General features: G+C 33.8%; 6 protein-coding genes and 1 non-coding gene across 10 annotated transcripts; 5 read left to right on the top strand and 2 right to left on the bottom strand.

The window, feature by feature from the left end:
• Positions 1-3,906: 3,906 nt before the first annotated feature.
• On the bottom strand, positions 3,907-14,992 carry LOC145679135 (uncharacterized). Its single transcript, XM_081749728.1, has 3 exons — positions 14,590-14,992; positions 8,077-8,381; positions 3,907-4,028 (listed from the first exon to the last, which is right to left on the bottom strand). The coding sequence occupies exons 1-2, from the start codon at positions 14,990-14,992 to the stop codon at positions 8,116-8,118; spliced, it is 669 nt and encodes a 222-aa protein (XP_081605854.1). The 3' UTR covers positions 3,907-4,028; positions 8,077-8,115.
• Positions 14,993-24,575: 9,583 nt separating this feature from the next.
• Positions 24,576-124,251, top strand: LOC145674697 (uncharacterized). 2 transcript variants are annotated; one of them, XM_081744946.1, is made up of 11 exons: positions 24,576-24,632; positions 73,623-73,732; positions 75,111-75,143; positions 80,058-80,225; positions 98,180-98,277; positions 99,566-99,858; positions 105,822-105,992; positions 107,445-111,966; positions 116,257-116,357; positions 120,059-120,674; positions 123,845-124,251. In XM_081744946.1, the coding sequence occupies exons 2-11, from the start codon at positions 73,713-73,715 to the stop codon at positions 124,000-124,002; spliced, it is 6,180 nt and encodes a 2,059-aa protein (XP_081601072.1). In that variant the 5' UTR covers positions 24,576-24,632; positions 73,623-73,712; the 3' UTR covers positions 124,003-124,251. The 2 variants fall into 2 exon arrangements, with proteins under 2 accessions (XP_081601072.1, XP_081601070.1); XM_081744944.1 differs by lacking the exon at positions 24,576-24,632 and adding an exon at positions 38,009-38,265.
• TRNAK-CUU (transfer RNA lysine (anticodon CUU)) lies at positions 37,258-37,330 on the top strand. The gene has a single exon. It is a non-coding gene; the product is annotated as a tRNA-Lys (tRNA).
• An 11,117-nt stretch (positions 124,252-135,368) lies between the features above and the next one.
• LOC145674693 (rho-associated protein kinase 2-like) lies at positions 135,369-147,487 on the top strand. The gene is made up of 4 exons (XM_081744930.1): positions 135,369-135,426; positions 144,100-144,271; positions 144,706-144,904; positions 146,539-147,487. The coding sequence occupies exons 1-4, from the start codon at positions 135,379-135,381 to the stop codon at positions 146,633-146,635; spliced, it is 516 nt and encodes a 171-aa protein (XP_081601056.1). The 5' UTR covers positions 135,369-135,378; the 3' UTR covers positions 146,636-147,487.
• Positions 147,488-149,661: 2,174 nt separating this feature from the next.
• On the bottom strand, positions 149,662-198,123 carry LOC145674685 (rho-associated protein kinase 1-like). Its single transcript, XM_081744918.1, has 17 exons — positions 197,926-198,123; positions 194,291-194,475; positions 190,812-191,030; positions 189,315-189,485; positions 186,018-186,267; positions 182,286-182,446; positions 180,836-181,064; positions 178,225-178,376; positions 176,638-176,892; positions 172,654-172,902; positions 166,679-166,778; positions 160,782-161,017; positions 156,843-157,125; positions 156,231-156,390; positions 152,780-152,858; positions 151,926-152,112; positions 149,662-150,109 (listed from the first exon to the last, which is right to left on the bottom strand). The coding sequence occupies exons 2-17, from the start codon at positions 194,363-194,365 to the stop codon at positions 149,889-149,891; spliced, it is 3,027 nt and encodes a 1,008-aa protein (XP_081601044.1). The 5' UTR covers positions 194,366-194,475; positions 197,926-198,123; the 3' UTR covers positions 149,662-149,888.
• A 56,544-nt stretch (positions 198,124-254,667) lies between these two features.
• kkv (hyaluronan synthase-like protein kkv) lies at positions 254,668-454,223 on the top strand. 2 transcript variants are annotated; one of them, XM_081744907.1, is made up of 23 exons: positions 254,668-255,008; positions 383,413-383,538; positions 407,927-408,171; positions 409,948-410,241; positions 411,718-411,924; positions 414,526-414,725; positions 417,591-417,738; positions 419,696-419,898; positions 420,715-420,903; positions 421,610-421,877; positions 423,379-423,641; positions 424,204-424,414; positions 426,322-426,522; positions 427,486-427,712; positions 429,756-429,923; positions 432,129-432,434; positions 435,064-435,311; positions 436,875-437,020; positions 438,507-438,667; positions 443,113-443,289; positions 447,752-447,919; positions 449,227-449,473; positions 452,183-454,223. In XM_081744907.1, the coding sequence occupies exons 2-23, from the start codon at positions 383,444-383,446 to the stop codon at positions 452,551-452,553; spliced, it is 4,743 nt and encodes a 1,580-aa protein (XP_081601033.1). In that variant the 5' UTR covers positions 254,668-255,008; positions 383,413-383,443; the 3' UTR covers positions 452,554-454,223. The 2 variants fall into 2 exon arrangements, with proteins under 2 accessions (XP_081601033.1, XP_081601026.1); XM_081744900.1 differs by lacking the exon at positions 443,113-443,289 and adding an exon at positions 442,834-443,010 and having other exon boundaries at positions 254,669-255,008.
• Positions 454,224-471,824: 17,601 nt separating this feature from the next.
• On the top strand, positions 471,825-573,615 carry LOC145674656 (chitin synthase chs-2-like). Of its 2 annotated transcripts, XM_081744882.1 has the most exons (23): positions 471,825-471,944; positions 476,817-476,932; positions 493,222-493,448; positions 493,985-494,284; positions 501,050-501,256; positions 501,672-501,871; positions 503,515-503,662; positions 507,200-507,402; positions 508,492-508,680; positions 515,369-515,636; positions 519,524-519,780; positions 521,181-521,391; positions 527,846-528,046; positions 529,870-530,096; positions 535,076-535,243; positions 544,424-544,732; positions 553,542-553,780; positions 558,618-558,742; positions 560,486-560,649; positions 563,617-563,793; positions 567,837-568,004; positions 569,142-569,388; positions 571,469-573,615. In XM_081744882.1, exons 2-23 carry the CDS (start codon positions 476,850-476,852, stop codon positions 571,888-571,890), a joined length of 4,740 nt encoding a protein of 1,579 aa, XP_081601008.1. In that variant the 5' UTR covers positions 471,825-471,944; positions 476,817-476,849; the 3' UTR covers positions 571,891-573,615. The 2 variants fall into 2 exon arrangements, with proteins under 2 accessions (XP_081601008.1, XP_081601015.1); XM_081744889.1 differs by lacking the exon at positions 471,825-471,944 and having other exon boundaries at positions 476,508-476,932.
• Positions 573,616-574,771: the final 1,156 nt, after the last annotated feature.

Below are 574,771 nucleotides of genomic sequence, written 5' to 3'. Positions count from 1 at the left end.
TGGATAAGGTACACACTAGTTCCTAAGTGAAGTCTTAACCTGACTACTGTAGGTCCCATAGTTTTGGAGCTATGGGCCTTTAAAGTTCATTTTTTCATGTTTTCGGCAGCCTTTAACTCCGAAAGGAAGCATTTGTGCACTCAAGTTGGTCTATACTTTTTGTCTTATCTTGGTGTTAGGAATCACCTTCCAAACGTTGTCGGTGTTGTTTTGAAACACCCTGTATATAGACCTAAGCGCTTTAAAAATCAATCCGCATTGTAGTATGTTACACAAATTCAAAAGCTATAGAAATGTAATGCAAACGAAAACGTCGGGTAGCAAAATTCTATGGATGTATGATCATAATTTATTACACAAGTAAGCTACTTTTTGCGACAGAAAAAGTAGTGTATCATAATATTTTCTTTATGACAGAATGATCATCTTTCGATCTCACACATAGTTACAGCTCATACTCGTATCCCTTGAACAAAAACCCGACGTTTCCCTTAAGATGTTTCATATCCTCAATAAAACAAACAAATTCAATGAGGACACCATATTACTAGAGATATACCGTAAATCAGACGACAAAGAGACTATATACATTTCGACGTTTCATACCATCTGGAAATAAAGCGTCTCATTTGCTTTCGACATACAAGACCCCCGATTTACATTTGAGAAATTAGATCATTAGAAAAAGAAAGCTTATAATTTAAGGAAAATTATAGGTGTTTCAAGAGAGTTAATCATGACAATTTATGTTTTAACTTTAGTGACACATTATTATGTATCAAATCATCAATTGAATGTGCATTATAATCGAGAAAAGTAAATTAAGTCATGTGTTTCGAGACTTTTCTATAAGGTATATAATATTTGATAAATAAAGATAGCTCTTTTCCGTTTTCATAAAGCCTGGAAATGAAGATCTTTTTCTTTTTTAGGTGAACAGTAGAAGATTTCAACCTAATGATACATTTTATGAGAGCTTTGTATTGTTGATATGCCTTATAGGGATGGAGATAGAGCTTAAATATTATAATACTAGTTGAAATACCCATTCTTCCCATGGGTCAGATAATGTAACTATGTAAACAAACTGAACAACGAAAGAAAAAAATATCAGTCATTTTCTATTACTTTTACATATCCCGGTAAACGTCAACTGAGACCCCTCGGTTCGATTTTTAAAAAAAAAAGTCTCTGGCCCCCAGCCAATGGGAGCTATATTTGGAAGTCAATGCCTGTGGAAGTATCACCATTCATCTCAGCGACCGCGAAAACTATGGATTTGACACTAATGTCGGTTATTTTGGATTATTTTTATATGTCTCGGTAACCTACCCCCTTCCCCAGTGATCCCCGGCCCCCAGCAGAATGGAGTGAATTTGGAAGCTAATGCGATCGGAGTTCCACCATTAATCTCAGCGACCGCGAAAACTATGAATTCGACACTAAATCGGTCATTTTCTACTACTTTTACATGTCACCGTAAACGATCCCTCTGAGACTCCCTGGTTCGAGTTTTTTTTTTTTAATCGCTTCGTCTTGGTCTGAGGCCTGGACCAAGGTAGCCCTGACCAAAATTTGGTAATTCTCCGTCAACTCGTTTGGTTCCCAGGCCTCACACAGGGAGACAGACAGATAGACAAACACACAAACAAACACTTAATTTTTTTGTATTAAATTTAGTACCATAAAGACACATACTTTACTCCTTTTTATATATTGAAATGAATTGTTGGTAGAAATCAGGAGAAAGTTCCTGAATATCGATTGTCTGGTGGTTCTAATGACCACATGAATCAAATCAAATTTATTTATTTTAGCAAAACAATGTTTCCTTATAACTCGTAATTCATAAATTTTAAACAATTCACAGCACACTACAATTTATACAGTAAATCATGAGAAACTATAGTTTTAGAGTAATATTTTTTACAGTTAAAACAGGAAATTCATATTTCCATCCATAGACATACTGATTTGGATTTTTGGTTTACTACCATATTTAGATATAGTGAGTGACTTAGAACAATTATTTCAGTAAGTACAAGTAAATTATGTGCTTACATATAATTTCCCGAATTCCATATTATTTTTCGTGTTGAACATAACTTCAGAAACCAGGTTCCCAACTTCAAAAACCCATTTTCAGCACGTTCCCCACAGATTAAAATTGTTATGATTCAATCATTTGTTGCATGTGGTTCGATTCACGTAGTTTCAAATATCTAGGATCAATATTACCAGAGGAAAATCATATTCACGGAGAAATTAAATGTCGACTAAAAGCAGGGACTTCGTGTTACTATTCGGTTCAAAATCTCTTGTCGTCGCGAATTCTGTCGAGGAATTTGAAGCTTAAAATATACAAAACGATAATCATGCCTGTTGTTTTGTATGGCTGCGAAACATGGCTACATACTCTGAGGGAAGAACATAGACTGAAAGTATTTGAGAACAAGATCCTGAGACGAATATTCGGATCCAAGAGGAACGGGAATGGGGATTGGCAGAAACTTCATAACGAGGAACTACATAATTTATATAGTTTACCCAACATTGTTAGGGTCGTCAAGTCTAGGAAGCTTAGGTGGGCGGGTCATGTAGCTAGAATGGAAGAAAGTAGAAACGCTTTCAAAGTCTTGACTGGAAGACCAATCGGAAAACGACCATTAGGAAGACCTAGGCGCAGATGGGAGAACAATATTAAGATGGATCTCGCAGAAATTGGAATACAAAGTAGAAACTGGATGCAGTTAGCTGAAGACAGAAGTCAGTGGAGAGCTTTTGTGAACACGGCATTGAACCTCCGGGTTCCATAGGCCATAGAGTTAGTTAGTTAGTTAGTTGGTTCGATTCCCGGTAGGGGAGCATAAGAAAATAATAATTTCACAATAATTGACTTTCATTAATCATACATCTCGTTTAGCCTGAAGGCTATAAACGTGGGACGTTAAACTAAAATACTTCGTTTAATTTTTACGTATTCTTACCAAATATAATTAAATACTGTAATAATTCATTAATTTATTAAAATTAATTAAAGATTGTAGTAAGCATTCAAGTGTAAAGCATTATTTCCGATTTTGGTAAACTTGAACCATACTCAAAAGAAGATGGAAAGTAACAAATAAACTAGTAATAAATAAATAAATAAATGCAAATAAGATAAAATTGAAGAAAATAAATATAAAATCACAAGGATCATTTTAAAATGTTTTGTCACATTCCGAATATTTAATTAAAAACAGAATTCTGCACGATTGTTTCCTTTTTTTTTTTTTTTTTTTTGCGTCTACGTCGGCAAAATATGAGTTTATTGTTCAACAAAAATAGAAAGTTCTAATTTCTGGAAAATATTTCCCCACTATTTTCTTTGCATTTCGGAAATCGACGTTATCAAGTATATATCATAGAATCTAGCTTTGTTACTCTTAGAGAATATTTTCTCTTAGAAATCTTCTGAATATGATATTTAAACTGGAAATACAAATCCTTGAACAAAATAATGTTTCTTTTAATAATAACTGTGTAACAGTTTCAGCAACCACCTGAACATATTGGCTTGATATGACAGTGTCTGATGAAGCCAATATGTTCAGTTAGTTGGTGAAACTGTTACAAGTTATTATTATTATTATTATTATTATTATTATTATTATTATTATTAAACGTTGTTCTCTTCCGTGATTGGTATTTCTAACTTAAGTTATTTAGGATAGCAAAGCTAGTATGAATCAGCTAGTTATTGAATATGAAGTTTATTGAAAATGATAAGAGAAACGTTTCTTCGAAAGTCCAGTCGATAGTCCAAATCCAATAAGTCGATCCAAACATGGATGTTGTCTTACCATATGATTGTTATACTAGAACAATTAATTGTTTGTACAACGAAATGAGAAGAATGATTATTATATATAGAAAACTTTATTATTAAATATTAAACTTTGAACAATACATAAATAATGTAACAATAATTTACTGAATATTTATCATAGAAAGACCTCCTTGAGTAAGTTGGATGACGGTTCAATCTGTAATAAAAAAAAATAGTTATTAGAAGGTTATTATCAAGATACTTAAAAGATAATATAATTCTTTCTGTGGCTAAAAATATATCCTTTCCTGTTCATTTTCGACTCTCTTAAAAACTGCTACATACGACTAAACAGTAAACTTTTATTCATTATAACTAGATACAACTTTTGTTAATCCTCAATTGCCACTATTAATAATAATAATAATAATAATAATAATAATAATAATAATAATAATAATAATAATAATAATAATAATAATTCTAACATGATTGGCAGCTCTCTTTCCGTAACTGAGAAGCTTTCATACAATCAACTCAGTATGATAATAAATTTTTGAATACTTCGAAAAAAAAATATTAAATGATTGCAATCCTACTATTAATTATATACATATTCCATGTTAATATTAAACTTTACAAAATGTCTACAAATCAAAATATTGTTTTTTTAATTCTTATCAGATAAAATTAAATCCAGAAGAGATTTTGCGAGATGGTATTAAGGGAATAGCTTATCTGGATTAGTAGATTAATTTGCTGTCTAGTTGAAGTTGGTCTAGAAGTTGAAACAGAAAATATATTGGGACACTGTGATCGGAATAAAGACGAGAACACACATACACTGAAACAACACATCTGAAATTACAATGGTGGTGATTAGAGAGGTTGCACCGAGAACTCATGTTCCCTTCAACATTTTCATTCCACCAGTTTCTTCCTCATCATTCACTTTTGTTAATGATACGTCTTAACTTAAACTAACATTTTTTTTCACTTCATTTGCTTAAAATGAATTGTAATATGTGAACGAGCAGTGGATAAACTTAATGTGTGTGGATTTTCTTGGGGTTCATCCGTTTCCTCTCACTTTCCTCTAGTGTTGCCGAGAAAATGGAAAGTTTCTAATTTCACCTCGAAAACAAGAAGATCAGAATTACATTTTCAAATTCGAGACGAAGCAAGAAATATAGTAATTCTAGTGTCCAGAAATGAGACGAAACCAGAGATTTGTTGAGTCTCATGTGCAATACTAGTTCAATCAAGACTTAGATCTTAAACAATATTCTTGTTACACGGGTCACAGTTTAAGAATTGTAAGTTGACAAAATGATGGTAAGCGCATAAGGAAGAGCATTTATCAATGTTTAAAAATGCACAAGTCAATACACAATATATTAAAATAGTAAATATGGAGTTGAGTTGATTTTGAGTTTAACGTCATTTTCAGCAGCAAGGCTATATGAGACGGGATCTACTGATTAAGGTGGAATCCGAACCACCTGAGCTCCCACCGGGAATCGAATCCGGATCTCCCACGCCAAAAGCGCGTACGCTAACCGCTTAGCCACGAAGAAGCTCAGTAAATATGGATTCAATGTTGTTATATGAAAACACTTTATGGAACCTCACGTCAATAGAAAGGATTCTGATTACTTCTTCATGAAATTAAGAAAAAATGTCCAAGGTTATAAATTTCGTACATAAGTTTAGAAATTGAGATGAAACGAGAAAAAGTTTTCTTAGAATCAAGATGAGATTAGAAATAAATCTTCGTGAATTGAGACGAACCGAGAAAACATTATTTCTCGTCTCGTGAGCAACACTTTTTCCGTCACTTCTTTGTTATCATAGTTTCCTTTACTGTCAGTGCGTAATGATGGGACTTTAAACTAAACAAAAAAGAGAAAGAGAAGGAAAGAAAATTAAGGATTAGGATTTTACATTTCTGGGCTTTCAGCATCTAATGTCATTTAGCCCGTCACGGTTTTTGTGGGATAACGTCTCTCAGCGAGTACACTATCCAGGGAAAGGAAAGGGAGAAAGGTTTGGGGAAAGAAGGAAGCAGCCTGGGACCTTTAAGTTTCCTCATTCACCTATTTGCCTGGTGTGAATGAGGAAAACCTCATTCAGGGTAGCTGGCCTGAAAAAGCGTGTTACACGTTTTCGACCAAGTGACCCCACCGGGAATCGAACCCGGGACCGCTCGCATCGAAGGCAAGAGCATTAGCAACTACGCTACGCGGGGCCACGGGAAGAAAATTAAATAGCTCAACCATGAAGCAGAAGAATCTAAAATATTGAAAATCACGTCGTTCGCCAGAAATATTACATCTCAACTTTATAAAACTTTCTTTATAAATTTATTTAGGGGTAGCTCTAAGGTTTTACATATAGCCTTTAATAAACATAGCTTAATTTAACATCTCAAATAAGACTTCTTATTTTTGAGTTCAGTGAAAGTTGTAGTTTAGAAGTAATTTCATGGCCCAATACGTTAATTAGTTAATCACATTAAAGCGGTAATTTAGAAGTATAAACAAAGTAATAATATTCACTTAAAGTCACAGGGCGTGAAGTAATAATCAGGTATTATTCAAATGAAACTGTTGTAAAGAAGTTTCCTACCTATTAATAACTCTCTATTTTTTGCATTAAAGACAATTCTCTTAAAAACATACTTTCAGTTAATAAAGCAATGAAAGTCCTCTGAAACAAATAATTTTCTTCAATACAATAAAGTGTACCGGCTGGTGTCATATTAAATACGAATTAAGAATGATTTGGATATATTTTTTAAAAGATTCAGATTTGTAAGTGCATACTAAGGTATGGTACGGTTTAAGTTGTGTTTCTTACAGTACAGCAAAAACTTTTGTGTTGAGTTAGTTTTCAACTCGAGAGCAAATATTTCCATGAAACTTTTCACATATTCTATTCTATTAGTGTTAAGTATATTCAGTAAAAGCTCTTGAGGGAAGTCCCATCGGTAAAAAACTAAAAAGAAGAAGAGGAAGAAAATTCGCTAGAAACTAAGGAAATAAAACTTTATAGGGCCTACAGATTCAGAAAGCTGATACAAGAATTACTACATTAGGTATTAGTACAAGCTTTCTTTTCGTAGCTTCTAACGATAACATTTATTTCTTTTTGTGACTTTTTTTTCAAGACCTTCACTGAATATATTATTTCTGATTACACAAACCCTTTATACAGGTAGATCAAAAGATCCAATATATTTCAATCAAAAATTTTCTTGTACGCCTTATATCTGGAGAACTACATACAGTGTAGCCAAATTTAAACTGTCACTTAACTCAGTATGATGTGCTTATTTCGTAGAAGGTACGAAAACTCGATTTAGGGGCAGCTCAAAAATTACTGAAGCAATGAACTTACATCCATTAAAATTATTATATTAACAGTTCTTCCTTGTAATACAAAAATTCCTTTTGACAAACATAGGAAATGGAATTATGAAATGTAATATCAATCAATATTGTTGCATGTCTGTCATTACAAAGTACAGCTTCATTCATTTCCTCACTCTCCGTCATGCTTCTATAAAATAGAATTCTAGCTGTGTTGTAGTGGTGGTACGGTAATTCAGTAATAGAGTTCTAATCTCTAGTGTGAGGGGTTCCTGATTCGATCCCAGGCCATGTGCGTTCATAGGTTTCTCGGTTATTCTGCCCCATTCTCATCCTGCTGATTCTTTCATAATAATTCATTCTCATTTTCATTAATTATCCGTCTTCTTTAGTCTAGAAAAGTATACCCATGGGACTAAATTAAAGATTTTTATTAGATTATTAGTTGCGTTGCTGCTACTTTATTCATATTAAGTAATTTCGAAATAGAAATAGAGAAATAGAAGGAAATATTTTGGTTTTCACTACAGTTTTTTTAGAAGTTCAGTGAATAGCAAAGATAATAAAGAACATGGAAAATTTAATCACTGAACCAGATAGCATGCACAAAATGAACTAATAACTTACTTCAGCCCTTCTTCCTATCCAGAACAGAAATATAGGAGAACGTTTTATAGCGTCATTCGCGCTTCTTTCATTATGTTAACAAAATAATAATTTTCATTTAAGAGCATTTTGTGAATATTAAAATATAGCGCAGAATTCTTGTTTATTATCATTGAGTTATTTACCAAAAGAAAGAAAAAGAAGAAAATAAGGGAAACTCGGAGAGTTTTTTTAAAGACTAAAACATGCAATTAAAATAATTAGATAATGTTAATTCTTTATACTTACATAGTTCTCGCATTCAGTTTCCGTTTATCAAATCATCTTTCAGTGTTGGGATATTGAGTTGTAGACTACATCATCTCCCAAACTTCTTCCAGCATATTCGTACGCGTAGGACACTTGAGGATGTTGATTCTGACTAAATATCCTTGAAAGGATTGAAACAGCTCCTAAAACGAGAGCGATTTTTCCTACCAACACAGATTTGAAGGCGAGAAACTTAACTGCCATCAGGCCCAGGGTGATCAGGGTGCTGTAAATTCCTCCAAACAACATGATAGACGATCCCAACTTCTTCTTTTCCTTGTTACCTGTAACATTAAACAGAATTGATACAATCTTATCAATTTAAATTTCATTTTATAATTATACATCATATCACAAAATTATATGCATAATATACCATGATTTTTAAACTCTTGTTGGTAGCCATATCCACAAAGAAATCAAAAGTCAAATGAAAACAGAGAAATAGTTATTATTCAGTCCAAACTCTTTTGTCTTCGTGAGTTATGTCAAAGAACTTGAAGAATAAAATATATAAAACGATGATTGCGAAACATAATCGATTACTTTGACAGAAAGAACGCAGACTGAAAATATTTGAAAATAAAATCCTGAGACAAATATTTGAATTCAAGTGGAACGAGAATGGAGAATGGTCATAACGAAGAACTGCATAATTTATACAATTTATCTAACACTGTCAAGTTCACTAAGTCTAAGAGACTCAAGTGGACAGGTCATGTAACGAGAATGGAAAGAAGTAGAAAGGCTTTCAAAATGTTAACTGCAAACTAAAATGGAAAACTACCATTAGGAATATCTAGGAACGGATGTAAGAAAAATATCAAGATGGATCTAGCAGAAATTGTACTACAACATAGAAATTGGGTCCAATTGCCTAAGGGCAGAAGTCAGTGGAGAGCTTTTGTGAATTCGACATCGAACCGCCGTGTTCCTCAGGACATAGAGTTAATTAGTAGCATATGGTATATAAGGTTAATTGAAATGTAATGATGCTAGATAGTATGGCACACAACATTCGACGTAGACCAAGAAAAGAGGAGAACAATTATAACTTGTTTCTTCCATTTCTTCTTACATCAGTGTATAGCTCTGGATTAGTAAAAAGAAAAATGGTACGAAATCTGTCATTTTAAAAAGTACTGGTTTAAAAATTAAAGGAATACCGTTTTCCCACTTCGAGCATTTGGCACATTAATGTTGTAAAAATCAGAGATGTGCATCTTCACTCATCTTGCCCTCGTAAAGACCACTCTCACCCTCACTCACCGCCATTTCGGTAGAAGGTGAGGGCGAGAGCGAGTGAGCGTGACTGTGAAGCAGTTAGTAATTGAGGGTGAGTGTATCAATAATATTTGAGTGAGAGAGCACGTGAATGAGCAGTAAAATCGACAGCTTAAAACATGTGATACACCTACGTCACAGATTTTCTCGTGGCGAGTGGGCAGTAAATCCGTTGAAATATTAAATTCGATTTTTTTTTCACGATCACCATATTTCCTTCTCTTCTTCGTCACTCGAAAGTATATACATAAAAAAAAAGGAAAGACATTTAACTAGGGCTGAAGCAGAAATCAGTAAAATCAAATTCAGTTCATTTCAAAGAACTTGTGTTCCCTAAAAAATAAAGATGAGTAGGTTCTCACTGTTCATGTTTCAAGATGATCTGGTACAGATAAAAAAAAAATTGTTTTTCTTTTTTGTGACAATCAAAGACCAGTTCTCTAGAGAGGGTTTCACCCTCTATCAGGAGTGAGGTTTTAGGACATTTTCGATTTAGATATAGTTGGATTCAGTGGAAAGGGGAGTTTCAGCTTTTAATTTTTTCCCCTTGAGCTTGATTGTTCTGATATTAAGATGTGTATATACATCTGAAATTATGTGAACCTGGGGCTTTGAACCCTTTTCTTGACGAATTTCTACGTACGCCACTGGTTGAACCTAGAAACAATATCTAGGCAGAAGCCTACAGTTTTCTCTAACGTAAGAATTGATAATTCATCATTTCCACTTGCAAGTCTGTTATTAGAACTCATAGTTTACAGAATATGTACTGTACTGTATACCGGTATAGGTTTCATGTTTGAGTATTAGTGTCGCCATCTATTATCATTGACTACAAAAGTAGAATTCTATCGGAGCTGCTTCCTAATTAAATTACCACAACATAGCTAGCGTCAACGCCATCTGTATTGATAAGCCATTTACTTCATATAATTAATTCTATTACTCTCTTCATTAATTTCTTTTGAACTTCATTCTACACACATGATTTTCTTTACTGCGTATTCAACAACTGATATGTACGTACATCATTAGTTTTGAAGATACGCATTTTAAAAAATGTCACTCAGAACATTTTTATATCCTTCTGCTTCATAAAAATTACTTTTTTCTTTTGAACATTTTATTTTCATTGTTCCTTCTTAATATTCAGTTTTCTTCATATTCTCTCGAACCCAGAGAGGAAAGTACTGGTCAGATTATCTATGCCGCGTATTAGTTTAAAGCCCCCATTACCTATTAATGTACAGAAATGGGCTTGCGAGAAACAGTACACAGACTTGCGGAACCACCTACCCCCTCGAAGTTAGTTAACGTTCTTTATCAACACTGAGTCTTGTTATTTTCATTCATATACATAAAGTCTACTAAATGAAGATTCTTAAGCATAATATGCACCGTTTGTCATTACAGTGTTGTCTCTAGAATCCAAACCTCTCCCCCCAGAGCTTGAACAATTTGGAATTAGAGCAGTTCAAACTTCACTCCTAACAAACTTTGGGTTAAAGGATTCTTGATTCGATCCTAGCTCTCACCAAGAGAGCTTTGTGGTGAACACCCACCATACATGTGGGCTTCATCGGTATTCCCCCGTTTACTCCTACTTCCCATATTTCATCATTTAACCCCGTCATCACTGTCTCCATTAGCCTCGATGATGGTAGAGCATCTACCTCTGATATGTGGGGTTCCTGGTTCGATCTCATGCCAATTAAGTTTGTGGTGGACAACATCGTTTCTGTGGGTTTTCTCGGGGTACTCCCATTTCCTCCTACATTTTCATTCCGCCATTTTCCCATTATCATTCACTTTCCTTAATCATCGTCTCCCTTAGCTTAAAGAGTATCGTGAGACGTTCAAGATTCCATTTCCTTAGCCTCGAAGCATAATCATGGGCCATTAAACTTTAAAAAAAAAAAATGTATACATTTTCAACGACGCTACAACTCTACTCATTAATAATATATTATCATTATTATTATCAGTGCTTTGTGTTTTCATTAACAATACTAAAATTATGATGGAGCAACATACTTAAAATCGTGGCTGCGGTGGATGAAGGGATGACAAATTATACTATTGCACTGGGCGGTGAATTCCCTAGCGCTGGCTTGAGTTTAACTAAAATATTTTCCAAATATAATACATATATTAGTCGATTTTAAGTCGAACAAAATAACATGCTTGAAGGTGGATTCTCTTGAGTGGTTTTATAGAAAATCGAAAAGGAAACAGACTTCTGTGGCTCTAGAGAGTACGTTGCCAATAATTGACAGCTGGAAGAAACTGTTTCATTATAACTTTGGAGGTATTTAACAGTACGGAATACACAATGCTCAATTGAATATATACGAGTACTTGCATCCACAAACTTAACAAAATACTTTCTTAAGTGAATTCTTCAGTAAGATAATCAACTAAGATAACACATTGACATACATTACTTATAGAGATAAACGTCTGACTATTGTAAGTAGGTATGTTCATGCATAGTTAAATAAAAGTTTAACAAGTATTTTGCATTACAAGTTAGATAATTTTATCTTCTGCAAGGGGAACTGATAAGTTTCTAGTGTAACAGTGAAAGAATGATTTGTATTAGTATAGCAATGGAAATGTATATTAGTAAAAAATTATTTATTCTTATTTATTTAGTATATACTAACAGTGTGTCCGCGGGTAGGAACTAAGAGAGTTCAACTCCACTAAGGCAGCTAAAGAAACATAAATTAAAAAAAATAGTTTGGGATACAAATTATTACAACAATAATAGTAATAAAGTACTTTTGGGATGAAAATCAAGGTATTAAAACCCGCAAAATATTTATCTTGTGTGTTTATAATTTCTTATACTTTTACCATACGTTTAAAAGATACAAGCTAAATTATTTCGTTTATAAAAAGTTAACATAGCAGTGGTGGCCCCGCTATGTATAGCAGTAGTCGCTAACACTCTCGCCTGTGGTGCCAGTGGTCCCTGGTTCGACTCCTGGTGTAACAGCTTATTCAGGCCAGCATCCTGAGTGAGGTTTTTCCTTGGTTTTCCTCATTTACATCAGACAAAAGCCGGGATGGTACCTAAGATAATGGTCCGAGGCCACTTTCTCATTCCTTTCTTCCGCTCCAATTCCCTAGGTGGGCAGTATGATCTCCGAGGGACGTCATCCCTCATATATATGAGGGACTAACAGGTCATAAATACCAAAAGCCCAGAAATCTAATTCGTAATCCCTAAACATGGCACTGGGCTACTCTAATTCCTAATGGTAAACAGTTACGCTAAAACATATTTCTATCTGCATTTCCTGCCTGCCTGACTCCAATAGATATCGCTAGCGTGCATGTAAATTGCTGATTTAAAACTTTTGTGACGACGTAATTGCAACTTAAAACTGCATTGTTCCAATTCAACTGTTTCAAACTAGAGGGTCCAACTAACCATATTTAGATTTGAGCATTAGTATTTGTGTAAACGCGTTTTTAGATTGGTAAACTAAAAAAGAGCCATAAAGCTCTTATTTAAGAACGATTTAAAAGGCTCGAGCACAAAAAGTAGTAACTTTAAATGTTGATGTATGACACTGTCTAAAAATCTCTAATGTATATTCTAAGTACTTCTCCCCAAAAAACCTTATGCGTGCAGGTGCACTTATGAGTGTATATGTTTATGTGCATTTTTCTCAAGCTACCCATGGGACGTACAGTGCTTTACTAAAATGTTATGCTCTCATATGTTGGAACTCAATTCGTGTTGAGGATCGATTTTGATTTTGATTTCATAAAATCATTATATTTTGCTATAGACTTAATAGTAAGTAACTAAATCCGAAGATTCATCACCACATAAAGTAAAACCTTTCATCCTATTCTTATGCCAGACAAGTCTAGGGTGGATCATTATTGTCAACCTCCTGATACTAATATTCATCAGTATGTTATCATCCCGCCTTCCTAAAAGTCTCTTTTCCACGAATTTCAGAACGAAAACACTGTGCATCTCATTTTCTCCATTAAAATGACGTGTCCCATATCAATTCTTGATCTTGTTATTCGTATTGTATCTGCTATTATTGTGAACTTGTGTGAACTCCATTTTACGTGTTCATGGATATACGTATTTTATGATCATTTTCTTCCCCTCACACTTTTTTTTCTTTCCTCGAAAACAACCTACAACCCTCTGTGTGAATCAACGACTAACTTTTGCAACCGAACAATTCAACAAGGTAATATTAAGCATCTATAGATTTCCATTTTTTATTCCTTCTACAATATGATATGATAGTAGTGGAGACAAATATTTTACTCTTTAACCATTCGTTTCCCGCGCATTTCCTTCCCACGCATCATATTTATTTCCTTCCTTACCTCGCACTTATTTGTCAACTATTATTATAAGTTTTTTTTCATTATTATTATTATTAGCACTGACTACAAGAAACGTTCCTTGTATTACAATCAATGACATGCTATGGCCTGCTAGTATATTTCGTGACATCCGGTCAGCACATCGGAACATATGGCCAACATTTCTGGGTTTCTAGCCAGAGATTCGTTACTGTTTTAATTTAAACAACTCTCCAGTGACTTTATGGCGTTGGGTCAACACCAAAAAGTATGTTCCCTGTTAGGGATTGAGCTCGGGATCACGTGCACCGAAGTCAATCCAATACTTGCTAATCATTCTGTTACAAGGCCACTTTGTACCACATCTCAGTTGTATCCAACTAAGAGCTCTGAGAGCGAACCAACACGTAGAGACTGAAGACTAAAGCAGTGCCCAGGCAGATACCCAAATCAACAAATTCCTCATTGCATCTCTAATTAAGCCTTTCTAGCAGCAGTGCCATTTTAGTTTTTACAGGGGGGACGAAGACTTTCAACCGATATAAGTAGTGTCATATTTTTATTATTATATAAGTATACTGTTGATTAAAATTTATTATATCTGTCTCAAACTCAGGAGGAGCAATTGCCAATAACTGACGCTTTAAATGACGTACTGCTTTCTATTGATTGCGACGTACAAACACTAATGGAGTGCTATGTCCCTTCCTTACTCGTGAGTTTGTGTCTGTAATGTCAAAAACTTACTCTATGATAGAAGAACCTACAGTTCGCGAGACTTGAATTAAATTTTATATATATGAAGTGAGCAAAAACAAAAGTGAAAATAATTTTAGTTGTTTCCAATTGTGTACTACTTACGACCAGTAGCGTCGTCCTCTGTTTCGACTGACATATGTACGATTTCGTTGTCCTTTTGGCTCCTGGATACTACAAAATTGCCTCCAGGAAACACGTTGACTTTCAAAGATAATCCTTTACGAACCAGCGTAGGAAAGACTTTGAACAACAGAGAGCTCCAGCTATGGTCCGCAAGGCTTCTTTCTGCGTCTGTATTGTCCCCAGAATATTCCAACTTTACGCCGTCCGCCAAGTCCAAAGACTTTGTCTTGATCAAATGATCTACATCGGCAAACGCACTTTCTTTCATGCAACTGAAATCAGCTTCTTGCAAACAGCTTTGCAGTTGCGATGTTACGTGGGCAGCACAGACGAAGACTACACCACTAAATAATACTGAGAACAGATTTAACTTTGAAAGCATTTTGTCTGTTTTCTGTTTGATCTTCTGTCACTGAAGAAGTTGACAATGATGTTTACACACCTTAAGAAATGTGCTTTTATACTAAAGTGAAATTTTTGTTTTTGTTTTGATTTCAACAATAAAAGTCTTAATATATTTGTTGCTTATCAAAAATATGAGCAATAACATTTAAGTAATGTACACAACAGCTGCTGAAAATCTTTTGTCACAGAATCGTGATGTTGAGTTTCACTTTGAAAATTACATTCAATAAATGTTTTATGTGTTCTCATATGTTTCTTGATAATAAAATTATCTTCATAAGGGCACATAAAAGACTCACACTAGTTTCTAATTCTCTGTGGAGGAGAGGGATGCTTGAAAAACACAAAATGTAAAAGTATACATTTGCTATCGTATACTTTATTAGAGAATTAGAGAGATATCTGAATTAAAAGGTAGTGGACAACGGTGAAATAAGTCAGAAATAATGGCATCTGGAATAGACTTGACAACTGTCTGATATCTTACCGGACAATTCGGTTTTTGACCTTGTCCGGTATTAGATACGACCTCAAAACCGGATGTTAAATGTCCGGTATTTTTTTCCTTTTACTAGCTCTATTCTCTGTTCCATCCAGATTATTTTGGAGTGACGAAAGGAATCGTTTGTCGATGAACATGGTTAAAACAGAGCTTATAATTCGTTTTGATATTGACCTGTCGTGCACGGAATTTGCTGAAGACTTGAAGGCAGGAAAATTTACTGAACTTATCAAAACTGCTAAGAATTAGTTCAAGAACTGCATTTTCAAGAACGCAGCTAGCACTGTTTCATCTTCAGATACACCTTCCAATTAAATAATGCATTCAGATCCAGTAAAAGTATGTGTCATAATGCCTACATGGCATTATGAGACATTACCAGCCCCAGCGAAGTTAGTAAGATTTATTTTCCAAGTATATTTTGTGGGTGCCATAATTATATTACTAACTATATTTGCTTTTCTGTTTTAAATAACTACGATGTATTATTGATGGTAGACTACAAAAGTTACATCTGCCGACTCAACCAAAATTTGGAATAAGTAAGATTAATAAATGCTTCAAAAGTAACCAAAGTTATTTAAATTCGAACTTCGAATCGCTAAGTTTTATGTGAAGTAACCACTTTTCGGGTTGTTCACATTTTTCACGAGCGATAATGTCACAATCTTAAGAGTATAAGTAGTCCGGTATTTCCATTTCCAAAAGTGGGCAAACCTAGCCTGGGAGCCAATGCGCTGACCACGCTATATCTAGTTGAACTGCACTGTGGTCTGTGCAGCCAGAAAATTCAGTTTTTAGTTCGTATATATTGTAGATTTGTCAGAGTTTACAGAGGGAAAAAAAATGAAGATCAGGGAGAAAAAAGGATACATATTCAGAATTAACGTATAACAAACATATATAGTTTCACATAGTATCGTAATGTAGAATAATTTCAATTGCAAGCTGGGACAGTTTCATTAAAATAATTGCATTGCGTTACATTAAGACAAGAGAGAATAGACAAACTCATTACATGCCCTTGTTGTTCTAAAGGAAGAATGATGGGGCATAACAATACAGGGTGTCCGGAATGGATCTGACGGTTTTTAAAAGTGTATAGCTTTAATATGGTGAGAGATACAGAAGGAAAAAAAAAAAACATGCATTTTAAAGGAGGACTCAAAAAGTTTATTTGGTCTTACAAGTTATTCTAACTCAATGTAACTCCACATGAGCTCCATTTGTAACTCTTACAATATCTAGCGTGAACTCAATCTCTCTCTCTCCACGTATTCTGTAACATCTGAGGTGTTACTGAAGCAATCGCATTCCTAATACGGTTCATCAGTTCATCAAGGTTACGCACCTTTTCACTAGAATACACAAGGTCTTTCACATACCCCCACAGGAAGAAGTCCAGGGGTAACATCAGGAGAGCGTGTAGGCCACCTAATTGGCCCATCACGGCCAGGAAATTCTGTATCAAGGTACTCCTTCACTTGTAGGCTCCAATGTGGCGGGGCACCATCCAATTGGATATATAAGGGTCACTACGAAAGTTTTGAGATGTGAAATAACTTACATATTTAAAATCAATTTAACACTTACATTTTCTCAAAGTAATCACCATTACACTGTACACACTTTTGCATCCTCGAAAACCACTTTTGGAAGCAGTGTTGCCAGTCTTTTTCTTCAAGTGTTGAAAGTTCATTCTCGTAAGCCACTACAGCTTCTTCAGGGCTGCAAAATCTCTTCCCACGCATACGATCTTTGATCCTGGGGAACAGAAAAAAATCACACGAGTCCAGGTCAGGGCTATACGGCGGATGAGTCATAAGTTTGACCTCCGTAGATTCTAAAAATTGAATTGTGATGTTGGCCGTGTGTACGGACGCGTTGTCATGATGAAGCAGGATCCCACGGAATCCAGTTCTTGGACGCCATTCCCGAAGCTTCTGGAACACTTTTGTTAGGCAAACAGTGGTGTACCACTGAGCAGTAACAGTCCTTTGTTCTTCAAGTGGAACAGTTGCAACATGGCCAGATTTGGAGAAGAAAGTTGCGACCATCTTCTTCCCCACACTTCGCGGTCGCTTCACTTTCGTGGGTAGATTTTCGTCTGGAAAGATCCAAACTGTAGACTGGCGTTTATTTTCAGGGTCAAATTGACAGATAAAAGTCTCATCATCAGTAACAATGTCAGAGATGCGTCGAGAATTGCCTCCATCAAATCTTGCAAGCATTTCTTCACACCATTCCACACGCATGCGCTTCTGCTGTTCAGTCAAAGTGTGAAGCACCCAACGAGATGAAACCTTCCCGAGCCGAAGATGATCATGAAGAATTTTTGTTACTGCTGGCGATCCAGTGTTTACTGTAGATTCAATGCCCTTGAAAGTTGTTCGAGAATTTTCTCGAATCATTTGTTCCACAGCGGCAATGTTTTCATCTGACAGCTGTTGCCGGACGACCAGCTCTCACTTCATCTTTAAGCGATGTCCAGCCTCTTCTGAATTCACCCAACCACCGGAAAATTTTAGCACGGGAAGGAGAAAGGTCCCCAAATGCCCCCTGCAAATGGTCAAGGCTTTGTGTCTCGTTCAAACCACTTTTGAAATCGTAAAGGATCATTGCCCGAAAATGTTCCCTTTCGAGCTCCATTCTAGACAGCCAAATACTGCTTACATCAACAAACAAGTGAAGGCGATACGGCCACGCCGATAAGCGAGGCGAGTTGAAACTTGCTTCGCTTCTTCGCTCTGGATACCACTACCGACCGCAATTGTTGGAATTTAAATACTGTGCTACAACAATGCGTATCTCAAAACTTTCGTAGTGACCCTCGTATCACTTGAGGTTGCAAATGTTGTAACTGGGGAACAGCAAAGTGTTGAAACATGTCTAATTTTGTAAGAACACATTTCCTGTTATGGTTTGCTTTGTGAAAAAGAGGGGGCCTATAACTGCATTATGTGTTAAAGCACATTAAACATTCAATTTGGGACTGTCTCTAGAATGTTCTATGTACGCAAACGGATTCTCAGATCCCCATATCCTAACATTGTGTCTGTTAACACAGCCAGACAAGTGAAAAGTTGTCTCATCAGAGAAAACAACTTTCAATAGGAAATTATGGCCATAATCAATCCTGTGTAGAATTTCAGTAGCAAATGCTGCTCTCTGTGGCTTATCGTTGGGCTTAATTTCTTGCAACAATTGCACCTTATATGCGTGCTAACGTAATCGTTTGTGTACCATCGTGCACTGTTGACTTTGGAATTGCCAATCACCTGCTAGCTACGTGAATTAACTTCCTCGGGCTACATGAGAAACACTCTCTTATTGCTTCCACATTTTCTTCTGACACACGCGATTTACCACCGCTGTATTGTTTCCATGGGCGGCGATTACGGGGGGCAAAAGGGGCAGTTGTCCCTCACCACTTTTTTGAAGTAACAAATTAGTGTATAAAATTTCATTTGGAAATGTAAAGTTTTTCTATTTATCACTGGTTCATAGAAAAAATGGTGCCATATAATATTTGCTGTTGCGTGAGTACGTATTGGTTGTCTTTCCGTGGAGTTACTAAAGCTACAGGAAACTAACTGAGAGAACATTTTAAAAAATGTCTTTCACAAGTAATTCTTTAATTGCACAAAAATTGACAGTTACTAAAATAAATCTTCCTCTTTCTATAAATGTAACGAAGAAAATTGTGTCGCTTTTTGTGGACGTCTGTGTTCAATTGGTCCTTATACCGTGAGTTGAATGCGAATGGAGATAAGGCGAAGGTCAGTTGCTGGTGTGGGTATATCCAACATATTACCTGCTTGTGGCAGTTCAGTTACATCATGAACTTGCGTAAGGACAGAGTGAACATGGGACCTCCACAGAGCGTCATAAGGGCGTGTATGCTGTACGAGTTCAGAAGGGTCAAACGCCGTTGCAGTGAGGCGGAAGATATGCCAGGCCTTTGATGAGGGTGTCGTGAGTCCTCGTGACTACGCGGACAGTGCAGCGGTGATTTAACAAGTTTCAGGATGGTGACGAAACACTTGAAGACGCACCACGTGCCGGAATACCAACACATGGACAAAATGAAGATCTTCAGGTAGCAATTGAGACGAACAGTGGCCAGACATGTGATGAACTGAGACTACAATTCAGTGTGAGTGGAGAAACCGTTCGGTAGCTCCTCCATCAACTTACGGAGCACTACAAAATGGGTCGATGGGTCCCATATGATTTGACTCCGGGCCAGAAGGCAACGCGAGCAGACACCTGTGTTATTCGCTGTCTCGTCTGAGGAAGGGGCAATTTCTGGACAGAGTGTTGACATGTGATGAGAAGTGGGTCCTGTACGAAGCTCCGCTGTGCCGTCATCATTGGTTAGCATCGAATGAGCCGGTTCCAAAACAGCCGAAATCAGCACAGTACCTGAAGAAGGTCCAACTGTGTTTTTTGTGGACTGCTCGCGGCATCGTGCATCGGGAATTGCTATCAGCTGGTCAGAGCATCAATGCAAGTGTGTACTGTCAGCAGTTGAGCCGTGTTCAAGAAAAGGTCAAAACTCTTGAGCCAGCACTTCCGAATCGCAAAGTTGTCTTGTTACAGGACAATGCCAAGCCCCGGATGAGCCGGGACACTATTCTACACCTTGGATGGGAATCACTATTGCTTCCACCATGCTCTCCGAACATTGCACCGTCCGATTATCAACTGTTTCATTCCTTGGACAATCACCTTAGAGGACGCCAGTTCAAATCCCTAGTAGAGATCCAAAATGCACTTGATACCTTCTTCGCTTCACGGCCCACCAAATTTTACCGTGATGGAATCCATGGCCTTCCAGAAAGTTTGGCAGAATGTCGTCGATGCTGATGGGGACTATTTTTAATCTTCCAAGTACGTCTTAGGTGACATATCGTTGTTCGAAGGCGGTGGGTGAAAAAGTGACAGAACTTTCTTGGTTACTTTTACAATATTAATGAATATTCATTAAAAAGAGAGTAATAAGAAACTACTTCTTCTTTTCCATTGTATTGCATTGTAATATACGAGTGAAATGGTGTGTTTAGTCGTGTACGAGTGTATATACAATTAAATTTAGCGAATTCAACATAATTCTAGGTTTTAGGATTATTTTGCAAAACTGGAGTGTGGAGTGAGTCTAAGTATTGTGTTTTGAAGTGTTCCAAGAAAGTAAAAACCACCTAATGGCAACGAGCATGTTGCCGGAAGCTGCAAAAGCAAGTATTTCTTTAAATGTCGTAGCATATGCTTGTATTTATTGTCTTATATTTTCTAAGAGAAATAATATACATTTAATAGCATGTGTAGGATTAAAAATTAAGTTGTTCATCAATCCCCAGTTTCAATATAACTTCTATAACACAAACCTCATTATTCATTGCTACGCAGAGAAAACTCCGTTCTCCGGATAGCGGTATATTGTACAAATATACGGTATCCTTTTGCTTACTATAGAAATCAGTACGGAGCATACGTTATCCGTATGCTACATAGGCATTGATCTTAAATGTTACATCAGCCGTTGCAGGATGTCTGACAGCTAACAGTTTTCTGTATATCACATGCATATACTTATGTTACCTTCGTCAGCTATATGTTATATACATTCATTTGGTATGTGAGATCCTGACATCCTATATTGTTTCATACGGAAAATATGTATAGATGGAAAACTTAAACGGAAAGTATTATATAAAACATGCGTTTTCAGCTATACGTCTGCTGTACGTTGAGTCCAAAAACTACAGGAATTACGCATGTAACCTATCTTTTTAAGTACGCCACCTACATTTTTTTCTCAGTGTATAATTAATATTATTCTTTCTATTTATTTGTTTTTTAAATAAATTTGTTATTAAGTAGTCTGATTACACAGTTTTCTCAGACAGATTTTTAAGATGTTAATGTGCAATGAATCAAATCTCTTCTTATACCTTATTTGTTTAAGAGGACAAAAGGCTAGTACATCTACATCTAATACAAAGGGCTGGAGCTTACTTCCGTTGTTCTTGTCAATTTACTTAATAAAATATGAAGTACGATACGGTATTTTAACCGAAAAATATAGTATCCTATTAGTTATACAATATTTCGTCAAAGTGTTTGAAACAACCAGGATATACAAATATTCAGATCATGTCTTGCCCCCTACTTTCAACGTCCAATCGCCGTCATGGTTGTTTCACTACACTCCCCATTGATAAAAATTGATCCTTCCACGCCTGGAAACTGTTGCGTAATGGAGGATCCTTGTGGTAAACACATCGAAAGTTTCCTTGAACTTCAACAACACTTTTTGTCTCTGCAAACCACCACACGCATAGCGCCTTTTCGACTGCAGACACCATTTCTGTTTATCGGCGATACTAGCGTCGTCACCGGTAGTTGTTCAAGTATGAAAATTAGCTGAACAAAACTTCTTGAATTTTCCTTCAATATGAATGTTTTTTTTTTTCCTTCTGTATCTCTGAGCATTTTAAAACTATACACTTTTAAAAACCGTCAGTCCCATTCCGGACACCCTGTACAGTATTATTCTTTCATTTCTGAACTATTTTGGAAAAAAATGGGGATGGGACTGATAAGCACTTTGTTACAAAGAAACAATGTCACTAACTTTTGCACTATAGTATACAGTCAATACACTCGTGTATTGGCATATATATGCTTAATGTCGACAAAGAGCTTCCTTGTGACAATATCGTGATCTTTTTTTTTTTTTTTTTTTTTAGTTTGTACGTCAAGGCTAAGGGTGATGATGAGAGATGAAGATGAGATGGATGATAATAATACAATGAAGGAGGTGGGAGAAAACACGAGAATCCAAGAAATCCCACGCACTCTGTGTTTGCCATCCTCAAAGTTCACTTGACGCAGGCTGGGATCGAACCAGGGATCCCATACACAACTGGTAAATCACTAAGCCACCCCGTGGTTCCGCCGACCCGGGTTCGATTGCTTATGTTAGTTCATGTGGCTCGAATTACACGCTAAAGAGTACTCCATTCGTCGTATAGTATCGGTGATGAGAGGGACCTTAAACTCAAAAGCAACTAACTGGTCGATCTCGACACTTGAATATTCCGTATAAATGAAATTTCAAGGCTATGCGCGTTCATATTATATATATCAGGACTATGTACAGAATAATAAATTAATAAAACTTAATTTCGAAATGTTAACTATTAAGTTTAGCCAGCCCTTTAAGTTAAAAAAGGCCGGTATTGGTTCCCAAATAGATATCTCTTTCTTAGTGAATACTTCATACGAAATAATTATTTTTTAAATTATACTTTTTTTTAGGACATTCGAATAGGATTTGTCTAGTCTCGTTTCGTTAGGATTAGGATTAGGAATTAGATTTCTGGACTTTCGGTATGTATGGTCATGTTAGCCCGTCACGTATGAGGGAAGACGTCCCTCGGCGATCACACTATCCGAGGAAAGGGAAGGAAGAGAGGATTGGGGAAGGAAGGAAACAGCCTGGGACATGTATGTTAGGTATCATACCAACATTTGCTTGGTGTAAATGAGGAAACCCTCACTCAGATGGCTGACCTGAAAGCGTTCTAACACTTTTTCGACCGATAGTCTCGTTTCGTATTCCACTAAGTGCGTCTTGATTCCAATATCGTCTTGTTTTGGAGATGAGATGAGACGAGACTTAATTCATAATATCTCGTCTTGTGCGGATCCCTTTATTTTATTGATTTTTCTCCAAATTTATTTAAATGTCCCTTACTTTGGAATGTAAGTAATGTAAAATTTACATGTATTGCAAATTCATTTTGAAATGCAAAGGATATTTCATTAGACTTGAAAGAAAAATCAGTAAAATCACATAACTGAAATTCCAGATCAATTCGAAGAAAACTGGAAAATAATTCCCCATATAAATCAGTGGTCAAAAAAGAAAAGATGGCTCGAGTATTCGACAGTGTTAAGAATTATGTACAGAAAGCCGTATTATGAGCAAAATTGTACGAGGGTAAGTTAAAAATTATCAGCAAGTTTGATATAACTCTTCTTACATTGTTTATACTGACCTTTGTAATCGTTTATTTTATTGTTATGCTGGTGGGGTCATGCTATGAAAGTTTGATCCTAACTCCTACATTTGTCTTCCTTTTGTTGCAATAGATCATGACCAATAGAAGTTGCAATAGAAGTTTGCACCAAAGAGGAACAACGAACAGTATATCAAAAACCATTACTAATTTCCAGACGATGTGCTACTTCATCAATAGTCACTCGTCTAACAGAACCATACAACGTGCATGCTCAAAGTTGTCTTCATTTGTGGCCCTAGATGATCGTCCGCTCCTTCCTCGTGCGTAACACTTGTGCCAATTTTCCAATTCATTCGTAGGCACTCCGTTGCAGCAAGACACTGTTCCTGTATTGTGCCGAGAGTCTTTAATGGATTGTCACCCCCTGATACGCCTTTCGACCACAAAAACCGGATCACTGCTCGTTGTTCCTCTTTGGTGCAAACTTGTAATGGAGCGGTCATGATCTATTGTAACAAAAGGGAGACAAATGTAGGAGTTAGTTTCAAACTTTCATAGTATCACCACACCAGCATAACAATAAAATAAACGAGGACAGAGATCAGTATGAAACAATGTAAGAAGTGTTGTGTAAAAATTGCGAATAGTTTTTGACTTACCCTCGCACATTTAAACAAAATTTCGTAGAGTACTTGCTAAACATTAATAAGTTGAGGACAAACCTCAGGTGATATTAAACATATTGATAATCTTACATTCTAGTTATAGCCACATAGTGTTTGGTAACATCTGTGCTACTATTTAGTCGCTGCACTTGAATGAACTTGAAACAAGCTATTTGATTTAATGTGGTAGCGTGATATCATAATTTTTTAAATACCTCTATTTGTCATTGATAGTACTTTTTTTTTCTTCTAATGATAAGATAAACCTCAGACTGACAGACTCCATCAGATTGACATTGGCTAATCTTTGCACAGGTGATTTATTGTAAAAACATATAGAATTATTTCTTATTGCAACATGAAAGAGTGAAAGTTTTTCAATATGGAGCGCTGAAAGTGAAGATACAAGTGTTTTCATAGGTACGTTCATTATTTTCTTTAAATTTCACGATAGAAAAGATTTTGTTCTTCTTAACGTTTAATGGAATCATTTTACATGAAATGGTTGAAAAGCTCTTATATGAGAAAACTGTCTATCATATACCTTTAAATAAAGGAAATCTGTAAATAGAAAAGATGACACAGAATTAAACAATGTTACATACAATCCATAAGATGAAAGCTTCAATGTAACATGGAAACAGGATGAATTTTAAGGAACAGACAGTTTGGTTCTTGCCTGAGAAAGAAAAAAGTTTAAAGTTGTTAGTGTTGGATTTTTATAACATTTTACGTCACAGGCAAACACCTTTAAATGTAAAATAGAATACATTATGGACATAATTATATATTTGCTTCCTATAACAGCTCTACATAATTTCTTCAAGAGTTATAGTTTTATTTTGTGGGAATAATAGATTACTACATGGCCGTCCCTGAGGGGGGGGGGCGACTAGAACAGAAGATGATTGTAGATCCTAACTCAGAGGCGGGTGTAGAAGATAAAAACTGGGAGGCCAACCACAAGCCAGACTATGTTAGACATAAGTTTACTATAAATTTTCAAAAATATACAAATAATAGCTTCAATTATTTTTGTCACTTAAAAAACTGGAGTGACCTAGATCCCCGGCCCCTGGGTAGATCTGCCTGTGCCCTAACTAAATTTAAGGTGGATTTCATTGAAGCGTCCGTCGTGTTCTTTGCTTGCGATGTGGCTGAATAGCCAACTGAGAAAGTTGTTTAAGTACGGATCTATGTGTAACACAACTTATTATTGGCAACGCATACAAATCGCAAGCAACGAACACAAGGAACGCTTGCATGAAAATCTGCCCTTACATCAAAATCTTGAGGTAAATGGGGAGCTACTTTAGGTAGTTGGATTGGGTTTCTACCTTCACCAGTACAATCTATCATAATATATTCTTCTTTCACTGTAGATCACTAGTTACAAATTTAACAGTCTATATGTACTATGATCATTAAGGATCTTCGTCTCGATGTGGGAATTATACAATTAATACTATCCATTTATTTTATATTTCCCTACCTTCATTGATTTTCTTCCAACATACTTTCTACCACGTCACCCAAAGCACAATTTCTTATCTAACAAATGACCTATCATCTTTTTCATTTTTTCACGCCCATTTATTCCTAATGCACTTTATTGGCTTATCATTCCAATCAACTAAGTTTTTCAATTATCCTCGTTATACAACTTGGAGAACTCAAGCTCAGTATATTTTGTCATTTTTAAGTAAGGTTCACGTTTCTACTGCATACAATGCAATGCTCAGCATTTAACTTCTCGTAACTTTATTAAGTGATCCAAATAGTGTGATTCTCATCATTATCATCTTAAAAATATTTCACCATTTCGCACCTTGCTTTCTATTTATAGTTTACATTTCATATCTTCGTTAATACGAGTAATACCAACTACACAAGTACATAAAACTAGCCACCTATTCTACTTTCTTTGCTCACATGAGCGACTTCTATACAATTTTCACAGTCTCAATAATCTTAGGTACCATAGCTTTATTTTTTTCCATGCTTGTTTCAATCTCAAATTACATATTTTTATAGCTTTGTCTTCTTTAACATCTTGTTAACTTTCAATTAAGATCCCGCAACGGGAGTCTTATCATCTGAAAAACAAATATATTAACCTGTTAACAGAGAGTATTGTGTTAGTTGGAAAGTTCTAGCACACCGGCCACTGAAAACGATAAATATTTAAGTGAAAGTTGAAAAAAAATGATAAATAAAAAAGTTTATAACTATTAGCTTCAGCTAAAAAAAAAAAAGTTATGGTTGATTTGATTAGCCTCAACTTTTAGATCATTGTTGTGTTTCCCCTTGCGTTTTCTCTTGGGCAACGATGTCGATCATATCATCATAATCTATGTTTCTCAAACTATCACGGTCAACATCGAAGAGAGAAAAGTCCCATAAACGCTTCGGAGATTGAGCAAACGAAGATGTCTTGATTCACCGTAATGACGAAAATGAATGCTGCGCTGAACTGTAAACATTTTATGTAAAAGCCATACGCAAATGCATAATAAACCTCTGAGATTTCTAGAACTGTCATATTTGATTGTCATCTGTCTTCTTCGAGGAAAAAAGTATTTGCTGCATAGTATAGAAACAGTTAACATTACCCATGTTTCCGAATACATAAGTTCTGTTGATAGTTAAAGATAATAAATACGGATCACCGTAATAAACTTTCTCCCTCACACTTACATGACCATATTTAACACATTATAGAATATCGCGCTTTTAATATCAATGTTTGCCCCCTACCTTCTGTAATTTCCAGAACTTCACTATGGGAAAACCTGGTGGGAGAAAATTTGTAGCCCCAGGCCATATCCCATTCGTGTATCCCAGGCCATATCCCTTGCTCCTACTTGCTAAATTAAATTATATGTCATGCTGCAATTATTATGGAAATCTTTATTAACGAGATATGAATAAAATTATAGCAGGTGTTTTCCAGGAAACTTTGTGTATGTTGAATCCACCCCAAGAGCCAACTACCCCTTGAAAATTTTTTCATGAGAACATGCCATTATTAATGTCATATTATATGGTTGATAAATATTTATTTCTGAAATATGAACAAAATCAACAGAGCAGTTTTAGGGAAAACCGAAACAAGTCAACTCTAAGAGTAGCCTATCTGCTGTGGATCTTTTCATGTAAAATAACTTATGCCATATTGCAGGATTTCTAACAAAACATTTCTTTGTAATAATAATAATAATAATAATAATAATAATAATAATAATAATAATAATAATAATAATAATAATAATAATAATTTGTTTGTGTTGTTTTCGAGGAAAATCACCCGAATCTGCAAGAAAACAACCTTTTTCAGTACTAATGAATTATTATATGGATGTTAATGAAACGTTTATTTATATAACTTAATATCGCTTTTTTTTAAAAAAAAAAAAAAAGCCCCTGGGTCGTTTTCTTTTAAAAAATCGACAGAAATGAACACTTCCTCAAGAGTAAACTACACTGTTAAAAATACTTTCTTAAATCTGTAAACCCGAGTAACTGTTTCTTATCTGTACACCGAGAATATCTTTTCTCAGAAACAAGAATTTTAAACTCTCATTAACGAGAAATGAAGAAAAGTAGGTGAAGTTGTATAAAGCGGAACGAGAAAATATACTGTTACTTTTCTGATCATTTCTAAGAAAATATCGTCTCGGTGCACAGATAAGAAACGGTTTCTCAAATTTAAGAAATTATTTTTAACAGTGTATGTTTCATGCATGATTATTCATATTCCACTGAAGGGTGAAAATCAAAAACGATTTTGTTCATACTGTATTTCATAAATCAGTATCCCTTTAAAAAAAACTCATTTCACTAGGACAAATTTAGAAAGGGTAGTTTACTTTTTGGTGAGTTCCTTTCAGACAGTTTTCTCGAAAACTACCGTACTTAAAATTTAACAAATAAATGTTTCATTAATAATAATCTGACAATGTGATATAACTCGTTTGTCCTGAAAAAAAAAAAAAAAAAAATCAGAATGAGTAGTTTAGTCTTGGGGTGAGATTTTTTTCGGGCTAGTTTCTTTTTCTAAAGTAACTCGGACAATTTTGCACATATTTCATAAGTACATACTTAATTATTAACATTACAGTATTATGGCATATGTCATTTCCCCTGGAAAGATAAACAAGGAGTAATTTATTCTCGAGGGTGATTTAATTAGAAGATCTTAAACTGTTCAGGTGATTTCGTTCATTTCAGTAACAACCCTACAGTATAGTAAGTCATTTCTCATGGAAAACGTCTCGGGGGTAAGTTTTACTTGAAATTATCCGAAAACGCCTATTATTGTATAATCTTGTTCATATTTTATAAATAAGTGCTTCAGTAATAACTGCAGCGTGACTTGATTTAATTAAAGAAGTAGGAGCGTGAAAGTTTAGTCCGATGGTCCGTACCATATGCTGTTTTTTACGTCCCTGTGCAATACCAGGGTCATGAAGAACTGGGCTTCTGAACTCTTGTGGATTCCGAATCACGACAGGGATTTGAACCCGATGCTGTTGGCGGCTGAACAAACCGCAGAAGAGCGCAGTCTTTGAGTTTAACGTCCCACGATTATGCTCTTTCGGCAAAGGGAGACGATGATTAAAGCAAGCAAATGATGATGAAAGAATTGGTGGAATGAGAAAATGGGCGAAAACGGGAGTACCCCGAGAAAATCCATGATGATGAAAATCCATGTTGTTCGCCACAATCCATGTTGTTTACTTGGACGGGGATCGAACCAGGGACCCCACGCACCAGAGGTAAGTGCTCTACCACTGAGCCACCGTGCCCCTCTAGAACAGTAGTCAATAATATATAAAATTATATATGAGTCATTTCTATATAGTTATTTTATTATATAGAAACAATATTCTCTCATGAAACAAATTTACAGCACGAATTGTCATATGGATGGGTACGGCAGCCTATAAAAAGTTTCGTTTTAACTCAACACTTTCTACTCTTTTTATTCAATTAAACAAATCGTTGTACTTACTTTCTTCTTTTCCTAGTCAATTAACATTTTTCATTCACTTTCTATTCTTCTTATTTAATTAAAATGTCAACAATTTCTACTCTTTTTATTCTTTAAAAAAAGTGTCATTTACTTTCTATTCTTATTTCATTAAAAATTAATTAACTTTCTAATCTTCTTATACGATTAACATATACGATCATTCTTATACGATTTCATTTCACTCGGCATTAAAAATTTCATTTTACTCTTTCTCTTCGGTATATAAGTTCCATGAAACCCGTAGATCCGTCGAAATTTCGAATTATTATTTTTTTTAATTTTTTTAATTTTTTTTACGATCACCATACTTTTTTTCTCCTGTCATCGAAAGAAAATTATATATATTTTTTTAATGATGAAGCCTAAAGGATTTTAAAGTACAAGCATATTTATCTATTTGTTTTATTAGACTTATTCCAATCTATGCTATGTATAAGTATCGGAAGTCTCATAGAACGGCTAAATCTGTCTATTGACAGGTATCAGAGCAAAAACGGCAGTGGTGTATTTAGGATCTTGTTTGGGGGGCTTGAGAACCAGTAAGAAGCATTTGTGTTGTACGTATAACACGAAAAAATAATAATGAAACTATTTCGGGGGGCTTGAGCTCGATACCCCCCTAAATACGCCACTGAAAAACGGTAAGAGATATACCGAGAAGCGGTTGTAGAAATCGATTCGGTGTCACAAGAATAGGTTCAAAACTTTTCTTAAACTCTTATTCAAACCGGAAGTGGTAGAAATCAACCATTTCCATTTTTAAAAGTTAATCTCGCAAAATGTAATAGATAGCGGAGAAGATGTTTTCTCCAAGAATACAATAATTAAGCTTCAGGGTTGCACCCTGCCCCCCACAAGTTACGGCCCTGTTAATCAAACAAGTAAACAAGGGCCAAATAAGTAAGTATGACAAAATGTTCCATGTGTCAAAGAAAGAGAATGCCATTGTGTGTAGTTGTACAATTCGCGGCAAAAAACCTGCAACATGAAGATGTAAGTTTATTGTGAAACTACGCCTAACAGCACAAGGAATGAACATAACGTCTAAGTGGAACGAATCAGGCCAGGATAAACCTCGGCCTCCTCCCGTGCACACTTATTTTGGAGCAAAAGACTTCGTCATTTCACAATGAACTTATATGCTCATGTTGCAGGTTTTTTGCCGCGGATTGTACAACAAAATGGGTAACTCTGCCGTTTCTGAGACCTCCAATACTGGACGTAATAGATACTGAAGACCCGGATGTGTGCCCGATGTGACGCAAAAAGTGCGTTCTTTAGTGCTACTTCAGAACCTATCGTCTCAAAGAACTATATAGCAAGGGCAGTACAACGTTCAGTCGCGAGCGTATTGGAATAAAATCGCATCTTTTTATAAAATCCATGACACTGTACAAATATTTGCTGGAGTGATATTTCAGATTAAAATTTTCTTGAAAACGCCAAGACAAGGACTAAATATCAAGGAAAATGATCAGAGTCTTGAAGGCAACTGGAAGAGGAAACAAACAAAGATATAGAAAGCGATTAAATGAAGATCAATTGGAAAAGTGGTCACTCAGCCACTAGTAACGAATCTTGTCATGTGGAAATACACGATACCAACGATGTGCAAGGTGACCAGAATTCTTACTTGCGAAAACGGGACGCATACGAATCGGCTACAGGGGGGGGGGGGTAATCTGACTTCCAGATTGCATTTTGGGACTCAGCAGTGTTCTCAATTTACAAAATACACAAGAAAGAGTGATAACACACCGTTTTTAACTTTACGTGTAGGCTACCACACAACAAATAATGGTTCCCGATTGCAAGTTTTACCCAACAATTCTTTTAACTAGTTGAACACTCAGAATTCTCACTCAATTCCCACTTGAACCACGAACACTCAATTCAGACTTCAATATTCAGAAGTTCTAGACACGTCTGAACCTTGGCAACGAGTGTCGGTACGGAAGAGAGTAGAATTTCCATTGATGATTTATATTTTGAATAATAATTACGGGACACCTAGGTCATTTTTAGTTAAAAACGGGACATTTAGGCGTCCCGTTCAAGAATCAGAAAAAACGGGACAACGGTTGGAAAAAAGGGACTGTTTCGGCTAAAACGGGACGTCTGGTCACCTTGACGATGTGGGAGTAGGAGGTGACAGTTATTTTCAGTGCAGAATACATTGCATACTTGGAAATGAAAATAAGAAGAAAAAGAAGCAGAAGAATATACATTCATTGTCTCATCTTCATGAAAAGAATCTTATCCAATCACATACTTCTCAACGTGACACTGGTAACTTCTCAGCAGATATGCATCTAATTGTTCAACGGGTTCATATTTATTGGTAATTTTTTAATACGAGAAAGAAACGGAAAAACACTAACTTAGCCGTGGAATTAAAAAAAATATATATACTACAAAGTCAATAATCACGAAAGAAAAAAATGGGGTCTATCAGACCCCACAAGAGTGTAACTTTTTTCACCAGAGTAGTTAAGGGTTAATGTCAAAGTAAGTTATTATGAAAGAATTAGGGAAACGAAAATTTAAGAAGAAAAACGACAACTAAGAGAAAACCAATAAATGATATTATCCCCACGAGATCACATAACCTAGATTGAAAACGGAATCCCTTACACCAGAAGTGAGCGCTCTACCACTGAACCATCCCAACTGTACTTTATAATTTTTGTAACTTTGTGTAACTTTACTATGTTCTATGTCAACATAATTTCATATATAGGAGCCTATGTCAACATAACTTCACCATAGGTCAATTTTGACTTCAAAATTTGCCTACATTTTGTTTTGGGAATCCACATGAAAGTTCAATTGCTACGGATTATTAGGCTAATCTTGAATAGGCGAAACTTGATATAACCGCATTGGGCTATCGATAGCCACACACATTAGACGGTCTTCGGAAAGTTTATCAAAAGAAATGGATGAAACTTGATGTATGCAGTTACCCTAAGTGGAAACTGAGCTCCAGGGCTATACCTAACAGACAAGGCTTGCTCGTCGAGCAAAACCGCGGGTGGCGTCACTTCAATATTTCTTACGCTGGTAAAGGTGTTAAATTCGTTATCAAAAACGTCAAACGCTCATCTGTAATTCCGGGGTATTTTGTCTCATATGCAGGTTGCTGTGATCCATTTTTCTGTTTATGCTATGACCTAGGGGCAATTGATATCAAATAATTTCTTATCAAGGGCACAATCATCATTCTGATAAGTCCGTGTAAACGCATTGATAGATACATAGGGTCTTACTAGTATTTTAAAATGTTCAAAACACAGATGATGTTGAATAGAATATTACAGTGAAGTCTCGTTAATTCGAACTTGGATAATTCGAAATATTGGTTAATTCGAACAGAAGTCCATTCCCCTTGAAAACTGTATTGAAAACAATAATAAAAAATCGTGGATAAATCGAACTTTTGACCTATGTTTTGGATAATTCGAAGTAAATACAGTTGAAAATGTTTAATGTTGGACAGATGTAAACAGAGAAATACAGTTTTAACGTGTTTTCAGTTATCCAGATTCAGCCATAGGGAAGAGTAATACAAAAGATAAATAGAAAATCGATGTAATGATAAAGATGAAGGTGAGTTGGGAAAGAAGTAAAGATAGAAAACGTGTGCCAATCTCATCTTGTTTCAGAATTGGTTGAAAATTTAAGATGAATTATTGATAAAGTCAACCAAATGTTATTAATATCGTATTCCACGCAATATATGAAATTCAGGATTTATTGACCGTACAAAAACAATCAAATTTAAGCAAATGAAGTTTACGACTTCTTAAAAGTGAGAACAGCATATTCAAATTGTTACTGGTGTTTAATTGTTTGGGCTGTACAGTGTTGCCACAGTCCTATCTCTGGAGTGGGCTGAAAAATAGTACCAAATTGGAATAAAAAGGGCTGAATTCATTATTTTATACCAGTGTAATACATGGCTCTATAACACGAAACTAAAAGAGGTGAAGTTCTAGAACACTTCCACCCTCCTATTCCAAGAGTGCAAACCAAGAAAGTACTCTTTTTAAAAACATCCAAATAGGAGTAACCCGAACAACCGTGGAAGTAGATGAAACTTTTATTGCACGTAGGAAGTTTAACAGAGGACGCAAATTAAAAGGGAAAGCAGTTATCATTTTCGGTATGTATTGTAAGGAAATCAAACGCGCCTTTATTTCAAAGTGACCAATAAACCAAAAAAAGTATTATGGCCATATACACTGAGAAAAATCCATTCTCCGGACAGCGTTATATTGTACAAATATACGGAATCCTCTTGCTTACTACATAAATCAGTATGGAGCATACGTTATCCATATGTTACATACGCATTACCCTTAGATGTTACATCATACCGTTGCAGGATGCCTGACATCTAACAATTTTCCGTATATCACATGCATATACTTATGTTACATTCCTCAGCTATATGTTATATACGACCACCTGTATTTGAGATCCTTACCTAGTGATGGGCAGTGGGAATATTCCCGGTGGGAAGGAAAATAAAAAATGGAAATATTCCCGAGTTTTTTCCCTGGCATAAAATTCCCGGGAAGGAATTTATTTCCATATCTTTATTTTATCTTCCAAATTATAAGAACCGTATGACTAATTACTTTTATTTTTATTTATTATGATTTACTTATAGGATTTAAATAATTTGGAGGTTAAAAAAAACAAAATTTGTTGACTATAATTTATATAACTAATCATATGATTTATTAGTTTCATTTCCATTTGCACTAAAAAGTAGCAAAGCACTAATTTACAAATGATAAAAAGGAAACAGTTTGTAAAGTAATGTAGAAATTATGTAGAAATAGAGATGAAGTACTATTAATATACCCCGACGCACCGTTAGTAATCGACGTCGGTCTGTCTCCTGTCTCTGACTCGGATTTCTAAAGAGGTACTCGGACTTCTCTTACATGTCAACTAACGCATGAAATTTCGAGAAATAGGTAGGAAGAAAGGTCGTGTGTGTGGCAATGTTACGTGCTAAATTATAAAGATAAAACAGTATCTTGAAAATTATGTGAACATAAATGCGTATGCACAAAAGTTGATAAATTGGTGAGACATGTATCTTCTGGCAGTTACCCAATCTAATTTGCTTATAACATTTAAAAATTAAATATATTTATAATATCAGTAGTAGAGACAAGTTTAGAAAATCCAATTACTTAAAAATTTAAACTGTTTAGCGGTAAAAAATATGTGGACTTATTATTTTTTCAACATATTTACTTTCATAGAAAATATGCATTGTAAGTAAATATACATTTATGTGTATTCTCTAATTATAATAAAATATTAATAAAGTAACATAGTATCGTTCAGAGTATACATTTTAAAGAATTCTCTGGAGACAATTGTAATAATATATTGTGATAAAAAGAACGAATTAAACTTTGAAATCATAATATAGTAATAGAATGCAATTTTCTTTGTGATTGTTCATAAATTCCCGGAAAAATTCCCATTTTGGAAATCTTCCCAGGGAATATTCCCAAAAAATATCTTCCCGGTAATTTATCCATCACTATCCTGACCGCCTATATTATTTCATATGGAAAGTACGTATAGATGGAACCATGGGCGGCGATTAGGGGGGCAAAGGGGGCAGTTGCCCCCCCCCCACTTTTTTGAAATGACCCATTAATGTATATAGTTTCATTTGGAAATATTAAGATTTTATATGTATTAATGGTTCATAGAAAACAATTGTGCCATAAAATGTTTGCCGTCTCGTGAGTACGTATTGGTTGTCTTCCGGTTCAGTTAAGAAAGCTACAGGAATTGCGTTTTAATTACCACGAAAAATGGCCCAAAAATTAACCTATTGGAGCGCCATAATTCGAGTGTATTTTTATTTTTCTTACAAGGGCTCAATATGTTAGTCAACCGTTTTGGTACAAATTGAGATAACATTTCGTACAAAAAGAAGTCCTTCACAACTTGTGAATCACAAGTTATTCTTTAATTGCACAAAAATCGAAAGTTCCTAAAATGTCTTTTCATCTTTCTAATACTAAGGAATATTTGGATTTGATTTGATTTTTTTTTTTTTTTGAGTTTAACATCCCGTTCAGCAGTGAGGCTATCTGAGACGAAGACCTAATGATTAACGTGGAATACGAACCACATAAGGTCCCGCCAGGAATCGAACCCGGGTTTCCCACGTCAAAGGCAATGTTTGCAGTGTAATATACGAGTTTAGGGGTGTACATATACAATTTTGTATATACGATTAAATTTAGTGAATTCAACATAATTCTATGTTTTAGGATTATTTTGTATAACTGGAGTGATTCTAAGTATTGTTGAGTTTTGATGTACGTATTCCAAGAAAGCGAAAATTGTACAGGCAATAAACATGCTTCGGGAAGCTGCAAAAGTACTTCTTTAAATGTCGCAGCATATGCTTGTAGTATTTACTATCTTTCTAAGAGTAATAACATACATTTAATAGCATGTGTGGAATTAAAAATATAAGTTGTTCAAGCCTCATTTTTCATTACTATTCGATTAATATTATATTTTCTGTTTATTTGTTTTGCAAATTTGTTATTAAATAGGCCCCTAATCTGATCACACAATTTTCCAGACAGTTCTTGAGCAAGGAATCAAATCTCTTCTTACACCTTCGTTGTTTAAGAGTAAAAAGACTAGTATCTACTTGCGTTGCTCTTGCCAATTTACTTTTAAAAAATATGAAACACGTTATACGGTATTTTAACTGGAAAAGAGAGTATCCTAATAGTTATACAACCTTTCGTCAAACAAAATGTTAGAAGAAACCAGGAAAACTAACATTGATATACAAATATTGAGATCATGTCTTGCCCCCCCACTTTTAACGTCCAACCGCCGCCACTGGATGGAACACTTATACGGAAAGTATTATAAAACATACGTTTTCAGTTACACGTCTGCTGTACGTTAACTCCAAAAACTACAGGAAGCTTTTTAAGTACGCCACCTACAATTTTTTCTCAGTGTATGAAAAAATATAAAACTAGAAACAAATCAATCATCGAGTTTGTGTGTAAATAGTACGTTATAATAAAATATTAAAATATAAATTATTGCTCCTTATTCTTGCTCATTTCACGACCGAAGGAGAATAACAGAATGTAAGAAGAATATAAGGTAAGTAAACTGACATTTGAAAAAAAAATGTAAAACCGGTCCAGGTACGACGGATGGGAATTCAAGCTGGTTACCCACCGTCACTAATATGTGTCAGCGGTCCGTCGTACAGGGTCCTAGAACCTTCTCTGAAAGACATCAAAAGAAAGAGAAGTAGGGAAAGTCTTACTGACACTTTTGAAAATGTGACAAGTATTTGTTAAATGGTGTTGAATTGGGTAGAATAGTATCAACTTTTCCACAAAATGGGCTGAAAATGCCAGCGTGGTACCAACGGGCCGATGAATGACAAAAAGGGCTGAATTTGGTACAATTGTACCAAGTGTGGCAACAGTGGGGCTGTACAATGTGTGCTGTAGTGTTGTACGTAAATATATTTTCCATTGTACACGTAGTTTGAATTATGTGGTGTCAATGTCCTTTGTTAGTTTGCGGTATTCGATCACGCAAATAATAAGCTGCTTTAAAGGTAAAGTCTACACCATATGAATATGTTTTTGATGCACAGTACTTTGGTTTCTTTGTTGTTATATATGTGAAAATGAATGTTGTTGGATAATTCGAATTTCGGATAATTCGAAGGTTTTACGTGTCCCCTTGGACTTCAAATTAAAAAGAGTCCACTGTATTAATTTTTAAGAAATGTTATTTATTTATTTTCATCATTCTACCTTACATAGCCTAAGCCTAGTAGTTACACTGAGAGCATAAATGGGATAAATGAATAAAAATGCAACGCACTTTTAGGCCCTATATAGGCTAGACCAAATTCGATCTTTCTTGGTGAATATGAGTATACATGAAATGTGCTTTTTTGTCATTTTCAGGAGAGCCCGGCTAGCTCAGTCGGTAGAGCATGAAACTCTTAATCTCAGGGTCGTGGGTTCGAGCCCCACGTTGGGCGTACAAACTTTTTTTTTTTTTTTTGCTGAGTTAGCATAACTTGATTTTGTATCCATGATTAATTAACGCTGCACATACTTGATTGGAACATTTTGTAGTTTAAAAAAAAATACTAACGAAGTACCAACAGTCGCTTTCTTCCAGAAAATATCAAATGCACTACACATCATATGCTCAAAATGCATATTCGAGACATGGGCTTCACGCAAGCCCGGAACTCAGACCCGTAGCCAGCCCAAAAATGTAGGGGTCGGTATAAGTTAATGGGGCCTGATCCAACCATATTATAATTCATTTGCAAGCCTACCGTGAAAAGTATAGAGGGGCAGTAAAAATTTAGCGGGGGGCGTTCCCCGTGCCCCCATGGATACAGGTCTACCGGAACTCAACAAAGAAGAAAATCATGTTCCCTTCATGTTCAAGTTAGTTTCGTTTCGGAATTTGTATGAATTTGAACTGACTTAACTGTCTATGGCTTTATTGTGAAATCAATTTACATTAGTTAACGATATACACTTATGTTTTAGAATTTCAAAGAGTTTATTTTTTGAACCAAATTGGTGACTTTTGCTTTATTCCTTCATCAAAAGATTATCTTTTTCTTTTTTGACTTAGAAATATTAATCTGTGCTCCTATAATACGATTTTCTTTTTTTCGGCATTTCATAAAAATCTTTGTTGCGTCTTGTATTTCAAATCGTTGTTAAGTCCATCTAGTATTATTTTATGTATTTTATTCTACATGAAAACAACGATGACAAATTGCAGTGCTTGAATATCGCTATTTAATATTTAAAATACTAGTTTATGCTTAATTTGATTATAAAGAAGCTTCTATATTTTCGTAATTATCTAAGAATATCAAATATTCTGCAACTGTACTTAGTGAATGTTCTGGAGAAACCTGAGAATATTTGTTTGATCTGAAACACTTAGGTAAGCAAAATTGGGTGAAAATATTTTATTTGTTGTATTCTTATAAAAATAATAAATTAAAATCTTTATATATCAGTAAGATTATTGTTTTGAAAAAAGATTATTTTCTTCTGACAATGCTTATGTTATAGTAAAAAATGGGGTTAACTGATGTATCGCCGGATCAATTTTAGGAAATTTATCTGGTGAATTGGAGAATTTATTGACAATGTTTAGCAGAAGGGGTCCAGATATTTTTTTCTAAAAACTTATAATTTTGGTAGTTGCTGTTCACATTAGGTTAGTTTAGGTTAGTTCAGGACGTTAGTTTAGGTTAGATTTGGTTAGGTTAGGTTAGGTTTAAGTACTTGCATCTTCCATTTCTCCCGTGTATATTGTATTTTTTACGTGCTTCTGGACCCCGTCTGCTAAACATTTACCAAATTTATTTTGGTTTGTGAGGAAAGTGAGTGAAAGTCAGATGAGGGGAATAGTTGAAGTTAAGAAAGTGGTGGTTTTTGGTTCTTGATGTTCTACGCAGCACAAGTATGGGGAGGCGAAAGGGACTATTTGGCGGAGAGGTACATGGTTATGATTTAATGGTGGGAAAGGCAGTGTGGAAATGGCGAGTATATGTCAAGGTTGTGACATATTTGTTTGAGTTTTATCGAATTATATAAGAATAACGAGCGTCAATTGAAATTGCATGAAAGACACAGTCTACTGAACAGTTAAACAGTTAGTCGTAACCAGTGTTCGAAATGGGAAAAAATCAGAGGCGGCATGTTTTATTATCTATCTAAATGTTGCCTAACTATCTAAATGTTGAAATACAGTGAGGGTATGTTGCCTAAAAGAATGCATTTCTATTTACATAATGACTGAAAACCATTTGAGAGGTTCTCTGTAGTAACGGGTGGGGGGATATGGATAGTGATCCCCCGCCAACAACTTTCTGAAAATATATAGAATTATCCTCTTATGTTGTATTTTAGAGAATTATGCACGAAAATGCTGAAAATCCGAATGAGGATATTAACAAATTCCTGAGGAAAAACTCTCGGTCCTCCCACTCGACTGTAAGGTACTGCAAACCCCCGGAAGGTCCACCCCACAGCAGACAACATCTACATCCGCCCATGCTCAAAATATGGCTTATATGCATTGACAGTTGTGTTGATTATATAAAAAAACAGGTGCAACCATAACAACGATACCATCAAAAAATTGTTATGGAACAGTTTTAAAATGCTGCTTGAGTGAAGTGATGCGCAAGTACCTAATAAGTTTCTTTTCTGATTATGAATTTGTGGCAGATTAAATGAAAATGTATTATTCAATGAAAATGTATTATTTACTATTGGTTTTACTCTCCCTACTACCAGATGAAAATGCTAAAATCTCCCTTGAAGTATTAAAATACTTGACGAGTAACCAGCTGACTGAAAATTTCCCTAATGTATCAATGGTTCATTCCCGTTCTGCCTAAAGGCCATCTAGCACTTTGTAGAAAATATCTTCAATGATCTTTAGACAGAACGGGAATTCCCGTTCTGCTAATCTTTGGAGACAGGGAATTTTATGCAGGGAGGGATTTTTAAAGGGAAATGCAGCACGAAAATGCTTAACTTCTAGCGTGTTTTTATGCAGATCGGAACTCATGTACGAGTGGCTGTAATAACGAAGGCGCGGAAAAATCCAAGGAAAATTCTGATGGTACGAATAAAATACAAGGAATCATATCAGTATATATTGGATGTACAGTCCGCAGAAAAAAAAACCTGCAACATGAGCAGGTAAGTTTATTGTGAAACGACGAAGTCTTTTGCTCCAAAATGAGTGTGCAGGGGAGGAGCCGAGGTTTCTCCTGGCGTGATTCGTGCCACTTAGACGTTATCCTGATTCCCTGGGCTGTTAGGCGTATAGATTCACAATAAACTTAACATGCTCATGTTGCAAGTCTTTTGCCGCGGACTGTACCAGTGCACACCTTATATGATTATATTTTCCTTCAATTGTCATATATTCTAAAATATTACCTGTAATTTTTCAATTTACTGAAATGACTTTTTTAAAACACTGAAAAAACCCATAAAAATGTAAAAATATTATAGTGAAAGGGCAGATTGGCTTTTATTACTTTCACACACACACACCCATATGAAAAGTTCTGGGTACTCCTATTTACTATATATTTAATATATTTTAAATACATTTAGCATATTACTGTAAGATTATTCATTTTAATTAGGAAAAGTAACTGTGATGTTACTTGATTTTTTTTTAGATAATCCTTATGAGGTAGCATATTGCAATATTTTATTTTGAGTGTTCTTTAAATATTTATTTATTTTAATTGTGAAATAGTGATCAAGATTTTTTAAACCAAAGATCAAAATGTGAAATATATACTTACTGTACCAATCTTATATGTTTTATTACGTTTCCAGTATTTAAAAAAAATCAATAAAGTGAAAAATTACAGATAACGTTTTAGATACATGACAGTTGAAGAAAAAATAATAATCCTTTTATTAGACTGCGCCTATGATTCTGTACCTTGAATTTTGTTCGTTTTGTCAGAATTTTTTGGGGGTTTTGTCCTCTCGAATTTTGTCCTGCGTTTGTAATAATCTGTTTAGTAATTCTAACAGATTCTATAAGAAGAATAACTGTACAGATTCTATAAGAAGAATAACTGTATCTTCAAGTTTCGTATAAATTTAGATATTATTCTACTTTTTCTTCTCGAAAAAAATGACTAGGATACAGCTCTGTTATTATCAGTGTTATTCACATCTACTTTAGTAAAGATGAACGTATTTTTTTTTTAATACCTGCAGGGAAATAGAAAATTGACTCAGTTAAAAATAAACCGTTTAACTTTGTAATTGAAACGAACACAAAGCAAACTTACTTCGATCTAATATCAAGTCATTTCAGAACAAAAATTCATTCGGATTTCCAGTAATTTATTTCCACCATGCTAAGGTTCGTAATATTTAAAAGGTACTACAGTTTACATCCTCAAGATAAGTTTGGTCGTATATTAAGCAAACAATGCAAGAGGACGCATAAGGCGGCCCTTAAGAAAGGGTCTTAGTCTTCTACATTACAACTCATTTTTCGGCGTCACCTTATCAGTTGATTTGTCTTCTGTAAATAGCAACAATAAAAAATTTCAATATCACATATTGAAATACTTGTATTTTTTGTAGAGTTTTAATCAAATCAAAAGGTCAGATAATTAGGGAGGGAAAGAGCCTTATAAGATTTTGTTTCGGTTTGGTACTTTTGGAGATAGAAGGCTAGAATTACGTGTAATAGACTTGGTGGCTTACGTAGATGCGGTTGCATCCTGTTTACATTTAGAACAGTGACGATGAGATCTTGTTTTAAATTGTATTGGCTATATTGACGATATGTGGTATTTAGTATTGCTAGTATTTACATTGACAATATAAGTATATATGATATATTGCATGTAATATAGAATCATATACAGAATACAAATGATCTGATCAGATGATGCCAAAAAAGAAGTTGTGATATACAAGAAAAGGATCTTTTCTAGGAGGGAGGTCGCCTTATGCATCCTCTTGCACTTAGTCCAGTCCCTGTCCATAAGACCCGTAGGAATTTTGAGGTGGACTAAGTTTCTCTTCAGATCCAAGTAAGACACGTCTCAGTGATGGAAAAAATCTTGGGTGATCATCTGGCAACCCGGGCATAAGTTGGCAAATTGGAAATTCAATATGGCGGCCATGCGAAAATACCATATTTACCTAAAACACGAATATCTCATCATTAAATGAAGCTAGAAACTTCATTCTTGTACCGAATTCAAGATAACGAACACTGTAATTAAGAAACATTCGTAACGTCGAAACACAGTGCCGCCATTTTTAAATATGGCGGCAGGTTTTTCGAAATGTCGATATTTTTCGTACACTATTATCATTTATTCGAAGATAACTACGAAACTATAAGAGATACCATAAACATACCTGAAATAAACGGGATAAAGCATAATGAGAGCTTTACAACGATACCAATATCTTTTCTCTATCTTTAAATTTGACGGAGTTATTGAAATTTTAGTAGCTCAAGGTGTTTGGCTTCAGATTAAGTTAAGAAAGGTTAAGCGCTAAAGCAAAACTATCCATGATTTTTTTGCACAAGTTTTAATGCTGATAAATTACTGTAAGATCTTACAGTGAGATTTCTAGGTAAAAGTGCAAATGGTTAATAATAATAATAATAATAATAATAATAATAATAATAATAATAATAAATCGTGGTTTCTAAAATAATAAATCAACAATTTCAGTAGAAAAAAGCAATATAATTAAAAGTGATATAAAGTTAGTACACTAATACAAATAATAATAAAAGCACCATATTTATAATATAACAAAGCTTTATGAAATTACTTGGTTTTGGTTTTCTTACAATCCTGTGATGAAATATTTTGATCGGTCTTGTTGAGGGCAACTAATTAAATGTTATTAATAAGTTCGTTGCATATTTTGTCTACATGGATTGAGTTACAGTTCGTAACGTTACCGATTATTACAAGTCATTTTGCACTTACAGAAGGTCGTACAACTAACAATTTTTTAAGGCATTTGCATCGTCTTGTAGAACAGCTCTTGCAAGTACATGTTCGAATAACATCTTCTGGTAGCTCATTAATGCTAGTATTCGGTGTGAGCGATGAATCATCTGCATTGTATGTCCATCCAAAATCCGTTGGATCTAATGGTTCTTCTGCTGTAGAATACGAATATACCATGTAAAAGGATCTTTTCAGGTGACCCCGTAATGACGAACTGGTGCAAGGTAATTCCTGTAAGCTATGAAGACTACTTTGATTCATAATTTTAAATCGGAGAGTGTCAAATGTCTTAGATCTTGAGCCTGATTTTACAACCCTGACCAAATATTCTTCAGCAAGTTCCAAGCACTCAGCACTTGGAGGAAGACTTCGTCCAAATTTGCACAAATACTTTTCCGGTTCTGCCTTAAGAGCGGATATTTTGTTACCTATCTTACTGGTAACATCAGACCCTGTAAGAAAATGTGCTGCAAGAAGGTCATCTGTTGCTGCACCTATTTCGTTGACAAGTGTGTGAGTTGGTATAATATTGGATCTTGATTTTCGCATCCATAATTCTGAAAGTCCATTTTCATGAAGGATCTTGTAAAAATGAATCAGTAAAACAAACACTTCTGTGTCATTTGAGAGCACTACAACGCGTTGCATCCCATGCTTAACCGCATGGAAAACGTGAGGGATAATGCGTATGTCAGCCTCCTCAACAGCTACTTTGAGAGTTCCTGATATTTCCGTGAATCTCTTATCTTTGATTGATACAGCTGGAGTAGGACCACCGTCAAGCAAGACGCCACTAAAAATAGTTTCCCAATCTCGATTTATTGTAACTGTCTTCAAAAATTCAGCCAGAGCAGCCTGAATCAAAACTTTGTTCTCAGATGATGCCCAAAATCTGTCCATCTGTACAGGAAGTGTTGTGGTAGTGCTTATTGATGCCAATGGTAGTGGCTGTACAGATCATCTTCTTTCCCTCTCAGCACTTTTGATTGATGTTGGAAGATAGCTATCAAACACATAGTCGACACGGCTGAATTTGCAGGCATTATTTACAATGGTGTCAAGTGATGTGAACAAGTCTTTAAATGTGACATTTCCTTTAACTTTCAGTCTTCGAAACTGGTTCATTACATCAACTACAACACAGGTTTCGAGAGGATCATTTTTCTGGAAATTTATGGCCGTGGTATCTAATCTTTTTATCAAAATATTCATAAGCTGAGACTTTGAGGGTTTCGTAGTGGCGCCGTGCTCATCTAGTAAGGGTGAAGGTGAAATATCATAACTAAGAATTTCTGCCATCGACAATCCTCTCTCCTTGGCAATTTCTACTTTTCTTTGAACCAGTAATTGATCCTTAATAACGCTTCTCACAGTTTTCTTTTTCATCTGCATGCTAGGTTGTGTTATACTTCGAAATGTGGGAAGATTTTGTCTGTGAATGGGTGCCATCAGTGATTTCGAGCGAGATATAAATCTTTCCTGTCGGAATGTGGCAAAAGCTTCTTCGGCAGTCATCAAAAATTGTAAAAGTTTCTTAGCACTCGATTCCGGGACACACTCATTGGTTAGAAGGTTGTGAAGCTTCACTGCGCTATTCACAATATATGGATTTTTTCTGCTCTCAATGTACTGGAACATGTTTTGGATGCTTTCTTCCATTTTATTTCTGAGCCTTCCCGTTAATTCATGATGCATTTTTAACTCATAATCACACGGTATAACATTAAGAATAGACTGAAATGTTTTTCGTATGAGCAGTACTTCATGGTAAGCAAGCTCCCATTCTGCAATATATTCCTTCCTTTTTGTTTGGCCAATAATCCCTCCAGCTGATTTTTGAGAACGATTTATTGTCCGTTCGAGAGCCATGTCAATACCCACAGCGTTAAATTTTCCACTTGTCCTTCGTACAACAAAATGTCCTTGTTTGAACTTGTTATATATTTCAGGATGGCGTGTTTCAAGATTCAGCATTTGCTCAAAGAATAGTGAACTCCATCTCAAATAGTTTATTCTGTCAAATACCTGAAAAACTGGAAGGATATCTTTTAGTGTTTGAAGATAGAGACTCCAATTACCTTCTCTGTCAGCTCTTATGAGGTTCTTTAAAAGACTTATTAGATGTAAGAACCCCCCAAGGAATTGACACTGCTCAGACATCCTCATCTGCTCTTCAGTGAAAACATTTAAGGCTTCCAAAACCTCCTGTGATGCTGCAATCAGCTCTTTAAACTTTGCTTGCGCATCTTCTGTTGTTGAGGGATTCATAGCAGTAAGAACTTCTGCAACTCTTGTAGATAACTGATAATCATCGTCAGAAGTATGCAAAAATGCTTTCCACTTTAATCTCTCCACAACTTCTACTAACATTAACATTCCTTTGAGTGACCTTACATAATTACTCCCTTGAAGGACACTTTCAGCAACTTTAACATCAAACACGTGATTTTCGATGAGAACATTTTCTAATCCACTCCCATTTATGTACTTACCAATACAAGAAAGTAAAATTTTGGTCATATGGAAAGATCCCAAGAGCAGCACTAGGTTTGGAAATTCATTTGAAACTAACTGAATTTCTGCTGCAATATGAAAAACGCCTTCATCACATGAAATTGACAGAGCTGGTTGATCGAGAACTGAAAGCAAGCTTTGAAAGTTTTTCATACATGAATATACAGTATCATAAGATGTTACTGGATAAGGCAAAATAGGGAGAAAACCAACTTATTGTAGTGGAACATCAGCTTCTGAAAAAACAGCACGAATTCCAGACCATGTCAATGTTTTTTTGATTGTCAATCCTCCAACAGCTTGCAACATACTTATCACTACCTCTTCTTTCTTGATCTCATCACACGGCAAAGTGTAAGCATCTTCAATGATTTTAAGATCCTGTGGAATGTTCAGCGGTGTTGATGGTTTCTGGTAATCTCTAATTTGTTGACATGGTAAAAGGACACCAGTTCGTTTCCTGAGTTTGTTAAGAGCTACTTCAGATAGTGGTGGCTTACTAGGATTTACACTTAGAGTTTTCTGGAATAATACCATAACAGTACCATGCGTACCCTGTAGACCGGAAAGGCTTGCCTCTTCGTGGTCAAAGTTATCCATAGCACCTACAGTGAAGTTACTACTGACAAAATGACTTGGAAGTGCAAGGTTCTGTGAGCATGCCATCATAGTGTATTGTGCAAGATTATGACGAGATTCCATAACTTCATTATAGCTGACTGATAACCCAGCTTTATTGAATAATGTTATCAGCTGTTTGCTCTTACATTTTTCATGAATTGAATGGCCAGTCATTAAATGCAAAAGGGTTTTCCTTTTTCCCTTATGAACATTATAAAACATTATCTGGAAAAGGACTTTAACTCGATTTGTTATAGGAGTTTCTCTCTTCTTCGTCTGAGCTCATAAATGTTTGACTGTTATCATTGATGTGAGAAAACAGCGTCAATTTATCCACGTTGAATACATGAGAGAAAAAATCAATTAGCGGTTGGGGAATAGGTGTTGTCTTCCATGATTTTTCTAGTTGATTCGCATCTGCAAATTCATTGTCTAGTTTGAAGTCTGTTTCCAGAAATGATTTTCTAATTAGCTTTCCAGCCTCTCCGACAGAAGAAACAGAACGTAGTTTCACTATTTCACTCACTCACTATTTCATCAACAGTGAGGTTTGATGAATAAACAAGTTGGGACTGGTTTCTTTGTAGTGGTTGGCAAAATTGAATAGTATCACCAAATATATTTTTCATGTATAGTTTGACCTCTTTGTTAGTAATTAAATTCTCTCCAGCCTGCTTGTTGACATAATCACGAATCTCAGAAAGGGTTAGGCCATAGCCATTATTTTGGAATGTTCTGAAAAAGTAGTCGACTATCCTCCATTAATTGACTTTTTGTTTTTTTGGGTTGATTCTCTTTTTGTTGACTTTGCTTTTTATATTTTTGAAGGTACGCTTCCAAACAAAGTTTGTGGTAGTATAAATCTGCTCCAAATACAGCGGATTGATCTTCAAGATCACAAGTTCTTGTGTACACGTCATCTTGGAAGTACAAAGCTGCTGCAAGGAATAATTTAGCACGATTCGTTTCACTTATTCGATATTTTTCTTTGATATTATTGCGTTTCAAATTTCCACAAATAATACATGGAAGACTGGCAGAATCCACCTTAGGAGATGGAGGGTTACAAGACAGTACGTCCCCTCTTAATTTTTTATATCTTGATGTTGACGAATCTTCCATGACGTCTTCCTTTGGTTCTACTTGCAGATTGGCTTCGTTCTCTCGCTTCTTCTTCAGCAAACGATTTTTATGAGTATAGTTTTTGTAACACTCATTTGAATAATGATATTTGAACTCAAAATCTCGTCCAAGGACACAGATTCGCTGGAAGGTCTCATCTTGCCATATTTCAGCTGCATCCAAGACTTTTTGTCTTCCTTCTATTGTAGTTGTGGTTTTCTCTTTATTCTTATGCTTTCGGCATATGATGCATTTGGAACCATCCACTTCTGTTCGGCTTCCGCTTCCACGGCCTAATTGTAGGCCAACAGGATGTTCATCATCATTCATTTCAATAAATGGGTCAGCTGAGTACTGAAAAAAAAAGAAACAAAATGTCAATGCTTACATTTAACGTGTAGGTGGGTTAAACACTTGAACATTACACCAAAATCACGCGTTTAAAAATTACTTTGGTAGGTGAAAATTCAAGGAATATTTTAATTAAGATGCGGATTTAATTACAATAATGTCCCGTATTGAATAGTGATAAAATTATTAAAGAAATTCCTTAGTTAGTAATATAAACCAAGATTTTGAAATACTGCTTGTTGCAAACATTGAGACAAAGGCTTTGGAGTAAGAACAACAAAAAACGTCCATGTAATCAAAACGAAACTTGATTACTTTCATTTGAAAAACTTATTTCTTTTACAACACGCAGAAAATATATCAAAAAAACCATTCAACTGACTTAAATAAACTACCTGTTCCACTCGAAATTTATAGATTTAAAGTATTTACCCACTATTTACACACATTTAGCAGATAAACACTATTTACACTATCATCCTCGTGTAAACATTACTCACAAATATTTGCAACCCTCAGGACAAAATGTTACTAACTTTTACACAGCATCATTTTGTGAGAGTTCGTAATATTACCCCCCCCCCCACACACACACACAGATTTGAAACCACAGGAGGGTTGAAATGGATTTTTCCCCCACTTGAGGTCACGAAAAAGTGAAATTTACTTAAATTCCCTTTATTTCCATTTGAAAAGTAACTTTTCCCCCTCATTTCTCCGCACATTTCGCACCCTGCACGCACATACACACAAACACACACACCTCCTTAAAATGTTATATACTAACGTAAACCCCATTAATTACTACCAAACCAGTGTTACTTCCAACGAAACCATAAATTTTAAAAGGGCGTGTCAAAAAATAACGAAGAATGTTCTTACCTTTTTGAGTTGATGTGAGGTGATTTTAGTTTAGCATCCTTTTTCAGCAGCGAGGCTATATGAGACGTGGACCTACTGATTAACGTGGAATCCAAAACACATGAGCTATCGCCGGGAATCGAACCCGGATCTCCCACGCCAAAGGCGCGTACGCTAACGCTTAACCACGAGAGAGCTCTCTTACATTTTTGAATCTGAACTACAAAAATGGTGTCCCGCAATGTATATGGATTTTACAGTAGATCTTAGTCGTACCTTTCTGGCACAGTCTACATAAAAATAAGGCGATGCCTATTTTTAATTATTACTTTGGATGAAAATCATGAGGAGATTGGCTTCACCTTACTAAATTTAATCTGAAGCCAAACACCTTGAGCTACTAAAATTTCAATATCTCCGTCAAATTTAAAGATAGAGAAAAGATATTGGTATCGTTGTAAAGCCCTCATTATGCTCTATCCCGTTTATTTCAGGTATGTTTATGGTATCTCTTATAGTTCCGTAGTTATCTTCGAATAAATGATAATAGTGTACGAAAAAGATCGAAATTTCGAAAAACCTGCCGCCATATTTAAAAATGGCGGCACTATGTTTCGACGTTACGAATGTTTCTTGATTACAGTGTTCATTATCTTGAATTCGGTACAAGAATGAAGTTTCTAGCTTCATTTAATGATGAGATATTCGTGTTTTAGGTAAATATGGTATTTTCGCATGGCCGCCATATTGAATTTCCAATTTGTCAACTTATGCCCGGGTTGCCAGACGATCACCCAAGATTTTTCCATCACTGAGACGTGTCTTACTTGGATCTGAAGAGAAACTTAGTCCACCTCAAAATTCCTAAGGGTCTTATGGACAGGGTCTGTATTAACTGTTTCTTTAGTATATGGCCAAACATGTCTTGATGATGTGAACTGTGGCACCTTTCAAGTACTGCAAGCCTTAGCATGCTGGAGAAAAGCCTTAGCATGCTGGAAACCCGAATAAAATTTTGTGAAATGTTGTTTTATGTTCGTTTCGGTTACAGTGTCAAATGGCTTTCTTGTAACTGAGTCAACCAATTTTTCATTCCCCGGCAGATAATTAAAAAAAAATCACATTCATCTTTATTAAAGTAGATGTAAATACCTGCTAATAACAGAACTGTATCCTAGTTACTCTTCCGAGAAGAATATGTAGAATAACATCTAAAATTTATGATGAAACTTGAAATAGTTATTCTTCTTACAATCTGTTAGAATTACTAAAGAAAAATTCTCTAGAAAAAATCTCTTCCTGCACAGAATTTTCCATCTCGAAAGATTAGGCAGAATGGAAATTAGGCAGGACGGGAATTCTCGTTCTGCCTAAAGATAATATCATTGAAAATATTTTCTACAAAGTGCTGAAGAGCCTTTAGGCAGAAGGGGAAGACACCGTATCAATTGCACTCAGAATTGCCCTCACTCTTCCTGTCAGCGTGGCTTTAGGCAAAAGGAGCTCCTCAAAATTAAAATTAATTAAAAATTATTTGAAGTCTACCATGTGCCAAGAGCGCCTAGTGCGACTCGCCATGATGTCGCTTGAGTTCGATGTTCTTCAAGACATTGGCATAGATTTCATTGTCAGGGATTTTGCAGACAAAAAAGCTTCAAAAGTTGAAGGTTATATTGTAATTGTTGTGAGATGCTGAAAACAAATGTATTTAAAATTGTTTGTTTAAAATTGTTTATTTTTAAGTACTCTATATCTATATCATGTGTTTGAGCATTAATTTTTCTTTTGAAAAATGTGTTTAAAATATTAAAATCACTGTAATAAAATGTCAATATAGGCTACGACTATGGGGCGCGCAAAAAAGTCACTTTGCCCGGGTCGCCCCTGCACATGTTACCCACCCCGGCCGCCATCTTGGATTCAACTTTCGGTTTTCAAATGGGAATATGTGCATGTGATATTGAAAATTCATTGGTGTAGTGAATTTTACCGTAGGTTGTATCGCTTGCAAGGTATTGCATGTTAAATGTCAGGTACTTCACAAATACTGAACCAAATAGAAAGTTGTACAGAGCCCTATGTGTATGTGTAATATTTTACGTGATTTATCGTTGACGAAATATTCTGAAATATTCTCTGAGCGTACATACATATAGACACATAGACGTCAATACGGAAATGGTACGAATTCACCCAAATCTGGTCGTATCTGAATTTACATTAGACGTTTTGACCGTAATACAATACTTCCTTCTTATAGTATAACATGGAAATAATAACAATCACTAAAAGAAATGTAATAACATTATGACACCAATGTTGTAAAGAGGTTTTTTATATGCCTACAGTATATTTCCAGTTAGAAATTGTTTTGGTTTGTGAACATCAAAAACGTAAACATTACTGATATTACTCTGTAGTGTCTATTCGCGAAGTGCCCGGAGGAATTTAATATGCAATACGTTCCAAACGGTACAAGCTACGGTGAAATTCACTACACCAGTGAATGTTCGAAAAAATTGTACATGAATTTGATGTATCGCTTACACCATTCCCATTTGGAAACCGAAAGTTAAATCCAATATGGCGGATTCAACATAGCAGCCGGAAGGGTAACGTGTGTCGGAGAAGCAGTACTTGATCCAATTTGGTTTGCATATGCCCACATTCATGTCTAGTTACATCTAAAGAAACTAAAAGCAATTTTGTGTCCGAGCGTTATAATGGTGTATGATTGAATTTCGGATACATGAAGGCCCATAAATATGAGGGCGGTTGAAAAATTATTGTCTCTGACCTATAAGGAGTATTATTTTTCCAAAAAGTCTCCTTTCATAGTAACGCACTTCTTCCACCTATTTTGTAAAGCCACTATGCCAGCTTCAAAGAAAGTCTCTGGCTGAGCCTTGAGCCATTCCTCCACAGCTTCAATAACAGCTGCATTTAAGTGAAACTTCTTCCCTTTGAGGTGCTCCTTCAGCTCTGGGAACAAATGAAAGTCACTAGGGGCGAGGTCGGGTGAGTAGAGAGGATGTTCCAACACATCAAAACCAGCAGCATGAATGGCTTTTGTGGGCCGGAGCAGTATCTTGGTGGAACAGCACTGTTCGCTGCAACATCCCGCGCCATTTCTCCTTGATTGCTTCACGTAACTTAGGGATTAGGGCTCCATAATAGGCCCCCGTGATAGTGTGTCCAACCTCCAGGTAGTCAATAAGGAGCACACCCTTCGCATCCCAAAAAATTGCGGCCATAACCTTGCGTGCTGATGCTTGCACCTTGAACTTGCGTGGGGGAGGCGAACTGCTGTGCCGCCACTCCATGCTCTGTCGTTTGGACTCAGGATCATAGTTGTTGAACCACGTCTCATCCACTGTCACAAATCTATCATAGAACTGTTTCAGGTCTGCCCCCATAATCTCCAAACCAGTCCTTGAAGATCGAACTCTGTCTTTCTGATTTTCAAGAGATAACATTTTGGGTACCCATCGCGCTGACACCTTTCTGAATCTCAAGTGTTGATGCACAATGGTTTCTACTGAGCCTACAGAGATGTGGAAACTGTTGCACCGTGATTCGTCTGTCTGCTATAATTGTATCATGCACAGCATCAATGTTTTCAGGGGTGCATGCTGTTGTTGAAGGACCAGCACCAGGTGCCTATTGACAGCTTTCCCTGCCACAGCGAAAGTCACGGCACCAGTTCTTTACCACCTGGTAGGAAGGAGAGCCATCACCCAACACACTGATCATGTCCTCATTAATATCATTTGGGCTTAACCCCTTTTTCTGGAGGTACTTGATGACAGCTCGTTGTTCGGTTTTCTCCATTATTCAAGCTAGGTGCCACCTCTTACACCTGAAACGACAAAAAAGAATATTAATATAGCAGCTATGGTTCTGAAATTTAGCATATAGGCATCTAAGACATTAGGCTACAATATCTCCCATCAGCCATCCCACCTCAAGTATTTTAAATATGCCGGGGACAATAATTATTGAACCTCCCTCGTATGCAAATTGCCGGAATGGGTCGCTAATTAATACATTGGGTCGCGGAGTACTTTGCATTTGAATCAATTTTACACGAATCCCGAGGGGACACTTCACGAATGTACCTTGTTAGAACATGTATTAGACTAAGGGGGGAAAAGTCGCCTTAAAACGCCTTAAAAAAGGGAAACCTTTAAAGCAATTTTCGTAGTGAAAACATACATTCATAATTTCTGCTGAGAATTTTATGATTACCTCATGAACAGATAAAAGAAAGGAAAACGGAAAGAAAGGAACTCTTACAGCAAATTCATTCTTCTGTGAAATAAATGTAAATTGTATGGTAAATTAAATACATTTGATTTTTCATTTATTATATATATAGCATGTACTTACATTAAATTCGCAATGCAGTAAGTGATAAATACTGTACTTAATTCATTTACATGTTACAGTAATTCATTTCAAATATTCCTAGAAGTTATATATGAGCTCGTATTTTCAAAGTTACAAGTGTAACCTATTACTATACTAATGCTTAGGAAATATAACAAAATTTAAAATTGAAATCTGACACATCATACATGGTGTCCCGGTTTTTCAATTTGAGAATCTGGTAAGGCTGGCGTAAAACCTCAGACCACTCGACTACACCACAACGGCAATACCACTGAGCTACTGCAACCATCCCTCTTCTTAATTTGAGTTTACTACAACACTCTGTATCGTTCTCTCTTAAAATGCAAGTCCGATATTAGTGGTTAATAAAACTAAAACAATTATGTCTAGTGCTTTGCACCTACATTCAGCATGTATTAGTTCCTTGTTGTTTATAAATTCTACTTTCATTACATCCTTTAATACAGTAAAACCTGTCTTTAGCGGCAGTCTCGGATTGGGGGTATCGCATAGGGCCTCCGCAGGAGCGTCACTTGGAGGGCCACATCTTCCCTTCCTATGTAGCAGGTGGGAGCATCACAAAGTATATTATGTTTCACCTTCTTAATTTGATGCGATGGAGGAGTGTTTTTTCTTCATAAAGCTGTCAGTTTCATTTACGCGTAGTAATGAGGCCCCAGGATAGAAACCTGTTCTGTTTCATTATGGTGTTGTAATAACTTGTCAAACGACTAACAGAGGGCCCCAGCAGGACTTTATAAAAGTCAGTCTCATTTCAGCATTCATGGGGCCCCAATACACATTTAGACAATATAATGCTAGGACACCATTCTTCATATTGTTGAAATATTTTCTCACTTGGCCACAAAGAAAAGGCTCCAAACAAGACTTTATAATACTCTTAGTTTCATTCCAATAATGGGATCCCAAGACTACATTCAATGCTAGTGGCCTCCAAACTCTGGGAATGGAGCAAACTACAACGAATAACTATGCTCCAACACAATAGACATATTTTATCTTACTTTCCATGTTATTCAATATTCATTATTTATTTAGAGAGGGCCCCAGCAAGAATCCCTGACCTCCTGCTGTGGCCAGTCGGATCCTGTTTAGCTAAATCGAACGGGAGTCACAAAAATTTCCGTTTGAGTTAGGTTTCCAGTTAACGAAAGTAGACCTATGCAAAATAAAAGTACAGACATGTAATGGACATACTGAGATAAAATAATATGCCGTGTGAACCATAGTCAATTTATAGTATTTATTTCTACTACGCATTAATACACGCAAAACTTACAATGAACAGAAAAATATTAACTTAATCATTCAAATAGTCAAGGAGGGTTTACTATACACTTTGCTGCTTTTTTGCTGAACTTTCCACAGAGACTTTAGCCTGAGAAATCACACTTAGCATATCAGTGCAATTTCGAAGTAAGGACAATGTTGCAGTTCCTTTAAACTTTTGACAGAATCTTGATAAATCTTTAGCCTACACTCTTCTTCCAACTCAATGCCATATTTCTGTTCTTCCTCCACCTCCTTTTCTCCTTTCAGACTTTCCATACAATTCTCACATAAAACATGTATATCCGTCGTATTTGCTTTGGTTTGCACATCACTGTCTGTTTTGCTAAAAACATATATCTAACCTCACATAGGATGTCTAAAATCTTTCTAAATTCTGCACTCCGAAACTTAAAATTTTCCGTTAAGAGACTTATTTTCATTTCCATTGTTCACATAATACAGTTTCCGTTTATTGAAGGTAATTTAACACAATTTTCGCCTAAAAATTCATGAGGCCGTGAAAAATTTCCGTTTGACACAAGTTTCCGTTTAATAAAGCGTGCGTTGAAAACCGCTTTTACTGTATTACTATTTAAAGGAAAAGAAAAAAGTTAGAATTATGATTTCTTTTAAATATTCTGTTATAGTGACAAGCAAGATCCAAATAAGCAGAAGATATATTCATTACAGAATTTTCGTTTATTTCGCTGCATTATGAAATCCACACCAGGTCTGTGACACGTCAACCTCTTCCTTGTTTCACCTAGCAGAAACATAGCGTTTTCCCGACAACGTGAAGCGATTTTAATGCTTGAAATGCTGCGATGTGGAGTCGAACAGGAAACTATTACACTATTTTCACTATTTTACTGCAAACAGAAAGTGGAAAAATAAGTACAATCTCATTCCAAACATTGACCACCCATCTCTCTTTAAGACACTATGTTTTTGGTAACTTGTATATAGGAAATTCAAATATTTCACCTTTAAGTCAAGATCTCATTTGGCTTACGAAAATCAATGTTTCTCTGATTTAATTCCATATACAGGTTATATTGCAGTTGTTTTCAAAGAAAGGTGGGTGCCCAAGTTTTTTTTTTTTTTTTTTTTTTTTCGAACAAGACTGAAGAATGGCCGGTTACAAGGGAGAATATTCGGAGGTAATCTATCTTTCGAGATCTACGTGGATATAGCTTTTCGCGGTTGAATTGTTACGGGATGCAAAGAGGAAGCACAAGTAACAAAGGAAGTTCGTGCGGTTTTCGTCACTCATAAACACGGTCCCACAAAAGTCTTAAACACCCATTTTATTCTTCGAAATAATCACTATTGGCTTCAATGACATGTTCCCAACGAGACGCAAGCTTATAAATGTCTTTTTTGATTTAAAAAAAAAAATCTTTCTGGAGTCAAAAAATTGTGATAAGCCTTTGTGACATCGTCGCGTTTTCGGTTATCCATGTTTAAAAACAGGTAATAGTCCGATGGGAAATAGACCCTCCACCTCCTTTTCTCCTCATGTCCGGGAAATAGGGGGATGAAGCAAAACTTGCCAGACCAGTGTTTTGATCACATCTTTGGTCGCTTTTGCCGTATGAGGTTTGGCAAGATCGTGGAAGAGGAGAACTTCTCTTCTGTTGACCAGTGCTGGCCAACTAAAACTCTTTACAATTGTAACGAATAGACCTTGGCTGTTAAGATTTTTCTGCCTTCTAGATATTCATAGTGGACTATGTCAGCACTGATCCGCCGAAAACACAGCATAACCTTCTTTTGGTCCCTCTTCCGGTTATCATACATGATCCATTTTTCGTCACATGTCAGGATTTGATCCTGGAACAAGGCTTTATTATGGCGCGACAGCAACAACAAGCAGATGTTCAACCGTTGGAGCTTGCTTCCCTCAGACAAAACATGAAAAACTCACTTGTTAGCTTCCATGTCATCCCAATGTTATGCAGATGTGATAGAATGGTTTCATCAGATACTCCAAACCTGTGTGCAAACTCCTTGTAGGTTTAATGAAGATTCTGTTTGATTTCCTCTTCCAGCTGGATTTTGTCGAGGGTGGATGGACGACCATCATGATCAACACCACTTTTGAGCGGTCCGTTCACTCACTGGCGTCTCTCAAAACGCGGAGCATATTCTTCTACGGCATGTGCAGCTTTGTTTCCTAATATGTACTCGTAATTGCGCTACCTGCACAACCGGTAGCGAAACGTGCGATGAACTGAACAACTCTATTGAATAAGGTTTGAAAGAAATGTAAACATATGACGTTATTAGAATCAATTTGACCACACTAACGTGACAAAAGTAACTGTTCTCAAAAAACATACGAACTTTCTTGGTTACCTTATAATAAGGAAGGTGTAGCTCATATAGTACTAAAAGGAGGAAGGAAAACTATGAGGAGGAAGTTTAGTTGAGGTATAACCAAAGGCAAAGACAACTTATACGAGCAATTGCCATTTAAGACAACTCGCTGGATCTCAAAAATAATCTGTAAAAGAAACAACGACTCAAGCATCAAATGGGGATAGACTCTACCACCATGCTGTTGCATGGACGATATGCCAGACGAGGTTGAAAACTTTTAGTCGTCAAGCTCGGGCAACAACCTTCCACATGGGTAATGTGTAGATAAGGAAGAGGTCGAAATCGTAGATTCATCGTAGGTAGACAACCTGACAGGTGGAAATGATCATTTAGCTGTTGGAAAATCGTAAGATGTGACGTGAAAGGAAAAGAGAAGGGCAAGGCTATTCGAGGCTCAAGCTTTGTCCTGCATTGGTCTTCTGCTGAGCTGATTTTCAGAAAGCTAAGGTGACGTAAAAGAAGAAACAAAGTTACAAGCTTGGAGAGGAAACGATTTGGTCAACGAGCATTCGTGGCTGCTAACCATGCTTTTATTTCCCTTAGTGATTTGTTAATTTTGTTGCAAAAGTATGATTCAATTTAATTGATATTTCCTGATGTAAACAATTTAGTCGTGGCGTACACACTGGAGGAATAATGGCCTCTGTGAAGGCAACATACCTGCAGGGGGCGAATGACCATAGGTTTCCAACAGTTGGGGCCTTTTAATAGACACCGCGGCAGACAGACCCCATTCTCCTGAGGAACAATCCATCTTGTTTCTCAACAGTATGTTAATTTCTTTGCGAATGGTGGATAAAATTGCGGATAATCGTGAAAAGACGAGACTTTTATTACCATTCTTCTAATCAGAATTAATTATTGATGGTGTGCAATAATTTGGAGCAAATAAGCGCCAGAACAAAATTGTGCTTTTCCGAATGTTCTTTTCTTTACTCCCAAAATCCTATTATATATATGAAGTGACAATATGATTTTATGTCAATTTGTTTGTGGTGGCTTATTCTTGTTACTAAAAAAACGTTTTATCTCCATTTTGCGTTCTAAACAGACACGCTCATGTCTAATAAGTAATAAGATTAGAGATGTTTTAAAAGATTATTTACCCTGAAATTCATTGGCAGATTCAGTATTATTAACTTGACAATTTTCTTGTCAGAAATCTGCTTTTGAGGTGACCTTAAGTAAGTACATAATGTTTTCAATTAATTTCGTAATTTGTTTCTGCATGAGTTTTATTCCATTTTATCTTACATAATTGGGTTACAATAAGAACAGTCGTATTTAAAGTTTAGCGTAGGAGGTGTTATGTTAGAAACTATTTTTTTGAAATCATTATTGTATTTGTTATCTCATTGCCTGCAGATGGTGTGCATAGAGATGGTGTGGATGCGGATACGATATTTAGATCGGCATAGACCTCTATCTATCTCCTTCCGATTGGGATCTCCCGAAGGAAGTTTTTTTGTTTTTTAACAAAGCAAATTATTAGATGAGGGATAAACATGTGTCTGTGTTTGCCTATAGGTGGGTTCTAGTCCACACACCCAATTGTGGCTAGTGGTACTACTAAGCAAGTAGAACATGGGTGGGGTGACCAGTTCTTTCCCATATAGTTCAAAAGTGCCTATGGCTAGGGCACCCAGACCTCCTGGTTTAGCCAGATCAGTTCTGGATTGGCATCATTTGTCTCCCCAAAAATTTTCAAAACTCCAAATATTCCTAGTTCTCTTCAAAACAAGTTACTTGATATTTTAAAAACTGCGTATTTATTTATATCGATACTCAGCTAACAGGAATATTTTACTTCCGGTCATTTACGAAGCGTTTTTTTTTTTTTTTTTAAAGATAATTATAGTTTGGAAATTCGGTCGCTGTAACGTTGAGGTTGGCATCCCGTGCATGTGCGCTGTGTACCCTACATCTGTTGGCAAGCCATAGTCGCCAGTACAGAAACATTCGACTGTGTTTACGTTTGTTAGTAGTTAAAATGTCTCCGCCGATTGAGAATCCCCCCGACTGTGAAATACGCTCTTTGATTCGTTTTCTTAGTGCTAAAGACGCGAAAGCGGCTGAAGTTCATCGCCAGATTAGTGAAGTATATGGAAAGAAATATTATGAACGATAGAATGATATGGAAATGGTTTGAGCCTTTAAAGACAGCCGCACGAATGCTTATACGAGGAACCTTCTGCTATCACTGAAGATTTGGTGCAGAAAGTTGACAAAAACGAGAAAGAGCAAATGCTTTATGATTTCGTCGTTATCTGATAAATGACTACCACATATTCCTGCATTTGAAGAAGCAACTGGGTGGTCAGCGCCACGACGACGATTATGAGGTCAAAAGGGCCGTGTTGAATTGGTTGTAAAATAACGCGGCAGACTTCTATCAGGATGGTACTCAAAACTTTGTACGATACTGTAAATGCCGTAATATTGGTGGAAATTATATAGAAAAGTAGAGGCCCCCGTATACCCAGCCGAGTCAGCACAATTTTTTGTGATGTCATAGGTCAAAGGTCAATGACCTTAGCCCAGGGTCAATGACCTAGGAGTAGCTACGACCACACCCTCTAGATTTCGGCAGGGGTACCTTGGCCCACCCCCTAAATTTTAGTAAGGGTACCTAGGACCACCCTCTTAAATTTTAGAAATTGCCAAATCTAAAATTTGGTATGGTAGACCAGGACCAGGGTATGTACCTCTATCAGTATTGGGGTCCATCTCGTTCCCTTTTATGGCTAAAAAATAGCCAAAAATTCAAATTTCGGAGGTTTTTGACCTAATTTATCTCCTTTCATGAGGTGTTATTACCTTATATAGTTAATGGACATGTACAGAGGTCTATTCCCTTTCATAAGACATTGATATATTAATGCACCCCTTTAAAATTTTGGGAGGGGTACCTTGGCTCACCCCATCAATTTTAGAAATTGTCCAATAAAAGCATTTGGTATCAGTACAGGACCTCAATATGTACCACTATAAACTTTAATGGTCCACCTCGTTCCCTTTCATGGGTAAAAATTACCAAAAAATCAAATTTTGGAGGTTATTGACCCTCTTTGATGAGGTTTTATTACCTTATATTTTGGATATTGCCCTACTTAAACATTTAATATAGTACTATAGGACCCTAATATGTATCACCATAAATTTCAGTGGTTCACTTCGTTTCCTTTCATGGGTAACAAATTGTCAAAAGTCAAATTTCGGAGGTTATTGACCCATTTTATTTCTTTTGGATGAGGTCTTATTACCTTATGTGATTATGTGGGCATGTACAGGACTCTATTTTATTTCTTAAGATATAGGTACATCGATGCTTCCATCTTAAAATTTTGGTAGAAGTACATTGGCCCACCCTTAAATTTTGGAAATTGTTCAATTTAAAACTTTGATATAATAATATAGGACACTAATATGTATAGCTAGTTATAAACTTCGGTGATCCATCTTTTTCCCTTTTTACGATTAAAAAAATTGATAAAAATTAGTACGAACATGTGTTCGGTTATTGACCCAATTTATTCCATTTGATAGTCTTATTAGCTTATATGATTATATGAAAGTGTACAGGGGTCTATTTTCTTTCTTAATATATAGGTACATTGAAAATTTAGGAGGGGTACATTGACTCACCCCTTAAAATTTGGAAATTGCCCAATTTGGTATACTAGTATAGGGCCCTAATAAATACCATTATAAATCTCGTTCCCTTTTATGGGTAAAAAATGTCAAAAATGTAAATTTCGGAAGTGATTGGCCCCTATGATAAAGATGGATGTGTACAGGGGTCATTTCCTTTTGATGTTTCCTTTATAAATTTTGTTAGGGTACGTAGGACCATTTCTTTAATTTGGGAAATACCAAATAAAATTCGGTAAACGTTCTCTAGGACCCATTGTAAATTTCGGTGTCCCTCTTAAGGCCGAATATTTAAATTTCGAAGGTTAATGACCTATTTTATCTTCTTGGATATGGCTTTATTATTGAATGAGTACAGGATTTATTACTTTTTTCATAACACATAGGTATATTTGTGCATCAATCCTAAATTCTGGGAGGGGTACATCTCTTATTGTTATATGTTCACGTGGTCAGTTATTGACCTATGATGTGATTATGGGAGTCCATGACTTTGGTACATTCATACGATCCTATTAAACTTTCGGGAGGAGGTAGTGTACAGCGATCCATTTTCTTTTCAAAATTTGTTGTGGTACTTCTTAAGTTTGGGTACACACTTCTAGACAACAGTTGGTTCTGCTAAGGTAAACAATTGACGGAGATTATTGACCTCATTGAGAGCTAACTACAGCATATAATGATATGGTTAATTCTAAGACTTAGGTATATCAAGAGAGGTACGTAGGACCATTCTTATAAATTTGGGAGTTGTGATAAACAGAATTTTAGTATGAGGCTCGAAGTTTGAACGTTCAATAATCGATCGATATGAAACAATACTTTGAATATTAGTCACAACTCACAGTCTGAGATTATTGGTGATGGTTGATTTTACCTTGAGCTTTCAGAAATCTTATGGTTAACCTTATTGAATCTTATGACTCATAGATGAAAGGCAATACATGCTACAACACTTTGAAATTTAATCACAAGGTGACGTAATTTGATTGGTTAATCACTAGCAAAGTTATTGTAGATGCAATTTGATTGGCTGATCACTATCTTTCGTGCAATCTGATTGGCTGATGTTTTTCAAATCTTTGCTGCATTCAGTTTTAAGTTTTGTTTAACATTTTTCATTACTGTTTAAAAGTCTTAGTTCGAACACTTTCGTTCAACATTTTGCACTCACTAATAAATATGATCAAAACCATTTATTTGTTAATCGAATAGTTAAAACCAGATAAAATTTGATAGTTAACCGTAAAAGGTGAAATTATTTTAGTTGAAAATTTTGGTTTGAACAATTTTTTCGTTTCAAAATTTTGTTTGAAAAATTTTTTGTAAATTTTTTTTCAAAATGTTTTTCGTTTCAAAATTTTTGTATTTTTTTTCAAAATTTTTGTTTGAAAAATTTTTCGTTTCAATTTTTTGAATTTTTTGTAATTGTTTTCAAAATATTTGTTCGAAAATTTTTTCAAATTTTTTGATATTTTTTCAAAATTTTTGTTTGAAATTTTTTTTCAAAATTTTGTTCGAAATTTTTTTCAAATTTTCGTAGTTTTTTTGAATTTTTTTCCAAAATTTTGTTTGAAAATTTCTTGTTTAAAACTTTTAGCTTATTTTGTTTAAAATTTTTGTTTGAAAATTTTTTCGTTTCAAAATTTTTAAATTTTTTTTTGGAACTTTTGTTTGAAATTTTTGTTTGGAAAATTTTGGTTTAAATTTTTTTGTTTGTGCATTCACGGAACAGTTTAGAGCAAAAACATCTGGCAACACTGTTTATCATGTTGCAATAATACACGTCAAAACATGAGGTTGTACTGGAAATGAAAAACACAAATCAGTGAAATTGATCATTTTATTACACAGCACTGGTTAATCACATACATCCATACCAGATAAAAGATCTGGATATTGTCGATACAATGTATTTTGAACTTCTTGCATTAGTTTGTCTTTAGCGTATAATTTTATTTCCAATGAAGTCTTCTAAGGTCTATTGCAATATCGATTGGTGGAAACTCAATGTCCATTTGATCACAAATACACTGTTTATCAATACAGGTATGCACCCACGAACGATGTTGACAACCATCACAACATCTAGATACATGTTGTAGAATATGCATAACATTTTTTTAAAATAGTACTTTTTCAGGAATATACTTATTTTGTTGCATACTTCCACTGAATGTTTTACACACTGGAATAAATTGATGAATTTGTTCCATTCCGTTTGCGTTAGATACACCATGTTGCGGGTTTCATGCAATGTACTCTTTTTACGTAACAGCACCATCTTCTCGAGGACTGTACGTAGTACCACTTCATGATTTGAGCCTAATGATTTGACTCTGGTCACATTTAGCTCATCATGAAAATAATCATTCATTTGGTCGATACGTGTACATAATATTTTCCATTCTTCATAGGTCAGTTGTACACCAAATTGTTCTGCTTTGCCCAATCGAATAACAGGTTCAAATCTTGTAGCACTGATACCAATCATCACATGTTTTATTTAAATATATTTATTGGATAATAGCTTGCGAAGAGAATTTCTTTATCGTTAGAAGTACACATCTTTCCTCCTGAAACGCACTTGCTCGAATGATTTAAAGGGTTATAGCTTACACGCTGCAACGGAATTTGCTGACGTTTGCATTGATGATTTCATAAGCTATTGCTGACGTCATTAGAAAGTAATGTGCTGACGTTTGAATTTATGATTTTATCACAATTGCTGACAAAACCAAATTCACAGATGATGTTGTGTACTAAATTCAAATTGATTACTCCGTCCAACGAGTCTTTCATAGCATAAAGATACACATCCAGTGTTTAAGAAACGTAAAAGAACGTAAAGAAACGTGTTTTGATGCTTCCATGAGTAAATATCTTGCTGGTAAAATAATATAATCATTATTTTCAAGCTTCACTACGATTCCTAATCCAAACTTTGTAGGAATCATTTGGCTAGCTAAGATTCTATAAAGTAGATTGTGTTGCAAATCGGTAATCTTGGTAAATGATTTTATCACATCACGTAAGTTTAGAAACTAAAGACAAGTAGCCATGATGACGTTATGAATGCTATCCCGAATGATGATGCAAAACTGATGACGTTGCATCACAAAGTTCTGACGTGTACTATTACATCATGATAAACAGTGTTGCCAGATGTTTTTGTTCTAGACAGTTCCAGTTCTTTACTAATGAGTGCACAAACAAAAAATTTCAAATCAAAGCTTTCCAAACAAAAATTTCAAACAAAAGTTCCAAAATAATATCAAACTAAAAATTTTGAAACGAAAAAATTTTCAAAAAAATTTAAAAGAAAAGATTTCAAACAAAATATATAAACTAAAAGTTTCTAAGAAAAAACCTCAAAAAATTTTGAAACGAAAAAAGTTTCAAACAAAAGTTTTGAAAAAATACAAAAATTTTTTAAAAATTTTTAAACAAAATTTTTTAAAAAAAATTACAAATTTTGCAAAAAATTACAAAAAAAAAATTCAAAATTTTTCGAACAAAAAGTTTTCAAATCTTGGTAAATGATTGAAAAAATTGTTCAAACCAAAAGTTTCAACTAAAATAATGTCACGTTTCACGGTTAACCGTCAAATTTATTTTAGCTACGTGTTATGAAAAGAGTAATAAATCCTGTACTCATTCAATAATAAAGCCATATCCAAGAAGATAAATTAGGTCATTAACCTTCGAAATTTAAATATTCGGCCTTAAGAGGGACACCGAAATTTACAATGGGTCCTAGAGAACGTTTACCGAATTTTATTTGGTATTTCCCAAATTAAAGAAATGGTCCTATGTACCCCAACAAAATTTATAAAGGAAACATCAAAAGGAAATGACCCCTGTACACATCCATCTTTATCATAGGGGCCAATCACTTCCGAAATTTACATTTTTGACATTTTTTTACCCATAAAAGGGAACGAGATTTATAATGGTATTTATTAGGGCCCTATACTAGTATACCAAATTGGGCAATTTCCAAATTTTAAGGGGTGAGTCAATGTACCCCTTCTAAATTTTCAATGTACCTATATATTAAGAAAGAAAATAGACCCCTGTACACTTTCATATAATCATATAAGGTAATAAGACTTTATCAAATGGAATAAATTGGGTCAATAACCGAACACATGTTCGTACTAATTTTTATCATTTTTTTAACCGTGAAAAGGAAAAAAGATGGATCACCGAAGTTTATAACTAGCTATACATATTAGAGTCCTATATTATTATATCAAAGTTTTAAATTGAACAATTTCCAAAATTTAAGCGTGGGCAAATGTACTTCTACCAAAATTTTAAGATGGAAGCATCGATGTACCTATATCTTAAGAAATAGAATAGACCCCTGTACATCCCACATAATCACATAAGGTAATAAGACCTCATCCAAAAGGAATAAAATGGGTCAATAACCTCCGAAATTTGACTTTTGACAATTTGTTACCCATGAAAGGAAACGAAATGAACCACCCAAATTTATGGTGATACATATTAGGGTCCTATAGTACTATATTAAATGTTTAAATTGGGGAATATCCAAAATATAAGGTAATAAAACCTCATCAAAGGGCATAAATTGGGCAAAAACCAAACAGGTGGTACCAGGTATTGCTTACGTTTATATTTTGGCAATTTTTTACCTCTAAAAGGAAAAGAGGTGAACCACCCAAATTTATAGTGATATATATTAGGGTCCTATGCTATTATACCAAATCTTTAAATTGGGCAATTCCCAAAATTGAAGGGGTGGGCCAAGGTACCCCTCCCAAAATTTTAAAGGAGTGCATTAATATATCAATGTCTTATGAAAGGGAATAGACCTCTGTACATGTCCATTAACTATATAAGGTAATAACACCTCATGAAAGGGGATAAATTAGGTCAAAAACCTCCGAAATTTGAATTTTTGGCTATTTTTTAGCCATAAAAGGGAACGAGATGGACCCCAATACTGATAGAGGTACATACCCTGGTCCTGGTCTACCATACCAAATTTTAGATTTGGCAATTTCTAAAATTTAAGAGGGTGGTCCTAGGTACCCTTACTAAAATTTAGGGGGTGGGCCAAGGTACCCCTGCCAAAATCTAGAGGGTGTGGTCGTAGCTACTCCTAGGTCATTGACCCTGGGCTAAGGTCATTGACCTTTGACCTATGACGTCACAAAAAATTTTGCTGATTTGGCCGGATATACGGGGTCCTCTACTACTAAAGTAGATTAAGCTACAGGCTTTCATGTAATAATAAAATTGTTACGCAAAGTATACTTTTCTTAATTTGAAAACGGTGCTTACTTCAAAGACACACTTCATACTTTTAGTGAGTTTTGGCCTTTATGTAATTACTTCTGATATATTAGCAAAAATCAAGTATGACTATGACTATGACTGTACGTAAATTTTCATAGGAAGTTCTGATTTTTGTTTTATTAGGGTTCCTAAATATCAAATGTGAATTGTTATTCATTTCGGAACATATTATACTTCTTTGTTGATTTATGTACATTATTTTTGTTCATCAATATGAATTGTTATTGATTTCGGAATATATTATATTTCTTTGTTGATTTACAACCATTCTTGTTCATCAAAATGAAATGTTATTCACTTCAAAACATATTATACTTCTTTGTTGATTTGCAACTATTCTTGTTCATCAAGTACTACATATTAACCACTGTCGTGAAAGCTCTCTGGGCCTAAGTCGCTTCAACGCCATCTGTTAGCGACCGCCTAAACTATGTCCAACCTAGCGGCGAACAACATAAAATGCCCCCATATCTAACCCACTGGCGCACAACTATGCCTTCTTCACTGCCTGACTTTCAATGCTGATTCTGCTTCTTCCTAGTTATAAACCCGAATCATCAGTGCAGTGTTTCTGATGTTGCACGGAGTTGAGGAGTTAGAGGATAGGAAGGCGTTACTATCGGTTTCTATTGCAGCAGTGCCATACGACTTGCAGCTCTAGTTCGTAGCTTTTTCAATTCAGGCTATTATCATAAAAACTTCTGTTGTTGTATCTCATAAAGCAGTGTTGCCAGGTTTTCAATGTTATGTTTAATCATTATCATAACACAATTACTAGTGAAATTGCCATTTAGGAATTAGCTATAAATGCAGTCCTAGGCATTTTGTATTTTGTCAATCATAATAATAAACTCTTTATCATGGATTCCCTTAAAGATAAATCTTGTAGAATTATCTCTTTCAGATAACGTATTTTGTTCAACACCCTTTAATCTTGCTTAATGGGTTATATATGTGTCAGTAGTGGAATCATTTTATGTGAGTGAAAGACAGGTGTGTATAATTTACTTTCATAAACACACATTAAACGTGTATTTGGTGTAGCCCACTTGTATTTAAACAACAAATAAATGTCAACATACTACAGAAATTCTCAGTCCACGAGTAGCAACCTACTAGTGAGTTTTTAAAGAATTTTTGTGAGTCACGAAATTCTTACATCAGGCTAAAATTCTGATACTTATAGCTTAACTTTTGTGTAGACGTATTCTCTCTCTCTCTCTCTCTCTCTCTCTCTCTCTCATATACAAAAGTTAAGCTATGTAGTGTCCAAGGAAATCCACCAAGTACGATCTCCCCGAACTTCGTAGTTTTTAAAAAATAACATCCTTATACTTGTCTTATGCAGCACGAACACTCACGGGGATTAGACAGTCCTGATAAAGTCAATCTTTTGGGTTTGGACCCTCCGTATAAAACTTTCTGGGTGCCCGCCTGATAAGGGATGAATATTTTGAAATTCCAGATGAAGCATTACGTAGCTTATGTCATTGGATGAAATAAGATGTTCTTGAATTCAAGTATAAAAAGAATTACGGAGACAAGCTTGATAAGTTGACTACATAGAGTACAATTTTCCCAGCTTTATATATTTGTATCTAAAGAAACATAGTAATTTTTGTTTCTACTTCTGAATCCTTTTGACCATCCTATTGACAAAACAACGTATTTAAACGTTACAGTCTTTGGTGCATACTGGTTTTCTTTACACCACACACCTCTAGTGTGAGGGACTCGTGATTCGATCCCAGGACATTGAGTTAGCGATGGACAACATCATATAGGTTTTCTCGAGGTTCTCTAGTTTCTTCTCTCATTCACATTCTACCAGTTTGTAATGATCATTAATTTTTATTTAGTTTAAATGGCGTAGTTGGGACGGTAAGTTATAAATTCCATTTTTTTTCTGCCCCTCAATAACATTCTTAGTTCTTTATGCTCCTCTGTGATCGAATTTAAATTTCTTGAAGATGATTTTAAAAAAAAAGTGTTTTGACATCCTATCTTCTCAAACCTGCAAATAAAAGAAAGCTCAGAGACACTTCGTATGAAATAGAACCATAAAGTGCAGAACTTTTGCATGATACTTATCAGGACATACAAAATGTATATTTTATGGCCAAAGCAACGTGTCAGAGTGGAAGTATCCGAAATCCTCCATTAATTTTGCAACAACTCAATATATGGAGATGTCCTATTAACTATGAAGTTCCTCAAAAAATCGTATTCTTGAAAGCCTCAAGTAAAATAATCAGTATATTTTGTGCTCCAGGAATCATGTTAGTTTTAGTGACGTATCGCCACTTCCGAAAAGCAAGATAATGACAATACCAAAAGTAATAAGTGCTACGAAATGCGAGAACCACAAAACGATAAAGTTGCTTATGCTTGCTTCAAAATCTGGACAAAAATACTCTATAGAAGACTGAAATCCAAGATAGAAGTACTAGCAGATGATCAGTTTGGTTCCAGAAAGAAAACTGGAATGGATAAGCAGGAAGCAATACTAACATGAACAGAATTCATAGAAGAAAGAATTCTAGTGGGAAAAGCACTCTAGGATTTGTGGACTTGGATAAAGCATTTGCTAATGTAAAATTGAACAAAATATTCATGATTCTGAAGGAATCAGGAATAAACTATAAGAAGCGAAGAATAATAGAACTTCACAAAGAACAGAAGGTAACGATTGAGGTAGAAGGAGAGGGAGAAGAGGCAACAGTTCAGAAAGTGATCAGCCAAAAGATACTTATTGCCGTCAGTTTTTTTAATCTCTTCATTGAAGAAGCAATAAAAGAAATCAAGAACTCTCACAACCTAGGAAGAACTGTTCATAAACAGAAAACATAGAAGCTTAAAATTGCTGATGATATCCTAAATATGACAGACGTGAAAACAAATTAGAGTCAATTCTAAACGGAATGCGACTAAACCTTAGCAACAAATTCAACATGAAGATTAAGAAGAGCAAAACAGAAGTTATGAGGTGCGCTAGAAAACAAGCAACAAGAAAAATGAAGATCAAAAATAAGAGATCGCCTGGTGGTAGAGGTGCAGGAATTATGTTACTTAGGGAGTAAAATGAGAGCGATAATAGACACAAACAAGATATAAAATAAACAATAGCTTAGGCGAAGAAGAAAAACAGAAACATCAACATAGAACTGAAGAAAAGGCAGATGAAAGCTTATGTATGGAATATGGCATTGTATTAATGTGAGGCTTGGACACTAGGAGAAGAGGAAAATGGTGAATGAAAACCTTCGAAAGTTGTGCTATAGAATCATATCCAGGTGGGTGCCTATAGTCTCAAAAGAAAGGATACTGAAAATGGTAGAAGAAATATTTCGGAAAGAATAGATAGAGTGATTGTACATATTATGAGACATGAAAAAATCATGCTATTAGCTATAGAGAGAATTCCAGAAAGATAAAATACTTAAAGTAAGGCCGCGATTAATATATAGGCCTATGGATCAAATAATGCAAAACATAAGGAAGGAAAGTACTTAGAAATGAAAAGTCTGGTTCAGGATAAGGGAGAGTGGAAAGCTGTCAAACCAATCGAAAGATTGCTGACCTCAGAAGACGTATGTTCTATAGGCTCATAACAATATAGTATATGGTAAAAAGAAAAACAATATATATGGTAAGAAGAAAAACTTACATATATTATCATCTCTAGACAATAGAATATTAATTCTAATATCACCTCAGTGTCTATCTGAAATTTCTTTGTGTATTTTTATGTGATGTACGTACATAGGTGTTTATTTTTTCAATGGTATTCATTATAGACTTTGGTGATAAGACAGCTGGCGGGCACATGGATAAAGTATTTTATGCTTAAATTGAACAAACGAAACAATTGAATGGGAACAATAATAATAATTACAACTAACCTGAATAATGTTCCTTTTCTCGTGCATTTCTAAGACAGTATTCCTAGTACTTTCCACAAGTCGAAGCGAAAGCTTAAGACTATCCTCTACGCTGATCTTCGCATAGTTTTTGTTGTAACAACAATGAAGTAAAAATATATACAAATTTCTCAGTATATATTAAAATTGTTAGTGGACTAATCCTAAGTCAGACATTATTATGTATCTTTTTAGTATCCAGTCCTGTAATATTCTGCCTTCTGTCTTCTAACACTATGTAAGTTTAAACCATTGTATATACAATGTTGCCATATTAAACACTGTTGCCAATTAATGTACAAATTCAATCGTCAATATGTAATCTCTGTATGTCCTAAAGAATATACAAGGTGTGACCAAAAAGTACGGTGTATGTAGTTGCACAGTGCTAACTATCGATGTTATATGCATTTCAAGTAGTAAGCTCTTTAGTCTAAACCTTTGGTAAAGCCAATGTGAATTTGAACGAGTTGTAACATGTTAGTTGGTTTCCAGAGACAAAAGGGTGAGGATGTGTTAAAAGTGTTTGTCGCGCGCCAACATTAACTTTTGTTCTAAGCTGCAAAAAAGTGTTTAAGAAGTTCACGAAATGTCAAAATCAGTATATGACGATGAAATGGTGGCATTGCAGACTATTTACAAGTGGTATGACCGATTCAAAAGTGTCTAGAAGTCGGTTGAAAACGAGCAACGATTAAGACGTCCCTCGACGTCAAAAACAGATGAAAACGTACAAAAAGTGGCACAAATGATTTGTTCAAACAGACGAATGACTATTCGAGAGCTTTTCGAAGAACAAAACATCTCATATGGATCCGTAACAAAAGCAATTTGCCCGCTGATTAAATTTACAAATGGCTACCTTCTTCACCACGAAAACGTGCCGCGCCACACCTTGCCTTTGAACCGCGATTTTTTGGCCCAAAAAATATTCTTGTCCGTCCACATTCGCTGTGCTCTCCAGATATAGAACCATGCGACTTCTGGCTCTTCCCAAAACTTAAAAGCGTGCTTAAAGGAAAATGTTTTGACTACATTTCTGATATTGAGAGGGCCACGACAGAGCAGCTAAACGCCCTTCCGAAAGAAGCTACCAGAAACGCTTCTAGTTATGGATTCAACGTTGGGATAAGTGCGTTGCTAGTCAAGGACAATACTTTGAAGGAGATTAAATCAAATTCCATGTGAACTTATTACTTTGTTTCTAATAAAATTATTTACCGTATTTTTGATCACACCTCGTATAATAAAGTGTTAACAGTCTTAATTTTTGTTTTTATTAATGTAATTTTCAATCATCGTATCCCAGTCCTTCTCAAGGTTCCTTCTTTCGGTATTCAATAGTGGGTGTTTTGTCCTAATATAATAAGCTGCAGATACGTTCTTTTCAATGTTTGTAGTAATCCAATGTATCTATAATACTTTTACCTTTATCTTTTGTACTAGAATTTTTTGTAGTTTGGAGATGTTTTGATAAGCCTGAACCAGCTTTCTTATTCTCGCACGACTCTCTAATGCGTTCCTTTAATTTAGTCCCTATATTTCTTTCTCTCATTCCAATATAGCAAGTGTTACAAGAGCGAAAAGCCTGATATATGCCACTTGGGCTGTATTTGTCCACGAAACAATTTTTATAATGACTTAAAATTCCTTCCAAGTTTCTGGGAGGCTCAAAACTAACTTTAAGATTGCATATTTAAATTGTACAACTTGTTTACAACTGGAATGAGACCTACAAGGGGCATCTTGTTTACGATTTTTTTTTCAGACCTATTTTCCCACGTATTGCAAATATAATGGGCTTTTTGTTTCCAAGTATCCATCATAAGGGACCTTATGCATTAATAGCCCCTAGATTTAATATTCTATTTAGTTCTTCATCCAAATCTTTTTTAAGTGATACCAAACTGAAAACCCTAATAAAGGTGTTTATCCACATGTTGTCTTTGATTTGCCAAGTGCGTTCTGAAGTTATTTTAACCAATATATTACTTGTTAAAGGTTTCCTGTATACAGTCAGTACAAGAGGTAGAAGTATTAAATCGGGCAGCTACTACATTGAAAGTAACGTATTTTAAGCTTATTGTATTAGAGAAAAAATATGAACACTGAAAAAGAGAACCTCAGAAGAACTGAGATACAACGATTACAAATTACATTAATAAAAACAAAAATTATGACTGTAAATACTTAATTACAGTATATATTCTTTAGAAAATACAGAGATTGAGGATTGGATTTGTACATTAATTGGCTACAATGTTTGATATGAAAATATTGTACATACAAGGTTTAAAATATACATAGTGTTGGAAGACATATGCAACAGAGGAGATTACAGGACTAGATACTTAAAATAATATAGAATAAGGTTTGACTTAGGTTTAGTGCACTAACAATTTTAATATATTGAGAAATTTGTAAATATTATTACTCCACTGTTGTTAGAACAAAAACTATGTGAAGACCAGCATAGAGAATAGTCCTAAGCATTAGCCTCGACGAAGAGTACTCTTGGGAGTACTGGAAATATTGGCTAGAAGTTCATCATAAAGGAACATTATTCAGTTTAGTTGTACCAGTAATTATTATTATTTGTTCCATGCGCTCAATAACCAATTATGAGTGGAAACAGTTCAGGTTTAGAAGGGGAATCAGCGTAAGATGTCATTCAATTCAATTCAATTTATATCATCATTATAATTATACATATTACACCAATTCAGGCGCACGAATAAGATCGTCCAATGAGATAAGGAGACAGATACATATGTAGCTGCAATATATACATACAGACATACACCTCGTATTTTAAGTATGCCAAATTAATTTAAAGATAGCATAAGTAATAAATAAAATTATAATATTGTCAGTAATACTCGTTACATATCTAGAAATCCATTACATATAAACATACTCGTTAAGTATCCAGAAATTCATTCACAGAATAAAAGCATTGTTCTAATAAGTAGTTTTTATTCAACTTGTTAAATGTCTGCATTTGTTATTTGAATGAATTAAGAGTTTCATTCAAATAACAAAGTTTGTTAAATATAAGTGAAAGTTTATCAAAAAGGAAAAGTAATGTATTTGGTATTTATTAATTTATAAAAGACTTTTAGCGATTGAGGTGCGACATCTTGATTAGAGCGCTAAAGAATGTTAGCTTTAAGTGGAAGGATGGCAGCTTATAAGAAAATTAAATAAAATAAAAAAAAAAAAAAAAAACATACGGCATATTTTTCTTAACTAACTTAAATAATTAACCTTTGTACCAATGTATTTATCTCAGCGATATGATATCGAAAGCCGCTCCTGTTCGTATCCTCAGTCGCTCAATGTACGAAGATCAAGGAAATCACAGAATTCACTTACTTATTGATCCATAACGAACAGTGTGTAAAACATAGACCATGATACCAAAAATAATTGGCTAACTGCAAACAATCCTAACTTATGTATCCTCCTCGCTGGTCCAGTGGCTAGCACGTGTGCCTTTGGTGCAAGTAATCCTCGGTGCGATTGCTGATGGGAAAGCGTTATCAATTAAAAGCATTATGGTAGTTCAGATTTCTCCTTAAACGGTAAATCTACGTCTCATATAGCCTCGGTGCTGAAAAGAGACACTAAACTTCAACAAACCTATTTCATTTGTAGCACAAAATCACAAGAAACTTACTAAAGTAACTGAAACCAGAGGGACATCAACTATCTACACCTCACTACACAGAATACATTAAGAATAAATAAATAAATTTCTTACATTCTTCTTATAAACTTCTTTGTAAGAATTTTGTTAGTGATAAAATTTAAAATTATAAGTAACAGACTATTGAGAAAAAATGCCCACCACATAATTTGATTGTTTATTTGTAAAGTTACTTAAAATTGTGTCCCAATCTTAATTTGAATTTCCTCTACTTGTATTCAGATCTAGATTACTTATTCTAACAAGAAACAATACAAAAGTCTTCCTTTCAATACGTAACGATGATCTATTCAAATATACATGCCGTATATATCTTTTCATAGAATTAATATGTTCTTTGATTTTTTTGAGGGGGGGGGGGTTGAATATTATTCTATTAGAATAAAAATCCTGATCTGAATTAAGACGGAGGAAATTCGAACAATGATAAATATCTTTATTAATAAGCAATAAAATTACATTACACCTATCTTCTGTACACCCTATGTATTCTACATGTTATAGGTCTCATAAATTTCACAATCTTAATATATATAAAAATATAATAATGAAAATTAAAACTTTTGATTGTTAGCAAATTTTAAAAAGAATGTTTCTTTTGTCTTTCTTTCAGAGTAGTAGCAGTTCTCAATTTAAAGTTTTCTCTTATTTGACTTTGATATTATTGCCGTGTGAAGTGGATCCCATAAAATTTAGGCGGCTCATGGAGCTTTACTCCGAAAGGTACGAATGATAAATAGTCTTTCTCTCTTTTTGTTTTTAAATCAGCTTTGCATAATTTGAATGTTAAATTTTCTTGGTTGTCTTTGCATTTCAAAAACATTTGGTAGATTATCATTCATTCCCCAATTTCCCTATTTGAAATATTTTGTTAGTTTCATCAGGAACTTGTTGCTGATTATGTTAGACACCTAACAAAAGTGGAATCACCTCAAACATGTCCTATTCCAATACATAGGACTGCCGTTCTCTGGGCAAGCAAAACGCTTCGAAAAAATGGAATAGAATATATACAATGAGAATAAATAATGGAAGACAAAAAGAATAAATAAACTTTATGAAGGAAGTAACAACACATGCTATGAAAATGAAATATAACAGGTAAATAATTTCAGTACGAAGTGTGAATAAGAAATAAAAATAAGGGTAGGATTGAAAAATAAAATATAGTTTGTAGCTCTTTCAGAAAAAAAAAAATTAAGGAGTAAGATTAATCAAATCTTTAGTATTAAGTGTAATATTGTACAGAATAGAAATACAGGTATAAACGTTATGAAAGAACGATGAAAAGAGGCTTCGAAACTTAGGGTTAGAGAAAATTGACATGAATTTGGTAGATGGAAGGTAAAAAAAAAAAAAAAAAAAAAAAAAAAAAAAAAAAAAAAAGCTGATAAAAGTACGGGAAATAAAACAATACTTTGATAATTCAACAAAAAATAAACTGTTTGTTTAGAAATGTATTTGCTAAGAAATTGTAATCCGAGAGAGAATAAAAGATATGGTAGAAGGAAAAGCAGGATTAGCATGAGATATCGACACACCTCAGATCATTATCGTTTGCAATTTCCATTACCGTATTTTTCACTCCAGCAGCTCAGAACAATTATTCATAAGTTGACTGTAGACTTTGTCAGTGGGCACTACTTTTGTCGAGATTTTCAGTACATAACAAAAAACATTTTCGCAGAGAGCAGTAAAAATTAAGAAGAAATGGAGCAACTTTGATCATCTAAATATATAAGAATTCGATTTCAAACATGTGTTAGGACTCAAGGAGGAAAGAGATATAAACTATGTAAATCCTGCTCTTAATATCATAGTTCTTGGCTCTAGTATTTACATTTATCAACCTTTCAAATTATACATTCCTATTTAACTTTCCAACGTATATACTCGGAATTTGGAGTTAACTTTGGTGGAATAATTATTTTAGTTCCAATCTCTGATCTTGTATTTATGTTGTTGGACAGAATATAAGATTATATCGTGTAAAGTAATTACTATATCTACAGTTTCTTAAGCAATCTCATAAGTAAATGTTCCTTTTTTATGTTGCCTTATGTTCTGTATTTTGTGAAGAATATTTTTCTTTCTTTTGCAGGACTTGCGTAAACAAGTCCGACCAAAATGGCAGGTTAGTATTATGTATGCATAATTCAATATTTCAAAAATTCAATACTAGTTAGCTTGAATAACTAAATAGTGTATCAGTCTGAATGTGCACGTGAGTATGTAAGGTGCATCATGTATTTTGTTGTCGATTGTATATTTTTGCTTAGTTTTGATGGGTGACTTATTTTTGTGAGAAATTTGAAATTCAGGATGTTGACTTTACCAGTTCATATCCATATACAGAGTGCAACAGAAGTTCTTTGCCATAGGCCAACTTTGTCATGTGTGCAAATACATATAAGCATGTGTAGACAGAACAGAATTGCTAGAAATGTTACGTTTTCTATCAAAACTGTTGGAATTTTTCAAATAGGATACGTTTTTAATCTAAATTGTTTGATTTTTTCAAATCGGACTATCAATTTTGCTCTACACTTTTACTCACACCAATTTTAATTAAAAAAGCAACGTTACCAGCCATAGTATTACAGTAGAAGCATTTTCACACAGTACTTGAACAAAAATCAAAAATTATGCTGTAGAGGAGAAACAAGAATACTGTAAATTTCGGTTCAAATCACTAGCATCGGGGAAATTCGTAACAAGTTGAAAGTTGGTTGTAAAAATCGTTTAAGATACGAAATATATAATGCAGTTAAAGTTCATCTGATACTGTTGCTTACAAAGTTTACTGGACGGAGTACACATGCTACTGAGAATAAATTACGTACCTCATGCATGCACAGTACATGCTTCTAGACGCAACGCTTTTGGGTACTACTGAAACAGGTGTTCAAATTGGTTTCCCTCCTGCTGCTGGCACACGTGGATACGGTGTTGTGCACTAATGTCGTCCACTACCACATATACGCCATAGTATTTCAGATGTTATTTCTCTACACACATGCTTGATATTCTACTTGAGGTGATCCACGGTTCTGGGCCTGGTTCGATAAACAGTTGATTTTAGATACCTCCACAAGTATGAGTGTCTTTAGCATGTAAAAATTGAGGGGATGACTAAGACAAAGAATGCTAGTAGACCCCAACTAAATTTACATCAAAAAGGTGAGGTAAATGGGAAGCTACTTGAGCTAGCGGAATCGGATTTCTACTTCTATTAGTAAAATTAATCATAATATATTCTTCTATCATTGGTAGGTCGCTTGCTACACACTATTTAGAAGTTTCTGTATACTTCAGAATCTTTTGTCTTGATTTTGAAATTATACCATTAATTTTATACATGTTTCTCTAGCATTTTTTTCTTTCATTTCATTCAGTGTACAACTCTTTCTTCAACAATGTTCTGACATCTCTTAATTATTTCACGTTATGTTATTTCACCCTATTATTCCTAATACCTTCACGGTGTTGGCGTCTCCACGCCTTCGTTGAAAGAAATGGAATGCGTCGAACTTGTCATCCCTGTCAATTCCCAAACTAGCTGACATACATGGGAGAAATACCTTAATAGCAACATCTTTGGTGCTTCGTTGAAATTAGTGAAGTAGCGAGCAGCAACACCTTTGGCATTGCTTTCGCCACGGCTTACTGTAAGTAAATATTAAAAGAAGTGAAATAAATAACGAATTCAATTCCTGGGGAACGCCGAGTGAAATAAATAATGAAGAGCACTGCCTTTGGCGTTTTCCTTTTGAAAACAGAAAAAGAGTGAAATAAATAACGAAGAACAGCGCCTTTGGCGTTGCCGTCCCCACATCTTCGTGTATATAAAGAAATGAGTGAAATAAATAACTAAGAGTAACGCCTTCGAGGTTTCCTCTGTCAATTCCCCAGGCAACTGTGAGTGAAATGAGTAACAAAGAGCAACGCCTTTGGCGTTTCCTCTTCAAACATATAGAAATGAATAAGGAAGAGAAACGCCTTTGACGTTGCCACTATGGAAATAAAGGAAGAGGTGAAATTGCCCCTGTCAAAAATGAAGAAATGAATAAAATAAATAAACATGAACAACGCCTTCGGTAATGCTCCGTACGTTTCCAGGCCACCTGACATGCCCCTTCTTGTCTAAACTTTGGCTTAAATGTCATGGGATGCGTCAGCAATCATCTCAGCGACACCGAAAATTATGGATTCAACAGTAATATCGACCATCGAAATAAAATACTTTTGCACTTGTTCACCTTCCAATCCTGCTAGGAATGTTAGGTGTATTTTATCACCACAGTATTTTCTTTTCAGATTGTAAGCTATACGTGTATCAAGTTTAGTTGAAATTGCTCGAGGTGTTCCAGAGTTATGCTGTAACGTACGCACATATGTATACATTTTATATAGGTAGAGTGGGAGACCCGGGTTCAGGGGCTCATGTGGTTCGGATTCCACTTTAAGCTGTAGGTCCGCGTCTCACATAGCCTCGCTCCTGAAAGGAACGGAAAACTTAAATCATATCAAATTTATATAGATAGATGCCTTCCTTAAAACAGAAACTTCCAACAACACTGGGACATGAGTCCGTTTATTTCTATTGAAAAGTTTATATACCAAGTTTGATATTCCTAACTTGACGGGCTGGTGAAATACTCAACTTTTCCGAATTAATCATGATTCCTCCCCATCCCCCTTAGAATGTATTTTAATCAATTTGATGCCATATGATCCTTTGAAGGGGAGGAGGGCTAAGTTTGATAATCGTGACGAATTTGGTTCAGTAGTTATTGCGTGATGCTACCAGACAGAAACTCACATTCGCTTTTATATAATAGGAAATTTCCATTTTTCCACTGTTGACACATGCCTTGATCTACTTTCAAAACCTTTCTATTGTTGGTTAACTTCTAGAATTACTTATAGCTTCTAGAGCTTATTACCCAAGGAATTTATGAGTATTTCATTGTTGTGACAAAATTGTATTATTCTTGAGCTTAGCTAATTCATCGACTTTGTGTCACGATCTGTCACTGTCTCAAATTTTCTACACCGGTATTTATTGATTTGGGAAACAACAAAAATGTTAAATACGGCTCTGTTTGTTATTCTTTGCAAAGTTGCATATGTGAGTAGGGTTTAAACACATAAATTTTACACTCTAAGATAAGAAACGACGTCAAAGAACTTATCAGAAACAGAGAAGTTGTTGGCAAGATGTGATAAAACGGACTCGTGATGTGAGATGAGAAAGACTGCTATATGGTAGTCAATTGCAACCAATACACTACATTATTTTTTATAGATTGTAGTGTATATTCATTTGTAGCATATTTCATGTTTAGTCCTTAGCAAAGCAAGAATTTAGAAGTCTTGCAGTCCTACAGTAAAATAGATAAATAAATAAAATTTATAAAAAATAATTAAAATAATTGTGAAAATGCCAGTTTACAATATTAGGGGATCACACGTTTGAACTTGATTAAAGAGGATACGAGTTCTTTTATCTACTCATTTGAAGTTCAGTCGGTATAATGTTTTCGCTTTAATACTACTAATAGATACACTAATTGTATTTACTTTTGGATTGCATATTAAGAGAAAATTATAATATAAATACAAGAAGCAGTTTGTCAATCCCTAACTAATCGTTATCGTTTACCATTCAAACATTATCTCCGACTATCAAATTAATGACATGTTTCATTAATTTACAATTTTACTAAAAATGACTACTTAGCTCACTAATACAAATTATTATAATAAACTGGTTTAAAGTAATATTATGAAAATTACAATTAATTCTTCAGACATAGTTAGAGACGTTTTTGTACCTCCGTGTGTTGAGGGTGGAAAGAGGAACACCAAAATTCAAGTTTATGAGGTCTCATACATGAGCGGGTGGAGAGAAAACTTGTTTTAATCTCCTACCATCTTATCTGGGCAGAATGATAGTATGTTAAAGGTACTACTTGTTAACTTTCTTGTTAATAGCTCGCCGTGTAAAAAAAAAAAAAAAAAAAAAAAAAAGTGAAAGTATCAGATATCTTTTAGGTATATTTTATCGGTAGGATAAAAGAAAATTTTTATTGGCAATAAATTCAGTGTTCGAATTACATTGAAACAATACAAAAAGAAAAAAATACGGTGGACATTTTGAGGATTAAGTAATGTTTTCTACAATATAAACCACGAAAATGCAGGAAGGCATATAAAGTAATTCCTGAGCCTATAGAGGCTGCAATCGTTTTCACTTAATTCCCCCTCATGGTTGGTATCACTGTTATTTGATCGCGTCATCAGTCTCTTCCCGTTGTTGTTAGGTCTTGAAGGACTTCCAATGTTGTCCATCGCTTCAGAGCAGTTAATGATGATGTGAGAGAGTGCTTTTATGGTGGATACTGGCTTAGAGGCTCCAGTCTATTTTTCCTTCCCCACCCGCCGCAAGGAATTAGAAAACAGAAGGTTTAGCCGGTCACGATTAGAGTGTAATTATGTTGTATGTAAGGCCAGCGTTTAAAGGATTTTTCTATGAGGCAGGCAAAGCTAGAAAGGCCCAAGCCAGACAAATGAACAGTGTCAAAAGAGGAATTTACGTTATCTTGTCAAATCTTTTATGGACATCAATCAGAGTTCCAAACCCCATACTAAAATAACTAATACAATTTCTTTGGTCATTCCACATTCGTATACAGGAATAAATGTTTATACTTATTTGTTTTATATATACACAAGGGTTATATATATTTTTCGTATTAATTGAGAAGGCACGTGACTTTGTGATTACATTATAGAGCCGCCTCTGACTGACTTGCACTTAGAATTAGTTCCTTTCCATTTTATTTGATACAGGTCTAATAATAAATATATAAGAAGTATAATTGACAAATTTCACTTCCGTATCACGTAGAATGGAAATCAATGAGTACGCATTTAAATGAACAGATATAAAGTATAGTCAATCGTATTTAATCAACAAATCTTATTTCTCACACTTTAAAATACCACATATGAGTTATATTTTGACTTAAATTTGTTCTTGCAGGCGGAGTGAAGAGAAAACTCGGTTCCATGGATCCAATGTGGAAATGAAGGCTGAAATCACGCTTCATAGTGCTGATTACTCAGTTCTGACAAGTGATAGCGAAAGCCGTTCACAGATATCTCAATTGAAGCATATGCTTATCAAGAAAGAAGCCGAATTAAAATCTATAAGTATTATTTTTAATTGTACTACCATGAGCAAAATAAATGACGCGTCTCTTTATTTTGAAGTTTTTTGAAAATATCTCCATTTTCTTTATATGTTCGAAATTTCGGAAGGTTTCCCCAGCAGGACAGGTTAATAACAAACCCGTTTTTAATATTTGTGTTAGATATTAGCTTAAAATAAAGAAATTAGAAGCAAAAAACATTAAATCGACAGAAATCTCGAGAATTACCAACTCTGCTAAAGTGGGAAATTTTCAAGAACGCGAGGGAATTCTGCAGTTCAACACGAAGCAGCGACATCTATGTCATTGAGAGAAGCGTGGATTAGATCTACAAACGAAAATTTTAACGAAATATTTCTAGTATGTCTTATTATATGCATTATCAGCAAACTCAAATATATGAATCTATGCTAAGTATTAACGTATAGATAGTACAAATAGTGGAAATTACCTATGGAAAAAGACGAATTGTTAGCCCAATCGTAATGAAAAATCGTCTTTACTGTAGAACAGGTTCAGCTTACGTAAGAGAGCAAATAGCTCAGTTAGATAAAGCAACGCGTTTGTATACCGAAGGTAGACGGTTCGAATCCCGTGGAAGTACTGTTGTCATTTTTATCACTAAGGTTATTTTATTTATTTTTTATTTGGGAAAGAATCAAATTGTAACATATGTGTAAAACTCATGACGATACCAAAAAAAAAAAAAAAAGAGAAAATATCGTCGCATTTGCATTAGTGTCTCTAATTTTTGTTTGCAAACAGATTCGTAATTATATCCCCTGTGCTCACTGATGCATAACGAATGTTTTCCAGTAAATGTTAATTCTAATTTGGAGAATTTTATAGTTTCACAAATGTTTCTCACTACATAGTCTTCTATCTACGTGTTTGGATATTTTGATAACAGATTTCCCTATTAAATGTTTAATTTTCTCTATAAATATTTGTCTTAAATTGAAATTGTTTTGAATTTACTACATAAGCAAAGTTGCCCGAAGGAGGGGAGCTCAAGTAATAGATACTCTACGTAAAAGCAACCTATTGTAGAATGATGATGCTTCTTACCTTCAGCACATAATCTTAACGTTAGAGAGTCAGAGAGAGAAAAATCCTGGTTTTTCCTCCTCTATGACCACCCATCTTAAACCTCTACATATCATTGTTCGTCTCACATAATTTCGGCTCTCCAAAGACATTCATATTTATTATTATTATTATTATTATTATTATTATTATTATTTAACACTCTTTATTCTACATGCCATCTCTTAATTTTTCGATACAGCCCCCTTAGTACTATGAAACTCTCTTCTTCAATAGTGAAATGGAAAAAGATCATATAATTGCCACTACTTTACAAGAATATAAACCAAAAACGTCAGTAGAAAGCACATTATAAAATTTACTTTTTGAGGCTCGTTTTGGTGCACCTCTTTCTCTGGCGCCCCGGGCAGTCGCCCGGCCCTTAGTCCGCCCTTGAAAGTACGGACGCATAACTAAGGACTGCGGAGGAGAGGTTAACCTTCATGTTATGCCACTGGTTTGACGTGTTTGAAATGTTCAGTAAGTGATCAGTTGGTGAAATAATTTCGACGGTTACTGATGTTTAAAGTTTAGCTAAGACAAAGCTACCTAATCAAATACATTTGATATCGCGATGTCACAATTTGATTTTTCCTCACATAAAAAGGATAAAAACAATAGTAATAAAAACCCTTACTCGTACTGGGCTCCTAACTAACTAACAACCTAATTCTTACAGACTAGTTGCTCTGACCAACTGAGTTTCGATTTCTTACGCGAAAGAAGTCTGTTATATTAAGAGGCATGCTTTTCATTATCAAAACTGTTCGAAGTAATACGAACATGGCTTAAGAACAGAGACGGAACTGAATTACCACTCGATTGACCTTGAGGGCAAATCACCAAAGCGTAGCTATAAACGTAAGTTCATCATGCATTTCTCTGGAGTTGTGTTCAGTATTCCTATCTGCCAGTCATGCTTGTTCGTAGGAGTAATATGTTACAAACCTAACCTTTCCATAGAGCACAATGACAGAGAATCAAAATTAATGAATTCTTGCCCTTGTGAACTTGGGATACCACCATGTGCAATAAAACTGTTGCGTCTTCTGAAGTGATATTTTATCGAAAATAACTCGTTTTCCTTTATATATCCGAAGTTTTTGAGGGTTTCAAAATGAGGAAACGTTACTGACAAACAAGGACGCATTTAGGGGTGGGTCCAGGTGGTCCGGACTCCCCTCTGAAATCCGAACTTCTCTGTAAATTTAGCCTAAATTTAAGGATTATCTTTTAAATTTTATTATAATTTATACTAATATTGAAGTCGGACTTCTCCCGAAATAAATTACTGCATACGTGCCTGCTGACAATTTTCAATATATTCCTTAAATAAGTAAAATAACTAAATTAGGAGCAAAAAGCTTCAACACGGGCTAACTTTTGTCCACTGCCAATATTGTTAGAAGGGATATTAATAGCAAAAACTGCTAGGCAATGCTGAACCTTGGAACTTCACTCCGAACAGCAAGCTTATTATTGAGAACCAGGGACGTAGCTAAGGGGGGGCCCGGGGGGGCACCGGCCTCCCCAAATCTTGGCTTGGCCCCCCAAATATTTATTTAAAATTATATGTTACAAATTGTTTTTATCCGACAATAAATGAAAAAAAATATCCATAGTAAACTGAAATTATTCATATTTCTAAGAATTTTTTAAAAATCCATTTATAGGTATTTTTTAAACATTAAAAGTGAACGGTAATAACTTTTACACCGTCACCTTCGTTAACATTGCGAGGTTCTTCCAGCCCTTTGAGTGATTACAGCCTTATAGTCGCCTTGAAGTACTAAGGCTAAAAAGCCATACGAATGCACTTTGTATAACCGACTAAGAAAAAAAAAATGAAAAGTTGATTCGACTCAAAGGCTAAGAGAATACTTCTCCCACATTGCTGGGTTTTGCAACATAGTATCTTATAGTATCTTTTAATTGTTTTACGAGAAAGTACTGAGTGTAGGTTTACTCTGGCGCTGGCAACTGTGGCTGAGCGGGAAAGAGCCTATTTTCTTACTGAACATGGAATCCACACTGTTAAGTTTGCTATGCATGTGTTCTTGAAATTAAGTTAAATATGGAAAGATTTATAAAATCTGGATATTTTATTTCACACGAAAAAAGTGATAAGCAATTGGTGAGTATCTTCAGTGAAACTGATAAGGTGCGTGTTGTTGCTTAGGAAAATATTCATTCGGACAGTGTTGATAAGGAAGGTGCTAGCATCTCACAGCAAAACATTCATGTGAATGACTGGTTTCAGAGGTCCAAAGAAACTGGAGATGTCCTGAATCTGCAAAACGATACATCTGGAAAAGAAATAAGAACCCGTCGAGAGTGCTTAAAGCATATAGAAAAAATAGTGGTGATTGTGATCCATTTGGGTCGATAGGGATTGGCTTTCCGAGGCAACGATGAAGATGACAGCAGTTTAAATAAAGGGAATTTCTTGCAAACATTTGAAAAAATGAAATCTTTGAGTTTTACGTTCCACGGTTATGCCGGTTAGGCTAAAGGAGACGGTGATGATGAGTAATGAATGAAATGGTGGAATGAAGAAAGTGGGAGGAAACGGGAGAACCCCGAGAAAACCCACGCACATGGTGTTTGTCCACCACAAAGTTCACTTGGCGGGGGCTTGCAAACATTTGAGTTGTTACGACGTTTGGATTCTTTTTTATAGAATTATACAGCGCCAGGGAATATCACTTATGTATCCCCAGAAATTCCAAATGAAGTTATCTTGTGCTGCGGTGAGGAAATCATCAACGTCATTGTAAGTGCCGCTAGAAAATTCAGCGTTATGGCTATGAAACGCGAGATGTTAATGTTTCTGAACAACTTAGTGTTTATGTGAGATATGTGAAAAATTCTAAACCGATAGAGCACTTTCTGAAATTTGTCAAACTTCGTGAGGTAAATGCTGAATACATATCGAAAACAATTATCGAAACTTTGGCTTCTGTACCGGTAGGTGTTAATAAGGACTCAAAATGCATTGGGCAAGCTTACGATGGGGCGAGCGTTATGAGAGGCCACATAGGTGGTGTGCAAAAGTAATTTCGAAAGTCTTATCCCCTCGCACTGAATATAAATTGCAATGCACATCAATTAAATTTATTGTAGAAGTGTGTTCGTTCGAACAAGTAAATACATTTTTTGATTTATTGCAGACTTTGCATAATTATTTCTACGTCGTAAAAGCTCATAGACGAATACAGCAGGCTCAGACAGTGTTAGGTTTGGAGCAGTCCAGTATATCTGATTTTAGACATTCGTTGCGCTTCACATGGTCATTCATTGAATGCTAAAAAAAAGAATGATGGAGCTATAATCTTTGCATTAGAGGGAAAGGATGCTAAGAAGACTACTGAAGCTGAGAGTATTGCGAACAAACTGAAATCATTTGCCACTGTTTCATGCTTGATTGTTTTTAGTAAGATCTTGGGAATTACTAGTGGCCTGAATAATTTTCTACAAGGACAAGATATTACCCTAGCAAACGCCGAGCTACTTATTTGTTCGGTTGTTGAAGCCATAAAAGAACTTAGAACAAAGGAACATTCATTGCGTCTCTACACTGAAGCATAGGAGTTTGTCAAACAAAATGGTATAGAAAGTTTTAATCAACCAAAGAGCAGAGAAAAGCGAAATGATAGTAGTATAAAAGATTTTCTGGTTCCGGGTAGTATTCCGAAGAAAAGAACACAGGTTTATACTGAAGCGAATTTTCGTACAGAACTCCTATATCCAGTGGTTGAAAACATTGCGAACGAGTTTGACAGACGATTCTGTAAGGAAAATATATCTGTAATTCGTGGCATTCAAGCGTGTCATCCTAAATCAAAACTGTTCTTGACGAAGGAGGCAACTGCTACGTCCGAAATAGATTTTCCTGAACATGAATTCATTGTTATAAAAAATTATGTAGAATCTCTTATGAAGGAGAAATAAATTACAAATATCTCGGATCTGTATGCTGCTCTGTCCAAGCCAATTTTCCCCACACTACGAATTTGGTGAAAATAGCCTTGACGCTACCTGTGTCATCAGCTTCTTGTGAGTGTTCTTTGAGCGTGCATAAAAGGTTCAAATCATATCTTAGTTGTAAGTCTGGTTAGGATAGAACATCAGCGTTAGTCGCACTTGAAATAGAACAATAGATAGCCTCTAAGCATGAAGAAGATAAAATTATTGATATATTCGCAAAGTCGTTGCATAGACGTCACAGTTTGTGTTCAGCAAGTAATTTGTAAATACAATGTGGCAAAACGTTCTCAGATGATGCAAGAACAGCATTAAAGAAAATAGTGTTGTAATATTAGGCCAATATTTTACCAATTATTATTTTATTATATATGTACTTCGCTGATTAGATTTTTTTTATGTTCACGGAAGTTCAAATAATTGTAGTAACCTCTTGGATTGATTTATGTTTGAGACGCACGGAAGACAACGATTTTGTAAACAATAAAATGTACTACACTGTAAACAATTACGGTCACATTTATTGACCGATTACCATCAATTCTGGCTGCCAACAGAGTACCCTAAAATTTACGGTAATAGTATTTAAGTTATGGTAATAGGGCATACATACGACCTTTTTGTGACCTAACTTATAACCATAAATTTTACGGTAATACTGTAAATTTTAGGGTAACCGGTAGGCAGCCAGAATTGTCGGTAATCGGTCAGTAAATGTGACCGTAATTGTTTACAGTATAATATATGAAGGAAGTCAGGATCTTTGAAAAGTAACAGTAAAATATACGTCTCGATAGCCTGTGTGTTCAGTTTAGGTAGCCTCATACAACTCATCGCATTTTTTGGGTAGTGAACGTCTGTTACTATATTATTTCTATTTTCTCAAGCTACAAAGTATAAAAAGGTACAAAGCAAAAAGGTATATATATAAATGTACCAAAAAGTATTTGTATGAAGTATTGCGTTTTATAATGTCCTTGCATAAGTAAACATTATAAATACATAATTTTTAAATTATTGTTTCATTATGGCATTTCGCAAGAGAGGTTCACATTTTTAACCTCCGAAAGAGTAGTTAAAGTTTAATTTAGGGCAATCTATTGGTGAGTATTCCAAACGATATTTTCCGCGAATTATCCTGAGTATATATATATATATATATATATATATATATATATATATATATATATATATATATATATGGGTTATTCCATTTGTAAATATGGCCCCCCCAAACTCAGAACTCTGGCTACGTCCCTGTTGAGAACTACATATGAAACATTTTATCAAAACTTATCTAGCTTTTACCTGGCATGAAATTATTATATACACCAAAATTCACTCTCCTAAAATGTGTATCTAAACATTGCTCTAGGTATCTACGAAGCAATGAAAATTATTTATCGAAATATGTGAGCAGGGAATTCTAACAGCCATCCATTTTATTTAAATCGTAGTAAACCCTGTAACCGGGCGTTAACGTGAAGACAAAGCTTGGTCCATTGGTAAAGTGTTGGAAGAATATAAACTCAATGTTCGTAGGTTCGAATCTATCCACTCACCATAACATTTTGTTCTTATGTGTAACGATGAAATAAGAAAGAAAAAATGTATAACCGTTAAGACAAAACTTCAACCAAGTCTGAAGAGAACAATACTAAAATAGTAATACAATGACGTCAACCAAAAATTATTTCATGTAGCGTTTGGACGAAATTACAGCTGTTAACAATTGCAGAAATAAAAACAGGCTGTAATGCAGTCTAGACTTCTGAATGCATTTACTTCCTGAAAACTTCCGTCTTGTCATTGGTATGCCGTTAATCATTGTAAAACCTTTCAATTGGAAGTGAAATGACACAAACTAAAACAGTTTTAAATCAATAAATGTCTATGCGTAAAAGTAGGTGTCTTTTATCTGTAGTTCTGAGTTCCTTTTACTTTGAAGTGACAAATGAGAGAAGAAAGTATGGTGTTCGAAAAAAAATCAAATTTGAGATTTCAACGAATTTACACGTATTATAGCCCCTAACACCGAAAAAGTTCTTTTTCGATACATGTCCATCAGTTCGTCCGTCCGTTCGCTACACTTTTCTGTGCACTCGCCTAGAAGCCATACCGTTCAACTTATCTGCACCAAATTTTAGTTTAAGATTTTCATAGTATTTCCTATAGTTTTTTTTTATTTCCCTCCTACTCCCAAAACAAGGGTAGTTTCCTGTACGATGAAAATAAAAAAAAGATATTTTCTCATAACTGGCTCTAACGATCTTGTTTTCTTTTTTTTTTTTATAAATCAATATTTAATTAGCAACCCTATTTTGTGGTATAAGGTATTTATCTGAGAAAAATCTACAAGGGGTAGTTTATACTAAGGGGGTGAGTTTTTTCTCAGTGATTTTCTCAAAATGGACTCAAATGTTTTCGTTCATATTTCATAAATAAAGATTTCATTAATAACTTATCAATATGGCATAACTCGTTTGTCCTAAAAAAAAATGTGAGGGGTAGTTTATTCTTGGTAGAGTGTTGTCTGGGCGATTTTCTCAAAAACGACTCAAAAAAGTTTATTCATATTTCAAAAATAAATATTTCGTTAATAACCGAACAATATGGCAAAACTCGTTTGTCCTGAAAAAATATGCGAGGGGTAGTTTACTCTTGTGGGTGTTTTTCCTCCACGGTTTTCTCAAAAATGAGTCAAGCAATTTTGTTCGTACTCAGAAATAAATATTTCATTAAAAACCTAGTAATATGGAATAACTCGCTTACCCTGAAAGAATCCTCAAGAGATAGTTTATTCGGGGAGTTATTTTTCCCTCACGATTTTCTAAAAAATTACTCGGACAATTTTATTGATAATTCATAAATAAGTATTTCATTAATAACCCTATATTTTAGTATAAGTCATTTCTATGAAAAACAATTACAACGGATAGTTTATTTTTGGGGTCAAGGTTTTTTCCCTGACAATTTTCTCGAACGACAGGCGATTTTGTTCAAATTTCGCAAATAAATATTTCATTAATAACCAAAAGTATATCTTAACTCATTGTTCGAAACAATTCACAAGAGGTAGGTTACTCCTGACGTGTTCTTTTTGAACGACTTTCCCAAAGTGACTCATTTGATTTTTTTCATATTTCATAAACAATGATTGCATTAATTGGTCTATTATATGTCTAATGAAAATGTGCTCAAAGTGTGAGCTAGTTTTGTAGTATGGATTTTCTTCAATCGAAGTTTTTTATTCGATAATCTGACATTCGATGTATTTGAATAATACGATAATTTTATTCGTATTATCCAAATACACACTTCAGTAACAACTGCGGCCTAACACAGTTAAGAAATTGAATTGAAAAAGTTTAGTGCGGTGGCCCTGTAATTGAATATTTTTTGAGAAACTCCCTAGCTTTTTGTGGTAAACTCAGGCTTTTCTTTTTCGAGCGACAAAAGAGAGAAGAAAATATAGTGATTGTGAAAATAATATCAAATTCAGATTTCAACGGATTTACATGTTTCATGGCGTCTACATACCGAAAATGTGACTTTTCAACACCCGTCCTTCCGGTTCGTCCGTTCGGCACACTTTTATATGCACTCGCCTAGAGGCCATACCGTTCAAATTATTTACAACAAATTTTAGTTTAAGATTTTCATAGTATTTCCTATAGTTTTTTTTTATTTCCCTCCTACTCCCAAAACAAGGGTAGTTTCCTGTACGATGAAAATAAAAAAAAAGATATTTTCTCATAACTGGCTCTAACGATCTTGTTTTCTTTTTTTTTTTTATATAAATCAATATTTAATTAGCAACCCTATTTTGTGGTATAAGGCATTTATCTGAGAAAAATCTACAAGGGGTAGTTTATACTAAGGGGGTGAGTTTTTTCTCAGTGATTTTCTCAAAATGGACTCAAATGTTTTCGTTCATATTTCATAAATAAAGATTTCATTAATAACTTATCAATATGGCATAACTCGTTTGTCCTAAAAAAAATGTGAGGGGTAGTTTATTCTTGGTAGAGTGTTGTCTGGGCGATTTTCTCAAAAACGACTCAAAAAAGTTTATTCATATTTCAAAAATAAATATTTCGTTAATAACCGAACAATATGGCAAAACTCGTTTGTCCTGAAAAAATATGCGAGGGGTAGTTTACTCTTGTGGGTGTTTTTCCTCCACGGTTTTCTCAAAAATGAGTCAAGCAATTTTGTTCGTACTCAGAAATAAATATTTCATTAAAAACCTAGTAATATGGAATAACTCGCTTACCCTGAAAGAATCCTCAAGAGATAGTTTATTCGGGGAGTTATTTTTCCCTCACGATTTTCTAAAAAATTACTCGGACAATTTTATTGATAATTCATAAATAAGTATTTCATTAATAACCCTATATTTTAGTATAAGTCATTTCTATGAAAAACAATTACAACGGATAGTTTATTTTTGGGGTCAAGGTTTTTTCCCCGACAATTTTCTCGAACGACAGGCGATTTTGTTCATATTTCGCAAATAAATATTTCATTAATAACCAAAAGTATATCTTAACTCATTGTTCGAAACAATTCACAAGAGGTAGGTTACTCCTGACGTGTTCTTTTTGAACGACTTTCCCAAAGTGACTCATTTGATTTTTTTCATATTTCATAAACAATGATTGCATTAATTGGTCTATTATATGTCTAATGAAAATGTGCTCAAAGTGTGAGCTAGTTTTGTAGTATGGATTTTCTTCAATCGAAGTTTTTTATTCGATAATCTGACATTCGATGTATTTGAATAATACGATAATTTTATTCGTATTATCCAAATACACACTTCAGTAACAACTGCGGCCTAACACAGTTAAGAAATTGAATTGAAAAAGTTTAGTGCGGTGGCCCTGTAATTGAATATTTTTTGAGAAACTCCCTAGCTTTTTGTGGTAAACTCAGGCTTTTCTTTTTCGAGCGACAAAAGAGAGAAGAAAATATAGTGATTGTGAAAATAATATCAAATTCAGATTTCAACGGATTTACATGTTTCATGGCGTCTACATACCGAAAATGTGACTTTTCAACACCCGTCCTTCCGGTTCGTCCGTTCGGCACACTTTTATATGCACTCGCCTAGAGGCCATACCGTTCAAATTATTTACAACAAATTTTAGTTTAAGATTTTCATAGTATTTCCTATAGTTTTTTTTTATTTCCCTCCTACTCCCAAAACAAGGGTAGTTTCCTGTACGATGAAAATAAAAAAAAGATATTTTCTCATAACTGGCTCTAACGATCTTGTTTTCTTTTTTTTTTATATAAATCAATATTTAATTAGCAACCCTATTTTGTGGTATAAGGCATTTATCTGAGAAAAATCTACAAGGGGTAGTTTATACTAAGGGGGTGAGTTTTTTCTCAGTGATTTTCTCAAAATGGACTCAAATGTTTTCGTTCATATTTCATAAATAAAGATTTCATTAATAACTTATCAATATGGCATAACTCGTTTGTCCTAAAAAAAAATGTGAGGGGTAGTTTATTCTTGGTAGAGTGTTGTCTGGGCGATTTTCTCAAAAACGACTCAAAAAAGTTTATTCATATTTCAAAAATAAATATTTCGTTAATAACCGAACAATATGGCAAAACTCGTTTGTCCTGAAAAAATATGCGAGGGGTAGTTTACTCTTGTGGGTGTTTTTCCTCCACGGTTTTCTCAAAAATGAGTCAAGCAATTTTGTTCGTACTCAGAAATAAATATTTCATTAAAAACCTAGTAATATGGAATAACTCGCTTACCCTGAAAGAATCCTCAAGAGATAGTTTATTCGGGGAGTTATTTTTCCCTCACGATTTTCTAAAAAATTACTCGGACAATTTTATTGATAATTCATAAATAAGTATTTCATTAATAACCCTATATTTTAGTATAAGTCATTTCTATGAAAAACAATTACAACGGATAGTTTATTTTTGGGGTCAAGGTTTTTTCCCTGACAATTTTCTCGAACGACAGGCGATTTTGTTCAAATTTCGCAAATAAATATTTCATTAATAACCAAAAGTATATCTTAACTCATTGTTCGAAACAATTCACAAGAGGTAGGTTACTCCTGACGTGTTCTTTTTGAACGACTTTCCCAAAGTGACTCATTTGATTTTTTTCATATTTCATAAACAATGATTGCATTAATTGGTCTATTATATGTCTAATGAAAATGTGCTCAAAGTGTGAGCTAGTTTTGTAGTATGGATTTTCTTCAATCGAAGTTTTTTATTCGATAATCTGACATTCGATGTATTTGAATAATACGATAATTTTATTCGTATTATCCAAATACACACTTCAGTAACAACTGCGGCCTAACACAGTTAAGAAATTGAATTGAAAAAGTTTAGTGCGGTGGCCCTGTAATTGAATATTTTTTGAGAAACTCCCTAGCTTTTTGTGGTAAACTCAGGCTTTTCTTTTTCGAGCGACAAAAGAGAGAAGAAAATATAGTGATTGTGAAAATAATATCAAATTCAGATTTCAACGGATTTACATGTTTCATGGCGTCTACATACCGAAAATGTGACTTTTCAACACCCGTCCTTCCGGTTCGTCCGTTCGGCACACTTTTATATGCACTCGCCTAGAGGCCATACCGTTCAACTTATCTACACCAAATTTTAAACTTAGGGTTTACTTAGTATTCTTACAGGAGCTTTTCCATTTTTTCCTACCACCTAAAATAAGTGTGGTTTACAAACAGCCGAAAATCGAAAAACGCTATTTTCTCAAAAATGGTTTTAACAATTTTGTTTATTTTTCATTAATCAATATTTAATTAACAACCCTATATTGCAGTATCAGATATTTCTCTTAGAAAAATTTACGCGGGGTAGTTTATTCTTGGAGGTGACTTTTTCTCGACGATTTTCTCAGAAAAGACCCTGGCGAATTTTGTACACACTTCATAAATAAATATTTGACCTTACAACATGGTATAAGTCAATTGACCTGAAAAATATATGAGTAGTAGTTTATTCTTGGACTTGAATTTATTCCCAGTGAGTTTCTCAAACACGACCAGTTGGCAACCCTGTATCTCGACAACGAAGCTAAATTCGAAAACTGCAAGAGGACCATTTGTCTCCTTTTGATGTCACGAATCACCTCCCGAAGTTTGTGGACATCTTTCAGGTTCACCCTTCTTTTCGAAAAGTTAACTATTAATTTTAGGCATTGTTTATCTTTTTTTAAATCACAAATGTCGTTATTAATTTTAAGGCAGAGAACTACTTCTGAGAGAATAGATCTTGAAAAATAATTTTAAAACTTAGACTTTTGTTTTCGAGACATTCCAGACAAGACGAGACATTTTACAAGCTATCTCGTGTCCAAAACATTTGCCTCGTATTATCTTGGATGTCACAAAGCGCGTCTTGTCTCTTTCTCGAGACATGTCTTATCTCGTGCGCATTCGTTAGCACTTGGGAAGGATTATCTTTCTACTCAAAGCATTGTTTTTATAATGGTTGCATATTTATGATAATTGCTGTCCACATAAATTACAGTCCTTTCAGTTGAATTAATTATTATTATTATTATTATTATTGAAATTGCAATATCTAGTTTAACGTTGGACGATTATGCACCTACGCTAAGGGAGAATGATGATGAATGAAATGGTGAAATGAAGAAAGTGGGAGGAAAATGGAAAATCTCAAGAAAACACATACCCATGCACACGATATTTGTCCACCTCAAATTTCACTTGGCACGAAGTGGAATCGAGCCACGGACCCCCTGCACCAAAGGTCCCTGCAATGCTTTATTATTATTATTATTATTATTATTATTATTATTATTATTATTATTATTATTAATAATAATAATAATAATAATAATAATAATAATAATAATTGAAACGAGCTTAACGAGTTTCAACCGTACGACTCAACCAACGTTTGGGTGCCTGTTCGTTCGTCTGCTCCTCTCACAAAAGACATTTCATTTTAATGAAACTAGTAAGTGCCTTCTTTTAGCTCTGCGAAGTAACTATTGCTTGGAATATGATTCTGCAAAATATAAGAGGTAAAATTAACCAAATGGTGCAAGTTTCCACTTATATATACAAAACAATTTTGCAATATCAACTACGTGAATCTTGTCCCATAAAGAAGCCGAAACCCCTACACCGAAGAGCCCTCCGAGATTTGATCATTGTCCACACGGACTGAAATTGTCATTTGAAGCCAAGACTTTAATATGAAGCCAATAATTTCTTTAAAATAGACGGAAAATTCGGAAGTTATAAGCATTTTCATATTTTTGCCGTTTCCCATAAGGGAGCCGTAGCCCCCTATACTGAAGACCCCCCCGGAGATTTGATCATTGTCCACTCGGACTGAATTTGTCATTTGGAACCAACACTTTAATACGAAGCAAAATATTTCTTTAAAATAGACGAAAAATTCGAAAGTTATAAACATGTTAATAATTTTGCCTTTTCTCATAAGGGGGCCGTATTAGCCTACACTGAAGAGCCCCACGAGATTTGATCATTGACCACTTGGACTGAAATTCTCATTTGAAACCAAAACTTTAATATGAAGCAAAAATTAAACTTTTACATCAATTTAAACTGACTGGGTTCCGGTTCCCCCCACTATTGTTTAGTTTAGTTAAGTGGTAATTTGTGACAGCGTCACATCATCAAAAGAATGTTTCACTTCCCCTCCCCTCCCCCAGGAGTTCGTGCTGGATCCACCACTGGAATCAATAGACACTCTTCCTATTCTTTTTGTCACCCTTGATTGTGTAGGGGCTCCCTCGTACAAATAAAGAAGCGGTAATATTACAATCAAGGGGCGCTATATATTAGGTATTTTTTTAGTTACCTACCCCTAACCGCACAGGGCCATCTTTCGTAGAATAAAAAATATTACGTAATATTCCAATCATGAAAGGGGAGAGGATGCTGTAAATATATTTCTTATTCATTTTGTCTGTCCTGCTTATCAAAAATTACTTTCTGTTGGAAGGCTACTGAAATGAGAGGGGAAAAATAAAAAGTCGTACCCCCTCCTACATGGTTGCTCAAATAAGTACTAAAGAAAGCATTTTAAACTAAGATATTTAAGATTTAAACTAGGAAACTAAGATATCCTACATTATGTAAGGATGGCATATTCAGGATGATGATGATGATGATGATTATTATTATTATTATTATTATTATTATTATTATTATTATTATTATTATTATTATTATTATTATTATTATTATTATTATTATTATTATTATTATTATTTGAATGTTTTTGGAGCACCGAAATTTTGTGAGACGAACAATGATATGTAGAGGTTTAAGATGGGTGATCATAGAGGAGGAAAGACCAGGATTTTTCTCTGTCTGACTCTCTAACGTAAAGATTATGTGCTGAAGGTAAGAAGCATCATCATTCTACAATAGGTTGCTTTTACGTAGAATATCAATTACTTGAGTTCTCCTGCTTCGGTCTACTTACCTTATGTAGTAAATTCAAAACAATTTCAATTCAATACAAATACTTGTAAAACTTTTCCGTAATTAAACATCTAGGGAAAATTAAACATTTAATAGGGAAATCTGTTATCAAAATATCCAAACACGTAGATAGAAGACTATCTAGTCAGAAATATTGTGAAACTTTATAAAATTCTCCAAATTAGAATTAACATTTACTGGGAAACATTCGTTATGCGGCAGCGAGCATATGGTGAGCAGTGAGCACAGGGGAAATAATTACGAAACTGTTTGCAAACAAAATAAGGGACGCTAATACAAGTGCGACAACAGCATTTTTTCTTTTTTTGGTATCGTCATGAGTTTTACACATACGTTACAATTTGATTCTTTCCCAAATAAAAAAATAAATAAAATAACCGTAGTGTAGTGATAAAAATGATAACGGCACTTCCACGGGATCGAACCCGCTACCTTCAGCATACAGACTCGTTGCTTTAACTAACTGAGCTATTTGTTTTTTTACGTGAACTGAGCCTGTTCCGGTAAAGACGATATTTCATTACGATCGTCCTACCAATTCGTCCTTTTCCATAGATAATTTCCACTATTTGCTCTATCTTTATGTTAATACTTAGCATATATTCATATATTTTGAGTTTGCAGATAATGCATATAATAAGACATACTAGAAATATTCGTTAAAAGTTTAGTTTGTAGATTTAATCCACATTTCTCTCAATGACATAGATGTCGCTGCTTCGTGTTGAAATGCAGAATTCCCTCGTGTTCTTGAAAATTTCCCACTTTAGCAGAGTTGGTAATTCTCGAGATTTCTGTCGATTTAATGTTTTTTGCTTCTAATTTCTTTATTTTAAGCTAATATCTAACACAAATATTAAAAACGGGTTTGTTATTAACCTGTCCTGCTGGGGAAACCTTCCGAAATTTCGAACATATAAAGAAAACGGAGATATTTTTAAAAAACTTCAAAATAAAGAGACGCGTCATTTATTTTGCTCATGGTAGTACAATATAGTATGAAAAGTACTATTTTATTTAATTATTTATTTGTTATACTAATTTATTGTTTTATTCTTCGTAAGCTTCTTATAATATGGTAAACTAGTTGACTAAATGTGACACATATTTGCTTAGTCAGAATACAGAAACACAACTTGCTCATGTGGCTTGGAAACTAGAAAATCATAGAAAAAATAGTGTGTTGTAAAAATACCGATCACGACTAGATTAATGTTTGCTACTACTTTTATTGCTGTTTATATTGCTCACTCTTTCACACATCTGGATAATAACGCAGAATGAAATGACTATTACGAAGCCAATGATTTTAATTTGGGTAGAGTGCAAACAATACCTATAATTTAATTCAGATCATTTAGAAAAGAAAAACAGCGAAGTACTCTGTTCTTCAAAATTACTAAATTACGTGAATCAGTAAACATATTTTCTGCAAGTAAATATCAGTAAACATATATCAAAGTGATATCAGTTAACATATATCATTAAATCTTCACAATTTATATTCATATTGTTGTTCACAGTGTAAACTAAAACGTGAGTATGAGTTATGAAGATTTAATATAAGAAAACTAACATATTCAAAGTTTTCCATTATTACCAGCTAACTGAGCGTGTGGAACACTTTGTGATAATTAGTAGTCTATATACTCTAATAATTTTCTTCCAATTGTGTTCCTTTCCTATATTTCAAGAGCTTCCCTCGGACACTTTTCGTCAGTCACAAGGCATAAGTTTCTTTTGTTTATGCAAGTACATTTTTCTATTTTTGTCTTTCAACAGAGTAAAATAATTAACAATAACTTTTACGATACTAGTTGTTGTTTGTCTACTAACGTACCCCAGTATACAAAAGTTGATGAGTTATGTACATTTAAAGTATATAAATTTAATGTTAGTGCACTAACTAATAACTAAAAACCTGTAAATTATTATTTTTTATGAGTCCTTTCCGGAAATCTTCTTAAACCAGAACTTCACCATATCTAATCACCCAATAACTATTTGAAATTCCGTGTGCATAGTGTAGTCAAATCGAATGCTACTTCCTAATTAAATGATCATATGTAAACCCTACTTTGTTATTCTGAAATTTTGTATATAACTAAAATTGTAATACAATAAAATTATTGCTAATCTTTATTTTTATTAATAAGATTAGAAATAATGATATCCTAGTCCTTATCAAGATTTTCCCCTTCCAGTACTAATCGACGGATTCCTTGTCCTAATGTAATATCGAAATGTAATGTACGCATTGCAATATACTTCTAATGACGAACGAAAGCATTCGTAGCATATTACATTAGGACAAGGAATCCGTAGAACAAGGACAAGGGTTATATATGGTCACACTTAATTAGGAAGCTACGTTCAATTTGACTACACTGTGCATACGGAATTTGAAACAGTTGTTGGGTTATTGGATATGGTGAAGTTCTGGTTTAAGAAAATTTCACGGAAAGGGTTCAATTTACAGATTTTTAGTTATTAGTTGGTACAGTAGCATCAAATTTATATATACTTTAAATGTGCATACCTCCCTAACACTTACATCTATTGGGATAAGTAAGAACTACTAGTATCATGAAACAATATATTACGTGTTAGTCATTATTTTATCACTGTTGAAAGATAGAAAGAAAAAATGGACTTACATAAAACAAAGAACTTACGCCTCGTGACTGACGAAAAGTGTCCGAGGAAAGCACTTGAAATATAGGAAAGAAATATTATTGGAGTAATATATTAATTATTATTTTTCATTAATTTATTGATTTATTATTTGAAGTTAACGTCCCTTCATAGTACCTAGGCTATGTGAGAGAAGACCTATTTCTCAAAATAGAATTCGAACCACTACTTGGGTTGTAATCGTGACCACAGATGATATGTATGTTATATATTTGGCCACAAAAGGAACTCTTCCCATTGAGAAATGCTTCATAAATGAATTCATCATTTTCCTTAACAACCATTTCCGAAGAAGAGAAGAGATAATTACCGAATATATAAACAACATACTCCAACAAGAAACGCAAGGACGACATTACTCAGTTAAGCAGTTGATAAAGTAAAATAAATATGTTCTTTCTGTATTAGCTTATGCTTTTTGTGAAACCCAAATGATGTAACTGGTTCAGAGATTAAAAATGTATGTTCTGTTAAAGAAGCGTGGAATTTCGAGTTAAAAGTTTTATCGCCGAGTTAAATCTGTAGTTAATTACTGTTCTCATAGTGTTCGAATTTCCATTACTAGTTTAAAAAATATTAAAATGTATGGAAGAACTTAACCGAATTGAATTTAAGGCAATATAAAATTTAATTTGCGCACAATTGAACTATTTTTAATTTCTATTTCAGTACATGAAAGAACGAGAGAAAGAGTGTAGGAATTCCCTCAATGCTCTCTTGAAAGAATATAAAAAACTTAAAAGAAGACTGAAAAGCTTTGAAAAGGGTGCTGGTGCGTATCGAAATTAGTTTTGTAATAGTTTCTTACAAGTATTACAGAAATTCTGTGTGGTATTATAAATAGTAATAAACGTTTATATTTTTTTCAAACGATGATACTTCTTGTTTATTGTATTTTTTCTCTCCACTCATTCTGATTCAATTCAGTATCTTATAAGGACTCCTTTGTGTGGCCTTGTCCAGAGCATGGATTATTGTTTCTGTTTGTGGAGCAACCGCTTATATCTTTGAGTTGCTAAATTTGTTGTAATTAATCTTTGCATACATATCTACTTTATAGCTTTACTTTGCGTATCAGTGGTAGCTTTAGCGGTAGGCCGAGTAGACAAGAGCCTATCCAAAAACTTTGAAAAATATGTAAACGCTAAAAGATACAATAAAGAGTAAATATATTTTCCACTGTTTATATTAATGGTAGATAATTATTTAACATATAGCATCAACCACTACTGTAAAAGTAATTTCCTACTGTCATTAATCAATCAAATGTGTATATGTATCCATAAGCGAGGGAGCGGGCCTACCCAAAATTAAAATCCTAAAGCCGCCCCTGTTGCGTATTAGTTAAAGTGTTGTCTGTTTTGATGTAAGGGCAATGGAATTAAAGTAATATTTAAGAAGGGGAAATGCAGAAGATCTCTCTTGGAGCAAACGGTATGAAAAAGAAAAAAAGCAATTAATAAAAGAAAAGAAAATTTCGAAATGCTTATTAGGGGAAACTTACAGGTTCATTTGACCTGTCATACATTCTAAGTTTAATAGAGAAAATTTATTATGAAATCTATAACATTATTGTTAATAAATAGAATTCGGCATTTGTTAGTTGTTAACTATCCCTTTGGATCTTGATACATGAAAAAAAAAAAGTTAAAACATGTTCTGTCATGTGATTTTATATATGTCACATGCTAAATTAGCATAGGTAACGAAAAAAGAGGGTTTACCATTTAACAATTGTAATAACAGTATTTATGCACCCAGTCAGATAGCCGAATGCAAAAGGATCTTCCATTGCAAATGTATTAAAAGTGAAAATCAGATCTCATAGACTACTAGTAAATTTGTTAACTACAATTGATTAATTTTAATTTGTCTCATGTCTTCGTGTAACTATTTTAGATAATATTCGTAAACGTTGGTCGGAGCCAAAATAGATAGAAAAGTATAGAGTTCAGTTTGCAGAAAAGTGCAGTACTAAGGTTATGTTTTTCTGTTCCAATATTCATAATTTTACTGAATTTCTTTAAAGCTCGCAAATTAATAACAATCTTCCATTTAAGGTGTAGGTGATGCAGACACAAATGATGATGAAATCGAGGAAATTCAACCGCCCCCAGCTCCAATCGTAAGACCAATATTTCGAAGAAAAGAACATCACGTTATTACTGAATCAGCGATATTGAGAAATGAAGAGAAAAGGGAATTTCAACATCTCAAAACCCTATCTGGAAAAATGGTGGCTGAGAAAATCAAGTTCTTTGATTCCAATGCAGTCAATAAACCCGCCAATGGATCATCGATCTCCGCTGTTGATGTACAGCAACAACGAGCTTTGCTCCATGAAACCAAAAAGGTGACGAAAGTAATTTCTAATTTATCAAGTTTTGCTTCTTTTTTGTTATTTTTTTGTTTTTGCTGAACCTATTACCTTAACCTGCCGACACGCCTTCTTCTTGCTTAGCGCTTCATTTGAAACAATATTCACATAATATAAAACAGGTTAAGGTAATAGGTTCAGCAAAAAAAACAAAACAAAAAAAAAAAAACGGAAAATTAAAAAATCGTTCTTTATTCACTAATACAAATCTGAATTGAACCTTAATACTGGCAATATTGATCGAACTTGGGTACCTACCTTTGATACTTACTTTGAATCTGGCTACAGTGACGCAACATAGACACCGCATTTTCTGAAATCAGTCATTCTGTTTTAACTCTGCTCTGCTCATCTCAGGATCCACTTTGTACGTTACTTTTATTTTAGTGGTATGTATTCCTTGTTTTACACCTTTTATCTCTTTTCCGTTTTAATCATTTTTACCTTGCCACTGAGGAAGGAACCAGGTGTGAGTTCCGAAACGTCAAAAATGTGTTTAGGCTTTCCAAGGGAGGATTCTTTGGTAAGTAACCAATTTTTTGTTAATTTGGAATATCCCCCCATGCGCCCATGTAATTATAATTGTTGGTTATACTTTAAATCAGTGTTCTCTTTCTTCCATAGTCATTAAATCGATTGTTAATAGCACTTCGTTTGGTTCTTTACTTTGATGGCCGACGCATGGTAATTAAAACTGTTTGCATTTAAATAATTAATATTTTTCTGACCAGAGTTTGCACCTTTTTTATTAAAAATAAATTATTTCGTAACAGTTTCCATAACGTAACGTTATCTTTCTCAGACTTTAATATGTATGTTCATATTAATGTAGATAATAGAGACATAATATTAAATTGTTGATATTCATTTTTGCTTATTATATAATTTTAAATTTATATTATGTAACAATACGACATTATTATAATTTACCGTTTCATTTTAAATTTTTTTATGTTGTAACTTAATATAAAGAAAACATAACAGATTTTTAATAAGAAACGTGTAACAGCAGTAATAGTAAAACTAACAGAATATCGACAAAACATTGACAAATTTCTCCATGTAATAACACAATGTAAGTAGTAGAACAAGATGTTTGACATTTTTTTCATTTCTTTTGTTTTCATTGTAAACTTAAAGCTTTTAGTGTCTTCTGGAATAATTTTTTTTCTTGCACAGAAACAAAGTATTTTATTACAAATTCGCATAACACAATATGAGTTCATAAACCGCCTACAAAAAGAAGATCTTTTCTAATTCTTTGCCGGTTATATAATATAAAAATTTTTAAAATGAAACGGTAAATTATAATAATATCATATTGTTATATAATATAAATTTAAAATTATATAATAAGCAACAATGGATATCAACAATTTAATATTATGATGTCTCGATTACCTACATTAATATGAACATACATATTAACGTCTGAGGAAGATAACGTTACGTTATGGAAACTGTTACGAAATAATTTATTTTTAATAAAGAAGTGCCTACTCTAGTCAGAAAAATATTAATTATTTAAATAACAATTCCAGAGTCAACATGGAGGATGTTACATGTTTGCATTTGTCTTTGTTGTGTGTGTGTATTAGTTTTATTTTACCATTAGCTATTTTTCTCGATCCTGAAAAGGGAAGAAATCCTTTATTTTTCTCGATCCTGAAAAGTCTTGTTAAATTCGTATTATTGAGAAATAAATCCTCAGTTACACCGTTGTTAAATTGTCAAACTATTTAAGTTTTAGAGAATAAGATATTAATAATATGTGTCACGGTCGAAGTGGTCAACACATAATTTAAAGAGCTGATCAATATACAGAGAAGCTGGAGTTCTATTGTGCATATACGGTATACGAAAATATTATTATTTATTTATTTATTTATTTTAAAAACTTTCACGCCACATAAACCAAAATCCTTCATGTGGTAAACACGTGACATTGCTACTTGTTCACATACATGCAACATGCACAAACTGCAAATACACAATTATATTGATCATTCGATCAAGTGGCAGCAGTATCTCGAGCGTTCACCAAATACAGAATATTAGATTTTTTTTTTTTTTTTTTTTTTGATTCAGTGGTTTCGGTTATTGGAAAGTGAGTTCATGTGATGTCAACCAGTGATGATAGCGCAGCGGAGTATCAAAAAATCCACTTCTTATAGCACGTCAATACTCTGTGCAAGAACAGATCATTTCCCTGATGACACAACAACGAAACAAACATTTCTGGTGTCACTTTCTGCTTCGCAGTCAGTCAAGGTGGATCCATCGTCTCACTGCATTCCGTTTCCACAAGTTGGTGAAAGTGTTGGCAAATGGTTTATGTACTTACTGCAATTGAATGCTTCTGTCAATGCCATATATGATGCCTTGAGTACTTGGTTTGTCATGAATGTTTGACATGTATGTACTGCGTCCTGAAGTACTTCATTACAGCACTTAAGTTTCTTAAACCTTTGTGCTGTCTGCTTATTTACCACATCTATACGGAATGCTTGGCGTACTTTCCCCTCATTTTATTGTCCTTTTTTCGAAGATTTACCTCATAAAGCACATAACCCCATATAATGAGATAGAGAAATTCACCAACACAGAATATTTCTTGGAGTTTCATTATTTCTTTTTATGAAGTAAATAAATTTTCACAGTATTCAGTTCACGGATAACTTGAATTAGAATTAAGTTTCTAATTATAGAGGAACTAGCAGAAGTACCCTGAAGGAATATTGTTTATGCACAATATTTGAAAATAAACAACTAAACAGAATAAATAACTAAGAATAATGCCTTTGACGTTGCCCCTATTAGAAAATAAGGAAACATGTAAAATAAATAACGACAACTAGTGCCTTCAGCGTTCAATTCTCAGGCCAGCTGACATGCATGGTCTTGACTAAACTTAGGCTTAAATGTTATTATGACTCTCACTAATCAGCTTAGCGACTCCGAAAACTATGGATTCCATACTAATCTCAGACATTTTGGACATTTTTATTTTTCACCCCTTCCGATACCCATGCCAATGGAAGCTCAATTTTCACTTACCCGGTGTTGAAAGTGGGGCTGTTCATTTTAGCTTCCAGCTCCCTCATGGCTAAGCAGTTATTATACGAGCTTTTGGCGAGAGAGACGGGTTCGATTCCCGATGGAATCTCATTTGGTGTAGGTCCCCATCTCATATAGTCTTACTGCTGAAAGGGACGATAAATTCAAATCAAATTGATTATTTCAGCTTCCCCAAAAACTATGGATTCGATACTAATATTGGTCGTTTTCGATTATCTTTACGCTAGCCCCTTCCCATTCACTCTTCTAAAAGTGTTTTACCCCCAAAATATTTTTATCGCATAATCAGTTTGTTCTTTGAATAATGAGTTTACATACCGAGCTTTATCTTCCTAACACATGGAATTCATGAGATACTCTATTTCTTTTTACTCCATTAAACCACCTCTTTCCCTTTGAAGCATCTCGTTGCCCGTAGGCTACGAAACCAAAAATTCTATATATATATACACTATGGTTTCTTTCAAACAGTGGTATCTTTGAAAAAGTTATTTTGAGGCATGCCAAGCCAACCGTGTGGATTTGTGTACCGAACAAACATTGATTGTTATAAGAGATATCTATAAGTAATTTGCAACACGCAAAACTTTATTCACTAAAATAAAAACAAAAGAACACAAGGTCTATTCTCGTCATTCCACAGAGAAACACATTGTTACTTGACAAATTTAACTATTTCTGATTCAGGCGACGAAGTGTTTCCGCACTACACTTTTGCATGAGTCCATTCTTTTTGTATATAACTTTAGTGATTTTCTTTTTTTCTTTTTTAATTTTATCCTCCACAGGGGGATGAAATTTTAGAAGTGCAAGGATCATTCCTTTGAAATTTGAAGTGAGTGAGGTTATTGTCTCGGTATCTCATTTTCTATTGACTATCAATACATGTTATATAGAAAATGGAAAACATGTTCTCTTATGAAATAGGCTTAGTGTCTTGTTGGAGTTGCTTTATAGTTTTCGTGGTAGGTGCACTCTAGCACGCAGCGGCGGCTGGTACTATATGTTGCATGGTTGTGCAACCGCATATTTTTTTTAATAGTAAAAATATTTTTAAGTATTAAAGTAGTGTATCAGTAAAAAATAAACCTTTGCTCTTGAGCGGAAAACAGTATTGATGCATTTCTGAAAAAAAAAAAAGTCAATTAAAAAACGGAAAGAAAGAGAGAGATTTACATTTCCAGTGGCAGCGAACGTTGCCACTGGAAGCAGTAACATTGATCATATAGCAGCGAGCTCCTATCTCTTAACATGGGGAAGTGGATTTATTCTTGCATCGCTCCTATCTTCCCGTATTGCTCTTTTGCGGTTGCACTTTCTTGCGCAACTGGTCAGCTTCTGTAATAGTTACGAATTCCTCCGCTTAGCAGCAATTGATAGGGTGAGGGAAATACAAAATGAAATGAAATCTTTGAGTTTTACGTCCCACGGTTATGCCGGTTAGGCTAAAGGAGACGGTGATGATGAATAATGAATGAATTGGTGGAATGAATAAAGTGGGAGGAAACGGGAGAACCCCGAGAAAACCCACGCACACGGTGTTTGTCCACCACAAAGTTCACTTGGCGGGGGCTGGGATCGAACCCGGGACCCCAAGCACCAGAGGTGAACGCTCTACCACTGAGCCACCGCGGCCCCTGAGGGAAATACAGACACTTGGAAGAAAGAAGTTATTCACAAAACATAAACTCGCAAAGAACAAATATAAGTCTGGTGGTAGCAGGGACGGATCCAGGCTGAAAGTTTGGGGGGCAGTCGTTCGAAGTCAATAGATTTTATTTAACATTTATGATACATTTATTTATGGTGAAAATTCTTGGGATAAGTTTTATTATTATTATTTTTTTAATCCTATTCTGGGGCGGGGTAGATCGAGTCTCGAAGAAGAAAATTTCTTACTATTGGTCTAATTCCTAGCTCTGTGTCTTTCGTACACATGATTCCGTGTTCGATTTCCGGCGGAGAGCATAAATTAATATTAAATCATTCTATTCCAATACTCATATGTCTCCTTTAGCCTAATTTGCTGGAATGTTATTTTTTTTCATTTTATAAGGAAAACATCTTAAATTTCATGCTTCTTTACAGACAAAAATACGTGGTTTCTGAAAATGGACTTTTTGTACCGTATATTTATACAAAGAAATGCTAACAAAATGCATATTGTCGGAGGAGAGAGGTGTTTCTGTACCCTAAAGAAAATAAAGCGGAAAATATTTGCGGTAGCGATGCTTTCTATTCAGAGAAACTTGGCGAGCAGCATTTCAGATTTCAATAAAGTCATAGACAAATTTGAAGCCCAAAAGATCGAAGAAAGACCTTCCATTTTAAAATAATGCATAGTTTATATAATTAAATAATTTTGTTTAACTGCGTGCATGCAATTTTCTTGCTTTTTTTTCTTCTTTTCGGATTAACGCCATCATTCATGGCATACAGCACATACTGGATAATCGATTTATCTCGAGTTCAATAACATGAGTGTAGAGGTTTTGTATATAAATAGTGTATAAACGTACATTAATAGTGGTTGTTTGAAAAAAGGAAATAGCTTATATATTAAATCAATATTAGAGAAATAATTTAATCAATAATATACAAATAGAGCTTAAAAGACTTTCCACTTCATATTTCCTGAATATTTTTTGGATAAGACTCAAGAATGCTGGGGGAGGACCCGGAGGAGAAAACTTGCGCGTACCAACATACATTTGATATTGCAACATTGCAACCGGTGCTTGTACAGACTACGAGCCGCTACTGCTAGCACGTATGTTAAACACGAAAGTTTCAATACTTAATATTTCACACTTCTAAATTTTCTTCTATATATAACTTTTTAAAATTTATCTTTTGTCTAGCCAGAGAAAATTGAAATGGCCAAACATGTCCGACTGGATGTAACAGAAACAAATTCGAAAGAGGATGTTGGTAAAGAGAATGAATTGCTGAAACAACGATTGAAGGCTGCTTTGGAAAAGGCCATGAATGCAGAAAAAGTTTTAGCAGATCACGAAGATATGTTGAGTAAGGTAAGTTCTACAAGATTGCTTAGTTTCCTCTAGATACGAAGCCTAAGTTGTCTATCAGTATATTTCAGTATAAGGAAAAACTACTGATTCTTTTTAAGCATTTTGCTTGGTTGCCATGAATTGCAACGTTACCCTAATATTGTCCAATATAATTAGGAATTTTTTATAAGGACTATTTAGAAGCAGTTTCGTTGAAATATCTTCCTAAAATCAAGAAACCACAAATGGAACAAACATTTGCGAAAATTGGGAAATAAAGCTTCTGCAGTACTCAATTTGACTGACTCTCTTGATGAAAATTACAACTGTCTAAACGATTGATCCGCAAATCACGTATAAAAATATTGTATGAAAGCAAGAATGCCGATTAAATGATCACTGAAATTATCATTTGTGAGTATAACACAATAGAAAGCGATATGTTTGTAAACAACAGGGTCAAATAAAAGGTTTAGACACACATAATTCTGTAAATCCTTCATCTTTTACTATCATTGTCACACTCATTATTATTCTCTAGAATTGAGTACTGCTTATAAGATCTAACCAGATTTTCCACAACATCTGTTTCTATTTGTTACTTATTGTTGAGAGTTTGTTACCCCATTGAGATTTTTATATCTTTTATTATAAATTCAAATTATTAGGCCACAAATATAGCTATTGTATCAGATTGCACGTACATATTAGCACCAGCACAGAATTTTCTTTTCATGTGTCTGAAAATCAAGGATGTACATAACTTAAGTTTCAAAACTATCGAATTCTTATAAAAATAAACAGATTTCATCTCGTGGAAATCATCATGTTTAACGATTTCCGAAAATGAAACGGAATCTTTCATTTTAACATCCCATGATTATGCCATGTAGACTGAAGGAGACAGTGATGACGTGAATGTAAAGATGGAATGATGAAAATAGGAGAAAACAGGTAAACTCCAAGAAAACCCACACACATGGTGTTTGTGCTCCACAAAGCTCATTTAGCACTTTAACGATATTAGTTGAAAATATTTGAATGTAATTTAACATGTATCTTGTTTATTATAGCTTTGGCAATATTCCATGGTTTTCATAAGACAAAACTGACCAAAGCTTCTTATATATATATGTATTAATAATGCTAGTGTAACAGTTCCCACAATGTAACGCAAGTGTTGCGCGTATTAATATATATTTGGTATTTTGCTAGTTTTGTTTTATTAATACTGTCATTTAATATCTTCAGCGAACCAAATTAAATCATAACGATAACGATGTAAAGATGTAGGAGATATTGTAGTAATAATAGCATTATACGCGAGTAATGCTATAATTTATATCATTGTGTACGATCAACTTATATGTACTTTTTATTGAATCCTCGTAATTACAAATATCTTATTATTCTTTAGTATTAAGGCATATCACAATCTTTACAGCTATTTACTTAATATATATTTCGTTTTAGGAAAAAGACAAAGCTACGCATCTTGCAGCGACGTGCAAAACATCTTTGAAACTTTTTCTCTGTCTTAAAGATATGTTATGTGAAAACAATGAAGGCAAACTCGATGTGAGTCAGTTGAAACCCGACATAGAGAAAGCTGTTAAAATGTTAATGGAAGCAGATAAGTTTGTGCCGGAAACACAACTGAAAGCAAGTACAGCTACGAAAAGTTGTGAATATCTCTTTATAAATCATAATAGACCATCAGATACACTTTCGTCACGAAGCAGCACGTTTAGCGATTTCTCTAAATTTTTACATCGGAAGGAGTTTGAATCACAGCCCAAGAATAGTAGTAATACAGGAAAGACGGATGAAAATATGTCATATCTACCTTGTAAACCAGCGTCCAGCAAGGATTCACTAATACAAGATCTTCAAAGAAGACTCAGTCAAGAATCAGGAATACAGAAGCCACAAAAGGATGATAATGTATCACATGATACAAATGGCTTCAAAATAAAAAATGAGCATGAATGTAACAGAGTGCAAGATCTCAACAAGAAGATTAACAGCAGGGATTCTGAGATTCAAATTCTTCAAAACGAAGTAGAGAAGTGTTACAAAGATAACAAGGAGATACGCACAAGAAACTGTGATTTAGAGGCAAATATTCAAAAGTTACACCACGAGATGAATACTCGAAATACAATATACTTAGAGCTGGATAGAGATCTAAAGAAAAAGACCAACGAAATTCAGCAACTGCAGATTGATATAGAGAATAAGGATACTGAGTTGCGGCAACTTCGTCAAGAATCAGTGGATAAAACCAAACAACTTACGGTTCTTCAAAGGGAGCTGAAAGACATAAAGAACCAGATAAAACATTCGGCACAAGAAACTCAAACTCAGGAAGAAGACAACCATGAAACACGTTTTCAGCTGTTCCAAATTGAAATACAATCCAAGGAGACAGAAATAAGAAAACTTCGACTCGAGATCGAGCAACTTAATTTAAAGTTACAAGAAGCACAAAAATCAATTGACAGCAAAGAATCTGAGATCAATGATCTGCAGTCACGGCTGAAAAATAATGCTATACGAACAGAAGAGCTTGAAAATAAAGCTATTTCACAAGACAATGAAATAATATGCTTGCAAGAAAATGTCAAGAAATTAATAGCTGAAGTTGCAAGTAAAAACGAAGAAATTACGAAGCTTCAGGAAAAGCTAAGGGCAGAAGAATTGCACCAATTAACATTAACAGTTCAAGTTAAAAATGCTGAGATAGACACTCTCCGAAATCTTTTAACGAAAAAAGAGAACGAGCTTGACAATATTGAATTGAAAATTAAAAGCGAAGAATCCGATACAGAAAGTCTTAAGAAAATAAGTAATAATCATGATGCGGAGCATAAAAAGAGCATGGAGAGTGATCTTTTATTCAAAAATAATTGTAAAATAGAACAGCTCAAACTATTAATTGAAAAAGAGAATGCGAATATTGATATACTCAAGAAAAATTTAAAAGAGAGAGAGAACCAAATTGAGAGACTTGAGGAAATTTACAATGCTCGATGTGTAGAAAAAGGACGTTTGCAAAATCAGATAGTTAGTGAAAAAGTTGAAGTTCTCCAGGGTGAATTGGAGTCCAGAATGTGTGACATCGAATTTTATTCAATGAATATTACAAAGAAGAACAAAGATATAGACTCACTAAAAAGTAAAATCGAGCGTTTAGATCACGACATAGAAAGTCTTTCCCAGGAAATAGAACAGAAAAGTAAAACCAGATCAGGTCTCAGTTCTGAGTTAGAGAACATTTCTAACAAACAATTAAAGAAACATTCGATCCCTTCCAACAGTTTTCCTGGAACGCCTTCAAGAACAAATGAAGTAACAGAATTGTCTACAGAAAATTTAAATTGTGCTGATGTAGAACAAATTAACACTGAAATAGAAAATAGGCGTTCTGAAATAGAACAGCTGGAAATAGAAATAAAAAGTAAACGATATGAGCTTCAGAATTTGCAAGTCGAAATGGAAACAAAAGATTCAGAAATTCAGTGGCTTCAAATGGAGAAAGATAGTAAACGTCAAGAAATAAGACATCTTCAAAGTTTCCTAGAGGATCAACTTGACTTGACTTCTCATGATTCAAGAAGCCCAGACGAAATAAACACAAGTGAAGACAATATTTTTTTATCTCCTGAAGAAAGTGCTAATACTGCAAATGAAATTTTAGACTTGGAGAGTACGATACAGAACAAAGAAGAACAAATCAAACAACTTTCTGAAGTTTTGGGCTGCAAAGAATATGAAATACAGAAGTTGAAAGTGGAAATATCTGAGAAACAAAAGAAGAAAGAAGAAATGGAAAGATCAGTCAATGAAATAGAAGCACAGAAACAGAATCTTCGTAACGAGATATCTAAACAACACTCTAAGATAAAAGAACTCCAAGCAATATCAGAAGAGAAACAGAAGGAACTAGAAAAACTGCAGCTACTACTTTACTTGAAGAATTCCGAAGTTCAAGAATTAGAAGTTAAAAACGATCAATCACGTACAGAATATGAAAGTCTGCAGTTAACGGCGGAATCGGAAGAATCTGAAGTTAAGAAATTAGAGACTCAACTGCAAGAAAAGAGTCGAGAAAGACTTAGATTGCAAGAAAATGTTAATTCAAAGATCTTGGAAGTAGTGGAACTAAAGAAGTTGGTTGAAAACACAAAACAAAGAACAGAAGAAATTCAACAAGGTTTAAAAGAAAGAACTGATCAAGTTGCTTCACTTCAAGTCGCTTTAGATAAGAAATATTTAGATATAAAAGAACAATTAGTTAATATTGAAGGCAAGCATGCCGAAGTTGAGAGATTAAAACATGAGATAGAGAGTCAGAATTTAATATGCGAGGAAATAAGTAAGGAAATTAGTAACAAAGATTCAGAAATGAAGGAATTACAGATCGAAGTTGAGACTAAATCTTCTCAGTTGCGCCTATTGGAAATTGAGGCAGAAAATAAGAACAAAATGTTCGACGAATTAACCGCTGATTTACTCCGTAAGGATAATGAAGTAGAACAACTCCAAATAGCAGTTGAAAATCAACATAATGAACAACAACGTCTGGGGGAGAAAATGTTAGACAGAAACAATGATATGAAAGAGCTACAAAAGGAAATCCAGAACAAGACATTAAAAATAAACCGATTGCAATCAGTAGTGGAAAATATAAATTTCGAGATTGAAGCGTTGCAAAAGAGAATCAGTAATAAAGTTTCTGAAATAGATACGTTGTTTGAAAATTGTAATAGAATGAAATCTCAGCTGCAAATATTGCAACCAGTGAAAGAGTTAAAAATGGCTAAAATATTAGAACTTCAGACAGCAATCAATAATGTAGATAAAAATGTGAAACGTTTACAAACAAGGCTAAATGAGGCACATATGAAAATACAAGAAATAGAGGACGAAATTGATATTCAAATGACAGAGACACAGAGACTAAAAAATGCATGGAATTCTGAAGAAGAGCTTCTAACAGAGACAACAGCTGAGATTAAAAGGCTTCAGAAAGATAGTGATATTTCTTCTTCTAATAAAGAAATTGAAAGCAACTTCGTAGAAACTGTTTTAATAAGCGATGATACACCTGCAACTAATGAGGAGTCTGAAATGCTAAAATCATCGAACAATGTTCCTACCGAAGGTATAGCTTATACTGAAAACGAAAGTGCAGAAAAAACTGCTGAGGATCATCAGTTATTAACATCAATGAATTCTAGGCCTGCCAATACTGTAAATTCTATTGAAGATAAAAATGCAACCAGTGTGTTGGAGAATAATGTTGTAAAATATGAAATGTTAAATATACACGATAATGATCACAAAGACGCTGAAAAACACGGTTCCGCTGTTCAAAATGAAACCAATTTTACTATTGACAATCAACATTGTGAAGAAGTCCATCAGCAAGTGGAAACTGATACAACCTGTCAATCCAATACCCAAAATGGCATCGTCTCCACTGATGATCGTATAAGAACAGACTCCAAAATGGAAAATTTTGATGAAAGTGAGAACAATTTGGAGGATGAAGCTGATAGAAAATCAAGTTCATTTTATGACTCAGAGGAACTGCAGAACTTACATGACAGCGAAAAGACAACAAAATCTGATTTAAGTGTTTCAAACGAAGACATGCAAACAAATGTGAATGTTTCATGCACACAAATAACTGACTCAATTATCAAGAATGAAGTTGAGAGCAAAACTAGTGTGTTTAATGATGTAGAGCGTTTAACAAGTGAATGTAGTAGTGAAAACAATTATTGTGAGGTGGAAGAGAGCGAGAGTTCGTTCATCGTAGAGAATGGTTTGCATGACGCTGCAATTGAAAGAAAAGATCTTGAACTGGTGAAGTCTTTATCAGTACACAGCAAAGAAAGCTTCTTGTCTCAGAGAATATCAGAGCGCAGTACTGAGAGCGAAGAATATTTTCAAGATTCGAAAGAAGAGCTTAATGGAACTCCCTGCGGTAAGTAGATTTTAAATATTATTATTATTAATATTATTGCAGTGAATAATAAATTAAAATTCATTTTCCTTTTCTTGCTCTATTTTAGCTCTATTTCATCTGTATCTTCTCATACCAGGAAAGTTCATGAACTTTCCTTATTTCCTAGCTGTATGTCTGTAGTTCTCTTAGTATTATTTCATTTGTGTATATTTGTAGTTTTCTTCCATTTTTACAAATTTTTGTTGTTTACTCTCTGCTTGATAAAAATACTGTATTCAAAAAACATATTGTAAAATAATCCAACGATGTCATATATATTAGGTTTATTAAGCATTCATTTGTAACAGCAATATATAGCAGACATATGGTCCCGAAGTCTCACCTAGAGACAATAGTACTCTTAAATATGTTTTAAAAATTATAAAGTAACATATGTTAAATTGCAGCTATTGGCCTAATTCCATTAACAAATATCCGTCAGAAAATCTTTACAAAAATTGTCTGATTGTGTCCCAGACTTTAGCGTTTGCGTTTGTTTCTGACTTGCGCCTCTATGTGTCTCATCATAGTATACTTCTGTTAGCTTTATACTTCTTGTCCAAGGATTGTGCAACAGTTACATTCAAAAGTAATGGAAATTATTCAGGGTCAATTTGAAAGTTAAATTTCATTTCTTGCTTACTCTAGAACCTTTATTTTAATTAGGAAACTTCTTAAATTTGGTTCTTTTCTCTTCGGATATTAGAATTAAATATTGCGTTGATTCTGCGCTGCATAATAGAGCCTGTGATAAGTAAATGTAATTGAAACCTGGGTTCGATTTCCGGTGGAATGTCATATGGCTCACTGTGGGTCTACGTATCATATAGTCTCGGCGCTGAAAGGGGCACTAAATGCTAATTAAAGCAACCAAACAAGTAGATGCAATTGGTAGCACGCTAGAGAAAATGGGATTGGAGGTACCCCAAAGACGTAACGCATCAATATTTCTCTGTCTAAGCTTATATGGATTTATTCAAAATGAACGCAAGATATTACACTCTAGAATTGTTTCTGTTTTTTTTTTTTTTTTTCTCTGCGCACTTACTTTGTGCTTTTCTTCTTCATTTCATTCTTCTTCAGAAGTGTATTTATTTATTTGTTTATTCGATGTGTATTTACATTATTTTCCTATTTAACTCAAGTGAATTCATCAAATTAAATAAAGTTCATAAATCATTTTAATTACCTTTTATTTTTTCAATAAATATTATTATTCACTAGATTATTTAAGAATACTAAATAGTTAAACTATGAAAAAACTATAAAATAGTTTATTTTTTAAGTGTCGGAACAGAAACATCATTTTCTAAAACTACAATATCATACTTAACATTGTATTAAAAGTTTTCAAAAAGTAGCTAAAGATGCGTAAGTAGTTTACAGCTTTAAGTAAAACATCTGTTTCGTCAGTCAAGTTGCGTGATACAGAGACGGCTCATGAGGTAAATCAAACCGAAAAAAATTAAAAGGTTTATCTCTTCAAACTAAAAGAAAGAGTTATCTAATTTTTTTTGTCGTACACAAGAATTAGTACATTATGTAAGTTTCTGTTTTGTTTTTTTTAATAAAACTTTAATTCTGGTTGCATGTCAAAGAAGAGCTTTAATCCACTTTTTTATTCTCCCTACTAACTGAATTATTTCCGTCTTCCATAATGTAATAGCCACGTTTCACATTTGTAATTTTAGTAATACGCTAGCAGAAGAAAGGTTAGAAAAAGGTTTAATGAATATAAAACCTGAAATTTGAATATTTTGGAAATTATTATTTTTTTTTCCTCTAGATGAGAAATTTTCCAAAACACTGCATTTCTAATTTAGAGTTTATATAACAAATTTCACATCTCCAACTTAAGCGAATTCTCATATCGAATAATCTCTGAATAAATAGTGGGAAATTTTTAATATTATAGGTAAAATTTTATTATCGACCTCCTTTCCTCTTTAGGAACTAAAATTTCAAAATCTCCGACTCACATGTTGAGTTATTTTAATGGAAAGTTATACGTCGAGTTCCATCTTCTGAATTTGAAAGATTTGTAAGACACTCTATTTTTTACCCTCCTCCTCCTCCAAAAACACACACACACACACACACAAAACTTTTACCTGCTTTCAGGATAAATACTTCTTTAATTTCTTGTTTTCTTGGAAAAAATTTGATTTTCTGTCCAAATTTCACATTTCTGCCTATAGTGATACAGCCTGAACGATGATGAGTGAGTCACTTCCTCTCTTTCATACAGGGTGTTTCAAAATGACACCGACAACGTTTGGGAGGTGAGTCCTGACACCAAGATAAGACAAAAAGTATAGACCAACCTGGGTGCATAAATGCGTCGTTTCGGAGTTATAGGCTGCCGAAAACATGAAAAAATGAACTTATAAAGTCCATGGCTCCCATACTATGAGATTTACTGTAGTTGAGTGAAGACTTCACTTAGGAACTAGTATGTATCCTATCCAAATATCCATGTTTCAGAATCCTAGGGTACTTCCGCAACAATTTTTATAGAGGTAGTTTGTGAGTACTTCAAATTATATATGCCCCTAGCCAAACTTCCTTTATAAAAATTGTTGCATGAGTACCGCAGGATTCTGAAACATGTATTTTTGGATAGCACATATATTAGTGCTTCAGTGAAGTCTTGACCCGACTACGGTAAGTCCCATAATATTGGAGCTTTGGACCTTTAAAGTTAATTTTTTCTTATTTTCGCTAGTCCATAACTTCGAAAGGAACCATTTGTGCATCCAGGTTGGTCTATACGTTTTGTCTTATCTTAGTGTCATGAATCACCTCCCAAACGTTGTCGGTGTTGTTTTAAAACATCCTGTGTATCTCTTGTCTTTGGATAATATTTAATTTCAACATAAATTAAAGTTTAAGAGAACATGATAATTTTGTTCTTTATCTCATTACTCATAGTTGAACGGCATTCACCAGGTTATGGCATATGCTGATGATGTAAATTTAATAGGGAATGATAGGAGAACAGTAGAAATAAATGCAGAGATCTTATTAAACGCTTGCAGGGACATGGGTTTAGAAGTAAATGCAGAGAAAACTAAATACATGGAAGTGCGTCGGGACCGTAATACGGCAAATTGTGGAGGCGTTAAAATATTAAATAATACTTTTGATAAAGTGGATACTTTCAAATATTTAGGATCAATATTAACAGACGAAAATCATATTCACGAAGAAATTAAATGTCGACTAAAAGCAGGGAATTCGTGTTACTATTCGGTTCAAAATCTCTTGTCGTCGCGAATTCTGTCGAGGAATTTGAAGCTTAAAATATATAAAACGATAATCATGCCTGTTGTTCTGTATGGTTGCGAAACATGGTCGCTTACTCTGAGGGAAGAACATAGAAAGTATTTGAGAACAGGATCCTGAGAAGAATATTCGGACTCAAGAGGAACGAGAATGGGGAATGGCGGAAGCTTCATAACGAGGAACTACATAGTTTATACGGTTTACCCAACATTGTTAGGGTCGTCAAGTCTAGGAGGCTTAGGGGGCAGGTCATGTAGCTAGAATGGAAGAAAGTAGAAACGCTTTCAAAGTCTTGACTGGTAGACCCATAGGAAAACGACCATTAGGAAGACCTAGGCGCAGATGGGAGGACAATATTAAGATGGATCTCGCAGAGATAGGAATACAAAGTAGAAACTGGATCCAATTAGCTAAGGATAGAAGTCAGTGGAGAGCTTTTGTGAACGCGGTACTGAACCTCCGGGTTCCATAGGCCATAGAGTTAGTTAGTTAGTTAGTTATCTCATTACTCATAGTACGTAGTGTTGTCTTGCTAACATCTTAATAAGATATTGATAAGGATATGCTTCAGTATCAGTTTCAACTTAATAGGTGGCCTAGTTCTCATATAGAATCAATTTAGGTTTACAAAAAAAAAAAAAAAAAAAAAAAAAAAAATCATTTTTCTCAATTTTTTTTTTTTTTAAAGAAAAACTATGCACAAGGTTTTCTATTGACATATATCACTTGGTTCAGGTCATTGGTATCTATAGAGTGGTATAAATCTCGGTTTTTCCGTTAAACGCTAATAATATTTACAGGATTTACCGTTTTTCTCTTTGAATCTGCCTATAGATACCAATTAAAGAGTCTGTACAGTACAAAATTGCGTGCTTTCTAAGTCATTGGCTGTTAATCTGAATGAAGTGTGCATTTCTCACCTATATGTAGGTAATATATTGCTTTCAGTTGTTTTGACTAGATTCATTCTTTCCTTTACTATAGAAACTGAAGAGGAGAACGCCATAGTGAGAGTTACAACTAAAGAGAGAACCTTCCATACGTCGATAAATACTGAAGACGATTCATCGGATCGTATTTTTAACGTAAGTTCTATGTATTCAGTGTACAATGATAGAAAAGCGCCAAGAAATAATTCTCTGTCTGTATTAAAGAGTACCCTATTTGAATGTTAATCTATAGAAAACGTTTTAATATCTTATAATAAAACATACAGAAAGAAAACCGAAACACGTTTTAATTACGTAATTCTTCGTAATGATATAAACACACACACACACAGAAAACCTCAACATTTAATGAGGATTTTCAACTTGCCGTCCAATGATTTTCAACTTGCTTGTCCACGATAGAAAAACAACATATTTTATTGCAGCAGGATTTATTATCTTATGGAATATTGGTGTTCTGCATCTATTGTGAGTAAAATAATAACATAAAACAATATAAAATCCATTCGTATTACTCATCCGTAACAATATGTGAAAAAAAATTAATTTTAAATATTAGTAAAATGTTTTGGCAAAAAACACAAAGTTTCAGTTACTTATAGAGCGTTGGGAATATTTATTTAAATCAACTACATTTGTCTTCATGTTCCTTTTCATAGTAACCAATTACTTTATAGTTTCTAAATATTTCGAAAGCAGCAAGGCTTTAATTGATCAACAATGCTGGCAATTTTCGTTAGCTTTTCGAAATATTTAGAAGCTATTAAGTATGTGGCTACTATTAAAACCTTGTTAATCTACGTGTACTTAACATGGCAGTCGTAGTAGAAAAAAAACCCAACACAACAATTATTATTCTCTTTCATTATTTCTATACTCCCTTGTATAGTATAACCACTTGTAATCGCTTATATACTGTTAATACAACTAAATCCTTGTGCAGTAACTCCTTCTTAATCATTTATACCATACAACCAATATCTTCCTCCTATCAATTACATAAAACATTTTAAAATATTTGCACAGACCGGTACAGTAAGATATCTGCTATTTTTTAAAAACACTTTCCGCACGCACTAGCCTGCCTTAACTCCAATAATTTCCCAGCAGCTACTACAAAAAACATGGATGTGAGCAAAGTGAATTTAAAGAAAGTTTGAAAGTAATAAATAGTATTCACTACATCCTTATTTGATAAGTCGCAACTGCGGATAGAAGTGCTTTTTTATGTATAATCATAACAGCAAATTTATTCTTTGAATTGGTAAAACTATTTAAAATTAATGTTGGTCATAATTTTATTTTCTAGTTAGATATTGTTTTAACTTATATTAATTTGGCTAAACAGTTATGGTGTAGTCATTTAGCGCAATATTTCGTCTTACTCGCTGAGACCTCCTCAGAAATGTTTCAGTGAGTAACTTAACGAGTAGAATGAAATACTCTACTAGAAAAATGCACTTCATAATATTTAGGAAGGAGATGTAAAACTGTTTTGAATGTTATACAGAGACAATATATCGTAAAACTCATAATTTGTAATTTGCAGAAATACAGAAAGAAAGCAAAAATAAACAAGAACAAGTAAAAAGGAAATATTCGGGGAAAATCGGGATTATTCCAAACTAATTGTCATTACATTTCATTGCTTAGAAAAGATTATTTTTCTTGCTTCATACAATCGTCCTTCAACATTATCCAGGAAACAGACATGCAGGCAAAGCAGAAAATATAAAAAATTAATGAAACTGCAAGCCTAAGGTAGAAACGCACCGAGAAGAGCTTTCCCATCGCTATGAAATCGATTTGTCATTATGCTGAGATATGGACGCTTCACCTCTTGAAGAACGTCATATGAAGTTACAAATAGGACTGACAACGTGTAACATTAAGCTTTTTGCCTCCAAAACCCATTACCGCAACAGCTCCGTGTTAGCGCTCATTCTGCTTGTTTTTGTATATCACCTAAAATGAGACTAAGATTCAGAAGAAGACATCTAACATGTAAAAGGACTAACTAGGACTATTTTAGATATCGTTGGTTCCTTCAAAATATTCAGAAGATGCCCTCGTGGCCTTCCAAAAAGAGGGAAGTTTCGCCAAAACACGTCGCCCTCGCAGAAGAGAAGAGAAGCTGCACTCGTTAGCCGACTACGATGCCGGAATCCCGGTCTCTCATTGGTCATCGCCCAGAACTGTTCTTCAATTAATTTCCATGCCCAATAAATTAGAGGTCTTTCCGTGCTACTTTGTGGACTAATCAAATGCCCGCCAAACAACTTCTTCCAATTGCGTTATTAGTGGAGTGTTTGTGTGTGTGTTTCTGCAAATTACTACAAACTGAAATGGGAAAACTTATATCCGTAAGTAGTAATCATTTATTGACACATCTGAGTCTATTGCAGTTTCTTTTACAAATGCCTACCAATTCTGCTCTCCCGCCTAAATGTTTGCTTTTAGGCTAAGTGTTGTCTTCAGTCCGACACTTATCAAAATTTTCCCAAATACTAAATTTCAAATTAGATTCATTTTAAAAACAAAGGTACTCGCATTGAGCCTCACACACTACCTTTGCTATTAATAGATTTTTCCTTTTACTTACATTTCCTGCACGAAATGTGTGTACCTTTTATTTACCTAAATAAGCTCCCTAATAGCATAAGTATGGAAATACGTTCTAGATTTGTAGGTACTGAAAGCTCATCTGGAAAAGAGTGTTTAGTGTATGTTGTGCCTCTGAGCCCAGGTAAGCTTCTAGCACAGGCGTACCACGATATTGTTTGTTGTGAGTAAAATGAACTAAATTCTGGCAAGCCTCTCTAGAATTGCTATGTTATTGTTATCAATAAAAAAATCTTATTTCAATATTGCATTTAATGTTATCGTTGTGTTACAGACAACTAAACTTGCTGACTTCCGAACTAAGCCGGATCAATTTTCTCAATTACATTTGGCATCTACAGGTACTTTTGTTGGAACACAAAGTTAAAAAAAAGGAACTATATATGTATTTAATTTCTTTAATTAAAAAGTCTTCTCAGTTTCCTTACCTCTGTAAAATTTGTCGGAAAAATTACCCATGAATGCCGAATGCAATCGACGAATTGATTTCGCTCTGCACGAAGCAGTGGTAATTGAAAATTATCATTTTCAAAATATGCGAAAGTTTTCCCATTATTATATTGTTCGCAAGTAGTAATTGTTGGGTAGAAAATATTAAAGTTGCATAGTTTATATTATGGAATAGGAAATGTTTAGTAAGTATGACTAGTAAATGTTTAGTAGTATGTTTAGTAAGTACTAACTATGCAAGATGATAAAATGTATTTTCTTTATAGAAGTGTTAGGTGCGTGGATATAATAAAAATCATGAAGTTAGACTAATTTAGTTTGCCCATACTTACACGGTGTATAAGAATTGGAAAGTACTCGATATCGTGTAGTATTAGCGATATCAAAGAACTCTTAAATGATAACAGAAAGTATTTTTAATGGTTGTAGTATTTATTCATATTGAGAAACGTTAGGCTTAATGACTATTGAAAGTGCTACTTCTCTGAGCAGAAGGATATGCTAAATATAAATCCAATATCGTATAATTTCCTCTTAACTTCATTGCAACATTTAGAAATAGCGTTCTGTAATATATAGGAACGGCGTTCAATCTAACCTACGTTTGCACAATAATGTTCGTCCTGTTAATCTTCATTAGTTATAGAAATGTAATATTTTAAAACATGTACATTTGATTCTTTTTAAAGTTTTCATCTAAAACCATTACAGTCTGAATAAAAGTGGAGCTCCATTAAAATTTTCTGTGTTTATTCTTTTTACAGGTTGAGCCTTCTCAACCTGAAAACCACATTCAAGTGTCTGAATCGGAAAACACTTCAATATTAGTAAGTAACAATATCAAGTCTTCTGAAGAAATTTTACTGAATCCACATCAAACTGACGAGGAGAAGACTGATTGTGATGTTTCGGAGAGAAAAGTTTCTGAGAAGAATGAAGTGCAACATGCTCCAAACAAAAATGTGCAATTCACAGAACTATCTTCTTTGGAAAACGATGGAAAGAGTTCATCAATTTCTCTAACCAAACAAGAGACAATAAGTAGTTTAGCAGATTACCCTACAAATGAAAGTTCAGAAACTTCTGGACAAGATACTGTTCCAAGTGAAGATTCGGAAAGAAGTGAAGATTCTCCACGATCGGAAGAAATGGAAGCTAGTGATTACATTCAAGATGAATTTGAACAAAATGTGTTGGATTTTCCAAGAGTTGAAACTTCGAAGACAGATCTTTGTACCCATCTGACAGAAGACGAGAAGAGTCAAATGAGTTCTCAAACAGCATTGGAAGATTCGAAAATGGGAGTCGATTCCGAGCCCACACAATCATCTCCTACAGATGACAAGCTCCTAGTTTGTGGCGATGATTGTAGTGATAAAGGTTAGCTTTTCTTTTATTTTATTGCAGGTAACTGTCAAATAGTAACTCTATTAAATTTTTGAGTCAACATAATATCTCCATATTTCTTACGTTGGAGACATGGCTTTCTTCTTTAGGAATAAATAGATTTAAAAATATTTTTTCAGGTTTAAATTAGGTTGTGAAGAAATTATCAATGGGAAATTTATAAATAAATACATCTACAAATATCTAATAAAGTTTCAGTAATTATGACCTACGTAGTATGCTCTCCAATTGCTAACAGGATGTTCAGTGTCTGAGTTTCAGATGAGAAACGTCCAACATTATCGAAAATAAAATGTTCAAAAGGATTAGATATCACTGATAAGTGATTGTCAAATCACATATACCTTAAAATGCGTACCATCTCGTATCCTCGCTCATTAAACATGTGACTGATGAAGAAAGTGAATAATTGTATATAACTCTCTTCTTTCTAGTTGCAATAGTAAAGATTTCGATAATGGGAACTAACCTTTATCTAATTTACCCATTTTGGAATTTAACTTTATTTTCTTCATTTTAATGAGAAAAAATCATCAACTTAGATGAAGCTCAGAGAAAAAAGGTGCAACTGAATCAAAGATCAAACCCTTGTTTCTGGCTTACCATGCTAATTTAAAACATTGAAAATCATCTCATTCTTACCATATAAAAGTCAATATTTCCAACTTGGTTACATATGTACTTGTACGCTAATTGCAGGTGCGCTATTTAATAGGATTCACTGTGCTTTTGGTATACTTCTTAAACATGTTGAAGTGACTGTGCAGTAATAAATTCTACGAACTATGTTGTCATACATGTTATATGTAATACATGATGTATGAATGATAAACGTACCATAAGAATAATATGGGTATTTAGGTCTTCGGGCTCTTTAGTTATTTATTTTTCCTCGGGTCTATCCAGTTCATTATTTACGTCAGTGCTTTACAATGATGCAAAATAGTGATAATATCATTTGTTTGTACTTCAGAACCCTGAAGATGGCCAATGTTCAATTACTTGTGTTTTAAGGGAATACTAAGATGATGTTTCATTTGTAACAGCAATACTAATTCGATCTCATTACTTCACGGTCAACAGATTCCACACGAATGTACATACGAAAGACCATAGGCGGGTAGCTATATATATATATTTAAAGAGAGAGAGAAAGTTTTAAAACTGTGGGGACAAACTTTGGGAGGTGAGTCAACAAGTGAAAACAAGACAAAAAGTCCCTGTCAACCTATTTCCGGCAATGAGTAGTTCAGAAGTTATAGGCTTCCAAAATCACGAGATAATGAACTTTCGAGATGAATATTACCAAAATATGTATCTATTATAGACTGGTAACCTGATATATCCAAAGATAAATATTTAAGAAGTGCAGGTGCCTATGATTTTCTGAGTGTGAAGAGAATTACTGATCACTAACAAACGATAATTCGATTGAGAGATATCGATGTCTCACATGATTGTCTCACTACTACTCATTGCCATACATGTGTTGATAGGTACTTCTTGTCTTGATTTCACTTCTTGAATCTCTTCCTGAGATTTGTTCATATAATTCTGAAACACCCAGTATATATACACAAAACTACCATATTCATATCATATTTTAGTGATTAAATGGAAAATATTCCTTAAAATATCTGTCAGCTTATATTCACAGATTAAAGATATGAATTTTAGATCAAGTCAAGTAAACTGAATGGAATTGGAACTGAAACTCACGAAACACGGAACGAAACACAATATTGGAAAACTACTTCCTTAAAAAAAATTAACTTTTTAATTCTTTGTTTATTAGAACAAATAAAATTAAATTAAATTTCTTGATAAGTGGATCGGATAAAGATGATACCCCAACATCAACAGCTTGCTTATCGCGATTTAAAAGTGAAGAGATTCGCATAGTATTCAATTTTCCTACACGCAACTATATACAGCTATATGAGTAAGGATATATGGTAAATTTGGTTTTGAACAGCTCTATGTTATTAACGATCATTATCCAATATATTCAATCCTTTTCAACCTTACTGTTTTTCTTTTCGTTCTTGACGCTAAAGGTTTCCTGGAGAAAATTTGGAACTTAACTTCAAATTGGAGTTCATGGAAAGCTTTATGGTATGAACAAAAGAAAAAAAAAGTATTTAAACGCTTGGAGAAGATATGAAAGAACGATTTGTTTACTCTTTTGTTTTTATTTTCATTTTATTGTCTCTTTCTCCAAGTTCAAAGTATCATTTTTACAGCAGGTTCGGAATACTCCTTTTTTTCTATCTCCTTGAACAAAAATTCAATTTCTACCTTTATGTTTCTGTGAACGTAAATTGAGGGATGTTACGATAGTTCGACTATTTTCTTGTGCGATTTCAACATTACTAATATTATTATTTTATTAAAATATGTATATCAATTTAACGTTAGTTACTTCCATTCTAATGGCAAGAAAAGAGTATTTGCAATGTAATTCTGGACATGGATTTCAGGAGAGAAACTTATTTTTGTGGTTGTTGTTCACTAGTTTATTTATGTATTTTGTGTGGGTGTGTGGAATGATAGTTTCATACTAGTACTGAGAAATTCTTCTTTGTTTTATTTACTGTTTAAACGCAGAGAGTGGATTCAAATTTTATATTATATGATATGATTTTTTAATCATTATTTTAGTCAGTGAACTTTCATGAAGTAAATTTTAGCATTTCGAAGCAGAACTGGCTTCCTTTCAAACTGGTTTGCCCACAGACTTGTTATCCTTGGCCTTCATTATGAATTCGTCAATATAGAATAAGAATTACATAAGAAACTTTTTGAGAGGAAACATTTAGTACTAGAATAAATAACGTCAAAATTTGAAACTTATATTTAATTTATTTAAAGCATATTTTTCGTTAACTTAAAGTAACTAACTGCTTAAATTAATCTACATTTAAGTATAGTTCATCCTTGAAAACACAAGTAATCCTTTAATAGATATCTAACTTTCTGACTTAAAAATTTTGTTGCGCAATTATTTGCATTAGTCAGGTAATTTATTGTACAATTTCGACCTTCGAAAACAATTGTATATAGTTTAGTTTAGTTACTTGAAATCACGGTAAGAGCTTAAGTGATTGAATAACAAAGTTAATTTGAATTTTTTTCTGATGTAGATAATGCACGTATTCAAGGTCCGTTAGCTGTGCCAAAGAGAGCAGGAAGAAAACGTCGACGAGGTCGCTGGCAAAAACAGTATGCAACAACTTCTGATAATGAGTTGATCTGTATGTCAGAAAATGGCAGATCAGGAGCACAAATAAATCTAAAGTAAGCTGGCATGCACTGTTAGTGAATTCAAATTATTGTGTGTTCAATCGTCTCTTTAATGTCTGTTTGTGTATATGTGTGTTTGTACAGTGATATTTGACATTAATGTTTCAAGTGGCTAGTGAAAATATATATTCAGTTATTTATAGATGAGTCAAACTCTTGAAGTTAAGAAATCGACCTACATATTTAGGATTCATTTGTGTGTTAAATTTTATTTAGATATGTATTTAAATGATAAAATAAAGATTAAAAAATATATGAGACTTTCAATTGGATCACATATTTTTGCAAAATTACAGGGTGTTATATGAGTAGAATCATTAATAAATGTGAGCATCATTAGTTGCGTTCAGCAAATGAGTACCGAAAGTATACCAAACACCACTCTTAAGTGTACACTTTCATTGATAAATATTAGTTATTGTCATTGTACCAATATTGTAAATAATAAGTAATCATTCTTTAAGTATTTGGAATTCGCATCATTTTTGCAAAGTACATAAGTAGTTCCGTGTGCTCCACTACACACCGAGAAAGCGTATTTAGTTTTCAACATGTCCTTTCAACAAACCATCCATCTAAAGCACCGTCACAATATCTTTTGTCCAGGAACTTAATTATTAGATTTCCAAACTACGTTACGCATAAATGGCGGAAGTCTTATACGTAGAACAGATTTTCCTGTCCGTCCGTCCATCTGTTGACAGGTATCAGAGCAAAAACGGTAAGATTTATCGAGATGCGGTTTTCTCCAATCTATCCAACGTCCCAAGAATAGACTCCGTCTCCTCCGTTAACTGTATTCAAACCGGAAATGGTTCAAATTAGTCATTTCCGGTTTCAATGTTTATTACCATAGAACGAAAATGGTAATAGATAACGAGAAGTGGTCTTTTGCAAGTGATTCTGAGTTTCAAGGTAATATCGTGACTATCTTCAACACTGTACCAAAACTGAAAGTGGTTCAAATTTAATATTACTTCAAAAGGGCAGAAATGGTAAGAGATATCGAGATATGGTTTTCTGCAATCGATTCATTGTCCTAAGATTAAGTTTTGTCTCTCTCAGCCCTTTATTCAAATCGAAAGTGGCTCAAATTAACGATTTTTGGTTTCAATATTTATCACCATAGAAGAAAATAGTATTAGATAGCGACAAACGATTTTCTGTATAGATTCATGGTTCAAAAACATATCATTACAACCTGCGAAAACTATCAAGACCAAAAGCGGTTTAAATTTATTACTACTTCCGGTTTCAATAGTGATTTTCATAGAGCAAAAACGGTAAGAGACATTGAGATCATTCTTTTGCAATTATTCAGCTTCTTAATAATATATTTTATCTTCCCCATTAACCCTCTATTCAAAACGGAAGTGATTCAAATAAACAATTTCCGATTTCAACATATATCACATAAAACAAAAATGGTAATATATATCGACAAATGGTTTTCTGTTATCAAATCAGGGTGTCAACAGAACATACCATTACAATCCGTAACACACTCTACCAAAACCGAAAGTGGTTGAAATATACTACTAGTACCAGTTGAAACACTGATTCCCGTAAAACAAAAACAGGAAGAGATAGAGATGCAGTGTTGGCAATTGATTCAGCTTCCCAAGAATAGGTTCTATCTCCTATCTTAAGCATCTATTGAGTCCGGAAGTGGTTAAAATTAACCATTTCCGGTTTCAATTTTTATCGTCATAGAACAAAAACAGTAAACCATAGCGAATAATGGCTTTTTGATATGGATTCAGCGTTCGAGGAACATGTTCTATTTTTTATCTTATTAATCTATTTCACCAGTAGTTATAGATATATTACTTCATGTTCGAGTATTTAATTCCCATAGTTTGGAAGTCTACAGTAGTTTGACACTGAAACGAATCTCACTTGTTTATATATGAGACTTCAACTTTCTATTTATAATACTACGAGAAAGAAAAGGGATCAGTACTATACCAAGGTAATAGAGTAAACAATTGTCACAATTCCTTTTCATATAGAATGGTTTACACATTTTTTATTTGTTGATATGAATGAGCAGTATCTAAAGTAAGTAAACATATTTTTTTCTATCCTATAATAATAACTGAGGTAATAGTGAAAATTGTATTAATATATGATCACTGTAAACATATCCCCATCACCTTATTTAAAGTTACATCACTTACGTCTATATATGTTCGAAGCACGTAGTAGAGTATATAGATATTTGGGAAATTTGGAAATATGTTTGTTTTTCAAATGGTAGGAATAGAGTAACTATGATCTATGTTAATGAGGCAATAATTAAGTAGCAGTAGTAGACATAGAAGAACAAGATCTCAAATTTGTTCTCTGAAAAACGAACACCACACGAGACATATAGTCAAGCTAGATGGGGCAACATGGGTTGTTTCTTTGAAATTTAAAAGTCTCTTATAATCACAGGGACAATATGATGTGTGAATCTAACATTAAATATGGGATCCGAATAATACCAACGGAAATTGAACTCGAACTTTCCGCTCAAAAGTCGAGAATACTAATCATTTATCCAAATAGGAGTTTTGAAAGGAGATGGATTTGATTTTTCAATCATTATTTTAATTATGATAAGACACCTTCATATTATGTGATTGTATTGACAAGTCAGATTGGGCACAAAAGTGTGAATGTTAACTTTATGTTCCTGTGTAATATTCTCGTTCCGTATACAAAAGGTTGCCCATCATAACAATAGTCGATTTCACTGGCCCTCCTAAGCGATATCGTAGCTTTTGTGTTCAGTTATATTGCTGGCTAGACTGGTATCTATACTTGATAACAGTATCAGTTGAGCACGATTCGTGGAACAGTGAAGGTGAAAGTGACAGCTTTCTAGGAGGGGTTCATTTGCTACCCATTATAGTGAAAAATACATTTAGCGTAAACTTTGCCTATATAAGGTGTGAAAAATTAATTACAAGGAAACTAAAAATATGAGTACAATTCTATCTAAAGATTGTGATAAGGAACATTTGTAATATAACCACATTTTGAGCAATAAACGATGAAATTGAACACATTACTAATTTAGGTCTTACTAATGATTACAATAGGCTTAATATGGAAGTGTGGCAGGAACAGATTTATAATGTTGTTAACCGTTTAAATAAGGCAAAATTTAAAGAAAACATGACAGCCAAGTGGACAAATCGGTTTCCTTCCCGTTATTTCCTAGCTTGAATTGAATTGAATTGAAATTGAATTGAAAAAGGCTTTATCCAAGCGGGCGAGGTTCAGCATATTGCTGCTCTACCACCTAACCCTTGTCAAGGAAGTACATTGTGTTATACAAAAACATACAATCAATTGAGTACAAAAGATACGGTTACATACAAGAAAAATACAGGTATACAGTAAGATGTTTAAAAAAAAAGAGAAAAGTGGTACTTTTAACAAAACACACACACACCCACAAGTACGACAAGTGAAGAAGAAAAATAAAGCATACAAATACAAACATGAAAACAAACACATACCAACCAATAACAGAGACAAAATAAGCTATGCTTGTGATTCACAATGCAGGGAGGAGGGTGATGAAATATTTTTATAATGCATGATTATTTAATAAAGAATATGTACAAAGTCAAGTCTGATTTCATTTACGTGGTTCAAGTGATAGAATACAAATCATGGGTACCTGAACTTAAATTTTGTTGGCTGAGTAAATAAATTTTTAACATTTTCTTGAAAGAATTAAACGTGTTAGCTTCTTTTACTACATTTGGTAGAGCATTCCAAGACCTTGGTGCTAATACTGAAAATGCCGCAGTGGTTTGCTTGAGTCTATGGTATGGAATATCAAACGTATTTCTTTTGCGTGTTAAGTGAGTGTGAATAGTTGACCTAGCAGTGAGTTTCTTGTATAAATACGCGGGACGTGTTGTTTTAAGAATTTTATAAATGAGAGAGCAATAATGCAAATGTCGTCTTCTGGACATTGTCAGCATGCTATTGCTGTTCAGAATAGGCAAAATATGATCAAATTTTCGTATGTTGTAACAGAAGCGGATGCATGAATTTTGTACCTTTTGGATCAGGATGGCATTGCTTTTTGTTAGAAGCGGGCCATACACAACATCACAATAATCAAACAAAGACAGTATCAGCGTTTGTGTCAGGAGTAGCTTGGTATCTTTGGACAGACAGTCTCGTATTTTGTACAAGTTTCTTAGTATTCCTAGAGCTTTTGAACACTGAGTAGAGACGTGATTATTCATAGAAAGTTTATCGTCAATTTGTACTCCAAGACTTTTAACACAAGGTGAATAGCTAATGTTTGAGTCCAGCTTGTCGTTTAGACCACGAAAAATAACAATAAAATGTAACTTAAAGTCAACTTAAAACTAACTAGGAATTTATAAAGATCTCTGAACTAATACAAATACTATTTTGTGAATAAGAACTCTTTAAGTGACATTTACTAAATTGCATGTTCCTACAAGATACTTATATTGGTTTAACAAAAAACGAATGTCAACACCAGATTGAAAGAGTACATAAGAGAAACTCGAGATGACAGGAAAGTTATTTCTGGGTTATTAAAAAAAATTACAAAATATTAAACATACTGTGCTAAATATCAAGTTTTACGGCATGCTACATCACTAACTGAAGGGAACCTTTTTGAGGCATATTTCATTAAGACCAAAAATTCAAAATTCAACACAGGAAAAGTTAATTTAAACAGAGAATGAGATAGCGTTATTACTAATTTTATAAACAAATAATTGATAGTTCATTCTCCGAAATTCCTTCTTATAACGAATTTTGTTCTAAAGTATGTAATAGGAGAAGATTACAAAATTAACAGTTTATACTATATTATGAATTTAATTCTTTGTTGCTCCAAATTTTCTTAATTTTTTTCTGGAAGTTTTGATTGTTTATGAAGAATTACAAAAATTACAAAATCACCAATACATATGAAAATACTGTTTGGAAACACTGAACTTCTCATGGTTCCCATAGTGCATGGGTTTGATGGATGTAGACCACTTTAAGAGGGGTTTCAAGTAGATATTTTTACTCATACACCTGCAAGATAAATGGTTAGTTTTCATTACTCTCATCCCGTACATAATGGTTAGATTTTCAAAGTACGATACTTCATAAAAGTAGGTTACTTCGTATAGAAATTAAAAAGTTTCTCTGATATTGAAGCTATAACCATCGGAAGATCTTACTGGAAAATATTAATTTATTCTCTATGGTCCTTGAAAATGGATACTAGCTAAATTATCCGAAATATCGGAAATTATTTCAGCTACTAGATATAAAAAATGTTAGTACAATTTTTAAATTTCAATCTTTATATTTGTTTTGACGTTACTATGCACTCATAAAGAACTCCATTAAAACCTATTTCATTGTCTTCATATGTAACGGCAAAATAAATAGCCATTTATAAAGGCAACAAGGAAGTTCTTTCGCTTTTTGTAGTCTGTGTTCAATTGGCCCTCACCCCTTGAGGTGAATGCGAATGAAGATAAGGCGAAGGTCAGTTGTTGGTGTGGATATATCCAAAATACTACCTGGTTGTGGCAGTTCAGTCACACCGTGAACTTACGTAAGGACAGAGTGAACATGGGACCTCCACAGAGCGTCATAAGGGCGTGTATGACTTTTAACTGCGGTCAAACGCTGCTGCAGCGGGACGGAAGATATGCCAGGCCTTTGGTGAGGATGTTGTGACTGCGCGGACAATGCAGCGATGGTTTAACAAGTTTAAGGACGGTGATGAAACACTCAAAGACACACCACGTGCCGGAAGACCAACACATGTACAAAATGAAGATCTTCAGGCAGCAATTGAGGCGAACAGTGGCCAGACATGTAAGGAACTGGGATGACAATTCATTGTAAGTGGAGAAACCATTCGGCAGCACCATCATCAACTTGGGAAGCACTGCAAGTTGGGTCGATGTATCCTATATGATTTTACTCCGGGCCAGAAGGCAACGCGAGTAGACACTTGTGTTTCTTTGCTGTCTTATCTGAGGAAGGAGCCATTTCTGGACATAGTGTTGACATGTGATGAGAAGTGAGTCCTGTACGAAGCTCCACGGTGCCGTCATCATTGGTTAGCATCCCATGAACCAGTTTCAAAACAGCCGAAACCAGCACTGCCAGCCGAAGGTCCTTCTGTGTGTTTGGTGGACTGCTCGCGGCATCGTGCATCGGGAGCTGCTACCAGTTGGTCAGAGCATCAATGTTAGTGTGTACTGTCAGCAGTTGAGCCGTGTTCAAGAAAAACTCAAAACTCTGGAGCCAGCACTTCTGAATCGCAAAGGGGTCCTCCTGTTACAGGACAACGCTAAGCACCACGTCGCTAGGATTACCCGGGACACCATTCTACACCTTGGATGGGAAAAACTATTGCATCCGCCATACTCCCCGGACATTGCACAGTCCAATTATCACCTATTCCATTCCTTGGGCAATTACCTTAGAGTACGTCAGTTTAAATTCCTAGTAGAGGTGCATTTTGCATTTTGCACTTGATACCTTCTTCGCTTCACGGCCCACCAAGTTCTACAGCGATGGAATCTATGGCCTTCCAGAGCCTTGCAGGAGGTCTTCGATGTTGATGGGGACTATTTTTGATATTCCAGGTACGTCTTATGTAATATCGATGTTCGAAGGTGATTGATGGAAAAGTGACAGAACTTTCTTGGTTACCTTTATACGATTAAAATTGTCAGAGAATTGATATGTTTAAACAGTGGCGTATTTAGGGGCTTCCGGGCTTAAGTCCCCCCCACCCGAAGTGTTATTTACTATATTAAAGTAAATGAAATATCTAGCAGAATTTTCACATTTGCAGGACTAAAGTTGGCAAAACCCCCTCCCCCAAAAATAAAATCGTAAATACGCCACTGTGTTTAAATCAATATCAATATCAAGTGTTTAAGTTAATATTAACAAAGAATATCTTTGTGAATTAAGAATTGGCATGTCTCAAACTCCTTAAACATTTCTGTGTTATCCTTAATTCGTGACAGTACATTATTTTATAAGTTAATAAATTACCAAATTCTGAATTTAATCTGAGTCTCAAATAAGATGTTCATATTAGCAAAATTTCTTAAAAGGGTACACTGTTTATGAAACAGTTATACAGTGTACGCATATTAATCACTTCCCAAATTAACCCAAATTAATTTGTTTACAGATATGTAATCTTATATATAAAAATAAATGTCTGTGTGTTTGTGGGTTTGTTTGGTATACAAATTCACACAATTTACTTAAATACTTCAAGGTAATTTTATCGAAGATACCATAGTTTAGAAGAGACCAAGACTATTTAGAATTTTTTGGCCCGAAGTAACTCAGAAAGTTTCGAAACCGAATAAAAATTAGCAAATGTTGGATAAGGGATCCTTGTGAATATCCAACAGAATTATTTTGTGATTTTGCACCCGGACGATTAGGATGACAATTAAAATGGAAGTTACACACCATGATAGTCATCTCCAAAGTTTCAACACTCTTACATAATAAAATATTATATTGACATATGTATACCCATTTGCAAGCTAATATTACTTCAATATTTCTAGTATTTTTATCAAATTCTTATCCTCAGAAACCGAAAGCAGCTTAAATTATCTTAGAAAATATGTTCTTTACATGCTAGATGTTTCAATACTATTGGAATTATGAAACTATATAAATTAATTGTATTAAGATGATGTTGCGTATTTTAAAACTCCCAATTATAATGCGGCCTTCACACTCTGTCGTCTCACAAAACACATCTATGCATATGTGTTAAGTGCACTTCACTAATTAATTATTATCTTGGAGTTTTTTGTGAAGTTCTTCGTAGTGTGATCCACTACAATCAACTCACACCTTAGAAATCCTTGATCAGTTCAATGTAGCCAAATTATGTACAAATTGAGGCGAAAAGGACAGACTTTTTTTTTAAATTAAAAATCATGAAATCGTTAATATTTTCCAAAACAAAGCTATTGGTAGATTCAAGTAGAATTGAAATAGCATTTTTCAAGTGTGCAAGTCAATATCTGGCATGTGGTATCCGTTATTTTTGATTCATTTCTGAAGACGATCTTCGAGGTTGGCACCCACTCTTTCCAACATAGCTCTGTCGATTTTGGCGATTTCCACTCGAATAGCTTTCTTCAGGTCTTTCAATGTAAGGAACCTATACTTCTATACACGTGCCTTGAGATAACCCTACAAGAAATAATCGCACTTGGACAGGTCAGAGGACCGAGGAGACCAATGAATGTTCTCAAATCTGGAAATAAGACGAGCAGAGAAGAAAGGACGAAGAACGGCTATTGATCCTCCAGCTGAGTGGGCTGTTGCTCCATCCTGCTGAAATCACACGCAGCGAATGGGAATACGTTTCCGCCATAATTCATGTAAGAAAAGTTGTTGATCATCTCAATATAACAATCCGAGTTCACGATAACAACATTTCCATTATCATCATCGAAAAGTAGAAATGATAATGGAAGAAAGTAAGGCAAAAGCAATCTTGCCTAAAGCACACACAATTGTCTCTTTAAGCTATGCAATGGTCTTTCCTGTAATTCTTTGGAATTTTCAAATTCCCAATAATGGCAGTTCTGTTGATTCAGAATGCTATTGAGATGAAAATTAACTTTATTACTCATGAACAAGTAAGTGTAAGTTCTCATTTTGCTCAAAAATTGCTTCCATCTAATGTGCGCAGTTCAGTCGCACTGCGTAATCCCCGGGCTTCAGTGTTACACAATTGCCAATTTGTATGGTTGGGAATACAAATCTAAATGCAAAATACGCATGACTAACCAAATGCTGAGGCCAAGTTTAGATGCATGCCACCTAGTGCATCGGATCGACGCGGAGTGCGCAGCAAGGTTTGCCTGACTCTTTCCATATTTCCATATTTTAGGAGATGCGTTCGTGAAGACTTTTTGTTTAGTGTATTTCGTGTAACACGTGCTTTTACCCAACGTAGGATAGCGTTACGAATGGAAACAGCTTGGTTACTGTGGATATTGAAATGGTGGCTAAATTCATGCTGAAAGTTGTAATAGATTCATTATTTTTGACGAAACTGTCATAGACAAAAGCATGGTATTCTTTCCTCCACGGCTCCATGGCTTAATTTGAAAAGAAGAACAATTAAATTGAGTGAAATAATAGACACTAAATGCTAGGACTTCACGAACCTGATGACGCTTTCAGCACATCTGCTACTCCATCTAGTAGAAAGTTCTAGCTATTTCAAAAACACTCGTCCTCTCTGCCCAATCCTGTATAATGTGTTCCTTAACGTTCCATTAGCAATTGAATACTTCTTTCTTTTAATACCCTGCTCCTCTTAGTCATAGTTAGTAAGTTCTAATACATAGTTTCCAAGAGAAAGATAGCTCTGGTTTGCTGAAAACCTACTTAAGGATAAAAATATTGATGTTTGAAATGCAGGTGTGTTGAAGTGTTATTCAACTTGTCTGCAACTACGTTCAAATTTCCAACAGCACCGTATTGTTGTGTGATATTACTTGTCACTGTGTATAACATTGAAATCTGAAAAACACCACCGTGTATCCAATGAAGAAAATACCATTGTATCTCTTGTTAGACATATGCATACTTTGGTCTTTATTTCCAAAAAGAAGGTACGGAGACCAGCAAAAAGACCTCCCGTATTTGGGGGTATCGATTGATAGCAGCATACGTGACATTTTCAGTAACCGCAATGGTGTGGCGCAGTGAGCATCGTGCATTTGCTGTGAAGGAGTATATTCATAATGGTGGTTCTGTGACTACTACTCAGCGGGCATTTCGCATTTGGTTCGAACTTGGTCGACATGATTCTGTTAAGGATAGAAAAACTATTCAAGTTTGGGTAACAAACTTTACAGCAAAAGGTTCTGCACTGAGAAAAAAATTGTTTTGCTGACCTCGGACCGTAACAACACCGGAAAATGTGGTGCGTGGCAGAAGTTCCATCCACCAATCTCCAAAGCGTTCAGGACTTAAACAGGTCGGCCAGGTGATATTTTTCTCAGTGTAGAACCTATTGCTTTAAAGTTTGATCTTCAAAATTGAATTGTTTTTCTATCCGGAACAGAGTCATGTCGGCCAAGATTGAACAAGTGTTGAATATCTTTACGTTATCTCTTCCCGGACTCTTTACTGAAAAGAATTATGTTCACGACTAACTAGAAATACGAAAGTTTGCACATTGATATGGGAAACATCTACATATTAAGAAAATTCCAACATTCGGATACCACTGCTAAGGGAAGAAAGAGCGCCATCAACCTCCCCAGAGTATCCCTATGGTAGTGTCGAAATAGAAAAAAAACATATTAATTTCCACAAAAATGATTTCTGCCGTAAAGTGAAGCCAATACTCTTCCAATCAACATATTAAAAATATACATAAATATAGTAATATGAAATATATTTTTCGGATGTGTGTTATCAAATTAAATTACACGGATTTTAATGCTTAATGCAAATACGCTGTTATTTTTTCTTAAACTGTTTATTGCAAAATACATTGAAGTAGGCTATATGGAGTTCAGAAACTAATCAAATTAAATCTACAAAAAGTTCTGATATTCCAATTCAAAACACTCGGTTTAAAGAAGTCAAGTTCCGGACGAGTACCAGAAAAAGTAATGTTATCAATACAGAAAATTCTTCAGTTATGGTAGGTTATGATGTCGATTCTGCCAAGTTCTTGAGACAAACTTCCTCATTCTGAAAGTATTTGAAGAACTTGACCAAGTAGTTACATAATCAATAGCTGAAGTATTATAATTTCCTTTGTACAGTTGCTAGATTATGGTCTTCTAAAACAAAGTGAGTGGCTAATGTATTTTGAACAAGACGGCCTAGTATCTGAAGATGTTCTACCTCCGAGTTAACGCCGGCTTCGGTTCCACCCATTAGTAACTACCGATTCTCTAAAGAATCTAATCCTTCAACATATGTAATACCAAAGTTGTTCAAATACGCATTCAATTTTAATATTTTTTAGATCATAACACTGTCGCCACACCTCTACTGAAATAAAACTTGTATTGTAACTCTGAACCATTTACATTTATTATCGACAGTAGCGACACCATGCAACTCAGCTGTAAAACTTTTAGTTCCATCGAGGTTGGAGTGTCATCCTCGGAGCTAGCCGACTATATACTGTAGTAAATAAAGTGACACATTACTTATATATAATTGTGATTTCACCTCTCTAGCTGGAAACTCGTGCAGATCTTAATATGGATATGAACTAATTATTGTTTCAATATTACGGCATCTTTTTCCCCTTAGATCTATAGTGGATGTCAGAACCGTAAGCCACATGGATGTATTTGGATACACGGAAAATGACATTTCCAGAATGTTTCAGGTAAATCTTGTCGTTTTTTCTGTTATATTAAAGTTAATTTATAACTGATAATACAATACGAGGTGCGTCCAAAAATGTATACACGCCTTGAACTGCCATAGAAAATTTATTTTACAACCTACAAGGTTAAATCTCTGGGAGAAGTAAGGCTACAGTTCAATTTGGAAAATAAGTGTACTTTCTGGTCAAACTGAATACTCCAAATGGTGATTAAAGTCAGTGTTCAAAATGGTGATCATCATCGATACATTTCTGAGTATGAGTCACGACAGCTTTCGTACTTCGCACCAAAGTATTCAATGGGATTTCTGCGCACACCGTTTGGTTCTCATCTCAAAGTGCGTCCAGGTTACGTGATTTATGACGATACATCTCATCTCTTATTGTGTCCTATAAGCAAGGTCTGGAGAGCTTGCAGGGAACTCAATTGGTTCCCTGCGTCCTGTCCACTGGTCTGGTAAATTTGGTCCAGGTATGCTCGTACATCGTTGTGATAGTCCGGTGTGGTACCGTCTTGTTGGTAATAAAACTTGCAATTACCATACATTGCACGAATAGCATGAGAAATAGAATCAGCAAGCATTGTTAGGTACTTTTCTCCAGTTACAGTAGCGTCAAAACGGAAGGGCCTAATGAGTCCCCTAGGAGAAAAATCACATCACAGATTTACACCATATAAATTCACAGTCTTTTCAGCAGTAATGTGAGGATTATCGTCAGCCCAGTACATAATTATACTTATTGACAGTTCAATTAAATTTGAATTTTGCTTCCTTCGATCAAAAGAGCTACTCATAAATCCCGGTTCACGCGTAACCGTCTCCTGAACCCATTCACAAAATTGTATCCTGCGATCTAGGTCGTCGTCACTTAGCTGTTGCACCAGCTTTGAAATGTACACATGCACTTTACCTTTCTCCAGTGTGGGTAGCACACTACTAGCGCTTACACCAGTTACATTTACTTAGAAGATTTTTGTGGTAAACACTGAAGCCACCGCAACTGAATATTCAGCACTTGTAGTCGTGAGAGGTCGACCTGATCGGTTTTTCTGCATACATCACTTGCTGTTCCATGAACCTCGAATTTGTCTCGCAAACATGTAATTGTTACTTTTGAAGGTTTGTCAGTCCAATACTCACATCTCCACTGTCTCTGAACGCAGCAACATCCTCAAACTTTCAGTACGACTTAATAATCTGTTTCCAGTCCATAAAGGTCTAACGTCTGTCCGTCACGTTGATGTGAGTCTCTTGCCATTAATTTGGTTGTGTAGTTTAGGCCGACAGTTCTACTGCTGCTTGTTGAGGAAACATAGCATTATCCTTTTCCCGAAATTTAACCTTGTAGGTTGAAAAATAAATTTTCGGCAACAGTTCAAATTCTGTATACATTTTTTTTGACGCACCTGATACATCGAGACCAATATTATTATTATAACTATGTATTAAGTAATATTCTTAACTAAAATAAATAGTTCATATGATCCAGCTAGGAAGAATAAATACTACTAACCAATATTTGAAAATAATTCAATGACATTTGAAATTCCATCTTCAACAAAAGTGGATCGTTTCTATCCATCTTTTGTATTTGAATGAAAATAACAAGAAATGATGATAATGATATAAGTAATACCTCAAATCAAATCATAATTTATGATTTTAAAAATGCAGATTTTCTAGGTATACATAATGGAGTTATGGACATGGATCGAGTAGATACAGTTAATAGTGATATTAATATAACAATCAATATTTTATACAATATATGTGGCGTGTTAGATAATCGTGTACCTAAGAAACCAATTAGCAATAGGCCTAAGTGTAAAGAACCTCCTGATAAACAGAAAACTGAAAATTTTAATAAATAGGAAAACTCAAATCTACGGAAAATTTTGAAAAAGTAGTGTTTAGAAGCTGAAAAAACCTTATTATTTGAGTTTGAAAAACAATATTACCAATAACAATATGTATTTCTGGAAAATATTTAAAAATTCAGAATACTAACAAATACCAACTGAAATGAAATATAATGACAAATTAGTTGCAGAATGAAATTATGTGGAGCTGCTTAAAAGAGGTTTTAGCGAAAATTTTAATTTCGATTTAAGTTTTTAAAAGAATATATTTAATCCATTCCTGTGAAGTAGTGAGTTACTTCTATGTGGAAATCAGTATACATTGTACCATTACATAAAATAGGTGGCTGAAGAAATATTTTTTAAAAAAATGTTCGCCAATAATATTAATCAATGTATTTTACAAGATATTTTAAATCATAATACAAAACATTTATATTTTTATATAAATAATAAGTTAAGTGAATTTTAGTACGGGTTTTATAAAGTAAAATCAATTGTAAAATGTTGTTCAGTTTACTGATTTTACGAATTTAACACTTAAGAATACATTACAAATAATTATATATATATATATATATATATATATATATATATATGTGTGTGTGTGTGTGTGTGTGTGTGTGTGTGTGTGAGTGGCTCGGGCGAACATAATAGTAAGAACCATTTCCGGTAAATTTGAATCATTAGGTTGAATGGATTGGGATCGAACCATAGAACAGTATGTAGGTAGTTTGATTTCAGAAAAGTACAGGGGAAGATTGTTTGGTATGTGTCATTGCATTGAATTGCAGGGAATATTGGATAATATTTTCCAGTTTACTCGAAAGTTAGAAAATGTGACATACAATTAAAGGAGCAGTTCGAGTTAAAAACAAGTTTGGTGCAATAGAAAGAGTAACAAAAAATAAGAGACCCGTATTTTATTTTTAGTGCGAGCGGTCCCGGGTTCGATTCCCGGTGGGGTCACTCGGTCGAAAAAGTGTAACACGCTTTTTCAGGCCAGCCACCCTGAATGAGGTTTTCCTGGGTTTTCCTCATTCACACCAGGCAAATGCCGGGGTGGTACCTAACTTATAGGTCCCAGGCCGCCTCCTTCCCTCCTCAATCCTTTCTTCCTTTCCTCCCCAATCCTTTCTTCCTTCCCTTTCCCCGGATTGTGTGCTCGTCGAGGGACGTCATCCCTCAAATCGTGACGGGCTAAATGGCCTTAGATGCCGAAAGCCCAGAAATCTAAATCCTAAATCCCCCGTATTTTTTTATATCTTGATAGGCCGTCTCGTTCAGCTTCTACAGACATTTGTTTTTGATGAATCGTAAATGCTGACGTCATTGGTGGGATAAGCGAGAAACTCAATGTGAGTCAGCAACCACTCCCTTGTACGCAGCTGATAAACCTTTAATAGTGCATTGAATTTAATAGATTGTGTTTTGGATTTGTTAGTTGCTCTGTGTTGAATTCTTGAGGGAAGTTTTTGTAAGTTGTTTTTCCTATAGCATTAGTATAAAAAAAGACTAGAGAGAGAGCAGTAATTACGTTTGTTGTGCGAAACAGTGTTTCTTCCAGACATGTTTTTACGGTGGCACTGTCTCCCGGAACTCTGAGAGATTCCCCCGGAGGAGACCAAAATAATACGTCTTAATATAATAGTACTGTGTAAAAATAATGTGCCTCTCCGAATACTAAGTGTCCCTTTCTCCCCCCCCCCGGATTTTTTTCTGAAAAGAACACTAGTGTGAAGTAGAAAACACGTGTTATACTACGGCCGCTGTATCTCTGGCTCTGACAGCTATGCGAAAAAGAAAGCGAGGGTTGATACTACATTGACACACCCCCATAAGGACCAATGAGTGACCGAGCTGTCACCGCTCTGACATGGAAACAAGTCGTTCTTGCCGCTTCGTGTTCTCCTTTTTGTTTGTGCATAGTTGAGTGAAAAGTGCTTTGAGATTGTGTTTGGTTATTGCGACTTTGTGTTTTTTTCTTTTCTTTTTGTGTGTTTGGGTGTGTTGTTAAGAATATTGTAATTACGTAGTGACAATGGCTAGTTCTTCAGAACCGAAGGCAAAAAAAAAAAAAAAAAAAAAAAAAAGGAGTGTATAAAGGACAAAGCCGAGAATTGGTATACATACTTCGTGAATATTTCGAGAAAGAGCGCAATAATGGTGGCCCTCTTCTCCCTGTGACGAGGCTGGTGGACAGAGTGGCTGACGCCCTTCAAGTGGGAAAGTCTACTGTTAAGAACATAACAAAAGAAAAATGTCCCGAAGAACTGAATTCTCCCTCGGCAGTTTTGGTTACTCCAGGCAAAAAAAGAAATCGGCCCAATGTTAAAACGTCTCTAGATCGTTTTAACTGAAGGCTCAAGTTAAAGGTTATGTGGCTCAACATAATAAAACATTTCGTGTAAATGACGTGAAAAATTTAGTAATAGAGGCGATCGAGAAAGTGTCCCCGAATAATTGGAAAAACGCCGTTGATCATACGTGGAAAATTATGCAGCAAGCTTGGGAAGCTGAAGGTGTCTTCGAACAAACTGTAGAAGATTTAATCATAACATTGGGTGATGGTGACGATAGCAGCGACGACAGTGACGATGAAGAAGATATTTCGGCGGTTAACTCTGACGAATTATTTCAAGATTGTGGAGTTCAACCTATCGATAGTGACGAATACATGTAGGCAGCGAAGGTATGTCAGTTTACTCGATTACTTTATGTTTAATTCTGGCTATTTTTAGTTTGTTTCCTTACACGAAAGGTTTTAAAAATCCATGAAAATTCAGCATTTATTAAGCAATTCATTTCGGTTGTATTTGTTTGCTTTTTCTGTTTATTCTTAGCGTGTGCGGTTAAACCCACGACAAATTGGCAACATTGTTTTGTCCACGTGCAGAAGTGTCAGAGCCAGAGACATAGCGGCCATAGTATAGTACAGCGCGTGCTAAGTGAAATAGAAATGCCTAACACCTGCTGTTTTCGGTTGTAATTCTTGTGCAATTGAATCTGAGGACGTAAAGTATCTTTTCTTACGTTTCTACGTCGTGAGAAATCACCAGATCGATATAAATTATGGCTCAAGAAAATCAATAGGAAAAAATGTACCAAATAAAATCACTCGTGTTCCAAACATCTTGAAGAGCCTGCCTTCGAGAAGTCAAGTTTACTAAAAGAAAAGTTAATGCCAGTGGCGGATCTAGACTGGGGCCGGGGGCCTAGGCCCCCCAATTTTTGAGTGACAAAATTGATTTAAGCTATTATTTAGATATTTTTGAAAGTTTTTAGGAAACATGATATACATATCATAGTCTGGGTTCTGACTCCCCCCACCCGAGTTTTTACCGTCTAGATCCACTTCTGGCTAATGACAGGAGAATTATTTACACGCAAACTGAGAAAGAATGCTATTCCAAGTATATTATTGAAAGGTTTAAAATCCGAGCCATTGAACAAGCACCGATCTATGTCCAGTTACCAACGTACAAATATCGTACAAGACGCAATTGACGGTTGTAGTCAAGACGAGGCATTAGAGGGTAATGGAGACGATGTCACTCATGATTCTGAAGATACTGCTTTAGAAATAAGCTATACAATGTGAATTACGGAGTGAAATATACCGGCTTGTAGAAGGAATCAGTGACGATGACTGTTCCTCAAGACATTGATTCATCGTTTAATTTCTCTGTATCATGTGACAATGATGATGAAACGGGTGATGAGAGTTGTTCCGCGGACAGCTATGAGAGTAAAAGAAATTTAACCGGTGAAGTGTTTTTCGTATTCTGGCAAACTTTACAGATGTTATTTCATTTTTGCCTCATATGTTGCGTCCTGTACATACCTTGAAGCACAAAATTATAGGGTCAGCGTTAAAAATTGAAACAAAACGTGAAAATGAACATACTTATGTTTGGGAATCGGAAGAATGATTAAAGAAAAGGTATTTAGGTGTTGCAGCAATCTCGTCCGCCATCTATTTACATATTGGTTTCGATTTTTTTTTTTTTTTTGAAACGCTGAACTCATGCTTTATACGATACGTTTTATATTATAAAAATGTTTGTACAGCCCACCATCAGATATCATTTTTTACATGCAGATGATATTTGTAAGTCTTTGCAACCAGTTCTGGAAAAGGAAACCGCACTTAGAACGTGCCACCGCACCTCTCACAAACGAAATGCTTGGCACTGTGTAGTATGTATTGTAAGCCTGCTCTCGCTCTTTGCCCACCTATGACGTCATCACAAAATCTTTCTTCCTCTGTTACTCGCTAACGACTGAACGTATCGCGATCAAACAAACACCATTCCTTTTAGAATTTTCACTTCTACAAATGGAAATAAATTGTAAAAAATGCATTTCTAAGTCGAACTGCTCCTTTAAGTTTCCCCGAGCCACTAATATATAAATATGTCAAAACTTTTGATTCCATAGAGCACGGACTTCTTGTTGATAAATGATCAAACCTGGATTATCTTCATCGTATATTCGATAGACTGAGAGCTATCTTGCAAACAGAAAATATAAAAATTGGCCAAGTAACCAAGACCAAGTAAAAATGACCAAGTAAAAATTGGTCATCGCTGTATAAAGAATGGGATACCTCTGGAATCTCCTTCGGAGCCCTTTCTTTTTTCCCTATTTATTAATGATCTGCATGAAAAAATTAAATATTTAAATATTTTGTTATATTCTGATGACTTAAAATTATTAGAATAGTCAATATTGAATATGATAACTAGTTACTATAAAAAGAGTTTGATATTGTTAGTACATAGTGTGAAAATAACCTATTAGAAATAAAGTGTAACGAAACTAAATGTATTTCATATACTAACAATACGTAATACTACGTTAGCAAATATGTCGTTAATGGAGTACCATTGCAGAAAGTTGAAGAAATTAAAGATTTAGGCATAGTATTTTATATAAATATGGGTCATATTAATGCTATAGTGCAAGGGACTAGAAGAATAATAGGATCAATATTCAAAACAGTGTCCTGAGTTTAAAGATGCCAATTCATATTTATATTTACACAAGATATATGGAAGATTAAGAGTAGAATTTGGTGCAGATATTTGGAATAATATATAAGCAACATTGGCAAACAAAATCAAATCCGTTCAAAAATGCTTCATTAGGCTACTATGTCGTAAAATGAGCAGAGACTACCACTGACGTAATTATGAATATTAGAACCATTTTGGGAAATGGAAGCACTAAATATCAGGAGAAAAAAGTATTGCAAAAGACACTATTCAGAAAATACCAGACAATAGATATAGTAGAGAATATTGCCAACGTATTTTAAGTACTAGCAATGTGTAATAGTGTATAAGAAATGAATCAATAGTAGTTCCTTTGGGTTCAAACTTTGTAATTTTAAGAAAAATGTCCAATTCTTTTCATCTAATTTGATACTCTTTTTCAATCATCACAATAGTTATGTTTTAAATATTCACGTCATTATTTGTAGTATTTTTGACGATGACTTCATTTTGAGACTACGAAATATTTAATCCGAGGAATAGTTTAATGCGATAGATTTTATTTTTTCTATTGTTCAATAAATAATATAAACATTGTATGATATGTGTGTTTATATTTCTATGATAAGGTGCTGTATTTTTACCATTAGACTGTTCATGGCACAGTAACAAACGTTATTATTATTATTATTATTATTATTATTATTATTATTATTATTATTATTATTATTATTATTATTATTATTATTATTATTATTATTATTATTATTATTCAAATATGCATATATTTGTTTATTATGAGAATACTATTTCGTATTGTGTAGATGTTACTTAGTAATTAAAAGACGAACGAAATAATACGTAAAGAATTGCTGAAAATGTATTCCGTATTTCTGGTCAAAAGTTAGTAACGAAATTTAATGATGTGCAGTATACCCAACAGAAATTCTTGTTGTTAACACCAAGAAATTTAACCAGGGATGAGATATTGTTTTAAAAATAATTATTATAACAACAATACCGAAGTGTATTTATTGTTTATGCCTAAAATCAGGATACAGTGTAATTGCGTGGTTACCTTAAATTATAGTCTTGGAAACCTAATGCAACACGATAACATTTTAAATCATTTGAATCGTCACATTTTATTATCAAGTAAAACAATGTGAAGAAAATGTAAGATTTTATTTATCTTTTTACAATTATCTTCCTCTTCTATTTTCCCCTTGTGCTTTCAAGATTATTCAATATTGATCGAAAGTTTTATGAATTTTTAATAGTGTTTTATGTGTTTGAAACTCAAACTACGGTAGAAGTAAAAGAGAGGCGAATAAAAAAAAAAAAAAAAAAAAAAAAAAAAGAATGGAGATAGTTGCCAGAATGAGAACTTCATAATTAGTATGGTATGTGTCACCGAATTATTTATCATGTCGATACATGTAAGGTTCTAAGGTGATAATATAAGAACATTTTAATTTATATAATCATTATAATTGTACTACTACGTTTTCAGTTTTAGCTTAGATTATGGAATTGAAATGTATTAAATTGAGAAAGTATCAATTCACAGTTATTTCTAGGAAACAATTCAATCTTACCGTAAAATATTAAAAGTAGATGAATTTTTATTATTGATTATGAAAGTAGATACTAACTTATTCTTTGTTTTTACATATTTAATTTCATACTATAGTCATGTAAAATCTTATATTTTATTTTCATACAAGTTTGGATTTATTTCTTCTAATTGACTAGGTTAAGATTTATAAATCAACATTTTATTCCAAATTTATTTTGTTTCAATTTCACTCGCAGGTGCATTACATTGACGAAATTGATAACACTAACATGACTTCGAGTATTGAAAGTGAGAAAAAATCTCATTTTCTCCTTTACGCCTCCGTTGAAGAACCAACATTGTGCGATGTCTGTAAAGGAAGTTTATGGAAGCAAGGGAAGATTTTCAGCAAAGCACTTCAATGCAAGCGTGAGTACATGTTCCTTTTTACGCATTCTGTTAAAGATATGTATAAATTTAGCAGGTTAGTGAATAGTTTAGTCTGGCTCCATTTTTAAAATAATGTTTCAATCTTCATTGTCAATTTTGGATATTGTAAATGAAGAAACACAATAACTCAATGGATGTATATATATATATATATATATATATATATATATATATATATATATATATATATATATATACAATTTTCTTATTTTTATGTTAGTTTCCTGAGGTCTCCTAAAACTATAAATGATGTCTTAATTTATAGATGATTCTGTATTATGGATGATTCTTTTAAAAAACGTAGTAAATCAAGCTATTTTGATCAGTATATGAAGGTTCCCGATCGAGGTACGTAAGTGTAAGATGTTTTTAGCATACTACTAATGTTTATATATCCTTGATTTATTATTCAGGGTGTGGCTTGAAATTTCACGATCATCATTTTCAAGTTGGTGACGCGCCGCCTTGTAGAATACCTCACGGTGCTAAGCAAATGTTGTTTTTGGCAGAAAGTGTTCAGGAGAGAGACCAATGGATAAAGCTACTATCGAATCAAATCGAAATATTGAAAGGTGAAACTAAGGAAGTTAAGGAATTGTCTTCTTCTACAGAGTAAGTAGAATGGATCTAAATTTATTTAATTTGTTACTTTTATTTCTTTTGCGTACAAGGCTCTGTTTCTAACTTTCTCTGCCAGTCAGTAGCCAGACTTTGGATAGCAAATTAGAATTGAAAATGGAATATTTTATAAATCATGATATTTGTAATATAGAAGAACAGAGTGAAGCATATCCATTATTTAGCGAAATTCTGACATGTCTATCATTTCTAAAGTGTTATTCATCCAGAAAGTTTTCTTTCTCTACACTTGTCATTCCATTTTTCCAGAAGTAGATACAACAATTGATGTTTCATTTCGTATATTTGTCATTTCTTGCTTAATAAGATTCTTCTCGAATCATTATACAAAAAGAAATAAATTAGTTTCCGATATTCAGTACTTTGATTTTATTTTGTATCCCCCTCCTTGTTTCCAAGAAGTACAGCACAACACTTTCAAAAACCCTGGCAAATATACACTAGACATCCTGTTGATATAGAACCAACTTTTTCTGCGAGATCCTAAATCGAGAACAGTAGTTACTTTGCCAAGAATCATCGAGCTTCTTTCTCGATAATGTTAAGTATCTTATAATTAAAATGAATTGGTTAAATATATTTCATATTTAGTGCTTCAAAATTATTTTAAAATATTGTGTAATTGTAGAGTTACAAGAAACTCAATGCGCCAAATTTTCGTACTTATAGAAATACTGACTCATTTTGTTTCTGAATAGTGAAGAGGGTTTCAAATTAATTTACTTGGTATATTTTGCCCGCAATGGTTTTGCTTTTATCTTTCATTAAACTATCCCAAAGTATGTAGTTTAAATTAGATGAAAGAAAGTAAAGAAAATGCAGTTGAAATTCAATGGAAGTGATGGGTTCTACGTTTATTTTTATCACTAATTTTACCTATATTTCCTGTCCGTCTTGATAATTTTCAGCCTTGTTGACGAAATGTAACAAATTAAATAATGTTATAAATCTCCTTCTCTCCTGTAGAACAAACTTAAGTTTTGTTTATGCAAAATAATAATTGAAGGTAATATTGAGAAAAGTCAATACTCGGTGAATATTCTTTATTTGTTCACTTCTGAATGTAATGTAACTTGTGAATATAATAGTAACATAAACAATAAAATATTCGGAGCAAAATGAAGATTTAGAATGACGTGCATAGACTTACGAAGAAAGAGAGAGAAAGAATGAATTATGATTGGTAAATAAAACTATCAGGATCTCTTGCGTAATCATTGTTGCTTTGTATTTGCTTTTTAATTGAACTAGAAAATAATAGGAAACTGTTAATTTAAAATTGTCTAAATAAAGAGCAATTATATTAGTCTTTGTATTATCTAGTAGATAGTGTACTCTCTGACTCCCTGCGTTCGGTATTTCAAAATTTGCAATTAAAATGGCAATAAGAGTAAAAGTTTTTTTTTAAATAGTATGTATGTATTACAAGTATTTAGGAGATACATCGTCACTCTAAATAAACTATAATGGCTATCTCGGTATATGCACTTTAGTTTTATATTATTTTAGCATTAAATTATAATTTCCTTTTTGTTTTTTGTTAATATATCTTTTTTGTTATATTCCCCTAATATTATAATTTTCAAATATGCCTATGTTTATTTCAGGTTCTTCAAGATGGTTACTAAACGAATTATCATTTCTTTCATGGTATTGATAACAGTAATATGGATATTTGTTAATATGAGCTATTTTCTTCAATAATTTAACATTCTGTAGGATGTTATATTCTCTAAATGATTTTTTTTAAATATATAGTTTCTGAAACCTTTAATAGACTAAACGTAGTGTGGTTCATAATGACACCTAAGAACTAATGAAATAATGTAACTTACTTCAATTATTATATACTGTAATTATTGCTAGTTTTCACTTCAACTTTCAATTTTCTTCATGTGATGGGAAACAAGTAAATCAAATACTTCTGAAATACTTCGAGAAACTTCTACATTATTAGTCATCAGAAGAAAACAGAATAGTCATATTTAAATAATAATTGTTATAAGATTAAGTCATAGAACAACTGTTACATTTTCTTTTTGATGAAAGGCATTGTTGAAATCTCCAAAATTAGTTTTCTCGAAATCGATTTATTTTTTGTATATTTTTTGCAAAAGAAGTTTGAAAGCTGAAACAAAAGCTAGAGTAAAAAGATTTAAAATGAAGTTTGTAGATCAAACAAACTAAATAGCTTAAAGTAGCTTGTATTGATTTGATATAGCTACTTTATTTTTTTCATCAGACAGAGTCAACCTATATAACTGTAAAGGAAAAATTTAGAAAGGTAAAAATAATATATCGTATCTCTCACTTTGTAAAAAAAATGTACTATATCCTAACATTTGGTAAGTTATTGTAATATTTCCTCATCTTTTTGATAGGATCTTGTAAATAATTGTTAATCATGTTCTGTATAAACTAATCATATCTTCAAATGGCCTTCTGGGACATTTAATACCTCAACAACACAGAAGCTGTAGTTTCGTTACTATATTGTTAAAAAATAAATGTATCATACGACTCTAATAATTTTTGGGAAGTCTTTTTGTGTGCAACTTTCAGATCAAATATTGCATGTATAAATAAAGTATACATAAGATTTTGCAACAATTTCTCTTATGAAGTGTTAGTAAAGAAAGTTACAATATTAAAATGCAAATAAATTGCATTTTCATTAAAAATATACATATATGATATTTATCTATTTTTTGTTATCTAATTTTTATTTTATATTGTATCCATTATATGGAAAAGTATAATAAATCTTTACATAATGATAATTTTTCTTTTTTTTTCTTTCTGATTTTCTAAAATTTTAAATTGAAAAAAAAAAAAAATTCAAAATAATCATCAGCAAGTTAAATTCTATATCACCTGAGTAGCAAGGAAATTAAAATTTCAACTCTATAGTTTTAAGTATTGTCTATTTTGTTCAGTGAATAGTTGTACAGCTTCATATATCCACAGGCAGACTTATATAATTCTAATCAAGCATACTTTAGTCTGAGAAATAGCTGAATGAATAAAATATTGAGAAAATTCATGAATCGCTTCATCAACTCAATCATGTACTCAAAACACTATGTGGTATATTGATTACTGATACATTAATGGTATATTCCTCTATTATATCAAATATCATTCGAAGAATTGCAGTATCCCTACAACTGATTACTAATCAACATTTTGTACTCATTGTTTGAAAGCTACTTGTCTGTTATGTGCAGTTACAAAATATGCCATCAGCCTCAGCCAAGAACGCACTTCAATCAATCAAGACGGAAATCAAAGTAATAAAATGAAACGGTGTATCATGCATGGAACATGTGTAGCTCACACTTTAGACATTTTGAATTGAACCAGAAAGGCAATGATGCCTCATTCACATCTCACACATTTTATCCAATCGCAGAGGAGAAAATACAAATACAAGGGAAGTAGTATTACTAGAAATGGAAAAACTACTCGCAAAACTTCTTTAGCATAACACTAGTATACTTTTATATGAACACCATTGGTAGCATAGGTAATATTTAATTGATATTCAACTTCATTTTAAGTTTTATGCAACGTGTCTATTGTGATAATTGAAGTCGTACACGGTTAAGGGCTTGTAAATCTACGGGCCCATTTACTAGAGTAGCAAACAGACGATCCTTCATCTATCCCTTAAAAGAAAAAAGTCCAACAGAATAATCTTTCGTGAGAGTGGCGACGCTAAATTAGTCTATGACATCTAATTCAGTGTTTTAGGCAGTTGATATTCAAGACTTCAGAACATCCATTCTCCAATGTAGAGTTGCACCACTATGTTCATAACTTATACTAGATAGCAAACCAACTATCCTGCGATACAAGATCTGTTCCAAAATATCAAGGTAAACATATTCAGATGTCGAAACTGTACTGTTAATAAAGAATAAAGAATCGAAAATTCTGTCCTTAAATAGACCGCATGAAATGTTTACTATAGGTCTACTTCGTACCGTATACTTTCTCCGTACGACGTGTGGATGATATGGTCGTCAGATCCGTAAGTTATGACAGTTGATAACTCCTGATAAATAAAATGTGGCTTCTGAAACCAATATTGTCTCCAGAAATTGAAGATCGTGAACATACGAATCATCGTTTCTGTACCACATTGCTGTCAATGTGACTTATCAGCGGATTCCGCGTTCGATTCCCGGCCAAGTAAGTTGTGCTAAACGCTGGACAATATCGTGTCCGTGGGTTTTCTAGCGGTACTCCCGTTCTCTCCCACATCCTCATTCCTCCGATTCTTTTATCATCATTTACTTTCCTTAATCATCCCTCTCCCTTAGCCTAAGGGGCATAATCGTGAAAAGTTAAACTGAAAGATTTTATTTATTTATTTATTTATTTATTTATTATCATTGGGTTTCAATTCTTGAAAAAGTGTACTTTATAGATACAAAGGAACCTGTTTATACGACACCTTATACACTATTAATCATAGCTTCAATCGTCTTGTTGTTTGATAAGTAGATTTGTAGGAATTTATCTGCAACCCTATTCAAATTCCTTTAAATTTTATATTAGAAACGCTTCAACTCGATTGTTGTTTTTTTTTTTTTTTTAATTCAATTTCTAGAAACTTTCGGAACCAACCGTTAATGATTTTCCCTCAAACGCATTAAGTTGTAAATTATTGCGTAAAAAATCTTTTACATGACATAAGTAATTGAAAAATAATAATAAATACTCTATAAATAGTAAAATAAAGAAATTTATTTCATAATTTATATAACAAAATCATCAGTTACGTGTTTTGAATCTACAGTATATACACATTCTAGCAATGAAATAACAACAAATTTAATCCGTTAAGAAAAAAATATATTTTAAATAAAATTATTTTAAATGCGTCATTTTCTTATTCTTGTATCCTGCAAAAATTTCAGAGTTTATGTGACCCTTCTCACTTGTTGTTCTATTAAACCATATCTGGGTCTAAACTAGCATTGGAACTGTAAACCTTGTTAACAACACTCTGAGTTTTCCTTATAAGGTTATTCACCCAAAATGTTCTTTCTTCCTCGCTAGACGCCAGGAGAAGCATTTCTCTTGCTGAATTAGGGATAAACTGTAGATTACATGGAAGTATGGATTCTGGGTCCTGCAGTAGATGTTCCTTGTGAATTTTCATCCTACAACCTTAAAAATAAATAAACAATGTTATTTGTAACGTTTATAGTTCTTATTGTTAAAATGAAGTATTAAGTTTATTACCTTGTCCTAAAGATATAATAAGAATCATATAGAGTAATCAACAGCAAAATTCTATTTACATGTTAATGGCTGGTGGAACGAACGCAGATAATGAAAACTGCAGATAACCTGTAGGTTAAGAATATACATTTTTTACACTGAAACAATTTTTAATATTACGTATTTATGCTCACATTCAATGTAAATAAAATCTTGAAAATGTTCTAAAAATAATATGATATTAAGCAGTTAAATTCCATCTAAAAATAATATGATACTAAGCAGTTAAATTCCACGTAAAAGACTAGTAAAACCAGAAAGGATGGAATGTGTGTACGTAAATACTGAAACAGTTGATTTATGGTGACTCTCCTCAAATAAGGGCTTTATCATCTTGTCATTGCCGAATCTACCCCGCCGTAATTGCTTTTATTACTTTTGCCGTAACTGCGAATAAATAATGGAAAGTTTGCCACTATGTATAGGTATACGTATATTATATGCAATGATAACTCACACTGTGCTGCCAAGAATTTTGAGAGGTTCTGATAGATATGTTAACATTCCTTGGTAATTCAAACATGTTTCTTTGTTTAAGGTCAATATTTAAAATATCACATAGCAACAATAACAATGATATATACGTTAGCAACCAACAATAAATATGATTAATCAATAAAAAATAACGCATTATATACCACACAATTCTGTTCAGTTTAAATAATCAGTTAAGTTTATTATAACTGCAAATTGATCCTTCTTGTTAAAGGATTTATTATTATTATTATTACACTAGAACAAAGAAAAGGAACAAGACGAAGGCAATTCAAAACTGGAAAATAACGAAAAACAAAAAACAATGTTTATTTCATTTATTTTCTAAATCTTATCAACATTTCCGTTGCACTGAATAAAATGCACTACTTTTAATAATATATTTATCGGGACTCGCGATCTTTTCAAGCCTGTCTTAGAAATTTTAACGTATTTGATACATCACAATTTGTACACTTGTAGTTTGTTTATCTTAGTTCGCGCTGACTACCGTCATTGTATTTCATTGCACTTTTACAGGTTTCACTTCTTTGAACTTTAATAATAGATTCTTTCCTAATATTAACTATTTATCACTATTTTACTATTTTTTTATTATTAACATTATTTTTTATTTTACAATACTCTCCTTCTACAAAAGTTTCTTTCTACGCGTACTGAAATGGGTATGGGGACATGATGGGATAGTTTAAGAACGTTTACTTCTAGTGCGAAGGATCTCTAGTTCGATCCCAAGCCATATGAGTTTCTGATAGACATATTGTACTTGTGGGTTTTCTCAAGGTTCACGGGTCTCTCAATTATTATTCCATTATCATTCCACAACTTCTTTCATAATCATTCAAGGTTCTCTCAATCTTCACCCGTTCTTATTCCATAACTTCTTTCATAATCATTCAAGTTTCTCTCAATCTTTACCCGTTCTCATTCCACAACTTCTTTCATAATCATTCAAGTTTCTCTTAATCTTCACCCGTTCTCATTCCACAACTTCTTTCATAATCATTCAAGTTTTTCTCAATCTTCGCCCGTTCTCATTCCACAACTTCTTTCATAATCATTAACTTTCATTAATCATCCTTCTCCTTGAGCCTGAAGGGCATATTTGTGTGGCATTCAATTAAAGATTTCATTTAATTTGAATTGAAAAGAATATGATTACATATGATCTTATTTCGGAAATACCCGAAATTATATATATACTTACGTTTACAATCCAAAGCAGCAGGTGGTCGCAAAATATTTGCCAGTGGCTGACGACATATATCACATGACACTGCTTTCATGAATGTTGTATTCACGAAATGGTGGTCATTAGCTTCAATTACATGAGATTTACGGTATTTGTTTTCTTTACTTTTCTTCTTCATTACACCTTCTTGTGAGTACAAGAGCTGTAACAAACATCAAAATGTGGGAATTAATGAATACGAATCCACCAGTGCATAGCAAGAAATAACAATCAAAAGAATTAATATTAGCAACTTGAAATGCAAATTATGGTAAAACAAGTAAGCAAATTATTCCATTTCTAAGGTAACGGAAGTTCCATTTCTCCCGCACAGGTGGTAGCACTATACACCTGCTGATGTAACGGAGTAAGGTTTAGTAATACCACTGCAACAGGTGAGTGACTACGTATTATGTAGGATCCAGTGAACCACAAAACCTGGAAAATGGTGCATACTTCGTACAGTAAACTAAAGTTGAGAGGAGACGCATAGTAGAACTGTGGGAAGATGGATGACTCTTTAAGTAAATTTGAGAAAGAATGGTAACGGATGTATTTTCTAAACAACAATTTAAAGGCAAGAAAAAGTTATGCTCATGCGGAGTTCGTCATGGCTCTGAACAGCACAGATAGACAACTACTTCTCGAGATCAAAATATCCAATGTATTACTTTGGGAAAACAAACATAAACTAAAATACCGTAACTGTTGACATTCCTGAATGCATTGAAAACTGTAATAAATATCAAATCAGACCATCAGTTAAAATTTTATGAAAGTAAACCTAGCCTCAGACATTTTTAGAAGGATAAAAGGTAGTGGAAAATTACCTCAAAAGTCTTGTGGAAGTCCTTGGCATTGACCCGTGTCGCTTCTTCAGGTCCAATTGGTCTAACAAGAAGAACTTTTCTATCAAGCAAATAAATAAATAAATAAATAAAATAAATGTTAAAATACTTTTACATATTCTATAGATTTTATAGTGCAGAAATAATAATTATTGCTTTTAAGTTATACTTAAACGATAACTACTTTTCTATAAATAATTTAGATTTAGTATATCGCGTATGTCAAAAAAAAAATTATACACAATTTGAACTGTTATAGAAAAATTAGTTTTCAAGCTACAAGTTTAATCTATTGGGAAAAAGTAGTGTTGTATTTCCTTAACACGTGGCAGCAGAATTGTCGGTTTAGCAACTCAATTAGTGGCAAGAAAGTAACGTCAACATGTCGGAAGGAAGTTTGACGTTTGAAGAGCTGAAGCGGGATGTTAAGTGGTACTGAAATTTTGAGAATCTTGCTGCGGTTCAGAGACAGTGGAGACGTGAGTATGAAATTGATCCATTTTCAAGGGTAACAATTACATTTCTAAGAGACAAATTCGAAGTTTATGGAACGTGTATTATGTGCAGAAAGGTCGATGAAGACGATCTCATACGGCTGCAGCAAATGCTGTAACCTCAAGTGTGGTGCTGGAACTGTTTCTGCATTCACCTCTAAAATCTTCATGAAAGGGTCTAGAGAGAGTGATGTAGGTGCTAGTAGTGTGCTATGCATACTGCAGAAAGGTAAATTGCATGTGTACATTCTAAGGCTGGTGCAACAGTTAAATGACGATGACCCAGATCGCAGGATACAATTTTGTGAATGAGTTTAGGAGATGGCTACATGTGAACCGAGATTTATGGGGAGCATTGTTTGATCGGATAAAGCAAAATTCAAACTTAATAGAACTGTGAATAGGTATAATTGTGTGTACTGGGCTAAAGATAATCCTTCCATTACTGTTGAAAAGGCTGCAAGTTTGTCTGGTGTAAATTTTTGACGTGATTTGTCTCCTAGGGGACTGATTGGGTCTTTCCGCTTTAACAATACTGTAACTAGAGAAAAGTACCTAAGAGTTTTTGCCGATTCCATTTTTCCTCCCATTCATGCAATGTACGGTAATGACAGGTTTTATTACCAACAGGGTGGTGCCCCTCCTTACTATCATAGGGATGCGCGAGCATGCCTGGATCAAAATATACCAGGCCAATTGTAAACGGCAAGATTGACTTGGATTGATTTGCATATTAATATTTAAATTAACTCTCTTTTATATCGTATTTTTTTGATAATTTTTATTATTTAATTATATATTATCAGTATGCATTATACATGCATATTCTTGGAAACGCTCGAAATTAATGGTATTTTATGTTTCATCGGTACATGGGGAATAGTAGAATACTTTGTCCTTTCCGTAGGTAATAACATGATTGCGTCAACATCATGAAGCATCAGTTTCAAGAGCTCACAGTATAACTTTCTACTGTGGACATAGTTGTTGTTTTAGAAAATTGTTAGTACGTGCTTACTCACCTTGCAGCACTGCAGTTAAAATCAAATGAAATGATGGACAATGCAAATTAAAGCCATCATCAAGTAACAGTACGGGGATATCACAGAGGAGTATCAGATATCAAAAGGCATCTGTTTCATTCTCTCATGAGAAGAGAGGGAATTTTCGGAACGTGGAAACTACCAGGAACAATTTTAGGTGGAAAGACTTCCTTCATGTGATTTTTTTTTACTAGTAGGAACTCTACCATATAGTAGTAGTGTATAATTAATTGTGAACATTTTAAACAAAAGGAAATAAGTTTCAAAACCATATGCAAAATTTAGTGGATTGGAGATCCCACAATGTGTAAAAGTTATTTTTCCTTTTTTTGTTTCGTGGCCAATATATATAGGCAATAAAGTTTTTTTTTTTTTTGTACGAAACGGGAGTTATTTAACTAAAGCTTTCTGAATGGCAGATGGTGAGTAGACAAATTTTGTTATATTTTATAAGCTTGGATGTCTTGTTTTCAGATGCCTGATTTGAGATTTCACAGTGTGATTGTGTGTTGGGACTCCTCAAGGGGTAGGGGAGAATAAATAAATACCCACTGGTACAGAAGAGAAGAAAAGGAGGAAGGTGAAGTTAGCAAGAGAGAATATTTTGATTATATTCATGTATAGTATCCAGGGGCGTAACCGATACATATTGAGGGAGCAGAATTGTTTATTTTTATTAATTTTTTTCTCTCTCTCACTCTCTTGTTATGCAAATAATTAATTTATGTTTGCCTCCTCCACCTTCATATAGCACCCAGCCTTACGGCAGTTAACACAATGGATGAGACGCAGGGGACCAATCGAGTTTCCTGCATGTTTTCCAGACCTTACACCACTCAATTTTTCTTATAGGCATTATCGACCCTAGGCAATTTGGCGCCCCGTGCAATAGTATAATTTGCCGCCCCTCCTTTCCTAGAAAAAACACAGCTAGATTCTAAGTGCGTTAGCCTGGTATTACACTGGCAAAGCGATCATAAACAAATGCAACGTAAATTGATTAATGAATGTAATTTGGAAATGACCCACATAAGTAAATTTTAATTAACATTATTACGAAGTCAAGTTCAAGAAATATTTGTTTTAAATAGTTCATTTTTATATTTTTCAATTTTGTATACTTATGGCAGATATTTGCCGCCCCGTAAAACTTGTCGTTCTTTGTAAGTACACGGATTGCACATATGGTAGAGCAGGTTCTGCTTATGGTGTACAGTAAAAGATAAAATGTACCGTTGTGAACCACGTAACCTGGACACACCTTGGAATCAGATTCAAGCAGTGTGCGCGGAAATCCCATTGGACACTTTGGTGCAAAGCGCGAAAGCAGTCGTGATTCGTACTCAAAAATGTATTGATGCTGAAGGTCACCATTTTGAACATTTACTTTAACCAGTAGTTGGAACATTCAGCTTGACCAGAAAGTGCGCCTAGTGTTCAAACTAGACTGTAACTTTACTTTTCCTAGAAATTTAACCTTGTAGGTTGGAAAATAAATTGTCTATGACAGTTCAAAATGTGTATAGATTTTTTTTTTCGCACCCGATACATATACGTATATTCTACAATATGTAGTAAACTAAAATATAAGCATACGATGATAGATAGAGTATTTTGATTTATTGCAATTAACAATTTTTAGTATAGTGTTTCTGGAACCTACAATGAAAATTCCACGTAATAAAAATAATGAACAATTATTAAACGACCCTTCAGCGATTTAAGTGTATTGATATTTATAGTAGACACTTGTAATCAACATATAGTGTTTCTGGAATCAATATTCACAATAAATACATAAATAAAATAAAAAATAAATATGTATTATTTTAATGATAGTTAGCTAGACTATTTTTTTATTATTATTATTATTAAATAATGACATTAAATTCTTACTTTAAGTCCAGTACAAATGATGGTTTGGCACTTCTCTTCCCCTTCAAAGAGTTGTAGAAAATAAAATGATCTGAAGTTACAATGACTTGTTGATTTTTCCAGCCATTACGTCTGGCGTTGTCCTTAATTGCTACAGCAAGTGAACCTTCGAGAAGTGATTCTGCATAGAAAAATTTCTGTTAAGAACAACTACTAGATAAGGGACCTTAGCTCTCAACATTTTAATTACCATACTTAATACTGAACACAATGTTCGAAACATTAAAAAAAAAAAAAAAAAAAAAAATCTTAAAACAAAAGAAATAAGTCATTATACGGTTACATATAGAATTATTAAAAAGACGGTATACATCCTTAAAAGACAATAACTTGTAGAAAATTGGAATGAAAAGAAGATAAGATTAGAATAGGGATATTAACTCCAGAGAGTAATTCAGAATATAAGTTAATCTAACCTTCCTTCGAACAGAAAAGCTCATATGTCTGGTCACTGTATATCAACTTCTAAGATTAAATTGGTTCAAAATCAACATACATTGCTTTCTTCTTGATATAACTAGGTACATAAAGAAAAAAATATATGAATTTGTATTATTTCGTTTTCACACTTACCGCGAATGGAAATTTTATCTGTATCATCTGTCCTTTGGCTGGTAGAGGGAGTGTCTACAGAACTGGCATAGCCGTCTAGTGTATCCAAGGAATCCATTGATTGTCCAGCAACTTCTTCGTTAAATGCAGTTACTTTCTCGTCATCTTTTATTTTACCATTATTTTCTTCAGTACTTTCATCATCAGCTAATTTTTGATTTATTGGTGATGGCACATCATCTGGAGATTTACTTAAGTTTTCAACTGATGTTAATTTCTTCAATTTCATAACCTTTGCGCGCTCCTGTAATTAAATGGACAAAACGTGAAGAAAGAGAAATCATTGCACTAACTTCCTTAATATACATTCATAAGTATTAAAAAAAAGGTATGTTAAAATGGTTTGTAGAAACATTATCTAAATCTAGATATTCAGTACTTCAATATATTTAACCATGATATATTTTAGGTACTTACACTTGACGCTTTTTAGTCAGTCCTCCAAAACAAAGCTTCATTTTAACAACATATTCCTGCACCACTTTTAAATTTAGGCTGATATCCCAATGAATCCGTATATTGACTATTATTTGTCTAGGGTACAATTTAATTCTTGTTATAACTACAAACATATAATAAAACATACAAGTCGCAGCACTAAATTTTTTCTTTACTATATCTCAAATCAAAATCATGGTATGTTACAGTTTTTACTTAAATGTGTATTTGCATAATATGACAAAATTGTAATAGGAGTTTTTTGAAAAGTTTGTCCAAAGAAAAATCATCCTATCAGTGGAATACATTTTCTGGATTCCTCAGAAAAAAATGTATCATGCCCCATTAATAGTGAAATATTTGTTTACAAAATATGGAGAAAACCGTTAGAACTATTTTCGAAAAAATCGTCGAAGAAAAAAAGCACATCCACACAAGCAAACTACCTTCCTGATTTGTTTTTATTAAAATTAAATATGCCACATTAAAAGGTTGTTACTAAAATATTTGTTTATAAAATTTAAACAATGTTTAGATCCATTTTTGAGGAAATTCTAGCCTTTTTATTTTGATTCTCCAGTAAACTACCTTAATATTTTGGTATAGTGCAAAATTCGAAACAAATCGTTGAAAGATCTTATTAAAATACTGTTTTAAAGTTTGGTCTCGATACATTGAAGGAGATGGCCTCTAGGTCTCTGTATACGATGCAGTTTGGTTCTAAAGTCCAGATTTTTTTGTCATTTCAGAAAAGCAACTGCGGCATCCGATACTTCCGTTCTTTGTCGATAAGCAGTGTAGGTTTTGTTTACTAGATGGCAGCAGTTGAGTAACAATGTCTGAACGAGTAAGACTATTTCTATTCTTGCCCATGGACATTAAATTTTCAGTTACAGAGAAACTAGTAATTGTGAAATTCCCATTGTGTGTATGGCAATAGTGTTCTTGCATAGGTAGCGTGCTCACCCCTGGTCTCTGCCAAGTGAGTTTTGTGGAGGACAAACACTGTGTACGTCGATTTTCTTTGATTGTTATGTTTTCTCCTACTTTCTTCATTCCACCACTATCCATAAGAACACCATCTCCCTTAGCTCGGAGCATAATAGTGGACGTTAAAAAAAAATCTACAGAATCATACTATAAATATAAGCAATAAAAACTTCAAAAAGTACGCAATCAAGAAATTTTCTCAACTTATTTCGTTGCAAGCGAAAAAGTTTCAACCTGGGCGAAATAGAGAATCAATTTAAAATTTTAGTATTTATGGATCATTGGTTCTCCGAAAAAAGGCGACAGTGTTTCTTTTCTTTTCTGAAAAAGTTGAACAGTCTGTTATCCTGGAGGGATTTGTCCTTATTGACTTGACATTTATTCTTTGCATTAGTTTTTTCTTGTTTTCAGAAGTTCAACTGTTTTGAGGGATACAACATTTCATTTATTATGCCATTCTGACTACTTTGGTATATCTTTTTTCTTTTCATGAAAGTTCCACATTGGTTTGTCTTCTGCAGGAAGACATATTTTTCTAGTCACTTGATGGAACTACGTACTTATTTTGAAATCAATTCTCAATTTTGGAAGCTGTTAAAATCACATTGAACAGTCCTAATTGCTTAATGTATTTCAAATGCTTTTCTTTTTGTTTCTACATAGATCATTAAGGAAAATCGTGTTTCGTAATACTTGTTCGTTTGAACTTAGAAGCTACGAATATAAGATGAACTAGAGTTAGCCCCTAAAACTTTGGTCTAGTGTCAATGTTATGAATATGGGCCTGTATCACACAAACAAATAACTGTTGCTTCATTTGAAGGGAAAAAGAATACAAACAATGTTTTCTCATCTTAAGTGGTGCCAACTTATGCTTTATAAGAGTAATACTTCCAAGAGAAACCTGACGATTTATATATTTTATCAATAACAAGTATTACCCTCATAGTATTGATATTTAGAGGCGGAGATAAGGACTCGCAAATCTCGCAACTGTATAAAGGCAAGTAGAGAAGAATGAGAGGAATTGGAGTGTAAGAAAGAATAAATAGCGTCATCATTGTGACATTTTAAGTAACAATTGCCTATTAAGCGTACTTCTTGAAATTCTTTTGTATGTACAGTCATCATTTAAAGTCCTTCTTACATTATTTTCTTAGCCATTTTGAAGAGACCACGGTGGTTCAGTGTAGAGCGCTCATTCCTAGTGTGTGTGTGGGGGGGGGGTCTCTGGTTCAACCCAAGCTACCGCCAAGTGGGCTTTGTGGTGGACAAAAACCGTGTGCATGGGTTTTCTCGAGATTTTTCTTTTTCCTCTCACTTTCTTCATTTCACCAGTCTCATCCACCTTATCATCACCTAGTTTTGGTGCATAACCACGAGACACTAAACTAAAACAATCAGTTTGAAATTAATTGTCCAATTTGAGTCTAGTTTTCATTAACGTAAACAAAAACGTAAACCGTTCCTCCCGAAGTCATTTGCCACCCTGTTGGTATAGTGGCTAACGTGTGCAGGGTTCCCAGATTCGATTTCATAGGACAGCCTGTAAAATTTTGCACGCATTCTTAGGTAGTTCGGATCCCAACTTAACATTAAACAGTAGTTGCGTTGAGTTGAGTTGATTTTAACGTCCCTTTCAGCAGCGAGGCTATATGAGACGGGATCTACTGATTAACGTGGAATCCGAACCACATGAGTTCCAGCCGGGAATAGAACCCTGGGGCTCCAACGCCAAAGGTGTGTACGCTAACCGCTTAGCCACGAAGGAGCTCTCATTAAACAGTAGGTCCACGTCTTATATAGGCTCGGTGTTGAAAGAGACACTAAACTCGAATCCAACCAACCAACTGAAGTCATTGACAGAAGAATATGGAAGGAATATTAGAGGAACAGTATGGGTGTGTGTAATGCAAATATACAACATGCGCAGTAAGTTGCTTGACAATAGCAGCTATTCAGTTCTGAAAAAAATTCCGAAAATTACATTGAAATGTCATATGAAGTGATGATTGAAATGAAAAATAATCCTGCCTTTGAACAAGTACAATTAATTCGTCAGAAAAATCTTGAGGCAAGAGGGTATACCGGTTTCAATCCAATGGACTTTTCTGTCTAGAAAATAATGAAAGATAAATTTAAAAAACGGATCTAGAGCATTCAAGAGAACATATTACTTTTGAATTTGATAAATTATCATCCAACAACATTAATGTTCAGCATGTTATTCAGTGGTTAAAGAACGTAATGTGTGCGTTGAAAATGATGTAGGGCACATTGAACATTTGATTTAGGTAACCTAAGTTAATATTGTGATACAACTTATAATAATTTTATAGTTTCGCATTCGATAAACACTTTGTTACATATTGTTTTTCGTCAAAGAGACTTAGGGTTCACTCTGTGTAGTGTATCAATATATTAGAAATAGTTTAGAATGTACTATCACGAATTATTTCAGAAACTCTTTACCTGATTCAATTCCTGTTGTAATCGTAAGCATTCTCTTTCTTTTCTTCGAATATCTGCTGTGGATGACCTATTAGTTCCATAAACAGTTTTAACTGTCTTTGGACTTTTCTGTTGGCTCATAAGCTCAGCTAACTTATTTACAGCTTCATTCTTAAGTGCTTGCTCCTCTTGTAACAGCTTCTTCAATCGTTCGATCTCTGTTTCATAGGATACATCTTTGCTGCCTTCACCTCCTCCTAATTGAAAATTAATTTTTGTTTAGTAATAGGTAACAGTACAATATTAGTACATTTGTATTACATTGGTAAATCAAGATTTTAGCCTTTCCGTTAGAGGAAAATTAAGTTGATTAATAACTCTATCCATTACTAATGTTTATTATTTATTAAACTTCTATTTAATATGAAACTTCTGAACGTACACTATTGTTGCGGATCAAATATAATTTCCTTACGTATAATGATAAGTGCAGCACAATAATTTTCATTTTGAAAAGTAAACTATTCTTAGCGGCAAGGAACAATACTACGATTAGAAGTATTGGCATGTGCTAATATTTTTTTTTCTTTAAAAAGATTTGAAAAAAGGAAACAAGGAAGATAATTATGGTAAAACCAAAATTGATCGTTGTGGTGACAGAAAGCTTTTGATCATGCATATGAAATGAAATGAAATGATAATGTCTTTATTGAAGCGAGCGAGGTTCAGCCATGACTGCTCTACCACCTAACCCTTGTCAAAAGAATACAATATTAAACATTATACATCAAAAGGAACAGAAAAAACTTTAAAAAATACAAGTAAAAGAATAAATCAGAAAATATATAAGTGACATATGCAATAAAAAGTTTCGATATTGTTGGATTTAGCTAAGTTGTTACATAAAACTGTACATGTCGTAAGTGCCAGAGGCCAGCCGCTGAGATTTCATCAAATGTGATTTTAATGAATTTCGAAATGAATTAAATGACTTTATTTCCGTGAGAGCTTTTGATATCGCATTCCATACTCTCGGACCTGCTCTAGAAAATGATCCTTGCACTATCTTCAGTTTAAGTCTTTGTACATTGAACGTGAGAGTGAATTTGTGACCGCTTTGTAAATTTACAATATAAATATTGTGGGGATTGAGTTTTAAGGATTTTATATATCAGACAACTATAACGTAGGTATCTTCTTCTCGACATTGTTAAAATATCGTTTCTATTTAGCACTGGTAGGATATGTTCCGATCTCTTTAAGTTAAAGGCAAACCTAATGCACGAGTTCTGTATTTTCTGTATAGTTTTAGAATTGTAAACGGAGAGAGATGATCCATATACAGCGTCACAGTAGTCTAATAATGGTAAAACAAGAACTTGTATGAGATGTAATTTCATAGACTGAGATAGAAAGTCTTTGGCTTTGTAAAGTCGACGTAATAAAGTACGTACGATGACGTAATATGCTTTATTACGAATTTTTCTCATACATTTTATGCTCGTTACTGGAGTATTCACTTATAAATTAGTGCGTTTTCAGCGAACATTATTTCTTTCGTAACTTGGATAACTTGTAAGTCAAAGTAGCACTGTATATCTCTCAATACATTTCGCAGCATTTTCTTACTTTACTCAGTCGAATATTTGAAAGGCGAGAAGAGGTCTTCTCTTCGTTTTATAGGTGATACTATACTTATTTGTTTCAGATATTAACATTTTTATCTTATATATCTTATAATTATTTTTAAAAAATCACTCTTTGTAAATGATGTAATACTTGTTATAATACAGAATGGAGCAAAAAACCCAGTTTACCCAAAAAATTATATTTATATTATGACATGATTACATGTCACTTCTGAATCTTATCTAGAGATTCTGCAGGATGCTGTGTTAATTGAATTTCACCTCACATACTTTGATCACCGTTTTGTAAGGTAGCACGATGAAACCCCTCCTCATTTTGGACTTGATGTTCGAGCTTTTTATTCCATATTTTAAGAGCGGATAGGACTACGTGATACCATTGAATGGCCTCAGTAGCATACTTGTGATCTGACGTCATGCGATTTTGCTTTGTGGGAAATTGTTAAGGATAATGGTAAAAACTAATGTTTTTTATTACTAGAACTATATTTTTCGTTTATATGAGTTTAAAATAACGAGAATATTCGTTTTGTTTATAAGGTATAATGAATAAAAGATACTTTTCAGTTTAATGTTCCACGATTATGCAGGTTAAGCTATGGGAGAAATAAAAGTAGGTAGCAAAAACAGTTCACTAGTCTTGCAGTGTATTTATATATGGAAGTATTTGTAATTCCTTGTCTTATTGCCACCTTTACTTTCCCGTATTTTTCATCTTTATTAATATTTTATTGCCACTATTATTGTTTATTACTTTTTATCCTGCCTTATCTTCCATTTTTTACTTTAATATCTTTTCCATTTTCATTTTTTAATTATTATTATTTATTCATTTTTTTGTTGTTATTCATCAATTTTCATTTTTCAATTCTTCTTCCCTACTTCATGCATTTTTTCTTTTAATTTATTATTCTTTTGGTCTTCTGCAACTCCTACCGAGCTACTATCCTATTTGTTTATTCTTCTTCCACTAAATTCCTTATAATTACACAATAATAACACAATAACGTGCTATCTTCAAAACGGATCCCATCTGGTCAATTCTAAGCTTTTTCTTTTACTGTTTATTTTCTTTTTCTGTTCTTTTTCCCCTATTTCTTCCTCTGTCGTTTAGTGAAGCATTTCAGCGGAAATGCTGAAAATGTACTATTTAATTATTATTAATAGTATTAATATTATTTAGTGTTATTTAATTATTTAGTATTAATATTATCCTCCTCAGACCTGAAGGCGAATTTTGGTAGCCGGAGCTACCGTATGCTATGAATTCATTGCTCAATACTGATGCTAAGAAACCTCCCTAGGTCCGAATGGCATCTCACCTGGATATCTCTTACTTCTAGCAACCATCTAATAAATGTTAGTAATGCTTTGTCTTTCAAAAGAAATTAAAAACACATCCATAATTGGTAATTTACCTCGACTTGCACGAGCACGTTTAGCACGTTTTTCAAACTGGTGTTCTGCCATCTCGATAACGTGCTGCCACCTACAAATATTTTGTTGAAATTTTTCAAGTGGCCTACAATTCGTTGAAGGTTAGGTGAGATGCCATTTGGACCTGGAAAGGTTTCTTAGCATGTGTTGAGCAATGAATTCATAATCAACGGTAGCTCCAGCTATCAAAACTTGCCTTCAGGTTTGAAGAGGATATATATTATTTATTGTTGCGATTATGTTCTCATTTTACTACATTTACAAATTGATTACAGGCTTGGAAGGAAATTGTGTTTTATATATACCCGTCCCTCGTTTTAATGAACTAAAAGGAGGTAAAACCGATCCGATTGTCTCTAAGTTCTGACAATAAGTCTGCAGGAACTAATATTATCCACAATTACATTACGAAAGAAAGAGGAATAATATAGTACCGTATTTTTAATCAAGTATTCTACCCAATCTCTAACAATGTAAAATACCTGTACACTGTAAATATCTACAATAATATAGTACATTCAACATTTTTAGTTTAAAATAAGGACTTTCGGACTGAATCAGCTGCTCCAGATTGTGTCCGTTGCTTCCACAATACCCGAGAGATTGGTGTATCTTAATTGAAGCGAGCTTGTACCTTTCGACTCAACATTCATTTGTGTTATGCTTACCTATCCGCCTGTCAATTAGTGGCTCCAGGGAAAGGGGTGTACAAAGATATGGCCATATACTCTGTTGTTTCACGGACACCGTGCCAACATGAAGACAAAACATAAGTGCAGAAACATGTGCAGAAATGTCAATATTTCGGTTTGTGTTGACAGACGTAAATTGTACGCCTCTCACAGGCTTCTTTTGTAAACTCAATTGTCAACCATTGGTATCTTTATAATGCAGAAACATTTCAGTAAAATAGATGAAAATTATACCTTATGGCACTTCCGCCACGATAAAAAAGGTATTTCTTCTGCTGAGAGTGTAAGATTTATAGTATTGGATAAGGAAACAGAAATCACTAATTTAGGAGTGATATTTGATAAGTTAACTTTTTTTCGAAACATATATTGAATATATATATCGGCCGGAAATAGAACCCGCGACCACGCGGAAGCGAGTCCAACGCTCTAACCACTAGACTATGGTGTTTCCCAATTTACATATCAGGTAGTCTAAAAATTAGTTAGCCTTTAGCACACAAGATGGCGTTAGTATCCTAAATCTCAAGGTATATGACTCGCAGCGCAACAAGCATAACGTCATTCAACAGCTTACAGTTGAATCTCGTAGAAGTGTAAAAATTGTAGAATTCTTATAACTAGACGTTAGATATTGCGCCGTGAAAATGAGCGAACTTTCCGCAAAAATGCGCTGTTTTTCAATTTTATTTTGATAAAGGTACGAATGGTGCACTGGCCCAAGAAGAAATTTGCGCTGTTTATGAGCAAGATACCTTATCGAAAGCAAGAGCCAAAAGATAGTTCAATTCATTCTGGAAATTTCGATGTCCAAGATACTTATCGCAGTGGGTGACCAATCACAGCAAAAGTGAATGATATTCTAGTAAAAGTCGAGTAAATGACCTAAACTTCCATCACCAAACAGTGTTAAACCATTTGGAGATAGCTGGTTACTAAAAAAACCCCGATGTTTGGGTATCACATAATCAACTGAAAAATATTTAGTTGATCGAATCCTATCTGCGAATCTCCAATGAAACGCAACGAATTTGAACCATTTTTGAAGGGGTTCATCACGACTGATGAATAGTGGATAAACTACGACAATGGTGTGTGAAAAAGAAGTGAGAAGAAGCTCCCAAGTCTGTGGCAAGGCCCACACTGACTCCCAGGAAGATTATGCTCTGGATTCGTTAGGACTAGAAGAGCATCGTTCATCACGATCTGCTGCCGAACGATAGACTCGGACATGTATTATCGATAATTAATTCGAGTCCACCTAGCAAGTCAAAAGAAACAGACAGAGCTGGCCAAGAGAAAAGGCGTCGTATACCACGTTGACAACGTGAGGCCGCATGTATTTATAACCTGTTTTAAGAGAACTTGACTGGGAAATTTTAATACATCCACTGTATAGCGCAGACTATTATTTGTTTCGATCTTTGCAAAACTTCCCGAATAGTATTAAGTTAGTTTCAAAAAAGACCTGTAAAAATCATGTATTAAATTTTTGACCAGAAATCACAGTTATACAGCGACGTGATTATGGTGTTTCCGGGAAAATGGTAGAAAGTTATGGAACGAAATCGTGCGTATGTGCTTTCATAATCTTATTTTTAAATCACAATAAATGTATTCTCAATTTTGATCTTCGAAAGCTCAAAATTTTTTAGACAACCTGATATAATACAAATTCATAAAAAAAAATAAAAAAAGACATTTAAACAGACTTGACTTAAAGAAGAAATTAGTAAAATCAGATCATGAAAAGTCGAATTCATTTCAAAAAAGAGAGAAAAATAATTACTCATGTGGTCTTTTCTTATTTTTTTTTTTAAAAAAAGATGGTGTAGGTATTCAACATTGTTAAGAAAATGCCTCAAGATGCTTGTCGTGCTTCTAGGATATTCACAAAATGTAGTGTAAATTTCTATTTAGACTTAAAAATTATTCCCATTTGTTAATTGTGAAATCACTAGTATTCAAGAGAAGGATAGTAATATTTTCCACTTGAAAGAAAGAAATAAAAAAAATCTGCTCGCTTCTACTATGCTAGGCAGCACTAGTGTTAGTAAAATTTTAAACCGTATAATAATAAATGTCAGTTACGATGTCAAATAGTAATTATGTTGTAACATATTTATACTTTGTAACCTACCTTTGTGTTCTAAGAAGCTTATCCTAGTGTTCAACATAGATTTCTCTCGAAGTAATCCATTTATCGTTCTTTTGTATTCAGTTTCTTTCTCCTTATATTCCTAGATGAGATCAAAGGATAAACATTAATTAAAGAAGTAGAATTAGAAGAAATTATATTAGTACAGTAAACCATCTATTTAATGTACTAATTGGGGCGAAAGAATGTCCGCCAGTGACGTATATTATAGGCTACGGGGGATACTGGCAATATCCTATAACATTATAAAGAAAAGTTAATGAAACACATATAAACTAAATTAAATTAATAAGTTTATATTTTATTATCTTTTTTGAATATTACAAGTTTCTCTGAACTATTCATGAACGTGAATACGTACTAAGACACGATCATTATCGGCTTTGAATGGGTATCCGTCTTGCTTTCTTACGACAATGAAATGAAATGAAATCTTCCAGTTTAATGTCCCACGGTTATGCCTTTGAGCTAAGGAAGATGAGCGATTAAGGCAAGTGAATGACGATGGAAGAATCAGTAGAATGAATGCGGGAGGAAACGGGAGTACCCCGAGAAAACCCATGGATATGATATTGTCAACTTATTGGGCACACCAGAGGTAAGCGCTCTACCACTGATCCCCTATGCCCCCGCTTTCTTACGAGATTCGACAGTTGACAATCATGGAAATATTGCAGGCTAGTCTTCACAGCAAGAATTGTAAAACTCGCACGCATTCATCTTTGCTCCGTCGTAAGACTGTATTTACGGACAGGCTGGCTGGCAGGTCTAAGTGCGTCTGAGTTTAACAGTTTCCGTGGATTTGGACTGTGGATCAAGGTAGTTTTCTTCCTTTCTCTTCGGAAGTGGATGTGAGTGATAGTGTGTGACTAATGGAGAGTGCCATCTAGCGGGAAAATGTGATACTACAAAAAAATTTTTTTTTCTTTCTTTGTGGGCATTTTTGGTATAGAGTACAGTGATTATACTAGGTTTGTACGCCTAAAAGACAAACAATAACTATGGATTTAAGATTAAATAACAGAGGGTCTAATTCCTATTCAACCTTCACAAAAATTTGCGGACCACAACGCAATGCAAACTACTCCTTTAAAAAACTTATTGTCTGGTTGGATGATTAAAGTATAGCGTTCTTTTCAGCAGCGAGGCTATGAGAGGTTGATCTACAGCTTAACATAGGATCCTAACATGAGCTCCGACTGAGAAACAAACCCGGCTCTCTTGGGCATACGCTAACTAGGAGCTTCTTTTTAAAGAATTATGGTGGGTAGTTTGTGATAAAAGTTGCAGAAGATAAATGACTGCAAAACATTTCTAACCTTTCTTCACTGTTATGTATACTTTATGTATTATTATTATTCTAATATTACTACAATAACAACTGTTAATAATAACATTAATGTATTATCAAGGTCAGTGGCACACTAAGCCGTCAAAACAATATGCACCACTGGTAAAATCGGAAGTTTCTTAAATCCTGATTCACATTTATTCTAATATGTATTTAAAATACGATATTACACTTGAAATTGTGTTGTATAATGCAAATGTAAAAATTTAATGCACATACCATAATAGTAACCAAAAATTCCACAGAACTGTATATGAGAATGGTGAAATAAAACCTTAAGCCTCAATTGTTTTTCTATAGAACATTGTTTCTCAATAATAATAATAAAAAAAATATAAATTGTCTGAAACAGTTCAACACATTTCTCCGAACTATATTTTTTGTATTAATCAAATTCTGTCCGTTAAATTCTAAGTCCATTGATTCGAGATCCGTTAAATCGTGGGTTTATAGTGTAAAGACTTCTTAGGTAGATTCATTTTTATTTTAATTTTAAGGTAAACGTCAGTCTCAATCTCCCTGTTTCTGGTTATAAAACTTAGCATCGTTTTTTAAAGTTTTTTTTTACTTACTACCCACTGATTAAATTCCACCTACACGAAGTTTGGTGAAGACCAACTTGTACAATGTTTCTCAATGCCTCAACGGTAGAATTGTCTTCTTTTAAATTGGAAAGCATTCTGCGTACAAGAAACTAAACTGCAAAGAATACAGTTGAGCAGCTCTGTTAAAATAACGGAGCAAGTAAAAAAAAGTATTTTTATTCTTATCGTATTTGTATTGTATGCCTGTTGTTTTGTATGGCTGCGAAACATGGTCACTTACTCTGAGGGAAGAACATAGACTGAAAGTATTTGAGAACAAGATCCTGAGACGAATATTCGGACCCAAGAGGAACAGGAATGGGGAATGGCGGAAACTTCATAACGAGGAACTACATAATTTATATGGTCTACCCAACATTGTTAGGGTCGTCAAGTCTAGGAGGCTTAGGTGGGCAGGTCATGTAACTAGAATGGAAGAAAGTAGAAACGCTTTCAAAGTCTTGACTGGTAGACCCATAGGAAAACGACCATTAGGAAGACCTAGGCGCAGATGGGAGGACAATATTAAGATGGATCTCGCAGAGATTGGAATACAAAGTAGAAACTGGATGCAGTTAGCTAAGGATAGAAGTCAGTGGAGAGCTTTTGTGAACGCGGCATTGAACCTCCGGGTTCCATAGGCCATAGAGTTAGTTAGTTAGTTCGTTCGTATTTGTCTTAATCCTAATTACAAATCTTCAAATATTCACTCTATACTGTTCGACAGTGATGAAGTATACATTGTGTGCAATCACGTTCAACATTGCTCCTCAGATAAAACTTCTCTTCGTAATGAGTTCCAAATGAATGGTACAATTTGTATAGTATGCTGAGATCAAGAGAAACTATTCTAGTTTAAAACATTCATCAATTTTTCTTTTCTTGATGAATTCTTCCAGAAATTATTCATATAAGCAATAACAGGAAAGAAAACATTTTAACCGCGATTATCATGTATTTTCAAAAGTGTAGGAAAATAACGTTTTCATTTACGGTGAAACTCAGAGAAATTTTACAAAAACAAGGTTACATTTTTTTCTATAATAACGTGAAAAAAAGCCTTCCCGAAATCATTTATGTTTGGCAACTGTAATTCCAACAAATTTCGAAATATATGATACTATTGAAGTGTTTTGGGGTATTTGCTTTAAGTGAACTTGATTTAATGATTTTAATGAAGATAAAAATAAAAAGAAAAATAAACCTAATTTTCATATAGGTTTCTAATTATAAACCTAATTTCTAATTATACATTTTCTTATACATGCTTCTTCCTGTGTATGAGATTAAGCTAAATGAATGAAGTTACGTAATATCAATGAGATTGAGATCTTTTTACATGTGTAACACAGGGTTCTTCTCAAAATGTTTATTTTTTTTAGAAATATTCCAAAGGAAATTTAGAGTTTTTTATTCTTCTGGTCTTTAAAATTGCAACATCAGGATGAGCACGGTGACTCAGTGGTAAAGTGCTTACCTCTGGTGCCTGGGGGTCCTTGGTTCGATCCCCGGCCAAATAAATTTGTGGTGGACAAAGTGTCGGTAGTTTTCTCGGGTACTCCCGTTTCCTTCTACATTCTCATTTCATCAAATTCTTCCTCATCATTAACTTGCCTTAATCATCGGTCTGCCTTGGCCTAATGGGCATAATCGTAGGATGTCAAACTGAAAGATTTCATTCCAATTTCATTTTGCAACATTAGGAACAAAGATCCTATCAATCTAAAACTTGCAGACTGTGTAGAACACATATTGACCAATCGCATTTCTCATAACTGTAACCAAGACAAGGACAGAAAGGCGCAATTACGTTATTCTTGGTTACTGTACAACAAAGGTTGAAATATGTTTGTCATATAATCAGATTTTCTATTGGTCACGAGGAAAATTTGGTATCTCAAGACTGTGAATTATTCTTAAGTGAAATTAATCCCCCTGTTGAGTGGAATACAGCTACAGTAATGTAAAAATTGAATGGATGGCTTGAGTAAGAAGAACACACCAATAATGTCAAAAATTCCAACGGAAACCCTACATCATCGAACGAGAAGAGAGAAATCTTGTGTGTATTGTTATTTTGAACGATACAGTAACATCCCAACAGCCACACACTAATTCTAGATTCTGTGTACAGCAATTAGTGTATGGTCAAGTTTACGTTATCTGAAGTGGCGGAGTATCTTTTTCACGGGCCTCTTGCTATGGCTTCCTTTGACTGCACACAATAGATCAAGAGATGCCTGTAACTGAAATGAAGTCGGGAACGTCGCGCATGGAGGTTTAAATGGCATAATGTCAAATAATTCTGGAAGTTTGATGGCTCAGCGGTTCGAGAAATCAATAATTCTAATTAGGTCATATGTGTTTGTGGCGGGAAATACCGGCCCGTGGGTTTTCTTGGGGTCCTCTGTTTCCTTCTACATCTTATACCTCTAATTCTTAAATAATCATTTTCCATCATTTATCGATCTTCCTTATCCTAAAGGGCATAATCGTAGGATATTAAATTAAAAATTTCATTTTCCCCCAACAGACTCTTTTTATGTCTGCTGCACATTGATGATTGTATCATTGTCTGGAGGCTCTGTATTGACATATTGTGAGTAGTATACATTTTGCATTTTCACACCGGGCTGATACAACCAAAAATGGAATGGAGTATTATTGGATTCCGTAAACATTCCAAATATCCATTAACGACAATTTGAGAAGCCACCACTCTAATGCTTAGGTATTCGAGTATGTTATGATCCTTCTTCCGCAGATCCTGAATAGTTCTTTACTAATAATCAATGCTCGATCGCATGTGATACGCAACGTCTGGAAATTCCTGGATGTTTTCATTTCACTGCTTCATTGGCCAGAGCAAACGACTGACAACTCATATATTGAATTCCTGTGGTCTATGATTACACAATGGCTAGCCCCTGCGGCTACAATTTGTGTCAAAATGTGTCGAGACTATATGGCTTGTGATGCCTAGCAAGATATCTAACGTATTTTTCTCACTATACTTCACCATGTTGTAGTAGTTATTGACGTCCATGATGGCATTACCTGATTCAGTCCTTTGTATGATCAGCTAGACTTCCGAGACATTGTCTCACTTTGCACAGAGCTGAAAGTGTGTCATTTTATCCTTGTGCTGTACCATGAAGTATCTATGTATCACATTTGGTATAGCTCTTTATTTTAATAGTATCACGATTTTAAGGTCCAGTATCACGATTTTAAGGATAAACCATTTTTCCGTAATAAAGAGAAGTGAAAAATGTTCATTTATTGGAAATATTTTCCCTCCACTTACGCCTCGTTAATGTAATAAATTTGTCATAATATTTATTTATGAACGTCTTTACATTTAAACTTTTCGTTTCAGCAGATCTCTTAGGTTTTCCTTCCTATAAATACAATCCAATTGAGAATCCGGTATGGATTCGTATCCAGGAATCAGTTAACTTTCATTACGTATTCTAAATTCTGAGAAAATAGATTATCTTTCCTTTGGTCTTCGATAGACAAGCAATGATTAAACCACTAACACTGTAACAAAATAACAAAGATGCTACTACTAAAATAATTAAACTCACACATCATTATAACTGTTAAAATAAACTCAGAAATGCATTTAACTATATATTAATGCTGAAAGTTTCAATGGCTACTCTCACCTTCCTCAGTAGTTTTATGTATTTACATCAACAATCACATCTCATGGTTCCATTATATAATGAAAAATCATATAATGGTGGATGGTGTGGTTAAACTTATCTGTAACTCCCTGAAAACATATACACAAATAATCTCATCATGAATAATTTGTATAGCAAATATAATAACTTCAAATGCTACAATGTTTCCGTTCGAGTGACTTATTGGAGCTTCAGTTGTGTTGTAGTTCTTTTTACAGGTATAGTTATGCTTGTCATTAACATGTTAAAATTAAATTAAATTATACAGTGTATCAGATAATTAATTATGATTCAGTGAAAACGAATAAAGATTAAAATGATAGTACTTACAGCCTGAATAGCTTTGTCTTTGTCCGTAAGAAGTTCCTCTTGTTTGGCAATGAGTTCGCTTTTCTCTCTTTCCAATTGCCTTTTCTCTTCGTCTAATTCAGCGATTGTCTCCTCCGCCATTTCTGCTCGTTGGGTTGTTGTATGTAAATGATGCTTCAATTCATTTATTTCTTCCTGCAACTGGTAAATATCCGAACGCTGTTTTTCAAGGTCCAATTGCGCCTCTTGTGACCGAGTTCTAAACATTGTCTACAAAACAAAAATTTATAATTATTGCATTATGTGTAACATTATTATGCGTAATTATTAATAAATACAACAATGAGTTTTGTTATATTCTAACTTATTTATACAGTTCAAAAAATGATTCTCAAAAGCAAAAATTCTCTCCCCATCTTTGTAAACGAATATTTTTATATTATCGACCTCCTTCGTGGCTAAACAGTTAACGTACGCACCTTTGGCGTGGGAGGTCCGGCTTCGATTTCCGGAGGGAGCTCATGTGGTTAGGATTCCATGTTAATCAATAGGTCCCGTCCCATATAGCTGAAAGTGACGTTAAACTCAACTCATCTCATTTTCATATTATCTGTCATGTGTTTTTAGTCCATTGATTCATATGGGGAAGTATTATTATTATTATTATTATTATTATTATTTGTTTTGTTTTGTTTTGTTTTGTTTTGTTTTCTTTGAACTGAACTGGAATTTTTAATGAACTGATTTCTTCTTAAATCTATTTAAATGCCCCATACTTTGTGAAAATTAAATTTCGTTATTTATAATTTTGATATTTAGTAATCAAGTTTAATGTAAGTAATGTTAAATTTATATATAGGTCGTAATACAAATTCATTTAGAAAAAGCAAAATATATATTTAAGTCGACTTAAAGAAAAAAGTAGTCACATTGCAGTTCATTTTACAGTAAACAGGAAAATAATTTCCCCTTGCATAAATCAATGAGCTAAAAAAATAATAAAAAAATGATAGCGTAAAAATAAAGATTACGAACGTTAATAACATTAATAACAATTACATTCTAATTAATAGATTATCAGTAGATGATAATTAATAGTAGCGACTTGTTAGGATAGGTAAAAGTGGGTTGAGATTCGTACACATGCTTCGTCGTTACAAAGAATAGTCTGTGATAAATTTGTTTTATATAATATGAAATGAGTTAAAGATCTGAAATTATATGTAGTATCGTATATTTTATGTTATTGTAAGTTGTACAGTTGGATGCTTTATGTGTTCGAAATAGGTTATTGAAAAATGGAAACATAGTTAAGAAGTTATTAAAATAGTTATAATTACAACGCATAGGCGAAATGCATTATGATTATATAGTAATAAAACCCATCGTTGGTAGATTTTTTCTTGTATGTATGAATAAATATTGCTATTGAGGTTCGATGTAATTCGGCTGCACGTTGCACTAGCTAAGGTGTAGATTAATTTTATTATACTTCGACACATAACAATATATAATAAATAATTAAAATACGATAATACTATTTTATGAATGCAACAATGGCGCAGGTCTGGACAATGCTCCTAAAACAAGTTGATATGGACCTTTAGTACAGTGTGTTTGGACTACAATGACTTGGTACATCATTGATTCCATTCTTCTAAACAACAGGTTAATCAAACGATTATGCAATTTGTAGATGTGCTTCAGAGGCGAGTTACTGCATGCAACTTTCAACAATATTAAGAGATTACTTTACGTGACCAGTTTGTTTCCGAATTAGCCAGTAACTCAATTAAAAGAATGCTAATTGCTAAAAGTATGGCAAACTTCTTAGAGATGGTACAATTTCCTTGTATGATAGAAGAAATAGCAGTTCATTCATCGGATCCATAATTAAATAGATCCTCCACCATTTGTAATATGTCTTAGAAAATCTGACAGACTACAAGAGGTCTATAAATTCAATTCACTCAGAAGTAAAAAGTATGTGCTGCCATTGTACCGCAATACCATAAGCTTCGCAAGTGTCCTGCATATGAAAAAGAATATTTCTTGTGCCACAAGGAAAAACATTTTTCATTTGTCTGCAAACAAGGATTACTGACTACATTACAGTTGAGCCATGAGGCACAATTGGTTATAGTAGAGGATACACCCTATAATAGTGTAAAGAATGGAGTCAGCAAATATTATTTTGCATTTCTCTGTAGAGAGGGGGAACTTTAAAAGTGTCTTCGGTGTATCCAGAATAAGAATTAGGTGTTCTACTATAGAAAGTAAACAATTAGATGGGTACCTTAGTATCAGTAGGTCCAGATCAACCCTGAGGAAGAAATGGATACTAGGAAACATACTCAAGTAAAAAGAAGAGGAAACATACTCAAGTAAAAGAAGAAGAAGGTTCAAAAACAGAAGTATATTTCAACATGAAAGAGGAATTTATGAAACGAGAAGAACAGTTAATTATAGATAATGAACAGGAAGTTTTGTAATATATCTCTGAGAAATTAAAGAAACGAAATGAAGAGTTAGTTAGAAACGGTATGAGGAACATTGTGTGTTATTGGTCTGAGGAGATAAAAAAAAGAGCAGTTGTTTATGGATATGGCAAAGGTCAAGGAGCAACTCAAGGTACAGAAAAAGAAAATAAAGAATTGCAAGTTGCCAGATAGAAAGCTTGTATCAGCACTTCGATTCAGCTTTTAGATAGATCCGGGAGAATGTTAGGATATGTAAAAGTGTTTAAATTTGTACACATGCCTTGTTAGAAAGAATAGTCAGTTATAAGTTTTTTTTTTTTTTTTTTTTTTAATAATTTGAAATGAGTTAATGATCCGGATTATGTGTAGTATCGTACATTTGATTAGGATTAGGATTTAGATTTCTGGACTTTCAGCATCTAAGCCCATTTAGCCCGCCACATTTTGAGAGATGACGTCCCTTGGCGAGCACACAGTCCGGGGAAAGGGAAGGAAGAAGGATGGGGAAGGAAGAAAGCGGTCTGGGACCTATAAGTGAGGTACCACCCCGGCATTTGCCTGGTGTGAATGAGGAAAACCCAGGAAAACCTCATTCAGGGTGGCTGGCCTGAAAAAGCGTTTTACACTTTTTCGACCGAGTGGCCCCACCGGGAATCGAACCCGGGACCGCTCGCACCGAAGGCGAGAGCGTTAGCGTCGTATATTTGATGTTATTGTAAATTGTGCAATTGGATCTCTCACGTGTTCGAAATAGGTTATTGGAAAATGGAAACATAGTTCAGAGGTTATTAAAATTGTTGGAAGAAGGGAAAAATGCATTATAATTATATAGTAGTAAAACTCATTGTTGGTTGATATTTTCTTGTATACGTATGAGCAAATATCATTGATTGTACGTTATACTAGCTAAGGCAGGTTAATAGTATGTATACTGTACCTCGACACATTAAGAATGATAATAATATTTTATAAATACAACACCATTCAATATATATATATATATATATATATATATATATATATATATATATAAAAGCAGTGCCTAAGAAAAACAAACTTATTTATGAATTAAGCATCAGAGATACAAATATTACTATTTGAAACCCAAAATAATAACAACATTTCATAGGTACATAATTATAAAATACTATTAAAATTTGTCAGCACAGTATAGTGTATCGTAGGGATAGTCATATTTGCTTTATCGATAACTATTAGTATTCCAGTTACTTAAGAGCTGAGCAAGATTCATCGACGCTTATAATAATTAGTTAGGGAGATAAGCCATTAATGCTCAGAGTATAGAATATTCTAAATATTATACTTGTTTCTTCTTGTTCACTAAGAATGGCAATAGTAGTAGCTTTGGATAACAATAGATTTGACTATTTTATGTTTTACACTACTGTCTTGTCTCAATAAGTCTGCCACGTACGTACCTTGTTTAATCAGGAAGCTCGATGTAAACAACTTTCTTAACAGAGATTTACGTTTTATACTAATATTGTTGACGAAATACACTTACAGCACTATATTGTTCCTCCTCAAGCTCTTCACTAATTTCCTTTAGTTTGTCAGTTTGTATTCCCAGTTCCTTCTTAAGTCTAGCAACCTCCTCCTCAAGAAATTTGTTGTCTTCTTTCATACCGTTTAATTCTCGAGTAAGACGTTCTTCCCGTTTCTTCAAATCGTCCATTTCTGATAATTTGCTGCCTACTTCAAATTCTGTATTATTCATTCGCTTTTGTTCTTCCTGTACTTGCTCACGGAGAGACTTTACCTAGTTTGATTTTAATGAAATGTAATAATAGTATAAATTCTTACAGCACTGTAATATCGATAATTATGAAGTAATTTGTGACCAATTTGTTAAATGATACCTAAAATTTTCAATTAAAATAAAGAATAATAGGAATTTTACATTATTATGCTAAACAAGACTTAATGCATTATTGCTTACCTGAGATCATTTGTGGACAAATATTTTATCAACACCATCAAAGTTTTCAAACGTAGCTATAGAAGAATGTTGAAAATGGGGTTAGATGAGTGAATAAAATATCTATTGAAAGAGTACTGGAAATGAAGGAGTAGAAAAGAGTATACTGAAGATCATTTCGAAAAGAACTGTCTAGAATCATTGAACATATTATCAGACATTGAGGAGTCATGGCATTACCTATGACAAAAACTCTCGACGTCAAGATATTTCTGTCTATAAGTGGTAGTGTATTTGAGATAAATGATAAAGAAACACGTGAAATTTATTTAGGGAAAACTGAGTAGCTGCAGTGTGTTTGTCCAGGAATATTGGTGTAAAATAGCAAAATATAGGGCACTAATGTTAGTTTAGCGTTCTAAACAAACCATAATAGGGAATAAATTAGTTAATACAGATTTTGTTAAACAGATATATCAATTTGGTATGTAACATTTATCTTCATTCTCGCACACATTTTTTAAACTTTTGATCATCAAATTATTGGTGACATCATCCAAAATTGTTATTTTTATATTGTTATTAAGAAAAATACTTAAGATTTTCGATAAAAATTAGATGATGTTATAAAAATAACATAAATAAGCGATAAAGTGTGAATTATCAGCTTCTGTTGAATAATACAGTGAAGATCAGTGTGAGAACTGTACCCATTTTCTTATATGTAGATGTTGGTTTGATTCTTATAATTATAAGATAAAAAGACAGACAGAAAAAAGAATGAAGTATTCTTACCACAGAGACAGGTCAGGTGCAGCTCTGAGGAAGTCATTCCGGTGAAAAACAAAGTTCTAGTATTTTAAACTAAAGAAAGAACATGTATACAAGAACGAGAATATTAGATTATTTTTATTTCCTTAATATGAAGAGATAAATCTTTTATTTTTTCCGATACGATTTCTCTCACGAACCGCTTCTGCAAGATTTTTAATAACCTACCCCTCATTTTAGGTTGCTAACAAACACTAGAAGTAAAGTGTGACTCAAACACTTCTAAGGAAAGTAATAGATTTAACTCAGACCATCTTAATGAATTGATGATAATTCATTTTAACACTTTTCTACAACATTATTGTCTTACAACATAAACATAAACTTTGGAAATATAGTTACCTCCTCATTGTATTGGCTTTCAACCTTCTTTAGTTCCTCTTTTGCTTTGTGAACTTCAGTCATCAATATGGAAATTCTTTTGTCTTTTTCCTTACATAAGATCTCTGCAACTGTTCTTCCTTTACGCTCTTCTTCTAAAGAATGTTGGTATTCTGTAATAAATATTTCCTGCTACAGACGAAGGTACTACTCTTTTAGTAGCATTTTTACTGTTTCATGTAAATAATGCATGTTGCAATAATTTTTGTGTATCTGTACATGTATTACATGATACAGTTATCGAAACAAGTAATATGTAAATTAGAATACAACTTAGTTTCATTATTGTAATTGAGCCAAATATAGCAATGAAAATATTAATTTCCTGAACATGAGTTTTTACACTCTTTAATCCGAGATCAGTGCAAATATAAACATAAATTAGCTGAGTTAATATCAAGTTTTGTTTACAATTCGAACTACGTAAATATCAATAAAGAAAATTTATAATATCATTGCCCTTTTTTTTTTTTTTTTTTTTTTTAGAAAACTTGTACGAATTGATCATTTATGTACTATTTAATCTTTCTTAAATTTCAAATACCTGCATTTATATTCTAAAGAGCTCTATTTACTTCCTCACCTCTCTTAAATCTTAATTACAAACTTGCAAAACATATTACTTTAAATATGTTTGCGATCTTGTTTAAGAGTGTTTAAAACAGTTCAATTAGAAATGACAAAAAGTATTTATGAAGATGTATCAAAAACATACTCGTAGAATAAGGGAAACAGTACGGAACTTTGATTACACATCTTTACAAATACTCTATGAAACTTCAGTAATATTTTTAATTTCTGATATACAAAGTAATATTTTTACTCTTAGTATTTTCACATTTAATTTATTGCAATGTTTTCCTTGCATAGTTTATGACTCTTAAGTTAAGAATTAGGTGGTAAACAGACTATTGTGTGAACTTTATTTCAAAATATTTAAAGTAAATTTTCAAATTTAAATTGCATCAACTTAATCAAAGCAAACTTCTTAAGTATTTTTTTTTTTAAAAAAAGCTTTCTAATGTAACTAAACTTCAGTAACCTAACTCAGTGTGAAAATTTGATTCTTGTTTATTGTATTCAGTAGTATTGTTTGCCTAATATTATGTAATAGTAAGAAATCAACCGAAGTCCATATAATTAATAATGTTCAACCAAAGTTATTAATATAAACAGTGGAGAAATTTTAACTCATGACATCTAATTTGAATACAGTATTTCAATTTCAGTTAGTCAATCTAATATCTGAGTTAGTTTGAGTTGGTCAAGTTTTCTAAAGAGGTTTAAGTTGAAATAGTAAATAAGGATAGACAAGTAGAATGAAAGGAAATTAAATACATTTCATTTAATATAAGAAAATAGTCAAACTATTATCAATGTAAAAACTCTTCATCTTCTTAAATCACCATAATATTTTCATCTGTAATATTTTCAGATGTCTTCAGTGATCTGTTATTTGAGAAATATTGTATTTTAAGAAATCAACAAAATACGCATTACAGTTTAAAAATAACTTAAAACTTAGCGAAATTCTATAATTTGTTACAACAATATTTAAGCTCTTCAAGAATGTTTTCTTTAAAAAATATGCTATTAGAAACGTCTGAGCTCGCAGAAGAAAATATTACAGTGATTTAAGACGAAACGTTTCCACATTGTGAACAATGTTTTCTTATATTATATTGTAGCGATCCTTTACGTTTCATAAGAGATCCCTCGTGCACAAATTAGTATTACTGACTTGTTACAGAGAATCGAGTTCGATTCCCGTAGGAGTTCATATGGTTTTGGATTCTACGTTAACCTGTAGATCAACATCTAGTGTTGTTCCAGTACTAAATAGAGACACTGACTGTAATATTTTCTATTGTACAAACTTTGCTTTAGTAGACTTAAAACCGATTTAAACTACTCGATGAGCAAAACAATACGTTTCTTGTAAAAGATTATTAACGTGTAACAGTTTCGTCAACTATTCACTTGGTTCCATCAGACGCAGATAGTGTCTGGTCTGATGAAGCCAAGTGGACAGTTGGCGAAACTGTTACACGTGAATAATTTTTACAGTAAACGTATTGTTTTGCTCAGTGAGTAGTTTAAATCGGATTTAAGAGACGCTGAACTTCAAAGTAACCAGTCAACCAACTTGATGTATCGTACAAAAAAATAAATAACATTAGTTTAATTGTATTCTGTAGTCTAAAAAAAATCATGATAAACTGGAAATGATTTTGGTGAATTAATTTTGGAAATAGTAAAGTAAAAGAAATGAAAGCGATGACACGGTATCTATACACACACACACACACACACTATATATATATATATATATATATATATATATATATATAACAAAAGAGTGTGAAAGAAGAAGAGTGAACGTGGAATGAGATGTAAGAGAGACTTACATAGATAAAGTAAAGTAAAATATAAAAGGTGAATTGGATAAACCATGATACCAAACCTTTGAAGAGAATTATATGAAATCAGAATTGAAGAAAAGATTTTTATTTTAAAAAAATGTTTCAGTGATCTACTACTGTAATTCTGTCTAATTAAAAGTATTTCTTACTAGTAACTTCTTCTTGTAGAGAAGTAAGTTTACTCTTGTCCTTGGACAGTTCTTCCTGTAGCTCAGAAATTCTCTGCATCAAAAACTTCATCTCCTTTTCAAGTTTTGTAATAATCTCATTTTGTTCTTCTTCTGAAGGCCCTCGATGGACGCTCAATTCATCCACCTCTTTCTTTAGTCTTTCTGCATAATCAAGTTCTGCTTCGTACTTTCTTTGATATGCTACGGCCTATAGGTGAAAAGAAAGGTGTAACAAGTATTATTTTTAAGTAATATGTAGTATGTAAGAGATAAACCAATGAAATAAGATTACAACTGAAAAAAAAATTGAAAGCACGTGTGTTGTAAGAAATCAGACATGCCCCTTGCAAATGCAACTCACAAATACTTTGCAAGTACTTGCAAATATAACATACTAATGTTATCTGAGTTGATTTTAACTTAATACACACAAACTTAAAATCAGAATTCGACTACACTACACGAGCGTACACTCGTTATACTAGGAGATAAGTTACAATTGTTTGGAAATGTATACCACAACTACGTAATCAGAATTATATATGTATGTTTCAGTTTAACCCATATGTGTTATCTTGTGTCAGAAATATTTGTTCAAAAATAATAGGGGGAAATGTTAATATTACAGTACAGAAATACTTTGTATAAGCAGTTCTGAACAATGTGGGTTTTGCTTTAATGTGTACTTTATTATTTCATATATTCACGATTTAGCAAGAGAGTTGCCATTCATATTTTTCAGAAATAACTATTTATTATTATTATTATTATTATTATTATTATTATTATTATTATTATTATTATTATTATTATTATTGTTATTATTATTATTATTATTATTATTATTATTATTATTATTATTATTATTATTATTATTATTATTATTATTATTATTATTATTATTATTATTATTATTATTATTATTATTATTATTGTTTATAATCTTAAATTTTCGTGATGAGCAGTTTCAATTCCAATTTATTGTAAATAGACCTGAAACAACGTGGTTTTGCACAGTGTGGAACCAATCAACGCATTATGCAAGGCATTTATTATACGGTTTCCAAAATTCTTTAAATAAAATTTTATTGCTATGCTTTTTCTTTACTTCAACACCCATCATCAAAATGAAGAAAGACAAAGTATTTCCAAAGTAAAATCAGAAACAATACAGAAGATAATAAAGCCAATAATTTTAAAAGTTATAAGCTGAAATATTGTTATTTATTCCTTTTTATACCAAATTGCTCTTAAGCTTAAAAAAAAAAGAAAAAAGAAAAAAAAAGAAAGAAAGAAAGAAAATGTAGCTTATTCTAAAATATATTCTAAAATTCACAACTGAGTTTATACTCAAAAGAAAAAAAAAAGATTATATACATTGGATTTTATTTTAATAAGAGTATTTGGTTAATGAATTCAATGTGAATACCTTATTCTTTTCTTCCGTGTATTCGTCTTGAAGATTTAAGACTTGTTCTTGTAGTTTTCTGACGCTGCATGACAATTCTGAATTTTGTTCCTCCAGCTCTTGACATTCCCACTCCGCCTGCTTCTTTGAGCTCTTTTCTCGTTCAAGATCCTTTTTCAACGCTATTTCAGAAGTCAGTTTCAGAAAGAAATATATCAAAACAGGAATTATATTTGATATGAGTACCATTAAATAATTTTTATGTAACATTTTATTGTGTGAATAAATAAAAATTACTGATAAAAAGGTACTAATATATTTTTCGAAAGCTTATATTGAATGAGTTGTAAGATACCTTAAAATTTTAGAATGTTAATTAATAATTATTCTTCATTTTTAATCTTTAATACTAATTGGCCTTAAATAAATATGCTCAATGCCCTCTTTTAATTTTTCTAACTACGAAGACATAGACATTCATAACTCGCATAAAGTGTAATACATATAATTAAAAAAAAAATGTGTATTGATGAATTCATGTACAAAATTAAATGACACAAAACTTTTATTCAAAATACACAGTCGAGATACATTATTAGAACCGCCAACTACTTCTGACATCATGTGCGATTAACCAATGAAATAAGACACATGTTAAGGTAAAATTCAGTGTGCACATAGGGCGGATGTGGCTGTATGTCAAATAGATCAACACTAGCTATAGTGGGGAAAGGAAATGCTTTGTTCCATTTAAGAATAGGTATGATCATTGGATATTAATAACGGTATCCAAGATGGATCATTAGATACTGGATATTAATAGAATTACTAAAATCTAAAATTGTGAAGAATTCTCGTGCGTCTGTAGTAAACGTACACTCATGTCCAAAATGATTGTCGCATATCTATAACTGTCTTCTTGCAATAATATAATTTGATAATGACTTTGCAGGGTATTTTTAACATTGATACTATGTGTATAATCGGGAAATGTATATTTGTGGTAAATTTCATAGGAAAAGAATTATACATACGAAAATTAGAATGAGTAAATCAAAATTTTGCTAAATGGACAAGGAAGGTTTATTTTCGTTTTATTGTTCTTATTTACTGCTCTTTATATATGAAATTTACCACATACATGTATTTGCCGACTATACACATACTAACATTATAAGAAATACCGTGCGAATTCGTTATCAAATAATATTAATACAAAAACATATTTATAGACATGCGACAATAATTTTGGACATGAGTGTACATCGTGACTAATGGAACAATTTCGACAAACAGATCAAGCTGTGAGACGCCATGAGTCATTGTCGTAGAGGCGTGCGCCTTTCGAGAATTTATGAGGACCGGTTGAGTCCAAATATATGTTGCTTCATGACGGAAAAGAAAGCTTCTAGACATGCTTCTAAGAAAACAACAGTTCAGAGAACTTGGTTGGGTATGGGATTTGCAGTCGATGCTTAGTAAGAGCATGTTCACGATAACTCATGACAAAAGACCTGCAATCTGAAAATCATGAAAATTGCACCCTAATGAATAACGCCTTCTCTTATGAGTCTGGATGTTAGTTTTACCGAATAGAGGATGTTGGTGTATCAGACGTAAAAGGTTGGAAAGTAAATATTCTGATACGCGAATTGGCGTAGCATAGGCTGAAGGTGGCAGCGATATGATCTAGGATATATTTTCATGGCATTCCCTTGGTCCCCTGGTATTTATAGAATGTGATCAGCTCATACTTGCTGTACTGTACATCCATACCAATTCACCATCTTCCCTGATGGCGATAGGATCTTCCAAGACGATAACGTTACCTGCAATATTGCCACAATAATGAAAAACTAGTTGAAGAAAATTACCAGCTCAATGTGGGTAACAAGTACTATTTTTTACCCGCTGGAAATTTTAGAGATCAATTCAATGTAAACGTACGGTGAATGATCCCACCACTACACAGCTTACAACAAATAATGTCGTCTCTGTAATCTGTTTGACTTCAGATTTCAATAAATATTCTATTAAATCGGCCCTACAACATTTTGCTAATCTTGTGCCACCAAAGGAGTTTATTCCAGTTCTTAAGTAGGCGGTTCTAATAATGTGACTCAATTGTGTACAAAACGATATAAGATTCAGCATAGTATTCTAGAATGGACACATATAAAAGTAAGCAATTCAATATAGCACTTGTGGTGACTTAGACTGTCCACAAGCTGAAAGCTGGATTTTCTTATGTTCTTTTCTTTCTATGGCGTAGAAATGACGATCAAAGACTTCAAAATTAATTTTTTGGAGCGTCTTTACATATTTATGTTCTAGAAAATTCAATTAAGTTATTTATATTTATTTTTCATAGTTCACACTTCAATTTCTTTCTTCTACAATAATAGATCACTACATATTATCAATCCAAACTTCAGTTATTTATAAACTTCCGGTAATTACAAACGATTTTTCTTCTTAATTATATTTCCCTGAACTTTTATATTGAGAGCTTCTAATTATAGTTGTAAAATTTAACAATATTGGACGCTATTATAATAATATAACACTTTCATTATGTCAGTCGTAGAAACAAAAATGTTGGGTTCTAATAGTACTTTGTTTACTATTACAAGCAGATAAGGATATGATAGTTGGTTAGTTGGAATATAGAATGAAATATAACATAAAACATGAAAATAGCTTTTAAACAATAATTTGAACAGGGAGAATTCGTTACTTATTCTGAACGATAGATTAACTTAAGGAGGCAAGGAGACGAAAATATGGAAGTAAGAGCTTAATTAGTTTTCCATTCTATTTAAATTGGAATATAATGCAAATAAGAATTTTATTTAGCTTGTTAATTTTTATTTGGGTTATAGACGTTGTATATATGCAAGCATTAATACATGATAAATGTATGGTTTAACTCTAGAAGTGTTCTATTATACTTGAAAATTAGAGCAAATTATTCTAAATTATTCTTTATAATTTGTACTGACTTTCCATGCTCCAAACCAGTTTTACAGGTAATTTTTTCGACAGAAAAGCAGGACGATTTACGTAAGGCCAAGAAGGATCAAAACGTTTAAGTGTATATAGTAAATAGTCCAATTAAGGAATATTTGGAACGACACACACTTGAGATCACATTATCAAGTGCGTTTCACTTGTCAATTGTTATGGTTGGGTTCTGTAGCCTAGTCTGCCATTCAGATTTGCTCACGAGTTGTTTCTGGATCTTTTGAATATTCTCGATAGAATTGAAGATGACTACATCTGCAGAGGTCAGAAGACGAGAGAGATAGCAATATCAGAAATGTTCTTCTTACTTTACTTTATCTTATTTATTTTTATTCTTTTTTATTTGCTTTTGGGGTCTACCTGATTGATCACAAGTTAAATAATTTAATAACCAGAAACTGGACAATTTCTTCAAACATATTGTACCTAATTTGGCAACGTTGGATGCTTTATTGATACTTAATACGCTATTTAAGTGTTTATATTTGTGATTATATTTTATATTTTAACATAATTTTTCGTAGAATAGTCGCATCTATGTTTTAAACGATGAACATGTATAAAATAAACATAGGATCGATAATCAAATATATTTATATACTGTATAGTGTTAAATTTATTGTATACACGAATAACATGACTTCCCTATTCTGAAGCAAGATGAAGAACAAATTATTCATTCAGCACAGTAAAGTATAAATGAAACAATCTACAAATACACAAACACACCATCAATTTCATCATGTAGTACCGCAGTTTCTATTATAGCGTTTCGTTCTTGTATAATTTCTTGTTGTAGTGAAGCAACTTGCTTTTCAAGAGAATCCCTTTGAAGCTCAAGAGTCTTGATTCGTTCTCTTAATTCCTCCTGGTCATCTACCGTTGCTGAGCTGCTCCCATTGGACAACTCTTGAATTTCTTCTTTCAGCTGTTCATTAAGTCTAGCCTCGTCTATCAACTTTTGCTGAAGACTTTCGACCTTAATAAAAAGAGATTACTGTTAAACATTACTGGAAGTTAAGTTTACTGCTTAGGAAAATTTTGAATTAAAATTGGTCAGATTCTTACTATAAAGACAGAGTTTACCTTCATTTTATGATTATCAGAAAATGAAAGAATATCAATGAAGAAAGTGTAGCTTTATGAATAAGTCTCAACCATATGTTGCCGACAAAATTTCAGTTATTTAAATATGAGGGCTTGGTCGAAAAAGTTGATAGCCCACAAGAACCAAATTGTCAAAAAAAAAAAAAAAAAAAAAAGCAGTTGAAGTTATAAATTATTGTGCAAAATTATATATTCCAGCCCCCTCCTCAAATTTATTTTTATTCAGTAATTTTCTATACTAAAATTGATTAAATTATTTTGAGGAAAGTGCATTACATATACACATGTTTGCAATGAGGGTAATAAAGTTTTCTGACCACACACATATTTTCTTTGGGCTGAAATTATTAACTATCAATTCCGTAGCAGATAATCCGTAGACGGAATAAGGACTTTCTTTCAATGAGTCATTAGATGTTTAAATAAATATGCATCTCTATGTCAAATGTATGTATTATTGAAACAAGAATTTTAGGAATGATCAAAAAAAAAAAAAAAAAAAAAAATGGATCAAAAGATTGCGATCTTGACCAATAATTAGTTTTTGTATCAGAGTCCACAAAAATTTGTACGGCCTCTAAATCGAGTTTTCGTATTTTCTACGGAATAATCACGTCATACTGAGTTAAATGATTGGGTTTGGGTTTGGCTACACTACATGTAGTTTTCCAGATATAAGATCTGCAAGAACATTTTTGATTGAAATGTGTTGGATCTTTTGATCAAAAAAAAAAAAAAAAAAAAAAAAAAAAAAAAAGAAAGAAATAGAAAAGAAAATCAATCATTTACTGTACTCAATGCATATGCAATGAATGTATGAATCAGGCATGTTCAAAAAATTTTAATAGCATAACATAAGCATTTTTTAAACAATAATTTTCATATCATTGTAAATAAGGTTCATACACTAAAAAGAAAAAAAAAATTAAAAAGTGTTTTGTAGCATTTCGGTACTATAACAGCATCTTTATCAGTTGCAGAATACCTCTCATGTTCATAAGATCTAACATTAGTTTAATAGAATAATATTCACTGGAAATTACCCATACAAAATTACACAACTCTAGGAATAATTAACACTTCTAACCAGAATATAACTTTCAGTATTTATTAAAACTAAAGTACAATGTAACGGTTTCGACAACTTAACGTTATCCTCATCAGACACTAACTCTCTGTTTTAGTGAATTAGTGTCTGATGAAGATGACGTTAAGTTTCCGAAACCGTTACACTGTACTTAGTTTTAATAAATAAGTGTATATACTCTGGTTAAAAGTGTTAATTATTCATTTAGTGAGTTCCAGAGTCGTGATGGACAGAGTTGTACACAACTCTATATAAAACTATTATGTACTATTATAAAAACTATGCATTGGCTGATAATACTAAATTCCTGACTTCACTAAATTCCTGAATTTAAAAAAAAGTTAGGAACATTTAAGATTTTGTTTTTTTTAGTTGTCTATAGTAGCCAAAGTAAGTTCACATGGAAGACTTCTCCATTTCATTTCTTGTGCTTATCTTTTAACAAAATATCAAAAATATGTCTAGATACTAATCACAGTTCAAATTTTACAAAATTCGTTGAATATTTAACGAACATAATATTTAAGTAATAGTCCTTAATATAAATTTAGCTTTAGGAATTGTATTTCAAATTAATATCATCCAATCATTTCTCTAAACAATGTTTATTATGGAAAATAAACAAAAGTTCAGATATCATTCTCTACTTGTAGTGAACTAATGACTTACTCATTCTCTGAATTGTGGAATTCGTTCTTGTTACGTTAACATAATCTTGTACGTATGTGTATTTTTGTGTCTGTGAATGGGAAGCAGTTTTGAAGTTTGCAAAAGTATCCAGAATTTCGTTAAAAATTTCCGAATGGTCTCTATAGGACTATAGGACTGTCTAGAGAACCATAGCTCGAGATTTGCTTAGATAGTCTCCGTATGGAGGAAGTCCATACAACGAAAACAGTTGTAATGGAAGGTCATCTAGGACTGTTAAACGCTAGGTAGCAGGCTTAGATTTTTTCTGTTGTCTATCGTTTTACACTCAGCTAAATGGTAGACAAACGAGAACGGATTTCTAATGGTTACTCCTTATCGATATGTAGCTTGTTGAACATAATTTGTACTTGCACTTTGTAACTAATTTTTTCGTTATGTGAGATCAGTTAGATCTTTAAGCAGAAATCCATTTTGCATAACTTTAAACAATGGTCAAGTTTTATACATCTTTTGGTTGTAAAATCATTATTGTTATTTTTTTTTTTTTTTTTTACAATTTAATGGATTGTTATTAAGTAGAATTGTTTTTAGCTTACTCACTTGTTTCAATACAACTTATTTACTTCTTACATATAGCTTAGGCAAGAGCATTTCATTGATTTGCGGGGCCTTGGTTGAAAATTCTATATCTAACATGAATAAACTATTTTGCGTTAATGTTGACATTTTCATATCAACAGTAGACCCCTATCCATTATGGGTGCACTTCGCGACGTTAGTAGCGTACACTCATGAAAATAACTTTTAAAAAAATAGTTTATCTCAAAATAAGTTGAATCCCAAGAATGAATTAAAACTAGTAAACTTGTTGCTTTTCCTGAAGGGCCAAACTTTTTCTTCCTATGGAGCTTCCTCAGGGCCATATGGTTAGTGTAAGCGCCTGCAGTGCTGGAGATCCGGGTTCGATTCCCGGTAGAAGCTCATGTGGTTCGGATCTCACGTAAAGTTGTAGGTCCAAGTCTGATATAGGCTCTGTGCTGAAAGGGACATTAAATTCAATTTCAATCCAATATTTCCTGCTATAGCTCAGTTACCCACGAACGCAGGACTCGAGGCGGCTGCTCTTTTTATCCAACCGACGGCACAGCTCTGAGTTTAATTAGATAATAACTTTTACTTACTTGCTGCTGTAATTCAGTAATTTTAGCATTCATTTGTTTATCCATACTAGTACCGGCAGTACTTTCTCTTCTCTTTCGAAATTCCTGGTCTTGTAGTTTTCTTCTGACTTCTTCTAAAATTATTTCTGCTTTCCTTTTCACTTCTGCTTCTGATTCTGCTTTCTTTTTAGTCTAGAAACGGAGAAAGAAAAAATGAAGTATATATAAATTAAATGTCATATATACTGTATAATATATCTACAAACTATATAACACAAAAAGCGTTGTAACAATAATAGGACTACTAAAATTCATCCATCAATTTGCTAATCTCAAACAAACTAATTTTAAATGTCGCCACATGTCTTATATTTTAGTGATATATGCCCATATCCTCATGCTGTACCATTAGTTTAACATTTCTTCCAGAATTTTCTCATTGAGAATATAAGCTTAACATATTGAAAACTAAAAGTAGTAAACGATATAAGTGCCAACCGTTTTTCCCGTTAAATTGGGAACTAAGAATTACTGTCAAATGTTGTGATTGTGAAAAGAGCCTGGTAGACCTCTAAAGTAGTTCAAAACAGCTTCTAAAGATGTCTGTATTAGATTATTATGAATGCAAGATACGTGCTTTTTTCGATTGCCCAATATTTTCACTTTTGAAACGTACTCCACTTACTACTTTTAGTCCTCTATTGTTATTCTACCACAAATCGTGTGGTTGAATTTGTGTAGTATGCCTGAAAACTTTTTGCGAGGATGCAGCAAGTGTCTGATAAAATTTCTGTAACTATGGATATACTGTTACACAAATATATGAATCGTTTCCTGTTGAAAAATAATCAAATTTTGTGCGTCAGGATGTGTGGTAATTATTATATGTAGATGGTTGTACAGCCAAGCTCCATCTTTAAATTTTTATTAAACTTTCAGAAAGAAAGATATTTGCATGTATAATCCACACCTAGCCTAAGAAGAATTGTTATCTTTTTAACTTCGTGAAAACGGTTAAAAATGAATATACCATTACATTTGCAAAGAGCTCTATTTTAGCACAAATAGGGTTTCCTTAAAATGCCCAACAACCGTACCGTACTAACTACTTCCGTTTATCTGAATGACAATCGACATAAACCCAACAACCACACTAATTACTTCCGTTTAACTGAATAACAATCAACATAAACCCAACAATCGTACTAACTACTTCCATTTAACTGAATGACATCAATATAAACCCAGCAACAATGGTGATTACATGTATGTGTGTAATAAACGTGTACAATTAAATGCTGCTGTGTGCTGGATGTACGTAAATCCTTTCATTCGACTGTTTTAGGAGCATCATTATTTTTTGATATGTTTGAAAAAGTGCAATTATATGCGACAATATGATTGATAGGTTGTTGATCGTTCTCAAAAATATTCTCATTATTATATATGTATGCAAAATAAATAAGAAAGTTATTAAAAGATCGACAAAAGATTTAAAAGAATTTTGTAGCTACATACCTTTTCAAGCTCTCTATGAAGAACTGTTATTCCCTTCTCAAGTTGAGCTTCTTCTTTCTTTAGTTCTGTTTCTCGTTCAGAGATTTCCTTTAAATAATTTTCAACAAGGGCTTTGTTGCTTTTCAACTGATCCACCAAATGTCTTTCCTCGTCTAGCAACTCTTCAAGTTCATACATTGCTGGACTCTTCTGGCCATCTTCAAGCTGTTTGTCTGGAAGCTGAAACATCAAATAGAAATACATTAGCGAGAGCTGAACCGAAAATTTTTAATGCTTTTGATCCCATGCATGGAAATTGTCAAGTTAACAAAGATAACTTAAATATTGTTGAAATGTAAAAATACATTTATAATTTCAGTGGTGGCTTTTGAGGGTAGTCACATCAGTAAATGTTACATTTTTTTTTTTTTTTTTATTGCTACAAGCTAAGGGAAGAAACTTTACTTAATACAAACATTCTTGTATATAGATCTCTGTAGATATCTCGTTAGTTTTAGCAAACATTGGCCGTGTCCTAAAGATACAAATGCGCATTCGAAGCACGCTTACTTGTGAAACTGACGTCATCTAGTGTGCGTCAAAAGGCCCAAGTTCACAAGTGCATAGTGCGTAGTGTGCAAAGATGTACACGTTAGCACACTTGAATACTTAAGATGGCAGTTCCTTGTAGTAGGACAATAATACTCTCAAAATGACTTAATAAAATTTTAAAAGGCATATTTTTAATATTTTTGTTGTTGAGGTGAATATTTTTGTGAGCTGATGTTATAATAATTTTCTTGATAAATATACAAATTTGAGATTTTATTAGTAGACTATCAAAATGTTGCAACAATAACAAACACATTTGTGTTATGTTCTCTCAGCATACAATACAAGAATTAAAATAGTGTAGGGAAAGCGACCACATAATTTCTTTAACCAAGCTATAAAGAAATTTGTGCTTAAAGTATTACATGGTTTATGTAGCTTAATTGTGATAATTAGACAATCAGTAATGCAGCTATTTGGACATAAATTATTAACTTTAATGGCATATGAATTAAAATTTTAAGCTTTAGGATAGAATAATAAATTCCTAGATTATCATTACTCTATGGCGAAATTCGTAGGCAGATAGATCTAATTTTCTAGTTTTGATTCGAGACAAACAAATTCCTTTTAAAGGTACCATATTTCCTTGCACCTGGTCTGTGTGAGGGGCCGTAATATGTCAATTACCGTACATTTTGCATTTTTGACAGCTAAAAAAAAAGTGGAATATAGGTTTAAAATTTTCTTTCTACACACTTATCAAAGATTTCACAAATTCTTCTCAATTCTTATAATCCCATTACTGTTACCACAAAACGATTATGAACAAGTTGTGTAGTTGTTCCTTCTGTATAGTTGAACAATGAGAGACATCACATACTGTAATTTTTTCATAAAACTGTCTCCCAATTTTCATAAAATTATTAATATATTAGTATTTTCTTAATGATTATACTTCTTTGAGGGGATTTGTTTCGTAACTGAGTAACCATTTTGGCAGAGGGAAGCATGTGGAAGTGACAGCAGGTATATATCACGAGAGATATAGAGCGCCGAAAGCGTAGTGAAATGCATGCAAATATTGGAGTGTATACAATGTATAGGACTCCATTTAAGTCGGTTTATAAGATAATAATTTTACATTTTTTGTTATTTTTACCATATTATTTTAATTAGAGTTATCCACCTTAAGTATGTGTGACCCTTATACATTGGTATTTCATAATGACATAATAACTTTTTCCTGTATATTTTAGTCTTCATGTTGTTCAACTGCACCACTTTATTGTAAATAGTTCTCCCCTTAGTACCTCTGGTGTCTTAACGCTCTTGCAAGTTACCTGCTTTCGCTTGTAATGTATTTCCTAAGTTACTTTCAGGGACTAAGATATTAAGTCATACCCGCAACATTGTTATCAGCGCCCTAAATATCAATGCTACTCTCCTCACTGTGAATTAATGAATATTTCCTGGCCAAAGCATGCCTAATGAAATAGTACATCGCCAATAGTTAAAGGTTTCCTGCTGTTATGAGTTTATTGTGCACATAACACAATATGTGTATGGTTATTGTCTTTACGTTCCGCTCTCGTTAATCTGTGCATGAGAGATTCGAAATGACGAATATATACAGGTACGGCAAAGTAGAAGATGTTGGCATGCATGAAAGAAACATTTAAGTCATTTTATGGCTGTCCCATATTGTCAATCTGTATGATATATTTATCTTTAGTACAACTAGAAAGCCATTCATCTAAAAAGAAAAAAAGCTTGGTTTATTTTTTCTAGCACGCAAAATTCACCTTTCTTTTGTTATATAATTGTTCCATGTTCTACCACGATGAGCCGCTAGAACGAAGTGCGGATCAAAAGTTAATTTGACGAAGTGTACACTATCTAGCTGTGCATTCCATTTATATATTTCGAGTGAGCATGTTTGAAGTGTGCATTTCGCACTTTTGGATACAGTCATAAAGTCGTTCTCTTCTGATGATGTTCGTATTTCATTTTACAGTTAATCGGAACTTATTTTCGGGATGCGCCTCGTATATCAACTAAATTGCTATTTAGACTCAAAAGATAGAGCTCACCCAATCTTCACCAAGTTTGACATTATGATAAATCTTAACGAGTTTAGTACTATGAAGTATTATGGTGTGTAGATCTTTAATTCTCTAGTTATTGGCCATCAGAATAAGGATTTGAACATATTTTATGACTAAGGTCAAAATTCCAAATTCCATTCACAATATGTAGCGAATAGTCCTTCAAAGTTTGGGTTTGAACTTAACAAAACATTTAAATGTTAAGTAAATGCAGTGGGTACCGCTAATTAAAAAATCAATGAACGACCACCATTTTTCTTCGTTGTAGGAAGTCTTACTAGTTTACTATCATTACTAATATTCTTTTAGACACTTTTCTTATTATTTGGTTTATAGTGTATTCTTTTGCTTTTTCACAACTTCTTTTACTATTTTTTAAAATATAATGTACTATTTCTTGTTTTATTATTTCAATGTTCTCATTTTAAAAAAAAATGTTTTTGGAAATTTTGTTTTGATAATTGTTTTTATTTCAAGATTGTCTTCTATGAGAAGAATGTGTCGACAAGTGGACTTAGCAACATAATCAGTCAGTTAATCAATTCTAACCTAGCTTAACATAAGTATGTATAGCGCAATGTCATGGCGCTCGAGTCATTAAACACTGATAGGAACCGTGAAGCATTAATTTTTCAATTGTGTGGCAAGCAACCTCCAGCAAGCATAGAATATTTATACTACTACTACTACTACTACTACTACTACTACTACTACTACTACTACTACTAATAATAATAATAATAATAATAATAATAATAATAATAATAATAATAATAATAATAATAATAATAATAATATAATGCATTCTATCAATTTATCACAAAATGATTTAAAACTTACTTCATCTTTTAAATGCATATCCAGAAAACTTCGTCGACATTCTGATATGTGCTTCCGGCGTTCTATACTATCCATTTAGAAGACCAAAGATGTACATTAAAGAAAGCAAATACTGATGCTCTCTTTGGGAATTGTTCTTCACTGTTCGTAAACAATTCTTCACTTCATTCCTTTTCAGTTTCGATCTATAGAACAAAATGGTAAATAATAAGGTCAAAACAGAACGAAGAGAAAGATTATTATCTATATGTTAAAATTTTATTAATGTCTTAAATAAATTCATTAAATAATAATCTATATCATAATCTATATCGAATGCAGTACAATAACGATGTTTGCCATTTCCTTTTCTACTAGTTGGAGAAGGGTGACGAAATAGGATCCTTCCCCCTACACAAAATACCTATTATTTTGTCGAAGATGTGCTTGTTAACAAGCAAGTAAATTAAGGACACCCTCATTCAAAAATCTTTCAGTTTAACGTCCCACGATTATGCCCTTTAAGCTAAGGGAGACGAATGATTAAGGCAAGTGAATGATCATGGAAGAATTGGTGGAATGAAATGTGGGAGGAAACGGGAGTATTCCGAAAAAACCCACGGACATCGAACCAGGGACCCAGGCACCAGAGGTAAGCGCTCTACAACTGTGCCACCGTGCCCTTTACCCTCATTCGAGACAGGCTATAGGAGGCCAAGGATAGTGCGGAAGTAAGGCGTTACACTTTATCTCTACTACACACATACAGGACGTGATGAGCATTTACTCTCTAGGTATATATTTTACAGTGGCTGGGTCAACACTTAAGCAGTACTGGAACAAGAATAGATCATAATAGGGAAACATCTGCCCATAAAAGGGAAATATAATGAACAATGGAAAAGAGTAGTCCCACAACAGAAAAGCATAAGAAGTCCAACATGGAAACATAAGCCTCTAAAAGGACACTTAAGTGTAAAATAGGAAAGCGTAAGCTCATAATTGTAATAAGAAAATTAGGAAGCGTACGTCCACAATAAGGAAACATAAGCCCATAAAAGGGAAGCATAATAAACAATGGTAAGTGTAGTCCCAGAATAGTGAAGCGCAAGCCTTCAAAATAGGGAAACGTAGGGCCTAAGTCTAAAATAGGAAGCCGAAGCGCATAACAGGGAGTTGTGATAAACAATAGGAAGGGTAAGTCCATAAAAAAAGGAAGCATATTAAACAGTAGAAAAGAAAGCAGTTTCATAATAGGGAAGTGTACGTCCTCAATATGGGAGCATAAGTCCCAAAAGGAAAGCGTAAGTGTAAAATAGAAAAGTGTAAGCTCATAATAGTTAATGTAATGAACAATAGGAAGCTGAAGTCCATAAGAAAAGTTTAAGCGTGATAAATAATACAGTAGAATAAGCCCACAAAAGGGAAGCAAAATAAATATTAAAGAAGAGTAAATCCACCATAGGGAAAGGTAAGCCGTCAATACGGAAGCTTCCATGAAAATGTATAATTTCTAGAAAAGATATAATTAAATATACCTTTTTCCAAAATGGCGGAAATGTCCTTTGGTCCTGGCTGATTTCTGCCCGAGGCAGGATGCCTCTTCTTCGGAGAGCCTCAAAGAAAGCTCACTTATGCTTCATAAAAAATGGATTTTTTTAAAAAAAGATGAGGGATAAAGCTAATTCGCCTCTTTGTTTCTGACTAACTTCAATCGCAAACAATAAAGGTAAGTCTTAATCTCACACAGAACCGGATTTAATCTTGTTAATGCATTAAGCAATTGAAGATAATGGTGTCCTTTGACAATGACGAATTGTCACTGTTTTTTGAGTTGAATATACAGTGAATATCAGGCCAACTGATGGACCTAATAGGCAGGGACGGACGAAGAGGGTGGGTCCTGAGGCTCCGGATCCCAAAAATTCCGACTTTTCTATAAAAGTATAATTTTAGAGGTGATTTTTACGAATTTTAATTTATTTATCCTCATATTGAATTTGACCCCCCCTCCCCCCACACACACTGAAATAAATTCCTGCGTATTCCCCTGCTAATAGACATCTAAACTCATTTGCACATGACAAAAAATATATTTTATTAAAGTAAAGGTTATATCTTACCATTCAATCACCCCATTCAGAACATAGCCATCCTATATACAGAAATGAGCAAATTAGTGATGTTTTAGGAAGGGAGGTCCTATTACTTACAATATAGGAGCCTACACAACACAAGACAGTGTTGCTATATGTAGGTATTATCTTATTTGCTTTTTATTACATGTTCTGGAAATATACATCCAGTATTTTTCCTTTAATTTTTTTTGTTCGGGGGGGGGGGGGCTGTTGAGATATAGCCTGTTGAGCTTATACATAAATCCAGCATTAGTCTCAGACATAATGTTTATACACGAATACTATAAATATCACAGAATTTTCATATTTAAACATTACATTATTTTGAAATGGGGGAATAAATTCAACCTTTCATTCTTGATTGATTTGTACTCCCAGATACTGGGAACAATTTTGAAATATATATAGGATGTTTCAAAACAACACCGACAACGTTTGGGTGGTGATTCCTGACACCAAGATAAGACAAAAATTATAGACCATCATGGGTGCACAAATGTGTCCTACACTAGTATGTGTTCTATCCAAATATCCAAGTTTCAAAATCCCGCTTTACTTAAGCAACAATTTTTATAGAGGTAGTTGGTGAGTGCTTCAAATTATATGCCCGTAGGCAAACTCCCTCTATAAAAAAATGTTGTGTGAGTACCTAAAGATTCTGAAACATGTATTTTTGGATAGCACACATAGTAGTTCCTAAGTGAAGTCTTCACCCGACTAGGGTAGGTCCCATAGTTTTGGAACTATGGACCTTTAAAGTTCATTTTTTTCATTTTTTCTGCAGCCTACAAGTCCGAAAGGAAGCATTTGTGCACCTACGATGGTCTATAATTTTTGTCTTATCTTGGTGTCAGGAATCACCTCCCAAACGTTGTCAATGTTGTTTTGAAACACCCTGTATAAATTGTACAATTGTAAACCACACACACACACACACACACACACACACATATATATATATATATATATATATATATATATATATATATATATATATATATATATATATATATTGTGCAATCTATTACAGTTTCTCAGCTGGTGTGTGATATACAGTTCACTTGAATGTTGTCATTTCTGTCTTTTCTTTTTCTTTTTTTGCATTAATGTTAAATCTAAGAATACCACAACGGGAAATCTCGAGGACCACTTGGGGTCCGCGCACCATAGTTTGAGTAAGACATCTAAACTAATAGAGACGACCTTGTTGCTTTCCGTATTTTAATTTATTCTTAAAACCTTATAGGTTGGTATATCCAAAATTAATTTAAGTACTCTACCAGAGTATAGGCATTAGTCTAAAATTAACATTGTAGATTTGTAGACATTACCTCTTTCCAGTTAAAAGAACGGCTTTACTATCGTCAGGAAGTTCCTTTTTTTGACGAAAAGTAATTGAAATCTTCTGGTAATCCTTGCAGCCGCACCCAGGAATACTCCCATGTGGTATTGTTAGTAAAAAACAAACAATAAAATATTATTAAAATAGAAAACAATATGAGAATAAAGAATACTTACATGGTTATTCAATATTACGAAAATAAATGCATTCTGTAATTTGAAGCAAAGAATATTCAACTGGAAATATGCTTTGGGTTGAAATTCTTAATTCGAAAAATAATATAAAAGCTATCCCATGCACTACATTGACTTCACCTGCAATCAAACACACACGTTTCTTATCTTTACCTTCTTTTTCTCTCGTTATCACATGCCATTATATCCCCCAGGAAATAGATAAACGATAAATATCTCGCCTTAAGTCAACATTCCGTATTACAAAGTAATCAAACGTCATGTTTAGGATTTTACAAATAATCATCGAAAGCAAAGAAGGCCTCTCTAGATTTATCGTAATTTGTTTTAATATTAGAGTGATGTACAGGATGATCAGAAACTCACGTCACCATATAAAATAAAAATTTCATTATTATTATTATTATTATTATTATTATTATTATTATTATTATTATTATTATTATTATTATTATTATTATTATTATTATTATTATTATTATTTAATAATTTTATTTAATTGCCTTTCTTAAGCAAACTGTAACAGTTACGCATAGTAAAAATTCGTCCATCATCGATTAACGAGTTTGGTTTACCAAAAGCTTCTTTTTATATTTACTCTGCTATCCGTTCGGAAAACACAAAATTTTAAGAATTATTTTGATGAATCACAATCAATGTTGGCCCGAATGTAGAGAGTCAAAATCGATTTGGTTGAAGAAGGAAATCCATTCAGTTGATTACAAGGTATGAACAATTAAAAATCGATTCCTCATGCATTTCCTAAGGGAAAAAAGATAGATATTTTCCTTGCTTCGTAGACTACCCGCAGTTAGAATCACTGCTCAAAGTATCCCTCAAAGTCTACCTTTTTACAGACCTATATGAAAATTGTTACTCTATTTTATTCTGAACTAGCAGAATACCCGTTCTTCGCATGGGGAGAATAATTTTTATTTTGTACATAAAGGGCTGAATTTGGATTTAAGCGGTAACAGAAATGTCACTGTTCGTCTCAGTAACCCCGAAAACTATGGATTCGACACTAATATCGGTCGTTTTCGATCTTTTTTTTTTAATATCTCCCACTTCTCTTCCCACATACAATACATTCAAAAGTTTTCGAACACCCCGGATTTTTGTAAGCGTCTATTGTGATCCTATTATTTTGGCACGAGAACTTTACCGCCATGCATGAGATGTACTCCTGACTATAGAATTAAATTTGACGACAGTTAATTTAGAGAGGTCTGAGAGGTACTGCAAACGATATGTCAAATCATAATTTTTAAAATTGAAATCAAAAAAGACAATTTGATATACATATATATTGCATAGTATAATTAAAAGTGTGAAATGTGAGGAGAGATATTAGTTTTGTTTTCAAAGTGTAGACATAGAGTCAATGTAGTGACAAAAATTTTGAAAGAGAAAGTTGCTTTCCAAATTTTGCTTTTCTTTATAATATGCTTTTTCTTGTTAATATGCTAACGTTTGAAACGCCAAAAGTACCATACTTTGAAAAGTGCTTACGATGGTTTCGGATGCTCCATTGTTGCTCGTTGAATGACGAGCATTACATAACGCTTCCACTGAGCGACAATTGAGAAGAGAAGGATGTATTTTGACCGTCGTAAACAGTTTTCAAAGAATGACGTTTTTTTTTTTTTTTTTAGCTTTTTTAAAGCCAGCATATCTATAAGGTATATATAACTGCAAAATTTAGAAAACTAATTTCTCTTTCAAATTTTTGTCACTGCATTGACCCTCTATGTCAAAACGTCAACACTTTCCAAACAAAACTAATAACTTTCCTCAATTTCCACACTTTTGTTTATACTATATACTTTTGTTTATGGCCCTCGTATATATATATATATATATATATATATATATATATATATATATATATATATATATATATATATATATATATATATATATACGAGGGCCATCCGGAAAGTGGTACCTGTTTGCGCCGCATGAAGCGCTGACGACTCGGGGAGCCGCTGGGCAAGGTCAGACCGCGTCAGTGGCTCGTCTGCCTGATCTATGCGAGGTTGCGTGACGCTAGCAGTGCCTGTATTGTGTCTGTGCTCGTTTATAATGATTAAACGATTTGAGAAGCCCGCCAGTTGTGAAGTGAGGGCCGTGATTAAATTTCTTAATGCACGTATAGCCCGGACTTGGCCCCTTCGGATTTTCATCTCTTTACAAAGCTTAAAGACTTTCTGGCGGGAAAAAGATTTGACAGCGATGAAGAACTTAAACGAGGCATGCCTACGTATCTCAATACGCTGGCTGCGGAGGACTATGACGCTGGAATACAAAAACTCGTCACACGGTATGACAAATGCCTCAATTTGCTTGGTGATTATGTGGAGAAGTAGTGTAAAGTATGCTTTTTCCATAAAAATGTGTGTATTTGTTAATATGTACTACTGTGTCTTTATTGCACAAACGGGTACCACTTTCCGGATGGCCCTCGTATATATATATATATATATATATATATATATATATATATATATATATATATATATATATATATATATATATATATATATATATATATATATATAATTTTTTCGGTTTCAATTCTAAGAATTATAAATAGACATATCATCTGCAGTACTCTCAGACCTCAATTAAACTATCGTCAAATTCTATGCTTAGGCAGGAGTACATCTGATGCAAGGCGATAAAGTTCTCGTGCTAAAATAATAGGGTCACTGTAAATTATTGCAAAAATCCGGGGTGTTCGGAAACTTTTGAGCGGTACTGTATATATACAGGATCGGATCCAGGATTTTCTGAAGGGGTGCATCAACAACTACCAATCATGCTGAAGTTCTTCAAAGTGACATGTGACAACATTCTTTACCGTTGATAACACTGGTACGTAGAACGGGGGAGGGAGTATTTTAAAGAGGGTTACAAGTGATATGCAAAAAAAAAAAAAAAAAAAAAAATCTCCTGGCTTCTGATTTTTCCCTACTTGACAAATGTTATATTGTTTAGTTTGGTGAATCCTTTTCCTTCAACCTTCAAAAAAAAAAAAAAAAAAAAATCAACTGAAACTATTGCTTTTGCAAAGCTCTGCTTTCTTTTAAGCCCCAAACGAAACATGATAGCAAAAAGTTTTGAAAAGTGTTGATTTCTTCACTGTTAGCTTCTCATTTTAGATAGTATACATTTACAACGAAGCACACCCTATATATATATTCTTCCAGTAAGTTGCACAGCCAAAATGAAATTACAAAGATCATTCCAGTCCCGAAACTTATCTACGAATCTTGAAAATTTGATCGAGATCGGTCGGGTGGTTCAAGAGGAATGAAGTCACATAGTCACATTCATTTATATATATATAGATCAGTGGTTCTCAACCTAATTCTCTATCACGACTCCCATTTTATCACATCTCTTGCCAGCGAGCCTCTTCTAATTTCTGGTTTCTAATAAGCTTGTGTGGGATTTTTTAATATACCTATAGCGGAGATCTCACAATATCCATCTATTTCTATAATAATATAATTCATTTCTTGTATATAGTGGATACAGTAACTTTCCTTAAAGCGAATGGACTAAAACAAAATTCGGTTAGTTCATTCATATTACAAATATCGGATCCGATTCGTCATACTGTTTCAAAATGGAGGCCGTTTGAAAATTTTAAAACTTCATAACTTCCTTAATTTTGGGTTATATGATAAAAAATAAAGTGTGATTACTAATTTTGGTTAAAATAACTTGGAAAGTTGGTTAAAAAATTATTGAGTATTTTAAATTACTTGATAACGTGCGTCACGAAGATTGAACCGAACATTGCCGCACTAGTAAAATCACTCCATGCTCTGGTATCTCATCAGCTTTCAATTTTAATTGTTGTTGTTCTTAAGTTAACGTTCCGTTCAGCAGCTTGGCTGTATGAGATGTGGACATACTGATTAACGTGGAATCCGAAACACATGAGCTCCCTCGCGAGCCGAACCCGGGTCTCCCAAGCCAAATCAATTTTAATTGTATTTCAATATGCTGGTTTTCTTGCATTTGTATTTTTCTGGTATTTCAATATGCAATTCTCATTAGTTTCATATCGTACCTCTTTCATTTAAATTGATTTTTTACGGTAAACAACTCCGCACCTGTTGAAAATGTTTAGTAGGAATAATTTTTGTTGCTCTTAACAGTACTTATAAAAAGAAAACTATGCCTATCAGAACAAAATTCAAAATAATATTTAAAACTATTTTCGGGTACTAGATTTTAATTATATTTATCTCTTCTGCTTATCTTAATGACCCCCATGAAACATCTTGCGACCACCAGGTTGAGAAACCCTGACATAGATTAATGTCAAACTCCGTGTTTAATCGTCAAGTTGGCCATCTGCCCCCTCCAGACGACTCTTCTGGATTCGCTAGTGGTTAGTTTTTATACTCAGGATACTAAGTAAGCTACTAATTTGTTTGTGGAATACGACGCTAAAATGAAATTAAATGGCCTTTTACTTAACAAATCTAAACACTTAAGAATTTTTTATTTTTATTTTCAAATATTCACTCAGCTTAAAGTATACTTCACTTAATATGACGTAAACTGCTATATTTAAGAAGGTTGGTAAAACTTCGGCTTTTTTTTTTCAAGAAAAAGCTTGTCCTTAGTGTTTTTTTTTTTTTTTCGAAATGGTCTCCATATAAAATGTAAAATTCACAGGTCGACTGGTCAATTTCTTTAGATGCTACCAACAGCCTAAAATTGCAAAAAATGTTAGAAATACACTCTTTGTTAAAATTAATAATTAAATATTTAAAGAGCGAAGCCTGTTAAACGTTAAGTGATAATGTAAAAATTAAAATTAGAATAAAGTCAAATAAATAAAAAAAAAATCTGCTCATTTTGAAAAGCTAGAGACTTGTTTCTCAATGGTGAATAATGACGTAACAATGAGTGTGGCCTGTCTACGTGGATTGACAAATTATAACAATGTCTCGTTTTTTATATTATGATTATTTTCTAAATCTGGTCACCCTACCTTGAACTGAATTTTCCAAAGATCGACCTTAAGTCTTTTTCCAGTATCGATAATTAGCCAGATTGCCTTCTAGTATCAGATATTCATATTATGGATGTCAAAATATCCAGTATACAAATGTATGATGCTGAAGATTTCAAGAGAAATTCATGGTAATAATTATGTAAAATATTCACTAAACCTATGTTATACGATTAGTTTATACGGCCAGTGCTTAGTTGAGGTTGGAGAACCCTTTGTTAGATCGATTCAGTGTTACAATTTCTCTAATTTCTGTTGATATTAAGTTAAGTTAGGTTTGGTCCCCTTCATCTAAACATTAAGGGCGGTATTCAGAGAGAATTCGTTAATGAAGGGTCACGGACTAGTTAGTGGCATACTAGCTCTATATTAAGGAATGTGTACTTTTTGATATTCAGAGTCTACTTTGAATACAACTAAAAAGTTGATTTGGGTATGATTAACTAATATAACCTCAATGCATCGGGTGAGGAAAATAAATGTGGCAACTACGAAAAAAAAAAGATGTGCGCATGCGTAGCTTGTAAACATGAAAATACATGAAATCCGAAATCCGAAATATGTTGCACAAGCTAAACCGTGGCTAAAAGGGTACCCTCTGCTCTAGATTAATTAGTCACATGTGATTAACTTCATCAACTACTGCGTCCTAATCAGAGACTCTGAATACACTTTTGATAACCATCCATTAGTCAAACCCGTAGTAGGTCATTAATCAAACTTCAAAACGACTCTGCATAAGGCCCTAACTGTTTATATTTGCTAGTATTTAATAGGCAAAGTTGGTGTAATGGAGAGTATTAGACTTGACTAAGACTTGACGTACTGAAAAACTATTTAGGAGCTATTTATTGAGTATTTGTGAGCATAATGTCAGCCAAATCAACTTGTATTGACAAGTGTTTAAAACCAGAAAGCTTTCAAATAACCCGTGTAACAACGGACATTCTGCTAATTTACTATAAAAATGAAGGGTGATTGAACATTTTCGTGTCTATATTCGTCAATAGTACATAAAATTAACTCACTTTCGTCTATTTTCAGACATGTGGCAAAAACCTTCTTTACTAAAATGATTTTAATAGCCTATACTAAGTGATGATTTGATGAAGGAACAAAGAAATAAATAAAAACAAATTGGTTACTTTATGTAGTTATAAGAATTGTCACGGTGTAGCGCTGCATTTCAAAGTTAATAATAGAACATTAAATATTACTCAAGAATATTCAACAGATGGCATACAAGTCAGAATTCTCTGCGTAGGTAATACAGAAAAAAGTGTGACGTGTATTTCGATTTATCTCTCGTTCAAGATAAAACAGTAAAGGATGGAACAATATTGACACGAGAAATATTGAGCATACTTGTAGTCAGTGGCGGCCTTCTCATAGAGGGAGCCGGGAAACCGTCCGTGTCCTCGCGCTTGATCTGTTTAAACATTTATAGACAATAGATTATGCGTCATTCAATATAATCTTGAAGCTTAGAAAATCCTAGAATAATCATGCCGATTACAGTAGCAAGCACATCTGCAGGACACCAATCATATGGCAAGAATAAAAAACATTCCCATTATTCCCTCCATCTAAATATTCAGTGTATTAGTGAGTAGCGTTATCCTTCAGTTCATCCTGTAGTATTTCTGTAGATCAGTACTAATCAGAGAAGTGCTGTGTGACGTCATCAATACACGCTTTTTATCTCCGAGGAAGCTTCAAAGTTGAGCCAGAGGATTCAGCTGCCGGAAGAATCTGATCTAAAATTTAAAAAATAAGTTGCCCACTGAATGGGAGAATTGTGTCAAAAAAATGCAACTTTATGTACTAAGCAAAGGCTTTGTACAATGCAAACTTTATTTTGTATCTTGAGTAATATCATTGGCAAAATCTTCGTTCAATACCTTTACAAAATTCCTTACTCGAATATCTCAAACGCTGACTGATTAACACTAGGCAAGTTCGCGAGAGCGAATTCTGCTTGCTAAGGAAGATAATTTATATAGCATAATGTTATAGTGACTACTATTGTCATAAACCATTTCTGATTATACCACATATCTTACCAAACTCCTCGTGGGAGACTTGAGTTCGATTCCCGCTGGAAGCTCATGTAGTTCGGACCCCACATTTCATTTGTTCGGACCCCACATTTCATAAAGTTGCGGTGTTGAAAGGCATGTTAAACTTCAAATCAACGAAGCAACAACCTATTTGTCCTATAAACAAGAGATATTAAGTATAGTAAAGCATTAACTAATCAAAATGACAATAATTCCGAATAGACTGATTTTGTCAAAGATGAATTGACAAGTAGAGTGACTCAAAGCACCTCATTATTTTCTGAAAACAAATAATATTTAACACAGTGGACAATTGTCAATCCACTACTCTTCTCTACTATTATCTATCTTTGATAGCTCTTTCCCGATATATTCCAGCGCTTCTTGATTTCATTATATTACCGAGTATAAAGATGCTTTTTTAATTATCTCCTTGTTCTTTGATATCTAATCAAAAATTGATTTTGACCACCTTTCATCATCATTTTCTTCCTGCAATATATTCTACCCACTGTCGCTGCAATACCTTTGTTTTCGTCATAATATCCGCCACTCCCGTCATTTTCTTGATTCATGTCATTATTTTGCTATATGTATTTGCGAATGGTTCTTATCGTATGTCTCTCCATGTTTCATGCAGAGTTTGAATATTGTTAATGTCCGTTGTTTGTTTGTTTGTTTGTTGAAATTCAGCATCTCTTTTCAGTTCCAAAACTGTGTGAACTGTAGACCTACAGTTTTAAGTTGGAATCTAAGCAATCATGACACATTCGAATTGTAATGTTTTCGTATTGAGAGTCGAATCCAAGACCAAAAGCGAAAACATTAACCTACAAGCGTCATAAACGGTGTTAATTTGATCTCAAAAACAGGTTGAAACGTGAAAGTAGTATCGACTACATATTTTCAGACTCAAATTTGAGCAGAATAACATCGCTGGTAATATGTTTTAGAGACGTTATTCGTTGTTCATTTTCTAGCTTCACACAGTTGAAGGCGTGACTTCCATAACCACACAAGTCCAGCTGAAGAGATATTGAGGAAATCAATAAAAACTTAATATGTCTTGGAAATCATATTTTTTTTTTATCGTACTTACACTTTGCTGAAAAAACAAATGCCACCAAGTATTAAAATAACGAGTATTACAAGTAATTTGTCTATAATAAAATAATGAAAATACTGGACTTGTGTTATTATTATGGAACTCGTCAGTCTGTTACATTGGTTGATTTGGAAAAGGAATATGCTGATGTTTAAGCAATAATGTCTGGAAATGAAACGACCCAGTCTCTATTTTCAGAATAATGTAATAGAACAAACAACACATTTAGTTTACTCATATCTTTCCTCCACTTAATCAGAATTTCACACTGATTTCTCAGAGCTGGAGTGTGATCTTTACCATACTGGTCCAGAAGTATCTGCAAGTAAAGTTGCTATTCAGGTAAAATTGAAGATAGGTATTTTTCAATATCCCTGGCTTTAGCAGCTTTTAGGGGAATTTCAGCTCTATATGATCTCTCCATGTTTTTTTTTTTTTTTTTTTTTTTTTCATCAACTTTTGCTTTTCCTGTCATCATGAATGTTTCTGTAACTAAGCCGCTTGATGGTTTACTTGCAGTTATGGTTTTTGATTTGTATTCAGTTATTAAATTACTCCATGCGTCGACAGTGGAACGTTGTGCTGTTATGATTCAAAGTCACGCTAAACTCGTGTCGGCTGTTTGCTTTCCAGAACAACATTGGTCGATGGACTTGTGTGCTAATGAAACTCAACACATCAGTTACATGCGGAAGATACTGGAATCTGTGTTGTTTTGAATGTCAAACGATAGCGCTCACTTAGACGGTAGCAACGATGTATGTAACTCATATATTGCCAAAGAGTGGATTTGTGCTGTTATGGAATACGCGGCTTCAATTGAGCACATACAAACCATTTCGGGGAAAGAAATATTTAAAATGAATTTACACAATCACGGCAAGCAAAAGCAACAATTTAGGAAAAGTTCTTAATGTTTATTCTTCATTGTACGTGATATATTGCATATATTAAACAACTTCCTGTAATATTGCGATTTGTAATCAGACATCATTGAAATCAAGAATAATTCTATATTTCAATACCTTTACCGTGTGTCCACAAAAACACTCTCTGATTTGAACTGATTGTACAATGAAAAGTTTTTGCAATACAGGGTTTTCATAAAGTCTGGACGGATTTAATTTGCTTATAATTTTCATAAAAATGCTCATAATGAAATCAAATAAAGTGCAAACGGTAGCGGAAGGATTAAATTTTTAGTTGGCAACACTGTTAGATAAGCGGCAACTCTGAACACGTTGAGAGAGGGAGAGGGAGGGCAAGGGTCAGTTTCTTACCAAATTCCATCCATTGTTGTTTTCATTGTTGTTTCAATGTTGACACAACTGTCGCGTTTGGGGCACGGAAAACCCAAAGGAATTTGAGACACATGAGAGAGATAGCCCTAAAGTGAACGTTTGGTGCGCTGTGTCCTATGATCATCTGATTGGACCGTTCTTTTTTGAAGAGGAGACCGTGAATGGAGATTCGTACATGGATATGTTGCAGAAATACCTCATTCCGGAACTGGAGGCACGTGGAATCCAGAACGACATCGTGTTCCAACAGGACGGGGCACCCCCTCACTATGCAATCAAGGTGAGACAGTTCCTTGACGAGAAATTCCCTAACCGATGGATTGGCCGCGGTGGCCCGACCGCTTGGCCGCCAAGATCACCCGACCTTACCCCCTGCGACTTCTGGCTTTGGGGTCATGTGAAAACGGAAGTTTATGCAAAGAAGCCAAGTGGTTTGGAGAACTTAAAGGACAAAATCAGGGCGTCTGTGGCTGGCATTTCGGATCAAACACGGCGGAACGCTGTGAGTGGGTTCCAGCGCCGCCTACGCGAATGTGTGAACGTAAATGGCGCCCAGTTGGAGGTGTGGCGGTGAATGAACTGAGCTGGTGCAGATTACAGGTAAAAATTTAATCCTTCCGCTACCGTTTGCACTTTATTTGATTTCAATATGAGCATTTTTATGTAAATTATAAGCGAATTAAATCCGTCCATACTTTATGAATACCCTGTATATTTGTAAGTAAGGTGTCAGAAGGTGTAGTAACTCAAAATATTTTTATTTCTTCCCTACAGGTTGTTACATTTACCCATTTTTCCGCTAGAGGGCAGTAAAGTCAAGATGGCGCTCTCCAAACAGTAACGCAGCTGGTGTGTGTCCGTTCACAGTGTTGTGTCTGTTCAACGTGCGTTCAGGCACAAATTTGATGTAGAATCATCTTTGAACAAGTCAATTTTGAAGTGGTACAAGGATTTCGTCGAAGGGTGCATCACAGAAGGTGTAAACATGATTACGCCGGATATGCTTTCAAGAGTATGGAATGAGTTCGATTATTGCCTAGATGTTTGCCATGTGACAGGTGGGGCACACATTGAGTGGCTGTAATGAACATATATCACATGAAACTTTATGAGTTGTTATATGTCTACCCAAAAAAAAAAAAATGAACACAATACTCTCCAAGATTTTCACTTTATAACCTAATAAAAATCAAGAAGTGTTTTGTGGACACACTGTATTTTGATTCTGTCGTAGACAGTATTGCTTTTAGTATTGTGGCATGCAACCGGCAGGGATCCCTCGTCCCGGAAAAGCTAAGGCTGCTTACGCTTGTAGATCTTTCTCTCCTGATAATTCTCGCAAACACTCAGAAAAGTAATGAAGATAGTCAGTTACATCGACATAAATAAACACAAAATAACATTCAAGAACACTGTTTTAAACATTAGGGTTTTACACCTATTTTTTTCCTAATTAGATGATTTTCATACAAATAGAAATAAACAGAGCGCATATGAGAAGTTATTAAAAGAAAAATCGCTTATGGATTACATGAATTGTGTGCAGAGAATTCTGTTTTAGTGAACAGATTACATCTTGACTGAGTATTATAAAGGAATTTAGTGCTTTATCTTTTGAATGATACATGCAAGGTGTTAATATGAAATTATGTTTGCCACAATATACATATAATGATTATATGATTTTAACTGATGTAACAATATAGTTCATTATGTCTACCACAACTTGATTTCATTTTATCTAATGCACTTTCATTAATATACAGAAAAAGATGAACAAAGTATGACACTCATTGCGTCTGCTTTCACATATAAAATCAATTAACATATATTGTATTTTTTATCCGAATAATTAATCCTAGAAGATTTTAATGCGATCTATTCCTTCCTTTACTCGACTAATTACCTAATATTTTCTTTCATCAGTTTCATTTATACAGGTAGATGTAGCATTGCCACATGCACACCACGTTAAGGAATTTGACTTGTATGGCGATATATTTTTTCAATTAATATTGAAACCGGAAGTAGTAGTAGATTTCTACTACATCCGGTTTCAGTAGAGTGATTAGAGTGGAAATATATTCCTGGGAGGGTTAATTGATTGCAGAAAATCCCTTCTCTCTTTGTATTATCGTTTTTATTCTATAGTGATCAACATTAAAACAGCAAATTGTCAATTTCCACTACTTCCGGTTTAAATATTTGGTCTAGGAATTAATTCGTGCGGTTGGACAAGAGATGGCGCAACAAACGGAGCGTCCCACAGTTCCGTGTATCCACACATGTGTTGCAAACCCCTGTCATCGCGTATCGTTCGTAGTATAGGGCAGTGGATTAAAGCGTCAACAACACCAGTTTGTAGTTAAGTGAACATGGCGCAATTTGTGCCTGATAAAGTGTTTTTGCGGAGTGTCCTGCTGCATTACTTTAACATGCAGAAAAGTGCGACTGAAAGTCATCGTATTTTGGTGGAAGTGTATGGTGACCATGCTCTAGCTGAGCGAACGTGTCAGAAGTGGTTTGCACGGTTTAGAAGTGGTGATTTCGGCTTGGCAGACCAAGAGCGAGCTGGACAGCCAAAAAAATTTCAAGACGAAGAATTGACAGCATTGCTCGAGCAGGATTCGTGTCAAACGCAGGAACAACTTGCAGCAGCATTAGGCGTTGATCAAACAACAGTCTCCAAACGCTTGAAAGCCATGGGAATGATTCAAAAGATGTCACATTGGGTTCCACATGAATTGAAAGACAGAGACGTTGAAAGACGGAAAACCATTTGCGAATTGCTGCTTCAACGACAGAGCAGAAAGGGGTTTCTGCATCGAATTATTACGGGTGATGAGAAGTGGATCCATTACGAGAACCCTAAACGAAAAAAGGCCTGGGTGAAACCAGGTGAACCAGGTCCATCACAACGAAAACGAGATATTCACTGTGCAAAGGTTATGCTGTGCATATGGTGGGATATGAAAGGTGTGGTGTACTATGAGCTGCTGCAACCGGGTGAAACTATGAATGGAGAACGTTATCGACGACAATTAATGCGTTTGAAGCAAGCTCTGGCCAGAACACGACCAGAATGGAAGAACAGACATGATAAACTTATTGTTCAACATGATAACGCTCGCCCACATGACGCAAAACCTGTCAAAACCTATTTAGAAAATGTCGGATGGGAAGTTTTACCCCACCCGCCGTATTCACCAGACGTTGCTCCTTCGGACTACTACTTGTTCGATTGCATGAACAACGATTTGATTGGACAGCGGTTTACTTCTTCAGAATATATCGAAACATGGGTCTCTGACTGGATCGCTTCCAAGGATGAGGACTTCTTTCGCCACGGAATCCGTACATTGCCTGACAGATGGGCGAAAGTGGTGGCTAGCGATGGACAATATTTTTCTTAAGGTATTTATGTATTTTGTGTTTGTACTACAGCTTCAATGTGTGCGTACCAACCGCACGAATTAATTCCTAGACCAAATAGAATGTTGAGAGAGAAGATAGTAGCTACTCTTAGAAAGATAAATCGATTAAAAAACAGTTCTCGCTTCCTTTCATCGTTTTTGCTCTGTGTAAATCAATATTGAAACCGGAAGTTATAGTGGAGTTATACCACTTCCGGTTTTAGTACAGAGTTAAAGATAGAAGTAAAATATATTATTGGGACGCTTAATTGATTGCAGAAAATCTATTTTCGCTACCTGGTATTGTTTCTACATCAATATCACTGCTAGTATAACACCAATGTTTAAAACTGAAAGTGATTGTTTCCTGCCACCATTTTCGATTTGAATAGAAAGTTAAAAGAAGAGATAGTACCTATTTTTAGAAGTAAGAATGCTAACTCGGTTCCAAAACAAAAAGAAAGAAGAAAGCTCTTCTAGTTGTCACTTATTGTGTTTGTTCTATCTATTCTCTTTCCAGCCTTAGAAAAAAGTAGATGTAAACAAACCCACCTGTCTACCAGTTTGTCGATAACCAGTGATTGGCTGTTGGCTCAGTGCGCTAGTATCCTACCGCAATATAATCTCTTCCAAAATAATAATTTCAAATAAAAATATCTGAATTTATCCTACATTTTGTGATAATAAGCGCAATATATATAATATTTAACAACAGATGTAGCTTTACTTAAACCTCACCCGTATCTGGACATATAGTATTTACTGCGCATGCGTATGCGTTCACGCGCCTTCCCAACTCATTTAAAATTATTGTAGAATGCAGAGTTTCATGGCGACGATGTGTGACAATAATCCATTTTCGTCTCGTGTTATAAAACAAAAGAGGAGAACAGGAATAGAGACAATCTCGTTTATATAAGTATTTAAGAAAATACAAATCTCCAACATAGCAGTAGTCAGTGTTAGTCCGTTAATTATTTACCAACAAACTGTAGCCTTATCGTCTGGAAATTATGCGATGACAGTAAGTAAGCAGACGATCTTGCTGTTCACGTCTCTCGCTGCCGAAGCATGTGTGAACCGCGGAGTAATTCATTTCGCTTTGTTTACGCCTACTTTGTTCTAAGGCTGGAAAGACTTAGACCAATATTAAAACTAGAAGTTGTAGTGAATTTCTATTACTTCTGTCTGGGTTCAGTAGAGAGTTAAGGATAGAAAAGAAATGTATTCTCAGGATGCTTAATCGATTGTAGGAAGCTACTTATTGGTACCAACCTCGAACTGGACTTTTATTATATTACTTGCATTAAAATGTGTACCCTAATGAGGGAAGGGATTTGAAATTATACCAATACTGTAATAGAGTGTCCCACAAACCCTCAAATTACGGAAGAACTCCGTATATAAAATTAAGCATACACGTGTCCCATCAACGTCGAAAATTCTGCTATTAAGGAGAAAAGAGATGCGGGTGGTGCATTTTTCATTTTTTTCCTCTACTTTCAAATCAACCTTGACTGTCCCATTATCAAGGAAAAAGAGTTGAATCCTTTGAAACGAACATTGTTAGCACTTGGAGCCGGATTTTTGCCATGGTAGTTCCATTAAAATGCGTATCGTAAAAGGAAAAAGAAGGGGATTTAAAATGTATCCCAAAAATATAGTATCTCTTGAGCTTCTCATATTAGGAATAATAAAATGTGGTAAACACTTTATTAAAAGTACGTGAACATGTATCCCAGCCTTTTAGAAATGTTTGCATCCAAGGAGAATAGAGGGAGAGTTTCTATAACTCTTTTCTTAATACAGTGAAACCTCTCAATAACGGACACCATTGGGACATGAATTTTTGTCCGTTACTGAGAGGTGTCCGTTACAGAGAGGTTACAGAAATTTAATTTCTCACAACGGTAATAATGCATTAATAAACAGAAAATACATTATGTATGAGCGTAAATACGAAAAATTCAATATGAAAATATTTATTACGTATGTGAATTACTGAGAGGAAATGAAATGAAATCTGTAAGTTTTACGTCCCACGGTTATGCCGGTTAGGCTAAGGGAGACGGTGATAATGAGAGATGAGTGAAATGGTGGAATGAAGAAAGTGGAAGGAAACGGGAGTACCCCGAGAAAACCCACGAGCACGCTGAATTACTGAGAGGGATGAAGGAGAAATTCATTTCTGTTTAATAATAATATTGCTGGGGGATGTGTTGACATATTCGTATACTGCAAAAAATAATTCGTGTATGGTAATTTTCTTAAGTACATGTCATCACCGTGTAAAAAAAAAAAAAGTCCATTAATTCACTTGTTATCAATGAAATTGTCGGGAAAGATGGAAGGCCTAGAGGAAAAATGACTAAATTTGTTGGGGAAGGGAAGATCTTTCGCTTTTTTTTTTTTTTTTTTTTTTTTTTTTGCCATATGACTGTCCCTGCATGAGTATTATTGCTTATTGAAGGTTTTCTATGATTTCCACCAGAAAGCAGTTTATTGCGGGCAGGAAAAAAAAAAAAAAACAGGAAAAACAATTTCAAGTTCAGCTTCAAGCTATTTTGTTTGATGGTTCACCAGGTCTAGATTCATGATAGATACACTTGTGGGGAAAAGACTTTTCTGTCTATTACTGTAATATATCGCAGAACCGAGAATAATTTCTGTCCGTTATGAAGAGGTTATTGAAACCTTTGGGGGTAAAAGGGACTGTCCGCGTCCGTATCTGAGAGTGTCCGTAAAAGGGATGGTTTTGTTCCATAAGAGAACATATATTTTTGCCGGGACAAAAAAATCTGTCCGTATTATAGAGGTGTCCGTTATTGAGAGGTGTCCGTTAAGGGAGGTTTCACTGTATATAAAAATAATTAAAATATACCTTTCAAATATTTTGCATAAAGCTATTCTTAATGTGCGAAGAACGGGTTTTTGAGCTTATATATGTATATAGTGTATGTATATTGTATATATATTGCCCTTAACATATATATACACTCTTACAATATGAGCACTTTTTTTTTAACAAAGAACGATTTCAATGTGTTTTTGACGCAAATAAAACGACAACATAAACGATTTGCAGAAAAGCGAGTGCATTCTTCTAACACCATAGTGGAGAATGTGTTAAAAAAAAGATAAAAAGAAGTAATGTGGTAATATGTGTGTGATGACATTGTAAGTCTTTTTTTTTTTTTTAAGTGCTCATCTACTGAGTATACAGACAGTCATATTTACTTCTGATGACGTGTTTATACTTTTCCAGTGTTTGGAACTCCTTCACAAGGAATTGCTTGAGTGTTCCACAAACCCTTATTCATGAAGACGAAATGTGCGTGTTCTCTGCAAAGCAGCACTTTCTCAGACCTCATGCCCTCTTTCACACACGTTCGAGATGTCATGGAGCTTTCGTATATATTAACATTCTACCACCACTTGCAAACGAATTGTTTCATATGCAATGAGACAAAAATAGTGTTTTATTTTTTTCTTTTGTCTTTAAACAAAATAAATAATATGTTTAGTACATTATGTTAATGAAATAAAAAAGAACTATTTTTTAAAAAATTACATAGATTTCGTATTATTTTTCTTTCTTTTTTTACATTGGAGAACAGAAATGTAGTTAATTTCTTTGATCAATAATTGCTAAAATTGGATTTCATTAAATTCAAAGAAAATACAAAATGGAGCCTTGAAACGGGAATTTTCAGAAACACTGGGTTAGAATGTTCGTTTATTTGTAATGATTAGTCTATATACAGAGTTTCATTTTCCTTACTTAAAAAATTCGTAAGATACTCAATTTTTTGCAAAGATGTTTATACTACTCCTCTTACTATACACATTTTAATCTAAGTAGAATGATAAAAAAGAGTTCGAGAGAGGTGATAAATTCCAAAATTCATTACGATTCATTCGATTTCCCGTGATTCGATCCCGCAAAAGATCACCTTTATTTTTATGCCTATATATTAGATATAAAGAGGAGTTTATGTATTTGTATAAAAGTCATTCGATTGTTTCTTACTGATTTGTTTTATCAAAACTCCTTTATATATATTTTCATTGTCGGTCCATCCGTTCGGGAGACAAAAAGTCTCAACAACTACTTTATCAATCATTGCCAAATTTGGTCAGAAGATAGAGGACCAAAAGTTGAGAACCAAGGTCGTTTTTGGGGCCGATATTCAAAACAAACGTGGAAGCAATTAACTATTTCCAGTTTTCACGGTGCTCAATACAGAATAAAAAGCGTAATAGATAAAGAAAAATGGTTTCCTGCAAATCGATTAAGTGTCTCAAGAATACATTTCATTTCCATTCTTAAGATTCTACTAAAAACCGGAAGTGACAAAAATCCCCGAGACTTCCGGTTTCGATATTGATCTATATAGACCCAAAACGGTATGAGATAGCGAGAAACAGTTTTATGGAATCGGTTTCGCATTCTAATAACTGGCACCCTCTTCTCTCTTAACCCACTATTCAAATCGCAAGTTTCAGGTATCAATTACTTCCGATTTTAATGTTGATCCTTAGTCTATAAAGTAAAAACGGTAACAAATAGCCAGAACCTGTTTTCTGCAATCAATTAAACGTCCTAAGAATATATTCCATTTCTTCTCTAATCTCTCTACTAAACCAGAAGTTTTATAAATCTAGTACCACTTCCGATTTGAATATTAATTTTAAAAATATGACGCCATACAAACCAACTCCTTCACCGTGGTGCCCACGTCATCTGCTACTCGTTTTATATGTAAGAAACGCACATAATGGACAATTATACTTACTAGATTTTGTGTTAGCATGTAAAATACGTCATAATTTTAACTTCCACGGAAACTATCATATTTGTCGAAAGTGACATAGCTAGAGGAACTTGAAGCTTAAGATATAATTATAGAACAATAATCCTGTCTGTTGTGCTGCATGGTTGCGAAAGATAGTCGCATACTCTGAGGGAAGAACCCAGACTGAAAGTATTTACGAATAAAATCTTGAGATGAATATTTGAAAACATAGTAACGGGAATGGAGAATGGCGGAAACTTCATAAGGAAGAACTGCATAGTTTATGAAGTTTACCAAACATTGTTAGGGTCATCAAATCTAGATGTCTCAGGTGGGCAGGTCATGTAGCCAAAATGGAAGAAAGCAGAAACGCTTTCAAAATTTTAACTGGAAATCCAATCGGAAAACGACAATTAGGAAGACTTAGGCACAGATACGAGGACAATATTAAGATGGATCTCGGAGAAATAGAACAACAAAGCAGAATCTGGATCCAATTGGCTAAGGACAAAAGTCAATGGAGAGCTTTTGCGATCGCGGGATTGAACATACGGGTTCCATAGGCCACAGAGTTAGTTGGTTAGTTAGTTTAATCATGGCTAAAATGATATTTAACGTAATTGATACATCTCGTAATTGATATCTCTCTAATAAGATATTGATTAAAATTATTAAATCAATATTGGCTTTAATTCAAATATACTTTCGATCAGCTTACACTTACATATGAGCCTCTGTGAGTATATTTCTTTGAACTCAAACAACAAAATCCAGTTATAACTTTAATTGCTCATTTGGTCGTTGATCTCAATAAAAAGAAAATGTATGTAAATTGTTTTTGAGAACTTTATGAAAAGTAATATTTACGAGTATTTTTAAAAGTTAGAAGTCAACAGAATTCTGATTTGAATAACAACTTAGTTTCTTTTATTTGCTTTGCGTTAAACTACATAATTGTTTCATAACTGGCAAACATTTCTGGTAATTTGATGAGCGACTGGTAGTAAAAGAAATCCAGTTATTTAGCACTATAATTTTATATAAGTTATTTCAGTTACGTAAACATAGAAATATCATAAACAAGAATGCATAAATAATCAAGACCAAATACTCAATATCAATAATAAGAGTTTATTATAAAGACCAAGTATTTCTCACTCGATTTTTAATAACATTGCTTTCAGTTATTCATTTGCATTTTTATAAATTCCATATTTTTTTCCTTCCACATTTTAATGTTTAATTACATAAATGTTGCTATTTCATTGTAAACTTACGTTAACTACTTTATGATTGAGTTTTGAACGTAACTTTGTTTTTATTGGTTCCAGATGTTGCTGTTACTTTTAAATAGTTCCAGCATTTTTGTATTATTGAACTTTAAGAAGATAAAAAATGGTTCATTGTACATATGCTGGTGGTAATGTTGCTCACAAAACGGGAAGAATCTTCTTAAAAAAAAAAAAAAAAAACATAAACACGACAATTCTTGTCTTGTTTTGGAGATGGTATGGAAATTCCACAATAAATTTCGTGACCAGCACTAGTTCAACTTAGTCTTAGATCTCCAACAGTTTTCATGTTATATGATTCATAGTATAAGAACTTTAAATTGATGAAGTGATTGTACGAACACGGTGAAGAGTATTTATCAACCTTTAAAGATACGTAAATCGTTACATAACATGATTAGATCTCTCATGACATGTACGAATTGTGATAACTTCCAGATGAAAGTCAGAAAACTGTATTTTGTACATATATTTACAAAACTTTTCAAGAATTGAAACGAGACAAGAAAATGTTATTTGAGAATCGAGACGAAACAAGGAAATATTATTTGAGAATTGAGACGATACAAGGAAATATTATTTGAGAATTGAGACGATACAAGGAAGTATTATTTAAGAATCGAGACGAGACTTCTGCAAATTTTACAAGATGAGAAAAAACCTTAACTCTCGGCTCGTCTCGTGGACAACAAGCAATGCTCTCTTAAGTGGTGATTATTTTCGAAAGAACTTGAAAAGTTTTGTAAAGAAAACATTGAACATTCTTTTTATAAATGCTAAACGCAGTTTAAAAAAAGATTCGAAGAGTTGCTACCTTCTGAAAAAATGCAAGAACACTTATTGGAGATATTGCCATTATAGTATGATTATACTTAAATACACACCCCATCACACTCAAGTAAAAAAAAAATAAATAAATAAAAAAAAGAAAGAAAAGAAAAAGAAAGAATTGTATCTAGTATTAATGTAAGGCTATGCGTGATTTTGATCCCTACTGCCTCCCTCTTCCTCTATGATGACTTTAATTATAAGTTCCAGTAAGTGCTTTAAAGAGAGAAAAATGGGTACATCATAAATTTGCAGACAAATCTCTTGTCCATTTTCTGCACTATAACAGAAAATACCGAGAATGAAAAAAAAATTGAAAGAAAAAATTTAATCATTGTCATCAAAAATTGTGCATCACATTTTTAGTGAGTCAGTAATGTGGGCATATGGATATACAGAGTATAATATGGAAAAAGATTCAAATGAACATTCGCCACTACTGAGCGACGGGTATATTTAGTTTTAATGCTACCAATGGCGAGAAGTTTCAATATTTACTACCCGACAGTAGTCAACCTATGACTCAAGATAGACAGATGTATGTTTTTATTTCCATGCGTTGCTATTTGATTACTAACGATGGAAACCAATGAGGTCGATATCCAGCCGCATATACGCACGACTAAGAATCAAACACTTGACTGGAATTTCTAGGACGTCTTTTCTCAACTATATACGAATAAATCAATTTCTAATGAACTAAGATAATAATAACCTTTCAGCAATCAAAATAATTTTTAACAATCTTCATTATAATCAATAAATTAAATAATTCGGTTCATATTTTGAATTTCTTATGGATTTACTACAACTCTTTTTAACCATATTAGTAATCATATCCGTGCAAACAATATATAATTATAAAAATATTGAACGTCAAATTAGTGACGCCGCAATTTATGTATACATATACTACCAGAATACCTGTTCTTCGCACGGGAAGAATACTTTTTATTTTTTGACATAAAGGGCTGAATTTTGATTTAAACAGCATTAGAAGTGTCACTGTTCATCTCAACGACCCCGAAAACTGTGGATTCGACACTAATATCGGTTATTTTCGATATACTCTCCCCGATCCGTAAATTGCACCCTCAAAGTGAAATGATAAAAACCATCCCAGGCCCGAATCTCATCTATGTGGAAAATTTGCTCGAGATCGGTCGGGTAATTTAAGAGTTATTAAGTCACAAACATGGTCACTATCATTTTTATTTATAGGAAAGGGGGGCAAGAGTACGCAAATTTTAATTAAACTTATATATTTTGGTAAAAAATTGTTACAACGGAAAACTTTTACATGGAACACAAAACTTGAACTCTCCTTTACGAAATGTGAACTCAACTTTTATATACCTCTGCCCTTGGAGGAACTATAATTCGTAAAATGAAAGTATTCAAATTCGTACTCTTGCCCCAATATGTGGGGCAAGAGTACGAAATCAAAGGGGCAAGAGTACGCACCCAAAAGAGCATTAACAATTATCACTTATGAAGGTGCCTACTCCTTTATATGATGTGCATTGTTCATGCCACCATTCATGGCGTCTTGCGCACTTGATCCAGTCTTCTATTGGTGGATCACTGTAGATGATATTGCATAATGTATACTCTTACACTACTTCTTCACTGATCTGAGGAGTTGCAGCTACAACTTCGGTTGTAGCTTTCTTCATGCAAGATTATGTTTGCCTTTGCTCTTTGGAGGGTGCCGTTTCGGAAGTAAGTTCTACTTGAAAGGAGAGGATGTCAGAATCTCTGACATCGAGATCAGATTTTTTGGTTGAGTCGGAGGAGGACTGACAACCACCAAAGGAGTGCATGATGTGGACGGTCCACATGGGCCCCTGCTTACATCCAGTGAAGATCCAGCTTTACTGGTTGGAAGTTTGGTAACCGATGAACGAGCAGCCGGCAGAGAAGTGTTTGATGTGGACAATCTGCATGAGCTCCTGCTTGCTTCTAGTGAGAATCCAGCGTTACTGGTTGAAGGTTAGGTAACAGATGAATGAGAACGAGCAACCGGCAGAAGAGTGTTTGAAGTGGAAAGTCTGCATGAACTCTTGCTTGCTTCTAGTGAGGATCTAGCGTTACTGGTTGAAGATTTGGTAACAGATGGAGAAGGATGAGCAACTGGCAAAGGAGTGTTTGATCTGGATGCGCCGCATGGGTCCCTTTTTACTTCCAGTGAATCATCCGATGAACGATTTTGGGCTCTATTCAGGTCTGATGCTTGATTTGTTGCTTCAGGAATGCTTTTGTCTTCAGACTTGGCTTCTACATTTAAGTCTACCACATCCACAATAGAAGGAAGAAAATCTTCTTCAGTGAACACATCTGGATTCAGTAGGACAACTCCAGATTCTTGAAGGCTGGATACCAATGGTTGCAGCTTTGTAGTAAGCCTCAGTAAACAAACTCGCAACTTGGAATTAGGCGGGATGGATGATTCCTCATCCATTTATCACACACTGTTGAATACCAGGATTTCAGCGGGTCAAAAAAGGAACCATCTAATGGTTTCAAATTATGGCTGGGATTTGGTAGTAAACTCAACATCACTATCCCATTTTGCCTGCAGAAATCAATCCCTTCGATTGAAATGTGAGAGGTCAGATTGTCAACAAGTAACAATACATTTTTCGTAACCAAATTTGATCGCACATGTTGGTGTAAATAATATAACCATTCTATGAAAAGTTGTGAGGTGATGAACCAGAATTAGATATTCCCACGGAACCCGGCGGCAAGCCATCGAATAATTCTTATTTCATTTGTTTTGTGGGAAATATCTGAGGAATAAAGGCACCAGATGCACTCACCAGGAAACAGCTGTTATGTTAACTGCAAAATCACTAGATACAGTTTTATTCACAACTGATTTTTAGTCGACTTTTGGAACTTTATGAGGAACCATATTTATGCCAGTTTCGTACATGTAGATATCCCGTGGAGGAGAGCCGTTTTGTCTTACAAGATCTTTTAGACAATTAAAGCATTCAACTTGTGGCTTGCTAAAACCACGAGCTCTCCCCAGACCAGTCTTTGAAGGCTGTCGTAAAGCAATTGTTAAATGTCTACGACGGAAAGACTCTGTCCAATTTCTTCCTGTCATTCGATTCACATGGCTAAAGGATATGGGGCAACTAGTTACGTTCAGCAAAATTGTATGCCATTCTTCTTAGATCTTTTAAAGTTAAGTCATAGAAGAATTGATCCAGTAATGTGATATATTCCACTAATTCGTTCTCCATTTCTTCGGTAAATAGGCCTACTGGCTTTATTGTGCCTAAAGACGTTGCAGATTCTCATTTTAAAAAAAAATCCTTAATTCTTCTTATATCAGTAATGGGAATGCATAGGATACAAAAAAAAATCAGATAATATTTAGACCCTTTATAAAAATATATTTCCAAATTCAGCTTATTCCATCAGTAACAGAATGCTTGTCACCTACGAGGGTAACTTGAAAACTTCTCGACTTATCCTTGATGAAGCTACATATTGTCAAATGTTAGGTTGGGTTAGCTTCATATATCTTTATAGGATCCCATACCAATCATTGGACTGATACCTCGTTATGCAGAGTCGTTTTAACGTATGATTACTAAAGGACTGACTACTACAGGAAACATACGGTAGTCGAACTTTTTAGTATTGCACTAATCACGCGTCAGAACGACTCTGCATAAGGCCCACTGAAATTTATTACTGAAGACTACTGACATTTAAGATAAAAAAGGACAAAGCGTAGTATTTCTGAAACCTGAATAAAATAAACAAGCGTAACGTTATTCAATAACTGCAGATTTAACTATCTCACACGTTTATCTGTTTCGAAAACTCAAACACCACCTTAGATACTGTTATGTAAGGAGTGGTATTTAGAATAAAAATTTATCCCTCGTACATAAGAAAATAGCAGGATTCTTCAGAATTCTTAACGTTAGAGGCTACATATGGGAACCAGTATTCGTAAAGTTTGCCGTCACTCTCTATTACAATCTACATTCTACATTCTACATTCTTTTTTGATTGCTAGATCTAAATCAAATTGGATTCTTTTTCATAGAACAGAAGGGGCAAGAGTACGCACGCGTACCCTTGCCCCGTAGGTATCTCCGTACCCTTGCCCCCTCACTACACAATTGACTTTCCCGTGATGTTGTACAGCCAACTGTTGGAAGAAAAGTCAATGTACTCCATCCTGTCAAACAATTGATATGTTAGAAACTAACGCGTTATAGTACTTTGAAATCGTTAAAAAATTGTGTAATTTATTCATTAACTACTTATGTCCCAATATTATATCAAACTATTAGAAAAACATAAATAATTACCTAGATAGCTTGTAGTTTGCCGCAGCACACTCAAACTTGTTTAGGTTCTAGATGCCGTTAACATCAAACTCCACGTGATGCATTATTGCCATACGCGAATATATTCACCTGATTTTAGGGAATCGTATCCTTACCCCCCACGTACTCTTGCCCCCCTCTACTCTATATAGATTTAACAAAAATTTTACTGTTGTACATATGCTTAAAATTAATTATGTATTATAGCTATCCTATTATTAGTTGCATTCAACACGTACAAAAATACATATGAATTTCTCATAAGACGTTCAACTACAAATATCTCTACAGTAGCGAACCAAAATTGTGATATATGGAAGGATATTATTTAGGGACATTGTACCACTCAATCAATTAATGACTTTGTATGTCCTTTATCCAACATATAAGTGTAGTGGGACCATACGGGTAATAACATACTTTCCAGCAGTTGGTAAGTTCAATGTTTTAAAATATTAATAATAGCTCATACAATATGATACGCATTTCTCGAATATGTATATTTTTATTATTTTAGATGTATAACTTCCAATACCCAAGGCCATTTGAATTAGGTCACGTTTCCTGTCTAGTTAAGTGCGGAAAGAAAATTCGCTTTTTCGATAGAAAAAAAAATCGCGGGGGAGAAATGAGGAGGGGACAATGTCCACCCACGGGGCAAGGTGTGGTTCACAAGGTCACCGCAAGCCGACCGCCAGACAAAAGGCGTTGGTTGTCTTTCTCTCTCTCTCTCTCTTATTATCGTTTTACATAAATGTATTCTAAATCAAGTTTAACTGGGAGTATTAGACTCAAAGGAATTCTGCGTAGATAAAAAGCTTGTGTAATTTGTATTCGGACAAGCCGCCATTTTCATCTCGTGTCCTGTAATGGAGGAAAGATATACTTTCGGAACTCATAAAAGTTTTGAAGTAACAATACACAATTAGTGGCTGATAGCGAAAACAAAAGCAAACAAATGAATTGCAAACACATTGTTCTCCTGATAATGTTGACAAATCTAAATAACTTTTAAAATTTATGTTTCAATAAAAGGTTTTCCGTTTATTGCACCTTTCCTCGTCACGCCATAGCCCGCACAAAACGACAACTCTTTGGAATGTCCAAGTAATGTTCTTCTGATACCCCAAAGCCTGAGCTTTGACGATGCTCAACGAAAGATTGATTATCCGTTTGTCCCAAGGGAACACACAATACTTCTAAAACTGTAGATGTGTGGTTACAATCGTTGAGAAACAGTCTTAACAAGTGAAGTGTCATTTGGTTGATTTGAGTTTGGTGTTCCATTTCAGCACCGAGACTATATGAGATATGGAAACGTGAGTTTAAAATGGAATTCGAACCTGTGTAATGCATTCAAAATTCAATGTTCTCCCTTTGGGAATTAAACTCAAGACCATATGCATCAAAAGCGCCTGCGTGAACTGCTAAACTACCCGGGGATCAAGAATCCCTATTGATTTTTAAAGCATAGATCTTTTTCTAGTAGGCTTAAGTTGATAAATTGTAATTATTTGGACTCAATCTGTATGCCTTCGTAATTTGCATGGAAGGTCCAATGTTGGAAAGTATTGTTTGTTGTCCCAATATAGGGTATTTCGCATATTATCGTTATTGGGAATGATCATCGACACATTGTCATAACCTTTCATTGACATGTGACATATTATTTTTGTTATTATTATTTCTGATTCTGGCACTTTTTGGCTTAATTTAGAGGAATCTGTAGCAATATGATTTATGATTTGCTGTTTGCAAATAAGAAGGTAAATATACTGAGTGATGTTGTTAGGTGAATTGAGTTCACTTAAATAGTGGCAGTGGTTGATTGGTTCATAATGACTCATTGTGTAGTACCAGTAATGGGATAATCAGAAGAAGAGAAAAGTTGTTAGTTTCCTGTTATGATATTGTAACGATAAATAAGTTGTGTAGCGTTTATGCTAAGGACTTACAGCTATTAGATAAGAGATTCTGATAAAGGGAATAGTGTTTGAGATTTTGTAATGTAACGGTGTATATATAATTGTACGTAAGAACTTAATAGTCTTAATAAATTAAACCAACTCTTTGGTATCTGAAATTATCACTAAGTTAACTTCATAACTACTGCCCTAGTAGCAAGAAAGCTTTCGGCAAGTTGACACGTGTTTGGGTTTTGACTTTCTACGCTTGCACTTGAAAATCATGCTTTCATACAATCTGCCTTTGGTTGTACTTGCAAGCGATGCTTTAGACCCTTCGCAGAATGTCATAGCATCACTGGCCAATCATTGCCTATTGACTTGACTTGCAAAACGCTTGAGTAAAGTTTGAATGAAACACTGAATGCAAGATTGTCCCCATGTAAAATCGTTACTGGAATCTGGCTTGCGGCATGCATCCTCGTTTTACAATCAAGTTGGATGCAAGCTTGGCCAACTTGTAATTCAAGCTTACCGCAAGCGGTTTGCGAGTTGTCTCTGCTACTAGGGTATTATCGCTATTCTAACTTAGTGGCTTTCGTTTATAAGATTATTACAATAACACCCCCGAAGCTTCATGACGCACTCCCCCGTAAATCTTCCAAACATGTTTCTCTCGTATAATAATAATAATAATAATAATAATAATAATAATAATAATAATAATAATAATAATAATAATAATAATAATAATAATAATAATAATAGTAGTAGTAGTAGTAGTAGTAGTATTTATTTCAGTACCGTGAACAGTATAATGGCAAAAATACAGCATTTCATCAGGCAAAAAAAAAAAAATTGCATGCAATGTAACCTACCTCTAAAACAACAAATAAATTATGATAACATAAAATAGTACCGGATTAAACAATAATTCCTTGTCAAATTTACCCCAAATATTTTTTAGTCTCAGAATAGATACCTTGTCAAAAATACTACAAATAATATTTGTCGAACTTTAAAATTTATGCTTTTGCACTGGTAAAACTGAATGTTTCAAATTAGATTAAAAGAATTGGACATTCTTCTTAAAGTTACAGATTTTGGATTCAACGGAACTAATGTTGATCCATTTCTCGTATTATACATTGATCCCGCTATACCTATATTATGTAAGCAATATTTACTAATGTATCTATTGTCTAGTATTTTCTAAATAAAATCTCTTTCAATAAGTTTTCTCCTGTCACTTAATGCCTGTAAGCCCCAAATTTTTCTAGTGTTCATCATAATTACGTGAGTAATAATTTGTATTTATTTTACGACATGTAACGGACCAAATTTTAGATTTGTTCCGTACAGAGAAATAAACTCTGACATCTCCTTGAGTAGCTCCGTCCCGGAGATACGACAATACAAAATGTTAATATGTTTGTCAGAGGTTATTCGCTACTCAATTAGATTTAAATATTCCGAATAATTTTAATAAGACTTTAGTAAATCATTATTTATTGTAATTTAAAATGTATAACACATTATATATGTAATCATTCTGGAAAGATATACATTCGAAATCTAATTAGTGTAAAAGAAGAAGAAAAGTTGTTTATTTAAAAAAGTAAAAATAATAGAGATTGTCTGGTCATGAAAAAATAGTTAGTTATGAATTAAGTGATACTGTTCTAGTGATTTGTTGATCTTATGACGATACAACTAAGTTGTAAGTTAATTAAAGGCAATTAAACATTTTCAGTGAAATTAAATATTATTATTAAAAGATAAAATATAGCTCGAAGATGACCATAAGGGAAATTATGTTCGAGTAAATTAAGTCCAGGGCCCCCCAACTGCTAAAACCTCACCTAACGATATGCTCTAGTTTTATGCCATCATTGTATTTGCCTGTACTGAATGATTTATCAACAATTCTTTTAACTATTATGTAATTTACTAGAACGTGAGTATGATGACGTCGAGATTATATTGTATTATACTAAATACCATATATGAGCTAAGTACAGGAATTGTTTATAAATTTGCATCTGCAACTAACAAGGTGGAAGTATAGTTTACATCGTCACGGTGATTTTATGGAAGGAAGCCGCCTTGTTGATTAATAGTTCGAGCGAGAAATATGCCGAACCCTTTTATATGTGAATCTGGCGTTTGGAATCCTTTTCATTAATCATGTCTGTGGCCCCAAGTATAAATGTCCCCTGTGTTATCAGTGTTGCCTTTTAGATGCCTTCATACACGTGTGTGTACTTCTCATATGATTGGAGCTATATTACTGTATATCCGTCATCCACAGTTTTGTGTATGCTCACTAATGTGTTGAAGCTATGTTATATTGAACTTACGCAATCTACAGTCTGATTATCCAGGCAATAGAATAGTATTTTACAGGATACCTTATACATTCAGGAAACCACATCAGGAGGATCTGGAAAGCGACATCCTGAACCCCAAAATAAAATAGTCTACAGTTTCCCTCATCGTTTGAAGAAGAGGAAGATGGCGATGTGTGTGAGGCTGTGACAGAAAATGGCGACCCAGCCAGGATCGTCGCTAGAGGGCGCTGAGACACTTCAGTGACATTCTTTGATGTTGGCTATCCGTTGTTGGTTGGTAATTTTTACTAAATGGAATTTTGAAGATCTTTAGCAAAATGGTGAGTGAAAAGTCGTTGGGGGACCTGACTTACAAAAGAATGACGCGTTCAAAAGCAAAACAGACTGTTTCTGGGAATATTGAAACCCAGACCCAATACGGATGTAATTGTGATCCTCGGAGATCTGCAAATGAACTCACAGTGAAATGTGATAAGTGTAGTAATATTTACCACCTAGACTGCTTAGATTTGGAACCAGAAGAATATGAACAGTTAGCTAAGCATGAATGCCCATGGGTATGTGAGAATTGTCACCTGGTAGTACAGTGTGATGAATCAATGTTGCCACTACAGGTCAATGATGGTGAAGGTTCTGGAACTGAAACAGCATTAGCTGGAAGTCCGCAAGTGACGGGCGAATTGAGAGTACTAATGAAATGGCTGGATGAGAAGTTTTCCGAATTCGCTGGCATCAAGACCTTAATGGAGAAGATGAAGAGAGACCAGGATGAAACCAGGAGAGACATCAATGAATGGAAAGAATCGCAAAGAAATGAAAAAGAGGAACTGGAAGGAAAGATGATGACGGTGAATAGTGATCTCAAGAAGGAAACAGAGGAAGTAAATAACGAATACGAAATTGAAAGACAAAATTTGGACATCAAGGACGGATTTGAGACTGAAGTGAAATTTGTAGAGAGTCCTCATGAATGGTTGAATCGGAGAATGAAATGGCGAATTTCAAGAGAAACCACATCTCCAGAAAGAATCATACATGAAAGGAATCGAAAACGGATAAGGTGGAAAAGTGACAGTGTAAAAGATGTCAAACTTAAATGTAGTTGGAAAAGAAAAAGAAGAAAAGGATACATGACATACATGAGTCAGATGAGAAAGAAATTCAGAGAAAACAGCCATCGTAAAGGAACAAGAAGAAAATCACCAGATGTGAGAGTATTCAGAAAGGATTTAACAAAGAACTGGAAGAAGATTGTGCGATTGCGACGATTAAAAGAACTCCTATCCATAGGAAGATGAAAAGAAGATGCGTAAAACGGAAGAGAACGAAAAGAATTGGCCGATGGAAGTACCGAATTAAGAAAAATAGAAGATCGCAGGACGGAAGGTTCCATTCCCGAAAGAAGATGAAAATACAAGGAATTATGAGGAAAAGAAAAAGGAGGAAAGAATTTCCTCTCAGAATTGGGACTAAGTATAAAAGGAAGAAGAGAAAGAGGATGAGATGTAGAAATTCTGTAAATAGTGTTAATATGCTGTATATATTGTTGCAGAATGTATAAAGCTGTACAACATTTTGCAGATAGAGTTAAGTGTAAGCTTTTATGATATAATGTGTTATGTTTGTTCGGTATGTTATGTTTATCTTAGTTACCTTTAGGTATGTTATGTTGCTGGCAGTTGATAATATTACAGGATAGATGTAATCAAAATGTTGAATTCTTTACTTGCAACTATCATTGAAAAATGTAGGTGATAACATTAACCCTTGAGAGCTCGACTGCTGATATTAGGCAACGTTTCTTGTTAGACGCCTCTTATTTGAACACTGTCATCGATCGTATATTGTGTTAATGTAAAAATATTATTATCGGAGGTATTAATCGTTCGTTCGAAATCATATTAATCTTTCAATGTCCAATGATGTTATTGGTCTAAACCTATTGTTACTTGCTTTTTTTATTGTTCCGGGATGTTCACTCACAGATGTGAAATTTTACTATTAAGTCTTTAACATTATGAAATTTGAAAACAAATATAAAAGTACGCGGGACCATATCTAATTATAAAAATGCTTCGGAATTGTGCGATTTTGTAAAATCTTAAAGGATAACCGGCGGGTTTGCAAAACTTTAGAAATTTGAAACATTTAATTGCTTTGATGAATACAAAACCAAATTAATGCTTCGTTATCAAGTTAATAATGCTATTTGAAAAAAAGTTAATTGTTTTGTTTAAGTAGGATATGACACTGTTGAAGGAGTTAAATGCATAGTTTGATCATATGTGTAATTCGATGTGTTATTGATTTGATGTGTTATTGATCAAATTTCCATTTATTTATATTGTACATGTGCTCGAAGTGTTGTAGTACTTGCATATTTTATTAATATTTTGATTTTCACAAGCTAATTCTAAATTTTAAAAAAATTAAATGCCTTAATTTTTTTTTCTAACCGAGCCGGCAATCTGTAACGGACCAAATTTTAGATTTGTTCCGTACAGAGAAATAAACTCTGACATCTCCTTGAGTAGCTCCGTCCCGGAGATACGACAATACAAAATGTTAATATGTTTGTCAGAGGTTATTCGCTACTCAATTAGATTTAAATATTCCGAATAATTTTAATAAGATTTTAGTAAATCATTATTTATTGTAATTTAAAATGTATAACACATTATATATGTAATCATTCTGGAAAGATATACATTCGAAATCTAATTAGTGTAAAAGAAGAAGAAAAGTTGTTTATTTAAAAAAGTAAAAATAATAGAGATTGTCTGGTCATGGAAAAATAGTTAGTTATGAATTAAGTGATACTGTTCTAGTGATTTGTTGATCTTATGACGATACAACTAAGTTGTAAGTTAATTAAAGGCAATTAAACATTTTCAGTGAAATTAAATATTATTATTAAAAGATAAAATATAGCTCGAAGATGACCATAAGGGAAATTATGTTCGAGTAAATTAAGTCCAGGGCCCCCCAACTGCTAAAACCTCACCTAACGATATGCTCTAGTTTTATGCCATCATTGTATTTGCCTGTACTGAATGATTTATCAACAATTCTTTTAACTATTATGTAATTTACTAGAACGTGAGTATGATGACGTCGAGATTATATTGTATTATACTAAACACCATATATGAGCTAAGTACAGGAATTGTTTATAAATTTGCATCTGCAACTAACAAGGTGGAAGTATAGTTTACATCGTCACGGTGATTTTATGGAAGGAAGCCGCCTTGTTGATTAATAGTTCGAGCGAGAAATATGCCGAACCCTTTTATATGTGAATCTGGCGTTTGGAATCCTTTTCATTAATCATGTCTGTGGCCCCAAGTATAAATGTCCCCTGTGTTATCAGTGTTGCCTTTTAGATGCCTTCATACACGTGTGTGTACTTCTCATATGATTGGAGCTATATTACTGTATATCCGTCATCCACAGTTTTGTGTATGCTCACTAATGTGTTGAAGCTATGTTATATTGAACTTACGCAATCTACAATCTGATTATCCAGGCAATAGAATAGTATTTTACAGGATACCTTATACATTCAGGAAACCACATCAGGAGGATCTGGAAAGCGACATCCTGAACCCCAAAATAAAATAGTCTACAGTTTCCCTCATCGTTTGAAGAAGAGGAAGATGGCGATGTGTGTGAGGCTGTGACAGACATAGCAGCGTATTAAAACATTTTTAGACTGACTCAATTTTGTTCGCCAATGTTATACATGTACTATTCCGAATAACTACACCAAACTCTAGATTTTGGACTTGCAAGCACGATATCTTGTATAAATATACATATGAACTGGCATTTTTAAACTCCAGCTCAAATGTATATTTATACAAGATATTATTATTATTATTATTATTATTATTATTATTATTATTATTATTATTATTATTATTATTATTATTATTATTATTATTATTATTAAGTATTCTGCTTGTTGACAGGTCTTTGGACTAATGAAGTTCTTTTTTACTATTTTTTTAATTTTATTTATTTATTTTAGAATTGAGCCTGGGAGTGTTTCTTCCACGTTTCTCGATCTTCAGCTTCTTCTTTTAACTCCTAATATTTTCTTCTCTATGAGGGTATGAAGAAGACAATTTTCTTCAGACGATGTCCAATCCAATTGGCCTTCCTAAGAAGGATGCTAACTAAAAGCCTCTTCTCTCCTATATATACATACTAGTTATGAGTAAAACAGGTTTTTATAAAAACCGGAAACCGGTTTCTTGAAAAACCGAAATCAGAAAAACCGACATTTCGGTTTTCTCCAAAATCGGTTTGGTTTCTCACCAAAACCGGTTTCGGTGAAAACTTTTGGAAAACACTTAAAACTATTTCTGTGGAAACGGAATCGGTTTCCAGAGAACAATGAAACATTATTCTGGTCAGAAAGAGGACAAATTTGGGGAAAAACGGAACCAGTTTTGAAGAAAACCGAAACCGGATCCGGTGAAAAACCGAACCGGTTTTGGAGAAAAATGATAACCCGTTTCGGTGAAAAACCGTTTTTTTAAAATTTTCAAAAACTGGTTTCGGTTTTCCTAATATATATATAGGTCGAATTAAAATCTCCTTTTATCTGAAGTCTGTTAAAATCTATATATTCTAGTATATTAGTGCTTCTGTTCTTCAACTTCCCTCAACCCTAAGGGAAAGTAGTGCTGTTCTAAACATAAATTAGACATTTTCTACATATTTTTGAAATTGTTAATTATTTGTAAATATTTCATCTATTTTCTTCTCATGCCCAAGTAAAATTCAATTTCACTAGTTGCGTCATGAACATCCCTGCCCCTCATGTACTGCCTTGCTCAATAGCATAGAACAGTACTTTTTTTTAAAATTTCCATAAAAAAAAAAAAACACTCAATTACATTTAAACCTAGTAATATGGACTGATTAGTCTTGTTGGCTAAAACGCATGAATACATAATATTAATTTGCATTTCCCTAATGCAAAGAAAACATCCAAACTTCGTATTAAATTATACTTCACAGGATCTTCCGTAAAGTTGTATAAATGCAATGAATGCGGCAGACTACTGCTATTGCTTACTACTGTTCTCGTGACCTGTTTTTTAAATAGAACACGACAGATATAAATTAAGGAAGTAGGCCTTACAAAACTTTACTTACGGATAGAGCCTTTCTTCTTTGTAATAACTCTTATTGTTTGGTCGTGACATCAACATTCAAATTGCTGTTCCACTGTTGCATACGTAGACACGTATCTCTTATGAAAGAGAAAATTTCTTATATCCGGCCGTAAGTGAATCTACATATATGTGTATGCAATATATTTACTGGAAACAAAAAAAAAAAAAAAATGCTAATTACATAAGGGAGAGTCACGTATTAGTATATTTTTGTCTCTGTTTTTAGGTAGAAATGATAAGCTGCCTATTTTCATGAGAAAGTCTTTTCATGTGACAATTGCTTCCCTTCTTGGAAGTTGTAGTATTCTGGAAAAGAATGTACTTCACTTTTATTTGATATTAATAAAAATTTAAAGCTTGTATTGAAATATTACAAATAATTATACATTCAAAATAAACAATACACGAAATATACAAAGTATCAACTTCATGAAAACTGTATTAAAGTGGATTTACATCTAAATACTGTATATCCACTTCATACACATTGATGTTTACCCCACATACCTGATTATTATTATTATTATTATTATTATTATTATTATTATTATTATTATTATTATTATTAATAATAATATTATTATTATTAATAATAATAATAATAATAATAATAATAATAATAATAATAATAATAAAGCTCCTTCGATTTATTTTATTATCTATTTCATTAATAGTTATTCTGTTACAGAAAAAAACTTATATTATAATGTAAGTAATTTCTATTGGGAGGAAAGGGCATCTGTTACCAGTGCCATGCTGTGGAAAATCAGCGGCTGGGGCGAGAGCATACGATGGCGCCCCCGTACATAGGCTATGAGTGAGGTCGCTAGACCAGCCGCGAAGCGCCACCATGGTTGGCTCGGAGCGTAAGAAAAATTTCAAAAATAAATCCTGATTTTCCTTGATTTTGAGGACTTTTATTACTTCTCCTTCTTTTCTTTTTTCCTCCCGAATTTTATGCCCCATTACTTCGGCGCCCGGGGCCGTCGACCCGCTCGTCCCCCAACTGTCTGTTGCTAGTAGCGGTAAGTTCATTTTGTTAATTGTTTCCTCAAAAAATGTTTCCTTAGATGTTTTTGTTACTGAACTCAAATGAAATTGTAATTTATAGTAAAGTGGCTGTAATAATTACTTCAGTAATAATCGTCCCCAATATTCAGGAAGGGTACTTTTGCTGGTGTAGGTATATTTTATTCCAATAATATTCTGAAAAGTATCTCTAATGATTTCTGGGTATTTTCTGAATAAAGATTTCCTTATTAATCCTAGAATATGACATATTTAATTTATTTCTAAAGAGCGCAGAAAAGTTATATAATTATAGGGTGAGTTGTCTTTTGGCTAAAGATTTTCCAGAAATGTCTGTTACGTATAATTTTGTTCATGTTTTATGAATAAATATTTCCGTAATAACTCTACAAAAGCAGAGAAGTTTAGCTTGATGATTAGTATCATTTGATATTGTCAAGTTTCACTTGAAGGTTCGAGTTTTTACTTTTTTGATTCGAGTGTAAAATAGTTGGTATGTTCTACATGAAACGTATTCAGAAATAAATACCGTCCATCAATAATAATTTGCTTCAAAAACTCTTTTTTTCTGATACTTCAATTTCTATCAATTGAAAACTCCCTGTGCCTATATGGTAAGCTTGCGCGGGAAATCCGGTGGGAGATCATGTGTCTTGGATTTCATGTTAAGTTGTGGGTCCATGTCTCGTATAGCCTCGCTGCTGAAAAGAACTATCAGTAGAGTTAAAAGGGTTTATTTTCTTTTTTTAATTACTTACAATCTTGTTGTTCTTTCAAACTTTTGTTCATAGATATTTAGAGACCGAACTTTCTCGCAACAATTTTGATAGTTTGTAGCATTAATTTATCATAATTTTCGCGTTTATGTCGCATTTAGGACAAGATTTTTTTTTAAATATGGAACTTTTAACAGTATATTTTTGGCAATAAGGTGTATATCTAATACAAAAATGAGAATATACCTTGATAAGCTGCAAGTTATTACCAATTCTTCTTTTAAATTTGTTCTCCTGTCAGTAACAATCACATTCTACTTGGAAAAGAATCTCGCGACACTCGAGATTGGCAACCATATTGAAGTAACGAGCTGACATCGAAAGTCCTGTGATTAACTTTTAAACTGTTTAACAATGATACAATATCAACTTCCTTTTCCTCACCGTTGAGAACTTCAAGAACCTTACTTTTAAATTCACGGTAAGCAACCAACAGATCATGAACATTTTCATCATAAAAAACAGTCAAGGATTTAAACAACAGTTCAGTTTTGTTGATGTCTACCTAGGTACATTTTATGAAGTGAAACAGTTTCTGGATCAAATAACTTGCCGAGTTTTTTCCATAAGTGTAACGTTTTTTTTTTTTAAGTTAAATAATATTGGAAATGTGCTTTTTATTTATTGTTAGCAATAATTAACAAGGATACTATATTTCATTTTTGTTCGCATTTATCGCAAGTAATGCCGAATTTCTCAAAAATTTGCGATAATATAAACATGATTTCTGGCTCTGAAACGAAAAGTTTGAGGTTTTTTGAAATATGTGTGCATTTTTTTTTTAACACATCGCACATGTCGATTTAACAAAAAGTTTTATCTCTATAGATATTCCATTATTAATTTTGTTTCCTTCATCATCTATAATATACTCATTTTTTGAATGTTGGGATTGTATATACATTTCATACACAAATCCTATTAAGTTGACTTTTGTCTCAAATTTCTTGTTAATTGTTTTCAGTGTAAACTGGTTTCACAGTCAGTAATTGTCTAATTTCATAAATATATGTATAAAGCATTTTTGTAGAAACACATACAAAAATAATATATTTTACATGTTCACAAATTATTTATTTCAAATTAACGTCAGATTCTTATCCAAGATAAGCTAAAGAAAACTGGTTATAAAATAAAGTGGATTTTAGCGGATTTTTAAATAAGTGATGGTTCAGAGAAAATGAAAGAATTTTGAGAGCACCACGATATCAATCATAAGGACATACAAGTGGAAATCAAATTCCTAGCTGCGTGCCAAAGCAGTCAATATAAGCGCTGTATCATTATAGTTGCGAACGAGACGAAACTATACAGAATTTTAGTGACGAGATTCAAAACAAGAGAGATCTCTTTCAATAGAAACAGATACACTTTCCGAGACGAGACAACCTGAATTCTTGCCTCCTGTGTATTCCTATCTGCCATTAAGCTATTGTTTTTCGCTTTGATTCCGGGTGAGAGTACATTAATTATTGTCCTCAGAAGCATTTGGTGCATAAGACCAAAAACCGAGGAAGCGTAAAACAATCATCAACAGCTATGTTGTCATCGAGACAAGTTACCGTGATCATATTTGTTGGTTCAAAATCATACTCTGAGAGACTATAGATTCGCATACGAACAGCGTTAGTAATTTGAGTTAACTTTAATAGTAGTTCCTCTCCACCAAGACCCTGCAATTAGTGGTCTAATTACACAAGGACGTTAAGTATAATTAATAACAGACGAGAAAGAAATATTACAAAAGTTATGGTAAGTTTATAGGTTGTGCCTCAAAACTGAAACAACTATTCTTGAAACTCTTTTGCGTTTTGAGTCTTCCGCCCTTGTGTAACATTGTGGTTATGAACGACAGTATCAATTTTTAACGTGGGCTCCAGACCACGACTGTAGTTTGGGTTCATTGATTGTATAGTAGACGAATGCACACATTGTACCATCATGCAAGATCAACCATCATAGTATATAGGCCGTTCCTCACCACGTAATATCTCCTCCAAGAGAGCTTGATTATGATTATATGACCACGCCACCAACCACAGCGGAAATCTTTTAGGAACAATATAAGTGAGCTATTGTTAATATTAGTTCAATGATTATAAAAATTCGTAAAATGAATTTCTAAACTTCATTAGTTCATGGAATATTACATAATGAAAATGTTAGTGTTCACATACATACACACACACACACACACACATATATATATATATATATATATATATATATATATATATATATATATATATATATATATATATACATCGACTAAGTATGAACGATGAAAGAAATAGCATAGCATGCTTCTTTATCCATAATTTGTTTCTGTCTTCCTTGTCCTCGTTTTGTAACACTGTCCTCATTTTTTAAATTCTCTTTTACAGAAAATCCACTCACAGATTTTCGTAGAAGCTACTTGCTCCTAATTTCATCACTTTCTTCTTTCCAGTCATGAAACATGTTGGTGTCCAGCAGCAATTTAGTGTTTTAAGACCTAATATTAGACAGTATATACTTAAAGGGCTAAGAACGATAAAAGTGTAGTCTACTGTATTCAGTAGGCATGGCGAAAGATGATTTTTTTTTTAAGTTTTGCGAATGTGAAGAATTAATAAACAAAAAAAAAAAAAAAGACATTTTCAAAATTCACAGTTATGCAGTAAAGTATATCATTTAAGGTTTAATTCTAAAAATTTAGTACTTTTAATGATACGATCTTTACAATACTATTGTATTCTTGTTATTGTGAGTACATTCATTGAATTTCTTCTTCTGAATCTACCTCTTAAAATATTGCTACACGAACTCTCTGATGATATTTATTAAAACCTTTTCTTTTTTTAACTTATGTCTAGTTACGATAAGAGATATTACATATAGCCATTACTTACTTTCATATGTGTATTAACATTACATGTAAATAAATAAATAAGTTAAAATTACAATTTTTAGTGTAGCAAAATAATACTCGATGAATGTAAACATGATTTAAGGAAAACTTAGTAGAATTGCTCAAAATACATTTTATACTTATATCGCTAAACGCTTTAGGGGCTCCTTGACGTTAGGCTATACGCCTAGCATGATTCCTGACATTATGGTTAATCTGTCGACATCATCGATAACCAAAACATCGACATCCAAACCATCGACACCCAAATCATCGACGGTCAAAACATCCACAGCCAATCATCGACATCCAAAACATCGACAGGTAAAAAATAGACAACCAAAACATCGATAACTAATTTATCAATATCTAAAACATTGACGATCAATTCGTCGACGCCTAAAATATCGACAACCAAATCATGGACAGCCAGATCATCGACACCTGAAACATCGACAGTCATAGACCACTTATTTATCGACACCTAAAATATCGACGACGAAATCATCCACAGCCAAGCCATCTACACCCAAAATATCGACAACCAAATCCATCGACAGCTAGAGCCTTTCTGTTTCGTATGCTCTCGGAAAATATGTAAAACATACTTCGGCTCCATCACTGCCAACCTCTTACGGAGGAAACCCTTCCATTACTTAGGGGAAAGAAGTGAATGACCTCAGCTGTGTTGCCAATTTGTCATTCAGTCCCTTGGTCTTGGCAAGTGAAGATCGTAGTCTACTTAGAATGGCTAACAAAACAGTGCACAGCGAATTGCGTGAAATAATTCATTGTGATAACGCTTTCGCATCCAACAATTTAAAGTTATCGGCAACAGCAACTTGTCCCTCCTCTTTCGAGGGAGGTACAGGAAAACACATCGACAGCAGCGCCAGCAAGGATACACTTGAAATAAAAAGGCAGTAAACTATTGAAAATTAAACATCGACATCTAAAACATTGACAAGTAAACACCGACAGCTAAACATGGTCACTCAAATCATTGACAAACAAGTCGTCGACAACTAAATCATTTACAATCAAAACAAAGAAAGTGCATAATATCCAAAACAGATAACCAAAAATTGACTTCAATATTACGACATCTGTAGCATTGGTAACCAAAACATAAATAGTAACGTTGTCAGCTAAAATTTCGACAGTACATAAAGTTGACAAGTAAAACATGAATAGTATATAATATTGAAAATCATGAAGCCAATAGTACGTAAAATGCGGAGCCAAAATACCGACGCTGCAATATATTCCCAACACGCCAGGAACATCGATAACGAAAACATCGTCAATAAGGATCTTATAATTTTTAAAGATGATAAAATGTTATTACCTATTGAGCTTGAAAAACACTTTTTCCATTTTAACCAATATCCAACATCGGAACGGGAAAACTTGCCAACTGATATTTGTATGGTAATAGTGTTTCTTCCGAAGGGCTTTGAACCCTGGAAATACCCAACTGCATCTCCCACACTTAAGATTAATTGCAGTTATAAGTCACCCATTCGCAGGGAACGTTCTTTGGCAAATTGCGTCTCATTTTAGCCCCCTACATTTTAATTTTGCGTTCCAGATAAAATTTCCTGAAAGAAAACCAGCGTTTCCAGTCTTCGTTTGTTTGTTACCCTACGAAATCATTTGATTTTGCATTTTCACTAACTATAATTTAAAATATTTTTTCTAATACATTTGAACTTTACGAGGTAATTGTTATAGTAACTGAAAAAGAAGTTATATTACTTTACCATGTCTGCTAGTAAGATTTGAATGATCTTTATTATGATTTGTTTAATTTCTTTAAAATGTTTATGAAACTATAGAACCTAACACCAGGACATTTTAAATGTATTATACTTCTTGCATAATAGGAATTATCAATTTAGAGTACCTAAGCTGTTGATCTCGTAAGATAGCTATTGGCTAAAAAAAAAAAAAAAAAGTAATTTGGATAATGCCTCCAATCATTCATTCAGGGAAGAAAATAAATTTGAAAATGCAAAATTAACAAAAGCAGGAAAGTAAAATTATTTAAAACAATCATTAATCTTTTCTTAATTCTCAATTATATCATTCACTGTCATCAATTGTATAGGGTATGCCCAATTTTGCACATTTATTGAATACACTTTTAATTGGATTTTCTCATGTTTTCTATGAATTTCTTATATATATATATATATATATATATATATATATATATATATATATATATATATATATATATATATATATATATATATATGTGTGTGTGTGTGTGTGTGTGTGTGTGAACCTTAATTCTAATTGCAAGGACTAGTGTTAAGCTTCAAAGCAATAACATAATTGTTTGAGTTTTTCTGCCTTTATTATACACGATTTTTTTTAATGTAGAATATACGAATCTTCACTTTGCAGGTATTCAATAATTCCACAGATTATGTAAAACATCAAGATTCCAGTGAGCAGGAAGACACCATGCTATAGTATCCTCAATCACTTACTAACGAAGTGAAGTTAATCTTGCAGTAATATATTTTCGGAAGACACTCGAGATGAAATGTGAGTACATTGTATTCAATGGAATATATGAGATCATGAAGAGTATTCTGGTTCTGAGAAAGACATCCATTTTTGTTCCACGGTGTATTTACCTTTACTATTTACATTGGCAACTAGCACTACTTTTGTGAATTATACCCCTCACCCTTGATTCACTTACAGGAAGTTTGGAAATTCTACTCAAAAGGGTAGACAGAACAGGAAGAATTGACTATCATTGCGAACTTTGTATTTACATAAATAAAGGAGTCTGTGGCATTTCGGTTCAAATTTGATCACAATGTGTTCCTCAGGTCTCAAACAGTGTTTTCAGAAAATTTCATACCTAGAAAACCTCAAAAAGTTGACCAAAATTAAGATGAAATTTACTACTTATGGGTAGAGTAGACAACAGTGACCGCAGTTTTTCAGTTTAAACTTGATTCTAAAATGTTTCTAAGGTTCCTAATAGTGTTTCCAGAAAATCTAAAACCACAGAGATCTTTAAAAAGTTCTCCATAATTATGATGGAATTTACGGTCGATGAGCGGGATAGGTAAAAAGGCGCACGATTTTTCGGTTCAAATTTGATCAGTATGTGTTCCTGAGATTCCAAATAGTATTTTCAGAAAAATTCAGACCCTGAAAATCTCAAAAAGTTGTCAATAATCACGATGATATTTACCGTCTAGATAAAAGGGTTCACGACTTTTTGTTCAAATTCGATCACTATGTGTCCCTTTGAAGTCCTAATTATTGCTTTCAGGAACTTTAAAACTGCTTATATATCAAAACGTTTGTTCAAAAATACGATGGAATTTACCGTCTATGGGTTGGATAGGTAATAATGCAGTATATTTTAATATACCTTATTTGAAATCGGGCGATTAATAACGAAGGTACCCTGCATTTCTTTTGATGTAATTTGATTTTTATTATTGAGTCTTTATCGACTCAATAATATGAATTGAACACTCTTCTAAATTCCAAGGGGAGCCTTGCGTCCCGCTACAGACGGAAATGATGATAAAACAAGTTAGAGGTCTAGAGGTCTGCTTGGAAATAAAATATCGCATCCACATTCATACCGCATCCGCAGTACCTCGAAGTTTTGGTTGTCGATGATTTGGCTGTCAATGATTTGGTTATCGATGTTTTAGTTACCGATTATTTGGTTGTGGATGAATTGGTTGTCAATGACTCCGATATAGATGTTTTGGGTGTCGATGTTATGAACCGTCGATGCAAAAACCCCAGGCAGTATGTTTTCTTCTACATTCTGTCTATGCTTGGAGATCACCCCTAACGTTCAAAGGATGGTTTCTACTCTTAAACCCGCACCATTACCAAAATTTAAAAAAATGCTGTCGATTATTTTTACTGTTCTATAAGTATGCAAATTTTCATTTAAATCGGTGAGTTACGCTTCCGTAAGTCTCCTAGTTAGATATTTCACTACACTTTCCTTTTTAGTACGGATAACTTGTAATCTAATACATTTTAATATTATCGTAGCATTCACATAAGGTTCCATTCTACGTAAAGATGGAGCGAGAATTTTAACTTTTAACAGAGTATCATGGCATCATTAATTTTTAATGCACCTTGTGACTCTAGTTCTTTTTTTTTGGGGGGGGGGGGTTATTTATTATTATTATCGTTCTCTGTGTCTCGTCAATTTGATTGTTCTGATAAGGACAACCTTGTCCACAAGATCTTAATACAAATTGAGACTCTATTTTGGTTGTCATTCTTTGCTTAACTCTGATTTTAATAGTATTTAGTTAATCTTGTTACTGTAGTAATCACACAAATTTACTCAGCATTCACCATTCAGGGAGTTTTGCAGAGACTAAAACAAATGATAGTCTGACAGTGTCAGGTCTGAACTGTACGATGAATGTTTAAAAACCTCCCATTCAAGTTGTCTCTATTTCTGACGGGTCGTTAAAGTTGTATGTGGTCTGGTGTTTTCAGCATGGTATACAACACCCTTTCTGTTGACCAGTTCAGACCGTTTCTTTTGAATTGTTAGGTGGACTCGCACTAATTGTCTACAATGTAGTTCGAGCCTAGCGTTCTGCCCAGGCGCTGCACGATGCTCTTCCTATCACGCCACTCATACAACATAACCTTAAACACTTAATACTTTTCTGACCAGAGTAAAATATTTATTAAAATTAAAGTAACTCGTAACAGTTTCAATAACTTAACGTTATCTTCATCAGACGTTAACTAGCAAAAGTATCTTCGTAACATTAAATTAATATTGTTCTATAATTTTAATTGTTTTATTTTATAATTTTAAATTTTTAATATGTAACGATCAGGCGTTGTTATAGTTTACTGTTTCAAACTTTTAGTATAACAGTTATTATAATCATTATTATTTTTACTTTTCTCTTTCACTATTATTATTATTATTATTATTATTATTATTATTATTATTATTATTATTATTATTTTAATAGAGTATTTCAAACATCAGTTAATTTTGAAGTTTCTTCTTAATTTAATGTTCTATCATATAATTTTAATTTTATTGCTTCTCTTAATAATTTTTCATATCCGTGATTTTTATTCTTCCATTCGTTCTAACAAACTATCTCATAAGTCATGTATTTGAAGTCCATTTGTCCAGTTCCTTAATCTTTTACTTCTTTCTCTCTTAATCGTTAGCGCTTCTTTCTATTTTCTGATTATTGTTCCATTCTCTTTTCCTAGACCTTGGACCCCTTCCCAATCTATGTTATGTCTTGTTTCTTTAATATATTTGTATATGGCGTTATTCTGTCTTTTAAGTCTCACATCATCCCTATGTTGTTTTACTCTTTCTTTAAGCTTTCTCCTTATTTCTCCATTGCATATCATATTACAATTTTTACACTTCACTTCATACACTACTCCTTTATCTTCTTTGATTATGTCTTTATTCCTAATTTTCTTTTCTTCCTTTTCTGTATGTGTTCACACCTCCTTTTCTTGATAAGAATCTTCAGTATCTTTGTCTTTTCTCCAATGTTCTTTATCTCATGCCATTTTTTCTCCTCTTTCCCTTTTTCTCTTTTCTCCTTTCTTTCGTTCTTTCCTCGTCTGTACTGCTTTTCTTTACCTTCTTTTTGTTGTACCCATTCTTTTCTAGTAAATTGTGAAATTTTTCTGTCTTCTTTCTTTCTCTATTCTTCACTATCAATTTGTTCTATTCTCCTCTCCATATTTCTTATGAAGTTTCCTTTTGTGCTATTATCTACATCACTTCTTTTATGACAGTATATCTCTGCCGCACATTCTTTGCTATACCATCTTGTAGTCAATCTTCCATTCTTTCTTCTATTGTCATGTCCAGGTAATTTATCATATTGTTCTTTTCTACTTATGTTTCTGTTTATTCCATTCTCTTCATTTTTAATGCTCTTTACAAACTTTTATAATTATTTCCTTGTTCCTTTCCATATTCCTAAACAATCATCCACTTATCTACAATACATTATTAGGTTTTTCCCACCTTCTTTTATCACCTTTTATCAAGAACGAACTGTTATGTTATTAAAAGCAACCCTATGTGATCCAAACTCAGAAGCTTTCAGGGTGAAAAGCTGTGCCGAGCAGAGCTTATCTCTGGCCGACATCGACCCCGAAATACTGAGGCCGAAATCGGCAATCTTTATCCCGTGACCACCAATTTTTGTTCAGATCCGGCCGAAAATGTAGTACCACATAGAATTTGTGCCAAGCCTATCCCTAGCCGAGACTGGTCATCAAATATTGCTATCTTTATACCTTTGGCCATGAGCTACTTGCCCACCAATTTTGGCTCAGATCCGGGCAGTAGTTGCCTAAGAAATAAAGTACCACACACACACACACACACAGACATAAATCGATTTTTATAATTCTGACGTGTGTTTAAAGAATTATTATAACTTATTTGGATTCAAATAGTACTGCAAGGTACAGCGATAAATCTCTTCTTGAAAAGGTATTATTATTAATAATAAAAACATTTGCTTGCTTCTACTACACGTGGCGTCACTAATATAAACAATCTTGAAATAACTTATCATGTAAATATAGTAATAAACAAAAGCAAAATTTATTTATTTATTTTTAATACGAATTGTATAAGAAGACTGTTCACTTTCATGAATGCTGTATTTTGTTTCTCTCTTGAACCTTCGACATTCACTTGAATTTTATTTTCCTTTGGCAACGTGATTGAAAAGATGTACACGTTTTGTAAACGCAGCGGAAAATCGACAACACAAAGTTATCTTTCACATCAAACTCCGAACTCGTATATTCCAAAACCTTTTGCAACAGAAAACCAATCACGACAATGGTTTGGTAACTTCAATGGTTCAATGGTAACTTTAGAAGGCACGAATCTTGAAGAGGTCTCGGCAGGAAATACAAAGAACTGTTTTGTTAACGCAATGTGGTTAAGAAAAAGAAAAAGTATAGGCATAAAGCAATTCATTCATGCAAGGAAAAATTTCCTCTTGTATATGCATAGAAATAACGAAACAACAGAATAGGTATTGATAAAGAATGCTGACCATTCATTTAAAACATCCTTTTCTATTCTATATTCTTTAATTACAGCAACTTAATTAACCTGTCCTAATGAATGTCAATACTCAGGCAATTTTCTTTTCTTTACACTTCCTACAGTTTAGTTTCTCTCCAAGAATCTTAACAATATACGTCTTTGAGTTACAGAGAATGACACAACGAGTTTCTGGCGCTGTATTGGCCTTTTTCAATATATTGTATGTGTTATTTATTAATAATTTAACGCCAAAGGTCTTTGAACATATTTCCCATATGTGGAAATATATATAAAGCACGCTGCATCAAGCGAAAGTTGGTACATAAATAAATAAATAACGTATAATGCAGTTTGTTCGTCAAAATATTGTTATTTATATTACAGCCAAGAGCGCACCCGTAAGAGGGATCCATCGGGTCCGGACCCCCCCCCCTCCAAGAAAACTTCCTAACTCAACATACATTTGTACACTTCTTAAGTAAAACTATACTTGTTTAACAGGGAAATGATTGATGTAGCATGAAAATTTGATCTTACACTTCATCCGTACTCTTTCTCTTATGAAAGCAATCTAGTTCTATCATTTCTTTTCTGAAAATATAGGTGGAAGTATTTTACAATTACTTATCGTCTTTTCGGGTGTAGAATAATACCTGTTGACTACAACATAGACGTAGTGGCTTGTAGTATTGAAACCCTTCCCACCCCACTCCCAAGCTTGGATCCCTGTCAACAAAAGAATTCTGAGTGCGCACTTGATTATAACGAAATGTTGGAGAACTATTTATTTTCTATTCATAATTTTTCCAAATATTTTTAGTTTATATTATGTGTTTTTAATTTTCTTAGGTATGAGAAGTACGTAACTATTAGTCACGTATCGCATGCAGAAAAATTATGCTTCGAATACTGAACCGAACATTGCATGAAAGAGTTTCCGAGTAGCAGGTGGTCTCTTGCCCTCTCCACGGCCTTTTCGCTCGATCTAGTCTTATTGTTTTCAGGTATTTTTGGAGGTTTTCTGACAGTATATCTAGGAAACATAATTCCAATCTAGTTTCAGTGTTTCTATACAATCACGACCTTCCCTTCGATAAGTTTTCTGACAAACACCGTGCTCGTGGGTTTTCTAGGAGTTCTTCCGTTTCCTCCCACTTTCTTCATTCCACCATTTCACTCATCTCTCATCATCACCGTCTCCTTTAGCCTAACCGGCATATCCGTGGGACGTAAAACTTAAAGATTTCATTTCATTTTATAAATATTTTCTGTGACAAAACAAGGTCCTAATAAAACTGCATTATTCACTTCCGTTGCTCGCAAAGAAGAAACTAACATTGAAATTTCATACTTCCTAATCAGAATTAGCAACTGATGAGAGCTCCTTTGTGGCTACGCGGTTAGCGCACGCGTCTTCGGTGTGGGAGACCTGGTAATATTCCCAATGAGAGCTCATGTGGTTTGGATCCCACGTCTCATACAGCCTTACTGCTTAAGGGGTTGCTTAACTCAAACCTAATCCAATCGAACATAATGAATTTCGACTACAAATTCAAGACTAAATTTAATATTAGGATATTAGTTTATTTTTTTCCACAGAGGTAAAGGCGCTTATAAAGATGAAGTCACACCTTCAGAGTTAACTGTGCTGTGTAGTGGTGGGCACAAAAAACGGTTTTTCGGTTTTCGTTTTTTAGAAAATCGAAACCTGTTTTTAAATTTTTCTTAAAAACGGTTTGGTCTTTCTCCGAAACCGGTTATCGGTTTTCTCCAAAACCGGTTCGTTTTTTACCGGATCCGATTTCCTTCAAAACCGGTTCCGGTTTCTTCCAAAATTTGATCAACCAAGCCAGATTAGTGTTTCGTTGTTCTCCGGAAACCGATTCAATTTCCACAGAAATAGTTTTATGTGCTTTCCAAAAGTTTTTACCGAAACCAGTTTCCGTGAAAACCGAACCGTTTTGAAGAAAACCGAAACCGGTTTTGGAGGAAACCGAAGCCGGTTTCAGTGATAAAATCGAACCGGTTTTGGATAAAATCGAAACGTCGATTTTTCTAGAAACCAGTTCCCGGTTTTTATAAAAAACGGTTTGACAGAAAAATTATCATAAAGTATAAATTAACTTTTAATGCCATGTGACCAATTCCCATCAAATTGAAAATGATCTATAAATGACGGTATGAAATTTACACACACACACACACAGCAAAAAAAAAAAAAAAAAAAAAACAGTAGAGAAGGAATATATGATTCTTAGGACAACCAGCACCACTGTCTTCCAGGCATAGTTCCGGGACCTTGGTTCTCTCCGACCGAATACGAATAAACCTGTCGCTAATAGCAAAGTTAGATTACATCTCACCCTTGTACAGGGCATTCTACCAAACAATGTCCAAATAATGGCAGCTCCATCAGATTTTGTTTTGTTCTACGTTCCCTGGACTTTTTTTTTTTAATGGAAGCATCACCAGGATGAGCTATAGGTAAGTTCAGAATAAAAATAAATAAATAATAATCGTAACTTTGAACAAGACGCCATCCCGATGTCTGTCTGATAAAACGGAGCAAAAAAAAAATGCGTTTGAGTAACGAAATTTGCTGAAAATTCTCAGCAAAATATGTTCAGAAAGTCACTTTTTTTTTTCATACGATCTTGACATTACTCGTGAAAGAGAAAATGCGATAAACCAGAATAAACCACGGCTGAACTGGTTCATCTTCTAATGTAATTCCAAAAATGTCCAGTGTAGTCATATATTGAAAGAAATTGAAATTGTTTTCCACATTTTTCTTTCAGTAGTTCAAACCGTTTGAACAGAAGACGGAAGTACTCGTCTTCCATGACCAGCCAAACCAGCGAGATTGAATTTCAAGCAACCAAAAGTGAAACCTCCGCGTGTTTTGTAGGCTGAATGCCAAACAGCCGTCTCTAATTCTTCTTCTTCTTAATATTTCGTTGTACCGCCAACGTCCTTGGTAGTTAGACGGAAGATAATAGTATATCTTTGGCGAGATCCATCCATCAGCTGAACAAGTAGCGGAATAACTGTGTAGCGTAATAAAAAGGACTATGAACGCCGTACCTCACGAACTTTTTTTTTTCAGTTTTTTTTCTCCAGCGAGCGTCCTTCCTTTCCAAATGAGAAATATACAAAGGGGTAAAGTATGTGACGTAGAGTGTGCATCAACCAATCACTTAAGCGTTATACTTTCTTGAGTAGTTTTAGGTCGTCGTCTGCACACCTCACGTGGGATCTTGGTCAGTGGGCAGGCAGCGTTGCTAACTAGGCTTATGTATCACCAAGTAACAATTGAAAAACATTTTTCGTGGTTATAAAGAAATAATGAAATCTTCTGTCAAGGATCGGTCTTTTAGAAACTATAAGCAGTCAGATGTGTTTATATCAAATAACATTAGCTAACGTATACAAATAAATGTTTATGTGTAACGAAACCAGAATTACTTAGTTCTTCCATATGTGATATTTTAATCCTGATAGATGAGTCAAGTCAGTGGCGTACGCAGAATTCCATGAAAGGGGTGTTTCAAGAGCTCAACTTCCTTTCCTTTTATTATATGTGTGATTTTTGTGTATATATCTTAATATAGTAAATATTTATTTTTCCATAATATTATGCTCAAGGGGAGAGAGCTAAAGCTACACCATTGAGCCAAGTAATTTAATAACTTACTCTCTTAACCAAAGTGCAAGGTTCCAAATTTCACATTTTCAGTTCCAAATAACACATCTGCTAGGTAAGGAAAGCAGTGTTTCCTTCACTTTATTTTCACTTAAATACGGTTCTTCTACCTTCTTTGTCTTTGATCCAGTTGCTCTTTAAAGATTTTTTCTTCCAGAAATTTAAGGAAAAACTGCAATTCAATCTTTTATTGTAATTTTTATAAGTTTGAGGCTTAATAAAAAACAACCACTATAAGGTTTTTTTTTATCGTTCATGTCTTTGAAACCTACCAAAAATAAATAATGCCAGATCTCTCTACCCCATCATCCAGAAATTTAGCTTCTTAACGGATACACTCATTCCTCGATTTTGCGAACCTCCATTTAATGATCTTCAGAAGCAACGCACAAAATCTAGAGCAGCCAATTCAGCCTGAAAGTTCTCTATTTCAAACTTAAAATGTTAAATTTGTTGTGTGATGGTTTATATTTAAAGTGTCAGGAATTTTACATTGTCAGATTGGATAGTGAAAATAACTGATTTGTACAGTACTTGAAGTGCAGCACTATATTTTTTCTACTTGTTTAGTAATGTAATTGTAGATATTCCCGGACCACTGCCAACATCGGATTACTATTACCTCCCTTTCAATGCGTTAAAAGGATGGGTGAGTGTAGTTTTCCATGTACTGCGCCTCATTGAATCAGAGGAGGAAGGAATTTGGCCGTTTCACCCGTTATTTATTGACTTGGTTCGGATCCCACGTCAAGCTGTAGGTCAATGTCTGATATAACCTCGCTGTTGAAAGGGATGCTAAACTGAAATTCAAATCAAACTAGCTCTTTCGGGTTTAATGTTGGATCCCGACAGTTTGGAAGTCTCCCGTACTATCACATTCGTATTCCACTTTAAAATATGACTATAACACCACAGCGCTATAAAAGCTTCTATGTTCTTTTGATTCATAATTATTTTAACAAGTATAAAAACAGCACAATCTCAAACAATTCTTAAGTAAGGAAATTTATCACTTTCTTTCTATCAAGATTTAAACGTTAGAAGTCATTATATCACAAGTAAACGATCGTATAATAGGATCCACAATATATATATATAGCCTATATAATTTCTTTAGTGTGTGGTCTTAAGTTTACATAATTGACACCAAATAGCATAATTTAGTTTATATGGCGTGATATTTCCTCAACTAATATTGAAACGGAATTGGTAGATATTTACCACTTCCGGTTTCTAGTAGAGAAATTAGAGTGGAGGTAGAATATATATTCTTGCGGCAGAAAACCGCTACTTGCTATCTATTGCCGATTTTACTCTATAGTGTTCGAAGTTATAAGTGGAAGTGGTTGATTTCTACCACTTCCACTCTGAATAGAGGGATGAAAGAGCAGATGGTACATATTCTTGAAACGCTAAATTAATTCAAAAAATGCTTCTTCTATCTCATATCGTTTCTGTTTTATGTAGATCAATATTAAAAGGAAGTAGCAGTGATTTCTAATATAAAGCTAACCAAGAAAGTTATGTCACTTTTGTGGAGGTCTGTGTGTGCACGGCCCTCATACCGTCAGTTGAATGTGAATGGAAATAAGGCGAAGGTCAGTTGTTGGTGTGGGTATAGCCAACATACTACCTAGTTATGGTGGTTCAGTTACACCGTGAACTTGTGTATGGACAGAGTTAACATGGAACCTTCACACAGCGTCATAAGGGTGTGTATGCTGTACGAGTTCAAACTGGGGTCAAACGCCGCTGCAGCGGGCCGGAAGATATGCCGGGCCTTTGGTGAGGGTGTCGTGACTACTACACAGTGCAGCAGTAGTTTAACAAGTTTAAGGACGGTGACGAAACACTCGAAGACCCATCACGTGCCGGAAGACTAACACATGTACAAAATGAAGATCTTCAGGCAGCAATTGAGGCGAACAGTGGCCAGATATGTGAGAAACTGAAACTACAATTCAGTGTGAGTGGAGAAACCATTCGCCAGCACATCCATCAATTTGGGAAGCACTACAAGTTGGATCGATGTGTCCCACATGGTTTGACTCCGGGCCAGATCGCCAGAAGACAACGCGAGCAGACACCTATGTTTCTTTGCTGTTCCGTCTGAGGAACGAACCATTTCTGGACAGGGTGTTGACATGTGATAAGAAGTGGGTCCTTTACGAAGCTCTAGGGCGTAGTCGTCATTGAATAGCATCCCATGACCCGATTCCAAAACAGTCAAAACCAGCACTGCACCAGAAGAAGGTCCTCCTGTGTGCTTGGTGGACTGCTCGCGGCATCGTGCATCTGGAACTGCTACCAGCTGATCCGAGCATCAATGCAAATGTGTACTGTTAGCAGTTGAGCCGCGTTCAAGAAAAACTCAAAACTCTGGAGCCAGCACTTCTGAATCGCAAAGGGGTCCTTCTCTTACAGGACAACGCTAATCCCCACGTGGCTAGGATAACCCAGGACAGCATTCTGCGCCTTAGATGGGAAACACTATTGCATCCGCCATACTTCCCGGACATTGCCCATCCGATTATCACCTAGAGGACGCTAGTTCAAATCCCTAGTAAAGGTGCAAGATGTACTTGATACCTTCTTCACTTCACGGCCCACCAAGTTCTACCGCGATGGAATTCATGGCCTTCCAGAAAGTTGGTAGAAGGTCGTCGATGCGGATGGGGAGTAGTTTTGATCTTCCAAGTACGCCTATAAGTGACATATCGATGTTCGAAGGTAATGGATGAAAAAGCGACAGAACTTTCTTGGTTACCTCTATACTTCAAGTTTTAATATGAGAATTAAGGACGCAGATAAAATGTATTCTTGGGCCGCTTAATGGATTATAAGAAACCGCTTCTCACTTCCTATTACCATTTTTGCCGAATACTGTCAATGTAAAAACCGGAAATGGTTGATTTCTACCACTTCGAGTTTGAATAGCAAGTCCATCAACGAACTTCATTGTTAGCTTTTGATCCTCTACACTCTGGGCAAAATTAATGATGATCCTACAAGTGATTTTTTTTTTTTTTTTTTTTTTTTTTTGGTCTCCTGGATAGATGGACGACACACGACAAACATGGTAAATACTGTATGTATATGATATGAATAAGTTGAACTAAACCAAACTCCTTAAAGTAAAGTATTAGAGCTACTGATAATTTTATGTTATATTTAACGTCATCTTGCTAGTGTCATAATAAAAGGCTTGAAGTGGGTATATTTTAGTATTTCCTTCATCGTAATAGGTGGAAAAATAAATCCTTTAAGTTTTACGTCCCACAGTTATGCGGCTAGGCTAAAGGAGACAGTAATTATGAAAAATAAATGAAATGATGGAATGAAGAAAGTATGAGGAAACGGGAGAACGCTGAGAAAACCCACTCATACGGTGTTTGTCCACCACAAAGTTCACTTGGCGCGAGCTGAGATCGAGCCAGGAACCCCATGCACCAGAGGTGAACGCTCTACCACTGAGCCACCGCGGCCCTTGGCGTAATAGGTGGAATGGTTCTCATATAGCACCAATTTTTGTTACCAAAACATTCCATTTTTGACGATTTTCTCAAAAACTATCCATGAGAATTTACTCTGGAGTGTCTAATTTTGTTCAGCTCGACTAGAACTATCGATTGATATATGTCTCAGCCATGAGTATTATTTCCTTTCATTATATCCCAATAATACTGTAGACAGTGGCGGCTTTTGGGTAGGTTACATCAGTAACATTTAAATTTTATCCAAAATTCTTTGAATAATTTTTCGTACATCCGTTATTAGAATATTTTTCTTCTGTTATTCGAATATCCGAATATTCATTTTCAATATTCCAATAATTATTCAAAATAACACATTTTGTTCAAATATTTGAATGGAGAATTTTCAAGGAATCCATTATTCGAGTATCTGAATAATGAATTAATTGAATTTGAATAGCATTAACGTGAAGCTTTTTCTCTTTGCTTGCAGCTATAAAATTTAAATTTTTCACTAATGTGCTTTCCTCAAAAGCCTCCACTGATTGCAGAATTGAGGATTTGTTGAATCGCTGTTTCTGCTGCGAAACGTTATAATACAGGAAGTTAATGCTAGCAATATTGTCAAACTCATGTTAAGCTTCCTTTAATAGATTCTCCTATTCTGCTATTCACCTGGACACACTTAACAGAGATAGGAAAAGTACGTATCTTCTACCTAGTGTATTGATATCAGTGTTTCTTCCAGAAATGTTTTGGTGGCCACTGTTCCCCCGGAGCTCTGAGAGTACCCTCTCGGAGGAGACCAAAATAATACGTCTATAATAGAATAGTACCAGCAGTGTGCACCCTGGAACATTTTTTTTTTTTTTCTGAAAGAAACATTGATTGATATGATACAAAATTATATTGAGCAATTCAATGTGTAAACATATAAACGCTATTTTCACTAAAATGATTGAGAGTCTTCATCCCGGCGAAATTAAAATACCGCTAGTTTTACAGTAATTATGTGATATCTTCAAATAGATAAAAGATAATTGAAATATGGAACAAGTGCGCCCTAGACAATATTATTTTGCGTGAGGTACCGTTATCACAAATCACCTAGTGGCTTTCCGTTTTCAGCTGTTTAGAAACGCGAAAATAAATGCCGATTTTCAAAATGGCTCGAAATCGAAAGCAGATAAGTGAGTCGTGATAACGGTTTCTCATATAAAATAATATTGTCTAGGGCGCTCTTGTTCCACATTTCGATTATCTTTTATCTATTTGAAGATATCACATAATTACTGTAAAATTAGCGGTATTTTAATTTCGCCGGGATGAAGACTGTTAAGAATTTTGCACTTCCCTCGTAACCCTGATCTGTGTACGTTTATGACGTCTCTCGTTTTGTTGTAAGACAGGAGGCAGTTTCTAAACCGACAATAAACTTAAACTATGAACTTTCAATCTGATTAGTTAGCAAAGCTAGAAATGAGATAATTTTGTGATTATATGCATTATGTCGTAATGGAAAAACATGTCCATGGAAAAGAAATGAAATACTCTCTAAAATTTGTCACAATTTTCTTTTTAACTACCCATTTCAAAAAGTAGGACACTAACACATTCTTTCTATACAAATAACAAGCTTATATTGTCCAAAGGAAAAGGGCAGAAGGAATTACGTTGCTATTTTTAGCAAATATTTCTTTTGTAGTCGTGCACCTGAATAAAACGTTCCGATAAATGGCCGGTGCAGTTCTGAAAGAAAAAAGGGAAAGTTTTCCTTTCAAACATTACAAAGCAAGAAAATCGGAACTAGAAACTCTACTTTTTCTACCACACCTCTCGTTCATGCTTCCTATTTCTTTCTGAAATCTAAGTTTGAGTGGAATTAGTAAAATCTAAGAAGAGCTAAAGATATTTGAAAGACTTCTTCGTTAAAGAAACTATCAAATAATTAGGAAATATAATTATATAATCTATCATCCTTCCTAACAACGGACATTTAATTTTATTTTATTATGTTTATTTTATTTGTTCGTTTTGTTTAAATTGGGATTTTCTACGCCAAGTATGAAGGATCTTTAGGAGCAATATGCACATTAGATATTTTTCCCTATGGCTTTAATTCCAGAGTATTCTTTTTTTCTTTTTTTCATTTTTTTACTACAAGTTATTTCTCTGGTAAAATAAAGACCCCAACTATTTATTTGCTCATAATTTTTATGCTTTTCTTAATAAAAGCGGCTGTGGTACTTAAAATATAATTGCTCAAACTTGTATAATGTTTATAGTTGTGACTTTTCGGACGTTTTTGGATACACCAAATTCCGAACTGACTTCTTGACATTATGTATAGAAAATTGGAGTGCTATATCGGAGGAATAATAATTCACGTGTACTAGTGTAATTAAGCTATATAATTATGTAGTTCTTGCATATGTGACATGCGTGATCTTAATTCTCAATATATTCCATTATTTTTCCAGCTCTTAATTTTCTGTTTACCTAAAGTTCCTTGAACTACCGGAAAAAAAATTGTCTATCCTACCCCTCTCTATTACCGTAGTAGCATCGCTAACCTACATTAGGGTAAATGGGCTAAAACTTTCCTTTAGGCATAATACTTAGACATGAAAAGACATATGAATATATAAACATATTATTAATTCAATATATTGTTATTTATTTATTAGCACGGGTCCACACAAGCAGTAAAATTATTTTGTGCAGTAATAGCAGTCAATAATGTAATAAGGAAAGGAATTTTGTCAGAAAACTAGTCAAGACCAATATTTAAATTTTTCAACCCAAATTTTGGCTGGTGGAACTGCAAGAAATTCCTAGAAAAATCTGAACCAGGGTAATCGGTAGCGTGATTACAACTAGAGGTCTTCCAATTTCGAAGTAAAAATATTACTCGATAGAAAATAAAATACTTTTTTTTTTTTTTTTTTTTTTTACCTTTGAATTATAGACACTAATGATTCAAAGGTTAAAGTGTTGCTATTTTATGGTTTCATTCTTCATATTAAATAGTGTTCTGAGAATTAACCTAGAATGAAAGAACTTAAAAGCAACATGTTTAAATATATATAAGCTACATACACTCTCAATGAGGGCAATCATTTTGGAGAAAATCTCATTGACACGCTTGTTTGGAAAGCTCTACAGGTCAATTTGATCTATCAGATACATTTTAACCAATAGGGTTAAGCCCATAAGATTAAGTGACCAATAAAGATAAAATGAAGCAGCTTAACTTCCTTGTCGGTTATTATTTGTAAAAACAAAATGCGTAATTCATATTTGTATCTAGTATGTGAATTACCGCTGGAGATATCGGAATCCTTTATCCGATTCCGCTACTGTATTCCCTACTCTTACCGCTACTGCTACGTATTCCCTTCTACTGTATTCCTTACTTACTATACTGGCTTACCGCTACTGTATTCCCTTCTAAAGATGGAAGATTCATCTTTGGTAGCAACTAAGTAATTCCGGAAAAGTAACTATTTAAACAGCAGACAATCCAAAATTGAATTTAGAAAATATTAATTAGACAACAATTTTACAGCTAATATGGATGTACTGTGTTCGACTTATCATTGGTTTCTACAGATGAAATGTGTTAATTCTGGAAGTTTATGTTCATTTAAATTAAAGACCCCCCTGACCTAGTAAAGTACAACTTCTCACCCTGTAAATTATTATAACTAAATACTTTTATTTAGAAATATTAATTTAAGGAAATAAATCGGAAATGAAATGAAATGAAATTTCTGAGTTTTACGTCCCACGGTTATGCCAGTTAGGCTAAAGGAGACGGTGATTATGAGAAATGAATAAAATGGTGGAATGAAGAAAGTGGGAGGAAACGGAGGAACCCCGAGGAAACCCATGCACACGGTGTTTGTCCACCACAAAGTTTACTTGGCAGGAGCAAAATTTGAACCCGGGACCCCATACACCAGAGGTGAACGCTTTACCACTGAACCACCGCACCCCCTAATAAATCAATCGAAATCCATCAGTGTGCTTGTTACTTTCCTTAGCGATAATCTCGTTGGTGTATACTCCAGCGCCATCGGATGGCAACCCTGAAGACAGGTATGGAGAGAGTTTTCTTGAGCACCGACTGGAGTGTCTTTCGTAGGAACGTCAGTGAGACAAACAGGTGGCTTGAAAAAGTTGGTCCTGGTGCGTGTTGGTTGGTGGTGTGCGTGTGTGCAAGTGCGTGTGGCTTGTATTGAAAAAATAAATTTCTTTGGACACAAACACGTGTTCCAAAAGAAAAAGAGTGTACGCAAAGATGGAACCTCGGTGGTGATGATTTCCTTTTTCTAATATTAGAAGCGGAAAAAAAAGAAAAAGAAATCTTCCAACTGTTGCTGTCATCCAACTCCTCGGAAGACTTCCTTTCTTATTCGGCCATCGACATCTCCACCGAAGATAAATACAAACAAGGCAACAACAACAAAATAGAGGTAAGCAATACGTTTATACTGTATAAAATTGCTATTTTAGAAAGTTTTCCGTTTGATCCTGATATTTGCTCTGAAATAATATACTTGCTTTTACGTTAATGATGAAGTCTGTAATTCAGTTTAATTTCTATCAACTTCATCTTGCTGCTGTCTGGACAAAGCATTATTCACCAATCGAACCAACAAGCATTATACTTTGTGCATTTAACTGTCAAAAAGTATTTGTCATGTAATAAATGGACGATACATAACACTTAATGGAATGTGTTAATGATAGCACTAGCATATTGAACAAAAATTGGGCTAGCCGATTTCCAGCTTACGCCAAAAACAACGCTTTCTAATATTTTGAACACGAAAAATTACTTTTCTGTGCTTATAATTTATGTCAAGACACAATCTTCCAGCCAGTTTGCAAACTATTGCTCTAAAACAATGGTCAATCTTCTTAATTTCTTATAAATATCTTAGCTTTTTCAAATTGGTTGTCTGCTTACTGAATCTGGATTTTATTAATAAGTTGTTACTACTTTCGACTACCTATTGCGTGAAAACTTTTCTTTTTTCTTTTCTTTTTCTTAAAAGTAGAGCAAGCAGTGGCCAACTTCCGGAAGTTCTATTGTAACAGTTTAATATTTTATTTTTTAAAATATAAAAACCAGGACACACATATTCTTACTTACCATATGTAGAGTCAAGATTTCCAACCTTTAAAAGTAGATACCACGCTGAAAAATGTTTAATGTTTCTGTCATTTGGTTCAAGAGGCCCTGGTTAAAGCCATAAGTCCCATATTCGGTGTCAAATGGGACCAATACTGAAAAGGCGACTTTAAAATTCAAAGAAACAAAGCAAAACATAGTAAAATTTAATTGTAAAATAAAATTAAAGATCACTATAATTTTGTCATTAATACTGTGCTATATTCATGGTCATAAAACATGTAACCAATTTATTAGAAATGTATGTATAAATCTGATATAAAAAAAAACATGTCCATCTTGGATAAAAATAGAAGAGAACAGCTTTCAATTTGGTTATGCTGATTCCAAAAGTACTCATACACGTTAACTCAAACAAAGCAGACATGGCGAGATTAAATTGTTAATAAACATATAAAATCAAATGAAATTTGATCTAACATATTTGTATGGATTGAATAATAGTTACTTAAAATTGGTGTTCTTTTAATTTGGATCCCCTTGACACACTAGTCTGCATTATATTGAGATTATGCAGAAGGAAACACTCACTTAAAAATCATAAACGCATTAGTGCATTGAATGATGTAACACATTGCTTTATATTCTGTATCAACAAAGTGTATCACTTGACATATTTCATATCGTGACAAGTTGATTTCCACGTATACATGACAAGCGTATATTTCAGAAACGAACTTCTAAGGACTGAGAGATTGTAATAGCTTGGAAACCAATGCAATATATTTTTGTGTAGACATATTTCAGTGTATATTCGCTTATTTTGGTATAAATTAACGGTTTCACTGAAATCCTAACTATAATAATAATGAAAAAATACGGACCGAAGATGGTAAAGGAAAGTTGCTCTCTTATATTTTCTTATTTCCCTCCCCCCCTCCCTAAACGACAACTCTCCATGATGTTTCGGAAGAGATATGGTTGGCCAGATGGCTACGTTCAACTGAACAATTTGTCTTCAGATCCAATATGGGTCAGCACGATGTGTCCCAATGATGTTATTTCTAGCTTTCTAGTCAAAAGTATGTAATCTTTCAATTCAAAAACAACCCAAATTACTTGAGAATGTTAGGTAAACATTGAAAATTCGGTCATGATTTGGATTTAGAGATTAAATTATAGTTATGATATGAAACTTACAGTTTTAAATCCAATCCAAATCGAACATTTTGCTACTTGGGATTGAACAGAGACCACGGACATTGAAATCATCGTACTAGCTTAACTACTCGGCTGCTAGAAATTTCATGCATTTCAACTCAAACGAAATCTGCTAGTAGAATTAGAGGAACGAAAATAGTTACATTATAGAAAACATCAAATGAAGCACTGCAAATGACCCAGGTGTTATTGTTCTTACTTAGATCTAACGGTACTAGGTTAATTCCAGGGAATTCACTTCTAGTTTCCTACCTATGAACATCGTCGTGTCTGTATGCTTTTCGGAGATATTTCCGTTTTTCTTACTATTCCCATTACACTTAGTTTATTATTATTATTATTATTATTATTATTATTATTATTATTATTATTATTATTATTATTATTATTATTATTATTATTATTATTATTATTAAATATTATAATAGTGAGTGATTATGAGAGTGAATTATTTATAAAAGAATTGGTGGAGTAATCATGCAGAAGAAATTGAAGGAAATCTACCAACACGATGTCCACAATAAACTCATGATATAGAATCGAACCAAGTATTCCTTGCACTAAAGGTGAGAGCTGCCGTGTCCCTGCCTCCAATCTTGGAATTCCGCAGACGGTCATCTTAATTGAGGTTTCTGCTTAGGCAAATGAATTACATTGAATTTTTGAGTTTTACTCGAAGATTCCATGCTTCTATCCTAGTGAAAGGACAATATATTACATCCATGCCCTAAGTAGAAGTGTACTCGTGGTAGACAAATTTTACGATCTCTAGCCTATTGTCTTGAATCGCTTGACCATGCTAGCCAGCTGCTACGTGTATGCGGAGATAGTACCTGTAAGTATAGGGTTCGGTTCCCGGTGGGAGCACTCGGTCGAAAAAGTGTAAAACGATTTTTCAAACCAGCCATCCTGAATGAGGTCTTTCTGGGTTTCCCTCATTCACACCAGGCAAATGCCGGGGTGGTACCTAACTTATACGTCTCAGGCCGTTTCCTTTCTTCTTCAATCCTTTCTTCCTTCCCTTTCCCCGGATAAATAAATCATGGAGAAATGGCTAGATCAGAGTTCAACGTCCCTTTCAGCAGCAAGTCTATATGAAACTTGGACCTACAGCTTAACGTGGGATCCGAACTACATGAGCTCCCGCCGGGAATCGAACCTGGGTCTCCCGCACGAAAGACACGTACGTAAACCACATAGTCACAAGTGCATTCAAATATATCATGGAGTAGTTATCTACAAATCGAATAAAATCATTACTTTTCTCCTTAATAGTAAAACTGTCTTTTTGTAACTTGATAAGTAGTCGATGTAATCATTTGTATGCTACTTAAAGAAAATACCAATAACAACGTGTTAACCAGTTATATAGGGGTTTGCCTTATTCAAATAGAGAATCCAATCGTAAGATATATAATTGAATTTTTAACATTAATACTCTCAAACGTTGGTCTTCCTAAGTATTGTTAGAGACATACAGTATGAATGTTTATTTAGGACATTTAAAGTAAAAATAGGAAAAGAAGAGGGGAAAAAGCTTAAGAGTCACGCACATAAATAAGAAGAATTTATTTCCAAAGGAATCAAGAAGCATAACAAGAGCTCTTTTTTTATTGGTGTCACGGTTTTTTTCTGTTACATATCCAACAGCTATTATGAGATAGACAACTTCAAGCATTACGTTCTTTTTGAAGAGGCCACTAAAAGGAGATTTGTCACTTTACACTACAAATTCTGTTGTATTTACATGTTGCTTCTTCTTTAGATTTGCTTACGCAGATAATTTTAAAAGAAGCGCAGATAATTTTAAAAGAAGCGCAGATAATTTTAAAAGAAGCACAGATAAATGCATATTCCTATCTATTGATACCTGTTATTGTTTGATAAATTTTGAAGATTAAAAATAAAAATAAATTTAAGATAAGAAAACTTTTACTCATTTTCATTTCAGTTTGAACTGAGAACATTAACAACAATCTTATTTGTGAACCAGTGGTGGCTCGTAAGGGAAGTCACATTACTAAAAAAAAAAAATAAAGTTCTGTCGATCCAATTTAAGGGAAGAAAAGTTACCAAATGCACTAATACTTCTGTATAGAAGTTAGTGCACCAAAGTTTGCTTAGTTTGAAGCAATAAAACTTTAAAATTATTATTATTATTATTATTATTATTATTATTATTATTATTATTATTATTATTATTATTATTATTATTATTATTATTATTATATCTTATGTGACTTCCCTCACGAGATTTCTATGTTTGCGATATTACATATCTGTTAATTGGACAGTGAGCCTTCTCACTTTGTCTTAAGACATAGTGAGTAAAATTTTAATTAAATGCTTCTAACAATATGTTGACACTAAAACTCTGAGCGGATAGAAAGATAGCAGTGTTTTGTTTCATGTTCAGAAGATTTTAGGCTCGAATCTCACATCAAACTAACCTCTCTGTTATTCGTGAGATTACTCAACATCACTAGAATTTCTCATAAGAATCCTCAGGGCCATGGTGGCTTAGTTGTACAGCGCTCTCCTCTCGTGCAAAGTGTCTCTGATTCGATTCCAGGTCAAGTGAGTTAGTAGTGGGTAACAGCGGATCAGTGGATTTTCTAGTGGTTCTTCAGTTTCCTCCCACATTCTCATTTCATTTATAATTTCACAACCATTCCTTTTCAGTAATCATCTATCTCTTTCTAGACTAAAGGGGATATCCGTGGGACGTACAACTATGAAATTTCATTTCATGAGAATAAATTATCTTATCAGGAGAAAATGTTATCTACTTTTAAATACTTTGTTAGAGACTGTTGATTTCCTTTATTTTAAGAAAATATCCCTATCTATCATTCTAAAGGTGTTTCTTTATGTATAAATAGTCTCATACTGACTTCAGGAATTTCAGGAACTTTGTTAGTATATATATGTTTCCCGCCAAGATTGAAAAAAATCCTAGTAAGAATCCAGAAAGTCAATCTTTCTGAAATTCTGAAAATTTTGACGAAAGCAATCAATCATTGGCATCGAACGCTTGCACAGTATACTTTTAACCAAGAATAGAATAGGAAGTATTTACGAAATGTCTAGTTTTAATCTCAATGTACGTAATATACAGGGTGTTTCAAAACAACACCGACAACGTTTGGGAGGTGATTCCTGACACTAACTGTAAGATACGACAAAAAGTATAGACCAACCTGAGTGCACAAATGATTCCTTTCGGAGTTATAGGCTGCCGAAAACTTGAAAAAATTAAATTTGAAGGTCCATAGCTCCTAAACTATGGGACCTACCGTAGTCGGGTCAAGACTTCACTTAGGAACCAACATGTGCGCTATCCAAAAATACATGTCTCAAAATCACGCAACAATTTTCGTAGAGGCTGTTAGGTTACAGGCATGTAATTTTAAGTACTCACAAACTACCTCTATAAAAAATGTTACAGAAGTACCGCAGGATTCTGAAACTTGGATATTTGGATAGGGCACATACTAGTTCCTAAGTGAAGTCTTGAAGCAACTACGGTAGATTCTATAGTTTTGGAGCTGTGGACCTTCAAATTTCATTTTTTTTTTCATGTTTTCGGCAGTCTATAACTCCAAAGGAAGGATTTATGCACCCAGGTTGGTCTATACTTTTTGTCTTATCTTGGTGTCAGGAATCACCTTCCAAACGTTGTCGGTGTTGTTTTGAAACACCCTGTATATATTGGAATTATACGAGTCAATTATGGGAAAAAACATAATCGCTTCCTTATCCACTCCCTGGTGTTATAAATAACGAAGAGCTTTGGTTATTTAGTTAGGTATTGTGTACGCACTACATTGACCATCATCACTGTTATTTGTCTGTTGATAGGTTAGACAATTCAAGTAAAAAAAAAAAAAATGAATCTTTAATTTAACGTCCCACAATTATGCCTTTTAGAATAAAGAAGATAGGTGATCAATAAAAGTGAATACGGAATTGGTGAAATAAGAATGTGGGAGGAGACTGCAAATTTCTGAGAAAACTCACGAAATCGATATTGTAAACCACAAACTCACATGGCCTGCCTGAAATCGAACCTCTCACAGTAGAAGAAAAGTCTCAGTCTCTTTGTTTATATATATCAAAATTTGCCCCGACTGGAACACTTCGTCTCTTATGATCCCATCTACGAATAATTAACCTTATTGTCTATTGTTCTTAATCCAACACAATTAGTGTTGCCCACGAAGTGAGAAATTTCTTGCTTCATCTTGTCGAGATGAAAAGTACATTTAATAATTTGAGACGAGAAGAGAAACCTAACAATTCTGGTCTTGTCTTTGAGACGAGAAATTTCTCGAGTGCAAAATTACTTCACCCAAGTATTAGATCTCAAGTATGTTGTAGTGTTTCATGATTCATAGTATAAGAACTATAAATAGATCAAGTGAATGTACGAACATAATGAAGATCATTTATCAACGTTTAACGATATGAAAGTCATTACGAAATATACTTTAATTTAGGGGTAAAAGTGAATCTGGAAAGGCAGGATGACGCTTGACGTCACGCCGCCCCCCGTGCCTATCTTTCCCCATTGTAGTTTTTTTTTTTTTTTTACAAAGCGGGGAACGCTATATATATTTTCGGAAGTGGGGGTATGACGTCACCCGCGTTCCCCCGCACTTTTAGCCTTGCTTCGATTATAAATATGAGTTAAATGTTGTTACTTCACACTCTTCGTTGACCTATCATGATGCTGAAGGATTCTGACAACTTATTGGTGAAATTTTGTATATAAATTTACAAAGCAAGATGTGAAAAGTTCTACGAGAATCGAGATGAGACGAGATAGAATTGTTTTAGAATCGAGACGAGACAACACAAAAACATCGAGGACGGCTAAAAACGTCCATGCTCTTAAGAACGCCACTAATTGGTTTCACCTCACGATAGTCAGACTAGGACCTCAGGATGCTTGACTGCATTACACCGTCCACCACTAAGACACAATATCCCCTTAATTCAAGTAACTCTTCAATTGTCTTAATATCAGAAATTCGATGCCCTGCTAGTATTGTACTTAGCAGGCACATAAAGCTACATACTTTAATCATACGGACTCACGAGAGTACACAGTTACTTCCTAAGATGTTTTTATTCAAAATTTAGATCCTCAAGTGACCTTTTCAGTTAGCAACGTTCACTGGTCATCTACCCATAGCGGCAAATGCCCTTCTTTTTTTCTTTCCTGCTTTATGATACAAGTACATGTACGCGGATATGGCCAGACACTGAGAGTATAACAATATGTCGGCCTGATATTGTTTCGTGCTATTTGGATCTGCATAAAAAAACCACGCCTATACCAAGGGAAAACATGGAATGCCATTAACAAACTTGTTCTGTATTTGCGTTGTGCAGACATAAACTGTGCAAAGTTGTCCTTTACCATAAATCTAAGCATTTTTATGGTAACGTGAAGGAAAGGAAGAAACTTGGTCTATTAAATGCAAGGTCAGAAGGTGATGCTTTTAAATTCAGAAAGCAAGTGTGTAGACAAGCACTAGCTCTGAAAACCTAACATGTCATCATATATTTTTTCGCACGCAGAGAACAGTGCTGCCCACATGTCTGAGATAAAAATGTGTTCTGTAAAAGTAACATATATTCTACGAATACCATAATCTATTTCAGAGTTACTTTTATTTTCTTAACAATGTTACACTGCAATATTTCAGTTTCTTAGGCCAATTTAATAACTCTACAAGGTGTAAGAGCTACATTTCAATCCTAACAGTCTACTTTCATTTTCATTCTTTTCGAACGTACCCTACAGACATTAAAGAAGAAACGTCGATCCTAAATCAGATCAAACAAAATGCTATCGCAGAGTAAGATGTTAACATAGTAAATCTGAGTTGAAAATTTATTAGGAATTATATTTCAGGGCTTTCGACATCTAAGGCCATTTTAGAACGCCACCTGTGAGGAACGGTTACCCTCAGTGATTACACTATCCGGGGAAGTGGAGAGGGAATGGGAAAGGGAGAAAGCGGCTTTAGACCTGGGTACCATCCCTGTATTTGTTTTGTGTGAATGAGGAAAACAAAGGATAAATCTCACTTAGGAAGACTGGCTTGAAAAGCCTTTGGCAATTCTTGTTTAAGGTTAGAAAATACTATACTTTGTAGGTAGAAAAAATGACAACAGTGTTTTCCTCATTTCTTTTAAACTTTTGAGATTGGTAAATAGAAAAAGGAATTAAATAAAATTGTTTCTTCCAAAACCCTGTTCTTGCAACCCACTTCTCATTATTGGTAGTTTGGTTGCCTACATTAAAGGATTAGATGTACTATAGAACTTAGGAGATATGTATTGCTAATATTATTCGATTAACGGGTTTGTCTATTGGTTATGTTTCGATGGATAATCATGAAGTATAAATCTCTTTATCATTTTTACCAAATAGTGTTGAACACAGGTTTAATAAATTATGATTTTTAGAACTTCCAGACTACAATAATTAGAGATACATAGTATTACTTAATGCTGGAGTCGAATAGCTCAATAACTATACTTATTATAATTCGCTGTTCTGTTTTGATTTAGCTATAATCTGAAATAGTTATTAGAAACTCAGTACTTACATGTGGCATACAATGAAAATATTGTAGCACTTGAAATAATGTAAAGAACATGCAAATTTAGTTGTTTTGAGATAGTCGTCAAGTTAAGCACTGCTTCAACATAAAAATTGACTTATTCAGTTTTAAGAAACCTAGCATTACTTCTTCTTCTACTTTCTTTTCTTTTCTTTTCTTTCTTTTTCTTTCTTTTCTTTTCTTTTTCTTTTTCTTTCTTTTTTTTTTTTTTTGACTGCAACATTGGCGGTTTACTGATTTCGTAATAAGTATGCTTTGCACACAAACAAAACCAACCTTTTTCTAATGAAGATGAAGACTTACTGGTAAATATTATTAAAAAGGGAAAAATAGATCAATCGTGTTTGTGTCTCTTGGCGATTATGGGAATTTACTATTCTTTTGTAACGAAGACGACATTCAACTGACTGGCAGTTCTCACATGGGGGCTAGCACCCTTTCGATAGTTGGACTGCTAAGGAGAAGTTGGTTTAGTTTGTAATTTCACTATAACTCAAAACAGAGCCGTGGAATCACAATGAGTACAGTCACTTGAGTTCTACATCATATTGTGTGATATAGGGTTGCCAACTGACCGGTATTTTTTCAGGCAGTGTTTCTTTGAGGAAAAATATTCCGCGGGGCACTGCTGGTGCTATTCTATTTATTATTATATAGTAGACGTGTTATTTTAGTCTCCTCCGGGGGCACTCTCAGAGCCCCGAGGGGCAATGTCCCCCAAAAAAACATGTCTGGAAGAAACACTGTTTTCAGGTTCAACCAGGCATGTACACAGGAATTTATTTCAGAAGGGATCCAAAGTTTTGGGGAGTTCAAAATCAATATGAGAATGAATTCTGTTAACATTTGTGAAATCACCCCTAAAATTATACTAAATTTACGGAAAAGTAAGGGTTTAAAAGATTGGGGGTACAGAATCTACCCCCTGCGAACGTTTTGGACTCAACTGTATAGTCTATTTCAACATTTAAAATACAATTATTCTTAATCTGTTTTGAGAACTATGAGCAGATGCCGGTTATTTTATTTTTCAGAGTTGGCAGCCCTAGTGTGATACAATATGCTTTTATGTTTCAAGGTTTTATTTTTGAAATTTCGCATATACTCATTCGTATCATCTCCCTTTGCTCTTGCTGATTGCTTGGTTGTGTATTAATGTATTTTTAATGAAAACAATATTTACAAGTATGGTTGTTCTTATGTGCAGTGTTTCTTCCAGACACCAAAAATACTTATTTAATATAATAATAAATAGAATAGTACCAGCAGTGCCCCTCCCCTCCGGAATTCTAAGTGTGCCCTCTCGGAACATTGTTTCTGAAAAAAAAAAAAAAAAAACACTGCTTATGTGTTCGAACGTTTAGTGAGCGTTGCCTAGCTCTGAAGTGCATAGTCCTGATAGCAGCACTAATGTTTAATGTGTTAACACCTAATTTTACTTGAGAGTAAGAAATGTCATCCATATTGACACTATTAAATAAAGAAAAAATGTCTTCAGCTACACCTTGGTATTTTCTAATTGTATCTGTATCTTCGAGTTAATTTTATTACCTCTTTTTGTTCTCTTTTTATTGAACTTGAGCGGTATACATCATCCAATCAAATAAGTTATTGTTAAAAGAAAATAATATAGGCCTATGTATGGGAACAATCCAATTACACAATTCTTCGTAGAATCCTGTGGAAGAACTTGTAGCACATGCATATAAATATCTTATGTGAAAATCTTTGTAACCAAATTACCATCGCTTGACTTCACTTCATAAATACAGAACATACATTTCCAGTATTTTCACTGACTGTTGATCACATTTACAAGCAAACATGTGCATTGTTATTTTTTTTTTTTTTTTTTTCGACATAGTTGCATGTGATTGTATTTCGTGAGAACGAGGTCTGTGTTTCGAATTACGATTGTTTTGTTATTGCTTGAACGGTGACAGAGATGAAACAAGTTTAAATTGACTACAACAGCTTCTCTTAAAGAACAAAAGAAAGGGAAAAATAGTTCAACTCCATTTGTTATTTTTTTTGTCTGCTCTTTTTTTTTTATTAACTCTTTCTTTCGTTTGATCTTTTTCCTTTCACTTCATTCTAATCTCTCTTTAGCACCAAAATTTCTAGGACATTGGTTCTGAAATTATTAACGAAATTTGCAAGAAAATTGACGATTGTTTAAACCAGAAATTAAGACTGAAAAGTCGTAGTAAATACGTCAGAATATGGAAGTGCGTCATAAACTATAAGGAACTTTCTTTATAGTTATAAATGTAGTAGAAAGCTACTGAAGTAGTAAGTATAGATGGCAACTTGTATCCGAGTCGAAAATCAAATTAAATGAAATCTTTGTTTTACGTTCCGTGATTATATCGGCTAGGCTAAAGGAGACGGTGATGATGAGAAATGAATGAAATGGTGAAATGAAGAAAGTGGAAGGAAACAGAAGAACGCACGTGCAAGGTGCTTGTTCAGCACAAAGCTCACTTGGCGCGAGCTGGGATCAAACCAAGAATCTCATGCACTAGAGGTGAACGCTCTACCACTGCCTCTGTATCTGAGTTGAATTAGGAGTTATTTCTTGTCTTCTTTTTTTAAAAAAAATGTTATAATGCACGATCAATCAATAATTTTCCTCTTCGTCCGATTTGGATCTAATAGTAGTACATAGCTCTTAAAATTACATCTGGATGCAGTGATTACAGTTTCCAATCTTGTTTGTTCACGAGAAGGTATAGATTTTACAGGTTTGCTTAAGAATTTGATAGAACAGCAAAGATAACCAAAGTTGTTGCTATCCACAACAATAATTGTAATTTTGTTTTGTATGGCAGTTTGTGTTAGCTGTGTTCGTGTTTAGAACACCACACTAGCCATGTTAACTTATTCACCTCTTTTGAACTAGGAAATAGAATACCAAATGTCATATATTGTAGCAAGTTTAGCTTTTTTTAATTGATGTAAATCCTTTTCTAGAATCTCACACTGATCTAGAAAAAGTTAACTAATATCATACAAAACGTAATAATACAACAGAAAGATCATTGAAACACCAAACGTTACGTTATCCAAGTCAAACATTTAACAATAGGATGCAATTTTTCACTCACCGTGTCGATCAAATGTAAAACTAGAAAGTGTGCAGAATATGTTCAGACACACCCTGTATACGTACCTTTAACTCTCGTCTTGAAAAACTGACATGAGAAATTAGTAGAAATTTAAGAGATGGTTGTTTGGTATTTTAGTAACGGATAATTATCACACGTAATGTTGAACGTAATTATTTGAAAATCATGTTGACACAATATCCTTCAGAATTTTGATCACATCCTAACCAAAAGATTATAGTTTTATGGTGCAGATCCATAGCTTCAGTCGTTAGCGGAAATATTACTTCTAATATATTCTTTTTACCGGCAACTTCTAAATGAATGCAGTAATTAAAAAGTCGAGACCAAGGACAATTTCCAACCTCGAGTGAAATTGGAATCATGAGTGTCTCCTGTCAGTCTTCCATATCACTGGGAACATTATTTTTTAGGATATATTAAAATGCGGAAAATTTGGAGCTTTATATAAACATTTTCAGTAAAACCACATTGCATTACGATTAGCTACGATACAACAAGAGTTAAAGCTGTCTTGTCTCAATAAAGGTGTCGGGGAAGTGGTCTCGTCTCGGAAAGTATATCTTTTTCTTTGAAAGACCTCTGTATCGTCCCGTATGTCATCAAGAAAATACTTCTCTTCTCGCTTTGTGGGCAACCTAGCAGTAGATCCTTGACAAGTTTACAGTTCTGGCATTGTCATTTTTACTGAAAATATATTAGAGTTTCTGAAACGCGAACTTAACTTTGAATTTCTTGCTACTCATGAAATTGAAGACAGATCGTCGTGACTCTTCAAAGTCTAGCTTCAAAGGGGTGACTCTTCAAAGTGAAGTTCTTCAAATTCAGTTACTATTAATACGAACAGAATTAATGACGTAAAGTGTGTATAATGACACTTTCTGAGCAATAGGAAGACAAAATGAAAAGTCATCACAACAAAAATTTCTCTGCTCTCGTATTTACAACTCTCACTCTTCTTTCCTCATCAAAAAGCAAGAATGTGATAGAAGGGTAATTATTTTAGATAAAATCATGTTAGATTCGATAAAACTTGCGAACATACTACAACCATTCCTTTTTCAGAAATAGTTCATGCATTTTTTTTACTACTAAATAAGCCGTAAAGAAACCATATTTCATACTTATCAGGTATTTCTCCAACAATACTAAAACAAACAGAAGTACGAGAATTGAAGAGAGGAACTTCTACTAAAATATAAAATGAAAATACAAGAAAAATGAAATACATTTTCTTGATTATACGCATGACAGCGTAAAAGTTTCCCCGTAACAAACTAACTGACAATATAACAAAAGACATATAACAAACACTTTGTTTTTTCAGTTGTTGGTTAAACTTCTCATATTATGTTCATTAACATTTATACATATCATACATAAGAATATTTTATTTCAGTTATGCAAATAAAAACTTAAGTATTTAAGTACTTTACGTAATATTCTTATATAAGTATTTGCTGAAACATCAAGAAGTCTTTTAAAATAATTATAGTTTTAAAATATAAACAAACAAAATCTCATGAGACGGATAATTATAACTAAACCGACATACGGATAATAACCTACTCGTCTATTGGATATAAATGTAAATAATCCCAAATTTAAATAAATTGAATGTGAATTAGTGTCGATAGTCTACGCACAGTGATTTTAATGCTCAAAACAAGAAGTAGCAGCTTAAAATATTTTACATTCCGTCTTGAGCAGTACTTGTTCTCAGCAGACGCTGACTGTAACACTATATACTTTGTTATTTTTGTATATGTATATTAAAGCAATAGATCTTCAAAGATAAATAAATGTAACAAAGTTTGGGAAGATGCAAGCAAGCAACCAGGTAAATAAAAACATAAAAAGTGGAACACATGTACGCTCATTACTATTTTCAATTATTATTGTATATCACCTTCTCCATTGTATGTATGCCTTTCCCATAGGAAAAAATACAATCAGAAGTAAATGCGTGACGTGAACTGAAACAACGTTGGAGATAAATATCAAGAAATGTGGTGGGTACTTTTTTAATGCTGGTCTAACTAAGTAATTTATTAAGAGGATCGTCTGTTATCATACAACCCTGTATAGCCAACAGCAATGTTTTCAAAGTAGGCAATATAAAACCTGAAATAAATCGTATTTCCAGCCCAAATGTCATGTCTTGCAGTAAATTTGAATCAGTATTCACTATAATTTATAGGAGTACGGAAAACTATGGGATGATCCCTACCCTCATTACTACGGACCTACTGGTTTAGTATGTTTTTCTTTACACTGAACATCCTTGAGAGGAAGAATATTGTATATTCATTTCCTTGATTATACATCTTTTCAACAACCATTGAACTGTACTACCAGTGATCCTCGGTTAGGTAATGCAATGAAGGTAATAAAATAACTGTTGACCAGAGTAGAAATAGCAAATTCCAGTAGTCGATCAGGGTGATAAGGCCTTTCATTTTACTGTTCTACCGAGAAGTGAGTAAATATTTATTAAAAAAAAAAAAAAAAAAAGCATAATCAAAATTGGTGTACTTACGTCGAAATTATGTCTGAAAATATTCAAGTACACATCACACACACACACACACACACACACACACACACACACACACATATATATATATATATATATATATATATATATATATATATATATATATATATATATATATATATATATATATATATATATGCAGTGGCGTATTTAGGCGGGGGCTTCCGGGCTTAAGCCCCCCGAAATCTTACTATAGTAAAGTATATGAAATATCTTGCAGAATTTTCACATTTTCATGCAAAGCTCCCCCCGAAAGTTAGCAAAGCCCCCCCGAAGCAAAATCGTAAATACGCCACTGTATATATGGATCCCTTTTTGGAAGTCAATTGAAAGTAAAGTTTTGGTGCGGATAAGAATACATATTCAAATTCATTAAAATAAATTGTAAATTTACAACCTAAAATCCTGTCTCCAAGATGACATTCTGAATTAATATTATAGATTATGTCCTTAGACCTTATATAGGCCTACGAGTCCAAACAGCCAAGGATTTTCTTTTTCTTTAACTCTCAACACTATATTTGAGGTAAGTGTTGCGAATTACGTACGCATTTCACATTTCTGTACTGAGATTATTTATCGTGACTCCGTAAATTTCTATCAAGAGGAAGGAGGACATCAAAATGTAATAAGACCTAATTTACCAGTATCACAATATTGAATTCAGGGTCTTCTGACTAGAAAGGTGTCATAATATACTACATTACAATTGAGTTTGTTCTTTTACCATCCTCTGAAGTCTATATGCGTGAACATTCCTGGTCAGTCTTCACAACAATTAAATGTCACAAGTGTATTTGTGTCAACAACGTGGTAAACACAACTGTCACTGAGTTGCTATCAATAAACATACTGCATTTACAATAGAAAACTACTGTTTAAACAACTTCTGGTATCAGCCAGCTTACCAAGTTCTGTTTTGCATCTTAGCGGCAGGCAAAGTTTAGTAAAGTAGTAGTGTAACATTGAAAAATCTTGTAATTTTTCTTAAGTACTATGTTGCAGAACGATATACCATAGAGAATGTATCTCCGCTCAGAACTGTGGCAACATTGGAGTAGCAAAAGTAGTTCTACCTGACCCACTTTCACCCTTTGACGGTTTTCTCTTAAGCATTGCTGAGTTCCTGTTCAGACTTCTAACTTCATGATTGATCTGTAATAATTAGCGTTGGTGTATCTACAGCGGAAATTTCTTTCTCTCTCTTTTTTTTTTAATTCTATATATGTATAGTTAATTGAGTATAAGGTATCAAGAGATGACCAAAATACTGGCAGTTCTTTTCAATGAAAATGAATGCACAGTCTGGGAGCCCGCTAGCTACACAGAAACAAAAACGTCTGCACATGCTGTCACGCACACTATAACTACAAATCTGACATTATTAATTTGTGGGTGTATTGAGGTGAAAGCTTGTCTCCCGTTTTATAGAGGAAGTAACCTATTACTGTACGACCGCAGTCAGGCATGTTAGTATTTACAATTGCTAAGTTGTAATTGTTGAACACTATACAAATCTGTTTGCTTAGTGGAGCGTTCAATTTTAAGATTTAAACCTTTAATTTGCATTTGAATAGATCAGCATTTTAGGCTGAATATTTTGACTGATGCTATACGATTCTGAATTAGATAACTTTCTGATTTTGATGCCCATAGCAGTAATAACGGATTGTCAGAAGAATCTTTGTAGATTTAAAGACACGAGAAATGTTGCATTTCTAAAGGTGTTTGGAAAGAAAGTTTTGAGGGGTTAAGGGCAAAGTTCATCACATGAGCCTTTCTCAAGAACCTTGACTTGTCTTCTAGAGGTAATGAAAGTTGTGAGGCATTACCACCTTCCAAAGATAACAAGGAAAGACAACTTGTTCCTTGTGTCCTAGCTCTGACAATACTGTATTTATATACTGTACTATCTAAGCAAAGTCAAAACGAAGTATTAGGCTATTCATTATACGATACTTTCAATTTACTTTATATAATTAAATTCTGCGTTTTGAATAAAAGAAGGTTGTTTAAAATCAAGTTAACAATATAGAATAGCTTATGCTTCTGATTGAGATTGAGAAAATGTAAAACTTTTCTTCTTTCTTTTTTCTGGAGTGGAGAGTCGTAGCTAATTGCATCAATTGGTTACATATAATGGTTATTGGCTATATATATATCACTCAAATATATAGTATTCTCCTTGTGTCTTCTGCCCACCGTGTCGTCTTATTGGAATCCCTATAGGAGTGATACTCTTTCTTAGCGATTTTTTTTTCTGTGAGACTCCTGTTATATTGAATAAATTTTCCATGATTTCTTTTAGTTAGATTTGGAAGTTGGAGCCATAAATCGTCATTTAAAAGTTACTCTTTTTGTACTAAGCAATTTGATAACGGGATTTACCCAATCCGAAGAGCAAGGAAACTGGGAAAATCTTGCAGGATGCACAAGGCTTTGAATCTAACATAATCGAAGCATTGAATGAGTAAAAGGGTCACGACACAAATCGAAAATAAAAAGAAAATGAAATCTTTAATGGCTACGATTATGTCATTTAGGCTAAAGGAGACAAATGGTTAATTAAAGTGAATTATATGAAATCAATTATGGAATAATAATGTGGGAGGAAATGTGTAACGCCGAAAAAATCCACAAACACAATATTGTTCATGACAAACATAGATCGTGTGGGATCGTACAAGGCACCACTCGCATCGCTCTACCATTGAACCACAGTGTTGGTCTCAACACGTCTTATACGGTATAGTTCATTGGCACGACATGTAGATCTATATTTTGATGTAGTGTAATTCAATGTGATAAGGACTCATGTATAAACTTATGTTGTAAAGGTGATATTGTGTTACGCATTTATCATTTTGTCCTAATTTGTGGAGTATGGTTAGGGTTGCAAAAGAAAAGAGACGAGACAGAGCTCTTCTAATAGAAACCGAGATGAACTATCAGCTTCATGACACCCTTTTGAGACAAAACAGCCTAAACTCTTTTGGCGCGTCTCTCTCTCTCTCACGTCTCAATTTACGCTGAAGCAAGTTTTGTGTAGAAAACTCTTTTATAAGCATGAAATACACTGTAGTAACTCTAAAGGGTAATAAAAGAACTATATTTTTACCTAAAGGAACTGAAGACATAGTTGCACAATTAATTTCTACAACAAATCAATATTGTTACTAAAGTAGCAATTTTACGCTATTTTTAGACTCATGTCTTCAGAAAGAAGAGGTGAAAAACCCAAACAAAGTAAATGAGGTAGTAGGTGTCTGTGCCACTAACGGGTCATGTGAAATGGATCATGTTCCACAATATCCCACACAAAAATTCACATACTTCATTCATTTATACTTCTCGAAAAGGGAAAACGCTGCCACTTTGTATGACATAAATAACAGACAGATTCCATCATAGAATCCACAGTATCCTTCCTTCCTTGAGAATTTCCGCTACTCATACAATGGCAGGAACAGGAAGAAGAAGAAGAAGAAGAAGATTTGCTGTCGAAAAGGTGGAAGTAAATATTCGGAAAAATGTTCTCCTAATTCTTCTCGGAGCGTAAAGTACGATTAAAGTTCGTTACCTCTTTTCTTCCCGTGCGATTCTTTGTTTTAAAGTTCTCTGAGAAAAATGATTTTTAACTGTTATTTTTCTTTCAGAGCTAAAAGTTTTCTGGGAGAAAATATGAGGAATTCAGGCACAAAATAATAACTTATTAACTCTGTCAATTACTTTCTCCTAGAATCATTGAGCTAAAGTGTATTCGTACTATTGTTCTGTCTTTTCTGTTTAGTTACGTTGGAATATAAATACATTTTTGCTTGTTGACAGTTCCTGAAGGCAATTTGTTGAGGAAACTTCTAAAAATTCTAGATTACAAAGTTTTACATATGTCATTAACTCTTAAAACTTTCATTTATATTTATTTACTGTATGAAAGTTGAAGAATTAACGACATCTGTACATTTGTATTATGTGCGTAATTACAATTTGCATACACGTTATCTTCCAGGAAATTCTCATGACATAGTTATTTTATAATAAGCTAAATTATTCTTTCGAACTTACTTCAATATTGATCTACAAGATTGAGAACTTTCCTCTATGACATAAATTCTTAGACACAAAAGTGTGTTATGCATAACGTTAACATAAAAATATTAAATGTTGTGCGAACGTGGTAAGACCAATTTCTTTGTTGAGTTTTATAAATCTTTCCTTGAAAATTAAAACTTGGTATAACTAGTTCCGAAACAGTACAAGTTTCTCTGAAATATGGTTGTGAAACATTCGTTTCAAAGTTTCGAGTTTTCGATGTTGCCAGACATTTAAAAGAACAACTAATATCAGAAGGGCAACGATGAAGTTTATATGGAGAAATTAGGGGCCACAGTAATTCAGTGGTAGAGCGCTTACCTCTGGGGTGTGGAGCCCCTGGTTCAACTCCCGACCAAGTAAATTTGTGGTGAACAATACCGTGTACGTAGGTTTTGTTGGCGCACTCCCATTTCATCCTACATGATTCCATCATTCTTACATCCATTTTCCTTAATCGTCGTCTTTCTTAGCCTAATGGGCATCATAGTGGGACGTTAATCTGAAAGGTTTCATTTTCATTTCATTTGAAGAAAAAAATTACTAAAATATATATTTTTAAAGATCAAACCGCATTAGCATTTTACGGTGTACTTGAAGTCCTGTTTATTAAGTCCCTCTCCTTCTACAAACAAAAAGTTAATTACAAAAATTTGCTTTTAAGTATTTTTTTTTAATTTAAATAAATAACAGAATACCCAACACCTAGTAGTACTAATTATTTACTTAATACTTTAAACACACTTTCTCCAATTCCGAAATAATATAATAACAAAAAGTTCAGCAAAATGTATTTCACATAATTGGAAAATATTTACAAAAGTTTAATATTAAATATTGTTTCAAGCAAAACTATTTTAAAACGTTATTTTTCTTACTCTGTTTATTTTTACGCTTTACTAATATTAATTCTTTCATGCAAACAATATAATATCAATATTTTATCCAGTATTTTGTTCATATTTCTTAAAATAAGATAAACTTCATTTTTTTTTCTTTCTGGGATTAAAACTCCATTAAGTTAAATTCATATAATATTTTATTCGTTTTTCAAAATAATTATTCAAAACAAAAGTTAATATTAGATATTTGGATAACAAAGTACCACAGGGTAATAAAGAGAGAAAATACTACATAAATAGTGATGGTAAGGTGTATTAGGTCTTGTTGACAATTGAGGAATGTAGGGCCTGAGACCAATATTCGGACCCAAAAGGAACGGGAATGGGGAATGACGGAAACTTCATAACGAGGAACTTCATAATTTATACCATTTACCAAACATTGTTAGGGACATCAAGTCTAGGAGATTAAGGTGGGCAGGACATGTAGCTAGAATGGAAAAAAGTAGGAACGCTTTCAAAGTTTTAACTTGAAGTTCAATGTTAAAATGTACATTAGGAAGACCTAGGTGCAGATGAGAAAACAATATTAAGATGAATCTCGCAGAGAGAGAAATACAAAATAGAAACAGAATCCAGTTGGCTAAGGATAGATGTCAGTGGAGGGCTTTTGTGAAAGTGGCATTGAACTTCCGGGTTCTATATGCCATAGAGTTAGTTATTTAGAGAAGACTCTCTTGGAGCTTGATTTGGAAATCGAGCGTACTTCTATAAAGGTAACCAAGAAAGTTGTGTCTCTTTTTGTGGAGGTCTGTGTTCAATTCGACCTCGCACCGTGAAATGAATGCGAATGGAGATAAGGCGAAGGTCAGTTGTTGGTGTGGATATATCCAACATACTACCTGGTTGTGGCAGTTCAGTTACACCGTGAACGTGCGTAAGGAGTGAGTGAACATGGGACGTTCACACAGCGTCATAAGGGCGTATATGCTGTACGAGTTGAAACTGGGGTCAAACGCTGCTGCAGTGGGGCGAAAGATATGCCAGGCTTTTGGTGAGGGGGTCGTGACTATGCACACAGTGCAGCGGTGGTTTAACAAGTTTATGGACGGTGACGAAACACTCGAAGACGCACCACGTGCCGGAAGACCAACACATGCACAAAATGAAGATCTTCAGGCAGCAATTGAGGTGAACAGTGGCCAGATATGTGAGAAACTGAAACTACAATTCAGTGTGAGTGGAGAAAGCATTCGGCAGCACCTCCATCAACTTGGGAAGCACTAAAATTAGTTTAATGGGTCCCACATGATTTGACTCCGGGCCAGAAGGCAACGTGAGCAGACACGCGTGTTTCTTTGCTGTCCCGTCTGAGGAAGGAGGTATTTCTGTACAGGGTGTTGACATGTGATGAGAAGTTGGTCCTGTACGAAGCTCCACGGCGTCGTCATCATTGTTTAACATCCCATGAACCAGTTCCAAAACAGCCGAAACCAGCACTGCACCAGAAGAAGATCCTTCTTCGTGTTTGGTGGACTGCTCGCACATTGTGCATCAGTAACAGTTACCAGCTGGTCAGAGCATCAATGCAACTGTGTACTGTCAGCAGTTGATCCATGTTCAAGAAAAACTCAAAACTCCGGAGCCAGCACTTCTGATCAACGGGATCATCCTGTTACAGGACAACGTGAAGCCCCATGTGGCTAGGATGATCCGGGACACCATTCTGCGCCTTGAATGGGAAACACTAGTGCATCTGCTATACTCCCCGGACGTTGCACCTTCCGATTATTACCTGTTCTATTACTTGGACAATCACCTTAGAGGACGTCAGTTCAAATCCCTAGTAGAAGTGCAAAATGCACTTTATACCTTCTTCACTTCACGGCCCAGTAAGTTCTACCGCCATGGCCTTCCAGAACGTTGGCAGGAGGTCGATGCTGATGGGAACTATATTTGATCTTTCAGGTACGTCTTAGGTGACATCGATGCTTGAAGGTGGTGGGTGAAAAAGCGACAGAACTTTCTTTACCTTTAAGGATTAAGTTCAGATTTCAAGGTACAGTCAGTAAGTATAGGTTGAAGGTATAAGAAATGATAGCTTCAACCTATACTTAATATTGTTTCTGACTGTTCTGACTGTATTTAGTATTGAAATCAAAACTATCTTTTACTTTACTATCTCATAATGTTGTCATGCTGTTTATAGGAGTGAAAGTTCTCGGATAGAATAATGAACTCTCGTAGTATTTATACAAGTAAATAAATTATGTACGTATTAACTGTGTTTGGAGTGCACGCAGTTTAAAATTCAATGCAATTTCCATTGTTTTCCTCTTCTCTTTACGAACAAAAGGGTAAGAAGTCTACATAGCTATTGGACTTAAAATACCTCGGTTTCTCTCATCATCAAAGAGAGCTAACTAACTGGATTGTTAGTTGCCTACCTCATCTTTTGAAAGCACTTCTTTAGTTACCTTATTTCTTTTACCTTTGCTGTTTATTCTTTTTTGCTCCGTTTCTTTACCTTTCCTTTCTTTTTTTTATCGCTATCTTTCTCTTTTTTCTTCCCCCTTTAGCTGATTCTCGTGTGGATGATTCGGACGTCCTTGACTGAGGTCAAATCCCTAACCAACAATCCAAGTAGTTAGTTGAACAGGATGTTGAACACGCTATTACCACCAACAGATCACATAGTGCATTCTTTTTCGGAAATTTGCTTTACTTTTTTTTTAAAAAGAAAAAAGGTTACGTTTTCTACCAACCATTGAAATTACTTTTCTCTACTTTAAACATTAAACGACAGAATAATTACTTCTGGGATAGTTTTTACGACAGAAGAGAAGATGTTTCGAACTACACTTTGTGTATGTTTTCCGAGTTTGTTGACACGAGCTGCTGACTTCGTTTGCAAGCATTTCTATTTATAAACAATTTTGATGCTGAACTGAGGAATGCTGACAGCTTCTCGTCTCTGGAAACGTAACTGATTATAAACAATGAAGATAAACTACTCTTTCGTTTCGTAATCTTGTGTCATATATTTTAACCATTTATTATGTATTATTTATCAATAATAAAGTTTTCATACCTCATCATCCCTAATATGCTTAGTATAGAGGAGCTTGAGATTAGGAAGTTTTGTTGGAGTTTAGCGCCCCTTTTCACCACCGAGCCTGGATGAAACGTGATCGTATAGTTTAGAGTGGTTTGAATCATCTTAATGTATTCAAGACTTCGTGCAAGCTGTCCCGGGTTCGATTCTGGTGCGGACATTCGGCCAAAAAGTGGAAAAGATTTTCCAGGCCAGCCATCCTGAGTGAGGGTTCCTTGAAGTTTTTTCATTCGCACCAGGAAAATGCTGATTTGGTACCTAACATAATGTTCCCAGGGCACTTCTTTCCTTCGCCAATCCTTTCTTCTTCCCATTCCCTGGATAGTGTGATCATTTAGGGATGTCATGCGTGACAGGTTAACATGGCCATAACTGCCGACAGCCTAGAAATTTAATTCCTAATCCTAATTCTACTGCATTCAAATTTAAAGTCTTTCCCATCGAGAATCGACCCGCACGCTAGTCATTAGATAGCAGGGACAGCGAGATTAGGAAAGCTTAGGTCGTAAATCCATCTTACCTCGAGTTTGAGTTTTGGTATGAAAAACCCAAGGTTAGGAAGGTGGGACCTCCTATTAACGAACTATGACCAGTGCTTCAATCTGGTCGGCTACATAGACCCTTACATAATATCAATCTTCACAGTATGGATCGTTCCCCAGCACATTATTTCGCCTCGAAAAGAGCTGATTTTAGAATCACACCAACCGACTTGATAAATTAAACTTAAGTTAGTCTCGTTTAGATTTTGTAAGTCTTGTTTAAAGTAGGTTAAGATGTTATTTTAAGTCAGCTTAGAAGTTTAGTAAGAGTAGGTTAGGTAAATAACATATTTATGGGCATTTTCTTCATGTGACTGGAACTTAATCTGAAACTAAACTAAGATAAAGATCATTTGATCACTCCACAAATGTTATTGTGGTATCACAAATAGATGTTTAATAGTAAAAATTCTGAAATTCTACTTTAATATTTACTCTTTGTGCGTACATAAAGGTGGTAGAAAAGTAATTCAGTGGTAAAAATTAGTTTCGGTGGCATAAAATTTATACAGGGTGGCCCAAAAGTAGGAATACAGTACCGTACTGATCAACTAATTGCATTTCATATAATTTGTTATTGTTATCCATTAGGTAGACTTAGTTTCTTTATTATTTGTTGTTTTTTACTTACGTCTTAAGCTCGGAAGAGCTGAAGGAAATAAACCCATGAACTAGAATGTTATACTTGATCAATCCAGGGGTGTATATGGCCAGCAGCCTGTTAATCTTTGTCTATAAGAATGAGATAAATTTCTAGGTAGAAGTCAAGTTTCCTGACTACGAGGTTAAATCCTGATGTCTCTCAATTGTGAAGCGAGGGTTTCTAGCAGTATTGCGATGCTCTTACAAAATGCCTTAGTCGCTTCCAAAAATAGAGTTCATGTGAATTTGGACATTCGTTAAGCGTTTACACATTTATATAATAATTACTTTGTACTGAAAAGGAATGCTAAACTTCAAAGCAAGCAACGAACCCGATTATCAAGCGCTAATGCTAGTGTAAAGTAGAGTAGCAACTAGACATCGTCCATTTTACTGTAATTCATTTTAAAGTCGCATTATATTTTTAAAACAATACACTGTACATAGCAATATACCATAAGAAATCCAATTTCTTGGTTTTCATGTGGATTTATGAAGTACTTAACCTAAATATTTCAGTTTGGCAAATTTGTCCTTGTACTAAAAAAAAAAAAAAAAACTTCTAAATAATAAGTTTAATTACTTTCCTTTCACTAATTGGAAAGTCACAATTGCAAAGTTTTCTTTTAGTTAGAAGATGACAATTCAGCAGTAATTAGTGATTTCCTACTGGTTTGCAAGATTTTATCCGTTCTAAAAACAATAGTTTTGTGTTTCGTTAAAACTTTCAAAGGTACTAATTGAAAGGAAAATGAACTCTAAGCTATCAATATCTTATTTCTGTATATCTCCTTTTTAATTACTTAAATTATATACATGTTCACAAGGTCTTTTTCTGATTCTCATATATACTACGTAGTTTCTAATCAAAAGATATTTCTCGAAGATCCTGACTAGGATTTTCTTTTTCCACATGAATTTGCTTTTTTTTATTCTTTCTTATCTGCTAGATTTAATAAGAATCTTAAGAAACTTCCGTAAGGACGTAATTAAGATTTTTTTTAAAGTACTTTCACTGGATTCAGTTACATTTTACTCCATATGCAATCAACTCGTAACCTTTCGTAGTCAATACCAAAGCTGGTCACGAAGAAACAGGGAGACTGAAAAAGAGAAGATAGACCGGAAATCTGACAAATGAAAGTACGATAATATACTTTTAAAAATAATAAAAAAAACATCAATGATTCTTCGTCTTGTCTTACACGCTTGATCACCGGAGTATTTTTTGTAAAGTTTAGTTTCAACGCCAAATTGATATTTAGGACAATTTCCAGCTGCTAAACAAAAGCCTATCAAAAATTTCTTAATATCTCTTATAGTTTATGGTGGCTATTTGTAGCATAGTAGCTAACGGTCCCAGCTTCGATTCCAGGTGGAGGAACTCTGTCAAAAAGGGTAAAAAGCTTTTCAGGTCAGCCATCTTGGGCTTTCCTCATTCATACCAGGTAAATGCCGGGGTGGTCCCTAACATACAGGTCCTAGACCGCTTTCTTCCTTCCTCAACCCTTTTTTCCTTCCCTTTCCCCGGATAGTGTGCTCGCTGTGGGACGTCATCCATCAAGCGTGCCGGGCTAAAAGACGTGGTCATAGATGCCGAAATCCTTGAATTCTAAATCCTAAATCCTAAATCTTATAGTTTATGATTTATTGCATAATTTATGGCTATAAAAAAGAACATTCGCTATGTACCAGGAATGATACATAAGACGTGGGCGGAACACGCCGTGTGTATCACCTGTGATACTCATGGCGATCAATGTGCTTTATGGCTCGTTTCCATTTTACAAGAACTTGTAGCTATCATATATATATATATATATATATATATATATATATATATATATATATATATATATATATATATATATATATATATATATATATATATAACAGAAACTTGCAACCCGATCTTTCTATTTACTCTTTAGACGTTACAACTTCTTGAAAGCAAGAAATGTGCCTCCATACACGCAGCACTGCACTCTAGTGGACAAACAGTGAACCTCCTCATTAAAAACGTGTATTTTGGCGCACTTCCCCTCCCTGTGCAAAAGAATCCGTTGTTTTGGAAGCGTCGAAATTGGATTTTCCTTTATGTCAGCTGGAGGCCGATAGCAGGTAGCAAGCAAGACGTTCCAGAATGTTGCACACTGTTCAACTCCTTGCAAGATGGAAAAAAGAGTTTTATGGCCCTTTCAAGACTATGTGTACACGGTGAAATATGGTAGGGTTTCAAGATTTTTTTTTTTTTAATGACAGCTACAAGTTCTTTTAACGTGACAATGTGGCTTAACGTGGCAACCCATCTTTAGAAAAGAGCACTCTGTAAAGGTCAATAAAGTTATAAATAATGTTAGTGTTGAAAATCGATGCCTTAACCACACATCATCCAGTTGAACAAAAACGGTTTGGCCTTTCAGCAGTAGCAGTGCCTTTCATGTTCAGAAATTGATAAAGTTTATTAGGTGCTGGTCAAGTTTAGACACACCATATTTTGCAAGATTTACGGATAAAATTCTTTACTATGCATGAAAAGACATTAACAAGCAACACATTTCTGCAAGTGGCACAATTAAATAGAAGAAAATTTTTAAAAAATAACAAATTAAGTGATGAAAGAATATATCGAGGAAATAGCGAATATCTATGGAGTGATAGTGACTAAAACAGTGTACAATAACGTTCGTCCCTTCGGGACTCCAGTGCAGCGAACAGAAGCGGATCTAGATGGTAAAAACTGAGGGGCCAGTCAGAACCCAGACTGTAATAAGTATATCATGTTTACTATAAACTTTCAAAAATATAGGAATAATACCTTAAATTATTTTTGTCGGTCAGAAAACTGGGGGGCTTAAGCCCACCGGCCCGAGGCTAGATCTGCCACTGAGAGCGAACTGGTTGCATTCATCCCTTTTAGGGACAACCTAGCACAATTTGGTTTGTGTTTTTGTGCACAGTGATTTTAATGGCATACGTTCGGCTGATGTCATGTCGCCCATTGCAAATGGTTTGGAGAACGATAAGGAACAAAATTAATTACAATAATTATAATTTTCAATGATTAAGTCTGATGGACCCCTTGAACTTTATCTATGCCAAGTGCGGTATTGTCATGTCGCCCAGCGCAAATATTGTGGAGCCAATAAGAAGCAAATTAGTGAAAGAATTATTTCCAATTATAATTTTGAACAATTATTTAGAATGGTGTGTGTAAACTTGACCTGCACGCAAAGGCGCTCATCAGGGGGGCAAGGTGGGGCGCTTGTCCCCCTAGAGGAAATTGTACTTCAGAATATCGAAAATCCAATAGCATTTTTACATTAGTTACAGTAAAATTTGAAACTATTTTTGAAACGTCGCTTATAATTGCCTCCCTTGGAAACCACAACATAGTCGCCCTTGCCTGCACGGTTTATTACTATTCTTATTGTAAATTAAAACAGTAAAAAATTTAATAATAATAATAATAATAATAATAATAATAATAATAATAATAAAATAATAATACTGTAATAATAATAAAGATATTTCAGCGAATGAAGGTGGAAGACTTGTGTCCAGAGACAAAAGGCTTAATGTAAGCAGAGTTCCCAAACGTTTTCTTTTACCCGGACGTGTATTTTTTTTAAGACTAAAATAAACATCCAGGCGGATTTTCTCTCACAATGAAATTGTCTGAGTTTCTAATGATTTCCCCCCCCCCCAAAAAAAAAAGGAAATTTGAAATAATAGAGTTATGGTGGAATCTCATGCTGTTCGGATCTCATGTTAAGCTGTAGCTCCACATCTTATATATTCTTGCTACTGAAAGAGGTGCTAAAATTGATTGATTGATTTTTTTTAGTTTAACATCCCTTTCAGCAGCGAGGATATATGAGACGGGACCTACTGATTAACGTGGAATGTTAATCACATGAGCTCCTGCGGAAATCGAACCCGGGTTTCCCACGCCAAAGGCGCGTAAGCTAACCGCTTAGCCACGAAGAAGCTTAAAAAGGTGCTAAAAATTTAATGAACAAATAAGCAAGCAAACAGTTCCATCCTGATTCTTACAAATGTTTTTGTGTATTGACCACAAAGGAAGTGTGACTTAAACGCGTTTCGGAAGGCACTCGTCTGCTAATACTGCACAGTAAAGAGACATCTATAATTTCCTCTGTAATAATATTAGTGGACGTGTATAACGAAAATTGAGATTTGATGGTTAAAATATGTTTAAATTTGTGTAAAGCAGCAAAGAAAATATCATTAAAAAGACAAAGGATATTTATATTGTTCACATTTTGAAAATGAGATGTTTTTTTGTTAGATGTCTTCTTTTTTCGTTTCTTTTCTTTCATTCTTTTTTCCTTTTTTTTTTTTTTACTTTATAAAATTTGATAGCCATGCACTTAAGAAACACAATACCACGTAATAAGTACGAAAGGTAATCACAAAAGCACAAAGCAAGATGATAAATGCAGAAGATGTTAAATATCGTATATTCAGAAACAATACAACATTTTACAAGTGGATGCACAATAATAACAGAATTAGAATTCTATGGAAAGACGGCAAAGTAGCAAAAACTATACAAAGGAACATCAGAGAGAGGAATGAAACTGAAAATACTACTAGAAAAACTTCCGTGTTACAAATATCAAGCGGAACCTATATTAGAAAGAAACACGAATTTTACTGGGACAAAAAAGTATACTACTTTTAACATGCCTGACATATCACAGTAAAGAGCAAAGGCTGACATACAACTAAACGCAATAAACTGACTGGAAGTACAAGGGGAAAAAATAGAAAAAATACAAATAACTAGCCCAAAACATGAGAGAAAGATGGAAAATAAAAAAGTAAAAGTAAAGCCAATAGTAATATAAAATATCGAGGTATTCCACACTGGAGCCATGCAAAATAGATTTTGGAACTGCAGAATAAAGGACGAAACACAAGGAAACAGTACTATACTTAGATGGCTCATATATTAGTATTTCATATGCTTAGATGTAAAATAGGGGTGTATTACAATAATAATAATAATTTGTGTGATTTTCAATATTAAAAGCTCCCTATCGTATTGCAAGGTTCTGAGTCAGGATACCTACTTCCTTCGCGTTTATTTCTGGTTTTTCAAGCTGAAGTAAGTTACCTCTTATTTCAAGAAGTTTTCCAATTGTCTCACAATAACGAACCAGAAACAATTCATTTTAAGGCAATTCTATTGCAGCCTCTACAGAGATTTTTGCTTCAGATGAAAATAACTCTTCATTAAAACAGTACGATTAGAGATGTATTTGTTTCAGTATACAGCTAGGTCAGAAATCGTTTGACACTAATTGTCGTAAACAATACTTTATGGTGTGGTTTGTAAACAGTATGAAGTAAAAGTGATTTTATACAGGATTTACATTTGTAGTTAATTAAGTTTACAGCGAATAGAAAATTATCAAAGGATGAATACGATAACATCAAAAAGTTTCGAGACTAGTTCTGTATCAAGCCAACAAATTGCTGTAGGCACAGGTAAAGGGACCACCAACCTTCGTAAGTCAGTGTGCCCAGAGACTTCGTCCTATGTATATCGGAAGCTGTGCAACTAGTACTATTCTGATACGTACGTTACCACATTTGAACAGCAAGTTAGAACAACGTGCGAACATGAAATTCTATGTGAAACTGAAACACTTGACGTGATTTGGCAAGTGCACAGCGATGCTGCAATGATTCGTTCGATGTGCTTTGAGTGACATGCGCTTCCAGAGCGGAAGAACATCACTGGAAGACGACGAGAGATCAGGACGATCTTCAAGGAACAGAACACTCAAAAAATACTGAAACCATTCGGTAACTTGTGCATGAGGGTCGTCGGAGAACAATCCACAACATTGCTGCGATTGTCTGTGTGTCATACGGAACAGTGCAGACAATCCTCACATGTGATTTCAACATGCGCCGTGTTGCCGCCAAGTTCACCCCAGGCTGCTGACCTAGGAGCAGAAGGAACACCGCGTCGAAGTCTGCCAAGAACTTCCTCAGCGTGACTTGGATGAAAGTTAAGACATGTCGAGGATCATTACCGGTGACAAACTTGGGTGTACGCGTACGACCCTGAGACAAAGCAACAGTCTTCACAGTGGAAGAGCTCATCAGCACCACGACCAAAAAAGGCGAGACAGGTCCTCAGCTCGACTAAGTGCATGCTTATCGTCTTTTTCGAAATTCGCGGCATTGTGCGTAACGAATTCGTCCTCAGGGCCCAGACAATTAATAGTGAGTTCTACTGCTAGATTTTAAGGCGTCTGAGGAAGAACATTCGACGAACGACGCATTACAGCATCGCCGTACACTTGTCGAATCATGACAAGCTTCTCTGTGGCGAATTTGTCCAGTGTCACACAACATTTTGCGTTCGCAAGTTGATCTAATTTGCTGTTCATAATGAAATCGCAGACGTGGTAACGTACATGGTCAGAATAGCACCAACTGTACGGCTCCTGATGTGTACAGGACGATATTTTCTTGGTACATTTACTTGTGAAGGTTGGTCCTCCTTATGCCTGTGCGTGCAGCCTTGGACTTCTTTCTGTCGGCATGTTACAGAACTGGTCTCTAAACTTTTTGATACCGCCTCTATGTTTTCGTTGCAAAAGTAAATTACATGGCCATAATTACCAAGATGTTGAGTTATTTGTGTAACGTTTTACGAACTATGTATCTCCAACTCGACAAACAATCCACAACTTGAATAAAAGGTTGAACATACTGGGACTGTAGCTGATCTCCCTAGACTAGGTAGGCTTGTGTGACTAATAGTGCAATGTTTTCTGCAATTGCTGACCAAATCAATTTGGAAAGCATCCAGTGAATATGATATTTCAAAACAGCAAGCCTCCAAAAAATTATGAAAACATTAGGGCTCAAACCCTGCATTTTTGTTAAGTGGGTTTGGCTCACCCTGTATATAGTAGACATCATTCTAATGGTACGAATAATATACAAGAAATGTGTAATTTGACCTTCTTTACTTCACATTCGCTGAGTCCCACACGTCTAAAAGCAAACGTGTTGTAACTTTTGCAAACACTAATTCACACTTCTTCTTCAAGAACTCACTACTGTAGTTGCGAATGGAAAAATGCGCAGGTGCATAATAGTAAATCGGCGTAAAAGAAAGCAAAATAACTTTCACTTCATTAGGTATGCTGGAGGTGATTTTCGTTCAGCATAGCATGAAATAAACAGAGAAGGCTGCTGGGGCATTCAACTCAAGCCGCTGCCTCAACGGTAATAAATCCTTCCTCAACTTTGAAGGTTTGGTTAAACAGTCACTCAGCTCTTCCTTCCCAGTTGCATTGAAAAGAATTTTCGTTGAGTGCATCGACTTCCTTTAAAATATATTACGAGTTGTCCATTCGACCACTATATCCTCATCGGAATTAAGAACAGGGGCATTGGCCTTCTTTCATAATCTCTCCGGATTCTTAACAACAATAATGACACGATGCAGATTCTTACTGACTGTAGTAATTAATTGTTATTGTTTTCTATGGACATCAATGTCCTAATCTGACAAGAAAAAGCTAATCAAGCTTCATGTTTAATGCTCCATCAGAAATATTAAAAAAAAGAAGAAGAATTTGCATTTGAATGGTCTTCCATCTCTAAGACTCTTAAGTTATTACATGTACGACTAAGGAGAAAAATACCCATATCTAATTTAAAGAATTACATACATTCCTATGGTGTGATAAAAGCCTGAACAACTTGAGACAGGATTACCACATTTAAAGCACTTGGAACGCACATCCTTTTCCTAGTATATTATTATTATTATTATTATTATTATTATTATTATTATTATTATTAGCGTATCTTTAGTATTGTTGGTGTTATTATCGATATTAGTTGCATTAAATTCAAAATACAGCTACTAAGAAGGACAAAATCTTATTTTTATTTATATACTGAACATGATTCACTCATTCGTCAAATAGATTAAACTCCTTTAGCACTTTCGACCCTAAGCCCAACCTTTTTTTAATGCAACTAAACGAAGCCCGAGTCTAACTCTGAGTGATACATATATACTTTTTTTTATGTCTTTCAGAAACCTACCTCTAGTGGTGGTCGTTTTTGGTTGTGTAGAAAAGTTATTTGGGCTCTCATTCAAAAGGAAACATTATTTGCTTGACGTCTAGTAGTGAAATTCTGAAGATCTTATTTGTTGAAGTTGTCAGTTTTGTTGTTTTGCTATACTTCGCTGATGATGTTTTAAGATCGTTCCATTTCCCCTTGTAGTGATGGATGCATAAAGGAGTACAAATGCAAAAGAACAAAGAGTGAATATTGTAGCATTTTCATTCCATGATGACAATAATAAACACATTTGTTTTGAAATTACTTACTTATAGAAAAACTGACATGTGTCCAAAATATGAATTACGGTATACTTAGAAATAGTATAAAACTTCAATATGCAGACTTTGAAACAGCGGAGAGAACATACGGATCTTTTATTTTTACATAAATTACCACATGATAAAATTGACTATCCCTGTCTTACTTCGAAGGTTCAATTGCCTGTCCTGTAAGGTAAATCCCTCGTAGGAAATAACAGTACATTCTATTGCAGAAAGGGAAGAACAAATATCCTCGCTGTCTCTTATATGGGGAATAAGTGCTTCCTACAATACAATTGAAAGGTTATCAGTTACTTAATGAAAGTGTATAATCTTGTTAACAAATAAGCCTATAACTATGGGTAAATGTATTTATATAGGAACAACACTGTAACTTAGGATCTGCTGTGTTCAATAAGTAAATAAATAAATATTTCCATTATATATATACAAAATTCATGTGAGTGAAAGAGCATTTGTTTGAAGTCATATTGCAACAATATCACTAAATGTTAAATTAATCTTAAAATAGAATATCTAAAGATTTATTTGACTCTATTTCGTACGCCTACCTTTTTTTGTACAACATGATATAGTACGTGTTTTAAAAATGCGCTAAACTGTCAGGAAGTAGGAATTTGCGTAGCCATATAAGAATAGGAGCAAAATGACAAGGAATTTGTCTTCCAATCTGGATTTTATTGTTAATATCTATCTTCAGTATGTTTAACCAATTAATTTTTAAATTATAAATGTAATTTAATAGCCCTAAAGCGGTCTTCAATATTTGCCGGCTGGATATGTAGTTTTAAAAAAATATTAATTCTTTAAATGAAAGCAAAATGAAAAAAAAAATATTTGGTATATTAAGAAATTGATTGTTTTCATTTGAATCTTATTTTAAAAATCAGCTTGAACTTTGGAAATCTGAATATTTTTACCTTCTGACAAGGATCATAACTGCTTAGGTGAACAAAAATTTTAAGAACTAAAAATGGATCAAAATATTGCGATCTTGGCCATAATTAGTTTTTGGATCAGGGGCCACACAAGTTTTGAACTCCCCCTAAATCAAGTTTTCGTATTTTCTACGGAATAAGCACATCATACTGAGTTAACTGATAGTTTGGGTTTGGTTACACTATATGTACTTCTACAGATGTAAGGCGTATAAAAAGATTTTGATTGAATGAAATATATTGGATCTTCGATCAGGGGCCATAAAATTTTCGAACAGCCCCTAAATCGAGTTTTCGTATTTTCTACGGAATAAGCACTTCATACTGAGTTACTGATAGTTTGGGTTTGGCTATATTGTATGTAGTTCTCTAGATATAAGGCGTACAAGAAAATTTTCGATTGATATGCTTATACATATATCATCCCTAATTTAGTGAGACTAAATTTATAATGTCAACATATAATTAATTCGGAAATACAAAATTTAAAATTTTAATTGGTTATTGAATAACTAACTAACTAACTAACTCTATGGCCTATGGAACCCGGAGGTTCAGTGCCGCGTTCACAAAAGCTCTCCACTGACTTCTATCCTTAGCTAGTTGGATCCAGTTTCTACTTTGTATTCCTATCTCTGCGAGATCCATCTTAATATTATCCTCCCATCTGCGCCTAGGTCTTCCTAATGGTCGTTTTCCTATGGGTCTACCAGTCAAGACTTTGAAAGCGTTTCTACTTTCTTCCATTCTAGCTACATGACCTGCCCACCTAAGCCTCCTAGACTTGACGACCCTAACAATGTTGGGTAAACCGTATAAACTATGTAGTTCCTCGTTATGAAGCTTCCGCCATTCCCCATTCTCGTTCCTCTTGGGTCCGAATATTCTTCTCAGGATCCTGTTCTCAAATACTTTCAGTCTATGTTCTTCCCTCAGAGTAAGCGACCATGTTTCGCAACCATACAGAACAACAGGCATGATTATCGTTTTATATATTTTAAGCTTCAAATTCCTCGACAGAATTCGCGACGACAAGAGATTTTGAACCGAATAGTAACACGAATTCCCTGCTTTCAGTCGACATTTAATTTCTTCGTGAATATGATTTTCGTCTGTTAATATTGATCCTAAATATTTGAAAGTATCCACTTTATCAAAAGTATTATTTAATATTTTAACGCATCCACAATTTGCCGTATTACGGTCCCGACGCACTTCCATGTATTTAGTTTTCTCTGCATTTACTTGTAAACCCATGTCCCTGCAAGCGTTTAATAATATCTCTGCATTTATTTCTACTGTTCTCCTATCATCCCCTATTAAATTTACATCATCAGCATATGCCATAACCTGGTGAATGCCGTTCAACTCTAGGCCCTGGTTGCTATCTTTGATTTTCCTTATGGCGTATTCCAGCACAAAGTTAAATAATAATGGCGACAACGCATCTCCTTGTTTCAGGCCATTTTCGACGTGGAAGCTCGTGGACAAAAATTTTCCTACCCGGACTTTACTTTGGGATTCACTTAAACATATCTTAATTAATCTAATTAGCTTTCTCGGTATTCCAAGCTCTGTAAGAACGTTGTATAATGTTTCTCTCCTAACCGAGTCGTAAGCCTTTCTAAAATCAATAAATAGTTGATGTACCGGGGTATTGTATTCCCACTTCTTTTCGAGTATTTGGCGAATGGTAAATATTTGGTCGATAGTTGATCGATTTCGTCTAAATCCGCACTGATAATCTCCAATAATTTCATCTGCGTATGGGGTCAATCTTGCTAACAGAATATTTGAAAGGATTTTATAGGATGTTGACAGAAGAGAAATGCCTCGATAATTATTACAGTCAGTTTTGTCGCCTTTCTTGTGAATTGGAACAATGATTGACTCTTTCCACTCTTGTGGCAATTCTTCCTTGTTCCAGATAAGGAGAATGAGTTTGTGTATCTTGTTCCACAATTTTTCGCCTCCAGCTAAAATTAACTCAGCCGGAATTTCATCTACACCCGGAGATTTGTGTTTCTTTAATTTCTTTATAGCGCCTTCCACTTCTATTCGATTGGGTTCTGGAATATACGGTTCTGCGGTGTGTATCTCCTTTTCTCCACGCACATTAGTTTTTGGCTGCGTGTTCAGCAAATCGTCAAAGAAATCTTTCCATCTATTTAAGAGGCTATCCGTATCAGTGAGAACTGTTCCGTCAGATTTCTTTAATATATAAGCACGAGGTTGATAACCTTTCTTAAATTCGCTGATCCCCTTATACATGTCCCGAATATTTTTATTTTTACTATTATCTTGAAGTTCCTTAATTTTAGCTTTCAAAAAATCCCGTTTCTTTGTTCTAAAAGTTTTGGAAGTTTCCCGCCTGATATCTGCGAAATTTTGTGTAGTTGTTTCATTCGGATTTTGTAGCCACCGTAATTTTGCCTGTTTTCTCTTCTCTACTAGTTTAATGCATTCTTGGTTGAACCATGGTTTGTTCCTACGTATTTCCGCGTGTCCCAATTTTTCTATTGCTGAACTTTTAACGCTATCTCTAATTTCAATCCAAGTATCCTCAACACTAGTGCACTCCGGGTCTTCTAAAACCGAGAATCTATTCGAAACTTCAATCTGGTATTCCTCTCTTACCTTGCTCTCTTCTAATTTCTTTAAATTAAATCTCTCCGTTTTCGGACATTGAGGATTACATTTATTCAACGATAATCTCTCCCGTATTATCGCTGCTACCAGGTAGTGATCAGTGTCACAATCAGCCCCTCTAAACGACCGGACGTCAATCATGCTAGATTGTCTTCTTCTATCTACTAAAACGTGATCAATTTGATTATGTGTTTTTCCGTCTGGTGATGTCCAAGTGTATTTATGAACGTCGCGATGTGGGAATTTTGTACTCTTCACGATTAGGTTTTTGGATGTTGCAAAGTTCACGAGTCTAACACCGTTGTCATTACTTTCCTTATGCAAACTTTCGTTCCCTATAATCGGTTTGAAAATATCCTCTCGTCCTACCTTCGCATTGAAATCCCCTAATAGAATCTTCATATGGTATCGCGGGAGTTGGTCAAATATCCGTTCAACTTCTTCGTAAAAACTATCTTTTATATCGTCACCCTTATCTTCAGTTGGAGCATGTACATTTAAAACAATAATATCACACCACCGTCCCTTAAGAGTAATAAAAGAAAGTCTGTCAGTAACAAATTCAACCCGTTTAATTGCTGGTAATATTCGTTTGTGAACGAAAAACCCTGTTCCTAACTGGTGACTTTTATTTCCTTCCCCGTAAAAGAACGTAAAATTTCCGGAATTCTCAGATCCATTTCCTTCCCACCTAACTTCCTGAACTCCTACTAAGTCCATCCTGTATTTCTCTAACTCACTAGTTACAGATTTTAACGCGCCTGCCCTATAAAGACTTCTAATATTCCATGTTCCAAATCTCATGTCCATTTTCTTTTGCTGATGTCGTGCCAAGTTATCAGTCCTTGTCCGAGGCTTTTGTGAATGTTTCTGAACAAGTACCTTTTTTTACAGGATGAGGGTGTTAGCCTTACCCAAACCCCCAAGCTGGAGGACCACTCCTAGTCGTCTGTCCGCGACTGCTTATTCAGTATATTCGCAGCTAACCTCTATATCTAGAGGCCTTCTCCTCGATCCGCAACCTGAGGACGCGCCATGCCGTGGTGACAGGAACCCACGTTACACGGATTGGTTATTGAATAACATGACTAAATGTAAATTCTTCAATATCTTTATTTATTAATTAATTAATTTATTTTGTCTTTTCAGGTGAGCATATAATTTTTGAAAGTCTCTAATTTGGGTTTGCTAATCTCTTTCGTAAGTACTCTCACCTTACTTAAGCTATTATCTCAGTATTAGCCACAACTACTCTAAAAAGTGTCTCCTTTAAATATTTAATTTTGGAATTTTAGAATTTAAAAATTAATATTATGACCTCCATAATGATTATAATTTTAGACTTTAGAGCGCCTATAAGACTACACATTATATTTCTTTTTACCATGAAGCCTTTAAGAATAAATTAGAGCCCCTTCATGCTGGTCTAGTGATTAGTATGCATGTCTTTGGCATATGGGGTCCTGGTGGAAGAGCCCTGAAATTTTGTTCCACCTTAAACTGTAGGCCCACGTCTTATATAGCATCGGTGTTTAAACGAAAAGCTAAATTTCAATCAACCACAACCCAAAAATTAATTTTGCGACAGACTGTGCCTGTCAATAACTCAGGCACCTTAACCAACACATTTTAACCTAAGTGTGCCGCTTTGCCACGGACGTTCACAGTAAAGCTCCTTGTTAGTCAAAAAATGTTGGGAAGCACTGTCTTATGTTATACAGCAATGTCCGAATATTTTCTAGATACGACTTCAGGCCATTCTCTAACATGTACAAAAATGTCCTGAAACGTTTCATCACTGAATAAAAAAATGTCTAGAATGCATCCCAACAGTGGTTAATAGGAGCTGCTCTAAGAGTGTTCAAAATGTTCCTAAACTTCTGATGTATGCAGTGAATATAGGGCAGAAATAGCTTGTAAATAGTAATGAATAAAGTGTCCTTCCTAACACTGTTTAAAAATCCTCTGCCCATATACTCATTGGACACTTCAGAAGTTCGGGATTCATTTTAAACACTTTAAAGGTAGTTTCTATTAACCACAGTTAGTAAGCATTCTAGTCACTTTTTGTTCACTGATAGAGCACTTCAGGTCATTTTTGGAAATGTTGAACAATGACCTAAAGCATTTCTTAAAAAAAGTCCGAGTCATATTCAATTACTGATTTATTTTTTGCAGTGTATACTTCTAGCTACAGCCTACGTATAGAGATTCTATAGTATCACTTCTATTAATAAATTGTCATTGAGAATTGTAATCAACTCTCTTGCCTATCTCGTTCTTCCACGGACAATTGCCATTGGGCGGACCAATTGAAGTGTATATCTCTGAAAGCTGTTATCGCCTCTCCGCTTACTGTACACTATAATGTACAGTGTATATGTGTAGTGAAGTGATTGTGAAATGAAAAGTGTAAAGTACCTCCTCTGTTCAGAGTGCTTATATCACCTTTCATTTTCCTGTGAGAACTCAAACTACTACCACACCCAAACAAGTAACTGTAACTGACCCACATTTAACCTCGAATTAGCAAACTTTAAAGTGGTCTTTATGTGCAGAATAAAAACATACAACCTTCCTATTGTACACTGTTTTACTTGTGCCGAGTATTTAAAAGTGCTGTGAAGAAAAGAAAGGTACTAGAGATCCTGTGATCAGAAAGCTAGGACAAACACAGAGCGAAGTAATGTATCATCTATTCAGATGCAAAGCGTGACGAAATAGTGCATGCAATCGTCCTTTCCGTATACAAGCTTGTCTTCTTAAAATGTATGAAGATGGTATCCAGCTGTAAAGAAAACTTTCTATCTTGCTGATTGATTCGTTGATTTTGAGTCTTGTGTCTCTTTCAGCACCGACGCTATACGAGACGTGGATCCACAGCTTAACGTGGAATCCGAACCACATGAACTTTCACTGGAAGTCGTACCCGGGTCTCCTGCGCCGAAGTTTATGAGAGAGAACACTTCGCACCTAGTAGTAGCCATAGACAAACATAGCACAATAACTTTATAAAATTGATTGTTGAGAGCATTATCTGAATTCAATTTGTAGTATGTCGTTATGAAAAATTGAAAACTAGGATGTTATGTTAGCTTATAATTGAACGACAAGAAATCGAAGGTAGGTTTGTATCCGTGTTGGCAATATATGGAGCTTGAATTTACGTATTACATCAACTGTAAATTTAACTAAAGATAAAGCTCTTACCAGATGGAGAAATACAGTAGAACAAATGTTCCTTTAGTGTTTCGCTATCCTAACTCAATAGTGTGAAACAATGGTCTGGAATATTCTATCCACCTTCACTTTCCCAAATTTTGTATTGATTTCTTGTCATTTGCCTCTGGTTAAATTTCTGTTCAGCTATAGTGTCTCTCCTGCTGCCGTCCTAATCCGAAGATTTGAACATACCTTTAAGTAAAACTAACCACAATAGTGATACAGCACCGCGAGAAATTAATTCAGGGAGAGACCAGAATAATTTCCATCCAAAGGAAACAAATTTCTCCTCAGGGAAATTGTGAACATTTCTATAAGCTAGTAGTTGCTTCCTAGGAGAAGCCCCAGTTCAAATCAATAGCCGGCCATCGTGGCTGAGTTTTATCCAGTTTCACCATGCGAATGCGAGGACAGTGATAATAAATATAAACTCTGACCGATTTTTCCTCCACTTCGTATCATATTGAGGTTCCTTTGTTGATTCTTAATAATTCCAGGTAAAACAGACTCTCAGATTGTATCTGGGACATAGAGCAGTCATCTCTAGCTCAGAACTCTAAAAACAAACATTTTACTATTGACGAATCTGAAGCAAGAACTAACGAAGCCGAAAGAACTCAGCCGATTCAGCAATGATGTTGTAGCACGTCTTCTTTACCCATGAACTCATAGCTGTGACTGATGAATGTCATATGTAAACGTGTACTTGCCCCGAGAGTATTACGTGCTCTACATGAGATTAATTTTCAGTTGGTAAGGTTTGAACTAGATATTCAAGAAGAAAGAATACTTGCATAAAGAAGAATCTTCCACCTTTTGAGTGAAAAACATTTGAACTCTCTGATGACCTATCTCGCGGATGGAGATCGCTCAGTCTGGCTCCAGAACGTGTTTGTAGTTTATGACATTTATTTCACTCCTAAATTATTCACAATGAAATCCTCATCTTAATCACACAAATATACTGACCACTCAGAACATTATCACCACCTACCTAATATCTGCTATGTCAACTTTGGCTCACAGGACATGAGCATTGCGATTTGGCATGGAAGTGATGAGATATTGGTAGATGCTGGAGGCATGGCGCACCGCATCTGCACATGCAAAGTTACTTAATTTCTGTATTTCTGCAGATGGAATAGAAGAGATCGAATCTGACGTTTAAGACATCCCAAGTTAAGATTGGATACGTTTGGGGTCATTGCAGCAATTGAAATTCATCAGTGTGGTCCTCGAACCACTACAGCACAAGATCCTTGTGACAAATGAGCGTTGTCCAGCCTAAAGATGCCATTCTCAGCTGAAAATATGGCCGACGTGAATTGGTTTACATGATCATCAATGACTTACCGATAGATAAGAGCCGTCATAGAACCATCCACACGCCCTGTTGGGCCAATGGCTAACTATATGAAGGTTCTCCAAATCATAATGCAGCCACCAGTGGCCTGTAGTTATCCTACCGTACACATCTTGAACAGTTGTACCCTAGAAAGACGATGGTTGTGATCCGGCGATCAGTGTGATAAAGGCAATATTGTGATTCATGAGACGTGTAACGCTGTGCCATTGCCCTGCGGTCAAATGACGATGACGATGACGATAGCGATGAAATGACCATGTTCACGTGCCCATTCCAGTTGTTATCTATGATGTCATACGGTTAACATTAGTACACATGTGGGATGTCGACTGCGAAGGCTCATATTTAACAATGTATGATGAACTGTATGTTCAGAGACACTTATCCTTTGTCCACTGTTAAAGTATGGTATTAACTGTTTGCACTTTCTCCTGTTGTATCAACCTCGACAGTCTATGACGTCCAACATCTTTAATGAAGTACGGCCGCTCCATATTTTGTGGCTTGGTGCTGGTTTCATCGTCTGTCCCCATCTTTGGAAAGCACTAACCACGGCTGCTAGCGATCACCCGACAAGTCACGCTGTTTGCAAGATGGTCTCACCCAGTGGTCTGCCATCACAATCTGTCCCCTATCAAACTCTGATATGCTGCTAGCCTTCCCTTTTGTACGAACAAGAATCACACTGACTGGTTGAGTGAAGTCCCTGTTACCGCCTGGCCAACGGTTCTGCTGGGCCCCGTGCTTTTTACGTCAACCCAAAGACTTCGTTCAAAAAGTAGCAGGTTGTCATGATGTTTTAATTGTTCAGTGTATATCATTATAAACTGCAATACAATATTGTAAATTTACATTTGAGAAGGTAGAAAGCAGGAGCGGATCCAGAACGGACTTCTGGGGGGGGGTGTTGTAATTCTGTTACTTAGAGCTACTTTTAAGAGCTACAAATTGTGGGATGAGTTTTATTTATATATAAAATAAGAAAGTTTCCTCTTCTGGGGGGTTTCTCCTCTTCCCCGATCGGCCCCCTTGGATCCGCCCCTGGTAGGAAGCATATTAAATGAAGAAGATTATTTTACTAATCTGGAAGTAGATTATCCAGCCGTGTAAACAGCCTCAACAGTGCTGCCATATCGTCCTAGTAAAGACTAATTGCTACGCAAATACTTTAAAGCAAGTATTTGTAGTGGTAGGCCATTGAAATACCAACAAGATAGCGTCATAAGAAACAATTACGTGCGAATTGAAAACAAAAAAAGGGAAAACGAAGGAAAGAAACGTGAGTAGCGAAGGAAAAGAAAGAGAAGTTATCATTTGTAGATCAAGGAAAAGAAAAAGCACCGCTAGCGATTGACTCAGCTTAACAAATAAAGAACAAGAGAAACAATTGAATAACTGAAACGTACCAAGGACGATCCTACATCTTATTTTAGTTTTCTTGAGAAAGTGTTTTTGAACTGTAAAACGATTGAATACCACTTAAAATTGCACAGATGAACACAACCACAGATATTTAGGCTGCTCGTTAAAATGTACAGCATATATTCTCATATTTCAGATCAGGCACGTACGTGGGAATTTGTTTCAGGGGGTCGATGTTCAATATAAGGAGAAACTATATTAAACATTGTAAAATTACCTCTAAAATTACACTAAATTGACAGAAAAGTCGTAATTTCGGAGTCGGGGGATCCTGACTCTTAGTTGCCGACGCCTGTTTCAGATAACTTGCATATTTTCAACGAATTAAGAACTTCGTTACTGAATTCTCTTGTATATGTGTGTATCTGTCTATTATTTGAGAATTTGTCAATTTTGATTCCTCCATTCGATGGCACATCAAGAGCTATCTGAGAAAGTGATGGAATTTTTCGCGTAACTCTTACCGTTCCCGAGATATTGACCGAACAAGTTCCGATTTCGGAAGATTTAAGAAAACCATATCTCGGGAACCGTAAGTCATAGAAAGATGATATGATATCGGATTTTGACTCAATGACGCAATAGTCATTGAATCAAAATCCAGTATTGGCATTGATCAACACCGATATCAATGCCAATACTGGATTTTGATTCAATGACTATTGCGTCATTAGTTATTTCAATTTAAACTTTTAAATATTTTAAATAACATTACATAATTTTTCATATTTTCTCATTTAATTAATTGCCTACAATTTGTATTATAATTTTTCTAATTATTTTATTACAAATATAATTTATACTGATATGATTATCTATATTGTATTATTTATTGAATTTAATCAAATAAATTTAATATACAATTTCATATAAATTTAGAAAAAAATCTTTTCATGTTCGTTCTTGCAATGCTCTTCGAGCATTCCAAACTGGTTTATCTTTACCTAGAGTATTAATCTCTTGTTCATAATTGATCAGGTGATCACCAATGAGCGACCTTATGTAGACTCTTTGTGGAACCCCAAATTCTAGTGTGATAACCTGCAAACCCATATCACTGAATAATCCACGTGTGTAGACACACACTTAAATTTAAAGTAGTTATTTCAATAAAATGCTTGAATTTTGTTTTTCCTGCTCAGTATAATGCATAATTTCGTATATAAATGATTCACGTAACAGTTAATTTGTTCGTTCAGTTCGGATAAGAACACAACTCATCAGTTTTTCTTAGTTTGTACTATTGACAACGAACAGAATTGCTAGCTTTATTTATTATTCTTCACTGTATTTTTAGTCAAAAGTTCTTTATGACAAATTTATCGAAACGCCCTTCTTTCCTGTTGGGAATTTCCTTAAAGTAAAAGTAACATTCTAAAATCTGATAAGTGCGTAAAATTTTGTCAGTCATCCATCAACAATCAACTAGAAATGCGAAGAGTTCAATAACAATATTACATCAAACTTAATTTTGGCGGTTCCAATCTGAGATTTGAATGTGAGTCTAAATTAAGCATGATTATGAATATACTACATACGCTTATGTTATTATGTTGACGAAAACGAAGACACAACATACTATGTTTTAGTAATAAAATTTACTTTAGAAATCTGTCATTCACTGTTCTTGAAAATTAATTTTCAATACGCACTTGAATCTTTATAGGGTTTAAATAGAGATATTTGAAATCTTCTTTGGTCTATAATGACACGTTACGTATGAAAAGACATGATACTGGTAAAAAGATAGCAGCGATTGCAATAAATGGGAAGAAATTCATAGCAAGCTGCATAAAAGCAGATGGTCTGTCTGTGATCTGAGATTATATGAGTAATAACTCGTTATCGAATAGCAGACGGAACTTACCTTTCATTAAAAATATATTTTGTATATTAAGGTAGAATAGTAATGAAAGAGCATTCAACTTTTGCGTATGGGATCCTTGGTTCAATCCTAGATCCGCCAAGTCGGCTTTGTGGTGGACAAACATCGTATACTTGGGTTTTCCCCGAGTTCTCCTGTTTCCTCCCACTTTAGTCATATCATCATTATTGTCCGTCTCATCATCACCATCTCCCTTAGCCTTAGTGCGTAACGTGGAACTTTAAGCTAAAAAAAAAAAAAAAAAAAAAAAAAATCGAATAAACGTTGGAAAAACTAGGGTTCTCAGATCTCCAAGTGTCGTCCGGTCTGTATGGGTTTGAAATACATTCTACAAGTCTACAGACCAACTAAATACATTTATGGCTTTAAATATCAGTTTACTTATAATTACGGTAACTATGTATCTATTTATGCGTTAAAATATTCATATGCTAGTATACTTAATCTATATATATAAAAGAGAACGTACAATTTTTTGTCCGCTCATCACGCTAATACGGCTGAACCAATTTCTTTCATTTTTGGGGGGTTATTAGGATTTGGACCCTAGATGGTTTTTATCATATCACTTTAATTTTTAATTACCAGTGTCTTGAGATAATTGACCATTCAGGTGTCCATAACGTACAAATCCTTTGTTATTAGTTCATCATAGGTAAAAATAAACGTATTTATATGCAACCCGCATGACCGTGTCACTCGGCGGGTTAACATAAATGACAGGCGATATACAGCGGAAAATAGCTTGAATCTTCTGTTTAAAATTTTTTAATTGATTTGCTTATTTTTACAGACACTTTTACAATATGCCAGCACCGGGATGACCGCAGCGAAGCGGGGCGGGTTAACATAAATGACAGGCGATATCATGTTAAGATTTACTGCAATCTTCTATGGTTTTTATCATATCACTTGAAAGCGAAAAAGTAAAAATTATCTAAGTAACAAAGTTTATTGCGTTCCGGGGTGACCGCAGCGAAGCGGGGTGAACGCTGCTAGTTATTTATATTCTTATTGTAAGAAAAGGATAGCTTAAATTCTTTTCATTGTTGTGATATACTATTGTGTGGCAACTGTTTTCATTTAATGATTTACCAACCGCAAAATTAATGGCTAAAAAGTAGTTTCTATGTAAATGAATTATACGTTAAATTTTCTATTTTGAAATTCATGTATAATATCAGCACTTGATAGCAAGGATGATAATTGCTGTAATTATTGTGTACGTTTTTCGAGAAAGCAGGCACACACAACTTATTCAAATTCATGTACTATATTCTTGTTATGCTAGTCAGTAATACATAGTTGAACGAGTGTTTAGTGCAATGAAAGCTCTATGGTCAGATGATCGAATATCAACATAACTTGTGACGGCCGTGTTTGTGTTCAGAAGAACTTAAAAATGGTCTATCAAGATTTCCATGAAATGGTTCTGGAAATAGGATTTTTCTTGACGCAATAGGGAGCTCCAAATAATATGAATAATAAGGTAGGCATCTATAATCACTGTTTTGTTATTTTCATTGGTGATTTGGTACATTATGCATTTGGTTAATAGTAATGGTACTATTAGTAGTTAGTAATAGTGGTTATATAAGTGATCCAAGCTACGGTAGTAATAACATGCGAAAATTTTCGGTTTCAAATTTGTGTCCCCAATTACCTACACAAATGCCACTACTCTTTCCGTGTTTGCCTTCATTTCAATTTGCCAAACCTAGATCAGCTTCAATCTAGCAGTCTTAGATGGGGTTCAATTTGACAATCCTAGATCGGCTTCAATCTGCTAATCCTAGGTAGGCTTCAATCTGAATTTCTTAGATAGCCTTCAATCTGGCAACTCGAGATCGTTTTCAATCTGGCAACCCTAGATCAGCTTCAATCTGGCAATCCTAGATCGGCTTCAATCTGGCAATTCTAGATCGGCTTCAATCTGGAAACCTTAGATCAGTCGTATTCCTAGATCGGCTTCAATCTGGCAATCTAGGATCGGGCTTAATCTGGCAATCCTAGATCAAATTAAATTTGGCAATCCTCGATCGGCTTCAATCTGCTAATCCTAGAGCAGCTCAATCTGGATTTCCTAGATAGGATTCAATATGGCAACCCTAGGTCGATTCAATGAGCTAATCTTACAGGGCTTGAATCTGACAACCGTAGATCAGCTAAGCACTAGTCATCTTATTGTCGACTCCCCATGAGGTCACATAGTTCTCACATTGTCATAACGACGTCTCAAGTGGTACCAAGTACTCATCACCTGCACATCCATTCACTAACTACTGGCGAAACAGCATCAAGGTCGTTCAGTGCGTCGCTTAATGTTGTTTCTGTTATTTATCATCAAGCGAAATATTATTTATCAGATTTTGTAATTGTTAACATGGTTGCAATTTATATCAATAACGTTTCTCATTCGTATTTAAATAACTGGATGAATTCAAAGGGAAAGATTGACAATAATAAATTAGTTTTGAAAAAATTTCCTTCAAGAGTTTCTACTACTATGTTTTCCATTAGAAGTAAATACGTATTTGAATTGACGGATTTGTAGCTTTTTCATTTGTTGAAGGATAGGCGGTGATAGCCCGAGAGTCAGGCGCTATAAGGAGCTATATTGCCCCTGGTATTCTATAAAATACACCAGAGCAAGATGCCACCCATCCAATATTGAAAGATCATGCATTGATTTTACTTACTGCTCTGTTATGATTTCGTAATCACTAAGTACTGCTTGTTTAATGTCTTGCTGGAACTGGCTAGAAATCGAGAAAAAATTCTTGTTTGCCTATTCACATGCGTACCCTTTACATAATCTTAAATGTCATCACACATGTTTAATAAACAGAAAAAGAGCAAAGAAAGATACATAATTAAGACATAAATACACGTGAATGCACACCCTAAACTCAAACATGTTTAAACCCTTTTAAAGATTTCTTTAAAACAAGCACACTTCTGCAAACCATGTTGAATTTTGCAACCAGGGAGCTGCTGCAAACTAATTTGTGTTTGTAGTAGATTCGCAACAAGAAACTCTGACCTTTGGTCGCATGTAAGAAAAATAACCACTTGCCAAACATAACTTGTATTTTGCTTTAGTCAAGCGTCTACTCCTCTCTTATACTGCACATTAAGCAAACCAACACACATAATGTACCGCTATTTCTACTCCGTGTGGTTTTCCTCTCTGCGTCATATGAGAAGAATCTACTCGCTGTTTCCTTTTGTCGCCCACAAAGTCGATTATGTATTCAAGGAAAGGGAAAGGAGTGTTTGTTATTATTGTACAACTCTTTTCTAGACAATGAATATTGCTTTTGTCCTTTTCCGAAACATAAGTAAGAGGCAAAGGACATATTGTAATGGGATAGTATACGTAGAAGTTAACGGGAGTGTATTTGCTTAGAGTGTGGCCTCACATAGATGTACTACTTCGCATACTAATCTACAAATTTCGTTATTTTTCAACGCAAATCTTGTTACGTTACCAAAGTTATTTCATCTGTACAGTTGTATCTTAAATACTGTAGTTATGCAGATAGATCCTAAAAAAAACAAACAAAAAAAAAAAAAAAAAAAAAGTGATATTTCCAAAGATCTGGATCCTTATTCTTGTCACTCGAGGTAGAATCCGTTTGCAACACTTACAAGAAACAATAATAAATATAGAGTTATAGTTTTCTTAAATAAAAAATGAAATAAAATCAAATAAAATTTTAGTTTCAAGTCCCATGAATATGTCCTTCAGCCTAAAGGAAGGGGGTGATTCGTCAAAGCGAATTATTGAGTAATCGGAATAATAATCAGGGAATATTTAGATGGGGGCCAGAAGTAGACAAATGTAGAAGAATGACAGAATAAATGAGTTGAACTAAGGAAAACTTAATTGATTTGTCCCATTTAAGAATGGAATAGAAGTACATTTTGTAGAAATGAGAAATGCGAAATGCTGTAGAGAATAAATGTACTTACCGGCAACAGCGCCAACTTTCCAAAATTTATGTGGGTGCATAACAATGCTGGAAGTGTTATATGTTTTCAGGGGAGTCTCGATATTGTTTTTTTTTTTTAACTGATTTCTTTTTAGTTAAAATATTTTATTAATACTGTCATAGAGGGCAGTTCTGTGATAAAGTCAAGGATGTTATAAATAGGATGATCCAAGGTATATTTAACTAGTATACAATACAAGTGTTACAACGCGATGTTAATTGATTTATCTAGGATGTTCAGTTAGTTTTTTTTTTTTTTAACACCCTACGGTTATGTGTTGAGGCTAAGGGAGACGGTAATAATGAAATAGTAGATAATGGCAGAATGAAGGAAGTGAGAAGAAACGGGAGAAATTCGAGAAAACCACCAACACGGTGTTTGTTCACCTCAAAATCCACTTGGTGAAACCTAGGATCGAACGAGGGACCCCAGTGACCCTTTTGGTCCCAATTGAGTTCTCTTTTCTGAATTTTTCATAACGATGTAGTAAAAATGAACAACATACCAATTTTGGAAAATAGGTGTAAAAACGATATAAAGACCTTCCTGTATGATATAAACATAAAATATGATGTCATGAACTGCGCCCACAGATTTCTGGGCTGTAGGACGAGATCTGGAATCATTTCATAAAATAGCAGTTTGCATAAAGTAAATGGCTTATTTATTTTCCAACTTTTTGATTCCGTTTTTTTTTTTTTTTTTTTTTTTTTTTTTTTTTTTTTATGGAGAACTTTATAAAGAACATTAATTCTTCGCAGTTTTCTTTACCAGTATCAGAAACCACGTCTTGATTTATCACCCATGGAGAGAATAAGAAAGATATTGAGCTTCCTAGCGCCCACCTTCATTCATTTCCGACCAACAACTTGAGAACAATGCTTTAGCTGTTCCCTTCCCTCCGGCCTTGCGTTGAGGCGACGCCCAGCTTCCGGATCTCCTCTGGCACTCAAGGACGCTGTGTCGATGAGCATGACGTGTCTTTTGCAACAACCAATGTCAATCTTCCAGAGCAAATTACGCTTTTTTTTTTTTTTTTTACTACCTTTACTTTCATTGACAAAAATGTCATTCAGTTGTTTCTGAACATCACATCAAGACCATCTTCTCGGCAAAAGGAATCTGTAGTTTCTAAGGAATTAAGATCAACCACCATTAACAATAATCATCCATATCATGCATTGAAGTTTTCGGTAGGCTAGAACAAAAAGTGCCGCACAAACGTACAGTAATAGAACGTACGATGTATGAAATGCCAAAGGGGGAATATGACGTTAAAAATGGCTAATCTATCATTTTATTAAGGAAAATAGAGTAATAGAAAAATTGAAAATCAAAGGAGGATCATTGTTTCTGCTTACTAAGTCTTTAATTCTCTCTATCTCTTTCATTTTTCTTTTCTCCCTTTTCTTTTTTATTTGTCTGATGCAGTTGCAGAAAGATTCAAATTAGATAAACAATCCAAGTTACAAATCAAACTAGAATTACAGTTATTGACGGAACTATAATTTCAGGAAGAAAAAAAAAACTTGATTTCTCCCATTTCTCTTCTGAATCGCTATCGAAATCTCGAATGAGACGATTGTCTTTTTGGTATTTCATTCAAGGGCAAATGATCACAGGCGGGCTGCAAATAATAGAAAGAATGATCACAAGTGATTAGTTGATTTTCATGTCACAGATACATAATGGCTATTTAGATAAGATAAGCAAGCTTGAATACCCAATTCCAAGTATACCTCCGCTCAAAGTTTGATTAAGATGGAAAGTGTTCTGTAGATCGATATGATTTGTATGATTCTTGTGATTGATTTTAAAAGAAAGAAGGAAAGAAAAGAAAGATAAATCAAGTGAATAACAAAGTTATTATGTTGCTTTGCATCCTCATCATAGGTATTCTGCCAATGTTGGCAGATCATTGCCGCGACTGAGAAGCTTCCATTCTCCATCGTCTTCCACAAACCTGTTCGTCTTCACGTACGATTTTTCTGTTTTGATAACGTCCAGTAGTCTTCTTCGTCCCAGCCCTTTCTCTCCTGCCACTTTATCCTCTAGCACGTCCCTGTTGATACAGTTCCTTCGTAGCTAATGTCCCAACCAGTTTTTCGTCCTCTTCTTAATAATATCTAAAATTGTTATTTTCTCCTCCATCATTTTAACACCCTTTCATTCGTTTTTCGATATTCTCCATTCTTCTTCACACCCACATGTCGAGAACTTCCAATCGTTTTCACTATTTTTGCGTAAGGTCCATGTTGCTGCCCTATACAGTATAATACTCCACACGAAGCATTTTATGAGTCTTTTTCAACTCTTTATTCAGGGTTCTACAAAATAGTATTTGCTTCCTCCTAAAGGCTTTTTTTCGCCATTCCTATCCTTCCTTGCACTTCATATCATTACTAATAATACTTCCTAGGTAATGACAATTTGTCACCTCTTCTATTTTCTCCGTTTGTTTTATAGAACAAAATTATTTTTCTTCCTCCAAACTAAACTTCTAGATGCTCTACTTTCAACCTTAGCTAGGTAGTAATGTTGCATACGATACGAGACGAGACAGAATTTTGGCGACAAGATACGTGATGACAGAGGGACCCTCCAATAGAAATGTATCTGCTTTTCAAGACGAGACAACCCCAAAATGCACCTCGAGGGCAACACTACTTTCCTGGCTAATGTCCGCTTTATGCAGGTTGTCATTTCTGATATGAACTAACAACAATGACATTACTTTAGTTCAGCTTGACAATACTCATCATAATTTTCGAAATATAATTGGTTGGGTTTTCTTTCTTAAAAGATATGGAATGTTGCGCACATACGATAAAGACTATAACACTATATTACGTGTTCCTATAATTGTCATCATTATGTTCTTTTTCTACTGGATATTTTCCATGTTCTATGTCATCATTACGTTTTTTCTCTACTTGATATTATTCCATGTTCTACCATTTGGCTTAAGGAAGTTTTAACTTAAGTAACGTCTACTGAATAGACAAATTACATCACCTTGGCTGATGTACATTTGAAATAGCTACCTAAAATATAGGTGTGTGACATGTATATTGTTTGGTACAAAATAGACATCCTTTTGCTGAGAAGCGATCAACATACCTACGTGTATTTACGAACAAAACTTACTACGTAATATCTAACTACAAATATGAGAATCGAATAAAGCAACATTTTTTTTTTTTTAAGTAGAAGTACTTAACTTCACAGTGAACGTTATTAGAATACATAGCTATGACATTCATAAGAAGAGATTGGAATACATATGAACACATAACATACATAGAATGTAAGAAAAAATTATGAATGCTATAATGATAAGATTATTTTCTATTTCCTTAAGACTTTTATAAATTTTCCTACTTGTTTTAAATATTCTTTTGCTCTGGCGTTTTTTTATTTACCGTTATTATTTTAAAATATTGATAGTATTAGAATAATAAAGCATTATACCTGTATTTATCTAAAATTCCCATTAGTCAGGATGGAATCTTAGTCGTACAACGAAGTTCATTCGTTCAAGAATTTAAAAAGATCTATATATAGTATATTTATAACGTGTTAATTTTCAAAATTTTGGTTCCAACAATTGTCAGATCTATCTATCTATCTATCTATCTATCTATCTATCTATCTATCTATCTATCTATCTATCTATCTATCTATCTATCTATCTATCTATCTATATCTATATCTATATCTATATATCTATCTATCTATCTATCTATCTATCTATCTATCTATATATATATATATATATATATATATATATATATATATATATATATATATATATATATATATATATATATATATATATATATATATATTTCTAAAATGCATCTTTTCCCTAATCAGTAAATAATTATATTTGAGTTGAACAAACAAAACAAATACATAATTTTCTTTGAACATTGAAATATTTTGCTTCTTTCACTTATATAAAATTATTGGTAAGAGGGACAAAATATCTGACAGAAAGTGAGTGAAGGCTGACTTTCCACCTTTACTATAAGTATTGTACTCTTTATTCAAATATTGACAGAAAGCAATATGCGATGCAGAAGCAGTTAAATACAATGTTTGGACAGTGGAAGTAAACATGCATGGTAACAGTGCAGATGATGTGCCTTCCAAGTACTCTATAATCTTATAGAACAATATCCATTCTCATCTAAAAGTCCCGTTGCTTACTTGTTCCGGCACTCAAAAGCCAGAGCGCACCATAACTGGCGATTCTTCTATACGTCATTCGTCTTGTCTCCTAAAAGGTTGTTCCTCCTACGCAAAATTTATCCAGCAACCTACAGATTGTATAGCTGTTTTCATTTCACGTCACTTACAGGCCACTATGAGTCAACCACCTCATGGCTGCCAAAACAGAAAGTTAAAAAAGCAAAGAGGAGTTTTTAAGTCATCAAGGGGTGTGGTATGTACTTATTAAAGTACAAAAGCGGTGGTGCCCCCAGGAATAGTTAGACGTAAGCGAAAATAATGGCTGATGATAACAACCTTGCAGTATTTCGAATTCGTAATCAAGTTGTGAGCAGTTTATAGCCTATACAGAGAAAACAACTTAAGGTAATCCGAAGGTGCAATAGTGGCAATCTGCCTACCTTGTAACTACTCCTTTGCACGAATTCACATCTAATGCGGATTTTGGAAAGTATAGGGGGGAGGAGGAGCTTTAAAATAACATTTTAAAAATAAAATGACAACTTTTTTTTTTTTTGGGGGGGGGGGAGAGTAAAATGAAGAAATTGGACTAAGACCATACGATCATTGGACCCTCTAAGCGGTTCGGTATAATACACTATGATCAATTGCCTCGATCCTTTTATAATCTGTCTTATTTCTTCATTTTATCACAACAAACATCTTTGTGCATCTTGTAAAAGCAGTGTTTTAAATTATTTAATTTTATTATTATTATTATTATTATTATTATTATTATTATTATTATTATTATTATTATTATTATTATTATTATTATTATTATTATTATTATTATTATTATTATTATTATTATAAATAATAATAATAATAATACTTTTTGTGATAAGATGTCTTCACATTCAATCAGTTCTTGAAATGTGTGCTAGGCAATGTTTGTAATTTACGAAAATTTCCTGCCTGCTATGCTGTACATAGCAACTCCAGCATTTCTGGTTGCATAATAAAATAGGATATATATATATATATATATATATATATATATATATATATATATATATATATATATATATATATCCTATTTTATTATAGTTAGTTAGTTAGTTAGTAAAGCACAATTGAGTTTTACAGTAAAACTACAAGCAAGAAGGAAAAATTATAATACTGTATTGTCATCAGGTTTACTTATTTCGGGTCTGTAGTTGTGAAAGTATGTGAAATGTGTTACAAAATTTAAATAGCTAATAATTACCATAGTAAATGGATAGTGACCTAAAAATATTGCAATAGAAAGGAAATATGAAGTGCTCTTTCAGATAAGATTTAAAACTGCATTAAGTTTGAATTTTGAGTATCTTTGACTAACTTTCTACAGTATACCTACAGATAGCTTTATCCTGAAATTTTGTATTACCTACAATAGCTTCAACACAGACTTCACTTCTTTCACTTCTCATGTTAAAATCCCTTTAAAAGAGCAGCATTTTTAAATGTGTAAGAAATTCAGTGTGCTGTGACAAGAAATATCTAAATATAATTGAAAATGTTGCTTTCCTCGAGAACATGAAGAAACTGAAGGAACATGGAAACAATTGTATTAATCAAGGAGGAATGCATTTTGTAGAATGAAAATAAATTATTTCCGTCAAACATGAGGAGTTATATTTATTTTGTATCAACTATATCAAAACTTTGGCCCTCTTTTTGTATTGTTGCCCTCCACAAAATAAAATTTCTTGAACAGTGTCGTAACCACTTTCTTTCCCCCTTCCTTGTGGTCAACTCAAATAGTCCACAATGATAATACAGCATTGCTTTGTTTTAATGTTTTCCCGCCTTTTCAGTTTTATTTTTAAAGGTTCATTCAGTTTTTGTACAGTATATTCACAATATATTAACACCCTCATTTCTACGTTCATGAAACTTTAATTTCCCACTGTTTACGCCATGTTACGTTACTCTGTAGCTTGAAAGAAATATAACATCAAAGATATAATAGAACTGGTCATGGCAACAAAATCACTCCTGATTTCCTGTTTCTTGCTAAACTGACGCGTGTTGGCTCTCGTAATCTGTAAGCTACCTTTTGGATTTCACTACATTTAGCGCATGAAAAGTTCCATTGTTCGATGTAAGTCTAATCCTCTGGTCGGTGGATGAATATATTTTCAAATGACATAACAGCTACAATTGAAGGATTAGAAAATATAGGTATCCTACATTTTTGAAAAAATGAATTCTGGTGGTGGATGAAAGTGTTAATCCTGGTACACATCACCTCATTTAAGTGAGTCTTCATCAGGATTAAGAGATAGAAATTTGTAATATGTATAGTGATCCACTAATAAATGCAATCAAAAAATTTTGACCTCAATTTTATCAAAATGCACAATTTGTTACATAACATCTTCATCCTTCAGTCTCTTCAATTCATGCTGAACTACCCATATGAAGACGAAGATTCAAGTTTATAAGAAAGGAAATGAAATGAAATCTTATTTACGTCCAACGGTTATGCCGGTTAGGCTAAAGGAGACAGTGATGATGAGAGATGAATGAAATGGTGGAATGAACAAAGTGGGAGGAAACGGGAGAATCCCGAGAAAAACCACGAGTACGGTGTTTGTCCACACGGCACGAGCTGGGATCGAACTAGGGACCCCAAGCACCGGAGGTGAACGCTCTACCACTGAGTCACCATGCCCCCTCAAGTTTATAAGAATGCAAAACACAGATTAGATTATTTGGCTAATATTGTATATTATCCCATTCAACAGTTTTGCGTGCAAGTTATGGAAGATGTGGATGATATGACCGAACAACAGTTTTAAGTTTCTTTTTCTTATTTACAGTTTTTTTTCTTTTTCTTAAATTTACACTTCTTCTGTTTACACTACTTAGGTTTTGGTCGTTGAAAAGTGTGAAACAAGGGTAATTTTGTAATTTAGTCTGTTGTTTACTTTAAGAGGCTTCATCCCGGCGAAATTAAAACACGGCTAATTTTACAGTAATTATGTGATATCTTCAAATAGATAAAAGATAATCGAAATGTGGAACAAGAGCGCCCTAGACAATATCATTTTACATGAGATATCGTTATCACGACCCATTTATCTGCTTTCGATTTCTGGCCATTTTGAAAATCGGCATTTATTTTCGCGTTTCTAAATGGCTGGAAACGGAAAGCCACTAGGCGACTTGTGATAACGGTACCTCACACAAAATAATATTGTCTAGGGCGCTCTTGTTCCGCATTTCAATTATCTTTTATCTATTTGAAGATATCACATAATTACTGTAAAATTAGCGGTATTTTAATTTCGCCGGGATGAGGCCTCTTAAATGTGTTACAGTCATGAATGAATCATATCCTGGAGATATAGTTTTAGGACTTTTTATATATATATATAGAATACGTGGATAACATTTCGGGTATAAAATGGAATCTCGCATTGGAATGGAACAAGAAAAGAAACCTTTTACAAATGTAATAGAAATTGGCATTGACTATTCTTACTTAACTATTACTTTCAACACAGCAATGCGAAGATTAAACTATTTTGAATTTTGTTAATATCTGGATATTAGTGAAACTTCTTCAAGTTTATCCATCAGATACTGTAAAATTATAAAGTCACTATTGTTTTAAGTAAACAATTTAAATCTCTGTTATTATTAATTCGCATTCCTTCGTGAAACAATGAGTCAGAAGTCGTATTTGTATGTGTAAAAAATGGTTGAGAATTCATTTTTCTCAGTTTAAAAAAAATGGCAGAATCTCAGCTGAATCTAACTTCTGTATTATTCTCAGTGAGCTGCCAAACTCGTCTAAATCATTGGGCCTTGCTTCGTTGAAACTGAATACTTGTCATCTCACTTCACATGATGGGTTATTCAAGATGCAAAGCCAAAAAAATAAACATGTTTCACAAGGTACTCAAGTGTAAAAATATTTATTGTCAATGCGTGGAGAAGAATATTTTGTTTTCCACCAACATTCCTTGTTGTTGATCTAAGAGGAAGGAAGTAAATCAATTTCCAACAGGTTGAGTGCAAAATATAAACATTATCTTACAACAACAGCATTGTGGAGTAGAATTTATGTGGTCTATTTTGGCAAGCAGCACCGAAAGTTTTTTTTCTAACAAAAAATTCCTCAGAGTATGGGAAGGTCATACATATCCAAAAAGACCATGAGTAAGAAGATAGCTGCCAATGACCGACCGATGGTCGTAGAGCACCCACAAGTGGATTCAAGAGTGGGAAGAACTGCTTCTTCCTCAGTTCCGTATTGGTTGAGTTTCCTGTCAGGTATTGCTCCAGGAATGCCACTGTGTGACGACTGAAAGGAATATATAAAAGGATTACTTTCTTCACGTCGTCGTCTATGATCTTAATCCTTTCCTCGCCAGAGTATCTCAAATGTTTCCAACTCTTATGTTTAATGGGAAAAGTAAGGGTAACTGTATTACTAAACTAAGGTCTCTGGCACAAAGTCACAAAGGGCTTAAACCATGGTCGAAGTGAGATGGTATGCGGTGGTATGCCATACCGCCTCTGGTTTTTCAGTGATGAAAGCATATTACTTCTGGTTTTTCAGTGATCAAGACATACCATCACGGAAGAGTAGATGCTAAATACCTTTAATAAATGCATTATCATACACAGTAATTGACGAATAGTTTTGCAAGTAATAAGATTTTATATCTTATGTAGAAATAACTTCTAAGTTGTCAACATCGACATTTTTATCTTTGAAATTACATTTGAAACACAAAATTGAGTTGAACAAGCTTACCAGCTCACTGAAGTCAGCTTCGTGAGTTCTTCCATCTTCTGAGTTATTAATATACATTCATCACCACAGATTCCAATAAAAACTGCTTACGCACATTTTCATAATGCAGTTGGAGGGAAGCTCAAACATATTGTCCCGAGTAGCATACTCTTCTAGCAAAATATTTAGCTAAATGACAAGATGTGGGGGCGCGGGGGCTCAGTGGTAGAGCATTCACCTCCGGTGCTTGGGATCCCTGGTTCGATCCCACTTCGCGCCGTGTGGACTTTGTGGTGGACAAACACCGTGTTCGTGTGTTTTCACATGGTTCTCCCGTTTCCTCCCACTTCCTTCATTCCACCATTTCATTCATTTCTCATCATCACCGTCTCCTTAGGCTAACCGGGATAATTGTGGGACGTAAAACTGAAAGATTTAATTTCATTTCATAAATGACAGATGCAACGACAAAGATTACAATACACACAGTACATCTCAATCTTTTTTATTATGTGCGGAGCTTTCAGTCACCATTTTCAACGACACTGGCGATCTTGAAAAAAAAAAAATCCCTCGGTTGCCTCTTAACAGTATGGAAAATTCGACGCAGATTGCTCTGTCATAGTAACAGACAAGTGAATTGTGAAGAAATTTAACTCCCTTTCAATCATCTCAATAATGATAGAAGTCATTTAACATAATTTCAGGACTATGATAAGCAAATTATGTGTACATTTTTTGTAGGTATTTAAGTAACTCAAAATTTCTATAAGTCTCAAAATTCTAACCTAATTCAATCAAACCCATACCAAAACTCAAAATTCTGACTAAAAATTAAATTAAATTTTACCACTATCTGTTTCCCTGCAATAATGTCATGTTTGCACGATGAACATTTCTTGCATTTATACAGAATATCATCCCATAAACACAAGAAAACTTAATCAGTAATTGGTCCGGAGTGAATAAATCGAACATAAAACGATCTTATACCTTATGCAGTATCACGTTGAATTGTTATGATATCAAGGTATCATGTACAATGTTAAACTGTTAAACAATTTTCTAGTTACATGAATTCCTAAACTTGGACAATATAATGTTATGAATCTTTTCTGTAAAGATGTATTGCTAATTTAACATTTTGTAGTATATCAAAGCAAAAATACGATTTATAAGTTCTTTCAGTATAAGAACTTTTAATTCTAAAAATCTAAAAATTTTATTGCGACTTCACGCAACTATTTACATAGTAAGTTAGTAGTAAACACAATAAAAATGCTAGTGGGGACTAAATAATTATTGGTCTTACTAGAAATCTCTTTGTTTGGATTTCTCAACTATATTAGGAGGTATATAAGCAGAGTCATAACCGAGTTTCCTGGAAATAAAGGTTGGATAACTTTCTGTTGAAGTTAAAAGAATGTGGAAGGCTTCAAGTAGAATGTTGCAGTAAACTTTAAGAAACTGCATCATTAGCTATGAAACTTCCCACTCTTTGTTTCGCATTGCAATTATTTGTAGCCAGCCAAAACAGTTAAGAGCTAAAATACAGCGAAATGTCCCTTCAAAAATGGTAATGCTCACGGATTTCAAATGTGCTTATTTTCTTTCATGCTTAGAAACGCCAATACTATCTGTAGTATTGTACTTGCTGTATTTCACTATAACAAGTTAGAACCTAATAATTATTGCAAACATAATTTGATTATAGTTGTTCGAGACAATAATTGTTTGTGTTTGTGTAGATTAAGCAGGATGAAATCTCGTGAAGCTAAACGGAGTAATCCTCCGCGTTAAAAAAAAAAAAAAAAAAAAAAAGTTAATATAACGGAACTGGTTTGTTAAATAAAATGGCAACCTTATGAGCAAACATGGCTATTTTTAACAAAACTTAACGATGTCTCAAATTGGCAACTATCACATCTTGTAATTTTCGATACATATCAAGTTCATTTTTTCACGTGATTTCGTCACCATATTGGTAATAGAAATCAACATTTTTTTGTCCTAAAAGTCCGACTTTCAAATGCCACTGCTACACTCCATACGTTCTTACTCAGCAGTAGACGCAAATTTACCCGCGAAGAGTATTGAAAATTATAACAACGGAAACACATATTCAGGTTGACTTGAAAATAGTATTTTATAAAACTGAGTGAAAAGGGGAAATCTAGAATATCCATAACTATGGAAATCTCATTGTATGTTTCATGATACAATTTATATTTTTCAATTCAGTTCATAGTGTAAGTCCGTGAGAGTGTGAAAGTGTGAATTTGAAATTTAAACTTCTAGTCACTGGTTAAATAATTACTATTTCTTTAACTTGGTAGAGAAACGGAAATGATTTTTTTTTGGAGATCTCTTTCATATTATCAACTAGAAAAATAGAAATAATACGCAACTTTCACAAAGAACTTGGAAAATGAATGTTAGTCTTTACAGAGATAGCGGTTTGTACTTGTTTCTCTGCTGAAAGTATCAGAAAATTATTCTTTGTCACAAATTTTCCGGCATGCAAAATGTGCTCCTATTGTCAAGTTGTACAAACATGTTCTCAGTATCGTATTGAAGTAAGCACAAACCAAAGTATGAAGTCAATTCAATAACAATATTCATGGTAGATAAGGACATAAATAGAATAATGTTAACTTTTCTCCAAAGTTTTCCAGACAAACGAGATTTTTTCTTTTCGTAAAAAGGTTGTTTTTCACCTTCAGATCCGGTAGTCGACGTGTCTCGTGTGACGTTGGTGTCTGCTAATTTGTTTGTGTAACAAGGACACATATTTTACTTCGTCGTTTCATCATATACATACATCTTGTTCAGTTCTCTTTGGTTTTATGAATGACAATATTAAATGAAATCATTTCCAGAATTTACAGTAGTGTAAACTATAAATCTTGCATATTAAATTAAAACATATTTTTTATTTAAAAAAAAAAGTTTAGACGTTTTCTATAGTAAACTAGTAGAAGAGCCCCTCTTTCGTGAGTTAGAATAAGGTTAACTGAACATAAAACAGAAAATTTGAATATTATAAGATTTGCCTCCTTTTCCTCTTCTAAGGGTATTTTTAAAAAACCTGCAACACACAGCAAGTTCTTCTTCTTCTTCTTCTTTTTCTTCTTCTTCTTCTTCTTATTATTATTATTATTATTATTTAAAACTTAAGCGAATCCTCACATTCGGTATTTTGTTAAAAAAAAAAAAAAAGGGAATTTTAATATTGCAGAAATTGCTCCACTTTACCCGCCTTAGGAGTATAATTTTTCAAGAATGGTGAAACGCATGTTCAGATATATTCATTGAGAAGTTTATGGTCCCCGAATTTCTTCATCCTAACTTCTAGGATTCATGTGCGACTCTATTCTTAGCAAAACATTTTAACCTCCTTTAACTTTCTTCTTGGGATACATATTTCTAAAAATTCTTCCTTAACTGGTACTTTAGTGACAAAAAGAGTATTATGTCCAAATTTCATGTTTCTACCTACAGCAGTATCGCCTGGCTCGGCGCTAATGAGTCAATCATTTCAACTCTATTATACAGTATACAGGGTGTCCCTAAAGTAATGGTGAAAAATAAAACCACAGATTCCTGGCACCGAAACTAGAAAAAAAGTTTATATGGCATATAATCTGGAAGTGGACAGTGGAGAGTTAGACAGTTTTGAATGTGCGGGAAGGAATTTCACACTTAGGGAAGGAAACTTGCCGATCTACAAAGCGGCATTGAAGATGCATGTTAACACAACACACCGGGAGTGATAGAATGCATTCGAAACTTACGATTATCACGTTGCACAGATGTGGGAGGACAGCACTTTGAACATCTTCTGTAGGTACGTTTATTATTATAAAAGCAAACAAGAAAGTTCTGTCGCTTTTTCACCCACTACCTTCGAACATCCATATGTCACCTAAGACGTACCTGGAAGATCAAAAATAGTCCCCATCAGCATTGACGACCTTCTGTCAACGTTCTGGAAGGCTACGGATTTCATCGCGGTAGAACTTGGTGGGACGCAAAGTGAAGAAGGTATCAAGTGCATTTTGCACCTCTACTAGGGGTTTGAACTGGTATTCTCTAAGGTGATCGTCTAAGAAATGGAACAAGTGATAATCGGACGTTACAATGTCCGGAGAGTATGGTGGATGCAATAATGTTTCCCATCCAAGGCGTAGAATGGTGTCCTGGGTCATCCTAGCCACGTGAGACTTAACGTTGCCCTGTAACAGGAGGACGCTTTTGCGATTCCGAAGTTTTGGCTGGCTCCCAAGTTTTGAGTTTTCTCGAATACGACTCAACTGCTGACAATGCACAGTTGCATTAATGCTCTGACCAACTGGTAGCAGTTCCCGATGCACAATACCGCGATCAATCCATGAGATACACAGGAGGACCTTCTTCTGGTGCAGTGTTCGTTTCGGCTGTTTTGGAACCGGTTCATGGGATGCTAACCAATGATGACGACGCCGTGGAGCTTCGAACAGGATCCACTTCTCATCACACGTCAACACCTTGTCCAGAAATGGCTCCTTACTCAGACGAGACAGCAATGAAACACAGATGTCTACTCGCGTTGCCTTCTGGGACGAAGTCAAAACATATGCGACCCATCGACCCAACTTGTAGTGCTTCCCAAAATGATGGAGAAACTGCCTAATGTTTTTTCCATTCACATTGAATTGTAGTTTCAGTTCCTCGCACGTCTGGGTATTGTTCGCTTCAATTGCTGCCTGAACATCTTCATTTTGTACATGTGTTGGCCTCCGGGCACGTGGTGTGTCTTCGAGTGTTTTGTCACCGTCCTTAAACTTGTTAAGCCATCGCTATCCTGTCTGCGTAGTCACGACACCCTCATCAAAGACCTGGCATATCTTTCGGCCCGCTGCAGTGGTGTTTGACTCCAGTTTGAACTCGTAAAGCATACACGCCCTTATGACGCTGTATGGACGTCCCATGCTCACTCTGTCCTTACGCACGTTCACGGTGTAACTGAACTGCCATAACCAGATATATGTTGGTATACCGATACGAACAACTGATCTTCGCCTTATCTCCATTCACATTCAACTCACGTGTGAGGGCCAATGAAACGCAGACCACAAAACGCGACAGATCTTTCTTGGTTGCTTTTATAGCACATAAGACCTAGTAGTTTGTAGTGCCATTCTGAGTAAGAACTTACGTTACAAATACAGTAGGTCGTTGTGGATTCTGCCTGTTATTTCATTACATGACACGACTAGTTACATTTGTTCTTATTTCTACCCTCTCTCTGCAAGTTTCTATCTGGTGTGCCACTTACTATTGCCCCCAGAGATTGTGCAACCATGTTAAGTGATATTTGCTTTGACTCCCATTGTAGATGTGCGTGCAATCATGGCATGGATAACAACTTTTTTTTTTTCCTGTATGGTTTTCATCTTTATTGCATCGTTTCATTACCCCTGTTATGTAGACATTCGCTGAATCACTAAATGACGCATGGAGAATCTCTGTCGCAGTTTTGTAACATGCGTTTAACATGTCAAGCTGATATGATTCTTATGTCTTTATGAACTCCTCTTGCAGATATGAAGTTCCTTTCCCTCCACATTCGAAGCTGTCTATCTTCGCCCCTATCCATTTTTGGACTATATGTCATATAAACATTTTTTTCTTATTTTGGTGTAAAGAATCTGTGGTTCCCTTTTTCGCCATTACTTTTGGGACATCCTGTATAATAGAATAGATAAGTAATTAGAAAATGATATTTTGGCGCTTTTATTAGTCTTACTGTCCAAGTTTGAAAATTAGCATGCATGAATAGTAGAGGATACAATTCCGAGCCCGGAAATACAATTCAGGCTTCTACTTGTGAAAACTAAGGGTAAATCAGTAAACCTCATAAAGAATAGTGATATTAAAATGATGAAGCGCACCTAACTGTAAACTGTTATCTTTATTTAACGCTCCACATACAATGAAGATTAGTACTTTCTTCCAACTCAGCTAATAAGCGTCAAAATTATACTTCTATACAGACAACTGTAAATTTGAATTCGAAGGAGGACAAACGTTTAAGAATCTAGTAGGTGATAAGTTGTACTATTACACCTACAATAGAGTTTGTACTATTAGATTGGCATCTTTAGTATAAATATTGTACAGTATATCGAGCTTCTCTTCTTTCTATTTATTTCTAATAGTATTTCGAAGTCCTTTTATTAGATACACTTCTTTTACCATTATCACATATTTACTTAAGCGAAGAACATAAAGAGCCTTCAATTTTGATTAAACGTGAATGGACTAATTAGACACACGAGTATTATAACAGTCTTTAATCTCTCTTGATATTTATTAGCTACTTTTCAATTTCCATGCGCTTATTTACTTTTCTTAGATTTTTTTTCAGAAAGTAAAACATTAAATATTTATATTTGTTTACTTACAAAATGCTGTTTTCTAAACTCGCTTGCATTTTCAAGGAGCTCCTCGTTGTTCACCAAAATGTTTTCAAATTAATCATAGTATTTTGACATATTTACGAAAGTGAAGAAAAAAGAAGTGAAACTGTACGCATCTCTATAATAAGCAGAAATAAATCAAACAAATATAATATTCTTTGGCTATTTTAAACTAAACTCAATAAATTATAATATTTGCGGGTATGAAAATGCGGCCTCAGAAGTGGTTAGCTAGGCTTTCCTGAACAAGATTATACATTGCAACAATTCCTATACATTCGTCTTCAAGGACTGGGCGTTGTCACTCGTTCCGGTATCCATTGTTGTCCATTATTTCCGGTTATCAGGTGCCGGTTCCGGTTTCTGTTTCAGATCCTTCCTATTTTTTGTTGCAACTTTCAATTGTATGATTTATAATGATGTTCAACTTTGGAAAATATGTTCAACATCTCAAGGTGAAAATAATATATTAAGATTCTTCCTAACTACTAAACAAGGATAATTTTATTTTAACCTCTTAAAGGCAATATAAATTGTGGAAAAAATGAGTGAGTTATTTTACTAAGATATTCATGTTTATTATTATTATTATTATTATTATTATTATTGAAATAACAATTTAACGTGGGTTGCACGGCGGCACAGTGAAGCCCTCCCTGTTGGTCTTGTGGCTAGCAAGTACGCTTTTGGTGTACCTAGTCCCGGGTTCGATTCCCGGTGGGAGAGCCTTTGAAATTTGAAGTGTCCTCGATGTTTGTGTGTTCACGTCTCTGTCGTAATTGGTTACTGGAAAAATGAGTAAAATGTAGTAAAACATAGAGATAATTAGGTAAAAACAAGTTAGTGAGGGACGTTTGGCAAAAAAAAAAAAAAAAAAAAAGTAGAACATTCATCTCTAGTGCGTTGGTCCCTGGTTCGATCCCACTTCTCGCCAGTAGGCTTTGTGATGGACAAACACCGTGTTTGTTGATTTTGTCTGGATTCTCCTGTTTCTACTGCTGGATACTGCTGAATTCTACATCTACACACTATTTCCGTATAGTTGTTCGAAAGTACTCTCTTGCTTGAGAACACTAAGGGAAGTGTGGCCGAATCAAACTGAAGTGCCATAATCAGAAATATATGTATTCACTTAGTATTATTTTTTTAAAAATGGATGTAGTCAACAATCCATCGAGTAGATTCAAAGAATAGTTGACTTTTCAATATTTATCCGATTTAGAAAAAAAACTAAAATTTAGTTACTTAATTACAAAGAAAGTTAATAGGTGTGTAATATTGTCCGTGAATCAAAGAAATTACTCTTTTCCAGAATAACTTAGCGTACTAGTGCATTAATATTCTCTGTACTAAATGTGCTAGCATGTAAGTGGAGAAAAATTAAGAACCCCTGTTGTAAAACTTTTTTTTTTTGTTATTGTCACCATTCTATAGATTTTGGCACTACATAATATGATATTGTTATTTTGCAATTTTCTTCATGTTTTCAAATATCCTTGGAACTTCGTCATTTTTTATTAACAGCTACAAGACATACGAGATTATTATAAAATTTTGTGCAAATGAAATACGCTTTTTTGTATGCTTAAGTGTAGCTCTGTTGTGTAATTTATATGTTAGAAATGTTTATATGTTAATGAAATTATGTGAATGTATATCAATTATACCAGTAAAGAAATTACAATAGTGTTAGTAAATACAAACGTTATTACTATGTATAACCTAAATGACTCTGTTAACAAGAACTTTTTGATTTCATGAGAATAAATAAATAAATAAATAAATAAATAATAATTTATAAGATTTTCTTTCATATGTGATGCTCTTCTTGTATATATAAACAACATATCAAACATATCACATTAACTTAATGTTAATTTCTAAACATAAATATTACGAAGGAATGATGGGAAATGACAGGAAACTTTCAAAGTGTAAGTGTGGAGAAGAATGGGAGAATTAGCTGGGTCGAGCGGTAAACGAATGAGAGGGTGTTAGAAATAGGGGCGGAGAAAGGAATAATTTTAGATGTTTTGAGAAGAAGAGAAACTGTTTGGGACATTGGCTAACTTGTAAGAAGGAACAGTATCCTGAGAAACGTGCTAGAGATATGGTGGCAGGAAAAAGAGAGAGAGAGGGCGAAGGATGCTACAATTGTTGGACGATACCAAAACAGAAAAATCGCACGTGAAGACAAAAAAAGAGATTAGCTGGAGACCGTGGAACATGGAAACTTCTCAAAAGCGGCAAGTAACCTGCCAATAATGACAAAATATCAATGATGATGATGATGAATTTCTAAATAGCAACACTGCAAATTTGAGATTGACGTCACGGCCTTGGCACTGCAATGCGTGTCACGTGAGCCAAGACATGACTTCCACGCATCGATGCATGTGTGCACGTTTCTTCCTAGGTTGATCGTTCCTCGTCCTTTGTAAATAAAACACGACTTTATATATGTATTCTATTTATGATTACTATTACTTTTTTATTTATTATTATTTCAACGCGACGGTTCCGTATCGTTAGCGAAAGATTATTCACCTTATGAATAAAATACAACCAAACCATAACGACACATATATCCAGCATGTCTGATGGTATGTCTGATATGATGTAACTCAAAATAATTTTATGCAAGTTTTGATTCGGTAATGTTTTTTTTTTTTTTTTTTTTTTTTGTGAAGAGTTCTGGTTCGATTGTAAACCACGTGAGCTTTTCATGAATAATATTTACAATTGTGTCTGTGAATTATGTCAGAGTACTTCGGTTTTCTCTTGTTATCTTCCTTCCACAAATTCATTCGCATTTATCATCTGTTCTTTGGTACAATGATCGAACTGGGCTGATATGACACAGTGTACGATACGATCAAAGGGAAAATGTGAGTAATGATTGAACCGAGATCCATACTCTTATTCCCATGATTTTATGATTTTAGAGAACTTAGTCTAAGAAATAATAAAGCAAATAAATGACTGATTAAAGTAAATAGTGTGAAAGAGTTGACTTAATGAATAGAATGGTATGAAAACACCATCGTAGGCATATAATTAGCGTACGCTCCAGGAGACCCAGGTTCGATATTCGATGGGAGCTTTTGTGGTATGTCTCATGGGTCCAAGTATTATGCAATCAAGGTGCTGAAAGGGATGTTATCCTCCACAACCCAATAAAACAATAATGTTAGGACAACGTAAAAACCCTTGCCCCCTTTCCATTATAAGCTTATACAATCTATGGTAGAGCCAGTGATTTCTTGCCGTGCCGTGCCATGGGGAGCGGCGAACTGGACGACGGCCCCGGGCGCCGAAGTAAGGGGGCGCAAAATTCGGGAGGAAAGAGAAATGATACTATATATATAAAAGTAAACATTATTCAATATCAAGGAAATGCAGGTATTTTTGAAAATTTTCTTACGCTTCGCGCCAACCATCGTGGCACTTCGCGGCTGGTCTGTCCACCTGTCATATGTACGGGGGTGCCGTTGTATACTCTCGCCTCGGGCGCTGATTTTCCACGGCACGGCAATAGTTTCTCGCATCAGTAAGGACTCTACCACTACTTAATCTCACATTATTTACCATAAGGGCTGATTGAAGTTAAGCGCCCTTCTTTTGTGAATTTTAAGGTGGAATTCGAAATCCCGTGTACCAAAGGAAAGCGTTAAATGCCCTCTCCACTAGACCAGCGGAAAAAAACTTTAACATAAGAAATACGTTTTTCCTTCCTTTTTTTTTTCTTTTTCTATGCTAAATAATTTCAAATATTACAGTGTCTCTAAAAAGAAGTTTTCAGTATATCACTTTCACTTTTCGTAGGCATTCAAAGCTGTTATTGGACAAAGACTAGGAAAACATTGAGTGACATTCTTCCATATTTAGTCGGTCTCTTCCTCTATAGCAGTTAACAGTTATTCACGGTGATAGCTTTGAGATACAAGGCCGTTCTGATACAGATTTCCTTTCTCCTGCGGGTGGCCTTCGCCTATAGTCAATATATATACAGTCGTTTTATACGAAGTCAATATGGTCACATGACCCACCTATAAGAAGAAGAAGAAGAAGAACAAGAAGGTTTAAAGAACCGGAAGACCATAAATCTTTCTTCCAATAGCTGAGACTCTTCAAGGCTGATCACACATGAGAAAACGTAAATGCCATGAATTATTACTAACTAATAGTCATGCCATCAATCATTAAACTGTTATTTTATTTCTTAAATATTTGTGTTCCGTTTGCTTTGTAGTGTATTTATTACTGTCACTCATCCCATATGAAACTGATTATTCTTTGTACTAATGAAATTCAAAGACGATCTGACGCTTGAAAATTTGAAATGAAATATTACAGTTTAATATCCCAGGATTATGAACCTTAGGCTACGGAGAGGATTATGAAGACAAGTGAATGATGATACGGAAGAATTGGTAGAATGAGAAAGTAGAAGGAAATGGGAGTACTCCGGGAAAACCCAGGGACATGATGTTACCCCCCACAAACTTACTTGGTCGGAGATCGAACCAGGGACCCCACGCACCAGAGGTAAGTGCTCTACCACTGAGCCACCGTGCCCGCCCCCCCCTTGACTGATAGGGATGCGCACGAGACAAGATTTATGGCTGTCTTGTCTCGAAAATATGCTGTAAAAGTGATGTCTCGACTCGAAAAATGTATATTTCTTTATTGGAAGAGTCGTGTCTCGACTCGAATTTTGTTAGGAAAATCCTGTCTCGACTCGTCTCGTGCGCATCCCTATTGACTGACACTATTTGAATTGGATTCTTGCTACCTGTATTTGCTATTAGGAAGGAATGGAAGTATTTCAACAAAAATATCGCGTCCAAAGATGTGACATAGAGCTGAACAAGTTGGTATGAGCGAGTGGAAACTCTTATGCGTAGTTTTCAAAAAAATAGAGCAAAGCGATTTCTTTTTATGTAAATCTAAAAATTTGATACTGTACTGTAAACAGCCACCTATTAAGGTGAAAATGATGCTAAAGTAAACACTACTTAAGCTTTTTGTTAAGACACTAGCAATTTGACAGCACACATTATGATTAATGAGCTATAGCATAAAATTAAAATTAACCCTTCAACTTTTAAAAAAAATATTTGAGTGTAACATTATCTAAAAAGTGATACGTACCGGCAGGTGTAAAAGTGAATATGAACAGATAAGAGGATGCATGACGTCAAACCGTCCCCCGTGCCTTTCTTTGCCCATTGTATTTTTTTTAGGAAGTAAAGGGACGCCATGCATAATTTTTGGAAGTGGGGGAACGACATCATCCGCATTTCTCCACTTTCACCCCTGCGTACCAGTAGCTATATCAACCAATAGATGACATTCAAGGTGATTTAAAAATGAGATGATTCAGACTAAATTCTCATGTGTAGTTTTTGAGAAAATCGACAGAAGCTAATTTTTATTGCTCTATAAATTACGTCGTTCGTTACCAATAACAATTAGTGGTTTTTACTCTACTAAGACATATTCTTATTTATTTGTCTATCCCTATTTAATGTAACGAGTGACCCACAAAAAACCTGCCCGAGTGCATGTTTGCAATGAAACTTCTTATTGTTGTTGGCATAGTCGGCACCAATAATTGTTGCTATTGATTGTTTCTTGCGGCAGCTGGGTAGGAAAGGACCTCATTGTTGTTGCATACCCACGACAATATAAAAGCCGCCAAGATTAGATGTAGACGAGTATGTGACGGCTGTTGGCAAGGTGTATCTCTCTCTCAGCAGAGAATAAGAATAGTTCAGGCGTTTGTCTTCGCCGGTTCCTTTAACGAGACGCAGGAAATTTTTGCAGACAAGTTCCCTAGTGTAGGTCCTGCAAAGAGAAGTATTCAAGTTTTTTTTTTTTTTTTTTTTAATTTGCAAACAACAGGATCAGTTGCAAACACAAATACACATGCTGTGGTAAATGATGTAAAAAGCCCTCTGAAATTACCAAGTGTATTTTTTTCTCTACTGTTAGATAGCATTTATTTCTTTTTACAAAACCATTTATTCAATCTCATGAGAGGCGAGTTGGTGTTTCGTGGTCCACCCTGTATATGCAAAAGTAATACACTATGTACCAGATGGCATCTATTATTGTTTGTGCTCCACATATTCCTAACAATGACGCACACACTCCTTGTAAAATTCACTCTGATGATAATCCCTTTGGTGTGAGAGATCCGGGTTTGATTCTCAACTGGAGTTCATGTGGCTCAGATCCCACAGTGTCTACATCTTATATTAGCCTCGCTGCTGATAAGGGACGCTAAATTCAAATCCAGAAATCCTTAGTAATTTTTTTTTAAATTCTTAATCATTTTTGATATCCTAGTTTCATAGGTTTGTTATTTTTTGGTTACTCGCTGAAAATTGGAGCCCCACATTCAGTCCGAACGAGGTCAGATCCAACGCGTTCCTATTTAAGAGGAAGGTTGAAGATACTAAGAAGTCCTACTTACGATTCCTGACTTAAACTTTCTGTTCGGATCTAAACAAAACAACAACAACAATAAAAAACGAAATTAGTATTCTATTTCAATGGTAATCGCGTACACATATTATCAATGAAGCAAAGTTAAATATGAAAAAACAGAAATTGTTACTGAGGGACAAGCAAGGAATGGAACTGAGATCTCTCAAGATCCAAAGAAAGATAACTAAGCACAAAAACTGACATAGGGTTGGTAGATTAATAGTAGAACTCTGGCCAACAAGAAGAAACCGGAGTTCTATTCTGTACTAGTGATTTTTCTGCTTTTTTTTTAATTGCTTATTTTTCCAATAGATATGTTTCCTTTTATGTACCAAATATATTCTGAGATGGTCTTTAAAAATATTTTATTAAAAATAGTATTTGAAGTAGTATTACCAGGAGTATTTTTAAAATAAATGAAACATATGCATTTTAAAGAATTATACAGAATCAAATATTTCATGCACAAACACGTTCAAAGGTGCATTACTTGAATTAAATATTTTCTTCATCTTCAAGTTACAAAAGAAAAAGTACTGCATTTTAATGAAAATATCCCTTTGGAAATAATTGTGGAAAACAACATTTATGAGAAAGTATCAAGTTTAATTTGCATTTTTGATTTTGCAGAATCTCATCACGTTCCAACATAACATTTTTACATTTAGTATTTTAAGATACAAAATGTAATGTTGTGGTATGTGATAAATTAGCAATTACTCTGCAAGTTTTTTGGTAAGAAGAAAACACTTAAATACAAAGAAATAATGTGTCACCATTAAAAAAATAAATAAAAATAAAAAGAAGTCGATGTAATATGAGTTCCACTGTGTAACAGGTGAATGACCAATGGCTTGTGGTAGTGCAATAAGATAGAATTTTTTTTAAAAAAAAAAAAAGGATCTGAATCATTTTCTGGAACAGGTTTCTGCAAATGTTAATAGGCATATATGTAAGAAAGAGGGAGGAAAATAGAAGAAGTGTTGTCCCAGTAAAATTGCGGTCAACATCACGACGATACACAGCAGTCAGAGCACTTAACATATAGCTTCAAGTAACAACACTTTCTTCCAGTCTTTGTGGTTATTTTAGTACTTGTTGTAGGTATAGACGAGTGAAAAGGTGGACGATTGAAAATGTCATTGCTTCGGGCACACTTTCAGAAGCAGACATTTCGGTTTCTTATATACATAAGAAATAAACATAGAAGATGAATTCACAAAATAACCGTTGTGTCGTGGCTGGTTTCCTTTGTAACATTTTGTCTTCCGTATTCTTAAGACAAGTTATGTTTTATAACCTACTAAACGCCTTCTAGTGATAATGGAGTATGAAGAGAATTAGAATCTGATTTAGAATTTGTCAGTTTTAAGGCTCGTACATACAGAACCTAAAATGTGTCAAATTGAGAATTTTAGAGACATGTATGTGCGTCATATTAAATGATCTAAATGTTTACTTCATCTTTCTTCTCAGATTAATATGGCATTGAAATGAAAATAGACATGTTTGTACATTAGTAAGCAGAATAGTAAACATTTGTTTATAGCGGGAAAATCATGCTTTGATGCCCTCTAAAAATTTAAAATAATTTAAAACTTCGTATTTAAGATTTTTCTTCTGCATATATTTTCTTTAAAAAAATTTCATTAGTTTGACATAAATTTGAATCACTCAAAATATATATTTATATATTATTTTTAATGGTTATGTATAATAGGCAAAAACATACAGAAGAATTCAATAAAGGTTTTCCTTCCATCCATCCATATATGTATTTTGTATATATGGATGTGTGTATGTATGTATATATGTATGTTCCACCATAACTCTGGAATGCCTGGAGCAATATCAACCAGCCATGGTACATATACTATTTATAATCCGGAAAAGAGTAATGTCGGGGTGAGATCCCCTAGCGCACGTAGGGGAGGGGAAAGAGGAGACATATAAAAATGATCGAAAATGGCCGATATTAGTGTCGAATCAACAGTTTTTGAGATTGCTGAAATGAATAGTGACGCTCGCAATGCTGTTTAAGTCCAAGTTCATCCCTATCTGTAAAGAGTGGAGTGAAGAAGATGAGAAATAAATGGTCAAAAAATGACTGAGATTTGTGTCCAATTTATAGTTTTCAGGCACGGGAAAATGTCTGATCTTTTTGAAATGACTTTTGGAAAATAGTTAATACCCACTTCAAACTATTTTTTAAAACTATATCAATTTGATTAAAGTTGTATTTTGTGGGGGTAGATTGTTTTAATTTTATACCAAAAGTAGAATATTTTATCATTACATTTTCATTGAAATAAATACTCTAAGGAGGAAGGGGATTCAATTATTTAACATAAATGTATTCACCCCCCGTGCAAAAGATATGCCTTCCAACAGCTAGTTTCATATAAGGAAGGAAAAATTTTGATTCTGCAAGATATATATATATATATATATATATATATATATATATATATATATATATATATATATATATATATATATATATATATATATATATATATATATATATATATATATAATGGTTCCCTAATACTAACGAGAATTGAAAGGGAGAGAATATATTCTTCCAAACTGTCTCTGTAGGAGAGAAGTTACTCGGTAAACAAACTCAAGAAATCAACCGACAACCATTAAGTCACTATTCAGGCTCTAAGAAGATAGAATGATGTCTGCTATTCTCCTTCGATAACGATAAGGAAACTTTTCCTTCTGTTTGTTTACAAAGTTTCTTCCTCCTTCTAAAGAGAAGTTTTTCTTAAAAAGAAGAAATATGGAAATTGAAAGAAACACTATAGTAATGATGTCCAAACTCTAACCATCAACAGAAGAGAATGACCAGATCTCGAACTCAAACGCTTCCCAGCATTTGAATTTCTATCGATAAAAATTTTGACACACATTAGAAGAGCTTTAAGGAAAAAAAATCAACTCAAATTGCTACTAATCACTGATACGTAAGCTTTTAAACATTTTTGAGTTGATGCAAACGGGAGGAATTAGCAATGACCGTGTCCTAGCAAGATTAGATAAATCTAGGTACACAGATGAACATGAACAGTACAAAGGATGTAAGAAGAACTTCACTAACTAGTAAGTATACCGCATTATTGACCTTTGTACGACCATTGACGCAGTTACTGTGTCGAGGATTTAAATCTCAATAGTTCAATCCCTAATTAGGCTACGAAGATAATTTTAGTATCAATGTGTTCCTGAAGGATGAAGCTTTTCGCCAAAATAAATTTTATTTGTGTGGGGCTAACATGACGGAGGGGGAGAGTAGAGTTTTTTTTCATCAGTTTTTTTCTTTAGTGTCCTCCCCCAAATTGGTATATGAAGGAATGAAGTAGTCCATTACATGGTAATACCCTGCCTGCGTACTTGTTACTTATATGGAGGGAGGAAGTGGAGGGGAATTGGCCAGTTTTTTGAGTCTGTTTTTTGACGATAATTACATTTTTGTTCCTTCTTCTTCTTCTTCTTCTACGAATAGGGCGGAACTTGCAGAAATGTTATCAATAGGCTGTTCCATAAGCTTTCCAATGATGATCAATTATGACTCTGTGATAATTAAAGGGTCACCAGCAAGGGTATCCATCAGGGAGGACAAGGTGGGGCACTCGCCCCCCCCCCTAAGAGGAAATTGTACTTGGGAATATCGAAAACCTAATAGAATTTTTACATTAGTTACAGCAAAATTTGAAACTATATTTGAAACGTTGCTTATACTTGCCCCCCTTGGAAACCACAACATGGGCGCCCTTGGTCACCAGGGCCCCCCAGCAATTTCGTCCAAATCCCTGGTGGGGGTAGAAAGGTTAATTAGCAAAATATTTCAAATACTGACCATTTTATTGCGTAACTGTTCCTAAGATAGAGAAGTTGAAAAATTATTCTCAGTTTTTCCTTTGGTTTTGCATTGTTTATAAAAATAGAACTATATGATCAGTACCTTGGTTCCAGGTTTGTAACCAACACGTCCTGTGATATATACACATTGCGGAGGGTAACACGGTAATTGAGCGCTCATCTTTAATTCCTGGTTATTTTAGCTGAATCGTGTAGAAAATTATAACAGTGTGTTTCGATGTAGTCTTGTAATCTTTCGCTTGAAAATATCACAATTGCATAATTAACCTTTCTTCATTTGCATATAGTTTAATCTACAGTTACAGAAACATGTACAATTAAACTGAAAAGAATGAACACAATGTCCACAGTCCACATCAATTGAGCCTAAATGAATATGACATGTTCCGAATCACACTTATTATATTTTAAAATACACATACTACTCATTAAATTGACTTTGATACACCTTATTATCGTCATAACCATGAAAATTACTTCTTTAGTCATTAAGTACAAGACATAAACTTCTGTCACAATTATGAAATACTTCATTAACATGATTAATCTGTAAAACTGTAAAAATCTTTCGACGTCTCAAATATGTTAAACGCTTGGCTATTGCATAAATATGTTTTCAGAACAACGAACCCATACAACATTCAGGAAAAAAATCAAGGTCGTTTAGGTTCGTAAACACCATTAATCATGTACCTATTTCTACCTTCTAGTATTTCTTTCAATTTCCTTCTTACACATGTTACTACGTGTATGGGTGAAGACCACATGCAGACCTAACAATTGATTCAGCCATTGATAGGGTTTCCTCTACCTTTGAATTTGAAGAATTTGAGAGACATGTGGTCAGAAAGAGATTTCAATAACAAGAAACGAAACAACAGCCAAGAATAATAAAAGTAACACTATGGCTTGATGTCTTCTTTGCCTTGAGGATCAGATAAAAGTAAATATGTGGATATTTACTATTTTATATATATATATATGTTTGTCTGTTTGTGTGTGTGTGTGTGTACTGAAACACAAGCCATGATAGAGATCTTGCTGAGCAAATGAATCTTGTTTCACGTCAAATGTCAGCCTTGTAGAAAGCTTACGGCTTGTCAATAAGTTAACCCTTCACTTTTTTTGAAATTTATTGAATAACTTAAAGACAATGAAGAAAATCGAAAATACAGAAAGTGAGCCATATTCAAACTCGCGAGCCAGACTCTCGGATTTAGTTTGTTTGCCTCGAGCTTAATAATTGTGTACAAACTAGTGGTAGGGACAAAAACAGTTTTTTCGGTTTTCGGTTTTAAGGAAAACTGAAACCGGTTTTGAGAATTTTCGAAAAAAAAAGTTTTCTCACCGAAACCGGTTTCGGTTTTCTTCAAAACCGGTTCGGTTTTTTCCAAAATTGGTTCTATTTCTGACCGGAATAGTGTTTCATTGTTCTCCAAAAACCGATTCTGCTTCCACAGAAATAGTTCTATGTGTTTTCCAAAAGTTTTCACCGAAACCAGTTTCGGTGAAAACCGAACAAGTTTTGAAGAAAACCTAAACCGGTTTTGGAGAAAACCGAACCAGTCTTGGAGAAAACCGTAATGTCGTTTTTTCTAGAAACCGGGTTTGCCATCCGTAGTACAAACCTAATGACCTCGAGCTAACGTGAGCCGTATTGCGGATTGCAAGCCTAAGCTGGAGCAAGTACGACTCTGAGCTAGTGTGTCATTGAGATTAGTGAGAGCAAGCTCTTTTGAGCTTGAATGAGCTAAGTGAGTTTGAATGAACCCCTATAGCACGTGTCCATCTCTCTGCCCACCCCTTACAGAAAACCTGTTTTCTAAAAATTTCTCTCAAGGCTTCAAGATATTAAATCCATGGCCTTCTACAAGACAAGAATTCGAACATTATAGGTAGGTGGAGAAGTAAACAGCATCCTTCAGTTATGTAAGTGCTGCATCATCTTTTGTGGAGGATGGATGGATCTCAATTACGTAATCATTGGATGTAGTCACCACCTCAGTTCCAAAAGAATCCTTTTCTGTGTTTATCATATTTTAAAGACCGCATCTTTTGTTTGAAGCAGTCGTAAAGCCGTTGTTAGTTGTGTGTGAACCCTGAATAAGTGTATGCTCTCGCTTCTTCCTTTGATCCACCTACCGCTAACAGAAGGAATCAATCTTCATCATGCTGGTAAGTTTTTACGTTTCATTTACTTTACCGTACATTCATCAACTTAAAGAGTAATTGCATTATTACGAAAACATAATGCAACAATTTCAGCAAAGCTTGCTTATAAAAGGTCGGTTACCACACAACAGTTCTTATTCCTGAAAGCATGAAGATGTATTACCGCCACTTCACTGAGTGTCTGTATGCTCATCAGATTAATGTGAGGTTTCGAAACAACTATAAAACTTTGTTTATTTCAACCAGAAAGTTAGAGACTTTTTAAAAAACAGAATCCTTAGTACCAGAGACAAGGAATATTAATGCTTGCTTAAAAGCCTTGTACATACTTGAATTTATATTTAATGTTCTTTTAAAATTATTAAGTTTGTGCAATTCGCAAAATTATCCAGTTGTCATACATATGAGTCATCTGATTACTTTACACTAAAGAAAAATCTCGGCATATATTTTAATTTATAGAGGAAATCAACTGGAATAATTTATTATGTTACATCCAAGAACAATTTTATTCAAATTTACTTAACTCCACATGCGGCACACTTAAACAGGGATTTCCTTTATAGCTGTAAAAGACGCTGAACCCATCAATTACGTCCTTCCCCTTCTTACTTTCGAGCAGCTATAGGAGAGAAGAAAGTATGGTGATCACATGGTCGATAGTTCAACGGATTTATATGTTTCATCGCCACTACATACCGAAAAAGTTATTTTCTGATGTATGTTCATTCGTCCGTCTATGTTTTATGTTAACTCGCCTAGAGCCTATTCCATTCAACGACTTTGGGCCAAATTTTAAGTTTACGTTTTCTTTTGTGAGGTTCTCCGAGGGGTTTTCCGAGTTCTCTTCCTACCTCCAAAAGTACGGCTAGTTTATTGATAGATAAAATTTTTAAAAAATGTTATATTCTCGAAATGGGCTTTAAAGATTTTATTTTTATTTTAAAGATTTTATTTTTATTTGTCATAAATCAATATTTCATTAACAGCCTAATAATACACTGTAAGTAATTTCTTTAGGAAAGATTCAAAAGGGACAATTTAGTCTTCGAAGCGAGTTCTTTATGGACGATTTTCTCAAAAACAACTAAGGTGATTTTATTTATATTTCATAAATAAACGTTTAATTAAAAGTCCTACAAAATGGCATAATTTCTTAACCAAATGAGTCCACAATGGGTAGTTTGCTCTTGAGGGTAAGTTTTCTTCCCACAAAGCTATCCGAAAACGCTGAATAAACACAATTTATTCACATGTCTTAAATAAATGTTCTTGTAATAACAGTAGCATGACATAATTCAATTTCAGAAGTGAGAACGAGGAAGTTTAGTGCGGTGACCCGTACTTTCTCTATTTTCCAAAATATTGTGGAATACGTGGAATATTGTTAAAATTTATCTGTGTAATTATTTAGGATTTGTTTAGAAGATGCTACTTAGCGAATTAGTTTGTGTTATCAAGTAATACGTCTTCAAATCAAAGATGACGTTGTACATTAAGACAATGAACTGGGCAAAAATAAAGAACACTAAAAAAATATATTTACTATTGTTTGTTCAGTCTTACCTCTAAACGAGAATAAACACAATTTTCATATCTTTCCGTTGATCAAAAATATCATTAGCTAACGATGCATCAATTCTCTCGCACGAGGAGAAGTAAATTATACATGTCCCATATAACATATATGTTTTTGACATTTTTGGCCCTCATACACTAACAGCATTGTTAATTCAACACAAATACCGTATTATTTATGATCTTGTCGATATCACAGACGTTTTTCTATGATGACATCTATACCTTCCAAAATAAAGAAAATTTCTATGATGAATAATAAGCTATCAAAATGTTTTAAAATACTCTGTAACAGCATTTTTTTTATTGTTTTTGTTCCAAATCAAATGAAATTCAAGATTAAATGTCTCACATAAAAAGGAATAATATTTTGTGCCTATACTAAAGTTGTATAGCGAGAACTAAAAAATAAAAAATAAAAGTTACCTTGGCGCCAGGTTCTGTCTGAGTAATTGTTCATAAGCTGTTTGCCTGTGATGGGCCAAAAGAAACTACGAAAGAGGCTCTTGACCTTTTGACCATTAGGACATTTACCTGTCACAAAAAAATACAGTAATATAAATAATGAAATATAAAACTCAGTCTGAAATGTGTCTCACGGATCGTCAATTTTTTTCTCATTGTGAACGTATTTGCTACGAAGTCGATTGGGGGTAAAATAAAATCTAAAAGTACAAATCATTTGTCTGGAATAAAAATAATAAAAATAATCATTCCAAAAGCAATTCTTACTATTATATTTACGTTAACACTCTAACTTATACGATTTATTACACGTGCTTTAGTTTTACAATTAGCGATCGATTACGATCCACCTTTTAAAAAAATAAAAATAGCATGGGATGTTTCCGATATGTGCATTTGAAAGGAAATAGTCTGTTGATTGCCATATCTAAAAGTGCAGGCTAATATTTACAAGGGTTTGGCTTTGATGATACACATAAACTAAGATGATTTATCCAAGTATCTCAAGATGGCATTGTACTTTGACTATTTCAGTAATACATTTGAATTCAATTCACAACCTTACACACAGTATTTTAAAAAATCTCCTAATTTGTTACACTACTAAAATATACACGCATTTTAAAATTTAATATCTCTGACCAGAAGGCTCTGGCTAGTAATTGATGTTTTTGTATAAAGTATACACTCCTTATATCAATTTGTAATTAAACTTTTTAATTGATTTTTCAACCCCAAAAAATTAAATGCTGCACTGTCAGTCATGATCTCTCTTACTGACATCTCTGCATTAGTAAAATTTAATTTGTAAACACATTATTAAACACGGTTTAACTTCCCACGATTATGTTTCGAGGCAAAACTAGATGGTATGATGATAATGATCGAAATGGAGTAATGAAGAACGTGAGAGAAAACAGGACAACTCCAAGAAAAACACACACAGTGTTTGTCCACAACGATATACACTTGTGAACACATTTTGTGAACATATACAGGTTGTGCGGCATTGCTATCTTTCAATGGAATTAAAGCAAAGGAAAGTAGATACTATAATAATGTGCAACATCTCTGAATATGGAAGATTAACCCTAATAACTCTTAACATTAATACGATAATAAAGATATAATTTTTTAAAAGTTTCCAGAGTTGTAAGAAGTAAAGAAAAAAAAGCACAAATACGAAACTTATCTCGAAAACTTAGGGGAAATGAAATAATGTAATCATCATAGAATTGTTATCAAAATAATATAGCAAAGTCCTCATTTTCTTTCCTGAGCGATTCAAGGACATTTTGAAAGAAACTATAAGACCAGAAGCATGCATATCTATATTATCCAAGGCTATGTAATACGTTCTTGTAGTGGAACCGATGACCTACATATTTTAGTAAAGCAGTGTACCGTAATCCACTCCCACACAGGAAAGAAACTGTGTGGCATGCCTTAATGCCCAGCTGTTATGCTTATTATTACGATTTCTGCACGATTCTTTCAGGAAAACGGATATAAGTCATATAATCAACAGTAGCACACACACACACATACACGTGTTGTTACATATTGGTTCTAAATTACAGGAGTGTTACAACTTGGAAACTGGAATGTTGTAGTATCCGGTTCTCCGGAGACAGTATAAAACGAAATGAAGAACAATATCCGGTATCAAATATTAAACTTGGATCATTTTTAAAAGTCTTTGGAAACCCAGAAATACAGTATAACAGCGATTTAACAAATCGTTTGGGACTTTTTTTCCTTAAATTGAGATTGTTCCTAAAAAGTAACTTGGTATAAATGAAGTACATATCACAAAGAAGAATATCGCTAAGATATATATATAATATGAAATTTTATGACACTTTGGGTTTTTAAAACAGCAAATCTGAATAATTTTAATTTACACTTTTAAGGATTGTTCATTTAAGGGGTTTACAAAATTAATGTTACTGTTTTAAATATATTTACTACATCAGTATTTTCACGTTCTCAAAATTGAAAAATACCGTACTGAAATCCAGAGATAAAATAATCAAACATATTAAAATAAAAAGTAACAAAAGCTTGAAGAAAAACAATTGCTAACATTTACAAGAATATCAATATTACAGTGTTAGTCGATAGTCATGAAATATTGACCTAGTTTCTGTAGATATTTATCAAGATAACCATATATACAAGTGAACTTACCGATTCTAGTAAATATGGTGTCCCGTGAACGATGTATCATAATACTTTGTTTTCTTTTGATGTTTCTTCTACATTAAAAAAAATAAATGTGAGAATGGTTTTCCTTATGATTTTATATGGTTTTCCTTAAATGCGGATTTAAATGTGTATACAGCATTATTTTGCGGGACCAAATCGGGGTTATAGTACTGTATTATCCCTTATTATCTCTCAGTATCCCATTAATGATTGCTTTGGTTCACCAATCATTATTCCTTCTTGCAACATATCTGGGTCGTCACTACAGTCATTTACCTGACCCGTAGTATGCTTTACCTATCTTTGCGGTAATGTTGCCTACAAGAGTTAAGGCTATAGGTGTCTAAAAGGTGTCGTGAAATTGATGTCTCGTCTCGGAAAGTGCATCTTTTCTATTGGAAGAGCTCTGTCCCCACTCATGTGTACTAGGGTTGCCTACAAGATAAGAGTTGAAGCTGTCACGTCCCTAAAAGATATTATGAAATTGATGTCTCGTCTCAGAAAATGTATCTGTTTCGTCTCGTATTGCACCACAAAAATTCTGTCTGGTCTTGTTACTATATATTTGTGAGTGATTTCTAGCATAAGAATGTCAAAATAATTCCAAGCCTAGCATAGCATTTGCAGTGATTCCTATGTCAGTTATTTGGCTGGTGCTTTACATTTAAACTTAACATTGTATAGCTATAGTGCACAAATAATAAGTTAACAGAATGTATAATGAACCTGAATAGAAGATAAGAGTGAACAAGTACACGGGAATCGGAAATTTCACATGATTTCTAGCTCTCAGCTTCGATAATCGTTGGATACATTATTAATTTTCTTTATTTATTTATCTCAGGGTATCTTAGAATATTTCTTATGGCAAAAATAATTTTCACATCTATGAAATTTATTTGTAGGAATTATAACTCCCCAAAAATAAATAAAGAAATTTTTTTTAGAGGAACCAAAATTTTCCCTTTTACAATTTTTCTACATCTGTTAGTGTACTTTATTAGATTTTCCGTTGTTTAATTGCAAAAATAATATTCAAGTGTTGTAATTATAGTTTGTGATTTCCACTATACATATTACTTTACCCAAACTTCTTCAGCCACTTTCACGTTACACAATCTCCCGCCAGCTAGAAACATCTTTTTTCCATCACATTGCGAAATGAATTGCTCTTTACTTAACACACGTATTTTGTTTTTGCAATTTTCGTATGCCAGAAGACATGTCAGTCACTGGATATGAATGCTCTTCGATTGAAGCACATTTTACTCACAAACTTCGATGCATATTGGAAGTTCTTGCTTGGACATTTTAATGAGCCTGATAATCAACTTTCAAAACGTAACTATGAGCAGAAAATACATTAAAAAAAAAATAAATTCATGAATGTAGTGTGAGTGGAATGTCGTGTGATCATAATACGACCTACATAAATGCTCACAATATATACTACAATGTACACTACACCTATTTCTTTCTTGGTTGCTGCGTTTTCCTTTCTTGGACATAAAATCTACAAGTCCACTTTATACCATATATATCAATGAAAACCTAATGGATCTCCTTAGGGTTCGAAAAAAAAATTATAGTGACCAGCATAAAAAGTAAAAGCTTACCTAAGTCTACAATCTATCCTTCAAAGATAACGTAATTGAAGGTAACGTATGTGGAATATTGCATAGCACCAGTGTTTATTTTATATTTATCTCCATGTCCTGTAGTTTGAGCACTGAAATATCAATTGTCCACTTTATTGAATAGATCAAAGTTATCTAATGATGGAACTTGTGGATGTTAAGGATCAAGACAAATTAGAAACTTTTAATTTTATAACGATTTTATGATAATTTGTTTTTAATTCATCCAAGTACATAAAAATAAGAACTATTGGCGTGTAAAAATTAGGAATACAAACGTAAATAATGATAATAAATCATTAAATCGTCAGATTTATTTTCAGTCGCCATGGTGACTTGGTGAGCGAAATTTTTCGAACACTGAGCTATTGGACACTCTATGTATGTTTAGTGCAGTTGCAGTACATTCCAGATAAATGAGAGATAAAGTATTGGAGATGCAAAATTAAGTTAAGCGTTCGACTATCCACATGCAATGTTTGCTTAATGTAAATCAAATTATCCTGGTCTAATTCGAGCAGGAAAAGGAGATAAAAGTATTCACTCTGGTCATGTTAAGTGCATGGAACAGTTTTTCCGTCGCCGTTCCTCGTCAAGGACATGATTGACCACAATCGTCATTTTAGATTCATCTACACTGTGTCCACTCAACGTTCAAAGTTAGGTCATTTTGTCTGAAGTGCTCGAACGAAATTTCATTTCTCGAGATCAATATAGAATTTGAAATTGAAAAATAATCACTAAGCGTAGCATCTGGCTATAAAATTAAATTAGTATCTGCTTTAACAGGAAGATAACAATAACTTGCATCCAACGTCATAATGTTCGTAATATGGAAAATATCATAAACAAGAAGGAACAATATAAACAGTCCAGACGCTCGGAGATCTTAGCTTCATAAGGACAAAACAAACTATGCGCTTATCTACAAAATGATTAATTGTATTAAGAGGAAAATACGTAAATAGAATCCATGATATTTCCTCAAGCGTGTTCAAGAAGTATAGATCGACTGCAGTTACTTGAAGTCGGACATGCTGAAATCACCGAAACTTATAAGCTTGTCATTAGCTAATACAACATTGTGTTGACAACAGTTGATCAAGGATAAATCATTTCTAGTTACTGTCTTTTGCGTTTTATTACTTAATGGTTTGTTATGATACGCTAGCTATAGTTCCTAACTCTACCAGCAATCAAGTCAATATAGTTAGGTTCAGCAATCAAGTGAATATAGTTAGATTATATTAAGTGATTTATTATTTTATTTCTTTTGTGTCTACATAATTACCTCCCCAGAAAGCATATGTTTTCAAAACACTTTCTCTGACCCTTTTCACTTTGATATCCTACACAAAATGTTTGATTGACATTTAATTTTTCGTTCAATAGTATCGCTTGAGGGAAGTAAAAATAAATAAATAAATAAATTTTAACACTACAACTTACGGGAGAATATTGCATATTGCGGGCTTCCTTTTAGCGTTGCTTCGTATAACTTCAGAAAGTTATATACAAGAATGAGAACAATAGATAAGCACTGTTTCCTTATCTTGTAGGGATAAAATTTAAAGTTTGATCGAATGAATCTTAAGAATTGCTACTGTTCGCGTTTTTATCAATATGGCGTAGATACTCTGCCATATTGAATTGTAGCTGACGGTATTTAATTACTGTCACTCCTGAAGTTATGATCAATCCATATCACTCATCAAATTCTATCATGGCGTTCAGATTTTACGCGGGAATAAAAAAAAAAATTAGAACATGCATAGATGTGTAAAGCATTAACTTCCTTTTAGCGTTGCCGCGCGTGGCTAAAAAGTGGAAATAGTTTTGATTACATCCTGTTAGTAAGATCCTTGTGGTAATACATTATACGTTTACATAATCGATCACGAAGAGTATGTTGCAGCACTTTACTTGTTAAAAGTTGGTGAAGACACGTAACTGTCTTGCGACAACTAGAAGTATATTCATCCAGTGGTCAATCGTTGTACTGTGTTGGGCCACATTGTTTGGTCTCTTGTTATGAATGGCCCCAATGACAACGAAACTAGGTCCTGTCCTTCTTTCAAAACCAACTTTCCGTGAACAGCGTGTGACACCTCATCTGTGAAAGAAGAAGTAAACATTCATAAGGAGTTGCTCATATTAGTGGCACAACGTCATGGTCAAAAGCCTCATCGCTGGTGGGACGTTACCGTTATACTCTTACATAATAATTCCTGGTGAGAATATTTCACACAGACAATCTCACACAATGTTCTCCATTACTTTTACTTTCATTAGCGTCTGCGAAGAAAGAGTTCCAAGTTAACTGAAGTAGGTGTATGTAAGTAACAGATTGATCTCAGGAGTGAAATCCTCTCCTCAATATAGATGCTGCATTACTAATAAAGGAATCGTAATGAAGAGTTATATACTTAGGAAATGGAGTTAGTCACAAATGTAATTATATACATTTTAATTATGAGCATGATAAGACAATTTAGAGAAACATTGATTTAACACCATCCGATTCTTGTATCCTCAAATACAAATTATTTACAGTCTTTATCAAATATAATTCTCGCTTTTGCATACAATGTCATCCCTCTCAAAGCCTTCAGGCCAGTGGTGTGGTCTTGTTATCCAAGTCCAACTCTTTTGAAGACCAGATAGTATGGAGGGGAACTGCCTAAACTAAGAACTGATCTTACATAATGGTATTTGCACTTGATTCACTGGATTCGAAATCTGGTCAAGGTTAGAGGTTCACGTTAAAAATTGGTGTTGTCCTTCATATCCTCGGTTTTGCATAATTAATATTAAAAAAATCAAATTCAACTCAAATACTTAGGTGTGAGTGAGTCTATTTAAATACAAATTATTGTAACTAAAACATACTACGTTGTCTTTAAGTTAAAGAAATGCATTATATACAAACGACTAGTTGTTTCCATTCCGAAGTTATTAACAGAATAAATTATATACGAATCAGCTTTGATAGTAACAGAAATTTTTGGGGGTCGTAAGTTATGAAGTTAAAGTTAGGGAAAGAGAGAAGGACAATACTGGACTACTAGAAACAGTAAAACAATGAGTTATAGTCCGCGTCACCCGAATTGGCATGTGGCATCAGCCAATACGCTCACAGTACGCTGTTACTAAACCTTCAGGGAGGAATCTAATCATTCGTAATTGATTTTGTTCATATTCGTGGACAATTATGAATGATTAGATTCCTCCCTGAAGGTTTAGTAACAGCGTACTGCGAGCGTATTGACTGATGCCACACCCCAGTTCAGATGACGCGGATTATTATAGGATATTATTGGAGAAGAAATATTAGGTAGAAAATATGGCAGAATGTGAAGAATGAAGGAGATAAATATTAGAACTAATAGTATATTTTTACACACATAATTTGTTTTAAAAGGCAAGTTTTACGTCAATATATGAGTATTATAGACAGACCTAGTTCACGGAAACTTCATTTCCGGTAAATAACCTTACCAATGTGAGCAAAATGAGTTGTTGGTATGTCAATTTCTTCTTCTTCTATATATATAAATAGGATAGAGGTCTCTCGTGGCTAACGTTAGCGTACACACATTTGGACCTGAGACCCGGGTTCGATTCCCGGCGGGAACTCATGTGCTAAGGATTCGAAAGTACTGTAGGTTCACGTCTCATATAGCCTCGCTGCTGAACGGTGCACTAAAATCTAATCACCAAACCAATATAAATAGGGTAATAAAGAGGAGAATTGGAAAAGACACTTGCATCGGTTCAAAACATGAAAAGTTTGCAATAATATACTGTATAAGAAAGTATAACCTAGGAGAAGAGCATTTTCTTTCCCCTGAACAGTTAAAACTCTTCAAAACATATTATATAACTTAATTTTCTTCTCTCACTATAAAAGGATCTTATCCTTTCAAATCTATATTCTATATTAATATAAAATTTATAGGAGACTACAAGTGACTCACTCATTAACTCACAGGTCAAATTAATATAACTAGAAGCGTTAAGTTTGGTCAGAAAACCAATTTTGTCACGGAAGTAAGAGACAGAACAGTTTTTTTTAAAAAAAAAAAATACATATAAGGCACTTAAAAGGGGGAGTATTGCAAGAACTCATGAAGTGAAAGAAACGAAACTATGCATACTAACTCCTCATTGGAAATAACTGTACCTATGTTTCGGCGTTATTAAAAATTCTGCTAAGGCGAAAAGTAGAGACCTTTATTTAGAGAATACCTAGTGTAGGGATTCGATTAACTTGGAGATGTGAAATTCGGTATATATAAACTCTTAATTAAATATAATGGAAAATGGGTCTCTGCGATTTTAAAAATTTATTTTTGAAAGAGAAAAAGGGTTGCAATTGCTACGACAATACGTTTCAAGTTTTATATTATTAAACCTTATTCTTACCCGCGAAGAATGGGGACGTCTGCTAATACTTAATATGCCTGCATGTAACCAGATTTAACAAGCATGCATGTAACAAGCTGATACATGTTGCTTCGGCGTATATGATCTTAATACACTTTCGACGTAGTTTACGTGCTAAATTTTTATTGTTCTTACATTGGTAAAAGATCTACAATTTTTAGCTGTCTTAAGTGTATTAATCTCGCAATTAGAAAATAATTGAATCATTAATTTAAATATGTCTAAAACTTCTATCAAGCTCTTATAAGCTGTCAAAGGATTATGTTGATTAATTGCCAAAACTAGTGTAGAATTCCGGTTTTGTTGGTTGCGTGTCGATTAGACAGAAAAAAAAAGTATTCACATAATTACGCAAGAAAATAGAATTTCTCCTCACGTATGAATGGCGGGAAAGAAGATTATGTACGCAAAAAATAACCGCAAAAGAAGTTTTACTCAAATGTAAAAATACACATTAAACTCAAAGTTTAGTAACCTAGTTCTTCGGAGTATCTATCCATTCATGTAACAATTAAGACATATTTCGTGTTTTTCTTTGATTCTAGGTTAACATTCCTTTTCAATATCGATGTTGTATGAAAGATGGGCTACATAGTGGCATACCCAAATTTCACCAAGGGAAGTTCAAGCATACAATGCCATATTTATCAGCATTTGATATCACATCTCAGTTTGCTCCAAAATCATACAATTGCAATGCAAAGATTTGTGTCGCAAAGTACACTTTATGTATGACCGTACGATTCATGTACGACGGTATTCATTAATTTCTTACCGAAATGAACTTTAAAAAAGAAGAAGAAGAGAGAGCCGCATAATAGTTTTTCCTCCGTGACAGAGCGATTCTTTTTTGAATACATATATATAATTGTGATGGATCTCCTCTCGAAAACCCAACTTCATCGTTCAGGTGACTCTCAATAATACATATAAATCCAGTATGGACTAAACACCATATTACTGGAGAGCTGGCTGTAGAATTGACGAGAATGAGACCATGTGCGCTTCGACATTTTATAGCATATGGAAATTAAGACTTCAATGGGTTTTTCGAAATGCAAAATCTCAGCTCACTTTCCAGAACTTACATCAGTAGCGAGGCTATATGAGACAAGGACATACAGCTTAAGCTTAATGTCGGATCCGAACTACATGGGCTCCCGCCGGAATACGAACCGAGTCTCTCACGCCAAAGGCGTGTACACTATCGACATAGCCATGAGGGAGCTCAGAACATAATTGATGAGAATCTATATAGAACTTCACATCTACTTTTCATATTGTATCAGTGTAAAACAACCTGTTAGACTACGAAGAAGATTGGCGTAACTGGCAATACTTTTGCAGTAGTTAGAGGTTTTGAAAATGATATAACAGTTAATTATAAACCTGTTTCAAATAGTATGATGATCTAGAACGGAGTTTCTTCACTTGGGGTCGCTAAGGGAGATAAAAAGGATAAATGTAACTCTAGGATGTAGTAACGGAAAATGCACTTTTAAAGATTATTTCGGATTTCTTGATTTGATAGATATATGTTTATCTCCATTCTTATTGACAAACTATTATTCCTACTGTATTCCCATATAAGGCTTACGCACATACATGCAACTATAAATGACAAAGAACAATAATAATCGAAAAGCTTATTACAAACCAGATATTAATTACGGGAGTTGCTGTCAAGAAAACGTGATAAAAGGGGATATAGTATATAAAATAGGTTGTGAAGGTGTAATGTAGCCTGAAAAATCCATATTTCCATCCTGATCTTACTAATAAAAATAATAAAGAAAAAATAAAATAATAGAAAAAAATAATAAATTTGGTATTACCCAAGTAAAGAATTTAAAATGTAATATTATTTACTTTCTACGTTCAAATATTAGATAAAAATACAGGGTGTCTCAAAAGTCCCCTGACAGGGTAACTCTGTTATTATCAGAGTTACAACAAAATGTAGAGAGAAAACTGTCTCCAAATATGATGTTTTCAATCTAAAGTGAAGGATTTAAAAAAAAAATAATCGGATGAGCCGTTTGGTCTGTACACTCTTTATGTACCCAATGTTAAATGAAAATGCAATATTGCCATTTACCATGGAGCCACAACATAAGTGACTCTGTCTTTTACGATAATGTGTTATGGGTCCAGGTAAATGGCAACATTGCATTTTAATTTAACATTGAGCGCATAAAGGGTGTACAGCCTAAACGGCTCACCCTATATATATATATATATATATATATATATATATATATATATATATATATATATATATATATATAAACTTCTTTCACTTTAGATTGAAAACATCATATTTGGAAACGGTTTTCTCTTTTACATTTTGTTGTGACTCTGATAACAACCGAGTTGCCCTATGTCAGGGGACTTTTGAGACACCCTGTTATGTTTTGCAACTTAAAAAAAATATAGAGATAAACTAACTCCAAAAAATGTTTCTGGAAGGTGTGTACAGATTTGCGTATAACGGAACATATTTTTAAAAGCGGTAGCATTTTTGTATCCGTCTAGTGTTGACATTATTTGTGAAAATGAATTGAATGCATAAACCCATTTTCTCCCACTTCTCACATCTTTGTTGATCTTTTCATCCACATGGTGGACGTTGAACTTGCCACTAAAATGTTCAGAAAATTCCAACTGGTAGTTGCGTCATAGAAAACTGTTTCTCATGTTCCTTATGTTTCAACAAATTAGATACAGATCATGTTTAGTCTCCCATTTTATCGTGAAATATTGAATTAGCGAGAAAAGATGAGCTACATAAAACCACTGATTGAAAGAAAATGAATGTAATACATAGAGAAAAATTAGTGTGTTTTCAGGTATATCATTTCAAGATTATATATTTTATTTAATCTATTGATAATTTGGCACCCACAATCTGATGAAATTTGTAAATCTATTAATTACGATCCGTAACTATAGAGTTTAGGCTTTGAGCGTAAATACTACTTCTAAACATATGCGCTGTAACTTATTGAGTAATTATTTGAGCGATATTTATATCTTCCAGAGTGAGTGCTTTAATCACCAAAGGAGATCCAACCAAACAATTTGAACACATCTTAACATGAATAAAGATTCTACACACAAGATAATATTCATGAGAGTTCTAAGAATAATCTACAATATATTTTGTTTGCACAGATTCATAACAACTAAACATTCAAATTAGGGTATGTGCAACTTTCTGTGGCACTTTGCGCCCAATACAGTAGCACTTTGTATACAGTAGCACTTGGTTGCAAATGAACTATAATATGGTTGGATCGGGCCTCCCTAACTTCTACCGGGCCCCTCCTACATTTTTGGACTGGCTACTGGCCTGCTACGATATGTAAAAAATAAATTTTATAAAAGAAAATCATTAAATTAACTCATGTTATTTCATCATTTGGGAAATTCTACAGTATATTAGTATGTCTAACGAAAAAAAAAAAATGTCCAAAGATGAGACAAATACCAATATGTAGAATTGAACAAAATAATATGGGTAAGTGTAAAATCTTATGCATAGTTTTCGAGAAAACTTAAAAAAACGAACTTTTTTGCGCACCTAAAACTTGATGTTGTACGATAATCACAGTCTCTACTAACAAGTTAAAAGCTAATTTTGAAGTGTACTCTCAAGGTTTTCATTATCACATTAGTTAGACGACAGTATACAGTATGGTTAACAACATATAAAGCTCAAAATTGGGTTTCACTATTAAACTTTATTTATTTTAAGTATAATATTGTTCAAAAGATGGGACATACGTGAATCGATAGAACACATTTACCTGAACAAAACAAGGGTAAATTCTCATGTGATTTTTTTAAGTCAAGGAAAAAGAAATTTTATGGCTCCAAAAAATAAGTCATTCGTTGTCGATAATATTGTAATTGATTATTTTTTTACTATTCTGTTCGAATAGATACTTTATTTATTTGTATGCTGTATATGTGAAAAAATATGCTCTTAACCAGCAGATTATATATATATATATAGATAGATAGTTGTTTGTATTGTCGTAACGGTAACTCGGATACTTGTAACAGTGACGCTCATGCTTTTACCAGTGGCGTATATGTTATTTGTAAAGTCTACAATCAGATAATGCTTGACAGGAAGTAATTTAAGTCATCATTATACTGATAATGAATGCATATGATGTAATCAGATATTGTTGAGTGAAGCCAATCATTTCATTTCATGCCTAAGCTAACCCATTAGAATTAAGCCCTCTGGTGGGAACTGATGTGTATTAACCGCTTCCCGATTTAACCCGAGTTATTCTGTTTTACTAAGTAGGTCGCTTTTGGTCGAATTTTCTTCCCAAACGTGACTGTGTTGTACACGAAATATTTCGCAATAAATCACGAAAGGACGGTCTACGAAAGAAAGTACGAATTTACTCATGCGGGTTTAAATTGAAACAAATGTGGAAAACGTAATAGCTCGGGTTGGTCCGTCAGGAAGTGGTTAAGTGGGAAGAACTTGTAAAGTTCGTTGAGCTATTAGAGTTCTCTTTATCACTACAGTTAACGAGAAAGGAAAAGAATAAGGACAGCCAATAATTATTTAGTTATGATATGACAATAAATATCAAGTACACGGACACAAGACAACGCTAGAAAGTTGTTAGTAAAACGAATGAAGTTATCTTCTGTCCAGGAACTACTCTGGACGTAATGGAGACAAGGAGGAATACCGTTAGCACATGAAGGACTATTGTGCATGTGATGATGGTACAACGTTCGCAGAAGGATGAGAGGCTGCGTAGGGAAGAACTGCCTCAGAATCTGGATGATCAGGAGGCATCTGATATTTGTAAAGAGTAAATAGTAATAAGCTGAGTATCAAGTGGGCTTTGGAAGATTTCATGAACTCCAATAAAATGGAATGCCTGGAGTCAAATCTATTGGTTATATACCTCGACTTAACCAATCTTTAAAAGTTTATTTATATGCGTCATTGGTTTATAAATTACACGACAGCTCTACTATTTCTCTTAATAAATTTAAATTATTTTATCATATAGTTTGTAGCACGAGCAAGAACCTCGGTAATTATATTTTCGTTGTAATTCAGTGAAATTATTATTAAATAATGATGTTAATAAACTAGATATAATTGCTGCTCATACCATTACTCCTACTCCGGAAGGCGATATCTTTATATCAGTAGTATTGAAAAAGTCATGAGTCAGAAAAGTAAAGTTATGAAAAAATCGAAAAAGAAACTGTTAATTTTTAAAACTAATCCTAGATATGAAATGATCAACCTTTGTTTGAAAAAGTAGAGTTTTCTTGTACAAAATAAACAACTTGTTTAGAGCAATTGGTAGCAACAAAAAGTGTACTCAATACAAACTCACTATTTTCTGACTCATGACCTTTTTGAAACTATTGATTCATATAGAAACAAATATTTTTTTTCAATATTTACTAGAATTGATAAAAAAATATATGAGATAATGTTTTAAAATATTTAACAAAGAAGGCAAGTAAAATTATTAATATACTTAATTAAAAGTAATATTCCGCATGTGGTTCATTGATAAATTTATATTCAAGGAATTTCAATAAATAGTTATTATCTCAAACACCAAAATGCTTTTCATTCATATAAATGTCTACTAACAGCTGATATAAACAGTTATTATTGTTTTCTTTTAAAGGAAAAGACCTTGAACAAACTGTTCTGCTGTATTGTGTAATTTAAAGAACCCAACTTCGGTACTTAATCATATAACAAAAGAAAATTACTTGTTGCAGAGTAATTTCTGTGATTGAAAATTATTCCTTTCATACATTTATTAAGCCAAACCTTGAAGGTCGACGACTTCTTTTAATAGGGTGTGGTTAAAATTTATATGGAAACAAACTTGAAAGAATATATATATATATGGATTTGAATATATATGAATTTGAATAATCGATAATAGTTACGTCTAAAATATTGGAATAATTGACTAAAACATGAGATACAAATGAATCATAATGTAGAGTTTAGTAATAATACATTACAGGTTTTGCTTTCCCCTCTTCCAGCACATTCAGAAATGGAGCCACTAATAATGTGTTAAATTTCACTGAAGGAATATATAGATTGTTTTCTGGGGAGTCCTCATTTTCGTTTGAACTCTCTGTACTGCGATGCTTGCAGGGTCCTAATCATTTAGTTCAATTATAATTTCATTGCCTATTCAATCGAGTTATGCACCAATCTTTCATACACGCGACCCACTAACACATCGATGAAGTTAGACGAGGCTAGTGGGCCATGTGTGAACTTCTAACGCTAGGCGAAGAGGTAAAAATTAGGTTCCTTGCAGTTACGTTGATGATGCGTTTTGCGAATACGTAGGCAAGAACGTAGAGGACAGTTCCACGTTGAAAGAATAGTAGAAGTCGGCATTTTAAAACACTAACATAATAATAAGGCTTACCTTATTTTAAATATTTTTTGTTTATATTAACTGTAGTTATACACAAAAATATTACTTGAATACATTGTAAACATTTGTCTTATATTATATTAAATAAATTGTTAATATACAAAAAATAAAGGTAAACTAACTAGCTATTCTAGCTATACCACTGTATAGCAGTTAAACCAATGTACATTTGAAGTTGGTTACTAGGCCAATGATCATTGCTATATTTCCACACAGATATAAAACATTTTATTATAAATTTGAATTTTACACTGTATACAGAAAGAGAGACACTTCTCTTATTAAATTACCACCAGATAGGTAAGCAATTAGAGTTCCGTATTCTAAATCAGATGTCACTCGAGATTTTCGACAATCGACGCACATCACAAAATATATCTGAATCGAAGAACAATTTTTCTCATTTGGACAGTTCACATTTTATAACACTTTTCGCTCAAGTATTATTGTTTCCTGAACATAAAAGCATTACTGTTTCCTGAAAATTTGAATTAGTCAGTCAGTTACAAATAATATTTACATCGACTATTTCAGGAATGCATTTTGGAGAGTGCAAAGCAATACTGACCGAGATAATGAAAGAGTAGAAGCCCTCCCCCCCTTTACGTATTAGAAGGCCCCAGGATTTGTTTTGCAATATCGGTCATTCTGATGGATTATAAATATTTTGATATATATAAGAAAGATAAGAATAGTACAGAAGGTTATAGAGTCAATGGAAACACTTCAAATGTCTTGGTTGTCAGTGATCACGCTACGACCGCAGCACCGAGTTTGTTGGTGGTGGTGTGTTAGAGCAAACTTTGTACATGAGTTTCTAAATTCCATTGGAGAGACGAACGTTATCATTATGATCAGCTTTTCTCCGAGTATGAGTATCACATAGACACGTGCATTTGTATAGTATATGTATAAGTAATATGACGCGCCAATAAAATCTGAGGCAGAGATAGATCGTAATAAAAATTTATACAGATGGAACACTGCCTTCTAGGATAGCTCCATGCAATGAAGTAATGTGTCATACAATAAAATAATTGAATTGACGATGGATTTTCCTTAGAATTCTTCGCTTGTACAGTTATTGCACCTGGAGGGATGTTGCTAGAAATGGTCAATATTAGGTCTTAGAATGTTACCAGGAATTCAAATTTTTAAAATTTCTCCTAGCTTTTGAAATTTCATAAATTGTAGGTGGCATTCAAATAATACAAACACACCTATGTCACGTGTTCTTTCCTGAAGTTTATTTGGCCTTTTTTAAAACTATTTATCCTGTATTTTTCTAAGGTATGAGTTTTTGAGTTCGGAGCAATGCCTATGTGGAGACGAAGTCCTCAGGAGCACATGCCCTTTTGCCTCCCATGTAGCCGGCACCAATGACGGGAGGAACAGTGGAATGGCAGTGTGCAGTGAACTCAGCAGACTGTGGGCGATCTCTCTGGTTTTCAATCAGAGCAAATTGTTGGCGTTTGGTTGTGTCGTGCCAGAAGGACGAAAGTAGCAAGTGTGTTAGTTATGTCGCCGGGAATAATGTCCAAGCTGATGAAGGCTTACAAAACTTCATCGGGTAAGAGGGATAATGGTCGGAAGAAAACCCTCAGCAACAGGTTTTACCGAGCATTAAAACGGATTTTCACTCACAACCGCTCTGTGACTGCGGTGAAGTGACGGGGGAACTCAAATATCACCTCCCACAGCCTGTCGCAAATTACCTGGCATTGACATACGGCGTCGGGTTGGACTAATGAAACTGGTGATAAGGGGCCATAACACTTTAAAACGACAGCAATGGTGCCGCAATCATGGACTTTAGATAAGTGAAAGCGTGTTATATTATCGGATGAATCGAACCCATCGTACACCTTGTTTCGAATTGCGGGCCTCTCTTGTGTGGGTGGACCGTCAATAAAGCATATAAGTCCGAAGTGTCTCTGCCCAACTATTAAACATGGCGGCAGCTTTGTGATGCTATAGGTTTCAACATTCTAACTTTCAGCGGGTTCTGTGTTTATGCTTATCGGACGCATCACTGTCCGTGATTATGTCACCATATTAGGGGACCATGTGCATCTTATGGCCCAGATATTGTTTACAGGCAATGATGCCATATTCCAGGATTATAATATATCCATCAACATAGCTGAAGCTGTTGTGACGTGCTTTGAGGAACATCGGGATGAAGTTCAACATTCCTCTGATTCGACCAATTCCAGAATCTGCACATGATTGAACATACGTGATCCGTCTTAGAGACAAGAATCCATCGTAGATTTCCATTTCTACCCTCTATCACAAAATTGGATGATGCATTGTATCCGAAATGGTGTAATATTCCATTTGATACCATTCCCGACTTCTGTGACTGTATTTCACGAAACTATGACGGCTTAGTCATAACTACGCTTAGCTATTTTTTTTATTTGAGCATATATGTAAATCTTTGTATACTTTTTACTGGAGCATCTGTCAGTAACAAAAGTAAAAGTTGATCTATAGTTTAAAAAAGGGGGGAAACAAAGGCTGGTTAAGGCTATTGGCTTTAATGTTTTGGACCGAGAACTTAAGTGAACATTTTTACATTTGGAGTCTAGCATAATGGAACAGATAAGAAGAAACATATAAGAATGCAGCTACACAACGAGGAGAAAGCAAAAGGCAACGATCGTAACGGTGGATTACCCACAGACTCTATACTATACCAGTCTGCATTGTGGTGTAACAGTAAAAGAAAAATAAAATGTGACGTGGCACGTAGCGATTATTACACAATGCCTTTTTATTTCAGACACACGCGGCAGTTTAGGAATGATCCAGTGAAAGTTATGTCGTGATCGTTTTCAAAGAAAATAAAATAACGAGGGAGCCGCAATAAATCATCTGTACTGCCGTTGAGTCATTGCTGCTAGAAGTACATATAATATTAATATCTTCAATCTTACAACTTTGTGAAATATGTAATCAAGATGATTGCGATAAACTATTGTATAACAAGACTTCAGTAATAAATGTACCAATTCGAAAATGTTTTCGAGAATAATTTTCTAGAGAACAGGTTTGAACGTACTGCTTTATAACGAAGCTGGAAGAAAAATGAAATCTCAGTTTTACGTCTCACATATGCCTTGGAGACAGATAATTAATCAAAATGAAGTATTTGATAAAATGAGAATGTGGAAGGAAACGAGACAACCTTGAGAAAGCCAATGCGCATGAGAGTTGAAAGAAATGATTTTGAAATTGTTGCACCTGTTTAATAAATACTAATATTAAGAAAATAATTTTAGTTCATGATATACGTACTACTTGTATAACTAAAAACACTACCGGTAATGAGTTCTTGTTTGTGAATAATCATGCATCAACTTATTAAGTATTCTGCTATAGTTACCAGGCAGGGCTGGATCCATGATTTTCTGACAGGGGTGTACCAATAACTACCAGTATATTTGAATTAAACTTGAATTTTTAAATGCCTTTAGGCATCTGTGATTTGAATGAGAAATTACCCTGCAAATGCTCTGTGTCTGATCTAGGGAATCGAAGAATATAACTCTTCGAATATAACTCTTACCCCTACTACTTTTCGAATATAACTCTTCGAAGTGACATGTGCCAATTTTTTACCCCTGACAACGCTGATGTATAGAACGGAATAGGGCATTTTAAAGAGGGTAGCAAATGACATGCAAGAAAAAAATGTTCTCTGCTCCTGGTTTCTATTTTCTTCCCTACTTCAGAAATGTTATACTGTTTTACTTGGTGAATCCTTTCCCTTTAACTTTCAGAAAATCGACTTATACTATTGCTTTTGCAAAACTCCGCTTTCTTTTAAGCCCCGAACGGAAACATGACGGCAAATATTTTCGAAAAGTGTTGCTATTTTCACTGCTAGCATTTCATTTTAGATAGTATATATTTACAATGAAGGGGATTCACGTGCACCGGTACATTCCCCTAAATTCGACCTTGTTACCAGGTCACTGAGTAAAATATTGAGAAGTAGCAAACAATACATGTTCACATCCTCTTCGTCTAACATCTCATCAACGAAGTTAAATTAAATCAAATCGCATCCAAGCTAGTAGTTTTGGATCCTTTGCTTTTTTTTTTCAGAATTTACTTACTTACTAGATCCTATTACATGATCATTACTATTTTTTTCTGTTTTTCGGTCTTTGATTGAAAGTCCCTGTGAATGGGACGGCCAATCTCAGATTTTTAGACTAAGGTCTTAGGATTAGTAACTCTACGAAAGGAAAAGACAATTACGTAGATTACGTAAATATGACCACAACTTTGTCCTGTAACAAAATTTAAATTATGTAGAAATCCAAAAGTAAATTCAATAGTTGTTATTGAGAAGTTTTGTATTTGCAATAAATATTCGAGATGTTAGTTATTTTTCTATAATATATTTTTCTTTTCTTTTCAGGTGAGTAAAGTGTTTCTCGCTGATTCTGATATTAAACTAAAGATGTACCACAGAACAGAATTGTAAGTTTAATTTCATTTTTAACTCTCGAAACACCAAGATTGTTTACTTTCCATGAGACGCCAAGATAGGATCATTTTTGATTCGCATATTTCTCGTAACAAGTTAGAATGTTTTCCAGAATAAATGAAACTTATTTCATTACTAAAATATTTTCTTCATAACTGAATTTCAAACATGCGTTTAATAGTTAATACATGTTCATATACAAAAGCAAAAATAAGCTGGGTTTCGGTTCATCTTCACCCGATCTTGGTGCTTCATGGGTTAATTTGTTCAACAAACGAACTCGATTAAGTTAGATAACACATAGTGTAATGATAACATGTTTAGTAAGTAAGAAGCGACTTAAATTGTATAATAGCTAAGAAAAAAGGAAATAAATTATTGTAATGACGTTGAGATTGTAATATAAACGTGTTACTAAGTAAATGTAGTTGTTATTGATGTGACATCTATTTTATTATGTTAGAAACGGGAACATAAATGATCTAAAAACTAAGCAATAAATCATTATGGGGAATTCAACGATCTGTATTTTGCAGTTAATACAACAACCAGATTTATTTGTAATAGATTTATGTAGCAATATAGGAGAATATTTTGTTCCTATTTGTTTGAAAGTTTAAATCTTACTCTTGAAAATAAGTTTAAAATAAAAAAATTATTTGATCGCAATATAGAGTGATTCAAAAGGAATATACATGTTTGAAACATACATATTTGAAAAAAACTATAAGTAGTACAACTCGGAAAATTTTCACATTTACTTAAGAATATCTAAAAAAATATATCTACATATGTTCAATAGCTCCTCCACCACTTCTATGAATAACAGCACAGCGATACTCAAATTCATCTCGAATTCGGACAAACAAGCCCATCATCACAGAACACATCAAGCAGTAGTGATCCAATTTTCCAGCTTCTCTAGGTCTTTTGTAATCCTGGTACATAAACGATGTCCTAAACCGTCAAAGATACAAACCACAGAGAAAGTATCCACAAAGTTACACTTAGCAAACTCGGCAACACAAAACGCCGGTTCCGTTGCTCAGTCGCCAGTTTCACTCGGACTGAAGTAATGGGAATTGCTAAGACAAAAAGTGTTACACAATCGATCTAGTAGCAATTGATAGAAACTAGACACTATTACCTTCCGCCAGATAGTACCGTGCTATTTAGTGATCAGTAGTAATGGGTTTAAAATATGTATATTCTTTTTGAATCACCCTATATATGATTCAGGCAATTGGAGTACAGGTTTCCAAGTTTTAATCCTACTTCATCACCATAACGTGAACAAAGAGCATTGTACTTGATGAGAACCTGGCAAAAAGAAAAATAAATAATTATATCGAGGTACTTCAGAATGTGGATTCACATATATATTTTACTTATTCAGCATAATTACGTATTCCTATAGAAAAGAAACATATAAATTTCGTGTAAACTCAAGATTTTGAAGCCCTTTTAATGTTCGATAATGTATCATCTTTCTCACTTGACAACTCAAAGATGAAAGAAGTAACTTTAAAATAGCAAGTTTGAGAGAACCATTGAAAATTCGCAGAACAACTTTACACAAGAGTACTACTTAAAAGTGCATCATATATGATGAAAACGTGCGTATTCAACCTTGCATTCTTCTGCTTTTGAATGCACCTCTCTTCTTGGTACAAAGGAAAGAAAATATAAGGACATCTGCAAAAATATAGTTCCTTTAAGTATGTGGTACAAGTAGATGTCCTTCGCATATATACACGCAGGAGTTATGTACTCACTTCTTGAAATGTATATAACTGCATCCGTGCATTTGATTGTATCAGCTTTGCATTGTCGGCAAGTTCAAAATGCTCACATAATTCTTCCATGACATCTCTTAAGTGACTTTTCATCCTTTAGATGATTATTTAAGAAATATATAGTAGGAGTACGTGCTTAAAATGGAATACAATTTTAAGATTTTAACAGCGATTCCACGTAAGGCAATGTAACGAATCGATTTATTATGTTGCTTTATTCAGTGCTTTTGGCTATACATAAGTATGAGTTCTATACAGGGTGATCCACAATTATATCCCTATTTTCATTTCACTATTATTCTGTCATTAACAATGTTATATGGTTGCTGTCAATTCTACTATGTACCATGGTCCTTGCCATTTCATTCAATGTAGGCATCAGCATTAGTAGCACCCGCTGCAGTCGGGGCTCAACGTTCCTCCATCCTCAGCAAACTCCATCCTAATATCACAGTCTTCCGGTGACAATGCCTGGACAAAATGTGGTTTCCATGGTCTCCAGTCGATCACCTTCATTAATCGTTGAACCGAACCATACAATAAACCAGATTCCCTATGATATTGTCTCAAGGACTTCGTGGGACTTTGCACAAACGCCGTAGCAGCGTTGGCTTTAGCCTCTTCAGTGACAACTCTCTTTGGGGGCCCAGTATCCTTTAGTGAGTAACCGAATCGAACTCGTGCGCAACAAATTCGCATGCAGTCTCTTATTGTTTTCACGTCCAGAGTCGCGTGTCTTCCCTTCTCCCGTCTCCACCATCTTTGCACCATTACAGGCGACTGCCATACTTCCGTCCACGCTGTAATCCGAGCACGGTCGGCAATGTCCAGTCTCTGCGGCATCTTCACTTAATTACTGGTTAGATCTGCAACAAACAACAATAACGTATACATAATGGTACGTAATGGATCACCCGGTATGTACAAGAAATAAAACAGCATTGACTAACTTCTACAGTAAATCACTCCCTATTGATATGTGGCTGCATATGTATATAAGAATATTTAATTCTTTGTAACCATTAATATGTATTCCCTATTAGATAAGTCACTTTATCTAGAATTCGATTCCTATTTTGAATCAGTCTCCATAGGTATAAAGTGCATAACCACGTGACTATAATTAAACTTACAGTGATAATTGAAGGACATTAAAGTATTCATTTCATCTTGTTTCATTTGTTATTTCAGTTTCATGGTAACAGAAGCATATTTATAATGAATTTTCGGCTAGTCGAGTAGTTAGTGTGCGCACCTTTGGTGTACAGGGTCCTGGGTTCGCTATCCAATAGAAAAACCTCAAAATTTGAGCTTATTACGGCGGTATTGATTCCACCTTAAACTATAGGTCCATGTTTATGTAGCCTCTATGCTGAAAAGGGACGCTAAACCTCAATTAACCAATTCATTTTATTTACTAAAAACAATGAACTAAATGCATGAACAAAGTGGAAGATATATTTCATAGAGCTAGACATCTTTCAAAGAAATAAATGTTCATAGTTAAAATGTAAGCCATACAATATATTACGCGTAGTTCTTTCGTTAAGTAGTCTGTTGGTAATTTTAGTAGTTCAAATATCCAATAAAACATTTTCCTTATATTTTACTCATAGAAAGTTTGTTCTTGTTCTTCCAAAACCTACTTTTATGCAATATTTCTTTTCGCTCATTCAATTTCCCAACTATGATATTAATTTTCTGCTAAACACAATTTAAAGTAGTTCCTGTCAAAAGAAATATTACAAGAAACTAATTTCGCAGACATAAAATACACAAATTTACTTCCTTTTGTAAAACCTTCTAGCAGTTAGGTATTGAATTACACATAATTTATATATTTAAATAGGACTCGATTGAATTTGGCGGTGGGTTTGAAGAAAAGATTGCATACTATTATATGTTTTTGTGTGTGTGTGTGTGTGTGTGTCGTGACTGAACAAAAAATCGGAGTAAGAACGTGCTGCTTTGTCCAGGGTTTCTCCAGCAATACCGACCTACTTCCAGTAAACATCACGTGACTTCAGTCTTTTGCACGCCGTGAACTGGAACATGGATTTTGTTTTCGAAGATCACTGCTCTCAATTCCATTTGCTTACTCATACTTCTTCAGTTTGCAGGAACTTATTAGCAATGGTTCAAACTCAGTTGATAAGTGTTGGGTACAACTTATAAAATTAATATTATGTGCACATATGATCATGTTTTTCTCAACCAATTTCGCTTCCTTTTCCCCTGTTGCACATCGTGTTATTGTTTACTACAACTTGTTAATATTATCATAATCTCCATTGTGTATTGTTTCATAAGCAATTATACGAGTATTCGCTAATGAACATTCTTTGAAAGCATTCGTTCAATTTAAAAAGAACAAGAAAATGGCTTCCGCATTTTCAATTCATATTCTGGAGCAGCTGGGCTTCTTGACTTCCTTTGAAAGTAATATTTGCTTGTGATTTCATGCATTTCGTTTCTGATGGTTTAATATATTTCTGTATATATTAGTGTTTTTGCGTCTGGAAGAAGTGCATAGCTTAACTGTTTCCTGGAAAGAAGCATAGAAAGAATTTATAACGCTAAATTTATAGTTTTACATTTATAACGATATATAATATAACGCACAGTACAGTATTTTATATTATTGTATACAGTATATAATTATTTAAAGCCATGTGTTCATTTGTAAAGTAGGAAGAATAAAGATATTCTTTTTTCCTATACACTTCGTTAATGATTCTGTCGTTTCATACTGGGAAAGCATGAACGAATGTATTTCCTAAATTACTTTCGGGAAATTAATTTCTGTTATGTTCTGTATATACTTTGTCATTAAATGAGCAAGAATGAATACTTATTTTCAATTTTACTGTGTCATACTTCGGATTTTATTTATGAATACTTTGTTTTAATGTTAAATTAAGTATATAGTATTTATTTGTTGTTACGTTTCATATTGTTGTTTCTATTGTTCTACTTGTTTCATATTGTTAACCATTGTGTTTACGTGCTGTAAGTGATTATGGGAGAAAATTCTACATAGACAACATTTTTTTTTAGTTTAATGTTCTACGATCGTTCTCCGAGGCTTATGTAGACGACGATGATGATAATGAACTAATGATGGAATGAAAAATGAAAGGAAATGGGAGAACCCCGAGAAAATCATGACATACGGTCCAAGTTTATCAAGCTGGAAGCAAACGAAACGTTATTTCCTAAATATGACACACTTTTCTGTTTAGGTAACAAATGAAGAAACATCCTGAAGGGAGACACTTAAGAAAATGTAATAAGGAATCAAGTAATGTACTTTTCGACAAAGATAATTCTGATTTACACCACTATATTTATACATATAGTTGTTACTGGAACCTAATTAGATGCATATCTTCTGGGTGTTTCCCAAGTTATTTAATTTGTAAAGCATGTGTTTTAATAGTATTATTGTTCTGACTCTGAATATTTCTGAATGTGTATATACTTTTCCGTAATGAATAATCAAGAAATTCTAAAATAAGGAAGGAAGTAGTTTAACACTATCTTAAGATTCATCATAATTTTACGTATTGCCATGTGTATGTATCTGTCTTCCCACAGTTTTTAACACTTCCTAAGGAAAATAATGTAGCCCAGTCTAATCGTTACATCTCTTTCACAAAAGTCATATTCCCTTCACCAAAAAATCGTAATTATTCCTTTTTCTTTTAATCTGTAAATGGTAGTTAGTGAACTGTGAAAAAGCTGCGCTTTCACTTTTATGTTCTATCTTTTTTTTTTTTGAAAAAAAAGATTGCCATCTATTGTTCAATTTTATTTACTGTTGATGTGCTGACAACAAATTCATGATGATTTCAACATCAATCTGTGATGTAAAAATAGTTACAAGATATTTTTCAACCTCACAATAAACATAACGTAAGCCTATACAAAGGAAGAAAAACTTATGAGGTATTTGCAATGTAATTTTATTCTACGTAAACTTGAGAATTTCGAGTAGTTGTGTCAGACAACCATTCCTATACGTTATCTTCTTACAAAGCATCATCAAAGTCAACATTCTAAGTTAGGGGGCATGGTGGCTCAGTCAATAGTAGAGAACTAATCTCTGATGCGTCATGGTGGCTCAGTCAGTAGTAGAGCGCTTATCTCTGATGCGTCATTGTGGCTCAGTCGGTAGTATAGCGCTTAACTCTGATGCGTCATGGTGGCTTAGTCAGTAGTAGAGCGCTTATCTCTAATGCGTGGAGTCTCTGGTTCGATCCCCGCCCAAGTAAATTTGTGGTGTGTTATATCCGTGGGTTTTCTCGGGGTATTCCCATTTCCTCTCACATTCTTATTCCACCGACTCTTCCATCATTCTCTTGCTTTAAAATCATCCATCTCTCTTATCCTAATGGGCATAATTGTGGAACGTGAAACTGAAATTTCGTTTCATTTCTTTTTTTCAAAATCATAGGTAAGAAATAGAAAGCGGGACCAAGACTACCCTATTTAAAAACATATGATTAGTAAAGCAGAAAACAGCTTCTCGAAAACAATAAAATCGAAAATTTACACCATACAATCCAAACTCCTTCACGTAGTGTACACGTGACACTGCTAATTATTTGTTATTCAGAAGGTACTTTTTAAATCCAATATAAATGTAAAATACACATTTTTCCGTGTTACTAAACGCACAAATAAATTACACAATAATACACATAGTACATCTGTATCACTAATATCATTGTATGCATAAAACATAATATTTTTTAAGAAATTCAAAGATGTGAAATTCTTAGTTTCCTTTCACTTACAAGTAAATAACGTAGTTTTTAATTCATTTTCTAAATTTTAAGTTTCAAAAAATATAATTTCTATTTTCTCAAATGGTCTTTATCATTTATTCCTTGTCAATATATTCAACTAAAGGCTTGTTGTCTTTAAACCTTTAAAGAACCGGAAGCAAAATACTTTGGCACAGAACAAAATACACGCTATACTTGAAAATAATACATATTCACTACTATGACAATAGTTTCGGATAATCCCAGCATTTCCTAATCTGGAAATGTATCGGTTCCAACTATTTCAGATTAACAAATGCATCAGATTTTACATGATAGCAGTAGCATATCTTCAAGAAAGAAATAATTTCCTATTCTATGTGAAGAAATAAAAGTGATATAAATGGTCGTATAGAAGCGTAACACCTAAATTCATAACGGGAAACAAATACTTTATTAGTAGTAGAGATCCTTTGATGCAGTGAAGACATAATTTAGTTATAGAAGTATTTGCCATAGAGAATGGGGCATGTGGTAGAGTAAAAATTGCTTTTGTTCCTCAAATTAATCGATATTAACATACAATTTTAATTAACACGCCCTCTTTTGTAGGTAAATTTCATGAAGAATAGGATGCTAGTCGTAAAACAATAGTTATTTCTAAATAAGTACATATTTGTGAAAACTTTAACTCAAAAAAATCGTTGAAAGAAAAGAGAAAGAAATCATTGAAATTATTTTTATAAATATATCAGGTTTTAAAACATTTTTTTGGTTTGTGGCCGTTTTAGGATGAGATAAATGCATTCCCTTATGATTGGCTGACTTCAACATTTACAAATAGGAATTAGGCTATTATACTACAATTGATACTTACTTGTCCCTTCTGAGAGCTCGCTGCGCTCACGTGGTGCTCAATGCTGTGTTGCCAGCTTTGGTGTCCGGTACTGAAACATGAAATTATTCACTGCAAGTAAATCTCAGTTTTATAAAATTAAATGACACAAAAGAGAATTAAAAAGAATGCTCTCAATAACAAGCAGGTTTGCTACTCAAGTTGACATTTGACTAAATCGATGTGCATTTGCTTACACTCAAATTGGCAACGTGCGGAAAGGGTGGAATGTTTACAATTGCGGAGCAAGCGAAATGAGGCACTATAATTGGCTGAACGTGCTGTTGCCATAGAAACAGTTCTTCTTGCCTGATTATTATGACCACGTGCATGAAGGAAAAACAGAGGAAAACAATTGTCAGAAGGGACAAGTTGTATCAAGTAGAGTTTAAGTCTTAAGTCTGACACATAGTAATAGACACGTAGTTGTTTTCATGAATATCAGAGAATTTTTCGAAATTAGCATGGCATATATTTTAAAAAATGAAACTAAATTCAACTCTAATTTTTGATTGGAAGCGATTGTTAAGCCTTGAAGATAACAAATAACATATTGCATCAAAATGGAATAAATTTTACAGAAGTTATCATTAAAAATTATTTTCTTATGATATTACTTGAATCACGAAACCGCTTCTGAATGTGTTCTGTTGAAACTAAATATTTTACAAAATAAGATAGACTGGCAACAAAATTAATCAAAATCGAAATTGTAACATCTAATTGTTTAATCTAAGTAAAGTATTACAGTACAAGCGTCTGTAGCAATGGCGGGGACACGGGATACATTATAGTATGATAATAGAAAGTAGAAAAGTGTAGGGACAAGGTGGAATTGAGGATAGAAAAGCTACAGCAGAATACTGAGAAGTGCATGGTGACACACAAGTGATGCAGTAAATGATGTAGTTTACCGTGCAGCGTGGATGAACTGTAAATTCTTTCCATTTACAATCAAGAGATTCCGAGTTCGAATCCCGCAGGAGGACATTACATCTGTGGTTTCCCAAGGTTTTCTTCAGTATCACTGGGAGAATATTGGAATACAGGAATACCTCGAGTATTGCAAATCTTATTTATCGCTAGTGGCTCTGCGTGACGCAGTAGCCAAAGAGCTCTCGCCTTCGGTGCGAACGGTCCCGAGTTCGATTCGCGGTGGGGACACTCGGTCGAAAAAGTGTAACAGTTTTTTCAGGCCAACCATCTTGAGTAAGGTCTTTTCTGGGTTTCCCTCGTTCATACCAGGCAAATGGTGGGGTGGTACCTAACATAATGGTCCCAGGCTGCTTCCTTCCTTCCCCAATCCTTTCTTCCTTCCCTTTCATCGGATAGTGTGCTCGCCGAGGGACGTCATCCCTAATATACAGGACGTCATCCCTTCGATGCCGACAGCCCAGAAATCTAATTCCTAATTCCTTATTCTTATTTATTGCATTCCAAAACTCCAATTATTGTCCTCCAAATTCGAAGTATTGGGGCCAGTTGTAGTATTCCCGAGGTGGTGTTCTTATAGCGCTTCGTTTCTATTCTACATCACCTGCTTACCACTTGCCAGTAACAGTTTGTCATTGTATCAAGTACAAGTGGATATTTATTTTTTTCGTATATATTCCTTACATAAAAAATAAAATTAAAGAATTATCTTGTTTTTTTAATTAATCAACCTTCATTTTTAAGGAATTTGCATTAATAAAAATTCTTTTATATATATTTACTCTGTCTGTCCGTCCGACAGACACAAAACCTGAAGAACTATTTGATGGATCACAATCAATTTTGATCAGGGTGTAGAAACTCAAAAGTTAGGAATCGAGTTCTTAGGAGCTGATCCATACAGTTGATCTCAAGATATGAACAATCAAAAATCGGTTCCCCATGTATTCCCATGGGTGTCATTATGAATATCATTCTTGATTGACAGACCACCCCATTGTTGTTGAGATTAACGGATTAGTATAATGTTTAGGATGCTAAAATACTAATCTGTCCGTGGAATACACAACATATGCTCTAAAATGAAACTAAATGACTTTCTACTTCATAAATCTGAAGAATTAAATCATTCATATTTTCAAATATCATTCATCGTAAAGTATACTTAATTTACTTTGAAATGAAATACTGTATTTAAGCTTAAGCTAAGTCAAATGTAGCTTCTTAAGGAGCTTGATGTACCAAAAAACAAACCAAACTTCTTCACGCGGAGTACACTGAGACACTACTACTTTTTATTACATAACACTATCTATCTATCTACCTATCTATCTATCTATCTATCTATCTATCTATCTATCTATCTATCTATATATATATATATATATATATATATATATATAGATAGATAGATAGATAGATAGATAGATATAGATATAGATATAAACCTTAATTAATAGATTTGAAAAATGCGTGGCATTGGTCACCCATTTTAATGGCGTTGTTTATCCCGACTATCGTGAATTCGACTACTGCTATATTTTTAGTCGAAACAGTAACCGCGATACTTGAAGTATTTCTGTAATGCCTTTAGGTACAGATCCTGGTTTAACTTCTTCCAAGAAATTTCCCAGATGACTCATTTTAAGGTGTATACACAAGCAGTAACTGCGTAGTTCATACACTGCTAGCAGGCCTATTGAAACTAATTGATAATGCAGTACAAATGCTTTCCGTGTAGTTAAGATTGCACAAAGTGCATCAGTTTTAGTTAAATGCATAATAAAGGTAATGTTAACGTTCTCATGAAAAGAGTAAGAACTTCCTTTAAAGGAAAGGAATCCTCCATTTCTAGTTAAGCGCATAAATAGATACTAAACGTAAATTCCAGTGTTCATATGGAAGAATAATAATAGTATCTCTCTTTTTTAACCGCTAATTTGCGAGGTAGTAGAAGAAGACATGACCTAGGAAGTTGCTTAACCCCATCATAGAAGTTTTATAACGGAAGGTCATGTAGTAGCATGGTGAGTGAAGGCGTGGGAGGAAACACAATATTCACAACGGGACATCAATGTTTAAGTTAAGGTGTGACCTTGAGAGGAACATCCATCATACATAACCAAGCAACTAATGACAGATTTAATGGCGTACATATTGATGGAACACCTTTGTATGAATACTGTCGTTAATTTAAGCAGTTTTTTTTAATACTTCCCTTCTTTTTCATTACATCTATTTATAATCTAAGAGCTATCGGCATCGAAGTGTTGAAAGCTATGTTTCGAGGAAGAGCAATCAGTACTTTTCTTTAAAGTAACTCTCGTATCATTTAAATACGTATAATGAACAAAGGTGAACATGCCGTTCTTTTTCTAACCTAAAAATAGATATTTATGCAGATAGTTTCATTTTGTTATTTTGTATCCTTTATTGTTATTATTATTATTATTGATAATGTTTATATCAATGAATACTGTTTACGAAACAGGTTTAAAAGTATCAAATCATAGCATAAGAAATAGCACGATTGTAGTTCCTCTGGAATGGAAATGTGAAATTTTAAAAACATTGACAGATTCATTAAGTACATAAATTTTAGCCTTAATGTATTAAGCAAGTGCAAATTTTGTGAGATCTGACTGATAGGTATTAAACAATAACGTTTAGAAGAATTAAGCTAAAATGTAATTTTAAGACGTGTTCTTAGCTTTTTGTTGTTTAAGATAGATAGATAGAGAGTTTGACAATTTTCACAGCGTTCACAAGGAATTATTTCTGTTTAATTGACTTTTATCTACATTGTGTTTAATATTAGTGCTAATCGTTTTAGTTTTCTTATTTACTATTATTAACATGAGAATTATTATTCAACTGTAATGTAGTGCTCTGATACCATACTGAAATAAAGATTATATTATTATTATTATTATTATTATTATTATTATTATTATTATTATTATTATTATTATTATTATTATTATTATTATTATTATTGTAGGAAGCTTTATTTAATATTCCCAACGCCTATTGCAACCTACTGTTTCTTCAGCCTGTCATTTGACGAAGGATTCAACATAGGGAATCTTAAGAAAATTTTGTAATATCTTATATTGTTTCTGTATTGGTTTCCTTTCGGTTGAATATTCGTATTGTAATGGACCACTCAAACGCTCTTAATAACTAACAATGATACAATGAATTAGATCATGGTGACCAATGTTCAATCAAGCAGTGGCCAACTCCAATGTCCATGTCACTGATAGCAGGCATAAAATGATCACTTATGTGTTACATTTAAAAACAGGTTAGTTATTTATAACGGAAACCAAGAAGACAGAAATCAATAGACTTCTGAGATTCTAAATTTATATTGGGTTGGCGATCAAGAAATATCTGAAAATCTTAAATTTAAAAAGAGCAAAATAAAATTTAGATCTGATTTAAACTACTCATTGAGCAAAACAATACGTTTATTGTATACATATATTAACGTGTAACAGTTTCGCCAACTATCTACTTGGTTTCATCAGACAGTATCTGATCTGATGAACCCATGTGGATAGCTGGCGAAACTGTTACACGTGAATAATGTTTACAATAAAGTATTGTTTTGCTCAGGGAGAAGTTTTACTCAAATTTAAGCAAAATTAATATAATGAAAAACACTTTCAAAATTTCCTAAGCATTGCCTCAATGCGACTACTAGGACCACTCGTAGGACTACGACTACTGCGACTACTAGGACTACTAGGACTAGGACTAGGACTACTCAATGCGAAATGGCAAAATGAAACATCTTTGTATAACTAAAAGTATAGTAAAAACTAACTACGAGAAACTAAAAACAGTATTTGATTCTCTTGCTCTGTGTTTGCTGTCTGTGAGTAAAAATTATCCAGAAATAATCAAAATAATCACACAAAACTTGTATAATCTATTTCCTTTTTCATCAAGCTTTACAACTTTTATATACAATGCAGTTTGCAGCATAAAAGTGTTACCAATTAATTAAATACAAAAATGTGTATATATAACCTTGTGCTAACAAATGAAGAACCAAAGAGAACAAGGATATTCAAAATTGAGTGGTATGGGCTAGTGATAGCAGGACTAGGAGTCATTTTTTCTATCCTGAATCCTTGAATTAGTATACAAACTTACCAGCAACGAGAATGGTAGTACCGTACATTAAATTTCTTCTGTTATTTTAAAAATTGGGACCAGTCATAATCCTTTTGTCCTCTGTATATGACCCAAAAGATACAGTTTGCCACAACTAAATTTTATTATGCCTACTCTTGACATTTCTACTAGCAGTAAATCAACGTAAAACTTTGGAATCAGAGCCTATCTTACCTGTACTCTGTTTGGTTACTGATCGAACTAACAGGTCTATGGGTGGATGGATGGATTACAGTTTAGTGTTTCTTTCAGCAGCGAGGCTCTATGAGACGTGGGACTACAGCGTAACATTAGATCCGAACCACATGAGATCCCGGCCGGAATCGAACCCAGGTTTTCTCACTGAAGACGCGTGCGCGAACTATATAGTCATATAGGGAGCTCATTAGCAAATCTAAAAGCACGTGCACTTATACTCACCTTTCCCATTCAAAATATTGAGCTCCTTGTACTTTTCCATTAGAGGCGACGTAATGTTTGGAAGAAGCAATTGTTCATTTTTAAGAACTTAAAAAACCAATGACTTCATTTTTTTATTTAGTAAATTATTTATTGGTTTATTTTCTTTGTTATACGTAATCAAATACCCGTAATCGCGAGTTTTGAATCCTCGCGACTTATCGTTTTATTTTATATGCAGCAGAAAATACCAAGTAGACCTATCAGTCATGAGACTATAAAGACTATCGACATCTCATTCACCAAATTCTAAGTAACAGTTTAGGTTTTACCTAAGGATAAAGAAGAGCTCCCTCGTGGCTAAGTGGTTAGTGTACGCACCTTTAGCGTGGTAGACCCGGATTCGATTCTCGGCGGGAGTTCATGTGGTTCGGATTCTATGTTAATCTGTAGATCCATGTCTCATATAGTCCCCGCTGCTGAAAGGGACGCTAAACTGAAATCACACACACACAAATAAGAATAAAGAAACATACTATTTAACATGCATATAGCACCTTGCGTTAAGAGAAGAAGAAATTGATTATACCGTTCATTTCAACTGTGATCAAACGAAAAATAAAATTATCATGCTTATTTCAACTCTGGAGGGGAAGAAGAAAATTAAATTTATCATGTCCTTAAATTCAGCTCTGAAAAAAATGAAAATAAATTTATGTCTTTCATTTCCACGCTAGTGAAAAGAACGTTTTCTTTTAACAAATTGATCGTGTCGTTCATTTCAGTTGTGGTCGAAAGAAATAATAAATTTATCATTCTCCTCCTTTCAGTCAGGAGATAAAAGAAAACTAAATTCATAATATCCTAAATTTCAGTAATGGGGAAAAGGAAAACAAATGTATGATTTTCATTTCCACGCTGGTGAAAAGAACAAACGTTTTTCTTGTAACACATTTATCATGTCCTTCATTTCAATTTTGTGGTCGAAAGAAATAATAAATTTATCATTCTTCTCCTTTGAGCTCTAATATAAAACAAAACCAAAATTATTATGTTCTAAATGTCAGTCATGGGAAAAAAGGGAAACAAATTTATGTCTTTCATTTCCACGCTGGTGAAAAGAACAAACGTTTTTCTTGTAACAAATTGATCATGTCGTTCATTTAAGTTTTGTGGTCGAAAGAAAAAATAAATTTATAATTCTCCTCCTTTCAGTTCTAAGATAAAAGAAAACTAAATTTATAATGTGAATTTCAGCCCTGGATAAAATTAAAATAATAGGATCCAACTAATGTTGTATTTAAAATAGAAAATATACATGTTCGATAATACAAAGTACAGGTATAGTTCAACAACACCAAATCTAAAACTAGGTAGTCTCGTAACAAACAAGGTGCCTGTTTATCATAATGAATTGTTAAATTTTAAATGAGTTTTTCTTTCGCAATTGTTAGATTCCTAGTTTTAATCCCATACTCAATTAATATGCCAACAACTACTAGATATTTTCAGTTCCATCAAGTGAAAATTGAGACTGTACCTTTAAGTATATGTGTGGATTACTTTACAAGACCTTTCCGATATCTTTCTAAAATTTTGATGATTCTCTTCAGCAAAGAATGTCTCCACAACCTATCTGAAGCTGTATTAATGCAGTTTATAAGTGAATTTATGTATAGCTATTATCTATTTCTTAAAAGAATTTTTATTATTGAATATACAGACCATCTTCTAGTTCTACATGAGAAGTGTCTGGCATTAGACAGAACTTAATGCACTCAAATGAATTAAGTTTTTCACAGACTATGTATTAAGAATGGTGAGAAGAAGATATACCGAACATGCCTTATGGTTTCTTTAAAGAAAAAGCGTCGATATCTTATCTTTTGTTTGTACGTACTTAATTACGCGTCTTTTTTCTTTTTATGTCCGTGTAAATGGACACGCACTACATAGCACATACGTATACAACTGGGTTAGATCGTGGATGCCTGTGTGTATTCATTTTCCTTTGTCCCTTATCTCACCATTATTTTAAAGCTGTTATATATTTCGAATGACTCCTTGTGCCTATTTTCCCCTTCAATATTCACACATTAAAAATAATAAATATATCACAATGTCAGAAAACTAATTACTCCTTTCTCAACGATATAAAAGGAAATTCATTATTTATCTTAATATTATTCGTCACTTGTAAGTGATTAAGCTCTACTATAGAGATGTAAACTGGAACAATTTGGAGTAAATAAAAAGAGGTACAAGGTTTAAAATAAAAGTCTTTTTTATTTGTTTATTTCTTTATTTATCTATAAACAAAGTCCCAGATACAGCTCTTAATCTATTTTCTCGTGTAAACAATTCAACACTGAAACATGGAAGAAATTAAAAAAATAAATAAATAAATAAACTGAAGTTTATAGTTCAACGTCTCACGTTAAAGAAGACAAATCTTTAATGAAAATTAACTATTATGATATAATTGGTGCAATGATAATATAGGAAGAAACGGGGAAACTCCAAGAAAACCCGCGGACAAGACATTGTCCACCCAAAACTCCACACCTATGATCGAACCTGGGGTTCCCTGTACCAGAGGCGAGTGTTCAAACACTGAGTCACTAGATGCATTAAATAGGCCAGTTTTATATTTTAAGGTACCGACCCAACGTCTACCTGGTAAGACTGAAGGAACCCCGGAGAAATACCAGTCAGAATAGCCCTACATGATCTGAACCCGGAACTTTCCGATTTTTAAAAGAGAGAATGCAATTGTTTATCTACGCCCGTTATCTTAATTGCGATTTAATTACGTGGATACATTTTGATCAAGTTGAACAAATGTATGCACAGTTCGCTCTATAGTTTTAGGACAAAAAGGTGTCCACATTTTCATTTATTTACTCCAAATGGCAATACACAAATAGATATTTGTTTCTAGTTTGTTTTCATAATGTTGTAAAGATTTCTAACAGGAATATTTTTCAAATGATTAATTCCTGTTATAATTGTCGAATTCTAATAGCTGGAAACAAATTTGGCGAATATAAGAGATTTAAAACGAAGTTACTTTCATTTCTGCTTTCCTTTTTCCTTCTTTTTTTCTTTTTGACAAAAATTTACAAAATATTCCCGATGATTGAGCTGGGCTATGCTGTGCAATAGAAATAAAAGTAAATGGTAAACGCGAGTGGAAGAATGCGTTGAATGTATCCAATTGGCTCAATTCTGAAATGTTCGAGGCAGACAAATAAACTTCAGAGTAAAATTTTATTACATGATGCTCTTCCTTTTTGGCATATAACTCAATAATTTAACGTAATTTTTTACACTAATTGTGCAAATATCATTATTTTACACCAACTAAACTCACACCGAGGTCATTTGGCATGTTAGACAAGTGTGTGATTTCACTTCGATAGATTTCACTGTTGAAACGCGGTGACTAATTGAGTCATACAATTTATGGATTGGATTGTGCATCTAATTACACTATTTCTCAAGGAACAGCCGAAAGAAAATTATAATACTTAATAAATATACCGGGTTTATAGATTTACGATCTTGAAGGTATTAAGAATTGGACAAGATTGCTTCTCTTTCGTTTTCGATTAAAAAAAAAACTGAAAAATATATTTTAGGTGAGTCCATATGATATCCGCTCCTTTACGTATTTGTAAATGAAATCAAATACAGTAGACTAAAACTATTTCCGAATTATATAATTTAATAAATGATAACTGATGTGCTGACTACTTGTGAGGCGTTCAAATCACAAGGTAGTCAAGTTTAATTATCAAAATTTTGACAAAAATAGACATAAAGTTTGTACGGTGCACTTAAGTACGTGAGAAAGTTAACACTCTTTTTTACATTATAGGAGTTATTTGCAATATCTGAACATAAATCTTTTTAGCTCTGAAAGAACTTTATGCACTGAACGCGTCACATACAGTAAATAAACGTCTGGGTCACCACAACCTTGCATGTCATATAACGCCTTGGAATATATAATTTACTTTGCTTTTGAACCATGACTACATTAACAATACTACTACAATCTAATAGTGCCTTGATTTGCATAATTACATCATGCAGTCAAGTGCAGTGAAATATGTAAAATCGGAATCTTTTGAATAGTTTAGCTTGTGTTAGCGTGTCAGAGTCCGTAAACAAACGACACCAAAATTAATTATCTACAGTATAAACGTATCACTAAAAATCTGTTGACAGCAACTGTTTTGACAATTAACTGTATTTTATTTTTTAATTTATAGAGTACCATTTTAATTTTTTATCCTCTATTTTTTTTAAATATATGGTATTATTAGGTTGGTGCCAGGTGCGAATTAAGTGTTCAGTCTGATGGGAAAAAGTAGAAACGCTTTCAAAGTCTTGACTGGTAGACCCATAGGAAAACGATCATTAGGAAGACCTAGGCGCAGATGGGAGGACAATATTAAGATGGATCTCGCAGAGATAGGAATACAAAGTAGAAACTGGATGCAATTAGCTAAGGATAGAAGTCAGTGGAGAGCTTTTGTGAACGCGGCACTGAACCTCCGGGTTCCATAGGCCATAGAGTTAGTTAGTTAGTTAGTTAGTCTGATGGAAAAACTCATCTCAGAAACATAACATAGGAATGTAGTAAGATCTCGCACCTATTGTCACAAGTCCGGTACATGTAGAGTAAACAAGCTGGGATACCCAACTATCAGCTGGGAGTATGTTGTTGAACAGGATCATATGAAACTGCACCATGGTGAACACGAAATTGCGAATGATATTTCTTTACTTCTTCAAATGAGTCATTCTGCACAGCAAAGCGGCAAAAAGAAGAAAAAGAAAGAAAGAAAAAATAACGTTACATTTGGGCGAGGATGGCGAATGAACGCACCTTTCACAGTCAGTTTGTCAAACTTCATTCCAGTGAGAGTGTTGTAAAATAAGACCCGTGGGGACCGACCAATGTCACATTCAGATAAATTCCTCAGGAACACTACGGAAGCAGACTCTCCCAAAAGTGTTTATGCCGTTTCAGAAGAGTCAGACATACACCATACTCCTATCGTTCGGTGACTTCCGTGTAATCAGTAAGATTAAAAAATTGGACTCATGAATGCTACATAAGTTGACACTGGCCAAAAAGAATCGCATTCTGGAGATGTGCAGTTCCCTGAGTGTATTGAATAACTTGGACGATCTCTTGCATCGGATTGTCACTTCAGTTGAAATATGGATCTTCTACTATAATCATAAGTGGCAGGACAGTGGCTCTTCGCGATCAACGTCTACAACAATGTACCAAACCACTATACTCACAGAAGGTACTGCTTCTTTCTTCGTTGAGGCAAAAGCATCACTGCAAACCGTTATAGTCCTGAATCCATTAAATGCACTGCAAACTTGTCCGTAAGCATTCAGCAATTTTCAACAGGCATAGAATCCTCGTGTTGCACGATAGTTCACGTCCACGTTCAAAGAACGCTGCAGCCTCACAATGAGTTCCAGTACGAAAGTCTTTCTCACTCATCGTATTTTGCTGACGTCTCTCCCTCCGACTATCACCTCTTCCGGCATTTCGATCACTTCTTGGAAGGGAAGACTTCCTTGATGATTGGGCGGTGAGGACTTCTTGGGATCACAGACTCCGGACTTTTTTTTTTTTTTTGCCACCGATTCCAATCATTGGCTGAACGATAGTAAAAATATGTGATTGCTGAAGGCAATTACTTTGATGAACTAGGTATTGTAGTTTTCTATTTCTTTTCTTTCTTTTTGTTTTTTGCCTTTCGAATGAAGTATAGTGTGTTCACTCAATAGGAGTGCAGTTCGGCAAATTTGTTTTGAAGTTTCCATGCAAATTTTTACAAGAGTATCCCTTCCTCCCTCCGAAATTCTTTTGAATACATTTGCGGGATTGCAACGTCTAATGCCCATTGTGTCTGTTCTTTCTTATCAATACTACGGCTAATATGAAACAGATTCAGACAACGTAAGAACAAAGAAGTTGATCTTGGGGACAGGAAATCGAACACAAACTTAAAGGACAACATTTGGAACTGTGACAACTAAGACTCCACTTGGAGTTGACAAGCGACTGTCAATTGTTTGAAATGAGTGTTCAGGTTGGTTATTTAGTTATTGGAGTGTTTTGCGCAAGATCCCTCAAACAATGACTTAGACCACGTTTCCATTTACATGAATCTTGTAGCTGTCATAAAAAAAGACCTTGCTACCCGATCTTTCTATCTACTGTTGGATTTTACAACTTCCTGTAAACAAGAAAGGTGTCACCACCGTTGCAGCACTGCACTTTAGTGGACAAACAATTAACCTCCATATTAAAAACGTGTATTTTGGTGCACTTCCCCTCCCTGTCCAAAAGAATCCGTTGTTTCGGAAGCAGCGAAACTAGTTTTTCCTTTATATCAGCGGGAGGGCGATAGCAGGTAGCAAGCAAGACGTCCCAGAAGGTTGGACACTGTTCGACTCTTTGCAAGATGGAAAAAATGTTTTATGACCCTTACAAGACTATGTGTACACGGTGAAATATGGTAGGGTTTTAAGATTTTTTTTTAATGACAGCTACAAGTTCTTGTAACGTGACAATGTGGCTTTACTGATGGCACGAATCACCACGCGTAGAAGGTTGTATTCTTTATATACGAACTGCACTTCGGTTGAAGAAATTAACTATACCTGGGGTGGACATTTCATTTACTCAACCAAATATCTTATATCTTAGTTTACATGTATTTCGTCTTTTAATTTCTGTTTGTATTTTAAAAATTGTCCCATACACTTGGAATGCCAAATGGACATCATTTTGTAATTTTATTTTTCACTTAATGATTTTTTTTTTTTTACTTAAGTCGAATTAGTTTTAGTTTACAGACAACACTGAATTTGTTTGTATTGAATGTAAACAACATTTCTTTTAAAAAGAAATACCGAACATACATTTGTATAAACATTGTGTTATACAGGTTGGTAAATGCTCCTCTATAATATTTTGGTATAAGTACCACTGAACAATATAAAATTAGTAAACATTTTTTTCTGGAATGTTTCAAATACAAGGATTTCGTTCTTTCTTGCTCACCGTGAGGTCTGCGCATGCTTTGCATTATATGCAGGTTAATTTGTCATCCCAAAATTTCAAACCATTTTATAGCGTAGAGATAATTTATATATCTTTTGTTTCCAAATAATCTCAACACATAGCGGGCATTCTGTTTTCTTTTATATTCTAGAATAAGTTTTCTTTCTTGACCAAATCAAGCTCTTAAATCAAACTGACTGATTTTCTTTCTTGACCTTTTATTTTCTATTAAACTTCCTTCGTATATAGAAGAGATGTAATAAATGTTTTTCGAGCGGTAAATGTTTGTGTCTATTATATTAAGGTTTCTTGACCTTTGAGAGTGATCATTGAACAGAGAACCAGAAGGTTTCAGCTAAATAATGGGTGTCATTTTCTATTATATAGGGTCAACTTGCTAAAACGCGGTATTGTTGAAAGGACAATACAGAAACTGCAGTGTCAATCCCTTTGCTCATTCAATAGGTTTGAAAAATGTTACACTCATTCATGCATAATACATACACACATACCAGGAGGACTGGATTGTACACACTTGTATATATTTTCTTCACAACAACATAAATATTTAAGTACATCACTGAAGTGTTAACAAAAGGACAGATACCCAACTCGCATGTTGTGTGTGTATGTGTCCGGCTTGTGTACTGTGAGTAAAAACTTGAAGTATGGAATACAAGTACTGCTACTTGTAAGGGAAGGAGTTGTCAGAATACTGTATATATCACAATTGAGAAAAGTACCAAATCTTCTTCTTTCGGTCTATCGTGACCTAAACTGAAAACAAATTTAAGAAAAAAAAAAGTCTTGTGGAGTACTATAAAGTTTGAAGTACAATTCAATGTTATTTACTTTTGAAATGCTAAGTACGGAGATTTCCCTTCTTAATTCTTGTAAATTTATTGCATCTTCTTACAAGAATAAATCTACATTGTCAGTGGGCTTCAGGTAGATTTATGACCCCTCGTGTCTTCACAAAACACATAGAGTGGTTTCTCGTTAAATAATAAATAAAAAAAACACAATCTGAAACTAGGAGTGATTTCAATTTACATGTGAATAGAAATTGAAAGTTTTGTTTTCGAGTATATTATAAACTAAAGAAGTATATTTTAAAACTTTTGATATTATTCTGCTTCTAAGTAAATATAAGATGTTTCATTGTGTGATAAGATTTATCAGTTCTTATGCATACAGCGTTTATATCGGGTATTCTAAAAATGGCGCCCATGGACCACAGAGTACTGTTTTACAGGCCAAAATAAAGCGAAAATGTTATATGATGGTATGCCCTACGGGGCCTCTTTCAGTCGCTAGGGGGAATCAAAATTCCACAATGTGGCAACGTCGCAGATTAACTTGAAGCCATTAGCATTATTTTGTGAATACAACAAGCAGTTGAATCGATTACTACACTAATAAGTGATGCTAGTGTCAATCAATATCGACTTTAGCTGCCATCTGGAAAGAGTCGATATAACTGTTTGATAGATTGGTAGATCTAATTTATGGTTCTTTATTTGCGACGTTGCCACATAGTACAATTTGTGTCTCCAGGCAAGGACTCGAAAGGTATACATATATTATTTATTTTGACGTATAGAATAATGCTCTGTGGTCCATGGGCGCCATTTTTAGAGCACCCGATATATATATATATATATATATATATATATATATATATATATATATATATATATATATATATATATATATATATATATATATATATATATATATATATATGTGTGTGTGTGTGTGTGTGTGTAATAGCAAAATATTACAAAAAGTTATCTAATAACTTGGTATGCAAATTTAAGATTAGAACGTTTGCTGGATGATATTTTTACCAGTACCAACAACACTGTAGCAACTTTAACATCGAAATTAATTTTCAAATTCTAATAAGAAACAACAGAAATAGGTTACGGTAAATTTAATTTCCTCCTAAGAATGTGCACAAGTTTTGTGATCACTTATTAACGTTTTTGAAGTATTTGAAAAAAATCTTCTAATTTCTTTTAACAATTTATAACTGCAAACAGAAACGGTATTCTCGAAATGCTATTTATTGTTAAGGAACTCGACAAGAAAGTGCGATTTTTTTTGTTCAAAATATCATTCCATTTTCGTTATACTACTTTTACAAAATTCTTGTCAATTATATAAGCTTAACAGGACTGATGTTATTGTAGTGATGTTTTCACTATTGGATAATATATTTTTCTTAAATGTGTAATGGAAAAACCTGACATTGGGATTATCATAATATATGAAAATATTTCATGTGCGTTCATCGTACAAACATAAAATTGTTGTACGTTCCTTCCTTATCCAGAAACTTAATATTGTACAAAAGCAGTGAAAGTAACTATTTTCAATTCATGTTTACATGCAGCGAATGTGTTTACCGGCTACGTTTTTAACGAAAGATTATGTAAAACTTCATATGTTCATATGCGTTTGAGCTTCTTTTTTCAATGAAGTTATATTATTCACAAAATGTATCTTTTGATAATATAGCGTTTTCCCTTATGATAGAGGGGGCCGCGGTGGCTCAGTGGTAGAGCGCTCATCTCTGGTGCTTGGGATCCCGGGTTCGATCCCAGCCCGCGCCAAGTGAACTTTGTGGTGGACAAACACCGTGCTCGTGGGTTTCCTCGGGGTTCTCCCGTTTCCTCCCACTTTCTTCATTCCACCATTTCACTCATCTCTCATAATCACCGTCTCCTTTAGCCTAACCGGCATAAGCTTGGGACGTAAAACTCAGAGATTTCATTTTTTCCCTTATGATAGAGCATATTTTGATAATGAAAAACACCTAGAAAACACACTAAGTGTGTTGCTAGGTAATATTTTGTAATATTAAGAAATTATGCAAAGTATTCGTAGTTGTATGCAATACACACACACACACACACACACACACACACACACACATATATATATATATATATATATATATATATATATATATATATATATATATATATATATATATATATATATATTGAGAAATGCGAGAGCATAGGAGAGAATAATGAATAATTATAGTCAACAATGCTACAGAAAATTAACATAGAAAGTATTAAAATTTCAATGTTGAATTTGGCTGTACTTTTAATGATAACAATGATTGGTTAGTTGGTTGAGACGTTTAGGGTCCTATTTCAGCACAGAATGAGACGTGGACCTACACTTTAAGGTGGAATGCGAACAATGGTAATACATTCATATATCAAGGCTTTCTTTCCGGGAATCGAACCTGCAATCTCGTGCACCAAAGGTGAAGGGAGGTAGCCACTACATCAGCAAAGAAGACTGTGTTAACATTGAAATAGCATAGGACATTTGATGTAAAATATGAAACAACTGCAGTAATTACTTTACTGACGAATTTTTTCTCTCCTCTAAAAACCCTTCTTTAAGGAACCATTTGACTTTAAAGTTTAATAAAGCATGTAATTCTAGTCCGGGAGTTTGTGATGCAGGTGAGTTGATCTCGTGTTTCTGAAATAATGACTGAGGAGTGCATTTCTATTTCTACAAGAACGGATAAATCCTCACTTGAGTTCTGTCTGTATAAAGTGTACAATATAAGTCTTCTAATATTTATGTCGTAATATATTCTCAGGAGATGTTATTTAAATTTTTGGGTTTTTATTCTAATTCCCAATACATGTAACGATGTTTTGTGTGTTATAACGGAAAATCTAAAAGAATAACCTATCTTCCTAAGAGCAACATACTACAGCATTACCCTTTACCAAAATCATTGTTTGGGCTTGGTTCTTGTACACAAGACCTCGACTACCTTCCATTGTCAAAGATCTTAACGTTCTCGAGTTTTGTTACGTATGATTACCTTGCAAAACCTTTTTTGATCGACAACAAGCATCGTCTTGAACGGATGAACATCCAAAGAGCGAGGGAAGGGAAGTTTTTTTTTTTTTTTTTTTTTTTTTTTTTTTTTTTACCTTGAGGCTTCAATCTTCTTCCTTCCAATCCAACCCTGACCTGAATGGGCGGCAACTTGAAGAAGTTCTTCCAGAACGTTTACCTTCAACCTCTGTCAGAAACCTCTTTCGCCCGGTCAACAAACAGATAATATTAATTTCTCGCCAATTAAAAAGAGAATGCATGTGTGAGTAGGTAGTTGAGGAAGCAGATGGTCAGACATTTGGATTTAGGGGTCGGTTGTAGCACCTTTAAAAATGTTTCTTTTATATTTTAACTTCTATTGAAAATGTATATTTCTTGCATAGATATTTAGTTGAAATTATACAAAATTGTATCTAAAAATGTATGAAATAAGTAATATATTGGCAATGGTTTATCGATACTTATCCAAACAATCTCAATAAAATGTCTGAAGGAACCATATATGTTACAATACGCTTAACAACTTTTAACTCGAATAGCCTTCAGTTCAGACCTTTCACCTCACGATCTGGCTCAGATCTAACCACTTAATTTCCATGGGCCAGCAAGATCTTTCCACTCAAGTCTTCTTGAAGATTCATGACTTCATTTCTATAAGTCTTTCCCCAGTACATACTTATACTTTGACGACTTCATTACAAACCAAATCAACCCGCATTTATTTCTCCACCTTGAATTTCATTCTCCACCCTTAACAGCCGTCACTCATATAACTCCATTTCCACCCCATCCACAGAGAAGGCTTAATTTATAATTTAGTTCTTGTTAGTTTTGTTTCTTGGTGGCTGAGGACTAACCAGCCAACTCCAGCTGCAGAAAATGCCAAGCAGAAAAACCAGAGAGCATTGCGTATGAGAATTAAGGAAAGGAAAAGTAGACATAATATTCGGAGTTCCGGAAGAAAGCAAAAACACATTATGTAGCCTGTTTTCTAAAGAAATGAAATGAAATCTTCCAGTTTAACGTTACTCATTATACCCTTTGGGCTAAGGAAGACGATCTGTTTTCTAAAGATAGTTAAATAGACAAAAGTGAGCATAGATAAACATTAGGTGATGATAACTAACTAACTCTATGGCCTATGGAACCCGGAGGTTCAATGCCGCGTTCACAAAAGCTCTCCACTGACTTCTATCCTTAGCTAACTGCATCCAGTTTCTACTTTGTATTCCAATCTCTGCGAGATCCATCTTAATATTGTCCTCCCATCTGCGCCTAGGTCTTCCTAATGGTCGTTTTCCGATTGGTCTTCCAGTCAAGACTTTGAAAGCTTTTCTACTTTCTTCCATTCTAGCTACATGACCCGCCCACCTAAGCCTCCTAAACTTGACGACCCTAACAATGTTGGGTAAACCATATAAATTATGTAGTTCCTCGTTATGAAGTTTCCGCCATTCCCCATTCCCGTTCCTCTTGAGTCCGAATATTCGTCTCAGGATCTTGTTCTCAAATACTTTCAGTCTATGTTCTTCCCTCAGAGTAAGTGACCATGTTTCGCAGCCATACAAAACAACCGGCATGATTATCGTTTTATATATTTTAAGCTTCAAATTCTTCGACAGAATTCGCGACGACAAGAGATTCTGAACCGAATAGTAACACGAATTCCCTGCTTTTAGTCGACATTTAATTTCTCCGTGAATATGATTTTCCATTAGGTGATGATAACATTTTAAAACTGATTTTTCATAGTACGACAATCATACCTTGGCTACTATTTGGATAATTACTTTTGTCTAAAACTGAAGTACAACCTAATGATATTTTAGTTCATTTTCTTATTATATTATCCCACTCTCACTTTTGCCCGTTCATCTGAACCATTATATTTGTACGAGGGCAGACCAGAAAGTCCTTACCCTCACCATGATAGAGATGAGATACGGATGGTTCAGGGACGTGTCCTTCTCTACATATTCACCTCATATTGTTCTACATTTCTCAATCTATGAATCAGTCTGTTTAAATTATCTGTATAAAAGAGTGTGGAGTTGGAACAATCCTAGTTTTCACGGTATTAATAACCTCCACCTCATCCTCAAAAACGTCTACCTCACGAATTTTTCTTCATATTTTGAAAGAGAAAGTAACCAGATGGAGCCAGATTGGGTGAATATTGTGGGTGGGGTAAATATTCGTAGCCACATTGGTGCAAAATAGTGCGTCTTTCCGCTAGTCGGTGTGCAGCGCATTGCCCACTAACAGCAACATGTCTTTCGAGAGTAAAAACCATTTTTTGCCTTAATAATATCTCGTAATTTTTGCGGCAGTCTCTTGTAATATCAGGTAGTCTAAAAAGTATTAGCCTTTTACGTACGAATCAGTGTTAGTGTCCCAAATCTCAGAGTATATTACTCATAGTGAGTCAGGCTTAGCGTCACTTGCCAGCTGACAGTTGAAGCTAGTAAATGTGTAAAACATGATAGGATTCTTAGGATCAGACGTAAGACATTGTGCCATGAAGATGAATGAACTTTCCGAAAAACTGCGCTACATTTTACAGATTTATTTCGATAAAAGTGCAAGTGATACACATGCCCAGAAGACATTTGTGCTATGTATGGGCCAACAACGTTATCAAAAGCAACAACGAAAAGATGGTTCAGTTGCTTTCGTTCTAGAAATATTGATGACTAAGAATGCTCTTCACAATGGCCGACCAATCACAGAAAAAGCGGACAATATTCTGGTAAAAGTCAAGCAAGATCGGTATGCCATGATATCGCCAATGACCTAAACATTCATTACTTATATTCAACCATGGCTGTAAAAGAAGCTCGATATTTGGGTGCTGCATAATCTGACTCAAAAACGTTTAGTCTATCTAATTTCTATGTGCAAATCTCTACTGAAACGTGACGAACTCGAGCTATTTCTGAAGCGGTTGACCACGAGTGATGAAAAGTGGATAACTTTCCAAAACAATGTGCAAAAAAGATCGTGGTCGAAGAGAAAAGAAGCTCCACAGTTTGTGGCAAAGCCTATATAGAATTAGAAAATGTACTTTTTGTAAGCTTTCCCCTTCTCAGTGAGAGCTTCATGTATATAATAAAGATGTGTACTTCATCTTATTGCCGTGAGAAAGAAATGTGCGACCGATTGTCATCACACTGTACCAAACATGTATTTAATCCGCTAGAAACAACGATTAAGTTAATCGGCTAGTAGTGTTATTAATTTTTAATATAATCAATTAAATTATTCAGGAGTTCATATATAGTTGCCTAAAAAAAAAGGCTGCAATGAACGAAGAAAATATTCTCTAATCTTACATGCTCCACATTTCAGCTACCAATCTCACATTTCTTCAAACGTTCCATCACGTTTCTTTGAATTCTCTTTAACATATAAGGATACACAGAAGATATCCAATCTGGATTTTTACAACATTACAACTATTTTAAAATATATATATATATAAACATATAGAGTTGAAGTGACGTGAGCTTTGTGTCCACTGTACAGGATTATTCTTTCAACCTATCATTTGCTATCCTCAGTGTCATTATTTGAACACAGCTAATATTAGTTAAAACAATCTTAATTTATGGGTTATATGTTATTCATATTAGCAATAAATCTATCATTAATTTAAATAAATAATAAAAATTGACAACAGGATTGACCATATATAAATAACTTCTTAAGTTATAGGTTCTGCATTGGTCATACTAGCTATGAACCTATCTTTAACTATAAACAAATAACAAAATCTGACGAAAGCATTAACCATATACAATATTAATAACATTCTTAATTTATAGGCTCTGTATTGTTGATACTAGCTATGAATATAACTTTACGTGTGAATAAATAACTAAATCTGACGAAAGCACTAACCATATACAGTATTAATAACATTCTTAATACTAGCTATGAATCTATCTATAATTGTGAATAAATAACTAAATCTGAAGAAAATAACTATATAATAATAATAGCTTGCGTTAAAGTTTCGGCAATTTATCATTTGTTAGACACACTACCATCATTAGATGATAAGATATTTGTTTGAAGACACCGATTAATTCTCAAAACTTTAACACAAGTTATTATTAATGTATAGTGTTTTCTTCAGATTTTGTTATTTGTTCCGTGCTATGGTTACCTGTAATCATAACAGAAACATCAGTTAGTTCCAGATACTTTATAACCAGCCTATCTTATCTCTACTGAATTAATATCTTCCAAATATACATTAGCATACATACTTCTTCTCTCCTCTCCAAGTCTTACGTAATATCCATCATATTCATTGTTGAATGTGGATTATATTTCACGTGAAAGAATATACTCTTGTATTGAGTATATTTCATCAGTTATTGATGGATTCCGTGACAAGCTTATTTGTTTGAGGAACTGAACGGAATTCCAGTTATGAAATTATGAGGAAACATTTTCTATAATTATTTTTCTCTCAGGAAAAAGTGTAAAGTATTATTAAATGTTGACATTTCCTTTCTACATCGTACAGTACAAGAAAATAGATTACACAAAGTTGCTGCGAATTAGATTAATACAGAGTGTAAACATTATTGGTTAATTAGTTTGTTTTTGCTTTAGTTTTCTGGTAAAAACTGATTTATGCATAAGAAATATTACGTAAAGGTAATATCTCTGGCAACCCTGATAACTCGATCTTTGTTTTGATCTATGACTGACGTCACGTGGACCGATGAAATTAATTCGCTCGTTTGCTGCCTGCTCAGTTTTTAAAGATAGATAATAACTGAATACCTTTGCTTTAAATGTTAAATATAGAGTTTCTGCAATAATACTATTTTCTTTGAACATTGTGTTTTGAACCTTGTGATACGATTGCTGTAATTCGAACATAATTTTTCAAAGACTGGTTCAGGCTCGTTATTTTTTTATTTTCCTTTAACTCTTAACCCAGATTATTTAAGTAAATAGGCAGTGGTACTATTAACACTTTCATGCATGATTTACTTTCATTTTTTCTTTCTTTTTGTGTATTTGATAAAGATAGTATGGGTAGCGTTCACGTACTGTAGTCGAGAGATCCGGACTAAAATCCTGATTGGACATCTTGAGTTTTTTCTGTCTTAACCGTGTAAATGCTGCGAAGTATCTTTAATTGTCGTACCTGACAAACTATATTTCAAAACTTCATTATTATTACTATTTGCAGTGTGAAATAATTTCACAATTATAGTTGAAATTACGCTTATAGAAATAAAACACTAAGTGTTTAAGGCAGTATTTGTGTCCTTCCAGGAAATGCTATTAAAATATGTAAACTATCGATAGTCACATATATTGAGAAAAAACTCAAAATTTGCTGATGTTCACCCAGAATATGAAATTAAAAATTTTCGAAAGTTCGTTATTGGATGAATTCTATTCATTATTTGACAAATTTTAAAAATATTAGAATAGTTATTTGTATTCAAGTAATTATCCTAAGAATCTCAATATTTGAATCAATATTTATTTATTCAATTGGAACAATTGTCACATAAGTACACTTTTAAGAACTAAATGTTGATTAAATAGTTATTCTCAGTTTAACAAATCAATATTCATTTATTCAATTGGAACAATTATCAAATAACTATAATTTTAAAATTTAATTGTTGAGTATTTTTTTATTCTCAGTTTAACAAACCAATATTCATTTATTCAATTGGAACAATTATCAAATAAGTACAATTTTAAAAATTAATTCTTGAATATAGAGTTATTCACAGTTTAACAAATCAAAATTCATTTATTCAATTGGTACCATTATGAAATAGCTACAATTTTAAGAATTAATTCTTGAATATAGTTATTCTCAGTGTAACAATCAAAATTCCATTTGTTCAATCGGAACAATTATCAAATAAGTACAACTTAAAGAATTAACTGTGGAATGTAGAGTTATTCTTAGTTTAACAAATTAAAATTCAATTATTCAATTTGAACAATTATCAAATAAGTACAATTTTAAGAATTAACTGTTGAATATAGAGTTATTTTCAGTTTAACAAATCAATATTCATTTATTCAATTAGAACAATTATCAAAATCTTATAATTTAGAACTAATTTTTGAATATTTGTTATTCTCAGTTTAACAAATCAAAATTCAATTATTCAATTGGAACAATTATGAAATAACTACAATTTTAAGAATTAACTGTTGAATATAGAGTTATTCTCAGTGTAAGAAATCAAAATTAATTTATTCAATTGGAAAAATTATCAAATAAGTACAATTTTAAGAATTAATTGTTGAATATAGTTATTCTTAGTTTAACAAATTGAAATTCATTTATTCAATTGGAACAGTTCTCAAATAAGTAAAATTTTAAGAATTAACTGTTGAATATAGAGTTATTCTCAGTGTAACAAATCAAAATTCATTTATTCGATTGGAACAATTATCAAATAAGTACAATTTTAAGAACCAATTTCTTAATATAGTGTTATTCTCAGTTTAGCAAACCAATATTCATTTATTCAGTTAGACAACGATCAAATAACTACAATTTTAAAAAATAGTTGTTGATTAAAGAGTTATTCTCAGTTTAACAAATCAAAATTCATTTATTCAATTGGAACAATTTTCAAATAAGTACAATTTTAGGAACTAATTGTTGAATATAGAATTATTCTCAGTTTAATAAACCAATATTCATTTATTCAATTAGAAGAACGATTAAATAACTACAATTTAAAAATAGTTGTTGATTAAAGAGTTATTCTTAGTTTAACGAATCAGTAAGTATAAATGTGAAGTAATGTATTTATTTAATTTTACTGGAAAATGAGAGTTCCGAGGTTTTAAAATAGGGATGCAGATAACCACTCGCCCACTCGCCCGGGGCGAGTGGGTTATCGATGCGGGCGAGTATTTACTATCATACCAAAGGTAAGTAAATGATTTATATTGTGGGATGTGGGCTAATAGCTTTTTTCTTGGTCGAGTAAAATTTTGTTGCTTATTTGCATCCCTGTTTTAGAAGGTAGTAAATGATTTTTTTTTATATCATTACTGTATAGACTATGATGTGTTAATATGAGAAGTTTCTGAATTCTTCCTCCACTGCTATTTCCTTATTTGCATTTTAACATTAAAACACACATAATTATGTTAAAGAAAGGAGGAAAAATAACAAAAACATATTTGTATTTCATGCTTCGGGAAATGAAAGTAAAAAATTTTTTGCTGGCTTTCGTTAAACTATGTCATCGATGCGATGCTGTTTCAATATAGTTTTTCATAACAGTGTTTGCTCTTTTTGTTCACGTTTCACAGACTATTCACAGATCTTCCCTATTAACACCAGTTACAAATTTCTCTTTCTTTTGTTTTCACAGAGGCGTTTACGTTCATTAAACAGTAACGGAATTCTTCTTCCTTTCTTATACATACTGACATCTTTTCATTGTTGAATTGGTAGTCCTTTCTTTATGTTATTAGTTATTTTTTTATTTAGCGAATGAATTCCTACTCTCAAGTTTGTATAAAGCCCTTTTTGTTTGTTGATTTCTCGAACAACAAACAGAGGAAGCATAAAATGTAATGAGTAAAATGGTATTAACACTTTTCACAAACATTTTTGTAAAATATAAATATACATAACAGTAATTTGTAACAACTTGGATTTCAGAGACGAGGAAGTATCGATAAATAATAGCACATATGCCATAATTAGACCTAGTACTTACGTAAGTTTGTTTTACGTAATTATATCATTTAAAATGTTGAACATATTTTCATTTTTTTCTTTCTTTTTCTTCTGTTTGCAGACACCACCAGTAGGTGTGGACCGGAAACACCATGCCGGCGATGCAAGCTATGCACAATGATAGTGATGATGATAGATTTTCTGACGATGAGCTCACACCACTCACACAAGACATTTATGGTGGCAGGTATGATATCTATGATCTGCTTTTTGTTCTTCATTTGATGTTTCTTTTCTTAAGAAAAAGAAACAATATCACAATGGTAATTTAATATATCATATGTGATGAATGAAATCCATCCAATTTTGACGAAACTTGGCATAGTGGTAGAACTTGACCAGTTTAATACTTATACAAAACATTATAATATGCAACCATTTGGCTTCTGATTTATGGAGCATCAAAATACGGGTTTGGATAGTCAAATTTTCCCCATGTAAAACTAATTACTATTTAAAATAAGAACACATGAAACAAACCTGTTATTAAACATTATTATTATTATTATTATTATTATTATTATTATTATTATTATTATTATTATTATGTATTCTCGCTTTTGGAAGGTCACTGGACTAATGATGTTTTTTTATTTATTTATTTATTTAGATTTGGACCTGGAAATTTTTCTTCCACGTTTATCGATCTTAAGTTTCCTCTTTTAACTCGCAATATTTTCTTGTTTTTTGCAAGTTACCGATCAGTTGAAAAAAATGAAATGAAATCTTTAAGTTTTACATCCCACGGTTATGCCGGTTAGGCTACAGGAGACGGTGATAATGAAATAATGAATGAAATGGTGGAATGAAGAAAGTGGGAGGAAACGGGTGAACCTCGAGAAAATCCACGCACACGATGTTTGTCCACCACAAAGTTCGCTTGGCGGGAGCTGGGATTAAACCCGGGACCCCAAGCACCAGAGGTGAACGTCTACCACTGAGCCACCGCAGCCCAATATCGATCAGTTGCGTTCTTCTTCTTCCTATTCCTCACTTTCCTTCCATCTTTCGTTCTAGGCAGTATGAAGAAGGCAATTTCTTCGCAAGATGCGTCCAATCCAATTCGCCTTCCTAAGAAGGATACTGGTTAAAAGTGTCCTCTTCTCTCCTATCCGTTTTAAAGTATCTTCGTTTGTTACTCTCTTCGTCCATTTTACCTTCTCCATCTTCCTCCAACACCACCTTTCGAAACACTCTAAAATTTTCTTCTCTAACTTCCATAATGTCCAAATCTCTGAACTATACAGTCCAATACTCCATATATAGCACTTGACCAACTTCTTCCTTAATCCAATATTAAGACTACTAGTTAAGAGTCATCTTTTCTTGTTAAATGCCTCTTTGGTTATGATAATTCTGAACCTAATCTCTTCGGTGCAATAAGCGTCTTTCGTTAAAATACTTCCCAAATACTTGAAAATATCGACTTCTTCAAGTTCTCTTTCTTCTACATTAATTTGAGATATAAGGAAATAAATGATGAGATGGTTAATTAAGAATATTGTAAATACAGTTTATACTTATGATAGAGATTTGCTTTTTAAAAGGAAAACAATGAAGCACGAAGTTTCTTCACAATAGAAAAAGTTACGGTACTAGTTAAGATTTTCTTCGTTATTTTTAACTGACTTAAAACATAACAGATTGTATGTTGGATTTATTGCAAATTAGAAATGAATATGAACATATTACTAAGAAAAAAAAACTTGAGCAAAAATTATAAAGAATAAGGAAGAAAACTTAATATTTTACATAAAGAAGACAGCGAAAATAATTTTGATAGGAAGAAAAGAGGCTTTGGAAGTTATAGAAGTTAGAAGATTTAAGCTAGAAATTATGATTAGTTTATATTAATTAGGTATAGTATACTATACTACTTTGATATCTAAGTATTTTAGTAATAGTAAAACATTGAACAATAATAATAACAAATCTGAGCAGAGACTGAAAGGAAAAATGGGAATAGCAAAAGAAGCCTTTAGGATGAAGGAAACATATTTGGTGGTTCCTTGAATAAAGAGTTTAATAATAAAAATTGTCAAACGTACGGAGGGCTTCAAAATAAGATTATGAATAAAATTAATTGTATGTTATGAATAACTAATGAAGTGTTGTTGGGAAAAGTAGAGGACAAAGAAAATAATTAATATCATTAGTTTTGAAAAATGAGAAGGAACAGGTTAGAAGATTGCTGAAGAAGTAACTGCGTTCTGATGGACATGATAGAAGATATGATGGAAGGAAACGGAAAGACATGTAAAAAGCAGGCTGCAAGCCATAGACAGTATTAGAACAAATAGCTTAGATATTAATACAAAGAGATAACTAGAAACCAAACTTCATGGAAGCTCTCTGTTACAGAACCACTTCTGAGATTATTTTAGTGAGTTAGGAGGTAGCGAATACTTTATATTTCACGGAACATTATAAATAAGAGAAAGGTAGTTAATTGTTTTTGATACAGATATCTTTAGCGAAAATTGTTATAAAGCATTGAGTTTAGCCTTTAACTCAATTCTACACACAAAACTTTGTTAAGATACTATACTAATCCAAGTCTATGACATACCAATATATATATTAATCTGGGCATAGCTTGTCCCAGATTGTATGCCCAAAATCTCTATATTACACTCGAACATGTCTCTAGATGTTTAATGTAAAAAACATAAAACGGAGAGACCGGTCTCGATTGTTGATAATGGGACAAAAATTTCGGGGTTAATCGAACATCCTGAAGCAATTCCGGAGTTACTTGAAATTATAATAATAAAATATAAAATATAAGATAACGTAGTGAAGGTCCTCGTGCTGAAATGAATTCGCTCTTAAACGTCAAAATCTTCTTGAAAAAGGTTTTCATTTCTATCTTCTATCTGATATTGGTATAAAAAAAAAGGGAAAGAAAAAAGAATCAGAAACTTGAAAATATATTATCACTTCTTCTAAAACTGAAAGTGTTTTTAGTCACTGTTAACTTCGCCTTAAGAGTTAGTGTCTCATTCATCTGATAGGAAGGGAAATTTTTCTTCGCCATGTCAGACAGTAATAGAAGTTGACGACCTTGAGATGGCTTGCATACCGTTACTTCTTTAACTCCTTAACCAACCATTTAGAAAGACATAAAGCCAAGTGCACAAATAGCATTAACATCCACACTAGAAATTTATATGTATGTTTATACTCGTATACGAGTATTATTCGGCCACACGAACATGCAAATTATGTACAGGAAGTTTCCTTCTAGTTTTGACAAATAACATACTGTAGTACGTCAACAACAGTCTAACGTCACTTTGATGTGGTGCACATTTCGGAAAACATTTTTATCATCTGGTTTGTGTGTGCTTTCTCATTTACAGTATGCTAATTTGGTAGCGTGTACGGTTAACACAATCTCTTTATAAGTACAAACATTAAGAAGTTTAGAGTACTAGAGATTTTTGTCACCTTACTTGTTTGAAGCATAGAAGTCACCAAAACATGTATAAATTATTAGTTCTTTTATAATTTAATCGACTACGCTGATGGGTTCTAATTAGCTAGTAAGGAGAAATCAAGAAAAATAAATATAAACATGGCTGATCATAGTCAATTTTATATCATATTACAACAGTTTGAATTATTGTGGGATGAAGATAATTCCTCAATCGCAGGGCCGGATTAAGGGAGGGGCTTACGGGGGCTATATCTCCGGGCCTCCAGGTGGACGGGGGACTCTGATGAAAATCTCAAGCGGCTATCTAAAAAGAATCATGAAGATACAATCATCACAAAATAAAATATGACAAAAAAAAAAAAAGAAACATATTCCCTTAACTTTCCTACCGTACTTTAACAGAAATTAAGTGAAGTCAGCATTGGCCAAATATTTTTTCTAGCCCTGGGCCTCGAGATGAGTTAATCCAACCTGCTCAATTGTATAATAGATATATCTTCCGCCAAGAAAGTTTATTTCTGGTATCTCTCCAAGAATATTTTTTGGTGATTATAAATTTTATTAAATCTTGAATTATATTCCGTCACAAAGCAGTGCTAATTTTTTGTTCAATCTTTCTATGATCTCTAATATACTTCATATTATCATAATCAAACAAGATGCAATTAAACATATGCCAGGCGTGTTTTTTTTTTTTTTTTTTTTTTAATAAGTACCGTTCCGAAATTATATATAGTATACTTTTCGAAACAATTTTATTGTTACATGAAAGCTTGTCCCTTAATCTATTTTTTACGTACTTTCCACCAATATTAAGGAACATATCGTATCGTACTACAAACTTTTGAATACCATACTCATAGAAGTCCACCGCCTAATTTGACAACCACTGCAACACGGCCATTTTGACATAATTGTCGTCGTGTCGCTGACACTAGATGTGCTTCTACAAATGCACGAACATCTGGTAGTCAGTGGGCGCTAGATCGGGGCTATACGGAGGATGATCAAATTGTTCCCAACCAAATGATGCGATAAGATTTTGATTTTGAGTTACTACGTGTGGACAGGCATTGTTGTGAAGCTAAACGATCCCCTTACTCAGCATGTAAACATTTTTCGGTACCCAGTGGGAGCACAACTTTCGGTAATTTAAGCGTTGAGTCACAGTTTCACAGAACACTTCTTGAAACTTGAGGAAATTTATCAAATACCGACGAAATAGTAAAGCGTCTGTTTTCTTTCACTTTTTCGTCAACTTTCTACACCAAGTCTTTAGTAATGACAGAAGGTTGTCCACTTTGTTCCTCATCATGAACATTCGTGTGTTCATCTTTAAAAGGCCATTTTCGTACTATTACATCGCTCATAATGTTTTCTCCATACGCTTCACTAAAATGGCGATAAATTTCAGCCGCTTTCACGCCTTTAGCACTAAAAAAATAAATCACAGGTCGTTTTTCACAGCCAGCGAAATTCTCAATCGCCGGAGGCATTACTACTTACAAACAAACGTAAACACTTTCGAGTGTTTCCGTAATGGCATCTGTAGCTTGTCAACAGATGTAGATACACAGCGCGCAGGCGCAGGATGCCGACCACAGCGCTGCAGTGGCCGAATTTCAAAGCAATATCTACTTAATTAAAAGGGCACGCCTCGTACGCAGTGTTCGCAGTTTAAGCGAAATTTCCCTAATCTAGGAAAATTTCGTAGGTAAATTTAGCAAAAAGGGAAAAGGGGAATTTTTCGATAAACTGTAAATCCAGAGAAATTCTCGCGCTGATTGATTGACCAATATAAATGGTTAATTTTTTCTCTTTGTTCTTTAGAATAAACCAATGTAATTGCAATAGTTTGTGTGTGTGTGTGTGTGTCTGTGTGTGTGTAGTGTTCAAAATAGCATTTGCACCCACAATTGGCTTTTTTTGTTTTTGTAGAAAAAGTGAAAGATAAAGTAAAAATATAGAAGCAAAAAGGAAATGAACAAAACAAATGTGGTTGGCACTTCCTTTAATATAGCTAAATTAATCTTATCACGTAACTTCTGTCGTTGGAATTGGACACTCAACAAACTAGGAAAATTTCATAAGAAAAAGGAAAATCTTAAGTAATTTGAGGGAAATTTTCTTACGGAAACCTACAAACACTGCTCGTACGTATAAATGAACAGAAACGTGTAAATATATTCTTCAGGAATATACATATATTTAACAGTAGTATTTACGTGATGTATTTAATTACAAAGAACTGAATACGCTGCCAGATTGTACAAAATAACATCGCAATTCTTGTTCGTATGATACGAGATTGTAATAGCGATTTGAGACTTAAATTTAGTAGATTTCCGTTTCTCTACAATTTTTAAAATAAAGAAGAAATAAATAACTACATCAAAATTTGAAATAGTAGTAATCAATGATAATATGTACTTAAAGAACGGAACAAAGAAATCAGTGTTCTCGAAACTATGATTATTGTAGATAAATTTGTAATTGGAATCTCTGATGTCATAATTATCGAACTGACAAATTATCCAGTTATAGACTATGTTAAGAAGATCTTATACTAATCTGTAGTGTATCTATTCTTTAAACGTTGTCTCTAAATTATTTCCTAGTTGCCATTGGAACATTGAATATATTCTTTAAAACTAAAGTTTATACTTTCCACATAAGTACAGTATATATAGTGTGAGTAAGTCTCAAGTAGACTGAGGGGTACAGTGGTTCAGTGGTAGGGCTTTTTCCTTTGGTGTGTGAGGTCCCTGAATCGATCCCCGGCCAAGTAAGTTTGTGGTGGACAACATCGTGTCCCTGGGTTTTCTCAGAGTAGTTCAATTTCCTTCCACATTCCCATTCCACCAATTCTTTCATAATCAATAACTCGCCTTAATTATTTGTCTCCCTTAGCCTAATGGGCATAATCGTGGGACGTTAAACTAAAATATTTCATTTTTCTTAATAGACTACAAGACCAGTATATCTAACAAGAGGGAATCTACGTGTATTTCTTATAAAGTTAACAAGAATATTGGAGTCCCTTACTTAACATTATTATTAATAAAATTACTCTAGTGTGGGTCGAGAAAATCTTATTTTATTTGTGTGTTTGTGTTTAGTAAACAAAGAATATTTTAGTTGATCGTCCCAGTAATTAAAACAATAGTTATTAAAAGAGAATTATCTATTTTTAAAATCATTGAACATCTTAGTAAGGCTCATTTTCGTCAAAGAAAACTAAACTCATGGGATTTCTTATGGATTTTATACCAGTGTATACAATGCATAGGGTACTATAAATCAGTATATACTATACATATATATCATATTTTTTTTTAAATGACACACACTTGCGAACAAAATATAACATTTTACATATTACAATCTTCCGGGTTTCATAATACCCAATTTAAAGTTAAGACAGATATTTAAGCTCTTATTAGCATCTAACTCTTTAAAATAAGTGCTGTCTTTCTCACTTGCTGGTGTCCTTGAGTGTGTTAATAAAAGGTGAACTGATTGTATGCACAAGGGCTGCAAATCCGGTTTCTCGATTGGGTGTGGTGGTAGCGGAAATCTCCAGAATAAAACCTTGCTTATCTATGTTGCCAATGACAAAATTTAGTCTAACCACTTTGTGTCAAAAATAACTGCTCTAACACAAATTTTGGTGTACATTGGTTGAAAATTATAGAGAATTTAGTTTTTATATGAATGATACATAAATGATTTTAACTCCTTTCAATTATAAATGATATTTTATGGGTAATTCAGATAACTTTTAATTAAGATATAGAAAAAAAAAGTTTGTTCAATATTTTTCAGGTACTCTTGAAGACTGTTAGACGAGCAGTTGTAACTGTTTCATTTAAACAAGTATATTTAATGCTCTGGTCTCCTTGAGCAATATAGACAATTTTCATACCATATTTATTTATTAATTTCAGGCGCTATACGTATACTGTGCATACTAATGGAAATACTCTGATGGTTAACAAAATAAGAATAGTAGTAGGCAATTACAATATTCGCGAAGATCATTCTACATGAAAAGCTGTGGGTTACTTCTAATTCACGTGGCGCAATTTATAGATAAACCGCTCCTTACACTTCCTATTGTCAATACAAAATGAAGAATATAACATACCTTGTTCCCGTATGTATGTCACACAAAAAATACGTATGTTAATATTAGTATCCTAATTTTACTACAAAAGTTGATGCTTGTTTTGGAATCAATTTTAACTTTAATACAATGTATCATATAAGAACAACATTTGAAATTGCTCTACAAACTCTTCAAGTCACATCTACAATATGTAAAGTAAAGAAATCTCATGCATGCTCCAGCAAAGATGCATTTGCACACTTTACATGTTTATTTGCCAATAACTTCGGAGCTAGTTAATGCATTTTCATTCAATTTGCTTTCAGATAGAGACAATTCGCAATTATCTGTTGAACAATGAAAACTATTTCAGTTGGCCAGCTTGCTTGGAAATTGTTGAGAATGGTATATATTAATAATCCATTATGTTGGTGACTGCACATAGATAGTATCTATCTATCTAATATGTAAGATATTAGTTCCACAAAAAGTCACAGAACTTTCTTAGTTAAGAAATAATGGAACTTCAATGTTGTGTTCATGAATTATCTATACATGCAATGAGAACTTTATATCTAACCTTGAGGACTATTAAGACAGTTTTCTTTTTCTTTTTTTTTTCCTTTTAGTTTGAAAAAGGTCATTATTTGACATTGTCCGATTAGTCTACTGCGGAGAAAGTTACTAAGGTTATTTCTCTTGTAGAAGGCATAGCAGTGCAATTTTGCAGTTCAATTTAAATTACCGGAAGAACTGTCGAGAAGATAAACTCGCTAATTTCCATATGTGTTTGCAATCCAAACAAACGCCCTGCGGTCAACAACTTCCAGTCAAAACATGGAAACTTCATTTGCTGTATTTCAACACATACACTAAGAAATAGAGAGAGAGAAAGAACAAAGAAAGAAAGAAAGAGAAAAAGAGAGACGAAAGAGGAAGGAAAGAGTTGTGGAACAGAACATCCTCGTGAAAATGAATATTAATAACAAGCTAAGAAGAACATTGGGACGTGTAATTGGAGAGAGAGAGAGAGAGAGAGAGAAAAAGAAAAAAAAAACATGAAAGAAAAAGTGAAGGGTGTTCTGTAATATCTGTGTCATCTCTTTGTGCCTTTCTAATGGTCAGTTAGTTACGTACTACTTAACGCTATAAACTTGTCCAGGTCATTTATTATTGAAATACATCACAAATATCCGTACTTTACGTATATATATTTTTATCCACATATTTTTATACTACAAATACGCGTTTGGCTTGCGGTTTAAAAGAAGACTTATTAATTTATTTGAGGATGTTCCAGATACATTAACACCATTCTACGCTAGTAAAAGCATTTAACGCTATACACGTTAGCAATAGGAACCGGAAAACAATTTTAGAAGAATATAAGGTAGGACAACAGTACCATTGAAATGGTGATATCAAAATTGGGATAATTATTTTTAAAAAAATATTCGAACAAATAGTTATTTGAATGAGGACCAATTATTTAAATAATTGAATAATTACTTTTTCGAAAAACAAAGTATATTCAAATAGTTATTTAAGCGACAAACCATTTTTTATAATTAATATATTGAATAAATTATTTCAATAATTTATTCGAATAACGAACAACTGTTTGGTAAATATTAGAAAAACGAACATTCAAACAATGAAAACAAAATTGTTTGAATAATTTAACAATACTAGTACCATCATGTATTCAACTGATGGGACTGAGGGAAAATACTGGAAGACTCTGAGACTGAATGGCCGATCGTGAGTTGTGAACTAGAAACGTTCAGATTGCAAAGCAAGAACATAATTCATTCATGTGCGCTTGATCGGTAAGTGATAAGCAAAGTAAAATCTTTACTCTCCCACAAATCCTGTGGTTGATTTGAAAAAAAAAAGTACATAAAGATCCTGATGTTATTTAACTATTCCTTTCGAGTTAGTAGAAGAGTCAAGGAGCAAAAATAAAAACATTGAATTGAATTTTCCGATGCATTTAGATTGACATACCGAAAATAATTAGGCCTATTGTTGAAAATTTTCTGTTTGTTCTAAAGTGCTATATGTAGAGACATGGTGATCACTACTGTACAGATCAGAGCCAGTTTTAAATTTAGAGTTCTTAACAGATTTATTTGGTTAACAGACATCGAAATTTACCGTTTTCTCTAAAATTGCTCTAATGACTTTTTAAACGTATATTTGAAAACCTAAGCATCATCAATAAACGTATAACTATTCATGATTCGTTTCTTTCCTTCATATTCTGTCAATAACCCTAATTACTTTGGTTAAATAGTATACTCGGAATCAAATAACATGTAATTAAATATGTACGACAACGAACAATAAAGAAATGTGTGCGGTTACTGCCCCTTATTTATAAAATTTAATTCCAGTACTGGCCATTGAATATTACTGGTGGGCTGATTTGGCCCACTAAAACACATTTTATACAAGTTGTTTCGTATCATTGTATTATGAAAATTTGAATCAGAGATCCATTTTTTTTATGAATAAGGGAATATTTCCTCTAACAGAAAATACATGTAGGGGAACTTAAACCGAATTTAATTACAAAGTTATTGGCCAAAATTATCTGGTTCATGTGGTATTTGTATTTTATCAGTGAGAAATAGAGAGTAATGAACGGAGAAGAGTGTTGCACACGTTAACTCACACACTACCGTTTCTAAAGTGCATTTCGACAACAATAGTAGTAAATAAGATTATGGAGTGTACTTTTCTATTTCCATGTTGCAAACCGCACAAAGAAGTTCTTACAATAGCACTATTATATCTGTGCAGTGACCAGTAGCATCAGCGATATGAACAAAGCACAAATAGGAGAAAAGTCCTCGTACCAGTAGATTTTATTAAAACATTACACTTTTGTATGACACTGTACAATTTGCAATCGGGTTTTAAAAGTCTGCTCTGAAATATTTCAAAAATATTATGTGTGGACCAAAGTAATCGAATCTGGGTCACTATAGCTCCGGTTTACGGTAAGTACCAAATATTGTATCCTAGAAAATTTTTAAGGATTACTTTTACAACAAAAAAGTTCATGTACTAAAATGTACATTGAAACTCTTTACATGGTTACTCGTGTTGAAAAAAGAATTGACTATCTTTAGCGCTCTTTCCTTTTCAACGAAATTCTATCAGTTTCGTTTACTAGCAAAATTAGCTGAAGATATTATTTGATCTATCTTATTATTGCAACATAAACATTCAAATATAGTGACAACTTATCAGTAAACTTTTGTTTAATGATCGCCATAAATACATTAGCGAAAAACGTCCTATCATAGTAAAAAATGAACTTTTAAAATACTTTAAATGAATATGCTGTTGAATACGACTGTACGTATAAATATCATATGTTAAATTGTATTTTCGTCACATTGATATCAGTATCGCAGATGGCAGTAATATTCTTAAATTAGTTATCGTGTTGTTATTGATAAAACTCAGTGAATAGAGAATTCTATGCGAAATGATTTAAAAAAAGATCTCTTCATAACTTTTTGAGTAGATATTATAAGCAGTTTTCGACCATAAAGTCCCAAAAATGTTTTAAAAATACATTTTATATAAAGATTTATTAAGATCAAGGATAAATAAAAAATAACCTTGAAATAAACAAAATAAATTTTGCGAGAGATGAAAAAGATATCTTTACTTTTTATGTTGTGAAAAAGAAAGATAAAAGTTGGCACAGAAACACGAAAGACTTATAGTATCTGCCTCGTATACCATCTGTTACGTTCAATGTTTTATCAGTACAATTTCTTTTATTACTATTATTCTTTCGTATAGAATGTATACTTCTTAACTGTTCTACATTTAACTTCCTACTCACGGTGTTCGCAACAAGCCCCAATTCCTGTTTCTGTTTTAAATCCCCGCAGGAGTTATATCATTTCCTTTCTTTAAATAAATAACAAAGTATATCATTTTATGGCCACAAGTTATATATCCTTATTATTAATATTATTATACTTTTCCCCGCGAATGTGTTGTTTATTCAACGTCCATTTTATTATTACGTAACAATTTAATATAGTGTGTCTGCACAAATCGTGTATGTTCATATATATTTTCCTCTTCCAGTTTATAACATATCAAAGAAATATCTTAGTGCAATAAAAGTAACTTATAATACAAAAATGTTATTATACAGGGTTAGCATATGTGATTCATTCATTTTGAAAAGGCTATACTTTATTTTCAAAAGTGTTACATGTACACACACAAAAGATATATAAAAAGAAGCACAAACTCACCAAGTTTATACACCCTCTACAAATGTTCAATATGTGCCCCTTTAGTGACATGACACACGTCCAGACGACGTCTTTTTTTCTTGTTTTCCCTCCATTTTCGATAGGTACTAACTTTGTAGTGCCACACTGCCACGCCCGATCGGAAAGATAATGAACTCGTGCAGCCACCTGGAATACACAATACAAACTTGGTGAGTTTATGGTTCTTTTTAAATATCTTTCATATGTATACGTGTTAAACTTTTGAAAATATAGTGTAACTGCTTTTTGAAACGAATGAATCACTTATGCTAACCTTATATAACAGTGTCTTTGTTTCAAGGTGTTGGTCTTATCTCTTATAATTTAGTTACAGTAAATAATATTTAAAATGAAAAGCAGTTAAGGTAGAAGCGAACGGGATTATGATGTGAGATTAAATGTTAAGACAGACTGTGGTGCTGGTTTCCAAGGATAAAAAAAAGTTTAAAAAACCTTTGATTCTGAGTTAAGATAGACATTAAACTGTGAATCTGGTCCACAACATCAATAAATAAATAAATAAATTTTAATATAAATCTCAATTGGTAGTTCAAATCTACAGTGCAGAATTCAAGATGAAAGTTTTTTGTACTGGCTGTCAAATACAAGGTCTGTAAAATATTTTTTAAAAGAGAAAGGAAAACTTTAAGCTTATGTTTCTTATTTTTAAATTATTGATGGTTAGATGTATCAAGATCCACAATTAATTAAGAAGATAACATCATCTCCATTTTGCTGTCATTACATTTCATATAAAACAATAGTTATTATTGATGTTGAATAACTGCGCTATCTTTAATTTTTGGCCCATTGATTTATTTGGACATTTATTCTTCTATTTTCTTCGATATAAACTGAAATCTTAATGGCTTGATTTTACTGATTTTTTCAAGTCTATTTAATTGCCCCTTACTTCTTAAAAAAAGATTTATATATATATATATATATATATATATATATATATATATATATATATATATATATATATATATATATATATATATATATATATATATATATAATTTTAATATTGAATAACCAAATATAATTTAAATAATATTCATTTAAAAAAAAAGAATGGACATTGAACTTGACATAAAGAAGAAGTCAGTAAACTGATATCATTAAAATCCCAGTTCATTTCAAAGAAAACAATAATAATTTCCAGGCCCGGCTCCAATTCTTGACAAATATACTGTAACTTTATATGTTCTTCCGGACGCACAACTCTTCTATTAACAGTTTATTATTATTATTATTGTACGATTATTATTTTGGTATTATTAGTTTATTATTCGGTAAATTCAATATCTTCATTAATGCTACATTTCAGTACATTTCATATTGAACTATGATGGGAGAACGTACATAAAATCGTGGATTTTAAGATATATTTCTAGGGAATAAAAGGTTACAAACTATACTATTGTACCCGGGAAGGGAGCAAATTGCTTAAGGCCGGGCCTGATAATTTCACATATAAATCAGTGGGTTAAAAAAGCAAAATTATCGTAGGTACACAATAGGGTGTATCCGTTAAACAATGACATAAAATTGTAATATTATTCTTATTTGTTATATCTGTAAAATTAAAATAAAAAATAATAGGTTCTTGGAATACAAGTAATAAGTTTTCTTGTTAATATGACTACATTGTAGAGTTAATAAATTAGGGATATTTCGAATATTATCAGACTTGTAAAATTAATTGTTCATAAAATTTGAAGAGTTATGAATTAAATATTGAAAACTCTTTTGCACTTTAGTAACTTTTAAGAGCCATTATTATTATTATTATTATTATTATTATTATTATTATTATTATTATTATTATTATTATTATTATTATTATTATTATTATTAAGACTCTTCACTACGTTCATCCACACTTCTTAAAATTTTAGTGCATAATTTAAAAGACAATGAAAAATATTAAAAATTTAGAAAGTGAAGAAGATGGTATCTGAAAAATTACTTTTACACGAACTAACAATTGTTTTCAAGTTTTTTTTTTTGTATATTTATGACGTCATAAACTGTGCATCCAAATCTCTGATCTATAAGGAAAGGTTTGGAAAGATTTTTAGTTTATTTAATCACTTTGTAAGTACTACCTGATTTACTTCCTACATTTTTTTATGTTCTTCATTGTATTTAATTTACTCACCAAAATTTAACCAGTTGAGAATGCTCCAAGGGCACTGCCAAAACAAACTTTAAAAGAATTCATTTTTCTTATTAGCTTCTACAGGCTTTATACCAATTGAGTCAGTCATTTCGAAAAGGCCACATATCCATCAAAGTAAGTTGTTGAAAAGAAAGAAAATACTTTGGATTGTAAGCCCGATGTGTACAATGGCATCGATGATATTGAGGCAATAGTGTAAGATATGTAACATAATGTCACCATACAATTGGTCTTTTCACAGGGGATGCGCGTTTCTTCGCGTATATCTCAAATTTGCACTAAAATGAAAATGTGGTGGGGATGGACATACGGCCTTTACGCAATGACTGATTCAATTGTTCTATGTACTTTATTATTATACTCATTAAACAATTCTTGTAATATATCTATCCATTTATAATTTCCTTCAGTTCTAAATATTTTCCACATATTTTGTTTTAAGAGTTCTGTTAATATGTTCTACGATATATTGTTTTACGAAGACACATGCTCAAAATGAAGGGCTCAAAATTGAAAAATTCGCAAAATATCATTTGTTTGTGACTTACGGTTTCCTTAAATCTCCCAAAATCTGAACTTTTTTGGCCAATATCTGGGGGAACGGTGTCCAGTTGGCCAGTGACCACCGGTTGCCATTTGGTACCAAAGTGTTCACCATCTTCTTAGGTATTGATCAAACACCAATATGATCTCACTATGACTTACGGTTCCCGCGATATGGTTCCTTAAAGCTCCGAAAATCGGAAATTTTTGGGTCAATATTCCGGGAACGATAAGACTGACACGAAAAATTCCACGGAGAGCTTAAAATTGAAAAATTTGCAAATAATAAAAAGCACACACACACACACACACACACACACATATATATATATATATATATATATATATATATATATATATATATATATATATATATATATATATATATATATATATATAGAGAGAGAGAGAGAGAGAGAGAGAGAGAATTCAATAACGAACTTTTAAAGTTCGTTGAAAAGTGTAGGCAAGATTAGCGAAGATCAATAATAATAATAATAATAATAATAATAATAATAATAATAATAATAATAATAATAATAATAATAATAAACCCAGTGCAAAATAGTGAACAAAACTATAATGGAGATATCTAACGGAACAGAGCTTAGGTTTGCAACACAAAGGAGTGATTATTAACCAGAACAAAAGAGTCACTTGGCAACATTGAGTTAGGCGTGGGTTGGTCCAGTTATACTTCTTCTTACTTCAGCCTCCACTTTCACCTGGACATAAGATCAGTCTAGCAGCAGCAAGTAGGAATAGAGTAGGTGAGGTTCTCTGAGTAGGTGGGGGTGAGGAGCAAGTACATTCTTGGAAGAGTGGGGGTAAAAGATGATGAAGAAGTTGAAAGAGAATAGCCAATCCTTGAATAGAACTTAGATTATATGTCCTTCTGAAACCGCAACATAACAGCACATTTTCTTTTATAGACGACGTGTGGGTTTGCAAATTAACGTGGAGAATGAATTACTTCAAACGGCTTGTGGCTTTTCATGCCAAAGGTCCTTACGTAACGTTCATGACAAAAAAATATCTATAGATAAGAATTAAGATCACGAACATGATTCATATTACAGGCCCTATATTTTCTGAATTGCTTGACGGAATACATTGAAAAGGCATTACTCAGGAATGTGATTTATCTAAGTAATAATTTTAGAGATGTCTGAGGAAAGATACCAATAATATTGTAATTAATAGATCTATTACGCACAGCCTATGAAATATTAATGAGTTACTTCATTACTTTTACATTGCATTTTATATTGACTAAAACCTGATGTCTTTTTGGCTACATGTTGTTCCATTGTAACAAACTTTAATAATAATAATTATAAACGTATCACTCTTGTTAATGAAGTCAAATCATAGAAGTAGACAAGTTTTATTAGTGACCAATGTTCATTGGTTTCAAGAAACTCAGACACAGTCATGGTCAAATATCAGCATTTGTAGACTCTCATAAACCAGCTTTCTTAGGGCTTACATAAGAACTATTAGATCTAACTCCCAGAAGCAGAAACTCTTCTATAAACGTTTTTTCATAAACTAATTCAGAAAATCATAAGATACTGTATTTCTTAAGAAATACTCATTTAAACATTTAAACATTTAAAAATTTTGTTTAAAAGATTGTAAATCCACGTAACTAACCAATAAACATCAAAGAAATATTGGACTTCATCGATGAAACACACTATTTCAATGTATGTGTGGCAATTTATACGTATACATTATTTCAATATAAACTAGCATCTATTAGTGTCTTTTGCAACCATAACAACAATGTACGCAAGTGTCTGTTATATAACAGCATGCCGCTTTAATATTAACTACTTTATGAAAGAAATGTACAATCTCTCTTTTTTCTTAGATTCCAACAGCAGAATGTATAGATTTCTTTATTATGTATAGTGAGCTAAGATCATATCAATGGAAACACTTGCCTCTGATACTGGAAAAAATGTGGATTTGATTCTCTTCCGAAACATGGTGTCTTATGATAAAGTATAGATGTAACATTTTGAATAGCTTATGTGCTAACTTCCTTTACAAACAAATAATTAATGAGACAATAGAAAAAAATATATACTAAAAATAAATTCTTTGGATTTATGGTCTGAAAATAGCCATGGTCCTCAGATTCATATTAGCAGTTGTGTGTTCAGCACATTATTTTATTCTTAATTCGTTGTTTCAGGCAACCACATATTCAGTTGCAGGTGAAATTTGGTTTGTTTGTTGGTTGGAGTTAGAGTCTCTATTTTAGCACGAAGGCTAAGTGGGACGTGAATCTAGAGTTTAAGGTGTGGAAAGAAAACCGTAATGCCTTTAACTTTCAAGTCTCTTCCATGGGAAATCGAATCTAAGATCCCATAGGCTCTCGAGCAAGCCAGTAAATTAATGGATAGGACTAGGAGCAGATTAAATTAATCTAAATATTCATTCAATAAGTGTTGTCATCATTTATTATATAGTTAAGTGTGCACAAAAAAAGCGAAATAAAACACAAGGAAAGTCTTTTAAAAATATTCACACAAAATTGATGCTAAAATGTTAAAATTAATTAAGTACGAAGAAGATAGCTCTTTTATCGTTAACATCTCTCCCAAGTCTACGCATCCAAAGTGTTATAATAACAAAAATCTAGTAAGATTTCATTAACTGAGAAAATAATGAGAAAAAATCTAGAAAAGACAACTCTCTTTGTCACGAACAGCAAACGAAACTACGTTTCTATACCGAAAGTATTTGGAAACGTCGGGTCTTATTAACTTCAATAGATGATTAGAAAATAAACAATCATGTTTTCATAAAGTATATATTGATAAAGTGTGTACTTCAAACAGATCATTCTGTATGTACAGGTGGAACTGATTTTCCACAAAGTTGAAAAATACACAAACAGTAGAAGGTGTAAAGTTCTTTATTCTAACTTAGGAATATGAGTAACATCCTGGTAGTACACCACCAAAGTTTAACATATGAGAACTTTTCTTGGAAGTTTAAAAACTCCTCAAAACGCTCACAGAAAAAATCTTTATTTTTTCCAAACATATGTTTTCTACACAGATTATGCTAAGATCTGAAAATCCTTTATATTCTATCATGGTCCACCTGTTTCTTCTTTGGATTAGTACAGTCCTATAGTAGAAGAAAATGAAATCATAAACACTGCTTTTAACTCTGTCACGTTATTTAAGATAATTTTTATAAATCAAGCTTAAGGTATGTTCACTGTAGTGTTTGAAGCTTTCCATATCCTGAACAAATTCTACATTAATGCTATCTATATAAATTGTTGCCACTTCATTTGTCTTAAAATACTCGCATAATGACTTTAATTTCAAGTCTTAAATCTCAGTACTATACAGGAAGCTAAAATTTTGCCACTTGTTAGTTTGTTCTGTCAATACCTGGAACTCAGTTTTCAAATTTGCTTGATTTTTTAAGGGTTTTCAATAAAGATAAATGTTTGTTACATTTCGAAACATACAAACTCAAACAAGCCTTTCTTCTCATCTTCTGATTTTACTTCACATTAGGATGAACAAAGAATATACACTTAACTCGTGCTCAATTTCCCACTGAATGAGAGTTTTATTTTTATTTATTATAAAACTATCCTTCCAGGAATTTCTAAAATAAATTAATAATGGCATGATTTATGTGAGACGAAAGAAATCGATGGTTCCATTTTCCAAAAAAATCGTATTCGTTCTTCCATCAGGAGACCACCCTTGTTTGAAAGCATAGTGAAATTGGAGCCAAATTTCTCTGATCAATTCAACAATATATCCAGCAGTACGTACACATATAAATACTATTATTGTTACTGTTATTATTTGGGACTATTATTATTATTAAATTAGACTTAACTTCAAAATTTGCACCTGTCATATAGGTAATAAAGAAAAGAAAATTACAGTCAAATTGTTCCTATATGAGAATAAATGATAATAAACTACATATTTCATTGAAGATTCTCAATTCAGAAATTTTATTTTGTGCAAATTAAGACAACATTATTTACACACCTATAGATCTGAAAACCTTAATGAGCAATGTGCAAAATCTTTCTTTTTATGACTACCGATGCATACCAACGAATTAATCATGTTTTGCTAACTTATAGCGAGTTTTATTACATTAGCGCTGTCCATGAATTATTTAGATAGCATAATCTTAATTTTGACGACTTTAACATTCAACTCACGTAGATTTTCTAAACTCAAGTGACTTTTTAAAAATTTTGTGTGTACATGAACTACCCAATATATACCATATATTTATTTGCCGCCGATTGGATAATCTTACTTTCTGTTTGCGGGATCTGCAAAACTTGAGATTTCTTGCGCGTAACTGAACAGTTGAATCTTCACTAACATATGTCTGGCCGGAATTGCGATTTGCGTCACATGTATTCTCGGTGGTGCAAAGGAATGTTAAACTGCAAATAGCCTTCCTTTAAAATGATCTCGCGGCTAGCTTTAATTTATTGATGAAGCAAACTTTAATTAATAATTGTTGAAAGTAAACTAAGTTCTTAAAAGGCCACCGTAATTATAGTTCTAAAACGTCCAGTTTGTTCCATCCTAACCCCAAAAGATGGGTGGAGGAAACCAAATACTTAGAAAACTATGTAACACAACATGACACGGCACAAGATGAGCACAAAAAGAATTCCTTCGTCTTTAGCCTCACAAAGGAGTGAAGCGAGGTTAAAAAAGTCACCAGTTAAATCTCTATTTAAAGGGAGTTACCTCCAACACATACATACACAAGCATTTACAAAGAAATCGAAAATATTTCTTCCTCTGTGCTGTATCAAAAGAGAACTGAAAAGTTGAATGTCTCCTTTATGTACAATGTGGACGGATGTATCATGTACAGGACGCTGTCTTTACACAAAGAGGAAATCTCCTCTATACACAAGCGTTATCTTCATTCCATGTCAGTAGACATTTTCCTTCATTACGTTTAAGGTCAATGGACGAAAGTACTTTAAGTGTATTTTCTTTAATTCCTGTTAATTAGGCAACACATTATCAAAATTAAATTTATAATAATACAGTAAATATAAGAGGAGAAATATTTTTGTGATACAATGAACATTGACCAAAGTAGTCAAACATTGACATAAGTATTTCAAACTTTCATTTAATTACGGCATCATAATACGTTACGTTATAATTTTTATGGAAATATAATGATTTATATTCATTAATATTAATCTTAATAAATATAAACCACTTTATTTCTTGAAAAGTAATAAATAAAAGTAGGGATAGGAATGACGAGAAAAGCATTTAGGAAAAATAAAAGTATTTTTTGGTGTTTTTCAATAAAGAGTTGAGGAAAAGACTCATACAATATTTCGTTAAAGTATCGTACTGTTCAGAGCAGAAACATAGATACTAAACAAAATCAACAAAATACTAGAGATTTTCGTGATGTGAGCGTAGGAGGGAATGGAGAAAATTAATTTTGTTAAACTGTTAACGAATGAGGAAGTGTTAGAAATAGTAGAAAAGAAAAGTACTATTTTTTGTTGTAATTACGAAAAAGAGAGAAAGAAAGAAACTAATTGGGACATTGGCTGAGACGATGGAATTAAAAAGAGCGAGGGGCTGAAGAAGTTCAACGGACAGTATTAAAACAAAAAATGACTGAACGAAGATGAAGAAGTTAGCTGAGGACAGTCACGGACAGAGTTTGTCCTGCAAGTAATGGCAGTATATATATAATATTAATATTATATATATAACTCTTATAATATTAATATCATATATATATATATATATATATATATATATATATATATATGTATGATATTAATATTATAAGAGTTACTTAAAATTTATTATTTTTCATTGGAGAGAACAACAAAATTTTCTTTGTTTGGACTTACATTGCGATAGTTATTTGGAAAATAATTTTCAAGTCTTCTAATTTTCTTTTCATGCATTATTTACGTGAGGTTAAAAAGAGTTTGCAGCGAACTATAAATCTAATAACCAACGGATTGCAGTTATTGTAAGCTCTTAGCATACTTGAACGTAATTTCAAATCCTCTCAAAAGAGTTTCTCGTATTGAAGTTTATGTTAGCAAAACTAGCTTAAATTTTTAATCCATAAATACATTCAATCCATGTAAGAGTTACCTTTTAAAGAAGGACATAGTTATAGTTTAGCTCAACAAGTATGGACATTTCTCTCAAATATTCATCTTGTATAAGTTAATATTGAGAGTTCAATCAACTCAAGTATTTGGTTGATTTGAAATGAAAATGAAATGAAATATTTCAGTTTAACATTCCACGATTATGCTTTTTAGGCTAAGGGAGATAATGATTAAGCAAAATGAATGATAATGGAAGAATTGGTGGAATGAGAAAGTGGAGAAACGGGTGTACCCCGAAAAATCCCACGGAAACGATGTTGACCACCACAAACTTACTTGCCCGGGGGTCGAACCATGGCCCCCACACATCAGAGGTAAACGCTGTACTACTGAGCATCCGTGTCCTCCTGGTTGATTTTACCAAGGAACACCCGAACCAACGTAAAGACAACAAATGACTCTGTAATTGCTTGCAACTCTCTACTTATTTTTTTTTTCAAATTGATAATTAAGAACAAGTGAATCGTCTATAGAAATTCATTAACATTTCGTAAAATATATCAAAACTTCTAGCATTTTTAAAATCGTTACCTTAATTTTACAGTCGTAGAAATAATCTAGTTTTCGATGTTTCACTAAAAGCAGAGATTAGTATAAATTTCTCAATTGCGGAAAAAAGTCATTCTTCATTGTTTTTTAAACCAAATCTTTATTAATTTGGGGGGGGGGGATTTCAGTAAGTTCAAACTGTAAATTTGATGTCCCATAGCTTGACAAAAAAAAAAGCTTCACACTATAACATTTCACATATGTTCTAAGCTTGTTAAGGTCTATCGCATGAGAAGTTTGGTTGATTTCGTGCGATATATATATATATATATATTGTCCTTGAAACTTTTAAACATTCAAATTTTGGCTGTCTTAGGACCGGTTCACCCAGTCACAAGTTGTAATATGAGTCTCGTTTAGAAAGGAACTGACTCTGGAATGTAAATTATTTATTTATTTATTTATGTTCACGTTTAAGTTATAACGTTTTACACACAAATTAAAAATATATTTAGATATTCCTGTTGCTCTGCAGGTAGTTTAGTTTCGTGACATATTTTCTATAAGTGCAGGTGTGTTTTGTAGTTTTAGACTAGTAAGACTAGTCACTCGATATAATTGTTTTCTGGTCAAGTACCACTTTAGAATTATTTTTCTTTTTTCTCTTCTATTCACGCGAAAACCAACAAAAATATTTATCTCTAATAACAAATTGATATACTATACAATATTTATTTAAGTAAGCAAAACAAGTATGATTTAATGTTTCTTGTGATGTTATGGCTCTTGTAAGGTATGCTATTTGTTATTTTTCTTGTTTTTTGTAACTAAATAGTAAATTTGTCTCTCCCAATTGATGGATCCTTTTCAATTAGCCTTGCCATAGCAGACAATTAATAGTAAATAAACATCCAAATCAGTCAATGTCGCTCCAAAGTAGCCATGGGAACTTGATATTATCTGTTAGTAAATAGAAGCAGAGAATTTGGTTGTCACGTGATCATCAACACAAGCAAGTTCTTATCCTCTTTTTCTTTCACTTTTCTTTCTTTGAAAGTTTAGTAACCTTCTCGCAGCAGAGTTAAAATGTCAGGAAAGCAATTTACAATTCAAAATAAACTCTTATTCCATGACACAAGATGGATGCAATTTTATACTCACGTATGACGGATAGCTTTCATGCTATGTCTACATTCCGGCACTAGTCTTCTCCTTAATATTTTTTTCAAATATCAGCCTACTTCTAAGTTGGTTGACTGGAAACAGTATGTCAGAATTTTAAAGAATATCTCAAGAATTTTGATCCTTCTTGTTACTAGTAGATTCCGGAGTTGAATATCAACCTCCTCTTTTATATATGTTTAAATCTAACTTCTCAGTCGTTGCCAAATATAATCAAACACGGATATTAAATGCCAGCAGAGCGGAAGTATTGTATTTATTAATGAAAATTACTTAAAGAATTATTTTCTAGAAAATACTACTACAATATTGCAATGTACATAAATAGAAAACAAAATTACACATAATCTACTCAAACACAAGTTCACCAAACGTTGAGAATAGTTGAGTAAATTCTTATGAAAATTCAATAGGCATTATTCTTAATAATAATTATTACAGAGCTGAAGTTGGTGAAATGTCATCTTTTTGGAAATGGCATTGTGGATACAATGCCCATTAAATACACATAATATTACATTTTGTTCTCAAATTAAAAAAATGGTAATTTTAAAATGCATATTTTGGAAATTTTGCCAATTTTCAGCTTTTAGATCAATTTTTCCGATTTTCGGTCATTCTTTTTGTCATTATCCCTAAGCTTCGGTGATTCTTGCGTTATTTTTGGTAAGCTTCTGTAATTTCTATTATTTTTGTCATTCTTTTAATTTTGGTACTATGCTTCAGATTTTGCACCGAGGTAAACATATTTTTCTCATAGGATGGCAATTTACAAGCAAAGTGAAAAAAAAATAACATCTGAACTACGTATATTTAGCTTTGTTCCTATATTCTCAAGACAGTGGTGATGTATTGCAACCGTATGTAAAATAAGTCAAAAAAATAGAATGTTCATTTTCATTACATATTTCCAAATTAATTTGTATACGTGTAAAATTTTTAAAATAATTTCTGACGTTTAAATTTTTACTTTTCTTGATGGTGTGTGTTTTGGTGGAAAGAGGAAACGTGCATAGAGAGTCCCCTCCTCTTTTGGAGTGTTTAAGAGCAAGTTGAAGTACTATACTTATCTTATAAGATCAGATCATCACGTTATGTTCGCTACAAATCGTGGGTTTTATCGAATATTATATGTTAATTTTTATCTTTAAGTAAAAATATGAATCGACCTGAACATATACAAACAATTAAAATTAGGAATCATCAAACTTAATCTTTCTTCATTACGTATGGAATTTTTTCGAAAATTTGACCTTGTTCATTACTGAAACCATTAATATTGTTTAAGTTAGAAAGAATTATTAACCATTAAATTGTGAGTGGGATCTCTACTTTTCCGATACTTCGTAAATTTTGATATCCACTGATATCTCAAATAAAAATTTACTACAGCATGGCTAAATAAGAATATTGTCATTGCCATAGGCTAACCGACCTACCTGTAAGAACGTACTGATAAGTTATCAAAAATACCTGTAGTTTAAAGTACTCAAAATTATTATTTGCTTATAAAATTAAAACGCTTATAATGTTAATATTGTTTCAAAAAAAATATTATATAATCCCGCAATATATTCTGTCACCATCTCCCAAAATTTGGACCCAATGATTTCCTTTTTAGATACTTCTTTATGAGTGTACTCCCGTATAACCAAATAATATAGCGACTTTGCTATTGGTTCTTGATTGGATTTCACGTGAGAGCGCTATATCCTAGAATCCTAAGATTGTAAATTAATTGAAGATCTATTTAAATTACTAAGTACCAAACTCCAATCTGATAAGACAGAGGTAATGATGGTGCAACTCGATCCACATAGTGGAAGTTGTGTCATTTCGATAACCATAACCACAGACAATTCTGTCTTGAATTATGCGTTGTGTTTTCCTGACAATCAAGTTGTTTGCCGTTGAAGTAGTTCTAAATAAATTCATAGAGCGCGCGCTCGACTGTAGTGGAGTGTTTCACTAGCGCCATGGGAAGGGTGATTCAAAGAGTTACTAGAACTTCCCGTAAAACCACACAAAGTATGTGAACAAAGTATCTTGTGTGTTTTTCTTATTTTATACTTTATTTATTTATTTATTGATATCCATAATTAAACACCAATACTCTTCCTCTTTTCCAGCCAAAGGACCGTTCAAGAAACCAAAGGATGGGACGTCTTCCGTGTTCTCCCACCAGAGTCAGACAGTGGCTCCATGGCAAACCAAAAATGCATGGAGATCACAGTCAGAGTTCTCAAGGTGGTTGCCTACTTGTTCACTTTTATCATGGTCCTCGGATCAGGTGTCATCGCCAAGGGAACTGTCTTGTTCATGACGTCACAGATCAAGAAAGACAAAGTAGTGGAACATTGTAGTAAACAGATAAGTAAGTGTCTTAAATCTGTATATTATTTTTGCTGCCATCGAAAAAAGAATTTCATTACCAATAGATTATGATGATAACTTCTAATACAAATATTTGAGTTTTCTAACACTCGACGTTAAAATGGAAGACATACAATTATTACTAACATATATAGAGTTTAAGAAATGAAAAACAAAATAGAATGTTTAATAAAATCTTGGAGTTTCATTACTTTACATAAAATGTGTAAAAATACTGTACACTGTTTGACAGTAGGAATAACACAAACTATTTCAGATAGTTTAATATTAGTTATGTAAACTCCGATGGAGTTATTGTCTCAATACGAACTATTATCAGATAACTCAATATTACTTATCTGCGTCGTGAGTGATTTCTTGATAGTATCTCATCCATTTCTTGATCTGTGGACTTTTCAACCAAATTTGTTAGGAAAAGGGATTAAGTAAGTTTATCGATTATCAGTTATATGAAATGATTTGGCTCTATACGAATACCAATTTTTTTTATTAGTAAAAACAAAACTCTTTAAGGAAACCAATAGAATCTTGTGTGCTTAGTAGAATATATACGAGTAAAAGTTCTTTCAATAATAAACGAGCTGATTCTGTTGATTCAAAGATAAAGAACTTGAATCTGAATAAGTGATCGTCTCGCAGTTCTCTCAAATGTTACCAGGAACTGATATCACAATTTGTCAGTAGTTTGTGGTTGATAAGTTAGACATTAGGTTTCATTTGTTGGGCACACAGAAATAGAAGATGCCACCCACGAAATAATTAGTGTTCCGTCCAAGACATTCACCGCTGTAAAACATGAATCCATATGCATGCTTTCTCTGTTACTTTCCATATTTTTTGCTTTTCAAAAACATTTAATAAAATAATAATTTTCTTCTAATACAAAGGTTCTAATCCTGTTAGTAAGCATGTTGCGGGAGCAACAGAATATTTCTCTCATTCACAATTTGGGAAGAAGTTCATAAGTAACAGAACATTTTCCTCTTTTCTGAAAACCAGTTTGACTTCTATTTTTGAGAGCAATGCCAATAATCGTCAAAAAAAATGATAGACGCAATTGTCTTTTCCCAAACGTTGAAGAAGGCAAACTTTTGCAAGCAAACATGCTAATTTTAAAATAAACTAATTTGAACATTTTTTTTCAGTTAGTTTTGAAAATCCACACAAGTGTATAAGCATTGCTTAAAATGAAATTATATCCATCAGTTTGCTAAATAAACTGCGGTCACTGATTTTGAAGATGAAAGTAGATTTTCTTTAGATGTAATAGTTTTGATATTACGTACACAACTGATAGATAGATCAAAGCATTGGAAAGGAAATTATGTATTGAGCTCATTCAAGAATTCAATATTTATTCTCAAAGTACTTAGTCAAAATGTACGTACAGATAGCAATAAAAGGCCAGCCTCAAGAATATAAAATTTCATTATTAACGGCCAAATAATTAATATATATTTTATTGCAATTTTAGGTACACTAAATTGTTGTGTAATATTTCAGAGAGTTATCGAATTTCATCAAATTTACTACAGTTATTCTGTAGAATGTTTCTTACGTACTACTGGTTACACATAAATTGAGTTCATAAATTTCAAAAATATACAATAATGAAATGGAAATTTTTAGAGAGCAATGAAAGTTTAAATTGAGATCATGTCAAAACTCCATTAAGATTAAATTTTCTCTATCACTTGTTACTGATAAAAATAAGACATAGATTTACATTACATGTTGTTTCCTTTTATAATTCCAGGTCAGGGAAAACAATTTGTAACTCGTCTTCCAGAAGCAGATCGAATCGCATTTATGTGGTGCCTTCTATTCGCGTATCTAGTTCCTGAAGTAGGCACTCTCATTAGATCAGCGAGAATATGCTTCTTTAAGTCATGGAGAAGGCCTACGATGACTGATTTTATGGTGGTCTTTGGTATGGAAACTCTGCACACAATTGGTTTAGCTCTACTTGTCTTTGTCATCCTTCCAGACTTGGATGTAGTCAAAGGAGCCATGCTTACAAATGCAGTGTGTATGGTACCAGGAATTTTTGGTAAGAATTTCTTCGCCAATTTCTTTTATGAGAATATATACAGTATTAATTAATTTGAAATATTAAAAAATAAACTCTTACACTGTTATATGAAGCTACTAGGATAAAGAAATGAAAAGTTCCAAATACATAATACAGGGTGTTACATAAATGTGTTATAATATTTTGGGAACAAATTTCTCACATCAAAATAAGAAAAGAAAAAAAGTTCAAGTGGAACTGTGGTCGGAAGTGCATAGTTTCATTGTTATAGGGTGCCGAAAACGTGAAAAAAAAATGTGTTCACAGTTCCACTACTGTAGAACCGATTGTAGTCCGGTCAAGACATCACTAGGGAACTAGTATGTGAACTATCCAAATATTCATTTTTTTAGAACCTCCGGTACTTGCACGATAAATTTTAGAGAGGCTGTTTGGGAGTACTTGATCACTCTCCACCTACATCTCTAAAAGTTTGTGTGCAAGTACTGGACCATTCTTAAACATAGATATTTCGATCTTCACATACCAGTTTCTCAGTGAGGTCTTAACCCGACTACGATAGTCCCATAATAGTGCAGCTATCAACTTTTAAAGTTCACTTATTTCACGTATTCGGCACCCTATAACTCCGAAACTATCCACTTTTGAGCACAGATGAGGGATCTGTTTCCAAAATATCGTGACACATTTATGTAAACCCTGTAAACTTCTTCAGAACTAATGCGATTAGGAAAAAAAAAGTAAAATTGACTGCTAACCAAGAAGCAATAAAACTTCTTGTTGATCGAACAAACTTGTATGTTAGCTGTATCTGTAGTTAAATTTTATATATAGTATTTAAATTTTATATTTAAATTTTAGCTGTAGTTAAATTTTATATATTTTATATATAGCAATATTATAAAAGTTGTTCGTGGATAGTAACTAATTTCATAATCCACAATTCTTTTCATCCTACTAACAGCTACGCAATACGTCAAATAAATTAATTAATGAATGAAATGAATACATGAATGAAATTTTTAGAAATAAATGAAGTTTTTAACTTAATGTCTTTTGCTATGCAATCTATGCTAAAAGTTACGTTTGATTCAGGTAAATTAATGGTGAAGAAGATGAAAGAAAGATAGTTGTGAAAAATGGCAAAATTAGAAAACTCATTAACATGATGTTGTTCACCGTGAATTTATTTAATCTTAAATTAAACCAAATCCTTTTTGGTGAGAAGTGAGTGTCCTACTAGTCGATGTGCATAACACTAATAGAATATCAAAGAAATATATGACGCTTGATCACTTATGTGAGTTCAGTAGTAGATCTAGATGTAGATCTATCTAGATATTTTCTCATAGTAATGCTTTAAGTTCTTGATTATCCTTTCGGCAGCATTTGACAAAGAACACATTAATTTACGCTACAACTTCTAGTACTTATAACTTGTTGATGTCAGAATGTGAGCTTTAGTATCATACTTTTTTCTTCTTTGTGTCACAGGTTTGCTCTCCCGCAACGACAAAGAGGCTAAGCGTTACATCAAGGTGATAGTTGATATGGTAGCCATTGCAGCACAAGCAACCGCATTTGTGGTTTGGCCACTTCTCGATGGCCGTAAACATCCACGCTTATGGCTTATTCCTGTAGCTGTTTTTCTCACATCTTGCGGATGGTGGGAGAATTATGTTACCAAACAATCTCCAATAGGTAAGCTAAGAAGATGAGCCAGGGCCCAAAATACAGAACATTAATTTAAATAACAGAGAAATTTCTTAAATAACACTAACTTTCTCATTCTCCTGCGACTGGTTATCAGGTCCAAATGAACAGTAAACAGAACTGTGTTTCCTATGCTAAGTAAAGTTAACGCTTCTTAAGTTTTACGAGTGAAGTGAATAATCATATATTCTAGGTTTACTGATGGCATATTAATTTATCAAACGTAAACATCGTTATAGCTAGTTTCGAAAAAATCGAAAGCCCAACACACTTTTCCAAAATTTCCGGCTTGGAATGCGTACATATTACTTACCTCTTGATCTTATATTTGATCAACCATAATTCTATTTCTAAATTCGAAAATGTTTCCAAGACGTTGTCATTTAAAATAATTGAAAACATTTATTTCACTGTTATAGATGAGCCAATTTTAAAGTGACAAATCTCAGTAATAGTGAATTAGGATTTAAGGTCACAAATTATGACAAAATATGAGTTCAGATATGGCAGGAAAACTTGCTTTGAAATTTAATTTTTTTATTTTATCTGTAGTTAAAAAAAATTTCACTTTTGGAGTACATTTGTTACGTATATCACGTGGTTTGCTGGGAACAATCCAAGTTACAGAAGTTGATGAAAAATGAAACAGTGTAACATTTCTATACAGGAACTGCTCCCGCTCGTATCGTGCTGAAATTCGAAGGGACCATACACCCCCCCTTCCTTGACCTTACATTTAATTTTCCAATATACGAACCCTTAATTGGAATCTACTTTGAACATGTTTGTGAAAAAATAAAAAAAAAACAATTATGTTGGCAATGAGGATTGATCGACCGACAGCCCACAGTTATAATGTACGCTAGAAGGCATGAGAGCTAAGGATGACGAGTGTAACTCACCTGCTCTCAGAGTAATGTTACTTTGTACATTTAATGTATATTCGTATTGTGAGGTTCGTGTGCTGATGGAGAAACTCCCACAATGAAGAACGTCTGACTAGTAATACTCAAGCTGTGCATTAAACTCTATGAAAATGTCGACCAGATTATGCAGCATTAAGAAAACATATATTTATATCATATTTTAATTAAGATCAATTCTGAAATCTTTCCACAGCTTTGACATATTATAAAGTATTCGTTATATATATTATAATCTTCTTTATATTTATACACGATTCTCATACTTTATCGTATTATTAAAATCCTCTACTTCTTCATCGAATTCAGTAAATGGCTGTTTTTAAGACTAGAATTAGATTCTCAATGTATATATGCATATAGACATTATCAAAAGTACTACTTGATTATAAATCACTATGTTTCTGTAAAACTGCAAATCATTGATAGAATATGGACATAATTGCAACAGCTCGATCTAATTTTAACTATTTACTTTTATCTGGTTATTGTTTTTAGATCTAAGCAAAAATGTAATTTTACAGTTGGTTTTAGCACTAGACATTTTGATCCGAGGCTCTACACATTTACATGTTCATATTTCCAAACTAAATTACCAGTTAACAATCACAAAATTTCATCTACACTATATGTGATTTTCAGGCCATCTTTCTTTTTTTTTTAATAGTTTGTTTACGAGCTTCGATGCGAAAAAGTTGAAGATTTAAATTAGATTTTAAATTTTTGAATCATCCGATACAGATCGGTGTCCTTCAAAATACTTCCAAAATGTTATGTAATGCGACGGTACAGCTATATCATAGCGGCGCATTACACGAGATATGGGAATAATTATGCCACCAAAGAGGTAGTTTGAAATTTTAAACCCGTACTTTTACATATTCTGCAGTTAGTAAAAATAGTCTTCAATACACGATGTGGTCTATATACTTTATCATATCTAACATATGTTTTGATCAGCAGGATCTGATTTACAACTCATACGTAAATTGGTGTAAAATGAAATGAGCTGTAATTTTTCCACAACGAAACTACTTCCGGTTAGATCAAGTGGATGTTCACGTAAACGTACTTCTTGTCCTTCTGCAAAACTTGTTATGGCCTTTCTTTCATCATGAAATGCTACTCTTTGAGGGAGTGGAGAGAAAATGACAAATATAAAAACTATAGGAAGTTCTCTGAAATTTTACATTTAAAATTTGGTTGTAATGTGTCAATCAACCCCAGTAACAGTAGTATACAAAATGCACCTTTTTTTGATAATAAAAGATAATCAAATGATTACATTTATGGAAATTTCGAGTCGACTGTTATTAGTATTATTTTGAAGCTGCTAGAATTACCTAGTTCATTTCTTAAGTTCAAGTAAATTAATCCAACGTTTGTAAAGATTACAATCTTAGAATTCATGCATTATACTCACATTGTTTGTGTGTATTATACTTTAGTTTGAAATAACATTAATCTTTATATGCAATGTAGATGTGAGATTATTAGTTTACCTATATTATATTACATTTTTCTATTAGATGCTTCAAACAAAATATACATTATCTGTAAATTATGTACAACTTCCACTGAGTAAATTCAAGGCTAATAAATACAATAGACACATACAATTATTGTTACACTTCAGCTCCGTATATAAAAACTTATTTTCTTTTAGGCTTTGTAAAAACTCTAGGAAGAATCAAGGAACGTTTGAAGAGAACACGTTATTTCACATACATCTTTGTGTCCTTGTGGAAAATGGCCTGCTTCTTCAGTTCTACTCTCTTCATCCTCTACGTGAAAGGTGAATCTGTTCCCAACCTCTTTGCAATGTTCCCAACAGGATTCTCTTCGCACAAAATTGAAGTGACAGAGGTAAGTTTAGACTTCTTTTGTTCATTTTGATTAGAGATCAACGCCTCGATTTGGCATCGAGGTTCTATAAGACACGGACCTATAATTTAACGTTAGATCTTAATTGTTTGTATCCCTGGGAGGCATTAAATGACTTGTTAAGTTTATTTAGAGAAGTGTAGAAGTATTCGACATATCTGTTAACTGAATAGCCAATTTCTAACATTTTTAAGTTGCACCATAATTTATCTGGTTGCGACTTATTGTGTAGAATTTTGGTTCCAGATTTATTATCCATCGAAGTTGAGGTTTGGTCTTAATCAAATGATAACTTTGTCCAACTTTGATGAAGAATAACTCGGCAATAAAAAAAAAAACATGTATAACACAATATTGAACCTTGAAAAGTTTGTATTAAAGCTAATGTATTACCACAGAGCTTCTATTACTATTGACCCTACCAGGGGATGAGCCTTAGCTGACTTCCCGATGACATATACTGTGCAAGCAGTCCATCCCATATCAGTCATTGGGTTTGGCAATACACTGTATACTTCAACCGTTACTTGAGGAGGCAGTCCTGTATTATATGGATGGGGGAATAATAAATCCCAATCCCAAATTTCACCAGCTTGGGTAACGAGAGGAGGTCTCAATTCAAAATGGTGACTTAACACGTACCATGTGTTCCGGAAGTACCTCAATATGTTCATAGCATCTCTGCATGAGTTTGAACAATATGAGGTAGGTAGGGCCGGGACACAATCCTCCCTATGCTCAGGGGTTCCGGGTTTGGCTTGGACTCTGCCGAGCTGTGGTCAGACCATGGGATTCGGTAGCTGGTGCTCGGGACTGGCCTGAAGTGAGCTAGCCTCAATGCTCGAGTTCCATACCTTTGTATCTCATTACTTTGCTTGTAACAAAGGTTTTTCAAGCTATCATCGGTCGCACCAATGATGAAACTGGAAGGGGGACTTTGGTTGCTGATCAACCCCTATCATCTCCCAATATTAAGATTTCAATGAGAAGAAATTCAAGACATGAGTAACGGAGGTGAAACCATGGGTGGCGGTGAGGTTAAAATAATAAGATACTAACTGAAGAGTCGGCCTTTGGCAAACCATAAGGGAGGGGCAATGTCTTGACATCCCTTCAAGACCAGCCACGAACAACACCATAATGTTTCATACCCGCCCAAACCTCGTCAATCTATACCACCATGCTAATTTTGTTCAAAATCGAATGAGTTCCATAATCCCATTTTAGTGAAATTTATTGATTTCACTGAGTCCAAGCCCAATTTTCATGCCCAATAACTCAGGAATCAAAAGTCTACACACCATAATATTTCATACTAAGCTCGCATGTGTGCTAGACTGAAACGGTCTACCACATAACAAGTTTGGTCAAGATTGTATAAGTTTAGTCAAACGTGTTTTAGTGAATTTTTTTGTTTTCCCTGAAACCAAACCGAAATTTGACACCCAAATAACTCGAAAACCAAAGATCTGCATAGCATAATATGTTATATTCATAATAATCTCCTTGAGGTCTTTCACCATGACAAGTGTTTCAAGATTGAAAGAGTTCCAGTGATAGAAAACGAATTATAATATCCTTTCATAAAGCCCAAAGCCCAAGTTTGATACTCAATAACTCAGAAACTAAAGGTCTGCACGCCATGACATTTCACATCCATACTAATCTCGTCAAGCTTTACCTCCGTGTTAATTTTGTTCCATCGATCGCGTACTATATATACTTATTCTTGTCATTGATTTTATCTAGAAATATCAAATGAAAAACGAATATTTGGAATAAATGTAAAACACTTAACTGTCCACATTAAAAAAAAAAAAAACTTTAAATGAATAGAATAATTTTTATTCACTTTTAGGTATCCTTTTCTTTAGAGATGGCAACACTTTCGTTTGATTTTCTAATTTTAATTTTGGAACAATTATCATATATTGAAATTAAATACACATATCGATAACTGAAACATAGATCAAGTTTTTAAATCAATTGGATAAGACTGGAAAAGATTTTTCATGCTATTTCGTTTTTAACCTCACACAGACAGAATTTCCTAATTTTTAAAAATCTTTTTATCTTGAAATAATATTCAATTTAATCATGATCTTTTCATTGTGTCTACATATAATACATAAGAGTTTTTGGTTCGCTTTAGTTTAACGTCCCACGGTTATGCCTAGGCTAAACGAAACGTTGACCTAGTGATTATAGTGGAATTCGAACCACTTTGGTAGTTCAACTGTACCCCCACCGGGAATTGAACCCGGGACCACGCTATAATATATAAGAGTGTAAAATATGCAGTTTAAACGAACATTTGATCTAGAGAAAGAAAAGCATCCGTTATTATGTATATCAGGCTCTAAATAAATTCTCTGCCTGAAAATTTAAATTTTTGTTCAATACATAAAAGTATGTACACAAATTGTTCATGGTTTTACAAAAAATATCAGATTTATTGATCAGTTGTGATGAGGTTGGTTCATTTATAATAAATTTATTTAACCTTTTGATAGGTTAATGCTATTATTGGATAACTGAAAAATAACTATTTTTTTATTGATAAAAGATATGTATACTTTACATTACTGTTAATGAATTGTCTATCATGAGTTTTTTTTTTTAAATAAAGTAGACTCATTTAATAGTAATATCATTACATCTGTATTCATGACAACTAATTATTTGCTTCAAGTTTTATTTCAGTTGTGAGTCTAATAATGAATACAAATATTTCTTGTTGTTTGTCAGATACCATTCGGTAACTTTCAATACTTTAAGTAAAATACTATAATGTGAACTGCCTTTATTTGTTTACTTGTTTTTATTAACGTTTGTTACTATTTGCAGGTGAAATCAGATCTTGTAGGTCATATACTCCCTGACTTGCTAGAAACACATTCAACAGGAGACACTGTGTTTGTGGACGCTTCCTACAATACGGCCATCTTTGTACTTATCATTCAAGTTGTTGCTGCTTACCTTTCCTACATATTTGGTAAGAAAGACATGGAAAGATTTATTTTCAAATTAATGTCTTATGGAGTAAATACGTAACTTTTAGAATTTTACCCAAGTTCGATTACCTTTCTGTTTAGTCTTGCAAAAGTCTAGTTCAAATAAGATATTCCTGTTTAAAATACTGTATTAAACACTATAACACACAGAGTGAAAAAGTGACCTACTGGACCTGGACTCGAACTCAGAACCTCCGCATACTGTGCCGTTGTTTCATCAAATCACAACCGCCATAGGTGCTCGGTATAGGGACACAGAGATTGTCCAAGCACAGCAGGCCTATGTAGTACAACCCACGTGGTTTGAGTGGAGAGCACCGATCCCGAAAGTGAGAGAGCGACAGCATGCGGTCTTGTAAGAAAGTATATAACAGAGACTATGAAAAATTTAGAAGCTCACATTCAGTAACGAGTTTTGACCAAGAAAAAGAAAAGAAAAGAGAGACAGAGAGAATAAAAATGTTATTATGAATAGTATTAATACATCAGGGACCTTATTGGGTACTAATCTGCGTTATCACAGCGTAAAATTTACATTTTAGTTTTCGATAATTAATATAGCAGCTATAATTGATTGTTCAGTGGCGTAGCATACTTTTGCGGGCCCCCCGCAAAGTATAGAGAAGGGGCCCTAGTTGTAAAGCCGATAGAAGTAAGGTTGGAGTTCTACTTCTTTAAATCTTTATTCATCGCAAGACTTCGGGGCCCCCTATACCCCGGGGCCCCCCGCACTGCGGGGATTGCGGGGGCAGCTGCTACGCCACTGTGCTTGTTGTATTTTTTGCATTGCGTTGCGTTGCTATCCGCAAGTTTTTGGAAGATCGATACTGAAGGAGACCTCAGATGAGGTATAGTTTTTTTTTATACTTTCAATCTAAAAAAAAAAAACTTTTTCTGTAAAAATTATCAATTGACTGTGAGCTACTGCTCCACTGTTTTCTATTAGTATGCTGATATGTGTTGTTGTGGGTGAAGTGCTTAAGTTTGTCTATGATTTGGGGAAGTTACACTTAAGATCGTCCTATAGCTATCCGTTTTTATTTGTTTCTTTGAAACAGTAATACAGTGTATGCGTGATATGCGAGTATCGCATATGTAAGGGAAATATGAAGCAGAACCACTCTTATACTTTTTCTTGCATTGTATGAAAAATATATTGCATGAATTAGCATTCTTCTATCAAGCATTACAGCGTAGTCAGAACACTAGGACGTGATCGTTTAAATAAGGGCGGGATAGTTTTTTTTTATTGGGGGGGGGTAACTTAAATTCACTTTACACTCATATATACATACAACAAAAATTGCAAGTTTCAGGGGGATTTGACCCCTCCTAGCCACCCTCTAGCTACGAATCTAATTTCAGCCTACCCATTTCAAAACTTCACGCTACGTTACTGGTTAAAAAATTGGTTGTTGCCTCTTTCTTTGATATTTATTAAAGACATTTAGATTAGACGTTTTTAAACATTAATACTAAACTAATAACAAACTCTTATCATAATTATCAAAAAAGATAATAATAAACTTAATTCAAACCGATATTTTAGTTAGGTAACGCATCTATAATACAAAAAGTTATGTACCACGGACATAATTTTGAGTTTATTTTTTTAATTTATAAATGAAACGTAGGAAATTGCAAATGTATACTTATTGATTTCTTCGATTACATTTCAAAGAAAGGTGATACGATTAACATACTGTATATGATTTCTATACATAAATATTTTCTAGAATTTCTAATATAATATGATAATTTACCTAGGTATAATTATTTGAATCATAAAGTAAAGAAGACCTCAATAAATTACTTTTGTATTTTTAAAGGAAATAAAAATATTTGGGAACACGTTTTCCAGACTCTCTATGACTGATTGAAAAAGATAATATTTATACATGTTAATATGTCTAATTATATGAAAATTTGTGATTTCAGGAAAATTCGCCTGCAAGATTTTAATCCAAGGTTTCAGCTTTGCTTTCCCTGTAAATCTAACTATACCTGTTGCTATTTCTCTTCTCATCGCCGCATGTGGTCTAAGAAACAGTGACCCCTGCTTCTTCCATGGATATATTCCGGATTACTTATTCTTTGAAGCACCTCCAGTCTATCTCCTCAACGATTTCATTTCTAAGCAGGTAGGTTTTCCTTTTTGCCACTACCAAATAAATACTAGTTTAAACTTAAGACCAAAATTCAATCCTCAAAGAAAATATTCTCTAAGAAAGTGATACAAACGTTAGTAGGAGAGCAAATGGAAATATATTTTTTTCATCACCATCAAAGTGAAAGCTTGTTTTCTATATGCTAAATAAAAATGTAGTGCAATATTATAATCGAAACATATGATTTACAATTAAATTTAATCAAGGATAATATTTTTACATTCAAATTATGCCGTTAATAAGCTTCTGAAAGATGCTTCCATTGATTAGATAAATCAAATATTGCACTAAATGAAAGCGAACACCTACAGACTTGTTCAAAAAATCCTGGCCACTTACTTTCAAGAGCAAATTCTGCCAATCATACATGGGATATATATATATATAAATTGAGTAATCAGTTAAGTTCCATGTTTCCATAAAATGGTTATGAAATTGAATCAGATAAATACATTTAAAACAATATTAATTGTGTTTTTATGTTTTCATTAGAAGATATCAGTTACTTTATTTACTTATTTTTTTTAAATTTGACTCTAGACATCCCATAGACTTCCTATACGTAAATTCCACCATTGTTTCACACTAGTTAGGAAAGGAAATAAATCAACCAGAATATAAAATTGAACGTCCATTTTTGTACCTTTATATTTATTTACTTATTTATTTAAAGCAACTGAAGTACAATTCTAATCTTATGGCATTTCTTCGCCATTGTCCAATATAATATTTATTTGCTCTGAAGCATCGTACTAATTTTTTTGTTTCTGTTTGTATGATTTTTTTTAGCACGCTTGGGTATGGTTGCTTTGGCTTCTTTCACAAACATGGATAACACTTCATATATGGACGCCAAAATGTGAACGTTTAGCAACAACAGAAAAATTGTTTGTAACACCTATGTATAACGCACTACTCATCGATCAATCATTAGGACTCAACAGGAGGAGGGATGATGAAGCTGACGTAAAAACAGAGGTACGATTATTTACAATTATATTTTTTACATTTAGTTATTGCTTCCAACACTTAAGGGTTAAAACTATAATAAATTTTGGTTTATTTATTCAATACGTTTCAAGTGAAAATGATAAATCAAAATTTGTAACTTTTATATATACATTCTTACTAGAATGTCTGATATATTTTTTTAGTTTCATTGGACAATACGAAAAATACTTTGCCAAAACACGTTTATATTATGAAGGAAATAAAGCTATCTGGTAACAAACTTTTCTAACACTTACATTTAATTGAAAACATAATATTTTATGTACAATGATATTTTGTTATAATAATTTTCATATTTTTATTATATATTATTGATGGATGGTAGAGCTGTTTTTAAAACTTACATTTACACAAATGATAAAAAAAAATAACGAGAGAATAACTATTATTAACATTAATGGTTATGCTTGGCTGTTGACTTTAGTTAATGGTTCATAGATGGATGTAGTAATACGAGTTCAGATTTCTAGGTGATCATGCAATATACACTATTATTTTTTAAATAATTTTAAATATAGACTTACTCATACACAGTTTAGTTTTAATGGAGAAACAAAATTTGACATGGTTATTTACGTATATCAATTTAAAAAGTTTATAAATTTATTCAAAACGGCTAAAGTTGTTTGGACATTTCATATACCCTTAATTTGCACTCCTATACTTTATATAGGATTTGGAACTAGATAAAGATCCAAATAATGATGAATATTACGAAACAATCTCTGTTCATACGGATGCTAGCAGTTCAACTCCAAAGACAGTAAAATCTTCTGACCATATTACTCGAATTTACGCCTGCGCAACAATGTGGCACGAGACCAAAGAGGAAATGATGGAGATGTTGAAATCTATTTTGAGGATGGATGAAGACCAATCTGCCAGAAGGGTAGCACAAAAGTACCTTCGCGTCGTGGACCCTGATTACTATGAATTCGAAAGTAAGTGATGTATAATTAAACGTGTTTGTGTATGTCATATTTCTATTATTATGAGCACGTTCATTTCGTCGTTTCTTCTTCTTTCTTTTCTTAAATATTGTTCCCTCAATGACATATAATTCTCATCTCAATATAATTTTGTCTGTTTTGAATTTCTTGCTGGTTATATACGTTTCCGTGCAGAAACCGCTGATCTCGTAAGAATATATATATATATATATATATATATATATATATATATATATATATATATATATATATATATATCCCGTAAATCTATGCCTATATTCATACCCACGCTTTTTTAAATAAAGACCTTGAAGTCACAGTTACAATTTAGCTATAATTTATTCATAACTGCCGAAACAGAATGATTTTCGAAAAATGAATTCAAAAACTACTCTAGAAAAGAATGTGTTCTAAAATGTGTGCACACACTTTATTTTATATATATATATATATATATATTTAAGTTCCACTAATTTCTCTGTAATGATTTTCCGCGGCCCACTCTCCCTTTCTCGCGTGTTCTCTATTCTCCGAACACGTAATCAAACTTTGACCTGCCCACACATATTTACATTATATCATCTAGGCACTGCTTCAAATTCATCCTGCCATTGCATATAATCAAATAATATTTTACTTTCTTGTTCTTTCTTTTCCTGTTTCTCCCATTCTTTGATAACAAAACGGTTGCCACGAAAGCGCAAATCTATTTAGATTCTTCAAAGTACTTTTGTCTTTTTATTTTTGTATTCTATGCTCATATTGAGAATTTTTTCTAACCACATATGTTGTGTACATTTATACTTTGCCTTATTTAAAAAAAAATGTTTATCAATATAAAGTAAACATTCTTTAATTGAAGCCTAAATAAATGAACAGATTATCTAGTACTGAACTTACGAAGAGATATATTACTATGTAAAGGAATACATGTAAAAAAAAATGCTCTTTGAAACAGCATGTATATAGTACGTGATATATATATTGGAAAATTCTTAGGATCTGCTAACTGTTATCCTTGATAAAATTTTATATTTCACTTAATGATTTTTCTAATTGACAAATTTTTGAATTTATTGTTCTTAAGATATAAAATGAATTTAAGAAAACTAAATGAGTATCAAATAAAAAAGTAAGTTCACTGAGATATTATTATTTACATAAGCTGATAATCTTTAGGTTCATAATTTATTTCTAGACAAATTTATACTGATAGATAATATCTAATAACATTGATAACTACTTATATATATATATATATTTAATGTTTTAATTCTAAATCACAACGAAAATTAAATTGTAACATTTTTGTTATTTTTAAAAACATATTAAAGCATTTGATCGAGTAACTAATATTTGGTCATGAAAACATGATACAGTGACATTTTGTGAATTTAATTATCGTTTTCATTAGTCTTTAAATGAATATTTTCTTTCATATCCAAAAAATAAGATAGCGATACATACAATCTTTAATTTTCTTTTCTCCCAGCTCACATATTCTTTGATGATGCTTTCGAGTTATCTGATGAGAATGAAGATGAAAATGTTGTGAACAGATTCGTAAAATTGCTGGTGGAAACAATTGATGAAGCAGCTACTCATGTGCACGAAACAAACATTAGAATTCGTCCACCGAAGAAATATCCTACGCCATATGGTGGTCGCTTGATGTGGACACTGCCTGGTAAAACAAAAATGATTGCTCATCTCAAAGATAAATCCAAAATACGACATAGGAAACGATGGAGTCAGGTAAAGTTATTTTAGTTTTAGTTTTTTTAGGTAAATATAATCAGAAACTTACAGAGAAGATTCTGAAAGTAATATTCAGTTAGTCATACTGTATTTATGCAAAACATGGAATTTCTGTATTTGTATTTCTTTAAAGAAGGAATGATCGAAATTTGAAAAATATAGTTTCAAATTCCTAAATGAAAGGGAGAAAACAAATAGAGAACATGAAAACAGAAAACTAAATTTTTGTGGATTAATCAAATGGCCAAATTGTAGTAGTTGTTATATACGCTATTGTTTAATAATACTTTTCAAACATGCTTGCAAACCCATTAAACTTATGCAGCATTAAATATTCACAGAATAAAATTAGCTTATAGCAAATCAATTATTATTGTTAGATTCTCAAGAATTAATTCAAGTATTTAATTATTACTTTCTATATTAGAAAATAATTTCATTTTAATATAATTGATTAAAAGGTGAAAGAATAAGCAAATCTCGACATATGACCAAAATTATGCTAATAATGTTCCATCAAATATTGTATGTTAAATATACTTTTTCTTCACCTTTATAGGTAATGTACATGTACTATCTTTTGGGTCACCGTTTAATGGAACTTCCCATACCTGTTGACCGAAAAGAAGTGATGGCAGAAAATACTTTTCTTCTCACATTGGACGGAGATATTGACTTCCAACCGGGTGCAGTGCAATTGCTAGTGGATCTTATGAAGAAGAATAGGAACCTAGGAGCTGCTTGTGGTCGAATCCACCCTGTGGGTTCAGGTAAGAACAAATTCTCACCAATGTATAGCTCTGTGATACATATCTTCATATAAACTGAAATGGTAACTATTGATTTTTAAAGTTTAAAAACAATGCATTTACAGTAACATTAAGTCTAGAACCAGTAGGTAAATAACAAATTATCTTAAAACACAAAATGTGGTTCATATCTTTGCCATTCCTTTGCTCACACTTTACCAAGCATTCACTTCATCTCTTTGAATTACCTTCAACATAAGAAAAACAATAGTCTCTACTGCAAGGGTTATTTTCTCTGATATGAAACATAATCCAGATTTTCACAACATATGCTTCAAATATATAAGAAAGTAAATGATATTTATGTCACGTAATTGCAGATGTTTAAGGAATATGCTAAGAATGATGAACATTTAAAGCATGTTTTACTTAAAGTAATGCATTTCTAATCTTTTCTCCATGTGTTTATCAGGTTTCTCTTTGGTTCTAGGCATTATAGGCCGTACATTTACAGTAACACACACGTAATGCTTATCCATCAGTATTATCACATACGTAATGCTTATCTTAAATTTATGGCCTAAGTTTCTGAATGCATATTCCATCAGAATAGAATTATTATTGAGTCAGCAATTGGAAGAAAGAAATAAACACCAAATTGGAAATTGAATTTTAACCTGGATTCATTTTCTTTCTGCACTTTAAGAATATTTTCAAATTTTGCTACACGATTGGAGTAAAAATTCTAAATCAGAATGCAAAGTGCGGAAACTTTCTCGTGTGATTTTGAATTTGCCGTAAATTTAATTAGAGGCTGTAGGTTAGCGCCTTCAAGACAAAACGAATTCCTGAATTTTTACAAGGGAGATAGGAGCAGAGGCGAATATTCCTACCAACCTATTAGACTCTTACTTTCACTTAAGCTAAACCTCAAAACACTTCTAGCTCCTCAACTTCACTGAATCTCGATCTTATGATAGAGAGAGGGAGAGAAAGAAAGAAAAAGCAATTCATTTCTTGCTTCATGGAAATAAATATCAAAATAAACTCTTTCAAGGTATAACTAGTTCCTTTGTCAATGTATCTTCTTCCGCTACGCCACTAACTAAAATATATCTTCATATTGATGCTGTCAATTCGTAAAAAACCTAAGTTTAAGTCTAGAACACCTGAAAATAAGTAAGTTTAATCTACATTTTTAGATACATTGATTAAAGATGTAGAAGTTGCATCACATGGAAAATTATTAAAAGGTAATAAGGTATGTCACGTCTTAATGTTAAGGAAGTATTTTTTTGGGAAGAGTCGTTAATTACAAAAAGTCAGAATGTCACAAATGTCACAAAAATGAAATATCGGAAAAGTAGAGCGTATTTTCACTAAAAACGTTAGATAATTATTAAATTAATCTATAATTCAAGAAAATCTTGACTGACACCTATTCCCTTCTTTTAAATACAATTTCTAAGACAAGACTAATAATGGAAACTGTTTTTATGCAACTGTTTTTCAATTCACGTGATGAATGTATAGTGTGCTTTATATTCAATTATTTGCTCATCTTAAGCAGAAGAGTGTTTTTTTCTCTCCGCTAATACAAAGGCCTTTCTCCGTACCCTTGTACCCACTAAAGAGAGTACCAACCTCATTCAATTTCACTTGCTCTTAATCTTTTGGCACCTCATAACCCTCAAAATTACATCATCTGATACCTTATTCAATCTTAACATATGTCAAACCTCTCCAATCACTCTATTGACAACAAGAATAAATTGAGATAAGACTTTGAGTTAGGGTGAAAACTAATATCGTGAGATTAATCATCCCTAGCCAGAAGGTTAAATAATAAGTCAACAAAATTAAGTGAATTATCTTATTTCGTTTGCAATAAATAGTTTATTAAGAACATATTTTATGTAATACTACAGGTCCCATGGTATGGTATCAGATGTTCGAATATGCTATTGGTCACTGGCTGCAAAAAGCAACAGAACACATGATTGGCTGTGTACTTTGTAGTCCCGGTTGCTTCTCTCTCTTCCGTGGTAAAGCTCTTATGGATGACAACGTCATGAGAAGATACACAACACGATCAGACGAGGCCAGACACTATGTGCAGTACGATCAGGGTAAGAACTGAATTTCTTCAATATTTATTATGAAATTCTAAGATTACTGTTACTAGTTCTATTATGTTAATTAATTTTCTGGATTCCATAGAAAAAACATTTTAGCTAATTAATTTTGCAATTATTATTAGCAGCAGCGACAGTCAACATTTCTTAATTTTGTAATACCTTCATCAAACTGGAGACAATTCTTGACATAGAATTTCTTGCCATTTTATCTCTTGCTAATATGAGGGCTATTATAACGGTTCTTTTATTATAGCTTGCAATTTAAAGTTACTTTGAAGCTACTGAATATGTAATTTTATAATAATACAGAATACTAAATTAACTAGTTTAGACCGTACTTCTAACTTGTAAGAATATGGAAAGAATATGAAAAGTATGTAAAATTCAGGTTTTGGATATCATGTTATACTGTATTTGTTGGCTATTGCGACTAAAGCAAAACTTTGGAGTGCTGAAAGTTATAGAGAGTCTTAACTTTTCAAGTCTTATAGAGAGATTAATCTTTTGTAGAAAATAAAGAAATAATGTTTCATCTTTTCTTGTTATTGTTGACCATTTTCGAATTTTTATCAAGCAATTCTTGGATTCAGTCCGAGAAAGAAATAAAAAAAAATTAACATATCACGGTTTGTCCTTTAGGCTAAAGGAGACTGACTGTTAACGCAATGAATGATTATGAAAGAATTGATGGGAAAATGTGGGAAAAAAGGGGAGAATCCCTAGAAAGCCACGGATATGGTGTTCACCACAAACTCAAATGGCTTGAGATCGAAACAGGGACCCTTCGCATCAAAGGTAAAAAGTCTACAACTGAACCACCTAACTTTCATTTAATTACTCTGTGTACCCAGGAGGTGAGGTAGTTTCAGATATTTAACAGCACCAAATTCATTTTTAGAACATGAACAATACAAAATGAATCACAAATAAATAACTTATTAATTTACTCCACAGGAGAGGATAGATGGCTCTGTACGCTGCTTTTGCAGAGAGGTTACAGAGTAGAATATTCTGCTGCTAGTGATGCGTACACACATTGTCCGGAAGGTTTTAACGAATTCTACAATCAACGTCGTCGATGGGTGCCATCCACAATTGCCAATATCATGGATCTGCTAGTGGACTACAAGAAGACTGTCAAAATTAATGATAACATCTCAATGCCCTATATTGCATATCAGGTACGTATTATATTTTGAAAACATAGACTTCACTTACTATAAGGAAAAACTCAGAACACTTAAGGATAAAGTATTTAGTGTACCCATTTAAAACTGGAATTACGTTATCTTAGATGAAGTTAAGAAACAAGAACATTGTTCACACATACAAGGTAAATTAGTGATTTTTTTTCTTTCATTTCCTCTTATTGTAGATAATTTACCGTTCAATGTAATAGAGTTTTGTTTTGACTGTTCTCTACGCAATAATATTAGTAAAGAAACATTCTTAGTTTTAGTGATTTATAAATTGCATTCTTTTCTTTCACTACTATCTTATAAAATAGGTAAAGTAAAGACATATTTGGTACCCTAAATCAAAAACCTCTATTATTGCTAAATGTTGTATTCAGTCCTACGTAAGTTAAAGGCATCTTCATTTTTTTTTTTTTTTAAATGAAGAAGTTGGAGGTTGGATTCGAAATACTTTTAAGACCTGAAATGTATTGGAAATGTTGGCTGATTTAGCGCCCCTTTTCGGCACCGAGACTATATGAGACATCAATAAGGTGGAATCAACGTACTGTTTTCAAAATTCAATGCTCCTCTACCGGAAATTGACATGTATTGGAAAACGAAACTAACTTGTACATATTGATAATTAACAAAAGAAGAAAAAAAAAATGGTGAGACAGTATTAGACCTTGTAACCCTCCACAAAATTCCATGTGTGGTTTCTACACAGTCTGATTTACTAAGAACGTATAATACGTAATATGAAAAAAGTTAACTCACTGACTTACATATTCTCACTTCCTTCTTTATTAAAATCTTATAAGTATCTTCTTCAACTCCATAAAGTTGATAATAATCGAAATAATCACAAAGACCATATTAATCTTGTTATGCATATTCATATATGCAACTGACTTATTTTTGACAGTAATTATGAAAATGTGAGTACGTCCGTGTCTTAAAAATATGTAATGTATATGAAAAAAAAACTAGTTTATTTTTTTAAATAAATAATCTGTCTGATGCATGTTATCTTGAGTTCGAAAACTGTTAAGGTTTAACTTTGGTTTAGTCTTACTTCGTTATACAGTTGGAAAATCACTTCAATTAAGTTGTATGACAAGTCAGAGTAGTGATGGCAATTTATATATTGACCACGCGTAAACCAAATAATAATCCGTTTTGCTGGCAGGAGCCTTCACATGCATGTTGTAGTCTTCTTGGAGTTTATAATTTTAATAAGGAGTATTTTCACAAATAAATAATTTTATTTATGAAAATACTTCCTTATTAAAATTGGTTGTTACCATAATATTCTGCCATTACCAGCTGGTCGTACATTGTGCACTACAGTTCTCCGCAAATCTCTTCTTTTTCACATAAGAATACTCTATTTACTATCAAGTGTATTATTCTTTTCTACATTTCTACTTAATTTCCTACTTTGCTTTCTATCGCATATTTATGATTTTTTAAACTATTTCCACCTCGGTTTCTATTCCTCTTTTAACCATTCGTCAAGCATTTTTTATCTTGTCTCTGTAACTTTCGTTATGATTTCCTTTTCTAGTTCCATTAAAAGAATTCTCTGCATACAAACATATTGAACGTTTGCAATAGTTTTCCATTAATCTTTCTGCTGTCTATATTGTTAAAATTAATAACAGAAGAAAAATCTAGAATTTTCCTTTGCTATAAAACATAAGAAAAGAGAAAATTAGAGTGTTTTAAACAAATAAATAAATAAATAAATAAATAGAGCAAAACACAGAAGGAAAATTGTATATGGAATCTGATGTACGGAAATTTTTTTCTTTTACGTATATAGAAATTAAGGATAAAACAGACCTCACTTTCAAAAATAAATTATCTTAGAAGATCGACTAAACATGTCATCTACAATGATTGAGTATTTAGTATTTCTGTTCTTAGAAGGAATTCCTCTTTTTCTTTAAGATGATGTTGAGCAAAGTGTGTAAGATGTCAACTAAATATGGTAAAATATTTGTGTGACTGACTATATTTCTTAGAAATCTCTTTTCCTTCTAGATGATGTTGATGGCTGGTACGATTCTTGGACCTGGAACTATATTCCTTATGTTGGTTGGTGCTTTTGTTGCTGCTTTTAAGATTGACAACTGGACAAGTTTCTATTACAATATTATACCCATTCTGTTCTTCATGGCCGTCTGTTTCCTCTGCAAATCCGAACTACAGGTAATAAGAACATTGGACAAGTCATATTTAAAACATCTTGGAAAGAATTGTATTTGAATTAATCTACATGTTCTCGTTGTTCTTAAACCACTATTGTGGTTGAAAATATTAGATGGTGCAGTCATAAGCCATGTCAGCTATTACACTATAAATGGTGAAAAAGTATAAGATTTAAGTAAGCAAATTGATATACACTAGAGTTTGTAAAACAAAATGACGCAGACATATTGCCCGAAATCGCCCGTGTTGAACTAGTTGTTCTTTAGCTATGAACATTATAAATATTAATATTATTATTATCATAAGAAATGTCCACACTCAGGAAAAATTTGTATCACACTACAAAAGAACTATAAATAACATTTGTATAAAAATAAAATAAAATTAAACTGGAGTTCGAGATGGCTGTTCCTATATCGACGCCATATTAAAAATTTTAAGTATTGATTAAGCAACCAATAAGATCATTTCTAAAGTAATAGGGCATTGTTGACACTTCATGAATTATACTTAGCCAACAACAATGGTCTATTTTAATTAGATTTCGCGCCCTCAAGAAGTATATAGATAATTCAAAATACGAAATCGTAGAACATAGATTTATTTTATAAATCGAGCTACTTTGTATAAGGATTGTACTAAAGAGTGTACTAGGCGAAACAAAAGTAGTTACTAAATAAGTATGTAATAACTGTACTGCTTTATGGAAAACAATACAACAAAAATGAAGTAGAAAACAGGATTGCTCGTGTTAAATACAACATAAGCTTTTGTTTTTTATGAGTACTTTTTAATCCATTATCCTAAAGATTTAGATCGAATTTGATGTTATTTGTTGTCATTACATAATACTCATATAGAAATATTTGAAACAGACATCAGATAAATGTATGTTCTACTTCAATTTAGACAGAATTGTAACCCAAACTCTAGTTTGTCGGTATGCTTCAATTTCCAAAATATAATTTAATTTTCTCAATAAAAATCTTCGTCAAATATTGTGGCCTAGCTATTTTTTTTTTTTTTTTTAATTTAGGACCCAATTACAAATACATTTACAATTAAAATTTTATGCTCTGTTCACGGAGTTGCATAGTACATTTCCATATTTTTAGTCTAAAAATAAATAAATAAATAAATAAATAAATAAATAAATAAATAAATAAATAAATAAATAATAATAATAATACAATTTTACAACACAATGTATAATGCTTAAAGAAAAATATTTCTAAAATAGTAAGATGTTTTGCTAAAATCTTCCTGTCGCGATAGTTCTATCAATCAATTGATTCAACTTACAATAGTTACGAGTATTCTATATATGACATATTTAACGTATAATACTTTGATTATCTTCCAGTAGGTTTTTCTTTGTTATTTACTATTTCCCTCTCCTATGACTGTTGCTAATCCAACATTTCTGTTAGGAAAACTGTTCCACTAATATTGAATATAGAATTTCTTCTGGATTGCATTTAAATATATAACAGTATTAGCTTTGTTCCTAATGTTATATATATATATATATATATATATCTCTGTGTAAGATTCTGAATATTATTATCTAGAAGCTAATTATTTTCTGTTACAGAAAATAGATGGGTAGTCTATAAAGTGGACATATTATTTTACTCTCAATACGTTTTGTATTTCTAGCTGTCTGTCACAGAGTGTTTATTTGATTTTTTAATGAAAACGAGAGCAGATGTGATTATTGATTTACTGTTTTGATGATTGAATTATTAATATTAGAGGTATGCAATTAAAGAGGTTATGAATATCACTTATGCAAGAAAAGGAAAATAAATGTAACTACGAAAGATTTAGAAATGTTGAAAATAATAAATATATCCTGTACGAGTAAATTCAAATTCATATTAAATTTCTAAATACTAATATGTACTGTAGGTTATAATATAAAAATAGAAAGAGCAAAGAATATTGTTTACTCCAGATGACAAGAATAGTTAAGAAGCAAATACGTAGCAAATAAAGCTTTGCCAGTCGAAAACAGTTAATCAAGAATTTATTTAGATTCATAAATATAGGTAAATATTGACAGTGTTTACTGAAAAAAAAATGAGTGTAACTATTTGCTGTAAGACAATATTATCACCCTAACATAAGTTAAATTATATTTTTATATTATTGTTTATTATTATATACCAGATACTAAAAAAAGAAATTGGTTTTTTTTTTCAGCTACTTGTGGCGCAAATATTATCCACAGCGTATGCATTAGTTATGATGGCTGTGATAGTAGGTACGGCGCTTCAGCTTGGTGAGGACGGTATAGGATCACCTTCGGCCATTTTCTTGATTGCATTATCAGGTTCGTTCTTCATAGCAGCGTTACTTCATCCGCAGGAATTCTGGTGCATTGTTCCAGGAATTATTTATTTGTTATCCATCCCATCTATGTACTTGCTCCTGATTTTGTATTCCATCATTAACTTGAATGTCGTATCTTGGGGTACAAGAGAAGTCCAAACGAAAAAGACAAAGAAGGTAAGTGACTCTAAAGATTCAAAAATAAAGTTAAAAAGTTAGTATTTGATATTAACAAAGGAAATGATTAAATTGGATATATTTGTTATTTGTTTTATTACCACTACCACCAAATGTCTTTGAACTTCATCTGTTCAACGCTAACTCATTTATTCAATCAACATATAAAATTAGAATTCTACACACATTGTTCACTATTTACATTAAACCAAGTTTAACAATCTTGATATTGTATTTGGAACATTAAAATATTTAAAATTGTTTACAATGCGTACAAAAAATATTATTTCAAACATCGGTAATTTCTTTCAGTAATATACAGTAATGGTCACTTTTGGCAAAAACCTAGATTTTTTAAAATGATTTTTAAATATCTTTCTTTCCTCATATTATAACACAAAGCATGGAGTTGTTGTCAATTATTTTGTGAAGAGTTTCATAATTTTATTTTGTGCTTGGATTTTATTTTTCCATTCAAACTTGTAAGTGATACTTAACAATGTTATAATAGGTTTTTCTTGACAAAGAGATTGTTAGGTTGATTTAGGATTGTTACAAACTAATAATGATAATTTTGTTCTTTTCACGAAAAACTTTCAAAAAGTTTTATGTAAGTTTATTAGGTATTATAAAGTACAATATGTAGTGATAAGTTTGCTAATAATCTCTCTAACAGTGAATAAGAAAATACTTTCTTTAAGGAGTATGAGGCAAATATGAAACTAAACGGAAAATTGTGTTTCTTAACAGAATGGAATAAGGGATCAGTAACATATGGGTTAAATCTTTGGTTCTAGCTATTTTAACAGGCATGTATCTGACAAGTGAGTTTTTTCACTGACCAGATAAAGGAACGATACACTGGCAAAATGACCAAGCATAGTGTTTTTTCTCGTATTCTGAAACCAAATAATAAATAAATAAATAACGAGACATGAATAATATTAACACAATTTTAAAAATTGTACTCGTGAATAAAACATGACTCAAATTCTTACAACAAATTTAGAACGCCGTCAATTGAAGAAATATGGAGAATAATTGAAGATTTTGTGAATTATACTCCTAATCTTCTATATTATAAAATTGAAAGTGACTATATTTGTGACTCTTAATCTCTTGAACCACAAGACTGATCTCGATCAAATTTTTGACATAGATGCAGTTTTGGCCTGGGAGTGTTTCCAGCTATTCACTTTGACGGTAAAACTGAGGGGAGGGAGAGGGGGGGGGAAGTTATGAAAAATAAATAAAACTTAATAACTCTTGAACCAAACGACCAATCTCGATCAAATTTTCAACATAGATGAGGTTCGTGCTTGGGATTTTTTTTTTTTTTTTTTTTTTTTTTTTTTTTTTATCATTTCACTTTGACGGAGCAACGTTAGGGAGGAGGAGATATACAAAAATCAATATATATAAAAGTGACTGTGTTCGTGAGTTAATAACTCTTGAAGCACCCCATCTATCTCAATCAAATTTTCAACGTGGATGAGGTTCAAACCTGGAAAGTGTTTTATCATTACACTTTGACAGTAGATCTTAGGGAAGGAGGAGGGGAGGAGGGGAAATATAAGGAAATGAATAAAACTTAGTAACTCTAGAACCACCCGACTGATCCCGATCAAACTTTCAACATAGATAAGATTTGGGCCTGGGATGTTTTCGTCATTTCACTTTTACGGTGCAACGTAGGGAAGGGGGAAGGGGAAGATAAATGTAAAAAAATACAAATAAAAGTGACAGTCTTTGTGACTTCGTCACGCTTAAACCACCCGACCGATCTTAACCAGATTTTCAACATAGATGAGGTTTGGACCTGGGGTGGTTTTATCATATCACTTTTACGGTAGAACTCAGGGAAGGGAGATATATAAAAATAAATAAAACTTAATAACTCTTGAACCACTGGACCGATCTCGATCAAATTTACCACCTAGATGAAGTTTAAACCTGAGATGGTTTCTGTCGTACCATTTTGACGGTGTAACTTAAAGGTGGGGGGAGGGAAGAGACCGATATTGACAATGATCGAAAATGACTGATATTAGTATCGAATCCATGGTTTTCTGGGCCGCTGAGATGAAAAGTGACACTCTGGTGCCGTTTAAAACCAAATTTAGCCCCGCAACTTGGGAAAGGGGAGGGATATATATATATATATATATATATATATATATATATATATATATATATATATATATATATATATATGATCGAAATGACCAATATCAGTGTCGAATTCATAGTTTTCTTAGTCGCTGAGATGAACAGTGACACTCTGGTGCCGTTTAAAATTCAAAATCAGCCCCGCAACTTGGAGGAGAGGTATATACAGTATATACAGATTATACAGAATTCTATACAGGTGTATATATATATATATATATATATATATATATATATATATATATAGAATTCTATCATTACCTTTATTTCAATATATTATTTTTTCGAAGTAAAATTCTTTTTTCAATATTTTCCTGATCTACCGAAAAATATTCCCTGGAACGTATTTTAATAACTCATTTGTTAGTTTATACTATACTATACTATTCTTTATGAGAGCAATATTAAACCATTTTATGCTTGTAAGTTTGCAACAAGTAAAAGCATTTTATCTTTCCAGGAACTGGAACAAGAGAAGAGAGAGGCTGAAGAAGCGAAAAAGAAAGCGAAACAGAAGAATCTTCTGGGATGGTTGAATGGTGTTAACAGCAATAATGACAGTGACGAAGGATCCATTGAGTTGTCGTTGGCTGGTCTCTTTAAATGTATGCTGTGCACACATCCGAAATCTGTGGATGAAAAGCATCAATTGCTAAGGATAGCTGAGTCACTTGACTCACTTGGCAGACGACTTGAAACTATTGAAAGGTCTGGCAAACTTTGTTATACTTAGCAATTACTGAAATAATGTGTCAGTACTCTCTTGCAGATTTTAACATTAAGTCTTTTGACTCAATCAGTCATTTTGTTGTTTTATGTATTGTATTGATTCCCTTATCCCTCGTTTTAACGCATAAAAAGAGATATTAGCGATTCAATGTTTACAATTGTCTGTAAGTTCCGATTCTAAGTCTGCAGCAGCTTTTATCTCCAATTAAATTATGAAAGAAAGAGGATTAATACAGTATTGCACGTTTAATTAAGTACACTATCGAATTTGACAGTATAGAATACATGTATCCTATAAATATTCACTATAATACAGTAAATTCAATATTTTAAGTTTAAAATCAACACCCTCGAACTTAATCAGCTGGTTCAGATTTTTGTCCATTGCTTGCGATATCTGAAGACCGGAAAATGAGTGTAGTTCAAAATTCGTTTGGTCAATTCCTTTCTTCTCAGAATTTAAGAATCTGAAGTTTAGGGATAGATTAAGGGTTAGATCTATATGTACTAAGCATACAAGGGCTAATTATTTTGCCTTATTATAAATATATTCTCTTACACACATCAATTAACATTCTTTCTATGTAAGCCAGTCTGACTTCCTATAGTATCACGAAACAAGGTTTTTGACAGCGATTGTTTTTATAATAGAAACTAAGTAAAACGAAAAATATATATGGAAGTGAAATGCAAAACCAGGATCGGACAAATAACGGATACGCAAAAGTCATTCATTTATTACGTAAATAAAAACTTCAGTCAAATGAAGGTAAAAATATTGATAGTCTGTAACACATGTGGCTACGTTTCACTATTAATTTTAGATATTTTTGGATCAAAAGAGCCAATATATTTCAGTCAAAAATTTTCTTGTAGGTCTTATACCTACAGAACTACATATAGTGTAGCCAAACCCAAACTACCAGTTAACTCAATATGATGTGCTAATTCCGTTAAAAAAAAAAAAAAAAAAAAAAAACTCGATTTAGAGACCGTTCAAAAATTTTGTGGCTTTTGATACAAAACTAATTATTGGCCAAGATCGTAATCTTTTGATACATTTTTTGGGATCATTCCTAAAATTCTTATTTATTAACTCACGCTGTATAAAACTTTTAACAAGGTTAAATTCAAAAACATTCTCAAAGAACGTTTGAAGTTCCAAAAGGAAGTTTTAAACTAAGGAGATAACGCTTTCAATAACATAAATTAAAATATAGGACTCTTTCAAAAGTATACTAATTTCTCATTTTCTCAGGAAAGGGGATAAAAGATCAATTCGCGAAAATGTTCCTGAATTCAACACTAAATGGAATGCTACAAAAAATATATACACAACTATTAGCCAGAAAATGAAGACATTTAATATCAATTATTGATATGGCTGGAAATTTTTCCTTTCACCGGGAATCCGAGAAAAATCTACAGAATGACAGGAATAACTATTATAACTTTCCTTTTTGGACAAGTTGAATTGGGTACTGTTAATGAAGCAGAGGGAAAAAATTAATTTCTAACAATGTATTTCATGTATTTTTATAGGGTGCTTGATCCTCATGGTCACATGTTAGGCCGCCGCCGATCAGTTTCAGCTGGAAGCCGCACAGATCACCATCTGGCATCTGTGTCCGAAGACAGAGCAGAAGAAGACCAGCTGAGAGACGATGATGATGAGAGCGAAAGCATTGGTAATTTTTATTTTTAACGATAAAACACACACACACACACAAATAAAACAAAAAAAAAAAAAAAAAAAAAACAGAGTTCCAAATATATTTAAACATGGAGCAATGGGTACATATCAAAAAGCTACTACCATTAATATTCGCTCATAACTATGCTATCTACAAGTGTATGCTTCTTTCGTAGATTGCTGTGCTAAAATTAAAAACATTCTGATCTTATCTGGTTACAGATATCTCTCTGGTATGTCTTCAGGACCTGTTTTTACTTATTTAAAAAATATACATAGAAATATAATGCAAAATCTTCTGAACAAAAATAATTACTTACTTACTTACTTACTTACTTTACTTACATTTCTCTTGCAATTTTAAATAGAAGTTTCTAGAAGGGCAATTATTAAAAGGAAATAATATGGAACACGTAGGCTATTCATGATTTGATTTGAGGATTAGTAAAGCACAGGGAGCTATATCACAATAACCATTTGTAAGTAAAGTATCATGTATCATATTATTCGGATGTTTTGGAGGGGGATAGTTTTAAGAGAAGCTATTGATCAGGATAACAACAAGTTGGAAAGGTAGCGAGAATTATAGCTGAAACCTGGCGCGCACAAAGGGAAATGAGTAAATCGCAAAGAAGAGAGGAAACAAAATAAATTCGATAGGAATTTGTGAAGTTATGTATCAAGATGAAGGAGAATTACGAAACGATTGACATACGATATTCTACTTAGGTAAAAGAAAGGGTGTCATAATAATTGTCCTCAAAGATAGAATAATGAGAGTAGAATTTGTTAACAATAGTGTTGTGACAGTAAAACTTAAAGAAAATTTAAAAATATATATATAATCCTTATACAGACATACGCACCTATCACTGCTCACACAACTAAAGAAGTACAAGAAACGTTATGAGAAAATAAAAAATAAACATTACAGAGAAAAAAAGATGGATGTTAACTATAATTGTGAACTTTAATATTTCTGCAGAAGGAGTGGAAGGTGCATAGTAGTCTTCTATGGTTGGGGTGAAAAGGGGGGGGGGGAGAGGGATACTTCTTCATCATTTATGTAGAAAGTATTCCTTCGTAATTGGTGATAACTGATCCAAGCTGCGCAAGAGAAAACAAATATATGCATGAAATCCCAATAGGTGAACAACAATATCAAATATGTATATTATATGAAAATTCGTCGTAATTTAAAAAAGCAAGTACGCCTCCATGACCAGTATCTTTTCGGATCATAATTTTGTGCAAGCCGATGTTGATATTCAACTAAAATATGTACCCAGAAGAAAATAAAAAAGTTGAATACCGGGATCTTTTTTTTAAAAAAAATGAGACGCATTATATAGATTTAAAAAATACTATAACCTTCTCTGAAATAGTTAAGCAATACCTTTTTATTAGAGAGTTTGAAATAAGGTACTATTGAAAATATCTATCTTTGCCTTTTCATAGATGCCAAACATTTTTTATTTCAGAACCGAAGCAAGAAAGAGATGATCTAATCAACCCATATTGGATTGAGGACAAAGACCTCAAACGTGGGGAGGTTGATTATTTGTCCAATCCCGAGATCCAATTCTGGAGAGACTTGGTTGATAAGTACCTCTACCCTATTGACTCCAACAAAGAAAAAGAGGTTTGTTACTTAGAAAGTGTTCAATTTATGTTTTAATACACTTGCAATTATTTACCATTTATGACAACATAGAAAATACTAAATTCGTGAGTAACTTTGAGGAAATTCCGAATTTATAAACGAGAAGGAAGCTTTAAAAAAGTGGAAAAATAATTTGTGTCAAAATTCTTTAGTTTTTAAGACAATATAAATGTGTTTAAATGTAAAACTTATTCAAAACAGGAATACTAACCTTCAGCAATATGACATTGTCAAGCAAACAAACAAATAAACAAATAAAAATAACATAAAATAAAAAAATCAAGACGCAAGGTAATACTTAAATTTGTTCTTTGTAATTCGTATTTTTTTTTTTTTTTTTTTTTTTAATATTTGATTTCCCCTTATGACATTTAGATAATAGGATATTTGTTTACAATTGAAGTATCTTATTGGTCATATTTTGATTGTATTATTTTGCTTGACAATGGTATTCACTCTCAGTGAATACAATAATTTGAAAGTTTAAAAACATTTAAAAATTAGACTTTAGTATTACAATTAAAAATATGATTACAACTTTCATAGTTGAACAGGTGATATTGCAATCCTCATAGTTTGTGAATGTTTGTTATGTATCTGAGAATAAGCTTCCAAAATGTGAAAAAAATACCACAAGAAATCTGCAGAATAGACCAAAAGTTTTCATACATATAAAAATGAAAAGTTTTCTATTAAATAGAAAGCTTATATATGTGTCATATTCTCGCGTTTAGTATAAAAACACATAGGTTATATCTCTGTTATTTGTTGGTATACTTACATTGAAAAGTTTTCTGGTTTTTATTAATCTTGTTTGCTTCACGTCATGACTTTTGAATAGCACTAACGTAAAAATCAGGAGAGCTTAACTCTACTAATTCGTTTATTTCAAGCAACTAGAAGCTGTTCATCCATAATTGTTATACGTCATCTGATATTAATTCGATTTATTACATATATGCAAACATTTGGTCTATTCTATTGTCAAAACTTGTTGAAGTATTTTATTATTATTATTATTATTATTATTATTATTATTATTATTATTATTTACTTATTTATTTTTTGTTAAATACCTTTTGTTTTACACATCATTAATTAAACTATAATATTTAAATAAAACTTTATTACCAATTTGATTAGAAACTTATAAATAATTCGAATGTTTAAATGTTTCTCAAGAAAAAAATAATTTTAATATAAACTTTAAAGATGTATAGAAAGAGGCTGAACATGGTTCTGTCCTTCAATTGAGAGTTACAAAAATGATGTCATTATTACCTTGAAAAAGCAACATTTTTGTATGTACTGTAGGACAGTGCTTTAGCATACAACTCCTCCGTATCTTACTAGCTAGAAAACTTATTTTCAATACGTATGGTCACAGGTTCAATTCTGCTCTGCCGAGAGTACATCTTCTCAAATATAAACTAAAATGCTGGCTTGACTTCCATTTAATTGTAAGCCTTGTCCTTCGTAACTCTGATGTTATGTAAGAAAATGAATCTTATTAATATTATATTTAGTCTGCCGATATATTAATAGCTTCAGTTAGACAATTCAAAATAATAGATCTTTCTAAAGAAAGGGGAAAAGAAATAATGCCGTTTGGAATATAATACTTATTCTTTCAAAGAACCTAAATGAGACAAAATTAATAGGTATAATTATTACACAAAGACGTGTTAAGAAAATAATTCTGAAATCTTTATTTTCTGCAAGAATGTAGTATGATAATTAATCTGCCGATGCAAGAATTTCAGTTTGTAATAATTCATCTAGTGCTGTTCAACTATTAGTAGTAATTAAAAGGGAAATCATGTACAGTCTCTTGTTTTCGACTAAACAATTCTTATGAATTTATTGAGCTAATTTAATAAGAATATATTAAAATAAATAACATTGATTAAGTTACAACAGAATATAATGTTACAAAGATTAAAAATTAATTGTCTTTACTTGAACTAAACATGTTCTTTACAAATAGATTATTGTTTTGTCTAAAAAAGAATTTCAGTTTACAGGACAAAATTTTAAATTTACACAAATTCTTAAGTTTCAGTGTGAGTATAAAAATGATATAGGAGACAAGATAAGTTTGTCGAAATTCTTTTTAGAAGTACCCAACTTTCTAATAGTAGCTTCTTTTTATAGTTCTCACTATTTTTCTGGATAGAATTCTCTTAGAAATAAATGTCTTAATTTTGATACCCTTCAACTATTTGCACATAGAAAATTAGCTATGGTAGTGTAGTTTTATACATAGTACAGTATATCTAAAAATCCTATTGCACCTCACAAGGTCAATTACTTCTGTCCAGTCCAGCGGAAGTTCATGTTGTTCATATTCCATGTTAATAAGTAGGTCCACGTCTCATATAGGCTAGCTGCTGAAAGGGACGTTAAACTTAAAATCAATTCAACTCAATTTCTGTTCAAATTTTTAAATTAAGAAAAATATTTTATTAACTATAAAGTTTCATGTTCCCTCTATTTGAAGCTATTGCTTCCATTAAAAATATGTCACATTGAATTATTAATATAATAAATGACAAAACCCTGCAACATTATTTAAGAAAATGCAATTTATTCTTTCATTATTTCTGTAAACTTAACTATTGCTTAAAATATAATAAACATATTTTTCTTCGAAATAAAATAATTCACTTTCCATTATTTCAGTTATTGTGTTTAGTAATAGTAATATAACCTGCTTCTAAATAAAATATAAATATAAATCCCAAATATTGTACTAGATTTGTGCAAAGAAAGTGAAGAAGAAATAATACCGTTTTGAATATAATTCTTACTTTTTTACGTAACATAAATGAAACAAAATTAATAGAAATTCTTATTACACAAAGGCTTGCCAAGAAAATAATTTTAAAATCAACAATTATATGGAAGATTTTCAATTTTTACATCATGATATCAGAACATAAAAATGTTATGTATAAATCACTTTGAGATCAAGAATTGCTTTTCTAAGCTTTTGCTTTTATCAGGAAAATATTATTATTATTATATGAAAGAATTTAAAGTTAATTTAAGATTTATCAATATTGTAAAATTCTGATTTTGATTCAACTAAATATTGACAATTAATACACGGAAAACTTTTGAACGTAATTACATTCGTACTAAATAAAATGCTAAAGTAGCACATTTTACTTTATGTCATTTTAAATACAAACTACTCATAAACATTACACTAAATATTTTGTTAATCTTAAAAAAAAATGAAGAACTTGGGAGGTTGAATATAAGAATTTCGAATTGCACCAACATATTAAGAAATAATAGTTACTCACTCTTTTTTTTAAAGAAATGAACCTTAAATTGAAACTATAATAAATGAAGATTAAGATGTAATAAATGAAGATATCAACATCAATCTCTTCCTTGGAGATATCAATGTTAAAATTCCTTGAAGTAAACAATGGAATTTGAAACATATATCTAAAATTATTGTATATATACTTTCATTACTACAAGTCAATTTCTAACACTATAAATAGTTTTCGTTTTCTTTCTCTATTCATTGTTCTACAAGTTAATATTGACTCTGTGTATATAAGTGTATCTACTGGATACTTTTGCACGCATTTGGATATATTCTACAATCAAAAAGATTTGTGTTTGAAGACATTAGCACGATTTGAATTACTAGCTGTTGATGTATCGTAGTTACTATAGAAGAGAGAATGTGATTTTATTAATAACCCTGTCATTGTAAAAAGAGATAATAACATTCCTAATCTCTCTAATTAAATTTCATTAATATTGTTATGTAAAAATATCTAAGTGAAGCAGAGAAATTAGTTAACCATGCAAGTCCACTTCTTTTATTTTAATTTTTTTTTATTTGGAATGTCAGTTAGCAAATTTTGCACAGTTCTCTCACATTAATCACTATTTTTTCTATCTACCTTCATTTATTAAAAATTAAAAATTAGAGCAAGAATGAATCTGCTTGTGTTTTTAATGTTTGCTTTATTTATGTACATATTGATCTTTTTGTTTCATTACAGCTTTTCTGGGTAAAGGCACTTTTATTCTATCTTTATTGCAAGATTGTGAATCTATTTTATTTACTAATCTTATTTTTTTCATTTCCGCTGCTATTCTTGCTACTTTCATTTTAGGCAAAAATTGCTAGTGATCTTAGAGATCTAAGAGATCGTTCTGTTTTTGGTTTCTTTATGATGAATGCCCTCTTTGTGCTCATTGTTTTTCTGCTACAACTGAATAAGGACCATCTACATATTAAGTGGCCTTTGGGTGTGAAGACTAATATAACATATATAGAAGAAACGCAAGAGGTAAGGAGTATATGTATAGATGAAGAAGAAATAATGAAGTATTGGAAAGTTCAGTTTTTTGTTGTTTAAAGTTTGTTTTTGTTTTGTACTCTCTCTTTCCAGGCAAGAGTTGCAGCTGATTTGATTGAGCTGCGCAACAAATCTGTTTTTGCTTTCTTCATGTTCAATGCATTATTTGTTCTTATTGTGTTTTTGCTGCAATTGAATAAGGACGCCTTACATGTTGACTGGCCTCTAGGGGTGAAGACCAATATCACCTACATAGAGGAAACACATGAGGTAAACATTTGAAAATATGAAAAGAAAAAAAGAAAAAAAAAAGAGACATAAAAAAGGAACGAATGACCCTGGCAGTAGTTGAAGGATGAGACGCATGAGAACCCTTTACTTCTTTACTTCGACGGGATTTAACACACCTTCTACCTGTCCAATAGGCTGGTTGTGGAAGGAATGCTGAGATAAATATATTAGATAAATGAAAGCGTAGCAAGGTCTACAGCATAAAAACAGAACTCAATTTTCTTAAAGCACAACAAACAGATAGAAAAATATATATTTTCTTGTCAACAGAGTAGAATACATCTACAAATAATTACAATATTTATACTAGAATTTTTAGAGTATGACATCATACTATAATTTTATTATGTGGTAATATACTCTTCCTTCACTGTGTTTCTATAAAGATCCAGTAACATTCTTGAGCGTTCTTTACTTCTTTTAAAAATTTTAAATTACGTAATCTTTATCATCTACTGAAAGCTAAATACTTAGCAACTTTAATAAAGAAAGCAAATATATTAGTATTTTAAGATTAGATTTGCTACAATTATGATTATAATTGGATTATTTTCATTCATTCATTCACTTATTCATTTATTCATTCATTGATCATGATGTTCATATATTAACTCTTCACATGCTGTCTTATTGCTGGGCATATATATACATGTATGCCGAATTTATATAAACTTTCCTACAAATAGACATTTTTCACTTTGTATTCTTCTACTTCAATCTGACAATTCTCCATTTATTTTACTTCTTATCATTTATTTCACAAATAAACATGTATCTTGATTGGTTAGTTCAAGTGATGATGAGATCTGTGTTTTTGCTGTAGATGACTCGATACTATTTCCGTTGTAACATATTCACAAGCTAATATCACATTTCACTTTTGTATTCAACTTGCATGAATGTGGGTTTTGTGTATATGTGATCCTTTGTACAGAAATTTTGAAGCAGTTTGGAAGAAGGTACTTTTGCTTTCAAGTCATCAATCATATTCATCAGATTCATTATTCTTAAATCTTTATCTTAAATATCTATGGTTACTTTATTAAAACATAATAAAGTAAATTGTTAGTAGTTCTGCAGTGATTTTCTTCAAAACAAATTATAACAGACAAAAAGTATAAAGATTTAAAAATCTATAAATTAATACAAATTAATACAATACAATTAATACAAATAATTGAAATGCCATATATATTCTTATCATTTTTGTATTTGAACTTTACATTTATATGTTCTCTTTATGAATATATAGCTATCAATATTGAATTTTTCTAACTTATTTTAAAACGAAAGGCATTGTTTATCGGAACTGAAATCAAATCTTGCATAATAATCTATTAGTTCACTTCTAACTCATTAAATGCTTTTGAATATATTTTAATAACTCTTGATATATAGTAAATGAATATTATTGCAAATTTTCTTAAGTAGTAAAGTGTGCTTTTCAGATGTTTGAAATACATAGATTTCAACCTTTGAACTGATGTTTTAGTTGAATTTATACAGTTTAAAATCTGAATTAAAATTATAAAGTTATTATTTTTATTTTCTTTTAAAATATGATTCATGATTTAAAATAGTAAAATATAACGAATGTAGTGATAGAGTACAGCCTTTTTAAAATTACATTGTATAATATTCACGTAGAACTACTATGTTACTAGCTTCATTAGTCATAAGTATCATGTACTCAGTACTATAGAAGTAATCTAGTCAAATCACTTATAAGCCAAGCACTTTCATCACGGTACCTTCTTGTCAAAACGCTTTATGTGGTGTTGTCGTTTTTGGAAAGGTTATTGATAATTATAATAATTTGGGAACACATATGCATAACCTGTACATATATAGGCTACTATTTTGATCACATTATAGGTTATTCCTAAAACATATCTTTGGATTCTGTAATTTGGTGACGACATACTAATTATCTTTTCCGAATTATCTTTTCTCTCATTTATTATTTGACTATAATATCTCTTAATATATTTCTGCAGTTTCTTCGCATTAGAATTATTTTAATTAATAAACTTATATGATTTTCAAGATATTTACAATTCATATTACAATGCATACTTTGATTTCTGTTAACTGCAAACAATGTTGCATCATTAAGAATTACACACACTTACATGAACATGCTTATTTTCATTATCCATAACCATAATCATGTTAGTTAATATTTTGCAGTGGTGCGTTAGGTAGAAAATATATCAATGATGTTAGTGCCTTACTATACGCTGAACAGAAGTATTAGAAATTCATTATCCTGAGTACTGAGAACTCAGTTTCAAAATGTATGAGTTAACTCATAAAGAACTTAAAAAGCATTACAAATTTCTTCTTGTATCATGAATAATAAACATTCTAAACATTTTACAATTCATTACTTTATTCAAGAGTGAAAGCTTTTGAAATAAATAGAATTAATTTTTATTTATTAACTAATAATATCGGAAAAGTATTTGTTTTAAAGAAGCAAAATATTTACGGAGTGAAAAACATAGCACAAATTTTATGTTAGTGTATGAAACAAATATATAAATACATATACGAAAGACTTTCAGAACTATAATTCTTCTATTGCAAAGAGAATAATTAAATAATAAAAAGTTAATTAGATTAAGTAACTACATTAAGTCAATTATGCCACCGTGAAATAAATACACCAGCTGTTTCAAGTTACTTTATATTTTCTTAGCTGCTTTTGCTTGCTCTCTTTTCTATCATTTTTTCATTACTGATTAGAACATAGTTTTTATGTATGTTATTTAGTTTTCTTTTCTTATTCCGTAACATTTCTTTTACGTTTGACTTTAGCATTACACAGAAACTTAACAATGAACATTTTTAATACGCTTTATGATTAAATCAAAATATTCTTCTTAACCGGATTCTCTTGAAAGTATTATACGGAAAATTTTAGTGTTTGCAAAGTTATTTAACAAAATAGTAAACTTTTGTGTTTCTTATAAAGGTGCAGCTACAAATTTAACCAAACCATAAAATGTGGTTTGAGGTAGAAGATAGGAAGAATTATTGGTGAGGGCTCATAGATTCCATGTTAGTCCACATCTTAGATAACCTCAATACTGAAAAGGAACGTTACGGTCCAAACGAACAAACCAAAATGGAAAGAAGATATCTATAGATTTATATATCACTTTTCTTTGTGCATCGTTGTTTGAAATAATCTTTACAAGTCTTTTAATTAGACTTTATTTCAGTTTACAAAACATTAGAAAGTTGTTTATGATGTGCCTTTTATTCAGTAAATATAAAATTATCCGTTATTATTGAACGCAGAAAATTATTGAACGTTTTCGTAGTGCTCAATTATTAACTGAAGTAATATTGCAAGTGAAGAAAATACTGGACAGTTTTCTTATTGAAGGAAGAACATCAAAATGACCATTAAAGTAATAATGATTTTCTTTGAACTCTCTTTTGTACATTGTTTCTTTGAAGTTTATATAATACAGGAAATTATTCTTACCTACAATACAGTCTTGTGAACACAATTGTCATTAATTCTTAACTATTCTTATTAGCAGCATTATCGTAAGACAAAAACATAATTTGAAAACAATATTTTAAAGATAATACCGGTTTAAATTAAGTAACTTGCGAAAGAAGCAAAAAATATCGACAAATGGTATAGTAAAGATGGAAATTTTAATGAAATGTTGAATTTCAATATATGAATGGAAATTCAGCCTTAATTTCTTTGCTCTTCTGCGAAAGAAAGAAATTGGAGCAGCCAGAAGATTATGCAATTAAAATTAGTAAAAGTCTTCACCAAATTATGCTTTCTAATTGTTTTAGGATTTGGCTTCCTGCATATGTACCTAATATTTTTAGATATCAGTAAGGTATTGAAGTATTGTGTGTGTATATACAATAGTGTCATCTTTATGGGCTAGTTTTTAAAATAGTGTAGTTAAGCAACGATAATGTACATAGTTTTATACACAATACATATGTAAGAAGTTGAAAGTGCAAGATATTTGTGAATTACAAACAGTTATTGTTCAGTTTAAAGTGACGGTACTAAACAAACATTTATTTCTTACTACTAATGTTAGTCATATGCAAATTAATTTACAACTATTACTATATAGTATTTCATCGGTATGATAATTAATGTTGTCAGTTCTTGATAGCTTTCATTAGTTAATATTAATGCTAATTTTGCTAAAATTTCATTATAATTTAGATATTTTTATTTCATTTCAATATTTAGTAACTTTAGATTGCGTTAAATCTTACATGGCAAGATAAAATTTCATTACTGTATTCTACATGCGACTATTTTTGTTGAAATTGCACTTTATTTTATTTTATTTTATTTTTATTTTAACTTTTAAGAAAAGGAATATAACAGTATTGATTACTTTTGTACTTGTTAGCGTTATTTATTTTGTATTTTATTTTTAATTAGGTTCTCATCTCCAAAGAGTACTTACAGCTCGAGCCAATTGGCTTAGTGTTTGTATTCTTCTTTGCACTCATTTTGATTATCCAGTTTGTGGCTATGCTTTTCCATCGTTTTGGAACTCTATCCCACATTTTGGCATCAACGGAACTTACATGCTATTGTAACAAGAAGGTACACAATTTTTTCAACATTTATTTTTCATTATTTTGAGAATTTTCATAAGTTGAAGACCTGAAATAAATTAGCATATAATTGCCATTAAAAAAAAAAAACACTTTCAAGGAATATTTTTTGTTTTCTGTTTTTAAGTTCAGTACACACGAATTATGTCTTATTACGTCTAACACTTGTTATAACGACAATAACTATACTGATTATTAGGTTATATACACACTGTATGTTATCCCTCCAATAATGCAATTTTCATTTACAGTTCTATGTACTTCAGGAGATTATAAAAGTTTGTGCATAAAATGATTATTAATTTCTAGTCTGTAATATGTAAGCAGTTTTTTAAAGAGGTATTTTTGTTTGATAAAGTATTAACATAAAATCGAAATAGGATTTTAGTAACGTGTTTTATATAATCAAGAATAAAATCAGTTGTAAACCAAATATAAAATTTTCTTAGGATTGAAGTAGTATTCTTAAATGCAGTTTTAAGACACAAAATCCCTATTATATAATAAACAACCCATTAAGAACAAAAATTATCTACAACGGAAACAACAATTAACAGTATTACTTGTTGATTAATGTGACAAATATTAAAATCATTCACGTTTTTACAATTATTTTATTTATTTAGTTATTTATTTTCCTTGAGCTCACAGAAGAATTTTCGCTTTACACCTGTCTTTTCTATAAATCATTATCTTGTTAATTTAATTATCAAGATCTTGTTAATTTAATCTTTTCATTATTAATTTACATAAATCATTTCAATATTTTTAAAGCATCTGTTTGCTCTTTTTCGCCAAAAAAAATTTGATTTCTAATTATTTCAGCATGAGTACGGAAACTCACTGGTAAGAATATCAAATTTCTAAGACAGTTATTCACTTTTGGTGCCTACTAAGGTTATAATAAACTACTTAATGCACCCTCATTACCTGCAACACTGCACACATTTAGTTTTTTGTATGCATCAAGCTGTTTAAAATTAGCTGTTGCTAATTAGAAATAAAGCAATATATAAATTGAAGAGCCTGTTTTCAAATCTTATCCTATCAATACTTTCAAAATATTCCTGTACAAACTCATTTGTTTCATTTTTATTTTATGCTGAGCTAGGAAGCATTACTTTCCTTGAAAGTATACTGCGAATTACAAATTTGTCATATGACATCAGCCATGTGGGAAAAAAAAAAAAAAAAAAAAAAAAAGGTTCATCAATATTCGAACATAAAAGTATATAAATTCAAAACCAAAAGCACTATACTGGAAACTGCAAATTTTCTTTTCTTTTTTGTTACTAGGTCGAAGAAACTTCAACAGACGCCTTGATAGATAAACACGCTGTGGACATTGCTAGAAATCTCCAGAGGCTACGAGGTTTAGATGGCGATTATGAGAGTGATTCAGGATCTGGAGCTGATCGCTTGGCACGACGTAGAATTATTCACAATCTTGATAAACATCGCCAGAAAAAGAGAGTCATTGGAACACTCGACGTGGCCTTCAAGAAAAGGTTCTTCGCAATTACTGCAGAAAACGCAGCTGAAGGTATTATTAATACTAATAATAATAATAATAAACCTCAGAACTTTTGGTTTCGATGTAATCTAGTACATATCAAACTTCAGCCATGGCCTATCCTTTATCTCTGAATAATTTCCTGCGATACTTGCTTTACTGTTAAACTCTGTAATTGTCTCTGTCCAATTACAATTCGAACCTGTCTCTCACTTGCTGCAATATCAGTTGAGACTATGCAGTTGCCTGTATCACATTGCGTGAGGTCGTCTGATATAGTATGAAAGCAAAATACTTCGAAGATCAATGTACAAGCAGCATATATATTAAGATTGATTGAAATCAGATTTTAAAAAGATGCTCTAAAAAACTATTTGTCGGGAAGAGGAATCGTCCCACGTTTCCTGATTTTCCTGATGATTCAAACATGAGATTAATAATTTAGAAAGTAAGTTTTGAAATAAGGTCTTAGGTGAAGATACGGCTGTAAGTGCAGGAAACTTTTCCAATACTATCAAATTCATATGCATACAGAATACTTTTAATTTTCTTACAGAGTTAACTATACTTTAAACAAGGAAAAGTAATAAGGGAAAAGAAGACGTGGCAAGAAAAGTAAAAACATTTCTTATTGTGATTAATTAATATATTAAGAATGAATATGTATTTTTTACATTCTTACTCTTCAAATAAACACAATGTGCATATCCTAGACAAGGAGATTGCATGTAATGAAGTAAAAGATGCCAAACTATCTATTGCATAGGTTTTGATACAGTATCAATTCTTCCATCATATCTAGAGTATGTAGACACAAAGGACGTGTGTCTACAGTACGTATTGAATTGATTAATACACGAATGCATAGAACTAAACAGGTGCTGTCTTGTTTTTTTCGAATTCTATTCCGTAAAATTCTGGCTCGCAACTGAAGACATAAATCACGTGTTTCAGTTTCACGTATTTCAGTATCACGTTATAAATAGAGCGCCCTCGTGGCTAAGCGGTTAGCGTACGAGCCTTTGGCGTGTAATATCCTGGTTCGATTCCTTGAGGGAGCTCATGTGGTTCGAATCCCACATTGAGCTATAGGTCTGTGTCTCATACAGCCTCGCTGCTGAAAGGGAAGCTAACTCAAAATCACATCACATTAAGTTGGAAATAATCAGAAATTCAATATTTACTTTTGTCCTGTTGTGCATTTCAATGTCCTTGAACAGAATTACATTAATTTCTTTCAGTGCAGTTTTACATTCATAATTTATATTTTAGACGAATTCATGTCCATACCCAGTGAGCTCATAAATAATGAATGATGATCATTTGTTTAATAAAAGTTCTGAGTCACACTCACACACAAAGAAACAATTATTTTCTGGTCAGAAGTGCCAACGTTAAAATTTGTTACCTTACTATTTCAGTTTGGTCACTTCACAAGAAAGTTTAGGTTTGTAGTTTTGCTGCATCAACTTAGAGCTAATTCTGAAAAGAATGTGGCTTCATCAATTAAACCGTATAACTGAAATAGAACGCAACACTGAATTCTGATTAACTTTTATTACTTTCGAAATCAACAGCCTTTAACATCAGTATATATCGTACGTAGTAAGTAGGCATATTTCTAGTATCAATCGAGTTTCTAGGAAAAGTTGTCAGCGAGTGATTTCATTCGTAAGGTGACGTTATTTTTACTTTTTCGCAAAGTCGTGTAAGCGCGATCGAGAGAGGTCACCATTCTGGTTTGCAATTATCACTCACAGAGAACATTAGTGTACATCACATGTTGGAATCAGAACCTGTTAAGAGAAAGAGGTACGTATAAAATCGGTAATGAGGGTTAGTCTCATAGAAAGTGGCGCAATTTTAAGTTTTTTGCAATCATTTGTACGCAAGTAAGAACGATCACCATTCTGGTTTGCAACTATTATTTATAGAGGATATTAGTGTAGATCATAAGTTGGAATCAGCCTTCTGGCGTGAACATAAGGTACCTAAAAAAAATCGGTAGTGAGTGACGGTTTCCCATATTTTCATTATAAGTTTTGCAGTGTTTATTCATTCTTCATCTGGGCACGTTTACCAATCCGGAAATGTCTATTTTTACCGAAGGAGTTGTCCCTAAGCTTAAATGACTGCACCAAACTTTAGAATTAATTTAAAATGTCATTTTCCACCAAAAATTGTCACGTGGTCCTTTCTATTGATATATTCTTATAAAAGACTTTCGTGATCCTTTAAGGATGTCATGTGATCTTGCTAGAGTGCATAGAAAGTCCAGAATCTTAGTCTAAAAGTTCACTTTTTTTTTTTTTTTTTTTTTTTTTAAGTAAGTCTAATTAAATGATATGAGACAGTAGTCAGCGAAATTCAACGACAAAGAAAATAAGCGATTCCACTGAGAATCAGGCCCGGGTCTCCAGCTTAAAGCACCGGTTTGCTAAATACTACGCTACTCAGTGCGGTTTTGGTTAGTACACCGTTGCAGTATACCGGGAACCCAGATTAAACTTACGGTTTAATTGCTTATTTGCTTATTTGCCAGTCTTTGAATACAATTAAATTCATTTCAGTAAAGAACACAGTATGAGAAAAAAAAGAAGGAATTATAACCTCCATTTATCATACAACAGTTAGTCTATTTTCATATTTCATCACAAGTTAAAGTCATATTTAAGATTTTATTATGAAATATTATCATTTAGTCTAATTGCATTAAACTAACATTCATGTTAATTTTAGGAACTCCTGTGTTGGGTAACATGAGAAAGCTGACAATGAGGAGAGAAACAATCAAGGCTCTTGAAGTGAGAAGGAACTCAGTGCTAGCAGAACGCAGAAAATCTCAAATGAAGACTCTTGGTGCCAACAACGAATACGCCCCTGCTGCGAAGCCAAGACACAGAATATCCAACGCTACAAATTCTACCATTCAGAATCTGTTCAACAATGGTCCTGGCAGTGTTGCAAGTGGTGGTGGAGTAAACAATCAAGCATATGACGGCAGTTCAGATGATGAAATTCACAATACGGGATTACAGATGCAAAATATGAGGAATTCAGTATCATTCAGGGATCCAGAACTTGGTGGTAGACGAGGAAGCCATATGTAGGAAACAAAATAATAAGGAAGAAAGTGTAACAACTTTGACTTGAAGAAAAAGTATGCATTTGAATTTCTCAGATGAGAGACATATTTTTAGGATTTTACTATTTTTCACATGAAAGACGGAAAGAGCTTGTATTTTTTTAAAAAAAAGTAAAGACTGAAATATTTTTGATATTACATGACAAAGATATTATGTTTTAAAAATTGAAAGAAAAGAGACCAAACAAAGCTCAAACATCAGCTAAAATTGATACAATTCCCATGACTAATGATATTTTTAAGTATTTCAACAGCGAGATTACTGACGAGGATCTAGTCGTTTAGTGTTATTGTTTTTAGTCATTCGTTATTTATGAATAATTTTTACACGTTAAAGGAGTAAATATCATTCATTATATTTATCAAGAGCAGAAGATTAAAGCCTGAATGATAGTGTTTTAAGCGTTCTGTTTTAATATCCTAAATAGTAAGAAACCGTGAAGCAAAGTTGTATGTGATTTCCGAACTGACTTTTTAGCCTGGTATATCTAGAATTTTCAATAATTTTAAATCTAATCAGAAGGTTATGTTAAATATTAGGTTAACGTGAATCTTGTCGTTACGAGCTTCAGCAAGTCAGCTTGAAGATTCTGAAGTATTTTTCTTTGTAAGCCTTAAGTTTCTGATGTAAGTTGCTCACTGGTTTCTTACTATATGAGGTTCTTGAAATAAAGCATGTTCTTAACAAATGATTAACCAGTATTTGAATAACTGAGTTACTTTGTTTTCCTAAACTACAGTTAATACTTGAGTTAATCCACGAACTTTTAGTGGAAAAGTTTGATTCTGATTTCCTGAACACACATGAAATAAATTTAATTTCATTTTACTGTGTTTACAGAAGATGCTTTTTCTCTGAAGTTGAACGTTATTGTTAAAAACTATGTTGAAAATATTATTCTATTAACTGGGAAACAGTAAGAAATCAGAACTATAAAATAATATACTTACTTTAATTGTAGAACAAAAATAACTAGGATAATATATCTCCAATATTCTCATTGAATATAGAGAAGTATTTAAAATGAATGCCTTATGTTTTAACGTTTTAAATAAGGGCTTTGTACGCAGAATAAAAGTACAAAATATATCTGAAATTTCTATACAAAAATCAAGATTTTTCTGTATGAACCTTATTATGGTGTTCCAGTTTTTACAATAAAAATCTTTTATAAGAAGAACTTCTCTTGAAAAATAAAACTATTTTGGAGAAACATTTTCTTGAGAAAAGTTTCTACATTTAATGTTTTATACAATTTCTGACATTTTTAAAACTTGTGCTCTCTAATTGTTACGCACCTACTTATGTTTAGCAAGTACTAAGTTTTCCTTTTTACTTTAAATATTAATTAATAGGCAAAGATCTTTTGATTAAATATCAGATATCAATTTAGAATAACCATTTTCTTTTGGGAAAGTTTCTTCATTCCTTATCTTTCAAATTGTAAATTCTTGCAAGTGAAGTAGAAAAAATGTTTTGTAAAAAGATATTGAAAGGTTTGTGATATATTTTTTAAGTATACTCTTTGTAATATACATGTGTAATAATAGTGCTCAATGCATATTCTGTACAGAAGTGTGTAAGATAATATAAATATATGTATACAATAAAAAAAAAGTGAATTTTGAAACGAAGTCCAGTTTTATTTATTTATTTATTTTTCGCGGAATAACAATGCAATTTATGAATGTGAAAACAGATGAAAAAAATAATTAATATATTGCAAAGTGCCTATGTTTGTTGGTCTGGAACCTTATTGTGTATCGGTGTTCTCAAAATTTGCGAGTAACAACGCGATACAAAAGGTATAAAAATCAATTATAAGTGCTATATCAACTAATGCAAACTAAAAAGCGAGTTTTATTTATGTTGACGAAAACTGATATGCAATGGAACCCATTCCTATCAAATTTATTTTACAAGTTCCGAAGCATTAATGATTTATTTTAAATCCAACTTTCCAGTGTTTACGTATGCAGTCTATATCAGTCGAGAATAGACATTTACTGCAGTGTGTTCTACGATTGTAGCCGTATATTCCACAGTACTGCACATGGAAGTTCATGTATTTGTGTCTGTGTATGTACACTCTGTCCAAATTTTTGTGTTGTATGTATTTAGGAATTACATAAATAGAAATAAATCTCTTTCTTATGAGAGAAAATTTTATATGTCTTCTTGGAATGTGCACAAGAAGAAAGATAGTTCCAAAAAGATCTTTCAAGAACATAATTAAAAATAAGCAAGTTATATTTAAAAAAAAAATCTGTTTGAGTACAGAACTGAAATTTAAAAAATACTATTACAAGCCTTTATACAGTTAAATGAAGAGAGTAAATGGGAATTATTTATTCTAAATAAACTATTGCAAATCAATAAGAATACACTATTGAATCTTCAGATAAACTAATAATTTCCAACGATTTCATCGTCTCAATCATCAAGTTATTGAAGTTTGGCTTTATCCCTACCAGGGGCGGATCCAGGACCGACTTCTGGGGGGGCGGTGGGTTGTCATACTGCTACTTTTAAGGGTTCCAAACTTTGAGATGGGTTTTATTTATATATAAAAAATAATAAAATTCCCCCTTCTGGGAGGGGGGGCGATCGCCCCGATCGCCCCCCCCCCTGGATTCGCCCCTGATCCCTACGATCATGTGCAACCATCCATTGTAGTTGGTGCCGTTTTCATTATTTCAATTCCAACAAACAGGCACGATTCAGAAGCATGAAAAACGCTTAATTAAAATTCGATAATTTTGACGAGTGTTCTTGGGAAAATTCTCATACACAAATAGTATAAATAGTATAAAAAATGAAATGATTTTTTTTAGTTTAATGTCCCACTCACGATTATGCTCTTTAGGCTCAGGGAAACATATGATTTAGGCAAGTGAATGATGATTGAAGAATTGGTGGAGTGAGAAAATGGAAAGAAATGGGAGTACCCTGAGACAACCCACGGACATGACGTTATCCACCACAAACTTATTTAGCTAAGGATCGAACCGGGAACCACAAGCATCAGAAGTAAGCTCTCTACCACTGAGCCACCGTACCTCTCTCTCTACCAGTAGAAGTTCTCTTTTGCACGCTTCAATAATAGTAATAGTGATAAGGAAAAATATAGTCAACATTATACACCTGTCCATATTGTGGGTTTAATTCCCTCAGACGGATAATTTTGCTGATTTGTCTAATGATGACTAATAGCTTGGAATATTTTCATTCCATACTCAAAACATTTTTCTATCAGTTCATTAAATAGTTAAATGTCACCGACAAAAGGAGTTATCGAATAAAATTTCAATTTATAGAAGACATATATCATGTTCTGTTTTCTATAAATTGAATGAATTCTGTTGAATCAATTTATAGAAAACATTATTTAAACATCATTTAAACGCGTATTCTAAAGGATGAGAAGGAGTTATTATGCCAAAAGTGAGTGTCTAACAATTCTCTGATGTTAGGAAGACGAAACCTGGTATATAAAATCCTTATTAAAAATAAGTAATCATGTGTCCCAGTATTATCACAAATTCAGCTCCGAATGGAAGAATGGGTGCAATTTGTGTAATATTTTGTCAAGTGGACTGTGTAGTGGACAAACACTGTATGTGTGGGTTTTCTCGGGGTTCTTCTGTTTCTTTCGTTTTTCATTCATTATCATTTTTCTCATTATTACCGTCTCCTTTACCCGCAGCGTATAACCGTAGGACGTTAAACTAAAAATAAAGTAAAATATATAGATATAATAGTTTTTTTCAATATACTGTATAAACACGAACTCTAAAATGGTCTGTTTCATCATTACACGAAAATGACTGAACCGTTTGAAATAAACAGTTAGCATTAGGCTCAGGCATTGTTTAGGACATTCAAACTATGCTACACATAAATATGTCTCAGCATGTTTGTCCACAGTCATCAGAGCAAAAGCGTTAAGAGATATCGAGAAGTGATATTTTGGAATTGATTCAGCATTCCAGAGATAAGTTTCACCTTCTCAGTTAACTCAATATTCAAACCAGAAGTTGCAGTAACAAATCCTTTCTGGTTTCATCGTTGATCATTATAGAACAAAAATGTTAATAGAAGTGACAAGTGTTTCTTTTGGAATCGACTTAGCGTCTTAAAAAAAGGGACCATCTCCACTGTATTTTTCTACTTGAACTGAAAATGGTAAAATTTACTATTACTTCAGGTTTTACTCCATAGATAGAGAATGGTAAGAGATATTGAAAAGTGATCTTTTGGAATCAATGAAGTACCCTAAGAAAAAAACTTTATTTAGAACTTTATCCCTATATATGAACCAGGTATACTGGAAATCTATGATTTCCAGTTTGAACACTGATCACAGTAATGCAAAACGGTCATAGATAGAGAGGGAAGTGGTTTTCTAATATGGAATTAATACTTTATGCAAAGGTTTAGTCTTGAACTTTATTCCTCTATTTCAACCCGAAATGGTAGAAATATAGTCTTCCTTCAACTTTCAATATTTATCAGCATGAAACGAAAGTGATAAAATATAGGGAGTTAGTGGAATTCAGCGTCTCAACAATATTTAAATAATAGTTGTATTTAGTTTGTAATAAACAAAATAGTTTTAACATACAGTTATTAACACTAAATAATAATGTTATTTAAAAGGTACTTCACAAGAAACCAACACAACATGATGCGTGACCAAATGCAATTGAGATCGTTCCCCTTGTCGCCGTCTTAACTTATATTTTAGGGGCATTGTTTTCCCTGGCAACACTGTAATTTCTATGGGTGGCAACACTGAAAATTCTTCCGGTTCATATTTTCTGTTTAGAATAACATAATCTATGATTGTGGTAAGTTGCATTTCATTATCTCCTTTCACTTATGAATAAACAAGCAAAAGGAAAATGATAAATTGGGCATTATTTTTAGTAAGTCAGGCTCTTAAGGCAAATAAATAATGATGGAAGAATTGTTGATATGAGATTGTAGGAGGAAACGGGAGTACAGCGAGAAAACCCACGGACACGATGTTGGCCACCACAAACTTACTTGGCCGGGGATTGAACCAGGATCTCACGCACCAGAGGTAAGCACTGTAGCACTGAGACACCGTGTCCCCCAGTAATAGCAAGAAGCGGGTTTTTGACAGTTTCCATCTCATCTCCTCTATTCCAACCGGAAATGCTAGAAATCTAATATTTCTACTAGTTTTAATATCGTTTCCCATGGACGAAAATGGAAGTTGAAGCGACAAATATACGTTGTTTATTTATTTATTTATTTTTATGGATTCAGTATTTAAAGAATAGACTTCAACTCAGCTGTAATCTTCTACCGAAACCAGAAATAGCAAGAAATAGTAGAACTTTCGGTTTCAGTATAATTTCCATATAGTAATAATTATAGCAGAGAACAAAAATTGTTTTTGATATGGATTCAGTGGCAGATGAACAGATTCCATTTCTCACATCCTTCTATTGCAGCTGAAAGTTATAAATCTGTTTCAATATTGAATTTACATAGTTTGGAAGTCTACTGTAGTTAACAAACCATTTTTGATATAATTTACTTTCGTTAAAATCCGCATCCTAAAAGGGGAGCGAGATTCAAAAATATACCTCAGAATTCATGTAAGTTTGACAGATCAAACTCGGTATATGAGAAAGTTCACACTAGTCCCAGTGCTTTGGAAAGTTTCGGTTTTGAGGAGGGGAAGATCGATTTCTACATTTTTAATTTTCTATTTTTTATTTATATAATAGCCGAAGTGAGAAAATGATTAAACCGTTTACAATGAATTTGAGACTTGAGTCAACCTGGGCTTTTGTCATTTCATTTTAATTTATATGTGTATCCTAAGGGGAAAGAAGGGGAAGAGTTCTCAAATATACTTTTCAAATATTTCCCATAAATCTAATCTTCCCGTGCCAAGAACGAGCATATCAACTAGTATATTACAAAAATGCCTTGTCTCCGTCATCATAAAAAAAAGCCTGAGCTTAGTAAAAAGAATTTTCGAACACTCCTCGGCCTGGGTTTTTGCTTTCATTAAGATCATTAAGACAAGTATACTAAGAGGAGAGAGAGGTTCAAAATTTATACAAAAAATAGAGTAACTCAAACCTCCTCAGATTAGGGGCACAAGACTCTGTAAAAATATTTCTCGTTCGAGATAATACCGTTTTTCATTAGAATATTTTAGCGTTTTCCAAAATTCCGCTTTTAAGGAGGGAAAGGGGAAATTTCTACAATGTTTTATTCATTTTCTTATCATCATTATCTGTCTCATCATTATAGGGATCGTTAAAAAATAATTTTTGAATATAATTAGCATTTTTGTCCTCAAGTAGGAGTTTTAACATGTTACTTTCGTTAAAAATGCAAAGGGAAAGAGGATTCAAAATTTATACCAACAATAAATTATCTCACAAGATCTTTAAGTTAGAGACATAAAATTTGGTTTATGGATTTCTAATTTAAAATATTCCAGCATTTTAAATGTTCTGCTTTAAGGGAAAATGACAATTTCTACAATGATTTTCTTCACTTTCGAATCAAAACCTTCCCAACATAATGGAAAAACTTCTGAAATGATTTCTAGAACATAGTCAGCACATAGTTTGAATCGGATTTTTATCATATGTCTCATTAAAATGTGTATCGAGAAGGTAGTGGAGTCATCGAATCAAAACTTCCCAACATAATGGAAAAACTTCTGAAATGATTTCTGGAATATAGTCAGCACTTAGTTTGAATCAGATTTTTATCATATTAGTCTCATTAAAATGTGTATCGAGAAGGTAGTGGAGTCAAAATTTATGCCAACAAATTGAGTATCTCTAATATTAGGACGATGAAACTTGGTATATAAATTTACTTGATATGAAGTTTATATATATATATATATATATATATATATATATATATATATATATATATATATATATATATATATATATATATATATATATACAGGGTGACCCATTTTAATCCTTCCATGGAAATATCTCGAAAACGGTTGTACATAAATGAACTGAACAAAAAGTCAAATAGGAAATACCATGGGGCAAAATTTTAAATGGAAACATGGGGCGAGTGATACCTCGTTCGATAGATCTTCATACACTAAACAGCATTGTGGCAAAAGATTGTTCATATGGGTCACCATTTTCAAAATGGCCGCCAAGGCATGGTGCCTGTATCAGATAAAACGTCCTGTACCACTAATATGAAAACGGTTGAAAATAATAACTGATGAACAGAATAAAACTCCTATAGAAAATCACAGAGGCTATTTATCATTCCAGGGCTCTAAAATGTTGCAACAGAGGAGAAGGTGATTAGAGTAAAAGTGCCATAATGCAAAGGAGGAAATCTAGTTCCTAGAAAATCACGTTCCAACGTCCATCGTAAGTGGGTGAAGCGGTACGGGAATGAACGGTGAAATTGCAAATGAGAACCTTAGTTTTTGCAAATTGTATCTACACAACAAAATTATCTGAAATGTGTTTTTATAACAGATAGATGTCTGTAATGGAAAAAAGTAGGTAAAATTCTTGTTAAATGATATCTTCTATTTTGATTGCAGGCAATGATTTGAACAAAAATGAATTAACTGAAATGCAAAACCAATTTGTCGAACAACGCAATTTTAGAACAAGTGTACAAACGTTGGTTTTGCTCAAAAGTCGTCTGCACAATATTGGTTCATTACAGTATCCCCTCGGCCCCCAGGATCGGCGCCCTTGCAATTGGGAGAAATCAAGCAACAAGAGATACAATCTGCTACCTAATAGTGTATATTTAAAAAGAAATTAAGATTCAATATTCAATGACAAGTTTGAACTTTATATAAATAACCGTAGGGGAGATCGTTGTACCTTGAGCCACTTTTCAAAATAATTGAAATGACGTCGTTCCTAATATCATATATGCAAGTTTTTCGAGGTCAATTACATCTCCAATCTTTCTTGAATCTATTTACCTTAGAAGTAATCGCAAATCACACCTTACAAAATTTTCATAGCAACATATAAATTACTCTGCATAATGGATCATGGTACAATATGCTCATGTACCTTGGGACAGCCGTCCTGTACCTTGGGCCACACTATAAAGAAGGTTCAATGAAAAGAAAATAATGCATTTAACACAATAAGTTTTTATTATATTTTTCAAACAAAGTTTTCTTTGAACATAATTTACCTTAGTTTGATGTACAAAAGTGACAAACATTCTTTATAACCTTGCTGTTGAGAAACGACGTAGATACAAATCAAAAGTCACAAACATAAGTTTCCCACTCACGACCTGTATTTAACGAACTTATATTTAACACATTAATTTATTTATTATATTTTCCAAACGAAGTTTTTTCTTCGAACATTAAACAAAACAAAGTTTACCTTAGTTTGATGTACAAAAGTCACAAACATAAGTTTCACCACTCACGACATGTATTTAACGAACTTATAGTTAACACATTAATTTATTTATTATATTTTTGAAATGAAGTTTTTCTTTGAACATTAAACAAAACAAAGTTTACCTTAGTTTGATGTACAAAAGTCACAAACATAAGTTTTCCACTCATGACCTGCTACCCCAGCACATAAATAGTGAGTCCACCGTCCACACTTAATGCACCTACACCACTTTTCTCCACTACAATCAGCCTCTTTTGAATTGCAACAATATAGGCATTCTTCCTCTGCACTATCTTCATCATCTGTAGGCACAAGAGAAAATGTAGATTCATCTTTACTCTCAGATGATGTTGTTGATGACGATGATGATGATTGTGTCTCCATTGCTTTTCTTCTCTTCATCGTTCCTTCCGCGCTATGGTGTGTCTTATGACCAGACCCCTTCTTGCTAAGTTTGACAGACTTTGTTTTGAAAATATCCCCTAAATTTCTGGCCACTTTGATAGAGTTTTGATTTTTTTCATATTTTGCTCTTTTCTTCACACGATTCTTCTCTTTTTGCTCCTTTATAGCCTGTTTCTCGGGCGTGTCGGTCGCTATCATAGTTTTTCTTCTCTTCCTTGTAACATTGGCTTTTCTTTCTGGAGCCTTTGGAAACGGCTGGATTTCTTCTGGAGTGACAGATTTTCTAAGTTCTTTTGTCTTGTTGGCCTCAGGTGTGCCCGATTCAATATTGTAGTCTTGTGCATTTGATGTCCCAGCAGTTGATTCATCCAAATGTTTCGAACTGAAAGCTTTGTGCACAATTTTCTCATTCTCATTCTCCAGACAAACCTCTTCTGATGGCTGCGTTTCTGTGACTTGATCTGTAACGTACGAACTCAGGAAATCGTCGTCGCTGAAAACACCTGTGTCTAGTGGATATATCCCTGACTTACGAAAACCGGATAATATGTTGATTGGTGTAAATGCCCTAGGAAATGCTATTCCCAGCGCCTCTGCAACTGTATATATATCGAATGTTTTCCCTTTATTGTTATACATCCACTCCTCAACAGCCTGATTATAAAATGTCTTCAGTGGCCCATAAACAGAAATATCTAAAGGTTGTAACTTATGAGAAGTGTGTGGTGGGAATGTTACCATCACTACACCAGCAGCAGAAGCCTTATCTAAACATTCTGGAGAAAGATGAGTTTCATGATTGTCTAAAATTAACAAAATCCTGTTTTCCTTTGAACAGTTGACGAAGGTAAGAAAATGATCAAAAAACTTCAGAAAGGTTTCTTCATTGGACCATCCTGATACACTGGCGGTTCCAATACTTCCTGGGGGACTGCCAAATAACATTCTGTCCTTGAAGTGTACCCAGGGGAAAATTAACATAGGTGGAATTGAATTTCCAACTGCGTTGACGGCCGTGATCATAGTGACCAGGTTACCTCTTTCTCCTGATGTTGCACAACCGACCTGCTTGACACCTTTAGGGGCAACTATTTTGGACTGTCCCTGGACAGTGCTGAGCCCAGTTTCATCCAAGTTCCAGATCTTCTCGGGAGGAATGGGACCAAATCTATTGTGAACGTCTTTGATGTTGGTAAAAAAGCATTGAACATTATGGCGATTAAAGCTGATAGCCCGGCTTAGGCTAGTTGCTTCGGGTTTCCTTATCGAAAGTTGTGTGGAATGTCTTTTAAGAAACGCACGCATCCATTCTTCTCCGGCTATTTGATTTTCTTCCCATGTTGCTGGATACTTCTTCTCATTCGCTTTAGCGAATTTATATGCAAGTACTCTAACACGTTTCTTAGTTAGCCCGTATTGCATTTTCGCAATAGTTTGAATATAATTTACAAGACTTTCTTCTTCGGCTTCTGTGAAAACTTTCTTCACTGCATAATTCACTTTATATTTGAATTCTTTCTCTTTACTGTTTTTAAATTTATGTAAATGTCGGGTAAGAGTAGAGCGGCTTACATTAAACACTTTCGATGCTTCTCTATAGGATATCTTCTTATTTGGATCATTGGAATGGATAGCTTCAAGCGCATTTCGCAAGGCAGTTGGATCCACAGGATTTCTCTTCTTTCCAGATTTGCTACGGGGCATCTTTGTTGCAACAAGTCTTCCTGAAATTAAAAAAAAGAAAGTATATTGTAGCCTCTTGTACCATGAACCACTATCAATTTGGTCCATGGTACACGACGTAACTTTGGCCCAAGGTACATGAGCATCTACATTTCAACAAAGATGGCTACCTAAATGCTACAATACAACTAAGACTCAGAACTTCACCAATATTTTACTTACCAATGGACGAGGCATTCGATGACAATATTCAAATTAATCCTAGTCTATTAATTCACAGTCGACACTCATTCAACGTAACACTGAAAATTTTACTTTGACCGTAGAAAATTGTTTTTCTCTCCTCACATAAACAACACTTTCTGAAACACATCCAGACTCGCACTGGTGGACAATTGCACATCGAAGAAGACTGTACTTCGGTGTTGGACACCAGAAAGCAGCACCTTCCGAGATATTGGAAATGGCTCAAGGTACACTATGCTCTTGGTACAACGATCTCCCCTACTCCTTACTGCCGTCTTGCTGACATCATAAAGCAGGTTAGGAGGGTATACTTTAGTAGTAGCTTCACGTTTTCTGGAAAACTACACATGACCTTTTATTGTGATACTTGTCATTCTCTTCTACCCAGTGACATCTATTGATTTATATGTCTTCCTCTTTGGACTTCTTTTTCGCTAAACGTTATTTTGGAACTTCAATTTTGAAATGTTGAAAAGCTACGATCCATTTATTGCGTAGGTGTTTAGAATATTTTTCCTTTCTGAGTATAATGAAACTAGATATATCTGTTCAGTGATGATTTCAGAGGTTGTCGGGGAAAGGGGTAAATCCCTCCGGTGATACGAAATTCTCCACGGAATACTAATAGTTTCCCAGTACTACTTTCACCCCCGGCTTATTGAAATTCTCCTGGAAAAAATTGTCAAATCACCACTGTGTCTGTTAATAGCAAAAAGGACTAATTAAATGGATTTATTCCTATGTAGAAATTAGTTGATTATAGAAATGTCAAAATTTGATGATTTCGTAACTGGGATGATGATATAACCAAACGGCATGAAGAGAAATATGACGCACTTCTAAAATCCACAATGTATATAGTGAGAAAATATCGTAGATCTCGGGCCTCATTCAAGACCAATGTACTCAAAATTTTACGGACCGCGAGCGCAAAACAAAAGCTGGAAGAAATAATTGTAAATGCTATACCAGTTATCCCAAACAAAACGCACATTTATGCGTAACGTTGGCGCAAACCTGCACGGAATGAGACCCCTGTTCTCCCTGGTTGATGAAGTTCTGAATCCTTTGACTAAAAATTTTCTAAGAATAACTATTAAAAGGAAGATCAACAGTGTTAGCCATCTCCTGTTGTGAACATTTTCGTTAATGTCGAAATAGATAATTTTAACAAAAAAGTTTTCGATATTTTGCCAACAAAGATCGCCGCATAGAGTTTCAGTATCGTGAATCTTAAATGAGTCATAAAATGTATCCAGTTGAAACTTCAAGAAGAATAAATAGTTTGTGAAATGATTTTGATTAAACATTTATTATTATTATTATTATTATTATTATTATTATTATTATTATTATTATTATTATTATTATTATTATTATTATTATTATTATTATTATTATTATTATTATTATTATTATTATTATTATTATTACGAGGATCATTCAATAAGTAAAGAGACAAAGTTTATATTTTTAACACTAATCATTTTTTTTTTTGTATTTTTGTTTCAGGGGTGTTAGCTGGCAACCTTGGGATATGCTCTGATCTGCTGTTTCGTAATTTTATGTCAACATAACTTCAAAAATAACAATTCATCATGGCAAGTCCTCTAGAAGATTGCACCTTAGAAGAACAGCGCTCAGTCATTAGGTTTTTAGTCGCAGAAGGTGTAAAACCAAGTGAAATTTTTTTCTCGAATGTTGAGACAGTACGGTAACAGTTGTATGAACCGTGCGAATGTGTACAAGTGGGTTGATTGGTTTAAAAGTGGCCGAACAAGTGTAGGTGATGAACCCCGATGTGGACGTCCAGTGGAAGTTTCTGGTTCTTCGTTGGAATCGAGGATTGACGAACTTATTCGTGATAACAGAAGAATTACTGTTGAAATGATAGCTGAGGAAGTTCAAGTAAGTGTTGGAACTGTTCACAATGTCATTAGGAACATTTTAAAGTACAGAAAAACGTGTGCCAGATGGGTTCCCAGACAGCTTACTGACGCTCATAAAGAATCAAGGCTTTCTATTTGTCAAGCCTTAATGCAACGAAGTTTGATTGAAGGAGACGCTTTTTTTTTTTTGAAAGAATAGTGACTTGCGACGAGGCCTGGGTCCATCACTACGACCCTGAGACCAAAAGGCAGAGTATGGAGTAGAAACACACTAGCTCTCCAGTTCGCAAAAAATTCAAGGTTCAACCTTCCGCTGGTAAAGTGCTGCTGACCATATTCTGGGACTCACAGGGTCCAATCTATTGCGATTTCCTTGAAGATCAGCGACCTATCAATAGCCTATACTATTCTGAGATGCTAGAACACAAAGTTAAACCAGCTATCAGGAGCAAACGTCGTGGACTCTTGTCAAAAGGATTCATTTTTCAGCACGATAACGCCCGCCCTCATACAGCCCAGCTGACCCGAGATAAGCTTCAAGAATTGGGTTGGGAGGTCTTACCTCATCCTGCCTACAGCCCAAACCTCGCCCCATCTGATTTTTACCTGTTTGGACCACTCAAAGACGCCCTACGTGGAAAAAGATTTGCTAACAATGAGGAAGTTAAGGCAGCGGTGCAAAGGTGGCTTCGGGGTAAATCGAAAGATTTCTTCGCCAAGGGAATTAGGAAGCTGCAAGAAAGATGGGACAAATGCATAACTGTAAAGGGTGATTATATTGAAAAATAGGCTTAGTTTTGAAAGATTGAAATAAATCTTCATTGAGCTATAGCAATTTGTCTCTTAACTTATTGAATGCCCCTCGTACTATTATTATTATTATTATTATTATTATTATTATTATTATTATTATTATTATTATTATTATTATTATTATTATTATTATTATTATTATTATTATTATTATTATTATTACCGAATAAATTAGGAATTAGAATTTGGGCTTTCGGCATCGATGACCATGTTAGCCCATCGCATATATGAGGGATGTAGTCCCTCGACGATCATACTGCCCAGGGAATTAGAGAGAAAGAAAGAAATGGGAAAGGAAGGAACCTCATGCCGAAAGTCTCGGTGGACCAGCGATGGGCAACTAGCGACCTCAAAAATTACTGCCCCGCAGCGACAATCCTCTGTGGCCCCATTTCCATTTTCAAACTTATACCACCAGCGTCCCACCAGTGGCGGAGACGCAACGAAACGCCGATGAACAACAAAATTACTCTCCCAAAATATGTTAAATTGGATATATGCGTGATTTATTTACATTACTGTAAGTCTAAAAACACTAAAAAAAAGTACCTGGGGTGGGCGTGAACCACCAACCTTATAATTACTAGGTGCGTGTTCTTCCGACTTTGCCACGGATGCGATGAAGGGAACCTCGCATGTAGAGGGATAAATCGCTGAGGTCTTTTTTAATTTGGCCAATCGGAGTTAAAAACGAATCCCAATATTAGTTAGTTGAGCAAGAATGTAGTAACTACAGATGCATAAAATTTATGAGCTATGCAATGAAGCTTCGGGAGAGAATCATAGAAGTAAGAAAGAGGGAAGAGACCGAAATAACAGAGAACCAATTTGGTTTCATGCCATATCGACAACAGATGCAATATTTGTACTTGTAACCAAGGAAGTACTGTCGCTTTTTGTAGAGGTCTGTGTTCCATTGGCCCTCACACCGTCAGCTCAATGCCAATGGAGATAAGGTGAAGGTCAGTTGTTGGTGTGAGTATATCCAACATACCTGGTTGTGGCAGTTCAGTTACATCGTGAACTTGCGTAAGGACAGAGTGAACATGAGACCTCCACAAAGCGTCATAACGGCGTGTAAGCTGTACAAGCTCAAACTGGGGTCAAACGCCGCTGCAGTGGGACGAAAGATATACCAGGCCTTTGGTGAGGGTGTCGTGACTACGCGGAAAGTGCAACGGTGGTTAAACAAGTTTGAGGACGTGACGAAACACTCGAATAGCGCCACATGCCGGAAAACCAACCATGTACAAAATGAAGATCTGCAGGCAGCAATTGAAGCGAACAGTGGCCAGACATGTGAGGAACAGGGACTAAAATTCAGTGTGAGTGGAGAAATCATTCGGCACCACCTTCATCAACTTGGGAAGCACTACAAATTGGGTCGATGGGTTTCATATGATTTGATAGAATACAACGCGAGCAGATACCTGTCTTTCTTTGCTATCTCGTCTGAGGAAGGAGCCATTTCTGTTCAGTTGTTGACATGTGATAAGAAGTAGGTCCTGTACGAAGCTTCACGACAACATCATCATTGGTTAGCATCCCATGAACCGGTTCCAAAAGAGGCAAAACGAGCACTGCACCAAAGGAAGGCCCTCCTGTGTGTTTGGTGGACTTCTTGCGTTATCGTGCATCGGGAACTCCAATCAGATTAGGATAGGAGCTGGTCAGAGTATCAATGCAAGTGTGTACTGTCAGCAGTTGAGTTGTGTTCAAGAAATCTCAAAACTCTGGAGCCAGCACTTCTGAACCGCAAAGGGGCCCTCCTGTTACAGGATAACGCAAATCCCCACGTGGCTAGGATAATCCGGGACACCATTCTACGCTTTGAATGAGAAACACTATTGCATCCGCCATACCCTCCAGACATTGCACCGTCCAATTATTACCTATTCAATTCCTCAGACAATCACCTTAGAGGAACCCAGTTCAAATCCTAGTAGAAATGTAAAATGTACATGATACCTTCTTCGCTTCACGGTCCACCAAGTTCTACCGCGATGGAATCCATGGCCTTCCAGAACGTCGGCAGAAGGTCGTCGATGCTGATGGGGACTATTTTTGATGTTACGTCTTACGTTGATGTCTTCCAGGAACGTCTTAGGTGGCATATTGACATTCGACGATGGTGGGTGAAAAGCGACAGAACTTTCTTGGTTACCTTTTTAGAATGCTAATGGAAAAGAACGGGGAATACCAGAAAATCCTTCATATAGTTTTTTTCGACGTAGAGAAAGCGTATGATAGAGTGCCACGGGATCTTATTCGGTAGGCACTGAAGAAGTGTGTTCCGAACACATACATCAATATAATTCAAGATATGCATGATGGATGTACGACAGGAGTGAAGTTTGAGTGCGGAATAACAGAAGAGTTCCAGTTAAAGTGGAACCTCATCAGGGATCTAATCTTAGCTCATATCTTTTGCAATTGTAATGGACGAGCTTACAAAAGATATCCAAGAGTTAGCACCTTGGATATGCTAATTAGACTACATCGTGCTGGTGAGTGAAGCCAAGACAGCATTGCAAGAAAAATAGATATCTAGATAGCAGGGTCGGATTAAGGGAGGTTTAGGGGGCACAGCCCCGATCCTCCAGGTGGACAGGGGCCTCCACTCTGATCAAAATCTCAACTGGCTATCTAAAAAGAATCATGAAGATACAATCGTCATCATAAAATAAAATATGTCAAATAATATGTAACATATTTCCTTAATTCTCCTACTGTACTTTCACAGAAATGTATTAGGCGAAGTCAGCAGGGGCCACATATTTTTTTCTAGCCCTGGGTCCCCAGATGGGTTAATTTAACCCTGTTGAAGAGGAGCATAAGAGAGCAAAGGAATTAGAATTAAAACCAAGATAGAATATTTACATTGTCCTCTCAGAAGAAATGTAGTCGAGAATACAAGAATATGACTGTACGAAGAAGAAATGGTAATGATGAATAAATTCAAGTACTTGGGATCAATACTGCAGGAAAATACAGGAATAGATGGAAACAGAAGAATTAACAGCGGTTGGACAAAATAGAGAGAAGCGACAGGAGTATTATGAGGTCGTAGAGTAGCAATGCACCTTAAAGAAAGAATATATAAAACGGAAAATAGTAGTGAAACCTGCCATATTATACGGAGCGGAATATTGGACGACAAATAAGAGAGAGCAATAGAAGTTGAATGTTGTGGAAATGAAGATGCTGTGGTGAATATGTAGCGTGGCGCGGAAGGGCAACATTTAAAATGAAGTGATACGAGGAAACTAGTAATAGAAAAACTGCAAGGAAGTAGATTGAGGTTGTTTCGACATGTAAGAAGAAGACCTTCGGAATACGTAGCTCTCCGAGAGGATGCTATAGTTATTAATGCAAAGTGAGATCGAGACCGGCCAAAGAAGTGCGGAGATTGTGTTAAGTACGATATGATGCAGTCTGATGTCACAGTGGATATGACATAAGGTACAAACATTTGGAGGACAATGATATTAAATATCCGACCCAAGCTAACTAGGAAAAAGTCTTAGAAAAAGAAGATTTTCTTAATTAAAAAAAAAATTCAATATTATAGATATGATCTTACTATTTTCAATGTAGTTCATATTCCGTGTTTCATTTCTCTAATTTCGGGATTTCGTGAAATGCTCAACTCTTGGTGAAAACTTTAAAAACTCTTTAGAATATGTGTTTAGCAAATCGTTTATTAATTCTTGCTTCCGTGACAGAAGGAATATTCTCTCAAATTTCATGCTTCTACCTAAAGTAATATGGCCTGGATGATGATGAGTCAGTCATCTCTACTCTTTTATACAATAATAATATAGATTAACGCATACAACATTAACATATATTAACTATTTCCAAAGCAATAACTTTTCATACGGATGGTATTTTTAACTTTGAATCCAGTAATCAATGGTATGAAGACAAAGCTTCTATTATGATGCGTAAAGTCCTACTTTTTGTATGAAAACGTACTTCTTATTCTTGGTTAAAGTTACGTAAACAGTTAGCATTTGTTACCATTTTTACTTTCGAGTAACGATAGGAGAGAAGAAAGTATGGTGATCGTGAAAAAAAAAAAAATTGAATTCGAGATTTCAATGCATTTCCATGTTTCATAACCCCTACATATCGAAAAAGTATTTTTGTACCTATCCGTCCGTTCGTCTGTTCGTTTGTCCCAAGTAGGGTTAGATTAACCCATCTGGAGGCCCGGGGCTGAAAAAAAAATATGTGGCCCCTGCTGACTTTACCTAATACATTTTGTGAAAGTACAGTACGAAAGTTAAGGGAATACGTTTCATATTTTTGGTCATATTTTATTATATGATGATGACGATCGTATCTTCATGATTCTTTTTAGATAGCCAGTTCAGATTTTGATCAGAGTGAAGGCCCCTGTCTACCTGGAGGCCCGGGACTATAACCCTCCTAAGCCCCCCTTAATCCCGCCCTGGTGCCAAGTAACCATGTTCACTCATTTAGAGAGGTTATACCGTTCGTTGAATGTATCTGTACTAAATTTTAAATTTAAGTTTCTCATAAGATTCTCTAAATGGATTTTTCGAATTTTCATCCTACCCTAAAAATAAGGGTGGTTTACTGAAGGGTATATACAGAAAAATTCGATTTTCTTGAGAACGGCACTAACAATTTTATTTACATTTAAGATACAACTATTTCATTAACAGCTCTATACTGTGATATAAGTATTTTTTTTCTGGAAAACCCATATTTCATAAATGAATATTTCATTACAACCTAATATGGCATAACTTATTTGCCCTAAAAAATCTAGAAGAAGTAATTTATTTTTGACAGAGTTTTTTCGAACGATTTTTTCAAAAATGACTGGCGGTTTTGTTCATATTTCTTAAATAAAAATTTTATTAATAACATGACCACATAACTCATTTGTCCCGAAAAATCTACGGAGGAAAGAATCTAGTATATTTTTTGGGTGTCTTTTTGTTTACCATTTTCTCAAGAATTCATAAATAATTATTTAATTAATGGAAATATAAAAGGAATAATTCAGTCTTTTTTTTTTTTTTTTTTTTTTTTTTTTTTTTTTTTTTTTTACAATTTCCTCAGATGCTATTACGATTCATGCTATTTTAATTACATTTTATAAACAAATATGTCATTAATATCCCCAATATAGGCTTAAGTCTTTTCTTATTAAAATATCCACAAGGGATAATTAACTTTTTGGGAGTAAGTTTTCGTCGGACAAATTTTTCCGAAAATGCCTTATAATTTCGTTCGCATTTCACAAGAAAATGTTTCATTAATAACTGAAACACAACATGATTTAGTTTAAGAAATCTTATTTTATTTATTTATTAGTTTAAAACCCCACATTTATTCAAAAATCCTAAGAGAAATGGTAATGATATAAGTGATAATGGTAGAATGCTGAAAGTGGGAGGGAACGGGAGAATCCCGAGAAAACCCACGCATATAATTTTTCTCAATAGTCTCCTTTAAGTGAGTGTATTGAAATATATATTTTTTTCGAGATCACACTTACAGACAAATACGCAAATCTGTATCAGATTTTTTTGTTCAATACTTAACAAGCATGTTATCTACATATGAAAAATCTGATGCATGTATCTCCATTTATCTACATGATAACGAATATGATGGGGTTATCTCACAGATCATTAATTCTTTCAAAGCGCAAGATACAATTGTTATACAAGTGATAAGAACTGTCAGTGACGGTGTTTTCTAGCTAAATGAGGAAACATCCGTAATTAGTATATGTTAGTTTAAGTCCAATGATAGTGCGAAAAAGAAATATGTGTGTCGTGCAAAATTATTGAGCTGCTTTGCTTCGTTTTGGCATTTTAATTTGAACATTCTATACTTCACTTGACAAAAGGTAAGAAAAATCCTAATGTATTCAATGTATTTTAAAAATATATTTTAAAATTTTCATTTCCACACGTCACTAAGTACTTTAACAGTATGTTCTCCGATGCCTTGTTCCCATGTATGTACAGCTTTTTGCTTAGTAATTTTACTATTTTTAAAATTCAGAAGTGTGCCTTTCGTAGGATACATGGGGCACTTTAGCGCAATTCATGAACATCTCTGCTTTGAAAGATGGATATACTGTATCTAGTATTCACTTAAGGTAATCTTCTCGCTGGTGAAGTAGCTAGCGAGCCTGAGATGTATGTTTTAGGTTCTGGGTTCGATTCCCGGTGAGAGAACATTGAATGTATTACAACGATTCAGATCTCATTTACAACTGTGGAGTGGGTATTATCCTGCATAGCCTCGTTGCTGACAAAGGGCGTAAACTAAATCAATTGCAGCATGGGCGGCGATTAGGGGGCAAAAGGAGGGCAGTTGCCCCCCACTTTTTTTGGAGTAACCTATTAAAGTATATAGTTTCATTTGGAAATGTAAAGTTTTTGTATGTATAACTGATTCATAGAAAAAAATGGTGCCATATAATATTTGCCGCTGCGTGAGTGGTATTGGTTGCCTTCCGTGGAGCTAAGAAAGCTACAAGAATTGTGATTTAATTGCCAATGAAAATAACCCAAAAATTAACCTATTGGATCACAAATAATTTCAGCATACTTTCACTTCTTCTTACAATGACTCTATATGTTAGTCAGGCGCTTTGAAACTAATTGAGAAAGAACATTTCGCAAAGAAGTTTTTCACAAGTTATTCTTTAATTGCACAAAAATTGACAGTTCCTAAAATCTTTTCTTCTTTCTAATAGTAAGGAATATTGATTTAAAAGAGATGAAGCAACTTCTACCTTTTCCATATTTTTTTGCAGTGTAAGATACGAGTGAAGTGGTGTGTTTAGGGGTATATGTGTATATACAATTAAATTTACTGAATTCAACATAATTCTAGGTTTTAGGATTATTTTGTATAACTGGAGTGTCAAGTGATTCTAAGTATTGTGTTTTGATGTGTTCCAAGAAAGTAAAATTGCAACTAATTGCAACGAACATGTTTCGGGAAACTGCAAAAGTAAATATTTCTGTAAATTTCGTAGCATAATCTTATAGTATTTACTGTCTTTCATTTTCTAAAAGTAATAACATGCATTCAATAGTATGGGTGAAATTAAAAATATAAGTTGTTCATTAATCCCCAGTTTCAATATAACTTTTGCAAAACAAGCCTCATTATTCATTACTATGATTAATATCATTCTTTCTATTTATTTGTTTCGTAAATTTGTTATTAAATAATCTGATCACACAATTTTCCAGAAAGAATTTTAAGATGTTCATGGGCAAGGAATCAAACTTCCTCTTATACCTTCGTTGTTTAAGAGGACAAAGGACTAGTACCTACTTTCGTTGCTTTTGTCAATTTGCTTAATAAAATATGAAATACGATATACGGTATTTTAATCGAAAAAGATAGTATCCTATTAGTTATACAACTTTCGTCAAACAAAGAGTTAGAAAGAGCCAGGAAAACTATGATTGAAATACAAATATATCAGATCATGTCTTGTCCCCCCACTTTTAACGTCCAATCACCGCCACTGAATTGTAGTTATGGGATTAAGACAGAAGGATGACTCATAAATCTTGCAATATTCTGGTATTTTAACATTCAAAGTATAGTCCCTCACGTTAGACAATTGCAGCTATTTTCCTGCAAGTTCTTCGAGTCCGTGTCAATACCACGTCTTGTCTTTAGGAACAAAGCAGTCAGTCACTGCTGTTTCTACCTTCTGCTTCAGGAAGTGCGACATGGTCCTAAATAGATACATCCAAAGGGTAAAGTCAGGATTACATGTCAAGAGAAGTATCAGTTCGATGCTATTAAGTTCCTGCGTTTTTTTCTTTATTTTCCGAGGCGATGTGGTGTTGCGTTATCCTGTTACAGCAGGGAACTTTCTTCGATTCACTAATGCAGGATATTTTAGGCGTACTGCAGCACACATTTGCTCCAGTTATTCGGAGTATAGATCGGCATTGATGGCACGACTGTTAGGAACGAACTTGAAGTGAATTCCTTTCCTCTCACGTAGTTTCACCATCACATAGAGCATGACTTTATGATCGAAACGGCCCTGCTCGACGACCGGTTGTGGAAATAGTATTCAATTTTTGTTGCATCAGGCAATTCGTTAACGGAAATGCACATTAAGCGGATTTTGCAGCAGTTGTCCGTACATATTCCCTTCCTCTGGGTCTGAGCTGGGGCCAATTCATGTGGCACAACACAACGCCTCATGATGGTTTTTTCCGAGTTCGTGAAGATGAAACACCACAGTGGACTGGGCAATGTTTAGTTGTTTTGACAATCATTGTAAGCTGATGGGTGAATTTTGCTCAATGGTGTGTTGTATGATTTCAGATCTGTTACTCTGGCTGGCTCTGGTTACCTTGGCTGATCTTCGACATTTTTACAATTTGGACGAGATTTTTGGAAACAACGGGTTGCTGTACTGTAGTTCACTACACTTTCCTCCTTTCGTATGACAAATATTTTGGATCGGTGCCGCAGCGTTATACCCGAGTTGAAATCATACAGTTCACACGTATAATACATTATTGACCACTTATCGTCATTGTCACTAAGAACTAAATGAAGATACTGACGGACAGGTGGCTTCCGTGTAAAAACAGTTTGCTTACCACATTACCTCTTGGATCAGTTTGATCTTGCACTTACGGTCAATCACGGGGTAAGTATGTGCCTGCTGTTGGAGTTGTGAAAGTATTGCGAGACGTGTGAATTACCTTTGTATTATCACTTGGGGAAATGAGAGGTTATTAGGAGAGAGGAACTGTTTTAAATTAAGATTAATTTATTTAGGATTTCTTTCTCTCAACTGTAACTCAACTCACTATTTAGTGAGATAATGAATGAATAATGAGTTTATGGAATTTATATTTCAGTATCAATTTCACTTCAAAAAGTTGCATGGTTCTCGTACAGCATCAATTTTTACAAACTAATTCAGTTTTCTCCACTTTCTCGAAAATTATACATGAGCTTTTTACTCATGTAAATAATTTTGTTCAGCTCAACAAGATTTATCGAGAGAGCAGCGGTGGCTCCATGGTAGAACTCTCATCTCTGCTGCGTAAGGTCCTTAGTACTGCCCTAGTTCGCATCAAGTGATGCTTCTGTGCTGGACGAACATAGTGTGATTGGCTTCTGTGCTTCCTCCCACTTCCTTCATTAAACCATTATCATTCATCTGATCATCACCGTCTGGGTCTCTCTTAGCCTCGATGCATAATCACGGAGCGTTAATTAAATAATAACAAAAAAATTATCAATTGGTATAATTATGTGATATATATATCTCATCGATTGGTATATATTCGTTAGGATTAGGATTAACCTATTAACTGCCAATGACGAGTCAACTCGTCATGAAAATTTTGATTGTATTTGCCGTCTGACGACTACGTTCGTCATAATTCAAAAGCCATAAGATTCGTATTGGGCGTGACGAATTAATACGTATTTTCCGTGATACGTAAAACTCAAAGATTTCATTACATTTCATAATAGGCATTTTTAACAAATTTATTCTCCATTCAGATGCAATTTTCTGATTCGGAAACTCCCCAGTTAACAGGTTAAAATTTAGTTTTTTGGGGGGTTTTCGGCATTCATTATCATTTTAGCTTATCACGTATGAGGGATGATGTTCCTCGGCGATCACACCATCCCAGGAATTGGGGAAGAAAGAAATGAAAGAGAAAGGAAGGAAGAGACCTGGGAGCTTCATGTTAGGTACCATCCAGGCATTTGTCTGGGATGAATCTAGAAAATAAAGGAAAAGTCTCATTCAGGATGACAGGCCTGAAAAGGATTTACACCTTTTCCACTGTATATACCAACCGCACATGTTCGTTAAACTCTAATAATATTGAAAAATTGTCGGGTGGAATGACACAAAGAATGAGCAACACTGTTCAGTGTACGATTTCAAAGCATTCCACAAATAAAACAAAATACTCCATGCAGAGTCTATATTTAAGAACTTAGTTTGAAAATATAAAATCTGTGAATAGTGTAGAGAAAGATTCTGGAAATGTCTTGGAATGGACATGATGATAATTGGTTGATTCTTCCTTGAAACTCGCAACAAACTTACTATGGAAAGTATAGTTCCGGAACAGATGCAATTCCCCCTCAGGATTTTATCTCCGTTTATTTTACTGTATATATCCCGTTTAGTGGAATCCAGAGTGGCTTACTTTCAACGCCATCTAGACTGTAAAATCGTACTTCACACAAGAAGAAATACTTCAGAGAGAATGTCTACTGAAGAATATAGTTGTTTAAATTTATTTGAAGCATTCAGAAAGAATATAGTTTTTATTACGTGCCTGTCTCTCTCTGCTACTTTGACCATGGCCTTTTCTAAATCCATGAGTGACTATTCCCTTTTCTTTTGAAAGTCCTCCAAATTTGTAAGTGTAGAGCAGAAAATCCTTTCTGTTATGTTCTGTTTCTACCTTCTGTTTATATCATAAACTGTTTCTGGTGGTGTAGAAATTTCGTTTTGTTCCTTTCCTAAAGGGTCATAGTGCCAAATTAAATTTCCTCTGAGTTTCCTCTGTTTTCTGCAAAAGATGCACATGACATGGATGTAATCAAATAGTGTTAAAGGAACTTTTGTAAATTTTTCTGCAAATTGCCAAAAATTGCAGTTTCAATCGTTTGTTATGAAAATAAAAAATGCAGATAGAATGTATATTACCATTCATCTGTTTTATCCTTAATTTTTTATGTTTTTCAGAGTTGTATAACAAAAGAAAATCTCGTCCTGAAGATGGTTACTTTTCAGGACGTAGATAGTGATTTTGAGGAGGAGGAGTTTTCTGATGAGGACGACAGCTCAGCAGAAGGGGGACCGTAAGTACTGAATTTTTTTTTTGTTCTTCTTTTTCAAAAATTTAGAAATAAACTGATCAATTTTACACGGTGCAAAAAAAATATATTCAGTATTTCCAAACAAATTTCCATTCTTATGGATAAACTTATAACGTCTTCGCGTTTTGTGCGGCCCGACTGGTTCTATTTCAGATGGGAGCACATGGGATTCGAATCTACGTTGAACTACAAGTTCATATCTTATATGTAGCTGAAATTGTCATCTAAACAGCATTATCACCATCATAAATATTCTATCATTATTGGCAAGTCACTTACCGCGAACTCAGAAGCTTCCATGCACCACGGTCTTCAGCTAGCCTTTTCGTTTTTATAAAAGATTTTTCTGTTTTGATACCGTCCATCAACTGTAGTCTCCTTCGATCCCTCCCTCTCTTTCCTGCTCCATATCCTCTAGCACGTCCCTAATGATACAGTTCCTTCTTAGACAATGTCCCACCCAACCAGTTTATTTTCCTCTTTACATTTACATTTAAAATTGTTCTTTTCTCCTCCACCATTTCTAACACTATCTCATTTGTCTCCCGTTTGATCTAGTTATTTTTTTCATCTTCTCCACACCCACATTTCGAAAGCTACCAGTCTTTTTCATTGCTTTTGAGTAATGTCCATGTTTCTGCTCTTAGGGTGCAATACTAACGAAGAATTTTATCATCTTTTTCTCAACTCTTTATTCAAGGACCCACAAAATAAAATTTCTTCCTCCTAAAGGCTTATTTCGCCATTCCTATCCTTGCTTTTCCTGTGACTAATAATGCTATCCAGGTATCGATAATTAGTCGCCTGTTCTATTTTCTTCTCTCCCACTTCTGAATTTGAAACAGACTGCTTCACTCCAATTACCACGGCTTTTGTCTTTCTACCATTTATTTTTATCCCATACTCTTCACAGCCTTCTTCAAGTTTTCTAACATAACACCCTATTTATTTTCTTTTTTCAGATTCCGCAAAGGCATAATGAACTTAAAATCAACAATACATTTCCAAACAAAAAGAAAAATGTTTCATAAGGAAAATAATTCTATTTGTGTTCTTAACAGCGTTGCCAATGTGTGTGTAATTGCACAAAAAGTGTGCAATTTTGGCCTGTTTGTGCATTTTGTGTGTAATGCCAATCTGTGTGCATTTTGTGTGTAATTTGGCACAATTAAAAATCTTGATCATTGATGACTTTTACGAAGTTCCTTTCATTCAAATATTCATTATTTCCACCATTTTTTTCTGAAAATTGCCTTCTAGAAACTACGAGCTCCAACGCCTGACTCCAGGCCAGCGCAATAAAACCACAGAGAAAATAACAAGTTATTTGTAATATTTGTTAATCTCTTGTTATATTCTCTACAGTATAAAACCTATCTTGCTTCCTTGGTACTTCACTTCTTGTTTTTCAGAGGCGGGTGTCATGACATCCCCAAGCAAAGACGCTTTGTTCAAGCAAGCAATGTGAATGAATGTTGACCCTCAATGTTGGCCAAAACATGAGGCAGAGGTGATAAGAAGTCTTTTCTTCTCACCACTTGTGAAGAAAATGCCATTTTGCAAACAGATGAACGACACAGTGTCCGATGTCCAATTAAAAACATTAAGTACGTTGAAAGCAATGGCGCAGACTTTCCAAGATTTATGTGGATGCATATCATCAATGGCGGGTCATATTAGCTTACATGTTTTCAGGGAAGTCTCGATATTTGATTGATTTACTTTGAGTTAAAATATTTTATGAACATTGTCATAAAGGCCTGTCCTGTGAGAAAGTAAAATATATCAGTACTATAAGGATAAATTGGGGCTGCCCTAGCTCAGTCGGTAACACGACTGATTTAAACGCAAGAGAAAACTGATTCAAACCCGGGTTCAAGCTAAAAATCTTGTGGGTGTGCCGCACCCACAAGATTATTTATGTGGGTGCCGGAGCCCTGGAGCACCCGCGTAGTCGGCGAGCATGGTTAACATAGACATAATACATACATACATATATATATACAGGGTGGTTCAGTAATGTTGGACAGCCCTGAATAAATCGGAAACCAGAAGAGATATTAGCAAGAGTGTGGTGGATCCATATACTTGTGGAAGGGGGACGTCTTTTGAGGTACCACACAATGTTACCAGGTCAACAGTGTTGCCAGCTCAGTACAAAGTTGTATTTTTTTAAATGGAACATATAGAAGTTTATGCCATCAAAAGAATTAGTACAGAATGTGAATACCAACAAGCGAAACCGCACCTGTCAGTGTTGCCAAATAAGGAAGTTATAAAGCTTCAAAGATCAAGAAATTAAAGTGTCCGTAGAGCAAAACTAGCAAAAAGGCAAGAAAAATAATACTACGGAATGAAAAGGAGTAACCGAAAGAGTAAACCAAAGAACGCACAGCATCCAGTGAGTAACAGGGTTGCCACAGTAAAGGGGGAAAAAATTGAAAATTTTGCAGTTGCTATAGGAGGAAAAGTGCCCATATGACATAATGCTGGAAACACCATAGAAAGTCTATGTAAGATTCAGGAATCCTAATACCGTTTGTTCGAAAGCGATATCTCTAACCGTTTCCGAGATACACCAAAGGTGTGCGGGGTTTGCAACACTGCATAATTGATTTGACGATTAGACCCATGTAGTTCTTACATTTGGTTGGGCGTATCATTTTCATTACTCGTTCCTGTAGTTTGGAGGGCGAGGGAATTATTATGCAGTGTTGCAAACTCCGCACACCTTTGGTGTATCTCGGAAACGGTTAGAGATATTGATTTCGAACAAACGCTATTAGGATTCCTGAATCTTACATGAACTTTCTATGGTGTTTCCAGCATTATGTCATATGGGCACTTTTCCTCCTATAGCAACGGCAAAATTTTCAATTTTTTCCCCCTTTGCTGTGGCAACCCTGTTACTCACTGGATGCTGTGCGTTCTTTGGTTTACTCTTTCGGTTACTCCTTTTCATTCCGTAGTATTATTTTTCTTGCCTTTTTGCTAGTTTTGCTCTACGGACACTTTAATTTCTTGATCTTTGAAGCTTTATAACTTCCTTATTTGGCAACACTGACAGGTGCGGTTTCGCTTGTTGGTATTCACATTCTGTACTAATTCTTTTGATGGCATAAACTTCTATATGTTTCATTTAAAAAAATACAACTTTGTACTGAGCTGGCAACACTGTTGACCTGGTAACATTGTGTGGTACCTCAAAAGACGTCCCCCTTCCACAAGTATATGGATCCACCACACTCTTGCTAATATCTCTTCTGGTTTTCGATTTATTCAGGGCTGTCCAACATTACTGAACCACACTGTATATATATATATATATATATATATATATATATATATATAGATATAGATATAGATAGATAGATAAATAGATAGATAGATAGATAGATAGATAGGTAGATATATATATTGTGTAATGTTGTGTGCACTGTCTTCCAGCTTGTGTGTAAAATTGTGCAATTTGGACAAAAGGCGTGTGTAATTTTGCTTGCCGTGTCTGGCAACACTGGTTCTTAACACAATTGAGTCGTACAATTATCCATGCATAGTAAAATATTTTTCAGGAATCAACAATGTTGTTTTCGTTTTCTTATAAGGCCACGAGTCAATAATTGCGTTTTCTCACGATAGGTATAATATACATTAAAATTTTGTAAGTGAATACAAGAGTTAAGTCATCAAGTTTCGACCACCATAAATATACACTTTAAAAGTATTTATACTGTTTCTATTTTTTCTCCAAAGTTAATGTTAATAGCTAAACAAAAATAAAGTGATTTATTTGATTCTTTGATATTGCCATTCACTCGCTGGAAAAATTTTGTCAAAAAAATTAAAAATGTAAATCTGAAAAACAAAGGTAAAGTCTGCCAGTCACATTATATGGATTTGAAAGCTTGTTTTCATACACAGACATGTTATTATTTATATATTTATTTATTTTTAAGTTTCGAAAAAAAGATCTGACGCATAAAGAGATGAACGAACAGAGCATCCATTTAAAACATTACAAATTTTAGCAATGTTTAAGGTACTTAGGGTAAATAAATCAAAGTACTTTACTCATGAATAATCACAATAATAATAATAATAATAATAATAATAATAATAATAATAATAATAATAATAATAATAATAATAATAATAATAATAATAATAATATCAAGACAATGTCAGAGTATCACCAGATATAACAAAAAAATTTGAAAGACATTTCGCACATCTTTTTTCTGTTTCTGGGCATTGCTTTCAGTGATACTTATATGATACATATTTGAGTATAGGAAGAGAATTATAGTTATTCCACACATATAAGATCTGAATAATTTTTTTATGTCAACAGATTTAAAATTTTGACGACTTTTGCCCTCTAACATATTTATGGGACCCTACTATCACTATTTATACATATGACTGAAGTTATATGACGCTTCTCTTGAAATTACCATGTCTTCGGATATCATATTTGTCTGAACGTTCTGCCTAAAGAGAGATTTCCTCCCACAGCCAGTCATAGAAGTTTGGGGGTCCATAAATATGCTAGGGGGAAAAATCGTTAAAAATTCTAAATTTTTCTATATCAATAATTACTCAGGTGTTGAATGAGTAGAAACTATAATTTTTCTTCTATCTCTTCACTCTAGCCCCTAATCTATTTTCTAATATAATCTTTCAAGCCAGAAGAAAAAGTTCTCTATTCCCTGGCTCATTAATTTACTGGTACCGCCTACGGACGTTAGGTAAACGTAGGTTGCAGAGCAGAAAAGAGTAATACATGTTAAGGTACAGCTAAATTAGGCTAAGTTACATTAAATTTTGGTGGCATGTTTTGTGTGTAAAAAATGAGTCACTTCGAGCGTAATATTTCGATCACCACTTGAATTAGAGACACCTACCTAATACCGTGTAGCACCAGCTTTCGCTTTGATAACGGCGGTTACCCGCCGCGGCATGGACTCTACGAGACGCCTGAAGTGTTGTGGCATCTCAATCCATATCTGCTACAAAGTCTGCCACAAAGCCCGCAGGTTGGTCGCAATAGGGTCCACAGCCTGAAGGTGTCGTTCCATAGCATCCCAGATGTGTTCGATAGGATTGAGGTCCGGTGACTGTGATGGCCAGGGAAGTATTGCCAGATCAGAGGAGTGCTCATCAAACAAACCTGTCTGTTACTATTTTAGAGCGATAGGCCGGTGCATAGTCCTGCTGAAAGATAACGTCACCATCCGGATATTGAAGCCGAGCAAATGACAGAATATGGTCATCTAGAAGATCGCGGTAGCGTTCACCTGTGAGGGAACGTGTCACACGTGTTAGTGAACCCATTTCAGTCCACGGTATGCCCCAATGAGAATATCACCACCACCGGCTTGCACAGTTCCCCGTTGGCATGATGAATCCATTGCCTCGTGCTGTTGGCGACGCACCTGTACCCGTCCATCGGCATGTACTAATGTAAAACGTGTCTCATCTAACCAGGCCACCTTTCTCCACATTTCCACGGTTCAGCGGCGGTGTTCCTTTGCCCATGCTAGACATTGCTTCTTGTATTGTGCGGTTAGAAGAGGTACTCACCTGGGCCGTTGACTTTTGTACTCCATGGCGAGTAGGTGGTTGTGGATTGTGTGGCTGCTAACACGGCGTTGTTGTCCTGCATTGGACTTCTCCGCGATTTGATGCACTGTGGCCCGTCTATCGTCTGCTATGATGCGAGCCAGTAGTCACCTACCCTTGTCATCGACACGCTCCTGACCTTAGCAATTTGCCCGTGTGGGTGCGGTTTTACCGGAAGCGAGGTACTCACGATACACCCTTGACACAGTTACCTTTAAAAATCCGAATGCTGCAGACGCTTCCGAAATCTAGCCACCCAAATTCAATTGGTGGTCAGTGCATTTTGAAACTAATAAAAAAAATACCTGTATTTGTTGACTTCCGTACACTGATTACAAATAGATATGGTTGATACTGAAAACAAATCACGAACTACTTTCATTACTGTCATTCAATTCCACTCACTATATTTTATTTATGATGTCCTTGAGGAATTACCAAGAAATTTGTATAAAAGTTTTGTAGAAAAGATATGTATTCTCCCCATCTGTTGCTCGCTCATACTTGTTTTCTACATTTCTTCATCTCGTATTGAAATGAATTGCACCCATTAAAACGAATTGAAAATAAAGCATCTTTACAAATATCTAGATTTTATTATTATTATTATTATTATTATTATTATTATTATTATTATTATTATTATTATTATTATTATTATTATTTGGTCTAGGAATTAATTCGTGCGGTTGGTACGCACACATTGAAGCTGTAGCACAAACACAAAATACATAAATACCTTAAGAAAAATATTGTCCATCGCTAGCCACCACTTTCGCCCATCTGTCAGGCAATGTACGGATTCCATGGCGAAAGAAGTCTTCATCCTTGGAAGCGATCCAGTCAGAGACCCATGTTTCGATATCTTCTGAAGAAGTAAACCGCTGTCCAATCAAATCGTTGTTCATGCAATCGAACAAGTAGTAGTCCGAAGGAGCAACGTCTGGTGAATACGGCGGGTGGGGTAAAACTTCCCATCCGACATTTTCTAAATAGGTTTTGACCGGTTTTGCGACATGTGGGCGAGCGTTATCATGTTGAACAATAAGTTTATCATGTCTGTTCTCCCATTCTGGTCGTGTTCTGGCCAGAGCTTCCTTCAAACGCATTAATTGTCGTCGATAACGTTCTCCATTCATAGTTTCACCCGGTTGCAGCAGCTCATAGTACACCACACCTTTCATATCCCACCATATGCACAGCATAGCCTTTGCACAGTGAATATCTCGTTTTGGTTGTGATGGACCTGGTTCACCTGGTTTCACCCAGGCCTTTTTTCGTTTAGGGTTCTCGTAATGGATCCACTTCTCATCACCCGTAATAATTCGATGCAGAAACCCCTTTCTGCTCTGTCGTTGAAGCAGCAATTCGCAAATGGTTTTTCGTCTTTCAACGTCTCTGTCTTTCAATTCATGTGGAACCCAATGTGACATCTTTTGAATCATTCCCATGGCTTTCAAGTGTTTGGGGACTGTTGTTTGATCAACGCCTAATGCTGCTGCAAGTTGCTCCTGCGTTTGACACGAATCCTGCTCGAGCAATGCTGTCAATTCTTCGTCTTGAAATTTTTTTGGCTGTCCAGCTCGCTCTTGGTCTGCCAAGCCGAAATCACCACTTCTAAACCGTGCAAACCACTTCTGACACGTTCGCTCAGCTAGAGCATGGTCACCATACAATTCCACCAAAATACGATGACTTTCAGTCGCACTTTTCTGCATGTTAAAGTAATGCAGCAGGACACCCCGCAAAAACACTTTATCAGGCACAAATTGCGCCATGTTCACTTAACTACAAACTGGTGTTGTTGACGCTTTAATCCACTGCCCTATACTACGAACGATACGCGATGACAGGGGTTTGCATCACATGTGTGGATACACGGAACTGTGGGACGCTCCGTTCGTTGCGCCATCTCTTGTCCACCCGCACGAATTAATTCCTAGACCAAATATTATTATTATTATTATTATTATTATTATTATTATTATTATTATTATTATTATTATTATTATTATTATTATTATTATAATTATTATTATTATTATTATTATTATTATTATTATTATTATTATTATTATTATTATTATTATTATTATTATTATTATTATTATTATTATTATTATTTGGTATTAATATACGATATTATGATACAGCATTGTGCTCTGGGGAGCAAAGAAAATTTAATGAGTCCAAGATGCAAGCTTGATTATCTTCTTTCTCTAATGAAACGAAAGGACATATAGATTACTGGAAATAAAACGTTAGAGTGGAGGAATAGATTGAGAATTAAAATTAGGAAATATGGATATCTGTATACAAAACCTGAGTAATTATGTCTACATTAGACAGATATTCAGTTGCACATTCATTAATATTGCTCCAATATGTTTCTATAGTATCAAATCCTTTACTAACAAGGTACATTCGCGAAGTGTCCCCTCAGGATTCGTGTAAAATTGATGCAAATGCACAGTTCTCCGCAGCCCAATGTGTATTGCACTAATTTTAGCGGCCCATACGAGTAACTTGCATATTTATGGGCCTTCATATATCCAGAATTCAATCATACACTACTATAACGCTCAGACAAAAAAAAAAAAAAAAAAAATTAGTTTCTTTAGATGTAACTGGACATGAATGTGGGAATATGCAAAACAATTGGATTAAGTGCTGCTTCTCTAGCATATGTTACTCACCCCGGTCGCCATCTTGGATCCGCCATATTGGATTAAACTTTCGGTTTTTCAAATGAGAATATTGCAAGTGATACATGAAATTCATGTACAATTTTCTCAGAAATTCGTTGGTGTAGTGAGTTTTACCGTAGCTTGTATCGTTTATAAAGTATTGCATGTTAAATGTCAGGCATTTCATGAATAATGAACCAAATAGAAAGTTGTGCAGGGCCCCGTATGTATATGTAATATTTTACGTGGTTTATTGCTAAGGAAATATTCTTTGAACGTACATACATACATACACACAAACGTCAATACGGAAATGGTAGGTCTTCACCCAAATCTGGTCGTATCTGGATTTATATTAGGCATTTTGACGGTAATACTATACTTCCTTGTTATAGTATAACATGGAAGTAATTACAATCACTCACAGAAATGTAATATGATTATGACACCAATATTGTAAAGAGTTTGTTTATACCTACAGTATTTTTCCTGTTATAAATATTTTTGATTTGTCAATATCAAAAATATAAGCGTAGACTCTGCAATAGGCCTATCTATTTACGAAGTGCTTGGAGGGATTTAACATGCAATAACTTTCAAACGGTACCAACTACGGTAAAACACACTGTACCAATGAATTTCTGAAAAAAAATTTACATGAATTTGATATATCACTTGCACCTATTTTCATTTGAAAAACGGAAAGTTTAATCCAATATAGCGGACCCAAGATGGCGGCCGGGGTGAGTAACATGTGTCAGAGAAGTAGGGATGCGCACGAGACGAGTCGAGACAGGATTTTCCTGACAAAATTCGAGTCGAGACACGGCTCTTCCAATAGAGCAATATACATTTTTCGAGTCGAGACATCACATTTACAGCACATTTTGGAGACGAGACAGACACAAATCTTGTCTCGTGCGCATCCCTACAGAGAAGCAATACTTGATCCAAGTTATTTTGCATATGCTCACATTCATGTCCAATTACATCTAAAGAAACTAAAACGAATTTTTGTCTGACCGTTATAGTAGTGTATGATTGAATTCTGGATATATGAAGGCCCATAAATATAGAAGTTACCCGTATGGGCCGCTAAAATTAGTTCAATAAACATTGAGCCACGGAGAACTGTGCATTTGAATCAATTTTACACGAATCCCGAGGGGACACTTCGAGAATGTACCTTGTAAGATTGATATTTACATAGAGTTTATTATTAAGAAACATTGCTCTACCAATTATACTTGGAAATATTACTAAAACAATTAAATGCTATGTCCGAGCAGTAATTAAGATCTTACACCAAACTGATTTCCTGGATCATGGTTCTTATGCGTTCTGATTCACTTCAAACGCTAAATTTGTGAAAATATTATTACTTTTATTATAAACTGTTACAACCTACCCCCTCCCCCCCAAAAAAAACTGAAAATTGTATATTTTACTAGTGATATGCGTTGCATAGGTAGAAGGTAGCGAAAGCTATTTTTTATTTCAGATTTTCATTGCATTATTCATTACCAATTTCACAACATTTCATAAAAAATGGTGATTTTCTTTTACGAAATTTTCGAGGAACGTGCTTTTACATTTCAGTTAGGGGGGAAGGAGATGATCTCTCATTATTGAACGAACCTAAATTCGAGCATTGGGAATGAGTAAAATACTTCAGAAACATAAATCTCAGATTCCACCAAAATTGAGATATTGTTTTCTACAAAAGTTATGAACGAACATTTTTAAATTTGAAATGGGGGATATGGTATAAATCCACCACTTTGTTGTTTACTTATTTTAACTCCTATAATGGGAATTATTCGGAAGACTCAAAGGAAATATGCGCAATTTATCTTCTAAATAAAATGCTTTGTTTATGAAAATTATCGTGGATTTTTTTTTAATTGGCGAAGAAGAGAGAATATATCCTAACATTCTTGACAAACTTTAACCCAAAACAGTGGGATGATTGGGAAGCCTCAAATAAATTGCATCAAAATTGAATAATTTTGATGAAAGTAAACAAAGAAAATTATTTTCTTATCATATTATTTAAATAAGGAAAGTTATAAATTTGGAGAAGCTTCCGCTCATCCTTGACTGATTTGAACAACAAGCAAGGACTAAAATCGGAATAACCTGCAGAAAATATACACTATATTTTATTAAAATCGAGTAACTTTTGCATAGCTCAAACTGGACAATTGTTTTGAGTATAAATGTCCTAAATTTTCAACATGTGATGAATTTTACCCTTTTATGCTTGAGAATTGCAACTTCAAACAATAGGCTTATTTCAGAAGGTCGGAGGAAAGCATATGCCAAGCTTATTAAAATTAATTAAGTTTTATGAGGGTTACCGTGGAACAGATACATGGCCGGGTAGACATAAATTCCGGGTTAACCAAGTTGTAGAAGCTCGCTATTCTCGCTTCAATGAATATTTTATACCAGTACTGTTGAATATCCTTTTATTATTATATATTATTTTATCTCGTCCTTCTTATTTGTAGAAAAAATCCCTAAACCCACATACAGTATGACGGCATTCTTAATCCTTAGAAGTGATAAAAGATAATTTTATAAAAATCACAAACATTTCACTTTTCTTTTTTCCCATCACAGAGTGTGTGTTCATGAAATAGCAAAAATTCTTCTTCTCGTATCAGGAATAAAATATTTTTGCAAACTGAAAACAATCTGATAATTCTTATCAATGTGATAAACATAAAACGTCAAACAATATTCAATAACTATTTTTAGATGATCATCTTACTCCCTTCTTCAAATTTTCCTTTAATATTCCTGAACTAAATACTCATCGTTACGTACACAGAGTGTTTCAGTAACTTCGTTTATTGCCTTTAATTTTGAAACTTCTTAAGATAATAAAAGAAATAGAAAGCGGATCCCAAAGTTTCATATGGAATATCCATTGATGACATTTCTAACAGCAATGGAGTATGGCAAATGTTTATATGAAAACGAACTTCGAAATCAGATAGAGAAGGGATCATGTGTAGGGTTGCCTACAAGACACGAGATCAGGATGTCTCGTCTCGAAAGAGTACTGTGGCATTGAGGTCACGTCTCGAAAAGTGTATCCGTTTCTATGTCTTGTCTCGTCTCTCATCACGAAAATTCTACATCTTCTTCTCTTATGGACAACCCTAGTCATGCGCATGAACTTTGAATGGCAAGAAAGACAACGGGAAAAAATGTTACTATTCGATGCACTTTAGCGGGAATAATGTAAAGAAATGTATTGCAAACTTTAAGATGGTAGTAATAACTCCATCTTAGTGGCTCTATCTTCGAGCTTGTTGAAGATATCATCCCTACAGTAAACATAAAGGACCTTATGTAGAGACGTTTTGAAGGGTGATTAGAGCCATAATAAAGAGTTCGACTAACATATGTTTGCTGCAGTAGTCAGGCCTTTAGCATGGCGCTAATCATACGTCAAAATGACTCTGCATAAGGCGGAAACTATCTAGTGGCATGAGCTAAATCTAGTAACAAGGATGATCCTTGGAAGGCTACGAAACAGACGTCAAATATATTGAAAGGGAAGGAAAGAGGTAAAGTGGCATGTCATTAATGAAACTATCCTAGTGAACATGTAGAAAACAAATGAGTTTTAAGTTTAGTATTCCTTACAGCATTTTCAGTAATTGAACTTCAATGATTGCTCAAATAAATATGGTGAGATCTGTGATCACTGCTGTACATACCAATAATTGCCAAGATTCAGCTTATTGCCTGGCAAAGTATTAGATATGGAATAGATAAATCATGGGGTTGAAATTTCAAAGAACATGTTAAAATGGTATGGCATTTGTTTGAGGGAAAGAAGTATCGTTTTGAGTGATACAGTATTATCATATTACGATACTGGGACGACATAATCATAAGATACGAATCGTCCGAGAAATGAAAAGCACATTGAATGTACTAACGTTATAATGTTCAAACTTGCCACTCCAGCTCTCGGAATCAATCGGCTTCTTATTCAATAATTGAGGGTAAGCCCGTATGAGTACGAAACCTGTAAGTAGATAGGGAACCAGAGCCCGAGTCCAAACGAGTGCGAGAATCACTGATGTTAGTAAGTTCGAGTATGAGAGACTGTGAGGCCTATTCAAATTGCAAGTCTGAGTCTTTAACAAGTACGAATTGAACAAGGTTGATGAGTGAGAAATCCTGCTTGTACATGCTTTATTGCGGAGCTCGCGCGTGCTAGCGTCTCATTGAGATTAGTGAACCTGAGCTCAAGAGAGCCCCCATTGCAAAATGATCTTTTGAGGTACTGTATATACACGGCATACATGCATATTGAGCGTAGAACCCTTATGCATTGTGTAGCTCCCTGGGTAGCAGGCCACAGACGCCATATGATATACAAGCCATATCGCAAATTCGGTTAGAGAAGCCACTGAATACACACACACACCATTCACGTTGGATCGTAGCCATGACAAGGTTATAGCAGCCACATCACGCAAAAAGTTCAAAGATGATCAGACAAGCCACTAGTCAGAGTAGCCTCTGGTCATTAGCCTAGACGTGCTTCAGAGCCATGCCGACAATGTTGAAAACTATTATATTGTAATACCTATATTTTTAGAATTAAAAGACAATAGTTCTTAAGATCTCACACAGATTAATCACAGAATCTCCGAGAGATAAAGGCAAAGAATAGTGAAGAGAATGCAAATCCAATTATTAACTATGTACTTAAAATGTTAATACAACTAAGTAGTCTCAACAGTTATATCACAACATTGTGCTCTTGAATACGAGATTTAGAGGCGGTGCTAGGCTGAGACTTGCGACAGTAGTTCCCAACCTGGGGCGCAAAGAGCGAACAAGATGGGACTGTAAGCTACTGACAAACATAAAGCCATACTCATAATAACAACTTACAATTTAGCTTTAGCGAACTTCATAGACGCTACGTGTTTGACATTTTTATCTTTCCTGTTCCTATACAAAATTTATGCGTAAGTAAAAACTTAATAAACACAAACGTAAATTGATTATATTATTATTATTATTATTATTATTATTATTATTATTATTATTATTATTATTATTATTATTATTATTATTATTATTATTATTATTATATTAAATGCTGTATCGGAAATCGCAGATAAGTTCATACAAAAAGCATGTATGACCAACGAGCGGAAGGTGGAAACCAGTACTGTAGACAAATAGAAAGTCTCCGAAGTTTCAGATGGGTGATGATCAAATGTTTGAACGAATGATGTTATGCTCAAATCGGAGGATCTTTCGATACGAAATGTTGGAGTATATTCCACGTGTCTTTCAACTTTCATTGCCTGAGAGTTCATGCTGTCAGATAGAATAAAATAAGAATAATCCAAATTGGATTTTGGGAACAACCCCTGACTTAATTCATTCAATTAAGACAGTTTATCTAATAAATTATAAAATTGAAAGTGACTATGTTTGTGACTCTTAATCTCTTGAACTGCCCGACTAATCTCAATCGAATTTTTGACGTAGATGCAGTTCTGGCCTGGGAGTGTTTTTAGATATTCATTTTGAGGTTGGACCTTAGAGGAGGTTGAGGTAGGGAATTATAAATAATAAATAAAACTTAATAACTCTTGAACCTAACGACCAATCTCAATCACATTTTCAACATAGATGACGTTCGACCCTGGGATGGATTTTAACATTTCACTTTGGCGGAACAACGTAGGGGAGGGGAAGGAGCGTCAAATATATAAAAATCAATAATTATAAAAAATAAAAGTGACCATGTTTGTGAGTTAATAACTCTTGAACTACCCAAACGATCTCAATCAAATTTTCAATATACATGCAGTTCAAACCTGGGAAGTATCTAATTATTTCGTTTTGATGGTAGAACTTAGGGGAAGGGGAGCAGAGAAGGAGAAATATATGAAAATGAATAATACTTAATAACTCTTGAACCACCCGACCGATCTCGATCAAATTTTCAACATAGATAAGGTTCGGGCCTGGAAAGTTTTCGTCACTTTACTTTGACGGCACAGGGAAGGGGGAAGGGGGACATATATCTTAAAAAAATAAAAGTGACTGTCTTTGTGACTTCATCACGCTTAAACCGCCCGATCGAACTTAATCAAATTATCAACATATGAGGTTCGACCTGGGGTGATTTTTATCATATCCCTTTGACCGTAGAACTTGGGGGAGGGGAGGGATATATATAAACATAAATAAAACTTAATAACTCTTGAACCACTCGACCGATCATGATCAAATATTCAACATAGATAATGTTTGGGCCTGGAAAGATTTTTTTGTATTTTCATTTTGACGGTAGAACCTAGGGGAGATTAATATACAAAAATAAATAGGACTTAACTCTTAAACCATCGGACCGATCTCGATCAAATTTTCAATCTATATCAAGTTCAAATCTGAGATGGTTTTTGTCATATCACTCTAACGGTGTAACTTAAGGGAGGGGGAGAGACATTTGAAAATGATTAAAAATGAACGATATTGGTATCGAATCTATAGTTTTAGGGTTCGCTGAGATGAACAATGACAATTCCGATGCCGTGCCTCGCAACATGAGGAGGGGAGAGGGATATATAAAAATCATTGAAAATGACCAATATCAAAGAGTGCTTTAGCAATAGTAAAAAGTGACTGACTAACGGAACATATTACTATTTTTTCTTAATTTAACCCAGCGAAGCGGGTAATTGATGCTAGTGTCTTGTAATCAAGCTAGATTTAAAATATTTACGTAAGTCTATGATATACAAATTTAAATGTTTACAAATCATATACATTAATTCTGGGCTTATATAATTTAAGAAGCTGCTATTTGTGAAGAGAGTAATATATTTACATGTCATAAAGCAATTTACATGTCATAAAGCAATGTTAATTAACTACAATGTTAACTTCAATGGTTAAATTAACTATATTGTACAGTATGCGGCAAAACAAACAGTACTCAAATCACATTGTTGACATTTATTTATGTGTTGTACAACATAACGAAACATAAGAAGGGTTGTCAAATGGATGTCAACTAAATGTTACTTAACACACATTGTAAATTTACAAGGAATCATTCCTGTACATCATGTGTTCGAAATGTTGAACATTATGTCGCACATATTCTTCACAGCGGTCCTGTAGATCGATGAACATGTTAGTGAGCACGGTTTGTTGCAATGACAAAGCAAATGACCGAATCTTTTCTCTTAACTTCGGTATAGTAGGATGAAGTTATCTGTTCGGAAAATTACTTCCTTCAGCATACCTCGTATGTAGGCATCTGGAGTCATGAGGTGAGGGAAGTGGGAAGGATATGGAAAATCCGTTCCACAGGAAATCAAGCGATGTCCAAACTCTTGTGAGCAGAAGGGTAAGTGACTCACTTGCAGTGTGGGCAATAGCTCCTCCGTCTTGCTGCATTCATTGTTGTAACGACAGATTTTTCGTGCGGTAAAAGCCGCACAAATCATGCAAGACAGGGTCAATAATCAACTGTCGATTGATGTGGCGACCAAAGTACACATGGCTTTTCATCACTGAACCATATGTTACTGATGAAATCTTTATTTTCATATACCAAGCTAACACTCCAGAGCAATACAGTAGACGTCCACGCTAATCTCCTGCAGTGAGACGGTGCCCCACACCGTATGAGCGGAAATATTGCTCGACAGTAAGTACCTTCTCCTCTCTTGTGAGTCACATTACCATCACACCAACTACACACTATGCTAGTCCACACACAACTGAGCACACATGTGGCACTCACAGCTCATACCACATAGCATCTGAGCGCCACCCGTACGCGAATTTCAGTACTGTTTGTTTAGCCACATACTGTACTAATTTCAAAATTATGTTATGTTAGGAATTAATCGTTAGAGTTCTTATCAAAAATTTAGTGTCATTTGTTTTGTATTTTAGGCAAGAACAAGGAACGAAAAGATGGGACGTATTCCGACTGATCCACAACGAAAACCAGGGAGGCTCTATGAGCAACCAGCGTTTCGTGGACGTTTCCATGAAGACTCTCAAATGTCTCGCATATATCTTCACTTTCATTGTGGTACTAGGATCAACAGTCATCGCCAAAGGAACTCTTTTGTTCATGATCTCACAGATAAGGATGTCCAAAACAATTGAATATTGCAGTGAGTATCATAGAAATCTACTGTAAATATAATTTAACACGTTTTGTTCTTTGTGTCATTTACAAATCCTTTCGATGTAGGCCTATAATTTCCTAGTTTTTGGTATCATACTTTAAAAAAATGTTCTAAATTAAGTTAATTCTATTCTTACATCACAAGATGGTCAAGATGAAGAAAACAGTTCTTGGGGGAGTTCCCCGTAAGAGCCGATTTTTTGAAAACGGAAGTTTTAGCTTTTTTTTTTTTTTTTTTTTTTTAACTTTCTGTGACTTTCTTGTTCAAGTAACACTTTTGCTTCTCTGTAGTGGATTCTACAATTAAGAATGTGTAGCTAAAATAAATTCATGTGCTCCACATTAGTGTTAACTTATTCAAATAATTCATAGAAATGCACCCCTCAATCTTGATTTAGTTTTTATTTAGTAAATCAACAATATATTATTATTATTATTATTATTCGCGTGTATGCTACCCAAGCTCTAAATTATTGTTATTATTACTAATAACATTAATATTGTCATTGCTATTATTTTCAGTTGAAGGTTTGGAGAGGCAATATCTCGCTACATTACCAGACATCGAAAGATTTGCATGGATATGGGTCCTATTCTTTGCGTTCATAGCTCCGGAAGTTGGAACCTTTCTACGATCAGCAAGAATCTGTGTGTTCAAATCCTGGAAGAAACTTACTCTCCCACATTTTGCAGTCGTTGCCACAATGGAGGCCCTTCATACTGTAGGAGTCTGTCTATTTATTTTCGCCATATTACCAGAAATAGACGTTGTGAAAGGTGCAATGCTAACCAACTGCGTGTGTTTGATTCCCGCTGTGTTAGGTAAGTATTTAATTTCTTATGATTTCCAACAATATCAAAAGCGAAGTTCCACATACAAGATATGCAAAAATAAATTAAATATGATCAATATGGAAACTAAACCTTTATCTTTTACCAGGGATGCAAATAACCAGTCGCCCACTCGCCCACTCGCCCGAGGCGAGTGGTACATCGGTGTGGGCGAGAATTTAATATAATACCGAAGATAAGTAAATGATTTCTATTGTGGGATGTGGGCTAGTAGCTTTTTTCTTTGACTAGTAAAATTTTGTTGCTTATTTACATCCCTGTCTTATACGTACAGTCATGAGTATCTCTATAATTGACTCCAAATGGGTAGGACGACTTTTGCTGCTACCGTATCTTACAGAACTTTATATAATAATTACATGTTTGAACTTTATATAATTACATGCTTACTTTATATACAAAGTTGTACAAAATAGGATACTGGCAATAATCGCTTCCCCCTATTAGGAGAAATAGCAATTTATACTCAATACATAAATAAACTTGCATATGGAATTATTATATGCAAATTGTAATAATAATGACAATAAACAGCCAACTATTATGAAATAAGTACAACATACAACTATAAAATTCTGGTTTAAATACAAGATAACCAAAAGAAAAGTTTTTAACGCTTTTAACGTTCTATTTGATTAAGTACTCAGAGAGAGGAGACGGAGAAGCCAAAGACAGATGAAAATCCCCAAAACTACACACCCATTTTGTTTTTGATTTTAAAAAATTAACTAGTAAAAAAAAAATATTTTAAAGCATGAAATGTTTGCTTTACAACATTATGCACCATTTACATTGTACTTTCAAAAAATATCATTAACAATTATTACTTTTAAAAATTATTTTCAAAAACTTTCACTTTGGTGATTTGTAAAATAGTTGCTAAAATCGGACCTCTCGTACAAATTAACGAAATAGCACTAAACAAAATTAGAAAAAGGTATTAAATAAGAGGAAACATATTCGAATTTTCAAGTACTGTATAAGTGTAATAAAACAATTACAGAGTTATATACGAGGCGTGTTTTTTAAGTAAGGTCCGTTTGAACATAAGTACACAACGAAAGCTTATTTCAAAAAGTAAATGTATTTTCAGAAAGTACATACTTCACTCTATTTGCCAAGTTTGTTCAAACACTTATCATACCTCTCAACCAATTTCAAAATACCCTCTTCATAAAAACTTGCCGTCTGCTCCGATAACCAAGAGTTCACTGCCGTTTTCACATCGTCGTCATCATTGTAACGGTTGCCACTGAGGTGTTGTTTGAGGTGGAGGAACAGATGGTATCGCTCGGCGCAAGATCAGGACTGTAGGGTGGGTGGTCTAAAACTTCCCAGCCAAAACTGTCCAACAAATCGCGGGTCTGACCTGCAGTGTGAGGTCTTGCATTGTCATGGAGAAGGACAGTGCTCTTTGTCAGCATGCCGCGTCGTTTGTTTTGAAGCGCTCTGCGTAGCTTTCTCAGGGTTTGGCAGTATGCTTCTGCATTGATAGTAGTTCCTCGTTGCATGAAGTCGACCAACAAAACACCATGCCTATCCCAAAACACCGAAGCCATGATTTTGCGCTGGGACAGAGTCTGTTTGGCCTTCACCTTTACAGGCGAGTGTGTGTGTCTCCATTCCATGCTCTGTTGCTTCGATTCGGGGTTGATATGCGAAACCTATGTTTCGTTTCCAGTTACGATCTGACTCAAGAAGCCGTCACCTTCTTCGTTATAACGGGTCAAGAACTTCATCGCACACTCAAATCTTTGGTTTTTGTGGTCCTCTTTAGGAGTTTCGGGACCCAACGGGAGCACAGTTTCCTAAACTTTAGGTGTTCAGAAACAATTTTGTAAAGCACTGATCTCGAAACGTCAGGAAATTCGTTTGAGTGATCTGTTATTGTGAAGCGCCTGTTCTCGCAAACCCTCGCTTCAACTGAAGCCACCAAATTGTCTGTAATCGAAGAAGGGCGACCGGAGTGGTCCTCATCATGGACGTTGTCACGGCCATTTTTTAATTCTCGTTCCAATTTACGCACTTTGCTTGCACTCATAACAATATCACCGTACACTTCGCAAATCTGTCGATGAATTTCTGCAGCAGACAGGTTTCTTGCTGACAAAAACCGTATCACTGAGAGAACCTCACACGCGGCAGGTGATTTGATAGTCTTAAAAATTGTGAAAGCACAGAACACACCCGTAGGTCAGCTACAGAGCTGAAACTGAGCACAGTTGTTCCCGAGGCATGCCGGTGCACGACGCACACGCTCGTTGCGGCTGCGCGCGAACTACTAGTGTCTACAACAAAACGGACCTTACTTAAAAAACACGCCTCGTATATATATATATATATATATATATATATATATATATATATATATATATATATATATATATATATATATATATATATATATATATACACAGGATGTTTACAGACAACACGGACAACGTTTGGTTTCCTGACACCAAGATAAAACAAAAAGTGTAGACCAACTTAGGTGCACAAATGCTTCCTTTCAGAGTTATAGGCTGCCGATAACATGAAAAAAAAAATAATTTTAAAGGTCCATAGCTCCAAAAACTATGGGTCCTACCATGGTTGGGTCAAGACTTCACTTCGGAACTAGTTTGTGTCCTATTTAAACATCCACGTTTCAAAATCCTGCGGTACTTACGCAACAATTTTTATAGAGGTAGTTGGTGAATACTTCAAATTATATGCCCGTAGCCAAACTGCCTTAGGTCGCGTGGATAACTTAGGATTCTGAAACATGCATTTTTGGATAGCGCACATATTAGTTCCTAAGTGAAGTCTTGATCCGACCACGGTAGGTTCCATAGTTTTGGAGCTATGGACATTTAAAATTCATTTTTTCATGTTTTCGGCAGCCTATAACTCCGCATTTGTGCACCCAAGTTGGTATATACCCTTCGTCTTATCTTGGTGTCAGGAATCACCTCCCAAACGTTGTCGGTGTTGTTTTGAAACACTATATATATATATATATATATATATATATATATATATATATATATATATATATATATATATATATATATATATATGTGTGTGTGTGTGTGTGTGTGTGTGTGTGAAAATAAAGAAAATATATAAAAAATTAAATCATTTAGCAACAAAAAACGCAGATGTGCACGTTCTCTTCAGCCCCAGCACAATCCACATGGGGCAAACGCACATAACCCAAAGTGCCCCTTTATAATCATCGGAAAATTTCCTGTCACAAAACACACATCAAGCGTCATCATCTTTGGATAGAGAAATTCCAGGGAAAAGCTCCAATTCAGACGTTCCTGAGGACACGCTGTTTTCATCCTCTGTGCTTGATTCTTTCGCATTTTTCTCAAAATTACGACGCTTTTTCACAAACTGTTTCCCTTTTCTAGAAGATCTACTGCTAAACCATTTCCCCATCCGAGATAGCTTTTGCATCCTTGAACATGATTCCGTGCTTGCTGTTCAGTTTTCTTGGTTTCTTTAGTTCTTTTAGTTTCCATGGGCTTTATAATGCATAGATGTGATGACTTTAGATCTGCAGGTCTTTCGTTTTAAAATCCCATGATTATGCCTTTTAGGGTAAGGGAGAAGACGATGATTAAGGCAAGTTGAGTTGAGTTGATTTTGAGTTTAACATCCCTTTCAGCAGTGAGGCTATATGAGATGGGACCTACTGATTAACGTGGAATCCGAACCACATAAGCTCCCACCGGGAATCGAACCCGGGACTCCCACGCCAAAGGCGCGTACGCTTACTGCTTAGCCACGAAGGAGCTCTGATTAAGGCAAGTGAATGATTATGAATGAATTGGTGGAATGATAAAGTAGGAGGAAACGGGAGTACCCCGAGAGAATCCATGGACACGATGTTGTTCACCACAAACTTACTTGGCCGGAGATCGAACTAGGGACCCCACGCACCCACCTAAACAAATTCCAACAGCAGTAACTAGCATGCGCGCCGACTACGTGGGTGCTCCGGCACCACACCATCTGATTTTTAGTTTGTACCCCGGTTTGAACCCGTTTCTCCTACGTTTAAGTCAGCTGTGTTACCGACTGAGCTACGGTAGCCCCAAATTATTCTTTTAGTACCGGTATATTTTACTTTATCCAGCACAACCCTTTATGACAGTGTTCATAAAAGATTTTAACTAAAAATAAATCAATCAAATATCGAGACTTCCCTGAAAGCATACAGGCTTACACGTCTCGCCATTCATATGCACCCACACAAATTTTGGGAAGTCGGCGCCGTTGCTAACTAGTCAATCACCGAAAATCGAACACAGACAAAATTCAACATGACATTGCTGTGATATTTATGATACGGATCAAGGATGTCATAAAATAGAGGATCTGCCCATATGTATCTTCATCCTGCTAGCTCAATGAAGCCCCCACCACCACCAAAAAAAAAAAAAAAAAACAACCGAGCATCAGCACATCTGATTGGCTACTCTCGTTAACGCCAAGAATGTTGGCTCAAAACATTGCGATCTTAGTGGGCGTAACGAAACTGTGACGTATGGCTTCACAATTTTGTTGTTCACTATTTTATAACATCTTTAGTACAGATTAGGAGACATACGTGTCTGCGTCAAGCACGTTTCGACTTGGCAATGCATCAAACTGATTCGGTACAACTCAGCGCTGGTGATTTCGCACTGATAAAAGCATGCGACTCCAGTCAACTCGGGTTTGAAACGTAAAATACCAGTTTCACAACGAATACATTATGAGGTAAAGCTAGTCTAATGCTGAATTAATCACGTAAGTTGCATTTTCTCAAAGTGTTTCCATGTAGGCTTATTTGTAAATATCTGGATGTAACAATTCTCAAAAATTTGGTAAAAACTACATTTTAAAATATCTGTCTTCTCTTAAGTTTACTATCTCACCGGATACTAGTACTTGAAACACCAAAAAAGAAAAGCAATGGTGGTAGTTCAGTAGTAAAGTTTTACCACTTGAAACGGGAGCCGCAGGTCAAAACAACACAAGCAAAGTTATTATTATTATTATTATTATTATTATTATTATTATTATTAAACAGTTTACATTAAATCTTATTATATTTCATCTATGGGGTAAATTTTGAAAAGATTATCTTAAATTCACTTCGTACTATGACTGTCAGCAGTGGCGTTTTTACGATTTTATTTCGGGGAGGGACTTTGCTAACTTTATTCCTGGAAATGTGAAAATTCTGAAGGATATTTCATTCACTGTAGCATAGAAAATAACATTTTGGAGGGGTTTCAGCCCGGAAGGCCCCTTAATACGCCACTGACTGTCAGTAACAAAACAATATGACTTGTGTAAGATTTACCAGAACATTTCTCAGCATTAATTCGAGAATTGTATTACACATATTAATGGTTTTAAATGAACATAATTATTTAATCGATAACAAATAATTAGAACTTTTAGTAATTTTAATATGCTATCGACAGAAGACTCTGGAGTCACATCCATCAGAACAGGGCCGTATTTATATATTGTGCACCCCTGTGCTCTAAGTAATTTGCCGCCCCCCACACAAACTTATGTCTCAAATAAGGAAATGAGCCGTGATTTTGCAAACATAAAACACTGCTCTTGTTGAGTAGCAGTTTAAGTATTACAAGTTACAAAAATTACAACGTAATTTTAAATTGCATAATTCTCTCAATAGTGGACGTTACTGTGACACACCAATAATTATTCGTGATAACTGATAAGAGAAATGATTGATTACATTATTCACCGTTAGTAATAGTTTAATATCATGTATATTAATAATACAATAAGTTGTCTGTCTGTAGCGCTTTTCAACTCGAGAACCATAATAAATAGAAACATTAAATTTTAATTTTTTTAAGCTCTCAGAGAAATGATCCAAATGACCTGTTCCAGGTCCCAAAGTCATACCTGAGCTGAGATATGGAGGGGCAAAGTCCCTATAAGAAAAACATGGAGCATTTTAGAAATAATCGAAAACGAAAGATATTAGTATTGAATTCATAGTTTTCGAGTAGCTAAGTTTAACGGTATCAGTTTTAATGACGTTCAAGTTCTTCCTCACCTCTTGGGCTGGAGATGGGAGAAAATTACTTTTTAAAAATAATCAGATAAGCTAGTTAATTAGTAACTACTGTAATTAGAGCGAATTAAACACATTCACACATTTTTTAGCGCTTGCGCGGGACTCTGCGGGTTGCTAGTTTTAAATATTACTTTATAGTGAGTCTTTAAAAAAGTTCCAAAATTTTGCCGCCCTGTGCTCGAGCACAGAATAGCACTTACCTAAACACGAGCTTGTATCACAATCAGGCCCATAGCAACAATACTAAGCCAGAGGGTGATATCATTTTTCGAGGGTTTACTTGCATTCGTACATATACACCAACAAGGAACTGAAAGTTTCAGGGGAACTGAACCCTCCCCTGCCCACCTTCTAACTATGGGCCTGGTCAGAATACAATGTATTCTTAAATTAGTCTCTTCGTCTTAAATGATCAAACATATTACTCTTATCCATTCTACTTTCTTATAGCAGTTCATTCTCTCTCTCTCTCTCTCTCTCTCTCTCTCTCTCTCTCTCTCTCTCTCTCTCTCTCTGTACTTTTATTTATTTATTTATTTTGTTATGATTGGTCAATTTCTTTCATTTTGTTCATTACAATATATACCCTATTTGTTATGACAATAATGGTTAGTAATTGCTGTATGTTTTGTTTACAGGTCTATTATCCCGCGGAGAAACGGAAGCGAAGCGATATTTCTGGGTAATCTTGGACCTCATAGCGATCGCAGCTCAAGCATCTGGCATGGTTCTTTGGCCACTACTCGATGGCCATCAGAACATGAAAATTTACCTTATTCCAGTAGCTGTCTTACTAACTTCATTCGGCTGGTGGGAGAACTATGTGAATGGAGATTCACCTTTAGGTATTATTGTGTTGTACTTTTTTAAAAAATATATATATATAGTAATTTGGAAACAGTTTATAGTCTAGGGACAGGCTCGGCTCGATGACAGAGGCTGTGCTTCGCAGCTTTGCATGTCTGGAGCTTGAGTTCGGTTTATCAGCTGTATTCCTCTTGTTTTCAATAATAGTTTAATGTTAAATGCAAAAGGTTTTTAAAAAGTACCTAATTTCAAGCAATCGTAAATTTTTGACCGGGGAATTGATAAACCAATCCCTATTTACTGAACAAGCTCTATTCATTACTGGCACATTAAGTTTGTGCTATTCATTATTGGCATATATATAAACTCAATTAATATAAGACACTGCGTATAGCATTGTTAACCAGAAATTTACTTAATAAATATTTGTTATAACTTGGCAATATATTGCAGGCTTTGTAAAATACCTTGCTGAAGTCAAACACAAATTACAGAAGAGCCGATACTTCACCTACTTTTTCATTTCACTGTGGAAAATGTTGGTCTTCTTTCTGACGATGCTCGTAATACTTTACGTAGAGAATGATGACATCAAAGGTCTCTTCACACAGTTCCTAGACTCATTCAGAGAACACAGCATTGTAATTAAGAAGGTAAGAACATCAGAAATGTTGAGCAAATACGATATATTTGTTATTCTAATTAATAACATCTAACAAACCAATAATATGTATTTTATTAAAGAACATTAACAGTATGGAATAGCAGTAACAGTATCTACATTTTTCTTCTCGAATGGCGTCAATACTTAAGGTGCACACCCCCTAAGTTAAGGATATCAATTTCAGACTGTACGTTTCGGCTTTCGGAAATATTAATTTAGAAGCAAGTTGCGATAGAGTGGAAAATGTTTACAGTTACACATACTTATTAATGAACAAAGAAAAGTAACTTTTTTGGGAACGATGATGTGTAAGTTTAAAACTAATGGCAAGCGATAACTTCTACCCTAGGAAACAAAAGTTCAAATAGATTTATAGTTGTACATAGACCATCGGAGAAAAAAGTTATAGATCAAGACTTAGAAGTTCAAATAGGCAGAATTATTATAGAATGTATCTAAATCTTGTCAAGTTTTACATCAAGGAAAATTTCGGCTTATAGTTAAACATAAATGACGTTATGAATTTGAAATGTGTTTAATCATTCGGCAATTACTTAAGATATAAGTTATTAGAACTGGCCATAGTACTGTATCAGAACTATAGATTGTGCAGACTTGAAATGTGTAAAGTATTGATTACATTATACGTTCTGTCAGTTCCATCATCTTGGATTGCAGCCAGCGAAAGTAAACTAGTACGCCGGGACTAAAAGTTTGATGGTTTACATTATATCCGTCAGGAGATATTCGTCGGGTATTTTTTTTTACAAGTGAACACATTACTGTCATTTACATCCTCCTACTCAGCTGATCTGGCACCACATAACTTTTTCTTTGCCCGAGACTAAAGCCTGGGCTCAAGGTAACAAGTTTTACTTTACATGAAGAAGTTGAAAACGTCAGACCTACCTGAATTCACAGAAAATGACTTCCAGTATTGTTACCAACAGTGGCAGAAGTGTGGGAATGACAAACAAACTACTCGAGGTGATTACTACATCAGGCAGTTATGCGGCAAGTACTAGAACTTATGAGTCAAATACGTTTTTCTTTGTGTGTGGGTCGCATTTCGTACACCCTTCACTTTATACTGATATAACATATTCCTAGAAATTTTACAGTAATGGGGCTGTTTGTGTAACTCTAAAAGCATCGATTATTTCATACACATCATGTGGACTCGACTTAATTTAACTAAGATATTCACTGACAGTAATAACCAATATGTCAAAATATCGCTTTATTGCACTGAACATTGAAATTAATTGCCATCAAGCTAATAGAACTAATCAATGACACTTCTTATATTCTTCCTAATTTTGTTACTTTGAGATTAAAATTTAAAATTGTATATAGAAGCGAAAACAGTAACTATTTTTAATTCTATATTTTAAATGTTCACTTTTGTTTTCACGGTTACATTCGTAACATATCACAGTGTTTAGTCACTGTGTGCAATCGCCACGCCGTTTTGTTATTGCGCCTGTTAATACACTTCTTTTTGTTAATACTGCACCGACTTAATCGCATGTTGTTTGGTCTGTGCATAATTTTGTACACTGTTTTATTACAAATGCGTATTTATTTAAATAATAAAGTATTTTAAGGTTAAAATTATTCGTTTACTTTCAGATTAAACCTCAGGTTGAAATAAACAACATACCAAACATACTCAGTGCACGTGAAATTGAAGCAGTTTACTACACAGGCGCCTCTTATCTCACCCCAGTATTTCTACTCATTATCCAAGTCATAGCTGCTTATCTTGCATACATATTTGGTAAGTATTTAAATCGAAAGTTATATGCATAAACTTCTGGTCAAAAAATGTCCTCTGGAACTAATAGTGTTTACTTTCCGAGTACATGGAAATTCCATCACAGCATAAAGTTAGCGAAAATGTTTACAAGATTTGTGTGAGGTATTCTACTACACACGACCATATAATTTTCATTCCTGTTTGATAAAACAGGAAGATAGCGTATTGAGAAGATTCTTCTTGAAGGCTTCTGATAAATGGAAGACGTCAGGAGAAGTCCAACATGAGAACTCCAAACAATGTTATACGCCTGTATGCTTTATGAGTATAAACTGGAACAACGCTAGTAAAGTAGTAAGAAAAATATCAAGCTTCAAAAGCATGTTCTTTCTAAATAAACAAACAGTATACCTACCACGGTGGCTTAAATTTAAAACCAGCAATGATTTCTTCTGAAACGATCACATACAGGACTTCCACAAACCATAGACAACGAACAATCAAGATCGATTATAGCCAAATATGTGAGTTGATCAAAAAACATTCAATTGCAGTACAGAAAACACCCGCCAACACTTTTACCGCTTTGGGAAACGGTATAAAGTGGAACACATCCCACATGAGTCGTGTGCGGACTAAAAAGTAACACGAGCAAATGTGTATTTCTTTCTTTTCTGGGCAGAATGTTGATGTGCGATGAGGAATGACTTATTTATGATACTCCACATTGTATTGGTTGGCACTGTATGAATACCCCAAGGTGGTGGTTCCCAAAGAACTAAAACTGCCACTACATCAACATATGGTTATACTTTGTTTTGGTGGACTCCTCGAGGTATCGTATATGGCGAACTACTATAAATTGGTCACATGATCAATACAATAATATTCACAGCAATGAGAATTTGTGCATATAAAACTGAAAACCACAAAGGCAGTGCTTGAAATCACAGAGGTGGTATTCTACTTCGGAGGCCACATTATCATAGTGTTACCGGACACGCCATCATCAGACTTGGTTGGGAAATGTGTTTTTTATCCGTATTCCACGAACATTACCAACCACTGCAGGGATGACAGTTTCGGATCCTCGACGAGAAACCACATACTTGACGACTTCTTTGGTTCATGTTCCACTGAGATCTATCACAGTGGGATCCGTTGCCTACCCGATCATTGGATATAAGATATTGCTGCCGATAGCGATTGTCTAATTTTCTAGATACGTCTTACTTTATGTTATCACCTTTCTCTGTGTACGGTTAACATCCAACAGAACAGAACATTGGACAGAAGAAATATAGTATTGACTCCTGAAACTGTACTGTGCAGCATATATTTTATCTGCTCTACAATAAGGGTCACAATGCATGACAAAGTATGAGTGGTAAATAACCATGATATTTCAGCGTATCTACGTGGATACAGCGTCCAGAATGAAGCTATTCTTTATCAAGGCGTACTAACATACTATTCAATAGATATACTTGTAAATATACACACACTACTATGACGTAAATGGACACCGAAAAATAAGCATGTGGTCATTGCTACGTACCAGTGCACAGAAGCGAAAACTGGAGTTACTCTTTGGTGGAGCCTACTTTGGCAGCATATAATGCTTGAACCAAACATGGCGTGGTGGTATCCACTAACTGAATAAGTCATCGATGATGTAACGGGTTTTACAACTCGTCAAAGAATACCTCAAATAAATATTGTTTATTGTTTGCAATAACCAGGAGATACCAAACACTCTGTATAGGACTTGTGTCCAAAGATTGTCCGAAGCAGGCAGAGTTTGTCCCGTATTGCTTCTTCCACGCGGGTAATCAGCTTTGTGTTGTAACATGGTGTCCCATAATGCATTATTTACGTGGAGTGTCGCAATACTTGGCTGTTTCAAAGGAGGAAAGTAACTAATTTTGACCTCGGTGTATTTCACAGAATGTGCGCAAGATGTGCTCATCGAATAAAGAAAATGTTACTAAGATCACTTTTCCAAATACACTCCACACCATGACATGTCTTTTTTAACGTAGAATGTTGCAATTATGAAATATTCTGATCCGCTTCTAGTTCCTTGTCAACCATTGTCCAAGAATAGGCAAAATCGTCTTTCATCAAGAAAAGCAGCGTGGTTCAAAAAATGTTTTGACTTGCTCCTCTTGCCGATAGTCCAGATGTGTTTCCGTGTCATCTGTGGTTTTGTAAGCAGTTTTTTTTCTTTTCTTTTAGCATCGGTACATTCCAGCACTCTGCAGATACCACTGAACGGTTCGTGCTAATCTGTCAACTTCGGCTGTGATGTCATTCTTAAATTTGGAAGGGCAGTCCTTACACTCCAGATGACCGCACGTTTCAGTTTTGGCATTGGTCGCGGTCCACCTGATCTTGATCTACTCATGTCTTTGAACTTATCTATAATTGCGTTATCGTTGGTAACGATATAGATAATACAGCCTTAATGGTATACTAAATTCTATCACACTTCAAATGCGACCTTGGGTAAATTATCAGGTCTCCACACCCTCGTCTGCACTCCATGGTGTCACATGCTGTACTGCATGATCACATCACCAGCTATATCATACTCATCAGGCATACATATTCCTTAAGTGTACTATCCTGTATGTTTCCACAAAATTGTACTATCCTCCAGGTGTCTACTTATTTGACATAGTAGCATATATATATATATATATATATATATATATATATATATATATATATATATATATAAGTGATGCCCACCCCCTCTCATGACGCACCCCCCTCAATTGTCTATCCGTAGGTGTTCTTCCATCAAAAATATCTTTTCGATTAATTTTTACACTTCCTCAAACATATTTATATAGATTTTAACCCCCCCACATATTTCAATGACGCAGTTTGCGTCATAGCCCCCTTTGTGGGCACCCCTATATATATACTGCCCAATAATGCAACTTTCCAAGATGATAATATGCCAATTCATACTGCTGGAGCTGTTGATGCGTGATTTCATGTGCATCAGGATGAACTGGGACACCCAATCCCCAGCCTCAACATTTTTTAAACACCTGTGGTCAGTTCTGGAGTTCCTAATCTAGAGCAATTGTGGTCCTCCATAATCGCTGACGGAACTGCGATATTCCTCTAGAAATCATTTATAACTCACATATTTGCCTCCATCCCACGACGAATCAGAGCTATTCTGCAGCCCAACAGTGGGTCCATGCCGTATTAATTAGGTAAGTCGCATTTTCTTCAGGTGTATTAATTGATTATTTTCATAACCAAATGTATATTGAATCCTGTCAAGTTTGCACTAAATGGTATTAATTCGCTTTTCATGGCAAGAGACAGTGTCACTGATCATTTTGTTAATTGTATCAACGTAAGTAACATTTCCCCCCAGTATTGTTACCCACTATGCTACTTTTCAGTGTTTAAATAGAAAAAGAAATAGTGAAAAAGGATTAGTTTCTATTTTCAGGCTGGTTAAGCTTTGAAGAGATAGTATTAATTTATTTTGCGTTCTACAGATCTAATCTCATGTATATGTTCTCTTGACAGGGAAATTTGCTTGCAAAATAAAAATTCAAGGATTCAGTTACGCTTTACCAGTATGTTTAACCATTCCTGTGACCATCTCATTTCTAATTGCCGCATGTGGAGTTCGAAATAATGACCCTTGTGCCTTCAATAATGTGATACCTGCATACTTGTTCTTCCAGTCGATGCCATTCTACTTTTTAAGTGACTTTCTTGCTGAGCAGGTATGTGATATATAGTTTTATTCTATTTCTATTTAGGGACAACATAAAGTCTTTCATAAAACCGGTACGCCTGTTCCCAACTATGCATTCTCGTATTTCACACGCCATCAGTCCGGGAAACCCGGTTTCGGTGCCAGGAATCTCATACGGTTCGCAATTGTTTAATGAAAATTGATCAATATTCAATTATCCTTTGTGACTGATGAGGATGCAAGGTTCTGTTTTGGACGAGTTGGAAAAACAATTCCGAGATGGCAGAATTTCTTAACTAGTTGTTTTCATAGTTCAGCAATGAGCAAAAATCGACGTGAAGGTTTGCCTTAAATGGATAGTATAGCTATATGCAACGCAATATATCATTGTAATTCTTTGCACGATACTTTCGGCCTGATGTTAGAGATGCGTTTCGGAAATTGGTTTCCTCTCGAGTAGAAAACCAAACTATGTAACTATATATATATATATATATATATATATATATATATATATAATGTCTTTCTTCACTCTGCATGGAACAATGTAGTGTGGAGTAAGTGAAGTTTGTCATAGCATAAAAATACAGGAAATTTGCCATAGGTTAAAAGTACTAATACTATACTGTGCTGAGTAACACAAGTGATCTTTGCCGTTTTAATTTTGTCTCCAATTAAACAATTGATTTGAATTTTTTTAATGCACTGAAACATGTATAATTGAAATATGTATATAATTATTTGTACCTCGTATTAAATAACTGAAGTTTTTTTTACTGTATTAAATATTACACACAAATGATATAATTTAATATATTACTAATTTCGATGGGGCATATCGAAGAATTTTCATGTTTTATGTGAAACATATTCATGAAATATGATTTACTGTTTGGATTGATCTTACTGTTAGATTAAATAGGTTCCTTATTTCTATTTTAAAAATCAAACTTCATACTTAACTAATGAAACTACCTTGTTTTTATTTTTGTTAATTATTATCACCTGTACAGAGAAAACGTTCAAAAAATGTTTTCTAAAGAAATCAAAATTTATTTTTAAATATTTATTATACATGTGTTTTCTCATTATTAATGTTTTTTTAATCTTGTTCCAGTACTCATGGGTATGGCTATTCTGGCTTTTCTCACAACTGTGGATAACGAGGCATATCTGGTCACCCAAGTGTGAGCGTTTGGCATCTACGGAGATGCTGTTCGTAGCTCCCATGTACAGTGGATTCCTCATAGATCAGTCTCTTGGTATGAACAGGCGCAAAGACGACCAACCAGAGGTTACTGTGGAGGTAAGTGTTTCCTATATTGTGTCAAGAATCTACATAAGATTTTATTATTTGAAGAATTATTGTTTGGAAACATACAGTACAACATAGTTAGTGCCGCATTTACGTATAAGCTAAACAAGCTGTAAGGACTAACTATCTCGGGGGGGCCAAAAATTTAAAAGAAATAGGAAACTGGATGTACATTTCCAAAAATAACATAAAAATAAATAAAATAACATGTACATACAGCAATAGTGTGCCTCTATGATGTAAGTAATGGGGCCTCTTCCGCTAGCCTGCTCCCTAAAATGTCAGTTGATAAAGAACATTCGGGCATACAAAAGGCTCGATTACCTTCAGTAGCTTAGGAACTGATCAAACCTGAGTCCGGTTCTGAACATAGTAAAGAGTAGGCTAGGAACATATTCTCTAAGAAGAATACAGAATCAATGAGTCGGAACTGCTTCTGAATCTACGAGTAAGTTTCTAAAATTCCATGAAAAAAGTACTGCATTAAATAAAATCGCTTATTGATCAATGTATTTATAAAGATGGAAATCTTTCAAAAACATGAACTTTATAAATTTGTAACTTTACTACGAATATATATTTAGCAAACTATCGCAATCAATTTTAAAGGAAAACAAAAGACATAAGAAGGAATGGAGGAAGAATCCTTTAGTAAAAATGTAAGTGTATTTTGTTGGTCGATAACTAAGGGGTTAGGAAAAACTGATTAAATGTTCAACATTTCTTATAACTCGAAAAGCATTGTTCACGAAAGTTGTCACATATATTTCAAACAACTAAATCAATTAAGACAAATTTACTGACAATTACGAGGAGTATTTTTGAAGGAAATTCAAAATATAAAACATGTTGATACTAGGTGTATATTAGGTGTAAAACATGTTGATATTAGGTGTAGATTTATAATATCAAAACGTTCGAATAGGTTAATCAATTTCTTTTATTGTAGCGTTAATACTTCGCTTCTTTTCACAAAATGGTTTGGAAATGCTTTAGAGCTAGTGAAGATTATACCTTGTTTCAAGAACCAGTAAACATCGGCAAGGGTGTCACTTGGAAGTGATTAACCGATAGAATAGCCTTCATAAGAATTATAAAACCAAGGAAATTATAGTACTGAAAACATTCTTAAAGTTAATTCATCTCATAAATACGAGTATTGCCCCAAAAGTAATGTCTCCAAAGCATTGAGGACGCAGGGAAACTGTTGGCAACACTATTGTCTTTGTTTCGTCTATTCCCAAAGAAGCCTGCACGCAGCGAACCTCGTTAGGAAGCTCAGTCTCGGCTTGGCAGCAGTTAGTAATGGAGCTCCTACCTGGAGCTACCCCAAGTGCGAAGGTCGCACAATTATTCGATTTTAAAACTCAAAAGGTGTTAAACCGATTGAAATTAATCGCCAATTGATGGAAGTGTGTGGCTAGTTGTGAACGGATGTCAGAATCTTTTGTAAGTGGTGTACATAGTTAGCAGCTGGTCGAACAAAAATTCACGACGAAGAAAGGATCGGGAGACCATCCATTTCCGATGAGACAATCGCCAAGATTGAGTAAACCAGAGACTGACACCTGTTTCCTAAGTTGAAAGAACATTTGGCTGAAGAGTGCTTCAATAACGACGACGAGATGAAAGATAAGGTTCAAAGCTTCCTCAAACACATGGCTGCAAGCTGGTATGGTCATGGGCATACAAAAACTAACACAGCGCCTATAAAAATGCATCAACCGAAATGGTGATTATGAAGAAAAATATATAAAGGTATAAGCTTTAAAACGACATAAACATTATGGAAAATAAACATTTCTTTGCATTTCAAAAAAATAGACCTTACTTTTTGGATCACCCATGTACAATAATTGTCAAAATATCAGGCAATTAATAATTGAATTGCAACCTTATTCATTCATTGAACCTAGCATTTAATGTTCAGTTTGCATACTGTATATTGTGCGTTGACTTGTATACATTCCTCTTAAAAGTTTTCCAAAAGTATAACTTATTTGACGAGTGAAAGTATTTGTTCTCTAGAGTTGCTGTTGATATGTTAAGTGGAGTGAATAAGGCAAGCCGAGCGATGAGAGGCCAGATGGTTGATGCAATGAGTCAAATGTACTTCTCTCAGTGAAAGACAATGGAACCTTGTTACAATCTATCTTAGTGAACGTTAATCATAACATTCAATTTTCGCACATCATACTAGAACATTTATCAAATTTTGTTTTATCACAATTCCCAAATTTAAGAGTGTATTCTTCTCAAAATTTAAGTTGAGTACATCAATGTACCTAAGTCCTATGAAGAAAATAGAACTGACTCTGTACTTAACCATATAATCATATGTTGCAGTAAAGCCTTATCGAAGAAGAAGATAATTTTTTTTGTAATTGTTTATCGTAGAAGGGGATAAGGAGAACCATTCAAAATTACATGAGTCGTGGAGAACGCTTACTAAATTTTGTTTTTTGACAATCCCAAATTTAAGGAGCAGTTTTATGTACTTCCCAAATGTTAAGAATGAAGCGTGTCCGGAATGGACACCTGTATTAAATCATATCATCATAAATGTTCATCAAAGAACATAAATTAGGTCAAAAACGTAACAATACTAATATTTGATATCTTTTACTCACAAAAGAAATAAACTGGACAACATAAATTTGAAAATGAGTTCTAGAGAACATTTATCAAATTTTGTTTTGACAATTCCCACATTTAAGGAGTGGTCCTATGTACCCTTCCCTAAATTTACAAAAGGATATCAACGTACCAATGTCTTGGATTCCAATCCTGCCACGTATAGTCATATAAGATAAAAAACCCTTAGCAAAGAGAAAGTCAAAAACCGCCAAATTTTGTATTTTTAGCAATTTATACCATGAGAGAAAACGTGATGAATGACCCAAGCGTACAAACATTTACCAAATTTTATTTTTAACAATTCCTAAATTTAAGAGGTGGTCCTATGAACCTTTCCAAATTTTGAGAAAGAAATATCAATGTATCCATGCACTATAAGCAGGATCACATAACTTCATCAAAAATGATAAATTAGGTCAATAACATACCACGTGGCACGATGTATTACTTACATTTACATTTTGGTAATTTTTACCTACAGGAATTGGTAATCAGGACCAATTAAAATTTACAGTGGAACCTAGAGAACATTTACCAATTATCGTTTTTTGACCATATCCAAATTTAGGGGTGTCCTAGGTACCCTCCCAAAATTTTGCAGAAGCATCAATGTACCCAGGTCGTATGAAAGAGAATGGATTCCCCTTCTCGCACTTATAATCATATAAAGTAATAAAGACTCATCAAAAAAGAAAAATAAGTCAATAACCGACCTCGTGGCGAACGCGTGACCGTGCTAATATTTGACAATTGTTATGCCCACAAAAGAAAACGAGATGGATCACCCAAATCTACCGTAGTACATATTAGGTTCTAAAAAACATTTACCAATTATTGTTCTTTTTGACCAATCCCAAATTTAAGGGGTGAGCTAATGTGCCCTTCCCAAAATTTAAGAGGGGTGTATCAATATACATATGTTTTATGAAAGGGAATGGATCCCTGTACACACTCGTGTAACCATATAAGGTAATAACCCATCAAATAGGATAAATTAGGTCAAAACCTCCGAAATTTGAAATTTTGGCAAGTTTTTACTCATGAAAGGGAACGAGATGGGCCACCTAAACTAACAGAGGTATAAACCTTGACCTTATACTACCACACCAAATTTTTAAGTTTGTCAATTTCCAAAATTTAATAGGGGTGGGCCCCTACCAAAATTTAGGGGGTGGGCCAAGATACCCCTGCAAAAATTTAGATAGGGTGGTCCTATGCACCCCTGGACATGGACCATGACCCCTGGACCAGGGACCCAAGGGCAAAAAATTTGCCTCAACTGTCGCCTTTACTACTATTAAAGGGGCAATCCAAATGAAATCGACAAATGATGGTTGCTGACAAAATTTAGTTTTTTTAATTATTTTTTTTATCTAAGTTTGTACAACATTCAGGGGGTTGAAAGGGGTATTCATTTATTTTTTTAGCAGCGCAGGTTTTGTCGTAGTGGCCATTTTGTATAGGTGCTTGAGCGTATTTTGAACTTTTCAGAGGATTTTGTTAAACGCTGCAACTTTTTAGGTTTTAATGATAATGAGTTTAAACCAAAACCATATGAAAGTTAATGGAATGGACAACATTTTGTTTTCTGTGCACATTGAGACGTACTTCAGAACGTCGAAAGAAAAAGCTCTGAACATTGCGGTTGGAAACCTAGAAATGGCCATTTTGGAATGTACATTTTGAAACAACATAAATGAGACTCACCTTCACTTTTTGGGCTACTTAGAGACTAAACAGCAAAGTCACAAACAAGTTTCAGATCTGAGAACCATATACTTAATTTTTTAGGAATTTTTAAACATTGCAAATTTTCGAAAATCGTGTATTTTCACCATCAAATATCTCAGGAAGGACACAAGTGAAAAATCTCAAATTTGCACAAAATAGATGATAGTTATTCAGTACCATGTCGGTAAAATTGCATCATTGAGACTTGAGTGGTTTCTGAATTAAAAGTTTCTTTTTCACTGGAACTTAATATCATGAAGCGCCATGAGGAGTGGACATAAACTTTGTAGCAAAAGTCAAAATAACACGACAGTAATGTTTAATGGTAAAGTATGCATAATTCATGAATCATATCTTGTAAAAAAAACTAAACGCCTCTGTTATTTCTTTTCTGCCTATAGCGCTGCTGTTAAGACATCAGTGAGGTAAACAGTTGACTAATTTGTGTACAGAGTTCGGCACTGATATTGAAAGTACGACCTGTAAGAGTTGTGAACTCTGTGGGTGTGAGTTTCCGGAGAACCTTAATGCTTGGCACCCACACTTTGTCATTCGTAGATAGTTTAAAAAAGGTTCTTGGGCCATGGAGATGGAAAAAAAATAATAAAAAGATAGTTTTTTTTCCTGACTGATGTCTTTAATTCTCTCAATCCACCATTTCTCGTCGGAAATACAGGCTACGGTATCATTAAGGGCAAATAACAACATGCTATGTTTTTCATAACACCTTATTTGTGTTTGCGTCAGAGGTATAAATCTATGATTTGATCTGGCAATGATAATTCTTTTACAAGTAGCAAATCTCGACAGCACTTCTTCTGATAAAACTTAGATAAATCGTATGTCTGAGATACTATCAACACAAAACCTGTACATCTGTTGAGCTGTTAAAATCGCGATTTTCACATCATTGCAACAACTTATAACTCAGAGACCACTCAAGTCGCAGTGATGCAATTTTACTCACTTGTTACTGTCCAACCATCGTCTATTTTCACTTGTGTCCTTCCTGAGATATTTGATGATGAAAATACACGATTTTCGAAAATTCGCAATGTTTAAAAATTTCCAGAAAATCAAGTATATGGTTCTCAGATCTGAAACTTATTTGGGGCGTTTTTTACTATCTAATCTCTATGTAGACAAAAAATTGAAGGTGAGTCTCATTTATTTTGTTTCAAAATGTACATTCCAAAATGGCCATTTCTAGGTTTCCAACCGCAATGTTCAGAGCTTTTGCTTTCAACGTTTTGAAGTACGTCTCAATGTGCACAGAACACAGAATGTCCATTCCATTAACTTTCATATGGTTTTGGTTTAAACTCATTATCTTTAAAACCTAAAAAGTTACAGCGATTAAAGGAATCCTCTGAAAAGTGAAAAATACGCACACACACCTATACAAAATGGCCGCTACAAACAAACCTGCGCGGCTAAAATATAAATGAATACCCGTTTTCAACTCCCTGAATGTGGTACAATCTTAGGTAAAAAAAAAAAAAAAATTAAAAATTAATAAATTTTATCAACAACTTTTGACCTGGAAATTGGTCGATTTCATTTAGATTGCCCCTGAAATGAGGAAATAAAAATCAACGAAACAAAATATGTATTTGAAATTAGTTCAATGTGTATATGTAGACTCTTTGAAAGATTCTCATACTCAAAACAAGAAATAATAGCTGCTTACAATTGAAAGAAGCTAATATAGGACTCGATAGGGTACATAAAGATATCACCTATAGATAAAGTGTTTAAATATTTGTTAGATTTTCTTATACAAATCTTATTATATATATTGTGAATCTAGAGAGGAGTTTTATCACTTAAATAATAATAATAATGATAAATAAATTTTCTAACAAAATACAAATATTTCGTGATATACTTTTAATCAGAAACAATTATGAAATGCATCAAATTATTCTTATATTTATTAGTTACTATTAAATATGTTTTATAATTGGCACTAAAAGTGATCTAAAATGATATTCTACAATTGGTGTTTATAAATATACTGACATCATTGTATCTATACTGTAATAGCTAAAAGAAGGACCAATGTCTATTAACTCACAACTTCTTAGTAAATGCTCACCTAAGTATTACACTAAACAGCATGTAAAAATATTTTTTCAATTATTTTATTTACTCACTATGCCTCCGGGTACGTATACTGTATTTATTAATACAACTATGATTAATTTTTAATTTTTCCACTTTCGTTTATTGAACATTGGTCCTTTTTCTACCAATATATATATGTATCTGCATGGTTGTTTAATTTGAAACTATCACTTTATCAAAATAGGATTTAGAATTGGACAAAATTGACAAGAAAGAAGATTATCTGGACAACATTTCTTTGGCGTCAAAATCAAATTTGAGGGATCCAAGTCAGGTGAAAGCGAAAGATCATATTCCAAAGATTTACGCATGCGCTACCATGTGGCATGAGACGAAAGACGAAATGTTAGAGATGTTGAAGTCAATTTTGAGAATGGACGAAGACCAATCGGCACGGAGGAATGCTCAAAAGTTGTTGGGTATTGTGGATCATGATTACTACGAATTTGAAAGTAAGTTTATTGTTATTATAAAATAGTAATATCTGTCAATAATGATAGTGTTTAAATAGGTGCTTGAATTAGCCTAGTATTCAGTAAATATTTTGTACTCTCAATGTTATTTAGCAAGAGAAAAACTGAAGCTAAAGAACCTATTCCTATTATCAACATTAAGTTTTCATTATAACAAATAGGTTGTACTCAAATGTACCGATAAACTAACAGAGACATTGAAACATTTTGCCATAATATGTAACAGGATATTATTAATATGTATCATTCAGTAAATGAATTTAAAGTTATTTTTAATCTAGATTCCGCTGGTAGAAAATAGAAAATGAATAACCAAGGGCGCCGATCCTTGAGGGCGGGTCCCTAATGGTCATGTGGGCCCCATGTATTTTTACGAGTATGTATTTTTATGAATATTCCATATTTTGTATAGTTTGAATTCAATTTGTCTTGAAATCCTCATATATGCCTTCTTTGACCCCTGTCTGCAACCAAACACACATTTAAATGCCCCGCCCCTAAAGTTACAGAGAAATTGGCGCCCTTGTGAATAACCAGAACCAAGTAAGGTAGAAACATGTATTTATGTAGAATACTGGTACAGGACCTTCGATACTCAACAACGGCGTTTTGTGAGCGTGTAGGAAACTAGTACTTCCGAATTTGCAGTGGCAGTTGACAATGTGCCAAAGGATTGATCATGTGTTTACAGCACCAAACTCAAACTGAACCTGAACATTAAAGGCATTTTATGGCAAGATAAAAAGATTTAGTTCGTGCAGTTAACTTGCTTTGAGTTGCTGGATAATGTTAGTGTTGCAAAATTACCGAACAAAGTTTCTCATGTAAAAACATTATTAGCAACAATGGTAGCGAAGTGAAGAACATTGCTTTCTATTGCTTTTATATATACCCAAGTAACATCCTTTTCCATTTTTATAATTGTGGACTGAGGTGCAATCGTCGTCAAACCAACATGCACATCTCTAGGTCCGAAACACAAATAAGAGACAAACTACAAAATAAATTTCAACTTAGTACAAATCTACTGTGTACCATAAAAGCTGAGAATGCCCTGTTGTCCAGAAGAGAAACTTTAAGTTTGTGTTTCTTATTTTCAAATTATTGTTGGTTACACTATTATTGCACCCAGGTCCAAAATTGTAAAATCCATTCAACTGTTCAAAAGATTTTTGTAGAGAAACGATATTAACAGACATCAAGAAAAGTGCTAACAAGCAGAAAGTGATAATAAAGCGCTTAAAAATATAAAATAATTAACTGCTATTATGTACAAAAGGTTTTGAAGTCTGTGCCAAACCACCAAACAAATCAATTAATAAGTTTCGAAGGTAATTTTATGAAGCATTAATTTGTTCGGCTCAACAGAGACTTCAAACAATTTTATGGACCATAGTAATAACTTATTTTCTGCTTTTAAGCTCTTTCATTATTATTATTATTATTATTATTATTATTATTATTATTATTATTATTATTATTATTATTATTATTATTATTATTATTATTATTATTATTATTATTATTATTTTCTGCTTTTTAGTGCATTTTTTAAAGTCAGTTATATTTCTTTTAATTTTATTTCCCTTTTCCACTTTTTCTTTACCACAGTAATTCAGGTAGATACCTAAATTAAAGGTAGGACGCTAACTTCTCTTAAAATGGGTCGGTCTACGAAACATGCTTGACAAATATATATATATATGCGTTACAAAATTATATCTGAATATACGGTATTAATATACACCTGCTGAGGAGTTTCGTTTCTAACTACAAAGATTGTCATTAGATTCTAATCATCTTCATCTGGAGACCACTGATGTACTTGACATATTTCCGTATAACACAGCTCTTTCCTTGCTAAATCCATTCCATTTTTATTCCTATTCTTTTCCTTCCTGCTTTGAATCTCCGTGACAAAGACTCCAGGGAAGAGTCGAAAGCTTGGAATTTTAAAGAAAATTCAGGACTACAGGAATCTGTAAGTAAAATGATGGCTTCTAGTTAGTTATTATAACATTACACATCTTATACTTTTCGATCGAACTTCTCTATAATTATCAATACAGCGTTAGAAATTGCCATTTTAATTAATATAACAGTACCTTTGTAAGTGCAACAATAAGGAGTTATGTTCTAAATTGTATTACGAAATTGAGGATCGGATAATACTTTAAAAAAATTTACGAAATAAACCATAAATTGCTCATAAACCATAAATTGCCATTGGTTGATGGTCTACCATAAATTGCTCGCTGGTTAAATATGAAATCAAATTCAAGATCATTCCAGTACATTTCATAGATAAACATTTTACTGTGAAAGAACCACGAAAGAAGTAATCAATACTTTACTACAAATACTTGAGTACAATGCTAAGAAATAAACTAGTTTTATAGACAGATAGCACATAATGAATCACTTAAGTACATTGCCACATATTAAACTCACGTTATATTGGGTGGGCCATCGGCTGATTTCTTTTCAAAGGTAGCAGCAAAGAAACACCATTCAATATTGTGCAGGTGCATTCAATATATAGTTCAACGTTTGTTGTTTTATTGAAAAGAGTACAACTTCCGATTAGATATCGACAGAAATTTAATTGAAATGACTGCTTTGACTCTCTTGGCAGTAGGCCATCTTATCAACCCAATTTTGCGGTACATGTTCGATAGTTTGTGGCGCTATTTCACGAATAGCTAGGTCAAAAATATACTTAAGTGCCTGAATCATTTCTGGATTATAATTGGCACCCTACCTTTAACCCTTATCTTTAACGGCACCCAACGAAAATAAATAAATAAATAAAATCTGATGGGATCAAATTGCAGTTTCAAAATGGCCTTAAAAAGTTCGCCACGCCTAATGCAGCTATTACTGAAAAAATAAATAAATAAAAGGTGAGCATGCATCTGAAGTGCTTTCCGTTGATCATCACCTCAAAAAAAAAAAAAAAAAAAAAAAAAAAAAGGGGGGGGGGGGCAATAATACCGCCACTCCACAAACTACATTTAACAGTCACACATTAAGGATGTATTGGCTTCTTGACGAGGACGTGTGGGTTTTCCGAGCTCCAAATACGGAAGTTTCGCCGCCGAGGTGAAAATGCTCCTCATGTAATAAATGATTTATGAGCAAAACGGACGTCAACTTTGAGCTGTTCTAAAGCCCAAACAAAGAAGCGATAACGAAGGAGGGTGTCCTTTTGCTTCGATTCCTGAGTAAATTGCACTTTGTATGCGAATAATCCCAAGTAATTATGCAGAATTCGCTTCAGGCTAAATGCGGCTAATGCTCAGTTGCTATGATCTGTGGCGAGTTAAGGTTAAGTTCGAGGCACACACTTTCGGCAACAGCAACAATATTCTGGACCAAGCGCACTGGACGCACACAGAATACCTTGTGTTATCACTTAACATGATAATCTCACGAACTTCCTGCATGAACTTGCGTACAACAGATGTGGTTGGTGCATTATTTTGATCAAACTTTCATTTCAAACTTCGCACTGTTTCGGCAACTCAACACTCAGTTTGGAAATTTGAAGGTTTCTAACATTTCCCAACGTTGTTCAAGATTAAATCGATTCATTTCAAACCGCGAAGAAATGATACTGTTTCTTTCATTTGTTTGGGCACGAACGAGCTATCACTTTCAACATAACATGTATTTTAGAAAGAAACCACCTGTTGACCCATCCTTAAAAGCCATAGAATTAAAGTTCAAACACCACAGAAACAAGCGGTTTAGAAACAGCATCATTCAAAGAGTTAAACTTCATTTAGTGTAATTCCATAGGATAAACTCACTTTCATAAGTTTTAAATTTAAAAATATTCTTTCAATGAATGTTACTTTTTTTAGCTCATATATTTTTCGACGATGCCTTTGAACTGGACGATAATGACGAAAGTGTTGTAAATTCTTTTGTGAGACAATTAGTGGAGACGGTGGATGAAGCCGTGAAGAAATACTACAAAGAACAAATCAAAATTAGACCACCGACCAAATTTCCAACTCCTTATGGAGGACGTCTGGTCTGGATATTGCCTGGAAAAAATAGAATAATCACACATCTTAAGGACCAATCAAAGATAAGAAAGAAGAAACGATGGAGTCAGGTAAATAGCATTTTGAGAAATAATACAAAAAAAAAAAAAAAAAAAAAAGCTGTGTGTGTAATGTAAAATCACACAGCAAGTTAAGAGCTGTGTGATTTTACATTACACAATCACCTTTGTAAAGGTTGTTGAAATGATGACAGCATTAGTTGCACTTTGTCTACGAAAAAGAGGTTGGGCAATCTTTGAAGATCGCCAATGTAAAAAATGTTTAGAAATATTTTTCGTTTCGTCTATAGACCTTGTGACAGAAGAAACAAAAATTTTAGGAATGATCCAAAAAATAGATCAAAAGATTGCGATCTTGGCCAATGATCACAAAAAAATGCATTAAAAGATTGCGACCTTGGCCCATAATTAGTTTTTGGATCAGTGACGACAAAATTTTTGAACGGCCCCTAAATCGATTTTTCGTGTCTTTTACGGAATAAGCACATACTGAGTTAAGTGTTAGTTTGGGTTTGCCTACACTATATGTAGTTATTCAAATATAAGGCCTACAAGAAAATTTTTGCCTGAAATATATTGGATCTTTTGATCCAAAAATACTTTTTGTGGCAAATCACTTGGTTGAATTTTTATAAAATTGGAATCAACGTATTCATGTTGCAAATACTGACAATGAACAAACATTTTAAGTTGGTAGGAGTTTCTAATGTTCTCTATAATCAGTCAGATTAATCAGACAATTATTTTATGAAATATATGACTACTGAAGAATATTACAGTATCCCATTAATGTTTTGATTTTGTTGTATACTTGTGATGCAATACATACCATTCGTTTTCCCAATATGACTATGTTCATTCCTTTATAATGATTTAGCTTCCGCTTTTTTACAAATGTGCTTAAATTGTGCCTATATATATATATATATATATATATATATATATATATATATATATATATATATATATATATATATATATATATATGTGTGTGTGTGTGTGTGTGTGTGTGTGTGTAATGATGTTCCTATATATTTTTATTACAAAATTTGTTGATGTGTTGATAATAACAAGCACTGATTTTTTTCTTTCATTACATTTGGATCTAATTTCTATAGCTTATAGCAACCCTGATATGTATTGTCTGATAATAATCAACCAGGTCAAACTGTTGAATTTTAAGAACAAATGTTGCTCTTTTGTGAAGACCAGAAGATTTCGTTCCAAGTCTCTAACTAGCTTTCATTATTGACTAGTTTCTTCATACTAACCCTGAGGAAGGGAACGACATTGATTCTTTACGAATTTCATCATAGGACTTTACTAGTTACTAGAGAGCATTTTTTTTAAAAAGTTTAGACTATCACAAAGCTTTAACTCATGTTTGTATATAGTTGCATAGACTTTACTTTGCACAATGTATTACTTACTTCATTTATTTCTTCTAATAGGTTATGTACATGTATTATTTGTTGGGCTACCGTCTCATGGATAGGAATATGCACATCAATAGGAAACACGTGATAGCTGAGAATACATATATTTTAGCATTGGATGGAGACATTGATTTTCAACCAGACGCTGTCCGAAAGTTACTTGATCTCATGGCAAAAAACAAGGATCTTGGTGCTGCTTGCGGTCGAATTCATCCTGTTGGATCAGGTACTACTACTTTTGCATTACAACAATTTCTATCATTACTACTACTAAAATACTTACTAGTTATCGCATTTGAAAGGCAAAATTGAACTAATCGAGGTTATCAAATAAATTTAATCCTGGAGGTCACCCATAAATGACTATCCTCAGTGATTTTCTTTCCCCCATAAAATTAGAAAAATTGTGACTGATTTTTGAGGAAAAATTTATATGCGTTTCTAATCTCCTTCTAACAATTTTCCCTAAATAAGATTACCCAAAAATCGCTCCTACCTCAGATGTTTAGTAGCACACATATCCTTTCACTGACACTCTTCCAGAAAGATTTACTAACAATTTGCTTAAGTCGTTTTTTCACCTTAGTCGGCTGAAAGAATCGAAGTAATTACGTAAGAACGAATAATAGAATATAAATAGCTTCATAAAGAGATACTGTTTTGCTTTGTGTAACTGTAATTTGTTCCCTGTGCGCTTTGCTGGCTTCTTTAATATTAATTGTTAAATTTGTATTTCTTTTAATTAACGAGCTGTACTTGAGCAGAGATAAAAAGAATTAAATAACCAATTCTCGTTATGTCCCAGAAACAATCAAAAAAACTACTGAAAAGGAAGTAAAAAATTATATCGATGAATCTTAAAATTCTATAGTAGCTCAAATACCTGTTCTTTGCACGAGACGAATAATATTTATGCAAAATCTTTGAAATAAAAAAGCGTGAAATATATAATGGCAAGATATGACAGACTGGCCAGCTGGAATGCCAGTTCTTTGTAATAGGAAGAATACTCAAGGCTAATGCAAAAGAACGTGAATTGTAATGTATGCAACCCAGTCGACAGTAAAAACGGATGGGTTGCTTACTTCATAAGTATTGATTGACTGTACATGTACATTTGCATAAATTTTGATCCCCCCCAATCCCCTTCTAGTCGAAAATCGAGAAAACTGCTTCGTACGCGATTCGATTAGATGTGGTGAACATCTATATGTCTACGTGGTGGCGTTAGGTGGCTTCTTTCGATGCGAAAATTTACGGACACAAAGACACACATATATACCTTATTTTATACCTATTAAAGAATAAATTAGTATAGACATAGATAAAAATTGCTAGATCAAAACAAAGTTTCACTTTTACTCTCTCAATCTCAGCAATTTTCATTATTTTCACTTTTAATCTCTCAATAGTTTTCACTCGCGCTTTATACGGTAATATTTTATAGATTGGATATGCACATCATAATTCACAATTTAAGCATGTAACCAAAATTATAATTTATTTAATCAAAACATATTTTCATTTTTAATTTCCAATCTCATAAATTTCACGCACGCTTTATACAATAATCTTCGACTACAGAAATACAAATCACTCAACAAAACAACGTTCAGACAGTGTCTGCTGATGCCAATATGTTCAGTTAGTTGGCGAAACCGTTACAAATTTATTATTTTTAAATAAACGTTGCTTTGTACATTGATTTATGATTTTAGTTTAGTTACTTAAGATAACAAAGCTAGTATGAACCAGTTAACTAATCTTTGATACATGGCTACATACATATTGTAATTTATAGTTTAAGTATGTAGCCAAAAGTTGCGTACATTTTCTTTAACTAGAAATATTAACAAGTTCAGTTGTATTCTATTTCCTTCATTTAAAATTGATATTCACCGCCTAATAAGATTCGACAAATATCCCTGTTACCTATTAGAGATTAAATTAATAATCGTTAAATCTTTGTTTTGTTTATATTATTATTAGTAGTAATAATTCAGTGTAATCAATATTTGAACGCAAGATATTTCTGGACATTGATAGCAGGGTGGATTGATTTAAATCAATCTGATTTAAATCACGATTTAAATCAAGATTTAAATCACTTGATTTTTTAAATAAAAATCGTTGATTTAAATCGAATTCCGAACTAAATTAATTTAAAGTGAAAATAAGTAAAATCCCGTTTCTGTTCTGTTATTTCGATTCTCAAATGTACAGTATAGTATGAAAACAAGTGTCATGCAAAGGATGATTAGGGAAAATCCCGTTTTTGAACAGGTAACGGAGCAATCCTGCTTTCTTCTTTCCGTAACATTGGGTTTGGGTTTTAAAATCGTTAACTATTCCAACGGGGAAATCACCATCGACATTTAAGACGAAAATTCTTTTTTGTGCGTGTCTGTCTGTTCTCAGATAATAGGGCGTATTTAGAGGGGTCCTATCCCCTTTCCATTTTTTTAGTTAATTTTATAATTTTAGGCGAAATTTATGTATTTCATGCCGCAAGCTACTTCTGAGTTTTTAAAAATAGGCCTCTGCCAAATATCAGTAACTTTTCTGAAAAAAAGTGTCATTTTGATAAACGTTGCTGTACTTTTCCCTTAATGCTTAACCTTTTAAATTATATCACCTATTTTTAGGTGATAGAGTAGAATCTTCATTATTCGATTAAAAAAGTACCAGTAAGGCTTTTTACTTCGTTTTCTTCAAGACTGGAGGCATTTTAGAACATGTTACATATGCTTTCACGCCTTTCTGCGTTGAGGCATAGTGTGTGATGACGTCATAAATTTAAAAGATATTTTTTGTTATGCGTATTATTATTATTTTTTGGCGGGTTACATTTTGCATTCAGAAGACTGAAATTTTGCACACACGTTCAGTGCACCCCTTAGAAACAGCGAGGTCCAGAGGGGCAAAAATGTTTTTTAAAGAAAGGATATTTTTAACAAAAAATAGATTTTTTCGTGATTTTCCTGCCTCAGATGGAGACATATGAATGGTACCGTTTGAAAGGCTGTTTTATTCTGAAGAAAATGATGTACGTGCTATGCTCCTAGCATAAATAGGGATGTCTCAGGAAACTTATCCATTCTGGTTTATACGGGAATCTGAGGTATTTGGGGAATATTATTTTTCGGGGGCTTACTTTTGCATCTACAAGATTGAAATTTTGCACACTTACTCACTGTACCAGTGTTGGGTAAGTTACTTGTAAAAGTGTAACGCGTTGCAAGTTACTTTACTTTCTCTTAATATGTAACGCGTTAGTAACGCGTTACTTGCCCCCAAAAAGTAACTGTTACTTTACTTCGAAAGTAACGCGTTACTAACGCGTTACTTTTAGTTCCAAAACTTTAAATATGTGAAAAAATATTACTTCAATTTTCCATACTACTATTACTACAGCTATAATAATAATAATAATAATAATAATAATAATAATAATAATAATAATAATAATAATAATAATAATAATAATAATAATAATAATTATTATTATTATTATTATTATTATTATTATTATTATTATTATTATTATTATTATTATTATTATTATTATTATTATTATTATTATTATTATTATTATTGCACGTTCTGAATCGCTTTATGTAAATGCAAGAACAAATTGTTACTTGATATATGAACATTTTCATATAATGTTGTAACATTGATAACATGCCATACTGCGTTACTCGTAGGAATGGGAACTAGCGAGTTCAAGCGAGTTTCCTTTGAAACTCGATTCGACTAGAAACAGATATCTTTGAGTTCGATCCGAGAACTCGGCTCGAAAAATTACTCCAACTCTACTCGAATTGGGGTCGAGTTTCGAGTTGAGTCTAGACAAATCCGGTGTGTAGTTTCGAGTACTCTCTTCAAGTATATTACATAGACAATATGATTATCATCAATGACAGCACTACTACTACAACTTTTATTATTATTATTATTATTATTATTATTATTATTATTATTATTATTATTATTAATTATAACAACACTGTATATAAACATGAAAGATAGGAGGTTTGTATTTCAATACTAAAAAACTAGTTGATTGCCAATTTCGGTAGTCGTGAAGTCTAGGAGTCAAGGACATTGTTCCCGAGCTTCTGAATTTCGGTTGAGAGTCTACGTTGAGTATTCGGGTTCGAGCCAAACACTGTTAAAACTTATAGGCACTGGCCAAATATCTTCAAAATTGCTCGGCCCGGGTTTAGAATTGTCAACGACTCGAACAGCTCGGCTCACAGCTCATTCACTATCGACCCGAACCGAGAAGTGAGCCGAGCCAACAGCTCACCCAACCGACTCGGTTAGAGCCCTCAGCTCAGTTGAGCCCAACCGAGCAGTTTGCTCATCCCAACCAAGCCAGCTCGAGCAGATGGTTCACCCCAAGCGATTTTCTCAGTTGAGCCGAGCCGAGCTAAGCTTGTTATAAAAAATCTCTTGTGGTCTCGCTGTCGAGACGAGACGAGATACGAACAGTGTCCCCTCTCGTGAGCAACACTGAAAGTATTTCATGTTACTGATTAGCTTACACTTCTCATGGCTTTCGCTTTCAAGTGTAATCAGGCCACGATTTGAAAACGAGTTAAAACGAACGAGCCATTTATCAAACTCGACTGGACTCGAAACTCGACTTGAATTCGAGTCGAGTCGAGTTTTAGCTTGACTCGTGCTCATCCCTATGCGTTAGAAAAATCGTTGCTTATTGTTACTCTGCTAAACTAATTATATAATAATAACAATTTTGTTATGTAAAATTAAAAATACAGAATATAGAGAAACATTACACTACAACTAATACAGTGAGAACGCATGAACTGGGGGTGAATCAAAACTTGCCAGTAACTCTAAAATCGATATATGCTTTTTAAAGCTAGTTTCAAACTCTATAATCAACGGGACTCTGGGATAAGCAAACTAATCTGAAAGAACTCCAATATTACATACCATCAGCAAACTATTTTCTAGTAATAAAGTAGGCCTGCTCATCAGAACACAGTTTATTCATATTGACCCCTTAGTGTAAATCGTTGATTATGGCGCGCTAGTTGTTGATAAATATTTTCCGCTGGGGCACTTCAGACACTTTACTTTTAAATTCTGTGCACCATCATCCTCAGCTCTTAAGAAAAAGTATTCTTTCAAATGTTCGAATGGTAATATATTTTCATTCTCCATCTTTATAAAAACAACACCAATCAAAGTAAAATAGACTACCGGTATCATTGCACTCCTAGTTCACTCACTGAATGTATTGATTTGGTGTTGTCAAAATCTACGACAAAATCTTCAAGGTGCTTGCAATCAGTACACGTGATTTCCCTGAGGCTGGCCACATCTTCCAAAAACAGCAAGTGGCACTACGAACTTATCTGTTTCTCTGTGTGTCGGTGACTGTCGGTCACTGACATACGTAGTTCATGCTCTATTGTTTCATTCTGAGAAATTTACTTACAGGAAAGAAACATTTGTTTCCGAAAAAAAAATACAGATATTATAGTTACTCATCCGAAATGTAACGCGAAAAAAGTAACGCAAACTAGGTACGTTACTTAAAAATTTGTAACGCGTTACCGTTACAGTTACTTTGGAAAAAATGTAACGCGTTACTAGGAAACGTTACTTGAAAAGTAACGCGTTACTTGCGTTACGTTACTTCCCAAGACTGCACTGTACCCCTCAGTATTTTTCAGATTTGTTTCAGATCTCTGCCTTAAAACAGGAGGAGGGGTCCACAGAGGTAAAAATTAAAAAGAAAAAAACTATATTTTTAACAGAAAATTCCTTCTTTCGTCAATTACCCCCCCCCCCAGATATATGATGGAGACATTTGAAGGGTATCGTTTGAAAATTTGTTTTATTCTGAACAGGTACAAATCATGATCCTATGATAAATAGGGATGTCTGAGGAAATTTTTATATTACATCCGGTTCATCTGGGGCAGTCTGTGAATGTTCTTAACTCATTGTTAAATAGTTTCCTAACCCTTACTACTCAAGATAGAAGCTTGAAATTTAGTACACCCCTTAGTATTTCCCAGTTGATTTTGAGATCTGTGCGTTAACACAGGGGAATCCAGAGGGGATCAAAATTTAAAAAAGTTAAAGAAATGCTGATTAGTCTCAAAATTTCCCGTTTCAGGGACATGATAAGGAAATGTGAATGTTACCGTTCTAAAAGCTGTTCTATTCTAAAGAGAGTGATGTATGTACCATGATCCTAGGATAAACAGGGATGATGCTGTAGCTGCTTGACTGAAAGTCTATAATTTACCTTTAAAAAGAGCCATAATTTAAAAGTGTTAAGAAACATTGTTTGGGATAGATACATGTTAACGATTGGGGATAATTCAAAATTCAACCCCAATACTTTCACTTAAATGGCATAATTAGCATTTAATACTAATTCCTAATGGTTTTTCTTCACTTTGCGACTTATATTATACGAGGAGAAAGACTTGATTTAAATCAAAAAAATCGATTTAAATCAAAAAAATCAACAAAAATGATTTTTTTAAAAAAAATCATGATTTTTTTCCACCCTGATTGATAGTGATTCTTTTTTGTTAATGATTAACCATTTTATTAAAATGCAGTTTTTTGATATAGTTTTTAAAAAAATAATATAATAAAATAGTAATAAACACTTATGAATAATATAGGTCCTATGGCATGGTACCAGAAATTCGAGTATGCTATTGGTCATTGGCTGCAGAAGGCAACAGAACATGTGGTTGGTTGTGTGTTGTGTAGTCCTGGATGCTTTTCTTTGTTTCGTGGTAGCGCTTTGATGGACGATAATGTTATGAGAAAATATACCACAAAATCAGAAGAAGCTCGACATTATGTACAGTACGATCAAGGTAGGTGGGCTATATGTTTTTCGAAATTAAAATAAATTGTTTTATTGAATGACTTCTTTTAAAATTTTGTCACTACAAGTTCAGTTACAAGTGACATAATAAAATAGGTGACCTATAACTAATTAATAGGTGACATTTAATTCTTAAAATGTGTCATTTACTCGAATGTTCTTGATCGGAATACTAGAAATAAACCTAACAAATTGATAAACATTATTATTTGCATTCCATATTTTAAGCAAAAAAGCGTTTTTGTTTAAAGCGTTATTTGTAGATGAAGTATTACACAAAGGAAGTGATTATTTCTTGTAAACGTGTAATGTATCTGCTGTCCTGTTTGTTCAATGAAGATGTAAAATTAATTTTGCACATCTAAAATGAAATGAAATCTTTGAGTTTTACGTCCCACAGTTATGCTGGTTAGGCTAAAGGAGACGGTGATTATGAGAAATGAATGAAATGGTGGAATGAAGAAAGTGGGAGGAAACGGGAGAACCCCGAGAAAACCCACGCACACGGTGTTTGTCCACCACAAAGTTCACTTGGCGGGAGCAGGGTTTGAACCCGGGACCCCATGCACCAGAGGTGAACGCTCTACCACTGAGCCACCGCGGCCCCACTTTTGCACATCTAAACTTTACCTATAAATATTAAGTAAAAATGCACCTTTCCATCATTCAAAGTATTTAGCAACAATATTTAAAGTAATAATTTGTTTCTATTTTTGTTGAGGTGTAAATTGTGTGTATATATATTTATAAGAGCATGAAGCTCCAACGAACAAAATTCAAACTGAGAGATAGCATTGATCTTGCTTTATTTATTTTTACATAAGGTATTCAACTATAGAAGATATTAATGTAAGTACTACACAAATAATGCTGCTCTAACTGATGATTCATATAAGAGAAAATATACTAATTCTGAATTACAAAAAAATAAATAAACAAAATATGAAACAAATTAGTAATAATATCCCAGAGTTCACTCTTCCTTTATGGTTCGAGCTGTTAGAAATATAAATAGTTCAAATAACATTCACTTTGTGTATATAATTTGAACTACAAGGACTGTGAATAACAATCATATCGTCTTATTAACAGTTTAATTGAAAATTATTAGAAGATAATGTTGAAGTAAATGCAATACTCATATTAATTGTCTGTTACACAATTCACCTCGTAACTTGATATTTATTAGTAATTATTATTTCAAAAATTAAAATTAAAGTAATTTTGTTAGAAAGCTTGAACTATACTCAATCCATACAATGTTGAATTGGATTCCTCCTTTTAATATGACTGATATGTAGTGAAAAAACTGAAATTTCCTCCATTGTGATTATATGTACTAACGCAGCGTACAAGGGCATTGGCCTTACAACATGTTATTTATTACTGATTATTATTTGAGACATTTAGAAAACTTTTCCTATGAGTTCGAAGCATTATTAACATCGTATATTGTTGAATTGTATAGCTCTCTATGAATACCTCATGAAAAATTGCGACTTCTCTAATACAAAGTTAATTGTGAATGCATTGCCTAACGCAGTTTAAAAAGATATTTAACAAGATATAAAGATAGTTAAATAACATGTTTACAACTCACAATGTAACAAAATCTGTAAAGAATTTTTAATGAAACATTTTGAACTTTGAATATGAAAGAAGCTAAATGTAATTTTCTAATCATGAAAAATATTTTCATTAAAGACAATTCTACTTTCTAAGTCATGGGTTGATGTTTTGTACACAATTAGCCTATATATTATCCATTTATTTATTTTTTATTTATTTTTTTTTAAATATAATTTTTTGTAGGCGAAGACAGATGGCTATGCACTTTGCTTTTACAACAAGGTTACCGAGTAGAATACTCAGCTGCCAGCGATGCGTATACTCACTGCCCAGAAGGTTTCAATGAGTTTTACAATCAAAGAAGACGATGGGTCCCATCAACTATGGCAAACATTCTAGATCTTCTCAATGACTTCAGAAACATCACTAAAATTAACGATAATATCTCGAAGCTATACATATTTTACCAGGTAAATTTCATAGATTATCTTCTCTTCTTCTGCAACGAATGTACCTTTAGCTAATTCTATCATTACTTGATTCAAATGAATTGAAAACATTACATTATAATTTCCTGGACAATTTTCATATCACTAGTGTTTATAGACAAAAGGATAGTATGAAGATAGTATTCGCATTTTTAATCAGCAGTATTGTATATTTTCTAGACGTTCTGTTACACCCTTCTCGCCTCTCGAGTGGGGGTACGAATAACTCGGGTGAAACATTTAACTGTAGATTCATGTCTCATACAGTCTTGCAGCTTGTAACACATGCAATCTTAAATACACTGCAAGTAATAATTGCTTACTGTAACTTTATTTTTAGTAATGATGTCATGTAAAATGTAAGATATAATAATGATATCATATAAGATGTAAGGCATAATTAGTAACCTTGTGTGTGTAATTTTCATTATTATTGTTCTTTTTACTTTGGGTTTAGATATAAATGACGTGTCCACTTCATATGCATTGTAATACAGTGCTAAATGTATGAAAAAAGGACGAAATAAATACAATACAATACAATGCAAACATATACACGGTAACACTGATGCAAGATTTCCCTAATAGGTTTACATTCACAGTCACTTGACTGAAGGGAAATTAGTGATACATGTGAAATGTTAAGAGCATTTCGGAAAACATGTATACTTTTATTAATATAAATTTTTAACAAGAGTATATAATTAACAAGTATTAACCAATGTATAAATATATCGATTAAATAGTTAACACTTTCTACTATCTGTTTTCAAAATGTCCAATGGCATTTAGTCACTGTAGTTGCAAGTGATTTACACTAAGTCCCTCAATTTCTTGTAATTTTACAGCTTGAAGTTTGAAAAAAAAAATATATATTACATAAAAGTTTTAAAATGTAATTACGTTATCAAATGCTGGAAGAACAAAAAGAAAGAAGGATATTAGTGTCCAAACGCACATCAGTTTCCCAATAAGTTTAGTAAAAGTGGACCAGTGTCAAACGACAAAGCAAAGCAATACAAAAATGACACAGAAAGAAATGGAAAAAATATTACAAAAATACTAATAATATGGATTCTACCTTCCTCTGAGGGAAGAATGTGGACTGAAAGTATTTGAGAACTAGATCCTGAGACGAATATTCGGGCTCAAGAGGGAAGGGAATGGAGAATGGTGGAAACTTCATAACGAGGACCTATATAATTTATACCGGTTATCAAACATTGCTAGGGTCATCAAGTCTAGGAGGCTCAGGTGGGCAGGTCATGTAGCGAGAATAGAAGTAAGTAGGTACGCTTTCAAAGTTTTAACTGGAAATCCAATCGGAAAATGACCATTAGGAAGACCTAGGCGCAGATGGGAGGGCAACATTAAGGCGGATCTCACAGAAATAGGAAAACTAATCCACGGTGAGTGGATCCAGTTGGCTAAGGATTGAAGTCAGTGGAGAGCTTTTGAGAACGCGGTATTGAACCTCCGGGTTCCATAGGGCATAGGGTTAGTTAATTAATATGGATTCTACATTTCCACATCGTATTACATACAAATCCTTGTCTCATTTCCACTACACTTGTCATTTAAATAGCACTACATAACTCGAGTTGTAACACAGACATAAATCGAAACACATAGTTAATTCTTCCATTACCTTTTATTAACTGTACAGCTGAGAGATTGAGATCGTAACACGTAATACCGTCCAGATGGCGCCGATTAGACCAGTCACATACAGATGACTGAACAGTTTTGAACAGCTGATATGATGAATATGACTTTTTTTCGAACAATAATGTTATAACCTATAAGCAGAAGTTAAACTAAGAAGACAAACAAAAAACTAATATTGTCATATTTATTGAATGTATCTCGTGGTTTCGTGTACCGCAACTAAAATATAATGCCATGATATGAATTAATATAAAGATGTTTTTTAAAATTATAATTTCATAAATATTTGTTTTGTTGAGTAGTATCTTATGTACAAATCTACGCAGTAAAAAAGTACTGGGTATAAAGTTGTAATGCGTTGAGATCATACAGATTATGAACTAATCTATTTATCGTATTAGTTTTTATCTTCTCATGTCAATAAAAAAAGATGAAATTACATAATTTTATTATGTGATTGATTTTATTATTATATTTATACAGAGTGTTTTTAAAGTATCTTCGGATTTTACAGTGTCGTTTATGTCAGGTAAAGAGTCGCATTAATATTTAATAACTCGTAAAATAAACGTGATAACTTTTTTGAAATTGTAAACATTACTTTATGAACGACGTGCAGTCATTTGATTACAAAGCGAGCAACAGTTCAGAAAAAAGTACAATGTCTTCTGTGATTTGCTGCTTTTAAATTATGTTGTAGGGTAGACAGTTCCAAAATATTTACAGAGAGAAAACCTTGGATGACATGAGAACCAAAAAGTTTGAGAGCTACAAAGAAATTGGAAATGCTACTAATTTATTATGTGGCAATAGACATATAGTAAGCATAGAAGTGGTTAATTCAATAAGAACGAATGTACACAGGCATTCGCAAAAAATCTTCAGAACAAAAATGTCTCCACAAGAACATTATAATTGGCTACATGCAAAAATAATAAAACTAAAATATACAACGTAAGTAAAACATGCAAGATAATGCTTAACAACTTAGACTTAAACCGTATTACAATAATACAAGATTTACGTCAAGGAGAATATAATATTCACTTAAAACTTCGCAATTTTTCTTCTGTAGTGGATCCATTTCTTGGTATGTAGTTCTCTCTGAAATTTGGAGCTCCATTGTGGTTATATAAGGTTAGCCTATTCGCTTTCGATGTAGGAAACTCAGGTTCGATTCGCGGTGAAAGTTCATGTGGTTTAGATTCCACCTTAAGCTGTAGGTCTATATATTATATAATCTCGGTGCTGAAATGGATATAAACTCCAAATCAACTAACCAGACTTGAAACTTCTGGTTGTAATGGATATTAAAACAAAACTACCGACATCTTTGAAATGTGCGTGACTTAAAACCCTTATATATTCCAAATGTAATTCAGACATTCCAATGAAGATTGTCAGTATGTAATTTTGGAATTCAGAAAATGATGAGAGAAATATTTTGAAGTCAACGATGACAACTAGAAGTCTGACGTCGAACAACTATGGTTTATGATCTGAGTGAAATTTAAGTGAAATTTAAGGTAAGATTTATTACACGTCATTGTATGTTGCAAAGACTGTCACTTTGCAATGCATCACACTTTAAAATCAAGACATATAAACACTCTGTAGTGAGTGTAAAGTAGTAGATTGGTTAATTTCGGAATCCCAATTTCTTATAATATGTTTCGAATAGCAAATAGAAAAATCAAAATAATCACATCAATAAAAAATATAACAGCTTACTGCATTCGAATGCAATTTAAATGCACTAGACGTTTTAAGCAATCTCTGTTTCTTCATCAATAGTTCCGGGAGACTCATATGAAAGATTTTTTCACTTCTTAGAATTTCATTTTGCACTTATCCGTAGGCTCAGTTCCACCATTATAATCCATTTCATCCATCATCATCGTTTCCGTTAATCTCGGTGCATAATCGTAGGTTTTAAACGATATATATATATATATATATATATATATATATAAACCGTTTCAGCAATCTCAGTTACCTTCGTCAGTATCTCTGGGAAACTCACATGAAAATGATTTTTCATTTCCCAGAATTTCATTTTGCACTTTTCCTTGGATCCAGTTGAAAAATGATAAGGTTTTAACTCTTGTTAATGTGAATAACATATATTCGAACATCTCTTTTTTTGAACGATCTATTCTGGTAGACACTTTTTACTAAAACTTCTACTGAAGGACATCGGTATGGATTAATTGGAATATTGATTAATTGGAATATCAAACGAGTGATAAGTTAACAAAATGTGTAATTTTGTAAGTTTATAATGACAATAGTAACTTCGCAAATGCTTTATAATCTTGAACACAATTCTACAAAACTAGCTCTACATTATATATATCGTTACAAAAGTTGTAGAGGAAAGTATTTGCTGTAGTAAATCGTTCAAAAGAAAAAAAAATGAGATCTTTGAGTTTTACGTCCTACGGTTATGCCGGTTAGGCTAAAGGAGACGGTTATTATGAGAAATGAATGAAATGGTGGAATGAAGAAAGTGGGAGGAAACGGGAGAACCCCGAGAAAAACCACGAGCACGGTGTTTGTTCACCACAAAGTCCACACGGCGCAAGCTGGGATCGACCCAGGGACCCCAAGCCCCGGAGGTGAACGCTCTACCACTGAGTCACCGTGCCCCCTCGTTCAAGAGAAGTGTTGTTTGAGTACAAGGGGTTTACATTAACAAGAGTTTAAAACTCATCATTTTCCAATTCGATACATGAAAAAAGTGCAAAAGGAAATTCTGAGAAATGAAAAAAAAAAAACATTTTCATATGAGTTTCCTAGAGGTACTGACGAAGGCAATGGAGGTTGCTGAAACAGTTTAGTGCAATTAAAGTGCGTGTGGACACATTAAGTTTTTACTAATTCCATAGTGCATTTTTGGGGGAAAGGGAAGTTTAACACCATACGATTATGCACCACGACTAATGGAAATGGTGATGATAAAATGTATGATAGTGGTGTAATGACAAGAGTAGGATTAAACGTGAGAATACCGAGAAAATCCATGCACACGGTGTTAATTACAGAATGGACCAAATCATGTCTTTAAATAAGTAATCATATTATGTCTTTTCACATCACGACACTGAAAAAATATTAATTTATTTGGTTATGGTTTCTTTCATTTACGTTTATGTTACGATCCTACTAATTGTAAGTACAGTCAAATCTCGGGAACTAATAACTAATACCTTCTTCTCAAAGAAAAAAATAAATAAAAATATACATTTTAGTACGTATATATTGGTGATATTATCTAATATATTTTTTTAAAGGCAATATTGATGGCGGGAACTATTCTTGGTCCTGGGACAATATTTCTCATGTTGGTCGGTGCAATTGTGGCTGCATTCAAAATTGATAACTGGACAAGCTTTCTTTACAACTTAATTCCCATTGTGATTTTCATGTTATCCTGTTATTTCTGCAAATCCAAAACTCAGGTAAGTTGTTAAAACTGTGTTGTGCTTTTATCCATGTTTTACCCAGTGGTATTCTGTATATTCAAAAGCTTTTAACAGGTCATGAAAATCTTAGATTCCTAAGACAATAGCGGTAAGTTTATATTTACAAGTAGTATATGTGTCGCTGGTAGGAGTAATTGCGCCACTGTTAAGTTAGAAGTATCTGTGTCAGGAAAAGGCAAACAACCATAGATACAATCTGCTAATGCCTGTCTATTTCAGGTATGCCCTCAGAAAATATGAGAAACATACTTCGGCCCCACCCCGGCACCCTCTGACGGAGGAAATCCTCCCTTTGCTTAGAGAAAAGAAGTGAATGACCTTAGCTGTGTTGCTAATTTCTCATTCAGTCGTTTGGTCTTGACGAGTGAAGATTGTAGGCTACTTAGAATGACTAACAAGACAGAGCACAAAGAAGTCCGTGAAGATCTCGGCCACAGCAACTTGTCCCTCCTCTTTCCACATCGACAGCAGCGCCAGAAGGGGAACACTTGAAATAGAAAGACTCTACCTAACAATATATATATATATATATATATATATAAAGTCGCGGCCACCGATAAGCGACCCTTACCCATACCCTTCGTAAGAAACAGCTCCTTCCGCAAGCATGACCACAAGTGACCACAAAAGTGTTTTCTGCACGTGCTGAGGGACAAGGTTGTCACATCTTTTCTTGAAAATGTCTGGACACCATATGTTCTTTCTTCTAGAGAAAGCCATTGAGAAAACCGTAGTAGAAACGTATTGACTCGTGAATTGTGTAATAGAAAGTGATCTAAGAAAAATGTTAAATGATCGAGTGACAACAACAATTCAAATAGGGCGAAAATACCAAAACTAAACACGAATTATTTATGAGTTTTTAAAAAGATATATACACTACTATGTTTACTACACTACTATATTATCTACACATCATATATAAAAAAGATTAAAGTGACTTACTCATCAATAACTAAGGCAAACCATTATAGATAGAAACATGAATTTGTAAGAATGTTCATTTGTCACAAAATCAAGAGCTAAGAAAAGATTTGTTTGAAATGTGTCTTACAGGGAAGTAAAAGAGGATTCAAATAGATCTTTGCTAAGAATAAAGTATCTCACGAATCCTTGAAGGTATTTTTTATTCCGTTGCTGAGAAGGGGAAATAGGGTCATTTTCTATAATATTTATACGTATAATTTTAGTTTTATTAAAGAAAAGTTCTCAGGTAATTAAGAACAAACATTAGTGCAAAATAGCAGAAAGTTGCAGATTTGATTAGCAGTTGGTTGATAAAGCTGCCAGTAAATTGAACTTAAAACAACATTTAAAACAGGCTATTGTGAAAATGATGAATGTAAATACTCTATTATTGTATTGAAATTAATAATTCAATCGCTATGAAATGTTTTACATTGAAACGTATCCTAAGGTTAGTGGTTTGGACTAGATTTGTGGTTCTCATCACTGAGACTTATTGTATATTATTCCGATATGTGGTCTCTTTTCACTTAAGGCTACTGGTTTGGGAGGTGCGAAAACTAATTAACTCAGTGTTGCACACGAGAAGAGACGTGTTGTTAAGCTTGAAGAAGTGTCGTCTCGATTCTCAAAAATTCTTTTCCGCCTCGTCTAGAAAAAATTTCATCTTGTTCAGTAATTTTATATTCTTTTAAAAGTAATTTTGGTGAATTTTTTAATTTAGCGATAAGAAATTTAAATGCTTTATTGGGATAGGTGTTAAACAATTAACATTAATTAAAAAGATACATATCGCCCAGGTGTTTTAACCAATGTTCATATCGAAACCAGGTCTGTAGCTAGGATGGCTAGGGAGATTTCCTCCTCTTCGACTACCTTCAGCCCTTTCACTTATTTGTTGGTGTGTATATCAAATAACTGCTTCTGTTATTTTCGGCCTTCGAGTAATGAATCATAAAAGATAAAAGAAATATTGAACTGCCAGTGGTAATAAAATAAAACTGCCAGTATTATTCTAACTCAGGGTTTCTCAACCTCGGGGTCGCGACCCCCCAGGCTTTCATATGGGTCACTAAGATAAGCGGAAGAGATAAATATGATAAAAATCTAATATCGGAAAATATTTTAAATATTATTTTGAATTTTGTTCTGATAGGCATATTTTTATTTTAATCCTTACTGTTAACAACAACAATAAATAGGTCTACTAAATATTTTCAATATATTTTGAATATTTTGAATTTTCTTCTGATAGGCATATTTTTATTTTAATCCTTACTGTTAACAACAACAACAAATAGGTCTACTATTTGGTCTAGGAATTAATTCGTGCGGGTGGACAAGAGATGGCGCAACGAACGGAGCGTCCCACAGTTCCGTGTATCCACACATGTGTTGCAAACCCCTGTCATCGCGTATCGTTCGTAGTATAGGGCAGTGGATTAAAGCGTCAACAACACCAGTTTGTAGTTAAGTGAACATGGCGCAATTTGTGCCTGATAAAGTGTTTTTGCGGGGTGTCCTGCTGCATTACTTTAACATGCAGAAAAGTGCGACTGAAAGTCATCGTATTTTGGTGGAAGTGTATGGTGCCCATGCTCTAGCTGAGCGAACGTGTCAGAAGTGGTTTGCACGGTTTAGAAGTGGTGATTTCGGATTGGCAGACCAAGAGCGAGCTGGACAGCCAAAAAAATTTCAAGACGAAGAATTGACAGCATTGCTCGAGCAGGATTCGTGTCAAACGCAGGAACAACTTGCAGCAGCATTAGGCGTTGATCAAACAACAGTCTCCAAACGCTTGAAAGCCATGGGAATGATTCAAAAGATGTCACATTGGGTTCCACATGAATTGAAAGACAGAGACGTTGAAAGACGAAAAACCATTTGCGAATTGCTGCTTCAACGACAGAGCAGAAAGGGGTTTCTGCATCGAATTATTACGGGTGATGAGAAGTGGATCCATTACGAGAACCCTAAACGAAAAAAGGCCTGGGTGAAACCAGGTGAACCAGGTCCATCACAACCAAAACGAGATATTCACTGTGCAAAGGTTATGCTGTGCGTATGGTGGGATATGAAAGGTGTGGTGTACTATGAGCTGCTGCAACCGGGTGAAACTATGAATGGAGAACGTTATCGACGACAATTAATGCGTTTGAAGCAAGCTCTGGCCAGAACACGACCAGAATGGGAGAACAGACATGATAAACTTATTGTTCAACATGATAACGCTCGCCCACATGTCGCAAAACCGGTCAAAACCTATTTAGAAAATGTCGGATGGGAAGTTTTACCCCACCCGCCGTATTCACCAGACGTTGCTCCTTCGGACTACTACTTGTTCGATTGCATGAACAACGATTTGATTGGACAGCGGTTTACTTCTTCAGAAGATATCGAAACATGGGTCTCTGACTGGATCGCTTCCAAGGATGAGGGCTTCTTTCGCCACGGAATCCGTACATTGCCTGACAGATAGGCGAAAGTGGTGGCTAGCGATGGACAATATTTTTCTTAAGGTATTTATGTATTTTGTGTTTGTACTACAGCTTCAATGTGTGCGTACCAACCGCACGAATTAATTCCTAGACCAAATAAATATTTTCAACAGTTGCAGAGTTGTTTAAAAATCATTTTAAATGAAAGAGGTATGATATGAAACTAATGAGAACTGCATATTGAAACACCAGAAAAATCAAGTCATTTAGAATCCTCAAAAACTTGTTTTAACAACTGTTCAAGCTTTTACCACGAAAATTAGAAATTACTTTTTTTTTTATCATACATCCAGAATTAAGGGAGTTATAAAGTTTTCAAATTTTCAAAATGTCTCCATTTTGAAACAGTATAACGGATCGGATTCAATATTTGTAATATGAATGAACTGACGGAATTAGGTTTTAATCTATTCGCTTTTAGGGAAGTTAGGATTCTGCTATTATAGAAATAGATGGACGTCGTGAGATCTTCGCAATAGGTATATTAAAAGTCCCATACAAGCTTATTACAAACCAGAAATTGTCAAGGGGTCGTTGGTAAGAGGATGTGATAAAATTGGGGGTCGTAATAGAAATTAGGTTAAGAACTATTGTTCTAACTGTATATGAATTCTACAAGAGCGAGTGTTATCAAACATATCAAAATAAAAACTTGCAATAAAATACATCAATATATTAATTTATTATATATATAATTATTAAAAGTAAATTGGGCAAACTATTTTTAAATAGGGGATTCTGTAAAAACGTAGGATTATGTGTTCGCCCGTTCGTGAATACAAATATTTTGAACAAGAAAAAAATTCAGTTGAACAATAATCAGCCAGAAATATTATAAGGTGCATGATCTACGAAAATAAGAGAATATTAAAAAGTATGGAATACTGTCTTACCTTGGAAAGTGCTACTCCTGATCTAAGTCAGAATCGTCTGTTGACGAATCTCTTATTTCCACTAAAACTCTGCTTGAGTTATTGAAAACGGACTGAAGATCTCTTTAACTGTCTTCAATATCCTCCACGTGCCTTATATAATTTTTCCAATTGTCAACACTAATTCTGCTGAACGCACTATTTAATACAGACACTAGTTTCGGTAGGGATTCACCTTTCAAATTTTGGGATGCTACCGTCCGTTTTAATTGCGACCACACCATTTCAATTGGATTCAATACGCAATGATATGGTGGTAATCTTAAAACAGCATGCCCATATGATGCTGCAAGTTCGTCTATTGCGTACCTTTTTCTTCTTTTGTTTGCAGGCAATTGTTCATCAATAATTTGGAGAAGAACAGGTATTATCGGGACCGGACTAGGTATGGCGATATTGTGGATTCGCATATAATTAAGAATAGTTTCTTTTCTCCACGATGTATTAGGTTTTGGATTAATTACACGGCTATGATAAGGGGCATTATCCAAAACTATAACTGATGGCTCCTCTAAGCGTTTCAGTATGGAGTTTTCAAACCAATTCTCGAAAATTTCTGCGTTTATTGTTCCATGATAATCGGCAGGAGCATCAGACATTTTCTTGTGGGTTATAAATAAAGCACTATCTACAAAACTAAATCGGCCACCACAGTGCATAATAACTATTCGTTCCCCTCTTTTGTCCGAAGTTGCAACTGTGCAATTGTCAGAGTCGTCGGACCAATTTTTCATTTGGCACGTGTTGCTATCGTATCAAGTTTCATCGAGGTACACGTCAGAGTATCCCGCGGAACGGTAAGCTTTAATTTCTTCGAGATAACGGTATCTCCAAGCAATAACTTCATTGGACTCATATTTCGCACTTTTTCTAGACACTGATTTATATGAAAACCCCATACTATGTAACAGACGACGTAATGTTCTAATCGAATATGGAAATTCATAGTCCCGGATGTCTTCTCACACATAATTCGAGACAGCGTTCTTGCAGTAGGTGACACTCCTTTCTTATAGCACTCATATACCGTACGTCGCAGTAAATCGCGAGTAAAATAATCTATTTTGCCGAACGGTAACTGCTTTCTGTTCACGTGTCGTTTTGTTGGCGTTCGATAAACACTGGGATCTGGAATTTGTAAAATATTTTTTATCGTTGTGAGTCCAATCCGCGTAGCATCCGCTGTTAGTTTCATAACGTTTTTACTGGGTAAAACTCCACCTTTTCGAATAACTTCACGCAAAAACTTTTGTACATTTCGCACTATAAGGACGCTTTGCTTCCTCAACTTTGCTCCACTTCCAAGTACACGATCCTCCTTTCTGTTACTTGGACTTCTCTGGCCAGAAGGACCAGGTTGCGGATCATTTGGTACCGCAGAACTACTTATCCACGGCCGAAAGAAATTGGACATTTTCACTCAGCGAGAAAATACTAAGACACCAGCACACTACAGTCATTTTGAACAAAGTGTCGAGGGAAACTAGAGAACTCAAATTTACCAACTGACAACTATTGACAACATTGGTGGCCATAAACAATAAATTCAAGCGTTCTATGAGAAACTAGGTTTATAGAGAAAGCATTCTAAGCTAAGATTTTCCCTTCCTTTTATTCGTTTCTTTAAGTTTCAAAACAGTAGGAAAAAAAAACCTATTTTAACTTTTTTTATATGCTACTGCTCATTCATGGATGAAGAAGACCTAAGTTAAAACTGTCTTTCATTTTTTTCTTTCCATTATAAATTTCAAAAAAATTCATGTTTAAATTTACAAGGATGTGATTCATTTTATTATGGTTTGCAAAATCCGGAAAACTGTAAAACTCAAGAGCGAAAAAAAAAAAAGGAAACTAACCCTACTGCCTGCCACTTGTAAACTATAGCACCAAAAGTAAAGTTTCTTGCAGGAATTGAGAATAAATATTTACCCTTTTAAAGGCATTTACACACTTCGCTTTTCGTGTTTTTTTTTTTTTTTTTTTTTTTTTTTTCATTCTGAAAGAAAGAGGATCCTTTTAAAAAAGTAAGACCTTCGTTAGTTCATTTTTCCGTGTAGATCTTTTATGGGCAATACATAAATATGTCACTTCACCCAAAACTTTCGAACAAATACATTATGCAAGTTGGTTTGTAGGGTAAACTGAAAAATCAGTTCGTACTTTTGCTGTCCTCACATGACAATCTGGACTGAAAACCTTAAAACAGAAAGGAACAAGGTCATTCAGAAATCTGGCAGCATTGACTGCTTCGCGAACCCCAGTGAAGTTTGCGGTTGCTAAGCCACAGGGGGTAGAGGAAAGTCTTTCCTCTTCCAGGAAAAATAGTCGCTTATCCATGGCCCCGACTTTATATATATATATATATATATATATATATATATATATATATATATATATATATATAGTACATACATAAGTAACTTATTCCAGCAGTATGAAAAGTATCAGCTATTATTGGCAACGAACAACATAATTTTTAAATGTCATAAAAATTCGTTTTTCTCTTTTGTGTAAAGCCTCGCATGAAAATTTACCCTGAAATATCTTATTTTGTTTATCTCGCTATAATCTATCGATTGATATTTGTCTTAATTTTGAACAATATTGTAATGTTTTCTGTACGGAAGTCGATAGAGTCAATGGTACACGGGTTTTTTATGTCTCTCGCTTTTCATTATTACAAAAGTATTTGTACAGCTTATACAATGTGGGTTGGAACGATCCATACTAAAATAGATAGTCTTAAACTCCCCTCATAAACTCTAAAAGTTAGAAATAATGGATCACAATAAGTGTCTATATGGCTCTAAAAGTTAAGCACAATTGAACCTCCTGCCCGGTGCAGCACGGAAGTCGAGGTTTGTCGGTTAAGGACGATCCTTCCTGTGACAGGTAGGTCTTAGAAGCCTCCTGTTTGCTGTAGCTGGCTCTAAGGAAACCTCTTGCTCGTTGCAGCACGGAGATATTTGAGGATACCTCTTGCTTGTTGCAGCACAAAATAGGGTTAAAGGAGTTTCGCCGGCTGGTTGCAACTTGGAGAGAAAGAAGTATCTCTTTCTCGTTGCAGCTAGAGTTATTAGATGAGATGTGACCAGTTGCCATCTGATGTCTTCTACCTCCAAGTGTCTACTTATCTAGCCAGTCTTTAGCAGCTTGTGGGGAAGTGTCGAAAGAGTCTTCTTCGTATCCTCTTCGTGTTTCATCGGTGGTAAAGATATCCGTCGTCTGCCTGCTGAAGCTTGTACTGAAGCACGTAGTATTCTTTACCAATGTGAGATGCTTCCGATATGAGGGGATATTGCAATATTATATTTATAGTTAAACAAAAGTTAAACTTTAAGAGTTATCATAATTTTGGGCTATATCGCATTAGCCTGTCGACTTCCTAGTGTCATAATGAAAGGCGTGATTAGAATATATTTTTGTATCAGATTTATAATAACACGAGGGATGATTGGGGCACAAGGTTAAAAAGCATATTATATCTTTTGTGTGAGCCAATACACCTGATGATAGAGGATACTCAACACTAGTCTTCGATCTAATCACATTTATTGTTCAAGCATTTGTCACAACAGTAAATGAGGTTTTCCATACCGATTGCACAGAAATCCACATCAAGTTATCGTAGCCACCGTGGAGCAGCGGTTTTGAAATTATCACATTCCAGATAATGATAGCTAGAGTACTGCTGCTTTAGAGTACGGAAAAGGTGAAGGTTACTGAATGCTATGTTAGGGCTGTAGAGAATTCTCTTGTCGTTCCCAGCGTAAACACTGAATACACTTAACTGTATTTTGTGCTGAATGAGGTCCCGTATTATCATCGAGAAGAATCACACTACGACGAAGGAGAACAGGACGTTTTCGTCTGATGGTATCCCTCAACTTCAGAAGTATCCTGCAATAGCTTTCAGCCTTCACAATTTCTCTCTGCTCAAATAATCGATCAGAAGGAGAGCATTTTCTTTAATTTCTTTCTTCACATTGAAATCAATGTTTCCTGAAGTTTATGATCTCGTCAGGGGGAAATAGTTCAAAAGTTTGAAATAAATTTTTGAACATAGTTGGTACCTATCTCAAGCTGAGAATTTATCATGTAACTTTGTTAAAAGGGATGTATTCTAAGGGGTAGAAAGTTCAAATTTTATGCCAAAAATAAAGTAATTTATGGGGACTTTATTGTTACACTTTCATTGATATGCGTATCCTAACCGGGAGAGGAAGCTCACATATTTTTCATAAATCTATTCTCCCCGTGCGGAGAGCGGACATTTCAGCTACTTAAATCATAAAATTTGACGTTTATAATTAATATAATTCTTAAAGTATCTGGCTGAAACAAATACTTATAGGTAATAATTAAGAACTGAGATATTTGCAACTAAAGATTTCAATTACGAATAATTCGTAAATGGAATATTCAATAGACAGTTTGTAGGAATATAACTCAAGGAAAAAACAGTTAAATTCTTTTATATTTCACAGTGTAATAACAACTTTATTGTTAAATACCATTATGTATTTACTACACCAAGTTAGTAAATCATATGCTATGTCCGGCAGGACCAAATTGCTAAAACGAAATTTTGCCTCAATAGAATGAAACATTTTCAATCATTTGAAGTGTTTCGCTGAGAATTGGCGTATCGGTCTACATGCCCTTCTTCCGACCAAGTCTCCAATTTTATATGTTCTAATAATTACCTTAAGTACACATAATATTCTTATTTTTTTAAAATAATATATTATCTATTGCAGCTCATCCTAGCACAGATTATCAGTACAGCCTATGGATTACTCATGATGGCCGTGCTTGTGGGTATTTGTATGCAGATATCCTACGACGGGCCTTTGGCACCATCGAGTTTATTTCTGTTTGCTGTGGCTGGGAGCTTTATTGTGACTGGTCTTCTTCATCCACTGGAGTTAGGGTGCTTGCCTCATGGAATTATGTACTACATCACAGTACCCAGCATGTATCTGTTGCTTATCGTTTATTCTCTTTTCAACTTAAACGTTGTATCTTGGGGCACCAGAGAAGTAGCCACAAAACAGAAAACCAAAGAGGTAAGTTAAGTTAATCTAAACATTGAGCTATATGAAAAAAAAAATGCTTGAACGGAGAACTTTGTTTTCTGTATTTTTGTTGTTTACAAAAATGCTATATTTTCATTTGAGCTGCTACAGCAAAGTTAGGAAAAGAACTTAGTGTCAGGAAAAGAACACTGGAAAACTTAGTGTTATAATAGACTGAAAAGATATACTCGTATAGTTAGTTATATTTTGGGAAACTAACGTACACATAAAACTTATCAAGCCACTATTTCAGTAACAAAGTAACACCCGAAAACTGCGGAGCAGGGCGGCTCTGTAATGTAGTCGCAAAGATACGTGCCTTCCCAATTACTATATACTATAAAGAGAACTACTAAGGAAAATTATTGACATTTTATTCCTGTATGTAAATGAGGAACGACCGAAGAAAAAATATGATTATTTTAATATGGAGTTTGCAACCCTGATTAATGTCTATGAGAGATTTGCCAACAAAGCGCAAATCATGATGCTTAATGTTACTTTCCGTTCACATATTCTGGCTTAGTTTTTTCTAGTGTTTACCTGTGTAGAACAAGACATCCCTTTAAACGCTTGTCTTTACATACAATGTAATCACATGTTTTCGGTAACTGATAAAAAGAATCTGTTTCGGTCAGCAAAGGAGATCGCGGGGTAAGATGAAATAGGACAGAACCTAAGTTTTGTGGCTGTGCTGATGCACTTAATCCAAGCGAAGAGGGATTGATTTGTTTCTCTTTTCGCACACACAAATTAATGACATATCATTTCAAAGACGAGAAGGATTCACAGTAGAATTTCGAATCATTGTTTTTTAGCGACACTCATATTCAAATTATTACAAAGGAAGAAAATAAGGCACTTTCTTAGTGTACTTTACAATTTGGGAATTTAATAATATCTGATGTATGTTTAACTAACTTTTTTTAAAAGCATTTAGGAAATGTATGAATATTCTTGAATTACATTTTAAATTGATTTACCAGTGATATGTTACCGTGCAAACAAAGATGCGAAGCTACAGACAAATATGTAAGTGTTTACACTTGTAATTGAAAATTATCATAAAATACCAATAAGTAGAGAACAGTCAATTGTCAAGTTATGTAGGGTAGGTTTAAGGTGGAAACACTCATGGGACGGTCAGTAAATTCGGTTCCCAGAAGACTTGCGGAATTCCATGCATGTTTTGAAGCTTCCTCGTGCGTATATGTTTTGCAAAGACATCTTTGGCATGGGATACCAGAGTTCGATTCTCGGTAGGAATATGTGTGATTCAGAGTCTACGTTAAATAGTCGGTCAATGTCGATGTTGAAAATGAATGATCGAATGTATTACTCAACTGTTTTAGAAAACGATCGAAATTGAATGCATACTAGTTTCAATCTATCATGAAAATATTATCGATCTCTATTTTAGAAGTATCAGAACGCGTCCTTGATGTAAGGAAAGAGTTGTGCTTGTGCTTCATCGATTGAAAAAAAAAGCATTCGACCGGGTCAATTGCACCAAACTTCTGAAAATCCTTAAAGAAATTGGGATCAATTTGAGGAATCGACGACTCATTTGCAACCTGGACAACAATTGAAGTTGCGCATGAATCAAAGAGGAACCAATAGTGTGGAAATTGGGAGAGGAATCAGACAAGGATATAGTATGGTACCTCAATTATTCAACGTTTGCAGAGAATGCTTAATAAAGGAAACATTAACGGAAGTTGAAGATTTCAAAATTTCAAAATTGAAGATTTCAAGATCATTAATAAAATCAAGTATGTGAATGACACAATTATTATAGCTAGAACCAAAATATATCTACATGAGATGATGGATAAAATATTTGACACTGGGAAACAATATGGAATGGAAATCAACATCGAAAAATTGAAAGTCACGAGAATTCCCGTGGAAACACGCCCTTATGGATCCGAGTAGCACAAAGAGAGCTTCAAGAGATTGATCAGTTCAAATATCTGGGAAGATTTTTGATGAGGGACACTTCTTGTACCAAAGAGATCAGGTCAAAGAGGCAAAGAGGCATTCAACAAGAAAAGATTACCCCAAACTACCAGGCTTAACATTGGACTAAGAAAGAAGATGGTCAGGTGTTATATATGAAGTATTGGACTGTATGTTTCACAGACTTTGACATTACGAAAGTTAGAGAAGAAATATTTAGTAGGGATGGACAAAACCGGTTTTTATAAAACCGGAAACCGGTTTGTAGAAAAACCGAAACCCGAAAAACCGGCGTTTTCTCCAAAATCCGGTTCGGTTTTCCAGCGAAACCGGTTTCGGTTTCCTCCAAAAACCAGTTTCCTGGTCAGAAATAGATCAAATTTTGGAAAAAATCGGAACCAGTTTTGTTCCGATTTTCAAAACCAAAAACCTAAACCGGTTTTTGTGCCTACCACTAATATTTAGATAGTTTCGAAGTGTGATGTTGAAGAAAGATAGAGGAGATAAAATGGACGGAGAGGGTAACAAACGGTATGTTTTAGAACCGGTAGGAAAAAAGAAGACGTTTTTGGTCAGCATCCATCGTATGAAGATCAAACGAATTGGACACATCTTGCGAAGAAAATATTTTGTTCATAACACTATAAAGGGAAAACATTGTAGGAAAGCGAGGAACAGGAAGAAGACCATGATCTGAAAAACAGAAGAAAATATTGCATTTAAGAGCAGAAACTGGAGATAGAGAAACATGGACAAAACATTTTCAGATATATGAAAGAAAAAAAGAAAGAAAAACTTATTAGTCCCAGGATCTGCCGAAGGCAGAATACTTAATAGTAATGGTAATAATTTTAGAAATAAATAAATAAATATACGATAAAAAAAAGTAAGTTTCCACTATTACTTAGTTTTAGTATCTGTTTCAAATTACACTTTTAAGTATTATGTAAATGGGTAGGAGACCGTTGCATATAACCGTTGTGTTGGATATATGATTATATAATGGTAAATTTTTCCTGCAATATTTATACCTAATATCAGAATTCAAAGAATGCCTTCAAGTAAAACGTCACTGAAGGACCCAAAGCCAAGTAGAGTTGCCAACTGTCCGGTACTTCACCGGTCTCCCCGGAAATATTCCTGTTATTTTGATCAAGGCGGGTGACCGGTACAAACTTCTTATCAGCCTCTTTATGACCGCGATTTTGAAATCTGTAATCCAGAATAAAACATTGAACATCGAAATTCTTCAACAGTCTCTCTACAAATACAAATTTCCGCTGTATTATACATTAAGCGATATTTTTTAATCTATGACAGTTTATTTCATTTATTTAACATCAGAAATTTGATAATAATTAGATTTTATTGTTGCACGTTCTTAGCTGCTGCATATAACAACTTTTCTTAAACTTCCAACTTAATTCTTTAGGAAGTTGACGTATAAGTTTAAAGAGTAAATTTCATTTTATAAATTCAAAATTGTCACGAAAAGATTAATATACTTTTGTTAATCTGTTTCGATAATTTTAAAGAAGTAGCAGTTACTGATCAATACAATAAAATGATAAATAGCGACTTCAGTTTCTTTTTTTTCTTTTTTTTTTTTTTAGCAGAAGGTATTTATTAGACTCATTAGTAAATGTACTAAGAATATACAGAATGCAGGTGCTAATGCGCTTTTGTCTACGATAGTACATTTTCTTCCCATGGGTGGGTCCGGATAGAGATACTTCACACTTAGGCATATCATAGGCAATCTTGAAGAAGTGCCAGTAATTTTATTTTCCAGAGTTGGAAACCTTAAAGTCAAGGGATGATTTTGCGATGCGGGGTGGAGCGAGGTGCAAAGCCAGTTTTCAGCCCGATTGACAATGTGACTTCCCTGTTGTTGAACTCTTGAGCCGTTACTAGTACTGCTGCAATTCCGAAAACTCCGCTTCTAAATAGTTGGAGATGGGGTTGGGGAGCAGGCAAGTCGACGATGATATTAACGTTGTCTTTTTCGCCATCACGAGAAAATATTTGAACTATTTCAAATGAATTTTGGAAAGTAGTTAGCACTTAGGTTGAGCCGGGTTTTTATAACCATTTCTATTCAAATACGCATCCTAAATGAAGAAAAGATTTTATACCTTTTAAACATTTTACACAAACTTATACTTCTCGCGCAAAGAACAGGTATTTCAGTAGTCTTTCTATATTGCTTTCTGGTCAAGGATCAGTGGCGTAGCAGCTGCCCCCGCAACCCCCACAGTGCGGGGGGGCCCCGAGGTATAGAGGGCCCCGAAATCTTGCGATGAATAAAGATTTAAAGAAGTAGAACTTCAACCTTACTTCTATCGGCTTTACAACTCGGGCCCCTTCTCTATACTTTGCGGGGGGGCCCGCAAAAGTGTGCTACGCCACTGTCAAGGATTGCAAATTTGTTGAGGAAATATGTATGCTCAAAAGTACTACATTTCATAGTCGTGATATATTTTATAATTTCTAATAAATTTGTGGTTGCATTAGGAAGAATTTCCTACATAAAATATTTTTTCAGCTGAGTGACAAACATATCAGTAAAGAAATTATTTATATACACCTAATTAGCTTCTTTGTTCTAATGATAGCAAAAAGGATTTTTTCCTAATAATTTTGCGTTTATTAGTTTCATTATTTTGTGAATTTTTAATGCATTTCCTTTACATTTTTTTGTACTATACCTGTTTGCGTTTCTAATTTTTCTTTCCCTATTTTGTTAATGGTATGATTTCCATTCTCTTTTAAAACACATTGCCTGGTGTTTACTCTCCTTTCTCGTTAGAATGTTCTCACTGCAAATATGCAACATTACTTACTTACTTACCTTACCACTTGGCGCTACAGCCCTGGGTGGGCTTTGGCCTCTTCCACTATTTGCCTCCACTCTTCCCGATCTTTGCATTTTTCCTTCCATCCTCGAACCTTCAATTTTTCCAAATCACTTTCCACCCCGTCCAGCCACCTGGTTTTTGGCCTTCCTTTCCTTTTGCTGGAGTAGAGTCTTTCTTTCATGATTTTGTATGGCATCCTGTCGTTGTCCATTCTTATTACATGTCCTAGCCACCTTAGCCGATTCGATTTTATGAACCTGACTATATCCTGATTCTCTATTATGTCGTTGATCTCTTCGTTAGTTCTGATTCGCCAGGTTTCTTGTTCTTTAATTAATCCGTAAATTTGCCTTACTATTCTCCTTTCGAAAATTCTGAGTTTTTTCTCGATTTCTTTTGCCAGTGGCCATGTTTCGGAGCCGTATGTTACTACTGGTCTTATTAACGTTTTGTATATTCTCATTTTTGTTCCCCTACTTGTGTTTTTACTTTTTAGTAACTTCATGTTTGCGCAATATGCTTTGTTGCCTAGTTGTATTCTTTCCTTTACTGTATCTTTTATGGAGTTTTTATCTGTGATTGTTAGGCCTAAATATTTAAACTTGTCTACTTTTTCAAATTCTTTACCTTCTATTATGATTGATTTTTGATTTCTTTCTGTTGCGTACGCTGTTATTACCATGTACTTTGTTTTCTTTATATTAGTTCGCAGTCCTATTTTGTTAACCTCTTTCTCTAGCTATGTGTATGTTTTCCTCATGTCTCTCTCTGTGCGTGTTACTATGGCTATATCATCGGCATAGGCGCATATTTGTGTGATTTTCGTGAATATTGTTCCTCCTTTATATATGTTGCAGATCGCGGCGTGCAGTGCTATTATGAACAATGTTATGGATAAGCTGTCACCCTGTTTCACTCCTTTATAGTACTTGAATTCTTCGCTTAGACTGTCTTCTATTTTTACTTTTGCTGAGGTTTCCTCTAATGTCATGTGTGTGAGTTTTATCAGTTTCCCAGGTATCTTGAATTCCTTCGTGGCTTTTATTAGTTGCTTTCTGTTCACGCTGTCAAATGCTTTCTCATAATCTACAAATAGGATATGCAATTTTACTCCGTGTTCATAGTGTTTTTCAATGATCTGCTGCAATGTGAATAATTGGTCTGTTGTGCTTTTATTAGGTCTAAACCCGCATTGATATTCTCCTAGTATCTTCTCAGTGTGTTTCTTTATTCTTTCATTGATTATCCCTGTCAGAACTTTATAAGTTGTGTTTAACAGCATGATTCCTCTGTAATTGGAGCATTCAGTTTTATCTCCTTTTTTGTGTAATGGTATGATTATTCCTGTTTTCCATTTTTCTGGTATCCTTTCTTCTTCCCATATTTGTTCTATCAGCCTATGTATTTCTTCTTTCATTCGGGTTCCGGAGTGTTTTAGCATTTCCTCTACTATTTCGTCTTCACCTGGTGATCTGTTGTTTCGTAGTTTTCTGATGGCTTTATCCACTTCTTCTTTTGTAGGTTTATTCTCATTGTTATCACTGTCTGTATTATCTGTCTCTTGCTGAGTTCCTTCCTCACTGGAGCTGTTCTGTTCATCAATTTCACCATATTGTGTTTGGAAATATTCTACCCATCTCTGTAGTATCTTCTGTTCATCTCCTATCAGTTCTCCACTTTTATCCCTGAATCCTATGTTTCTTGGTAAGTAGTCTTTGTTTATTCTCTTTATTGCTGCATAACACTTTCTTGCTTTATTTTGTGTGCTCAATGCTTCTATTTCTTGTATTTCACGTTTCATTTTTTCCCTCTTCTTTCTTCTGCACATTTTATTAGCTTCTTTTCTTAGCTCTCTGTACCTTTCATAGTTGCCTCGTGTTTCTCTCTGTAGCAGTTTTTGTCTTGCTTTATTCTTTCTGTCTATTATATCCTTAAATTCTTCGTCGTACCAGTCTCTGGTCTCTTCCTTGTGTTTCTGTCCGATTGTATTATCTGCTGCTTCTTTCAGCGCCGACTCTACCCTTTCCCATTTTTCTTCTATTGTTGTTCTCTCGTTTGTTTCCCAATTTTGCACTATTTTGTTTATTTCTTTTTCATACGCTTGTATGTTCTCTTTTGTTTCAAATTTATCTACGTTCCACTTTTTTCTTACTTTCTTTTGAGTGTTTTGCAACTTGCTTATTTTTTCTTTGAGTTTGACTTTAACTAGAAAGTGATCAGAGTCGCAGTTATATCCTCTGTGTGATCTTACGTCCGTTATCGATGTAGCATGTCTTTGGTTGGTGATGACGTGATCTATCTGGTTTATAGTATTGTTATCTGGCGATTTCCATTTTCCTAGGTGTATTCTCTTGTGTGGGAAATAGGTGCTTTTTATGGTCATTTTGTTTCGTATTGCAAATTCTGTTAGTAGGTTTCCATTTTGGTTACTTTCATCGTGGAGTGAATATTTTCCAGTAACTTTGTCAACCGTGTCTTTATTTCCTATTTTCGCATTGAGGTCTCCTAGAATTATCACCATGTCGTATTTGGCTATCTTGTCACATGTTCTCTCCAGTAAATCATAAAATTCTTCTTTTTCTTTTTCACCTTTTTCTTCTGTTGGAGCATGTACTGATATTAAGCTTATATTTCTGAATTTTCCTTTGATCCTTAATGTGCATATACGTTCATTTACTGGATTGAATTGCAATACGCTTTTTCTTATTTCTTTCCGTATTATGAAGCCTGTACCATATTGTCCTGTTCTTGTGGGTGTGCCACTGAAGTAGACTGTGTAATTCTTCTTATCTATTCTTCCATGGTTGTGCCACCTTATCTCTTGAATTGCGGTGATGTCTATTTTGTGCTCTGTGACTTCGTTTGCTATTTCTTCCATTTTTCCAGGTAGTAACATTGTTTGTACATTCCAAGTTGCCAGTATCAGGTCCGTTTTCCTTCTCCCGTCGCCTCCATTCTTCTGTCCTATCCGAAGCAATGGTGTAGTTTTCTGAACATCTTGTTTTTCCGAGACAAGGTTGTTAGCCCTGCGCCCAACCCCCAACCTGGAGGACCAGGAGTTTTCTGTCAGGGTCGTCTTCCCTTAGCCTTTGTAGGTCCTCCTACCAACTGCAAGGCAGCAGTGCTGATTTGGTCCGCCCCGAATTTTTCGGTACCTGCTATATCTAGCAGGCCTTCCCCAATCCGCCACCTGGGGAGGCGCCTGGTGGGAGTTCAGCTTCTCCCCCAGGAAATATGCAACATACAAAATGATAAATAAATGAAGATCTTCATTTTAAATAATGGATATTTCGAGATTCTAATCAGAATAATAACACGTATAGTATCATCATTATTATTGTAAGAAATAGTATTAAGTATTTGCAATTCCATAAAGTGGATAAGAAGTCATGTCTTATTTCAAAAATGTTATATCTGAAAAAGTATAGAAATTAGCACTAAACTTTCTTTTATCATTACATAGGGACCTAATAAAGTATTAAACAGGTTGGTAATAATATGTATAAGGCAATAGAACAATACTAAGGTTGCATTGTAATATTTATATTACTTTAATAATAATAATAAAATAATAATAAAATAATAATAATAATAATAATAATAATAATAAAAATAAAAATAAATGGAATATCCCTTGTACTATTTATGGGTGCATCTAGCAGTCTTATATTTAAACGCTTGTCTTTGATGTGAGTAGTTCCGCGTTCAATTCGTAGTAGAACAATGTTTTAGGTGTAGACAAAGCGTCCCGAGAAATTTGATATTCTGCCTGAATTACAAAATTCTGAAGTGAAGTACCGGTATATAAACCCAGAAATAATGGTAATAAGTTGATCACACATTACGAAACGAGGAAAAAGTTTCTCAGATAATGACACTATTCCGTTAGTATTATTACTACTATTATTTGGATAAACTGGGTTTTGCAAAATGTACTTAAAGGAAAGTTGTCATATAAAAAAATTACAAAACGTTTAATTTAGGAATTAGAACTGGAGAGACAACAAGAAGAGGAGATGAAGAAACTAGCGGAAAGCAAGAAAAAGAAGAGCACATTCCTATCGAAACTTCAGCAACTTGGTCAGGACAACAGTGATGATGGTTCTGTGGAGTTCTCATTTGGAAATTTGTTCAAATGTATTTGTTGTGCTGAGCAGAAAAGAGAAGATGAAAGTCTACGGATTTTGAAGGGGCTTGATGCTCGGTTTGCAGACATTGAAAGGTAAATTTATTATTAGATCTTTCATGAACTATTGTTACAGTAATACATTTTAACAGTGAAATCAGTATAAACTTAAACTTACACACACAAAAAAATGCTTCAATTATTCTTTTAAAAAATTATTGTTATAATCATAAAGCATGTAATGAACTTGTAAACAAAGCCTGTGCTAACGCGATGGGGCACTTGGATACAGGAAGTACATTTCTACAATGAACATTTTTTTAAAAATTAAGCCTGTTGTTCATTCATTTCCATCGGATTCCGTTGTGTCAGTTGGCATTGCTCAGAAACTGTTTAATGACTCAAAAGTAGCGTGTGATATCGCATACATAGACAGCAATTTTGGTTGACTACCTACAAGCATTAAAAAGCTAGAGCCTGTTGGGCGGCCTCTTCCGGAATCCATGGAAATCAGAGGATTCAAAGAGACTGCTGCAAGGTGTGTGTGGAGATGTAGGAGAAAAAGTTCGAAAGAAACTAAATGCAGTGCAGGAAAGAAACCCGGGTTACGACAGCCTATTGGCAGTGTGTGAGATTCTCAGTGGTGAAACAAGAACCTCCCCCTGAAGATATTTCCCCCAACTACATCCCCCTGTTGAAATACGCTCCGGTTACCTCATGTGATGTGGAGAGATCATTCTCTGCATACAAGAATATTTTATCCGATCGCCGACAAAATTTTACTTCTGATCATTTGGAAATGTACCTTGTAACCCATTGTGCAACAACACACAGTTGAACTGCAGGCACGTCTTTTGTAAGTACTTTATTTCAAATTAAAAACGTTCATTAGTGGAAATATTCTTCAATCTTAGTTCAGCTGGTATTGTTTAAAAGATATAGGACTGCTTTTCCCTACATGAAATAAACATATATAATACAATACATTTCGTCTTAAGTTGCTTTTAGTATTTAAATTTGTATATTGCGTATAATTCATTTCAAGATTGGGCCGTGGTGACGGATGCGCATTTAGTGTAAAAGGTTCTAGATTTGAAACGGGACCACATCACACCACATGAGATTTCTGACGTACAAATGCGGTACGCATTGCTTTTCTCGGGGCTTTCCTGTTTCTTTCTTGCCGATTCACATCTTCCTTCATTCGCGTCTGATGTTTATTATCCTGCAATCAGTCACGTCAGTGACGTATGACTGTCTCAGCTGTTCAAGTATTTCACTTCATTGGAGGACTTGCATTAAGCAGGATAAAGTGTAGTAGATTTTCATAATTCGTTTAAATATTGCATACTCATACGCGTGTTAATATTACGTTTTCATAAATATGTAAATACTTAATATTACATATTCTTTCTTACATTTTTAAGCGATTTTTGTTATATATTTATGTACATATTTAGGGGGTGATATTACATAAAAATCCGGACTCTAGTCATTGCATAGCTAATTTGAAGAAAAGTTATTGCTTCAAAGTTGTCACACACACACACACACACACACACATATATATATATATATATATATATATAGAGAGAGAGAGAGAGAGAGATGAAAATCATAATAATTGTTTTCTACTCGTTCCAAAATTGCGTGAAGGAGACAGCCTAATACGCATACCCTATTCGAGAACTCATGGATTTATGAATTCCACATTTTCTTCCTCGAACTAACGCCGAAATCTAAGATGTGCAATCTGTCTGTTTTCGATACGAATCCCGATACACTTCAGTACTATATCCAATCCGATAGTCACTAGCGAAGATGCACACATTGTTCCGTAACGGGTCTATTTATCTATACGCAATAACAATCACCACTATTTAAGCAGACCATCATACATTGAATCCAACTTTTCACGGCATTGCAAGTGTTACTATTCATCTTAGCGACTCCGAAAACTATGTATTTAACACTACGTATTGATCATTTTTGTAAAATTATTTTTACATTACCTCTTTTACCCCCCCCCCCTTTCCGTTCGGGTGTTTTACTGTTAATGTATTCCTTTCTAAATTGTAAGTCATGCGTGTATCAAATTTCAGAATTCGCTCCTTACGTTCCACAATTATGCTGGTACATACACCGGGTGTTCTAAAAATGGCGCCCACGGAACACAGAGTACTATTCTACAGGCCAAAATAAAGCGAAAATATTATATGATGGTTTGCCCTCCGGGGCCTCCTTCAGCCGCTATGAGGAATCAAAATTTCACAATGAAGCAACGTCGCAGATTAACTTGGAGCCAGTACCATCACTATACAAATACATCAAGCAGTAAAATCGATTGCTAAACTAATAAGTGATTCTGGGATCAATCTATATCGACTTTAGCTGCCATTTGGAAATAATCGATGCAATTATTTGATAGACTCGTAGATCTACTCTATGGTTCTTTATTTGCGATGTTGCCACATAGTGCAATTCGTGTCTCCAGACAAGGACCCGGAAGATATACAAATATATATATATTTTGCTTCCTTATGACTTGTAGAATAGTGCTCTGTGGTCCATGTGCGCCATTTTCAGAACACCCGATATATATATATATATATATATATATATATATATATATATATATATATATATATATATATAGTTTTTTGCTTTTTTAAACCACCTCGTTAACCTTTATTCAGTCGCGTCTTGTTAGACCTAGACCTAGTACTTCTTAGTCTCTCTTTGTACACTAATTTTCAGCTCAATCAGCTGAGTACTTTTTGCTGCAGCGAAGTACAATTGTTAAATTCGTAATTTCTTAGGGAATTTCTCCTTGCAGCCGAATCAATTAATTTAAAAGTTTTCTTGACCTTTTCCATCTCATCTCTTTCTCAGTGTAACAAGTTCTTTTGAATGTCAATTATTTTATATAATACTAATTATTTACTCATTCCCAATTTTACTAACCCTCCAGCTTAAGGTCTCATCTATGAAATATTTTGGGAAAATTATTATTAAAGAGAAAGAAACGAAAGCTCATTAGAAAGAAATAAAATGCCATTTGATCCAACGAATCTTAGAAAATTTCATAAGGGGTAGTTCTAACTTCTATGTTTTTCCTGGCACAGCCTTGTTTCAGCTGTTATTCCTACATGTTTCCTATACTTACTTCCTGTGAGCTCTATTATCTTATTTTCAGTGTTTTCTCCTCTCTTAAAATTAAAATCAATAAAATTTTAGAAAAAATGAGAAAGGGCTTTGAAGAATATGGGATGAAAATAAATGTTAGAAAGACAAAAGCCATGGTGATTGGAACGTAGTGATTGGTGATTGGAAGGGTCTGTGTCAAATATAAAAGTAGGAGGGGAGAAAATAGAACAAGTGAATAGTTTTCGATACCTGGGTAGTATTCTTAGTAATGACATGAAATGTGAATGTGAAATAAAAGCGAGGTTAGGAACGGCGAAAGAAGCCTTTAGAAGGAAGAAAAGTCTGTTTTGTGGGACCTTGAATAAAGAGTTGCGAAAAAGATTCATAAAATGCTTCGTGTGGAGTGTTTTACTATATGAGGCGGAAACGTGGACATTACGTAAAGGTGACGAAAATCGACTGGAAGCCTTCGAAATGTGGATGTGGAGAAGAATGAAAAGAATTAGTTGGGTCGAGCGGAAAACGAATGAGAGAGTGATAGAAAGGGTGGGTGAGAAAAGAACACTTTTAGACATTATTAGGAAGAGGAAGAGAAACTGGTTGGGACATTGCCTAAGAAGAGATTTATCATGAGGGACGTCCTAGAGGGTATGGTGGCGGGAAAGAGAGAGATGGGGCGAAGGAGACTACAATTAATGGATGATATTAAAACAGAAAGATCGTACGCGAAGACGAAAAGGTTAGCGGAGGACCGTGGAGCATGGAAGCTTCTCAGCTGCGGCAAGTGACCTGCCAATAAAGGCAGAATACCTATGATGATGATCAAATCTTACGCAGACATTGGTTTAGCTACCAGTTCTTTCGTATTATTAATTCTTTTCTATAGTTATACGACGAATTGTAAGGGCTTGAAAGCTAAGTGTTTAAAAGAAAGAGCATACGAGAAAATAAATTTCTATGATCAATTTTCTACGCAAGGTTAGGAGGTTGTACTGGAATAAGAATTTATGCATATTCAATAATCACCACTTAAATCAACCATTTTCACGCTATTCTTGGCTACATCAACAATACCAAAGTTTATATGTATATACAGAGAGAGAGAGATAGGTCTAGTAAAAAAACAATACTCATTATTCTTTGAGCTAAATTTATTTTTAAGGTTTTAAGTAGGGTAGTTTATATACAGAACACCTTCAGTTTGAATAATACTGGACACTTTTTCATTACATTTACATGATATAATAAAAAGGTATTTAGTCCTTAGTCTTTCTGTGAGAACAATTCTCTTAGGCATTTTGAAGGTACATGTAATAATATAAGTAATTTCGATACGTAGCAGATCAGTGTCATTCCTACTTAGTTCTTATGATGTCCGCTAGTGGCACTAATCTCGAAACATAGAGAATTGTACATTAGTATGATATTTTTAAGACGATAGCTATCGATATGTTGGGAATTGCATGTTTGAAGTTTAAGAATGAGAAAATTAAATACAAATTCACAATTACAATTATGGGACGATTCTGTGTCTCGAAGAATTTTGTTGGTACACCGAGACATAACCTCGTAATAAGAAACAATTCCGGTAAATATGTGCTGTAACATATAGAAACCCTAATCATCAGTGACTGAAATATTCTGACACATGTGTGCCACTATCATTAAAAAAATGCATTATATGCGAGCGGTACTTTTTCACCAGTATCAGAGTTCGAAATATTAGTTAAGTATGTTTGTGAATGAATATACATATTAAATGTGCTGTTTTCCATGTAATTTTCAGTTATCTGTCTAAACGCCGAAGGACTTCAGTCAGTACAAGTATAATGTCTACCATTACTGAACAACCATCTGAAGAGGTCCCTTTACTACTAGTGGATCCAGTTACCAGTCCTCCAGAAATAGAAGGCAAATATAATTTACGTAATTTATGTACTGCTTGAACTCACTTTCTGAAAAAATGTCAATTAAAATCAATTAGGTATTCAACTAACATTGTATAATGTGTTAAATGAATGACAAATGAAAACTGTTAAATCCACTTAGTTTTTAAGTAGTAACTTTGTAGTCTAAAAGAAGGTGGATGATTTTAGGATGCAGAAGTTCTCTTTATATCTTTTCTGTTTTCATTGATTACGAATAATTCAAACAAAATGATTAAAAAAAAAAACAGTGCCACTTTACTTTCAAATCGTGCACTTAAAATAGAAATAACGTTTATATTTTCTTAATAGGAAAGAAATATTAAATTATAGTTAATTTTTAAATGAAACATTAGTTTACATATAAACAGAGATTGAAAAGTAACTTCCTCTAAAAAAATGCTTTTATTTTTTGTTAATAAATGTTATTGTGTGTAACGAACAGCTTCTCCTCTTGTTACAAGAATTCTTTAATTTATTCTGTTATTGTATTAGTTTGAAGCTTGTGTTATATTTTTGAATTTTCAATGCTTTGTTTGTTCTGTTGAATGATAAGTGATGCTATAAGTATGATACCAACTGGGTTCCAGGTCTGCATTATTTTGATACCAATTTTCGACCTGACCAAAAAATAAGAAATGAAATGAATGAAGACATATATATATATATATAATGTAGTAAACAAATTTAGTAACGAAGTAGATGAAAAGTAAAGTAAAAAGTTTCTAATGATAAAAATCGAAGAAATTAAGTTTGTTAACGCAAAGAATTATTTGCTTACATATCGTTAAACAGTTAAATACACTTGAAACATAAAGAAGGGGTATAAAACGGTAAATTTTAGTATGATTACAGATAACATTGTAACCTTAGAAACTGATATTAATTTAGAAAATGGCAGTGACATCTAAAGTTATGCGATATTAGAAAGCTTCGGACCCAACAGAGTTCTCATGTTCTTCTCTTGAATTGCGATGTCTTAAACATGAATTATTAGATTTCAAGATGCTGCATCAAAATTCTAGTTACTTTACGTAACAAAATATAATATGCGAAAAAGATATTTACCACACTAAACCACAACAGGGTGTCTACTAAGTTTCTAAAATGAAATTTCGTTTTCTTTTCTTTATCAAACCATAAAATTTGATAACATTCTCAAAAGCAAATTTGGGAGCGAATTAGGCCAAATTTTCATGCATGCTATGGAATCATGCTTTGCTTGCGATTTGGTAGCGTTTAAATCTGACCATAGACATTTTTGGTGGTGAATTTTGATGTTCTATAGAACAAAATTTTCCAGTCTGTACTTATATTTGTACAGATTTAAAACATCGTGACAAAAATACAAATTTAGTGACTTTTTCTTGATTTTCATGACCGTTTTCTGATTTCGTGACTTTTTCGTTACTTTTGTGACTTTCGTGACAGATAAACACCCTGCACAAGCACTGGATGAACTAGAGGATCTCATTCCACATTATTTGATTAATATACCATCGGAGTTCCTGTGGAAACCAGCCAAAGCTGTTTCCAGACAATTACAGTAACTGTGAACAACGCTGGTTTAATTTTTACACTCCATACTCTTTTCACTATTCTGTTGAACCCACAAAAGTCAAAATTTGTAATGTTATTAACATTTTTTTTTATTAGGGAGCTATCTCTCAACTATTCTGTACATATGTTAATTATTTGATTATTTTACTTTACTTCATCTTCAATATAGAAGAGCCGAAAGAGGAGAGAGACGATTTGAAGAACCCTTGGTGGATAGAAGACAAAGCTTTGAAGAGAGGAACAACTGATTATTTGCCAAGCAAAGAGATAGATTTCTGGAAAGATCTCATCGATACGTATCTGCAACCAATCAAAAAGGATCCTAAGAAAGAGGTTTATGATTTTAATGTTTTAATATTTTACTTTTGCTGATCTCATTTGTGGAAAATATCAAATGTAAATCTTCGTAGTTGTGAGCAAATCCTAGTTATGCTACTTTTTACACAAGATCTTTAGTTTTTACACAAGATTTGTATTTTAAAATAAAAAAGTTAATAATAATAATTGTAATGATGATAAAATACATAAAATGGAGACATTAAAAAGAAAAGATTTTTTATAATCACTAGGTAATTACTGTTCTTTTATTTTGATTTTAAATTTTTCTTTGTATTTCATCTGCTGAGTCTATTCATAGACAAAATAGTAGGTAAATATTCAGGAATTTATTGACAAATGAAAAAAGTCAAAAGTACTTTAAAAACAGGTTCTAAACTTGATTTTTTTTCTTATGAATCTGAAGAAACGCTTCTGTAGCTTAACAACATATTACAAATATCTATCTATATGGTTTTCACATTAGAAACACGTCTATATAAAAGTAATCTCATTCTTTAGAGTAACGTTAGTACAAAAATAGTTTTGCCAAATGGGGAAGAATATTTTTGAATGTTTGAAATGAAAATTATAAGTATTATTTTGAACGTTTAGAATTACATTGCACCTAGTCCTGAAAATTCAGTAGTTGAGCTAGGTTGATCGGAAAGATTAAAGTTTTCAGAAAAAAGAAAAACGTATTTGGACTGGTGAATATGTCATATTTTTCAGGAAGGCTAAAAATATGTCTGATTGACTGATTTTACTTCATTTTACGGTATGTTAATTTAAAAGAAAATAAAGTTCTTAATAAATTACAAATCACGGTTTACAAGTGATCAAAAACATTCAATTTTTCTTCGCCAATTGAGTTTTGTTTTCGTGTTGAACCTTCAATGAAAACTTCCATCAAAAAATTAGCTACACCTTGAAATACACCACTTGTTTCGGTACAAATATTCAGTTTAATTGTAAAGCAGATCCTTCAACTAGTTCTTGTACCAAATGGGGAAGAATATTTGTGAATGTTTGAAATGAAAATTATAAGTATTATTTTGAACTTCTAGAATTACATCCCGAGAATTATACACTAGAATTGTTAGAGTAGAAGTTGCTTCCTTCATGCCTTGAGAAATTTCTCCTTTCTGACCAGTTTACGATGTAGAATTTCAAGCCTCATTCGATAAGGCTTCTAGCCCATCGCAGAATATTTTTTGAAGTAGAATTCGCTTATTTGGATCAATTGCTTGTTTCTACTTTACTTGTAGAACTTGAAAAGTTTTTTGGTCATGATCTTCGTTAGTTTGTTTATTTCTCATCTTAATTTTATAATATTCAATTTTAAACAAATCTGTTACAACTAATCAGACATAATAACTTTTGAAACCCATGATCACTGACGTCAACTTACTGTCAATTTATGCTGACATTATCTGATGCACATAATTAAAAGTTCCCGGTAATATTGTTTCCATATAGAAGAAGCAAAGGTTTAAATAAACATAATTTATAAGTTGTAAATCATCCCTTGTATTGTCTGAAACTTGTCCTTTATAAGATTGTAGAAATATGGCGAAATTTACACCATTTTAAAATTTGTTGAATGTCATCGTCACTGCTGGGTGAAGATCTTTACAACTCTTCTCCGCAAGCATCTATCTTGAGCAAATCTTTTACACATTACTACGCAGTTCTTCTTATTTTCGTCAAGCACTTTGTATGAGGATGGGTTTTATTTCTCATTATCCTATCCTTTTCATTTCTTTTCTTTTTATTATTATTTTTTTTTATAGATCGTTATTTCTTCTTACAATATGCCCAACTCACTGCTAGGCCAGTGCCTTTACTTTCACTATAAAATCTACCACTCATGTCAGTTTCCTTATCCATGTAATTAATTTTCTAGTTTTGACTGCTATCCCTACCACACATATTTCCATGCTTTATTTTTAGTAGTTTGCAGACGATGTATGTCTTAAGTTGTTAGTGTCCACATTTGACCATACATGAAAACAATGCATTCATTGAAAAATATCCGCTCCAGACACAACGTTCGTCCCGAATACATTCCAGCTTAGCTGAAATATATCCCTTAACAACTTCTTTATCAGACATCATATGGAGATCCTCCGTCCAAGATGGTTGTAATTTTTTTCACTTTCTAATTCGTTATTTTTAACTTCTTATCTTGACTTTCTCGCAAAGTTGAGCATCACTTTCATCTTTTCTATATTCATTTACAATCCTACTTCCGCTCTCTTTAGGTTAAGATCTATCGTTCCTTGCAGTTCTGTGATGTAGATTGTAACGGGAGGAACGTTGTTAACAATACGAAGATGAGGCAAATGACTGCTCGTGTATATTTATCAGTATGCTCCATCCGAAATACATATACAAGGATATTTATAAGTAAGTTAATAGGAGAAATAATATGTCATATTACTTTCATGATTCTTATCACCTTTGTATTTGAATAACTGCAGTAGTTTACTCATTTATATTTTTAATTGCTTCGATGTAGGCCTCATCAACACTGCTAGAAAAAGCATTGATAACCGCTGAACTCTTTATCGAATAGGGTGCATTTATAGTGATTGATCGCATCACACACACCGATAATTAATACTCGTTTAACCTTTCTATCAGTTTTCTCATTGCATGAATATGATAAATTGTGATATGTCCCACTTCTAAATTGAGTATATTCTCTTGGTTCGACGAATCTAGCTGTTTTTCTAATCAGTATTGTTTCTGTATTACATTACAGACTATAAACAACTCTTTTGTAATACTTGATAAATTGAAGGAAGAGGACTAACAGGTATCCTCCTCTAAGTCACCGAACATATTTTTTTATGAAAATTGGAGTATATGTATTTGAATGAAACAAATAAGTTATTGCAACAAATCAAAAATCCTAGAGTAACAGACTATGTTAACAACACATGAATATTGTGTTCAATATAAATATTTTTTTTCGAACAGAAAAAAGTTGCAGACGATCTCAAAACTCTACGAGATATTTCTGTTTTTGGCTTCTTCATGGTGAACGCTTTGTTTGTGCTGGTCGTCTTCTTATTGCAATTAAACAAAGATCTAATCTATATCCCATGGCCACTAGGAATCAAAGTCAACATTACGTACAGCGAACCGGATTCACAAGTAAGTATTGGATTTGGCGTTTTAGTTTTTATTAAGTTACGGACACATCTTTTAGTCCTTATCAAGCTTGTCTTATAGAAGATATTACATACAAGTTCTTCGACGCTTTCACTGGCCTTGTTTTGACTTGTAGCAACAAGAATTAATAATTGCTGCTACAAATTTTTAATTTTTAAATATCATAAGTTATTTATATTTCGTACTCTCGATTAAACGTATTGAACTAGGTGAAATATTGCGTAATGACCTTCTGTGTTGAGCTAGGATTAAAAGAAAAAATGAAATGAAATCTTTAGTTTTACGTCCCACAGTTATGCCGGTTAGGCTAAAGGAGACGGTGATGATGAGAAATAAATAAAATGGTGGAATGAAGAAAGTAGGAGGAAACGGGAGAACCCCGAGAAAACCCACGAGCACGGTGTTTGTTCACCACAAAGGTCCATACGGTGTGAGAGGATTAAAAGAAAAACAAATCTGATGTTAGTGCTGATTTCAAGATAAAATATAGGGACTACTGATGATCTTTCTCTCTCTCGCTTTAGATTATAGGATACAATAAAAGTGATTAAACAGAAATAACGTGTCGTTTAAAGTTTAAGATACTGAAAAAGACTTGCTACTGTATTATAATACTTTCAAATCATGAATGCTATAGCTATCACACTCAGTAATTTGATAGTTTGAAGCGAATTTCAATATTGATTAGACGAAATACAATGTTTGTCTTTACCAACAACGATATTTCAATATGTGTTTTGAGGTTCATCTGTACAGTAAAACAAAACACATTTAATCATTTAGAATGAGAATTTTAATTCTTTAAGCTGCATAATAGAATATTATTGAAATAGAAGTTTATGGAACAGCTTTTTGAGTAAATATTGAATTCATCCTCCAAGCAAAGTTGCGTTGCGTAGCCATGCATGCAGGCATTTGCTATTGACGCAGTAAAGTTGTGGGTCAATGCAATTCACTTACAAGCTTTTTTATAACAAGTTAAACAAAATGGAAGACAAGTCTATAACTGCAAATGTAAAATATTATGTTGTTATAAAATTTCTTGTGGATAAAGGCGAGTGAAATTTATAGATGAATTTTAAGTGCATTACATTGGTGAGACTTTTAGCTGTAGGAAAGCACTAGAATGGTGCGAACGGTTTAAAGACAAACATTCATTACTTCATCCCACTGGAGGTGGCTCAAAACTCACTGCAGTCAACCTCTTGAATATTCAGTAGGAAAGAATCTGATTCTTGGAAATATCAGAATATGAATCTTGAATCTTGACGGGTGACAAGTCATCAACTTGAGGAACAGACTCATCTTTCTATAGGAACTGTTAACTTTATAATATCTGAATACCTACAGTTCCGGAAAGTTACTGCGCGTTGGATTTTGTCCGCACACCTCGACCCCTGCTCACCGTGCGATTTACAGATTGCGGAAATTAGCTGAAGGTTACTAACAGTATCCTTTTACACTTCGGATCAAAAACAATTTTCGCTTAAAGAAGTTCCTTAGATACAATCATTACCAATTAAATTTCCAGGGTACTAAGAAATCTTTCTATTCTCTTTATATTCAAGCACTAGTGAAACGCTAGGGTAAATGCATTGGAATGCATTGGAGTAGAAAGAGATTACACTAAGAAATAAAAAGCCTTTTCCTTGCGTCTAAATATTTCTTTTACTCTGAAGAATCAGTATTCCTGATTTTTCTCCGACTTTCCTTGTATCTCTATTGAACTATACTTTTTTTTTTTTATTTTTAGGGGCCGCGGTGGCTCAGTGGTAGAGCGTTCATCTCTGGTGCTAGGGGTCCCGGGTTCGATCCCAGCCCCAGCCAAGTGAACTTTGTGGTGGACAAACACCGTGTGCGTGGGCTTTCTCGGGGTTCTCCCGTTTCCTCCCACTTTCTTTATTCCACCATTTCATTCATTATTCATCATCACCGTCTCCTTTAGTCTAACCGGCATAACCGTGGGACGTAAAACTCAAAGATTTCATTTCATTTCATTTTTTTTTTAGTTTAACGTTCCGCTTTTACATTACTAAAACTAAGAGAAGTAGCGATTATGATAATAAACGAAATGGTGGTATGAAGAAAATGAAAGGAAATGGGAAAACTCTGAGAAAACTTACACACCTGGTGTTTGTCCACCATAAAGTTCACTTGACGAGAGGTAAGGTCGAACCAGGAACTCCACGCACCAGAAATACGTGATCTACCAATGACCCACTGTGGCCCCATCATTCTTTTGTTATATTATTTTAAATATAAAGTACTATCTAACAGGGAAATGTCTCCGTTGTGCCCAAATGATATTGTACAGATCAGAAAGTTCAAGCATCGCCACTAATACAAACGTATTGAACTTTAAATAACTTACCTGAGATGAAAAACATTATATTTGCTTAATAGCTCATAATAATAATACCTAGGTAAAAAGTTCAAAACACTTTTAATAAAACATTAATCTCTCTCATACAATAAGTTTCCTTATTTATTTATTTATATATTTGATACGAAACTGACATTTAATAACCATATAGAGAACATAGTTAACGAATCTTTCAAGATGTTAGGGTTCATAATTAGAATTGGAAAGGAATTTAACAATAGTACTACACTAACAAAAATGTATTATGCCTATGTGCGATCAAAACTGGAATATGCTGCTGTGATTTGGAACCCATCACAACAGCAATACAGACACCAATTGGAAAAGGTCCAATCTAAATTTATCAAATACTTGACGTACAAGACAACTGGAATCTATCCATATTATGAAAATTATCTAACATTAATAGACAACTTCTGTATCCCTACACTTGAACAAAGGCGAAATGTGACAGATTTGATTTTTCTCCATAAAATAGTACAAAACGAATTTAATTGTACAGATCTCATATCAACATTAAATTTTCATGTCCCAACACTTAAAACTCGTGCTAATAACTCTGGTCTGTTTTATTGCAAAAAAGCAAGAACCAACGTATTATTGAAATCACCAATTTGGAGAATGTCTTCTACTTATAACAAAATATGTATCAAACACAAAGAAATTGGCATCTGCAATATGAACTCTATGTTTAAGAAAACTATTGTAAATGTATTATGTAATACACCAACACTATAATTGGGCTTATGCCTGTTGTGTTGATGGCAAATAAATAAATAAATAAATATATATATATAACGAGCTTGATATATTTGTGAAAGGATTTTACGTTACACACAATAAAGCATCGGAAAGAGTTTTGAGATAAATTTGGCTAAGGCCTATCCATTGAAAGTATTATCAAATATTCTTCTGGTGTGACTGAGGTAAAACTCTTTAAGTAAACTTTAGTGGGGATAGGTGGCCGCGAAGTTCGAAAGCGGGGTCTCGCGATTGCTAAGCAAGAATACTAACTGATCACTTGTGTTACTTCCAGTGTTGAAAAACAGAGGAATAATGAGTAATAATTAAAACAAAGAAATGAGGGACATATCTTTCTGAAGTAATCATAAGCATATTAGGTCTCGTGCAGATCATTGTAATTTCAATGAGTCATTATTTGTCGCCGTCCTTAGGGAAATTAGGAAGCATGGCTTTATGTTTTAGCTCAACAGAAGGTAAATATACATACATGCTTGCTCTCTTACTTCACATAGAGATAAGAGAGAAATTTCTTGTATTTATAAATACTATGTTAACCTTAGACAACAGATCATGAGATTGTTGGTTGATGAAACTAGAAGCAAAAATTAAGTAGTGAATATTTAAATATTGGAAAAGTACTTTTAACAAAATTCATAACTGAAAATCTCAATAAATAAATAATGAAAGAATAAGAAATTGATTTATATGTACCGATCTTTCGTATTAAGTGAAATTTACGAACATGTCTCTGTAATTTCAAAATTTTGTTCTATATAACTTAAATCTTTTATTAGAACCCACACTGAAAATTCATTTACTCACACTTAAAAATAGGTATAAATGGAGAGATACTATTGTGTTTCTTTTTCCTAACATATATACCAATGATTCTTCTCAGGTTACTATCAGCAAGCACTATTTGCAGTTAGAGCCAATTGGTCTAATCTTTGTCCTTTTCTTCGCACTGATTTTGGTCATCCAGTTTTTTGGAATGATTGTCCATAGATTTGGAACTCTCTCACATATGTTGGCTTCTACTGTATTAAATTGGTCTTTCACATCAAAGGTAAATATCAATAGCTTCATATATATACAGAGTGTTAATGAAATATATCGACAAACTTTAAGAGATGATTCCTCACATTAGATCTTGCAAAGGTGGGACATATTCCTCAGACGCTGAATCCACATTGGAAAAAATATTGAGACCTATTGCCGGTTTTGCTCTAAGGAGATAATAAATAAAACCGGAAGTTGCATCAGATTTCTATAGGTTCCGGTTTATGTAGAAAGACGGGCAGAAATAGAAGATATTTTAGCGATACTGAGTCTATATAAAAAGTCCATTTCTCGGGATCTATAGTATTACCGTTTAATCTATACCTTGATCAGTGTAGAACACAGACATCGTAATTTCTACTACTTCCGGTTTCAATAGATGAATAGGGTTGCAGATAAAATTATCCTTTTTGATAGTGAAACAATCTTATTATCTCTTCATTTTCGGTCTATGAAGTGGTCGTTGATTTGTTCAATTTCCAGTTTTAGTAGAGGTATAAGCTTGGATATGCAACGTATTCCCTGCACGCTGAATCCATTTCAACAAATTGCTTCTCGCTATCTATTACCGTTTCTGTTCTACACTCATCAACATTGAAACTGGAAATGATTGATTTTACCACTTTTGGTTTGAATAAGTGTCTAAGGTAGAGGTAAAAACAATTTTTGAGACACTGAATTCATATTGTTGTAAAAAAAAAAAAAAAAAAAAAAAAAAAAAAAAAAAAAAAAACTCGCTTTTTCCTGTCAATTTTGCTCTGATATCTGTCTACATACAGACAGATGGATGAGTAAAGCTGTGCAGAAAGTTTTATTGAACAGCTATATTCAACCGTCTGTCTGCCTGTAGATAGATATTAGAGCAAAATTGGCAAGAAACAGCGAGTTTTTTACTTACGCATACTTATTCATACGGAGGAATAGTTCGAAAATCTAAAAATATTATATATAAAAATGTTTTCCTAAACTAATTTACTGTTTTATCAGGATATAATACATAAATTCTTTTTAAAATTTAATTTAATATTATTTTTATTTTATATCTTATTTATTTTTTTATTTTTATTTCATATTTGATTTTATTTTTATTTTTGGATAGGATAACAATATTTTTCAGTGAGTGATTAACATTCGTACTTTTCAGGATGACATTGTTTCGGAAGCAGAAAAGGGTAAATTCTTTATTGAACTGATGAAAGAGCTGCAGAAGCCTCCTAATGAAGCTGCAGAAGATGGTGACGGAGCATCAGGTAAAATGAGTAATAACGTTCGACGACGAACAACAGTACATCGGCTAGAAGTTCATCGTAAGAAGAAACAAGTACATGAAGATCTCGAAACTCTTGCCAGAAAGAGGCTCAACTCTTTGAAACCCCAGGATATAGAAAACGGTAAGTATATTTTTACTTATTTATAAGTTAGTTTACATAACTGTTTGCTGTATAATAAGATGCTTGATGTAATATTTTTCTTAATTGATAGAGGTCCTAATGAAATATAGATATGTGTTATAACTGCAATTTGGGCCAGAAATTTGTCACTTCGTTTTCAATTTTCATCGTGCTTCTTATTATAACACATAGTTATTCGTCCTTAATTGTTTTAAAGCAGGAGCGCTCTGTAAGGCAGCCACAAAGTCACGTACCTTCCTAATTAATGCCATACTGAAAGAAATATTTTTTAATAAAGCGATTATGGATACTTACTCCTGTATAGAAATGAAGTGCAACCGAACAAAAATGCTACTTTAATATAGAGTATGCAACCCTGATTGATGTCTATAAGAGATTTGGCAACCTTGTGTAAGTCACGGTGCTTGGCGTTATCTTCTACTTTCGTGTTCTGGCTTGGCTCTTTCTCGAGTTTGCCTGCCTCGCAAAATAACCCTTTAAACACCTGCCCCAAATACATTGTAATTACACTTTTAATGTGACTGAAGAAACGTGTTTTCTATCTACTCTTTTTGGCGGGCGGGAGAAAAAGTAAATAAGGGGGAATTTCTCACCTCTGTGGTGATGTGTGATCCACACCATAAAGGTAGGAGGAATTTTCTGTTTCTCGCAGAAGAAACACTGACATATAGTGTTTCAAGGGCGAGAAGGACTACGCAGTAGATTTGCATGCTTTGCGATGCTCATATACAAATTATTATGAAAGAAGAAACACAGCACTTTCTTAATGCATTGTACAATTTTAAAATTTAATGACCTGTGATGTGTGGGTACTTTTTCTCAAGCATTTAAGAAACGAATAAATATTCTTGAATTACATTTTAAATTGATTTGCCTCTTAAATATTCCTGTGAAAGCAAGCATCCGAAGCTAGATACAAATATGTGAATCTTACACTTGTAATTGAAGTAAATAATTATAAAATATAAATAAATAGAGAATACTCAATTGTTACGTCATATTTGATAGATCTAAGGCGGTAAACACTAACGAGGGGTTCAGTAAATGCGGTTTCCGTTACACTTGCGGAATTTCACGTATATTTTGGAACTTCCTCGTGAATATATAGTTTGCAAACGCAACCTCAGCATGGAATAAGAAGATTCGACCTTTGGTAATTCAGATTCTACGATAAACAGGCAATATCCTGATGCTGAAAATGAAACGGCAAATGAATTACTCATTTACTTTAGAATCAATCCAATTTGAAAAGACATTTAAATTTGAACGCATGATGAAAATATTTATCGCTACAAGCTATGGAAAGAAAAACTTACCTAATGTCTTAATTCTTGTATAGAGAAGTTTTCTTCCCTTAACTTGTAGCGATAAAATGGTGACTTCCCTCAAGAGCAGCCATTGACTTTCTTAATACTTTTTGAAGTTCTTCAATTATTTTGCACTAACAAAATATCTTTATGTAATCGTATGTCGGAAATGGAAAGGATAAAATTGAAAAGGAACACAGGTATTCAAGCTTTCTATACTGGATAATATTAGACATTTAGATAAATTGTGTTAGATTAGCATTATATAACATGTTTCTTACATTTACTATTTAAGTACTAGGAATCAAACTTTTTAATTACTTACTAACAAACATAAACCGAATAGAAAATAATTTGTATTTTCAAGATAATTATAGAAATATTTGGATGACACTACTTTCTATAATTTCCAGAAATATTTAAAGTTAGTTAAAATAGCAAGATTCTTCAAATAAATTTTTACCAAAAACTTTTTTTAAACATTTAATTTATTTCTGTTAAGTTAAACTAATATTTGAAATTTAAAGTGCTATAATAGTGTAATAATAAATTTCACGTATGTAACGAATCTGCTGTACACTGACAAGGTTATATCATATGCTCCAATACGAATTCCTGCAAACAGGGGGAAATTATTTGAAGAGTTGTGCAAAGTAAATAAACTTGTAGTCCAACCCTGCAAATGATTCTTATATGAATTCTTTATATATATATATTCAAAGAAAAAATAAATTGTTTTATGTCTATTTTAGGTGCTCCTACCTTATCTGGTATAAGACGCCTGTCTCTCCGAAGAGACACAGTTGCAGAATTAGTCCAGAGGAGAGACACTGTTTTGGAGGAACGACGTAAATCCCGAATGTTCCAAAAGAGACAGTCAACATCCACCACTGACTCTGGCTACCGTGATGCCAACAGAAGAAGCTCACAGTTTTCAGGTAGCTCGGGTCCTCTTCGCAGAAGCTCACAGCTTTCTGGGAATGATTCTATGTTGATGTCGTCTCCTAACAGGAAAAGTGTTCAGTTTCCTGGTTCTAACGAAGGAATGACCAACAGAGGATTTGAAATTTATCCGGAAGAAGATGAAACAGCTTCGAATATACATGATTCAGACAGTGTTCACTCTGTGACGCTGAGAAGGTCATCTTACTTGCAAACAGATATAGAAGCTTAAAACTTACTATTCCTTAAAAGTAGAACTTAATCAAAAAATACTCTTTGTATCAATATTTATTTATAATAGCATTATATCACATAATATTCCTAACTACTGGGTAGCTTAGAAACATTATAATACAGTAAATATATTATCTGAAATTAAAGAACAAATCAGCTCCTCAGAGAAGTTATATCGTTAAGAAATAAAATTTTACCGCTTCAAACTAAATGAAGGAAGTTACCTATTGTTCTAATTGTCGTACATAAAATTCAGAACATTAGGTAACTCTTTTCCCAGTAGTTTGAAGCGAAAAACTTCAACTTTTACCGATGTGACTTCTCTCACGAGCCGCTCTGATCACGTATTAATTTTGCAAAAAGTAAATTATGTAAGCAGTTCAAGTTATCATAAGTAATGATAATGAAGGTCTTAAGAAGAAAAATATGAATAACAATTTTAATGAATATATGGAAGTAATCTAAGTCCGAAACATGGTAAATGACCATAAATATGATAATTATTTTTATTACTGAAACAGTATATTGTTTAAAATCTGCAATACAATAAATGTAATTATCAAATGTAATACTATCATTACTAGTTGTGTATATTAATAATTACCTCAATCATTTGACAGAAATACAACAAAGAATCACAAATTTTAGAGTAAATTATTGAATTGAGTAATAAAATTTCTGTGTAAGAGTTTAAACAATTGGAATTTACCTTCACTTTAAGAAACGACAGCAATAATACTTGATAATAATTACACCAGATAAACGAAGCAATTAATACGTTTAATGATATCAAATGAATATAAATGATCAATTTATAATCAAGACTGCATATTAATTTCATGTATCTCCTTTATTCCTTATACTGTTTTTTGATTTTTTATATTGTCTTCATATTTGCATAAATTACATGAATAAATAAAATCTAGCTTATTTCATAATTTTATAACTATCTTATAACAATTGTCTTGTAGACAATCAGAATCAACAATTTGAATCACCTAAGAGATTTGTGTTCAAAGTTGTATTGCTTATTGATAGTGTAAATTTGAAAGTTACGGTGAATATTTATCCCCATGTTTGTGCAGGAAAACAATATGACAGGTAACCAATATAACTTACTTGTTATTACATAGTAAATGTAAGATACTTTTAAGTTTTACGTATGTTATTTATTAATAATGAATAATGATTATTAATAAAATATTATTTATATCCTGTTAATGAATTTGTAAATCTTCTATTCATATACAGTATAAAAAATATCTTTAATTTAACTTTTGTAATTATAATAACTCAATTGTAGTTATAGTTTAAGGGATGGAACGGTACATTACCACAGAAGTAAAAAGATCGCCAAACCGACTCAAGCTTGTTATACTATTTCACAGATACAAATTTATATTATTCCCTAACCCATGGGTGGAGAACCTACGATCTTCAGAGTCATAAAGTGTGGCCTTTTGGATCTGCTGTGGAAAATGATTTAATATGAGAAATATGAGGAATATTCAATATGAATATATATTTGAGAAAGTTAAAGTTATATATAAATTTTCTTACCTTATTTTTTAATATGTTATAGTATTATACATTTTCATGTAAATTATTATTTATATAATTATCCAACTGATAAATATAAAATAACTACACAAATTAGGTCTATTCTCAACTACGATATGCGGCCTTCTTGTAAAATGGGCATTGTCAATGTAAGCTTTAAAACAAAAAAAGATTCCCCATTCCTGCCCTAATTTTTGGTCCGGCACCTTCAAATGTCTTTTTTCTAGAGCTAAAACTCTACGCAAACTGCAAGTATACTGGCATGTTTCGCTCAATTTTATACATCTTGATATAATAATTTGCAATATGTTATGTGATGTAAAATATGTTTTAGAGATTCGTATTATGAAACTTTCTTCTTTTACTCGCTTTTATTTTTTTTATTTTTTATTTTTTTTTTTATTTATTTATTTATTTTTTACATGCCATTTCTGAACACTATTTTCGAATACTGTCAACATGTGTCCATGCCCGTAAGTTGGCATCCAACGTTTATATCTCGCCAGAGTAATAATTGAAGATGCAAGCAAAACTATAATCAATTTACTTCTGTATACTTACTTTACTTGAATTGAATCTCAGTAATCTCCTATATGGAATTAAATAATACTACGGTCTTCTTGAGAAAACTTACTATTCTCAAACATAACACGGTTTTGAATTTGAGCTTTCGTATCTTGTGTTTTTATGCAACATCAAAGTTATGAAGAATGGGAGGGGATCTTTTATTAAAGTGGAGTCCAAACCATGTTCAGGGCTTAAATCTGATACAGTTGGCGGGTGTACAGACTACCCTGCAAGTTCAACTTTCACTGTATAGGCCGCTCTCCCTCACTTTTCCTTGCCTCGAAGGAAGCTAAATAATAGAACTACGCCACTGACCCCGACATTCTCACATGAAAGGAGGTTGTTTTGTAACACATGCTTCCAAGAAAGTCTTCAAAGGGAAGAACAGCATATTGTAAAACTTTGTGGTAGGTAGAGATAGGTAATAAAAACAAAGTCCGGAATCGACTTCCACTGCCGGTTTATGTATTCACTATATAACAGTATTTACAAAAAATACTACAAAAGTGCTTTCCTCTAATTTATCAAGTTGAAATTATTTAGTCCTTGACCATGTGGCCGAGGACAGGATCTCCACAGAGCACCGAAGCAGGCTAAGTAGAGTGGCGTAGGAAACCCTAAGCAGGCAGTGAGGGGGTTAGGAGTCACAGAGCCCTGAACAGGCTAAGCAACTGTGGTAGGAATCCTAACAGAGCCCCGAAGCAGGCTAAGCCAGGAGAAAAGAAACAGCCAAGAGTTCCAAAGCAGACTAG

This window comes from Thermobia domestica, chromosome 2 (assembly GCF_964235325.1).
Source record: "Thermobia domestica chromosome 2, izTheDome1.hap1.1, whole genome shotgun sequence".
NCBI classification, from domain to species: domain Eukaryota; kingdom Metazoa; phylum Arthropoda; class Insecta; order Zygentoma; family Lepismatidae; genus Thermobia; species Thermobia domestica.
The sequence above is the reverse complement of the archived record's forward strand: the minus strand, read 5'-3'. Positions and strand labels throughout refer to the sequence as shown.

Coding starts and splice junctions, on each gene's coding strand:
- LOC145679135 (XM_081749728.1), bottom strand. CDS start 14,992: ATGCTTTCAAAGTTAAATCTGTTCTCAGTATTATTTAGTGGTGTAGTC. Junction 8,382..14,589: donor AGAGGACGACGCTACTGGTC/GTAAGTAGTACA, acceptor TTAATGTTACAG/GTAACAAGGAAAAGAAGAAG.
- LOC145674697 (XM_081744946.1), top strand. CDS start 73,713: ATGGAGCTTTACTCCGAAAG. Junction 116,358..120,058: donor CATCGGATCGTATTTTTAAC/GTAAGTTCTATG, acceptor TTCTTTTTACAG/GTTGAGCCTTCTCAACCTGA. Junction 120,675..123,844: donor CGATGATTGTAGTGATAAAG/GTTAGCTTTTCT, acceptor TTTCTGATGTAG/ATAATGCACGTATTCAAGGT.
- LOC145674693 (XM_081744930.1), top strand. CDS start 135,379: ATGGATGTATTTGGATACACGGAAAATGACATTTCCAGAATGTTTCAG. Junction 135,427..144,099: donor ACATTTCCAGAATGTTTCAG/GTAAATCTTGTC, acceptor TTTCACTCGCAG/GTGCATTACATTGACGAAAT. Junction 144,272..144,705: donor CAAAGCACTTCAATGCAAGC/GTGAGTACATGT, acceptor TTTATTATTCAG/GGTGTGGCTTGAAATTTCAC.
- LOC145674685 (XM_081744918.1), bottom strand. CDS start 194,365: ATGGATAGTATAGAACGCCGGAAGCACATATCAGAATGTCGACGAAGT. Junction 182,447..186,017: donor ACTACATGATGAAATTGATG/GTGTGTTTGTGT, acceptor CTTCTGAAATAG/CGTTGAAAAAGGATCTTGAA. Junction 176,893..178,224: donor AAAGCCAATACAATGAGGAG/GTAACTATATTT, acceptor AAATCAAACTAG/GTAAAGTCTCTCCGTGAGCA.
- kkv (XM_081744907.1), top strand. CDS start 383,444: ATGCCGGCGATGCAAGCTATGCACAATGATAGTGATGATGATAGATTT. Junction 424,415..426,321: donor AATCCACCCTGTGGGTTCAG/GTAAGAACAAAT, acceptor GTAATACTACAG/GTCCCATGGTATGGTATCAG. Junction 432,435..435,063: donor AAACGAAAAAGACAAAGAAG/GTAAGTGACTCT, acceptor TTATCTTTCCAG/GAACTGGAACAAGAGAAGAG.
- LOC145674656 (XM_081744882.1), top strand. CDS start 476,850: ATGGTTACTTTTCAGGACGTAGATAGTGATTTTGAGGAGGAGGAGTTT. Junction 503,663..507,199: donor TTATCTTGCATACATATTTG/GTAAGTATTTAA, acceptor TTCTCTTGACAG/GGAAATTTGCTTGCAAAATA. Junction 530,097..535,075: donor AGCTATACATATTTTACCAG/GTAAATTTCATA, acceptor ATTTTTTTAAAG/GCAATATTGATGGCGGGAAC.